This window comes from Pongo pygmaeus, chromosome 6 (assembly GCF_028885625.2).
Source record: "Pongo pygmaeus isolate AG05252 chromosome 6, NHGRI_mPonPyg2-v2.0_pri, whole genome shotgun sequence".
Lineage (NCBI taxonomy): Eukaryota > Metazoa > Chordata > Mammalia > Primates > Hominidae > Pongo > Pongo pygmaeus.
The window spans coordinates 78,896,586-79,449,470 of record NC_072379.2 but is presented as its reverse complement, the minus strand read 5'-3'; the positions used below and the strand labels follow the sequence as shown (position 1 = coordinate 79,449,470).

The 552,885-nt window shown below is 37.1% G+C and overlaps 5 protein-coding genes and 4 pseudogenes across 14 annotated transcripts; 5 read left to right on the top strand and 4 right to left on the bottom strand.

Annotated features, from left to right (window-relative positions):
* Nucleotides 1–25,084: 25,084 nt before the first annotated feature.
* MIOS (meiosis regulator for oocyte development) lies at nucleotides 25,085–65,643 on the top strand. Of its 6 annotated transcripts, none has more exons than XM_054496643.2 (12): nucleotides 25,085–25,378; nucleotides 26,360–26,457; nucleotides 30,112–31,445; nucleotides 31,772–31,870; nucleotides 40,825–41,079; nucleotides 43,359–43,528; nucleotides 46,194–46,259; nucleotides 47,104–47,262; nucleotides 52,674–52,826; nucleotides 53,944–54,148; nucleotides 64,109–64,238; nucleotides 65,158–65,643. In XM_054496643.2, the coding sequence occupies exons 3-12, from the start codon at nucleotides 30,152–30,154 to the stop codon at nucleotides 65,252–65,254; spliced, it is 2,628 nt and encodes an 875-aa protein (XP_054352618.1). In that variant the 5' UTR covers nucleotides 25,085–25,378; nucleotides 26,360–26,457; nucleotides 30,112–30,151; the 3' UTR covers nucleotides 65,255–65,643. The 6 variants fall into 6 exon arrangements, with proteins under 6 accessions (XP_054352618.1, XP_054352620.1, XP_063523600.1 ...); XM_054496645.2 differs by lacking the exon at nucleotides 65,158–65,643 and adding an exon at nucleotides 64,739–65,150 and having other exon boundaries at nucleotides 25,148–25,378; XM_054496644.2 differs by lacking the exon at nucleotides 25,085–25,378 and adding an exon at nucleotides 25,389–25,809.
* A 27,525-nt stretch (nucleotides 65,644–93,168) lies between these two features.
* RPA3 (replication protein A3) lies at nucleotides 93,169–98,257 on the bottom strand. Its single transcript, XM_054496640.2, has 4 exons — nucleotides 98,077–98,257; nucleotides 96,802–96,876; nucleotides 95,618–95,726; nucleotides 93,169–95,068 (listed from the first exon to the last, which is right to left on the bottom strand). Exons 1-4 carry the CDS (start codon nucleotides 98,173–98,175, stop codon nucleotides 94,986–94,988), a joined length of 366 nt encoding a protein of 121 aa, XP_054352615.1. The 5' UTR covers nucleotides 98,176–98,257; the 3' UTR covers nucleotides 93,169–94,985.
* Nucleotides 98,258–98,428: 171 nt separating this feature from the next.
* UMAD1 (UBAP1-MVB12-associated (UMA) domain containing 1) lies at nucleotides 98,429–398,535 on the top strand. Of its 2 annotated transcripts, XM_063667538.1 has the most exons (5): nucleotides 98,429–98,577; nucleotides 131,013–131,118; nucleotides 258,303–258,376; nucleotides 398,271–398,370; nucleotides 398,479–398,535. In XM_063667538.1, the coding sequence occupies exons 2-5, from the start codon at nucleotides 131,037–131,039 to the stop codon at nucleotides 398,526–398,528; spliced, it is 306 nt and encodes a 101-aa protein (XP_063523608.1). In that variant the 5' UTR covers nucleotides 98,429–98,577; nucleotides 131,013–131,036; the 3' UTR covers nucleotides 398,529–398,535. The 2 variants fall into 2 exon arrangements, with proteins under 2 accessions (XP_063523608.1, XP_054352614.1); XM_054496639.2 differs by lacking the exons at nucleotides 398,271–398,370; nucleotides 398,479–398,535 and adding an exon at nucleotides 333,819–335,761.
* LOC129040779 (large ribosomal subunit protein uL23-like) lies at nucleotides 198,663–199,243 on the bottom strand (annotated as a pseudogene).
* LOC129041766 (U6 spliceosomal RNA) lies at nucleotides 363,811–363,923 on the top strand (annotated as a pseudogene).
* On the bottom strand, nucleotides 366,606–367,742 carry LOC129041559 (G2/mitotic-specific cyclin-B2-like; annotated as a pseudogene).
* An 8,612-nt stretch (nucleotides 398,536–407,147) lies between the features above and the next one.
* On the bottom strand, nucleotides 407,148–426,529 carry LOC129041558 (collagen alpha-1(I) chain-like). The gene is made up of 4 exons (XM_054497066.1): nucleotides 426,480–426,529; nucleotides 425,724–426,423; nucleotides 415,685–415,783; nucleotides 407,148–407,706 (listed from the first exon to the last, which is right to left on the bottom strand). Exons 1-2 carry the CDS (start codon nucleotides 426,527–426,529, stop codon nucleotides 425,862–425,864), a joined length of 612 nt encoding a protein of 203 aa, XP_054353041.1. The 3' UTR covers nucleotides 407,148–407,706; nucleotides 415,685–415,783; nucleotides 425,724–425,861.
* On the top strand, nucleotides 426,343–546,239 carry GLCCI1 (glucocorticoid induced 1). 4 transcript variants are annotated; one of them, XM_054496635.2, is made up of 8 exons: nucleotides 426,343–426,978; nucleotides 461,020–461,171; nucleotides 479,567–479,653; nucleotides 512,516–512,629; nucleotides 517,196–517,348; nucleotides 528,051–528,261; nucleotides 542,059–542,179; nucleotides 543,362–546,239. In XM_054496635.2, exons 1-8 carry the CDS (start codon nucleotides 426,528–426,530, stop codon nucleotides 543,705–543,707), a joined length of 1,635 nt encoding a protein of 544 aa, XP_054352610.1. In that variant the 5' UTR covers nucleotides 426,343–426,527; the 3' UTR covers nucleotides 543,708–546,239. The 4 variants fall into 4 exon arrangements, with proteins under 4 accessions (XP_054352610.1, XP_054352611.1, XP_054352609.1 ...); XM_054496636.2 differs by having other exon boundaries at nucleotides 512,513–512,629; nucleotides 528,213–528,261; XM_054496634.2 differs by having other exon boundaries at nucleotides 512,513–512,629.
* LOC129041228 (peptidyl-prolyl cis-trans isomerase-like 4) lies at nucleotides 436,505–440,567 on the top strand (annotated as a pseudogene).
* Nucleotides 546,240–552,885: the final 6,646 nt, after the last annotated feature.

Sequence of the window (552,885 nt, the reverse complement as noted above, 5' to 3'; positions counted from 1 at the left end):
CTATTGGACATACACCAGACCAAATAAGAGAGCATAGATAACCACAATGACTAGAAAAAGGCAACGTGGAGCCCATGCCCTTCTGACAGTTATTTTGTAGTAAAAGTCTTTATAGAAGAAATATAGCACACTATTTTCATTGTTACTACTATAAATAGCCCAGAGTAAGCAGTCACATTTGTGAAATAAATGATTATTAGAAGTAATTTTTAGTGTTTATCAATCCCTTGAGGTCTATGATACAATAAATTGCTCTTCTCCAAAGCTCTGCTAGATGAAAATCTTTTTTCAACTTTTTCAAATTCTTTTAATATGCTACCATAGTAGCATCTGCATTTTTATTGATTCTAGCACCAAGTGCCAACATCTTAATTTCAGTGGTGATGATATTTTGGGGTCCTAGAATCATTTAAAAAGAGACAAGTCTGCTAGGACTTACATATTTCAGAGAATTTTATCTGCATGAAGTCATAGAAATACAAAAAAAAGGCTGTTAACAAATCAAAGTTATACATTTCGACCAAGATTAAGGCATAGTATGGTTTCACAAACTTCTCCCTATTTTAGCCACCTCCCACACTGCTGATCTAGAGTAGAAAAAAAAATTACCAACTAACAAGGAAGAAATTAATGACCTTTATACCTGATTTGAAGAAATTTGTTCTTGAAGATCCTTTTCTTTTTCTTTTTCTTTCTTTCTGTCTCTTTCTTTCTTTTTCTTTCTTTCTCTCTCTCTTTCTTTCTTTCTTTCTTCTTTTTGTCAGTAGAAGAGCTTGATATAATAGAATTTCTAACTCTTGACCCAAAGCTCTGAAATTTCTGGGATTCGTTATCCTTTGACCCAGAATATGACTTAGGCATTCTCTCAACTCCTTCATCAGTAATTAGAGGAATACTGTCTTAGTCCATCTTGTGTTGCTATAAAGGAATACCTAAGGCTGAGTAATCTATAAAGAAAAGGGGTTTATTTGGCTTACAATTCTGCAGTCTGTGCAAGAAGCATGACACCAGCATCTGCTTCTGGTGAGGGCCATTGACTGCTTCTACTCATGGCAAAAGGTGAAAGGGGGCCAGCGTGTGCAGATCATATGGTAGGAGAGGGAGCAAGAGAGCAGGGAGAGAGGTGTCAGACTCTTTTAAACAACCAGCTCCCCCAGGAACTAATACAGAGAGAACGCACTCATTACTGCAAGGATGGCATTAAGTCATTCATAAGGGATCCACCCACATGACCCACACGTTTCCCGTCAGGCCCCACTTCCAACAGTGGGGATGAAATTTCAACACAAGGTTTGGAGGGGGCAAATATGCAAACCACGGCAAACACCAAAACTGTATTGGTCTTATTTGTCAACAAAGGGAAAGATTAAAAGCACTCAAAGACAATAAGAAAATAAAAATTATCATTGATTATAAAATATAGGATGTGGCATTGCTTAAATCTGAAACAGCGTAACTTCAGTCCCTATTCCCTCACCAAATTCTGATTGAGTTGATCCTTCCACATTCCCTCTACTATTTTTCAATTGTTACTATTATTTAATAAACTTTATGGTTTAGAACAGTTTTGGTGTACAGCAACATGGACTCAATTATCTTTTATATTGTTTACTCCCCAAGATCTCTTGCTTCATTATTTGTCATTCAATCCCCAGCTTGAATAATTGTGTCACATCTGCAACACACAGTGTCTCATAGGCTACAGTGATGGGCTAAATTCCCATTATACCAATCTTATGACTATTAATCTCTTTCTCTAAAATGATTTTTCAATATTAATATTTCTCCTTTCCATGTTGTTTATTCCTGACTAAATGCAATTATTTTAGACCAAAAATAAATCAAGGTGCCATCTGGAAAATTTTACAATTTTTTTCTAAGAAATATCTGAAAGTAGATTGATCTGGTCCTATCATAGGTTTGAATGTTCAATATTTTTCTTTAATTATTTTCTTTGGTCAATGGACAGAGCAGTTTTAACTTTTTCATGCAGAGCCTACAAATAGAGAAAGATCAGATCTATTTATACCTTGACTAAACCCTGCTTTAAATGGAAAAATATTTCTATTTTTCACTTAGTTCATTTTACTTTCAGGTATTAGACAGTGTTGTTCTAGATCTTGGTGAATTATTTGATTACCACTGATTGGTATTTAAACTTTTCTTGTATTGGGGACAAACAATAGTGTCAAATCTCTGAACTGGAAGGAAACTTAGAAACCACTTTTATTTAATTCTGCCATTTCACAGTTGATAAAATAGAGGACAGATATTAAGACCCACCCAAAGGTCAAATCATCAATCAGTGAGGGAATAAAGTTTAGGTCTTTGTGCATCAGAGTGGCCATCTTTCATTACCTCTAAATGCCCTAGAAAATTTTTAGGCCTTTGTGCTATCCAGGCTTGTGCTTGAGCAGGAGAAAAAGGAGGCTGTATGGCTAATAATTTATATTTATAAGGATTTAACTTTAGTGGCAAATGGCTCAGAACAAATCATCATGGGCTAAGTTCCAGCACATTAAAGAGTCTCACCTCTCACTGGGTAAATCTTAATGGCTGGGCCATTAAAAGCAATGAACACCACCTCTTCGAACCCTGGGTTGAAAAACTTTCTCCTCCAGGTTTGGGCAGGTTTATCTGAGTAGCTTGGGATTGTTACAGCTACTTCAGTAACTGACAGCCCATGTTTTTGATCCCTAATCAAAATATAGCCAGTAATATAGGTAGATATCATCATTTGCATGAATATTAAGTTGCAGAAACACAATACCTATTTGGGTTTTCTGGTCAGTGTATTGAGATTTAATAAGAATATCCAAAAAAAGTTTTAAAATAACTCTCCTAAATTTCTGGAATAAAAATGTTTTAAGAGCATTAAGTAACTTATTATTCCATGTTATATTAAGCCGTTAAAATGCTGGTTTATACAACATTGTTCCCAGTTAAGGTAATAGGGTCATCTGTTTTTTTCATTGCATCTAAATTATATAGTTCCTCCTGCACAACAGTTTGTTTCTTCTTCTGCCCTTATAAATTCTGTACTAACGGTAAATTATTCATAGACAAAGTTTATAGTAAAGGGGACTTGAGGTGAATTTTTTTTTTTTCCTATTTGGGGATATGAATAACCTTTTAATAATACTAAATTCTACACAGAAATAAGGTACCTATTATCATTATTCATTGTTTATATCCAGAACTATAGATTTTGAAATCACACATATATAATTTTATTTAATGTTGAGTCACTTTTACTTAATTATATATTTTCTGTTATTCTAATTGACCAAATTCAGAAATGCCAAATACTAACACAATTTAGTCAGGACTCTGCATGGGTCTTGAAGGACTGTTGTTTGAAAAAAGATATTTGGGCACCACCTTGTGGGACTTTGTAGAAAGACATAGTGTGAGAGTTTGTCAACTATTAACAGATTAAAAATTTTAATCATCTGTGATGCTAAACGGGTGGAATATAAGTTGCTTTCTACAGCTTTTCTGGGCAGAAGAAGGTGGGATGAACCAAAGAGTGATAAAACTACTCTTATATAGGATCAAGAAGCTCTCTAAGTAACATCTGATGAAATCCAAAACTCATTCACTTAACTAACATTAACTTAGTTTCTACTATATGTGAGGCACTGGATGGAAAACAGGTAGACGCAGTCACTTCAACCCAGTGAAGAAAATAAGCAAGTAAAGAGCAATGGCAAGTTTTACCAAAAAAAAAAAATTAAGTAATCAAATATCTAACTCTAGTTGACAATACCATGATGAAGGGTTTGGGAACAAAATGTACCAGTGTCTGCAACTTACTTTTAAATGCATCATAAAGAAAGGAGATGGGGCCGGGTGTGGTGGCTCACACCTGTAATCCCAGCACTTTGGGAGGCTGAGGTGGGTGGATCACCTGAGGTCAGAAGTTCAAGACTACCCTGGCCAACATGGTGAAACCTCGTCTCTACTAAAAATACAAAAATTATCTGGGCGTGGTGGCGCATGCCTGTAATCCCAGCAACTCAGGAGGCTGAGGCAGGAGAATTGCTTGAACCAGTGAGCTGAGATGGCACCACTGCACTCCAGCCTGGCCACAGAGTGAGATTCCATCTAAAAAAAGGAAAGAAAAAGAGAAGAAAAGAGATGGATAGAAGAATGGGTAGATGGGTGGATTGTGTAATAGAGCAAATATGTTCATTGTAAATATCAATTGTGAAATCTAGGTGGCAGGTAATGGGTTTGCTGTATAATTCTGTTAACTTTTCTGTATGTTTGACAATTTTCATAACAAAATATTAGGTCAAAAAGAGCAACAGCAATATAGTGTGATAACATCTATAAAAGAGACCTACACAGAGGGCACCCAGCCCAGACTGTGATATGGAAGTTGGAAGTGCAGGAGCAGAGGATAAACAGCGGTTTCTTTTATGCCATGTTAAAGGGTTTAAACTTTATCTTGAAAGCAATGGGAGCCACTGAACAATTTTAAGCAGGGTTGTGACTGATCACACTTTCATGTTAGGAAAATCACTCTGACTGCTTTGTGAATAATGGCAGGAAAACAAGCTTGGAGGCTGAGATCTACTAGGAAACTTACTATGACACCAATGAGAGATAAGGCTCTCAAGTACCAGCAATGAGAATGCAAAGTGAAGAAGTCTAAGAAGTATGAAGAAGCAGAATCAAAGAGCTTAGTACCTAATTGGCCTAGGAAAGTGGAAGAAATGAAGGAGAAAGACGGTACCCAGCAGTCTGCTGAAAAGTATTTAATAACTGTCTCTCTGGGGAAAAAAGTGTATTGTACACATATATGTATACATAAGTTTATTAGAAATGTTATTGATATAAAGAATGTATGGTATAAAATTTTCAAATAATAACAAAATACACAATATTACCTATTATAAATTCTATATAGCAAACTGACTCATACAGATTGCTTTCATTGATTTTTGACCAAATTCTTATATCCTTAACCAATCTATGGTTGTAATTGATGAATGAGTGTAGTTCCAACAAGAATGTTGGTTGGCATTTTCCTCTTCTTTAACAAGTAAGACAAAAGTGAAACAAAGAAAAAGGTGGATATGCATTGAAACTTCATTTGTTTGTCAATGATACAAGCAACTTTGTAGCTGAATAATATAATACTTTTCAAATACTGAAATATTTTCTTAGTTTTTTTCTTATTCGACTGTTACAGATAAAATACACTTTTGAGTTTAATCTGCATTATTATTTTCTCCATCACTTTCTTTGGCCTAGACAATAAATAAGACAGTAATTTAAGGTCTAATTTGTAGCAGATTTCTACTGTGTAAAAAGTCCTACTATGTCAGATTTCAAATTACTAATGTGACATCACTGAACACAGGGTTGGAAAGAGAAACACAAATATATAGCAGCATACCACTATGCAGGACTTCCATCATATAGTTGCCATGGATGCAAACAACTTCAAGTACACACACAATAGTAAAATTTAGTAAATAATTAGGAAGTAATGAGTTTTGAGTATTTATTGCTATTGTTTTTAATGTAATTTATTTATTTGTAAGTTAAATATATAATACAACATTTAATAATATCTGTGGTTAACAACTGGCTCACAAAATTTCTGGAAATGTAGCAGTTGACCCTCACAAGGTGACATGAGCCATCTTCAGCACACCAGAGACTATACCTAACTTCCAGGCCGTGCGGTGCCCTCTTGCCTCTTAAAAGAGTACAGCACACAGGTCTGAGAATTGGTTCTGCCACTTTTTGAAACTGGACCTGTAACTTCTGAAAGCCTCAGTTTCCACATCCACAAGTGAAGACTATGAGGAGGAGCCCAATAAAAATAAGGATAGCAACAGCAGCATCTGAATCAACAACAAAAATAACACCTCTCTCACAGTGTTGTGGTGAGTATCAAAAGAGATTTGCAAACAGTAAAAATCCATAAATGTTCTGTAATTTCAAAAACAAAAGACAAACAACACTAGAACATGTTCATAATATATAGGATCAGTATCCAGAATATATAAGAAAAAGAAAAAAATAGGATATGAAATGGCAGTTTTTTAGAAGGGAAATAAGAATGGCTAACAATCATATGAAAAATATTTACTCTCATTAGTATTCATGAAAATGCAAATTAAAAGCACTGAGATATCATATGTTTCTCATTAGATTGACAAGTTTAAAGAGCGTAATAAAGGGTTAGCAAGAATGTTGGGAAATGGGACACATGGTGGGAGGGTGATTTGGTAAAATTGCATTACAGAGCAACTTGGCAATATTTGTTAAAAATAAAAATGTGTACTTTTTTCGCTTCCAGGAATATACCCTGGAGAAATTCTAGCACATTTGTTCAAAAGACATAGACAAGAATGTTTATTCTAATAAAATGTTTGAAACAACCTAAATGTTTATCAGTAGGTTGGATAAATAATTTGGGACATAACAACATTGATTTATTTATTCAACAAATATATCTTGTAAACTTTATATATCCTTAAAGTATAATTTTAAATAGAAAAGAAAGCTATGAAATGATATAAAAATATGATATATTTTCTATAACATTTTAAAACATACAAAATGTTAGCTATTTTACAGATACATCTGTAAAATAGATACATCTATATGTTGTAAATCTATAACAAACTTTGATAGGAGGAAACTCACCAGTTTTCTGATAGTGGTTGTCACTGGAGAGAGAAAGGGGAATAGGACTGGGACTGGATACAAAGGGGACTTCAATTGTATTTCTAATGATCTGAGAAGAATTTTTTAAAAACCCTGAAACATTTAAATTCTGCGTGGTTGGTATACAGATTTTTGTCGTATTACCCTTAATATACATGTTTTTAAATTTTCACAATAAAAAGTACTTTGAAAACCCTTCAACTCTTCAACCTATTAAGCAATAGTTAAAACAGAGTTGATACCATGCCAGTTACACAGATTTATCATTTTGGACTCTACTCCTTAGGCCTCCAGATCTCATTAATTCTTATTTTCAGCAATTCTCATGGAGACTTTAATTTTCCACCAGATTGCCGCTTCACTAACTAGAATCCTTAGCCCCTGCAAAATACTCACTCTCCAAATAGCCCTAGAAATCCCAAGTAGACATCTTATATGTACTCATAAACAAATCTTCAGTTACCATTTGACATCATCCATTTCTTTCTGCCCTGTACTTGAAGCTCATTCTATCTCTAGACTCATAGGAAATGGGGCAAATTTCTACTTTTTAATGCTTCTTAACTGGCATGCAGCCCACAAAGATCATTCCTTGCTCTGAATTCTTCCAGCATTATTTATGGTACCATTCATCTAACAATACTTATTGTGTTTTGTACTGAGAAGTGAATATTTTACGTTATATAATAATACTTAAATAATATATATTTCATTAAGGGCAGGAATTTTTAAAAAAATTCTACTTCTTTTATAGTACCCATAGCAATGTATGTAGTCATTCATCAGCAATGGTTGTAAAATGAACAACTATTTTAAATATTGTAGCATTGTGTGATTGTCTTCTAAATAACTTTATCTTTCCAAGATTTTGATGACTTAAACTTGCAAAATTCCTCAAAGTATGTCATGGGAACCCTATGCCTCTGCCTTCATTTCTTCATGATACTTCTGCTAGTGTGTAATTTTAGGCATCTCTATATCCTTTAATTCACTGCTACCCATAGAAGGAGGAGTTAGGTGTATCTTATACTTAGTATGTCACATGCAACATTTGGAATATACTTACACTGAAAAAAAAACTAATTGCTTATCTGAAATTTAATTTAACTTGGCAGCCTATAATTTTTGTGTATGCTCAATCTAGCAACCCTAACACTCACCCATCTCAGTGTTATGATGGGGGGAGATAGTCTAACATGCATTGATCTAACATCCATTAGTTGATTTTTCTTGAACTAGTGGAGTTAATAAGTTAAAAGTCCTATGCATTGTGACTTCCTCTTTTCCTCTTTTACTATTCAGAATCCAAGGATGGGAGGCAGTGAGTGACACCCTTTGCAACTGTAATACCCCGATGAGAAACTCCAAATCTAGACATGGGTACAGGTACTTAGATGCTTGATTTGAGTTGCAGATCCAAGGCACATTCAGTTTTATGGAAAACTATGCTGATATTTTGATCCCTATGTTTCTGACTGCTATGTATATTTCTCAATTAACTCCAAACCCAGAAGAAGAATGCTGAGAATAATTATCAGTGTTAACTCCCATCTCCCTGTGGATATATGTGGATATAGTTAAAAGTGACTACATTTTATTTCATTCTTTACATACTCTCCAATCCCTAACCTCTACCTTGTCAAATACATCCAAAGTAAAGAAAAAATTAGGTCAAAAGGAATAATTTTCAGTAACTAAGATTTTAAAGAGCTGGTAGGAACACGAACGTTAATTTCAGCCACAAGAAAACTTCATGGAGTCAGTGCTTTTATTAGAACGAATAATCTTAGCCAATTTGATTTAATCATCAGTGTAGGTCTTACTTGTATCCAATAATGTCAAGGCCACTGCTGATACATCAGCATTCTTTATAAGCTATTAAATGGGAGTCTTATTTCCTAGACATTTATATTAAACTTATAAGAAAGGAAAAGTCTTAGGCAATAAGACATGTATTTAACAAATACAATTTAGCATTTGTAGACATTAATATAAGGAATCATTTCTAAGTAAACACAGAATGCCTTAGAACTTCAATCAGACAGATCGAATTTAAATGTACTTGGAGACAAAGCGGAAATGTCAAAGTTTACTAAATTACTAATTTACTCTAAAACCCATGCACCCAAAAAACTAACTTTATTTTCTGGAACTTAGCTTGTTCCAGATAAAACAAAAACCTTAAGCTGATCACAGGAGATGATTGAGTGTCTTCCTAATTAAAATAGTCTCTTCCAGTTAAATTCAGTGTCTTGTGGCTCTTCAATATATATTCAATAGTTACACTTATTGCATACTTCCAAAGATGCAGTATAACAGACACGTATTTCCTTGGCTGATGTTAAAAAAACAAATATAGATTGAAACTCTAACTTTTAAACCATTGAATAAATAATTACCAAGATGCTGGTAATAATTAATGAAAACTAAGCTGCTTTCTGGAAAGAAGCTTATTTTTGAATCCATTGTATAAACATTCATCACATAGTAATACTGTTAATAGTCTGAGAACTTGCTTAATTGACATGCTATGTGCAAATACTTCTCATGATACATGGTATCATTCCTTTTTCTACCCCAGATTAGAAAAGTGCCTCTTCCTCAAATCTCTTGCTACCTGATAACTGTCAGAATAGGCAGGATGCAATTGACCCTCCATGGAGACATTTAATGTACAAACTGAAGAAGTATAGGCCTCAGCCCTGTGTAACATCTCACTGTTTATGCAGTTAACATATTTGTGTGGAGTTGAAAAATTATTTTTATTTTTCAGTTTGTATTATATTTATTAAAGTTTAAAATTTTAGTTTAATAAAGTGGCTTGCTCATCCTGATTACAGTTGAATGTTACCATTCTGTCCAGTAGAAGTCCATAGGATGCATCATAAAACAACTTTATTTTTCCCCCACTGCTCTTCCTATTGGGGAAGGGGGGCAGGATTTTCCTTGCAACATGGATGAAATCACAGGCAGTGGTCATGAATCTTCGGGTTGGTCTTTGATATAGAAATCACTTCTTTCAAATTTAGTTATAAAAACTCTCTCATTCCAATAATTTAAATGTTTATCCCAGGTAGTAGCCAATATTCTGAGCTTGAAGTTTCTTCTCTGGAATACTGCAGTAGGAAACGGGACATGGTCAACTTTTCCATTTCCCCACTTGGTGCCTCTCTGCCTTCCCCAAACTCATGAATTGCAGTTTCAGCCCCTTCCAGATAGAAGACAGGAAAGATCTGCTTAGCTGGTCACTGCCATGCTTTGATTTTGGAAGGTATTCAGGTGATCTCTTTCTCACTGCAGAGCTCTTATGCATTCTTTGGAGACTCTGCTTCACCAGGGATTTCTCTCCCGAAGTTCTCTTAATGCTGGCCTTAATGCAAGATCTCTTCCCCAGCAGGTGTCAAATACAATCTCTACCTCACACCATCTTGTTCCCAACAGAATACCTCCAACATCTCTCTGCTATGGTCACCTCAGTCCTGGCAGATAGTTCTACAGATTTTTTTAAGCTAACTCTCTTGCCCTTGTAGTCTACATCCCATCCGCAGGGCAAGACTCACATATCCTCTATCCTGACAAACTCTGAGAGTGAAGGTTGTTCCCCACAGGTGCACCTCTCACCTCTTGGCCATTAGAACCAGCCAGCCCCAGTACCTGAGTTTTAAGGCATGGGTCCCAAAGCAGCCCACCCTGTTCCCTACCTACCTCCCTCTTCCAAGATGCACAGATCAAGGTCTCTGTGAGGAACAGCACCTGCCCTTCACCCCCAGATATCTCGTAGGTGATTAGGAGTGAGACTCACAGAAAATGAATTTCTCCAAAGAAATCTCTTCCAGACTCTTCTGTTCTTTTATATCTCTCAGAAAGGATTGGGTCTTCCGGTTGCAAAATCTTTTCCAGCTCTGCAGAGGTAGGTAGCATCTCACTGAGGAATGGAGTATTCACCACCTATTGTTCTGTTCCAGTCTAGTAGAGCTTTAGCAAAAACTACAGGTAACAAATTCTATTTTTAACATCCTGTTACACAAACAAATATGCTGTGTATGCACACAAATAAATGTTGAAAGAGGCACAGAGAAGTGAAAATAATCGTGCATGGTAGGAATATTTCTTCAATATTGTTTTAACAGTAATATTTTTTAATTTTCAATTGGAATGAAAGCATGTATGTGTTTGAATAATTTTTCATCATGCACTCATTTTTTTGATTCCACAAATAATGAGAGAAACAGTGAGGACTGTAAAATGTATCCCACCCTCAAGGAATTCACAGTAGAATTCCTTGTAGTTACTGTAGAACTACAATAATATAATGTAATATAATAGGTAATAGTATAATAATACTCTGTGTGTGTGTGTGTGTGTGTGTGTGTGTGTGTGTGTGTTTGTGTGTGTAAAGAGATGGGGACTAAGGGAGGTACAGCAAAGTGCTAAGCAGTCCAGGTGGGGATAGATGCTACTTCTAGCTGCAGGAGACTTCAAGGAGGGGCTGGAGGAATGTATCTTGAGGGATGGATAGCATTTGATTTTTCTAAGTCTTGGAGAAGGGCATTCTGGGGACCTGGGGGGAAGGAACAAAAGCATGTTATAAGGAAAGTGCTATGGAAAAGTAATTGGGAACAATTCAGTGGGACAGCTTTAGTATGAATTAAGAAATCAAGTGGGAAAAAATATGTTGGGCCACAGTAGGTAGGGATAACCTCATGTTGATAACCCTTTAAAAAAATTCCGGATGCTTTTATCCATGTTACATGCAGAGAAATATTCACCATTATATGTAATTTACTAATCTTTAAATAATTAACATATACTCACCTCATTTATACAACTAACACATTTAACATCTATTAATTTAGTAAATGAGATTTCTCTTAAGCACCGTTGCAAACTGAATCCCTCTTCTCAAGTTTAAAGTAGGAGATTCTTTGAAATATTTTTTAAAAAGAGGACAAAATATGCCAATAGAACAATGATTATAAAACTGAATAGCATAAAATAGCATAAAACTTTGGAAGTAAATTTGTGTCCACATCATGCCTGTCCTGATTCTAATTCTGGTTCTCTTTATGTTTCTGGGTTTTTTCCCTCTTTTCATTGCTTCCTTGGGTTATGATTATACTTAGTCAAGAAAGTCAGGCTTAGCTTCTCAAATGAGCTGCTAATGTTCCAGGATTTAGAGCATGTGAGTCAAGTCTGTTATCCATCTGAAGGTTTTCCAGTTACACATTGTACCTTACATCTGAAATAGTCCAAATTACTGACTCAGGCCAATCAGATATGCTTTGATTTTTCTGTGACCTAATCTTTTTCTCAAAATGACCCTGATCCTCAATGCGTTGTCTTCATAGTCTAATAAACATCTACCTCCCAGTTCTTGTTCTGGAAATCTTTTTCTTATTTTACTACCAACAGAAAACTGTTTATATAACTGCTTTGGGTCTAATTATAAAGTTAATCTGATTCATTGAAAATACAACTTTTTTTCTCATCTCTCAACCATTATGACTTGCAACACGGACATCTTAAGTCAAGGCTGAGGAGCCTGGATGTTGGTCTATAGGGAATGTTAACCAATGAAAGGCTCTAAGTAAAGGGTCGCTTCAGGTATGCTTCAGAGTAATCAATCTGGCCTCACAGAGAAGGATTAGAGTAAATGAGTAGGAACCAGGGAGCCAGAGGCCAACTGGGGAGACTACCGTCTGGGTGAGGAGTAATTAAGACCTAAAGCAGGGCAATAGCTGTGGGAGCAGAGACATTGGCAGAATGTAGCCACATCATCTGTTTCAAAATCCCAAATGTGATTTACACAAGTCTTGTTCAATGAGGGGTAGAGATCAGGCAGTAAAATGACTGTGGTTTTACTGGGACTAACGATGCCAATTTGAGAACAATTTTGATAGCTGCTACTTTAGTGACTCAGTGCGCGTTAGAAGAAATGCGCCAAATTACTAACAAAAAAAGCAATGAGCAAGGCAGGAAATGTTTGCATTGCCCATGTTGCAGTTGTCATGCTAAAACTGCTCCAGTTAATAAGGCATCTGATATGCTGCTTGAATCTTATTTGTGCCTTAACTTTGTGGATATAGGATTATGACGTGTCTATTATGGAATTTAGTAACCTAATCCCTCCAATTATACTCTTAAAATAACATTCATTTTTTTCTCATTAAAAACATTTTTATATTGTAATGCATATAACAATTACATTCAAATTTAGAAAACACAGAAAAGTATAATGAAGAAAATAATGATCACTTTTAAACCTACCACACAGAGAAATCTGTTAAAACTTACCCTTTTAAAATAAGGCTAGGATCAGTATAATTATTTCATCCAGTAATATTGCATTCCTGTAACAGTAAACCATAGTGCTTTCTCAATCTTTAAATAATTTCCTAAAATGGGTCAACAAGCTAATCCAGCCTGCCACCTGTTTCTGTAAATAAAGTTTTGTTGGCGCAGAGCCATGGCTATTTGTTTATGTACTATCTATGGCTGCCTTTGCACTACAAGAGCAAAATTGAATAGCTGTGACAAAGGCAGCATAGCCTGAGGAGCGGGAAATATTTACTCTCCGGCTCTTTACAAACAGTTTGCTAACTCCTGCTTTAAAAGATTATTTTAATGACAGCATATAATTAGATCAAAAGGCAGTTCTCTTGGAGAGTGCACGAGCCAGTGGTTAGAAGCACAATGCTGGCGCCAGATTGTCTGGGTTTGTATCCTAGCGCAACCATTTAAGAAATGTATGAGCTTGCCTAACTTATTTCACCTCTCTGTGCCTCAGTTTTCTAATCTGCAAAATAGGAAAAATAAAAGTGTTATCCTCATAAAGTTGTGATGAAGATGTGGTGAGCCCTGTGATGTGCCTCCAGATTTTCCTTTGGTCATTAGTGACTTCTTCCTTCAGGTGTGGGGAGTGCTGCCAGCAGACAGCCCTCAGCTATCAGCTTTCTTTGGGGACTGCCTTACTCGAGGAAATTGCCTCACTCAAAATCATGCCTCCTCCAAGGTACAGTTCATATTCAATGACACATCCACATAAATGAAATAGTATAAAGGCCTGTGCCCCAGCCCCCAACTCAGGACAACTCTGAAGGACCAGTCCAATTCCAGAGTTATCCATGCGCTGGCTGAGGCCTTTTTTGGCATTGCATAGCTGCTCAATTTTCCTCTCTACCTAATCTCCCTTTTTCCTCCTCCCATCCTCAGGTGCTGATCCCAACAATACTCCCTAATGAATATGCTACATCCTAGTCTCCATCTTAGAATCTGGTTCCCAGGAAACCTAACCTGAGATAGTATGTTAAATGAGTCTATATTTAAAATCTTTGACACATAGTAGATGCTATATATTTATATAATTTTTTCTTAAATAAACAAATAAATAATCCAGTGGGAAAAAGTGAAATGGAAATACAAGTTCAAGGAGAAAAAAATAGAACAATGTAAAATTTCCTACAATTGAAGAATAACTTAATCATAAAGTTTTTGTTAAAAAAATTAATTATATAGATCAAGCAGTGGTTATTGGTTGAGACAATCCACATTGACAACTTTGAAATATTCCAATGTTAATATTTATTTATTTTTAAAACTCTTTTTAAAAAAGGTGTACTTTTCTTTTAAATAGTATGTGTATATATTTGTGGGATACATGAAATATTTTGATACAGGCATGCAATGTGAAATAATCCAATACTAATCTTTAAATACAGGGGACAAATATCAATCAAATTCTCATAACATGTTCAGGGTCTACATAAACTGAATTCTGGACCTAGTTCAATACACAAGGGAAAGAGAATGACAGTGTAATTACCAATAATTAAACCAAAGGCATAATTTTCCAAATCACTTTTAGTAAGTGAATAAATTCTGACATTTTAAAAGTCCAAAGTTACATAAAATTCAAAGCAATAAAACTATTTTTCTACCTGAAATTTTTTTTGAATTTCTGGTGGGAGGGCAAGATGGCTGACTGGACACAGCCAGGTGGAACAGCTGCCACCAAGGAACCAAGATGACTGGAGCATGTCTAACAGATCTTCAGAGGGAAGTCACCTAGAGTGGATAGAGGGAAGACACAGAACCTGGGCTGAAGGGGGAAGAAGCTGGGAACCCTGCATGAGGCTACCACACACTGGGACTCATTCCTGGCCCCACTGACCCCAGGGGAACAGGTGAATTGAACTGGCAAGGAGCAACCCATTCTCGCCATGGGCCTCTGGAAGCCCAGCAGGAGGAGACCCCCTTGACCAGCACAGACACTTCAGTTAGCAGGAAGAGTTGCTTAGAGAAGTGGTAGCAGCAGCACATCAGCTGAGGCAGAGCCTAGAGGGTTTGGTGCAGGAGCATCTGTAGTGGAGCACAGCCAGGGAAGCCCATCTCCCTAGTCTCAACTTGCTCCCATAAGAGACTTTAGCCCCAGGGAAACAGTGAGATCTGAACTCTGCAAGGTGATCTTGCCCTTCAAATGGGTCCAGTTCAACCTGAGCACCTCTTGGTCTGCTGGCCTCTCCCAGGGCCCCAGCCTCCCCACACCTGATTGCAGAGCAGCCTCAGGTGCCCTGGGGGCCCACTTCACAGCTCCTGTACTGGCAGATCATGCCTGGCTGGCAGACAGCTCCAGAGGGGTGGCCCCCATGGCCATGCACCAGCCTGCCTGCTCCCTTCCTACACTGCAGTTTCCCCCAGGCTCACAGCAAGCCCCCACATTGCTTTCCCAGAGCACATGTGCATGAGCAGGTTTTGCCTTCCTTGCCCAACAGTGCAGTGTGTACAAGCTCCCTGCCCTGCTACTGCTGCAGTGAGAATGCACTCCACCCCACCTCCCCACCACCACCACCATTGCAGTTGGAGCCTCAGCAGGCATAGAGCCAGCCAGCCAGCCCTACTCCCACCAGTGCCCTGCCCTTGTGCCAACACTGCCCTGGGAGTGAAACTAGGCAGAGAAAACAGTGGATCCTCCCCTGCCCTGAGGGACCACCCTAGCCTGCAGCACACAGAGAACACACACAGACCTGTGTCCACCAGCATTCCACCCCCATGCTAACACCACCACCAGCCTGACTGCATGCACAGTTGCCAGCAGGGACCCCCCCCCCGACCCCCACCCAGTGGTGCTGCCTCTGCCGCTGTGATGAATGCCCACATGGAGGCAGGCACCCCAGCATCTGTACCCTACTGCAGCAAACAAGCATATACCTCACTATGCTTCCACTGCCACTGCTGCTGTCATGTGTGAATGAGGATGGATCCCAGTGTTACTGCACTACAAAATGCTTTGGCTAACACCACCTATTAGAGTGTAGTGAACAGCAATCCGAACCACCTCAGCTCCCCACCCCAACCCCCCATACAGTGGATTCCTAACCTCAAGCATCCAGACAACAACATCAGGGCCCGATACAAGTCCCTCAGAGAGAGAACACACAGTCCAAGAGTTGAGAGCTTCAGCATTGCCCCGCTAAAATCTTCCAAAAACAAAGCCAGTTGACTGAATCCATCTTATACCACAACCAAACCCTCAAGGTCATCATACTAGATGAAAGAAAGAAAAAAACACCCAAAGGTCAGCAACCTCACAGATTGAAGAAACACCAACCCACAAAGATGAGAAAGAACCAACCCAAGAACTCTGACAACTCAAAAAACCAGAGTGCCTTCTTTCCTCCAAATGACCACACCACCTCTCCAGCAAGGGTTCTGAACAAGGCTGAGATGGCTGAAATGACAGAAATAGAATTCAGAATATGGATAGGAACAAATACTAGCCTTGAATGTAAATGGCCTCAGTTCCTCAATTAAAAGGCAAAGTGGCAAGCTGGATAAAGAAACAAGATCTATTGGTATGCTGTCTTCAAGAGACCCATCTCACATGCAATGATACCCATAGGCTCAAAATTAAGAAATGGAGAAAAATCTACCAAGCAAATGGAAAACAGAAAAAAATCAGGGGTTGCAATCTCAATTTCAGACAAAAAAGACTTTAAACCAACAAAGATCAAAAAAGATAAAGAAGGGGATTACATAATGGTAAAGGGTTCAATTCAACAAGAAGACCTAACTATGCTAAATATATATGCACCCAATATACGAGCACCCAGATTCATAAAGCAAGTCCATAGAGACCTTCAAAGAGATTTATACTCCCACACAATAATAATGGGAGACTTCAACATCCCACTGACTGTATTAGATAGAGCATTGAGGCGGAAAATTAACAGATATTCAGGACCTGAACTCACCAATAGATTAAATGGACCTGATGGACATCTACAGACCTCTACATCGAAAAGCAACAGAATATATATTCTTCTCATCACCACATGGCACATACTCTAAAATTGACCACATAATTGGACACAAAACTCTCCTCAGCAAATGCAAAAGAACTGAAATCATAACAACCACTCTCTTGGACCACAGTGCAATCAAATTAGAAATAAAGACTAAGATATTTGCTCAAAACCATACAGTTACATGGAAATTGAATAACCTACTCCTGAATGACTTTTGGGTAAATAATAAAATTAAGGCAGAAATCAAGAAGTTCTTTGAAACTAGCAAGAACAAAGATACAATGTACTAGAATCTCTGGGACACAGCTAAGGCAGTGTTAAGAGGAAAATTTATAGCACTAAATGCCTGCATAAAAAAGTTAGAAAGATCTCAATTTAACAGCCTAACATCTACAACTAAAAGAACTAGAGAACCAAGACCAAACTGACCCCAAAGCTAACAGAAGACAAGAAATAACCAAAATCAGAGATGAACTAAAGGAGATTGAGACACAAAAAAATTCAAAAGATCAATGAATCCAGGAGTTTGTTTTTTGAAAAAATTAACAGAATATACTACTAGCTAGACTAATAAAAAATAAAAGAGAGAAGATCCAAATAAACACAATTAGAAACAATAAAAGGGGCATTACCATTGACTCCACAGAAATACAAATAACCGTCAGAGAATATTATGAACATCTCTATGTACATAAACTAGAAAATCTAAAAGAAACAGATAAATTCCTGGACACATACAACCACCCAAGACTGAGCCAGGAAGAAATTGAATCCCTGAATAGACCAATAACAAGCTCTGAAATGGAATCAGTGGCTGACTACCAATTAAAAAAATTAAAAAATAAAAAAAATAAAAGCCCAGGACCAGACAGATTCATAGATGAATTCTACCAGAGCTGATACAATTCCTACTTGAAACTATTTTAAAAACCTGAGGCAGAGGAACTCCTCTCTAACTCTTTCCATGAGGCTAGCATCATCCTGATATCAAACCCTCGTAGAGATACAACAAAAAAAGAAAACTTCAGGTCAATATCCTTGATGAACCTTGATGCAAAAATCCTCAACAAAATACTGGCAAACCAAATCCAGAAGAACATCGAAAAGCTTATCTACCATGATCAAGTAGGTTTTATCTCTGCAATGCAAGGTTGGTTCAACATATGCAAATCAATAAATGTGATTTGTCTCATAAATGGAACTAAAGACAAAAACCACATGATTATCTCAATAGACGCAGAAAAGGCTTTCGATAAAATTCAACACTGCTTCATGTTAAAAAACTCTCAATAAACTAGGTATGGAAGGAACATACTTCAAAGTAATAAGAGCCATCTATGACAAACCCACAGCCAACATGATACCAAATGGGCAAAAGCTGGAAGTATTCCCCTCGAAAATCAGCACAAGACAAGATGCCCTCCATCACCACTCCTATTCAACATAGTATTGGAAGTCCCAGCTACAGCAATCAGGCAAGAGAAAGAAAGAGAGGGCATCCAAATAGGAAGAGAAGCCAAATTCTCCCTGTTTGCAGATGACTTGATTCTATATGTAGAAAATCCCATAGTCTTTACCCAAAAGCTCCTTCAGCTTATAAATGACTTCAGTAAAGTCTCAGGATACAGAATCAATGTACAAAAATCAATAGCATTCCTATACACCAACAACAGTCAAGCCAAGAGCCAAATCACAAACACAATCTCATTCACAATTACCAAAAAAAAAAAAAAAAAAAAAAAGAATAAAATATCTTTCCTAGGAGAACTACAAAACACTGCTCAAAGAAATCAGAGATGACACAAACAAATAAAAAAAAAGTTCCTTGCTCACGGATAGGAAGAATCAATATTGTTAAAATGACCATACTGCCCAAAGCAATTTAGAGATGCAGTGTTATTACTATCAAACTACCAATGACATTCTTCCCAGAACTAGAAAAAAACTATTTTAAAATTCATATGGAGCCAAAAAAGAGCCTGAATAGCCAAAGCACTCCTGAGCAACAAGAACAAAGCTGGAGGCATCATGCTACCTGACTTCAAACTATACTACAGGGCTACAGTAACCAAAACAGAAAGGTATGGGTACAAAAACAGACACATTGACAAATGGAACAGAATAGAGGGCCCAAAAATAAGGCTGCACACTTACAACCATCTGATCTTCAACAAAGCTGACAAAAATAAGCAATGGGGAAGGGATTCCCTATTCAATAAATGGTGCTGAGATAACTGGCTAGCTATATGCGGAAGATTGAAACTGGACCCCTTCCTTATACCATATACAAAAATTAACTCAAGGTGGATTAAAGACTTAAATGTAAAACCCAAAACCCCTGGAAGACAACCTAGACAATACTATTCTGGACATAGGAATAGACAAAGATGTCATGACAAAAAACACCAAACACAACTGCAATGAAAGCAAACATTGACAAATGGGACCTAATTCAACTAAAGAGCTTCTGTGCAGCAAAAGAAACTATCAACAGAATAAACAGACAACCTGCAGAATGGGAGAAAATTTTGCAAACTATGCAACTGACAGAAGTCTAATATCCAGCATCTATAAGGAACTTAAACAAATTGACAAGCAAAAAACAAAAACCCTATTAAAAAGTGGGCAAAGGACATGACGAGAAGACATACATGTGGCCAACAAGCATATAAAAAAAAAGCTCAACATTACTGATCATTAGAGAAATGCAAATCAAAACCACAACGAGGTACCATCTCACCCCAGTCAGAATGGCTATTATTGAAAAGTCAAAAAATAACAGATGCTGGCAAGGTTGCAGAGAAAAAGGAATGCTTATGCACTGTTAGTGAGAGTATAATTTAGTTCATCCATGGTGGAAAACAGTGTGGCGACTCCTCAAAGACCTAAAAACAGAACTATCATTTGACCCAGCAATCCCATTACTGGGTATATACCCAAAGGAATATAAATCATTCTATTATAAAGACACATGCACATGTATGTTTGTTGTGGCACTATTCACAATAACAAAGACATGGAATCAACCTAAGTAGCCATCAATGGTAGACTGGTTAAAAGAAATGTGGTAAATATACACCAGGGAATACTATGCAGCCGTAAAAAAGAATGAGATCATGTCCCTTGCAGGAACATGGATGGACCTGGAGGCCATTATCCTTAGCAAACTAATGCAGGAACAAAAAACCAAATACCGCATGTTCTCATTTATAAGCGGAAGCTAAAAGATGAGAACACATGGACACAGAGAGGGAAACAACAGACATTAGGGCCTACCAGGGGTGGAGGGTGAGACGAGGGAGAGAATCAGGGAAAATAACAGGTACTAGGCTTAATTCCTGAGTAACTAAATAATCTATATAACAAACCCCCATAACATGAGTTTACCTATATAGCAAACCTGCACATGTACCCCTGAACTTAAAATAAAAATTTAAGAAATCTTCCTTGTCCTATTTAAACATAATTCTTGGTATTGAGGTAAATCTGAATTCACACGATATGCTTTGTCAAATTTTTCCAAAAACCTTTTTTTTGGAGACAGAGTCTCACTCTGTTGCCCAGGCTGGAGTGCAGTGGCATAGTCTTGACTCACTGCAACCTCTGCCTCCTGCATTCAAGCGATTTTCCTGCCTCAGCCTCCCGAGTAGCTGGGACTACAAGTGCGCACCACCATGCCTTGCTAATTTTTGTATTTTTAATAGAGACGGGCTTTCACCATGTTGGCCAGACTAGTCCTGAACTTCTGACCTCAGGTGATCCACCTGCCTCAGCCTCTCAAAGTGCTGGGATTACAAGCATGAGCCACCACACCCAGCCCTGTTTTGCTTATAATTTAAAGATTTAAAAAATATTAGAAATCATATACTTGACAAATATGTAAATTTATTTTGACAGCGTTAGATGTAATCCCAAAATGTATGAAGAAATGCACTAATTTAAAAAATGTATTTGGGGATACACTAGAAAAGTTTTTGAAGGCCATTATTTTAAGATATCTCAGATCTTCTGATCTTCAACCTTTGTGAAAAGATTACCTAAGCCATGGCACATGTTTACAGGGCTTCATTTCAGCTTGATACCTCCTCAGCCTCCATCTAAAAGCAAAACTTGCTCTCAGGTACAGACTGATTTTGTGCATGTGGAAATAAAAAGAATTGGGATTAGCCAGTCACAGACTTCACAAAATGTTCCAGTACTGTAGTAACTGAATTGCTGCCAAGAGCAGCTGTAAATAAGAAAGAAATTTGCTGTCCTTCAACTGCAATCCTTTTTGTTTTAAAACTACAACAAAAATCCTGTCCTGGATTGCCACAACATAAATGAAGAAGCTTAAAAAGAACATCCTGGCCAAGCGCAGTGGCTCATGCCTGTAATCCCAGCACTTTGGGAGGCTGAGGCAGGCAGATCACTTGAGGTCAGGAGTTCGAGACCAGCCTGGCCAACATGGTGAAACCCCAACTCTACTGAAAATATAAAAATTAGCCAGGCGTGGTGGTGCATGCCTGTAATCCCAGCTACTCGGGAGGCTGAAGCAGGAGAATCACTTGAACCTAGGAGGCAGTGGTTGCGGTGAGTCGAGACTACACCACAGCACTCCAGCCTGGGTGACAGAACGAGGCTCCATCTCAAAAAAACAACAATAAAAAAATCCTATTAAGAATACAAAAGCTTAAATTAAAAACAAACAAAATACTGAGACTGAACTACAGCGGCCCTAGGATCTATTGTAAAACTCATGTTTAGTAAAGGGAACTAGTGTAATCTCAGACCAGTCTGTCAAGTTCTCTGCTACGGTTTACTGTTTCCAAAGATACAAAGCACTCACTCAACTCAGTAAATATTTTTTGGATACCTATGCAACAGGTGCTAAAGGAAATCCAAAGTTCTATGCTAAAAGATTGCTACCTGCAAGGATCTTGGTTTAGTAGAGAAGGGGAATCAGTTTCCAAAAAGACTGAGAAAAGTGTCACTTATTCCTGTGAGGGGCTTTAGAAGAACTAGTGGCAATATGAAAAAATATATACTTTCACAAAGCTTGAGTGGAAAAGAAAGTTGAAAAAGGGACATTAGCTGGAGGAGGATGTAGAATAAATATGTTGTTTTAGGATTTATTCAATATATTTTTATTTACCACAGTTATTAGGTACTGTTTTACATCCTGGTGATTAAGCAGAGAATAAAATAGACAGATCCCCTCTGTTTTAGTTAGGGAATTGGCTAAGCTGCTCTACCAGGTCCAAAAAAACAAGGATTTTTTAAAGAACAAAGTTTATTTTCTCTTGCATAATGGTCCAGAAGTCTGTGCTTGATCCAAGGGAGGAGGTGCCCCAGCTCCCTGAGATTAGTTTGGGACTTAGGCTAGTGAGAACAGCTTTGCCTTCCTTAATATATGGCTTCCATTTCCAGTCTGTATTTCTTCTTGCCATTTGCCAGACAGCAAGAAGAGGGAAGAGAAAGTGTACAGCAAGCAGCTTTCCTTTTAAGGGACATGATCCAGTTCTACTCACATCTTACAGGACATAACTTTTTGATATAGCCTTACCTTGCTGAAAGGGAGGCCAAGGAATGTCATGTCTAAGTAGGTCACCAAGTGCCCTGCTCAAATTTGAATGCAGAGTTATTTCCTCTTACTAAAAAGAAAAAAAATACAGAATGAAAACTGGAGATAAGGAGAAGACACAGTCTAGAAGAAGATAACTATAGGAAAGTAAAGAGATGGCGATGTATGTGAAGTTGTGGTGTCATAAAGACAAGAACAAAGGAGCTAATTTATAGCTAGTCAGTGACAAGTGAGCAGAGTCTTGAGTGAAGGGAGAGTATGAGTCATGTAGATTTCTGCATTCCAGACAGAGGGAATAGCTTGTGAAGAAGCCCTGAGGCAAGAGCATGCTTGTCATGTTTAAGGAACAGTGAAGTCACAGGGATAAAAGACAAACCAGAAGAAAGTGATGATATGGAACCAAGTGAATGAGACATGTCAAGAGAGGAAGTAGTCAAGAACAACAGAAGTTGCAAGGGTGAAGCTTTGGCCATTGAAACTGGCAGCATGGAGCTCACAGGTGACCTTGACAAGTGGCAGTTTTGTGGCATGGTGGGCATGAAGGACTGAATGGAGTGAATTCAAGGGAGAGAGGGGGAAGTGGAATTACAGAGAGCAAATACGATCCTCTCCTTTGAAGTGAAAATGGGAATGACTTGAGTATGTGTTGAAGGTAAAGAACCAGTAGAAATGGAGAGGTGAAGATACATGGAAGTGGAGTAATTGATGGTGCAAGGTCTCAGAAGAGGAGATATACATGGGGTTCCTCCTTTTACTCTTTGTCACCTAAAAGAAGATAAGAATGGTAGTGAATCAAGATGTTGGAGGAGGGAAGGAGGAAGTAGTGGGAGGCTGTGCAAATTCTAGCTAATAGTTTTAATTTTCTTTTCTGAAATAGGAGGCAGTGTCATCTCCTGAGTGCAGGCAGAAAAGTTGTCCTCAACTATGTATAGTAGGAGTGGATAAGGAAGAGATTTGTATTGATCTGAGGTTTTGTGTGGGGGTTTGAGGCCAGGGTCAAAACCACTGGGAAGATTGGCAAGATAGTGTCTGAAGTGATGAATACTGTCGTGTCTCCTCTCAGTAATACAGCACTTTCTTCAGCCTACACTCTTCTAATGGCAGGATTGGAAAGGCAATACTTTCCCCAAACTCATAATCTTATCAAAAACCTTCTGCCACGAAGATCATCAAGACTAAGCTCATTATGCTGTTTACAGCCATCACCACCACAAGCCCAAGACCACCCACTTTTAAGCATGAACAGACAAGCAAAGACTGTCAGACATCTGAAGACTGCCTCGAGGTCAGACTCGTAACACCTGAGGCAGCACCATTCACTCAGTTTTGGGAACAAAAAACTTGGAATCCCCTTTCATCATCATTCACTTGGTCAATCACCAAGCTCTGTTCATCCCACCTTCTAAATATTCCCCAGGGCACCCACTTCTCTCCATGCCTACTCTCCGTGCCACTGGTAACCTGCGTTTCTATCATCCCTCATTCTGATACTCTATCCCTCCAGCTCTCTGCACAAAAACTGATCATATTGGCCGGGCACAGTGGCTCATGCCTGTAATCCCAGCACTTTGGGAGGCCGAGGTGGGCGGATCACGAGGTCAAGAAATGAGACCACCCTGGCTAACATGGTGAAACCCCATCTCTCCTAAAAATACAAAAAAATTACCTGGGCGTGGTGGTGCTCGCCTGTAGTCCCAGCTACTCGAGGTGCTGAGACAAGAGAATCGCTTGAACCCGGGAGGTGGAGGTTGCAGTGAGCAGAGATCGCGCCACTGCACTCCAGCCTGGCGATATAGCGAGACTCCGTCTCAAAAAAACAAAACAAAACAAAAAACTGATCATACCACTTGCCTGATTAAAAACTCGATGACTCTACCATTGCCTTTAGGAAAATGCCATCCAAACTCACTAAACTGGTTTCCAACCCCTTTCTGATAGCACCTTAATCTCTCCCCACTTCCTCTGCTCATTCATCCATACCTACTGCCTCCTCACTGCTATGTCCTCTCTCCTGACCCAGCACTTGCTTTTTCTCAGTCCTAGAAGGCTCTTCTCTTCCAGTGCCCACTGCCCTTTTCCCTTTCCTGCTTAATCCCATACTCATCCTTCTTGTCTCAACCTAGTAGTCCTTAAGGAAGTTTTGCTGACCCCGGACACTGAGCAGGCGTCCCTCCTGTGTAGCACTGTGTTAGCCCTACCAAGTCAAGGGTCTCCTTGCCTGTTTCCTGCCGGAACCACGTCTTTTTACTTCACTCCTGTCTCCTCAACATTCCAGCACAGTGCCGGGTACATAACAGGTGCTCAAGACAAGTTCGTGGAATGACTAATGAGTGAATAAATCATTAACCAAATACCTTGGATCTCCTACTACAACATTTGCAAAAAAAAAAAAAGTTTAATAGAAATTAAAATGGACCCCGTGAGCTAGAGTGTGTCACCCTGCTTAAAAACGACAGAGTGGTTCTGAGAAGCAGTCCCAGCCTAGGAACCCGGGGATCCGGCCTGTGGACCCACGGGCAGGGCCTGCGGGGTGCACCGGCGCTTTCGGGCGGAAGGCGGGGCCTCCCGGCCAGTGACCCCGCCCCGAGGCGCCTCCCGGGCGGGGAAGGGCGGGGCTTGCGCTGGGAAACTCCCCTTCCAAGGCCGAGGCGCCGTTGCGCGTTCTCCGGCCGCGGTGGTGGGGTCGTGGGCCCCAGCCCAGTGGTCCAGGTCACGGACCGCACCGCCGCGGCCGCCATCTTGCCCGCGTCCGGGCTCCTGCGGCGGGAGGGGCGGTGTCCCGGCCGGAAGCGGCTGTGCGGCGGCCGCGCTGCCACCTCAGGTCAGTGAGCGCGACCCGGCCCGCGTCTCGGCTCTCGGGAGCGCCGCGGCCGCAGCGAGGGGCCCGAGATAGCCTAGTTGAAAGGCCTTGGCGTCTCGGCGGGGAGCGCGTTCCGCGCTGTAGGGTAATCGCGCCGGGCGGCCGGCCGGCTGGCCGGGCCTCAGCGGGAGCCACCGGGGACTGCGGGCGGCCGTGGGGGCTGCGGGCGGCCGTGGGACCTGCGGAGACCTCCTCGGGGCGCAGGGAACACGCTGCAGCCTTCGCCGCGGCAGGCTTGTGGGGAGCGGCGTCCCAGCCTTTCCCGGGAGGCTCAGCCAGGTGCCTGGAGCGGGAGAGTCGGACTCAGATTCCTGCTTTACCTAGAATAGCAACGTGCCCTGTTCCCGTTGTACCCTCTTAAATACTATACTTCTTAAACGGCCTATCTCCCGGTGAGCTCTGTTCTCTTCTCTTACGAGTAATGAAAATTCCTTAAGAGGATGAATGAAACCTCACACATATTGTGGACTTGGCTGAATTGGTTAGCAAATGACTGCTTTTGCAGGCCTTTTGTATATTTTAAGGGAAATTTGGATATGTGCAGTGCATCTCCTCGAAGATGCTGATGGTGGAAATTTCTTGAAACTGCTCTCGTAATTTGCCACGGTAAGAAAAGTAAAAGACAACATCAAAAAGCATGTGATTGGATACTTTGTACACTTAGTAGTATTGTAATGTGTTGGACTTCACTGTCCAGTAGCCACATGGGATTGAGATGTGCTGTAAGTGTAAAATACACATCGGATTTCTCAGAGTTGGTGCCAAAAAAATGTAAAAATCCTCAATAATTTTTGCATTGATTACATATTGAAAGGGTAATGCTGTTGATAAGTTGGCTAAATACAATGTGTTTTTAAATTTAATTCCACCTATTTTTACTTTTAAATGTGGCTACTAGAAATTTTTAAATCATATGGCTCACACTGTATTTCTTTTGGACAGTGCTGTTACAAATATTCTGGTGAATGAACACAGAATCAGCATGGCTTTCCTTTGCTGAGAAATCACTGATGGGAAGTGAGACTTGTTAAACTTGAAAGGTGAGGATATAAATACAAGCTGTAATTATTGCAAACCGCACCCCTTCTACACCTAATTTTTTAATGTCTCCAACATTTGGAAAAAGCATTAACTTTCAGGGCTGATTAAAGGAATGGTAGTAATACTAACATCTGTGTGATGTGAAGAGCTCATTTCAGTTGATTGTCACAGCTTTGTGAGATGGAAATGGGATAGATTTTATCTCGGTTTTATGGTTTTGGAGTATTACAAGATTTGTTAGGATCTGAGCTAGGGAGTGGCTGTAGGATTTCTGACTCTAGAATGTTTTCTTTACACCAGATTCTTGGTGATGTATGTTCATGAGCAAGGAACTGTTTATCCTGTATATTAGATGGTGAAAAAAATACACTTCTTAAAAGGGTGGACATAGATGCACCTCTCTATACAGGGCTAGTCTTATGATATGCAACCTGTTTAGTAGCACAGAGCCCAGCATTTAGAATGGCTAGCACTTAGTTTAATGGCCAGTCTGCTATCACTTTCTTGACATTGTAAATAATTTTTAAATAAGGGGCCCTGCATTTTTATTTTGCACCACGCCCTGCATATTGTGTAGCTGATCCTTTTCTTTGCAGTAATCTAGGATGGAAGTTGAGAGACCTTGGATAAGCACCCAAACATCTGGTCTTCACTTTACTCCTATGTGAAATTAGAAGAATTAGCTAGTCTTTTTCTCTCAAGTTTTGATTCTGTATGAATTACTGTCATCAGATTTTGTGGATGGCAATATAAGTATTTTAGGTGCATAACATTAGAAGAAATGCTGATATTCTCCGTTGAGAGTCATGTAAATCAAAGTTTTAAATTTTACGCTAAAACTCGTATTTTGTGCTTTGTAAGATGGATTTTTCTATGTGGCATCAAGATTGCTTACCATAGACCATTGGTATAAAGAGTAGGGTTGTGGAATGAAAGCCTATATAAAAAGTGTGTTTATTTAAACATTGATTTTTCAATGAGATGGGAAAATGGCCCAGATCTCATGATGTCTCCATTTAAGAGATTTCCTTTGTTTGTGGGGGTATGAGTATGAACCCTTATTTGGCAGTATCTGTTCCTCTTCTTTGCTGTCGTAGCTGCTTCCTGTTACGTGAGGTGCCCCTCTTCCTCCTCATTCTTAAATTTTTAAACTCTTTTTAAGGTTGGACTTAATTTTATCACTAGCATTTAGGGTTTTGTAGGTTATACTAAGAGCAGCTGGAGACCATTAGAGGGTTTTAAGCAAGGAAGGATAGCCTGGTCAAGGTTGTGTTGTAGACAGATTTTTACTCTGATATTCTATAAGGCAAAATTTCTGAAAGACCGGGGGAAAGATGAATAAAAGAAAAGCCTCCAGCACCACACACCAGATATGTTGTATATCTTAATTTACTGAAATCAGTTTTCAGAGGCTTGAGACTATCCTCTGTGTGGTAGCACTTGGAAGCCTGAGTGAGGAGACAAGATTATGATAAATAATTGGGTTGATCTAGGACTGGGGAAAGGCAAACCCAAAGTGGCAAGGAAATGAAGACATTGAGGGTGCTAGTAAGAATATTGAAATGATTGATCTTGGGCTTGAGAAATGCTAAAGAAGGAAATAAAACCAGTATAAGAATTCCTAAATCAGTGGTCCCCAACCTTTTTGGCACCAGGGACCGGTTTCATGGAAGACAATTTTCTCACAGACGAGGGATGGGGGTGTGGTTTCAGGATGATTCAAGCGCATTACATTTATTGTGCACTTTATTTCTATTTACATTGTACTATACAATGAAATAATTATGCAACTCACCGTAATGCAGAATCAGTGTGAGCCCTGAGCTTGTTTTCCCACGATTAGGTGGTTCCATGTGGGGGTGATAGGAGACAGTGACAGATCATCAGGCATTAGAATCTCAGAAGGAATGCACAACCTAGATCCCTCTCTTGCGCAGTTCACAATAGGTTTTGCACTCCTGTGAGAAACTAATGCTGCTATTGATCTGACAGGAGGCGGAGCTCAGGCAGCAGTGTGTGAGATGAGTGGCTGTAAATAACAGATGACGCTTAGCTCCCTTGCCTGCTGCTCACCTCCTGCTGCATGGCCTGGTTCCTAACAGGCCAGGGACCAGAACTGGTCTGTGGCCCTGGGAGTTGGGGACCCCTGGTCTAAATTATATGAGTCTATGAAGTTTTAGACTGGTAATTCCTAACTGAAACTTTTGCAAGATCAAAAAGAAAAGCGATTATGTTTGAGTTGAACTATTTAGTGTATCTTTATTAGGAGTCTATGCTAGGCTCTATATATGGCACTAAGGATAGAGAGGTAAGTGAACCATAGCTTTACCTTATGAGAACTGACAACAGAGTTGTACAGATGCCAATTGCAATGAAGATTTTAAGTATGTTCGTTCATTTTGAATCTATTACCTTTTGCCAGCTTCAGTTAGAAACAGGCATTTGAATTTTTGTAGGCAACCTTAATTATTGAAACACCATTTTTAACTATAGCTATATTTAGCTTGTGTGCTTCTACTGCTAGAATATTTATTTTTTTCAAAAATTCTACTTTAACACTTATTCAAAGTTTGTAGAAGCGAAAACTGAAAGAGCCTCTAATGATCACTTAATCCACTTTCTCAGAGTGTGGTATGTGCGTACCACTGGTCATAAACAGGATGCTTTGCAGATAAAACACAATCAAGCCTTTTTAATAGTTATATATTTCAGTGTAGGTTAAAAATATATTTAGCGTAGCATACCATGATTCATGGACCTTATGAAGAGATTAAAGTCAATTTTCAGATTTTAAAAATGAGTCAGTTTAAAGAAAAATATTAATGGCACAGGTGTTACATGACTGAAGTTTGGGAAATACTAATCTAAACCAGCTCCTGCATTGTGTAGATGAGAAAACAAAGGGGTTCCCCACACACAATGACTTTTCTGAGGTATATAACTAATATACGGCAGAGCTAGGACTAGAACTCAGGTTTGTTCAGTACATTCCAGTGTTTATTCTGCCATACAAGGCTGATGCTTATTACTAAAGTTGAAGAAACTGCTATCTTAATATGACATTGTACTTTAAATCTTCATTGTTCATTACGATGACCACATATGGTTATTTATATTAAAATTTGTTAAAATTAAGGTTTAAAATTTGAATTAGTCACATTTCTAGTGCTCAGTAGCTACATGTGACTAGTAGCTACCATATTGGACAGCATGAACGTGCAACATTTCTGTCACTGCAGAAAGTTTTATTGGGCAGTGCTGCTTTAAACTATTGCTTAGGAATATGATTCATAAGTTTTCCCCCCTTCAAAGGGATAATATTTATTAATTTGCTTACCACACTGAAGTCATTATAACTCTGAAGTTAAGCTGAAGGTACTAGTAACAGTGCAATTAAGATAATTGATCAAGGGAAATATAGCCAGGATGGGATTCTCAGATTCCTACCAGCTCATTTTATTGGAAGTGGTTGTTCTTTCTCCTTTTTTTTTCAATAAATATTTTCTTGAATTCATAGCAGAGAGAAGAAATACAAATATATTGAAAAAGAGGGTTCTTGAATAGAGAATTTTCTGACTTTCTGAATAGTTTATTCAACATAAGAACTATATTTTGTTGATATTTTAAAACTTTTTATTTTTAAACATTTTCAGTGAATGGACCTGAGTGGACCCTTTGAGCACATCAGTAAACATGAGCGGTACCAAACCTGATATTTTATGGGCACCACACCAGGTTGATAGATTTGTTGTGTGTGACTCAGAACTAAGTCTTTATCATGTGGAATCTACTGTGAATTCAGAACTCAAAGCTGGATCTTTACGTTTATCTGAAGACTCTGCAGCTACGTTACTGTCAATAAATTCAGATACACCCTATATGAAATGTGTTGCCTGGTATCTCAATTATGATCCTGAATGTCTGCTGGCAGTTGGACAAGCAAATGGTCGAGTTGTACTTACGAGCCTTGGTCAAGATCATAACTCAAAGTTCAAAGATTTGATAGGAAAAGAGTTTGTTCCAAAACATGCACGACAATGTAATACCCTTGCCTGGAATCCACTGGATAATAATTGGCTAGCTGCTGGTTTAGATAAGCACAGAGCTGACTTTTCAGTGCTAATATGGGATATCTGCAGCAAATATACTCCTGATATAGTTCCCATGGAAAAAGTGAAACTTTCAGCAGGTGAAACTGAAACAACATTATTAGTAACAAAACCACTTTATGAGTTAGGACAGAATGACGCTTGTCTTTCTCTTTGCTGGCTTCCACGAGACCAGAAACTTCTCCTTGCTGGTATGCATCGTAACCTAGCTATATTTGATCTTCGGAATACAAGCCAAAAGATGTTCGTAAATACAAAAGCTGTTCAGGGTGTGACGGTAGACCCATATTTCCACGATCGTGTTGCTTCCTTCTATGAAGGTCAGGTTGCAATATGGGATCTTAGAAAATTTGAGAAGCCAGTTTTGACATTGACTGAGCAACCAAAACCCTTAACAAAAGTAGCATGGTGTCCCACTAGGACTGGTCTACTTGCCACTTTAACAAGGGATAGTAATATTATTAGATTGTATGATATGCAGCATACACCCACTCCCATTGGGGATGAAACTGAACCCACAATAATTGAAAGAAGTGTGCAACCTTGTGACAATTACATTGCTTCCTTTGCATGGCATCCAACAAGTCAAAATCGAATGATAGTTGTAACTCCCAACCGAACAATGTCTGACTTCACTGTTTTTGAAAGGATATCTCTTGCCTGGAGCCCAATTACATCTTTAATGTGGGCTTGTGGTCGTCATTTATATGAATGTACGGAAGAAGAAAATGATAATTCTTTAGAAAAAGATATAGCAACAAAGATGCGTCTTCGAGCTTTATCGAGGTATGGACTTGATACAGAGCAGGTGTGGAGGAACCACATTTTAGCTGGAAATGAAGATCCACAGCTCAAGTCACTCTGGTATACTCTGCACTATATCCTTTCCATTGTGAATTTTGTGAGGTGAATCAGGTAGAAATGTTCTTGAAGTTTGCTGAAAGGTCAGTCTGTAAATATGCTGAATGTTCTATATACAAATACAAGTTACATAATACTAACATTATAAAGTAAAATTGTTCTAAACTTTTGAACTTGAAATACTGCTTTGTAGATTGTGTAGGAGGAAGAAAAGTGTATCTGCAATAGAGTCGAACCACCTTATTTACACTGATACTTATTATGAATTGGCTCCAAATCAAAATAAATTTAGCTTTGAAATATTTTGTTATGCATCACTAGTATTTCCTATGCATTTAAATACTTATGAAGCAATACACAGAAGATATGGATCAGAAATCTCCAGGCAACAAAGGATCGTTGGTTTATGCAGGAATTAAATCAATTGTAAAGTCATCGTTGGGTAAGAAAATTCTATTTCATTTTCTCCAATATGCTTACAACTTTTGTACTTTTATTTTGCCCCCTATCATTTGGCAGAAATTATCTGGTTATTTCAGGATCATGTACATAATTTTTTTTTGTTTTCTGATTGGATATTTCAGTGTATTGTTGAGTTAAATGCATACTTGTATTTATATCCAAAACTCTTTTTGCAGGGAGTCTTAATACTCTGAAGTGATGTTGATCTTCTTAAATCTATGCACACGTTTATTCAATGTTATTTTTTTGAAAACCCACTTTGAGAGGTTTTACACTAGACAATTTATAGGTCACTGATTGTTAGTTCAGATTTTATTGCAACATTTTGCTTCTTAAAAACTAAAAAGATCTCTAATTGAAGGAGATCCCTTTTTATTTTGCTCCCCAAATACTTTCATTGAGCCATGTAACAACAAGGAGTATGATATGAAATATGGCCTAACCTGGAGGAATTATACCCAATATAGTCCTTGGTTAATTAGTGAATGAATTAATTAATGTGAGAGTTAGTGTAGGATTGAAAATTGGTATGGTAAACTATTAAAGAATAAAAGTGACAAAAACCAAACTTTTTTTTTCTGACTGCTTTAAATAGTTGTTCCTATTCTTTTACTGGAATTGAATAATGGATTATATTAGAATTGCAGATTGAGTATACCTTATCCAAAGTGGCTTGGGACCAGAAGTGTTTCAGATATTTTCAGATTTTGAAATATTTGCGTTGTATACTTAGAGATTGACCATCCCTATTCTGAAATCCAAAATGCTCCGATGAGCATTTCCTTTGAATATCATCTCAGCACTTAGAAGGTTTCAGATTTTGAAGCCTTTTGGATTTCAGTTTTCAGATTTGGGATGCTCAACCTGTATCTCTGTGATGTAGGATTCGTTCTGTAGCTTTTGGTAAGTCAAATTTGGGCCCAAGTCAAGCTGTTAGAAAAGTAGTTAACATTATTTAGTCAAAGAGCAGTAATAGAAGTAGTAAATCCAATTTGATTTTTTACGGAGCTTGTATCAATACCATACAAACAAAATACAAAATAATAAAATATTTTAGAGTAGGTTAAGTGTTTTAATTAAACTGTTACATTATAATGTTTTTTTAAGGTCTTTCAAATTACTTAGGTTCACTTTACTGAAAGGTGCAGTAGACTACTTACTGATCAGTTTGATTTTATTGTTTTTGTATTAGCCCTCCACCCAAAAAAGTAACCTTTATTATAAATAGTAAAATGAATAAGTTTAGTTAGAAGCTGCTGTTTTTATTAACATAGGTAAAAGGGCACACATACTGTTTTACCCCCACAAATGAACCTGGTACCATGCTTCATGATTTTAGAGCCATTGCCTATTGCTACAAAGAATTAAACACCAAGTTTATAGAATTTATAGTGTTTTAGCTATATAGCAGATCAGGCCACACTGCACTCAATTATTTAGAGGTTGGTTATTGTGTTTTTTGTATTTTGATATATTTTAAGGAAAAGCCAGGCTCTGAGGAAAAGCAAAAGGGGAAAATGTAATATGTTTACATTTCTGGTGCACTAGAGACAAACTGAGTATCCCACCCCTGTGTCAAAATAGTCTCTACCCAGACTAAAGAAAGACTACTGTTGGAAAGATTTCCTCATTCATCATTCTCTCATTGCTAGGTTTTCAGCTTTTTGATTTGTTTGGTATAGATATTTTTGTTTCTACTACCCAAAGGTGAAAAGTAGAGAAATACTGTCAAATATGCCACTCTTAGATTTCAGTCTTCTGTTTTATTTGGCCATACCTTTTCCTCTAATTTTATCTCTAATAATCAACACATGGTAAGTCAACACATTGAGCCATCTTGTCTACAGTAACCTAATACACAAGTTTATTAGAGCATACAGCTAAATTTTAATTTTGGTAACAAATAGTATATATATATAAGTGCTTGCTATGAATTAGTTGCTTTTCCCATGTTACTCTAATTTTTACAACTACAATATGAAGTAAGCTCATTCATTCAGCAAGTATTTATTAGATGCATGCTATGTGCCAGGAGTTATCCTAGGAACTAGAGACATAACTCTCAAGAAGATACATAAATCTCCTCCCTCATGGAGATTGAGCAGGATCAATGTCATTCCTGCTCTTGAGGAGTTTATATTCTAGTTTAGAATATAGACAAGTAAGCTGGCAGTTATAACATAGGGAAGAACAGACAGTTAATTACAGGAAGGACTCCTAATCTGGTTGCCGGGATTAGAGGTTTCACAGAGGAGGTACAGTTAAAGACAAGGGCCAGACAGGGAGCAGCATGTGCAGTGGACCCAGAGGGTAGAGAGCATAGCACATTATTATGGCTGGAACAGAGCATGAGAGGGGAAGTGAGGAAAGAATGGAGGCTAGAAAGGTAAGCAATGGACTAACTCAAGAAAGACTTAGAAGTCATGTTAAGAATTTAGGGAGATTCATCTTGTAAGACAGGGAAACAGATGGATTTGTGACAGATTTGTGTTTTTAAAAGGATCAAGATTGATAGTAGCGATATCAGATAGAAGCCTGCTGCAAGGAGGTAAGACGCGATGCTATCCTTACCAAGGTTAGTAGCAGAGGAGCTAGAGAAATGTGGATACATTAGAGAATAGGACAAAATTTAATGATTAATTAGATAAAGGGGTGGAGAAGATGGAAAAGTCAAAGATAGCACACACATATTTAGTTTGGGAAACTAGTTAATTTTAAGTATGTTAATTAGGAATAACACAGGAAGAGTATTTGGGTTTATTTTGGAGCAAGTTGAAATCAAGATGCTTAGGTACAGATATCCATTGGGCAATAGGATATGAGTTCAAAGCCCAGGGGAGGAATATAATGTATGTTAGAAATAAATGATATTTGATAGAGTAGATGGAATTGTTTGGAGTAAGAGAGAGATGGCTTAAAGGAGACTGAGGCAGATTGTCGAGAGATGTAGGAGAAAGATCTACATGACAAAAACCGCAATCACTTTTGCACCAACCTAATATACATTCATGTGGACGAGGGAAGAGAGGTCAGTTGTCCAGTGCTCCATGCTTCAGATCCAGCCAAATAAGAACTAAAAAGGACTCACTTAATTTAGGACTAGGAGGTCTTTCACTGGTGGTATGGATAGCAAATTGCAGTTATATTAGAAATTCAGAGTGGGTTGAGGAAATGAAGTCATCAATTATAAATACTTTTTTCAAGGAATTTGACTATATAAAGGAGGACAAAAAGATACTCAGTAGGAGGAGACAAATCTGGAGCCGGGAGCTTTGTGTTGCTTTATTTTTGTTTTCAAGATGGGATTAATTTAAGCATGTTTAAATGCTAATTGGAGGAAGCCCATAGAAAGAGGTTAAAGATGCAGACAGAAGGGAATGAAGCAAAGTTCCTAGAAATGGGAGGGAATGGGATCCAGAGCACAGGTTTCTTTAGCTTTAGATACAAGGGTGCACACCTCCACATTTGCCAGAGGAAAGGGGAAAAGGATGCCGTATGCAGGATGTTTAAGTTTCAATAAACAGAGGCTGGGGGATTTCCCATTTTATGGCTCCTGTTGAGAAGGAGCAGGGAGGTTGTAGGAAGAGGATATGGAAAAGAGGAGAGAGAGCTGTCTTGAGAAACATGGGAGGATTACTGGGTAACATTATTTTGCCAGAAGGTAGAATAAAGGACAGTAGGGCAAGATAATTAAATATATTGGCAAGAGAGTGATTCACTTGACCCTTGGAATCTTATTTGGATAGAGATGAAAATGAAGACAGGATAAGACTGATAAGTAAAAATAATACTGGTGAAGACACTGCAAAGTTGTGAAAAATATAAGGAAGTGAGATTTTTGGAAGGCTACGTGGTTGTGGTTAGAAAGTAGGTCTTTTGGAGGAGGACGGTTTTGAGTGTGGCTGTGAAAGGAGTAGCTAAAGTCTTGGAGGTGTAGACCACTGGAGATAAGGAAGCAGAGGAACTGAGAGGCTAGTTTATTGAATGGGCTAAGTGTTTAAATCAGCCAGGATGAGAAGCATGCATGCTCTGAGGGAATCTCTTCTACAGACCTGGATAGCAAGTTCACAGTGTTATTAGTAGGTATAATTCCTTCCTTTTAAGATGGCAGAAAGTTGCATAAAAAATATTGGCCTGCTTTAATCCATCATGAAAAGAATATTTTTCATACTTAAAGAGTAAACTCTACAGTTCCGGCTACTCAGGAGGTTGAAGTAGGAGGATCGCTTGGGCCCAGGAGTTTGAAACCAGTCTGGGTTACATAGAGACCCTGTCTCTCTTTTTTTTTAAAACGAACAAACAAAAAGGTAAAATCTAATCTAGAGAACTGATAATTTGTCTATGCAAAATGACTTCAAGGGGCAAAATAGCTAGGATTTCTTATAAACTGGATAATTGTATTGCTTAGTTACTACATAGATATTAAAATGAAACAAATTAGTAGCTACAAAGAGCATAGTCTCTGATTGCTGATTTGAAAGAAAAGTTTAAATCCTAATTTTTTTTTTTTGGAGACAGAGTCTCTCTCTCTGTCACCCAGGCTGGAGTGCAGTGACACAATCTTGGCTCACTGCAACTTCCACCTCCTGGGTTCAGGTGATTTTCATGCCTCAGCCTCCTGAGTAGCTGGGATTACAGGCGCATGCCATTACACCTGGCTAATTTTTATATTTTTTGTAGAGACAGGGTTTTGCCACATTGGCCAGGCTGGTCTCAAACTCCTAACCTCAAGTGATCTGCCTGCCTCAGGCTCCCAAAGTGCTGGGATTACAGGCATGAGCCATCGTGCCTGGCCTAAATCCTGATTTTTAGTGTTTAAATAAACTTGTTTTCCTTGCAGCCATCAGTGAAATGTTTTCTATTATTTATATATAGGACAGTCTCAAATTTACGAGATAAAATTTTGTTACTTTAGTGTTACATAACATGCATAAATATATTTTACTTCGTTTTCAGAGATATATTAAAAATTTATATGTATGTTAAACTCATAACTATAAGTTAAAACCCATGCTGACATCATATTGCTTATTTGATAATTCAGATAATCAACTGTAGCATAGTTATCGATAAAAAGATCTCTAAGCAGAAAAAATATGTGATACAATAACCATGTTCTTAACATGCAGGACATATTAATATTTCCACCTCCTAGCAGTGACCTCTTTGAATTCATTTTCAGTCATCTACTGCATAATGACGTTTCTGTTAACAGTCGACTGCATATATAATGGTGGCCCCATAAGATTTAATACTGTATTTTAACTACCTTTTCTGTGTTTAGGTACTCAAATACTTACCATTGTGTTACAGTTGTCTGCAGTATTCAGTACAGTAACTTGCTGTAAAGCAGAGGTGTCCAATCTTGTCTTTCCTGGGCCACATTGGAAGAATTGTCTTGGGCCACACATAAAATACACTAACGATAGCTGATGAGCTAAAAAATAAAAATGTTTTTAAAAAATTCCCCCAAAATCTCATAATGTTTTAAGAAAGTTTACAAATTTGTGTTGGGCCGCATTCGGAGCTGTCCTGGGCTGTGGGTTAGACAAGCTTGCTTTATAGCCTAGGAGCAACAGGCCCATGTAGCCCAGGTGTGTAGTGGGCTATACCATCTAGGTTTGTGTAAGTACACTGTGATGTTCATACAACAACGAAATTGCCTCATGACACATTTCTCAGAAGGTATCCCTACTGTTAATCAACTTGTGACTGTATTGTTCTCTATTCTGTTCCATGACATGATTTCTGTAAAATAAAAACTCTTAAGAAATTAGAATATTATTATATTATTAAGCTGTAAGTTATCATTTGAAAAATAAATTGCTGATTTTTGCTCACCTGTTTTAAAATTGTATTATCACTGAATACCACCTTTAAATCCAAAATTTATAGGAGAGATATGAAAATACACACCTTATAATACATCTCAGCCTCTACCTGAAATTAAATGACTGCATTCTGCCCTGACAATTTAAATTTGTTATTCAGAATGAATGTTTTAATTTTTTAGTAAGTGTTTTATTAACTTTTATCATTAATCATTAAAAGTTTTCACATCATAGTCCGTAAAAATCCACTTTCATACGCTAAAAGTGATTTTGTCTTTAGGCTGACTCCCCTCATGGTTGCAAATAAAGTAGCATGCTGCTTCTTTTTAGTGGGTAGGAAGTGCTGTTAAAGTAAGAAAACTTTTTGGAAGTTTCCTCTTAACTCCTTGACCTGAATTGGCAATAGTTTCCAATAGTCAGGTTAAAAATAAGTAACTTCAAGTGGAATTATTTAACTATTTTTTGCATTTCCAAAATTTTACAAATAACACATCTTGAAACTTTTTCATAAAGCAATCGGATATAATTTAAAATATGTATTAACATGCATAATATTTTAGACTTGCCACAGCCTAAAATCAGATAATCACACAAGGTTTTTAAAAGTATGAATTAGGTATAAAAGAGAGTTTAGACCTTTGACTATGTAATATTTTACCTTTTTTTTTTTTTTTTTAAAGAGACAGAATCTCACTCTGTCACCCAGGCTGGTGCAATCTCGGCTCACTGCAACCTCCGCCTCCCAGGTTCAAGCGATTCTCCTGCCTCAGCCTCCTGAGAAGCTGGGACTACAGGTGCACACCACCACGCCCGGCTAATTTTTGTATTTTTAATAGAGACTGGGTTTCGCCATGTTGGCCAGGCTGTTCTTGAACTCCCGACCTCAGGTGATCCGCCCGCTTCGTCCTCCCAAAGTGCTGGGATTACAGGCATGAGCCACCGTGCCCGGCCTAAAATTTTTCTTAAAAATCATTTAGTGTGAATACTTGGAAAGAGTAAAAATAGGCTGGGCACGGTGGCTCATGCCTGTAATCCCAGCACTTTGGGAGGCTGAGGCAGGTGGATCACCTGAGGTCGGGACTTCGAGACCAGCCTGGCCACCATGGCGAAACCTGGTCTCTACTAAAAATACAAAAATTAGCCATGTGTGGTGGTGTGCACCTGTTGAGGCAGGAGAATCGCTTGAACCTGGGAGGTGGAGGTTGCAGTGAGCCGAGATCGTGCCATTGCACTCCAGCCTGGGTGACAGAGCAAGACTCCATCTCAAAAAAAGGAAAATTTTATGTATGTAATTTAACTTGCAAATGACAATTAAGTTTTTAATATTTTCTTATTTTTGCTTGTTTTTCTTTATGCCTTTAATTCCTTGACTAGAATGACTATAGCTAAATTAACTTTGGTAGTGTATTTTCGTTCATTTACTATCTTGTCATTTCCATGGGTCAGGAGTCTGGGCACACCTTAGCTGTGTCCTCTGTTCAGAGTCTCAGAAAGGCTAACCAGAAGGTATCAGCCAAATTGTATTTATTTCTAGAGGTCGGAGTGCTCTTCCAAGTTCATGGAGTTGTTGGCAGAATTCAGTTCCTTGCAACTGTAGGACTGAGGTAACCATTTTCTTGCTGGCTAATGGCCAGAGGCTGCTCTCAGCTCCTTAGAGGCTATTCGCAGTTCCTTGCCACGTGGCCTTCTCACAGACCCTCTCACAGCACAGCAGTTTTTACATCTTCAAGATCATCAGCAGGAGATATGTCTCCTGCTGCTTCTCGCTTACCTCTAGACTGTCTTTCAAAGCACTTACTTAATTAGGTCAGGCCCACACAGGATAATCCTCCCTTGATTCACTCAGTGAACTGAGTGAGGGCCTTAATTACATCTGCAAAATGCTTTCACCTCTGCTGTATTCTGTTATCTCGAGACAAGTTACAGATTCTACCTGTACGCAAGGGGGAGGGGTTTACACAAGAATGTGGTTACTGGGGGGGCGGGGGGGCGGGCGGGCCAGGACAGGAATGCAGCCCTTTTTAACAGTTCTGCCTACAACCAACAGGTTGAATGAGGAATTCTAGAAACTATCTGTTTGCTGTTGATCTAGTTATTTACAAATGTATAATTGCAGTATTAGATGTAAATATATAAATGTATAATTACTGTAAATTACAAATGTAAATTACTACAAAAAATAAAAAGTTGGTAATGTTGGACATTCATGTTGCCTAATTCATAATTTAGTTTATTCTGAAAATCCTTTTTGTTAAAAAACATAATATAATGACAATTTTGGTGGTAAAACTTTCTAGAACATTTAAGAATTTGTTATTATAGTTCTTAAGTGTCATCTTTATTCATTTTGACTTTATTTGGCACTAAGTATCATCCTAAGTGAAATTACCATGTCATTAGGATCAACTGCCTTGATTGCAGTGTAAATAATGCTACATGAAGGCAAGGGTTTGTTCTGAAAAAAGAATGAGAAATGAAGTTTTCTGATTTAGTAAGGGGAAAAATAGCCCTCAAGTTAGTCCCATTATATTTTAAAGTTATTACTTACCTTAAACTTTCAAAGTACTTTGAAGTCTGTAATCTTGTTTTTTAACGTACAGAGAGAGAAGGAAGAAAGCAAGAGCACTTCTACTGGATTTCAGACAGTAGCGATACCTTGTGAATAAAACAGACAAGACACCTGCCCTTTTGGAGCTTATGTGCTACTGGGAGAAGAGATAAGACTGAAAAATAAATTAATAAATGGGAGCACATGTTAAGTGCTAAACGAAATAGAGGAAACAATGGGTGGTGAGTTAGATAATAACAGGTATATCTATTTTAGATTAGGTGGCCAGGCAGCTTTCTCTGAAGCAATAACTCAGTTTAGTCCATCTGAGCATTTGCTCTTATTTCAGTAGTTCTTTGGTAACTCAAGGAGCTACTGTACTTAAAAACATGCAAAATATGTTGTATTTGTGGCATAGTTCATATTTACACTATCGTAAAATTATGGCCGAGAAGTTAAATATTCTAAATGTGTCAACATAGTTCTCTGTAAAACTGACTTATTTTCCAAATATATTTTGAAATAAAACAATATAAAAATGTTTTCTGTTTTTAGGAATGGTGGAAAGCAGCAGACATAATTGGAGTGGGTTGGATAAGCAAAGTGATATTCAAAATTTAAATGAAGAGAGAATCTTAGCTTTACAGCTTTGTGGGTGGATAAAGAAAGGAACGGATGTAGACGTGGGGCCATTTTTGAACTCCCTTGTACAAGAAGGGGAATGGGAGAGAGCTGCTGCTGTGGCATTGTTCAACTTGGATATTCGCCGAGCAATCCAAATCCTGAATGAAGGGGCATCTTCCGAAAAAGGTATTAGGTTATAAACTAAGATATTAGTTATAATGTAAGATGTTAGCAGTTCATAGAATCTTTTAAAGAAAAGAGGCTAATAATTTTCAAATATCCAATCACTTAAAATTTTCATTTAATTTTTGTTGGAGGAGAAAATTAACACAGCAGTATATCTATAACAGTGAATACTTAGCTCATCTCTTATGCCTTGGTTTAGGTCTGTAAAAACAAAGATATGTCTTAAATGTGAGTATAATATTATAAAGAGTGCTCAAGTGTGTCCATTTTCAATGTTTTCTCTTAAAGATAGTTCACATAACATTTTTAAAAATATATTTTCTTAAAGATTAGGACTACTTTAGCCTACAAGTGTTTTTATGATCCATATTTGAGTGTTTTAGTTTATACTTTCCTTGGGATGGTTATTGTTTGACCTTTAAGAAACTCTGAATGACACTTTTATTTAGGCTAATACAAATTCTTATAAAAAGCATACTTTGATCTTCAAAAATGCTTCTTGAGTCTGGTGATTAAAATACAGTTTTCATTTAGTATTTTTTAAAAAGAAAGAAATAAGATAAGGTTTTTTTTACTCTGGCATTTTGCCAGAGGATCCTCAGCAAAACAAATCCTAATACAAAACCTCAGGGTTTTTTTTTCTTATCAGGAATATTTCACTTGGAAATAACTAAAATATATATAGCTATTGGTCTTTAGTACACCTAAAAAATAATTTTCGAATATTCAGAATACTGAATCCTTACTTGCTGGTCCATTTTGAAACCACTATAGTTTAGCTGTAACATAGAGAAAAACATGAAATTCACTGTAATTTTTTTTTGTAGTCTAGAAGTTAAAAAAGTTAATGTTTTGCTCAGATTGGCATCTTTTCCTTCACCTTTGCTCTAACAAAAGTCTTCGTCATTTAAGAGTGCAATAGAAAATAGGTGATGATGGAAAAAAAGAATTGCTATTTAAAGCCATTTCTAATTATAATTTTGCTATAACTTGAAAGGGTGATACTTTCCTATCTTGTGTACCTGGGAAATTTGGTGGTCGATTTAAACACCCATACTAACAATAGGGAAAATGTATCTTTCCAGTGATTTTAAGGACTGAAGAGAAGACTTCTCTGAGTCAAACATTCTTTTCCATTTAGAAGTAAATTGTTCTATACAAAATCCAAAGATACTTCTTTGCTATTTTTATTTTTATTTTAAAAGTCCTTAAATCTAATGTATTAGGCAAAGGAAGCAAGCACAAAGTAACTTGGGAAAATGTTTATAGAAATGAGGAATGTAAAGCTGTTAAGAACATAAAGTGGGAAACACTGCTTTATTTGGAAAAGAAAGAAAAAGATTAGAATCAAGAAATAGATTAAGAAAACTTATATAATAAGTGTAGAAAATACTTAAAAGTGAAAGTTAAAGGAAAATTCAGTTTTTTCTTTTGAAGCTGAACTTAGGTTAGAAGACTAGGCAGCCATACTGCTGAAGGCAAAGTTAGCAGCTTATCAGCATGCCATCTAAACTGCTTAAGAACAAATGTTTAAAAGACTATTGGTAACAAATGCTTTGTTGCAAATGGGTCTAAATGCAGTTCTGTGGTAATTCTTATAGTTCATTTTGTCCTGGAAAAATTGTAAGTGTAATACTGTAATTAAAGTATTGAAATATTACTTTCTGCACTTTGCACTGACACTTACATACATAACTATCTGCATTATGTATTTAGGAATAAGAAAATAAAATGATTTTGAATATTGCAGTCTTGAGATGCAATATTTACTATAAGTGTTTTTGAAATACCTTTGCATTAATAAACTTGTTAAAGTTGGCAGTGATTCCGGTAGGATGACTTCACTTTTCTTCATTTCTTCCCATATAACATACATATATGGGAACATATACAGGAATAACATATATAAGACCCTGCCTGGATTGAGAACTTGAAAATTAAAAGATCTGCTTTCCTGCACAGAGTTTGCACACATGGGCATGAGTTTTATAAGGGTAGAAATGTTTTGCTTATTTTCTTTGCCAAATTTTCCAGTCTGAATCAAAACACAAACCCCCCACCCTTTTTTTTTTTTCTAGAGTAAGGTGCAAGTTTATTAAGAAAGTAAAGGAATAAAAGAATGGCTACTCCATAGGCAGAGCAGCCCAAAACCCTTATTCTCTGAGCTCATTTTTCTGAGGGTAAAAGTCACCCTCTGATTTCTATTTATGGTTTAAGAAATGTAGAAGAGATATTAAGCTTTTGATCACTTTGATTAGCTGGCTGTTTTTAATATGCAGGAGATCTGAATCTCAATGTGGTAGCAATGGCTTTATCGGGTTATACGGATGAGAAGAACTCCCTTTGGAGAGAAATGTGTAGCACACTGCGATTACAACTAAACAACCCGTATTTGTGTGTCATGTTTGCATTTCTGACAAGTGAAACAGGATCTTATGATGGAGTTTTGGTAAGCTAACTTGTTTTTTGAGATCTTCCTTTGAATTAAGATAGGAGTTTTTATCTAACTTTATTAAAATTTTCAAATGTCTGTTTCATAAAATATTATATTTTGATTCATATGTTATTTAAAGTAAGGCATCTTGGGCTTTTTTTTTGAGCAGCTCTTCTTGAGTGGGATTCCCGTCTTAGAGTTAGTTAACTGATACCGAACTGGATTTGATTTTTATGGTTTTAATATAATTTACAGATATAGAAGGAATAAAGATTTTATCCTGTAGCTTAAGAACTGAGCTGTAGAAATCTACAGCTGTGTAAACATAAAAATATATTCGCTGTTTAAATACATTGTGCACACATGCACGTGTGTGTGTTTAGTTAAATAAAACAACTCATGATTATTGATCAGTTATGGTGGAGGTGGCCATACATCTTGTCCCAGTTAGTCTTTGTGGTTCCTGTTAGGAATGATAACAGTACTTACAGTGGACTATTTCAGCTTTTTATTTGGTCTTTGTGTTATTCTTTTTCTCTTCTGTTTTAACCACCTGTGATCATAACACTATCAAATAGGTTCTTTATCACAAAATGGGGAAAGAAAGTGAAGTGAGATTTGCTTACCAGTTTTAGCTATTGGGTTTTAAGCTAAACAATAGTACTACAACTTTCTTTGCACTACTTGGCTTCTTTCTAGCAATGGGAAGAACTTTCTACACTGAAATTCATTTCTGTGTTTGCTACTATACCATTTCTTATCAATTATACATTTCTTGAATAAGTGATTTAAGTATTAGTCCCTAAGAATTTGTAAAAATATGTATTTTATTGGAGCAGCTTAATGAAATGTTTAATAAATGTGTATTTTGCACTTTATGTAGTTTATTACTTTTAGTAAATTACTATTGAACTTTTCTGACCAAATTAATATATATAATGTTAAGACTGTTTATTTTTTTAACTGTAATATTTTTTGTTAAACGGAAGACTTTAAATGTATCTTGAAGAGATAAAAATAATACTTTTAGGAAGTGTTAGAGAATGATAGAGACTAGATAAGTGGATTGTTAACTTTTGAATTGATAAAGATGTATATTGTTTAAATACTAAATTTCTGTATTTTAAGTTAAGTGACCCATACTAAGTACTTTTCTTTCCCTTTTTTTTTTGTTTTTGTTTTTGTTGTTGTTGTTGTTTTTGAGACAGCGTCTTGCTCTGTACCCATTCTGGAGTGCAGTGGCGCAATGGCAGCTCACTGCAACCTCCACCTCCTGGGTTTAAGTGATTCTTGTGCCTCAGCCTCCCAAGTAGCTGAGACTGCAGGCATGTACCACCATGCTGGCTAATTTTTGTATTTTTAGTAGAGACGGGTTTTCCTCATGTTGGCCAGAAATATCAATTCTGGTCTCGAACTCCTGATCTTGAATGATCCACCTGCCTTGGCCTCCCAAAGTGCTGGGATTACAGGTGTGAGCCACCATGCCCTGCCCCAGTATCCTTCTTTTGCTATACATAAATTTGAGTTATTAGATAACAGTCATCTTGAGTACGAAGTTCATATTTCCAAGCTGTTTCATTTATGTATTTAGTTATGCTTTATGTATAAATAATTATAATTAATGTTGCTCTATTTAAAAAATGTTAATAGTAAGAATGTGAAAAGTACTGAATTGGGAAGTCAGAAAATACAGGCCTGACTCCTTGCTCTGCCCCATTTACCGTAGCCATTCAGTTAACTTTTTTGAGTATTACTTTCCCGAGATGTAAAATGGGACAGAATAATGTTTATAACCCTTTCCAGATCAAAATTTTGCAACATATGCAACTGAATCTAAGAGTTAAATCTAGTTATATGAAATATGTTCTCTCTTTAGGGCAAAACCATATTTTATCATAGAAAAAATATGCTAAGATATAGGTATCAACTGAAGTGATCTTACGGTTTAAAAAGTAAAATTTTCGTAGGATGACTTCAATGGAAATTGGATCTTTTTTCTACCCTTAAATTATTTTTACAAATTACAAAATTAATTGTACCTTCCTACATTTGTAGTAAATATATTTCAAAAGTGTTTCATGATATTGACGAGTTTACAAAAATTTTAGTTATTATAATGCCTCTGAAATCTTTGCCACAAACCACCTATATAACAACTTTAGCCACAAGAGTGTGTCTGTTTATGTTTTAAAACTTGTCACTTTGTACTTGGAAACGTATATTGGTATTCTTCTAAATTGTGTACTGGTGTAGCCAATTCACAAATTTCTTAGACTTAATGATTAACTTAGTAGCCAAGGAAAGATTTCCTTAGTTCTCTAAAATTAATTTCTATGATGGAAAGATTATGTGGCATCTTAAATTTGATATACTGTACATCATTGCTTATGTTTTATATTGGAGTTATGTAAGACTGACCTGGATTTTTAAAAACTGAATTTGGCTAGTGTTTAAAAGGTAAATTTTTACTTTGCAAGGACAAAACCTTATTGCTGAATTTCCTGAGAGTTACATCAAGAAAGGCATCTCAGGCAATTAATGGCTCTGCAAGATAAATATAACTTATTAATAAATTTGGAAATAAACGTATTCATTTTATTTATATAAGACATTCAGTCTCTGCAAAAATTTAAAACCAGTGCACCTAGAAGTAACTCCCTGCTGTTTCTCTTCTTTCCAGTATGAAAACAAAGTTGCAGTACGTGACAGAGTGGCATTTGCTTGTAAATTCCTTAGTGATACTCAGGTGAAAACTGATTTAATTCCACATTTGAAATAATTAATATATACTGTCACAATTATGTAAGAAACTAGTCTTTGTAATTATATGTGTATGAGATTGATAAGCTAATTCTTCTAAAAAGTATGGTAAGAATTTATTAGATAAAAATATTTTGAAAATGTCTACCATAACTAAATTTATTTGTTTAGAATACTGACAATATTTTAGTATATTTCTTCTTTGGAGGGTAAGATTAGTTAGTAGGTAAAGATGTTAAACTCACCTCTTAGTGATGCTATGAAAGGGTTCCTCATTTTTAATACATTAAACAATGCTAAATGCCTATGCTGTGTATATAGTGAGGGGGAAATGCATGTAAACAACTAGTAATACTATATGCTAAGTACTATAATAATGAAAAATGCTGGGGAAATACGGAGGAATCTAGGCAAGAGTTTGGGGTGGGTTGAAGTCAGGGAAGACCTAAAGGAGGTTATTCTTGATGATCTTAAAGTTCCCTTCCAACTCCAGATTTTGTGATTCTGTTACATACTACTATGATAGACAGCAAAAACTTCGCAGAATAATGAGGACAATTCTCTTTAAAATAATAAACCATCTGTAGTTCTTTTATGGATTAATTATCAACATAGTAAATGCCTTTTTAAAATATTGTAAATGATTATGGATATTGCTTTGAAATTTGTAATAGATGCAGACTTCTTAGTTACATATTTATATTTTAGTAAAGTCTTTTGTTTTAAAATGTTTTCCATTAGGAATGAAATTGTTCAAAATGTAGTAGTTTTGAAGTACAAAATATATAGTGAAACAGATTGCTTTAGAAAAATCACTTTAAATTTTCCAGTTAAATAGATACATCGAAAAGTTGACCAATGAAATGAAAGAGGCTGGAAATTTGGAAGGAATTTTGCTTACAGGCCTTACTAAAGATGGAGTGGACTTAATGGAGAGTTATGTTGATAGAACTGGAGATGTTCAAACAGCAAGTTACTGTATGTTACAGGTCAGTGCAGTTTGACAACAGCTTTTAAAAAAGTAACAATATTCTGTATTTTCTTTCCTCAGTTGAAAGTAAATATGCACTTTTGCTTGCTTAGGATCTTTAGAAGGCATTTAGTTTTAACCTAATCAGTTGATCTACTGAAGACTTGTGCCTTATCTTACTGTCCCCTGAGCCTCTTCATTCAGTTATCCAGTTTTTCCTTTCAGTCTGAGAAGGGCCAGTCTTGACTGCATCTGAATTTATGTAAAGCTCAAATGGAATAGAGAAACTCTCTTCAGTTTCTCCAATTGTTGACATAACTGCATCTTCTACAAGAAAGATTGCCTTTTCCTGATCTCAACTATAGTCTTACTTGAAGTGCTGAAGTCTAGTTATACCACAGTTCTCAGCTTTCATTTTCTCTTTTTATTATCAACGGGGTATTTGGGGTAACCAATTTATCTGTATTTTCTCAATTTTTACTGTCCAGTGATTAAAAACAGATTCCAGGCATAGATTGCTGTCTACTTTACTTTTGCTGGAAATAATGGTAAAATTTAGAGTATTCTCCTGATATTTCCTGTAGCCCTCCAGCTGATCTTATCCTTACATGGTGTTGGTACCTTCCTCTTTCCTGCCCTCATCCTCATATCACAATATGGTAGCATCCTGTATACTGGGTAAACACAGGAAAATGCCCCCTCTCCCACTGCACCTTCTTGTGCATATATAGAGATACTAGCCCACAGACCACAAAGTAAACTTACCTAATATATCAAGCCACTGCCCATGGAAGAAAAAGTACCCTTCTATAACATTTTTTCTTGCTGAAATAAAATTATGTCTTTTAAATTAAACTGTATGTATATGGCTATAGATGGCTACAGAGTGCAAATGAGTTAGTAACTTCTTACCAAGATTTATAAAATATATTTAAAATGCAGACAATACAGATCTTGCTTGTTTAAAATCCAGTCTGATAATTGCTGCCTTTCATTGGAGTGTTTCCTACATTTACATTTATATGTCATGGTTAAGTCTACCATCTTGCTATTTGTTTTCCGTTTTGTTTGGCCTTTTTCCTTTTGTTCCTATGTTCCTTTCCTACCTTATTTTGGGTTAATATTTCCATGTTTCATTTTATTGCCTCTATTGGCTTTTTAGCTATATCTCTTTTCATTATCTTTTTTAAAAGATGTTGCTGTAGGTCTAACAATATGCATCCCTCAACTCATCAAAGTCAACATTTTACCCCCTCATACTTCACATTTCTCACCTGACACATCATGCTTTCTTTCTACTTTACTCTTTCTTATGTCACTCTGACACTTTCTGGGTTTTACTTCATGCTTTACAAATGTCACATCAGTGTGATTTCATTTACACATACATTCCTTTGTCCTATTGTCATATATTTTACTTTTACAGATATTATATACTCCAACTTACAGTGTTTTTTTTAACAGTCATTTGTCTTTTATGTAAATTATGAAAAGAAAACATGGGCTTTTATATTTATTCACTTATTTACCATTCCTGGCATTCTTTTTCCTTTCTGTAAATCCTATAGCATTCCTTGTAATATAGGTGACAGATTATCTCAAATTTTATTTGAAAATGTCTATTTCACCCTTATTTTTTCTTTCAACACTTTAAAGATGTAGTTTCACTGTCTTCTGGCCTCTGTTGTTTCTGATGAGAATCAGCTGTTCTTATGCTTGTTTCCCTGTCTGTGATGTTTCATTTTTCATTGGGTTTCTTTTTTTTTTTTGAGACAGGGTCTTGCTCTCTCACCCAGGCTGGGGTGGATCTCAGCTCATTGCAGCCTCCGGGCTCAAGCAATCCTCTCACCTCAGCCTCCCAAGGAGCTGGACCACAGGTTCACGCCACCACTCCTGGCTAATTTTTTGTATTTTTGACAGAAATGGGGTTTCACCATGTTGCCCAGGCTGGTCTCGAACTCCTGACCTCAAGCGATCTGCCCGCCCCGGACTCCAAAAGTGTTAGGATTACAGGCATGAGCCACCACGCCCAACCTAAATTCTGATTTTTAATGTTTAAGTAAATTTGTTTTCCTTGCAACCATCAATAAAATGTTTTCTATTATTTATATATAGGATAATCTTTTTAGGTTTCTTCCAAGATTTTTCCTTTACCTTTGATTTTTCAGTAGTATGACCTTAATGTGCCTGGTTGTGGTTCATTTTATCCTGTTTGTGGTTCACTGAGCTTCTTGGATCTGCAAGTCTGTTTTTCAGCAGATTTCGGAAGTACGGGGATATTATTTCTTTAAATATTTTTTTCTGCCTCAATCTTATTCTGCTTTTCTTCTAGGACTCTTATTACATATGTATTAAACCACTTCATAGTGTTGGTAGGTGCCTGAGGCTCTATTCTTTTTCCTTCCATTTTTTTTTCCCACTATTCTTCAACTTGGTTAATTAATTTTTTTTTTTAAGAGAGTCTTGCTGTGTCACGCAGGCTGGAGTGCAGTGGCACAATCTTTGCTCACTGCAACCTCCACCTCCCAGGTTCAAGCATTCGAGTGATTCTCATGCCTCAGCCTCCCGAGTAGCTGGGATTACAGGCATGTGCCACCACACCTGGCTAATTTTTTGTATTTTTAGTAGGGACATGGTTTCACTATGTTGGCCATGCTGGTCTTAAATGCCTGTCCTCAAGTGATCTGCCCGCCTCGGCCTCCCAAAGTGCTGGGATTACAGGTGCGAGCCACTGTGCCCGGCCCAGATTTGTTGATTCTGTTGACTTATTCCATCACCTCTATCTGCTGTTAAACTTCCCAGGGAATTGTTCATTTCAGTTATTGTGCTTTTCGGTTACAGAGTCTTAACTTTGTTATAGTTTACATCAGCAGTCCCCAACCTTTTTGCACCAGGGACTTTTTAGCACCAGGGGGTTGGTTTAGGGATGATTCCAGCACATTGTATTTATTGTGCACTTTATTTCTATTATTATTACACTGTAATACATAATGAAATAATTCTACAACTCACCGTAATGTAGAATCAGTGGGAGCTCTGAGGTTATTTTCCTGCAACTAGATGGTCCCATCTGGGGATGATGGGAGACACTGACAGATCATCAGGCATTAGATTCTCATAAGGAGTATGCAGCCTAGATCCCTCATATGTGCAGTTCACAGTAGGGTTCACTCTCCTATGAGAATCTAATGACCACTGATCTGACATGAGGCAGAGCTCAGGCAGTAATATGAGGGATGGGGAGCAGCCGTAAATACAGATGAAGCTTTGCTTATTGCCCTGCCACTCATCTCCTGCTGTGTGACCCAGTTTGTACCAGGCCATGGACCTGGGGGTATATTGGGGGTTGGAGCCCCCTGGTTTACATTTCTTAGTTCAGATTCCTTATCTCTTCACTAATCAAAACACTATTTTCCCAAGCCCTTCTAATTTGATCAGACACAATCTCTGAACTATTTTCATTACAGATCATGTTGTGGCTTGATTTTAGGCTTTATTGGAGAGGATCTAGAGAAGACTTACTGTATATGTATTGACCAAATTCCTACTTAGTTTATCTCCTTCCTGCCATATAAGGAGAAAGAATGAGATGTGAAAACATCTTATTTTTCTGTGAATTTTCTTTTTAAACCAGGGATTATATGCTACTTTGGTACTTAGTTCTGCCTACTTGGTCATAATTAGGGCTAGAGTAGACCTCTACTTTTTTAAGAAATGAAATTGTAAGCTATGTGTTTCACATGTTCTTTTAGCTAAATTTAACTCTGGTAATTAACACTGAATTTAATAGATGAAAGATATGTTGCTTCAGTTTTGGATTGGATGTCTAAAGATTATATTAGCTGTTACAGATTTTTGTTCTTTTTTTTTTATAAGTAAGATATATGCCAAGTTCTCTCAGAAATTTCACTTTTCTATTGGCCCTCAAGTAGGACTGAGAAAACTGACCTTCAGATTGATGCCAAAGCATCATTGGAAGTAGAGACTTTCTCTCCTTTCTCCATTATGTAAAGTTAAGGAAGGTATCCTGGACAGGGCTGAAAGTCTCTAAGAAAACCTAAAGCAGCTGGGCACAGTGGCTCACGCCTGTAATCCCAGCACTTTGGGAGGCCGAGGTGGGCAGATTACCTGAGGTCAGGAGTTCAAAACCAGCCTGGCCAACATGGTGAAACCCCATCTCTACTAAAAATACAAAAATTAGGTAGTGGCACACCCCTGTAATCCCAGCTACTCAGGAGGCTTACACAGGAGAATTGCTTGAGCCCGGGAGGCAGAGGTTGCAGTGAGCCGAGATCGTGCCACTGCACTCCAGCCTGGCCGACAGAGTGAGACTCTGTCTCCAAAAAAAAAAAAGAAAGAAAAAAAGAAAACCTAAAGCAAGCATAGATGAAATGTGGAATGTCACAGCTGCCAGGGAAAATACAACTTTAGGAAAATTATTACTGGCAAGAACTTGAAGATCTTAATGAGAAGAACTCTAGAGTAAATTTAACTAAAACAAGGTGTTGCTTTTAACTATGGCTGGGGCAAAAGAACTAAGAAGGTATTTGGTTTGGTTTTGCTTTTTCTTGTTTTATTATTATTTTTAAGGTAAGAAATGTATGTTTTAATTGAAGGCAAGAGTAAGAATAGACAGGTTTAACTTATAGATAAGTAGATATATAAAAGCAGCATCTCAGTTCATCATGCATTACTAGATAGGAAGGACCAAGCTAACTGTTAGTTCAGATGTGACTGAGCAATTTTGGTGTGCATTTGGATTTTTTTTTTTTTTTTAAGATGACATCTCATTCTGTCACCCAGACTGCAGTGCAGCGGCACAATCTCAGCTCACTGCAACCTCCGCCTCCCGGTTCAGGCGTCAACCTCCCAAGTAACTAGGATTATAGGCGCCTGCCACCACACCTGGCTAATTTTTGTATTTTTACTAGAGACAGGGTTTCACCATGTTGGCCAGGCTGGTCTCGAACTCCTGACGTCAAGTGATCCGCCTGCCTCAGCCTTCCAAAGTGCTGAGATTACAGGCATGAGCCATCACGCCCAGCCTGTATTACATTTGGATTTGATAGTAAACAGAGTTTGTGAACCCAGAGGTTTTTAATTGCTGGGACAAAGGGTATTCATATCACTGTTTACAACATTCAACCACAAAGTTCTGTTTTCTTAAACTTAACTAAAAGATAGAGAATTACACTTCCCTGGCCAGGTATGATATATAAAGTACATATTTATGTCATTAGTGGAACCCAGCTTGAGATAAATTAATGGAGCTTCCATAAATTTTCTTTATTCTCATTAGGAGCCAGCTTTTGGCAAAAAAAAAAAAAAAGCCTATTTCTTCTGTGTTACTCATACTTACATGCTACCCAGAAGTCTCTGGCCTAGCCAGGAGATTTTAAACAATTGAAATAATTCATGTTTTCATTTTAGGGTTCACCTTTAGATGTTCTTAAAGATGAAAGGGTTCAGTACTGGATTGAGAATTATAGAAATTTATTAGATGCCTGGAGGTTTTGGCATAAACGAGCTGAATTTGATATTCACAGGAGTAAGTTGGATCCCAGTTCCAAGCCTTTAGCACAAGTAAGTACATTGTTTTGGAGAAAATCAAATTGTAACATATTGATGTTCAATTTAATAAGTTACTATTAGCTCGTTATTTTGCTTATATTGAGTTCCCATTGATGTCTTTGTCTTTTCTAGACTGAACTTTGTCCTTGATCTTCCTGTCCTTTGGTTCTGCTTCTTGGTATAACAATCATCTCAGTGGCTTGAGCTTTAGTCGCAGATAGAACAAACCACAGCAGGCCTGAAGTTTTCCAGTGTATTTCCAGCCCTTTCAGATTCTAAACTATGACATTATCTTATAAATTCCACTTGTGTATTAAGTTTTTTGGCATTATTTATGTGCAGTAAGGCAGGATTTGGGTTTTTTAGACTTTAGCAGTATTACCTGTATCTGTTTAATTACACATGGAAATTTTTTTTTACCATTAGTTTAAAAAATGAGATTGTTGTCACATAAGGTATACCACATTAAATCACTGTGTCTTAGTTCAGATATTAAATATTATGTTATCCTCAATATGAGCACTGGATGGTGCTATTTTCTTATTTTAGGAACTTGAGAAAGTGCTTATATTAAAACCAGAGTGTTGATAAAATAGCATTACATGGTAGTACATGTTACTAATCTATATGATAAGTGATTAAGAGCCTAGCAGTTTACTGTAGAAACAAAATGAACAGCTTCTATTGCTATTATTCTAAAAATTTAACTATTTACCTTTATAAGTCTGTTAACTCTTTTTGTCTTAGGAACAGCGTTTTCTTTATAAGAAAATTTTGTTCAGAAGATTACATCACTGAACTGTTGTTTAGAAGTCATATTGGGATATTTTGTAATGGCCCAGTGTGAATTCTGAAGTCATTGTTATTTCTAAAATGTTGGAGTCTAAAGTTTGAGTTCTTCCACCAATTTCAGTGGTATTAGTAAGAATATAATTAAAAAGGAAGTACCCCCAAGATTTAATTGCTAGGTATAAATTTTAAATGAGAGCTAGTCAACTTTAGCAGATAAATTTTGAAATATAAAGTTTTTTAAAAGTATTTAAAAATAATTTGTTAGGCGCCCACTAAGTTATTTAGCATTCCATTATGGTTTGTATTACATTTATTTTTTCTTTCATTTGTTTTGTAGGTTTTTGTGAGTTGCAATTTCTGTGGCAAGTCAATCTCCTACAGCTGTTCAGCTGTGCCTCATCAGGGCAGAGGTTTTAGTCAGTATGGTGTCAGTGGCTCACCAACGAAATCTAAAGTCACAAGTTGTCCTGGCTGTCGAAAACCCCTTCCTCGATGTGCGCTTTGTCTCATTAATATGGGAACACCAGTTTCTAGCTGTCCTGGTATGACATAATTTTACAAATTACTTTTATGAACTGAAATGATTCTTACATAATTGAGTTAATGTTGCAAATAAAATAAAAACTAGCTAGAGTTTGTTATTATTTCTAAGAAAGGGCAGTTTACTAGCTTGAAGGCTTTTATGTTCCTATAATTTATGAACTATGTAAACTAAAAGCAAAATCTGTATCTATTGATACTTCAGGTAATTTCACAAGTTCTGACCAATTTAAAGTTTGTGAGAAAAACTTAAATATGAAATAATCTTAAAATATTACCATTTTCTTATCACTGTTTCCACTAAGAGGAGCTCATTCAAATTTGATTATTTAAAAGTCAGTATACCCGCACCTATTAACAGATACTTTGTATTTCTAAGGATCTTTTGACATCATTAAAGAAAGCACTTTGACATTTCTTCCTTCATCTTCAAAACCTACCTGTAAAATACATAAGAGAAGGGTCAGGTGCAGTGGCTCTTGTCTGTAATCCCAGCTCTTTGAGAGGCCAGGGTGGAAGGATTACTTGAGCCTGGGAGTTTGAGACCAGCCTGAGCAAAATAGTGAGAACCCATCTCTATAAAAAATGTTTCTGGCTGGACATGGTGGCTCACGCCTGTAATCCCAACACTTTGGGTGGCCGAGGCCAGCAGATCACGAGGTCTGAAAATCAAGACCATCCTGGCTAACACGGTGAAACCTCGTCTCTACTAAAAATACAAAAAACTAGCCGGGCATGGTGGCACGCACCTGTAGCCCCAGCTACTTGGGAGGCTGAGGCAGGAGAATTGCTTGAACCCAGGAGGCAGAGGTTGCAGTGAGCCAAGATCGTTGTGCCACTGCACTCCAGCCTGGGCGACAGAGCAAGACTCTGTCCCAAATTTTAAAAAAAAAAATCTTTTTTAATTAAAAAATAATAATTTATAAGAAAATACATAGAGAAAGTATTACCCTAGAAGTCAGGTCCCTTGACTTCTAGATTTTGATGCTGCTTGTGCTGTTTGTCAGTTACCTAGTAAATTTATATATATATATTTTATATATATAATATATTTTATATATAATATATAATATATAATATATATTTTATGTTATATATTTTTTATATATATTATATATATTTTTTATATATATTATATATAATATACATATTTTATATATATTTATATATAATATACATATATATTTATATATATAATATACATATTTTATATATATTTATATATATAATATACATATTTTATATATATTTATATATATAATATACATATTTTATATATATTTATATATAATATACATATTTTATATATATTTATATATACAATATACATATTTTATATATATTTTTATATATACAATATACATATTTTATATATTTTTTTATATATACAATATACATATTTTATATATTTTTTATATATACAATATACATATTTTATATATATTATATATTTTTTATATTTTTTTATTTTTTTTATATATATATTTTTATATATATATTTTATATATATAAAAAATAAATGAAGGCAATATGTAATGTTTTAAATGTACATTTTAGTTTTGATTTAAATTTTAATCAAGGATTTTTATTTTATACATTGCATACTGACTGATCACTCTTTTATGTTACTCTGGTCCTAATAAACAGAAAATAAAAATTTGGAATATATACATATACACACACACGCAGTGTTCGTTTTTTTTTTTGTTTGTTTTGTTTTTTGAGACAGGATCTCACTCTGTCACCCAGGATAGAATGCAGTGGCATGATCTCGGCTCACAGCAACCTGTGCCTACTGCCTCCTGCCTCCTGGGCTCAGATGATCCTCCCACCTCAGCCTCCCAAGTAGCTGGGACCATAGGGTTTCGCCCTGTTGCCCTGGCTAGTCTTGAACTCCTGAACTCAAGCGATCCACCTGCCTCAGCCTCCCAAAGTGCTGGGATTACAGGCATGAGCCACCATGCCCAGCCTATATTTTTTAATGGTTAGAAATATTAAGATTATTTTTTACTCTTTATAGTAAACATATGGAAAAAAATTTTGAGAATAGTAGATAATTAAATATCTTATACCTGGTGGCTGGAATTATTCCAGCTCTTTACCTAACTTGAAAATGATACTGTGGCAAAATTTTCAATTAAAATTGTTTTGGGTATTTGGCACACAGGTGTAATGAATAAAGAACTGGTTAGAGTGTCAGAATGTCTGGTTTCATTCTAGCTCTGTGACGTGCACTCTGTGACACTGAGAGTTACTTGCACCTTCCTCTGACTGGAGATCCTTTCTAGTGCAGACATTTTATAACTCTTTTCTGTATCTTGTTCATTTAAGTAGTCTGCTTTATCATTACATTAACATTTATGAAAGACTTGCTGGTATCATTGGCTTAGCGATTATTTTTCCATCTAGATGCTTTTTTTTAAAGAAATGAAGGGAATATGTAATGTTTTAAATGTACATTTTAATTTTGATTTAAATTTTAATTGAGGATTTTTATTTTATACATTACATACTGATCACTGTCTTATGTTACTCTGGTCCTAATAAACAGAAAATAACAATTTGGAATATCTACAACAATGAGAGCTCGAGGTAAAATATAGCATAAATAAGTCATATATGTGTATGAACTGAGATACATAGAAATAATTAAATGTAACACATCTTTTGGACCATAAGCCTCAGGAAGCTATAAGGATTATTTGCATTCTTAAACCTGGGCACTCTTCCTTTCTGCTGAATATCAGTTTTTCAATCTTTTCTATTTTTGAAATAGGTAAGAAGAGAAAATAATTTTCTAGAATTTGAAGAAAACTCTTAAAACATTTCAAATTCTTTGTTATGATGACTAATATAATGAATAGTCAGCACTCAGTTTGATCAAATATTAACATTTTTCCATATTTGTTATAGAATTTTTTTCCATATTTGCTACAGAAATAATTTATTTATTTATATAATACATATTTGAACACTGATTTTACTTGATACATTTATATAATGCTGATGTGCTGAGATGAATAAATGAAAGAACCTCTTGGAGCTCTTGGTGTGCAATAAGCATAGTTAATGAATATAAAATAAGTGATATTTTCTAGAAAATAAATACTGGTTTACAGTTCCTTAACTGTCATTTCAAAGTCTGTAAAAAGATCTGAAAATCCAATGCCTTTTAAAAATAAAATTACAGTAATCTCATTTGGCCACAAAACCTGTTCAGAATTGACGTGAGGCTATTAAGATATTTATTTCTCTTATTTATTAGTGAATATTCATCTTTCACTGCAGAAATACTAACGAGTTTGATTACAGGGTGCTTTAGACTTCCCTCAAGGTGTACATATTTGCTACTTTTTTCTAAAATCCCAAACATCCTGGATTCTGAAACACATCTAAACCCCCAACATGAATTAGGACTATTATATAAGGAAAGAATTAGGAATTTTGAAAGTGGGAAATATTACCTCTATCTGAAGGATATCTGGAAAGCTTCAGGAGGAAGTTACCATTTAAGCCAGTCCTTTAAAGTCTGGTAGATTTAATATATGAAGATTGCAGGGAAGCCATCCAGGTTGTAGACCAAGAGTAAAAAACATGAACTAGGGTGAAGAGATTGGTAAGTATTATGATAAGTACAGGGGGTGTTTGGGAAGAGCAAGTGTATTGTTGTGAAAGGACCTAGGAAGTGAACAGATAAGAAACAGTAGGAAAATTAGGGAGAGCCTGAATATGATCTTTAAAGGCATTGCGGAGCTAAGTTAGAGGATAATCACTATTTATAATAGCAAAGACATAAAATCAACTTCAATGCCCATCGGTGGTGGACTGGATAAAGAAATGTGGTACATATACACCATAGAATACTATGCAGCCATGTCTTTTGCAGCAGCATGGATAGAGCTGGAGGCCATTATCCTAAGCAAACTAACACAGGAACAGAAAACCAAATACCACATGTTATAAGTAGGAGCTAAACATTGAGTACATATGGTCATAAAGAAGGAATAACAGACACCAGGGCTTACTAGAGGGTGCTAGGTGGGAGGAGGATTGAAAAACTACCTGTCGAGTACTATGTTTATTACCTAGATGATGAAATAATCCATACACCAAAACCCCCATGACACGCAATTTACCTGTATAACAAACCTGCACATGTACCCCTGAAACTAAAGTAAAAGTTTAAAAAAAAGAAAAAGAAGCAAATTATTTTTTTTTTGGTATGTGAAATCAGAAAAGTCCATTTCCAAAGTAAAACAGGATCTAATAGAAATCAAGTGCTGGCTAATTGGATAAAGAGTCAGGACCCATCAGTGTGCTGTATTCAGGATACCCATCTCATGTGCAGAGACACACATAGGCTCAAAATAAAGGGATGGAGGAAGATCTACCAAGCAAATGGAAAACAAAAAAAGGCAGGGGTTGCATCCCGGTCTCAGATAAAACAGACTTTAAACCAACAAAGATCAAAAGAGACAAAGAAGGCCATTACATAATGGTAAAGGGATCAATTCAACAAGAAGAACTAACTATCCTAAATATATATGCACCCAATACAGGAGCACCCAGCTTCATAAAGCAAGTCCTTAGTGACCTACAAAGAGACTTAGACTCCCACACAATAATAATGGGAGACTTTAACACCCCACTGTCAACAATAGACAGATCAACAAGACAGAAAGTTAACAAGGATATCCAGGAATTGAACTCAGCTCTGCACCAAGCGGACCTAATAGACATCTATAGAACTCCCCACCCCAAATCAACAGAATATACATTCTTTTCAGCACCACACCACACCTATTCCAAAATTGACCACATAGTTGGAAGTAAAGCACTCCTCAGCAAATGTAAAAGAACAGAAATTATAACAAACTGTCTCTCAGACCACAGTGCAATCAAACTAGAACTCAGGATTAAGAAACTCACTCAAAACCGCTCAACTACATGGAAACTGAACAACCTGCTCCTGAATGACTACTGGGTACATAATGAAATGAAGGCAGAAATAAAGATGTTCTTTGAAACCAACGAGAACAAAGACACAACATACCACAATCTCTGGGACACATTCAAAGCAGTGTGTAGAGGGAAATTTATAGCACTAAATGCCCACAAGAGAAAGCAAGAAAGATCTAAAATTGACACCCTAACATCGCAATTAAAAGAACTAGAGAAGCAAGAGCAAACACATTCAAAAGCTAGCAGAAGGCAAGAAATAACTAAGATCAGAGCAGAACTGAAGGAAATAGAGACACAAAAAACCCTTCAAAAAATCAATGAATCCAGGAGCTGGTTTTTTTGAAAAGATCAACAAAATTGATAGACTGCTAGCAAGACTAATAAAGAAGAAAAGAGAAGAATCAAATAGACGCAATAAAAAATGACAAAGGGGATATCACCACCGATCCCACAGACATACAAACTACCATCAGAGAATACTACAAACACCTCTATGCAAATAAACTAGAAAATCTAGAAGAAATGGATAAATTCCTCGACACATACACCCTCCCAAGACTAAACCAGGAAGAAGTTGAATCTCTGAATAGACCAATAACAGGCTCTGAAATTGAGGCAATAATTAATAGCCTATGAACCAAAACAAGTCCAGGACCAGATGGATTGACAGCCGAATTCTACCAGAGGTACAAGGAGGAGCTGGTACCATTCCTTCTGAAACTATTCTAAATCAATAGAAAAAGAGGGAATCCTCCCTAACTCATTTTATGAGGCCAGCATCATCCTGATACCAAAGCCTGGAAGAGACACAACAAAAAAAGGGAATTTTAGACCAATATCCTTGATGAACATTGACGCAAAAATCCTCAATAAAATACTGGCAAACCGAATCCAGCAACACATCAAAAAGCTTATCCACCATGATCAAGTGGGCTTCATCCCTGGGATGCAAGGCTGGTTCAGCATACGAAAATCAATAAACATAATCCAGCATATAAACAGAACCAAAGACAAAAACCACATGATTATCTCAATAGATGCAGAAAAGGCCTTTGACAAAATTCAACAACCTTCATGCTAAAAACTCTCAATAAATTAGGTATTGATGGGTCATATCTCAAAATAATAAGAGCTATCTATGACAGACCCACAGCCAATATCATACTGAATGGACAAAAACTGGAAGCATTCCCTTTGAAAACTGGCACAAGACAGGGATGCCCTCTCTCACCACTCCTATTCAACATAGTGTTGGAAGTTCTGGCCAGGGCAATCAGGCAGGAGAAGGAAATAAAGGGCATTCATTTAGGAAAAGAGGAAGTCAAATTATCCCTGTTTGCAGATGACATGATTGTATATCTAGAAAACCCCATCGTCTCAGCCCAAAATCTCCTTAAGCTGATAAGCAGCTTCAGCAAAGTCTCATAATACAAAATCAATGTGCAAAGATCACAAGCATTCTTATACACCAATAACAGACAAACAGAGAGCCAAATCATGAGTGAATTCCCATTCACAATTGCTTCAAAGAGAATAAAATACCTAGGAATCCAACTTACAAGGAATGTGAAGGACCTCTTCAAGGAGAACTACAAACCACTGCTCAAGGAAATAAAAGAGGATACAAACAAATGGAAGAACATCCCATGCTCATGGGTAGGAATAATCAATATTGTGAAAATGGCCATACTGCCCAAGGTAATTTATAGATTCAATGCTGTCCCCATCAAGCTACCAATGACTTTCTTCACAGAATTGGAAAAAACTACTTTAAAGTTCATATGGAACCAAAAAAGAGGCCGCATTGCCAAGTCAATCCTAAGCCAAAAGAACAAAGCCGGAGGCATCATGCTACCTGACTTCAAACTATACTACAAGGCTACAGTAACCAAAACAGCATGGTACTGGCACCAAAACAGAGATACAGACCAATGGAACAGAACAGAGCCCTCAGAAATAATGCCGCATATCTACAACCATCTGATCTTTGACAAACCTGACAAAAACAAGAAATGGGGAAAGGATTTCTATTTAATAAATGGTGCTGGGAAAACTGGCTAGCCATATGTAGAAAGCTGAAACTGGATCCCTTCCTTACACCTTATACAAAAATTCATTGAAGATGGATTAAAGACTTACATGTTAGACCTGAAACCATAAAAACCCTAGAAGGAAACCTAGGCAGTACCATTCAGGACATAGGCATGGGCAAGGACTTCATGTCTAAAACACCAAAAGCAATGGCAAAAAAAGCCAAAATTGACAAATGGGATCTAATTAAACTAAAGAGCTTCTGCACAACAAAAGAAACTACCATCAGAGTGAACAGGCAACCTACAGAATGGGAGAAAATTTTTGCAACCTACTCATCTGACAAAGGGCTATATCCAGAAGCTACAATGAACTCAAACAAATTTACAAGAAAAAAACAACCCTATCAAAAAGTGGGCGAAGGATATGAACATACACTTCTCAAAAGAAGACATTTATGCAGCCAAAAGACACATGAAAAAATGCTCATCATCACTGGCCATCAGAGAAATGCAAATCAAAATCACAATGAGATACCATCTCACACCAGTTAGAATGGCGATCCTTAAAAAGTCAGGAAACAACAGGTGCTGGAGAGGATGTGGAGAAATGGGAACACTTTTACACTGTTGGTGGGACTGTAAACTAGTTCAACCATTGTGGAAGACAGTGTGGTGATTCCTCAGGGATCTAGAACTAGAAATACCATTTGACCCAGCCATTCCATTACTGGGTATATACCCAAAGGATTATAAATCATGCTGCTATAAAGACACATGCCCACGTATGTTTATTGTGGCACTATTCACAATAGCAAAGACTTGGAACCAACCCAAATGTCCAACAATGATAGACTGGATTAAGAAAATGTGGCACATATACACCATGGAATACTATGCAGCCATAAAAAATGATGAGTTCATGTCCTTTGTAGGGACATGGATGAAGCTGGAAACCATTATTCTCAGCAAACTATCACAAGGACAAAAAACCAAACACCACATGTTCTCACTGACAGGTGGGAATTGAACAATTTGAGAACACATGGACACAGGAAGGGGAACATCACACACCAGGGACTGTTGTGGGGTGGGGTGAGTGGGGAGGGATAGCATTAGGAGATATACCTAATGCTAAATGACGAGTTAATGGGTGCAGCACATCAACATGGCACATGTATACATATGTAACAAATCTGCACGTTGTGCACATGTACCCTAGAACTTAAAGTATAATAATAATAAAATTAAAAAAAAAATCAAGTGCTGGCTAATGGCTTGAGTATCTAAACCTCCCTGGTGCTTTGCCTGCAATCAGAGATTGCATCCATGCATCATGCTTTGTGATTCAAATAGCTGGAATTTCTATAAGCTTATTTAACTGAGACTTGATATTTTTATACTCAGTTGTGCTTTGAAGATTAGAAATCTATTGAAACAGTTCTAACATCATTATAAACATTATAAATATTATTTATTCAACAAATGTTTATTTGGTACATTGTTCCAAGTGCTAGAAATGTTACAGTAAAGAAAACAAGAATCCCTGCCCTTATAGAATTTAACTTCTGGACAATGACACATTTTTTAAAAGTTAGATTATCTACTGGTTTCCTTCATTTTCTTCTTATATTATGAGTTAATGCATAAGTAAAACTCTAGTTTCCCCTAAAGTGTTCTGTGGCACTTGTCTTCATAATTCACTATAAATCTTTTAAAATTTGAAGTCATTTGATCTTAAGCCTTTATACTTGGCAGTGAGATAGACCTTAATACTTCCAGTTTCATCAGAAAAATATAAGGATATGCTTGTTCTGATTCAGTCTGTTATCTGTTTATGTTAGAAGTTACAAAAACAAAGTGACAAGCACTAATGAGAGCTTTACACAAAGGTGTAAAGTAGTGTCCATATCAGATCTATATTTTATTTATCTCTTCCCCCTTTCCTTTTTGCCCTCTCATTATTAATTGTTGGTGACCCTTTCAGGAATAATTTTAGTGTGTTTACATCTTAAATCATTGAATTACTTACACATCCTTTCACCTGATATCATTAGCAAAAACAGATATTTTTTAAAACTATTCCCTACTGCAAGATTATCCTTTTGGTCATGAAAGTGTGACCTGCAATGGTCCAAGCAAAATTTCGAACATAGTTATCGATGCATAATGTCTTCATAGATAGCAATTAAGTAAAAATATTAAGTCTAATTAAACAATTGTTTAAGTTACACAAGTCTCATGAAGTGCATTGGGAAACTTTCTGCTGTTTCTCTTGTTTGAAAGGGCTTGTACAGATGAGAATTACCTGTCCCTTGATTGATTGTTTTTTTCTGTTTTTGAGACAAAGTCTTGCTCCATCACCCAGCCTGGAGTGCAGCGGTGAATCTCGGCTCCCTGCAGCCTCCATTCCCCAGGTTTAAGCAATTCTTCTGCTTCAGCCTCCCAAGTAGCTGGGACTACAGGCATGTGTCACCACCCCTGGCCAATTTTTGTATTTTTAACAGAGACGGAGTTTCACCATGTTGGCCAGACTGGTCGTGAACTCCTAGCCTCAAGTGGTCTGCCTGCCTCAGCCTCCCAAAGTGCTGGGATTACAGGCATGAGCCACCACACTCAGCCCTACCTGTTCCTTGAATGTTAAGTAAAATTCACTTGTAAACTGGGCCTGGTATTTTCCTTGTGGAAAGATTTTAAACTACTGATTTGGTCTCTCCAAAGTTTTAAATTTAGATTGTTTTTTAGTGGGTTCTGATTTTTTTTTTCCATTTTTATATTGGCTATTAAAAACGTAGGGGAGCTCCTGTCATTCAGTTTCACTTCATCTAAACTAGAACCTACCATCAAAATTGCTATTTCAATATGATGTGTGATTCATATTTGGGACACAGTTTTAGAAATGCTTTTTGAAAGTAACTTTAAATAAAATATTGTGATACAGTTAATGAAGATCATTTTATTCTGTCATAGGAGGAACCAAATCAGATGAAAAAGTGGACTTGAGCAAGGACAAAAAATTAGCCCAATTTAACAACTGGTTTACATGGTGTCATAACTGCAGGCATGGTGGACATGCTGGACATATGCTTAGTTGGTTCAGGTAATCAGCACATTTCTTCTTTGATGGGCTTGGAGTTATGGGGGATAACACAGATTGCTTCTAAATAGTTTGGGTTTATCTATTAGCATTTAGCCAAAGTATGAATTTTTTACTGTCACTCATGTTAACAAAGGTGTTATGAACATGTCATCATTAGATATCCTATGTAACCTTAAACTATAAAGGTAATACTTATGTAAGAACTAATTTAAATATTTTGTATGAGTTAAATGTTTGAATAACATTATTTAACTTTATTCGGGGAGAGGATATGTTTACAGTTTTTACACTGAATATGCTATAATCTACCACGCAATTGAATTACTAATGAAATGATAAAAGAGCATATCATACTGCTGCCTCAGTTCTCTTCTAAGTAAGCTTTTTATGTAGTCACACAATTGAGACTGTCAAGATATACTTGAATTTTATTTTGAATGGTGCCAGTGGCCCTGTGCTCCTGATTGATAACAGCATTTATACCCAATTTGTCTCACTAGCTGATTTAAACTCTGAGCACATCCCTGTCACCTTCACAACTATAAATGAAATATCTTGCCATATATGTAGAAAGTAAAAGGTATGTATTTCTTAACTTCTCCCTAAAGTTCAGCTTGGCAGTAGTTTATAATGTGATGCTTTTGATGCTTTTTTTCTCTGGGTTTTAGTTTCTATATTTTTCCAAATGCCATTTTGAAAAGTTGCATTATAGATAGATATAAGTAAACAGGTGGGCACAGTGGTGCACACCTATAGTCCCAGCTACTCAAGAGGCTGAGGCAGGAGGATCACTTGAGCCCAGGAGTGTGAGTACAGCCTGGGCAATATAGCGAGACCCTGTCTCTTAAAAAATAAATAAATAAATAAACGTATGTATGTCTAATTTGGATTTTTAACTGTTATTTGACCTATTTTTTAGGGACCATGCAGAGTGCCCTGTGTCTGCATGCACGTGTAAATGTATGCAGTTGGATACAACAGGGAATCTGGTACCTGCAGAGACTGTCCAGCCATAAAATGTTATCACCTTAAGAGAAACCTTCAAGTGTGGAACTTTCTAATAGGTGTCCTTCATAGCTCAGAAACATACCTCAGAACAAGTCATTCATGACTTACCTGTAATGGGAAAATAAATCATTCTATCAGATCAGCAGTTTTGATGTTTGAGTGATTTTGATGTGCTTCACAGAGACAAATGCTGCTGAAATAAACATCAAAGTATAGACATGAGTTCTGTTCAGCAGGTTGAAAAGTCTACTTTAGAAAAACTTTCTAAGTTTTGGTTGAAATTATGAACACTCTACAAGCAGAATTTCTGGAAGAGCCAAGAACAGACTTTGAGCCTATATCTTCAAAGCTGAAACTGGATCTCTTTCAATAAAATATGTGCACTTTTAAAATAAAATGACTAATTCTGTGATTCAGACAATAGTTTTAAGTTCAGCTGTGCTTAGATTTCTTTCAGATTAATTTAAAATTACAGATTTTTACTTTTGGAATTGCAGAGCCCCTATCCCACACTGGAGAATATTTTTTATTATGGTCTGTTATATATATGTGTGTATGTGTGTGTGTATATTTATGTGTGTATGTATAAATATGTGTTTTTTAAAGGAGCCTTTTCCCTCATTTACTTTGATTTTAAGATAAGCAATCTTTTGGCACAGACATTATCGTCTTCCTAGAAAAGCCAAGATGAAGAATCTATCTTACAACTTTTTCTCTTCAGAAGAGAAAAACATGTACCATTTCAGGTGAACATACAAAATTTTCACTTTCTACCTTTTGCTTTCCAATGTCCTGATTTGTCTTCAAAGGTTTTTCTCCATATTAATTTGTCATCTTATCCTCATCAGCTGAGAACATTTTACTGCATACAAAGTTTATGCAAGGTTACGTGTAACTAGCCATTTAGTATAATCTACGTCAGTGTTTCTGTGCTGTCAAATTCCGTCCTGGTTTGGAATACCATACCTTGTTCTTTCCAAGGTAGACTAGGAAGTGTTGGGGAAATAGGGTCACTTCAGAGACCACTTTATATGTAAGTTTTTAAATGTAAGTGTTAGTGGGGCTAAGTCAGGGACTTTATTTAAAAAATTTTTTTTTCTCATTTCATAGCTAGATAGTTGTAAGAGATACAAAGAATTTACAAGATGCTTCTCTGTCATCTGCCATATGCAGAGGGACTGAACTAGGAATTTTGTAGTTTGAAGCTGTGTTCATAAAGAGTAAATCTAATTTTATTTTATAGATTTTGGAGAAATAAAACTGAAGAATTTTAAGAGCTTTCATATTAGCAGTTTTGCCTTATAAAAACTAAGATTTGTCAGATTAGTTTGAGGTATAACCTAAATATTAAAAGTAGATTAAATTTATTTTTTACCTTGAGTGTCTGATACATAAAACCCTTTTCTAGGAAAACATTGGAAGTAGTACATATTTACTCTAAATGTCTCACCTACATGACAGTCTTTTCAAATGAAAGACATGGGAATTGCAAATTTTTTTTTAAAGATTGCTATTAAGGGTACTTTTTCCAGCCTTCATTTGAGTAAATCTTAATTGATTTCATTTTATTAACATATACCCTTTACCTTTAATATTTCATTTGAAGTGTTCCTTTCAAATTTACTGTCTTAAATATGAAAGTCAGCTTTAAGTAATGTCAGACTCATATACATTTTCATTCTCATTAGCTAAAGTAAAATATAAAATTATCTGAAATAGTTACAAGTTTTGGAAATACAGTATAAAACATGAATGTAAAGTCTATTATGTAATATGCTTATTTGTAATCCTAATATATGAGGGTGACACTTTTAAGATTTATGTATGTGTCAACCTCTTAAATGTTTTCTGTGAAGCCCAAACATGCAGTTTAAGTCTCTGGTGTCTGTTTTGCATTTCAGTGTGCGTGGACAATGAAGGTAGATTCAAATTATTTTCTCATTTTTATCACTAAGTCACTGGTATTTGGGTTTATAAACTCAACAAGGTACTTTACCTAAACGTGATCAATAGACGTGTTTAATAAAAGTGTTTTTATTGTTTTTAAAAGATTGAGTAAATCTGGGTTGAAGTCATTGTATCTAATCAAGAAATTATTATTCCTTTACAAATAATCCACGTGAAGTAATATTGGTGCTTATTTTGATGACACACTTCATACTTAATATTAGAAGTAACATTCCTTTTAGGCTCTGTTTTTCAATTTAACCCACTTTCCAGAATAGTTATTATCCTTTAAAATGGCATATTTTAAAAGTAGCTTCCCATTGTCAATGCTTCACATAGTAAGTATTTAAAAGAATGTAGTTGTGCATTTAATTAGATGACTCAATTTCAGTCATTCATTTGACTGCAAGTAGTTTAAGCATGGTCTTTGAAACATAAATTATAATCCTAGCCTCGGGATCTTCGGTAAGTGACTTGACCTTTTTGAGCTTCAGTTTCTTCATATGTTAAAAGAAAGATACAGAAATACCTACCTCATAGAGTGTGGGAGTATTAGGTGATGCAATAAACATGAAGTGCCATATCCCTGTCACATAGTGCTCTATAAATGGTAGTGATTAGCGGTCATTGTTACCTTCATTTTCATAGATTGCTCATGTATCAGTACTTTTTCAATGAATACAATATAATTTTAACAAAGAATCTACATTTGTCTCAAAAATGAAAATTTCCTTGGTGTGAGTTAGCTGAAATAGATTTTTTTTAAAAAGAATGAAAATTCCCAGTAATAGTTATACTCCAAATGTAGGGTAAACAAAAGTAGCTAAGTCCTGTCTCAAAAGAAAAATGCCATAATTTGGATAAATTTGGAGTATTACTGTTTTTGCTGCATGCAAAAATCCTCCAAATAACCTCCTAAGAGTTAAATGTGATATAAAAATGAACCCAGAGGAAAAAATTATGGCAAATTTAACAACTGACTATTGAAAACTTTAAGTTTTTATGTCTATTCTGAACTCTTAATTTAACTACGTTTAAATTGAACTCCCTAATCTGGATACTTGGAGAAAGTATCCAGGATTATTCTGTGTACTTTTTCTTTTTCTGCCATTCTGTTACACTTGATGTTCATTTAAATTATAATGTTGGGGTGGTAGTGATAATTTCAAAAGTATGCTGTGAGACTTGCTCTCCCGGAATAGCCATAATTAAAGCTAGTGGGCACAATTTCTGACATCTGCTCAGACAGGCATCAGAGAGGTAGGAGACACATATTTGGGTCAATATCTTGTATCAAGTCTAGTGACCCACATCACAATGACAGAAACAGGCCTTGCTAGATAGCAGTTCCCCTGTCCACTACTCACTCCTTCCATTACATCATCTGCCAGTTTTCTCTCCTACCTGAAAATGTTGTAGGTTACTTTGTTGATTATAACAAGTAGCACTTTACAAATATATTAATTTTTATAAAATATTACTTTTCCCAGAGTACAGAGACAGAAGGAAAGCTTCCCAAAGTTTCTAAAAGCTAACAACCCAGATATCAAATTAACACAAATTTAACATGATAAAGTCACAAGTAAAATTAGCATCAAATGCAGCAGTATATAAATTACTGTTAATGCCTTTTATGTGCCAGGTGCCAAGCACATTATCCTGTTTTTGCAATAAACCTATGAGGCAGTTATGCCATTATTGTCCCCGTTCTGTAAATGAGGCAACTCAGGCATTGGGACATTAGGTCACTTGTCCTAGGTTACATGAGTAGCAAATACAGCCAAGACTTAGATTCCACTAGTCTTGACCTCCTAATCTGCCCTTTTAATTTCTGTTTTCTGCTTCTGTGTACTACTTTGTAGGTTATGTATGAGAATGATTCACTACGACAAAGAAGGGTTTATTCCAAGAATTAAGTACTGGGTAATATTTTAATTATATTTAGTATTAATACACCAAAAGAGAAGAACCACATCAATAGCTTTTTGGATGTACAAAGCACTTGATAAAATTCAAAAATTGATCTCTTAATTTGTTTTTGAGGTTAGTTTTTATGCAAAGGAAATGTTTTCTCTCCATTTTCTCCCCTCCTGTTTTAGTGTCTCACACATCATGATGCCTATTAGAGAAATACTAGAATCCTTCTCACTACAGACAGGAATAAGAAGTGGATGCTGTTGTCACTGGTTCTGCACATGGCAATGAAAAAGAAGAAAGCGAAAGGCACACCTTTGCTTCTTTTCCAAGTCATCAAAATTTGATATGGCAAAAATCATAAATAGTTACAAGGCAAACAAATTGATAAACTACAACATTTATGACAAATTGCCTTAATTCAGAAAGGACATTTTCAAAGCCGAGGAAAAAACAATCAGTAGATAATATCAATCAAAGACTTGTGCAAGCAAAATAGAACGGCTGACAAATAAATGCTAAATCAGTAACGTGCTGATTAAAAAGTAGAATACTGTTCGCCTGACTGCATAGATTTAAAATAATAGGCATTTTCATGGATGTGGGAAGGAAACATTCTGAGATAACAGCTTATGAGAGTTTAAGTCTTGAGGACAGGTAAACCGTATTAATCAGAAGCCGTAAAAAGGTTCATACCCTTTGACATAGTATGCTGGGAATATTTTCTGAGGGATTGATTGCATAAGTGCACAAAGATGTATATTTTATGATATATGATACGGTTCTACACAGTATTGTTTATAATAAAAACTTGGAAACCTAAATCTCCAATAATAGAAAAGAATAAATTATTGTATATACATACAGTGGGTTACTAAGAAATGATTCAATTAGTATAGATATTTTCATTGACAAAGGTTTCTTAATATATTGGTAAGTGAAAGGAAAGGGAAGTTTTTAGGATATCATATCTAGCATATAAATATATTTGTTTGGGATATGGTTAATACAGAAACTTTAACAGTGGCCATCTTTAAAGAGTGGAATTTTGAGTAACATTTTCTTCATATCTGTATCTTTCATTTTTCCCAATAATAATGAATATATAAATAAATGTACATGCATCTCTCTCTCTCCTCTGTCTCGCTCACTCTGTCTCTCGCGCACACACACACATACACACTATATATATATATATATGTACATACATACATATACTGGCTTTTAGAAAAGTTATCCATGACCTTGTATCTTGTTACTAAACACAGTGAAACAATCATATGTTAGGATTTATTCTATGAGGTGGAAAAACAGGCTACAAGGTATTATGAAAATTTGGATTGAGATCTAATTGTTCAGAAAGCATTTTCTAGATTTCTTACTCTACAGTAGTAATATACAAGAATAACAAGATACAGTCCTCTCAATTCTTCATTACATTTGGAAGTAGTGCATTATGTTCTCCACTTAGCATATTGGGAAATGAATATGTAAAATAATTCTGATTTCCCTGAGCTTAGTGGTACATGATTAATAACTTTATTTCAATATTTTTTCTCCTATATCTTCATATAGGATACGAAGATTAATTCAATTAAAAATAATTTGAGGAAATAGAGATTTCCATAACATGTTTCAAAAATGTAATTTTCTTACTCATCTACTAATGGCACAATGTTTTAAAATGCTTTGCTAAAAAGGCAGCTTTAGGATTAAAGGATAATTTATGTAACATTAGAAACAGCAGCAATAATAATTCAGTAGAGACTTTCATCATTCAATTTATGAAAAGCATATTGCCTTAACATAATTTCTTAACTGGAAATTTAGATGCAAGAATCAAATTAGTCTCTTAAAATATAAAGTCACAAAGACAGAGAAGTCTGGAGGAGCATTTGAAGGGATTAATGTCTCACAACTTGAAACAGATACATATGTAAATTCATGCAAACTGTTTATCTTACATCTTTTTATTTAAAGAATTTTAGCTCCATTTACACATAAGAAAGCCTGGAGTTTGAAATAATAGGTGTCCAAATTCATGCTTATCCAGATTTATATCACATTGCAGCCACATATTTTGCTGATGATAGTTAAATAAGAAGTTGCTACTGTAAAATGTAAAGCTAAGTATCCTTTTTAGCACCATGTATTATTTCATAGTAAAAATTTGAATGTTACAAAGTTCCTGTGGTGTTATGTCAAAAAAATTTTCCTCATCAATTTGCAAACTTTTATTATGCATTAAGTAGGTAATACTTAATATTTGAACAACTATGGATGTGTATCTTTATGGTACATAAACGTTCCCAATATAGATGAAGATGTGTAATTTATGAAGCAAACATATTCAGCAATGTGACAAATGTGGGAGAAGTATCTCTTGATAAAGTAATACTTCTTTAAAAAGTAATATGTTTTATCATTTTAAATCTTCTGATCTTTTTCTTCCATTCTTGAAAAATGGAATGTACGGTCACTTGTCACTCTTAGTACAGATTAGCATTTTTAAACATAGACGGCTTCCTGAAATACATTAAATGCTTTTTGGAAAATTGAGTGTAACTCTTTCAATGAATGTTAAGATACTGTTGGCTTCCAAAAGAGAATACTCCAGACAGGGTACATTTTTTCTCTTTTTCTACTGGAAGAACCAGACACAATTTAGAGACAAGTAAGCTGGGGACAGATTTTCAAGGTCATCTGGGAACAACTACTCTTTTAAAAACATTTCATTGTTTTTTAATATATTTTATTGAATTTTGTTACTTCTGTCTTCAGAAAATGTTATATGAATATAGAAAATGTATGTTCCCTATGGGGACCTGGGAAATTAAAAACGTGTATCATCCTGATAAAACATATCTCATGGGAAAAATTGGCCAAAACAGTTAGTTACTCAGTATATCTCCAGGTTTGCATCTTTTACTTCTTATGTATTCATTTAGAGTCCTCTTCCAGTGTGTGGACCTCTGCAGATTCTAGATAACTTTTCAAATATGCTAGATTTTGAGCTGTATATTTTTTCTCAAGCAGAGACATCTGCGTATAGTGAAAATGAATTCTCAGAGACCAAAATTGCCAAACATATGTGACGGAACTGTAGGGAAAAAGGGCATAACTTTAATCTTCAAAGAAGCTTAAAAATAGCTCCACAGTTATTATGCATGAGGCCTGACAATTGACATTTCTCATTTCGGCAGCATTCACCTACAGCACCCTATCAGCAACTGAACACATTCATCTCTGGAATAAATGATTAATGAGCTGCCTATCATTTCCACTCCTTTTGTACCAAGTGGTGGAGGCTTCAGTTGATCATATTGCAGCCATCAACATCATTACTGAAATTGATTCTGCCACTAGAGGGTTGTACTAGGATAATCAATTAGCATTTAAATAAAAGAATTAAGTTATGGCATTAAAAATAACAAAAAATAATCCCTTCTGAGTCACTCTGTCAGACCTGGTAAGGTGATTTTGTTTTTTTGCTCATCAGACAGCATCACAAAACCTTAGACTGAGGAAGGAAGCATGGAAGGATTGTTCTTGTTTCAAGAACAACCCTCTAAGATTTCCAAACTTACTCTTTTTATTAACCACTGTCATGTTCCTTGAAATGCAAATTTATGAAATGCTACAATTTGCATTCAATGGTGACCAATGAAGTTGCCAAATTATCTCCTTCAGACAAAAAGTAAAAGGATAGAGTTAGGCATTTTTGAAAGGTTGGAATTTATCCAGAAAGCGGGAAGTTAGAGGAAGGAGATTTACAAACGATACTGAGATACAGCAAAATAAAGTTTTTCTTATATTTCAGCGGGCAGATGTGAGAATGAAGTGATAAGAACATCATCATTTAGATGTCGGGATGATGTGGGCTGCATTTCTAAAACAGATGGCAGATAATGTGGGTCTCCATAGTCCTACAAAAAAGTGACAGATTGTAGTTTTTGTAAAATGATACATCAAGGAAAATGAATGGTACTTGGAATTGGTATTTTAGCATTTCTTTCTGCTCCTGGGACCAAGTTCCTCAAGTTCTCAATATTACTGAGCTTACACTCCCTCCTCATCTATGTTCATCTTCCAGCATGGCTTTCTCCTATTTCCTCATTGTTTCCTCTCTCTTCCCCTGTTGAATTTCAAATTCAAATATAAATAGTTGGTTTTATCTGCCTCTGAATTAAGACACTGCCTTTACTACATTGTATTGGTCACCCAATTGAAGTGCATGTGCATTTTCTTCAGAGCTGAGACGCATTGATTATACAATGAAATGGAGCTATCATAGGTCCTCAATCCAGCTGCTCTGTCCTATACTTGATTAATATTCTTTCCACAATCTGTTGGTAGTGGTATTGTGACTTTTCATTTCTTTCTGTCTTTGTGAGATTTTAAGAAGAAGCTAACAAAGGCTGCTTTGAGGACTGCTAAGTAGAGGACATTTTTACCTAACATTGATTAATGTAGATAGCTGAGACTTATTTGTATTTTGAAAAATGGGAAGAAAATGGTCATGGTAAGAAGCACTGAGTGATAAGAAAAACACATAGTAACAAGATTTCTACATGTGAGCCAATAGCAAACTTCCTCTATGTGTTAAAATTCTCCAATGAGAAATACAGCAACTCGTTTCAGACACCATGAGATGGACAGGTTAGGCCAAGTTGTACTTGACCTGGTGGTGAATGACCACACGCTGCTTCTTTACCTTTGGCACAAGTGGCTCATCAATCTCCCACTTTCCCTCAGATCTTTTTTCAGCATAGTATTCTAGGCACAAACTACCAACTGGCCAGTGTTCACCTGTTGTCATTTTCAGCTTAACTACCAATTTGGACAATTGGAGAGGTATTCGAACTGGATGGTAAAGCTGAAATTAGATCTCAAGTCTGTTGACTGAAGTCTAGTACTCTTATATTTCATAGACAATGAACTGGACCAGATGAATTCTTCTGTTAGTATGATGTATATTATATGAACTTCCAATAATTTTAAGCTAACTTTTTATTATAAAAATGATACAGGCTCATGGTAAAGTCACTGTGGGAAACAGTATGGTGTTTCTTCAAAAAATTAAAAATAAAATTACCAGCCAGGTGTGGTGGCTCACACCTGTAATCCCAGCACTTGGGGAGGCCATGGTGGGAGGGTTGCTTGAGCCTAGGAGTTCAAGACCAGCTTGGGCAACACAGTGAGGTCCCAACTCTACAAAAACAAATTCCAAAAATTAGTTGGGCATGGTGGAGCATACCTGTAGTCTCGGCTGAAGCAGAAGGATCACTTGAGCCCAGGCGTTCAAGGCTTCAACAAGCCATGCTTGTGCCAATGCACTCCAGCCTGGGTGACAGAGTGAGACCCTGTCTCAAAAAAAAAAAGAAAAAAAAAGAAAGAAAAAAGAATTACCATATGATCCAGCAATTGCACTTCTGGGTATATACTTAAAATAATTGAAAGCAATCTTTTGAAATGGTCTCAAAGAGTTATTTGTGTACCAATATTTATAGCAGCATTATTAACAATGGTTAAAATGTGAAAGCAACTCAAGTGTCCTAGACAGATGAATAAGGAAAATGTGGTATACATACTCAAAGCAATATTATTCAGCCTTATAAAGAAAGGAGCTGGATATGGTGGCTCACGCCTGAAATCCCAACACTTTGGGTGGCTGAGGTAGGAGGATTGCTTGAGGCCAGGAGTTCAAGAGCCTGGGCAACATAGATCCCATGTCTACACAAAATAAAAAAAATGTGCCAGACATGGTGGCACATGCCTGTAGTCTTAGCTACTCGGGAGGCTGAGGTGGGAGGATTGCTTGAACCTGAGAGGTGAAAGCTGCAGTGAGCTATGATCACACCACTGCAATCCAGCCTGAGTGACAGATTAAGACTCTGACAAAAAAAAAAAAAAAAAGGAAATTCTGATATGCTGAAACACGAATAAATTTTGAGGATATTATGCTAAGCAAAATAATCTAACCAAAAAAGACAAATACTTTATGATTCCACCTGTATAAGGTACTTAGATTGGTCAAAATCATAGAAAGAGAAAATAGGTGGTAGCCAGAGACTAAAGGGGAGGGAATGGGGAGTTACTGTTTAATGGATACTGAGTTTCAGTTTTACACAATGAAATGAGTTTTGAAGATGGATGGTGGTGATAGTTGCACATAATTATGAATGTATTTAATATCATTGAACTGTATGCTTAAAAATGGTTAACTTGGTAAATTTTATATTATATGTATTTTGCCACAATAAAAAATTGGTAAAAAATGCAGGCTTATCACAAGAAAAAAAAATACATAAAGTATAAAGTGGAAGTAAATTTATTCTTAGCAGTTTGCCCCATTATCTTCTTGCTCTATATGTCACCTCCCTAAACTCCAACTCTCACTTTCTAGGGAAAGCTGCTTTAAAGTCTGTACACATGTAAGGAAATGTTCTACACATAAACCACATCTGGCTGTGTTTCTCTGTGTTCATCTTTGCCTCTCTCTCTTTGCCTGGATAAGATCATACTGCATAAACTCTCCTCTAATGGTTTTTTCCTATCTAAAATATGTATTTTGAAGAGTTTCCCTTATTAGCCTATATATATCTAATTTTAAAAAACTGACTGAATGGTGTGTGATTAGATGTCTGTATCTCCCATTGATAGAAATGTAGGGTATTTCCATTCGTTTTTACAAATGATACTGCAGTGAGCATCTTTGAGTATAAATCTTTGGGTACTTGTGAGTGAGTTAATTTCTCAGATAAATTAGGTGGAATTATGAGCCAAAAGTTATGTGTATTTTACATTTTGATAGATATTGACAAATAGCCCTCCAAAAGTTGAACTAATTATCTCCCTATAAACTAAACAGCATAGGAAAGTGCCTGTTTTCCCAACACCTTCAACACTTAGCATTATAAAATTTCTACTTATAGCCATGTAGTGGATGAAAATATTGAAAATATTTTAATTTACATATATTCAATTCTGAATGAGGTTAAACATAGATTTTATATGACTATTCACTGTTTGTATTTATTTACAATGCACTGCTTGCTCATTTCCATGCTCAATTTTAATGGTGTTTACTTTGAGGAAAAAAAAATGCCTATATGGAAAAGCCCTGAATTATATGTAATTCCCTCTTTCTACACCTTTTCTGCTATAATTTCAAAGTTAGCTTTGGTCAATTTTTTCACTGTCACTGTTTCTCTCCTCCCTCTCCTCCCTCTCCTCCCTTCCTTTCTTCCTTCCTTCCTTGACAGGGTCTTGCTATATTGCCCAGGCTGGAGTGCAGTGGCTGTTCACAGGTATGATCCTAGTGCACTACAGCTTTGAACTCCTGGGCTCCTGTCTCAGCCTCCTAAGCAGCTGGGAGTACAGGTGCATGCCACTGCACCCAGTGCCTTGTTTCTTTTATGATAATCATTTCTCTTTCAACGTTTAACCAGATTCTCCACACCTTGACAGCAATTAGGGTGAGGAGGACTAATAGTACTGCCAAAGGTCCCTGATGGTCGTGTTTCAGAGATCTTTGTTATAACATTGTCTAGCATATTATGCTTTATAATCTTCTTGTCAGTAACTGTGTGTCCTTGGTATTCATCTTGTTTCTCAGTCATTTCTACTATGGTAAGAATCATATTTTCAAGAATAACAAAATGTCTGATACCCTGTTTTCAGGATACCTTCATATACTAACAGACCAAAGTGACTGGACTTGGCCAATTCAGTTACAATGAATCCTATTGAGAAATGAATCTGGTTTACCTGAGGGCTAACTATTCAGGAACAACTCTTTATCATGAAGACTTTTTAGTTTAATTTTCGAATAGGAAATGTATTCACATGTGTATTAGGTTCTCCAGAGAAGCAGAACCAGTAGGATACACACACACACACACACACACACACACACAGGGATTATGGGAACCGACTTCATGACTATGGAGGCTGAGAAGTCCCAGGATGCGCCATCTGCAAGCTGAAGAACCAGGACAGCCAGTGGTGCAATTCAGTCCAATTCCAAGGTCCTGAGAACCAGGGGAGCCAATGATGTATCTCTCAGCTGAAGGCATGAGAACGTGTGTGTGTGTGTGTGTGTGTGTGTGTCTGTGTGTGTGTTGGGGGGTGAAAGTCCTGGAGTCCAAAGGCCCAAGAACCAAGAGCTTTGATGTCCAAAAACAGGAGAAGATGGATGTTCAGGCTCAAGAATAGAAAAATTCATTCTTCGTCCACCTTTCTGTTTTATCCAGGCACTCAATAGACTGGATGATGTCCACTCACATAGGTGAAGCTGGATCATCTTTACTCAGTCTACTGATTTAAATGTGAATCTCTTCTGGAAACATCCTCACAGACACACCCAGAAATAATGTCTTACCAACTATCTGGGCATCCATTAGCCCAGCCAGGTTGAAACATAAAATTAACCACCACAACACGGCTCAAAAGTCAAGAAGTATAAAGAAAACAAAGTGAAAAGTTTTTTTTTTCCATCCCCATCCATTACCTTCCAGTTTCCCCACCCTATCCTCATGGAGTTTGCAGTATATTGAACAGGTAGACCACCAAGAAATTATAATAAGGTACATTCAGTCTTCTCATTATCAGTAATTCTTTATTAGGTTTCTAGGTTCTGGGAGGAGGGTGTTACAGAATGCTGAGCTGGGAAGCTTCAATCATGAGATTTTAATATTTATCAATAAAGGGTTTAAAAAGGTAGAGAAAAACTGAGTTAAAGGAATTAACTGCCACAGACAAAAATAAAGTGGTCCCTTGGCCTACTTCTTGGAATCTCTATTGCAATAATTGCTATGTGTGTGGCAACTTCCTGGAGGTTACTTATATAAAAATGTATCCTGAAGTAATTCAAATGTGTCATGCTAATGCTCTGTCCACTTCTTACTAAAATGTATGGGTTAAAATTAATAGTAATACTTTCGTCTGGATACTGAATCTAACTAAGTAGAAATTACTGATTTCTAAGTTGTAATGTATTGTATATATAAATGTAACATTGTTATAATACAATTATATGTATACAATGTAAAAATGTAATATATTGTGTATATGTACAAATGTACATTTGTTGTGCAATATTGTGCAATATAATTGTGATATTTTCAAGCCCTATATGAATAAGGCTGTTATTTGCATGACTGTATCCTATGAATAGTTATGGAAATGAATAAATAAGCTTTTTAGAAACAGTTTACAGAGTCATAAACACTTAAATATTTGTGCCTGAAATTTCTTATCAGTTCTTTAGATGTTTTCCCCTAAACAAAAGAATCTGTCTTTATTTTTCATGAAATCATTTCTCTATTTTGGCATACATTTCTTTTTCATTTTAAAGTCTGCAATCTTTATTATATAACCTGCAGGCTATATGAGTGAGGTAATCCACTCTCCCTCTCTGTTGGAGGGGGGATGTTTTCCTGTGCCACTCTGTAATTTGTTTTGCAACAATTATTGCTATTTGTAAGCATATCTTGTAATCACAAGATACATGTGGCTGAATTTAGAATCTGTTGAGAACACGGAAGGCAGCAGCAGTGTTTCCAAATGTCACTGACTTAATGATATTAACTCATAAAATTTTTAAAGGTTGAAATGCATCAACCCAAATCATCCATTTCTGAAATGTATTTTAGATAAATCCCTTGAAGTGTTCTTTTGTTGCAAATGGGTGTCATTATGCATTAGTTTCTTTCTCCAAATCCTGCAATCCCCTAACCTAATTTCCAATAAGACAATATATCAGACAATTTATCTCTAGTTCCTGTGTTTTAAAATTGTGTTCCAGATTGTTTAGGGAGTCATACCTAGAAGCATTTTGTGCCTTATACTTCTTTCTACTCTTTTGATTAAGAAAACATAAATGTGTACATAACTGGTATATTTTCCAATTATTTTAGGTGAACTTTACAAATGTATTTTGGCCCTTTTGTGGGGGCCTATTTTTCCTTTTAAAAAGTACCAACCATTCAACTTTGAATAACAGATTATACAGTGGAGCATTATTTTTTTGAAAAATAAATTATCTTAGGTAGAATTTTAGAGTTTGTATATACTCATCATTTATTTTCCCTGTACTGCTTAAAATGTATTCTTAAATTTGTATGTTGGGCCAGGCACGGTGGCTCACACCTGTAATCCCAGCACTTTGGGAGGCCGAGGCAGGTGGATCACAAGGTCAGGAGTTCAAGACCAGCCTGGCCAATATGGTGAAACCCCGTCTCTACTAAAAATACAAAATATTAGCCAGGTGTGGTGGCACTTGCCTGTAATCTCAGCTACTTGGGAGGCTGAGGCAGGAGAATCGCTTGAACTCAGGAGGTGGAGGTTGCAGTGAATCGAGATCACACCACTGCACTCCAGCCTGGGTGACACAGTGAGACTCTGTCTCAAAAAAAAAAAAAAATTATGTTAAATAGGTTTAGGTTATGAGATAAACCTAATAAAGTAGGAAAAGCAACATAGAACATATTTTATTCCTATTGAAATGTTATTTTTATTTTCCCTAAAAAGGGATAAAGTGGGATATTAGTGCCAATTTTGGCAGATGAGTGGTCCAGTGACAAATAACACAGTAATAAATTGATTGCCCCCTTATACCTCCACTGGTAACTAAAGTTTACATTTGGTAAAGAAGATAGAAGCCTTTGCAGCTGCCCTAAATTCTGCTATGGAAACAAGTGGTGCATATATACATATATATATAATTTTTCTTTTTTGAGTCAGAGTCTCAGTCTGTCACCCAGGCTGGAGTGCAGTGGCGTGATCTCAGCTCACTACAACCTCCACCTCCTGGGCTCAAGCGATTCTCCTGCCTCAGCCTCCCGAGTAGCTGGGATTACAGGTGCATGCGTCCATGCCCAGCTAATTTTTGTATTTTTAGTAGAGACGAGGTTTCACCATGTTAGCCAGGCTGGTCTTGAACTCCTGACCTCAGGTGATCCACCCGCCGTGGCCTCCCAAAGTGCTGGGATTACAGGCGTCAGCCACTGTGTGCAGCCATAAATATATATGTCTTACCTTGAGTTGTTTTCATGACTTACTTACACTGTGGAGAGTGAAGGAAATTGCTCACTGGGTCAATTCCTTTAGGTCACTGAGTCCCAACAGAAATAATCCACAAATTCCCCTGGTTTAGAGGCAATGATTTCTAATTCCTAGCTCCCCACTTGGTCCACAGTATGTTCATCTGGAAAACATTTAGTCATTTCTGAGGAGATTCTAAAATGAGGCAACCCTTGGTCAACTGTCTGCCTTTCATAAAAGGTCAATCAAATACATGACCAACAAAGAGATACATTTCTGAGCCATATGGAAAAAATAATTGACTAAATGGGACCCTGATCACTTAAAAGAATAGATGCGTCTCTTAAAAAGAAAATGTATTCTGTCATCAGTTCCAATATTTTCATAACATTTAAAGCTCTCAAATGCTAAATAAAAATATTAAAACACTTGAGTGAAATATGGCACTGTTTCTGATTTTCTATAAGGTTGTGATAAATTTACTTGACACAATTTAACTTTAAATGATCATGTTGTGTTAAGCAGAATTAAATTAATGAAAATAAATGTTACCATCTAAATAATAAATATTTCCTAATTGAGTAGCTAAGGTAAAAATAATGCTAAATTATCTAGTTTTTAATTAGTAATTATTCAACAGAAGATTTCTCCCTGCTAATTATCTTTCACGATTCAGATGAAAAGATACTAAGATCTTTTAACAAAACCATTCATTTAAGCCCATTATTAAACAAACTATATTACCTTAACATTTTATGGTATGAGATTCTCACAGTCAAAATCATTGCTTGTTTTCCTGGGTAATATTTCAAACTCCTGTGAAAAATGAATAGTTGCTTAGAAAAGAGGGCTAATTAAGTCATAGTGTCATTTATGGCATTGCCCAAAACTGTCACTCTGCTCATATATTTTCCTTTCTTTCAACTTACAGCCCTCACTATTTTCTGATAACTGTTTGGAATTTTTCTGAATTTTGCATCTTGAATACCTCACTGTTGTTCTTTATCTGCCCACCAAAGAGACAATCATGTTGAAACTGCATTTTTTAATATGCAAAAGCCACCGTATTTGTCTAAAATTTACATTCTGTAATATGTAAGGAAACAATAGTATGCAAACTACAGTTTTATCCTTGCAATCAATATGAATGTATTACACTACAAATTGTTTATGGCCTACACTTCTGGCCTTCATTAGCCATCTCAAAACGTCATGCTGTAGGTCAAATGGGGTCATAAAGAACACAAGTGGCTTACCTCAAACCAACATCACTATTAGAAAGTAACTTAAAACACATGCTTTGTTGGTATTTTAGATTTAACATCATCTTCTTAGGAAAGATAACCTGTGTTTCCAGAATTATTAATTTTTTTAGCAACCTATCAGAATCAAATTCTATGCAAATTAAATAAGAAACCAAATTGGAGTTTCACTAAATAGAACCTGCAGAATTTGCTTGTTGTTAATGCTGGTGGATTTCTTTGCAACCTTAGACTAGTTAAATATTAAATAGCTAGTAAGAGTGGAGACATTTCTAGAGATTATACTAGACAGCTGTTGACTGAGATTTCATAGGGCAGGTTTTAGACCTTATTTCTATCTCCAGTAGTTAGCCCAGGATTTTTACTCAAAGTGCTTGCTAAATAATACAATGCATATTAAATTAACACCTTAAAAAGACAACCTCACTCTAGAAAAACAAAAGACAACCTCAAAATTCTATAAATTTAGTAATAATACCAGGTGATCATTCAGAGCACTTAACTCACCTTATGAAGAGGTGCTTTCGGAGTTGTGTTCAATTTTGGCACTTTCAGATGAAAATAAAAGTGAACACTGGAAGAACATCTGTAAAATTACAGCTAAAGACAACCATATTGTAGTTCATCATTCATTCCCTACACTAGATTGTGCTTGATATTTCTTCAAAAATTCAATGTTAGTAAAAAGTTTGATTGTCCTAGTGAATTTAATGATATTAAAACTCTATAACCTATTGTTCTTTTCCTTTCTTAGCTTCCCAGGAAGACTTTGGGCTAAATTCAATGACTAATTATATTTTCTATATTAGTTTGGATGTTTTTGTAGTTACCATTTCCTTTTTTCAATGTTTCCCTTTTTATTTTTATAGTTTAATCCTTTTTAGAAATGTGTGCTGTATATTATGAATTAATGTCAGTTTTTTATTCTTAATCCTCATTTTTCAATTGTTTTTGAGCTTTCAAAACACATTGTTCACTACTCCTTGAATCTGTTTTTTTTTTTTTTTTTTTTTTGAGACAGAGTTTTGCTCTGTTGCCCAGGCTGGTGTGCAGTGGCACAATCTCGGCTCACTGCAGCCTCCGTCTCCTGAGTTCAATCAATTCTCATGCCTCAGCCTCCCAAGTAGCTGGGATTACAGGTGTGCACCACCATGCCCAGCTAATTTTTTGCGTTTTTAGTAGAGGCAGAGTTTCTCCATGTTGCCCAGGCTAATCTCAAACTCCTGGACTCAAGTGATCCAACTGCCTCGGCCTTTCAAAGTGCTGGGATTACAGGCGTGAGCCACCACACCAGCTGAAACTCTCTCTTCCTTGCCTTTCACCATATTCCTTCAGTCAACAAATATTTATTGAATACTTAATAGTTGTCAGGCACTGTTGTGATTCCTCTCCCAACTCAATGATCCTCTTCCTCATCCCACTTACTCTCAGTTCTGCCCCATAAATGGTGCAGGTCCACCAAGGTTCTATCATTTATTTTATGATGTTCTCAATTCTGTACTCTGAGCCTTGATTTAGGAACACAGTCCCTTACTTGAAACTTTTGAAGCCACATATGCTTCAAAATTCTGAATTTTTGGATTTTAGCAAAGTCATAGGTTGTAACAACCATATATTTTGTAACACTTTACACAGAGAGGGGCAGCACTCTTTAATCAAATATATTGATATTTCTGCAATGAAATTTATGAATGTTTACACAAACCGAGATAGGGACTATGACTACCATAGTAGTATTATACAGACTATAACCCTCACTGCATTTTTTTTTTTGAGACAGGATCTCACTCTGTCACCCAGGCTGGAGTACAGTGGCACAATCTCGGCTCACTGCAATCTCCGTCTACGGGGTTCAAGCAATTCTCCTGCCTCAGCCTCCTGAGTAGCTGGGACTACAGGTGCCCACCACCACGCCTGGCTAATTTTTGTATTTTTGGTAGAGATGGGGTTTCACTATATTGGCCAGGCTGGTCTCAAACTCCTGACCTCAGGTCATCCGCCAGCCTGAGCCTCACTACAATTCTTACCAGGTGTTGCAGCTAAATGAATTTTGTCTTAGAAAATGCTTTTGCTTTTCTAAGCAAAAATTTTTGATTTTTGTATGTCTTTGTTGGTCATGTATTTGATTGACCTTTTATGAAAGGCAGACAGTTGACCAGGGGTTGTCTCATTTTAGAATGTCTTCAGAAATGACTAAATGTTTTTTGAAAAAATTTTCGATTTTGAGATTGCAGATAAGGGATGATTTACCTCTTAAACAACTACTTTAAATATATTAAGCAAATTTTGTCTCGAATCTGTCTGGTCCTACATTTCCAAATACCTTCTGGACATCTTTACTAAAGGACCTATCAAATACTTTAACTTGTACCAAAGCAAATGTATTGCCTTCTAACCCACTGATCTCTTTCTTCGTTGTCATTCTGTTTAACACTTAGCATCATCACTGAATCCTATGGAATCCATCATAATAGTTCTTGAACTCCTTGCCTCCTATCATCCACCCCAATATTCACGTAGGTTCTTTTCTATTTTCCCTAAGCTTTGGCTGGCTTGAGAAATAAAGGGACAGAGTACAAAAGAGAGAAATTTTAAAGCTGGGTGTCTGGGGGAGACATCACATGTCGGTAGGTTCTGTGATGCCCCCCAAGCTGCAAAAACCAGCAAGTTTTTATAGGGATTTTTAAAAGGGTAAGGAGTGTGTGAATAGGTGTGGGTCACAGACATCAAGTAATTTACAAGGTAATAGAATATCACAAGGCAAGTGGAGGCAGGGCGAGATCACAGGACCACAGGACTGGGGTGAAATTGAAATTGCTAATGAAGTTTCGGGCACCATTGTCATTGACAACATCTTATCAGAAGACAGGGTTTTGAGAGCAACCGGTCTGACCAAAAATTTATTAGGTGGGAATTTCCTCTTCCTAATAAGCCTGGGAGCACTATGGGAGACTGGGGTCTATTTCACCCCTACAGCCTCAACCATAAGAGACGGGCACACCTAGGGTGGCCGTTTATAGGCCTATACCCCCAGGTGCATATTCTCTTTCCCAGGGATGTTCCTTGCTGAGAAAAAGAATTCAGCGATATTTCTCCCATTTGCTTTTGAAAGAAGAGAAATATGGCTCTGTTCCGCCCGGCTCACCGGTGATCAGAGTTTAAGGTTATCTCTTTTATTCCCTGAACAATTGCTGTTATCCTGTTCTTTTTTCAAGGTGCCCAGATTTCATATTGCTCAAACACACATGCTTTACAATTTGTGCAGTTAATGCAATTATCACATGGTCTTGAGGTGACATACATCTTTCTCAGCTGACAGGATTAAGAGATTAAAGTAAAGACAGGGACAGGAAATCACAAGGGTATTGATTGGGGAAGTGATAAGTGTCCATGAAATCTTCACAATTTATGTTTAGAGATTGCAGTAAAGACATGCATAAGAAATTATAAAAGTATTAATTTGGGGAACTAATAAATGTCCATGAAATCTTCGCAATCCATGTTCTTCTGCCATGACTTCAGCTGGTCCCTCCGTTTGGGGTCCCTGACTTCCCAAAACAATTGTCACAGTTCTGACAATGGTGCAGGCCTTTATTACCTCTCCTCTCAGTTTTGTGACTTCTCAAACTAGGTTAGATAGGCTAATTTATTCATGCACTATGTTAGACATTGGCAAATACCAATAAGGCAGGCTTAACTTCAGGTTCCCCATTTATAGGGACCTCTTCTTAGTGGGGAAGGCTAATTAAAGGATTAAATAAATTAGGGAACATTTGGTACAATGGGCTATTTTGCAACCATTAAAGACAATGAGATGATTCTATATGTCAATTGCCAAGACATATTAAGAAGAAATGCGGCCAGGCATGGTGGTTCACGCCTGTAATCCCAGCACTTTGGGAGGCTGAGGCGGGTGGATCACGAGGTCAGGAGATTGAGACCATCCTGGCTAACACGGTGAAACCCCGTCTCTACTAAAAATACAAAAAAATTAGCCGGGCGTGGTGGCGGGCGCCTGTAGTCCCAGCTACTCAGGAGGCTGAGGCAGGAGAATGGCGTGAACCCGGGAGGCAGAGCTTGCAGTGAGCCAAGATCGTGCCACTGCACTCCAGCCTGGGTGACAGAGCGAGACTCTGTTTCAAAAAAAAAAAAAAAAAAAAAAAAATGCATGTTGCAGAATAGTATATTGAGGTCCTATGAACAGATAGTTTGTCTATATAGAGAAAGTCCTAGAAAGCTATATACAAAAACATGCATATTAAATTAATACCTTTAAAAGACAACTTCACTCTAGAAAAAACAAAAGACAACTTCAAACTTCTATAAATTTAGTAATAATACTAGTTGATCACTCAGAGTATTTACCTCATGAAGAGATGCTTTCAGAGTTGTGTTTAATTTTGTCACTTCTAGATGAAAATAAAAGTGACCATTTGAAGAACATCTGTAAAATTACAACTAAAGACAATCATATTGTAGTTCCCCACTGATAGCACTGTCTCTGGAAAGACAATGTGGACTTTATTTTCTGATTTTTCTTTTTTTAGTGTTGAAAGTTTTAAAAGAATATGTATTTTAATCTGAAAAGGGATTATCAAATTAAATGTGATGAGAGATATGAATAAATAAATATAATGAAGAAAGGAATATAACACGAAGTGGCTGGGCACAGTGGCTCATGCCTGTAATCCCAGCACTTTGGTAGGGCAAGGCGGGCAGATTGCTTGAGTTCAGGAGTTCAAGACCAGCCTGGGCAAAAATCACAAAACCTTGTCTCTACCAAAAATACAAAATATTAGCCGGGCATGGTGGAGCACACCTGTGGTCCCAGATACTTGGGGGGCTGAAGTGAGAGGATCGCCTGACCCCAGGAGGTCAAGGCTGCAGTGAGCTGAGATCATGCCACTGCACTACAGCCTGGGCAACAGAGTGAGGCTCTTGTCTTAAAAGAAAAAAAAAGGTGGGAATATAGCACAAAGTAACTAACTCAGGCTAAGGTATGAAAATCCTAGAATACGCTTTCCTTTGAGTGCAGCAGCAGACATTCCAATCAGAGCAAACAGCAGATTCAATGGTACCCATTTCTTAAAGGGAACAGCAGATTGGGTGCTGGAGAGTAGCTTCAAGGGGAAACCAGATTTGACACTGATGTTAGATATGGAAGATAGTGAAAACGACTGGAGATAGTCAAGTGTTTCTGGGCAACTGGGTGGCTTATGGTAGCTTTAAAAGAAACAGGGCTAATCAAAACCACAGTGAGATGCTACTTCATAGCCATTAGTGCAGTTATAATAAAAATAAGTCAGTGAAGGGTTTCAACTTTTGGTAATATGGACTTGCTCTAGTCAGTGGAGAGCCTCTGGAGTTTGTTGATTTTTAAATAAAATACTGTTTTTCTATTTTGGAGTAATTTTAGATTTGCAGAAAAGTTACAAAGATAGTACAGAGAGGTCTCATATGAGCCCTCAACCAGTTTGTCTCCCTTAATGTTATCTTACGTTATCATGGTACATTTGTCAAAACTAAGAAACCAACATTGGTAAATTATTATTACCTGAATGCCAGTCTTCATTCAGATTTCACTGGTTTTTCCATTAGTGTGCTTTTTCTTTTCCAGAAGCCAGTACAGGATCCCACATAACATTTAGTTGTCATGGGCTCTGTAGTCTCCTCACTCTGAGTTTCTCTTCTCAGTCTTTCCTTGTTTTTCATGAACTTGACAGTTTTGAGGGGTACTGATCAGAAAGTTTGTCGAATATTCCTCAATTTGGGTTTGTCTGACATTTTCTCATTATTAGACTGGAGGTAATGGTTTTAGAAAAAATATCACACAGGTATTTTTATCACATTATTTTAGAGGACACATCACTGCTGATGTTAACCTTGATCACTTCATTTAAGATGTTTGCTAGGTTTTTCCACTGTAAGTTTCCCAGAAAGCTTTTCCTTTCCATACTTCTCAGGCTTTTAAGCTTTACATTATATTACAAGCAGCGTTTAATGCGATTTTTTTGGCTGGGTGATGGGAAGAGGGTGGAAAAAAGAAGGTCAGTTACATAGCTAAGGTTGTCATAATAATTCAAGTGACAGAGGACAAGCACTTGGACTTCTAGTGGCTATAGTAGATAGTATAATGGATTGGAGATATTCAAGTGTTTCTGGGCAACTGGGTGGCTTATGGCAGCTTTAAGAGAAACAGGGTAAGTCAAAACCATAGTGAGATACCACTTTATACCCATTAGGAAAGTTATAATAAAAAGTCAGATAATAACAAGTGATGGTGAGGATGCAGAAAAATTAGAATCCATATACACTGCTGATGGGAATGCAAAATGGTGTGGCCACTTTGGAAAACAGTCAGGCAGTTACTCAAAAAATTGAACATTTTACTATTTGATGCAGCAATTCCACTTTTAGGTACACACTTGAGAAATAGAAACACAGGTACACATAAAAATGTATACACACATCTTCATAATGGCATTACTCATTATAACCAAATGGCAGAAACTACCCAAATGTCCATCAATTGATGAATGAACAAAATGTGGTATATCACATTTTTATGGTATATCATTATGGTATAAAAAGGGTGGAAACACTAACATGCTATGTTACAACACAGATGAACTTTGAAAATGCTATGCTAAGTGAAAGAAGCCAATCACAAAAGACCACATATTATGATTCCATTTGTATGACATGTCCAGAATGGAGACAAATGTAGAGACAGAAAGTAGATTAATAGTTGCTTAGCACTGGGGGAGTGGGTGGATGGTGAAGGGATTAGGCTATGATAGGGCAAATGTTATGAGGTTTCCTTTTGGGGTGATGAAAATGTTTTCAAATTGGTTACGGTGATGGTTATACAACCCTGAATACACTAAAAGCCATAGAATTGTACACTTGAATTTGGTAAATTGTATGACATGTAAATTACATCTCAATAAAATTATTACCAAAAAAATCTGTAACACATGGCAGGGGAACCATACGTGTTCAAACTACACTCATTCAAATCAAAGTGCTGGTGGGACATCCAGGTGTAAATGTTGAGCAGCTGAAAACTTAGGTTGGGGCTAGAGATATGGCACCACAAATCATTAGCATAAAGGAGTCACTCAGCAGAAAGCAAGATAATTCATTTAGTCCAATTTACTAAATACAGTAGCTGAAGGGAAGGTTCAAGCAGGGCAAATTCAACATTTCATAGCACTGAATTTTCAGGGGTTAACACAGAACTGAGGACTGACTCTGATACGGTTTGGCTCTGTCTCCCCACTCCAATCTCATCTCAAACTGTAATCTCCACGTGTTGAGGACAGAGGCGATTGAATCATGGGGGTGGTTTCCCCCATGCTGTTCTCATGCTAACAAGTGAGTTCTCAAGAGATCTGATGGTTTTATAAGGGAGTTTTCCCTGCTCTTGCTTGCTGTCTCTCTCCTGCTGCCTTGTGAAGGTGTCTGCTTCCCCTTCTGCCATGATTATAAGCTTCCTGAGACCTACCCAGCCATGTGGTACTGTAAGTCAGTTAAACCTCCCTTGTTTATAAATTACCCATTCTTGGGTAGTGTAATATCTTCATAGCAGTGTGAAAATGGACTCATACAGTTAATCGGTACCAGAAGTGGGGTATTGGTATAAAGATACAGAAAATATGGAAGTGACTTTGGAACTGGGTAATGGGCAGAGTTTGAAATAGTTTGGAGGGCTCAGAAGAAGACAGGAAGATGTGGAAATGTTTAGAACTTCCTAGAGACTTGTTGAATGGTTTTGACCAAAATGCTGACAGTGATATGGGCATTGAAGTCCAGGCGGAGGTGGTCTCAGATGGAGATGAGGAACTTATTGGGAACTGGAGCAGAGGTCAGTCTTACTATGCTTTAGCAAAGAGACTGGCAGCATTTTGCCCCTGCTTTAGAAATCTGTGGCACTTTGAACTTGAGAGAGATAATCTGAAATTGTTTCGGAACTTATGTTTAAAAGGGAAGCAGAGCATAAGGTTTGGAAAATTTGCAGTGTGACTAAGAAATGGAAAAGAAAACCCATTTTCTGGGAAGAAATTCTAGCCAGCTGCAGAAATTTGCATAAGTAATGAGGAGCCAAATGTTAATTGCCAAGACAATGTGGAAAATGTCTCTAGGGCATGTCAGAGATCTTGGTGGCAGCCCCTCCTACCACAGGCCCGGAGACCTAAGAGGAAAAAAATGGTTTCCTGTGCAGGGCCAGGTGCCCACTGCTACGTGCAGCCTCAGAACTTGGTGCCCTGCATCCCAGACTTTCCAGCTCCAGACATGGCTAAAAGGGGCCAAGGTTTAGCTTGGGCTGTTGCTTCCAAGGGTGCAAGCCCCAAGCCTTGGCAGCTTCCACGTGGTGTTGGGCCTGCAGGTGCACAGAATTCAAGGGTTGAGGTTTGGGTACTGCCACCTAGATTTCACAGGATGTATGGAAATACCTGGATGTCCATGCAGAAGTCTGCTGCAGCGGCAGAGCCCTTGTGGAGAACCTCTGCTAGGGTATTGCATTAGGGAAATGTGGGATTGGAGCCCCCACAAACAGTATCCACTGGGGCACTGCCTAATGGAGCTGTGAGATGAGGGCTACCATCCTCCAGACCCCAGAATGGTAGCTCCACTGATAGCTTGCACCTTGTGCCTGGAAAAGCTGTGAGATGAGGGCTACCATCCTCCAGACCCCAGAATGGTAGCTCCACTGATAGCTTGCACCTTGGCACTGGAAACACTCAGTGCCAGCCTGTGAAGGAGCTGCCCAAGGCCATGGGAGCCCACCCCTTGCATCAGCATGCCCATGATGTGAGACATGAAGTCAAAGGTGATTATTTTGGAGCTTTAATAGTTAACGACTGCCCTGCTGGATTTTGGACTTGCATGGGGCTACGGGGTTTTGGTCAATTTGTCCCATTTGGAATGGGAGCATTTATCTGATGCCTGTACCACCATTGTATTTAGAAAGTAACTAACTTGCTTTTGATTGTACAGGCTTATAGGTGGAAGGGACTTGAACTTGCCTTATCTCAGATAAGACTTTGGACTGTGGACTTTTGAGTTAATGCTGAAATGATTTAAGGCATGGGGGGATGTTGGGAGGGAAGGCATGATTGGTTTTGAAATGTGAAAAGACATGAAATTTGAGAGGGGCCAGGGGCAGAATGATATGGCTTGCTCTGTATCCCTAACCAAATCTCATCTTGAATTGTAATACCCGTTACCCCATTTGTCAAGGGAAAGACCAGGTGGAGGTGACTAACTGTATCATAGAGCGGTTCTCCCATGCTGTTCTCATGATAGTGAGTTCACAATGAGATCTGCTGGGTTTTTTTGTTTGTTTGTTTTGAGACAGATTCTTGCCCTGTCAGTAAGCGGGATCTCAGCTTACTGTAACCTCTGCCTTCTGAGTTCAAGCGATTTTCCTGCCTCAGCCTCCTGAGTAGCTGCACGCACCACCACGCCCCGCTTTTTGTATTTTTTTGTAGAGATGGGGTTTTGCCATTTTGGGCAGGCTGGTCTTGAACGTCTGACCACAAATGATCCACCCACCTCGGCCTCCCAAAGTGCTAGGATTATAGGAGTGAGCCACCGTGCTCAGCTGATCTGACGGTTTTATAAGGCAGTTTTCCCTGCTCTTGCTCTCTCTCTCTCTCTCCTGCTGCCTTGTGAAGGTGCCTGCTTCCCCTTCCACCATGATTGTTAAGTTTCCTGAGGCCTCCCCAGCCATGTGGAATTGTGAGTCAATTAAGCCTCCTTTGTTTATAAATTACCCATTCTCGGGGATCATCTTTATAGCAGTGTGAAAATGGACTAATGCAGACTCCTTTGGCATTCAAGACAACACTGTTATTGAGACTGACTGATGTCTCTCCTCATTTTCAGCTAGTCTCTGAATGGGAATACGTTCTGAGAAATGAACCATTAGACAAATTCATTATCATGTGAACCTCATAGAACATACTTACACAAACTTAGATGATATATCCTATTGCTCCTGGGCTACAAACCTGTACAGCATGTTGTTGTACTGAAGACTTTGTGCAGTTTTAACAGAATGGTCAGTATTTGTATATCTAAATGTAGAAAAGATACAGTAAAAATATGGTATAGCCCAGGCAAAGTGGCTCATGCCTGTAATCCTAGCATTTTGGGAGGCCAAGGTGGGCACATCACTTGAGGTCAGGGATTTGATACCAGCCTGGCCAACATGACGAAACTCCATCTCTACTAAAAATACAAAAATTAGCCTGGCTCAATGGTGGTCGACTGTAATCCCTGCTACTCAGGAGGCTGAGGCAAGAGAATCTCTTAAACCTGGGAGGCAGAGGTTGCAATGAGCCAAGATCATGCCACTGTACTCCAGTCTGGGTGACAGAGCAAGGCTCCATCTCAAAACAAAAAAAAAAATTACAGTATAGAAGATTAAAAGATGAGTTCAAGACCAGACCGGGTAACATAGTGAGACCCCATCTCTACCAAAAAATACAAAAATTCACTGGATGTAGTGGTGTGTACCTGTAGTCCTAGCTTCTCAGGAGGCTGAGGTGGGAGGCACACTCATGTCTGAGCAACAGAGCAAGATCCTGTCTTTAAAAGAAAAAAAAAAAAGATACACCTGTATAGGGCACTTACCATAACTTGTGCTTGCAGACTGAAAGTTGCTTCCAGGTGTCAGTGAGTGAGTGGTGAGTAATGTGAGGACCTAGGACATTATTGAACCCTACTGTAGACTTTACATACTTAGGCCACACTAAATTTATAAAAATATATTTTTCTTTCTTCAATAATAAATTAACCCTTGCTTATTGTAGCTTTTTAAATTTATGCACTTCTAAATTTGTTTTAACTTTTCTTTTTTGGATGGGGTCTTGCTGTGTTGCGCAGGCTGAAGTACAGCGGCATGATTGTTGCTCACTGCAGCTTCGAACTCCTGGGCTTGAGCTATCCTGCCACTTTAGCCTCCCAAGTAGCTGGGGCTATAGGCATGCACCACCACACATAGAACACAGGAAAGGTATAGTAGGCCAGGTGCGGTGGCTCACACCTATAATCCCAGCACTTTGGGAGGCCAAGGCAGGCAGATCACGAGGTCAAGAGATCGAGACCATCCTGGCCAACCAACATGGTGAAACCCTGTCTCTACTAAAAATACAAAAATTAGCTGGGCATAGTGACACACGCCTGTAGTCCCAGCTACTCGGGAGGATGAGGCAGGAGAATTGCTTGAACCCGGGAAGTAGAGGTTGCAGTTAGCTGAGATCATGCCACTGCACTCCAGCCCAGGTGACAGAGTAAGTAAGACTCCATCTCAAAAAAATAAGTAAATAAATAAAAAAGGTACAGTAAATTTTTTTAAAACATTTCACTCTTTTTGAATAACACTTAGCTTAAAACACGCTGTACAGCTGAACAAGAATATTTTTCTTTGTATTCTTATGAACTTTTTTTCTATTTTCAAAATTAAATTTTCTTTTTACATTTTAACTTTTTTGTTAAAAGCTAAAACACAAGCACACACACTAGCCTAGGCCTACACAGGATCATTAATATCACTGTCTTCTACCTCCATATCTTGTCCCAGTGGAAGTTCTTCAAGGGCCATAACATGCAGGGAACTGTCATCTCCTATAACAAGGTCTTCTTTGGGAAGACCTCCTGAAGGACTCTCCTGTGGCTGTTTACAGTTACCTTTTTTCCTGTAAGTAGGGGTACAGTTTAAAATAATGATAAATAGTAAACACATAGCCAGTAACATGGTATTTTATTATCAAGTACTATGTACCATACATAATTCTATGTGTCATACTTTTATATGCAGCCTACTGTGCTGCTTGTTTACACCATCATCACCACAAACATGTGAGTAATGCACTGTGCTAAGATGTTACGATGCCTTTGTCTTTAGACAGGAATTTTTCAGTTCCATTATGATCTTATGGGACCACCATCACATATGCAGTCTGTCATTGACCAAAGTCACTATACAGTGTATAACTGTACAATTGTCTTTATTTCATGTAACAGAATGCTTTACTGTAAATGGCTATGGCAATGTCCCTCAAGTAATGAGCAGAGTATTTCTGGATGACAGAAGTTGAAATTTAAGATTACACTAATTAAAACTAAATATTTTTGGTACAACTTACAATAATCTATATGGATTTAGAATTATTTTATTTCCTTATTCAAGGGAATGGGTCAAGCCATAAAACTTAACTGGCCACGTAGGTCATCGGTTATTCTATACTACCTTATTCCAAATCTGCCACATCTTCCCTGCTCATGCCCAACATGGTGCTAGAGAGAGATTCCATACTAAAGATTAGACAGTTGAAAACAACAAAAAAAAGTCAAATGATTCCACCAACTCTTTCAATGATCATATATTCCTTGTTTGGAATTTAGTAAGTGCTATTCTAAAACCCAGGAAGGCTGGGCATGGTTGTTACACACCTGTAATCCCAACACTTAGGGAGGCTAAGGCGGTAGGATTGCTTGAGGCTAGGTGTTTGAGTCCAGCCTGGGAAACACAGTGAGACCCCGTCTCTACACGGAAATTTAGGAAAATCTAGCTGGGCATGGTAGTGCCCACCTGTAGTCTGAGCTACTTGGGAGGCTGAGCCCGAACTTTAAGGCTGCAGTGAGCTATGATTGCATAACCGTATTCCAGCCTGGGCAACAGAGTGAGATCCTGTCTCTACAAAAACAAAACCAAACCAAGCCAGAAAAAGAGATACTTCACAGATTACAGAAGACGTAAGATTCTGTTTGCCTTTTTTTGAGACAGAGCTTCACTCTTGTTGCCTAGGCTGGAGTGCAATGGCACAATCTTGGCTCACTGTAACCTCCGCCTCCCAGGTTCAAGTGATTCTCCTGTCTCAGCCTCCCGAGTAGCTGAGATTACAGGCGCATGCCACCACGCCTGGCTAATTTTTTGTATTTTTAGTAGAGACGGGGTTTCATCATATTGGTGATGCTGGTCTCAAACTCCTGACCTTAGGTGATCCACCCACCTCGGCCTCACAAGGTGCTGGGATTACAGGAGTAAGCCAGTGTGCCCAGTCTCTGTTTGCCTTTTTAATGTCATCTACTTCATTTTGTAAGTAGAGTATCAAGGAAATAATTATCAAGGTATAGTTTGGGAAAAGGTGAGCAAATCCTTAACACAGCTGGCCCAAGGTTTTATTTGGTAGGTCTAAATCTTGACCTTACGGCTACAAAATTTCAAGTTTGTGCTTGAATATATGATTCAAAGAATGAAAATGAAATGAGCAATAGTACGTACCATTTTAGTTTTTATTAATAAAATAGAAACCTAAACTCGGACAACTGCTTTATTCTTGCATCTAATCTGACCATATATTGGAGTAGCAATTCTTTATAAAAGAACTTAGGTGAGAACTGTCAATATATCAGTTCCATCAAAAACTCTAGGTTGGAATATCTTAAAAACAGCAAATTAAATATGAGAAAGCACAGAAATCTCTCCCTCAAACAAGAGGGGCTTCCTTTAATAGACTTTAATATAGCTCATTTACGATCGTATGAAAATCCATCAAGATCAATCATGTTGCACAATCCCTAAAGGATAAAACTGAGGGAACTCATGGATAATTTTCACAGCTTCATTGTAAAGTCCAAGATCTGAAAGAAACATTTAAGCAAACATTTAATCTACAATGGAAAGTTGTAACATCAATTATTGTCTAAGATATTTTTACCTATTTCCTTTTTCTCATCCTTTTGGAAGTGAATTTCTAAAAATGGAGATATGGATTATGGATTCTTGTATTTAACTGTGGCGCCAAAAAAAAAAGACATGGGAGTACCACCCATTTTGACGTTCATTATACAGGCAGTTTCTGCCTGGTAGTGTTTTGGGTATTATGCATTATTCAGTTCCTTCAATTCATATATTACAACAAAAAAACTAATACTATTTTTGTTATATTTAAAAAAATTATCTTTCAACAAATATTAATTAATCTTTACTGAGTTTCTTACATATATAAGCACTACTTAGAAGCAGGCCAAAACAAAATGTACCCCCATTTTCCTTTAGGATCATAAAATTCTATAGAAATTGAAAATGTGGCAGTACTAAAACTCTAGACCAATAGATATCAAACTAAAAATAAAACTGTTTTCCTGTTAATTACATAAAACCAGTCAATACTAGAATGCTTTATTTACCAAAAGGATGGTTATCTTCTTTAAACTGGACATAAGATGTACACAAGATGGTGGCCTTGGCGGTTACTCTTCCAACCACTTCCACAATTCCAGAGATTTCTTCATCAAGCTAAGACACAGAACAAGACGTCAATTGGTGTTATCACATTTTCAGTTGACAATTGATTTGGAAAACTGTTATACAGGTTACTAATCTTTCACTCCAAGTAACAAAGTAATTTTAAAAATTACCAGTGTAAAAGTTAAAATGTAACTTGTTAACACGTTTGAGTACTTAACTGTCAGCATGTTAAAATTCCTGTTACCTTTAGTAGTAGCTTCAAGTCCAAAGCTACAATTCAAGTTAAAGGCAAAATCACTATTGAAAATGTCCAGCATTTCTATAAGCAGTAATTTCCTATGAGAGGAATCTTCTATAATCTGTATTTCACAATGTGTTCTGTATACATTAACCAAACAGCATATGGATTTGTCTTCACAAAATACCAAAAAAAGTTTTAAGTATGTTAAACATAAAATGCAAACATAAATAAGTAAAAACTGGAAATATATGAACAAAAATAGAAAATAAAATAAAATTGAAAATTCTTGAGGGGCTGGTCGAGGCAGGAGGATTGCTTGAGACCAAGAGTTCAAGACCAGCCTGAGGAACATAGGGAGAGGCCATCTCTACAAAAAACAAAACAAAACAAAACAAAAATTAGCCAGGCATGGTTGAACATGCCTGTAGTCCCAGCTACTGGGGAGGCTGAGATGGGAGCAACTTGACCTCGCGAGGCTAAGGCTGCAGTGCGCCACGATGGTGCCACTGCATTCCACCCGGGGCAACAGAGTGAGACCTTGTCTCAAAACAAAAAACAAAAACGAAACAAAAAACCTCTTGAGGAAGAAAAAAGCAATTTAAATTTTTCTTATGTGATTTTATGGTCTTTCATAAGGAATGAGAATTGTTATCCAACATTTATGGGATATGTTCAAAAATCATGAAGCCCAAATCATTGTTTAAAAATGTAAAAGGAAATACAACGAGAGAATAGTACAAGAATTAAATTTTAGAGCCAGGGACGTTTTACCAGCTCATCCTTTTTAAATCCATTCCAAAAATTAGAAACATCGGCAACAAACCAAATCCAGATGAAGAATTAACTATAATATATATGAGACTTATTAATACTTAAACATACGGGTTCCATCAACTCGATGGTTCCATTTTTTCCTTCTCCATCTGAAAGAATAAACATTTTTCCAGTGGGATGAATCTAAAAACGAAACATATCATTAAACTCTCACTAAAACAACAACAAAACAGTTTGACAAAAGATGAGTACATTGATCCTTAGTTGAGCACAAATCAACTGTTTTTTGAACAGTTTATTCATTCAGTTTATTCAACTTATTGGTTCAAATTATAATCTTATGTTATCGAATCTGTTCATGGAACACACAGTTAATTCTGAATTTCAGATAAACAAGGATTTTTTTTTTTGTAGTGTTAAGTAGGTTCTGTATTTGCTAAATATGGTAACCCTATTCTAATAACAAATTAAAGGAAGCCCACCCTATCTGAAAGTGAAATCTGCTGGTACTCATGATTTAGACAGTACATATCCCACGGAGGGTATGTTTTTAAAAACAGGCATGATGAAGTAAAAGGAGAACTGGTTGCTAGAATATCTGGGTCCTACTCCTGGGAAGCAGCTGTAAAGAGCGCTGTCAGATCGCACAGCTTTGCCACTTGCTGAGTTTCGGAGCATTTTAGTCAACCACCTACCACTACTACTCAGTTTCCCTACTTGGGAAGTCAGAGCAACACTCATTTAAGGAAGAGGATGCGTGGATGAAATGAGCTACTAAATAAGTCTTCATATAATAGTTTTCTTTTCCTCAGCTTTTCAGGTCACTGATTCCAAGACTTTGGGCCTGTTTCTAGCCTGTAGAATGAGGGAACTTCACTTTAATACTGGGGTTAGATAACTCGTTACTACAGGACCCAAAGCGGACAATCAAGGCATGTTTTACAGAGAAGCGATTACAGCGAGGAAACGAGGTTTGCAAAAATAAGTAATTTCAGAAGAGAAGGAAACCAGCAGATTAGTTTTGTCTGCGTCCGTCACGTCTGAGTAAACTAAGAAATCTGAAGGTAGATGTGGGAGTGGTGTTTATAATTTCCCTTACGTAAGCACGGCTAGAACGGAGGCGACGGGCACTGGAAATTAGAACTCAGCATTTGAAAACACCTTGTTTCCGTGCCATAAAAGAGCGCCAAAATGGGGCTACAACGGCTAAAGGATTTCCAAAAAGTCTCCTTGTGCAAAATAAAGGAGTCAGGAGCGCAGTGATTGGAGGCTTTCCGTCCTTTTTCATCCCCCGTTATCCACGCAGAATCCGCCACCCAGGCGGTCATGGGGTCCCTCCCTCCAGCTACAGACTTGGGAGCCCATGACTGCGAACCCGCACACCTTTTCCAGCTTCCCTACGAAGCAGACAGGCTTGTCGATGAACTGAGCTAGCATGCCGGCGTTGATGCGCGACCTGGGAAACTCCATCATGTCCACCATGATATAGTCCAAGACTGAGCCTGGCGGGAAACCCACGGACGACTGAAACTGTGCGCCCCGCGGGTGTCTATGGGGCAGATTTCTCGGCACCAATCAGCGAAGACTAGCGCTCCAGCTTCGCCAATTAAATGCGCGGAAACCTAAATCGCAATCGCGTTGTCTCTGAAAGGGGTGGAGAAGGGGCGGGATGAGTCCGGAAGTGGAGATTGGCTGCTTAGTGACGCGCGGCGTCCCGGAAGTTGCCAGATACAGGGCGAGAGGCAGTGGAGGCGGGGCTTGGATAGGGGCGGAACCTGAGACTACCCTTCTGCGATCACAGGATTCCCGGTGGTGACTTGACCCCGGAAGTGGGGTGTGGAGCTCCGGTGCCGGTGCGGCGGGGGACTGCGGCGCCAGCCTCAGGTACCTCTTCTCGCGGGAGGCGCCGCAACCTTACTGTTTCCCCATTCTTCCCGCGAACAGAGTCAAAAGAGCTAGGCGGGAGTCGGCACTGGCTGCTGCCGCGGTGCTGTGGGTGCTGCGTACCAGCTGTTACTGTTGCCCCGCCTTCCCTCTTCCCGGTTCTGCGTGGGACGCGCGGGAGTTTTGCTGAATGATACGTGGTGTGGCGTAGGGGTTGTGATACCCGCCCCCTTGGAGATGGGGAGCAGGGTCATCAGTGATCTTGATCACTTTCTTCAGGCTTTTGCCACTTGTTGGCTGAGGGTCGATTTACTTCCTTAGCTGCGTCACTCTACTTTCTCCAGTTTCTCCACCTGTAAGAAGGAGATTGATCCGATTACTTCTAAGACGTTTTTTAGCCCAACCCGACCACACTGCGGAGGCGCCGGTTTTTTCACCCCGCTAACCCCTCCGTGTTGGCAGCCAATAGAAGCACTTAAGGATGGGTAACGGGGAAGGACCACTGGCCAGTACTAGAGGAGACAAGCTTAAATCGTTGTTAGACCCCGAGCTAGGGTTCCCCGAGCTAGGGTTCTCCCTTCTGAGGCGTATTTTCCCCATCCGCAAAACGAAGGGTTAGGCGGAATGATTTGCAAGGTCCCAGTTGACTCTAACTTTTGGCCATATGTTTGACTCAACAGTTTAAACCCTCTCAGCAGTCTTTCTGTCGTTGCCCTCCACACTGCGAGACTCTGGAGGGCGATCTGGAGGTCTGGAAGATAACCGATTCCTGGGACATTTGGGGGTAGTCTCCAATCTGTCCCTGGCTCATCTTGTGACCCGAAGCCGGCGGCCTTGCCAGGAATATTCTAGAATGAGTGCACATAAAAATACCTTCAAATGGTACTGTGGAAATTGGACATAAGTTTTAATTGGGTATTATAACGTTGTGGAAACTGAGTCTGTGAATTTGCCCAAAGCTACAGAATTGTCATCGTTCTAATTCCCTTAAGCAAATAAGATCTGATTTGAGACTTTACGTGGCAATTTAAGATTGGAATCTCATGTACGATAATTAAATGATAGTCTCCTTTAGTGTTTACTTAGCACTTAATAGGTTTGTCTTAGTTTTACTCACTAACAGTAGTTTAAAGGATTTCATTAAACAGATGTAGAATGTGTGTCAGCGGTGTATAAAAAAGTTGTGGTTGTATTGGTGCAAGTCAATAAAGTCTATTTTATATTAAAGCTTTAAGTCTTTTGTACTTCAGCGTTGTTTTGCAAAGCAAGTTGATGTGCATTATGTAGGGGAGAGTACACACATCAATGTCTTTAATAGCATTTTTTTTTTTTTGAGGCAAGATCTCGCTCTGTCACCCAGACTGGAGTGCAGTGGCATGCTCATAGCTCACTGCAGCCTTTAACTCCTAGGCTTAAGCGATCCTGTCACCTCAGCCTGCCAAGTAGCTGGGACTATAAGCACATACCACTACACCCAGCTAATAAAGATTTTTTTTTTTTTTTTTTTTTTTGTACAGATGGGGCCTTGCCATGTTGACCAGGCTTATCTCAAACTCCTGGGCTCAAGCGATCCCTCCCTCCCCCGTCTCCCTCCCAAAGTCAGGTGTGAGCCTTGGTGCGTACCCTGTAATAGTGATTTTTTTTTTTAAAGAGCAGTCCTGAGAGTACCAGATGTTAATGTCGTTGTTTACTTGCAGTTAAAAAGACCACTTTTAAGTAAAGGCTTTCTTTTAAAACAGGGAGATGAGCAAGAAGATAATTTAAAACAGCCTTTTCGCGTATTTTTGAGTCACTTAAAATATTATGAAATACATGATGTACAGAGAAAAGTATAGCTAGCCGATTTGCATAGTTTTGAGAGAAATGAAATGAATCCATGGGGCCTGTCATTCAGCTGAAGAAATGGAACTTTACCAGTTACCAGTACATTTTACCGGTTTGCACTTGCCCAATGAAGCCCTCCTTGCTACAGCCGTAAGTAAACACTATCTTGAAATTTGTGTTAAGCTTCCTAAGCTTTTCTACATAGTTTTATCACACATGCAGGCGTTGCTAAATGGTATGTTGTTTAATATTGCCAATCTTTGACCTTTATATAAATAGAAACGTATATATCTTCTGACTTCTTTTGTTTTTGAGATTCATCTATGTTGACGAATGTACGCAGATCATATTTTTTTTCTGTTACAGGTAGGCATGAGCGGGGCAGTGGTGGGCTCTCCCCCAACCCACTAGAAATGTTGGGGGATGATTTGGCAATTATCGAATTTGTTTCTCCAAAAATGATAATTCTGCAGCGCCAGGGAGAGGCCATTTCCTGATGGTCCACACCTGTTATCAAAATGTTAATTGAATGTAGACCCGAGGGAGAAACAGCTTCCTGGGCATGCATATTAAGAGACAAAAATGGTAAAGTATGATCTTCCAGGTACACTCCATTGGAAAAAAGAAGCAAGCTTCAGATGGGCTGTGTGTAACTCCCTAAAAACACTTCCCAAGGCTAAGGAGGGCTCTGTGCCTGCGGGCAGCCTATCCTAAGGAAAGATTATGGGAAAGAGACAAGCTTATAGAAGTCCTAGGTTCGGAGCCGGGCGCGGTGGTTCACGCCTGTAATCCCAGCACTTTGGGAGGCCGAAGTGGGTGGATCACCTCGGATCAGAAGTTCAAGACCAGCCTGGTCAACATGGTGAAACCCTGTCTCTACTAAATATACAAAAAATTAGCCAGGCGTGATGGCGGCGCCTGTAGTCCCAGCTACTCGGGAGGCTGAGGCAGGAGAATGGCGTGAACCCGGGAGGCGGAGCTTGCAGTGAGCCGAGATCGCACCACTGCACTCCAACCTGGGCCACAGAGCAAGACTCCGTCTCAAAAAAAAAAAACAAACAAACGAAAAAAAAAAAAGGATCAACTGTTAAATCGGACACTTGACCTACTCTCTTTAACCTTCACATTCCTGCTTGGGTCTCTAACAAGCACACCTTCCTTTCTTTCCTGTTCTAAGGCCTTTTAGAGTAAACTTCCATTCCTGCTCTGGAACTTGCCTGGGTCTCTTTTTCTGCTTCATGCCCCTCAGTCAAATTTTTTCGTCTGAGGAGTCAAGGACTGAAGTTGCCACTGACGCGTAAGGATAGGCCACCGGTAACTTGGGGTAACTTGGAGTAACTTGGATCTCTGCCACTAATAAAAAAATGATTTCCCCAAATGGTGGTACCAGTTTACTCTCTTACCTGGAGTATAAGAGAGTTACACTTATTGTATATTCTTGGCAACTCTTGAAGTTTTTTCCCCCAATTTGATGGATATGAAATTTTTTTTGTCGTGACCCTAATTTGCACTCCCTGATTACTGAAAAGTTTGAACATTTTTTCAGATTTTTATTGGTTATTTATGTTTATCTTTTTTTTCCTTGATTTTTCTTTTTCTTACTGACTTTTAAGAGCTTTTTATTAGTGGGATATTGTAATGGTACAAGTGTTGTCCGTTTTTGGCCTATCTTTCCATTTCCTTCCTTCATTCCGTCCTTTTTTTTTTTTATTAGAAAGACCTCTTTTAATATAAACATTTTTCCCCTTAAGTTTAATGTAGGAGAAAAGTCCATTAAAATCTCATTTATGAATTCTTTCATACGTCATACTCTTAAAGGTATTCTATTTTTCCTAAAATGTTTAGAGTTTTGCCTTTCATATTTAATAGTCTGTCATCTAGAATTCACTCTTCATGTATGTTGTCAGATAGGTCTCCAATCTCTGTTTTGTTTTAATTTCAGTTGTCCTAATGTGATTTGACTGTATCACCTTTTTGCCACTGACCTTCACTTGTCACCTTAAGTTTACAGATATGTGTGGAGTCAATTCTATTCTATGGATCTATTTTTCTATCCCTGAACCACTACCAATTTTCTTTAATAGTGTAGCCTTATCATAACTTTTGATGTCTGGGGCTGTGTTCTCAGGAATGTCTTGGTTATTTTTGTCTCTTTGCTGTGCCATATAGAATGTAGCTTATGAGTTTCCATGAAAAACTGTGTTGGAATTTTGATCAAAATTGCATTGAATCTTTGGATGTATTTCAGGAAAAGTAACAGCTGAATGTCAGCTCTTACTATCCTTGAGCCATTTTGGTCCTCTTAAAATCTTTCCAAAAAGTCTCATACTTTTCTACATAAAAGTTTTGACTTTTAGCTTAGATTTATTCCTAGATACCTTGTTTTTGTTGCTATTATGAATGGTATCATTTTTTAAATTAAAGATTTTAACTGATTGTTTTGGTATATAGAAATGCCATTTTAAGAATTTTCTATCTTTTTTTGGAATTTTCTATTCATATTTGAATAATTATAGTTTTGTTTCTTAAGAATTCTTACATATTTTATTTATTTTTCTTACCTTTTTCCTAGGATAGAGCTTTCAGTACCATTTTGAATAGAAATAGTGTTTAAGTCAAGATGGGGTTTGGCTGCATAAACAAAAGTATCTTTAATGCACAAACGCTTATTCTCACATGTGAGAGAAGTCCACAGCTGTGCAACTTAGTACTTATGTGGTAGTGCACTAAGACTCAGGGCCCCAGATTCTTTCTGTCTTTCTGTACTTCTGCATTCAATATCTAGTTCCATATTTATGGTCACCTCATAAGCCAGGTAAGTGATGGAGCTTCAGCTATCAAGTAAATCCACATTCTATGTGGCAGAGAAGTGGACAGGCAAGAGTATACCTCCATGAGATTCAGCTTCCTTTAAGGAGTATTCCCCAAAGTCCTTCCCAACTTGAATTTCTGTTTATTAGGTTAAGGAATTTTCCTTCTATTCCTAGTTTGATAAGCATTTTAATTGGTTATGGAATTTGATCAAATGCATTTTTTGCCTTAACTGAGATAATTGAAATGAGTATCTATTTTTCAGTGTTTGAACCAAGCTCACATTCTTGGAAGCTTGGCTATGATATATTGTCTTTTATTATATATTCCTGGATTTGATTTGCTGTTGTTTTTGTTTAGGATTTTTTTTTTTTTATCCATGTTCATGAGTGAGATTGGTCTGTAATTTTCCTTTTTTGTATAGTCCTTGTCAAAATTTGGCATTACGGTTATAAGACAGGAGAATTCCCTGGACCCCTTTGTGGGACTTGCAACCAGGGTGTGGCTCGTTTGCTCGGCTGCGGTGTACTCAAACCCCTTACGGGAGGGGGAGTATGCAGGTGAGCAGGTGCAGGAGCTGGGGTGAGTGATTTTGGCCTCTAGCCCCACGGCAGTGTCTAGAGGCGTTACAATGCTCTTTTAGCCCTGCCGTCTGGGGATGGCTTAAGTGTTAAATAGCTCCGTAGAGTCAGCGTGACAGCCTTTTTGGGTTCCCACACCCAGTGCATCCTGAATTCTTATCTAGCGTCGAGGAGGAATCAGGTTACATGGACTTGAAAGATGGTGAATGTGGGCATTTTATTGAGTGATGGAGGTGGCTCTCAGTGAGATGGTGATATGGTTTGGCTGTGTCCCCACTCAAATCTCATCTTGAATTGTAGCTCCCATAATTCCCATGTGTTGTGGGAGGGACCCGATGAGAGATAACTGAATCATGGGGACAGTTTCCCCCATACTGTTCTCGTAGTAGTGAATAAGTCTCACGAGATCTGATGGTTTTATAAGGGGAAACCCCTTTCGCTTGATTTTTTTTTTTTTTATTCTCTCTTGTCTGACACCATGTAAGACGTACCTTTTGCTTTCCACCATGATTGTGAGGCCTCCCCAGCCACGTGGAACTGTGAGTCCATTAAACCCCTTTTTCTTTATAAATTACCCAGTCTCAGGTATGTCTTTATCAGCAGTGTGAAAATGAACTAATACAGATGGGGAGCTGGAGAGGGGATGGAGTGGGAAGATGATCTTCCCCTGGAATTCAGCTGTCCCATGGCCAATCTCCTCTCTGACCATCCCCAGCCAAACTCCCCTCGACACTCAGATGCTTCCTCTCTTCTGTCCTCTGCTGCACTGTTCTGCTGCTCTGCCACTCTTCTGCTGCTCTGCCACTCTTCTGCTCATGGAGCCTGGGGTTTGGGTTTTATATGGGCACAGAATAGGGGCGACATTGTGGGCCAAAAGGCAACATTTGGGTGCAAAAACAGCCTGTTCACATTTAGGGCTGTGGGTCCAGGCTTGAGGGTGGAGCCCTCGCCAGGGACCCCACCCTTCTGCCGCTTGTCCGTATCAGTTACTAGTTTTGTGAAATTAGTGTGGAGTGTTTCTTTTATTTATTTTCCAAGATTGTACATAAAACTGAAATTATCTATTGAGTGTTTGGTAGTGTTGACCTATAAAACCTTTTAGATCGTTATAGTTAACTTTGACTAGAGCTTTAGACATTTCCCGCAAGTTTTTATAAGCAGATGTACATTAAGTTCTAAGTATTTTCTAGTTTTCAGCATATTTCTTTTTTGACCCATGCATTATTTTTGTTTCAAAATGTATAGGTTTTATTAAAGTTATTTTGATAATTCCCAGTGAAATTGCATTATAATCTGAGGGTATGGTTTGTCTAATTCTTTGAAATTATATGAGACTAATTCTTTGAAATTATGTGAGGCTTGCTTTAAGGCTTATTAGGAACATGGACAATTTTTCATGTGTGCTTGGCAAAAAAATGTATTTTCCAGTTGTTGGATCCAGTGTGTAAATTGCAGTGTTCACATAATTCTGTTCTCTTTTTGTCTGCTTAATGTCTCAATTATTGATAAATATGTGACATAGCCTATAGATGGTAGCATTGTCAAATTTCTCCTTGAAGCCCTGATGACTTTTGCTATATATGTACATTTCTTTAAGAGACAGGGTCTTACTCTGTTGCTGAGGCTGGAGTGCAGTGGTATGATTGTGGTGCAATGCAGCCTTGAACTCCTGAGCTCAAGTGATCTCGCCTCAGCTTCCCGAGTAGCTGGGACTGCAGGCACGTGCCATCACACCCAGCTAATTTAAAATAAAATCTTTCTTTTGTAGAGACGGGTTCTTTCTTTGTTGCCCAGGCTGGTCCTTAACTGCTAGGCTCAAGCAAGCCTCCCTCCTTGGCCTCTCAGAGTGCTAGGATTACAGGTGTGAGTCACTGTGCCTGGCTTGGCTTTAAAGTTTTTATTGTTGTTGTTTGCTACTATTATAGACGTGCCAGCTGTCTTTTGGTTAGAATTTATTTGTTTTATCTTTTTCCATCCAGGGGAGACAAGACCCATGGGCTTGAATGCTCATTTTCTCATTTCTTTTGTAGCTTAGCTGACAGCTGGCCTGGCAGGTCTCAGCTGAAGGTAAAAACAGGCTGATACCAGGCAGTGGGCTCCAGTGGCCCCCTTCTTCTTAAATAAGTCACTTCCTTCTAAATCAGGAGATTTCCATTAGGACATAATTGCCTAGATGTATGGGGGATGGATTCCTTTCTAAGAGAGCACTAGCGTTTGACAGATCATGAGTGATTTGCTGTTTCTCTGCTTAAGTTTTCTCCAGTAAACCTTAGACTTTATACTGTGTGGCCCTTCTGTTATTTGTGTTTGTGTTGACCTGACAGCTTTAACTTTTTTTGTATTCTTATGTTTTAGGTGTGTCTGTCTTGTAAATAGTGCATATAGCTGGCGATTCATTTTTTCTCTCTTTTGTCCATTTATATTGATTGTGGCTACTGATGTATTATGATTTGTCTTAGTCTATGTAGTGTTGCTATTACAGAATACCACAGACTGGGTAATTTATAAAGAAAATAAAATTGGCAGGGGAATTGGCTCACTCCTGTAATCCCAGCACTTTGGGAGGCCGAGGCAGGTAGATCCCATGAATTCAGGAGTTCGAGACCAGCCTGGGCAACATGGTGAAACCCCATCTCTACAAAAAATACAAAAATTAGCTGGGCATGGTGGCGTGTGTGCCTGTGGTCCTAGCTACTTGGGAGGCTGAGGTGTGAGGATAGCTTGAGTTCAGGAGGTGGAGGTTGCAGTGAGCTAAGATCGTGTCACTGTGTTCCAGCCTGGGCGACAGAGTGAGACCCTGTCTCAAAAAAGAAAGAAAGAAAAAAAAGGCTGGGCACGGTCGCTCACACTTGTAATCCCAGCACTTTGGGAGGCCGAGGTGGGTGGATCACCTGAGGTCAGGAGTTGAGACCAGCCTGGCCAACATGGCAAAACCCTGTCTCTACTAAAAGTACAAAAATCAGCCAGGCGTGGTGGCGGATGCCTGTAATCCCAGCTACTCAGGAGGCTGAGGCAGGAGAATCGCTTGAACCCAGGAAGTGGAGGTTGCAGTGAGCCAAGATTGTGCCACTGCACTCCAGCCCGTGCGACAAGAGCGAGACTCCATCTCGAAAAAGAAAAAAAAGGAAAGAAAATAATGTCTTATAGTTCTGGAGGCTTAGATGTCCAAGGTCCAGGGACCCACATCTGGCAAGGGCTTGTTATGAGGAAGACAGAAAGGCAAGAGACCATGAGAGAAATGTAAGGGAAGGGGATGAAACTAATTCTTTTTTTCAGGAACCTACTCCCCCAATAACTAACCCACTCTAGCAATAATGGCATTAATCCATTTATGAGGTCAGAGCTCTCATAACCTGGTTACCTTTTATAGGTCCCAGCTCTCAACACTGTTGCACTGGCAATTAAGTTTTTAACACATGAACTTTGGGGAACATATTCAAACCATAGCAGGATTAATTTCCACGTCATTTTTTTGCTTCCTATGTGTTGTTTTGTTGTTATTTTTTCTTTTCTTGCCTCCTTTTCAATTGATTTTTTTTGTTACTTTTTTCTTCTTTAATGTTATCAGTCTGTATTAATTTGAATGTTATACATTCTGTATTCTTGGGGGGGGGGGCCCACCCTACAAATTTTAACCTGCTGCCATGGTCCGAATGTTTGTCTCTCCCCCCACCCAATTCGTATGCTGAAATCCTAACCCCTAAGGTGATGGCATGTAGTATTAGGAGGTAGGGCCTTTGAGAGGGCACATGAATTGGATTCAGGCCCTTATAAAAGAGTCAGAGAGATCCCTTGCTCCTTCAACCATACGAAATTATAGTGAAAAGATGGCTGTTTGTCAACCAGAAAGTGGGCATTCATCAGACACTGAATATACTGGAGCTTTGATCTTACCCTTTGCAGCCTCCAGGACTGTGAGAAGTAAATTTCTGTTTATAAGTTACCTAATTTATGGTATTTTGTCATAGCAGCATGGACAGATTAAGAAGCATGCATATTAATCTTAAAGTCGAAAGTTACTTTGGGTCAAGACAGAACCTGTAATTCCATTTACCTTTTCCCAATTTTTATGCTGTTGTCTAGAGATTTAGTTCTGTTTTGATTTCTTGTAATCCCACAATTTACATTCTTGTAACTCCGCCTAGACGTTATTATTGCTTTATGCAGTTAATTTTTGCTTGAAATTACCTGTATATTTATCATTTTCTTTACTTAATATTTTTACAGCTTCATCAGTTCATGTTTGTTTTTCTGAGTGTTTATTTCATTCGAGTTCTCAAAGCATAGTTTTATTATCTTTCTGTGGTATAGAATTCTAAATGGATGGTTAATTTCTCCCAAAACTACTGTAATGATAATATTTTACTCTTGTAATGTCTGCTTTGTTTTAAATTGTGATTTTGCTGTAGGCTTTCATGTCTCATTATTTGCTTGATCCTAAGTTGTAACAGGATGGTAGTGATGGCTGCACAACAATGTGAATGTACCTGATGCCACTAAACTGTACACTTAAAAATTGTTTAAATGATAAATTTTCTGTAATATGTTTATTACCACAATTAATAAGTAAAACAAAGTTTAAGCTGGTTAAAGTGGCAGTGTTACTTGTACCAAAAGCACCTTGATTTACTAATCCAGCCATTCTGCATCCTGAACCCAGAATGGTCCACCTAAAATATCAAACTGATCACTCTCCAACCAGTGATTTCCTCCAGCATCACTATTAAGTCCAAACTCCTTGGCATGGCATATAAGAAAGACATTCCAGGTTCTGGCCATGACTTACCTTTACCTTTAATGCTGTCTCTCCCCAACACTTTATTATAACCTTCACTGAGATCTTGGTTAATGTATAGTCAGATTTGTTTTACTCAGGAACTAGCAGAATCCCCACATTGGCTCTCTTAAAAGAGCATTTGTGGTACAAAAAGCCAGGTGCATGATCTTTGAGCAACCCCTCTGTAACCAAAGAGAAAGCCCAAAGCAATACCAGAGCACATTTTTCTGGTAATATAGCAAATCAGACATTCAGAGAAATCACTCCCTGTACAGTCCATCTAAAAAAGTTGGATTAAATATTTTAAAAAATATATGGCTAAATCAATAAAAGATTTAAAAAATTACATAGAAACCAGAAAGGACAAGGATCTACAAATCCACGAAAATATATGTTAGTACTAGAGCTAATGTTGGAGAGTTCCCTGAACCTCCTTGCAGGACTTGTGACAAGGGCGGGCGTGGCTTGTCTTTTGCCTGGGGTTTGGGGTTTATAAGGGTACAGGATGGAGGGTGTGGCAGGCCAAAAGGCAACATTTGGGTATGGAAACAGGAATGCCTGTTCCCATTTAGGGCTGTAGGTTTTCAGGCTTGAGGGTGGGGCCTTTGCCAGGGAACTGCCCTCTTCTGTCTAGTATTTTCCTGCCTCCTGTCCGTATTATTTTCCCTATGGCCATTGCTTTGGGTACGTATTTTCCCATCCTCATGTTGATCTCATTCTGGTGATCTCTCATTGAAGGAGAGACTGTGTCAGATTACTTTAGTCTCCCTCACTTAACTTTTTATTGCTGGCAGCTTCTTGTTTCTGAGTCTAGTCCTGAAAGTCAGATGGATGTACACATTCCCTGGTTCACTCAATTCCCAATGGCTAACAGGCGTTCATCATATGTGACTCTGCTGGGTGGAAATTGGGTCTTCCAAGACTCAGACTTTAAATGGTCTGTGAGTGAGTTGAAGAATTGGGAGCAGTTTACAGTTCTTTGAACTTGAAATTCAACCTTCTTTCTTTGCTCTGCTCAGAGTTTTTCCTGTCATGTACTCTGTTTTATAGAGTCCTCCTTGGGCAGTTACACACCATTCAAACCACTGCCCTCCTGACTCCTCCCTCTCTCCCCTTACAAGAGCTGTGATCTCTGAATGGACGTGGAAGAAGATCTTGTCAGGGACGGGTAGAAGGAGGGGAGGAAATCTAGTCCTGTAAGACTTTGGGGTCTCCATGCAGTGGGATGTCTGGCAGTCTTTTTTTCTGGTAGATATAGCTCTTGTATTTTAGAATTAAGCTCAGGCAGTGGGGATGGACAAAGCATTTTCCACATCTTCTTTGTGGTTCATGCTCCTGTTTTACATTGCTCGTTTACTCACTTAGCCATTTATTCATTCCTTTGATAGGATTTCTGAGTAAAGAAATATACTCTTGGTCGATTGTACTTCTTGGTCAATACCCATTGATCATGCAGTTCGTGGAAGTTTGACTCAGACTTTGAGATACGGTCTCTGATTTTCAGTTGATATAGTTATTGCCAATTTTTTTAGTGTGTTTCTTTACATACATTTTGTTGTAAAACAGCTGGCTATCTTGTTTACTCAGCAGTCTGAAGCAAGTCATTAGACAGCTAGCAATACTTTTTGACTAGACTAGAATGTGAGTAACATTTTGCATGGTTAATGCATGGTTGATGCTGGTTTTATACAGGACTTAGCACCTTGCTTTGTGCCCATTGACATTGTGAGAGGTGGTAGAGAAGTAGGATAAAGAGGCAGGAAGTAGATTGGTTAATTCCTTGAATTTGGAGAAAGTGCCTTGTCTAATTTTGTTTGTCTAGGGCCTACCGCAGTGCCTGGCCAATTTTGGGCCCTCAAAAGATGTTGGTTGAATGAATTAAATAGTGAACAAACAAATGACTGGGTGTTAAAAGAAGTTGTTCTTCAATGGGGGGGAAGTAATAAGCCTTATGATGATGCAGTTAGGCTATATTGAAAGTCAAATAATTTTTAGTTGGCAGTTTAGGGAGTGATTCTTTCTGGATGTTGAATGTGATGGCGCCTATTTTGTGTAAACATTAAAATGAGCGAGCAAATAGAATATTTTAAAGACCCACACTGAATAATGTTTTATTTATTTTTAAATTTACTCTTGGTCCCCAGTGCTCTAGAGAGTTGTAAAGAAGTGTAACCTCACATCCCATGACTTAATTCTCCCTTAGGACATTATTTAGATGTGTTTGTCTCACCTAAGGTATTTGTTTTATGTGGAGAGATGCTTTCTGTTAGAGTTGTCTGAATTCTTTTGCAGGGTGTTTTTTCATTTTCAAAATGCAACACCAAATGAAGTTGCTTCAGAAATTCTTCTTGTACAGTAGTGTTACTTACACTCAAATCAAAATGGTTTGTGGCAGTTATGCAGTTATATTTGTAACTTTCCTAAAACATATAAATGTATCATTGTGTCATTAATTTAGATGACTCAGGATAACACTAAAGGCTGTAAATTGCCTTTTTTGTCAGTGATTGAGATCCAAATGATAAATTCTTAGTGCAGTTTGTTTATAAGCTCTCAAAAAGGCAGTAATCTTATCTTCTAAACCTTATCTTCTAAGGATGCTAGTTAGCATCCTTCTTTAGGAAAAAAACTATGGTTTTCACATGTACAGCATTTTAAAAAAAAACTTCTTGAAATTAAGATGTTTTCTGACTGAAGTGCATCACACACTAGGTGATCATACCCATTCACAGAGGAGTTACAATACATTTTTTATTATTCACTGTCATTGTTCATACTGAAGAAAAGGGCAGTATTCTGAGAGTTCTCAGGTGAAGTCTAACACTCCCAGACCTAGGGGAATGTCTTTACCTGGAGAGTGCTGCTGAGTGGTTAATGTCGAAAAAGAAGTCCCTTTCTTGTAATGTCTTGGTTCTCAACCAGGGGCAGTTTTGTCCCCTAGGAGACATTTTGCAATGTCTGCAGGCATTTTTGGTTGTCACAGCTGGGGGATAGGAAGGCACTTAGTGGGTTAAAGCCAGGGATGGTGCTAAACATGATACAGTGCTAAGGACAGCCTCCTACAACAAAGAATTATCTGATCCCAAATGCTTAGAGTGGAGAGATTGAGAAACCTCGGTCTAATGTAATATGAGATTTTTCCCCCCTAAATTAGTAGATTGAGGGGAGACTTTATTATTCTGTTCTGTTTTTCATGTTGTGAATAAGAAGCAGTAGAGAAAAAAGCAGTCATTTCTTATCACTGCTAGGCTACCCTTCTTGATTCTGAAAACCATAGGGCATTCAATTAAAAAGAAAACAAACACAAATCCTTAAATCCATCAACTACAAAACCAAAACCTTCCCTGACTATTCTCTAGTAGATACTTTGAGGCTCAAATTTATTTACAAAGTAATGGAGGAGAGTAAAATTGTTTGACGTCTGTTTAACCCAAGTGAGGCCATCTGTATTCAGTGATGGAAATAGGATCTGACAAGAGGGGAGGTTCTGTTCTAAAATTTTCTTAGGTGAAATTGTTAGTTTTCAAGATGACTTTATCATATGGATATGGGAAGTGATTCTGTAGAGACAGTACAGTTATCCTTCGGTATCCCTAGGGGATTGGTTCCAGGACTTCCTGCTGATACCCAAATCCACAGATGCTCAAGTGCCCTTTATTAAATGGTATAGTATTTGCATATAGCCTTTGTACATCCTCCCATATACTTTATCCCTAAATTCCTTAGAATATCTAACTCTGTGTAAATAGTTATATTTTAAAATTTGGGCTGGGTGCGGTGGCTCATGCTTGTAATCCCAGCACTTTGGGAGCACAAGGTGGGTGGATCACTTGAGGCTAGGAGTTCAAGACCAGCCTGGCCAACATGGTGAAACCCCATCTCTACTAAAAAATACAAAAATTAGCCAGGTGTGGTGGCGGGTGCCTGTAATCCCAGCTACTCTGGAGGCTGAGGCAGGAGAATCGCTTGAACTTGGAGGCAGAGATTGCAGTGAGCCAAGATTGTGCCACTGTAACCCAGCCTGAGTGACAGAGTAAGACTGTCTCAAAAAAAAAAAAAAAAAAAAAAACAGAAAATTTGTAATATTTTTAATTGTTGTACTGTTTTTTATTTTTTTTTAAATATTTTTGCTTCATAGTAGGATTGCAGGACCTATGGATGTGGTTGGCTCACTCTATTCTAGAAAATTAGTAATTCTGGATTATGTAATGCTTGCTATGCTAGCAGGATTTACTATTATAGTAACAGCAATGGTTCCAGACAGTTCCTGGTAGTAGATATCTTACATGCTAATGATGAGTAGCTGGCAGTTGAGATTATCAAATGAAGCCTCTGGCCTGCTCTCCATGGCAGACAGCCAGCCATTAAAAGTCATCCAGTCGTGGGAATAAACTAGACTGCTCCTTCCCCCAGTACTCTTTCACCTAGGATTTCCTATATCGCGTTTAAGGATTTCATGTTTGAAATCCACGTGTCTCATTTGGAAAAAGCTTTTCCTGCCTTTAATTTAGTATAAAGTAAAATAAGAAAATGATTGAAATTATGAGGATCAAGAAAAAATAAAATAAATTAAATAAAAAGTTGCAGTTTGGCTCCTGTTGAACCCTATACAGTGAAGTTCTTTGGAACCCTTTGCATTCCTCCAGAGTCCTCCCTGGCTTGATACTTTATAATTGATTTGTAGCTCACCATCTTCCAACTTCCTAAGTATTTTAGATGTGCTGTTTTGGCTAAAAGTAGTAACATTTAAATTCTCAGTTGGCTGAAAGCATCTATAAGGTTATATTAGAGAAGTTTTATTAACTCATATAACTTCCCTTTTTAATGGATGGTATATATGTGTATGATGTGACACTACATTTACGGGATGAATGAAAAGATTAGGAGTGTTAAATTAGAGGACAGGCTCTTTTTTATGTATTTTAATTTTAAAAATATTTTTGTAGGTATATAGTAAGTGTATATATTTAGGACAAGCTCTCTCTCTCTCTCTATTTTTTTTTTTTTTTTTTGAGATGGAGTTTTGCTATTGTTCCCCAGGCTGGAATGCCATGGTGTGATCTTGGCTCACTGCAACCTCCACCTCCTGGGTTCCAGCGATTCTCCTGCCTCAGCCTTCCGAATAGCTGGGATTACAGGCATGCACCATCATGCCTGGCTAATTTTGTATTTTTAGTAGAGACGGGGTTTCTCCATGTTAGTCAGGCTGGTCTCAAACTCTCAACCTCAGGTGATCCGCCTGCCTCTGCCTCCCAAAGTTCTGAGATTACAGGTGTGAGCCACTGCGCCCAGCCAGGACAGGCTCTCTTAAAAGTGAGGTTGCCGCCACCGCTTTGTATTCTTCTATATACACCATTGTAAAAGCTGCATGGTTCTGAGGGTGGAAGTGGAGTGGAAATACGAGTTGAAGGAGAAAAAACAATGTAAAGTCTCTTGCTGTTAGTAAAGAACTTGTTCATGTATTTAAACAAATTATTTTTTTTTGTTTTATTATACTTTAAGTTCTGGAGTACATGTGCAGAACATGCAGGTTTGTTACATAGGTATACATGTGCCATGGTGGTTTGCTGCACCCATCAACCCGTCATCTACATTAGGTATTTCTCCTAATGCTATTCCTCCCCTAGCCTTCCACCCCCTGACAGGCCTCAGTGTGTGATGTTCCCCTCCCTGTGTCCATGTGTTCTCATTGTTCAACTCCCACTTATGAGTGAGAACATGTGGTGTTTGATTTTCTGTTCTTGTGTTTGCTTGCTGAGAATGATGGTTTCCAGCTTCATCCATGTCCCTGCAAAGGATATGAACTCATTCTTTTTTATGGCTGTATACTATTCCATGGTGTATATGTGCCATGTTTTCTTTATCCAGTCTATCATTGATGGGCATTTGGATTGGTTCCAAGTCTGCTATTGTGAACAGTGCTGCAATAAACATACGTGTGCATGTGTCTTTATGGTAGAATGATTTATAATCTTTTGAGTATATACCCAGTAATGGGATTGCTGGGTCAAATGGTTTTTCTGTTTCTAGATCCTTGAGGAATTGCCACACTGACTTCCACAATGGTTGAACTAATTTACACTTCCACCAACAGTATTAAAAGCCTTCCTATTTCTCCACATCCTCTCCAGCATCTGTTGTTTCCTGACTTTTTAATGATCACCATTCTAACTGGTGTGAGAAGGTATCTCATTGTGGTTTTGATTTGCGTTTCTCTAATGACCAGTAATGATGAGCTTTTTCTCGTATGTTTGTTGGCTGCATAAATGTCTTCTTTTGAGAAGTGTCAGCTCATATCATTTGCCCACTTTTTGATGGGGTTGTTGTTTTCTCGTAAATTTGTTTAAATTCTTTCTAGATTCTGGATATTAGCCCTTTGTCAGATGGATAGATCACAAAAATTTTCTCCCATTCTGTAGGTTGCCAGTTCACTCTGATGATAGTTTCTTTTGCAGTGCAGAAGCTCTTTAGCTTAATTAGATCCCATTTGTCAATTTTGGCTTTTGTTGCCATTGCTTTTGGTGTTATAGTCATGAAGTCTTTGTCCATGCCTATGTCCTGAATGGTATTGCCTAGGTTTTCTTCTAGGCTTTTTATGATTTTAGGTAAGAACGTTTAGGTCTTTAATCCATCTTGAGTTAATTTTTGTATAAGGTGTAAGGGAGCGGTTCAGTTTCAGTTTGCTACATATGGCTAGCCAGTTTTCCCAACAGCATTTATTAAAGAGGGAATCCTTTCCCCATTGCTTGTTTTTGTCAGGTATGTCAAAGATCAGATGGTTATAGATGTGTGGTATTATTTCTGAGGCCTCTGTTCTGTTCCACTGGTCTATATCTCTGTTTTGGTACCCGTACCATGCTGTTTTGGTTACTGTAGTCTTGTAGTGTAGTTTGAAGTCAGGTAGTGTGATGCCTCCAGCTTTGTTCTTTTTGCTTATGATTGTCTTGGCTATGCAGGCTCTTTTTTGGTTCTATGAAATTTAAAGTAGTTTTTTCTAATTCTGTGAAGAAAGCCAATGGTAGCTTGATGGGGATAGCATTGAATCTATAAATTACTTTGGGCAGTATGGCCATTTTCACGATATTGATTCTTCCTATCCATGAGCATGGAATGTTTTTCCATTTGTTTGTGTCCTCTCTTATTTCCTTGAGCAGTGGTTTGTAATTCTCCTTGAAGAAGTCCTTCATGTCCCTTGTAAGTTGGATTCCTAGGTATTTTATTCTCTTTCTAGCAATTGTGAATGGGAGCTCACTCGTGATTTGGCTGTTTGTCTATTATTGGTGTATAGGAATGCTTATGATTTTTGCACATTGATTTTGTATCCTGAGACTTTGCTGAAGTTGCTTATCAGCTTAGGGAGATTCTGGGTTGAGACGATGGGGTTTTCTAAATATACAATCATGTCATCTGTAAACAGAGGCAATTTGACATCCTCTCTTCCTATTTGAATACCCTTTATTTCTTTCTCTTGCCTGATTGCCTCTGGCCAGAACTTCCAACACTATGTTGAACAGGAGTGATGAGAGAGGGCATCCTTGTCTTGTGCTGGTTTTCAAAGGGAATGCTTCCAGTTTTTGCCCATTCAGTATGATATTGGCTGTGGGTTTGTCATAAATAGCTCTTATTATTTTGAGATACGTTCCATCAGTACCTAGTTTATTGAGAGGTTTTAGCATGAAGGGCTGTTGAATTTTATCGAAGACCTTTTCTGCATCTATTGAGATAATCATGTGGTTTTTGTTATTGACTCTGTTTATATGCTGGATTACGTTTATTGCTTTGTGTATGTTGAACCAGCTTTGCATCTCAGTGATGAAGCTGATTTGATTGTGGTGGATAAGCTTTTTGATGTGCTGTTGGATTCAGTTTGCCAGTATCTTATTGAGTATTTTTGCATCGATATTCATCAGGAATGTTGGCCTGAAATTTTCTTTTTTTGTTGTATCTCTGCCTGGTGTCAGGATGATGCTGGCCTCATAAAATGAGTTAGGGAGGAGCCCCTCTTTTTCTATTGTTTGGAATTGTTTCAGAAGGAATGGTACCAGCTCCTCTTTGTACCTCTGGTAGAATTTGGCTGTGAATCCATCTGTTCCTGGACTTTTTTTGGTTGGTAGGCTATTAATTACTGCCTCAATTTCAGAACTTGTTATTGGTCTATTCAGGGATTCTACTTCTTTCTGGTTTAGTCTTGGGAGGGTGTATGTGTCCAGGAATTTATCCATTTCTTCTAGATTTTCTAGTTTATTTGCATAGATGTGTTTATAGTATTCTCTGATGGTAGTTTGTATTGCTGTGGGATCAATGGTGATATCCCCTTTATCATTTTTTATTGCGTCTATTTGATTCTTCTCTCTTTTCTTCTCTATTAGTCTTGCTAGCAGTCTATTTATTTTGTTGATCTTTTCAAAAAGCCAGCTCCTAGGTTCATTGATTTTTCGAAGGGTTTTTCATGTCTCTGTCTCCTTCATTTCTGCTCTGATCTTAGTTATTTCTTGTCTTCTGCTAGCTTTTGAATTTGTTTGCTCTTGCTTCTCTAGTTCTTTTAATTATGATGTTAGGGTGTCGATTTTAGATCTTTCCCACTTTCTCTTGTTGGCATTTAGTGCTATAAATTTCCCTCTATATACTGTTTTAGATGTGTCCCAGGGATTCTGGTACCTTGTATTTTTGTTCTTATTTGTTTCAAAGAACTTATTTATTTCTGCCTTAATTTCGTTATTTACCCAGTAGTCATACAGGAGGAGGTTGTTCAGTTTCCATGTAGTTGTGCAGTTTTGAGTGAGTTTCTTAATCCGAGCTCTAATTTGATTGCACTGTGGTCTGGGACACTGTTAGGATTTCCGTTCTTTTGCATTTGCTGAGGAGTGTTTTACTTCCAATTATGTGGTCAGTTTTAGAATAAGTGTGATGTGGTGCTGAGAAGAATGCATATTCTGTTGATTTGGGGTGGAGTGTTCTGTAGATGTTTATTAGGTCCGCTTGGTCCAGAGCCAAGTTCAAGTCCTGAATATCCTTGTTAATTTTCTGTCTCATTGATGTATCTAATATTGACTGTGAGTTGTCAAAGTCTCCTACTATTATTGTGTGGGAGTCTAAGTCTCTTTGTAGGTCTCTAAGAACTTGCTGTATGAATCTGGGTGCTCCTGTATTGGGTGCATATATATTTAGGATAGTTAACTCTTCTTCTTGCATTGATCCCTTTACCATTATGTAATACCCTTTTTGTCTCTTTTGATCTTTGTTGGTTTAAAGTCTGTTTTATCAGAGACTACGATTGCAAACCCTGCTGTTTTTTGCTGTCCATTTGCTTGGTAAATATTCTTCCATCCCTTTATTTTGAGCCTATGTGTGTCTTTGCACATGAGATGCTTGAATACAACATACGGATGGATCTTGACTCTTTATCCAATTTGCCAGTCTGTGTCTTTTAATTGGGGGCATTTAGCTGGTTTACATTTCAGGTTAATAATGTTATGTGTGAATTTGATCCTGCCATTATTATGCTAGCTGGCGATTTTTCCAGTTAGTTGATGCAGTTTCTTCATAGTGTTGGTCTTTACAATTTGGTATGTTTTTGCAGTGGCTAGTACCTGTTGTTCCTTTCCATGTTTAGTGCTTCCTTCAGGAGTTCTTGTAAGGCAGGCCTCATGGCCTCGTGTTGACAAAATCTCTCAGCATTTGCTTGTCTGTAAAAGATTTTATTTCTCATTTGCTTATGAAGCTTGGTTTGGCTGGATATGAAATTCTGTGTTGAAACTTCTTTTCTTTAAGCATGTTGAATATTGGCCCCCACTCTCTTCTGGCCTGTAGGGTTTCTGCATAGAGATCCACTGTTAGTCTGATGGACTTCCCTTTGTGGGTAACCCAGCCTTTCTCTCTGGCTGCCCTTAACATTTTTTCCTTCATTTCAACCTTGGTGAATCTGTCAATTATGTGTCTTGAGGTTGCTCTTCTCGAGGATTATCTTTGTGGTGTTCTCTGTATTGCCTGAATTTGCCGGTCTTGCCAGGTTGGGGAAGTTCTCCTGGATAATATCCTGAAGAGTGTTTTCCAACTTGGTTCTATTCTCCCTGTCACTTTCAGATACACCAATGAAATGTAGATTTGGTCTTTTCACACAGTCTCATATTTCTTGGAGGCTTTGTTCATTCCTTTTGATTATTTTTTTTTTCTAATCTTGTCTTTATGCTTTATTTCATTAAGTTGATCTTTAATCTCTGATATCCTTTCTTCCAGTTGATTGATTTGGCTATTGATACTCGTGTATGCTTCAGGAAGTTCTTGTGCTGTGTTTTTCAGCTCCATCAGGTCATTTATGTTCTTCTCTAAACTGGTAATTCTAGTTAGCAATTCATCTAACCTTTTTTTCCAAGGTTCTTAGCTTCCTTGCATTGGGTTAGAACATGCTCCTTTAGTTCAGAGGAGTTTGTTATTACCCATCTCTGAAGCCTACTTCTTTCAATTTGTCAAACTCACCAGTTTCGTTTCCTTGCTGCTGAGAAGTTATGATCCTTTGCAGGAGAAGAGGTGTTCTGGTTTCTGGAATTTTCAGCCTTTTTGCGCTGGTTTCTTCCTATCTTTGTGGATTCATCTACCTTTGGTCTTTGATGCTGGTGACCTTTGCATAGGGTTTCTGAGTGGACGTCATTTTGTTGATGTTGGTGCTACTCCTTTCTGTTTGTTAGTTTTCCTTCTGACAGGCCCCTTTGCTACAGGTCTGCTGAAGTTTGCTGGAGGTCCAGTGGAGATCCTGTTTGCCTAGGTATCATCAGCGGAGGCTGCAGAACAGCAAAGATTGTTGCCTGTTCCTTCCTGTGGGAGCTTTGTCCCAGAGGGACACCCACCAGATGCCAGCCAGAGCTCTCCTATATGAGGTGTCTGTCAGCCCCTGCTGGGAGCTGTCTCCCAGTCAGGAGACATGGGTGTCGGACCCACTTGAGGAGGCAGTCTGACTCTTAGCAGAGTTTGAGCGCTGTGCTGGGATATGTGCTGCTTTCTTCAGAGCTGGCAGGCAGGGACGTTTAATTCTGCTGAAGCTGCGCCCACAGTTGCCCCTTCCCCCGAGGTGCTCTGTCCCTGGGAGATGGGAGTTTTATCTATAAGCCCCTGACTGGGGCTGCTGCCTTTCTTTCAGAGATGCCCTGCACAGAGAGGAGGAATCTAGAGAGGCAGTCTGGCTACAGTGGCTTTGCTGAGCTGTGGAGGGCTGTGCCCAGTTGGATCTTTCCCAGCATCTTTATTTACACTGTGAGGGGAAAACGGCCCACTCAAGCCTCAGTAATGGCAGATGCCCTTCCCCCCACCAAGCTGGAGCGTCCCAGGTCAGCTTCAGACTGCTGTGCTGGCAGTGATAATTTCAAGCCAGTGGATCTTAGCTTGCTGAGCCTCCATGGGGTTGGGATCCACTGAGCTAGACCACTTGGCTCCTGGCTTCAGCCCCCTTTCCAGGGCAGTGAATGGTTCCGTTTTGCTGGCGTTCCAGGCACCAGTTGGGTATGAAAAGAAAAAACCTGCAGCTAGCTCTGTGTCTGCCTAAATGGCCGCCCAGTTTTGTGCTTAAAACCCAGGGCCCTGGCGGCATAGGCACCAGCGGGAATCTCCTGGTCTGTGGGTTGCGAAGACTGTGGGAAAAGTGTAGCATCTGGACCGGAGTGCACTGTTCCTCACAGCACAGTCCCTCAAGGCTTCCCTTGGCTAGGGGAGGGAGTTTCCCAACCCCTTGCACCTCCTGGGTGAGGCAACACCCCACCCTGTTTCTGCTCACCCTCCGTGGGCTGCACCCACTATCTAACCAGTCGCAATGAGATGAGCCGGGTACCTCAGTTGGGAATTCAGAAATCTCCCACCTTCTGTGTTGATTTCACTGGGAGCTGCAGATGGAGCTGTTGCTATTCGGCCATCTTGCCAGCAACCCCTCTTCATGTATTTTTAAAATGGTTAATGGTGAGTGTTGAAATGTTACGGTGTTTAGATTTTGTTGAATAAAGTTAAAGATATAATGATTTTGTTTCAATATGTAAACATTCATAGTATGCTAGAAACTATGTCCTTTATAATTTTCAGTGGAAAGTTTTAGATGTGAACTTAAAAAGTGCAAGAGGGTGCACAATTTTCTCAAAAAAATTCAAAGAAGCGTGTGAGTGCTTGGAAAAAACTTTTTTTGCCTGTAGCCCAAACTAGAAAATAGATTTCTTATTATAACCCAGCACAGGCACCCAAATGCAAAAGTTTATAAAGCATTAGTTACCATGTATAATGCTCTCAATCTTTTTGTGTTCTCTCCCTCTTCGCCTACTTTTTTTTTCTTCTTATTTCATTCCATTAAAAAAAAAAAAAAGTCTGGTCTTGACCTGCTGAAGTGTCTACTTCCACTCAAGGGTTGGGACTTGCAGTTTGAAGCAAACACCTAAATCTAAGATACAGTTTTTTCTTTCTTTGTTTTTCTTTGTTTTTGTTTCATTTTTTAAAAGTCTGAGCATAAATAAGAGAGGTGGAAGTAAAATTTATGTTAATGCTTCAGTTTAATTAATTAGCTTCCAAGCTGTTCTGTGGAGCTGAAAAGTGACATCAGTTTAAATGTCTTCCCTTGCTTATCCTCTCAGGCATCTGTACCTCTTCCCCATTACACCAATATCAAAAACTACAAAATAAAAAACCTAGGTGGGATGGAAAAACGGGGAGAGTCTTTATGTAATCCTAATTAGTAGTCTAACTGATACTAAAGGATAAATTTTAAAAGAGGATTAAATCATGTCTCTACTATGAATCTAAAATCTGTTAAATACTGACCTTGTTAATTAAGGAGAGAACTAGTGAGATACTGCAACTGGTTCAAAAGAGAACTCAAAGCATCATCACACACTGATAGGCAAATAAGGAATGTTAAATTTATAAATGGATGCAAAATTGGTTAGTATCCCCGGGGCAATAACGAATGCATTTTACCAGAAGCATTTTTATGGATAGGAATTACATGCATGACTATCAGTTTTCTACAATTGATCTCCTATTCCTACAGATTTATAAAATAGCCTAGTCAAAACAAGCAAAGGTGGGAATAACCTGAATGGGTGAGCTAGCCACGAAATCTACTGAATTCTAAAGTCTTAAACAATTTTTCCTTCTACTGATTAGATTTAGGCTATTAATTCCTAACCTAGGTCTAAAACACTTTGCCACCTGAAGGCCAAGTCCAGTTTTAGAGGATTTCTACCATCTGCACAGTATTTGTAAACATCGTGAATTTCTTGCTATTATTTAAAACCTAGATTTTTACATAATAGCTGGATTTCCAGTTTGTCTTGGAAAATCAGATTGAAATGGAATTTACTATTATTTTCTTCTCTTAAGATAAAGTTCCCTACTTTCCTTTTCTTATTAATAATACCACTTTTCCATATCATTTCTGTACATCCCTTCTTTTCTCATTCAAACTTCACCCATCTTAATCCAGTCCTGTTTCACTACAACTGTCGTAACTTCTTGACTCCAGGCTCTTCTCAGTCTCTCTAGCATGCTATTTTACATTTAATCTCTCTTAAATACTTTGCTCAAGACTCCAGACTGCCCAGTAATGTCCAACAAATCCTGTTTTGCCACTCTGAATATGCTGACACTTTCCTGATGCTTCCAACTCTTCAGTAATTTATTTCTTCCCTTCTTTTGCAGTCTTGATTTCTGTTGCTTATCTACATGGTTCCTTCCTCTAGTGAGGTTAATCTCTTTGCTTTCCTCTATACCCACTATGCTTTTTGTTCATGTTGATCCTTCCTACAGGAAAGGCCTTCCTTCTCTTCTTTGTTTATACACATCAGATGAAGTTAAACTCAAGGCTACCTAGTCTGCGAAGCCTACCAGAGTTCTAATTCACATTGATCTTTCTGAAATGTTTTATGCTGTCTAGTGTTGTTTTAGGTTGTGTATTCTTATCACTCAAGATTAAAGCTACCAAAAGCATGGCCTACCTTCCTATATACTATTTTGGTATCTCCGAGGAGAAATTAGTAAACTTCTTGTCTAAATTTTTATATTTGCATAATCATGCATTTCACTGTACAAAAGGGGGAAGATTAAACATTGTTCAGGATTTTAATTTTTCAGCACTGTGAAATTTACATATTTATTGTAGTTGGAAGAAAATGTGTGTGGGTGATATATAGATATATATGTATATACACACACACACATTCATACACATGTATTTACATTATTCTGTCTATAGACAGTAGCTGCATCAATCACACAGGAATTTTAGTCTATTTGATATATTTACATTAACTAGTAGTCTGTTGAAATTCAAAGGAGATAATCAAATTGAGAAGACCATGTTGCCTAATCCTTTTGTCATGGATAATATTACTTAAAAGGGAAGCCTTGGAGTAATAGAAAAAAAGAAATATATTCTTGTGCTCTCCTACCTCTATTCAGAACAACAGGATCTGCCCTGCTAAGCAATCAGGCAGGCCCTTTTATACGCAGTCTGTGTATATCATTAAAAGTCAATACAGTATCCTTCTATTTTTTAGTTTTGTGTGATGCCTGCAGAAAAGAAACATTTTGCTTTTTATGTAAAGACTGGCCCTGTAACACAAAGTGGGTTAAGAGATTTGAGACAATTTTCCCAATAATTGTGAACTAAAACTTACATATGACATCTAATTGTGTTAATAAATTTTTAAAGAACTTTATTGAGATTTGATCAGTGACACATTGAAATTATACAATTTGATGAGTTTTGATGTGTGCTTATACCGCTGAAACAATGATTACTGTCAAGATAATGAACGTATCCATCACTTCCAAGAGTTTCCTTCTACTCCCTTGTCATCCCTCCTTCCTTTGTTCCCTCTGTGTCCCTCCGCTACCCAGGCAACCTCTGATATACTTTCTTTCACTGTACACTGGTTTGTATTTTTGAGAAGTTTATATAAATGGAATCATATAGTATGAACTTTTACATTGTCTGGCTTCTTTCCATCAGCTTTTTTTTTGAGATTGTTGCATGTTGTAGCATATATCACTATCTTGTTCCCCTTTTACTACCAAATGGGATGCGTATGGCCGTTTTTAAAAATCCATTTACCTGTTATTGGACATTTGGGTTGTTTCCATTTTTTGGATATTAAAAAAAAAGTTGTTACAACATTTGTATACAAGTGTGGACATATGTTTTCATTTCCTAAGGGCTAAGTTATATGGTGGATATATGTTTATGTTTTTAAGAAACTGCCAAACTGTTGTCCAGAGTGGTTGTACCGTATTACCCTTCTACCACCAGTGTACAAGAGTTCCAGTTGCTCCGTATCTTTGCCCTTTGCCAACACTTGGGAAAGTGTGTTTTTGTTTTGTTTTTTTTTTTTGTAGATAGGGTCTCATAGCCCTGCCACCCAGGCTGGAGTACAGTGGCATGATCTTGGCTCATTTCATCCTTGACATCCTGGTCTCAAGCAATCCTCCCATTTCAGTCTCCCGAGTAGCTGGGACCTCAGGCACACACCACCACACCTGGCTGATTTTTGTATTTTTTGTAGTAGAGATGGGGTTTCGCCATGTTGCCCAGGCTGGTCATGAGCTCCTGGCCTCAAGTGATCTGCCCACCTCAGCCTCCCAAAGTACTGGGATTACAGGTGTGAGCCCCTGTACCTGGCCAGGGCAAATCTTTTTAATTTTAAATATTTTAATAGTTATATAATGGTATCTCATTGAGATTCTAATTTACTTTTCCTTATTGACTAATGATACTGGTCATTTTCCATGTGGTGGTTTGTTGTTCAGGTATCTTGCTAGGTGAAGTGGCTGTTCATATTTTTGCCCAGTTTTTATTGAGCTGTTTTTTCATTATTGAGTTTTAAGAGTTCTTTATATATCCTTTATATACATTATTTATCAAATATGTGATTTCCAAGAATTTTCTCCCATTTTGTGGTTTGGACAGGTGAATTTATTTATTTATTTATTGTTTGAGACGAAGTTTCACTCTTGTTGCCCAGGCTGGAGTGCAATGGTGGAGTCTCAACTCACTGCAACCTCTGCCTCCCAAGTTCAAGTGATTCTCTTGCCTCTCAGCCTCCTGAGTAGCTGGGATTACAGGCATGTGCCACCACATCCAGCTATTTTTTATATTATTAGTAGAGATGGGGTTTCACCTTGTTGGCTAGGCCAGGTCTCTAACTCCTAACCTCAGGTGATCCACCCGCCTCGGCCCCACAAAGTGCTGGGATTACAGGCGTCAGCCACTGTGCCCGGCTGACAGGTGAATTCTTTATCCCCCACCTATATAGAGGTAGTTCCAGGATCCCTGTGTTTGAGTCTTAAGATGCATTATGGGTTGGGTTCTAGCTCAGTTAGGCAAGTTGCTGCTAGCTAATAATGGGTTTTTGAGAATAAAATTTGGTATGTTTCCTGTTTATAAATGTAAAATTTGCTCATTGTAGACAATTTAAAAAATACTGAAAACTACAGAGAAGGAAATGAGACTGGAGAATGCTTGGGAACTCCAGGCAGAAGTCCAGCTATCAAGGCCATGCATATTAGAAGCAAGAGTGCTTAGAGCTTACCACATACTAGGCTTGGGGCAGCAGGATTATACAGGTCCCCTCCACTTAAATTACTCTTAATTCTGCTAAGGATTGCCTCAGAAATATGATGGGCTGAGGTTGCAGGTTTTTTTCCCTAAATGTAAGTTCACTGCTACACCTGCAGTTTTGGATCATTGTCTGGCCTATGCACTTAATAAATATTTATATTATAAAAGTATGAAGTAAGTGAAGGTCCTCATAGATGTTGTACAGTTAGTAAATATCTTCACAGCATAGAGCTGAGCAAGGCTTGGGAAAGTAGGGATTGACAAAGACAGAAATGGAATTAATCAAATGTATTTGACTAACATTGAGAAATATTATATTAAAGTAAGTCCAACACAGATGTCCTAAGTGTCAAGTGTTTCTGGTCTCTGATGCTTTACTGATGAAAAGCATTCAGTTTTGGTGCCAATAGGATTTGGTTTAAGATTATGCTCTACTTTACTAGCTATGTAAACTTGGACCAATACTTAACCTAGTTTTTTACTTCAATTCTTTTTTGTTTGTTTGACACAGGATCTTGCTCTGTCACCCAGGCTGCAGTGCAGTGGCTCACTTTCACCCCCGCCTTCTGGGCTTAAGCGGTCCTCCCACCTCAGCCTCCCGATTAGCTGGGACCACAGGCACACACCACCACACCTGGCTAATTTTTTTTTTGTGTGGAGACAGGATTTCATCATGTTGCCCAGGCTGGTCTCGACTCTTGGGCTCAAGCAATTTGCCTGCCTCAGTCTCCCAAAGTGCTGGGATTACAGGTGTGGGCCACCATGCCTGGTCCTACTTTACTTCTTTTACTTACACAATGTGAATAATTGTGTATACCTGTGGGGCTATTGTAAGGATTATAGGAGACAGAGCATACAGTAGTCCCCTCTCTTATCTATGGTTTTGATTTTTACTGTTTCAGTTACTTATGGCAACTGAGTAAAAAAAATATGAGTACAGTACAATAAGATTTTAAGAGAGGGAGAGAGGGGGGCCATATTCACATAACTTTTATTACTATATATTGTTATAGTTCTATTTTATTATTAGTTATTGCTAATCTCTTACTGTGCCTAATTTATAAATTAAACTTTATTGTAGGCATGTACATACAGTAAATTCTCACTTAACATCATGGATAGGTTCTTAGAAACTGACTTTAAGTGAAACAACATATAATGAAACCAGTTTTACCATAGGCTAATTGATATAAGCAGGCGTTCGTTTCTTATGGCATATTTCTGGTCATAAAAACATCACCAACTTCTAAGTAAAGATAAAAACTTTTCTAATGTTAAACATTGAAATGAATGTTAGTGATACATACATTTAAGAAATATTAATAAAACAAGTAAGATAATTATTTACCCAATTATTCTAGTTAAGTGCTACAGTTGGCCAGAGGCTCTTCTGGCAGCTTAAGCCCTCAAGGCATCAGGAGGAACCAGCTCTGGACAGGACACCACTCTACTGCAGGGCACTCACACACCCACCCACACTCACTCAGAGAGGAACCATGTAGACATGCCAGTCCACCTAATGGACACAGCTTTGAGATGTGGGAGGAAACTGGAGTACTGGGGAGAAAACCCACACAGACATAGGGAAAATGGGCCAACTCTACACATACATAGACAGTGGCCCCAGCTGGGAATCAAGTTTTTTTTTCTAATCAATATTAAAATGAAGCGACATTACTTGGGGGACCTTTTGTATAGGAAAAAAACATACTGTATATAGGGTTTAGTACTATCATTGGTTTCAGGTGTCTACTTGGGATCTTAGAACATGTCCCCTATGGATAAGGAGGAGACTGTTGTATACAGTATTTTGATATAGGGTCTGACACATTGTAGGAACTCAGTAAATGTTAGTGGCATTTGTAGTTATTCCCCTTCGCCTTTCCAGTTACTAGTCTTATGCAGGGTAACTAAATCTTGCCATACCCCTCATAGAGGGGAGATCTAAGAATGGTATTTGCCAGTCCTTTTCTCCACTCTAGGTTAAGTTTTTATACCACTGTGTGTTTTTGAGTGATACAAAAAAAATATCATGGGATTAAGATAAGCTGATTGCAGATTTTAGTGCTTTAGCATATGTTCTTTTCATGCATGGAGGGGATTACTCAAGATACATGGTTAGACTGACCTTAGGTACCTAGTGGTATGAGTCTTTAGCATCAGCAGCAGTATTGATCATACAAGGGAATCCCAAGACTCTTATTGTAAACTAGGAAGCATGTTCCCACAGAACAACATCTTGAGGTGGACTGTAGTTGGGGAAGGAGTTAAGTTGGTGGTCAGATTGGTGGAGTGATAGACACGAGGGTGACTGATGCCTTTGTAATAATTTTGGAACTGTCTGAAATTATCCAAAGCAAATCTTTGTTGCCATTCTCAGTTCTTTTCTATAGTCTCCGCCTCCTTTGCCTTATTCCTGACCTGTTTTTTTCCATACCTACACATTTCTTGACTTCTGGAGCCTAAATTATCCTTCCTTCTGTAATATATTTGGGATATTATAATGTTCTGATGTTTGGAAGTGACAGATTATAATGTTATGCTTTGCCAGTAAGTCATGCTATGTAACAGACTGCTGCAGCCAGTGTGTTTAAATTTGATGTTTTAGGTCATTAAAAATTTTAACGTTTCACTTAATTACTTGTTATAAATTCCATACACAATACTTGGGTTAAAAACAGCTTGTTTTCTTATACTACACTTGAGTTTAGTCTGGCTTTTATAACAACTTAAACTTTTGGGGTTGGAGAATGACTTATTAAAACTACTTTTGTGATATCCATGTTTGTTCCATTTCTGACTTGTGGCCAGACATGAAAAGGCATTGGAAATTTGAGTCATTCTGTTAAAAGGCTGTTATTCATTTATTAGAAGAGGAGCCACTTTCTAAAGGGTCTCTCTATATCCACAAAAGTTCTTGTAGCACTAATGGCATGTGGCACAGTGAACAAGGTAAGTCACATGGTCACATGTAACTCCAAGGAGGGAAGAGAAAACTGTCCTATTATGTCCCCATAAAACAGAGCTGGTAAACAGCCCTAATGATTCCGTGGTTCTCATTTGTGTTCACCTATATTCAGATCTCTCTCTCTACTACTATAGGCAAAGTAACTCACCCCTCCCCAAGGCAGTCTGTCTCATTGCCCCATTCAGTTATAGTATCATGCTCAAAGTTCAGTGCCTCTGGCTGATACACAGGAGTCTGTTCATCATGTTCAGATGTGGTACTCTTGATCTGGAGACTTCATGAACTAAAAAGACAAGTAATCTGCCCCTCCTTTCCCCTTACACCCTGGTGGAACTGGTAAGCATAATTGCCAAAACCACTCCCATTTACAAAGGCGAACAAAGGGAGAGCTAGAACAGTCAAAAGTTGTAGCAATTCTGCAATTCCACAGTAGAATTTTCGGGGACCCCTATCTTAGGCCCAAGAATGTTCCTTAATTATGTCCAGATTCTGCTTCCTGGGAGAGGCTTCTCCATCCATTGTCTTCCATGCCATTGGCTTCACCCTCTTGGAATTTTTTCCTTTTCAGTAACTTCCTTGGCTACAACGGAAATGGGCACTGGGCCTCCTTGGGGGCTGAACAGTTTTCTCTGGCAGCTTCTTATCTGTAGAAAATTGGTGTCTAAGGGTTGTTTTAAGCATTCAATAATCATATTCCTCTTTGAATTGAGACCAGATTATTTTTGCAGTACAACTCTCAAAAATTTTGTTGGCTTCTTATCTACTTAACTTCAGTCAGCTTCGTGTGTCAATAGCCAGACCTAAAATTTTTGCTAGATATAATTCTTAGATTTCCTGTATTTCTTATCTTTTTCACCTCTGTGTATGCCCCCCTCTTCTCTTTATTTATTTGAGGATATCTTGGCTCCACAAGGCTTCAGTTGGAGACCTACACCCTTAGTCTCTTTTTTCTGAACCATTTTATCCCAAGAGAAAGAATTTACTGAGTGCCACATTAGTCTACACTGAGGTTTTAATATCAGCTATACCCTTTATTTGATCCTTAGCTGAGGCTGATTTTTAATTAGCTGTTGTTCCTTAAAGGCCTTCTCAGTTTTGTTTTTAACTGTTCGAGGTTGAAAAGTAGTTGCCTCTTCCGATTGTATAAGTCATTTAATTTGAACTCTATTTTCTTACATTTCTGCTTGCAAACCAATTCTTTTCTGACCTCATTTTTTCCTTGTGGGGGTTTCCCTTTATCTTATTCAGTTACTTTTTTCATTTGATTCCTTGTCTTTTCATCCTTTTCTTTTGCCTTTTCATCTAATCTTGTTTTTCACCAGTTTCATTAGAGGCCATCTCTCCTTGCTCTCTATAGAGAGTGCCAAACTATTTTCAAACTTTTCTTTTGTATCTATTACTATATCCAGTAAGCACTTTCTTTAAGGATTTCAGAAGCTGTTCTTTTCTCTTATTAGAATGTTTTCTTCTTCACATGGCTTGTATTTTTCTTCTCCATTTTGAATTCCTTTTTTAAAAGTGAAATCTGCCAGATATGTTTTCTAGCAACAAATAAATTCCTTTTACCATTCACTTATGTTGGGGTTCATATCCTTCTCTGATCTACAGCTTAGGTCAGGCCAACCAGCACAAATCCCAGTATAATTTTCAGTTGCTAGAAGGCTTTCACTCAGATTAAATCTTCACCCTCCCTTCTTGGTTTTCTGCTATGGGTGAAATATATGAAAACTAAAACTTGGAGCACTTGCTGCCACCAGGATTATTCTTTGCTTTCTCTTTTATTTTTTTGGCTTGTAAGGAACTGTCCTCAGAATCCTATGTGTCCTTGCAAGTACCCTTCAACTTTCTCCCCAGTTGTTTTCTAGAAATTGTTGGCCTACTTGAATGTATAACAATGGGAATAGTAGGAAAAGAGGGTTGTGTATGTGTGCTTGTATTTGTGCGCATGTGAGCATGTGTGTATTGGGGATGGTCACAATAATCTCACCAACACAAGGATCTGCACTGATGGGAATTTACAGTTGGCTGCAATTTTATAATGGGTACTGATATGGTTTGGTTCTTTGTCCCCACCCAAATCTCACTTTGAATTGTATTAATGCCCATGTGTCAAGGGCAGGACGAGGTGGAGATAATTGAATCATGGGAGCCATTTCATGTTGTTCTCATGGTAGTGAGTGAGTTCTCATGAGATCTGATGGTTTTATAAGGGGCTTGGCACTCATTCTCTCCCTGTCGTCCTGTGAAGAGGTGCCTTCCCCTATGCTTTTAAGTTTCCTGAGGCCTCCCCAGCCATGCGAAACTGTGAGTCAATTAAATCTCCTTTCTTTATAAATCACTCAGTCGAGGATATTTCTTCATAACAGTGTGAGAACGGACTAATACAGGTACAGTGTTTGAGTGTTTAAATTAAGTAGCCATCAGTAGGGGATGTTTGAAATGTTTTTCTTTTTTTCCGGTGGCCTTGGTTTTATGAGGCTTAAGGTAGTTACAACATGACAAGAAACCTGGACAGGTTTTTTTGTTTTTGTTTTTGTTTTTTCCTATTACCCAAACCAGTGTCTGTTTTATGGTTAGCAAGATCCTTCCAGATTCTCGTGTTATCTGTTGATTTGAGTTTTCTATGTAGGGATTTCCTGGGTTATTTTCTGAATCTTCAGAAATTGAGAGAGGTTGCATTGTGAGCTTCAAGGGATACAGGAGTTTAAATTGGAAGATCATTTTCTAGCTTTGTTGGCTGACATCTAGAGAAGGCTCATGGTTTTATGTCTGGCCATAGAATTCCTAAGAGTAACTATTGTTATATCGTTATGTTTAACTTTTTACTAAAAAGGGTAAGAGTTTTACAGTTGCATCTGAATTTGACATTGTGTAATGTTTCTATTTCAGGTAGCAGCAGCAGCAGCAGCAGCAATGTTTCACTTCTTCAGAAAGCCTCCGGAATCTAAAAAGCCCTCGGTACCAGAGACAGAAGCAGATGGATTCGTCCTTTTAGGTGAGTCTTTTTAAGAAACAAAATAATTAGATGAATTACGTTTTCTTTAAAAAATTACCTGAAAATTATATGATTGATTTTAAATTATTTCTTATAATTTCAGAATTAATTTATGTGTTTAATTTTTAAAAAGTAAAATCTGTAAAGATAAAGGTCATCAATTACTTGGAATAGTGTCATCAAGTGAGACTTTTTTTACATGTTGATTTGGCTGTGTTCTCCAAGTTAAATTTGTAAAATCACTTCTTTTTTCCCCCTTTTTTTTTAAGTGTGGAAAATCTAAAGTCTTCAAGAATCCTTGATGAATTCAAGTTCTGTCTTATAAATAGTACTAACCTTGTTTCATAAATTAGCATCTGAAATTAAATTAGGCATCCAATAAATATTTGCTGAATGAAATAGACTTTAAAATCTAAATATGTTAAATAGTGTTTCCTGTTTAAGAGTATTTTCTATTATAAAATTAATACCTGCAAATTTTAAAGATTTTAGTGTCTTTAAAAAATATTTCTTACAATCAAATACAATATTTTTCACCAGGGGGATTCTGAAAAGTAAAATTTCCTCCATGTCATGTCACATTTCTTCCCCTGAGGAAAAGTTTTGCACAACATCTTTGTATGCTCTTCCCAGAAATTCTCTTTCCAAAGTATGGCATAGGGTAGTCAAACCCAGTGATTCCTTGTGGTTCTCATCCTTTTCCATGCTGGACCTCCTCCCACCAAATTCCTGCTCCTTCTCTGAGAAGATTTGCATTAACTCATATGGTCTTCACTCCCTGGAATGTTTCTCTGGGTCTCCTTTTCCAGATACTGGTTTCCTACCTCTTACTTCCTTTATCTTGGCCCTGTCAGACTGGCATCTGCTAGCATCAGCCAATGCTCTGTAGGCTTTGAGAGATAAGGGATGTTTCCCTTAGATTTAAGGGTAATCTCTGGGAGACCAGAATAGAGTTTTTCTCGTGAATAAAGTTTACTATAGAATTTTCCATCGTTTCTACAGCCATGTTCTGGCAGGCCTGTTGTTTTTGAGAACCTGTCTTGTATGTCCAGGGACAGGGGCAGTAGCTGGGAGGTTGCTCAGAACTGTTTTCTTCAGACCAGATCCCTTGTACCTGAGGTAAAATAGTGGGGCTTAGTCTTTGACCAGGGCTGATGATTTTCTGGGTAGCCTTCTGACTGGGATAAGGTGGGGTGCAGTGGACTTAATTGCTAATCTGACCCTTCCTTCTTAGTGTGTCAGGAATTTATGCCTTGGCTTCCAAGTCAGAACTGACTCTGTTAACTCCGATTTTAGTTCCTTGAAAGCTGCCAGTGTTACTTTTTTCACACTTCTTGAATTCGCCTCGCTAACAGAAAACTTCAGGGGTACATCAGGCCTCCTGTAAAGTTTCTCTTTTTCAGGAGTTTCACAATAAATTCTTCTCTCAGAATTTTTTCCAAAAAACTCTTGTTTTCCACTCTGTTGTATATTCCTGATTTTAAAATACCTCTGAAGTCTTTACACATATACAGGGAACTCTGCTTTTTTCTGTTGTTTTTATTATATATGTATTTAAAATTTTTAAAAAAATTATTTTTAAAGAAAATAGAGAAGGGGTCTTGCCATGTTGCCTAGGTTGGTCTTGAACTCCTGGCCTCAAGCAATCTTCCTACCTCGACCTCCCAAAGTGTTGGGATTACAGGCATGAGCCACCATGTCCAGTCTCTTTTCTGTTGTCTTTATGATTAGAAATTGACATTATTCTTTTTGTTATCAAATAGCCATTTAAAGGATGTAAGTTGGGTGTACTGGCATCTTTGAAAGCACACAGAATTCCTAATGCTGGACCTTAAACTTTTTATTCATCTACTTTATCCCTACTTCTCTGCCACTTTGTAGGATTTCTGAGACAAATTTTAACCACCACTGCAGTGGCTCCTGGTGCAGCTAAGATCTCCTCCAATTTCTGGTGGCATGTAGTCCTGATGAGACATTCCATTGTGTGTCTTGTAGCTATCTCAGTAGAAGCCCGGTTTCCAGGGCCTTCTGCCTCAGAGTATTATCTACTATGGATCTCCTTTCTCTTTCCAGGAAAGACTAGTTTAAGAAGTAGTCTTTCTTTAACTGAGCCTCAGAAGGCACACAAACTTCCAAATTTCGTATTTTAAGAAGGAATTTCCGGGACCTAATTACTCTAATATGCTCTCAGTACCACCTGCTCCATCTGAAGGAGTTTTCCCAGGACCATCTTCGACTAGCATGATTGGTGTCGTACCCAGCACTATATGTCTAGCAGTTGAATAGTCATGGTGAAGAATCACTTCCGTTGTAGTTCCAGGATAGCAGTTTAATTTGCAGTGCACCTGGTGCTGTACCTCGTTCGAATGACCCAAACAAGACAGGTTCCCCAGATGTTGACTGAGGCCTCTTTGCCCTTCAGCTCCTCTGTCTGCTGACGCTTGTCTCTGTTTAGCCTCATTTCCCCCCAGGTGCAAAGCTCCACCCCTTCACCATTTTCATAAAATCCTCTGTACATAGTCTTCTGTGGGTACCATTACTCTCCTGAAGTTTTGATGGTATCAGTCAGCATCATCTCTTAGCTCTTACTTCCTCTGTCTTCTTTCTCTTTTCATCACTCATACCCTCTTCCTTCTTCCGCAGAAGCATCTCAGAGGCTCTACAGTGACATGCTGTTAAAAGTGCTGACCCTGGGTCAGACCCTTTGGGTTGGCTTTGTGGCTCCACGACTTACTCTCTACCCTTGGCAAGTTACTTACCCTTCCTAGTACCACTTAGCATATCTAGGAAATGAGCACGATATCAGTACCTACCCCATGAAGTTATTGAGGGGATTAAATGAATTAATGTGTGTAAAATGCTTAGAACAACCCTGTGAGTGAGGTAGTACTATTATATCACCATACACAGGCTAGGATTTAATGTTTCCAAGTTTCTCCAGCTAGTATGTAGCAGATCTGGAATTAGCCCAAGCAATCTGACTTCAGAGCCTGTCCTCTAAACCACTAAACTATCCATCTTTTTGTAAAAAAAGTTATATCATCAGTTTTAATTCTAAGACATTATTGACATCCTAACCTCTTTGTTTAAAAAAAAAAGTTGTATTCTCTACAATTGAAAAGAGAAAGTGCTGTTTTTTATTTTGTTTTAATAAAAGAAGGTTGGTGGTTGTATTACTGTTCATAAAGTTTGGCTTTTATTTTGGCTAACCCAAACTTTTTACTATTTAATAGTTTAAATATTTTTAAAATATTTTAAAATATTTCAGAAAACTCCTTGATGAAGTTGAAATTGGAAGTTGGTATATATGGTTTAATTAGTGAAAACATCCTTCAATGGTGAAGAACTTAACTGAATTGACAGATAAAGATCCTGACAGATTATTAGGAATATAGTTAATTGTCTTTAAAGTTATAGTTAATTATCTGGTAAACTCTTTTTTAAAAAATTGATTTGCTCCGCTAGGTTTCTCTTTTTATCATATCATTCTATACTGACATATACAATATCTACTTTAGTCTCAGAGCATACTGTATAAAATATTCTGGAAAAAGTCAAGTAGGTCAAATGGTAAATAGAAAATGCTTTTAATGATTTTATTAACATGGACACATACTTGCACACATCTATTTTGTTTTAAATTTTTTATTTTTAATCATTATGGGTACATAATAGTTGTATATATTTACAGGGTACATGTGATGTTTTGACACAGGCATATAATGTGTAGTGATCAAATCAGGGTAATTAGGATATCTATCACTTCAAGCAATTATTTCTTTGTGTTAGCAACATTCACTTTCCACTCTTTTAGTTATTTAAAAATATACAATAGATTATTGTTAACTATAGTCACCCTATTGTGCTACCAAATACTAGATCTTATTCCTTCTATCTAACTGTATTTTTGTACCCATCATCCATCCCCATTTTATTTCCCTCTTTCTGCTACCCTTCCTAGCCTTTGGTAACTATCATTCTATTTTCTATCTCCATGAGTTCAATTAGAAAAAAACTGAGCTCCCATATATGAGTGAGAACATGTGAAATTTGCCTTTTTGTGCCTGGTTTATTTCACTTTACATGATCTCCTCTAGTACCATATCTATGTTGTTGCAAAGGACAGGATTTCATTCTTTTTTTATGGCTAAATAGTATTCCATTGTGTATATGTACCACATTTTCTTTATCTATTCATCTATTGATGGAGACACTTAGGTTGATTCTATATGTTGGCTATTGTGAATAGTACTGAAATAAACATGGGAATGTGGACATCTCTTTGGTATGCTGATTTCTTCTTTTGGGTATGTACCCAGCAATAGAATTGCTGTATCATATAGTAGTTCTGTTTTTAGTTTTTTGAGGAATCTCCATACTCATCTTCATAGTGGCTGTACTAATTTACATTCCTGCCACCAGGGTATGAGGTCCCTTTTCTACACATCCTTGCCAGCATTTGTTATTGCTTATCTTTTGGATTAAAGCCATTTTAACTGGGTTGAGATGATATCTCATTGTGATTTTGATTTGCATTTCTCTGATGATCAACAATATTGAATGTTTTTTTAATATACCTATTGGTCATTTTGTATGCCTTGAGAAATATCTATTCAGATATATATAAATATATATTTATATATTATTTAATATATATTTAATTTTATGTAATAAATATATATTTATATATTTCATTTATAAATATATATTTGTATATTTAATTTTATATAATAAATATATATTTATATATTTCATTTATAAATATATATTTATATATTTAATATATAGATAAATATATATTTATATATTTCATTTATAAATATATATTTATATATTTAATATATAGATAAATATATATTTATATATTTAATATATAGATAAATATATATTTATATATTTAATATATAGATAAATATATATTTATATATTTAATATATAGATAAATATATATTTATATATTTAATATATAGATAATATATATATTTAATATATAGATAAATATATATAATATATAGATAAATATATATTTATATATTTAATATATAGATAAATATATATTTATATATTTAATATATAGATAAATATATATTTATATATTTAATATATAGATAAATATATATTTATATATTTAATATATAGATAAATATATATTTATATATTTAATATATAGATAAATATATATTTATATATTTAATTTATAGATAAATATATTTATATATTTAATTTATAAATATATTTATATATTTAATTTATAAATATATTTATATATTTAATATATAGATAAATACATATTTATATATTTAATTTATAGATAAATATATATAGATAAATATATATATATATATTTTAAGAGACAATAACTCACTATATTACTCAGGCTACTTTTGAACTCTTAGGCTCAAGCCATCTTCCTGCCTCCGCCTCCCAAAGTGCTGGGATTACAGGCGTGAGCTGCTATGCCTGTTCTGCCCATTTTAAAATTGGATTATTTTATTTTTTCCTGTTGAGTTGTTTGAGTTCCTTATATATACTGATTATTAATCCATTGTCAGATGAGTAGTTTGCAAATATTTTCTCCCATTCTGTGGATTGTCTCTTCACTGTTGATTAATCATTTCCTTTGTTGTGCAGAAGCCTTTTAACTTGATGTAATCCCATTTGTCTATTTTTGCTTTGGTTGCCTGTGCTTGTGGGGTATTACTCAAGAAATCTTTGTTCAGATTCCTGTCCTGTAGCATTTGCCCAATGCTTTCTTCTAGTAGTTTCATAGTTTCAGGTCTTAGATTTAAGTATTTTATCCATTTTGATTTGATTTTTGTATGTGGCAAGAGATAGGGGTCTAGTTTTATTCTTCTGCATATAGATATCCAGTTTTCCCAGCACCACTGATTCAAGACTTCCTTTTCCCAATGTATGTCCTTGGCACCTTTGTTGAAAATGAGTTCATTGTAAATGTGTGAATTTATTCCTGGGTTCTGTATTTGGTTCCATTCGTCCATGTGTCTGTTTTTATGCTGGTACTGTGCTATTTTAGTTACTATAGCTTTTTAGTATAATTTGAAGTCAGGTAGTGTGATTCATCTAATTTTGTTGTTTTTACTTAGAACAGTTTTGGCTTCTCTGGGTCTTTTGTGATTCTATATAAATGTTAGGATTATTTTTTCCATTTCTGTGAAGAATGTCTTTGGAATTTTGATAGTGATTGCATTGAATCTGTAGATTGTTTTGGGTAGTATGGACATTTTAACAATACTGGTTCTTCCAACCCATAAATATGGAATATCTTTCCATTTGTTTTATGTGTGTTCTCTTTGGTTTCTTTCATCAGTATTTTATAATTTTTATTTTAGAGATCTTTCACTTTGGTTATATTTATTCCTAAGTATTTTATTTTACTGGTAGCTTTATAAATGGGATTACTTTCTTGGTTTCTTTTTCAAATTGTTTGCTGTTGGCATATAAAAATGCTATTGATTTTTGTATGTTGATTTTGTATCCTGTAACCTTACTGAATTTATTTATTAGTTCTGATAGTTTTTTTAGTTGCATACACATATATTGTGGTTAGCATATATCCACATAACTTTTTTTGTGGCATTGTGTGCAATAGGTACATTACAGAAAAATAAATATATTTTGTTGGTTTGTGTGTTTGTTGATGTCTAAATGATACAACTAAGTAAAGACTTATAAACATGATTATATTTGTAGCAACAACTTTTTATCAATATGGACCCTATAGAATTTGTTAGATTATCTCCTTATGTGGCCTTTATAACCCATTTCTAGAAAGGTCAGAGTAAATTATGTTGTTTAAGCTATAGATTGTCTATTTTTTTCCACTTGAGAATACCTTTTCCCCTAGGCAAGCATTTCTGCTTAACACAAATAGGTTTTAGGTCACAATTATTAGATGGCATTGCAGAGTTGATGGAATCAACACATCATGACTTGAAATTCAGGTCTGGGCAGAGTCTAGACACTTGTTTTGGTAATAGGAATATCTGGGCTGTTCATATACAGTTAGCTCACATTTGGATGGAAAACCTTTCTCCGCATTAAGATTTCCAAAGCTTTTAGCCTTTGTAAAATGTCTAGTGTGCTGAATAAGAATAAGGGAAAAAAATTCTTGTAGAAAAACATCCTTTCCCTTGTAACCAGTTCCTATTCACGTAAGAAGGTAATAGCTATTCCTTCATTCAGTAATGAAGTTGAAGTAATCCTCCAGGGTACTCATTTTACACAAAAACAAATTGCACTTTTCATTTGCATCACTGGGTGGCGATTTTTCCTAGCCTTATACTACTATTTAAAAATCCAGCAAGCACGGCACTATTCGTAATTACCAGGGTTTTCTTCTATTATGACATGTTTAATTGTACTTTTAAGACATTATCTTTAAGTTGATTACAAATTTACTAGTGTAGTGGCAAGCTCATAGTTATTTTAAGTTAGGAAAAGGGATATTGCATAAATGTTAGGGTATAATTTCTTTCAAAACTAAGACAAAAGCATGAATTAGCTTATTATGTTATAGCAAAAAGAAGGAAAAATAACAACAAAAAATAATAGGATATAAATGAAAAGGAACAATTTAGATATTGTTGTTGGTTCACTAATATTGTTGACCAAATATTGAATATATCTTTGAAGCAGGCAGAATGAAATTGGGCAAACACTATTGTAGAGATTAAAGGAATTGGGTTACAGTACAACTGAAATGCATCATGGTTTTCAGAATATGCAGGTGCTTCTTAAAGTAGGGCATAAGAACTTCTAGTTTCCATTAAGCTAATTATTTTGTAACACTTGCTGAATGTAGAACCAGAATTTAATAATTCACAGCAGCTTGGATTTCACCTTTTAAAATACTTAAAACACATTGAAATATGTAATTTAGTCTCAGCTTCTGTTTTCCAGTCTAAATGATCAGTCAGATATTGAAAAGAAGTGAGTGATTTTTACGATTATCTCCTACTGAATTCCTCATTCTGGGAACCAAACCACATATACGTACTTCAGTTAAACTATCATATTTTTATATGGAACTTTTAAAGGTAGTCTCTTCATCTCTGTGTTGTTTCCTTTATTTAAAAGTGGAAATTTAGCTGTGTACATAAAAATTTACATTCTAAGGAATGAGGGACAGTAAGTCACTTTGATTTTGTGTAGGGTTGAAGGCTTTAATTAAAACAGTGACAAAAACTAAACAGGTTTTCAACATGTGCTTCCTATTTTTATTCCCTGTTCTTACAAAAAATGTATACCAGATCTTTAAAAAATTAGAGTGTTCATGGATTAAAAAGCAACTTACCCTGTCGCTGTCTCCTTACCCACGTATCGGGATATCTAGAAAAACTCGATTTACATTTAATTTACTTAGCAATTTTTGTGTTTTTACTTTTGACCTTTAAATTGTAAAGCAAGTATGCCAGGATTTTTCAACTAACTTCATTATGTAGATGCTTGTTTTTCTATGAAGAAATGTGGAGTTGTGTGTCTAATGGATAGAATTAACAGTATTTTCAGTCACTGTTAACCTGATTCTGGTTTACCTGTTAATCTAGCAGCGTTTCAGTTTCAGTTTTTCGGAGGTGAAAAAGTTAGGTTAGGCCGTCCCCGTGTGGGGTGCACCACCCTTCCTTAACTCCTTGAATGTACAGTGAAAGGCAATTGCATGAAGGAAGAGGAGTGCCAACTGTACTCAGAGGCAGAACTGAGCCTTCTGTTTGGCACAATTAATTGTGGGAAAGTCATTCATTTTTTTCGGGGACTTAGTGGATTTAGTTGACTCAAATGTAAATTAGGGATCTATCTCTCTAACTCTGTGATTCTAACCATTCTGTGCATTAGGGGATACTTAGAAAAAAATACTGGTGCTGGGACCCATTCCTAGATTCTGATTAAAAGGTCCTGGGATTAGGCCCAGGAATTGATTTTTTCCCCCCAGAGTTCTCCAGATGATTCTAGAGTTCATGCAAGGCTGAGAAGCACTACAGTTCACTCTCTAATAATTGTACATCATCAAATAATGTGTTGAGACACTTTGAAAAAGACTTCATAAAATATAAAGTTACAGTTTCTTTTTTAGTTGAGCCATAAACAAACAAAAAGCAAATAAAACCACAGAATTTCTGAGTAATTACATTTCCTTCAATATATTAAATCATTAAATAGAAAAAGAGCAGAAAGCTTCATACATAATCCTATGAAATGAAATTTGTTTTCTTTTCCTCTTTTTTTTTTTTAGACAGAGTTTTTGCTCTTGTTGCCCAGGCTGGAGTGCAATGGCGTGGTCTCTGTTCACTGCAATCTCCGCCTCCTGGGTTCAAGTGATTCTCCTGCCTCAGCCTCCCAAGTAGCTGGGATTACAGGCACGCACCACCACGCCTGCCTAATTTTTGTATTTTGAGTAGAGACAGGGTTTCACCATGTTGGCCAGGCTGGTCTCAAACTCCTGACCTCAGGTGATCCGCCTGCCTTGGCCTCCCAAACTGCTGGGATTATAGGCGTGAGCCACTGCTTCCAGCTGAAATTCATTTTCTATGAGTAATATAAAGTTTTCCCTTGGTATCTGTGGGAAATTGGTTCCAAGACCCCCGCTCCTACCAAAATCCATGGACACTCAACTCTCTGATATAAAAGAGCATAGTTTTTGCATGTGACCTACATACATCCTCCCATATACTTTAAATCATCCATAGATTACTTAAAATACCTCATGAAATGTAAATGCTATGTAAACAGTTGTTTTACTGTATTGTTTGAGGAATAATGACAAGAAAAGAAGCCTGCACATGTTTAGCACAGATGCAATTTTTTTTTTTTTGAGACAGTGTCTCACTCCATCACCCAGGCTGGTGGCAGTGGCATGATCTTGGCTCACTCCAACCTCTGCCTCCCACGTTCAAGCAATTCACATGCCTCAGAGTCCCAAATAGTTGGGATTACAGGCGTGTGCCACCATTCCTGGCTAATTTTTTTTTTTTTTTTTTTTGTATTTTTAGTAGAAATGGGGTTTCACCATGTTGGCCAGGCTGGTCTTGAACTCCTGGCCTCGAGTGATCTACCCCCCTCGGCCTCCCAAAGTGTTGGGATTACTGGCCTGAGCCACCACGCTTGGCAACCACAAGTATTTTTTTTTTCTGAATATTTTTGATCCACTGTTGGTTGAATCCACCCATGAGGAACTCATGGATACGGAGGGCTGACAGTTTTTGAAACCTTAGATGTTTTTTGAAAAATCAGTGGAACAACTGGGAAGCATTTTATTAAATTAATTATACAATGTGAATTCCAACTGATCTGTGACTCTTTCTGGCTTTAGCCATAGTACAGCTATGAATTTATGTGAAATTATTTGACAGATTAACACCAGTAAACTTTTCAAACCAACATCTGAGGTACTTTTTAAATATCAGACTAATGCATTCAAGCAGCCATGTTTTAATACAGCTATTTGGGGGTAGTTGACTGTTGTACTGTGGTGCTATTTCCTTGAAGGGTGCTTATTCCATACAATATCTGTAGGGAAAACATTTTAAGTATGCACACCATGTTATGTAAATGGAATTTCTCCTACTGTTTCCTTACAGGCTTTACTAATGCTGTAACTTCACATTTTGTCAGATTTAACTCAAAAATTATGATGAGTGGCTTTCATATTTATTTGAACTTTATTGTTTCATTATATTAAAGATATAGATAATGAGGATGAGACTCTAAGTAAAATGTACCGTATGAATATTCTACCTTGTATGAGTAATTCATATAGGGTTGGAAGACCTGAATGTCTTTCTGGTAATCTTAGTACTACAATATTCTTTTATACTTAAGTAATTATCATATTGAACATCTGTTTTTTTTTTATTCATTGCATGCAACCAATGCATATTATGAAGGGAAGAATTATTATTGGGCTTACACATTGATCTTTTTTTTTTTTTTTTTTTGAGACGGAGTCTTGCTCTATCTCCAGGCTGGAGTACAGTGGTGCCATCTCAGCTCACTGCAATCTCTGCCTCATGGGTTCAAGCGATTCTCCTGCCTCAGCCTTCCAAGTAGCTGGGACTACAGGTGTGCGCCACCACGCCAGCCAAGTTTTGTATTTTTAGTAGAGAAGGGGTTTCACCATGTTGGCCAGGATGGCCTCCATATCCTGACCTCATGATCCGCCTGCCCCTGTAATCCCAAAGTGCTGGGATTACAGGCGTGAGCCACCGTGCTCGGCCACATTAATCTTTATAAATGTGAAGTTCTAAAAAATTTAAGTGTTGGCCCACTTGGTTTCTCAAGTTGCCTGCCTGACCCTCTTCCAAGTTGTACTTTTCTTCTTTTCTTTCCTTTCCGTACTGTTCTAAAGCTTTTTAATAAACTTTCACTCCTGATCTGAAAAAAAAAAATTAAGTGTTTTCTTCCTTCATTATATCATGATAGAATTATGGTCTTACCTTGGAAGAATAGTATCTCATAAAATAAGTAAGAAGAATGTGGTAAATTAGTGTGGTATCTTTTTTTTGATTGTAGTAATCGATAAGTGAACATTCTTGAGCACTTTCTCTATCCCAGGTGCTCTGCTGCTTCTTAGGGATGCTCCAGATTCCTGGGCCTTGCCCACACTTAGTGAAACAGAATTTTGGGAGCTATAGCCAGAGAATCAGCATTTTAAGCAAGCAATGCATTTAGTATAGCTACTTGGGAAGAGATGACTGTTTACAGTATTTTTATGCATACTGATGTCTGAGAATTGCTGGAATAATTATTTTTATAAGGTATGGTAGAGGAGCAAAACCATTCCAGGTGGTGGGGCAGATTGTGTAAAGTTATATAGCTTCAGAAGAATCTGATACATAGGCAGGGCCAGTATTCTTGGCCGAATAGAGAGGGTGTATTAGGGCCACTATTGGGAAGTGTGTCCAGAAACATGGTTTGTGGGCCTTGTGTGGCCTTCTCAAATGTTAGAATGTTATCCCATTGGCAGTAAGGAACTATCAGACCATTTTAAAGCAGTAAAGTTATGGGTTTTGTTTTTTTGTATTTTTTATCAGAAATTTATTGACAATTTTTTAAAAATGTAGATAATTTTTATAGTTTCACCAAGATTGAGAATTATCTTTTAATGAAAAAACTAATTGCAGCATCATGTCCTGAATGCATCACTGAGAAAGCATGCGCGTATACTCATACCAGGTTGACAGAGTAAGTCAGAGAAACAACAACAACAAATTAATAAACTTTCCAGAACCATCATGCTGCAGGTTATTTTTCGGAACACCTGATAATTTAACCTTTTAAATCTTCTTTAGCTTCATTGTGATATGGAGCAGACACTACTAGTCCCTCAATATCTGTTTCCCCCTTTATCTTGCCATGTGGCCATTTTCCAGTTAGGTGTGAAGATTATGATGAAGCTTCTGGCCAATGGGATATAAGAAGAAATGTTGTGTTGCAGATTCTAGGAAATCTTTTAAAAACACACTGCTGTGTACCTTCCTTACTCCTCTCCCCTGCCCCCACTTCCCTTATCCTGGAATGTGGATATGATGATTATGTAGAATTCTAGCCACCATCTAAGACCATGAGAACTAGGGTACGTTGTGAGGATAGCTGAAGAGTGAAGTCAAAGAGTTGTGAAGTTGCCATACCAGTCCTTTGAGCTTTCCTTTGAACTTCCTTTATGTGAGACACAAAGTTCTGTTCTGTTTGAGCAACTATTTTATTGTGTCATTTGCGGATGAACCAAGCCCTAAGTAATACAGGTACTGAACTGGAAATAATAGTATTTGGATTCTATTTAAGTTCTGTCATTTATTTGCTGTGTGATTTTGAGCAGGCTACTTACCATTTCAGCCTCATTTTCCTTTTGTGTGAAATGTTAATGATATCGTGGTGTCTTCATTACATTTTTGGAGGAGATAAAGCAAAAGGAAACTGTACACAGATCTGCACTGACAAAAGGGAGTACAAAGAAATTGTAATTCTTTTGCTGAGCCTGGGCAGTTCAGTGAAATGCTTGGGAGAATGATTCTGAGGTAGCACTTAGTTTAGCTGGAAAGAATTTGGGGATCACTAATGATGTATGTTGTAGGCAAAGGAATGATGTGCACCCTGCCAGGGCCACATATAGGCCTTCCCTTATCTCAGACTGGAAGGCCGATCTATGCTTATATGATCAGTCCACCAGAAAGTCTATTCACATCCGCTAAAAGCTGAAGTGTTTAAAGTGTGCATTAACTAGCAGAACATTATTAAAGAGAATTGCTGCCAAACTCTGGTTATCAGTTAAATTTGAAAAGGATTCACTTCCTACAACTGGTATTTCCATCAAAAATGATATGTACTTTTATGACTATATATACACACACATATTTTTAGTGATAAGTATTAAATACATGGTATTCAAGGTTTACACTATAGTGTTACTGACTTAAAGGAGTAATTGCTCTGAAAATTTTAAGTATTCTAAGTCAAATAACTAAGCTGTAAACTTATGGAATGACTTAGTTTTATTTCTGGCATCCATCATTTCCTGATGCACCAGCTGAAAATATGCTTGGCAGCACCAAAGGAAAACTGTAACTCCTGAAATAGCTTGTTGATGGATGGCTTGAAGAAGTTGATAACTGAGATAAGCAGCCATTGTCCCTGTTGCTGTTGCTATGTTAAGGGTTCTTAACCCATGTTGAGTTTGGAGGGCTGCATGCAGTGGTCTGGAAACTTCTGACACTACATGTAAAATTTTAGGTTTGTATTTTCGGGGGGAGAACATTCCCTGCATTACATCAGATTCTCAAAGATCTGTAACCCCCAAAATATTAAGAATTGCTTTTTTAGATGTTACATTGGTTTACTAGCTACTTGGGCTGTGATTTCTTAGGACATTTTTATCTTAATGGTAAAGGTGGGGAGAGTTGTTTTCAGGTGGGGCATACATATCTCATTGGGTTTACTAGTTTGGCTTCAGAAAGTAGAATGTGAGAACCTTTTTACTTGTTATCTTAAAAAGGAAAACTTACTTATAATTAGTAGTGATTATTTGCTCATGGTTTGCCTTTTCACTGATTATTCTAATCCAAGGTGTTTTTCTGCTCCCTTGCCCTCAACCCAGTGTTTCCTCATGCAGAGTGCCCAGCTTGTTTCATTTTGTCTGTGTCCCGTTCAGTGTAAAGATCTCAGATGAAATCTGTCTTGAGGCTTCCTCAGTTTCTAGATAGCTCTCCTTTTGATCTCATGTTGTGAATCTTCTATCATTTATTTGCTTCTTAATCACATGGTATTTTGTAGCAGCTCCTATATTATTGTTTTGTAATGTTATTTACACCTTTATTTTTGTATGTCTTGCCAATTATGTTGTAATCTCCTAAAGGACATCTAACCCGCTGCATATTTTACAAAATTGTAAGCACATGACTATCAAAAAGCTGATCCTCAGTCTGTATATTGTTAATAGGTTTTGTAATGACTTGTAAATCGTTTAATATTTGGTTAGAAAACTTGGTAATATCTTCTATTAAAGTATCTTCTCCAATGAAAATAAGTCTTTGTTTAACTTATCTATTACTTGGATTTAAATTATACTTATTTTATTTAGTTATATAAATGCAAATTAGTAAGCATTCAGAGTAAGCCTGCCTTACTCTGGGGAGGAGGGGCTTCCTTTACTTCCCTACCTCTGCTTGACCATGCATTTTAGGAGAGCCAACCTTATTCCCAGCCCCAGAAAGTCAGTGCTCATTTGCCTGAGCCAGTCATGGTAGTCTAATTCACCTTGCCAGTGATTGGCTTAGGAATAGGCACCCATCACATTTCTGACTGGACATGAAGGAAGATCAACTGAGAGACTCATGGGCAGATACAGACAGAAGAGACAGCCACCTCTTCCTGTGGCAGTTATTTGATCTGGGTGAAATGGCTGTTGATATTTTATCTATCATTGCCAACTTTGCTTAGGAGAGCTAGCTTGAGACAGAGGTAACATGTCGAAGATGGCAGAGTAAAAGGAGGAAGCAACCATGATGACATTGTTGAACTGACGTATTCACTAACTTGGGAGCTGTTTACCTCTGGACTTTTTAGGTGAGATAATAAATTCCCCCATTAAAGTTTAAGCCACTTTTAGCTAGATTTATGTTACTTGCAGCTGAAAATGTCTGCACTGATGTTTGACAGATGTGCTTATAATGCTATCTCCCTGGATAATCTTTTCTTGGTAGAGCCCCTGTTTTTCATGCCCAAACTTCATGGAAAGGTATTTATATGTATATCTCAGTAAAGCTCTGCAGTCTGTGTCTATATAGAAAACGTTTATATTTATGTCTTTCTAAACTCAAAACAATTGGAAATAGTCTGGAGTTCAATTTTAAATGAAATTAATAGATTGTCAGAGTCATAAGTAAACATTTTGAATGGTATACCCACTGCCATAAAAAATGTTGTGCATTTTGGGTATTGCTGATACCAAGGGAGACCATATTACTGCTACAAAGCAGCTAGTGATTAACAACCATACTAATTGGTGATCAGGAAAGAGGTTTAACATGCTCACATCATAGTTTGCTACTTATATATAGGTGTTTTTACTGTGTTTTAGTTATGTTTTAAGAAATTGGTTGAGGGTTTTAGATGATGTATTCCACATTGTAATTTTTCCCATCTAAAGTGATGGGAAATAGGCTTGCCATTATATTTTCCCACCCATTTGATTTTCAGGAACGTATTACTGATATTAGGCAGGGATTCCTTTACTAATCTGGACCAGCTATGTTAAGTCAGCAATTCTGCTAATGATAATGTAGTCTTTAACTAGCAACTCACCTGTATCCCTCACATATTTTAAATGTTACATATTTGGAAATGTATTTCCAAAATGCTGAAGGCAATAAATGAAACCATAATTTTTTTTTTAAGCATGGAAGTTCAGGAGAAAAATTGAAGTGTATATGTTTCCTTTTACCATCCCAAATTTCTAGTTACAAAATCACTTTATAAAGTTTAAAACCAAGTATATATTATGTTTTTACTGGAGTTGAACATTAATCATGCCCAGTATGTCAGATGTTAAAGAAGAGTTTTAAAGGTAATGAAAAATATTATATTAATCTTATTTTTAAATGTTTACTTTTTTATTATAAATTGAGCTGCAGTTTTTTAATATTTTGCAATTATAAGGTGGGGGTGATGCAGCACATAAGTTTTAGAGCTAAAAGGACATCTTAGGGATAATTCTAAATAGCCACATATGTAAATATTTCTGTTTGATAGTTATATATTGAGAATACTTTAATATATGTAAACTCTTTTGTTTTTGCTAAGGAGAGAAAGGAAGGTAAATATAGTATTGAGCTACCTTATATGAAATGCCAAATTATGGTATGAACCAATTATAATGAAAGCATTCCCTTCACATATAAATGCTTTTCTATCCTGCAGGCATCTTTTTATTGCTAAAGTTGGGTTAAATTTTCACCACAGAAATTCAATTATGATTTATACCTGTTATGAAAATATGTAAATACATCAAATATATTTTAATGTTTTAGGTCCAGATATATTTAAATGTTTTTTATCCCCTAAAGGAGTGCAATTTCTTTCTGCTCCTTCTAGGTCTCCAAGGTTACAGGACCTTGAAGCATGTAGAACTCAGCATGGTACAAACCTGTATTTCTCAATTTGTGCTCCATGTGACCCTTCCTGGAACTGGTCAGAGGTGTTATGCTGCCAACATTGAATAATGGTGGTCTTTTCACAGTTTGTAGGGGAAAAAAACTGATGGAATTTCAGGTTTCTCATTCCAAAATTTTCCTTAAATTCTAGAAAGAGCCACCATTAATTTTCAAGCAAGTATTAGGCAGATACAATGCATGAATAAGGAAAAAATGGTTATTCAAGGAAAAAAACTTGTAAACAACTATCTACTTTTATAACTGTTCTTTAGATGTTTGTAGTCATAATCATGATTTTATATTCAATTAAAATAAACCAAACATTAATAGCAATTTAAACTTAGAATTACTAAATACATAATTTCATCTAAAATGATAGTTTGTATGATAGAATTTAAAATATCAATATTTAATATTGTCCTGCAAAGAGCATTTTGACTTCAAGCCCTGCATGACATTCACTATATGAAGAGATTACATTTCGAAGGAGAAGATGGGAACTCTGCTGCTTATTTTCTTTCTCATCTTATGCATTTCAGATCATTTTGCTGGGAAATAGATTCTCTATCCAGTGACTGAGGAAGTAAATTGGATTTTTATCTCTAAAGTTTTCTTAGAAAGAGCTTTACATTTTAGTGACACTTTTTTGTTCTATGTATTTGAAGAGACTGACAAATCCCTAATTTATTCTAATCTTTATTGAATTAAAATTTGATGGTATTGAAGTGTTTTCTGATACACTGAGTTCTTTCTCAGGAGGGTAAAAGGTGGTTCACCACCTGCCAAACAAAAGTCATGAAGATTTTTTAGTTAAAATTTTATCTGGCTAGTAGCTCAGTTTAGCCCTGACTAATCTTGTATTGAAATACTCATGCAAATATGGAAGGAAAAATTTTATAACTGTTCCAAAACTTAGAGTGACAGTTTAATGCTAGAAACTGGGGTGAAGTTAGATTGGGAAAAAACTAAGCTTCTACACATAGTACAGTATGTTGATAACTGTGGTTATTAACAGTTATTCCTCTTTACCCCTGGGGTTCTATTCTGTAAATGAAACAGAGTACTTCGCCCCCTTTTTCTGCACTCTCGCACACGTATCACCATCTTCCCTTACTCTGGAAAGCAGCCAGTCAGCAAGTAGAGAAGGGACTGGTGGTGGTGGATGGTGATGGGGAGGTATAGTCTAGTCCTCACCAGGAAAATAATTTGGGCAGGAATAGAGACAAAAATTGGTGCTGCTAGTAGTCATGAGGAGAATTATAACTTTTTTCTTGTACTCCTGCAGACCATGTGGTAGAAATAAGAGGAAAAAGACATTCCAAGAGAGAAGAATGACACTGAATGAAAGCCCAGAGAAAATAGGCAAATGGATTGAATGCTGTGTGCACCCACCTGCCTCTAAGCTGGTGGAAATTTATATTCATACAGTCTTTCTGGAAGACAAATCGTCGATATGTATCGGGAGCTTTAACAAGGTAGATTGATGCCCTTTGCCTTAGAAATTCCACTTTTAGTAATTTATCATCAAAACACAAGCAAATGCATTTTTTTGTTTGTTTGTTTGAGATGGAGTCTTGCTGTGTCGCCAGGCTGGAGTGCAGTGGCGTGATCTTGGCTCACTGCAACCTCCATCTCCTGGGTTCAAGTGATTCTCCTGCCTCAGCCTCCTGAGTAGCTGGGACTACAGGCCTGCACCACCACGCCCAGCTAATTTTTGTATTTTTAGTAGAGACAGGGTTCACCATGTTGGTCAGGATGGTCTTGATCTCTTGACCTCGTGATCTGCCTGCCTTGGCTTCCCACAGTGCTGGGATTACAGGCGTGAGCCACCGTGCCTGGCCAAAATGTATTTTTTAAAATGGTATATTTCATGTGAACCTTTTTGTTATGTATATTTTATGTGTCTAAAATAGCTGTAGGAGGAAAAACATTTACCTAAGGACCATATGATTACAGGTAATTTAATCTTTTTTCTTCCTGTTGATTACTTATATCTACTTCATTATTCTGTAATGAACAAGTATTACTTGTATAACTCCAAAGTCAAAAGGAACCCCAAAGGTATATGTCCCTGAATTCTTGAATCTCTCAGGGAGCTGTAGTTCTTCTAAAAGCAGAAGTACATTTTACTATTACTACTGAAATTGCACTGTGCTTCTTATTTCCAATATACAATTCACCAAACATTTACTAAGTAAATATGAATAGTTACTCTTAAAATATCTATATCTGTCTGTCTATCTATCTATCTATCTATCTATCTATCTATCTATCTATCTTACATTATTTCTGTAGACTTAAGGCCAGTGTATAATATAGGAAAATCTCATCTTAAACTTTTCATTCATTCTGCGATAGCTTAGTAATGTATAGACTTTCCAAGGGGAAAAGATGTTTTGGGGGAAGAAGTTAACCAACTTTTTATTTGGGTTTCTCTCTCATGTTTTCCTGGATGTTGACAGTTCTTTTATTCCCAAAAGAGCTTCATGAAACTAGAACTTCCGGTGTATCAGGAGACATCCTTTAAACATTAAGGTCTATTTTAAGGTGAAATTCTACTATATTTTAAAAATTGTTTGTTTAAATTCTATAACTTTTAGTGGATTGCACAAATTTATGCCTTGTTTATTTTGTAATGACTTTATTACAATTTTAATAATTTAGCAATATTATATGAACGTGGTTTTATATCCTTCTTTAAATATTTTGTAAGATGTTTATGTGATATTTTAAGTTTAAACTTATAAACTCTAATCATATTAGCACTAGTTACCATGAGTGTATGTAATAATTTTTCCTCTATGGTGGGTTTTTGTATTGATAATAAAGTTAATGTTTCATATTATCTTAAAATGGCAATTATTAAAAAGAAGAGCTTTCCCTCTGAGGACTGAGATCTCTCTTTTTGTTGCCATTATTGACAGTTGTTCTGGAATACTAATGCTTTGTTGATAGAAGGCAACTGAGTTTTTTTCAACTGAGTCATTAGACACTTGAACAAGAGCAAAACTTTAGATTTTTCTCCATACCTATAGAGGGGCACTATGAAGTAGTTGGAAATTTGTCTGTGTGAGTCATATTTGAGAATTCCAAAGAAGGAATGAAGCATGTTTTCTTTTTCTCCTCATGACTAGTGATAATTGAGTATCTTTTCTTGTCCTTATTGGTAATTTTTTATTTTTAATTTTTATGAGTATATAGTAGGTATATATATTTATGGGTTATATGAGATTTTGATACAGGCATACACATTTAATAATCACATCAGGGTAAATGGGATATCCATCACCTCAAGCATTTATCATTTTTTTGTGATACAACATTCCAGTTGTACTCCCTCAGTTATTCTAAAATGTTTAACAAATTATTGCAGACTGTAGTCACCCTGTTGTGCTATCAAATACCAGATCTTACTTATTGTATGGAACTATATATTTTTGTACCCATTAACCATCCCCATTCCCCACCCCACCCCACCACTGTCCTTCCCAGACTCTGGTAACCATCATTCTACTCTCTATCTCTGTGAGTTCAATTATTTTAATTTTTAGTTCCCACAAATGAGTGAGAACATGTGAAGTTTGTCTCTCTCTGCCTGGCTTATTTCACTTAACATAATATCTTTTTTCCACTTATGTTGTTGTAAATGACAGGATCTCATTCTTCTTTATGGCTGAATAGTACTCCATTGTGCATATGTACCACGTTTTCTTCATCCATTCATCTTTTGATAGATACTTAGGTTGATTCCAAATCTTAGCTATTGTGAATAGTGCTGCAATAAACATGTGAGTACAGCTATATCTTTGTTATCCTGATTTCCTTCCTTTTGGGGATACACCTTGCAGTGGGATTGTTGGATCATATGGTAGTTCTATTTTTAGTTTTTTGAGAAACCTCCCTACTGTTCTCCATAGTGGTTGTACTAATTTACATTCCCACCAACAGTGTTTGAGAGTTCCCCTTTTGGCATATCTTTGCCAGTGTTTGTCATTACCTTTCTTTTGGATAAAAGCCATTTTAACTGGGGTGAGATGATATCTTGTTGTAATTATGATTTGCTTTCTCTGATGATCAGTAATGTTGAGCACCTTTTCATATACCTGTTTGCCATTTGTACGTCTTCTTTTGAGAAGCTTGTTGTTTCCAAATAGAGAAAATCACTGTTACTGCCAACCAGGTAGCCGTGCAATAATTTGTTTACTTGCTGTCAACATTTTCCCCACCACAGTTTATCTCATAGAGAATTCTCAAGCCCAGCCAACTTTAAGATTTCATTTGTAACACAGAATGATTATGTTCTATTAGATAATAAAGGCCGTAGAGAGAGAAAAATCTCCTAACCTTGTCTTTCTGTCTTTTCTCGACATAATACATTGATTTTTTTTACTCTGATTCTGTCCATTTAATTTTTATTACATGTTTCTCAACCATGGTCTTTACTTGTTACTTTCAGGCATAGAACTTCCTAAATGTTTAGTCTCAGGGCAAGAACACTCAAGCTTTTCATGTTCTTTGGCACTAGCAGCTGTAACACATTGAATTTCTGGCAGTGGAATTTCTACTCACAGGATCTGACCCCTCACACCATGGCCCTGAATAAAAAAAAAACATTGCTTCTGAGCATATGCAACTCAGCAAGGATCCTCAACAACTTGTGTTCTATGTAGACCTAGCATCTTTAATATCTATGTATGTTGGGAATTATCTGTCAATGTGTCACCTTTAGGTTCTTTATTTTTCTACATCTGTCTTCTATGGTCATAAATGCTGATTATAAGTTAAGCAGTAGTATGCACACTACATCTTATGCACTCATGGTTGGATTTAGTATCCAACCATGGCAGAGGTGTGAAACAGTGAGATGAATCATTGACCTTTGTCTATAGGAGGCTCTTTTAAACCCTACTGTGTATATCTCCGTTTTTTTTTTTTCTGATAAACTGTTACCTGTATAATTTTTTTTTGAGACGGAGTCTCTGTTGCCCAGGCTGGATTACAGTGGCGTGATCACAGCTCACTGCAGCCTCTACCTACTGAGTTCAAGCGATCCTCCCATTGCAGCCTCCTGAGTAGCTGGGACTACAGGCATGCACCACCATGCCCAGCTAATTTTGTATTTTTTGTAGAGATGGGGTTTTTGCCATGTTGCCCAGGCTACCAGTGTAATTTGTTTTCTCCTAAAACTCATACAAGACTCACTCTTTTAGCCAAAGTTGATAAGAATTATTAGGTAGATTAAAAAAAAAACACCCCAAAACAAATGTGGTCTGTTGGTGAAGTATCACGATAAAGACAATTTGTAAAAACTGTGAAATCATTTTAGATCTCAGTATAAAATTCTAATTTTCTATTAAAAAAAATACTTCTTAGAAGTGCTGAGCTTAGCCTCTGGAACTGGCCACAAGACCTGATTTGAGAAGAGGTAAACTGTTATATGAATTTAGTTAGTAAAATTGTGGAAATTCAGATGTCATTTGATCCCAGGGAAGTGTATTTCTCCCCAGCTATTAACCAGTGTTAACTGTCTGAAATTTATTGATCTGAAGGCTCTTCCTCATTTGTTGCCAGTAGCTCTCCCTCATACAGAACAAATGACTCACATGCTCAAGCTAAATAAAGCACTCCGTAAAGATTTTCTGCCTCTAGAACTGCTCAAAGTCACCTCTCAATAGTGGGCACTGATTCTTGCCAACTGGTTTACCCTTATTAACTCTATAGGTAGGGCCCTGTGAAACCACACTAAGATGTAGATGTTCTCTCTTTTTCTTTCTTCTTCTTCTACTTCTTCTTTTTTTTTTTTTAAAGGCTGCCCTTTTCAGACATTCCATCTGAAATCTGTTAAGAATAACATAAGACTAGTCACAGATTTATTGATTTTTCCTGGGCATTTGACTATGTGAAGTGGAACCAGCTATGACCTAAGCTTAGCGAGCTCAGTAAACACCCTCTCTTTGCTCCAAGGTCTATATAACTTCTGTCTTAGTACACGTTCCAAGCCGTCAGTAGGAATGGTCTTGTGATAGATCAGATGATTTTCAGTCAGGATAAGTCAGATTGTTTTGTTTTTCTTTTTATTTAAAAAATTATTTTTTCACCCTTTAAAATCTTGACGATCATATTCCACTTCTTGATGGAATGTGTACCTGACCCTTTGATACACTTTGCAATAGTGCTGATTGTTTGGCTTTCTGAACATATTCCTTATTATCTAGGAATAATATCTTCTGCTATCTAATTATTTTCCCAAAGAACTGCTTAGTGTTTATTGCTTTAATATCAGAATCCTCTATTCTGCCAGACAAGTTGCAGCATTTAATTTGTTTTTTTTCTAAAACACCTATGAAACAGATAAATTATCCATTTTATTTCATTTCCTGTAAGTTATTTTCTTAAAACAGGTATCTTATGGGTACCTACTGGAAACTAAAAAATGGCTAATGTAAAATTCATTTTGAAGTATTATTGTGGCCTCCTTTTGTGGCAATCCTGCTCAAAATTTTCCAAGTATCTCAGGAAGGAAGAAGCATGAATATGTACCTGCTAAAGCCCTTGGGGTGGGCACCTAACTTTAAAGACATTTTTAATTTTTTAAGCTGGTATTATCAAATTCATGTGACATTAGCACCCAGTGTATAATAAAGCTGTGGTTATTTTAACATAAAATGCTTTAAATTATGTAGCTTCAAGTAGTAAACTAGAGGATAGGAGATTTACTGTATTTTTTCTTTGTCATTATGCCTCTTTTCACATGGTGCATGTACTCTTGGGTATCCATCTTCCAATTTGAGAAGCATAAATCAGAGTTTTTCAGTTGCTTAAATGACTCTCTGTTTGAGACCAGAAGTGTTTTCAGAGGAAAATTTTGATATTCCCTCAGCTAACCTTCATGAGGGCTGTGAAATAAAAACTTTGGGGAGTTGCCTGGATTGGATTCCTTAGCAAGCTGACCCCACTACTCATTTGATTGTTAGAATGTGCATTTCTTTTAATTAGAAATAGAGAATTTCTGCACTTCAGGTTCTGGCTAGACAATATGTTATCTGAATCAAATACTTACTAAATGCCCATGAGTTAGACACTGAGCTGACAGGCACTAAGAATAAACAGGTAGTTCTGTATCTGATGTGATATTATTTATTTTGAATTGCTATATGCTTCATTAGTGTTTTTGGGTGAAATTTAGTAAGATATAGATAGGCCAGATTTATTTCTGTGAGAAGATTGCAAAATATAACAGTTCCCATTCTTGAAGTAACTAGAGAAAATTTTTTTAGTGCTTTTTAAAATAAGGTTTATATAATGGTGCCTTTCCTGCTGCATTTCTGCCATCAATTTCAACCAAACTGGTAGAAGTTTTGATTGAGAAGTAGCTGTAAGTTGACTTTCAGTGTTTTTACAGCTTAGCCTTTTCCTTAGAAGTCACTTCTAGAACCAGATCCACCTGATTTAACAAAATGTGTTTGAGGTTGAATCATTGCAGGCTTTATTCTGTCTAAACGTTTTTTTTCTTTTTTCTTTTTTTGTAGTATTTCATATAACTGGAGATCCTGTTTAGGCAGTTGATTCCACAGTTTTGACTATCAAGTAGCCCAGTTGTAATGTGGGTGCTACAGCCTCAGCTTCTTAAATTTGGTTTGGAGCATCCTTTCAACCTTCTTTCTCCAGCTCTTTATAATTACCTGCTGCACTTCTTTAATGACTATTTAGTGGTAAGGTAAATAGGAATCTTGTCTTTAGATGAATTCATCTCAAAGTGATTTGGAGCCAAAAACCAGACCCTGACATTTCTGGCTGTGGATTTCGTTTTCGTTTCCACCAACTCACTCCCTTGTCTCTCTTTTTTTTTGGAGACAGTCTCACCCTGTTGCCCAGGTCTGATAACAGCTCACTGAAGTCTCGACTTCCCTGGGCTCAGTGATTCTCCCACTTCAGCTCCTCAAGTATCTGGGACTACAGGGGTGCACCATCATGCCCAGTTAATTTTTATATAGTTTTTGTGTGTGTGGGGGGGGGGAGGTAGATACCAGGTTTGCCACGTTGCCCAGGCTGATCTTTGCCTGCCTCGGCTTTCCAAAATGCTGGGGTTATAGGTGTGAGCCACCGTGCCTGGCTGGGTTCCCCCAACTCTCAAGAGATGCTGAGTTCACTGATTATGGGAATGCCAGAATAGAATTCTGAGAATGCATTTGTGTTTTTCCTTCTTATCAGACTCATTTTAATAACATAACAGATTTAGTTTTTAGTATTCATTGATTCTTTATCCAACTGGTTTAAAACTTAAATATATTTATGCTTTAATCACTCATAAACTTGGACCTCAAGTTAAAAATTTAATATCCTTAGTTCCTTAGAATTTTATAAGAATTTTTGAATTAGAAGTACAGTTTTGTTTAGTTTTTACTTACACTAAAATAGGAAAATCATTAAGCTGTTTAAAAATAGTGGCACCAGACTGAACTAAACACGAGCAGTGGAAAGTTTCACTTTAGAAACTGCTAGAGAACTGAATCCCTAGGGTGGTCCCTGGATGTGATGGTCCAATCTGTAAGGTCATCTTGGAAATAGATTTAGTTCTAAGCTTAGGACCAGAAAAGACTACTTCCTTCCTCCAGGCTTTTCACATTTATCCCTAAAGCTATATTGAGTGAGGGCAGATACATTTTTCAATTCCACAACTGCTGGCGCACCACAACTTATAAGGTTCTGTAATCTTAGTGTTCATATAATGCCTTACAAATATTAAGTTTTCAGTAAATATTTGTTGAGGGAGAATGAGTAGATGAATTTGCATGGTAAGAACTCTAAACTGAGCTCTGGGTTATAAATAATACATTTATATAAGTGGAAATACGTTTTTTATTTATTCATAGATTATAGCCAGAAAACTACACTTAAAAATAAATTCCTGAAGTGAAGGTAAAAATTAATATTTTCTTCTCAATGAAGTAAGTGTGGTGATACTTACGAGTTATTCAAATATTTAGAGATGCTCACTCCAGTAAATAACTACTTCTGTGGAGGGTGTCTTAGTCAGTCTGGGCTCCTTTAACAAAGTATCATAGATTGGTGGCTTGTAAATGTATTTCTCAGAGTTCTGGAGGCTGGGAAGTCCAAGATCAAGGCATTGGCAAATAGGCAGTCTGGTGAGGGCCTTCTTTCTGTTCATAGATGGCGCTTTCTCCCTGCTCCCCAACGTTGGAAGGGTCAAGGTGGCTTTCTGAGGATTATTTTATTCCATTCTTGTGTACTTCACCCTCAATACCAAATTACCTCCCAAAGGTCTCCTAATACCATCACTATGAGGGGTAGGATTTCATTTCATGAATTTTGAGGGAACACAAATATTCAGTGTAGAGAAAACACCTGAAGTCCAAAAATTTATATTAAGAAAAAGTCAGGCTGGGTGCAGTGGCTCATGCCTGTAATCCCAGTTTGTGGGAGGGCAATGTGGGAAGATCGCTTGAGGCCATGAGTTCTAGACCATCCTGGGTAACATAGAGAGACCCCATCTCTACAAAAAACAAAACAAAACAAAAAACACCAAAGGGCCGGGCGTGGTGGCTCATGCCTGTAATCCTAGTACTTTGGGAGGCCTAGGCGGGCAGATCACCTGAGGTCAGGAGTTCAAGACCAGCCTGGCCAACATGGCGAAACCCTGTCTCTACTAAAATTAGCCAGGCATGGTGGTGAGTGCCTGTAATCAAAGCTACTCAGGAGGCTGAGGCAATACAATCGTTTGAGCCCAGGAAGTGGAGGTTGCAGTGAGCTGAGAATGTGCCACTGTACTCTGGCCTGGGTGACAAGAACGAGACTCCATCTTAAAAAAAAAAAAAAAAAAAAATGCCAGGCGTGGTGGTGCATACGTATAGTCCCACCTACATGGAAGACTGAGGCAAGAGAATTGCTTGAGCCTAGGAGTTTGACGCTACAGTGAGCTATGATCATGGTACTACACTCCAGCATGGGCGACAGAGGGAGACCTTGTCTCTTAAGAAAAAGAAAAAGTCATACAAGTGTAATTCACACTTGGATCTGTATGGCCATTTGGTTAATATTCCAGTTGTGTATTAGACATTTAATAAACATGTTCTGTATTCTTGTAGAGAAAAATGTGTGAGGAGGAATGGAATCTATCATACATATTTAAGGAATGAACTGTATCATTTTCTCTCTAACTGTGGGGCTTAGAGCCCTAAAACCTCATGTAAAGATAAATTTGTGGCTATGAAACTTAAAATTTTAAGGGGAAACTAGGTTAGGGGAACTTAAATTGAAGGTATGTGACAGTTTTTGCATTTGCTAAAAGAAAACAAAGCACACTACAGACAACCTATGTGACATTTTACATATCTTAAATTAGTAATACTGGAAACTGTCCTGCTCAACTTCCTTTACCATCCGTTGTTTGCTAGAGACTTTCTCAGTGCTCACTCTTACATGCTTGTAAATCTGTGCTGCTTTGTGAACATGAGAGATGTATGAAGTAGTATTTTTCTGAACCTTCCCGTCTATTTAAATGCTCTGTGTCTGTGCTTTTCTGATTCAGAGTTGACCTTATGGGTCTTGCCTATAAGGTGCTATATTTCATAGTGAAATATGATTAGGAGGCTGATTAGGATGATTAAGAGAACGACAGCGTATTTACTTATGTTTGCCTCCTATCTGTTTATCAGTTCCCCTTCACTCTATTCAGGTTTATGCAGCTGTGGGTCCTCCCATGATTATTTCATGACAAGCCCTTTACTCAACGTCTCGGATGACTGTCTGCCCTCTGAGGATGCCTGGGTGTATTTGCTTTCTTCAATCTCCATTTATCTTTCCTAATAATTCACTGCAACCATTTCTGCCATCTCTCTGCCATCAGCTATACTTCCTTTCTCTGTTTCTGACCTCTTTTCTCTTCTTATGAATTTTCCAAATAAGAGTGGCTCATGATTTGTAAAAAGTAGAACTGAAATTCATATTGAAATTCAGATAGAGAAGGTATACAGAAATATATTCACATATAGTTGAATTTAATGTAAGGGATGTCAAGGTAGGGAAGTGATTACTATGTAGATGTTTTCTATTGTATTTGTGATTGAAAGGTAGATTTTATATGATAGTCATAGCTTGTCTTTAAAAGTTTGGTATGTGATAATATCAGAGCAGTAAAAGTCTATTTCATATTTTAAAACTAAGTCTTTATTAAATAATTATTTCACAAGTTAGTAATTATTGATATTCTTCTTTAGGGACTAGAGTTCCTATGCTTCCTAAACTGACTTTTAAGGAAAGATAAGACTATATTCAGTGCAGTTTTAATATTACATATTTTATTATATCTTATTTTTCAAATTGATATTTTATGAAGGAGTCTATGGAATATAATAGGAAAATTCTAGTTTGGGAGGCAGGAAACCTGGCTTTCAAGTACACTCAAATAGCTTTTATGTAAAATTCGGTGTTCTTTTTCTGTAATACTTGAAATAGCTATTTTCATTTTCATGTCATTTTCTGTACTTTTCCTGATACTTTTAAACATTGTTTTATTTTCAGATGAACAGCCCTCAAAGATGAAAATAAAAAGCAAAAGTTTCTTAATGTCTTAAATACTTTTGTATGTATTAAGTGACTTTCTTTAAATTGAATCTTACTTTTCCACTGACATCTATTATGATTTTTGAAATGTGCTCCTGTGAGTAAAATTTCACAAGCCACCCTATCTGACTGTCAGTGGCCTGGTTTTTTGTTGTTATTGTTGTTGTTTTTGGTTTGCCTTTTGTAAAAAATGCTTAGAGACAAGTCAGCCAGTTTGTTTGTTGATGAACAGTTATTGCCTCACCCACCTGTACAACTTCATTGTCCTAGCTACAGGGGAAAATCATTTGATTTTTTACTTGTGTCATTCTCCAGTCCTGTTGTTGTGTGAACTTATAATGTGCTCCTTGAAGCCATGCGAGCAGGCACAGCAGAATTTCAGGAGAATGCCATCAGCTAGTCTTCTAGTTAGTACTACACTGAATTTACTGCCTGCTTTTTAGAACTTCCTTGCCAAACCTTCACTGAATGACTCTTCATATAATTGAATACAGCTGTAGTTTATTTTATTTGCCGAAAATAATTACTGGTGCCCACTAAAATGGTGATTAAAATCCACTTGATGTTTGTACTCTTTTTTGCTAAGATTTTAAAAATGTGCTTAAAATGAGGCTTCTACAATAAAAATAATGTAGTTTCCTGAATTATGGAATTCGTGTGTTCTCATTTAAGGTTGCAGTTTAAACTGATCTTTTATCAAAATTTAGACTAAAGAAGAGATTTTCCATCTAATTTATTTACCTATAGAATTTTTAACTTTTTAGTATGAAGTACCATTTTGTGAGTGCTCTAATTTCTTATTTATTAAATAAAAAGAAAACTAAATTTTATTCATTGTGTGGATATAGCAAGTACACATAATTTTATAAACATCTTTTTGTAACCTATATTGAATCCCAGAGGTCCTGACTCAGGTTTCAAACAAGCTCAAAATACAGGCACTTACAACACAGGTGCTAACAACAATTTGTCCTAATCAGTTCAGGGCCAAAGTTCGGTTCCTTCTTCTTTGGCCAATAGGATGTTTTAATTATGAAACGTAGACATCTCAGCACTTTGGGAGGCCGAGACTGGCAGATTGCTTGAGCCCAGGGGTTTGAGATCAGCCTGGGCAACATTGTGAAACCCCGTTTCTACAAATAATGCAAAATTAACTAGGTAATGTGGTGGCGTGCCCCTGTAGTCCCAGCTATTTGGGAGGCTGAGGTGGGAGGATTGCTTGAGCCTGGGAGGTTGAGGTTGCAGTGAGCCATGACTGTGTCACTGCAGTGAAGCCTGGGTGACAGATAACCTGTCTCTTAACAAAGGAAAGAAAGAAGGAAGGAAGGGAAGGAGGGAAGGGAAAGAAGGAAAGAAAAGAAAAGAAATAAACATAGATATACCTTAGAGCAACAGTTCTCAAGGAGATACTTTGATGGGATCCCAGCCATCTTCCTTTTCCAACTAAGTATCTGTGTGTGAGGCTGCGTTTTCTTTAATATATTTCAACTAAACAATACATCACAATAGTCTGAATGCAGAAGAGAAAGGCCAACTGTTTTCTGTTGAGCTAGAAATTAAGGATATTTGTAAAAATATAAGGCTACTCTTTTTACTATCTTTTTGTTTTGGAAAATATAGTCATTTTTCATAGAAACATTCATGTAAATATGTAAAACAGTTAATAAATATATTTAAAATTTGTTTTGAAGTTTTGATTTCTAATATGAAAAATATTAACAGATATAACTGACGTAAGAGTCCTTTGGGTCCTCAGTAATTTTTGAGAGCATAAAGAGGTCTTGGAGATCACAGAGTTTAACAACTGCTGCCATAAAGAATTGCTTCTGGGCCGGGCGCGGTGGCTCATGCCTGTAATCCCAGCACTTTGGGAGGCTGAGGTGGGTGGATCACAAAGTCAGGAGTTCAAGACTAGCCTGGCCAATATGGTGAAACCCTGTCTCTACTAAAATAAAAAAAAAAAAAAAAATAGCTGGGCATGGTGGTGCACGTCTGTAGTCCCAGCTATTCAGGAAGCTGAGGATGAGAATCACTTGAACCCAGGGGGTGGAGGTTGCAGTGAGCTGAGATCGCACCACTGTACTCCAGCCTGGGTGACAGAGCAAGACTCCATCTCAAAAAAAAAAAAAATTGCTTCTGTACTTAAATGCCAGTTTAACTTATAGATTGTCTTTAATCACAAAAGGGTCATCAATTGAAAAAAAAGATGTGTTTTATTTGGGTAAAGTAAAATAGGCCTAGAAGATGGGCAGATTCTAAACAGTATTCATCATCTGAATGAAAAGAAGATTCTGGATAAACTCAGCATGCCGTTACAGATACAGAAGAGGAAGGGCGCTGACTGTGAACCATGGTGCTTCTTGGCATCTGTAACACAGGACTACTGACATTCTTTCTGACATTGTTGTTATTCTGAATTGAAGGGAGCTCCTGTTCTCACAGGTTGTAAACCAGTCTTTGTTTTTGAACTTTTTATGCAATGATGAGAAGAGATCTCAATTTAGAAATCTTGTTGACATGCATGGAATAAGAAGTGGCATATAAACTTCCAAGATGATTGTAATGAAGTTCGTATAGTTGATGCACTGTGATTTAGTTTTGTCATTAAGATTCTGTTTTGGAAAAATATCTGACTTATAAAAAAATAGAATCTTAAAAATGTTTAATCATAATAACCACTTACATTATTAGAGTGCTTTGGAGTTTAAAAAGTAATTTTACATGTTCTAAATAATGTAAGCACAATAAAATAACTATGTAGGTTTAAGTTAGTATAATTGGTTTGGGTCACTGCTGTGTACTGCACCCAGTGTTTATATTCAGTGTGTTATTACAAAATGCTTAATACATATTGTATGTAATCGTCTGGCTCTAAGTACTATGCTTATCTAATCCATTATTTTGATAATCATATTAGTATTTCTATTATAGGGATAATGAATTAGAGTTCAAGATGAAACAGTTGAACTTATTTATAAACAGAGAACTGAATGTTTTTAGGATTTTTAGGGTAGTGAAACTACTCTTATGATAATATATTGGAGGGTATATGTCATTATAAATTTGTCCAAACTCATAGAATATAAAATAAAAAGAGTGAACCGTAATGTAAAATATGGACTTTGGTGATAGTGATGTGTCAGTGTATGTTCATCAATTGTAGTAAACATTCCTTTCTGGTGGGGAGGTTGTAAATGGGGGAGGGTGTGCATGTGTAGGGGCAGGAGTTATATGGGAATTCTCTGTACCTTCTGTTCAATTGTGCTATGAACCTAAAACTGCTCTAAAAAATAACCTCTGCTTTAAAAAGGTATGTGTACTCTATAATCTTTTATTAGAAATCTTTGTTGCTATTTTTACATGGAAAAATACAGGATGAAGTCATTATTCCCTAGAATAAATTACAGAAGTCACCATTCAAAGTTATGATGGAGTCAGGATACTACAAAGAAAGTAGATTATCTCAATAGTGTTGTGTATGTTGACTGATTTGGGGAAGACAGAGTAATTAGTGAAAATATGTGAAGTCCATGTTGAGTCAGAACAAAATGGATAATCACCTTTTGAGAAGAAAAAATCATCAAAAAGGGTCTAAAAATTATCTGTTGGTACAGATTTTGGGAAAATCTAGAAGAGGTGGAAGTAGTGAGGCTGGTCATGTTATCACCCTAGTCTGGGTTTGCTGGTTAGATCATGTATGATTGGAAGAGAGAGGGATAAGTTCAGGAAATACCAACAGAGCATGGGAACTATACTAGGTTCAGTGATTCCAAAACCAAAAATGAAAACTATATAACAATGCTAACAATATATGTAATATTTCCAGAGTTTCCAAAGCCTCATTTAAATTGTGCCTGAAAATGTTAGATATCATTTTTTAAAATTGGAAAAAATGAGGAATACAAAACTTAAGTAACCCGTCCAAAGGCACATACTAGTAGGTAATAATGAAGATAACTAATAATAACTCATTTACATAAGAACTCTAAGAACTTAGTACTATTATTTCTAACTCACAAATGGGAAAACTAAGTGTCGATGAGGTTGACTAACTTGCCTAAGAGTGCATGGTTAGTAAGTGACAGCTGGGATTTTAAACTAGATTGTCTGAGTCTGTGCTCTTAATCAGTACGTTCTACATCCTATCTGTTGTTTTTGTTATTTTTTGGATAGAGCATCTTGACTTACTTAGATTTAAAATAAAATCCATTGCAGCACAAACATTTGCAGGGGTGGCTAAGATCCTAACAGAGGCCCAGGGAGATGACAGCAAATCTTTCCTAATGCCAGGCTTATATTCTTGTCTCATTCTTATCTTTGAAGTCAAAACATTTTTAGTCAGTCCCTAGAAACAGTAACATGACTGTGTCAGTACACTAATTAATTAGCATTGAGGAGTTGTTTTCTGATTATAAATACATAACTATTGTACTACCATTCCCTGATTGGTAGGATTGCTGTTTGTGCACATTATTTGAGGAGATGGAATAAACAGGCAAAATCAGTTTTTACAACCCTGTGTGAATACTGGTCTGTACAGCAAAGGTTATATTCATTATGGTTATAAACTCCTTGTCTGCTTACAATATTAATATGCAATGAATGTTATCACCAAGTTACTGTAACTCAGAAGACTTCAGAAAATATCCTCTAGGTATCAAATTAAATTTGTAACTATGGTACTTTTTGCTTGCCTTGAATGACTTTCCTTGGAAGCCAGAAGCCTTGTGTTCAGTTTCTAGCACCATCATCAATGTTACCTTGGGTAAATCATTTAAACATGTTGAACGTATGTTCCATTTGGCAGTGGGAATGCCATATGCTCTCAAATTGCTTCAGTGTGATTTTGTAAAAGTGAAATTGATTTTAAAATATGAATATATAAAGGGATTCCACTACTTATTAAGTAGAATGCATTGTATACTTCATAAAGCTAACAAATAATAAAAGAATAAATGATATTTTGGATTTTAAAAAAGACCTCTTTAGTTTCCTGTGATCCAAAATCTGGCTTAATTTTGCCTTAAAGCTATTCTTAGTGTTAATATATAACGCTCTTTAAAAATCGGCCAAGGTACCTTTGGGCATTTATAGTCCTTCTCTGTTCAGTAATGTCATTAACTTGAAATATAAAGATGCTTTCTAAGGAAACTGGTTTGCCTAGCCAGATCTTTTAATGTAGTTATTTTGCTATGTGAGCTGTAAAACCCAAACATTGAGGCTGCTTTCCACAATGCCTTGTTGCCCAGACAGTGATGTCATGTTTTAAGCATGTTTAGTTTGCAAAGGTCCTGCTTTTGATCCTTTAGTTGTCACTTTTTTAATGCAGCTCCTCCTGAATCACAAAGGTACTGAAAGTAATTTGCTTCATTAAGGTCTGTTGCTGACACTGTTGTATTTCAGTCGTCATTCTTCTCTTAGCCTCCTTCATTAAGACCTTATTCAAATTTGGATCATGGTTCTACTGCGACATCCATGCCATTATCATCTAAATAGCAATTACATATTCAAAAACAACAGCTTCTCCTTAACTGTCTGTAACTTAACATTTTACATAGATTCAAGTGGGAATTAAGAATAAAATGAATCTCTTCTTTGTGATTTACAACCCTCCCTTTCACCCTTGGTTTACTAGTTAATGTTGAATAAGCTACTTGTAGACGAAGGAAGACAAAATTATTGATTGCTCAGCTTTAGTTTTGTAGAGAGATATATATTATAAATTGTTTCTGTATTAAACAGTTACCCAAGTGTCAGTGACCCTTATTCAATCACCCATGTATTTATTAGACAGCATTTACCATTTTGGATATAAGGGGATCAGGTTTAACACTCTATTAAGAAATTAATAGGATCTTTTACAAAAGCAGCAGTGCTTTATAACTTGAAACATTGAAAGGAAACCTTTAAAAATAAGTCAACATATTTGTACTTTGTGGGACAGACCTCAAAAATAGAAGCAAATTCCATTAAAGTAGTAATATACTTTTCCTACTACTTGGTTTTGGCCATCTTAAAATTATATTTTATAATTAGTAAATAAGCTGATTTGGCTGAAACGAGCAACTATGTTTACTGGAGACCCAGCTTTTCAACAGATAGAATGTTAGGACTTTTTTTGCCCATTAATATGTGGTTCAAAGGAAGTTATAACAAGACACCAAATACATATGTATATATACAAATATAGGCAGTTGTATGTTTTTAAGAAGTTTTTAACCAGCAAGGGGTGTGTGTTTGTGTTTGTCTGTCTGTGTGAGAGAGAGAGGGAGAGGAAGGGAGAAAGTGTGGGAGGAAAAGAGAGGAGAAGACAGAAGAGGGAAACAGAGTCCTAACTATTAAAAATACCAATTAACTACTTAATAACACATCTTTCAGTGTCTTGCATAATAATTTCTTACATATTTTGCAAAATTCGGCATGGTTAAGGGATTTTGTAATGGTTAAATAATTTTATTAGTTGTTTGAAATTAACTGTCTTTGTTTTTCTATTTGTATGCTGAGATTTATCTCAATTATATGTATGAATAATATTATGCATGGAGTTACTTTTAATATGGATTTAACTGAGATTCCAGACTATATTCTTTGTAAATATGAACATTAGAAACTTGTTCAATTGTGGGTCTTCATTAATTCAAGTCAGGAAGGCTCACCCTTTGTCCTCACACCATCTCTTAAGAAGATAAGTCCTGTGGATAAGCTGGAGAGGTCAGATGTTGGTGTTCATTTAAAGCATTGCCACCCGAGGAGGGCAGAATGCTGTAAAACAAAGCAGAAGGAACTGTGTGGAGAGAAGGTGAAAGACTGGGGGACTTGAAGTTGAAAGAAAAGTCAGGTGCTGAGCCTGCAAGGGCAAAACGAGGCTTGTGGGATAAGAATAGTTTGTCAGAAGTCATCTGTTTGCTCAGAAGTCATCTTTCCCGAACAAGGGTCTGTTTGGTATGTTCCTGTATTACAATTTATAATAACTGTTTTTTTACCTGCTGAGGGTAAGATCTTTAAAGTGACATCTTACCAGATATTATTCTTAGCTCTTGCTTATGCAAATCTCAATTTGAAAAATAACCTTTTAAAGTTTTTTTTTTTTTTAAATAATGAGAAGATATTCAGAATGTCAATGTGATGAACACCTGTGTACCCACCAATTGGTTTAAGAAATATAATTTATTAACCTTGAAGTTCTCTAGTCTCCCCCTTACTCCCACCTCAGAGGTAAATTCCACTCTTTAAATTCTCCTTTTTTGGGGTCTCTTTTTAAATAGTGTTAACATATTTTTAATATGTGTAGTTTTGTATGTTTTACAACCATATATAAATGGAGTCACTCACAATGTATGTACAATATGTTCTTCAGCAATTTGCCTCTCTCACTCAGTATCATGTATCTGGTCTCATCTGTATTGCTCCATGTATCTTTAGTTCTTTCATTTTTATTTGACATTCAATTGATGAATGTACCACAATTTATATATCTGTTCTGATGATGAACATTTGGGGTTTTGTTTTGTTTTCCTAAAAACAGTGCTGTTACTGAACATTAGTAGGCAGAAAAAAAAACCACCTTGATCTGTGTCTCACACTTTATGCAAAAATTGCCCGAAATGAAAGGACTAGTCCCTAGAATAAGTACTTGCAAAACTCAGCAGTAAAAAACAAAAAACAAAAAAACATAAAACCAGATTAGAAAATGGGCAAAAGACATGAAGAGACATTTCCCTGAAGAGGATATACATATGGCAAATAAGCACATGAATAAGTGTCATTAGCCATAATGCAAATTAAAACCATAATGATGGGTCTCTACAAACCTGTATCAGAATAGCTAAAATAAATAGTAATAACACCAAATGCTGGTAAGGATGAAGAGAATCTGGATCACTTTTGATGATAGGAATGTAAAATGGTACAATTACTCTGGAAAATAGGCAGTTTCTGAAAAGCTGAATATGCAGTTACTATACAACTCAGCAATTGCACTTTGGGCATTTATCCCAGAGAAATTGAAGATGTATATGTGCATAAAAACTGAGTATTTATAGCAGTTTTATTCATAATAGACCCAAACTGGATACACACCAAATATCCTTCAACAGGTGAATGGTTAAATCTATGGTATATCTATGTCATGGAATAATACTCAGCAAGAAGTAACAAACTATTGATATATACAACAACCTGGATGAATCTCCAGAGAATTATGCTGAGTGAAAAGAGCCAATCCCTAAAGGTAACGTACTGTATGACTTCATTTATGTAACATTTTTGAAATAACAAAACTATACACAAAAAGTAGAGAAATTAGTGGTCGCCAATGGGTAAGGATGGGGTGAAAGTTACAGGGAAGTGTGTGTGGCTATAGAAGGATAACACTGGGGATTCTGGTGGTTATGGAGATGTTCTGTATCTGGTCTGTGTTAGTGAAATATCCTGGTTGTGGTATTGAACTATAGTTTTGCAAGATGCTGCCACTGTGGTAAACTGGGTAGAAGCTACATGGGATATTTCCATATAATTTCTCCAATCTGCCTGTGAATCTAGAATTATCTGAAAAAGTTCAATTAAAAGACAAAATGATGCTGTTACAAACATCCTTGTACGTGTCTCCTGGTGCACATATGTGAGCTTTCCTCTAGATTTTATTTCCAGGAGGAATTACAGGCTATGCACATGTTAACTTTAGTAAATAATGGCAAATTTTTTTCCCAAGTGGTATATGAAAATTCTACTTATACTCTATCCTTTTTAACATGTAATACTGTGAGACTTAAATTTTTATTGGTCTGTTGGTTATAAAATGGTATCTTCTGTTTTTAATTTACATTTTCTTGTTTATAATGGAATTGGACATTTTTATTTATGTTTAATAGTCATATGTGGTTTTTTTGCTCAGTAAAATCACTATTGATCTCTTTTCCCTATTGTATTATCTGTCATTTAAAAAGTTGATTCTAAGGGGATCTAGTTACGAATTTTGTTACATTTTACAGTAATCCAGTTAATGACTTATGTTTTTCTTTTTATCTGTTAATGAAGAGACATTTTGATGTGACAGTTTTAAAATATATAAAACTTTTCCTTAACTTTCATATTTCAGTCTGATTTAAAAAGTCCCTTCGTGGAGATCAGAAAGTCATCTTCCTATAGCATCTTCTTAAAGCCCAATGGTTAACTTTGGTTATAGTGTGGTATAGTGATCCGATTTTAATTTTTTTTTGTAGGGATAACCTATTTTCTTAGGACTATTTTGGATTAATTCATCTTCTTTTCTTCACGTATCTTCCAAGCTTACTCTTACATATATAGTATCTTTGGTTCTCCTACTTTATCAGGCTATTTTTCTCTCTCTGAGCCAATGTCTTAAAGCTCATTATATTACCATCCTTTAAAACCATCTCAACCTTCCTTTGTTCTCTGCTTTTCTATATAATGAAGCATCAGTTCATCTTATGCCAAATAAATAAAAAATGAATAATAAATGGATAATCACTCAAACCCACCCACTCTTATGTGATTTTTGTTGAAATTTTATTGAACATATAGATTAATTTAGGGGAGAATGGCTATATTTACAATATTTAGTCTTCTTCAGAAATATATTTCTGTCCATTTATTTAGGTTTCCTTAATAAATTTTTGTAAAATTGCTATGCATTTTTCATAAAAATCACATTTCTCCTTTTGTCAGATTTATTCTTAGAGTGCTTTTTTGTTTTATTATTGTAGTAAATATTTTTAAAATTGTATTTTGTGTTTGTTGCCAGCATAGAAACTTGTAGCTGATATTTATAGCAACCATCTTGATAAAATATTTACTTCTCATAATTCATCTTTAGATTCTTTTGAATTTTCTAAGTAGATAATTATAACCTCTGTGAATAGTGAGTTTTGTTTCATTCAAATCCTTGTGGTTTCATTTTATCTTTTGGTCTTATTGCATGGTCTAGGACCTCTAGTATGTTGAAGAGAAGTGTCAAAGAAAACATCTTTTCCCCACTTTTGATTGTAAAAAGAATGCTTATAATGTTTGCAATTGTTAACTACTAAATACAGTACATTTTGTTTTTTGGGTTGCTCCTGGTTGTCTAAAGGCTTATTGAAAAAACATAATAGGCATAGAGTGTTACTAGAATTAGCATAAGATTTGATTTTAATAGAATTCACCTGTAAAAATTATCTGGGCCTGGTGTTTCTTTAGTGGGTAGCTTTTATGTACTGAATGAATTTGTTGATAATTGCAGACTAGCCTATTGTGTCAATTTGGTAAGATATTTTTCTAGGTGATTGCTCATTTAAAAAATATTCTAGGGCCGTGCGCGGTGGCTCACACCTATAATCCCAGCACATTGGGAGGCTGAGGCAGGCGGATCACAAGGTCAGGAGATTGAGACCAGCCTGGCCAACATGGTGAAACCCTGTTTCTACTAAAAATACAAAAAAAAAAAAAAAAAAAAAAATTAGCCGGGTGTGGTAGCATGCACCTGTAGTCGCAGCTACTCAGGAGGCTGAGGCAGGAGAATCGCTTGAACCCAGGAGGCGGAGGTTGTGGTGAGCTGAGATTGCGCCACTGCACTCCAGCCTGGGTGACAGAGTGAGACTCTGTCTCAAAACAAAACAAAACAAAAACAAAGAAACAAAAAAATCTAAATTTATAGACAGAGTTTTTTTTTTTTTTAATGATATCTTCTTACCATTTTTTAATCTCTGGGATTTTCATTATGTTCTGCTCCTCCCCCCATGGCAATTTTGTTTATTTATTGCTTTACTATTTATTTTCTTAGTGTTTTCAAAATACCAGTTTTGGGATGTATTGTTCCTCTTTTGCATTTTATTTTCTGTTTCATCATTTCTTGCCCTTACCTTAATTATTTCCTTTTTCATTTTCTTTGGAGTTTATTTTGTTAGTTTCATTTTGACTTTTTAAGTTGGTTGTTTGTCCTTGGATCATCATTTTTAAGCTTTTAACAATTCTAATATGTTCGTTAAAAATGCCCTGTATTTCCCTTTAAATGCTATTTAGCAGCTTCCAAATTTTAATTTGTATTATTTCCATTCGTTTATCATTTTACACATTTTTCTCTTTCCAAAAATTAAAAAAATTTTTTCCAGAGACAGGGTCTCACTCTGTCACCCAGGCTGGAGTGCAGTGGTGTGACCACAGACAGCTCACTGCAGCCTCGACCTCCTAGTCTCAAGTGATCTTCCTGCCTTGGCCTCCTGAGTAGCTGAGACTACAGGCATGTGCCACCACACCTGGCCCACTCGTTTTTCATTGTCAATACTTCTTTGTTGAGTTATTTTTAAATGTTTTAAGATTTCCAAAAACTGAGTTTTTTTGTGTGTTATCTTTTTGGTGAAGATTTTTAATTTCATGTGCTGTGGTCAGAGAGGGTGGTACAAATGATAGAAATTCCTGAAATGTGTTGAGACTTGATTCATGGCCTTTTCTCAAAGAAAAGCATATCAGTCTTAACTGACCTCCACTTATGTGACTTTGCATATTGACCAGCATTTCCAACTTTTCTATAAATCCTTGGATGTTGACAGCATCTAGTTTATTCTCTGACGAGCAGACTTTCTTTGGCTGCTCCAGCAGAGTGCTGTTGAAGTGTCAAGCTGTTTGCTCCTAAATGTATGTACTTGTTTATTATAATTGCATGATTTAATTAAAATATGAATTAAGAGGTAGTATTTAAACATGAATAAAGAGGGAGTACTTATATCTATGAAACTTTGTTAAATGCTTTAGAAATAATCTATATAGTTTAATTGCTAAAATAAAAAAGTTGTCAATTTAGGTGTGGGTGAGATGCCTTAGGATCTAGGAATCAGTGGTAGATTGATTTGTAAATATCTTTAAATTCTCATTTGCTTAAAAACAGTTGGAGATTGTGTACAATGTATTATATGTTGGACTTACATAAGAAAGACTTAGAACTCTATCAGGTGTCCCTAACTGCAAATAAAGACCTCAGCTTAAAGCAAGTAACAGGTTGGAAGCTGGGAGAAAGTCAGGTTTTAGGGTGTTGGGCACTTGTATAGAGTAATTTTTTATTTCCTCATGAACTGGTTGTTCAAAAATTTTACTTTTTTTTTTTTTTTTTAGTTGATAGCAACACTTGCAGACCTGTTGTACCATGTAGTTGAACTAAGCAGAACAGGGGCACTAGAATTAAACAACAACAACAAAGAAACAAAAAAAAAAAACTACAGAGGAATTACAGTTGCCATAGGCAGCAATGAAACTAGAACTAACAGACCAGTTTTTTGTTGTAGGCAAATCCACAAATCTTAGAACTTAAAAAAATACATTTTTTTTTAGTGTTTTACGAGATGAACTCTGAATTATAGACTATCTCACCATTAATATGCACCTTCAGCATAGAAACAGTTAAAGAAAATAAACTTACCTGAAACAATTGTACTCCCTGTGCATTGTCTTCACATCCTTTTTCTGAGTACCTGAGACAAAGTGAACTACAAGTAGGATAAGAACTGAAAAGTTTTCACCAGGTTTATGAATAAAATTTCATCAATGATCTTGGTGAATAGTAGTAGCAGAAGAGTTGACCTTAGACCTTATAGCTAGCTGTTAGAATAGCCGACTTAATGAATTTTTCCCCAAATCTGAAACTCAAAGCTACTGACAACCAAAGCTAGTTCCCTGATAAGTAACTTAGGGAAGTGCACTCTTATTTCAATAATTAATGCTTCCATGAAATTATATAAACATTCATGCATTCAGACAATATCTGAATATTCCTGTGTGCTAGGTGCTGTGCTGGGTGTTGGGTATGCAGTGATGAACAATACAAAGAAGAGCTCTGTTTTCATTCAAATGAGGATAAAATTTTTCAATAGCAATTATTTTTCAAAATGAAAATAAAGATCCACAAATTTCCAGAATAAAAAGACCTAAAAGTCATAGTTTTACCATTGAATGTAATATCCTTCCTGTAACCCATGAATCAGAGGATGTAAAGAGATGTAAAAGATGTAAAAAAGAGTTTTGAGTTTTAATTTGGGAAAAGAAGTATAAGACAGTAGTAGCAGTCATATAAAATAGAATAGCATCAAACATTTAAAAAAATAGTATAGTGATAGCATAGAGCAAAATTTACATTTAACCATTTACTAAACTTTGGTGAAAACTATCACTTAAAAAATCCTTGATTACAAGGAGATAGTATAAAACACAGTTTGTTGCTGTCGTATATTTGTTTTTAAGTATCTCAGACAAATTGAAGAATTTTTTAAATTAGAAACTAATATATGTCAGACATATGGTTACAGTTAAAAAATTTTTTTTTGAAAATGAAATTATGGATGCAGAAAGCAAACAAGCTGTGGCAGAAAAGGATGGATCTAAATATGAAGAGGAGGAGGAGATAAGAGCAATCCAGAGGCAAAAATTACTCATGCCATAGGTAGTTATAGATGCCCTAGAAATAGTTCTATGTTGTATTGAATAACAGCTTGAGTCAGGATTCGATATTATTACAACATGGGAAGGAACAATGCCAAGAAAAATTGTATTTATTCTTATAACTTCAAAGTGATACAGGAGCTAGAAAGAAATTTAGGCAGTTAGTGAGGCTAAGAGAGTCCTTGGCAAGGTTTCCTTTTAAATAAAAAGCAGCCCCCAAATCATTTCTTTTCTAACAAAAGAGCAGCCTGAAAGATCCCGCTGCAGACATAGATAAGCAAGCTGGAAGCTTGCACAGGTGAATGCTGGCAGCTGTGCCAATAGTAAAGGGCCACTTGGAAGCCAGGTATGTTCAACATGGAGGCTCCACCTTCCCTTTTCTTTGTCACCACGTGCGCAGTAAAGAGGCAGGCAACATGGCGCTCACCAGGTAGCAAACCCATCTGCCTAATAAAAGATTAGGGTGGAGGCCGGTGTGGTGGCTCACGCCTATAATCCCAGCACTTTGGGAGGCCGAGGCAGGCGGATCACGAGGTCAGGAGATCGAGACCATCCTGGCTAATACGGTGAAACCCCGTCTCCACTAAATGCACAAAAAAATTAGGCGGGCGTGGTGGCGGGCGCCCATAATCCCAGCTACTCGGGAGGCTGAGGCAGGACAATGGCGTGAACCTGGGAGGCGGACCATGCTATGTGAATGGCACACCTGGTCTGATCAATCTCTCGTGCCCTATGTAAATCAGACACCGCCTCCTATAAAACCAACCTCTTCTTGCCCTGAACCCGGAAACCCGTTCGGGACCCCTTCCTCTGCACGAGGGAGCGTTCCTCTTTCTTTTTCTTCTTCCTGTCTTTCTTTCTTTTTTCTTTTCTTTCTTTTCTTTTTTTTTTTTTTTTTTTTGAGACGGAGTCTTGGTCTGTTGTTGCCCAGGCTGCAGTGCAATGGCATGATCTTGGCTCACTGCAACCTCCGTCTCCTGGGTTCAAGCGATTCTCTCACCTCTGCCTCCCGCGTAGCTGGGACTACCGGCATGCGCCACCACGCCCAGCTAATTTTCGTATTTTTAGTAGAGACTGGGTTTCACCATGTTGGCCTGGCTGGTCTCAAACTCCTGACCCCAGGTGATCCGCCTGCCTCAGCATCCCAAAGTGCTGGAATTACAGGCATAAGCCACCTCGCCCAGCCTCCTGTTTCTTTCATCTATTAAAACTCAACTCTTAAACTCACTCCTTGTGTGTCCTCGTCCTTCAATTTCTTTGGCATGAGACGATAACCTCAGGTATTTACCTCAGACAACTCTGCTACTTCAGAAGTATTTACTTTATTAAATGAATATGATTTATTGATTTGAAGTAAAATGTTTAAGGTATGCATGTATTTTTTATGATTTCCCACTTTAACTGATTTTTTTATTAAATGAAGAAATGGTCTCAATCACATTGGCTAACATGGCCTCTATTTATTTAATTCATCTGTTTTTCCCACTTTGGGGCATCAATGGCATGGAGTATTTGGAAAACTACTTGTATTTGTAAAGAGTAAAATGCAGTTTAACAAAGAAGTTAGTTTGTAATTGTATAGTTCAGGAACTCTGGCCTGGATGAGAGCATGAGTTTGAAATTTTGTCCTCAAGATTTTGTTTTTATCTTACCATCACCTTTTATGCTTAAGTTTATGATTGGCCATAATTATCAAATTAACATATTATGTCATGTGAAAATCTGTTTATGAAACTTTTCTATTAATAAACTTGATGTTTAATTATAATATTAAGAGTCACAGAGTACTATAGATTCTGTTTGTCATAGTTGTGTAGCTTTTAGAGTTTAGGGAAATCTAGTTTTTAGAATTGACACAATGATTTTTAATTTTAGCAGTGTGTTGAATAATCTATGATATACCATTCACTTATTAACTTCACATTTTTGTATAATAAGTTATAAATTTTAGATCAGATAATAAAGTAAAACTGGTATTAATTTGGGAAGAAGAAATTGCAGAACTTGAGTGATTTTTCCAAATAATGTGTCAGCTATAACTTGAATGAGTTATTTTTATCCCCAAGGGTATTTTGAAATATACTTATGTGAATTTCTTATAGTTTATTTTAACCATAAAACTATTTTGACATTTTTATAATGCCATCGATGATACTGTATGCATAGTGAGGGCATGGGTTGTCTGTTCTTGCCACCATATTCCCAGCGCTAGCATGGAACAAATGAATAAGAAGGGAGTAAAAATACATAATCTAAATTTGACTATGTGTGTCTTCAAAATAATACCTTCAAGTTATTTTGAAGGAAAAAAACTGTGTATCCAACAAATTGAAACAGATACTTACAAAATTAAGACGATTGTAAACGTGTGTTGTACTCCTTCTCATTGTTTTTCACATCCAAAAATATCCTCTTGGAGCCTCTTATCTGAGTAGCTTCTGTGGATCTGATGATGCTAGGATTTTATTTTTTCTTTTATTTTAAAGTTCTGATTACATCATCTCTTTGTATAGACATCATTCTTGACAGATGGCATTTATTAAATATGGACAGTAACAGGCAGTTAAAAAGACCTGCATGAGATAGGCAGGAACCTTTCTTTTTTCTTTCGACTCTCAGAAGCAATGCCAGCATTAGCTTTATTTAACTTCTAGATTAATTTAAAAAGAAACCTCTTTAAATTATGATTCAACAGGTATAGGGTGAAGTGAGGGAAATGTATGTGTGTTTTAAAGCTTCCCAAGTGATTTTGACCATCAGTTAAGTTTAGAAATCACTGATTACTATTAATTTCCTTAGAATTTGCTCATATATTTAATTCCAAAGAGGAAGAAAATTGAAATTTTAAAAAACATATGAGTATTTTTGGAGATGACATAACTTTCCTTTTATTGTGTTAAAAAAAAGCTTTAAGAACTGTTTTCTTCCTGCATTTTTATTGATTATCAAGATTTAGTGATGGTTTAGAGAGCTAAAAACACCTTTAGGGTGAATTCAGAAGATCCAAAAGATACAATGATGAAATATGATCAGCAAGCTTTAGGAGAGGATAACAAATGTGTGATTTTGAAATCTCTTCTATTTGAAACCAATCCAGAGTCTTGAATTTGATCCAGTATATAGTATGCTACAAATGGAAAGATTAAACTGGAGCAATATAATTAGGGTAAGCCATTGCATCTGCACTTGTATCGCAGCAACTGAATTTGAAACCAGCTGCAAAATGGTGACTAATCTCTCTGGCAAGCCCACATGAGAGTGTAGTACAATAAGCCAGCTTCAGCCTCATGAGCACATGTTTCTTCAACTTGCCTCTGAGCAGGTGATGGTGATGATGCAATCTGATTATACTTTTGAATGTATTCTAACCACAGTCAACAGTAGAGTCTCACAAGGGATTTCACAAAAGTCTTCAAACCGACTATGTATTTTTCAGATAGTTGAGCTATAGACAGCCATGGAAAGTAGTAGTTTTTTTTTTCACCTTAGTGACTATTGTACTTTGCAGTACTTTATAATCTTAAGTTTAGGAGGCTTTAGTTTTCATATGTGAACTGAAGATGAGAACAATAATGTGGAAAGAAAATACTTGTACTTGGAGCTTTTATTCTGAATTGTTCACAACAACTTTCACTGATCAATTAAAATAATTAAATTGTCTAGACTATTTAATTCTGTACAAACAAGAGTTGGTAAATCAGTGTACTGTGTTTAAGTGGTACACTAACCTTTTCATATTCAGAGAAGTACCTCCCTGGCTATTACCTGCCCTGATGAGGTGATATTTAAGTGTCTTGAACATTAAAGGTGTTTAATAAATACTCAGTTTGACTTGGACTTGAGCCTTTATTTTTGAAGGGAATAATAGTTTCTTCTTCCAGTGTACCTCAGAGGCACTTGGTAAGCATGAATAAAGCCATCTGTTTGAAAATGTATGTCATCTTTGGAAAAGTGCTACAGAACCTAAAATAGTCACAAATATTATTTCAAATGTATAGTTCAGAAGTAGAATACTTAGAAATTGCTTGCTAATCTTAATTGTAAATAGCTTAAAAAATATAGCTTGCAATAAAGGACACAAGAACATTAAAATAGAAAACTCGCAAACTATACATCTCTGAGAATAAAAGGGGAAATGGGATGTAAAAACCCTAGGCTGCTGGCACTCAAAGTTGTTATACAGCAGAATGACTTTGGCTGCTTGTCAGAAGTGAATAACCCAGGGCCTCTTCCCCATCACTTCTGATTTTATAGGTTTGGAGTGTGTCCCAGGCATCTGTGCTTTTAATCATTTCCCTCCCTAACTCTCCCCATCTAAACTTGAGAAACACCTAGACTACTGTAGTATTATGGTACTACAGACTACTGAGTATTAGTATAGTAGTATAGTGCTGACTAGTAAGCTTCCTAATTGCCAAACAAAAGAAAAATTTTCACTGTCATCAAAAGAAATAAACTTTTTTCATAGTAATTATAAAAAGACTTTTTGAGAAAAAAAAGCATCTTCAATAGTGATTTTGTAGAAGCCAATTTGTTTTTTTGTATATTTTTATTTAAACTTTTTTATAAAAACAAGGGGCACTTTACTGAAGAATTAAGAGCCTTCAGTGAAGGCTAAGTGCAGGTGTGCTGCCTTCTAGTAATCCAGACTAGGTGGTTAGTATGAGTTACCGGTTGAATTCTGTCCCCCCAAAAGATATATTTAAGACTTCACCCCCAGTACCTGTGAATGTGACCTTATTTGGAAATAGAGTCTGTTTGCAGATGGAATCAAGTTAAGATGAGGTCATACTCATTGGAGTGGGCCCTCCTCCTTCAATGACTGATGTCCTTATAAGAAGAGGGAAATTTGGACAGGGAGACACAGAGGAAATGGCCATGTGAGAGAGGCAGAGATCGAAATGATGCCACCACAAGCCAAGGGACACCAAGGATTACAAGAAACCACCAGAGCTAGGAAGAGGCAAGGAAGGATTCTCCCCTAGAGACTTCAGAGAGAGCATAGCCCTACTGACACCTTGATTTCAGATTTCTAGTCTCCAGAAATGTGAGAGAATAAATTTCTGTTGCGTTAAGCCACCAAGTTTGTACCATTTTGCTATGGCAGCTTTAGGCAACTAATACAGTATGTGAATCTCTTTTTCTGTCATTTGGATTTTTGACCAAAACTAGATTAAAAAAAACATAGTAAAGTTGCTTTTCTCTCGTATTCCATATGTGTGCAGAGGTTCATGAGCTCTGGACCTGTCATTGTGGTCAAGTTTGAATTCTACTTTAAATGTTAAGGCTCCTGCATGAAAACCACACTACTGCTGCATAATTGTGAGCCATAGGGGATACTGCCATTAGGAGCCATTTTTCCTTAAAAAGAAGCTCATGCATTTGAATAAGTACTAAATGGTGATGGTAGAGTTATGTTTCATAAAATATGGAGGAGACTTTTGTCATCAGCAGGAACTGTCACTTTTATGATCTTCTACTGGAATGAAAACTCATTTCCACCCCAGGAAAGATCTCTGCAGAGGCAGTGAATCAATCTCTGTGCTGCCTCTTCCTCCTCCTTGATCTTTTTTTTTGACTGCTCATGAGGATTTTGCTACCTGCCCTCTCAGGGATTTTATTGAACTCCCCATCTGCGATGGTTAATACTGAGTATCAACTTGATTGGATTGAAGGATGCAAAGTATTGATCCTGGGTGTGTCTGTGTGGGTGTTTTCAAAGGAGATTAACATTTGAGTCAGTGGGTTGGGAAAGGCAGACCCACCCTTAATCTGGATGGGCACTATCTAATCAGCTGCCCGCTTGGCTAGGATATAAAGCAGGCAGGAAAATGTGAAAAGGCTAGACTGGCTTAACCTCCTAGCCTACATCTTTTCCCATGCTGGATGCTTCCTGTCCTTGAACATCGGACTGTAAGTTCTTCGACTTTGGTACTTGGACTGGCTTCCTTGCTCCTCAGCTTGCAGACCTATTGTGGGTCTTGTGATCATGTGAGTTTAATACTCCTTAATAAGCTCTCTCTCTCTATATATATGTATATCTATATATCTATGTAGATATATAGATATATATATATAGATATATACTATTAGTTCTGTCCCTCTAGTGAACTCTGACTAATATAGATTTTGGTACCAGGAGTGGTTCTAGAGGAACAGAATATTAAGGATGGAGTTCTTTCGTTGGTTTTGGGGATTCTGGAATTGGCTGCTTAATATGATTAGACCGAATAATGCTAAGGACTCTACTTCTAACAGTATGGAGAACACTGATAGTCCTTGGCATGAACTGTTTAGACAGTTATGCAAAATAAATGCATTTGACACTCCTGATTTACCGCTCATGTGAGGCAAGGAGTTTAGTGACTCTGTACATAATACCTTTGGCTATATGTGGAGAACTAAGGAATGTAATGAAGTTGGTTGGTTGCTCCTAAGTTCACTGGACAAAGTGATGAAAGAAAATGATGAATTCAGGGATTCTAACTCCTGGCTTCAGAAGCATATACTGAGCCTTAAATCTCCTAAGACTGCCCTCAGTGAGAGTCTTACCTCCTGTAGAGAAAGAGCTGAAATTGTGGCAAAACAGACACAAGCTCTTATCATGTGAGTGGCTGACCTGTAATGGAAGGTGCATGCACAGCCTCACCAGGTGTCTACTGTTAAAGTGAAGGCATTGATTGGAAAAGAATGGGACCCTGCAACTTGGAATGGGGACATGTGGGAGGACGCTGATGAAGCTGGGGACACTGAGCTTGTAAGCCCTGATGAATCTTTTTTGCCAGAAGAAACAGCTTCTCCATTCCCAGTATTGGCAACATTCCCTCTCCAACCCATGCTGCCATCAGCCTTTCCACCTTTGTCTGAGGAGATAAACCCTGCACTGCCTGAGGCAACAGTGATGGCCTCCCCTGAGGCAGTTGCCAGGCAAGATAATGTTGATTCTCCTCAGGAGCCACTGCCAACACCCCTGTTTGCTTCTAGACCTATAACCAGATTAAAGTCCTGGTGGGCCCCTAGAGGCAAGGTTCAGAGTGTGACCCATGAGGAGGTGTGCTACACTTGAGAAGAACTGCTTAAGTTTTCCAGTTTATATAAGCAGAAATCTGGAGAACAGGCATGGGAATTGATATTAAGGGTGTGGGATAATGGTGGAAGGAACATAGAGTTAGATCAGGCTGAATTTATTGATTTGGGCCCACTAAGTAGGGATTCTGCATTTAATGTTACAGCTCAGGGAGTTAAAAAATGTTCTAACATAGTTTATTTGCTTGATTAGCTGAAATACGGATTAAAATATGGCCCACTGTGAGTGAGCTGGAAATGCTTAATCTCCCTTGGTTTAATGTAGAGGGAGGGATCCAAAGGCTTAGGGAGATTGAGATGGTGGATTGGATTAGTCACTTTAGACCTACTCTTCCCAGCTGGGAGAGTCCAGAAGATAACTTTTGACCAGTGCTTTGCAAAATAGATTTGTGAGGGCAGCACCTGTATCTTTCAAGAGCCCAATAATTGCTCTTCTCTGTATGTCAGAACTAACAGTGGCAACCATAGTCACTCAACAACAAAATTTAAATATGATGGGAATAACTGGATCCTGAGGTGTCAGGGGCCGAGTGGTCGCACTCAACCGTCAAAGGCAAGGTAGGCATAGCTACTCTAGTGGACAGCAGAGACAAAACAACAATCAGAATAGTCTGACGCATGTAGAGCTCTGGCATTGGCTAATTAATCACGGTGTTCCTAGAAGTGAAATTGATAGGAAGCCTACTGCATTCCTACTTAATTTGTATGAGAAGAAAATTTTCAGATCGAATGGACAAAAGACTAATTTGAATTATAAAAACAGAATCATGGCCCCTCAATCAATTTCCAGAATTGAGCCAGTTTACAGACCCAGAACCCCTTGAATGAAGGGGAGGCCGGGTCCCCTTGAGGAAGGACCCCATTATACTACCGACAATTTATGCTGTTAATCTTTCTCCCATCCTCCCCCAAGGAGACCGCCAGCCTTTTGTCAGGGTAACTGATAATGTCATTTCAGATAGTCCCTGAAATGCCTCATCATTTCCCTTTCCCCAATGGACAGTTGATTTGAGGTGATGTTGATTCCAGGGGACCCAATGGGGTCCTCCAGTTAAAATAGGGCCTTATGGAGGTCAGGTAATCAATGGAGTTTTAGCCTCGGTCTGACTTGCAGTGTGTCCAGTGGGTCCCGAGACTCATCCTGTGGTCATTTCCCCAGTGCCAGAATGCATAATTGGCATAGACATACTTAGCAGCTGGCAGAACCCCCACATTGGCTCCCTGACTAGTAGGGTGAGGGCTATTATGGTGGGAAATGGAAGCTATTAGAGATGCCTCTACCTAGAAAAATAGTAAATCAAAAACAGTGTCACATCCCTGGAAGGATTGTAGGGATTAGTGCCACCATTAAAGACTTGAAAGATGCAGGGGTGGTGATTCCCACCACATCCCCGTTCAACTCTCCTGTTTGGCCTATGCAGAAGACAGATGGATCTTGGAGAATGACAGTAGATTATTGTAAGCTTAACCAAGTGATGACTCCAATTTCAGCTGCTATACCAGATGTGGTTTCATTGCTTGAGCAAATTAACACATCTCCTCGTACCTGGTATGCAGCCATTGACTTGGCAAATGCCCTTTTCTCCATTCCTGTCTATAAGGTCCACCAGAAGCAATTTGCTTTCAGCTTCCTGTCCTACCTCAGGGGTATATCAACTCTCCGGCTTTGTGTCATAATGTTATTTGGAGAGAACTTGATTGCTTTTCACTTCCACAAGATACCACACTGGTCCATGACATTGATGACATTATGCTGATTGGATCCAGTGAGCAAGAAGTAGAAAACAAACTAGACTTACTGGTGAGACATTTGCATGCCACAGAATGGAAAAAAATCAGACTAAAATTCAGGAAACTTCCACCTCAGTAAAATTTCTAGGCCTCCAGTGGTGTGGGGCCTGTTGAGATATTCCTTCTAAGGTGAAGGATAAATTGCTGCATTTGGCTCCTCCTACAACCAAGGAAGAGGTACAACACATAGTGGGCCTGTTTGGATTTTGGAGGCAGCACATTCCTCATTTGGGTGTTTTACACCAGCCCATTTATCGAGTGATCCGAAAGGCTGCCAGTGTTGAGTGGGGTCCAGAACAGGTGAAGGCTCTACAACAGGTCCAGGCTGCTGTGTAAGCTGCTCTGCCACTTGGGCCATATGAGCCAGCAGATCCAATGGTGCTTGATATATCGGTGGCAGATAGGGATGCTATTTGGAGCCTTTGGCAGGCCCCCATAAGTGAATCACAGTGGAGGCCTCTAGGATTTTGGAGCAAGGCCGTGCCATGTTTTGCAGATAACTACTCTCCTTTTGAGAGACAGCTCTTGGCCTGTGACTGGGCTTTGGTGGAAACTGAATGTTTGACTATGGGTCATCAAGTCACCATGTGACCTGAACTGCCTATCATGAACTGGGTGCTTTCTGACCCATCTAGCCATAAAGTGGGTCATGCACAGTAGCATTCCATCATCAAATGGAAGTGGTATATATGTGATCGGGCTTCAGCAGGTGAAGGCACAAGTTACCTGAGGAAGTGGCTCAAATGCCCATGGTCTCCACTCCTGCCACCCTGCCTTCTCTTCCCCAGACTGCATCAATGGCCTCATGGGGAGTTCCCTATGATCAGTTGACATAGGAAGAGAAGACTAGGGTCTGGTTCGCAGATGGTTCTGCACAATATGCAGGCACCACCTGAAAGTGGACAGCTGCAGTACTATAGCCTCTTCTTAGGACATCCCTGAAGGACAGTGGTGAAGGGAAATCTTCCCAATGGGCAGAACTTTGAGCATTGCACCTGGCTGTGCACTTTGCATGGAAGAAGAGATGGCCAGATGTATGATTATGTACTGATTCATGGGCTGTAGCCAGTGGTTTGGCTGGATGGTCAGGGACTTGGAAGAAGCATGATTGGAAAATTGGTGACAAAGAAAATTGGGGAAGAGATATGTGGATGGACCTGTCTGGTCAAAAACTGTGAAGATATTTGTATCCCATGTGAGTGCTCACTAACTGGTGACCTCAGCAATGCTTCTGCCAAGACTGTCATCCATGGACTCATGGAATACCTTATCCGCCATCATGGTATTCCACACAGCATTGCCTCTGACCAAGGCACTCACTTTACAGCTAAAGAAGTGCAGCAGTGGGCTCATGCTCATGGAATTCACTGGTCTTACCATGTTCCCCATCATCCTGAAGCAGCTGGATTGATAGAATAGTGGAATGGCCTTTTGAAGTCATAATTACAACGCCAACTAGGTGACAACACTTTACAGGGCTGATGCAAAGTTCTCCAGAAGGCTGTGTATGCTCTGAATCAGTGTCCAATGTATGGTACTGTTTCTTCCACAGCCAGGATTCACAGGTCCAGGAATCAAGGGGTGGAAGTGGAAATGGCACCATTCACCCTCACCCACTAGCAAAATTTTGCTTCCTTTTCCTGTGACATTACGTTCTGCTGGCCTAGAGGTGTCAGTTCCAGATAGAGGTGTTAGTTCCAGAGGGAGGAACGCTGCCAGGAGACACAACAACGATTCCATTAAACTGGAAGTTAAGATTGCCAGCTAAACCCTTTGGGCACCTCCCACCTTTAAGTCAACAGTCTAAGGAGGGAGATACAGTGTTGGCTGGGGTGATTGATCTGGACTATCAAGATGAAATCAGCCTACTACTTCACAACAGAGGTAAGGAAGAGTATGCATGGAATAGAGGAGATCCATTAGGGTGTCTGTTAGTATTACCATGCCCTGTGGTTCAGGTCAGTGGGAAACTACAACAGCCCACTCCAGGCAGGACTATAAATGGCCAAGACCCTTCAGGAATGAAAGTTTGGGTCACTCCATCAGGAAAAAACTCATGACCTGTTGAGGTGTGTGCTGAAGGCAAAGGGAATACAGAATGGGTAGTACAAAAAGGTAGTCATCAATACTAGCTACAACCACATGACCAGTTGGAGAAACGAGGACTGTAATTCTCAATGAGTATTTCTTCCTCTTTTTGTTAAAAACATGCTTGTTCATGTATACACTGTACTAAGAAAATGCCTTCATTTTCCTTTTTACTTTGTCATGTGACATAAGATTTATTGACTTCATATCAACATTTAAGTATTGTTAACTTTATGTAATAGCACTTGGGTTGGGGATTGGTGTGTTTTCGGTTGTACATAGCATAGTTGAATTATGTTAGGCATAATTATAACCTTATTATTGTCTTTATTTGAAAATTATATATGATCTCAGGAAATGTGTATGAGTTCAAGTGGACACGGGGTGGACTCATGATGGTTGATACTGAGTGTCAACTTGATTGGATTGAAACATGCAAAGTAATAATCCTGGGTGTGTCTGTGAGCATGTTTCCAAAGGAGAATAACATTTGAGTCAGTGGGCTGGGAAAGGCAGACCCACCCTTAATCTGGGTGAACACCCTCTAATCAACTGCTTGCTTGGCCAGGATATAAAGCAGGCAGGAAAATGTGAAAAGGCTAGACAGGCTTAGCCTCCCAGCCTACATCTTTCTCCCATGCTGGATGCTTCCTGTCCTCGAACATCAGACTTCAAGTTCTTCAGCTTTGGGACTTGAACTGGCTTCCTTCTCCTCAGTTTGTAGATGGCTTATTGTGGGACCTTTGTGTGAGTTTAATACTCCTTAATAAACTCTCTTTATATATGATTGTGTGATTTAATGCTCCTTAATAAACTTTTTTTATATACAATTGTGTGATTTAATACTCCTTAATAAACTCTTTATATATGTATCTATTCCATTAGTTTTGTCCCTCTAGAGAACCCTGACTAATACACCATCCAAACCTATTTTCTTCTATTGGCCCTGTTTTTAACTCTTGGGACCTCCATTGTGTGGTAAAATGCCCTATTCAGAGTACCAGCTTGAAGCCAAACTGGTACATGTTCAGATATGTGTGTACATGTGTGCACATCTAGAATTGTTTTTTGAGGATAAATTGGCTTTAACTGTAGGGGTCTTTATAGTCAACTTGACATAAAGATCTAGGGTACCTCTACCTGGGAAAATCCTGGTTCTCGCTGTTCACAGCTGGGGGCCAGCAGGCAAGTCATTTAATCTCTTTGAGTGTTCAGTTTTCTCATTTACAAAATTGAGATGATAAAAACCTATCTCAGGCTGGGCACAGTGGCTCACACCTGTAATCCCAGCACTTTGGGAGGCCGAGGCAGGCAGATCATGAGGTCAGGAGTTTGAGACCAGCCTGACCAACATGGTGAAACCCCGTCTCTACTAAAAATACAAAAATCAGCCAGGCGTGGTGGCGTGCACCTGTAGTCTGAGCTACTCAGGAGGCTAAGGCAGGAGAATCACTTGAACCCAGGAGGCGGAGGTTGCAGTGAGATGAGGTCACACCACTGCACTCCAGACTGGGCGACAGAGTGAGACTCCATCTCAAGAAAAAAAAAAAAAAAAGAAACCTATCTCAGAGGTTGATCCATGGATTAAATAAGTAGCCATATCTGCTACACAGGAAGCACTCAAGAAGTGGTATCTCTTGCTGCTATATAAATAGTATTAAGATTCCAGTAGTCTTTTCACTATGTTCCTTCTCATTTGTGGTGTATCCATGTTTTCATTCATTTATTCAACAGTATTTATAGTGGGCCTACCGTATGTCAGTGACTTTGCTGGGCATTAGGAATGTATGGTGAATATGATGGATACAGCCTGTGCCCTCATAGAACTGACAGTCCAGTTGTAGAGACAGACATTAGATATACGATCACCTAAATAAGTGTAAAACTACAATGTTCATAAGTGGTATGAGAGCAGCTGACCAAATGTGGTAGATTGAGTAAGGCTTCCATAAGTACATAATGTATTTGTGTTGGAAATGGAAACATGAATGAGTTAACTGGATGGAGAAGGGAGAGGTGAGTTTGAGACCAAGGGAACAGCAATGTTTAGTGGCTCTTTGGTGGGAGGGAACATAGCACATTTGGTGAGTGGGAAAAGGCCCTTCCACTGATGTGCAGAGAGCCAGGATGGAGCATGGAAGATGATGAGGCTCGGGAGTTAGGCAGACCCTGGTCATGCTAGACCTTGTAGGCACTGGCCATGTCTTCATCTTAAGAGCCATGGAAGCCAATGTTGAACATTAAGTTGAAGATGGGAATGAGCTGGACAATTATGGGTTTGAAATGATGTTCATTTTCATCCTTTGAGAGGACTTTGTTCTCTCAGACAGATGCTCTTCATTCTGTCACACACGTGGTACTTGGCTTCTGTGATTAGGGTGTCAGTCTCTTGCAGTCATTCTGCCACTTCAGGCTATTTCTTTTCTACCTCATTGATAAGGCTGCCATCTTCTGAGCTTGTATTTGCCCATTGTTATCCTCTACTCACTCTGGATTGTGCCCCAGACTTCATAGAGCCCTTTGACTTGATTTCTTTCCCTTCCTAGATCCTATAGTTAGCCTGGACAACTCTAAAATTCATGATGCCCCGGTGAACATGCTAACCTCAGTCTCCAAAGACTTTGTCAATGGAGCCAGCCATTCTCTTTTCTACCCCAGTCATTCTCTGCTGTGGTCTTGCTCCAGATTATATAATCACTCAGAGTAGTGCTACCTTGAAAAACGTAAATTTTAAACCCAGAAATCCTACCCTCTCGTGTCAGCTTGTCCCTCTTTCCTGCCACTATTCCTACTCGTTCACTGAATTCGTTGACAGCTGTTTGCTCAGTCTCTCATCACTTCCTGACTTCTCTTACCCAGTCTGGAGCCTACGGTCAATAGTTGCAGTGTTCTAAGATCAGGTCTCTATTATTTAGGACTCTGCCACTTTTCAACTCTGGATAAATTCGACTTTTCCCTTTTTCTGCCCTTGCTCCCAGGCTATTAAGCATTCCTGGAAAAAATCACAACTGTGATATGGGCACGATAATGTATCTTTGCTTTCCAGTTATGTGAGCTGTCAGCTCTCTTCTGTGGTCTTTTCTCATCACTTTTGTCTTAACTGGGTGAATTTCAACCTTGGCTGTACTTTGGAATCACCTGGGGTGCTATAAAAAATACCGACGTCTGCGATTTACTCCTAGAGATTTTGATGTAATTGGCCTGAAGAACACCTGGCAGGGACTTTTTAGACACTCCCCAGATGATTCTAACGTGCAGCTAAGATTGAGAACCACGTGCTAATGTGCCCACAGAGACTGATGGACATGTTTGCTGCTTCTTGCACTCTCTGCTAGTCCTTATTTTAAGCAATTGATCTTGTCTCATCCAGCTTCTCTTTCTTTTTCTACCTTTAAACTTACCTCTAATTGCATTCATACTTGCCTAGTTCATTCTTATTCTAGAGAAAAACAATTGCGTACATCCTCACGTATAAGCCCTTCAAAAGGTACACTGGGTGTCTGTCTCACCCTCTCTGCTCCTGATCTAAGCCAGATGATCTGAGTGGCTAGGTTTAAATAATAGGCATGTACTAATAAGCATGCATTTCTCTTAAAAACAAAACAAAACAAAAACCTGGGGGAAAAAAACCCTAAAAATCTGCCAAACCTAAAGCTAAGCAATATTAAGCAGAAAGATGACAATTTTCAAAGCAAATTATATTTGATGAAATATACTGAGATATGTGGTATTTAAAAGATGGTTGGGGCTGGATAGGGGTAGTAGTTGGAGTGGAAGCAGTGGTGGGAATGGTGGTGGGGCTTTGTATATTACAATAAAGTTGTTGAACTTTGAGTTTTAAATGTGTTGAAAGTTCCTCCTGGGGGAAAGGAGTAAAATGATCCAGTATGTTTTTTGTTTGTTTGTTTTTGTTTGTTTTTGAGATGGAGTCTTGCTCTGTCACCAGGCTGGAGTGCAGTGGCACCAGTCTCGGCTCATTGCAACCTCCACCTCCCGGGTTCAAGCAATTCTCCTGCCTCAGCCTCCCGAGTAGCTAGGACTACAAGTGCGTGCCCCCATGCCCAGCTAATTTTTGTATTTTCAGTAGCGGGGGAGGGGGTTCCACCATGTTGGCCAGGATGGTTTTGATCTCTTGACCTCGTGATCCACCTGCCTAGGCCTCCCAAAGTGCTGGGATTACAGGCGTCAGCCACTGCACCTGGCCTCAAGTATGTGTTTTAAGGATGGAACTATTGTAGTAGTGTAGGGCATGGTCTGTAAAGGAAACAGGTTAGAGGACATTTGGAAGCAATGTTCAGCGGTTTAAGCAAGAAATGATGATGTCCTGGACTAAAGTAGTAGCAGTGAGGAAGAAAAAGGAAAAGGAAAAACAAACAAACAACCCCCCCACCAAAAAACAAAAAAAAACAAAAAAACACTTCTAGAGGTATTGTTAAAACTAGAATCAATAAGATTGGCTCATTTTGCATTCTGGAGAATTATGCCAAAGACTCATAGGCATTTAAGTTAATTCGCTCATGGTAATTAACCCAAAAGACTGCTAAATTGCCTATTTGTTTATAAGCTGCCGCAATAAAAGAGAGTTTTCAGAAAATTTTTTTTGAAAGAATAGAAATCTCTTCTATGGAGTGTAACACTAGAGCAAATTTGAAATAAGCTGTTTGATCAGTGACTCAGAGTCTTTATAACGAGCCATTAAAATGTGTAAAAGAAGGCTTAAGTATAAAAATACCATAATCAGGAGAAGTGTAGTAGCTAAGGGCTTGGACTGTGGACACAGACTAGCTTTGAAGTTTATCTCCTGCCTTAACTGACCTGATGACCTTGAGCAAATTGTTTAACAGCGCTATGATTCATTTTCCTTATCCGTACAATGAAGACAGTAAGAGGGTCCACCTTAGAGGATTGTGAAAAATATCTGAGATAAATATTAATGACCATTATTTTGTTTTATATAGTCAATTTTAGATAGATATTCTTACATCTTCTGCTTGGATTACTTGCTCTAGCCATTGAGATTCACTAAATTATTCTTGTTATTTAGTAAGCAAATGCAATGAGTAATTCATGTTCCTTTTAATAAAATATTCATTGGCTGAATATTGGCCAACTGATATGTTTTTGTTAAACATAAAAAAGTAGATTCTCCCATGAAGTTCCAGTTGAGTGTTTTTTCTTGAAATTTACTAATTGTCCTTAACTTCTACAATCAATAAATTCTGTGAAGAGAAAGAAGTAGGGAGAACAGTAAGGTGAAAAGGCAAACATTTTATAATGAGTTGCTATTAGTCTTCTAACCTGGGAAAAATAATAAAGTTTCTAATAGATATATATAACATCATAGCCATTTGGGGTGTTTTAAAAATTTCCATGTTAACTTTAAACCTTAATCTTTGTTGTATTTGTGACAGAAAAAAAAATTAAAAATGACTTAAGTCAGTGTGCATAAGACTTTAACATTGCAGTTTAAATTTATAGACTTCAACATAACCACCAGTTTTTGGTGATCCAACATTCAGTCTGATTTTCCACCTCATTGAAAACATTCTACAGCTGCTGCCGAGTGATTTCATAAATTGCATTCATGATCCTGGCTGGAAGTTCTCTTAAAGAATGTGGTCTGGATGAATACACAACAGTTTTAACACAGTCCCATAAAATATAGTTCAGTGGGATAGGTCAAGTTTAAAGTTGCACAAGGATTTCATAAACACCCTGAGTAGATGGGCACTAAAACTTTGAATGTGTTATATGGAAAAACCTTATAAAGAGTGGCAGTGTTCCAAAGGTAGATTAAGTTGGTCATCTATGAAACAATTCCTACTACTGATGGTTCTTAATAGTACCACCTGCTAGTTGTTTCATATTAAATTGTGTGAAACAACACATTCTGTAAACTGATGAACTACTTATTTATTTAATAAACCCATCAATGAAAGAAACCTCTGTCATAAGTAATGGAGTTATTTATTAGGCCCAAAAAGTCTTAAGCCAGAAATGTCAGGCATTTTTCTGGACAAAGAGTGTTGTAATGTTGTATTGTTTTTTAAAACAGCAGCAAGTAGCACACGATACCCAGTTGGTATGTTTGTCCTTTATTTGGCTGGAAACTCCAGAATCTCTGGGTAGTCAGCTGAATGCCAATTTAAACCTCAGAAAGATATCAGTGGTCTTGGTGTATAGTTTCGAAGATACCACTAGGCTTTAAGTGTGTCCTGAAGCCTGACATTTTGGGTGCTTCACTGATGCATTTCCTTTGCTGATCTTATTTATTGGTTTAGTGAGAATATCTTTAATGACATGATAGTTGCTATCTTAGAAAGCAAGGCCAAACAATATAAACTTCATATTCCTAATTGAAGGAATTCCTCCTTCAATTCCTTACATTATAATTGTGGTCCCTTGTTAGAAGAGATGTTGCTCATGTTTTGAATTAATATGATGACGTGAAATGAATGATACACAGAAAACATTAGCAATATATGGTAGTTTGACTTTGCCATCTAGTATGTCACCAGACATTGTACAGAATTATCCCAGGCCAGTTTTTAATACTAGCCAGTCATGTCAATTGAAGTTAGATATTCTCCCAAAATATTATTTTCAGTTATGTCACTAAACTTTTCTTTGTTTATAATAATATACGACTTTTTATAGTTGTGCATTTTATATGTCTAAAATAGTCCATTTGTATTTGTAGCTTTGAGCTATCTTGAATCTAGATAGCATACACCAAGACAGATTTCCCACATATTTTTAAAATTGATTATAGACTTGTGTAACACATAATATGAACATCTCTCTTTAGAGAATAAAATATGAGTGTAATTTCAGATTCTTTTAGATAATCATGAGATTTTAATTTCCTTGGATTTTCAAAGGAATGTAATCTCTTTTCATTTTTTTGTTATAAATAGTTAAGAATTAACAGTGTGTGCTTTAATTACAAGGTATGTATAAGGTTATTCTCTCCCCCGCCACCACCCTTTTTTTAAACTTTTGATGTTTTTGATCAATGTCATTGTTATCAAAGTTCTTTTAGAGTTACTGCAGGGCTATAGGCTTAAGTTCCTTTTGAGATATTGTTCCCAGTTTTGTAATCATAGGAGACTTTGTTAGCTCACGACATCTCAGAGCTTTGAGCCCCCTGTGGTATGATTTTGGGTGTGCCAGGTCAAATTAAACTGTTATATTTACCCTAGTGTGGATGTGAATCTTCTCTTAGTTCCCAGAAATTCTCTGGTTCCTATGCCTTGGTGTTGTAGCTAACCTTTATTTATTATTAAGATTTTTAAATTTTAATTAAGGTCTTTAGGTTTGAAACCTTAAGAATTTCATGAATATAAGAAGCTTAATACTTTTGAAATTATCTTTTCTATTTAATTAAGCTATATCCTTTTGGTGCTTTTACTTTCAGAGCTAAACCTCTCTCCCTATTCAGTGTTCACCCAAGTAAATTTGAAAGATGTTATTCTTCATTATATTCAAAAATATATACATTTTACTGTACATTTGAAGTTTCATCATAAATACTCAAGATCACAAGGAATTTTGTTAAAATAAAGCCCTTCACCATATCATGCTGAAACTAAATGCCTAGCCTCGAAGTCTTTTTTGATCTCTCTTGTTTTCCATTCTTCCCTTAAAATAGTTACCTATCATTTCCATTAATGTGCATTAACTACCTTATGATATATCTTGTGGTCTTTAAAGGAAAATGATATGCTAGCTAACTTTATTTTTTCATACATAAAACAATGTGTTTAACCCCAAGTGTATTAACAATGCTTTGCAATTTCCTGCAATGCTTAGGAAATATCTAAGATCTAAGACTACTATACCAAAAAGCGCATTGAATTTGAATTCTATTTTTGCATAGTAAATATAAAATTATATTTTATAGTCCTAAAATTATATTTAATAAATATAGTGTGAGCAGGGTATTATTTTAGTAGTTTCTGTCATGAAATACTTATGTCTCACAAACCCAATGGTATAAAAAAATTTCAAGAACACATCAAGTAAGTTACAGTTTAATAAACAATGATTTGTCCATGACGAGTGATTATGCCTTAAATTAATATTGTTGCAAGGTCAAAGAGAAAAGTTGACATTGGTAACACACCACTCTTGAAGATACAGACATTTTGGCAAAAAATAACCCATTATGGGATCAAATTAGAAGGAAAGGTAGTAATAATTTAAAAGTAATTCTAAAGGTACAATATGTGCAGATACACACATACTCTAAAGACTTCTGCAGACTTTTAATCCAAGCTTAATTTTAATGTGTTGTAGACATTTCTTGGAAAACCACTGGGGTAAATCCACATCCTCACCTTTTTTTTCTTTTTTGAGACAGAGTTTCACTCCTGTTGCCCAGGCTGGAGTGCAATGGCGTGATCTCCGCTCACTGCAACTTCCGCCTCCCGGGTTCAAGTGATTCTCCTGCCTCAGCCTCCCGAGTAGCTGGAATTACAGGGGTGTGCCACCATACCCAGCTAATTTTTGTATTTTTAGTGGAGACGGGGTTTCGCCATGTTGGCCAGGCTGGTCTCGAACTCCTGACCTCAGGTGATCCACCCACCTCGGCCTCCCAAAGTGCTGGGATTACAGGCGTCAGCCACCGCGCCCGGCCACATTCTTATCTTAAATATGAATTTCTTCAGAGTTAATTTCTATCAAGGCAGTTTTGATTATTTTGACCCAATAGTTTTAGTTTTCCCAAAGTCTGCCTCACTGAATTTAGGAGGACTTGGAAGCACCCAGAAAGTATCTTCCACAGATTTTTTGCTATAGGAATTGTGTTTCTGAAAGTTTGTACCATCATTAGGCACATCCATAGGAATGGATCTACCATTGTTTGTCCATGATTGGAGAATTGCTTTCCCTGATGAAATATTTAGATCTCCTGGTAAAGGAGAAGCTGTGCTATTTCTTACAAAGAGCTTTACCATTTGGTGAGAAAGAGGGATGTCTTTTGAATGTTGCAGTGAAATGAATGAAATGCAGTTTTGTGTTGTCCTCCCCAATGTCCTCAACACATTCTCTTGGGACAGAGGCCTTCCTGGTTGTAGTAAGAATTTTCAGTGTTCTTAGTAGTCATTTCTCTCTTCAGTTCCCAATATAAATGTTGCATATTATGACTTGAAAAACTTAGTTTTTGAAAGTACCTGCTGGTCAGGGCTTCTTCCTGAGATGGATCCCTTTGGATTTTTGCAGCTCTATTTTGAAATTGCATGTTTCTTCCTTGTAAGTACCAGCTGTCATTCTAAAACATGGGTCTTCAGATCACAGCTCAATTTTCCACCTCCCAATTTGATGAAGGTGGGTTTAAATGACTCTTCACCTGCTGAGTTTCTACTTCTGTGCATAGGAGGAGGAATTCTGCTTATTTAGATTACATTTATTCACGCACTACTTTCAGAGATTCAGTCGTCTTTATTTATTTGATTCCAGTGTGCTCTTCAAATGATCTCCATCAATACAGGCCTCCTGATGTGCATGATAGCCCTTATTTACTGGTTTTCATTTCGCAGAACATGTTTTTCTTCATCTTATTTACTAAAAATGTTTCTTCCAAAGTCTTATTCTTTTCTTTAAGAAAGAATTCTCTCTCTGAATCCTAAAGTCCTTTCTTGATGTCTTCATATCCAGTGACTGAGAAAATAAGAAGCAACAGACTCATTGGTCCATGTTGAGATGGGAGTAACTGTATCTCTCCTCTGAGCTTTTCCACAATTCAGAAGACAGATGTCATCCTTTACCAATGCATCTCTGACAGCTGAAGCCTGGCTTCCGGTGGCCTCCTGCTGAGCTGGCCGCTTTTCATTCTCCAGTGGTGGGAAACAATCTGAAAACAACCTGGGTCGCCAGAGGTCATCAGGCCTCTGGTTTCCCCGAAGACCCCACTGCTTCTCCAGAAGCTGCCATGGCCACCTTGCTCTCAGAGGGGTTTTCATTCTTTGGCTTGGGCCATGCCTCTGTCCAATAGGTTCTCTAAAGCTACATTTTGCGAATCCTGTCGTCTTTTGGAGAGAAAGGAGTTAAGCTTACAAATTATATATAATTTCTATATATTAATTTAGGGGAAAACCCCATTGTCTACTAAGTCAGACACTTGGAGCTGAATCTCAGCTCTGCTACTTGCCAGCTGAGACTTTGGTGAATTAATTAACCTCTCTGGGCTTCGGTTTTCTCAGCTGTGAAACAAGGATGATGACATGGACTCAGTAGGGCTGTTGTGACGTTTAGATCTAATAACTTATGTAAATTAAAATACCAGCCCAGTGGGTGCTCAGTCAACAGCAGTTTGGGTGCTCAGTCAATAGAAGCTTCCCCTTCTCTCCACCCGAAACCTCAGGTTTCTACCTACCACCAGTTCTTACCTTTGGATTTTGTTTTTATCTTGTGCATTATTCAATCACAGGAACACATAACATTTAGTCATGTTGTAGGATTAAAAGCCTGGAGAAAACAAACTACTGCCACAGCATGAATGAAGAACTAAATCAGTGGGAAAAACTCAGTGTTATTTGATTCATTTCACCTATGACAGTTTATTTATTTTGGGGGACAGCAGTGGTTGTACTATTATTTTAAAGTGTACATTGAGATTTATAAAGTGTTAATTGTGCTTATATTTTCACCTATCAAAAAATGATTGTTTTTGCTTGATTTACCTAGCTAAGTTTTTGCTAAATTTGGTCTCCTTGAAGCTGGGTATATTGTCTTTTTCTGTACAGTAACTTAAGAATGTGGAATGTGGGCAGATAGCATAATTTATAGTAGTTAAACTTTTATTAGATTGTTGTGAAGATTAAATGAGATAATACATGCCAGAGGCCTAGCCCAGCACTTGCATACACTAAGTCAATAAATATTATTCATTATTCTGCAGTGGAAAATTTAGTGTCACTAAAACTTTGTCTTGCTAGTCACCTTAAAACAGACAACATAACCTAGTTCTTCATGTTATCAATTGAGAAAATGGATTCTAAAGTCAAGCTAACAGAAGAATGTCACTTTAATACATAAACGGGTATAATTTTTTTGAATTGATAAAAGGGTCTGTAGAATATTAAACAGCAGTTATTAAAATAATTAATTCCATTTCTTAAAGAAGTTTAGTGTGACCAACCACTAGTGTAGGCATTGGAAGAATTTAGTATATTTTGTAAAATTTTTTCCAGCATGGGATCTGACTCTCTGAACCTGAAAATGAAACAAACAAAACAGAGGCTTGTTCTGCCTATGCCCTTAGAGCCAAAAAATAAATCATTGCTGTATTCATCAAGTCATAAAATTTAAATCATCTCTATTTGAGTTGGATAACTTGCTGCGGTATTTGACACTAACCACTGGTTCAAGCAGGACCTGGTGATGTTTAATGGACTATTGTTCAAAGTCACTGGACTAAGTTGTTGCATTGATATAAAAGTTTTGCAAAATCACATGGTTGTGAAAGAAATCTTCCACTAAGCAATGAATATAAATGAACTTTATTTGTCCTTGTAACCAAATGCTGTTCAGGAAAATTTTTTGCTTTAGCTTTACAGCTAATTTGCCCTTTTTCTGGGATACTTTTAGGGCTGTGGCTACCGAGTGACATCATATGTAGGCATTTCTGTATATGTTTCTCCTGCTTTCCTATTTTCTGTAGGACAGAGTTGCCAGCTGTCATCCTCTCTGGGAGGGTACCGATGCTCAAAAAATGGCACTACCTTTCCTCTCAGCAGTAAAGTGCCAGTGTTTCTTTTACAGTTGCCATGTGCAGATGCCTTGTCATGGCTGCATTCGGAATTTAGATGATAGCTGCAGAAGGTGGAACCATTGGCTGTAGGGTGAATGGTCTTAAGTTTTCAGCTGAGACATAGGTAGGAAGAGGAAACTGAAAGGAGGCTCGGCACAGGGAATGAAATCCTGTTGTTTGGATTCTTGAAAGAACAGGAAAAAATTTCAGGAAAAAGGATGAGAAATTATTTTTACTTTTCAGCACCATTATTCAGGCACAAAATCTGGACAACAAATTATAAACTTAAAGCATTTCAAGTGTCACTTAATTGTTACGTAAGTATACTTTAAGTAGCTTAGATTAATGTATTTTTAATGTAGGAAATTAGCATAGTTTGTTAAAAGATTTTAATTCGACAGACCACAGATGAGTACATGTAAATACTTAGTAATGAACTGCTGCATCAGTAGGCATTTGAGGTTTAATCATGCAGTCAATATTATATCTCACTGTCATTACCTTGCCTGGTCCCTGTGAAATTTATCATATTTTTAGTAAGCTGCTGTAGCCTTAGGTGAGATTTGGTATTTTTCTTCATTACTAACACCTGCTCTTTTCATGGTACTCTTAACAAAATAAAATAGTTTTGTTTTGTTTTGGTAGCAAGCTTAACAAGTGTTTTTTTGAAGTAACTGATTATTTGCTCTTGTGCAATGTGGTTTGACCTCAGCACCTTTGCTGTCTAAAAATGGTCAGAAATATTTTCCAAACTTAAAATAGATTCTTCAAGATCTATTTTTCTCAAGGAAACTGTTTGATGTTCCTAGTGACATAACAAATCAATCAAGCAAAAACTTTAGAAAATCTGGATATTTATATTAGGGTCAAAAAGCACTTAATATTTCCTGATATGTTAAAAATGGAAACTGTAAGTTTATACTAATCGAGTTATTTTTTGCAGAGAAATTATGAGATCTTTGATTTTTCACTTTGTAATGATGACAGATTCATGAGGAGTAGAAGAAATGGCTCAGCTTGCTATTGAGTAGTTAGAGAAACTTGTGAAGACATTCAGATTCTGCTTATTTGTCTATACAAAGGAGAGCACAGGAAGATTAACCAGGCAGGCCTGAAGAGAAATCTGAGTCAGCATCCTTGCTACCTGTGTCAATGGGGAAAATAGTAAGGCAGCTTAAATAAGTCAACACTGTTAAGCATCTAATTACTATACAGTGAACCCTTTTTCCCCTTCAGATAGAAGCATGATTGTTAAAAGTTCTTGAAACCCTGGATTGCTACTACTTTCAAGGCATGAGACGGATTTGAAATTCTGGGCAGCAAGCTATCACTTTCATTTGAAAACTGGCTTTTCTTTCTTTGTTTCTTCCTTTCCCTCTTTCTCTTTTAACCAAAATCTAATTTATCAATCGCAAAGTTTAATAAGAGTAAAGAATTTCAGTATTTGGGTCCAAACCTATATAATGTTTACAAGCACCTCCAAGGATGTATTGTGAGAATTCATGTCTGTCCTTTTCGATAACCTTAAAAAAAGTTATCTGTTTTCTCTCCCCACCCAAATGGAATTGCAAGATTACTTTGTCTATAAATCCTTAAAAAACAACTAAATCCTTCTTCAAACTGTTATAATTTTAGCTTTATGCTACTTTTTATGGTAAGATTGACAAGTTTTCTATCAACTTCTTAAAACATTCTTTTATTTGCCCTAAATTATTTCAAGTATAAGTTGGTATTGCTTTTCTTCTAGAATTTTGAAATTTAGTGAACAAATTCAAGTAGAACATACCCTTCATACTGTTCATAACACTATGTACTCTTTTAATCTGCCTTTTGCATTGCCCTTTCCATATGAGAAGTCATAACCCTCCGTTGTAATTTACCTCATACAGCAATCAATGATTTTGTGATCATTTTAGTTTCTTTGGACCTTATCCAGCATCTGTTTATGTCTTGACATGTAGATACCAGAATTGAAGAAAATTTGAAAACTGGCTTTCCTTTGTTTCTTCCTTTCTCCTTTTCTCTTTTAACCCAAATCTGTTTTATCAGTTGCTAATTTTAATGAGTGAAGAATTCCAGTATTTGGGTCCAAACCTATATAATGTTTGCAATCACCTCCAAGGATGTATTGTGTGAATTCATGTCTGCCCTTTCTGGGAATAAGTTTAAAGTTTTCTTCTGTTAATGTTGAAATTAGGAATTCATTTTTTCTTTAAATTCTTGCAAAGCCTGACTTTTAGACTTTTTTTTAATTTTACATTTCATTTATTTGACAAAACCATTAACATAGCTAATAGCATGGCAGTGAGCAGTTGTGCAGTTACATAAACTTCTTCAGGTTATAAAGCTTCTATTTTGTATGATGTGGCAGTAATTCAGGGAGTAAGTCTTGATAAAGTTTCTCTAGGTGCTCAACTTACTAGGAGAACTTTGGATTCCTTTAAAGAGCAAGGAAAATATAGTCTTAAAAAAAAAAGACTGTGGCCGGGCGCGGTGGCTCACGCCTGTAATCCCAGCACTTTGGGAGGCTGAGGCGGGCGGATCACGAGGTCAGGAGATCCAGACCATCCTGGCTAACACAGTGAAACCCCATCTCTACTAAAAATACAAAAAATTAGCTGGGCGTGGTGGCGTGCGCCTGTAGTCCCAGCCACCCGGGAGGCTGAGGCAGGAGAATGGCGTGAACCCAGGAGGCGGAGTTTGCAGTGAGCCGAGATCGCGCCACTGCACTCCAGCCTGGGCTACAGAGCGAGACAACGTCTCAAAAAATAATAATAATAATAATAAAAATAATTTAAAAACACTGTAATGTAATGAATTGAAACATGATTAGAATGACAGTTGAGGTCCTCTCTGCTTATTGAACCAACAATAACTTAAACAAACTTAAACCACTGATTTGCTGAAAACAACTGTAGACTTTTCAGTTAACTACAATTAGTGTGATAAGAGCAGAAAAAAACCTGCATTTCTTCATCCTTGTAAAACTTGACTATTAAGTAAAAGGCTTTAAGTCAACTTATTAAAAATAGAACACCTTTGTAAAATGAAAAAATACAGTCATTTTTTACTACTAAATAAAAAATATTTTTATTTTTAGTGTAATAAAATCAATCGTTTTATAGTTATAGTGTTGAAAAAATATTTCTTACCAACTGCCTTTGAAAAATTTTCATAAATACTATTTTTAAATGAATACTGATGTGAGACAGTTCCATTGTACAGCACAGGGCTTGGTACATAATAGATGTTTAGTAAATGCTTGTTGATATGATGAAAGTTTGGCAACATCCAAAGCATCGTAACCAGGAGGCAGTTGAATATATGCCTTCTCTCCATCAGGCCGAATCAGGTGTTGACCTTGGCCACATCAATGTCATAGAGCTTCTTCACAGCCTGTTTGATCTGGTGCTTGTTGGCTTTAACATCCACAATGAATACAAGCGTGTTGTTGTCTTCTGTCTTTTTCATGGCCGACTCAGTGGTCAGCGGAAATTTGATAGTATAGTGATTAAGCTTGTTTCTCCTGGGGGCGCTCTTCCGAGGATATCTGGGCAGCCTCCGGAGTCGCAGTGTCTTGGGCTGCTGGAAGGTGGGTGACGGGCAGATCTTTTTTTTTTTTTTTTTTTTTTCTGTGGCTGTGGACACCTTTCAACACTGCCTTCTTGGCCTTCAAAGCCTTTGCCTTGGCTTCAGCTGTAGGAGGGGCAGGAACCTCCTTCTTCGCTTTCGGCGCCATCTTGCGAAAAGGGTCAGGACAATTTATAGAAGGATTAAAGGATTGATACTGTCTCGTAATAAGCCTAAAAGAACCATAATTTTCAAGTGATTTTTCATGATTGTCAACTAAGAATAAAATAAATATGAATAATCAAACAGTTGAAATTCTGTATTTATTTCTCTAAAATCAGCTTGATTGATGAGAAAGTTATTATTGCTTGACATTTTAATTTTTCCAGTTTCTGATATTGATGCTTTATTTTGTATAAAATGGCACTGTGATAGACTATTTACTATTCTTTCTGTCATAATAGACTTGCTTTAAACTAACCCCATCAAAGTGCTATATGTTCAAAATATAATCATGTTAAGGTAATAATTTTCAGTGTATTAGAAAAGATTTGTATAGAAATATTTATTGTAAAGCACGTGCGTTTTACACTCCCTGCACTAGGTTGTTTTTGTTTGGTCTCTATGTATATATATGTATTTACATTCCTGTTGAAATCTGAAGAAGGTGGTGTGTATTTAAATGTTACTTTTAGTTTATTCACATGAATATGAATTTCTGTGTAAGTAGGTATCTAAAATTGGTTTAGAAACAACACAATCAGTTTTGGTCTGGTGGTGCAGGATGAAATTTATATACATTTACATACTTACAAATAAGTTGCTTTAAAATTAAAGTAGGAGATTAAATGTAGTGTGAATTGCTATGCAAAATCTAAGCACAGCATAATTAGCAAAGGATAGTAGAAATGCAATTTGTTAAAACCTGAATTGTAACAGTCAATTAATTTCCTCACAACGTGAAATAGCAAAACAATTAACAAACATCATTTGTCAAAAACAGTGTTAAGGCAGGTTAAAGAACTACAGATACAAAATTTATTAATTATAACATTGAAAACAGAATGTTCAGTAGTGTTTAAAGATGTTTTGATAGTGTTTACAGATTTTTTTAACTGATTGATTTATTTCAGTAAATTTTCCAAAGTCATGTTAATACTTTCCCCTTATGTGTGTTTGGGCTCATAACACGTTTTAGATGTGAGATTTTCCTACTCTGGACAAAGTGAGTCTACTGGAGAAAGAATCTATTCATTATTAAAGCAGGGGAAAGTAAGCTAATATACATATATGTGTATATTATACATATACATATATGTGTATATTATACATATACATATATGTGTATATTATACATATACATATATGTGTATATTATACATATACATATATGTGTATATTATACATATACATATATGTGTATATTATACATATACATATATATTTTCCATTCTGCACTTTTAAAAAAATATTGTATTAAAATTATATAACAAAATTTTCCATTTTAACCATTTACAAGTGTACAATTTAGTAGTGTTAATTATATTTATGATGTTGTAAAACCATCACCACTGTCTATTTCTAAAGCTTTTCCATCACCCCAGAGAAACTACTTTTAAAATAAAATCTTTATTGAGATATAATTAATATACCATAACATTAACCTAAAGTTTACGATTCAATGGCTTTTAACATATCCACACAATTGTACAACCATTACCATAGTTAATTTTAGAACATTTTCATCACCCCAAAAGAAACCTCTATATCCATTAGCAGTTACTCACTATTTCCCCCAAATCCTCCTTCCCCTAGCCCTAGTCACCCAGGAATCTACTTTCTGTCTCTATAGATTTGTCTATTCTGGGTGTTTCATATAAATGAAATTTTAAAATAGGTAGGTTTTTGTGACTGGCTTCTTTTACATTTTCAAGACCTCTCTATGTTGAAGCAGATATCATTACTTCATTCATTTTTATTGTTGAATAATATCCCATTGTATGGCTATCCCACATTTTATCTGTTCACCGATTGATGGACATTTATGTTGTTTTTGCTTTTTGGATATAATGGATAATGCTGCTGTGCACATTTGTGTACAGGCTTTTATGTAGACATGTATTTTCATTTCATTGAGTGTATACCTAGGAGTAGAATTGCTAGGTTATATGGCAGTCCTATGTTTAACCATTCAAGGAATTGCCAGACAATTTTTCAAAGGGATTTGCTCCATTTCATAGTCCCACCAGCTGTGTACAAGGGTTCTCATTTCTCCACATCCTGGTAACACTAATTGTTACTGTTTTTTTTTTTTTTAAATTATAGTCATCCTAGTGAGTGTGATTTAGTATCTCATTGTGGTTTTGATTTACATTTACCTGATGGCTAATGATGTTTTCATGGCCATTTATATCTTCACTGGATAAATGTCTATTCAGATATTTTGTTTATTTTCATATTATTTGTCTTTTTATTATTGAATTGTAAGAGTTCTTTATATAGTCTAGATACAAGCCTTTTACCAGATATATATGATTTGCAAATATTTTTTCCCATTCTGTAGGTTGTCTTTTCATAATACAGTTGACTCTTACAACATGGGAGTTAGGGGCACTGACCCCTGTGCACAGTCGGAAATCTGTGTATAAGTTTTGACTCCCCCAAAAACTTAAACTACTAGTAGCCTACTGTTGACTGGAAGTCTTACTGATAACGTAAACAGTCTATTAACACATACTTTATATGGTATATGTTTTATATACTATATTCTTACAATAAAGCAAGCTAGAGAAAAAAGGATGTTATTAAGAAAAACATAGAGGAGAGGTACTATACTTACTATTCATTAAGTGGAAGTGGATCATCATAAAGGTCTTCATTCTTGTTGTCTTCACTGTGAGTAGGGTGAAGAGGAGGAGGAAGAGGGGAGGTTGGCCTTGCTGTCTCAGGAGTGGCAGAGGGGGAAGAAAATACATGTATAGTGTACGGCTGCAGTTCAAACCTGTGTTGTTCAAGGGTCAGCTGTACTTTCTTTTTGAGATTCTGCTGTTGCTTCTCTCTGATTTCTAATTATATCATGACTTTATTTGGGGAAACTCTGAACTCCTTATGGGATGTGCCTATCAGTGATAAGCTGAGAAAGGCCTCTGTGCTGGCCAAATCCATTTCTTACCCCTGGGCTCTGTGCTGTAGAATTCAGGAAGCATTTATTTTGGTATCTGCTGATGTACTAGACACTATGACCAACTTTTGGGAATAAATATAAGATGGAACCCATTCTCAGTAAGCTTATAATCAAGCGAACAGGTCAGAGAAAGTTGAGTTGTCAGGAAAAATCACTGTCTTTATAAACCAAGGAGAGTTAATTTTATTAGGTTTATGATATTAACTTGCAGATCATAGAAGGAGACTCGAACATCACTGAGTATATTTTACTTCGTGGTCTGTAAAAAGTAGTCTAGTACAATGACAAATGGTCTGTTTCCCCACATTTTCTTTCCATTCCCCCTCATTGGGGCTCTTTGCTCAGTCTCTCTGGGCCCTGGAAGTTTACATTGGTTCCTTATTCTTGTCTTTTCCTGGGCTGTTTCTTTTCTCTTTCCTTATCCAGGTCTGTCTGGGTCCAAGACTTACCTACTCATGGCTCACTGCACCCTCAAACTTCTGGGCTCAAGAGATCCTCCCACCTCAGCCCCCTGAGTAGCTAGGACTACAGGCATGTGGCACCACACTCAGCCAATTGGTGCCTTTCTGATGGTCTTTTTTTCCTCTCCAATTAGCATAGTGCTGTTAAACCTTGCGTCTTAATTAATATTCTCGTATTTGAATGCTTAGTTGCTCTCATAGTTTGCATGCACCATAGAGTTTGTACTGTTTACTTCTTTGGCGCACTGTGTGTGGAGCTGAGTAGAAGAAACATGGTAAAAGCACAGTGTACTGTTCTAACTTTGCAAAATCAGTTGGGAAAATGATAGAGGGACGCACTTTGGACAAATGGGCAAAATAGAGCAATGGGTTAGCAAATGCAGAAAATTATGTAGTTAATTAAACAACCTAATATGTTGAGTTGAAGGCAAAGAAAATATACAATTTTATAATTGCATTTTAGAGTATTTAAAAATGCTCCTTTCTCTTATCCCCAGCCTTTTCATTAGATAAGCAGTTTTAGTGTGCTAACTTGGAACTCATACACGTTTAAAGTCTTTCATTTCACACATGTTGCTTAAATATGTGCATGTAGTTTTTGCCTTAGCTACTGGCCTAATAAAAGCCTCTTGTGAATGCTTATCACCTTGTAAAGTAGTTACCAGAGCTACAGTAAAATTTGCCTGCCAGTGAAAAGGCTTTGACTTCCCTAGAGGAAGAATAAAAAACATATGAGACAAATAGCAGCAACTGAAATTATCTGGTGCAGAACGTGGCAGAATGCCAGCCAAATGCCCTGTCCCTCAAATGTTTCACACCTTTATCTTCATTCGCTAAAAAGGCCACCTTATTTAAAGAATTTCAAACACAACTTGAGAATGCCTTATTATTGGCTTTGGCACAGTTTACACATACAATCCTCTTTCTTATTGCTATCTTCTGGTATTAAGGCCCTATAGATTTAAGAGATTTTTTTTGAATGTTTATATTTCTTTTAAGTGGAGTGCATGTTTGTGTGTGTGTGTGTGTGTGTGTCTGTGTGTGTGTGTGTGTGTGAACTGTTATTGGAAGTTATTGCCATGTTTATTTTAGGCACTTCATACATCTAATTAGAAATGATGTTTATTGTTAAGTAGGCAAAGTTGCCTTCAAGTGCATGGTGAGAAATAGTAATGAGATACTTTAGCCATTAGGCCATGAAGACTTTTCCCTAAATAATAGGGAAGGAATAAATCCTAGTATTGTTTTGGAGTTGCTACAGGAGAACAGAAATTGTTTAAACGAGAGAGTTTCAAAAGGCCCCACTAGAGTTAAGTATATTTAATTTAATTAGGTAATCAGTATTATTCTTGCAACTATTAATGGCACCTCATTTGTTTAACACCTGCTATATCATAGAGCATTTCATACGTGCTACTTTATTTGATCCTTTCAGAAATCCCTAGAACAAGGCAGGGCAAATGTTTTCATCTTGGTTCATGGATGAGGAAAACCAAGACTCAAAGATATGCAGTGACTTGGTCGAGGTCACAGAGTAGTAGAGGGTGGCTCTCTTTCCATTACAGTGACAGTCAGAAAGCGTCAAATCTTAGGTTATCGTGACACTTAGTAATTATGAAGTATATTTTTTCCAAGAAATAATAAGCCTTTTAGGCAATTGAAACTGCCAAGAAGGCTGCCAGAGGAGTAACTCAAAACAGAACAAACATGGAGGTTTTTGGTCCTTTCATCTCTAGCACTGGGCCCACTATGTCAGGGTTTCAGGAAATGGGAAATCTTCATTGTTACTTGCTAGGTTGCCTTATTTCACCATTTAATGGAAAACTTAGTCTTCATTATTTTCAGTTTAACAAATAATTTTCCGTAGAGGAAAAGAAAGTTTTGCCTGTGTTTTGGGGAAAATGTATAGAAATTAAATCTAAATCATTGAATTATTAGATGATGTGCCATTTCTGAACCAAAAGAGTAGGAAAACAATGCATAATCATCTAATAAAGTATATGTTTTATGATTATATATTATATGTTTCTTGTTTTGGTTTTTGAGACGGAGTCTCGTTCTGTGGTCAGGCTGGTGTACAGTGGCACGATCTCAGCTCACGGCAACCTCCGCCTCCCGGGTTCAAACGATTCTCCTGCCTCAGCCTCCTGAGTAGCTGGGACTACAGGGGCTTGCCACCACACCCAGCTATTTTTTTTTTTTTTTTTTGTATTTTTAGTGGAGACAGGGTTTCACCATGTTGGCCAGGATGGTCTTGATCTCTTGACATCATGATCCGCCCACCTCGGCCTCCCAAAGTCCTGGGTTTACAGGCGTGAGCCACCATGCCCGGCCTATATGTTTTATTTTATAAAGTTACATGTTTTATTATTTACTTTTTATTATGTAATTGTTTATGTTATAAAATTATAATAATTCCTTAAACCAAATTATATTCCATAAATTATAACATATAAATTCAATATGCATTTATAAAATAAAGATTTCTAGAAATATGATAGACTAACAGTGATATTTTGAAATCTGCTTCTGCCACAGAACTAGATAACCATTTCCAGATTGGAATATAAATTAATCAATGTCTTATTGTTAGAGCTGCTGTAATTTTTTGAGGGGAGCAAGTGAGGAAGGACTTATTTTTGGCTTAGATTTACATTTACAGCAAGGTTATCAACATTTTCCTGTGGTGGCACATTAATATTAATAATATAATCATAATGCTGATTTACACATTTACCAAATTCCCATCTATTACCTTCATTCCTGTTAAAATACAATCTATCATGTTGTTCTTTGGGGGTGAGTAGTACATTTATAGACATATAAGTATATGTGTATATATATATATTTGTATATATAAAAATTTACATTTTTTATTTTTATTTTTAGGAGCAAAAATTTGGGGAAAATAATGTAATATTTATCAGAAGGATACTTTAGGATTTAGCTCTATCAGCCAGGCAGGGTCATCAGTAAATCTAAGAACTGCCAAACTTCTCACACTCCTAATTCCCTCTTTTGTTCCTCCTTTTCTGGCTGTGCTAGAGATATCCTATTACACATGATTTTCTTTTACTCTGGGCTCTTCTTTGCCCAGATCAGTGTGATTGCATTGCATTGATTTCTGTATTTGCTAAAAAAAAATTTCCCTTGATGATGTTTTTAAATTTTCTAGCATGAGCCTTTCCATACTTGGTATTGGTATTTTATAATAGATTTGAGTACAGGTTTGTGGGGGATTCCATAACAAATTCAATTTATCAGTTACTTATTTTTAATGTTAAAATAACTGCAACAATTCCACAATAAATAGAGTGAAATTTGATGTGCTAAATTAATTTAAATGGTTTTGACACGTTTTCCTTAAAGGACTCTTTTCTAGGTTTTTATAATCTCACCTCAGTGAGAGTACAGTGTGGTTTAATTACTTTCCAGCAGTGCACACTTTAATAGCCCGTATTCCACGTGAAAGCTATGTGTCTTCTGTGGGTTTGAACTGTTTCTGCCTAATCCAAGGAAAAATATTTGAGGAACATTAGTTAATGTATTTTCCAGGAATGGGAGTGGGTAAGCGTTTTTTTCATGGCTTATAGAATATTTAGCAATTTTAGCTTCCAGTACTTAATTTTATAGTGTTCTCAGTACTGGTGGCAAAGGCTTCCTTCAGAAAAGTGAGAAATTATGTGAATTCCCCTCTTGGCATGCTTAGGAGGGCAAGTCATAAATCTTTACTCTCATATTTTTCTAAAATAAAACTGGGCATTGATATTTGCTGTGATCTAATATGTAGATATGATGAAAAGATTTATAAAATAGTATATATTGAGATTTTTGTATGTTCTCATAAAAGGTGCTATAAATTGAAACATTTATTACACAGAAAACATCTAAGATAAGATTATTATTTTCCAGGATAGTTTATCTAAGTTCTGTAAAACTTTTAATAATGTAGGTAACTACTAATGAAAGGACGTTATGTGTCACATTTGCATTCATAAATATCCATGAAGGATCTCTTTCACCAGTGTTATTCAGTCCCAGTCCAAGACAAGGTCAGACATTGATTATGTTTGACATCTTAACAAAAGTGAATAGGGAAGATAAATATTCTTAATTATACTGCTAGAATGGTGAGAGGCAGTGGTCTATAATGTAAGGTATAATATATAAAGAGGAATATTAGCAAAATAGAATTATGGTCAATTGCAATTATAGTAACTTCTATTTATTAAGTATCTTCTACTACATACTAGCTCTTTATATATGTCTTATATCATGTAATTTTAACTAATATCTTAAGAAGTTTGGGTAGTATTTATACCCATTTGCCCAAATCTGGAAACAGAGTTTCCAAAAAATTAAATAACTTCCTTAAAACTGCCCAGCTAGAGTCCATTTCACATCCGTCAGGCTCTACTAAGCTGCTTGTCAGTCTTTGATTTCCTCATGATCAGAGATAGATATGGTATTGATAATGTACAAATTGTTTATTTGGCCCAGAAATATGTTTTTGCTTTTAAATTTGAACTAATTATCTTTGGCAGTTTGAAATGTACAATACTTGATGGAAAATAATAAAACTCCACTCAAATTAGAATAACTACCTGATTTCTTGATTATAGCTTCTTTAGTGACTGCCCATTTTATATTATACACAGTTACATATTTTTCTTATATTTAACAAACATGTATACAACACTACTGTGTGTAAGGCACTGTTCTAAGTAGTTACAAACATGAATTCATGTAATCCTCACCAGTATACTTATGGGGTAGGCATTATTTTATCCCCATTTTACAAATAAGATAAATGAGGCACAGAGAGGTTAAGTAACTCACTCAAAATCACACAGCTAGAACATGGCGGAGCTGAGATATAAACCCAGTCAGTTTGGCTGCAGAGTGCTCTTAACTGTATATATTTTTCAGATGTTGCAGAATTTGGTGAAAGCAATAATTGTTCTAATCCTATTGCTGGATTTAAAAGCAGGAAAGGGTAAATAGAGATAGCAAACAGTGTCAATAAGGTATTTAATAAGAAGTAATGACACCCATAATACCTTGAAATTCCCTATATTAAAAATACAAGATGAATTGTAAAGAGAAACTGAAAACCAGCTTTAACTGTGTTAAAAGCCAGTTGAGACTTCTACTTTATTTATCCATTTGATATTATGCAGGCTTCTCTTTGTGTATGTAGCTGAGCAATGTGAATATAATGCTGTCATTATTGTTTTCTGTGTTATACCACTAGTTACATTACTTCAGCTTATGAAGTACAGTACTCAGCTCTGTCGATGACTATATCTCTCCCCAATTATATGTATCATGATTTTCGCCCATATTTTATAAATGAGAGATAATTTTAATGAATGTGTGGGGCAAATAAATCTTTTAGAGTTGGTATGTTAAAATAGGGCTGAAGTTTCAAGAATTGTAGAGAGAGAGAGACTAGATGTGCCAATGGAAACAGTGGATTGGTGAAACTGAAACTGAAGAAATTTCTGATAAGTTAGAGATTTTTGGTTAACTAAGATTTCAACCTGTGTGAATCTCAATTTTGGCAAAAATGAGGAATGTAAGCAATTCTAGCTTTACAATGTGGAAAAGTCAGGGAAAGTAAATTAGACTTTGCACTAACACTTCCTATAAGCATATGTCACCCTGAAATTGAATGTTATATATGAGGGTGGAGGGACAGGTGGGGACAAACACCCAGCTCCTCCTGGGCTTGAGCCAAGGACCTTTGGCTTTAGTTGGATCTTCTAACTTCTCTGTTTACCTGTAATCAGAGGCAAATTTACCAGGAGTGAATTTACTGGGATTTAGGTTTCAGGACCTCTGACTTGCACAGACCTCCTCCAAGGCTCTGTGAGGACCTCTAGCAATGTGTTCACATGATCATATGGTTTTGCAAAATTTGAAGAATTTAAAGGTATTTAAGCATAACTAGTTAAGACTGCTATCTCTTTTCTACTCTGACCATCTTTCTATCACATTTCCTCACATGGGATTGCTTTGGAATGATCACAGGCATTTATCAGATCTGGCTAAAGGGAAATTGAGTTGAGAATATACAACTTTAAACTATAGTTTGAAAGATATTTTGAAACATTTCAATAACACAAGTAAGAAATTATAGACCCCTAATTTAGGCACATAGGGTTAATTATTTTCTCATTTTTGTACTTATTTATTAAAGAACTGAGATAAATTAGATAATGGAACATAAAACTAAAGCCACAAAGATGAATGATGAAATAAGTAGAAATTATTTGATATCAAAAAGCATGTTGTAAAAAAATAGATTATAACAAAAGCAGTAATTCATTGAAAAGAAAAGTTTCTAATAGAGATAATAAACGGGCTTGATAGACTACTTGAAAACTTAGTTAATGAAAAAGAGTGAATCATATGAATACGCTGGGGAAACACTTAAGTTTCTCTTGATTTAACCACAAAATACATATTGAGAAAGACAACATAAAATGTCATAATATGTAACTATAATGAGCTTTATAATTAATGAGTATCTTCAATTCAAAGAGTATATAGATTAGTTGCCACATACGACACTTTGAAATACCCTGAAATTTTGCAACTCATAAATGAAAAAAATTTTATGAAAGTTTTCCCAAATTTTACAATGATCCTAAAAACCCGACGTGAGTTGTGAAGTGAAAAGAAGCTTTCCTCAACACGTATTTCTAAAAATTCTTTTTATAGCATAATTAAAAGAGATACTAAATTATTTTTTAATTTTATATGTGGAACATTGTATTATAAAATTGTCATTTGTCAAAATATGCATAATCAAAATTTTAGAAAAAAGCATTATAGAGGTTTGTTGGATAAATAAAAATAGAATGGTATTTTTCTGAATTTAATGATGATTATTTTCAGCTATTTAAAATTTGTAATTTTTCTGTTCTAAATATACTTCCACTTTCTCTTCTAATTTTGTATTCATAATTTTGTATTCTTTTTCTTTAGAAGGTCTAGAAAAGTTGCGTAAGATTCAGAGACCCTAGAACCTGGATCCACCCTGGTCTGTCGTTAATGGTTTTAAACATGACAAAATATGTTTATTATGTAGCATACATATTCCAGAAGGCATGAAGTGAGAAGTAAAAGACCCCTCCTCCACCCTCATTTGTAAGCCCAAGAAGAAAATACTTAACCTTCTTTATGTATTTTTTAAAATTGTTGTAACATCATCTTTTTATTTATTTTGATTTTTGTGGTTACATAGTAGGTGTATATATTTATGGAGTACATGAGATGTTTTGATACAGGCATACATTGTGTAATAATCACATCACAGAAAATGGGATATCCATCCTCTCAAGCATTTATCCTTTGTGTTACGAACAATTCAATTCTACTCTTTAGTTACTTTAAAATTTACAATTAAATTATTCTTCACTCTAGTCACTCTGTTGTGTTGTCAAATACTTGGTCATAATGATTCTATTATTTTTGGTACCCATTAACCATCCCCATCAATTCCCCCAACTCCCCACTACTCTTCCTTGCCTCTGGTAACCATTCTTCTACTCTCTATTTCCATAAGTTCAATTGTTTTGATTTTGAGATCTCATGAATAAGTGAGAGCATGCGATGTTTGTCTTTCTATGCCTGGCTTATTTCACTTAACATAATGACTTCCAGTTCTATCCATGTTGTCACAAATAACTGGATGTCATTTTTTCTTATGGCTGAATCATATTCCATTGTGTATAAATACCACGTTTTCTCTATCCGTTCATCTGTTGATGGGTGCTTAGGTTGCTTCCACATCTTGGCTCTTGTGAACAGTGCTGTAACAAACATGGGAGTGCAGATATCTCTTCAATATACTGATTTTCTTTCCTTTGGGTATATACCCAGCAGTCAGATTGCTGGATCATATGGTAGCTCTATTTTTAGTTTTTTGAGATACCTGCAAACGGTTCTCCATAGTGGTTGTACTAATTCACATTCCCACCAACAGTGTACGGGCCCAGTGTGGTGGCTCATTCCTGTAATCCCAGCATTTTGGGAGGCCGAGACGGGTGGATTACCTGAGGTCGGGAGTTCGAGACCAGCCTGACCAACATGGTGAAACCCTGTCTCTACTAAAAATACAAAAAATTAGCTGGGCGTGGTGGCGGGCGCCTGTAATCACAGCTACTCAGGAGGCTGGGGCAGGAGAATCACTTGAACCTGGGAGGCGGAGGTTGCAGTGAGCTAAGATCGCACCATTGTACTCCAGCCTGGGTGACAAGAGCAAGACTCCGTCTCAAAAAAGAAAGAAAAAAAAACAAAGCAAAACCAAAAAAAAACAGTGTACAGGGATTCCCTTTTCTCCACATCCTCTCTAGCATTTGTAATTGCCTGTCTTGTGAATATAAGCCATTTTAACTCAGGTGAGATGATATTGTAATTTTTGTTTGCATTTCTCTGATGATCAGTGATGTTGAGCACCTTTTTATGTGCCTGCTTGCCATTTGCATGTCTTCTTTTGAGAAATGTCCAAATTGTTTGCCCATTTTTTAATCGGATTATTAGTTTTATTTCCTACAGAGTTGTTTGAACTCCTTATATATTCTGGTTATTAATCCCGCGTCAAATGGGTAGCTTTCCTTATGTATGTTTTACAGTTGTTTAGATCTGCTTTGTTCAGTAGGGTGGTGTGCACTAACCAGCCACATGTAGCTATGGAGAACTTGATGTGTAACAAATGTACTGATTTTTAAATTTTCATTTCATTAAGATTTAATTTTAATTCAGTTTACATTTAAAATGAATAATTCCATTATTGGAAAACTTCTAAGTATATTTAAAACAACTTGGGTTTGTGGATTTATTTTTTTCAGCTGTAAATTTTCTAGAATCCAAAGGACATCACTGCAGTGTGTGTACATGTGGTGTGTCTGTGTATATACATATTTTTTTCCACAAACAAGATCATACTTTGCATCTTAGCTTTTCAACTTAACCGTATGATTGCACATTTTTTCACAGCAACTTACAGATTTATTTCATTTAGTTATTAGCAGTATAATATTCTCTTCTGTTTTTGTAGCCTTTTTTCATACAGCTGCTGGGGTGTTTCTTTTTAATTTAAGTGTAAGTGAGATTATGTCACTCCTTTGTTCACAACCCTCCCGTGGCTTCAAATCTGTCTCAAAATCAAATTCCAAGTCTTCACTCCACATCGAATGGCTGCCTTGATCTGTTTTCTCACTGCTATTTTGCTCGGTTCAGGCTATGTTGGACAGCTATTAATCTGTAATATGGGGATTAGACACAAATATTTTATTCTTTAAAAAATCCATCAGAAATGTTATTTAGTAAAGCAGAGACTTTCCATGTACAAAATTTAAGGTCTTGTTTAGTGTCTCATTTATTTGGCTACCACCAGTTCCTTTTAAAGATACCCCATTTTTCCTTCCCAGTAGCACTCACTGAAGTAATATAAACCTTGTTAACTGTAGTAAAAAATGATGCAGACTTTCTCTAATCAAGAGCTCATTTACAAGAGGAAATGGTGTTATGGCAGATAGCTGAAGTATACTGTGTCTTAAGAATTTGTTGCCTCTTTCTTGCTAGATTGAATTTCAGAATTCAGAGTCCAAATTTTCTCTTTCACATCTGGTGGCACTTTTTAAAAAAATCAGTGTGCAAAAAGGAGAAAAATCTCTCTGCTTCCTCTTTATGCCACTCACTACAGTCCAGCCTATGTCAGGCTTAAAGAAAAGGCTTTTGTATTGGTAAAGACACTCCAAAATGGTTTCCAAGTGCATTAAAAGTCAAGGAGAGTTTTGCAGAAAAATTTAAGATTAAAAAAAAATCCGAGTGGTTACAAGTTAAGAAACCATTTTTAAAATTAAGCAATGACTACTAAAAACATGCTGGCTAAGTGTGTATGTAATGTTAGCATCCCAGTGCCACTAGTGCAAGGCAGACTCCCGTGAGCTATTTAAACATAAAAGTTAAGAAGGTAGAATTTTAGAAGTTTTAATGATTATTTGAAATCTCAAGGGATTATTACACAAGATATGGTGATGGTTATAAATATATGGACTGACACAAACTTATCACTAAATAAATGTTTTAGATGAACAAATGAATAAACAAATGAACCACATTGCTTGGAATAAGTAGTGTTTGTCAGAGCTTTGAGCCCTGGGAGCGGGGGACTCAAGAAATAGGGAGACTTAATCAGAAAGAAAGGACTATGAAGTGATATCAGAGTAAATGCCAAAACTAGGCATAGTGTGAAGTCAGACCCCAAAGGGTAAAAACGGTTGTTGGAAAATGAAGGTAGCCTTTTCTGTGTAAGATCAGGCAAGTAACCACCCAAGTTTGGAGTTATCATAAAATCAGACTTGAGGACATGTGGATTTACACCCGGTGAATTGACCAAAAAAGAGCTTGTTAATGTGCCCAGAGAGTTGAGAATTAAAGTGTGAGTGGGTCTGAACTGAGTATTGTTTGCAATTATTTATGAAGAAAGTGACAGAAAATCTAGCTTATCCTGGCTTAAATGAAAAAGGGCATCTGTTGACACATATAACCAAACAGTCCATGGGTTGGACTGACTTTGGGCATATCTTGATTTAAAGTTCCAAAGATGGCCCAGGATCTTATTCTTTGTGTGCAAGCCTCATCTTCGGACCAGCCGCCCCTTTCTGGTGGCAAGATGGCTACAGCAGCTCCAAGCCCCTTACTCTGTTCTTTGATGAATGTGCTGGTCACTATTGTCTCCCACATCATGGGTTGCTTTTTACTAGATGTCTCTTGTTAAAAAGTTTTTAATTTTAGTGTTAAGTTTCTCAATCTGTTTTCCTTTTGGTTAGCACTTTCTGCTGTGCAAGTAATCTTTGCCTCCCCCATGATCAAGAAAATGTTCCCTTACGTAATCTGCTAGACACTTATACTGTTTTACCAATCATATGTAGAGTTACAGTCTGCTCAGAATTCCTTAAAGTCTGGGTGATTCTACTGGGCATCCAGGGTTGAAGACCTCAGGCTTTGATGTTGCTGAGTTTTCCTGGGAGTCTTTGGCACTGCTACAGTGTGTGGTACCTGCTTGCCTGAAAGGGAAGTACCAGTTTGATAGAATAGCTACACGTTGACCTGTTTTGTGGTAAACTAATATGCTGCTTCTTTGTTTTAAATGAATGGGATTTTGCCTTTCTATGAGACATGAGTTACCACTTTTATTAACAGATGAATGATGTAAATGTGTTAGTTGTTAGTAAAAGGAGAAAAATCCAGAGTATCCATTCTTAAGCAACTATCAATTATATTATGTATTCAAGGTGTCATCTTGGGTTCTGAGATGTTGAGACTCTTCAACTTCAAGACTTCCTTTATTTTCACATTTTTTCACACTATGAGGTATCCAAGATGTGAGAAAATAAAATTATTCCAGATGGCTTTCCTTTTCTCATTTTTTAGAATGTTTCCATCTAATCCTCTCTCTCAAAAGAAACATTCCCCTTGGAATTGCTTCTGTTATTATTTGTGTTCATTTTTAAACCTTGACAACCATGTGAACGTAGTACAGGTGTTTTTTTTAAGAGAGTGATCTATAAAGTAAAGTTCTTTGTGCTGTGTTGCAGAAGGAGAAATACTTATACTACCAAAGTAAAGCTACTTTAATCTCATTAAACATGCTTTGGAGCCAGATGTAAATGAGGTAACTTTTTTGAAGAGTTAATTTACAGATAATTTGGTTATTCTCATTTTAGATAGACAGAAAACCATGTTGATTATTATCTGGATCTGGCTAGACTCCTGGTTCCACCACTTGCTAGCTGTGGGGCCTTGACAATTTCTTTAGCTTCTCTGAAATGAACATGGTAGCAATTCCCACGTTTAGGGATGTTGTGTGGATTAAGTAGAGAATGCAGAGAATGCAGAAAAAGCTCAAAGCTTTCAATGCCTGGTACATAATATGTGCCCACTAAGTCTTAGTTATGCTGTTGGTTCCACTCCCGCCACCATTCCAGAGGCTGCAGCAGGGTTCTGTGTTGTGTTGTGTTTGATCCTATCTTCTTATGGTTTGTCTAGAGTGGAAGTTTTGGGGTAGGAGTCACTCATAAAACAGAAATGCAAAAGTTGAGGGAGGAATCTGGGATGTGGTTTATTTAAGATTTTTAAAATGTGCTTGCTTGTTTGGGTTTTTAAAAATTATTTTTTAATTATTATTATTATTTTTAATTAGAGACAGGGTTCTCCCTATGTTGACCAGGCTGGTCTTGAACTCCTGGGCTCAAGCAGTCTTTCTACCTCAGCCTCCCAGTATGCTACGGGCATGAGCCACCGCGTTTGACCTTGGCTGGATTTTTGGTTTGTTTTTCGTACCTTATTTTGAGAACTAGAGTCGTCTTTGCTTTCCCTTTTTCTCACATAGCCTATCCCAGTGGTCTTGAATCATTCCCTATGTAGACTGCCTAATCTTTATTTCCCTCTGTTAATGCTGAATTTTTATAGTGAAGATCTTAAGAAAATATAAAAGCTGTTTTTACCAATCTTTTTCTCTTTAAATTTTATTATATAATAATTAAGCTTTATAAAAGTTATAAAGTATAATGCAACCAACATCCACATACCTACCATCCAGCTTTAGAAAGAAAACATAGTGGGTGGATACTGTGGAAGCTGCCTCTGTACACCTTCAGCCCCCATTGAAGAAGCCATTCATTCCCATGCCATTTTCTTATACTTTTACCATATATGGTGTGTAATTCCAACCTATTTATAGTACCGTTTTACTTATTTAAACATTTTATATAAGTCTTGTCATTTTCTTTGTATTCTGCAATTTGCCTTCTTATTCAATGTTGCATTTTTTAGATTTATACGTGTTGATATTTGTAGCTCTAGTTCATTAATTTTGACTACTGTGTAGTGTTTCTTTGTATGAAGATACCACAATTTATCCTTTCTCCAAGTAGTGGGCATTTATGGACACACTTTCTCTCCCCACCCTGTTAGAGACAATACTGCCACAAAAGTTTTTGTACATATCTTGCTTCACGGATCTTTGTAGCTTTGGTTTTGTTGTGTTTGTTTTTATACAGAAAATGAATTCTTTGGGGACTAGTCACATTCTGTGGGCCTCAGATTTTTCATCATAAGATTGAACTAGATCTTTTCTAGCTCAAAATTGCACTTCTTATATGGTTATTTAAACTGGATAGCTTGAATTACTGGCTTTTGTTGTTTGTATTACCTCACAGGCCCATTAGTATATCTCTTCAATAGATTATGCCAGATACGGATTTTACTCTGACATGGGAAAGTTCCATTCTGAACATTTTTGAGGACGAAAGTGTATGTAGTATTAGAAACTATCATTAAGCAGGACACAGGACACTAAACCTTCCTTCTCCCCAAGTTTGTTTATCTTTCCTGGAATCTATAGGAATTACAACTGCTATTAATTTAGAATAAACATATAAATAATATATGTTAAAGTAAAATATATAAATAATATATTTTAAAGTATTTTAAATACCCATGTGCTGGGTCACCTTCATCTGGCATCAGCCTGGACATAGGACTCAGGCCCTCTACTTGATTCCATAAGAGTCCGGTTACATCGAGCATCTTGTGCCCTCTTTAAACTTGACTGAGAATTTACAAGGCCACAGGCTTACAGCATTCTATTTTTCTTTTTGCCTGTCTCTCTTTTTTGCTTCGTACATAAATGAAAATCTAATGTAAAACTATAAATAGGAAAAATACTATCATGAAGAAAAAAGTACTAGGGAACCTGAAACAAGAGATTAAAACTGACTGAAAGGATCTAGAAAGGAGTCTTGGAGGAAGGGAAATTTAAGCTGGTCCTTTAGGGATGAAGACCTTAAAGGTGTATGACAATTAGACATGCTTGTAGGGAAGAAGGAGGAATGGAGATGCTTTCCAGGCAGAGGAAAGATATACGAGGGGAAAAAGTATAAGACCATGACATATTCAGGGAACAGTAAGAGAAGTGGCTTAGACTTTCTGGGAGACAGTCTGCCATATTATCCCCCTTCTTCCCTAACTTAGGCAGTGTTAAAACATGGCTGCATATTCTTTGACACTCTCCCGTTGAAAAGTTGTGTCGATGCCCCCTCCTCTTGAATCTGGACGAGCTGATGACTGCCTCAGTCAATAGAATATGGCCAAAGAGACCCTGGCTTACAAGGGTCAGTTGCAAAAGGCCATGTGACTTCTGCTTTGTTTTCTGGAACACTTGCTCTTGGAGCCTGGAGCCACCATTTAAGAAGTCCAACCAGCTTGAGGCCATCATGCTGTAGAGGCATGTGTATAGATGATCTGGGTGACATTCCCAGCTGAACCCAACTTTCTAGCCATTCTACTAAATGTGAGTGAAGTTGTCCTTTAACTGTTTTCTGACTACCAGTACCCTAGAGCAACCTCTAACATCACTACACAGAACAGAAGAAATGCTCAAGCTCTGCCCTAATTTTTGACTCACAGAGTTGTGAGATGTAATAAAAATAACTATCCTGGCTAACACGGTGAAACCCTGTCTCTACTAAAAATACAAAAAAATACAAAATAATAATAATAACAGTAATAATTGTCTTGAGTTGTAAGTAGTTTGTTATACACCAATAGATAACTGGAATACCAACCAAAGCCAAAGTGAGGGGATTTTTCTTTAGATGCTTGCTGAAGACAATATTAAGTCATCCAAAAACCTCTCCCTGGAATATACTACTGAATGTAATTTAGCACTTATGGCAGGAAGACTGAGGTTGGAGAGCATTCAAGGCAGAGGAAATGACATGAACAAAGATAGCAAGGCAGGGAAGGACAGGACATATGTAAGGTAGAGAGTAATTAGGTTCAGCTAGGAGTAGGGCACCTCTTGGGAACAGTGAAAGAATAGACTAAAAGAGAAGGTTAAGGACGTGCTATGAAGGGCCTTGAATGTGAGATTGAAAAAAAACAGTACCACTGAAGATTTTTTGAAAAGTTTTACTAGCAAAACACTACTTTTGGGAATTTTTTCAAATGCTTGTGGGATGGACTGAAGTATGGAGAAATTAGGGGATCAGTTTGGAAGCTATTGAAAGATACTATGTGAATCAGATTTGTGGTAGCTGCAGCCAGAATGAAGGCTAGAAAATAGATGGGAAATACTGTGGGCAGGGCCACCACTGACCTACTTAGTACATTTTGTGAATTAAATAAAGGTCCCCCTAGCTGGGCACGGTGGCTTACGCCTGTAATCCTAGTACTTTGGGAGGCCAAGGTGGGCAGATTGCTTGAGCCCAGGAATTCAAGTTCAGCTCAGACAACACGGTAAAACCCTGTCTCTACAAAATATACAAAAAATTAGCCAATATGGTGGTATGTGCCTGTGGTCCCAGCTACTCAGGAGGCTGATTTGGGAGACTCACCAGAGCCCAGGAGGTCAAGGATACAGTGAGCTGTGATCGTGTCACTGTACTCCATCCTGGGTGATAAAAGTGAGACCTAACTAAAAAAAAAGTACCACTTCTTTAAGACATTTTACTTCCATCTGTTAGAAAATTGTTGTAATATGTTTATTAGAATAAGACACTTGACTGCCATCTGCTGGAAAGTTATTAAAGATATGTCTTTGGTTTCAATGCTCCTCCCCTTTTCACATCCTTTTGCAGTACACAGCCTGTGTTACCATGCCTGTGACTAATTTTGTGGGTGCGAGTAATAGGACTTGGTAACGGATCACATTTGTTATTAAAAGGAGAAGGAAGAAATCTCAAGTTTGAATGGTAGGGAGGTTAGTAGTGACATTAATAGAACTAGAACTTATTATTGGGGAATAGATTTATAAGGCAGAATCATTCTTTACATGCAAAGACACTCATTTTATTATTTATTGACCCCAATTATTTGCATTTACTCAGTAAGAATTTTGATATCTTTTCTTCTAGAATCTCAGCTTTCCCCCCTTGTGACATCTGAGAATGTTGACCAGTTCCTCTTTTGTATTCCATACACCTCTCTCTTCTGTATCTTTTCCTTCTATTCTGAACGTTGCTTCTTATCCATCTCCTTTGCAGGCCCTTTTCCCTCAGGTTTCCATTCTTGTGCTTTTTTATACAGTGGACGCTCAATAAATGTTTGTTGAATTGAATTGCATTGCTTTTGAAAGATCAGTTGCAGGTTTTTCAGGAGACTGATTCATAGGCAGTTAGGGACTAAGGGTGTGCCAGAATTCAGAAAGTAGAAACCTATCCTAAATACAGTTCCTTGTTTTGGGATGTATTTTTAACACAATAGGTCACTCTTCCTTGGGGAATATCTGTACTGTTGATCCGTTCATCATTGTTCAGCAGTGGCAACACCAGGAGAACAAATTATTTACATTGGCTGTGTCATATGGGTGTGTCTAATTCGGAGAACTTTCAAACAAAATAATGAAGCTTCCCCAGCTTCTAACTTGGGAAGTATGAAAAGTTACTTAAAAAAAAACTTGACTCTTGTTTAAGTACATCAGTGACTGATTAAGTCACAACACATTTTAATATTTTCATTCGAGGTTTCTTGCTAACATTCTTACCACCACTACCACTAACCCCACCCCATGTGTGTAAGTTACTTTTCCTTTCATTTTTAATGGGTCTTGTGTGTTAAGGCAAAGTCAAGAACTTTGCTCTGATAACTTAACATTGATTGTGTGGCTGCTTTGTGCAAATTGCTATGGGATGCCTCGTGGAAATTACAAAGGTTTCGTTTGCTTCTGCCCTTCAAGAGAGACTTGCTTAGTGGGAGAAGTAGATGCATATGCAACTGCTCCAGGGCAGGCGATGACAAGGGTCATAATATAGTGCAGATGGAGACAGGATTCCCTGTCTTAGAGTGATGTAAACATCACTCGAAAACTGAGTCACATGTATAGACTTGCCATATTTCTTTCCTAAATTGCACACTTAACTCTTCATTTTCCTGGGTTGGATTAGAATTTGTTTTCATCGAAGGCTTCATGAGTTGAAAGCACATTATATATATTTAAGATTTAATGGATTTAATTTAAAATGCATTGAATAACATTAATTTTAGCAGGTTTGATTTTTTTAAATGCTTTTAAGCTGGCACTCTCAAAAGAAAATAGAGAATATCAGAGTGATATTAAATAAACAATGATATAAAACAGGAGTTTTATGTTTATGTAAACCTAGTATTTAGGAAATAAATATCCTGAAATTCTCTAGCCAAATTATATTTTTAAATGTTTTGAGCATAGGAAACAAGTTATAAACAGCCTAGTAGGGAAAAATGTATATTACTGTCATAAACATACGTAGTATTTAAAATATTAAATATGGATAATTGATATTTAATTGAAGTGCTTTTTATTTAATTAAAGCCAATGACATTTTAAAATTATTTCTTTATTAATTTTCTTCAATTAAATTTTAGCCTGTGTTTTAGATACAAGGGGTGCATGTGCAAGTTTGTTATATGGGACTATTGCATAATGCTAAGGTTTGGGGTATGGATCCCATCACCTGGGTAGTGACCATAGTACTCAATAGATGGTTCTTCAGCCCACATTCTCCTCCCTTCTCCACCCCCAGTAGACCACAGTGTCTGTCGTTCCCGTATTTATGTCCATATGTGCTCAATGTTTAGCTCTCATTTATAAATGAGAACATGCAAAGCCAATGACATTTTTACAGTCATTGGAGTAACAAAGACGTTTGAATTTTAAAAATTTAAATATATTTAAGATTGAAATTTAGGCCGGGTGTGGTGGCTTACGCCTGTAATCCCAGCACTTTGGGAGGCTGAGGCTGGCAGATCACCTGAGGTTGGGAGTTCGAGACCAGCCTGACCAACATGAAGAAACCCCATCTCTACTAAAACTGCAAAATTAGTTACAAAAGTAGTAGAGTGATTTATGTAATAAGTAAACAGTTCAGGTTTACTTGACTTAATAGCATAATGATTTACAGCTTTTACTTAAATTCATTCTAAGATGAAATAATACAGCCTCTAGGAAGATATATTATCGGGTTTTTCCTTTGCATTTTCATTAAAAATCTAAAATTGGAAATGAAGTATGTCAACTAGTTTTAGAAATGATAGTAAATTGGGAAGCATTTCAAATAGCAGTAGAAGATACCAAAAAGGTTTAGAAATAGTGAGATTCAGCCTAAGAAAATGCAAGCTAATACATATAAGAGCAAATAATCTGAAATAGATATTTAATGAGAGACAATGCTTAGTAGTAATGAAAGGGAGTCAGGTGCTATCAGACAGCAAAGCAGATATGAGGTTGCGGTGTGATATGGCAGTCACAAAGAGCCGTTGCCATCTGGGGGGTCATCTTGCAAGCTCATTACAATAAAGCAGGGAAGCAGAAATCTCTTACAAATGTCAGTATTAAGACCACATTTGTCTTATATCAACTTAAGAATGTCCAGACCCATAGCTATCAATATATTGAGTGCTGAAAGAATAGAAGCTGCAGTTCTTAGAAAAGGGGAGAATTTAATGTAATAAAAATAATTTTAAAAAATAAAATATCTTTGCTTTGGTTAAGTAGTAAAGCAATATGAAGTTATACAGTGGATATAAGCAACTTGTTGGAAGACAGATTTGTTTAGATGAAGCTGAGACTGTGGAAGGTGAGAGTAGTGTGAACTTGTTCATAGGCAGTTCTCAATACCTAGGCCGATTATGCAGATAGTGAAATAACATCTTAAGGCAATGATGGGAGCTGGATCACTTGAGGTAACTTTGGACTGTATGAGGAACTCCGTTAGGTAACAGTGCCAGAATTGATTGGAAGCAGTGTGTTTTAACAATGAGGTCATATTTTTAATGTTGTCTATACTGGTCCAATTACTCTGCCTCTTGTTTACAATATGTGATTCAGTGTATATACTCAAGAACCATTCTGATGTCTTTGCCAGGGTAACCTGCCCTTTCTCTAAGCACCCTTTTTGATCTTGGCTTCTAGAATTTCTTTGACTGCTTTACTTCTGATCTCCAAAACTGGCCTGCTGTTTCTTTTGAAAGCACTTCCTTCCCTGTATATACCTGCTGTATCTTAGCTCTGATCATGTTTGTACTTCAGCTGTCACTGCCTACTACTGGTGACACCTCTGCTCTAATTCTTAATATCATTCTTTTTTTTTTAAAGGACATAGAAAATCAGGTATTGTCTTAAGTTGTCTTTAAGTGTTCACACACTTAAATTATTGAAGTCCTGTTTTTAGTTTTCCCTTCCCAAATCTGACAAATATATAGCTTTCTACTTATACCAGTGAGGACAACATCTCACTGATCAAAAATCTCAAGTTCCTTCACTCATATCTTGCCTCTCATCAGTTTGCTCTATGTATCTGTCTCTTCTGTGTCTGTCCTTTTTCTTCCAGTAGCCAAATTTTTAACCTGGTCTTGAGATCTTTCTTTCAAAATACTCCTTTTGCTTCGAGTGCAGTACTCCAGTGCTTAAAAACAATAATATTTAATCAATCATACCATTGCTTCAGAAACTATTGATGACTTATAAAAAGTTCTAATTCTGATTAAATTTTGATTTTTGGCTACTCTCTTATTTAAAATCTTCTGAAAAGTAAATTTATCATATTAAACAAATTTAATAATTTTGGTAGCTTAATATTACAATCCTAAAATTTGCTTTTTACAATTGAAAACTGTTTAGGTCATTGACTTTGTTTACTTTTACTGACCCATTAGTCATTTCTTGAGTTTTGTCTCTGTGTCAGGGATTGAGGTAGGCCTGCCCTGAGGGTTATGAATGAGGTGTGGTCTTTGGCCTTAAGAAGCTCACATTCTTGTTATGAGCAATACTTTTGTTGACTGAGAAATCATTAATATGTTCAGTCAATATTTATTGAGCTTCAAGCTCTCTGTTAGGCACTGGGGATACAGTATGCTAAGCAAGAGGGGAAACTGGGATTCCTACAGGCTTATTTAGTAAGCATATATCTATCTGGTTTTATAAATAGAATGTTCTACTCAAAATTTTGTAAATAATTGTTTCCCTCTATTTAGTATCTGGGTTTTTTTGAATACTTATTAATTTCTTAGCCAACAAAGTAGTCCTTGTATATATAACAAATGGTAGAACAGTTCTCCTCAGTTACATATCATTGTAATAGTGGAATAAGAATTGTAATCAGAATTAGCCTTCTGGTCATTTGTTTGGGATGGGTCTTCTGTTAGAATCCAAATATGGCAGATAGAACCCAAATGTAGCAGTTTTCTTCTTTTAATGTTAACAGTGATTGTGCTAAAACATAAGATTATAACAGAGCAGCCTTGCCAATAGCAGCAAAATTTACTTGTCTGTTTTTTTCCCAGAGTACATGTGTAGTTAATCAATTTTTAAAAATATATTTTACTACAAGTTATTGCTTATTCCAGGCATGCCCAATGACATGCTATTTGTTACTTCTTTTTGCAGATCCACAGTTTATATTAGGAAATAAAACCTTTACTGTTTAACATTAAAGTTCATCTGATTAATAAACTGATATTGCCTCAGGTTTCAAACTCTGTAGTGAATAAAATAGGTCCTCGTGTAGTTTAGAAATAGTATACCAGCTGCAAGTCCAGAAAATACTTGCTGTTACTCACATAATAAAAGAACTCCCAAAGCCTTATAATTTATATATTCATAACTGCTTCTTGTTGAATTTCTTCTTCTCAATAATACAGGTGCTGCTTTGGTTTAAAACTTACAGCCCTCTTTAGGCAATCTACAGGTTCTCCTAAGTGTTTAATTTTTTTCCTTCTTATGTTGTGAGCTGGTTAATGTCGAAGATAGCACTTCATTTAAAGTTCAAACCTGTGATTGTTTTAAAAACTTACCTAGTATTCATTTTTTTCATTTAAATATATATGTAATTTCCTACAAATATGTACTTGTTTATCTAAGATTTGGACAGTTCATTTTAAACAATATTATTCATTTATTTTGAAATATTAAGATCCTGCCATGTTCCAGGCACAGATCTAGATATTGACTGCACATTGGTGAACTCAGCAAAAATCCTTGCCTTTATGGAAACTTACTGTCTAGTGGAATTTATATTTTGGTGGATTCTATAGGCATTCTTGCCTATTCTGCCTTCATAAATCCTCTAGACAGGTATAATATAAGCAACAGTTTCAAGTTCTGTCTTTTAAGGTCCTTTCACCCCCAAAAAAAGATGGCATGAGTGTATTGCTTCAGAGATGATCATTACTGTTTATTGTGAATAGTGAGCATTTCAGAATATTAAGCTCTTTTTTTTTTTTTTTTTTTTTTTGAGACAGAGTCTCGCTCTGTCACCCAGGCTGGAATGCAGTGGCACAATCTCGGCTCACTGCAAGCTCCGCCTCCCGGGTTCACGTCATTCTCCTACCTCAGCCTCCTGAGTAGGTGGGACTACAGGCACCCACCACCACACCCGGCTAATTTTTTGTATTTTTAGTAGAGACAGGGTTTCACCGTGTTAGCCAGGATGGTCTCAATCTCCTGACCTCATGATCTGCCTGCCTCAGTCTCCCAAAGTGCTGGGATTACAGGCATGAGCCACCGCACCCGGCCAGAAATTAAGCTCTTAAACAAAAGTAGGATTAAACAATCTGCGTTGCTAAGCATGTTTATTTTAGGTTTCAATTCCAGAGTAGTAGTAGCTGGAAAGCAGCATTTTTACACAATTTAATAAAAGGATAAACATTTTTTCAGGAGATCATCAGTAGTTTAATATGGATTCTATAGTAAAGTGCCAGCTCTGGATCATAATAGCAACAATAACCGCTACCACATCACAACAGTAACAGTTAGGGACTAGGTACTGGTTTGAAGAGCCTTGTTTATATTTATGAGTTTAAGCCTCAAAATAATTCTTTGAGGTAGATACCATTATTATAACTCTGTATTACATATAAAGAAGCTGAGACTAAGCAACTTGCCCGAGGTTACAAAGCTAGTGAGAGGCAAGGCTGAGATGAGATCCCAAGCAAGCTGGCTCTTCACCTCTATGTTCTACTGCCTCACATCCTTAAATACTGTATATGCTTTCTTGCTTCTTCATTCTAGGAATTAGCTATCTTTCAGATATGTACATATTAATTTGCGTAGCACATGTCATACTCTGAATGTGAACGTGAACATACTGGTTTTTCTATTATGACTTTTTTTTCTTATTCATGACTTTCCTATCTTAGAAAGGCTTCTTTTTAAAATTTCCAGCCCATAGGAACCTGGAAATTTATTTGTTTTGGTTCTTGTGTTTGCTTACTTTTTAATTAATTAATATTATGATTTGTTTTTATATGCCCAATACCCTGGCAGATTTATCAAATTTAAAATGAAAATTTAGTCAAACTCATTGCCTAAAAATTTTATTTTTCTGTACCTCTGGAAAAAAATGGAAACAGAAAAGCAGCCTTCATTTTTCCCATAAAAAGAGAACAAGCATAATTTTGCCAAATGTGTGTTTTGAGAGAGATTTCCTCATTTCTTAACTGCAGTCTAACAGAAGTTTATTTGGGCCTACTTATCCCGCTTCAGACTTCTTACTGGAGCAAGTATTTCTGCCATTCTGAACTCCACACACTGTTCTCTTACAGGTCTAGGCTCTTTGCTTCCTCGGACCATGTTCCTGGATCACTTTCCTCTTCTGCCTATGCATTTCTGCTCATCCTCCGAGATTAAACTGCTATCAGCTTCTCTGAGGAGGCCTGAAAACTCCTCCTGCTCTGGAGGAATTGCTGCCTTCAATGTCCTGCTTCATTTTATTTGCTCATTTGTTTATCAATTAAACTCCTTGAGGACAAGTGTTATTTTTTTTCCTCCTACTTCTTTCACTGCTGAATCCTCAGCACTGAAAGTAGTGCCTGGTATATATTAGATATTTCATATTTGTTGAATAAATAAATAAATGAATGCATAGTATATTATAGCACTTTACTATATTATATGTAATAATTTTGTACTTTCTTTTCTTCCCCAGACAGTAAGCTTGTTATGTTATTCATCTTTGTATGTTTTCCAGTGTCTATAACATATTAATTAAGTCAGTAGCTGTTTACTGAATTAATGAGTGAGCAACTAATTAATACCTATAGATCTCTGTGGTATTAGATGGAGATGATTAAAAGGAGGGGGCTAGAATGAGTAGTGACTAAAAGGACCAGTGCATTGTGAATTTCTGAACTCTGAATCAAGAAAGGAGGAGCAGAAACACCAAGACCAGATGTCCCTTTTCATTCATCTGTCCAGAAATTTAGCTTTTGTTTGGCTGCAATTTGCACATTTGGGCATACCAGTTGAGCTGAGCTCCAGATACTCATTTGTCTTTTAGGGTAACATGGTAAGGGAAATAGTTGTAGAGATAGGAACTCTCAGTGAAAACTTAATAAATCTGCTTCTGTCAATTAGGGAGACTAAGTAGCTTTAACTTCCATAAAAATCTCAAAAATAATTGCTCTTTAATGTTCTTTTTTTTAAGTTTTAGAGAACTTTAGAGGATTATATTTTGAATTTAGATGAGGGAAACAAGGACCTGAGGAACGATATACAAGTTTATTAAACATGATGGGGTGGAGGGGATGCTTGATGATACCCATTATCCCCTTTTCTTCATGCGCCATAGAGAGCCTCCCTCACTGACAGGATGGGTTTTTGCTACATATCATATGATTCCTTCCCCAGTGAAATGCTTGTCGAGTGCTTGCTGTGTACTCAGCTTATTGGTTTGTTGGGCTGCCCACCCAGGCCAATCAAATTTATTTTGGAATGTTTCTTTTTGGAGTGAAGGAAGACAGAGGGAAGGAGAGGGGAGTAGGGGGAAGTGCATTTATGTAGAGGAAGCAGCATGTCCTACGACAGAGTTCTGATAGTGTGGCATGTTCTGGAAATGGTACAGTATGTTCATTATGGTTGGAACACACATTCTAGGAGAGGAAGAGGGACTAAATTGCACTGGCCCTGGGGAAATTGAGCTAAATGGATAAAAGTAGGCGTTGAGAGCTGTTGGTGATTTATAGCCCATCAGCACCATAATCACACTCTTCCCCCTTCTCCTGCTCACCACCTTTGCAATCAACTTTCCTCTCACTGTGCTGATTGTCTCTGGTACAGATTTATGATTTCCAGCCTCAGCTCAGTGCTCAGGATGACTTTTCTTTCCCTTTTTTATTTTTTCAAACTTATTTCTAATCAGCTGCTTTCTTCATTATTAGTAGTGACTGTTCCAAACTGGAACCGCTTTTCTCAGGCAGTCAGCCCTACTTATCCCCTCATTTTAAAGTAATAATCAACCTCCCTTCTCATGTTTCTAAAGAAATAGATAATATCTGGCACATACTCCCTCAGCTTGCCTCCCCTCCACATTCAAACTAACCTTCATCACATTCATCCTTACAGTCTTTCTTTCTCCCCCAGAGGCAAGTGTGTCTATCAAGCCATCCCCTCCTCCAGGGCTCTGGAGCCTGCCTAGCCTGCCTAATGCTCTGGGACCTTGCTCTATTTATCACTGACTCTCATTCCTTTCTTACCACAGTCCCTTTCCTTCCATCTTATAAACATTTCCCAATCCCCCTTGGCATAAAAACACCACTCTTCTCAAGATACTGCTTGCTTCCCCTTGTTTAAGCAAGAGAGGTAGGTGGTCTGAGTATGTAGGAACATTACTCTGGCTGTGATGTTGAGGGGTGAGTCAGGGAAGGCAGAAATTAGAGAGAAAAGACCAGTTAGGAGGGTGTTGAATTAAGGTGATGGTGATGGAGAGGAGACAAGTTTGAGAGGCATCTAGGAGGTAGGATTGACTACAATTTGACATTCAGTGATTATGAGAGTTGAAGGAATGATGATTCTTGTGAATTGAGAGAGTAAGTACAGAATGAGGAGGTGCACATGTACCCTAAAACTTAAAGTATAATAATTTAAAAAAAAGAATGAGGAGCAGGTTTTATGGAGACGATCATGAGTTCACGATCGTCTGGAAGTGTTGAGGTGAACTGCTCTTGGACATCTAGTTGGAGAACTCAGGTAAGCAGTTGAAAGTATGGGGCATATGATGTATAACTTAAGAAAAATATTTGTTATTTAGAAATGGCTTTGCTAATTAAAGATGTCTTGGTGTATCTTGAGTTAGTCTTGGATAATATCCTCTAGAGATGGAGTGAGAAGAGAGCAACCCTAGAGAGTAACACAGGAGGTGGCGGAAGAGGACCCTGTAAAGGAGCCTGAGAACAAATGGCAGAAAGAAAGAAGGCAAATATGAGGTAAATTTTTGTTAGATGGAGGTTTTTGTTAGTTTTTTTTTTTCTTGGAACTCTTTGAGGACAAGGATAATTGTATTGACAGCTTCTAGTAAAACCAGCCTAAGTTGTATATACCCAATAAATATGTATTACATTGCATTATTGACGGGGCTTAATTAAAATAAAGTCTCATCACTTGTTGAGAACTTCCTTTGCCTGAAATCACATATAGCTAGGGTTTCTGGAAAGAATGAGGTTGTAAATGAGACAGTTTGGAAAGGTAAAGTATCAATATATTGGAGCTATATGGAAAAGCTGATGGGTAGAGGGTGCCATCACTGCAGCAGCCACAGGATGTTATTTTCAGTATAAACCTCTTTGCTGATTTAGGTGATTTTGATTGCTGTCAGGTGTGAGAGAATAATCATTGGCTGTTAGCAGTTTTGCCACTGAAGTTGGGGGTTCACAGATCTGAACATTTTCTTGTACTTTAAATCTCCATAATGTTTTATCACATTTGAGTTCCATTGCAACCCTCCAGTCATGAGTCAGAATTAAAAGCTGTTCTAAACTAGATTATATTCTTATGTTTCTACAAACAATCTTCTTGAGGCCAGGGATAGAAATTAGAGCAATCGAATAATTCATCCAAAGCCACTAAGGGCATGGTTTGGCCTCACATTAGCTATGGCCCACTTAGGGTCTCCATGGGTGGGGGTGAGAGTGGAGGGGCTGGTGCCTCAGGAGCTGTGCAAGATTACCCATAGGAGGTGTGCAAAATCTTAAAACTTCTATTTATAAACAATTTTATCCTGTTCTTAACAACTATTTTTGTATATGTTTAAAAGTGTGCATTAGATATTAGTATAGTGCTCCATGCTTGTAAGTATATATATCTATATGTATATGATTTATATAAATATGGCAGAAGCATGCTCTAACATTTTGAAATTGACAAGTGTGTGTTTGATTAAAAAAATACTTTGGAAACCTCAAGATTAAATTGTGATTACTGTTTGAGCATTGTAAATTAACTGGGAATATTTAGAAGTTTCTCAACAAACTTGTGTCAATCATTTTAGCTATTATTAGATTTCCAATAATAGCTAAACGTTTGTGTTTTAGTTGCAAAATGCAGATGTGTTTCTTGACCTTAATTCCTTACTATAGATTTTAATGGAAAGCCTTAAAACACAAGTTGAAAACTATTTGTTGTGCTTTTTGTGAATATGCTGAAGTTTTCTCATGAACTGCCTAATGCCTCTCCACATACGGTATGTTCTTTGCACTCATTCTTTAGTCACAGGCAGTTTAAGCTGTTAAATAGTATCTTGCTTTGAAAGGTAGGCTGATGGCATTTCTATCTTCTGGTACATCTGGTAAGTTAATATATACAGTCTCTGAGTATCCTGCAGGGACCTGTTTTTACATGCATACAGGGATGTTTATGTAGAAATCAAAGGCCATGAATCAGAAGAACACAACTCTTGTTTCCAGTATACTGGAGGCTTAAAAAAATTGGCTTTGAAAAATTGAAAGTAGTGTGGTTTGTTTTTATTGTGGAACCGATCAGGAAGAACAATTTACAGTCATTGCCATTCTTCACAGCTGAATGGAGTAGAGGTGCCTGCCTCGTGAAATGGAGCAGCTGCACCCGTTTTCTCTGGGCTCACAAAAACATTTGCTTTTTAATCGAGAACTTTAGATGGTAGGGTACAGTTTGTTTTCATGATGGAAGTGGTCAGTTGTGCCTTACCAGACAGCTGTAGTGTAATTAAGAAAAACTGTGTGAAAGTGGATTAGATATAACACAAGAAGGCTTTTTATTTTTTTTTTTTAAAGAGGGGTTTCCCCTTAAATTTATTCATTTTTTTTCTTTAATGGTTCAAAGGAGAAATATTGCTATCATTCTGGTCCACAAGATTTTTGCTACTTCACGATATCATTTAGCTCTAGGAAACATGAGATGCTCTGCTATAGAATAATTACTTGTTTTTGTAACGAGTGCAAACTAGAAACTACAGGTTTTAGAGATGATTTAGTTTGTGAGAGATCTGCCTTCAAAACAAAGCTTAAAATAAAGAATTGCACAGTTATATTTACGTTAACTTTAATGCATTTAAAAAAGTGAGCTACTTTTATAATAAAGTTGTGAGGCTGCTTTTTAGACCTGCTTTGTACACAAGTTGCAACATTAGGGGATCTTTCAAAACTGTTAGGGTATTAGTTTTTTAAGACCAGAAACCATGAGAGGAGAAAATTATACTTTTCTTGATAAATTTTAAAATGTGTTAGTCAAATAATAATGAAATAAGCTGTTGAAGTGTTGATGTAGCTAAATGTGCAACATTAGTCTGTCAATTGACTTTGAAAAGCATACACTTATTTTATGCAGCAGACTTTGAAATAAGAATAGAAATGCCTTAATTTGCATCACAGTCTACAGTAGCAAAATAACTGTTTCAAGGTCAGAGGGAGCTTAATTTCTAAAAAAAAACACAACAAAACCAAACAGGAACCTATTGTGTTCACAAATAACCAAGATTTATTTGTACTAGACACTTAACCTTTATAACTTTTTATACAGATTGCCCAACACACTAGAAACCAAAATTTTCATCCTAAGCAAAATAAAGGTGCCAGTTTCAGGTTTGCTTTAAAACATTATTATATGTTGATTTTCTGGAGGAGACTCTTAGGCTTTATTTCAATTAGGGGAATTTGGAAGGCTGGTTGAAGGGAGGAGGTGAGTGAGGAGTTACAGCCCAAATGCTCTTACCATTTCCAGCCTTGCAGCCCTGCCCTGGGAGGTATTATAAGGAGGACGAGTCTATATTAGATTGGTTGTTTTAGAGAAGAACCCTGGCTGCTGGTTCTCTCTGGCTCACTGATTTCTTTTGTCTCTCCTCACCACAGACCCTAAGAAAACACTGAGAATCAGGCCATCCATTCTAAATGGCAAACCGTGGCTGCAGCTTGATAGCTGGTGCTTTTTCTGTTTGCAAACTGAGTCCTCAGGTACACCAAACTCTTCTTCCCCTTTCTCTGAGCAGCTGCTCAGGCTTAGATGCTACTCTGACTTCTCGACAGACTTCTGCTTCTGTAGAACATGAGCAATGTTGTTTAGGAAGGAATGGAGCAGAGTGTGGGGTGGATTAGAAAGGTAGAATAACAATTAAGAAACTGAGGCAGTTTTTAAGGTCAGAACAATAATGAAGAGCATTGAAGGTAGATAGCAGCAGGATGCAGCAATAGAATTATGAGACATGCTAATTACTAGAATCAGAATCAAAAAATCTGGATTAAAGTTTCAGCTAGCCTAGCATTGTAGGAAAGCCATTATCTCACTTTCTGTTTCTTCATGTATAGAGTGGAACCTGTTCTACATACCAAACAGGTTGTAAGTCTCAAAAAAGAAAGGGAGAGAGAGAGAGCTTGAGAATGTAAAAGTGTTGTGAGGTAGTATAGTTATGGAACTGTTTGACCCATTTATGTCCTTTTTTTGGGAACTCTTGACAGCCAAGGAAAGGGAATACAAGCAAATACTAAATTTTACTAACGTAGATTCTTTGTGAGTGCTCTTAAAGCTGTTTGATAATCCCACTACTTATCTCTGTTTGATTCCCAATCCACCACTTTCTCATAGCACCAATTTCAACTCCTGTCATCCTTCTCAAGCCGCAGGCCCAGTTCCTTCTATTAATAGATAAGCTCCTCCCCAATTTTGCCAGGAAGGTTGAGCAAAGCCCTTGAGTTTCCCTGGCCACCATCTCAAAATGTATTTCTTCACCTAATTTCCATCTCACTTTCTGTCTCTTCCTCGCAAAGGTAACCTGTATCCTTATCACATTCTCATCTCATTTCTTCTCTAACCTTTCTTCATCAATTATTTCATGTCTTTCTCTTGTTCTTTTAATCTCCTCTACTGGTCCTTCCCCATAGCCAAGAAACCCTCTTTAAGTTCACTATCATATGTGTTTCTTCCATTTTCACTGCCAAAATTTTCCAAAGAGTGATTTGAGCTCATTCCTTCTTCACCATTCATGCTTTCTTTTGATCCATTTCAGTATGGCTTCTGTCTGTTCAAATAAGCGCATGAAAAGATGCTCAGCATCAGTAGTTATTAGGGAAAGGTAAATTAATACTGCAATGAGATACTACTTGATATGGTTTGGCTGTGTCTCTACCCAAATCTCACCTTGAATTGTAATCCCCATAATCACATGTGTCCTGGGAGGGACCCAGTGGGAGGTAATTGAATCATGGGGGCAGTTTCCACCATGCTGTTCTCATGATAGTGAGCGAGTTCTCATGAGATCTGATGGTTTTATAAGTGTCTGGCGTTTTCCCTGCTGTCTCTCATTCTCTTTCCTGCCACCCTTGGAAGAGGTGCCTTCCGCCATGATTGTAAGTTTCAAGCCCTCCCCAGCCATGCAGAACTGTGAGTCAATTAAACCTCTATAAATTACCCAGTCTCAGGTATTTCTTCATAGCAGCATGAGAATGGACTAATACACTACTACACCCACTAGAAAGGCTAAAATTACAAAGACTGACCATACCAAATGTTGGTGAGGATATGGAGAAATTGGAATTGCACATATTGCTGGTGGGAATATAAAATGGTACAGTCATTTTGGAAGTTTGGCTGTTTGTAAAGGAGGTAACATATACCTACTATATGACGCAGCTGTTCTACTTCTAGGTCTTTACTCAGGAGAAATGAAAAAATATACTATGTGATTCCATTTAAATACAAATCTAGAAAATGTGAACCTATAGTAATGGAAAGCAAAGTGGTTGCCTGGGAATGAGTGTATAATGTTGGAAAAATGGGTTACAAAGTAGTACAAGGAAACTTTTCAGGGGTGATGGATCATTATGTAGGTTGTGATGATGCCTTCACAAATATATATAAACTCATCAAATTTGATACTTGAAAATGTGTAATTTGTTATACACTAATTATACCGAAACAAAACTATTTTAAAAAATCATAGAACTGCACACTATGAAAAGGGTAAGTTTTATAGTATGTAAATTTCCCTCAATAAACCTGACTTAAAAAACAAAACAAAACAAGACATATGGAACCAGGCACAGTGGCATACACCTGTAGTTCCAGCTACTTGAGAGGCTAAAGCAGAATGATCAGTTGAGCCCAGGAATTCGAAAGCAGCTTGGGAAACATGACAAGACCACATCTCTAAAAAAGAAATAAAAATATGAGAATGAAATATGGGGATTGAGAGTGCAAAAAGTAATTGTTAAACGCTAATCTCAAAATATTACATACTTTATAAATCCGTTTATATAGTATTCTCAAGTGACAGGATTATACAGATAGAGAGCAGATTAGTGGTAGCCAGGGTTTAGGAATAGTAACCATGGGGAAAACCAGGTGAAGGGCACACAGGAATTTTCAGTGTTGTTTTTGCAATTATATGACTAAAGAATTTGTATCACAAAATGTTTCTTTTGAAAAGGCCTTTTAGATATTGTATTCTCTAATGTGAAACAAAGACAGCATGCCAAAAAATAATCAATCTTTATAATTAAATCTATAATAATGGTTACTCTGCAAACACTTGAAACTAAATTTCATAGAGATGATTACAGTTTAACATTGTATTGTTGTAGACAGAAGGCACAGGAAGAATCATTTTCCAATTTCTGATCACCCTATCTAAATGTTGAAAATCTTAAATTCTTTTTGACTAGATAATACATATAAATGGCTAAAAAATATACGAAAAGGAATACACTGAAAAGTCTTCCTCCAACATCTGTCTTCGATCCACACAGTTCGTCCTCCTCCAAAAGTAAACTACTACTATTAATGTCTTATGTATTCTTTCAGAGTTTATGTCTACACGAGCAAATGCAGATGTATCTTTTTACCCTCCTCCATGCTTTTATGCAAAAGGTAGCTTACTGTGCCAACTAGTTTTGCACCATACTTTTTTCACATAACAATGTATCTTAAGAAATTTTCAAGGTGGTATGCAGCTTTTTAATTTTTTCTTTGACAATTAGTATTGTATTATATGGCTGTACCATACTTTATTTACTGATCTCCTGTCTAGCCATTTAGATCATTTCCAGACTTCCACTTGTAAAAACAATACTACAGGCTGGGCGTGGTGGCTCATGCTTGTTATTCCAGCACTTTGGGTGGCTGAGGCGGGCAAATCACAAGGTCAGGAGTTCAAGACCAGCCTGGCCAACGTGGTGAAACCCTATCTCTACTAAAAATACAAAAAGTTAGCTGGGTGTGGTGGTGGGTGCCTGTAATCCCAGCTACTTGGGAGGATGAGGCAGGAGAATCACTTGAAGCTGGGAGGTGGAGGTTGCAGTGAGCTGAGATTGAACCACTGCACTCCAGCCTGGGAGACAGTGCAAGACTCTGTCTCAAAAAAAAAAAAAAAAAAAAAAAAAGAAAAAGAAAAACTACAGTTAATATTCTTATATTTATGTCATTTGATACATGAGCAAATGAGCAAATGTATATATATAAAATTGCCAGTATTTGGCTTTTTAACCTAGAGAAAAATTTATATTGTTCAGTCTAATATCTGTAGAGTAAATGTTCACATATGTAATTCTTTGAGACAAAATATGCATCCTTTTGATTTTCTGATCCACTTCCAGATACTCGTGATAATCTGGATGTTTAAAATTTGTAAAAGGGAGTGGGGAACCTTTATTTAAATGCTCCTATTCAATATAGTTAAGGGGGAAATACCCGTGTACACAGGGCTGTTTCTGGAAATCCTTTACCAGTAACTTCATTCAGTAACATATCTAACTCTAACCCTGATATAGCTGTGTTAGGCTTCCTGGCCTGCTCATGAAAGCCTTTGCTCTCTCCTTATTAAAAGACTTAAACATAAAACTCTGAGACTCTTTATCCTTCCCAAGGGGGGCATTGCAAAAAAATATCTTCTTGTTCACTATCAGTGTTACTCTCTATTGATCATCACAATTATTGCAACTTTAATATTATGACATTGTATGTCTTATGCAATATTAGGTTCTCTGAAAAAGGCTTTTTGTATATATGACAAATAGGTGGAGTATGCTCTTCTACACAGTGAGCCAACCAGCCATCATCTTGGCTTCTCCAAAACCGGTTGTGTGTGTGTGTGTGTGTGTGTGTGTGTGTGTGTGTGAGAGAGACAGAGAGAGAGAGAGCGTAAATATGGCAAAATTTAACAACTGATGAATATAGGTAAAGGTGAACAGTCTAGAGTGTTCATTGTACTGTTCTTTCAAATTTTCTGTAGATTTAAAGTTTTTCTTTTTTTTTTTCATTCTTTTCTTTTTTTTTTAAGGCAGGTCTTGTCACCCATGCTGGAGTGCAGGGATGCGATCACAGCTCAATGCAGTTTCAACCTTCTGAGTGCAAGTGATCATCTCAACTTAGCCTCCTGAGCAGCTAGGGCTACAGGCGCGTGCCACCACAACTGGCTGATTTTTTTTATTTTTGTAGAGATGAGGTCTCGCTATGTTGCCCAAAGTAGTTTCAAACTCATGGCCTCAAGTGATCCTCCTACATTGGCCTCCCAAAGTGCTGGGATTTTAGGTGTGAGCCACCACACTCAGCCTAATGTTTTTCAAAATAAAAAGTTGAGAGCATATTCTTTGTTGAGATTATTTATTGTGAATTAGGGGCTGCTGCTTCGTTACCTATTGTGTTCTTTTTTGTTTTGTTTTGGTGTTTCTAGGTTTGAAGACATCTTAGAAACTCCACTTCTAAATAAAAATAAGAATAAATGATAATAGCAATTTATACTTATTAAGGGTTTCCTCTATGCCACATGTTAGGCTAAGCATTTTATATGGATGATCTCACGTAAACCTCTTATCAATCTATTATTATCTTCATCATTTTTCAGATAGGGAAACTCAGGCACAGTGAGGTTAAATAATTTGCCTAAGGTCACACAGCTATCATATGGTAGAAATGCTACTTGCCACCATTTCTATTTCTATATTTCTATACTTCGCCTAGGCTTCATTTGCCCTGGTCATTATTTTCCTCTGAAGTATTTTGAAGTGAGAGATAGGTTATCTTCTGGCTCAAATTTTTAAAGAATTAACCTAATCCAGATAATAGGATGATGTGAAGGCCTCATGAAAATGTAAAAATTGATATAAACAGGAAGGAAAATCTTTTTTTTTTTTTTTAAAAGAGACGGTCTAGCTCTGTTACCCAGGCTAGAATGCAGTACTACAATCATAGCTGACTACAGCCTCGAACTTCTGGGCTCAAGCAATTCTCCCTTTTCAGCCTCCGCAAGTAGCTGGGACTACAGGTGTGCATCACCACATCCAGCTAATTTACAAAAAAAAGGTTTCTACAGATGGAGTCTCACTATGTTCCCCAGTCTGGTCTCAAAATCTTGACCTTAAGTGATCCTCCCACTTTGGTTTCCCAAAGTACTAAGACCATCCTCTCACTTTAAAGTACTGAAATTACAGGCATGAGCCACCATGCCCAGCCCCGTTTTTTTCCTCTTAATTTTCTTTTCCTTTATTTCCTTTATTTTACTTTATTTATTTATTCTTGAGACAGGGTCTCACTCTGCCATCTAGGCTGTAGTGCAGTGGCACAATCTCAGCTCACTGCACCCTCCACCTCCTGTGCTCAAGTGATCCTCCCACCTCAGCCTCCAGAATAGCTGGGACTACAGGTGCACACCACCACACCTGGCTAATTTTTGTATTTTTTGTAGAGACGGAATTTCACCATGTTGCCCAGGCTGGTCTCAAACTCTCGAACTCAATTGATCCGCCAGCCTCTGTCTCCCAAAGTGTCGGGATAACAGACATAAACCACTGTGCCCGGCCCAAGTTTCTTAATATATTAATTTGCCAAGCTCTACAAACAAGAACTGCTTTGTGTACATACAGTAGTCAAAACTTGCTGGCCCCTTTTCTGAGTCTGCTTATTTGTTTATACACTTACTGGCCTGCCAAGGGGCATTATTGTTCTTTTTCTGTATATTTCCTGTACATTTCCCTCTCTGTTGACTCTTTGCTTTCAGAACTTAAACAGGTTCCAGTGTTCCTGTCTTATAACCATTGCCATTTACTACACACATCCTCTAACCACTCCCATCTCTCTTCTTCAAACTAAGCTCTCCTTATAAATGATTCCTATGAGAGACCACAGGAGTATTTCCCCATTTCCTACTGGCTCCTCTATCCCTCCCAACTACCCCCACAGACTGTGCCCCCAGTGACCTCCTTTCATTCTAGCGATTTTCCTATGCTATTCTTTTATTTACAAAACTGGAACTGTATTTTATGCACAGATATTTTATAGCTTGATTTTTTTCCTACTTTAATATTAGGGACTTTCTTTTTCCAAGTCATTAATTTTTAAAAACTTTTTATTGATGAATAGCATACATGCAGAAACATGCACAAATGATAAGTTTGATAACTTTTCACAAAATGTCATTAGTGTCCAAATCAAGGAAAAGAAATTGCAGAATCCTAGAATCTCCTCCCAACCCACTCCTTTCAGTCACTTCATCCAACTTCCAAAGCAATCCTGACTTCTAACAGCACAGATTGTTTTACATATATGAAATGTATGTAAATAGAATCATATAGTGTGTACATTTTCTGTATCTCACTTCTTTCACTAAAGATTATGATGTTTGTGAGATTTATCCATATTGTTCCATGCACTTGTAGTTTTTCTCACTGTTATATGATATTCTATTGTGTGTTTATGCATTAGTATGTTTTAAAACATAATGTTAATTGCTATGTAATATTCCATTGTAGGGATATATCACAATTAACTTATTAATTACCCATCATTTTTGCCAGGTTTTCACCATTAGAAATAACCCTGTAATAAACATCTTTCTGTAAATATTTGAGGAAATTTCTGACCATTCCTTAGAATAAATCCTAGAAGTGGATTTACCAGCTAAAAGCTTATACATTCTTCAAAAGTTCTTGATACATATTGCCAAATTGCCTTCTAGAAAGCTTACACCTGTTTACTTTCCTGCTGGCACGGTACCTGATGCATAAACATTCAATAACATTTTGTTGACATGAACTGGATGAACTAAATTCTTTTATATCTTAGAATCCTAGAAGCTGAGTGTTCTGTGTCCTTGATCTGCCTTCTTTCCAGTTCATTTTTGTTTTAATGAATTTATACTAAAAACAATTTAATAGTATATAGGGCACAGCTTCCCCTCCTGACCTTATTCTTTTTAAAAAATAATCTGGTTATTCTTGCTCCTCTTTCTTTTTTTCCTAGTAGAAATTTAAAATATACTGCTGCATTCTGGAAAAATCACTGGAGTTCTTATGAAATTGCATTGCTGGCATTTTCTTTACATTAATGTGGAAAAAAATGACATAGTTATATGTTTATAACCCTATCCAGAAATTATTCTCCATTTATTTAATTATTTTTTATGAAATGCATTCAGTAAAGTTTTATAGGTTTATTCTTGCAGTAAAGTTTTATAGCTTTATTCTTAAAATTAAAAAATTTAATTTGTGAATATTTTATATTTTGTGACTACTGGGAATGAGATATTTTCTTTCCATTATAATTTCGTTATATGAAAGCTATTGTATCTTCTATATTAATTTTGTATTCATCCTTTTTACCAAGCTCTTATTAATGTTAACAGTTTTTCTCCTATAATACTTTTGGGTCTGTGAACATTTAATTCATAATTTCAGAGAGGGAGAAATTAATATATAGAATAAAGAAATAGAAAAATGGTAACCTTGAAAAATATTAAAAAATAGAAATGTAGAATTCTGATCTGTTCTTTTAATGCACTGAGGTACTCATTTTTATCAATTCTCAACTGTTTTCTCTGGCCTTGTATTTTGAATGAAGCAGCAAGTCACAAAGTTAAACATAAAACTAATGAAGTTATAGAATGTAAAAATAATCTATCATTACATTAGGAAAAGTAGTTACGAAAACCACATTATTTACCCATTATACTACTCTATACTTTTTCCATTCTTTCATTTTTAAAAACTTCTCTTTTTATTATCTGTTCTCTATTTTGCTTTTCTATTTTTTTTAAGAATACAATAGCTTGGGAATAATTTTTTTAAATACTAATGGAAAATAAACTTTAAGATAAATAAGGGAAAAAATAAAAATCTTTCAGTTTTCCTCTCGAATTTTCTTCTCACATATTCTCATATACTTTTCTGTTCTTTTGGATCACTCTAGTGATTCTCTTCCTTCTTATAGCATGTATTCATCTGAATGCCTTCATACATGTGTGCATGTGAGACACCAGTATTTGTGTCAGGGGTTGTCTTATCTCATCTTTTTCCTCAGAGATAAGAAAATGTGTCTAAGTCGTGTATCTACATGCTATTGCATAGATAATAAAATAATTTTTTCTCAGCTTACTTTCAATTTTTAAAATTTGTTTTATTTTCTTTTTTATTCATTTTAAAGTGTAGGGTTTTTTTGTTTGTTTGTTTAATCCTAAGGATAGTTTTAAATACCTATAAACTTGAACCACAAATGTAATCAGAAAATAATACTTTAATCCTAGTTAATCCACGTTATTGACCGTCTGTGCCTACAAGCCGCAACAATAGCAGAATGTCTTGTGTATAACCTCTCTCTCTCTTTTTTTTTTTTTTTTGAGGCGGAGTCTCTTTCTGTCACCCAGGTTGGAGTGCAGTGGCATGATCTTGACTCACTGCAACCTCTGAGTTCAAGCGAGTCTCCTGCCTTAGCCTCCCAAGTAGCTGGGACTACAGATGCACGCCACCACACCCAGTTAATATTTTTGTATTTTTTATAGAGACGGGGTTTTGCCATGCTGGCCAGGCTGGTCTCGAACGCCTGACCTCAGGTAATCCCCCTCCCTCAGCCTCCCAAAGCGCTGGGATTACAGGCATGAGGCACTGCGCCCAACCTAGTGTATAATCTGTTATGTGGACCCACATACTCACTGGCAAAGTCTGATCTAGAGATTAACTGTCTTCTTTTGAGATGGTGGTTTTGCTGATTTTTAGGAAGAGACTATCTAGGGTCTCATTTAATCCTTGTAAGAGACAGGCTGGTTGCACCCATCTTGTCTAAGTTTGTAAATTGAAACTAGGTCAGATCAATTACGGATAGTTGTAACTTGCTCAAAATAGTCTGTAAGCCAGGGCTGTTGTTTATTAAAATACATTTTTTCTCTTATCAAAATCAAAGGAATTAATTATTTCTCATGACTGTAGAATTGGAATATGACAACTTGAGAATCCTATCTTTTGTAGAATAGAATAGAAGTTTTTTTTTTTTTTTAAAAAAGAGAAATTCAGATGCTGCACAGTTTGTGTCTTTGGGTGTTTGTTGAGCTACGAGGCTGGGAAGTGAGAATCAGAATGGACAATCAGGACACTGTATTCAGATTTCACTTATAAAATGGGTTTGGAAACGAGGATGAAGGGCAGTAGCCAAAATAATCTCAAAGGCTGCTTCCAGGTCTTAACTACCAAGATTTGTAGCTTAAAACGAACTATTGGGAATTATAGAGGTAAACTGATGTGCTTTCATTAGAGAGGTGTAAAACTGGTTCCAAGTCCTTAAAAGAAAGTAGAAACAAAGCACCAAAGCCAGAAACAATTACACCAGCAGAATACTTAAAAACTAGCAACAAAAAACTGTTTTCATAGGCACCCTGTTACACGCGGTAATTCAGTTTGTTTTGTATAATGTTATAAAATGATCAGTATACTCTACTTCTGGTTAAGCAAAATAAGACCAAAAACTGACACGGTATGCTGTCTACTCTAATTCAATACATTCACCAAAAGGAGATGAAATTAAAGATGAAGAAGAAATTAAAGAATTAAGGAAGAAATTAAAGATGATAAATGGATCCAGTTTGCCTATGGCAAACTGATGTATGCCATTCTGAAGGTGGATATTGCTTATGAAGAAAATTTTGAGTGAATTGTTTTCTTTTATAATTGTATTAGAAGTGTGGATCTTGACTCTAGACAGACTTTAGTTTAAATATGGCTCTGCTATTTAGGAGTTTTGTGATGCTGGGAACTTTTTAAACTCTCTTTTGTTATTTTCTTCAATTATTAAATCAGCAAAATCATTCCTACTTAATAAAGTTATTGGAAAGAGCTTATTATAAGGAGTTTGTCCCCTTTCATGAAATTTTCAAGGAAATTTTGATTTCCAGGACTTAAAATTTTCTACTTAAAATCTCTCTCTTTTTTTTTTTTTTTGAGACAGAGTCTTGCTCTGTCGCCCAGGCTGGAGTGCAGTGGCGCAATCTTGGCTCACTGCAAGCTCTGCCTCCTAGGTTCACGCCATTCTGCTGCCTCAGCCTCCCAAGTAGCTGGGGCTACAGGCGCCTGCCAGCATGCCCGGCTAATTTTTTGTATTTTTTTTTTTAAGTAGAGACGGGGTTTCACTGTGTTAGCCAGGATGGTCTCGATCTCCTGACCTTGTGATTCGCCCGCCTCGGCCTCCCAAAGTGCTGGGATTACAGGCGTGAGCCACCGCGCCTGGCCTACTTAAAATCTTTTGAGGAAAAGTGCTATATCAGAAAATAAACAAGACCAACCTAGTTACATATTACCATATCATCTGAATATGTTTTACATTAGTTTCTGCCCTTCCTTTTTAGAAAGGTTCCCTAATTGTCTGAACTGTGTTGGAGATTTCGTGGCATGTGTAGTATTTGTGGAGAACTTTTCCTGTATGGTCATTTCCAAGTGTCTAAAGAATCTGATATCAGTCCTTAAGATTTTAGCAGGTTAAGAGAAAAAGACACCAATAAATCAAGTAGGCATAGAATTTTATATAAGAAGTGAATCTGGGTATGGTAAAAAGTTGTGATAGAATGAAAACTTTCTGAACAGTGGTTTGGGAGAAATGCGGTAAGACTTTTAAGAAGTCAATCATTCATTTACTCATTAAATTGAATATTTCTTCAATATTGATTGTGTGTTCAGTGGAAAGAAGTGACATGGAATGGGGAAGAATGTTCAGGACACACAGAATAGCACACCTGAAAGGAAGCAGATTTGAGGATCTGAAAGTTGTTTTATGATTGGAGTGTAGAGATGGAGCCGAAGGGATGAAAAGGGATGAGAGAGTTAGTCAGGGGACTGATCATCCTGGACTTACAAGCCATGAAAAGGGATTTGACCTTTATCCTAAGCACAATAGGGGCCGTAAAATAATTGTGGGATGGGGCAAAGGCCAGATCTGTGTTAAGAAAGAGTAGGAGAATGGATTGAAGGAAAGAGAACAAGTAGAGGAAGGGAGATTGGTTGCGTGGCCACTTGTAGAAATCACAGAAATCATGGTAGCCTAACTTGAGTAGAGTCAGTGGCTTTAGAAAGCTGAACGTGGAGGCCAGCATACAAAAGAGCCAGCTAGCTGACTGACATGATGTGGGGAGTGAGGGAGGAAGAGGGAGCAGGGCAATTGGTGATGCTTTTTCTTCCTTGACACAAAGAGTACGTAGGAGGAGAAGGTGAAAGGGGTAAAGGATTAGTTCCATTTTAGTTGGTGAGTTAAAGGAACTTGTGAGATGTATCTTTCAATATATTTATCTCCGTACCTATCTATGTATCATATTCATGTATTCTAAACATCCTAACTAATCCTCTCATTTATTTTTTATTTTGAAATAATTTCAAACTTAAAGGTCACAAAAACAGTACAAAGTGCTTTTTGTTTTTCTGAAATCTTTTGAGAGTAAATTGACAATATGGTGTCTCATTACTTCCCAATACTTGAGTGTGCATTTCCTAAAAGCAAGGGCATCTCCTACATTTATGTTTTGTCCCAGTGATGTCCTTTACAGCAAAAGGATCCAGTCTAGAATCACATGTTGCATTTACTTGTGATGTCTCTTTAATTTCCCTCCATCTTGAATGGTTCCTCAGTGTTTCCTTGACCTTCAATATCTAGACATTTTTGAAAATTACAAGCTAATTATTTTGTAAAATATCCCTCAATTTGAGTTTGTCTGACATGTTTTGCAATTAGATGCAGGTTATGATTCAGGAATTTTTGCTAGGAATATCACAATAATTATGTGTTCTTTTCATTGCAGTCTATCAGATGGTGCACAACTCCTGTTTGTTACATTACTGAAAATGTCAACCGTCATCATTTACTAATTTTGCTATGAGATAGGGAGGTAGATGTGTAGTGTACAGATCAGCTGATGCTTTACAGAAGAGTAAACATTCAGTATTCCCTCCCACCCCCCGTAAGCCTTGTTCAGAGAAATATTTTTTACATAATACCTGTAATCTTTATTGTTATTATAATTTGTATTATTGCCCACTGAATTTATTATCAGCTTAGTGGAGAAGAGAAATACTTTGCTCTTGCCTTAGATTGAAAGGCTCTCCCTGTTGCCACTGTGCTCTGGTTTCCAGATGCCTTGCTCTCACTGGGATTGATATGCTTTCTCACAGGGTGAAGAGAGAACCTGACAGCCATAGGAGGAGGAAGGTTTGCCCCATTTTAAGTCCGGATGTGGTTAAAGCATGGGAGTGGGAGAAGAGAAGGGATTTGACTGAGACAAGTTGATTTGAGTGAAGCTGCTACTCTTAGACAACTTTGCATAAAACAGCTGGTTAGTTAATATGTTTCTCTTTTTTTCCATGCTAGTCCTCCAAGCCTTAAAACAACTTATTAGAGATTAGAATTTTAAAAATCTGTTTTGCAATAAGGCACATGTCCACTTGAATTCTAATTTCACTAAACCTGCCCCCTAGAAAACTGCTGAACTTATTCGAAAACACTGAGTCATGATGATATAAATATATGATGAGGATTTAATGAAGTAAGTCTAATTTCAAGAATATCTAATTTATGAAACCAAGCAGTACTGTGGAATTTGTTGGTAATTAGAAATACAGGTTTAAAGTGTATAAACCATATATGATTTTCATAACTTTAAAGGAGTAAATATTTTTACTCTTTAACCAGTCTTGATATTAGTGATTCCTTCTTTACAAACTGAAATGACTCCAGATGTTTTTAAACAGTACTGTTATTTTTAGAGGAATTAAAAAAAATATTGCAAGTTTGTTGCCATGTGTTTCTAGTATAGTACTGCTTTGAAAAAAATAGGTGTTTTAAATTAATCAAATACATATTAGTAAACTTTAAAATACAGCATTGAATACAATATGATAAATAAAATTACTTTATCAAAATTCCTTTGGAGTCTCAGCCAACTTTTATATTTCATGTTATTTACCTCAAACTCCATTGTAACTATGCAGAACCCAGTAATATCTCTTCTCTTTCTCCTTTCTCCCATATTGTCTTGTCCACAGAATACCAGAGACCTATCAGTTTTTCTAATGCAGCTTCAAAGTCACTATTGACTCCTTGCCCTGTTTCTTCTACCCTTGCAAACTTCTGGGAAGTATTTCCAAGTATCTTATAGCTGAGCTACTCTGTCCTTACTGTAGAAATCCTGTCCAAATTTCACATTAGAGTTGTGATTGTAGATCTCTCCTTAAGCCTTTTGTTCAGCTTCTGCCTTTCACCCAGGTCAAAGTGCTATTAATAAGCTTATTTCCTGTTACCAAAGTGTATCCTCTTAAATTTCCTTCACCTAAACCATAGTTTCATCAGAAACTTAAATTTTTCTGAAACTATTGCCACTCTCTCTTGATCATACCATGTTTGCCGCAATGCACCAGTCAGGAAACAGCCATTTAGTCAGAGCCTACTTGGTGCCAGTCACTTTACCAGATGCTGAGAATACTGTGGCAAATAGACACATTATTGTCCTCGTGTAACTGATAGTCTAGTGGGAACAACAACTATTAAACAAGGGAGTGCGTGTAATTAAGTGATTGCATATGTGTGAAGTGGTTTGGAGAAGAAGGAGAACATATAACTTGTAAAGCAGACATGGGTTTTATTGGGGTAGTCTTGAGGTATTTGTGTTGAAGCTGAAGCATGAAGATTGAGTACGTATTGTTAGCTGGTTGAAATCTGGGTTGGGGAATATTTTAGGCTAAGAGTGGTCCCTTCTCTATCATCACATTTTACTCTATAATCAAGCAGGTTCTCATACTATTTATTCTCATACTATTTAGCCATGCCACTTGCTCACTGTCACCCAGTGCTTCTTCCTTCTTAATGAGTTCTTGCTTTTATACCTTTCTATATTTCTGATTTTATAGTATCATCCTATTTTGGAATTCCTGAGGTCAGGGTTTTCAAGCTGTTAGATTAGGATCTACCAGTAGCAGGCTCTCAATGTCTGATTTGTCCACTGCCTCCTACCTGGTGACTCTCCTTTTCCTTTTCTCAACTCCTCAGATTTTCTGTGATTTCTACAGGAAGCAAAGCCAGCAGTCAGGTAAAGGGGTTGGGGAGTTGGTGGGGGTGGGGACTTAGAACATTTGTTGATATCAAACCTCTCCCCACCAAACACTTGAATTTCATTTTCAGCAACCTCCTCTTCCCATTCTAGTGACATCAAGACTTAAGAAGATTGAAAAATGTCCCATCTTCAGAGGAAATCTAGGTATTTTGCTCTAGATCATTGAAGGTTATACATATTAGCCCTGAAATTCTCCATAATCAGTAATTGTGCTTCATCTGTTGCCTAATACTTTATATTTTAAATTTCTTCATCTACTTAAAAATCTCTATTTTTGTAACCAGCAGTTTACATTTTTTTAGAGTCAAGCATATTGATATGCAGTATCACTAACATTGTCAGTACTGGTGAAATACATACAAGCAAACTTGCAGATATACATCAACAAAAATAACATTACTGTACTAGTACAAAGTGGTCAAAGTGTGTTCCTCTGATACTGGTTATTATTTTTTTTGCTGCAAGGCATAGTAGCTGGGCAGGTGGTCAAACTATTTCTTGTAGCCAGGTAGTAAGGCTTTTTATTGAGCCATAAGCAATTCTACGGCAGAGAGAAAAAAAACACATTTCCCTCAGATGACTTTCCTTTTCCCTTTAAATACCTATTTATTAAAATAACAACGTGAATATGGAGTAGAGACTTATTATAACATCTGTATGAAAACAATTGTTACAACAAAACTAAAACAAATTGAAAAAGTACCAATTTATTGTTTTAAATAGAGAAAAACATCTTATTTCTTAAATTTTTTAATTACTAGTAATAAAACCAATGTAATATTTGCCATCTTAAACTATTTTTGAGTATATAGTTTATTTGTGATAAGTACATTCGCATTGTTGTACAACAGATCTCTAGAACTAAAACTGAAACTCTGTACTCATTAAACAAAACACCCCTTCTCCCCTCCCCACAGACCCTGGAAACCACCATTCTGTTTTCTGTTTCTATGAATCTGACTACTTTAGGTATCTCATATAAGTAGAATCATACAGTATTTGTCTTGTGACTGGCTTATTTTACTTAGCAATGTCTTCAAGTTTCATCCATGTTGTAGCATGTATCAATTTCCCCTTCAAGCTAAATAATATTCTATTATATGTTTATACTACATTTTTTAATTCATTCATCTGTCAATGAAGACTAGGGTTGCTTCCACCGTTGACTATTGTGCATGGTGCTACTGTGAACGTGGGTGTATGTTCAAATATTTCTTTGAGACTCTGCTTTCATTTCCTTTGGGAACATTTACTTAGTGAGCCGCAATCTTCATACGGAGTTATTTATTCTTTACATATTAGAATGTGGGCAGAATTGATGAAGGGAAGGAGGAGACAGTGACTGTAAAAAGTAGGCAGATAATAGTCTGTCCACTGTTTAAGGCTCTCTGTCTGCTTCAGTGTTTCTCAAAGTGTTGTCCATGTACCACTTGCATTAGAATATCTGGGATATTTTGATTCTTAGGCCTTTCACCAGACTCTTCAAGTCAGCCTCTCTTGTGAGACTCAGGAATTTGTACCCCAGGGAATTCTTGTGTACACCGGAATGTGAGAGGCACTGCCCTACTGGTAACTAGACATCCCAGGATTTATCTGTGTTTATGCAGATGAAAACTCTGTTCCCTGCTACTAATAGCACCTTGCTTTCGGGGGGCACATCTATCCCATGCCAGCCTATGATTTTCACTTTATTCTGTCTGCATATTGTAGCCCAACTAAAAGTCTCATAAATATAGTAAAGGAGGGCAGCCATGAGTTTATAACCCTAAACTTGGATTCAGGCCCACTCAGGCCCTTCTTCTCAGGCTCCTAATGGTGATTCACTATTGCTTTGTGTCTGCTTCTAATCAGTGGGCCAGTGAACAGGTTAGAACTTCCTCCCTCTGGCCTTGTAGTGTTTAGGCTTACCTGAATTCTTAAAGGGACCAAATCTCTTTCCTGATATGAACATTTTAAGTATGGCATAGCAAATTGTGATCCTAATTAGGGCAGTAATTTCTCACGTTCATCATGTATAGTTGAATGACGTGTGTGACATCTTTAATAAAACCAACCAGCTTCTGCATTTTGAAACTGAACTGTCTTCATCTAGTTATCACATTGTGCTATCTCTAACATGTGTTCTTTGCTTCTGATTATTACATGATCTGTGATTTGCAAGTGACATTTTTTCATTTTTTGTTTTTTTGATATAGAATCTCACTTGCTCTGCTGTCCAGGCTGGAGTGCAGTAGGGCAATCTTGGCTCACTGCAACCTCCGCCTCCCGGGCTCAAGCACTCCTCCTGTCTCAGCCCCCAAGTAGCTGGGACCAGAGGCCCACACCACCACACCTCTAATTTTTGTACTTTTAGTAGACATGGGGTTTCACCATGTTGGCCAGACTGGTCTCAAACTCCTCACCTCAGGTGATCCACCCGCCTCAGCCTCCCAAAGTGCTGGGATTACAGGTGACAGTCACTGTGCCCAGCTGGAGCATATTTTATTTTCTATTTACATATTTAGGCTTTAAGCTGTACACACCAAAAATATTTTTTTTATGGCTGTCCTGTTTGTTCTCAGCAGAGCCTGTAGAGCCTGTTGTCAGTGGAATGCTGAGAACAGCCCTTTGTAGAGCTTTCTATTGGCAGTATTTTGGGATTCAGGCTGAGGAATGGTTGACCCAACTTATGCTTCGAGCAGTATGTAAATTTACTCTGACATGGGAAAGATATTAACAGCAGCAACAACAAAAAATCTTTCAAGATGCAGATTTGTATGGCATAATACAATATTGTACAAATGTACATATACAAAATTAATTTGGCCTTTTCAGTTTCTAGTCTTCCAGCCTGGAAGTAAGAATTGTTTTAACAAAGTGTTGAACGGCTAAATTGATATTTTGGGGTTCCATCAAGATCTTCCAGAAAAATTATTACCCCATAGCTACAAAGTAACAAAACTCAGAACTAAGGACATCAGTGAAGCCCAAGACAAGTTAATTAAGAGCAGGCCAGTAGGACTGACCGGTGGATATGACCTCATTTAGATTTGTTGGTGTTCTTACTTTCCAGATTAAGCATGCTTAACTATTCAGTGTGGCCCAATGCTTTTAAAGTAGTAAGCATGTTTTTGAGCTGTATGATTTGAATAGCAATCACATTTAAAATCTAACATGGTGCCTAAAACTTGTATAGAAATATGTATGAAAATTCACACTAATGTATTTTAACGTAGACTACCTGTTCTGGTGAACCCTTAGTTTGAAACTTTCTTTATATTTTAGCAATCATTTATAATTCTTTTTATTAGCTCTTAGTGAGTGTGTATGCAGCATTTTCTTTCTTACTGTCCTTCTCCCACCTACAGTCAAATCAACAGATGTTTATTGAGCATTCACTTTGCATGTGCCAATTCTTTCCTTTGCCAATTTTGGGTGTTAATAATTTTGGTATGCTAATTTATTACATGCTCTGTGCCATTTTAATTTGCTTTTCTTTAATTCACAGTCAGCTTGTACCCTTTCCTATATTTGTTTGCTAACTGCATTCCTTCCTCTATGGCTTAGCTGTTCCCATTCTTGGCTCATTTTCCTTTGAGGTTATAACAGTTGTCAACAGAATCCTGACCAGGCTCCTGGGCAAGCCATGTCTTAACCAATTAGTACTTTTGTTTTCTCTGTATTCCTCTTTTCTTCATTATGGTGGAAAACAGACAGGGATTAAATGGACAGAATTAGAAAAAGTAGGAGGGGAAACTAAGCTGAATTGGAAGAGATTTAAATGTAATGTGTTTAAAACTGAATTGGATAACTTAACTCAAGCTTTGATAAGTAATGGGAAGCACCATGATATTATGGAATAATTTGTCATTGTCAACAGACTTGGGTTTTAGTACCAGGTCTGCCTCTGTTAAATGAATGCAATAAAGCCTACCTCACAATGCTGCCAGAGCATTTAATAAGATTACATGTATTGGCCTTCCCCTCTCATCCTCTCTGTCTTAGTTTGTTTGGGCTACTGTAATAAAATACCATAAACTGCGTGGCTTACAAACAACAGAAATTTATTTCTCGCAGTTCTGGAATTTGAGAAGTCCAAGATCAAGATGCTGGCAGGTTTGGAGTCTGATGAGGGCGCGCTTTTTGGTTCGTAGAAGGTATCTTCTTGCTTCATTTTCACATGGCAGAAGGGGACAACCCAGCTCTCTTCAGCCCCTTCTAAGGGCACTAATCACTTGTGAGGGCTCCACCCTCATGACCTCATGACCTCCCAAAAGCTCCACCTCTTACTACCAACACATTGGGGATTAGGTTTCAATATATGAATTTTACAGGGATCGGGGAGGACACACACATTCAGTCCATAGATTCTCTGATGCTAAACGAGCATATCGATAATGCTACATGCAAAGACAGAATAGCAATCGAAACCAAGACCTTACCCCGGCTTCCCATCCTTCTCTGCAGTTAGTGTCTAATATGTTTTCCTATTTAATCTTTATAACAGCCTTAGTAAGTATCATTATTCCCATTTTTCAGATGAGGAAATTGAGGCACTGAGAATTAACTTGTACAAGGTCATAGATTTGGTAAAGGATTTGGGTAGAGTTCTGTCAGATTTCAAATCCATTCTCTTTCCACAGTGCCAGGCTGCCTAGAATAACGAGTATGACGGAAGAATGAAAAGGAGTTAATGGTGTGGCCATTCCCCTGTTCTTTCCACTACTTCACTTGGTGAATGACTAATAGGCAAACACTCCCAGAGGGTATTTGCATTTTAAAAGCGAGCTCATTAACCCTAATGAATCTCTAATTGGTGGAATTTGTGGGGGAGATATTTTTAAGTACTGGGGCTTTCTCCTGTGTCTTCAAGGTGACTGGCTATCTTTTTCTTCTTTATAGATTATCAACTATTCTGGAATCAGAATCGTGTAGCAGAATGCAGTCACATACTGCTAGTCTGCCCCAAATGCATTAACAGGGAGTCATGAATTAAAAGGCAGCCATGAAAAAACATTGAAAGGAAAAAAGTGTGAGTTAGCATTGTCTAAAATGAATGTCCAAAAGCAAATAAATTTGGCCATATAGAGAGTCTTCCGTAGAGTCAGATGAAAAGAATATATTTTATAACCAAATTTAACTTTAGAAATGTTATATCAGCATTTCCCATCGTGTGTTAATGAAGCTCTGCAAGATGTTTAATAGGTGTCAGATGACTAAAATGGCTCCACAGTCAAATACACTTTGAAAAAAAATTTTTTTTAAGTTACTTCACTGCAGAATTTCTTAGATGCTAAAGTGCATTAGGAAATCAACTGGAAGAGAACTTGCATTCTGAAGGTTTATCTCATATTTTTGACCATAGAAATTCTTTTTTCCATGTGAACCCCTTGGAACCAGTGTTTCATAGATTGCATTCTCAGATACACAGTTCTAGATAAATCATCTTTAATTAAAGAAAAGAAAAAGAAAAACAGTTTTCTGTATTCACAGCCCTTTGCATGCAGACAGGCTCCAACCCAGTCCGCAACAGCCCATTTCCAGTCTTGTTGGGCTCAAGGGCATGCCAATAATAACAGCCCTCTTCCCCAGATGAGATCTGGCCAATTGAGGGGAGGAAAAAGGAACAGATGGAGACCAAACTCTCATCTTTATTGCCTATAAAACTGGTGTTGAAGAATGTGGCTTATAACAGGGAGCAAAGGGCATCCTAATCTGAATCCCAGAATTAGATTGAGTGTGTAAACCTAAAGTAAGATCCTAAACCCCCACAACAGACTGAACGGACCCCCTCTGGGCCTGAAAAACTGAATTCCCAATTATGACGGGAGATCTTGTTATACCCCCTCCCTTTTGGAGTTTAGGAGCAACTGACTAGCATTAATGTTAAAAGAGAGATTATAAGACTGACAAAACAGACTCTTTGTAGCAATAAGAGACCAAATTCCAACCTGACACTGGTATAGAACCTCATGACAGATAGCAGACCCTGAAGGAAATAAAAATATTTTACCCTAGAATATATTTCCTTGACATGTTTTGAAATGGCCCTGCAAAGCTGTCTTTTCTGGGGGAAATTGCATCTGTAGAGAATCTCCTTCCCTTTCTAGATCTTTCCCAGATCTAGGAGAGATGAAATGAAAGGCTGACACCTTTAAGGTCTGAAGAGAGACGCTTAGGATATTCTCTATAGGGCTGTTACCTGAAGGCGTCATCTACTTAACAAGAACCTTGGCTTCCACAATGCCCTTTTTCTTAACTCAAGCATTTACTTCTAGTCTTTAGACAAAGCTGAACTCCTTCAACCAACTGCCAATCAGAAAATCTTTGAATCCAACAATGACTTGTAAGAACCCCTACTTTGAGATATCCCAACTTTTTAGGCTGAACCAATATATACCTTACATGTATTGATTTATGTCTTTGCCTGTAATTTCTTTCTCTCTAAAATATGTAAAACCAAACTGTAACCTGACCACCTCAGGCACACTTTCTCAGGACTTCCTGAGACTGTTTCCTGGGTCACGGACACACACGTTGGATCCGAATAAACCTCTCCAAATATTTTACAGAGCTTGGCTTTTTTGTCAGCTAGTTCCACTCAGTTACAGAATATGCTGAGCTGGTCAGGCTTTTCCCCAAGTGGGAGGATGTTTCTGTGGAGGATCAGAGCAGACAGCAATATGCTGCCTGTGTTCCTTGATTCTTAAGAGAGAGGGAAGGAGAAGTTACTGGAAAGGAATCCTGATCTTGGGGAGGGTTCTTAGATCTCCTGCAAGAAAGAATTTGGGGTGAGTCCGCAGAGTGAAGAAAGAAACTTCATCAAGCAAGTAAAGGAGTAAAAGAATGGCTGCCCCATAGGCAGAGCAGCTGCGAGGGCTGCTGGTTGGCTATTTTTGTGGTTATTTATTGATTATATGCTAAACAAGGCTGGGTTATTCATGAGTTTTTAAGGAAAGGGGCAGGGATTTCCCAGAACTGAGGGTTTCTCTTCCTTTTAGACCTTATAGGGTAACTTCTGGATGTTGCCATGGCATTTGTAAACAGTCGTGATGTTGGTGGGAATATTGTTTAGCATGCCAATACATTATAATTAGCATATAATGAACATTGAGGATGACCAGAGGCCACTTTTATCACCATTTTGGTTTTGGCTTCCTTCTTTACTGCATCTTCATTTATCAGCAGGGTGTTTGTGATGTTTATCTTGTGACCTCATATCCCATCCTGTGACTAAGAATGTCTAACCTCCTGGGGATGTGGCCCCGCAGGTCTAAGCCTCATTTTATCCAGATCCTGTTCAAGATAGTCACTGGTTCAAAGGCCTCTGACAAGGGGACAGAACCACTTGCAGCCAAGTCCTCCCAAATGCAACAACCAGTGGACAGGAGAGTGGAGAGAGGCCTGGGGTGAATGTTAATGGAATTTCCTCCATGTTGAAGGAAGCATAAGGGAAGTGACCTCACAGGGTTAACAGGAATTCTGAACAGAAATATATAGATATAATTAAACATTCTTCCGGCTGTACTTTGACCCATTTCTTTTTTTTTTTTTTTTTTGAGATGGAGTTTCGCTCTTGTTGCCCAGGCTGGAGTGCAATGGCATGATCTCGGCTCACCACAACCTCCGCCTCCCTGGTTCAAGTGATTCTCCTGCCACAGCCTCCCGAGTAGCTGGGATTATAGGCATGCGCTACCACACCCAGCTAATTTTGCATTTTTATTAGAGACAGAGTTTCTCCATGTTGGACGGGCTGGTTTCAAACTCCCGACCTCAGGTGACCCACCTGCCTCAGCCTCCCAAAGTGTTGGGATTACAGGCGTGAGCCACCATGCCCGGCCGACCCATTTCTTTGTAACCAAAATTTATGTAACACCGGATACTGACCATTTGTATCCCCATTGTTCCTATAGATAGGATTCTGGTTTTCGTTCAAGATAGTGTCCCTGACACTAGAATCATAAGCTCTTGGTGAAGAATTACTTAAGCAGATCCTGGATTCTAGTGGAACAACTAACACCAACCAGTTTAAAGACCCCCACAGAGGAACCAAATCAGCAAGAGAATACCATTTCTTCATCTCCCTGCCCCATGACTTCACCCTGCAATTTTCAACCAATCAGTGGTCTCCACACTTTGGCCCACTCCAAAACCCTTAAAAACCCTACCCCCGAACTCCTCTGGGGGACAGATTTGAGGTTTCTTCATGTCTCCTCATTTGGTGGCCCTAAGATTAAAGTTCTTTTTCTGCTGCAGCCCAGTGTCTCAGTGTATTAGTCTGTTTATGTTGCTATAAAGGAATACCTGAGAAGGGTAATTTATAAAGAAAAGAGGTTTATTTTGCCTCAGGGTTCTGCAGGCTCTACAGGAAGCATGATGCTGGCAACTGCTTCTGGTCAGGGCCCCAGGAAGCTTACAATCATGGCAGAAGGTGAAGGGAAACCAGTATATCACATGGCAAGAGTGGAAGCAAGAGAAATGCCAGACTCTTAAACAACCACCTCTCACATGGACTAATAGAATGAGAACTCATTACCACAGGGAGGGTACTTCATGAGGGATCTGTCCCCATGACCCAAACACCTCCCAGCACGCCCACCTGCACCATTGGAGATTACATTTCAACGTGAGGTTTGGAGGGGACACACATCCAAATCATACCACTCAGTGTATTGACTTACCACATGCATGGACAATGAACCTATTATGGTTACATAAGGAGTGGGAACCAAGTGTCTGCCCCATCACCCACCTACCACCAACCCCTTCAGACAAGCCTCCTCTGGGTGACCTAAGTAGGTATTTGGTTCTTCTCCCATCACTGGAAATTTCTGTCCTGTCCAATTTCCTTTATACATAGTGCTCACTCTTCAGCATTATTTCTCCCCTCAACCATCCTCACCCAGTAGAATGGGACCATGATGATACTCTAATGACCATTCCTTTCTCCCATCCTTATATAGCTAAAACATCATCCAACATTTTTGTTTTTTTTTTTTTTTTTGAGACGAGGTCTCACTCTGTTGCCCAGGATGGAGTGCAGTTGTGTGATCTTGGCTCACTGCAACCTCTGCCTCCCAGGTTCAAGCAAATCTCCTGCCTCGGCCTCCCCAGTAGCTAGGGTTACAGGCACGCGCCACCACATCCAGCTAATTTTTGTATTTTTGTTAGAGATGGTTTCACCATGTTGGCCAGGCTGGTCTTGAATTCCAGACCTCAAGTGATCCACCTGCCTCAGCCTCCCAAAGTGCTGGGATTACAGGCGTAAGCCACCGCGCCTGGCCATCATTCAACTTTTTATCCCAGAAGTGATGGAAGACATATATTTCTCTAAAACAGAATGGAAAACTACAGGCTGCCACTTGTTTTTGTAAACAAAATTTTATTGGAACACAGCCACACTCATTAGTTTACATATTTTCTATGACTGCTTGTGACTACAATGGTAGAGTTGTGAAGTTGTGACAGAGACCTTATGACCTGCAAAGACTAAAATGTTTACTATCTGACCCTTTACAAAAAAAATTTGCTAACCCCTCATCTAAAATATAGATGACTTTCACGTCAGTCCTTTAAGTTCTGAAAGAGCTTCATTAGTATGTATACGTAGCCTTTATCATTTACTCACTCTAAATAAAAACTACATTTGAAACAAAGAAAATCGCATGGCTGTACTATAAGGACAATTTTTGCATCTTGTAAAATTGTTTCTAGCCTTAAAAACTTCTTGAAAAATATGAAGGGAACTGTGTGTTTGCTTTGAAGGAGCGGAGGGAAGAATAAAGTTTTGCACCAGTCAGAAGTATTTCATGTCACCATTGAAAAGGGAAGAAAACAGATAATCTATGGGGCCTATGGAAGCAAAAAGGAGTAATGAAAACTGTCTGCAGGACAAGAAGGCACAAGATCCTGCCTTCAGAGCTCCCTATCAGAGCCCTTGGCTCCTCTCTTCACACCCTGTTCCCTAACTCAGAGTCTAGTTTCCTCCCACCTTGCATTGGAACCGTTCACCAGACCACAGAGTCCCCAGAGATGTCAAGAGACTGGGTTCTGCTCCCATTGTGACTGCTTTCTATGTGGGAGACCTTGGGCAGGTCACTGAGTGCCTCTGCCCCTTAGGTTTCACTCTCCTGTAAATTGGGGGTGGGCTGAGTTATCTTACTGTGCTTGCCCAACAGTAATCAAATGTGATGTTTTTTAAAAGCCTATATGAAAGGTAAGGTATTATGAAATTGTCAGTGTTTTTGTTTTTGTTAAAATGTCTGAGTTGCAAATGAAATTTTTTTATCTATCCAAGATATAAATTAGAGTTAACTGATATTTGAAAACTTAAGTACCTTATTTCATATTTCTCATACCCATTTTTGCTTATTTATTTTTATAGTATTTAACTTTTATATGGATTAGAGAAAATATAGAAAATAACTGAATTTTTACCATAATAAAGTGATTCTTCAAGGGGTAGAAAAAAAACTTCAAAAATTATATTTCATTGTGACCCATTCTTTTCTGTTTGTTGTTTGTTCAGCTTTCATTTTGATGCCTTTGTTTACAGAGAAACAATCTTGCAGATGGCAATTTTCCTTGTAATCATTTATTGTCCTATCTGAGTCATCGCCAGACATGGCATTTCAGTAAATAGTGATTCTGCAATTGCTTCCAGGCAGATGTGTTGTGTGAAGTTAAGAACACTGGCTGATAACCTTTCTGGTTTTTCAAGCAGCAGGGAGAAGGTTTTGTGTAGATACACACCTCGAAATCAGAAAATGGCGAAGGAAGGACTTTGTGCTGCATGATTTTAACCAAATATAGTGTTTGTGTGACTGGATGGAATAGTAATCTTTTTAAAAGATAAATAATATTTCTTCGAGTAAAGGACCTTTTATAGTGAGTTATACGTATTTTCTTAGAAACATCATGCATGTGCATTGTTAAACACAACCTTGACCTTGTTGTACAGACATTTGTATTACCTTGTCCACTCAGGTTCCTGTGGTCTCATGCCTGTAACTAAGCAAACCAAACTCCTCATGCATTGGTTTCTCCAGTGTAAATTGGAGGTTCTCTTATCCCTCACTTTCAGACATAGGGGATTTCTTTTGCTTCACAAATACGTTTTTACAAACGTGTATGCTCAAATATAGTTTTTATTATGTATCATAAAGTCTTATCTTGTCACTGTTTATATCTGAGATGGAGTTTCGCTGTTGTTGCCCAGGCTGGAGTGCGATAGCGTGTTCTCGGCTCACTGCAACCTCCGCCTCCTGGGTTCAAGCGATTCTCCTGCCTCAGCCTCCTGAGTAGCTGGGATTGCAGGCATGTGCCACCATGTCCAGCTAATTTTGTGTTTTTAGTAGAGACGGAGTTTCACCATGTTGGTCAGGCTTGTCTCGATCTCCTGACCTCAAGTGATCCACCCACCTTGGCCTCCCAAAGTGGTGGGATTACAGGTGTGAGCCACCATGCCTGGCCTTGTCACAGTTTTACCATCAACTACAAAGAGAAGTTCACTAATTTATTCAACTAATGTTTATTGAACACCTGTTGTGTGCTGGGCCCTGCCCAACCATAATAATGTTGCACAAAACAGAGAACAAAGTAATAGGGTGGAATATGCATTGTAAACATTTTGTGGGTTAATTTATCTTAAATATATAAGCTACCAATTTAGTTCTTGTTTCATGATTTTATAATTTAACAGGCTTATAAATATTTTTTATTACTTTAATCACACTTTTTTTTTTTATTTCAATAGGTTTTGGGGGAACAGATGGTGTTTGGTACATGAATAAGTTCTTTAGTGGTGATTTCTGAGATTTTGGTGCACCCATCACCCGAGCAGTGTACACTATACCCAAAGTATAGTCTTTTATCCCTCACCCCTCCCACCCTTTCCCCTGAGTCCCCAAAGTCTAATGTATCATTCTTATCAACAGGCTTATATTTAATCCTTCACAATTTTCATGAGACTCTTCCTTGATTATAGCCATTAGTAAACTAAACTTTTGTGTTGCATATGGAGAAATTAAGCTTAGACAAGATTTTCATACTTTATCTCCAGTCAAGACTCATGACTTTTCCTTACATTAACAAATTTCTAACCATTAGTGTCAGCTAAGCCATCATCCATTTCTTTGGTACTCTTCCCTGCTGTGGACATTCCTAAGATTGCCCAATTTTATAGAAAAAGCAATTTACAAATTGCTAAATTAGCATCTGATTATGCTTCAAAGAAGTAGGCTAATAGGTAGTCTCTATCATGTGTTAATCACAAACCATTAGTGATAATTAATAAATTAAAATGGGCCAATTATGAAATTCTGCTTACACTTACCCAAGTGTGTTTGTGTCTATCCTATGTCCTTCAAGCCAGCCTACTCACCAACTTCATTTAGTAATGTAACCCAGTCAGGCACTAGCCTTAGGAATCAAAGTATTAAGTGAAGGCTAGTTTATGCATTTGTTTATCATTCTTTCCTGCTGTAAGGATTATCTGTCATCTGGTTAATTATTACATATAAACATACACATCTACTCCAAGGCAAATCCACAGACATACAAACGCTTACAAAGCGTAAGCCTTATGAAAAACTAACTTGGAGGACAGTTATCCATATCATAAAAGAGTTTTTATTTCAACATAATTTGCCTTAAGTCATAAGCTTTCCAAGTTTATTTGAAATATGACTTGATTTATAAAATATGAATTTATTTGATTTTTCCAGAGTAAATCTAGATAAAACAGGATACATTTAGGTTGTATGTGTATGTATTTATGAATGATATATGAGACCTCTTTATAATTACTGTTCTTAAAAAGTTAGCTTGTTTACTTTGAAACAAGGGAAATAGTGGTTTCTTCCTTGATGTGAAACATATAATAACAAAAGATACTTCAAACAAATAGCAAGTAGTTTGGCCTCAGTAATTGGTCAAGTTTTAAAAATAGATGTATATTTTACTTCATAGGAGATACAACAGATGAGCAAAGAATGGCAGCAAGAGGCAAAACTTCGGACATAGAAGCCAACCAACCTTTGGAGGTAAGTGAAACAGAATAAGTCCTTTTCGGTGAAACTGAACAAGTCACTATGATTACTTATGCCTCCGAGGATAAATAGTAACTTCTACTCTTGCTATGCCATAGGTGCCTGAATACAGGGAAACAAGTGGTCTGCTGAAAGTCAGTGGATAGCAGTACAGGGAGTGCCTTCCCAAGTGCTAAACTCTTTTAGTGCTAGAAATGAAAACTTTCTGTTAAAAACGAAACAAAACAGAAATCAAGTCCTTAAGTTAAAACATTTAAACTATTTTTAATTGAGTGATTATTTACTAATATATTTCAATTAATAGGCAGTACATTAACTTGTAGAGAAAGGCTTAAAAATAATCCATTCAGCCGGGCGCAGTGGCTCACGCCTGTAATCCCAGCACTTTGGGAGGCCTAGGCGGGTAGATCACGAGGTCAAGAGATCGAGACCAGCCTGGCCAACATGGTGAAACCCTGTCTCTACTAAAAATATAAAAATTAGCTGGGCATGGTGGCATGTGCCTGTCGTCCCAGCTACTTGGGAGGCTGAGGCAGGAGACTCGCTGGAACCCGGGAGGCGGAGGTTGCAGTGAGCCTAGATCGTGCCTCTGCACTCTGGCCTGGTGACAGAGCGAGACTCCATCTCAAAAAAAAAAAAAAAAAAAAAAAAAAAATCCATTCAAAACTCCATTGCCTTACTGCCTTACTAGTTCCAGCATCAAAGTACACTCCTTGAAAGTATTGTGTAGAAAAACTAGGGTATTTGTTCTTTTTCACATGAGAAAACTATTTGCTCTCTAAGGGTTTACATGAAAATGTAGTTAGGGTACTTTTGAAAACTATATAGAAATATACTAACATTATTTAATCACCAAAATAATCATCTTTAAGACTTAAGGGGAATGTTAAGTACTAGGGTGGAAGGATTATCTTGAAATTTGAAACTTTCTACATAGTGACATACCTCTACCTGTATTCTAGTTGTAGCACATGAGGGTATTGCTGCATACAACTAGAGGGAGGTGAGGGACCTGGCCAGTGTGATTCACCATGGTTCCCTAATGCCTAGCCCACAGTAGGTAGTTGAAAAGATTTGTTAAATGAATAAGTTAGTACAATCATGAGTAATAAGTAGAGAGTAATATATTTTTAAGAGATCTTTTTATTTTTTACATTTATATTTTTCACCGTGAACAAATATTTTACAATCAAGGAAAAATCATCTTATTTAAAACATCTTATTTAAAGATGTGATATAGGAAGTAAATTCATGAGGAGGAAGAAAATCATCTTTCTCATGAAACTGTGCATTCATTCTTTCACTTATGCATGCAACAAGTATTTATTACACTGACTGTACTCAAGATACTGTGCATGGAGCTGAATATATAATTGTGAAAGGATACAAGGACAAAGAAAAACGTCCATCTTATATGTTGAAGCAACTTGATCTCTTTCATTTATTCAAACATTTGGTGAGGCTGGGCATAGTGGCCCATACCTGTGGTCCCAGTGCTTTGGGAGGCCAAGGAAAGAGGATTGCTTGAGGCTAGGGATTTGAGACCAGCCTGGGCAACATTGAGAGACTCATCTCTACAAAAAATTAAAAAATTAGCTGAGTGTGGTGGCACATGCCTGTAGTCCTAGCTACTCAGAAGGCTGAGGTAGGAGAATTGCTTGAGCCCAGGAATTCAAGGCTCCTAGCCTGGGCGGCAGAAACATGTAGTGAGTGCTGGCCATAAGTAGCATCTCTGATAGGAAATAAAAGTTGATATGTTTGGGATTTGGGAAATAACCACCAGGATGGTTCAAAAATCATCCACGATTACTTGAGTTTAGTTGCTTAGTGTCTTCTTTTATATGGGCTGCTACAGCAAAATGCCATAAATTGGATACCTTATGAACAACAGAAATTTATTTCTTTAGTTCTGGCGGCTGGAAAGGCCAAGGTCAAGGTGCTGGCAGATTTGTGTCTGGTGAGGGCCCATTTTTTTTGGTTTGTACTCTGGCTGTGTCCTCACGTGATAAAGGGAGAACTCTAGTCTCTTCAGCCCCTTATAAGGGCACTAATCCCATTAATGCAGGCTCTCCCCTCCCACCCCCTAATACAGTCACCTTGGGGATTAGGTTTCAACATATGAATTTTGGAGGGACACAAAGCATTCAGACCATAGCACTTAGTTATGTGATTCATTGGAAATGTCAGCAGAACTTGACTATTTTTCAAAGTTGATTCATTGATAGAAAGAATTCCAAGACTAATTCTTAAGGAAAGATGCTTTTAAGATTACAATCCACAGAGCTTTCAAACAAGCTCATTATTGTGCTACTTTCTAGTCTCTCTATTAATATAGTCAGTTGTTAATCATTAAGGCTGGATGTACATACTCATGCAGTAACAGATGTTTCAAAAGTGCCTTCTATTCAAGTAGCAGCTCGGCAATGAGAGGACAGTGTTTGCTATCAGAGAGCTCACTGATGTAGAAAAAAAGAAAAGTGGAGTGGGAGACTATAAATGCGACCACAGAGTTAAATCTCAATGCAAGAGGAAAACAATAAAATACTTTTAGAGGCTATATATGTTTTGCCACAGAAAAGCCAAAGAGTAATTTACCTTGACAGTAAGCATCTAACATGGGATTTGTTATTCCTCCCCTTTAAAATACAAAAACGAGGCTGGGCGTGGTGGCTCACGCCTGTAATCCCAGCACTTTGGGAAGTCAAGGCGGGTGGATTGCCTGAGCTCCGGAGTTTGAGACCAGCCTGGGCAACATGATGAAACCCCATCTCTACCAAAATACAAAAAATTAGCCGGGTGTGGCGCCATGCGCCTGTAATCCCAGCTACTCAGGGGGCTGAGGCAGGAGAAGTGCTTGAACCTGGGAGGCAGAGGTTGCAGTGAGCCAAGATTGTGCTACTGCACCCTAGCCTGAGCAACAGAGCGAGACCCATCTCCAAAAATAAAATACAAAAATGAGGCCGGGTGTGGTGGCTCACACCTATAATCCCAACACTTTGGGAGGCTGAAGCAGCCGGATCATGAGGTCAGGAGATCAAGACCATTCTGGCTAACATGGTGAAACCCTGTCGTCTCTACTAAAAATACAAAAAATTAGCCAGGCATGGTGGCCTGTGCCTGTAGTCCCAGCTACTTGGGAGGCTGAGGCAGGAGAATTGCTTGAACCCGGGAGGCGGGGGTTGCAGTGAGCTGAGATTGCACCACTGCACTCCAGCGTGGGCAGCAGAGCGGGACTCTGTCTCAAGAAAACAAAACAAAACAAAACAAAACAAAACCAAAACAAAACAAAACAAAAGTGAAAACACTGCTGAACACTCTCTACCCTTCATACACTACCTAGAAGTAGTCAAAAATGAGTCTTATCCAGCCTCCTAGATTTAAATTCTGTGTAGAAGTTGATGACTCCTAAAATATGTCTCCACCTAGACCTCTCCCCTGAGTTCTAGACTCTGTACCCAACTGCCTATGTAACATTTTACTTACAAATTTCTACACAGTTCAGCCTTTCCTTAACCCATAGAAGAACTATTGATATCTGGCCCCACCACCCTGAAGCCTCTCTGTGCCCAAGTTTTAATCATCCCCGTTTAATATCACCACCCTATATCTATATAGTGATTTAGAACCAAACCACCTGAGGTACCCTTGGCTCCTGTCTTTCCCTCACACTGCACATCCAGTCTATCAGCAAGTTCTGCCATCTTGCCCTCTATATCCGCAATGTGACTGCTTCTCAACATCATCACTGTTAGAACAGTCTGAGCCACCCCTTTTACCAGGCCCCATTCTTTCTCCTCCAGCCCATTCTCCACATAGCAGACAGAAATATGTCAGATCACATCACTCCTTGGCTTAAAATCTCTGACTATCTACAGTAACTAGAATAAATGCTAAGCTCCTTGCAGTGGGCTACAAGGAACTCCATACTCTCTCTAATCTCATTTTTCTCTCCATCCCCATCCACCAGCCGCCTGCCGTTCTGTCTCTTGATGATGTTAAGCCCTTTCCTATCTCAGGCTTTGTATCTGCTAGTCATTTTTTAAACCAGAGCTTCACTTGTCTTCCTCCTTATCATTCAAGTGTCACTTTTCATGACTACCTCAGCTAATGTGTCCCTCCCCCAGTCACTGTCACATAATTCTGTCTTATTTTCTCCATCACACTTATCACTATCTCGGATTATTCATTTGCTATCTGCTTCTCCTGACTAGAATGAAAACAGACTTTGTATGTCTAGAATAGTATCTGGTACACAGAAGTTACCCAGTAAATACTTGCTAACTGATCATCTAGATTTTATTTAATATCTTTGTCCATCTGCCAGGTTAAAGGCCTAAATGTCATTTTGACTCCTTCTCACTCCCTCATTAAATCTATAACCAAGTCCTAATGTTTCTGCCTACCAAATATCTTCCAAATGTGGTTTCTCCTACATCAACTAGGTCCTCATCTGCTCACTAGACTATTATTAGATGAGCAGTTTTTTCCCCAAATCTCTTTCTAAAAAAGAACAGCAGGTTTCTTTTTTTTTTTACTTCCATGCTCCCCACTAAAATCCCTTAAAACCTGCACAATGAAGCTTAAACCTTGAACCCTGTTCTAATGTCACTTCCTTTGTGAACCCTTTTCTCTCTGCTCCCCCAGCCAGAGACAACCCCAACGTCCTCTTAATGCTTAGATTGTCTTTTATGAGTTCACTATAGTGCAGGTTCTTGAAAGGCAGGGGCTATAGCTTAATTAGCTGTATGACCTCAGCAACTATCATACTGTTAAACATATGTGATGTAACATAAATGCCCTGTCAATGATTTCTGGATAGATACATGAAAACATAAATAATCCACTTATATTTATTAAATTCCGTTTTCTACTTTACATAATAAACATGCAGTTATATCTTTTCTCACCATAAAAAAATTTTCTTGCATTTCTTTGGAGTTATCCATTAAAAAATCTGTTAATTTACATTATTTTTGGCACTCTTACTACATTAGCAGGGAAAAGTTTAATAACTTCAGTTAGTTTTAAATATATATATATACATCTGATTAAGAAATCATAACTATTGTGCTAACTGGAAAGATTCTAATTATTTTAATTTTTAATGACTAAGCAATGTTGAAATATTCTCTATAATGAGAACATAATTAGTAAATTAGCATGGGTTCCATAAAGCTTAAAAATAACATTTGTAGTTGCCAAAATATAGCTCACTTTTCTAAGAACCCTTTGGAGAAGGTGGCTTTTAGTATACCAAAGGAGGTTTCTTTTGGCAAGTTCAGATAAACATATAGATCGCCTCTTAGTTTCAAGGGATTGTGTTAGACATGGTGGTAGGGGGGATACAAAGATACGTAAGACTCAGTGACTCTGACTTATTGATGCAGGAATTCTGAATCTGTTCATGGAAAATTAACAAATCACTATACTGTAAAGTGAAATAAAATAAGTTCCTTACGCGTCATAACTACAAAGGTAGCTATGAGATTTCGATGGAAGAAGGATATTGTCCGGGGGAGTCAAAAAAAGGCATCATGCATTAGATGAGCTTTGAACTATGAATAATTTTGTCTACTTATATGATTAATTTTTTATATTAAGAAGTTCCTGGGAAATGAAATTCTTCATTAAGAACATTTTAGAAATACAGAAACAAATCCTAATGTGAAATTGCTTTACACACGTGACTCTCAATGGCTGGTAATAAGGGGTTAAAAAATGAAATGAATGTAGCCTGGCCTATGCTACACTGTAATTTTAATGACAGTTAAAATATTTGTTAAGTGTCTGTGATATTTTTCATTACACTTCATAGCCCAAGCATATTTCAAAACTGTGTTCTCTATTCAAGTACATCTCTCGACATTATGGAAATTCTAACATCTAGATGGAATAGAATTCAAAAAAGAAGATCTGGTTTGGGCATCAAATAGGTTAGTTTTTACAGAGTTAGATTATGGGATATTTTAGCGCATTTACATGAATGATTGTCTATGGAAAACAGCATATTTGTATTAAGTAATTTGAGAGACTTTGCACTTCATAAAAGTGATGATAATTTAGCATTCACTCCAGAAAAATCGTTAAGTTTTCAGTACTTCCTGAAGTAGTGTTTGTCTCTTCTTCACCTCCCTCTTTAGGTAGTTTCAGGTTTCTCTCAATAATAAATTAATTAATACTGCATCTACATCATAGTTTCCTATGTATCATCCTAAGATATTATCACCTAAAATCGGGTAACTTTAGGAGACACGTCACTGAACTATCTAATCATCAAAATGTGATTTTTACTAAGTTGTGCATTACTCTGTGTTTTAAGAGTCATTTATAACTTTTAACAAAGTTCACCATGTTTTTGGTATGGAGAGAGTGAATGTGTAGTTTGGGCTTATTAAAATTAGTGTCATTGGACTCTGATATTTGAGGGAAGAGTTATGATTCAAACTAATTATCCAATTAAAGGATTAGACACATCCTTTTCATTCTTCTTTTTTCCTTCTTGCCCTTCTGGGTAAATTTTGATAGTGAGTTGTAATGATGTTACATCTACTTTTACTGTGTTCTACTAGTCTTGGAGCCTGTAACTTCCAGCTCAGGGAGATAAACCTGTAGGGGCCTAGTTTTGAGTTTTTGCCATTATGACTCATCTCTTAAGACAATAAACATTACATGTAAGCAAGTCGTCATTCTTTTTAAATTTGTAGTCTCGGAAAGTGTTTTATATTGTGAAAACTGGAACCGTATTAGCTAATAATTTACCAGCGGACCTGTTCTTTTTGGCTTTAAGGTGTATTTTGGGAATCGAGAATGTTAGTTTTTAATATAACTATGTCTAATTTTGGTGACTGAATTTTAATCTAGTTTTAGCAGATATTTTTAGGTTGTTTATTTTAAGCGTTGGTTGAACTTAAATTTCTTGTATTTGTAACTGCAGTTTTTTAAAAATTTGAACTTATTTTTGATCTTAAAGACTGAGGAATATTTTTATTTACCTATTTTTATTTACTTAGTGGCTTAAAGATAATAAAATACAAAAACAAGCCAATAAAATGCTCCCCACAAAACCGTAATTCCATTTGTGTATTTGTCTTGAGTGATAACGAATTCACATATGCATATGGAGACACATATAAAATAATAACTAACAGATGGTAGAGCTGCAAAGTAGGATTTATAAAGATTATTATCAGCTGGTGGTATTGAGATACTCCTGTGGTTATACTTACAGAAGACACAAAAATTATTTATATTAAGAAACTGGCACTAACATCTCCCCCCAACTTCTGTTAACCAAAGTAACTTATTGCATATTTAATATAAATTTCTTAATGAAGAGGTAAAACAATCTTATGGCCAATTTGTGCTAGCAAATTTAATAGAGTTGCAGAAATAGTAATTAAGGTAGTAGCAATAACAATAAAAACTGTTTTGCTAAAATTGTTAGGGGCATGATATTTCTAGTGGGTAAAGGAAGGATTTAACGGACTTTGTTTATTCAGGTAATTTCAAACACACTTCTCAATTTAGTACACAGCGGTCACTTTGGAATATTGTACAATTGTAAACAAAAGCTTGAGTTCTTTTGAGCTAGGTATGGAAGCTGCATTGTATATGAAGCTGCATTATAGAATTCATAGTTCAGTAATTTAGGGAAAAGTTGATTCTTTTGTTCAATTCTTTTTAAAAACTTTTATTTTTAATGGACAAATAATAATTGCATATATTTATGGGGTACAGAGTGATGTTTTGACACATGCTTACAGTGTGAAATGATTAAATCAGGCTAATTAACAGATCTATCCCCTTACATGCTTATCTTTTTTTGTGGTAAAAACATTTAAAATCTCTTTTAGCAATTTTGAGTATACAGTGTATTGTTATTTATTAAAGTCACCATTCTGTGCATTAGATTACTAAAGCTTATTCTTCCTGTCTTACTGAGACTTTGTCCCTTTTGATCAGCATCTTCCCTTTCCCTACCCACTTTCCCTCAGCCTAAAATTTGATTTTCTGAAAAAGGTATGAGATGCACATTTTAATAAAACATGTTCACTTTTCTTCTGATGTGTTTTCATACATCCATTATGTCTTTCATAGAGCTATAGGAGCCTTCAGATTCTGTAGGGACCTGTTTCCTTGTTGCTTTTATTTCAGATAGTTATTGAAATGAATGAAAATATCCCTGAGATTTGTGAATCCCATGTGATACAGACTTTGGTTACTACTCCTCAAAGAATGGAATAAGATTACTGCATTAAAAGCTGGGTTTTGTGTAGAAAGGAATTGGGGACTCAAAGTATAGAAAAAGGGAGACTGGAGGGGGAGATTTTCAAGAACAATTTCAAATATAGCAACAGTTCTTCTAGTGGATGCCAGGATTTCAGTTTTAAGAATTTTTTAGTACAAAATGGTATATAATAAGTATATTAATTTAAAGCATCGGGGGGGTACAAAGATGATTATGAAACTCTTTACTCACACAAGATATTCATAGTCCAAATACAAATATAATGGATATTGCTATTGAAGGCAGTTTAAATTGGTACAACCATTCTTGGAGAGCATTTTGGCAATAGATATTAAGAGCCATAAAGATGTTAATATACTTTGACAGTAGTTCCACTTTTAGGATTCTGTTCTAAGAAGATAGTCTTTTAAATCCACAAGTTTTATGCTAAAAAAGATGGCATATTCAGTCAGTGCAATATTTTTCAGTTTTTATAAATGACACTGATGATGAGTTTTCAATAAAATATACAGATATAGTACTTAGTTGTATAATTTTAGTTAAAAATGCAATATACAAAATTGTATATACAGTATGATTGCAGCTATATAAAAACTGTGCAGAAAAAGATGATGTAATACATAAAAACATTAAGAGTAGTTGCATTTGGGATGATAGCTATATAGGTTAAATCATTCTTTCCAGTGTTCTGATCTTCCAATTTGTCTATAATGAATGTATCTTATGTTTTAAATGATAGTAATGTTGGTGATGAGGAAACAACATATTCACTCAAGGATAGTTTTTGCTTAATAGAAGAACTATTTTGTATGATAGTAAAACAGTGAAATAGTCGCTGTTGAGAATGATCATGAAGGAGATATGTTGGCACTTTGCTCTGTTGACTCATTTAGGTTTAAGGTCTCTTAATTAGTTGATCACAGAGTACCACATCTGACCACAATTTGTCAAAACATCTGTCCCCTGACACCCAGGGACCTTTCCAGCAGGGAGAAGAGTGAGGTGATTTGGGAGGTTATTCTTCCTATCTCTTTGGAAATCACATGGCCCAAACTTTTCTCATTAATCAATGTGTCAGTGTCACTGAATCACTTATAAAGGCATATTTTCCCCCACAAAAGTGTATGGGTTACTGGCTTGGACATATATTTGTCTAAACATCTCACTTCTTTCTATCTATAATGCTGAGACTCCTAATTTAAAGATATGAATTTCTAGCTTTATGATAATTAGTTGATGAGAACATAATTTTATCAAAGAATTGCCAGGATTTTTGTTCATTCTTTGTTTTTCCTAATATAAAACCCTTTCTAATTTCTGATTTCTTTGGGATGTGAAGCATAGTTAGATTATTGCACTGTGACATTTGAACAGGTAAATTTAATTCTTTGACGTGTTTATCCTCTTATGCAGCATACCTTTCGGTAAGAAATTTTGTAGAATGCATTTCTCCATCTTTATTTTCATCTGAATTGCTGGGTCATATAACAAAATAGAAAGTGCACTTTTGTTGGACTCCTTAGCTCACTAAGTATGATCTAGGATATGTTGCTAAGATTTCTTCAACTTCAATTCTTAGTCCATGAAGTCAATGAATTAGATGCAATGTTTGAGCGCCCTCCCTGCCCAGAAGTCATGGCTGTTTACCTCTTGGGAAAGTGAATTGGTGTTTTGCCACAAAATGCCAACCTTTAAAATAATGCTTTGATAGGGGAGAAAGGGAGATGGGAATCTGCTGCTTAATGAAGAGATTTTAGGCATTGATTAATCAAGCTTTATGGCCTGTTGGGTGGGGAAAGTTCAATGGTCCTTGCAGGCAAATTGTCAGACTGCAAAAATTACTTCAAAGATTCTTGCTCTTGCTAAGAGTGTTTGTCTTGGGAGATGATAAATTTGGTCACTGGTAGAGAGCAATTAAAAATATGTTGTTATTTCTTTTAGTCTATAGGTAATCTTGACTTATTTTACAGTAAGATTAGCACAGGTTGTTTACCCAAAACACTGCCAAGATAAACTTACAGCCTGCTTCTCAAAGTTTGTGAAGGTCTTTTTCGTAACTTCAAATTTGTACATTTTTGTTACCGCAACATCTCTATCCTAACTTCACTTTTGCTGGAAAAATTATAATTGAAAGGTCATAATTCTGGTGCTTTCTTCTGGCTTGCATTGGGGTTAACTAGCACACTGAAACATAATGTTCATTCACCCTAGCCAGTGAGGCCAAACCATGTGAGGTGTATGAGAGCAACCCTGTTTCCATCCAAACTGCACATATGGTGTGGGTAAGCCAGTAATGTGAGTTTTATGCAACGTTTCTGCTCATGTACACAGTCTGTTGCTCAGCACCAATTATTCCCTGCCAGAAACCCGCTAACCTGCTGCTTTTGTAGCTCTGCTGGATGAAGTTAGGTAGCTTAAAATGACCACAATGATATTTATTTAACTTTAGCAATCTTTGTTTGTTAAAGTTATGTAACTTTAAGTGCCCAACACATCTGTTGATTGATCACAATTGATTGCAATTAGAATCTAAGAACTGGAACGTTGTTACTGCAGTTCGTGGAGGTACACATGTGTTAATTATACATATTTAGAAGGAGGAATCAAAATGTGGAAATATTAGCTTTTTGTTTACCAAATCTAGTTTTCTGTCTTCAATTTAGATATTATTATTTAAAAAACGATATATAATATTCTGTTTATACTTTGGTAGTCACCTTGTTGTCATCGTTTCCAGTTTCTACTTTTATAGCTTTAAAAACCACAAAATCAGCAGGGTGAGAGGTCCATGTTGGGAGAACAACTGTTCCCTATTTCACACAGCCATCTTTTTTTTTTTTTTTTTCAAATTCTGTTTTTTAATTAGTAGCAAATGGTCCTTATTTTGTCCCCCTTTGGTTTATATTACCATTGTAACTTCTTGAGACTATATAGAGAGTTTAAGTGCAGCCATTTTTTATGATGTCTTCCCACCACTAGAGATTCCTTCTTGAAGGATAAATTTCATCTGAATCTTCAGGCAGTGGAAAAGTAACATGTAGGTATGTACCTGGTCTAACTGACATTATCTGAATATTCCACTTTGTACCTACTGAGGAGTCTTCTTATGAACATGCCTACATGAGTGCACCAGCATGAATATATAGAGAAAACATTATACTTTAGTTAAGCTTAGTAAAATTTACATAGATTTTACATTTCTCTCCAGGTGTAGCCAGCCCCATTTGTTACTATGTGCCAGGTTTCTTTATTTTTAATGAACATCTGTGTTCTTTCTACCCTATTCAAGAACTTTCTACCCTATTCAAGAACTGAGATTAATTTTCATCTGTGTAAGTGTGTGTGATAACTACTTTGGGGATGTTACACTCTTTGGAAAGTACCTTTCACATATCACCTTTTAAATTAATTAAAAACTTATATGGGTGTGAATTTATACATTTTCTCTGATACTAGTTATGTAATAGAAAGATGTATGTATTAGAACCTCCTAATATAAAAGCTAAAAGCTGTAATTGTTTTTAAAGTAATAGCAATCCACATTTTTTTTCTGCCTTTTTTTATTTTTTGAGACAGAATCTTACTCTGTCACCCAGGCTGGAGTGCAGTGGTGTGATCTTGGCTCACTGCAACCTCCACCTCCTGAGTTCAAGCAATTCTCCTGCCTCAACCTCCCAAGTAGCTGGGATTACAAGTATGAACCAACATGTCTGGCTAGTTTTTGTATTTTTTAGTAGAGACGGTTTCACCATATTGGCCAGGCTGGTCTCAAACTCCTGACCTCATGATCCCCCCGCCTCGGCCTCCCAAAGTGCTGGGATTACAGGCATGAGAGACCGCACCCAGCCCCTTTTTCTGCCTTTTTATGCCACTTGCAGAGGAAGAAAGGATTGGTGTATGCTACACATAAGAGCACAGTGATAGTGTACTGAAGTACCATTTACGTTAAGAAAAAGCATATGAAAACTTTCTCAGAACTTTTTAGCTGAAAAGCTGGTAAATGGTTGTATAACCCTACTTTTAAGATGATTTCTGTTGGAAAATAGTTTGAAGAACATGCTGTTCATTTGTTCATCAAGATATTCTGGCATTTATGACTAACTCAAACCAGCCCATCAGAGAGCTGTATATTTCTACCTCATTGCCTTAGTCCTGCACAGATTGCCTTCCTTGTACTGTTGTTCAGTTTGATTGAATAACTTGGTGAGAAACTGTTGTGTGGAATATACTGTGATATTTATTATGGAGGTGTTACTAAGGCATTGTCTACTACATTACATAGTTTCCCATGTGAAGTCCTACTTAGGTATTCTAATTTCATATTGCTTTTTTTTTTTTTTCTCCTCGCTCTGTTGCCAGGCTGGAGTGCAGTGGCATGATCTCGGCTCACTGCAACCTCCGTCTCCCAGGTTCAAGCAATTCTCCTGCTTCAGCCTCCCAAGTAGCTGGGACTACAGGCACCCAACACCACGCCCAGCTAATTTTTTTTGTATTTTTAGTAGAGATGGGGTTTCACCATGTCGGCCAGGATGGTCTCGATCTCTTGACTTTGTGATCCACCTGCCTCAGCCTCCAGAAGTGCTGGGATTACAGGCATGAGCCACCGTCATATTGCTTTTATACTAACAAAATATTTTGTTTTTCCTGAGGTGGTAATAGTCTCTTTTTCTCATGGCCATTGTAAATTTTGTGCCTTTTTTTTTTTTCCATTTTCCATTGGCTAGGGGGAAGCTCAGACCTAAATTGACAGTTCAGTTTTAGTAACTATTTAAGACCTTATGAGATATGCATCTGCATACTTTATTTTCCTCTCACCTGATGCTCCTGTTCTATATTTTTCCTGGACATAATTTTAAAATTTATTGTGAGTCTTGTTAGTTGCCTCAGATTCATTTTGTAGAGGAAAGGGTTAAAATATATTCCTATATGTAAGTATATTTACATAATTCTACTTCTACAAAATATATTTATATTTAGAGTGTGCTTTTTATTTTAATAGGTTGTAAGTGGTATACATAACCTCTAATTTTAATCATCTTTTGCTCCTCTTTTACATCTCTGATAAAATCATACATAGGGGTTTGACTGCGAGAATGTGTGTGACATTGGGTACCTTCCTTAACCTGTCTCTCCCATGCTTCAGGTGGAGTCTGGCAGTCGGCTACACACTTACCTCCAGTGCAATGTGATTTCTTCAGGGTCCTTATTGATTTGAAGATGCAGGTGAAAGGATCCTCCTTTCCAGGTCATCAACCTTGCCAAGCTGCTTTCAGGCAGGGTGTACAGCAGGCATCTGCAACTCTCACTACTTGTCACATCAGCCACTTCGTGGTCTGCCTTCTGTATACACTTTCAATCCTAGATATGCTTTTTAGATGGTTTACCAGTTGGATTTTGGATATCAGTATAGAGGATGTAGGACAAGTGCCTTTCTAACTTAGAGAGAAAGATTGTCTTGGGAGTAATGGTTCCTCATAGTAGCAAATTTTCATCACCCTTGCTGTAGTGTGGATAGCTGTAAGAATGTGAACTGTATCAGACAGACTTGTAGCTCAGATCTTGGCTTTACCACTTATTGTACGGGGTTACTATAAGAATTTGGTGAGTCAATATGTAATATGTATTTGTATGTCTGTATACACAGTATCTGATGTATACTAGATACTCAGTAAGTGTTCGTTTCTTTTTAGATTGGAAGGAAATTATGGTTAATGCCTTAAAAATCATGCCAGAGTAGAGTAGAATTGATTAAATCATTTAGGAATTATGCTCAATTGAAAGTTACAGTAAAAGGCAGTGGTTTAATTTGGGGCTTAATTTTTCTCATGTGACAAGAAGTCTCATAGAAGGTAGTTAAAGTATTGATTCAGGAGCTCAGGAATGTTAAGACCAAAGTCCTATAGTTCCTCATAGTTGCAAGTTAGCTATTGCAGCTCCAGCCATCATATCTACTTTCCAGGAAGCAGGAAGGAGGAAGACAGCAAAGGGAAAATAAAACTATCTGTGTCCAGAAACTTTTCAAAAAACCTCTAACAGAGTTTTACTGGCCATATTGTAACATATGGCCACCCCTAGTGGCACGGGAGCCTGGGAAGGAGCCTACTTTAGCTTGGTACTTTGCTACCCCCAGCAAAATCAGGATTCTATTAAAGATGAAAGGAAGGATGAATATTGGGTAGACTATAAGAGGTCTCTGACATAGGTATCAACCTATTTTGCTTTTAGAAGCTTCATTTGTCCAACAATAGATATCAGTGGGGGTGGGAGGACAAATAGAGAGAAGCATTCATTAGTGGTGACTGGATTCTATTTGGGGGCAGGAAGTCTTTGAGTATTCATAGTGGACAAGAAATAAAGAAAGACATTAATTTAAAAAAAATCTTAGATAAGCTAAGCACAATGCTGGTAGGACCTTTACATGTATTAACTCATTAATTTTTACAGATGAGGTAGGCAATATTATCTATATATCTTATAGAGGAGGAAACCAAGGCTCAACAATGCCCATTTCCCAAGGTCACAAAAAAACAGTAACATTAATGGAACCGGAATTGAGACTTGCGCCTAACTAACCACAAAACCTATGCTTTGCATCATGTTGTTTTCCTGTCTCCACTATATAAATAACGCTGCAGAAACCTGCCGTTTCACTTTGCTTCTCTTTTCCGTAGTGCCTTCTCCTGTGAGGTCCACAATAACTATATATTGACTTCAATGATTTGTGTACAGAACTAAGCTGAGTATTCTATAAAAGATTGCTGCTGTTAGTTGCTGAAGGCTATAGAGATGAGGCTGGGAGAGGAAGAAATGGTGCTTCTCTCTTATCACTGCCACTCAGAGGTGGGAATGACTGCCTTGGGATATACGCCACCAGTGTCAGTAGCATTCAAGGACATTCTTTGGGACCAGAGAGAATGTGGCAAAGCAGCAGTGACCAATCTGAGTGAGCCAAAGTCCAAAAGGAAAGCTGACAGAATGACTTGGCATGGAGGTGTATCTTCTCAAGTCAGAAGCCTGGGAATTATCCTTGACTTCTTCCTCTTTCATTCTCAGCCCAACTGATCACCAAGTCACTTTATTTCTACCTCCTCTGGCTACCTTGCTTATCTGTCCTTTCCTCTCCCTCCCCGCTGCAACTACAATGGTTCTGGCCTTATCTTTCACATGGATTATTACAAAGAAGTTTTTGTAATAGCCCTTAATGCCCAGTCCTACCTTCACTCAATCCATTCACCCACAAATCTGACCGTGTAGTTGCCTTACTTGATGGCATCAGAGGCTCTTCAGCTGCCTGTAGGATAAAATCCAGTAATTTTTGTCCTCCTTGCATATATGGTGCTTCATGATCTGGTCCTGCCCCTCAGTGAAAACATTTAGGTCTGTTCTGTGTCACCATACAGAGTTTCTTACCATATCTTGAGTATATTCCTTTCTCTTGAAGTTTGTGCAATTTCTGTCACTTCTCTGAAGAACTTTATCCCATACCTCTTGTGTTCACTGAGCAAATTCCTGTTCATCCTTCAAACCCCTGCTCAAATATCTTTCATCTTCAATGCCATTTAGTCTCCCCTCTGGTCCCTTAACACCTTGTACATGCGACCAGGAGTGCCATGAAGTGGGGATTCGGGTTGACTCGTCGTTGTTCCCTGTGCATGGCATGCATCAGCCACTCAATAAATATTTAATGTTTGATGTGTACAGGAACAGTCAGACTAGACAAAAGACAGAAGAACTTGTTATCTAAGTATTACTTTTAACCATGAAAAGCTATAACTTTGGATAACTTCCTTACCTTTCAGTGCTAGAGTAATGGGAATATATTTGAAACATTACTTCATCTCTCCGAAGTGAATTATTCTCACCAGGTTCTTAACAGTTTCTGTTAGTTTTTCAGGTTATGTTTAATAATTCCCATTATACCAGCTGAATGATTATTCTAATTCTCAAATCCTAAAGTGACTCTTGCCTCTCTTGTCCAATTTAACCTGCCACATTGATTTTTTATTTGCTATGTATTATGACTTTCCTCAAAACTTAGTTGTATTTTGGATTTTCTTTTCTGTATCTCATCTGTTTTTGTATCCATTCCTGACTAAAGCACATTTTGAATGGCACTTTTTAGATGTTTCAATATGTTCCCCCCACCCCCTTTTTTTTTGAGACAAGGTCTCACTCTGTCACCTGGGCTGGAGTGCAGTGGCATGATGTCAGCTCACTGTAACCTGCACCTTCTGGGCTCAGGTGATCTTCTCACCTCAGCCTCTCGAGTCACTGGGACTATAGGCATGTGACACCAGGCTCAGCTAATTTTTTTTTTAAACTTTCAGGTTCAGATGTACGTGCACAGGATGTGCAGGTTTGTTACGTAGGTAAACGTGTGTCATGGGGGTTTGCCGTACAGATTATTTCACCCGTGTATTAAGCCTAGTAGTACTTAGTTATTTTTTCTGCTTCTCTCCCTCCTCCCACCTTCCACCCTCTGATAAGACCCAGTTGTTGCCCTCTATGTGTCTATGTGTTCTCATCATTTTAATGCCCACTTATAAGTGAGAACATGCTGTACTTGGTTTTCTGTTCCTGCATTAGTTTGCTAAGGATAAAGGCCTCCAGCTCCATCCATGTCCCTGCAAAGGATATGGTCTTATTCTTTTTTATGGCTACATAGTATTCCATGGTTTATGTGTACCACATGAACAGACACTTTGAAAAGAAGACATACACCTGTCCAACAATCATATGAAAAAAAGCTCAACATCACTGATCATCAGTGAAATGCAAATCAAAACCACAATGAGATACCGTCTCACATCAGTCAGAATGGCTATTAATAAAAAGTCAAAAAATAACAGATGCTGGCAAGGTTGGGGAGAAAAGAGAATGCTTATATACTGCTGGTGGGAGTGTAAATTAGTTCGACCATTGTGGAAGACAGTGGTGATTCCTCAAAGACCTAAGGACAGAAATACCATTCGACCCAGCAATACCTTTACAGTATATACCCAAAGGAATATAAATCATTCTATTATAAAGACACATGCACACTTATGTTCATTGTGGCACTATTCACAATAGCAAAGACGTGGAATCAACCTCCATGCCCATCAATGAAAGGCTGAATAAAGAAAACATGCTAATTTTTGTATTTTTTGTAGAGACAGGGTTTTGCCATGTTGCCCAGGTTTTTTCCTCTTTTTTTGAGACGGAGTCTTGCTCTGTTGCCCAGACTGGAATGCTGTAGCACAGTCTCTGCTCACTGCAGCCTCCACCTCCCAGGTCCAAGCGATTCTCCTGCCTCAGCCTCCTGAGTAGCTGGGATTACAGGTGCATGCCACCACACCCAGCTAATTTTTGTATTTTTAGTAGAGCTGGGGTTTCACCATGTTGGCTAGGCTTGTCTCGAACTCCTGACCCCAGGTGATCCACCCACCTCAGCCTCCCAAAGTGCTGGGATTACAGGCATGAGCCACCATGACCGGCCCTTTCCTCTTATTTTTAAGCAGTGATTCCTAAGGGTAAATTTGTGTATGTTTTTTACCCCATAGTACAGGACCTTCTTGCACAAAAATTAGGAATTTGACAAAATAAAATAAATGACAAGCACCTGAAGATTTTCTTCAAACCATAAATATATTACTACTTCTCAAAATTTTAAGTCCCCATTTTTGATGTATCAAATAACATTCCACAGTTGTTTATATTATGCTATATCTGATAAGTTGTAGGTAATTACTGGAAGAATATAAGATTCTTGAGAGCTGCATAAGTGTGTTTTCTGCAGGGTCTCTTTAGGTATGCTATACACATGCTGGGAGCCTGCAGAAATCACACATACGCAAAAGGGCCACTGAATCAGATATGAAAGAGGAGGGCCATTTTGAGTTGGATAAAGCTACGTGTTTTTTCCATGCCTGTTGACATGGAGAACCAAAACCAGTGTTTTGTGCTTTCAACAAAAATAGTTTTAGTTTTGCTCTGAAAGAAAAATTGGTTCACATTCTGAAAAAGGTTACTTTGTTGCAAAAATATCTGATGAGTAACTTTGCATTTGCATTTCTATCATTGCCTAACTAAAACCTGTTCAGCTTGGTTAATAAATTATAAATACAGTTCTCAAACTTCTCATCCAGGTACATTGTTGAAATAGCAGACCATCCATTTATTTCACCAAATATTTCTTATACACCTATTTTGGATAAGGCTCTGTTAAACTCTGTTCTCCATGACTGAAAATGTATGGGTTATTACTCTGCCAAAGATTTGTGGTTAAAAATATTGTGTTATACTTCTAAGACTCATCATATCAAGATCAAGCAAAACAATTGACCATGACTAACTTTGGGGTTGAAGGCTATAACTATGTCTTTTAGAGGTAATTGTCACTCAGGCAAATTTTAGGGCATCACAGGGCTAAACATTAATTAACCAAATGAATCAGTTTTAACCACTGCTTTTCCTCAATTCAGTTAAGGGTTAAGGAGTTACTAATGCAGAAAGATGGTGATACAGGAGAGTATGAGATCTGAGGAAGATATATTATGAGAATTATTGATTAAATTATAGATAAATTATAGACTAAAGCTAGTAATATGAGAATGTTTCATTTTCTGACGTATTTAACTGAATTACCTAATCTCATTATAAGTGATTAAGATGAATACTCAGCTCGTATCTCAAGATCTTTTTAGGTATTGATTATAGCATCTATAATTCCACTGACTTTTTGGTTTCTACATACATTGCCTGGCAGTATCAGTCAGTTCACAATTCAAGTTGAAATTAAAATTTTCTAACAATAAATGAGAAACAGAAAACAAAGTAACATTTATTTTAAAATACTATGTCTTTTAAATTTTGAATATTCAGATTTGAGGATTGAATACTGGCACCTCTCTGTCACTTATTTTTTACCAATGATCATCTATGCTTCCACTCCTCAAAATGGCCTGTCAGGTCTCAGTTTAGCATGCAAGACTTTAAGCTATCTTTTGTAGTTTCATAAGGGCCAAAGAGCTTGCTACCCTGGAATTTAGTGTATTTTGGTACTCATTTGCTTTTAGTTATTCTTTTCTTGATTTTTTTCAAACTCTCTTCATGAGGAAAATCTACAATTCCTACCAATTAGTCATAAGCCAGTTTGGATTTAGGAATTACATAGTTTGTTACTTTGAAATATTATTTTATTCAAATATTTAGCAAATAGTAAAGATGTGAATATTTCACTGAATGTTGGGTGATTTGGCTGATAATTAGATCCTCAGAGAAAAACTGAAACTCCTGAAGTTTGTTGCAGAATCTGAAAAGTAACCAGGAAAACAGTAGTTTAATATGTTAAGTACTTGTTATTAATGAAAATTAAGCATGACTTTTTTAGGATGCAATCCCTGTTTTTAGTGGTATAGCTTTCTGGTATTTTGTAGCTTACTGTGTTCAAGAACACAAAAGAACAAGTAACCTCACTAGTGGCTTGAGATCTGACTCGCAGGAAAACATTAGGTAGTAATTAAAACAAAGCTTTTCCCCCACTGCCCAGTTTGTGAAATTTTAACCACACTGCCTAATGCAGTCACCACTTGCCACTTGTGGCTATTGAGCACTTGAAATGTGACTAGTCTGTATTCAGATGTAAAATACATGCTGGGATTCAAAGACTTGGTATGAAAAAAAGATTGTAAAATATCTGAATATTTTATATTAGTTACATGTTGCCATGATAATGTTTTTGATATATTGGATTTAAAAAAGAATATTAAAATTAATTTCACCTGTTTAACTTTCTTAATGTAGCTATCAAAAAATTTAAAATTATATGTGTTTCACCTCACTGATTTATTGGACAATGCCAGTCTAATAGATTTAAAAATTCTTAATATGTACAGTAAATATCAGATATTAAAAGCTTGTATGATTTGGTTTTTAACCTCTGAACAGTCAATTCTTTGGAAATCTGAGAAGCCCAATTATTCTTTGGTCTCTTCAAGAGCTCCAGGTTGAAGCAGCTGTTCTTTGAAATTGCCAGTCCTGTTTCAGTTGACTAATAGCAATCGATAGATATGGAAGGCTAAGTACTGCTTTGCGGTTGTGCATTCAAATGAGTGAACTGTACCTACTGTTTCTCTCCTTTCTGCCTCTTCCCCAATGGCTTTTATGTGGTTGCTGGTATTCAGTTGATGTTTATGGTAACATAAATCTAAATTGGTTTTCAGATACCCAATTCATATTTTACTATATCCCATAAATTATGTCATAAATTATCATGGTTTACCATCTTATTTACAACCCTTGAGTAACAATCTATCACTTATTATATTATTACATATTACTGTAATATTACATTATTATTACTTATTAGTAAACAAAAATGAGTTTTTGATGTGCTTTTGTATGATATCTGCCAAAGCAAAACCTACATATGGTAGGAACTGGAAAGCAAGCATTTATTAATAATCAGCCTCTCTTTTCCAGAGGGGTTTAGCTGTTTACCTGTGAAAAGCTTGTGTACTTTATTTAAAATTTTTAATGTAGGTGTTGTTTGACAAAAACTTAAAGGGTTTGGGCGCACTGAGAATAGTACAATGAAGTCACACTGTATGAAAAAGAGAGACGCAGTTGGGTAAATGCTGATAATAATGAAATCTGTAAGGTCAGTCTATGAAGATAAGTATAATATTTAAATTAGTCATCTACTTTCTCTGAAAAGGTAGTAAGTTAATCTTGTTCCAAAAAAAAACAACCCGAGCCTGGTCGTTTTCTTTTTCATGCCTTTCATCTTGGGCAATCTTTTGTATATCATGCAAAGGACCATACAATTAGCATGAAATGAGAGAGCGCTTTTTAAATTTGATGAATAAGGGCTCTTTTTCTTCAGCTGATATGCATGCAAGGTGGAGGTCTATATCCCACCAGCACACAGACCACTTGGTATCTGCCCCTGTAAGTAGCTCCCAGTTTATATCTGTGCCTTAATGAGGAAAGGGTTCTGGAAGTAATAAAAGTAAGTTTAAAGTGCATCAGAAATAGCCATAACGCTTTATTGTAAATACAGAAAAATTCCTAGATTTGAACAGTTGGGCTTTCTACCTTGCTTGGATTCCAGAGATGCCCCTGTCATTCTCTTTTTCTAGCAATCAATTGAAGACATATTAGTAAGACTTCTATGAAGATGAAAAACTTTTTTTTTGGTTGTCTTCTCTGTCATTTATAATGAAAATACGCTTTGTTAACAATAAATTTTTTTTAGGTGACATGTATTTAGAAAAATTTTCATGCCTCCATATTTTTTTTTAGTTTTTAATTTTTTTAATTTTTTTATTTTATTATTATTATACTTTAAGTTTTAGGGTACATGTTGGGCTGTTTGCTTTTCAGAATACTTGTCTGTGAGGTTATAGTGCTAATAATGTGTCAATTAACATTATTTATTCTTTCTTTAAGGTTTTAGTATTCTGTTTTATTAATTAGGAGTGCTCCTCCCTTGATGTTTTATACAGAGCACAGTATTTAAAAGATGAGATCCCAATGTTGTTGGGAAAGTTTTTATAATTTATTAGTCATTTAAGCTCACACTTTTATATTGTTATGCTTCATAATCCCCTAATATGTAGTTAATAACACTCCTTATTACATAAAGGAAGGCAAAATGTCACCCCCAAAAAGATAAATAGGTCATTAATTCAGCTAACTTTTTTCCCTTAACTATGATTGCCAGATTTAGCAAATAAAATTACTGGATGCCCAGTTAAATTTGTGTTTCAGATAAACAACAAATACTTTTTTAGTATGTTTGTCTTGTGCAATATTTGGGTTATATTTAGACCAAAAAAAGTTATCTATATTTGATCTGGCAACCCCCACCATAACTCAGCCCTCTTATTAACTCAAAGAATTCCCAAGTCTGGCAAATGTGATGCTTGGCCCTCCTGCACTCTGTTTGCCCAATTTTTTTGAAGCCCAAAGTGCCTCAGGTATGCTTTCTCATTTGTCCACATGTTTTTTGGGAGATAGGAATTGGGAATTGGGCAGACTCTATTCACATCTTGCCTACTTTTCATTTTTTAAAAAAGAGAAAATGCTTTCTTTTTTATTTTTAAAAACCTTATTTTATTAGTGTATGTATTTCTAGATAATTTTCACAATAATATGTTTAAAGATGGTAATAAGGATGATTTAAAGACAGATTTCAATATAAGAAATCTAATGCATCCCCTTTCCATTCCCTTGAGGTGAAAAATGCTTTCTTGTAAAGTGATAATATTGATTCTTAAAGCTAAGAAGACACCTACAGCAAAAAGCTTCAGCTTCTCCTTCTCACATCTTTTTATTTTTGGTTCATTTAGTATTAAATCCGTAGCAGTATAATCCGAGACAAAAAACTTTGAAAGAGTGAATTCATAGAGAACGTGCATTTCCTGGGTGCCTTATAAACAATGTTGAGGGCAAGTGGATAAAAAGTGACTGTTCCAAAAAACAAACATTACCATCAGCTGAATGATTTTTAACCTTTCTTTCCTTTCCCTCCCCCACCTCCCACCTCGCCCTCCACTCCACAGAATCAGAGAGGAACCACTTGTAACTTGCATGTCCTCATCCTTTGTCATCTGGATTATTACTAAGGCTTCCCAGGTGATATTCCTTCCTCCAGCCTCACTCCATTCCAAGTACCCCTGGCTCACCTTCAGTAACTACTTATCAGATAAAGTCCAAGTTGATTAGCATGGCATCCAGCACCCTCCCTGATCTGTGTTCTAATTAATTCCCCCTTCTTTTACTTCTTCCTCAGTGCTCAATGCTATAGCAATAACAAATATTCGTCATACATAAAACATTCATATCATCAGGTTTTGTTCATTGTTCCCTTTGACTGGAATGCATATCCTCTTTTATCTGCATAGCAAAAATCCTATCATCCTGGAAAATCCTGTTTAGGTATCATTCCCTATGTGAGGCTTTCTCTGACCACTCTTCATCATCCTTAGAATGAATTCTGCTATCCTACTTGAGCTTTTGTATACACTTGTGGTACCACATACTTCACAATGTTTTGTCATGGTTTATTTACATGACAATCACCAGTAGAAGTTTGGAAGATTTTTGAAGATAGGACACTATCATCATCATTTTGAATCTCTACTATCTAGTACTAACTCACAAATAACAAGCACTTGAGAAATGTTTGAGTGCCTGAGTGGATCAACTGTCCACTTGGTAAAACTTTAGGTAAATTTCATCCTGTTAAACTGGTCCTGTGTATTAGCTGCTCACTTACCACCATTTGTCATTTCTTTCACATCAATTGATGAATAGAAAAATGGCTCTTGATTTTTCATCAGGATAGCTACTCCACCCATGCTGTTTATTAGTTAATTGAGTTTTGTTTGTTTGTTTGTTTTTGTAGAATAAACAAAGTAGGCCTATATAGAGGGGTGGTCATGGGTAGCATTATGTAACAGAGATGTAAGTTTGCCTTTGGCACACTTTCCATTCAGGTCTGTAGCTCTCCTTTCAGTTTTTATATCCTTGACCCCTAAGGCTGCCTGTCAATATCTTAGGGATGGGAATAGAGTGGGTAGGAGGTTGGGGGGAGTGTAATCTTCCTACAGGAACACTTTTCTATTAATATCTTGTGTTCCATCCCCTCAGGGCCTACCCATCACTGAAGTTAATTAATAAGTAAATTCGCAATGAGATAGTCAATTATATTGATACGTTAAAGTGTAACTCTTCTCAGATAGTATTTATATTTTTACAGAAACTTTAAATCAATATGTATTAGTCCATTTTCATGCTGCTGATAAAGACATACCTGAGACTGGGCAATTTACAAAAGAAAGAGGTTTAAGGACTTACAGTTCTGCATGGTTGGGAAGGCCTCACAATCATGGTGGAAGGCAAGGAGGAGCAATTCACATCTTACATGGATGGCAGCAGGCAAAGAGAAGGAGCTTGTGCAGGGAAACTCCCATTTTTAAAACCATCAGATATCATAAGACTTATTCACTATGATGAGAACAGCACGGAAAAGACCTGCCTCTTCCCACAACATGTGCGAATTCAAGATGAGATTTGGGTGGGAACACAGCCAAACCATATCACCCTATTTCCAAAGAATGAATAATATTGGCATGATATATTTTATAACAAATATGCACTTTACAGTACCAAGGAAAAAGGTGTTTGTGAAAAAGTTGAGGACCTTTTAATCACCACTCAAATAGGATTCCCTAGATGGTGCGTATAACGTGTATAATTGTCCCTCAGTATATAGGGGATTGGTTCCATGACCTTTGCAGATAATAAAATCTGAGGGTGCTCAAGTCTCAGGTATAAAATGGGCACAGTATATGCATATAACTTACATACATCCTTTCCTATACTTTAAGTCATCTTTAGATTACTTGTAAAAGTTAATATAATGTAAATGCTGTATAAATAGCTGTTATGATGTAGTATTTTTAAAGTTATACTTTATTGTTGTATTGGTTTTTTTCTAATAATTTTGATCAGTAGTTGGTTGAATCCATGGATATTGAACCTAAGGATACAGAGGGCTGACTGTATGTACATGGATGAATCAGAAATTGCATTTGACTGAAAGTAATGGATATTCCTGAACTGGTGGCCTTAACAAAACAGGGGTTTGTTTTTCTTTATCTAGAAATGTCTCAGGTTAGGCAATTGAGGGCTGATAATAGTGGCTCCATGATACTATCAGTTTCCTCAACTTTTTCTCTTTCTGCATCACCACCTATAATTTTTGAAGATAGGACACAACCATCATCATTTCGATTCTCTAGTTTCTAGTACTAAGTCTCACAAATGACAAGCACTTGAGAAATGTTTGAGTGCCTGAGTGGATCAACTGTCCACTTGATAAAACTTTAGGTAAATTCCATCCTGTTAAACTGGTCCGGTGCATTAGCCGCTCACTTACCACCATTTGTTATTTCTTTCACCTCAATTGGTGAGTAGAAAAATGGTTCTTGATTTTTCACCTGGATAGCTGGTCTACCCATGCTGTTTATTAGATGTGTGATTTTTATATATCAGGTTGCCTCTAGATTACAAGATGGTCACTGCATCTTCAACCATAGCAGGAGGGGACTAGGGTAAAACCCACCCCCTTTAAGTAATTTTCTGAAAGCCCCATACAACAGTTTTCATTTACATCTCATTGACTATATCTATCAGCAAGGAAGGCTCAGAAATGTTGTCAGCTAGGCACATTGCCACCCCATCACCATACTTACCTGTAATTAAAGAAGAAGAAGAAATGTCCACCAATACACAACTACTAATCTTATAGGAATTCAAATTTTGCCTTCATGGATCATTCAATTCAAAATAATTAGAACAAAAATTTAGTTTATTTTCATTAATATTTAGAGAACATTCCTTAAGATGCAATTACTTTAATGAATTATAAGGAATTATAAGACTATTCAGAAAATATTTATAGTGTGCCCCATTTGCATGGTGCTATGCTCAGTGTCAAAGGAGATGGATTAATTCTTTTTCCCCTGAAGTGTTTTATCAGTCTCACAGTCCAGGATATGTATATATGTGTGTGTGTGTATATATATCACATGAAAATTTAAATAATGGAATATTATAGATTATGATTTTATGTTAATCATGTAGTAAAAATGAAATCACATAGTATAGACTAAATTCTATAGGAAAAATTCCAGATACAAAGAGTAATTGCGGTGGCTGCAGTGGCCAACGAAGGTCTGCAAAAGGTAGATTAATAGATTTGGCAGGCAAATGAGAATAGCAAAGGGCAGTCCCCCCGTATTCAACTTGTGCCACCTATTATTTTAGGATATTTCTCGTACTATATCTCTGATATATTTTTAAAAATATTTTAGTATTTTAAAATATTATTTATCCACAGTTTTAAAATTGACTCATGTTTTAATACATATATTTGAAGAGGAAATTTTATGCCAATATCATATACATAAAGCTGATTTTACTTACCAACTAAAGATAACTTTTGAGAAAATACAGTGATATTAAAAATTTTAAATGCATAATGAACTAGAAGTAATAGTAAGATATAACTTCTAGTTCATTACTTAATAGTAAACAAATTAAGTTCTTCAGTGGGAAAAATGGAACATTTTGTGATCAGTCAGTAGTAAAAGGATATTTGGCTCAATGACATGTGGTTTAAGACAAAGATGAAGTTCTACCTCCAATAAGACAATTCTGCCTTTTAATGAAAATTACTACCAGCAGCAAAAACTCCAATTCACATGTACATGAAGTTGGAAATATATAAATATGTTTAACCCCTCTTCTTATAGGTTGTTCATAGAATCAGTTTTTAACCAAAATGTTATAGATGACTTTTGTTTGGCAAATGATTATTCAAGAAGCCACTGTAAGACCATTTTCAAGGTCTTTTTCTTCTTTTGAATGTGTCAGGTTATTGGATAATGTTTAAAAAGTTGTGGAATGAAAGAGACTCTTTGTCATTCACCACTACCACCTTGTTTGTGAAAATACTTATGAAAACCTTTCATCAATTTCAAAATATTTTCACAGAATTTATTTGAATTTACAACCTGGCCAGTGTTTTTGGATGTTTGATAGTTGCTGGTTGGTTAAAATGGATGAATGAGATCCGGCATTCAGTAATAATAATAAAAGCTATTATTTGTTGTTCTACTGTGGTTAGAGACTGTATGGAGTACAGTGTATATCATATAGCTCTCCCTATTTGAGGAGTTGAGAAAACTGATGCTCAGAAAGGTGAAAGTTTGACTTCCTCAGGTCACATACCTAATCTGTGGCACAAACTCAAATTCTGATTTGTTGGATTCGGTCCAAACACTTAAGCCGAGTCACTGAATCAAAATTGGGGAATACAGCTCTGACTCATGCTTCTTCTCAGAGCCCCTGGTCCTGAGCTTCTTGCAGCTATATCAACCCGTAGGGACCCCATCCCTGCTGACTTCTGTGTGTACACACGCATGCTAGTTTGTGCAGGGGCTAAGGGGCTGCCTGTAAAGGCTTTGATCCAGAAAAAGAAAGGGGATAGCTCTTGACCTGTCTTGCACACAACCTTGCGTTTCATTTTTCCTTCTCCTTTTTGCCTTTGAAGCTCTCCTGAACTCCAGCTTCCCAGTGCTCCTCCTCCTCCTCAATGCTTGTACAACCAGTGGTACTCTCCCCACTACTTAGGAATTACTGAACAGATTAGAGGGAATTGCGACAAGAAAATCGATTGGCTCAGGTCATCTAGGTCTTTGAATGTCAAATTTAAAAGTTTGAACTCTATTTTGTATGTGGTTAGGAGGTCATTGACAATAATGTTATCCTTAAATTAAGGTAGATAAAAATCAGTGGTTTTCCTCAAAATGCAAAGATGGAACACTATTATAAGGGATAAAATGTCTATATAATATTGATCATATAGTCATGTCACTGTCTAAGGAAATGTAAGTGTGTTGTAATAGCTCCCAAACATTTTCTTGTCAATGTTCTTTTTCTAGCAATTCTTAGCACTGGCATTAATAAGGACTTGGCCTTGTATAGGGCATCTAGCAATTTTTCATGACAACAAATTTGGTGATAAGGATAAATTATTTAGGAAATAGATCTTTCCTGATGAACATTTTAAATTGTTACTGAATGAGCAGCAGCAATCACCTGCATACCTGCATTGAACAGATAGTCCAGTGCTAAGAGCAATAACTCTCTACAAGTTTGGGAAACAGGTGATTTCTGTTTGACTTTAATTCTTGAATTTATTCATTCAACATGTAATTTTTAAGCATCTACTTTGATCATAGTTTTGTGTTATCCCTGGCAATGTGGGAGGTAGATAATAAGACACTTAGTGCAAATCATATAAATCCCTGGATAAAAAGTTAAAGCCCATTTTCCTTTTCGTAAATATAAATGGACAAAAAAAGGAATGTGCTGAAACCTGAGCTAGAACTATAGCCACAGTGCTTTAGGTCTCATATAATGAATCTGGCTGAAATAGCACATTTTGTTTTTATTTTAAAGAAACATACGTTTCATATTCTGACATAATTTTAAATGCAATGCACGAGCATTTTACAAAACAATTTTGTATACTTTCCTTGATGGAAAATATTATGACACAAAGGTATATGTTAATTTTGTTGTCACCAAACCTAGTAAAACATTAGAAAAAGCATGTAGTATCAGCTTCTGGATCTCCTTAGTCACATAGGATTAAGAGGCAAGGCACCCTCAAGTCATGTGTGACTGACTCATCTCTTTCCTCACATTTAATTATATTCACTAGGAGCTGTCAGAGAGTCTCCTACCTGTCCTTTACCTCTCCTGTGCCAGGACCAGAGATCAGGCCCTTGTCTTCCCTCATTTGATTTACTACGGAGTCTTCTGACAAATCTTCTTCCTTCTGACTTTTGCCTTTCTGGTCTATTCTTTACACAGCGCTAGAGTTTTCTACTTTAAAAAAGAAAAGTTATATTATTTTCCCACCTTGCCCTCAAAAATATATATGTTGTTTGTTCCTTAACAGGCATTTGCCAGTGGACCTGCAGGTCTGGCCAACCCACCGCTAGGACTGTGTCTACCTTGTACGTTGTGCTGGAATCAACTTGCCATTTCCTAAACATGCGTTGTAATCACACAGCTCTCTGTCTGCTTGCTACAGATTGAGTGTGGAATACCTTTTTTGTAGCAGCTGCTCTGGAGGTTAGCCCTGCCCTTCATTTCCAGCCTAGAATGTGACTGTTTTCCCTGGAGCCTTTCCACATTCTCCCATCAGAAGTTCATTCTCTGCTTGAAGCACTTTCATACTATATTGATTTTTTACCTCTATTAGGTAAAAAATTATATGCTTTGGTTTCTCTCTTTTATATCTTTCTCTTTCTTTTCCCTTTTTCATTTCTTTTCTTTCTTTCTTTTAACATGCGTGTTTTTCTTCTTTGCTCTGGGTGCCCAAAAACTGTGAGCCAACTTCGAAGTGTGGAAACCACAGTCATACTGATTCTTACCTTCAGCATGTTTTGGTTCATTTTCCTTGTCCCAGACTTTCTATTTCAATGGTTTTCTTTATTCTAATGTCAGATATTGCCTCAGAACCTTTGTAAGAACAGATACAGTAGGGTTTTGAGTCAATATAAATAAACACATGGACTGTAAGTTCTATGAATCTTTACTTGCCCATCTTGTATCTTTCCGTACTGGATAAGTGAAGTGAATGTAAATTGAAGCCTGTTTATATCTTCCCATCTTTTTAAGTATCTCCATAGAAAAATTTGTTATTAGTTTTTATGAATAAGCAAATCACCCAAACATTTCCTCATGTGGCTACAAGAATATTTTTTAATTATAAAAAATATACCAGTCCTTAAAATGTGTATTTTATTGATAAAAATAAATGGTTGTATTTCTCTGATTCTTAAAGAAGATAATATTACAACAAATACTAATGATATACTTATGCATTTATAAGGAAAATTATTTGTATGAAGTTAGATATTCTTGGCTAGTATTAATTGGATTCTCCTGACTATTAATTTGATGTAAATCCTCAGGAGCTACAGTTAAGGTGACATTAGTTTTACTCTGTTTTAGCCTGTTACCCATATTTTTATGTTCAACACGTCCTCATCTTAAACAGTTGCTGTCGCCAGGACATTCTAAGTATCTATCTCTTACAGAAATTTATTCTTGTTTTATATTTTTGAAAGTACCATTCATTGGTGATGCATCATATTAATTCTCTGTACTCTTAAAAAAATTATCTGAAATACTTGATCATAAAATCAAACTAAGGAACAAAGAAGTTCTATTTGTTAGCTCCATTCTTGAGCCTATCTTTCTGGGTACCTTTCAATGAAAGAAGTCAAAGTGGCCTCTAAATCACAGACCACTTTTTACTCTTCTGAAATTGGATTACTTAGTTTTGTGTTGTTTCTAGGCTCTTTTTTGTTGATTATGTGAACCAAGCTCCCCATTGAACCTCCCTGGTGACTTGAGTCAGCATTGAGAGCCCGGAACTGGGAGCTCTGATTCCCTTTGTGGCTTTTTGACAATTACCTAACTTTGCTGTATTTCTTCATTGACACCGTTGGGATAATTGCCTTTCATACCTCGTGGGAGTATTGTGAGATTAATTAATGTTTATAAAGTGTTTTTAGGATCATGATGAAAGGTATTAATTTGTAAGCATGTGGTATTATTATAATTATTATTAGTTAATAGGGATGGTTGTTTAATGCAAATTTTCTTCTAAATATAGTGTCATATTTTCAAAGGACAACTTCTTTCTTTGTGGCCAGATGTGGATACAATTAACCCTTTACCCTTTATTTTGAAGATACAATTAGCCAATTGTGTGTGCAATTAGATGTGTATGCAGTTTTTGCCTGAACAACTAATTACAGCCCTGGTAAAACTTCTTTTGAAAAATGCTGGCCCTTTGAATGTGTAATAAGCAATGTGTCTATCTGTGTAATAAGCAATTTGTGCTAAGCATATTTTGGGGCCATGGAGGCTCCTGAATATTGAAGAATTGCTTTTGCAGTTACTTGAGAAAGATTTTATGTTCTTCATATCACAGCTTTGTATTTTGCCATTGAGCCTACAAGGCCTCTCACATGGTTCTAGTTTCAAAGGTTTTATTGGTTTTTCTTAATCTTGACATTCAGTGGAAAGATTTTCCACAGACTGCATTTTGTGAAACAGGTTTTTCTTTTGTAATTTTTTTTCCCTTGAAAATTCCATTCCTTTCTGTCTCCAATTCAAACATGTCATCTTATATCCTCCTTACTCACTGAAGAGGACTGATCCTCTCTTCCCAGATATGGCCTGGTGAAACCATTTTTACAGGGTGCTTTTAATCACTACAATGTAACTTCTATTTATACGGAAAAGTAGAAAGAAAAATGAGGAGACCCGGAAGATAGTGTTATAGCCATTTGTCTCCGCTAATCTCCTAAGTGAAAGGGGAACGTTTTTGGCTTTTGATGGTGAGTTTAGTAATGGCCTCTTTTAAGACAGCTGCTCTTTAACAGTCCTCTTCAGTGATGATCATTGAACTCTACTTTGCATAATGTACCATGCTACCACGAAGGGGGATTCAGAGATGGCCAAAGTACAGTTGTTACCTTCTAGGATTTGAGAACAAACTGTTGACATAAGAAAGGTGCTTCTGTCTGCAGGCTGTAGTAAGTATTCTACAGAGTGCAGATGGGATTCAGTGGAGGGTGATCACATTGATTGGAAACATCAGGAGAAGCTTCTTCGTAGTTGCATTTGAGATACGACCTAATGGGTCGGTCAGCTTTTCATAGACAAGAGGGAAAGTTGGATGGAAATGAGGGAAAGTGTTTGTCTGAGCAAAGGATTGGATCTACTAAAACACAGGTTCAGAAAAGAGTGATTTGTCTTGCTAGAGTTGTAGTTATCTTGCAAAGGAAGGGATAGGAGATGAGACTGGAAAGGCAGCTTGGGACCACAGTGTGGAGGGCCCTGAAAGTTTGGCAGGAAACTTTTTACTTAATTCAGCTGACACTGTGGAGCCACTGTGTGGTTTTGATGGAGAGTGATAGACTAGAGCTGGGCTGTGAAATCGGGCAGGCCTCACCATGCCAGATGAACTGCAGTGGAACAGACTACAGGAGAACAGATACACTCAGAAATGTTGTGGAAATTAAGACCGGAGTCATCTCTGGACTGTTGGCATTGGGAGTGAAAAAGAGAGTTACTACACACATGAGGCATACTGTGGTGTTAGTATTTCTTGATATTGGCAACTATCCTGACATGTGACCACGAAGGGGGATTCAGAGATGGGCAAAGTACAGTTGTTACCTTCTAGGAATTTAGAACAAGCTGTAGACATAAGAAAGGTGCTTCTGTCTGCAGACTGTAGTAAGTACTCTACAGAGTGCAGGTGGTCAACATGACTGGGAAGAAAGAGGTAAGTACCTTCAATTAAAATAGGGTTGTCAGGAAGAGGGCAGATTTCAGAGAATAACTCTTGGTAATTACCATACTATGGCACATTTACACAAATAGGCAAAGATGGCAGGATAGGAAATATACTTACTGGAGCCTATTAACCTTTACACTGTGAAAAACGAATTAGAAAACTACACATATATGCTAAATATACAAAAACATAGTTCTATTTATGTCTTTAATCATGGAATAGCAGCCAGAACATGGTGGTTACTTTTTCAGGTTTTATTGAAATACTTGAAATGAAGATGCCAGAGAGGAACAGTATTCTCCTATCTAATCTTACAAAAGTCTGCTTCCCATCTTATTCTGTCAAGCACTGGTTTCCGAGGAGATTCTGTGGGTAACCTATCATATCATCAGCCTCAAGAATGTGGAGATCTACCCAAGTATCCCTAACATTTCTTTCTTTTTTTTTTTTTGAGACGGAGTCTTGCTCTGTCACCCAGGCTGGAGTGCAATGGCGTGATCTCAGCTCACTGCAAACTCTGCCTCCGGGGTCAAGTGATTCTCCTGCCTCAGCTTCCTGAGTAGCTGGGATTACAGGCACCCACCACCATGCCTGGATAAATTTTGTATTTTTTAGTAGAGGCGGGGTTTCACCATGTTGGTCAGGCTGGTCTCGAACTCCTGATCTCAGGTGATCCACCCCCCTCAGCCTCCCAAAGTGCTGGGATTATAGGCATGAGCCACCATGCCTGGCCTATCCCTAACATTTCTAGATAACCTGATATGATCTGTCATCCATAAATTTCCTATCCTATTTCCCAGGCTTTTTATATTTTTAGGCTGCACTCCACCATGTCATTGGACACTGTCTTAGTCTGCTCAGGCTGCTGTAACAAAACACCATAGACTGGGTGACTTAAACAACAGACATTTATTTTTCTCATGGTTTTGGAGGCTGGTAAGTCTAAGATCAAGATTCTGGCCAATTCGGTTTCTGATGAAGAACCCCTTCATGGCTTGCAGATGGCCACCTTCTTGCTGTGTCTTCACAGGCAGAGAAAGAACACTCTCTCCCTCTTCTTCCTATAAAGCCACAAATCCCATCATGAGGGCCCTACCATTATGAATTTCTCTTACCCTAATTATCTCCCCAAACACCTGATCTTCAAATACCATCACATTGGCAGTTAGGGCTTCAACATATGAATTGAATGTATGGGTGGGCGTGTGTAGGGTAGAGGAAGAGATACACAATTAGTCCATAGCAGACGGTAAGCTTGTAATTCAGGGAGATATTACCAATTATTTTTCAGGAAACTTACAATCAGGGCAGAAGGTGAAGGGGAAGCAAGGCACGTCTTCCCACTGTGAAGCAGAAGAGAGAGAGAAAGAGCAAAGGAAGCCACACACTTTTAAAAAATCAGATCTCTTGAGAACTCACTCACTATCACAAGAACAGCATGGGGGAGACTGCCCCCATGATCTAATCACCTCTCTTAACAGGTGGGGTTTACAGTTCGAGGTGAGATTTGGGTGGAAACACAGAGCCAAACCATATCATTGATCCTATTATGTTTTATTCACTTCATCTGTCAAAGACTATTAGAAGTATATTAGTCACTCATCAGCATTGTAATTCTATCATTTTCTGTCTGTATTTCTGCTTTTTTATTGTTTTGTATGTATCTTGATCTTGTTATTTGATGCGAGATTTGTGACTTAAATTCCATTATAGATTTTATCTTTTATGAACAGCAAAAATGTCTTTATGTATTCTAAAAGCATTTTGCTGTCACTTTTATATGACATTTTCATTGTAACTTCCGCTTTTTTTTTTTTTTGCTTTTAAAAAAAATCTTGCTCTGTGATTTTCATTCATTCATTCACTCGTTGAAACAACCCTTTTTTTTTTTAAGCTCTTAGCAATATATGGAAGTGAGCAAGACAGCCATGGTCCTTTCTTGGGGAGTTTATATTCTAGTGTGGGAAATTGTACAATAAACAAATAAAATAATTCTAATAGTGGTAAGTGCTATGAAGAAAATACAATACTATGCTAACATGATAAACAGCATGATAAAAGGCCTTTAAGTAGCAGTGGAGATTATTTGTCAGTTAATAAAGGGATTTAAAACAATTACATTTACTGAAATAGCTGATATGTGTATGATCTTGCATCAGTTATCTTATTTTAGGTTTTCTGAGGTTTTGTTTCCATTTAGTTTGTAGTCCATTTAGTTTTTAGTTCCATTTAGTTATGAGTAGTATCTTGCTTTATTTGCTTGTTTTCTTCTCAACTGGTTTGGAAGATGATATTATTTTTATTTACATAAGTGGATATTTTTTACATTCACCGAAAACATTCTCTAATCTAAATTTTACCTTTATATCAAATCAAAGAATTATATCTTTTGCTTTCTTCCTATAACATGAGAAATTTAATCATCCACAGTCTTGCTATTTTATGGTCTTTATTAATATAGTCTTAAAGACTCCATTTAATTAATTGTATTAACTCTTCTTAATAGGTTTTCTTAGCCACAATAATTATACCGACTTCTATATTTAACAGCTTTTAATGCTTACTGTCAATTTGTATAAAATAATTTAACCTTTCTGAATTTCTTAATTTTAGTGGTAAACATGTTTACATATTACTTTATAAATGTCTTCAGTATATTCTTAAGCTCCTGGATATTTAAAAGTGGTTTTCTACGGTCTTTACAAAGGAACAGTAATTTTACTAGCTATAAAAGTCTTACGTTACAATCTTTGGTTTGCTCAAAATGATCACTCCATGGTTTTCTGGCCAACCTGATTTTTCTTCATTAGTAGGGAATATGTTTTATCTTTTCTGTTTCATGCTATAATTTATTTTTTATACCTTTGAAATTTAGAAATTTACTATATATCAAGATAGGTGTGTCTCAAGGCCGAGTGAGAGTTAGCAAAAACAGATTGCAGAGTCAGATCTGCAAAGGTCTCAGATATTGGTATATCTCACATAATACAAACTAAATATGTTTACTATATTTAAAGAAATAAAAGGCAAACTTAAAATATTATAATGATCATGAGACTTAAAAATTAAGTGTATTTGGGAAAAAAATAGAACATTAGAAATTAAAAACAGTTATTCAATGCATAGGTTAAAGAGTATATTAGACATAAGCAAAGAGAGATTTTATGGGCTAGAAAACAGATCTGAAGGATTACTCAGAATGTAACACAGAGAGACATAGAAATGCATAATAATAGCATGAAGGATATAATGAAGAGGTGTGTCTAACATCCATCTTAATGGAGAGATAAGGTCAGAGAATGGGGCAGGGACAATATATGAAAATTAGGAGCTAAGAACTTTCCAAAACTAGTAAAAAAAAAAAAAATCAGTCTTCAGATTTAGAAAGCCCCCCAAATACAAAGAAGAATAAATGAAAGAAATCCACATTAGACATATAATAGTGACTCAGTATAACACCAAAGACAAACAAAATGACCTTAAAAGACTGCCTTAAAGGAATTAACAGACCTAAAGCTGATTTGTCAGTAACAGCACTGGATCCAAAGGCAGTCAAATAATATCTTCAAAGTGGTGAGAAAATATAACTCAATCTAGAAGTCCATGTTCAGCAAAAATTTGAAGATTAAGGGCAAAATAATTTTTTTCAGATATATAAAACCTGAGTGAGTATGCAGCAAGAGACTCTCTCTAAAGGAAATTCTAAATGATATATGTCAGGCAGAAGGAAAATGATCCCAGATGGAAGATGTGAGCTACAAGAGGGAATGACGAACTAAGAAAGTGGTTTATATGAGAATAAATCTAAACTAAAATTGATTGGTGAAAGAATAATGTAATGACTTGTAGCCAACAACTGCGTAGAGAAGTGATTAGAGTGAAAGCATTCTAAAGTCCTTGCTTTATGTAGGAAGTTTGTTAAAACAAAAACAAAAGCCACTGACTAAGTATGCATGTTAACATTTCTAGGGTATTCACTAAAGAAAAGAAATAGTATAACTCTAAACTAGTGGAGATTTAAAAAGGAACAAAAAAAGTTAGTCAACCAAAAGAAGTTAAGAAAAGAGGAAAAAAAGAAAAGGAGACAAAGCATAACAAGATGATGGAACAAATGTGAATATATCAGTTACTATAATATATGTAAATTCAATTCTCCTGTTAAAAAGCACAGTTTATTAGATTAAATTCAAAAGATAGACTAGCTTTAAAAATCTAAATACAGTACTGTCGTTTACATGAAAACCCTACATAAGGGTACATAAAGGTTTTGAGAAATAGGGTGACATAACTACAAATATAGGTGGAATGGACTTTAAGGCAAAAGGTGTTACCAGAGATGAGGGTCACTAGATAGTGGTAAAAGATTCATTTCACCGGGAAAATATGACACTTCTAATGTTGTATGCCCCCAATAACAGACTAAAATTATATAAAGTAAAAAATGGACAGAAACACAAGGATAAAAAGAAAAAATATCATCAGAATTGGAGGTTGGAATCTACTTCTTTTAGTAATTGATTTATTGAATAGACCAGGGATCAGCAAACATTTTCCGAAAGAGAGGCCAAATAAATATTTTAGGTCTTGCAGGGTGCATATAGTCTGTTTTGTGTATTCCTCTTTGCACCGTACTTAGCTCATTGGGCCATACAACAACAGGCTAAACAGATTGAGTCCACAGGGTATAGTTTGTTGACCTCTGAAATAGAGAGTAAAAATTAGTGAGGGAATAAATGATTTGAGCAACAGAGTTAATAAGGTTGATATTGACCATACACGTATAGAAGAGACATTCTTCTCAAGGATGCATGGAAGATTTATGAAAATAAAAAGCATACAGGACCATAGAGCAAATATCAATAAACGTTAAAAGATTATTATCTTACAATCAACATTATCCAGTCAACTAATACAATTAGTAAAACCACTTTTAACAATAATTTGGCATTTCTTCATTAAATATGTGATTCTTTAATGATTCAGCAAGTTCACTCCTGGTCATATGCTCTAGATGAACTCTTGTACACTAATAGACATACAAGAATGATCACAGTGCTATTCACGGTAGTAGAAGCTAGAAACAACACAAATATCCATCGTCCACAGAATGAATAAATAAATAATGTTTATTCACAAATGAAATACTCTAAGGATATGAAAATAGATTTAAAACTGCTTCACATGGCAGTATGGATGAATCTTAACATAGTTTTAAGAGAATAAAGCAAACCACAGAAGAATAAATACAATTATGAAATTCAAAACATGCAAAGCTATCCAATATATTATTTAGAGAGAAATATATAGATATATTGATCTATATATTTGTCATGTAGCTATAAAGAAGAGCAAAGCAAGAATAAACGCAAAATTCAGACTAGCATTTACTTTCTAGTAGGGGAGGAAAAGGAATAGATCGGAGTGAGAGCAGACTCTAGAGTTCCTGGTAATGTTCTGTTCCTTAAATTGGGTGGTGAAACAGAGCTGATTGTTGTATTTTATTCTTTATGCCTTACACATATTATAGTATCTCCTCATTGTTTAATAAATGAAATAAATTACACAGTGGGGATGGAGTAAGGAAGTATGGAAACAGCAAGGGTGGGCATTTTTTTTGTTGTTTTTTGAGACTGAGTCTTGCTCTGTCATCACCCGTTCTGGAAGGCAGGGGCATAATCATGGCTCACTGCTGCTTCAATCTCCTGGGCTCTGCCAATCCTCCTGCCTCAGCTGCCCCCAAGCTGGGACCACAGACGCATGCCATCATGCCAGGCTAATTAAAAAAAAATTATTTATACAGATAGGGTCCCCCTATGTTGCCCAGACTGATCTTGAACTCCAGGGATCAAGCCGATCTCTTGCCTCAGCCACCAAACCCAGCCAGATGAACACTTTTTTTTTAGCCTTTTTATTCTTGCTGTACACGATAGCAGAGCAATAGAACAGTAGGTTGGAGGGAGACATGAGTAAAAGGGTTTCTTTGTAAATAGGACTTACAATAACATGTTCGAATGCTAATAGGAATGATCGGGGAGAGAGGGGGAAAAGTCATCATAAGGAAGAAGAGAAAGTAGTTTCAAGAACAAAGTTCTTAAGAAGCAATGCAATCTACAAATGAGTGGTTTGGCCTTAGGGTCAAGTTGACAAGCTTAATGGGGATTGGGGAAGAATATATGGTACAGTTGCATGTAGGTTGGGAGATTTGTTTGTGGGAAGACGAAGATCACATCTAGAGATTTATGACCATAAATTTAAAATGAAACTAGTCATCATGTTTCTGTGCTTTCCTCCAACTCATATCCAGCTGCTCAAGTGCCTGCAGGTTTGCAGTTGGCAGAAAATTGGGCTTAACTGAGGTTGAGGTTTTGCTAGCTGAAAACATGGCCGGAACAAACAAGCAATGGAATTGGGGTATATACAATGATGAAACAGAGAATTCAAGCTGGATAAAGAAAGGATAGACATGATGGTGACCTGGACAGTGCAAAAATGGACCCCCCATTTTGGAGGGCAGGGCAGGTCACAGAATTGGCAGAGTGTAGCTTCCAGAGTATGTGAGGTAGATTATTAGGTAAATAGAGTTCTGGGGTTAGTGTAGTTGTTAGTGTCAGGGTCTAAGATGATCATGGGAATACCCAGCTCGATTGAAAGAAAAGGATTTTGGAGGACATGGAACTGAGAGGATGAAGTGTTGAATGGGTTGTATATGCTCGTGGTCTTCAACCCCGACTGCACATCAGAATAATCTGAGGGACTTTCATAGAATATTGATGCCCCGGCCCCACCCCAGACCAATTAAATCAGGATCTCTGGGTGTGGTTTCTGGGGAATTTATATTTTTAAAGAGCTCCCTGAGTGATTATAGTGTGCATTTAGGTTCACGTAGCTACGTGAATGTTGGCATTGCCAAGCCAATTCTTCTTTTATTGCCAAGCCAATAAAAGAAGCAGTAGAGAGAACTGTTGTAGACTGGGGAACTATGGGAGGAAGGAGGATTGATTCAGAGGATCCCTGACTACTTGAACGGCACTTAGCACAATTTATTGTATATAGTGTGCACTCAATTAATGATAGCTCTTTTTATTTTTGTTATTATTGTCATCATCATTATTATTGACAGTGGCAATAGCAGCAGCATTATCCCGGAGAAAGTCTTCAGATGTTTTATCAAAGGTTCTTCACAGAAAGTTAAAAAGCACTAGTTTTAGATGATCATCAAGGAAAGTTCCTAATAAAGTTTGGGAAAAAAGCTAGAAGTTAGCAATATTCTGAATTGACCTTCCACAGTTATTGTGAAGCTTGGAGGAGTTGTACCCCATCATAGCCTGGCTTAGCAGTCTGAAGATGTCAGAAGCTAGCAGGTTAGGAGTTGGGTACCTTCTTTTCTCTTGTCAAAACCTAAAGGCTAAGACAGCTGATTGCTATTTTCCCACTAATAGGAACCTTAGAGCCTTTTAGTTGTGTTTCAGTGTACCTGTGCCAGGGTTGGGATTGGGAAGAGGAGACAGGGATTAAACATATAACATTCTAATATTTTATTTTACATTCCCAAATTACTTTGTCTGCATTTATACACTCTTACTCCCTTCTCCGCAAAAGAAGGAGTATTATTAGTCGGGTAAACAGTACTATTTAAAGCTAATGTGTACTTGTGGGTACTTTAGTGACTCCTGAAGATGTGGTTCCACTAAAGAATACAAGGAATTATAGGTACAAACTATCAATATAACAAGTGATCTTTTTTTTTTTTTTTTTTTTTTGAGGCCAGGTGTTGCTCTCTCGCCAAGGCTGGAGTGCAGTGGCACGATCATGGCTCACATTTCAGGTTCAAGCGATCCTCCCACCTCAGCCTCCCAAGTACACTGGGACCACAGGAACACACCACCACACTCGGCTAATTTTTGTATTTTTTGTAGAGTCGAGTTCTCCTTATGTTGCTCAGGCAGGTCTTCAACTCCTGGGCTCAAGTGATCCTCCCACCTTGGCCTCCCAAAGTGCTAGGATTACAGGCGTGAACCACCACACCTGGCTCACAAATGATCACATTTTTGTGCAATTGCATACAAAAATATATTTTAATATACATTCACTGGATCACTGGGAAAGCGGGCATGCAAGCAGCTTAGAAAAGACAGTATCAAAGAAAGAATTTGAAAATATTCCCATCTGGAACATTCCAGAATAGTTCTGCTCTAATTTGAAGAGTAATGAGATACATCTCTTTCTTTATATCCAACCAGATTTTAGCTTGCTATAAAGAGACATACCTCCTATATTTTGTTTCCAATTGTCTTTGCACTCCATAATAATTCATGTCAGCTTGTATTATAAATGAATAAAAGATCTAATTTAAAAACCTATCATCTGATATGGGATGCCATACACTTTTCTCCATGGCCCTGTATGAAACAAAAATAATGATGACAACATTGGACAATGACACCAGACAGTAAACAATGTAATTTCTGTACAGTGTCTCTGTTGGGTATGTTAGGTAAGCAATAACAGTAAATTAAAGTTTACGTTTTATAAACCAATCATTTTTGATACTTTCAGCAACATCTTTGTCCTCATTTCAAGCTTGAAATTCCCAACTATTCATTTTTCATTACGTGACACTGAGTGGCTTAGTTCTGTGAGCCCCAGTTCTTTCTCTGTAAAATGAGGATAACTCTGCCTTCTGCGCAGGGATGGTATTAAAAGCAGATGGTTGTGGAAATGCTTTGCAAATTAGAAATTTCTACACATAATGGTTTTTATCATTATTTTTTGTTGTTGTATTTCTAATCCCAAAAGTGGACCTTATTTTGATAAGCACAACCAAGACCTAGACAGCTTTAAAACCTGATTTGGCTTTGCCAATATGACACAAGGTCTTAAGATGTCTTATTTCCAACTTGTGATTGTGATCCGTCAAATTTTAGAATGACTTATTAAGGTCTAAAAGAGAAATAGTACTGTATTTTCTGATAACCTGTGGGCAGTTCCCTGATGGTATTGAGTAAAATGTGGCAAGGCAAATTAAGTTACCTTTTTTTAAAAAAAAACTAATATGGGTATTTCACTAAGAAAGTTTATTATCTAAAGAAAGCTATTACTAAAATAAAGAGTACATCCCTTACTCAATATGTATTCTTCAGAATCTTGGTCACTAGTGATCCATCCTTGTTTCTTTTAGCCTATCCTGAGAAAATTATTTTTCTCCCCATTCAATAAATATTTAAGCACCTGTGATATGCCAGCCATGGTACTCAGGGATGAAGACAGAATACAGTTATTGTTAAAAAGGTAGACACTGTCCATGCCCTCCCAGACCTCTCAGTCTGTAGGGGACAAAGATAGTTACAAAAACCCAGTAGGGTCTGTCCTGTGACTGTGAAGGGGGATGCTGTGGGCCAAGTGGATACTCTTGCCATTTCTTAAATAATATGATTCTTTTTGAGATGGTTCATCCAGTACTCTTAGCCCTTCAAAGAGGGATTTTTCTGGACATACAAATTTAAGAATCTAGTTAGTGAGCTGATTTTGCAGAAAATAAGTAAAGTGTCTCTTCCACTTTAAGAAAGAAAAGCAGAAGATGCCATTTTAAGTTCACTGCTATTTAAAGTTGAGCATTTGACTGCGAAGTTTATGAAAGGTCAATTGCTTTAGCATGCAGGTGTCCCTATTAGGACCCATGTTTGTCTATTCTGAGATTCACTGCGAAGTTGAACCTCTTTCTTGGCTGAATCAGTTGCTCATTGGGTGGTTCTAGAACTAAAATGATTGCTAAAGACTGGTAGATTCTCCTGTGAAGAATAGTAAACCTGTTTTAAAGTGAAAGATTGTTAGAACTTAGAGTACTGTTCTTCTGATTGCTTAGAGAGCTTTGTGTACCTCCCTGTTTATTTGAACTAGTCTCTGAGTGGATTGGCAATGAAGAATACTATTTGTATTCTAACACGCACATAATATATGAAAGGAGATGAAGTATACTACCTATAGTTGTCTTATTTATTTTACCTAACATTTTATTGTGCTGTTTATTTGGATAGAGTTCAAACTTGTTCGTGAATATGGGCCTAGTAGGCTGGAAATAAACTTAAGACCCAGTAAAAAAGAGATGTAACGAAAGAGTTGCTACGTTTTCTGCAGTGAGCATTCCTTATCACTTCGTGGTTCTTAGATAAAATCTTTTCCATCCAGGAAAAATTATACTTCCACAATTTACGAAACTGACAGAACAACTAACATGCTCCAGGCCAAGTTATGTCAGTTCTATAATCCCCTAAAGCCATTCCTTCCCATAATTGCAAAAACTAACAGGGAACGCCCACACCCTGGCCCCTGCACCCTTGCCTGCCATGCTTTATGTTTAAAATTGACATTTGCTTGCAAGAGTAAACTGAGTGAGATACTAATTCTTGGTTTATGACAAAGTGTTCCTTTCTGGCTTGCCAGTGGGAATGAAGGAATGCTTTTGCATAATGCCTGAATACTTATCCTAAATTCATAGCCACCTTCTACCTGACTAAATAAAAATGTATGCCAAAATTATTTTGAGGACCACTCTGGTCCCCTCTTCTTCTTTCTCTTACTAAGAGGCTGGCACAGCATTTCCCACATACCCTGTATGCCGTCACTTGCAGATGTGATTATTGCAGAACCTTAATCTGAATCTCAGAGTGGAAACTGGTTGACATGAGGGCACAAATTCTGACACAGTCCAGAATTTTTTTTTCTTTTTGCTTTCAACAGGCTCTTTGCTGCAGACTTACCATTTCTCCTTTCAAGGTGCAGCTACATGTTTGAATACTATCTATCACGTAGGTCCTGGTTGTTTTAAAGTGTCCTACCTAGCTATGTCTCTGCTATTAACTTTTATTTTGTATTGTTAGTATGTCCTCTTAAAGGAGCCCAGGTGCATTTTATAGCAGTGACTGGCGTTGGTAGTATCTTCCCCAACATCACTGTGTTGGAATTGGCATTCATTGATGTTAATATCAAAATGACAGCCCTTCTTTTGTATGACTTCACCTAACACATGATTATCTGGATTCTTTTTTCTTATCTTTTTCCATTTTAGTTCAAAGTTAGACTGTAAGAAATAAAGTTAGACTCTAAGAACACAAGGCTGATTCATTAAGTAAGTACATTTTTTTCTTAGGCATCTACCATCCACAGGTTTCTCATCCCTACCCTCCAGTGCCATGTAAGATGCTAGTGATCCAACTAATATGTTAAACACATTCATATAAAATATTAGGGACCCCTTAATTTGCTATTTACAGCCTTTATGCTTCTAAAAAGATTTTTAGTTTGTATTAAGAACTTATCTTTTTACAATTTATACTTTAAAACAGTAGAAAAAACGTGGATAATTTCTGTTTAGTACAAAGGAATCCCCACCCAAGGTAAATCTTTTTTACGTAAAAAAACTTACATAAATTATTACATAATAGACTTCTAGGGCTGCACTGTCCAATATGGTAGCCACAGTCACATGTGGCTATTGAACATTTGTAATGTGGGTAGTCTGAATTGAAACTTGCTGTAAGTGTAAAATATGCACTGGAGTTCGAAGTCTTAGTGTCATAAAATAAATTTAAAATTTTCATTAATAATTTTTATACCGATTTTTTTGAACTGACATTTTAGATATATTGGGTTAAATAAATATATTTATTTAAAATATAAATATTTATTATAAATATTTGTATTTTAATATATATAAAATATATATTTAAATATATAAATAAAATATATTATTAAATATATTATCATAAATAATAAAATATAATAAATATATTATTAAATATAAATAAATATATTATTAAAATATATTATTATTAAATATAATAAATATATTATTAAATATATTATTAAATAATATATATTTAAATATAAATAAAATATATTATTAAAATTAATTTTAGCTGTTTCCTTTTCCTTTTTTACTGTGGCTACTGGGAAATTTTAAATTACATATGTAGTTCTTATTAATTTCTATTTAACAGAGCTGCTCTATAGGGACAAAGATCTTCTCTTCTAACCCTGTCATTTTAGAGTTAAGGAAACCTCATAGAATTTAGAGAATTTAAGTGAGTTGCTTTAGGTCACATAGCATTTTAGTATAGTAGTAAAGCTTGAGACTAGAAATTTCTTTTAAATGTTAAGACCAGTGCCCTTCTCAGTGAAACTAGCTTTTTGTGACTCTGACACTTCTTTATAAGAGGAAATGTCTGTTCTTCAGAATTTTTCACTGAACTCTTTAAAGCAAAGAGTCTCTCTATACTGTAGGTAAATGTTCCTTTTTGTTTGTTTCATAAATTTGAAATATCAGTTATTAGCTATTCTTAAAATGGCGATGATTTTCCCTATGAAAACCTTACATACAGAACCGTTACGGCAGCAGAAATATTTTTTAAATAGATCTAGTTAATACTGTAGTAGAATTTTCCAATTTCCTTGCACACTTGTAATACAAATATGTCATAAATTACAAATTTTTATTGGGTATCTTCCAATAACAGCTATCATGTTAGCATATAACTGGGAAATGATGCCAGTAAGAATAAGGCCTCCAGGCTATGTATTTCCTTGGTAAATTGTTAATACTAAGCAACTAGTTATTTTCTTTTGCTAAGCTTTAACACTCTCTTTGCTAGTATTGTGAGAACAGTCTATATTTGAGTGAGAGATTTTCTCAGTCATAGTAAGGTAATCCAGAATTCAGTTCTTAAGAACAATGTAGAATAGTGCTGTGTGATGTATGAACTGTGACCTTGGGCCATTTATTTAATGTGTCTGTGTCTCACTTTCCTATCTGTAAATTGGGGGTAATACTATTTATCTGTAAGGTAGTTGTGCAGATTTAAATGACATGTGTAAAGAATATATAGCATGATATTCCATAATATCTCATAGTATCCATTTTATCTCAAAGAAAAGGTAAAGATCAAGTATTTATTCTTTTCTTTAAAATATCTTTAGTCTTCTCCTGTTCCCTAGAAATCCTCTACCACTGAACTAAGAGTTTTTGGTCAAATCTGGTCATAGTGACATCTTATTTTCCATAGATATGTAAAAATTTGTAATTATTACCTGCAAGAGATATTACAATTCATACAACACTAATAGCTGGAGATACTTTGATTACAAATACAATGTTCATAAAATATCACATGTATAAAATAAATGTAAACAGATGAGACTATCTTAAAAAGCTCAACTGAGTAGTAATATTTTTTAATTGGATTTTCAAAATCATGGTAAAATTTTGATATGCTTTGATGGCTATTCCAAATACTGCTATTATAACATTGAATTGGATTTTAAAACTTGATGTGTACTGAGAGTTAGATTGTTAAAACCAATACTTTTCAATAATAACTCTTCCAAAATTTCAAATATTTTAACATGGAAGTATGGAAATTGAGTCACATAAGTTTACTTAAAAGACTTTTCATTCTATTTTAAAAATATATTTGATCATAATAATTGTTTTAAAGTGGTACAGCTTAGGGTGACCAATGAGCATGATTTGCCTGGGACTGTCCAGTTTTAGCATTGAAAGTTCTGCATTCCAGGAAGCAGTTTAGTTCTGAGCAAACCAAGATGGTTTTCACTCTAGCTGATGCTTTACAGTTTACATAGCTTTATATATATATATATACTCACTGGATCTCTGTGAGATAGGAATGACAGTATTGTCATCACCATTTCATTGGAGAGGCCACATGCTCAGTTACCCTGGCTACCTGAATTAGCTTCAGGTCCCATTCTTTATGACATTGTCTCCTTTCCTCCAGATTTCAGTTGAAACCTCACCTCCCCAGTGAGCGTTTCTGTGAATGTGCAGTCAAAATTAGTTGTCTTTTTCCCTCGTCATCCCTCCTACCCATCCCATCTCACTTCATTGCATGCTACTCCCCCTATAACACTTCCCACAGTTGGTTTCATAGTGTTTTGCCCAAGTTCCTTCCGCACTGGACTGTAATTCTCACCAAGGCAGCATCATGACTCTTCCCCACTCTGTTTGGTGCCAGGCACATTATAGGGACTCAAATCTAAATGAAGCCTTGCTATGTTGCCCAGGCTGGTTTTGAACTCCTGGCTCAAAGCAATTCTTCTGCCTCAGCCTGTCAAAATGCTGGGATTACAGGCATGAGGCACCCAGGATGCACATTTTTTAACTGCAAAAACCAAAACCATTATCTATACCCATTTGGCCAAATTTCTTAAAGCCACTTGGTTTTTTCTACATGTAGCTACAAAATTCTTAAGATATTTTTAATTGGCAGTCATCTTTTGATGTATCGAACCAATATGAATTAAGCCAATGAGGAATTTTTAAACTTATTAAATAAAGAAATGAATTGTTGAAAGATACCTGTAGAAGCTCCTTTGAACTAATGATGTATTATCTGGCATAGTATTTTGAAAAATGATAATTTTTAACCATTGTTAACATTATTAATCGACTAAAGTATAGCCTGTTTCAATTTACTAGTCTCTGTTTCATTTTTCCCTCAAATAACTGATTTTAACAGACTCTGTTATACTGCTAAATATTTCAAGATATATATTATGGCCAATCTGTGTTTCAGTTTGCCATCTCAAAATAAGATGACACATGATTAATGTTTTCGGAAAGAAAACACATTTTAGCAATTTTTAATACATTGCCGTGAAATTGGTAATTGGGCTGAAGTTACACAAGTGTTGGTTGGTTTCCTGCAGGAAGTCTTCACTTTCTATATCAACAGTTGGTCTGGTGTCTAAAGTGTTCACAGTTTGGTTAAAATTATACTCAATACCAAAGATAGTACTTCCACCAAGGAGGGTAGAGTCAAATAACACTTACAGTGTTCTCAAAAATGACAATAGAGGATATGCCAAATTGAGCTTACTATTATTGAAATGTTTGCTTGAAAAAGTTATTTTTCTGAGCATTGTTAAAGGAAGGGAAAGGGAGAGATTTATGAAATCTTGCCTGGAAGGTGACACAGGGGTTTGAAAGCCAGTAAATCATTATAAAAATTGTAATTATTATTCAGTCATCAAACTTAAAGGAAAAGACAACCAGAAAGTCAAGTCTGCTTTTAGGATTATTAGGTCAATTATCAGTATTTTTGAAGGAAAGAATTTTTTAAGCTATCCATATGCTGGCAATTTTTTCATATTTTACTGCCCACTTTATTTAAATTACTTTCTCAATTTGCAAGGATAACAATACAATTTCTCTTGTTCTTTGAAAAACTCTATATGCCACATTCTTAAAGTGTTATTGTCCTACCTGTTATGTAAGTTATGATTCGATTTTATATTACGTGCACTTCTTGGAATGAAATATTTCCCTTATGTTGAAATTTGGGATAATGCTGAGTATGATGGACTTGATGGACATGTTCAAATTTCATTATAGAGAGTGAGGTAATAGTAACTAACATTTATTGATTACTTACTGCATTCCGCATTCTGTATTGAGGATCTTTGCCAACATTATCTCATTCAATCCTCACATCTTACAAATAGATTCACTTATTCCCATTTTTACTGCCCATCCCATTTCTTTTCATTGCATGCTGCTCCTCCTTATAACACTTCCCACAGTTGCTTTTCTTGTGTTTGAGAATAAAAAGTAACTGAGGTACAGAAACATAAGGTAGCTTTTCTAAGGTCACACAAATGGGGAGCTGTTAACTACTATATTTATGTTGTGTCCTGCAGTTCAACACAGTTCACTATAAAAGTAGTTGTAGGGTTATGCACATAGAAGTTTACCCAGTGTAAAGCTAAGGAGTGTGGCCAAGAGCAAGACAGGTACTGTGGTCTAGTGAATTCTGGGAGGTCTTCTGAAGGAAGGATAGAGGATGACACCACTCCATGACCCAACCCTGCGATGGTCATTCATTCAACAGTATTTATTGAGTGTCTACTGTATACCAGGTATTCTCTCATATACTGCACATACAACAGAGTGGACAGGGACCCTGCCTCATGGAGTTTACCATTTAGTGGAGATTCAGACCAAAAACTAAACTAAAATAAAAATAGGCAAACAAATAAAATTACATCAGACTGTGGTAAGTACAGCAAATGAAATAACCTATGGAGTGAAACAGAGAGCAGTGTAGAGAATGGGGGTGAATGGGGTCATATACTTTAAGATGGAGTGGACAGAGCAGACCTCTCTGAGTGGTTTTAAGCTGAGACTTTTAAGAGTTAGGAGGATATGCTCAGTGAGAAGCAAGGAGTTTTAGATAGAACTGTGGAGCAAAGGCAAATTAAAATATGATGCCTTTTCACATTCAGATTGGCAAAGATTAAAAAGTCTGAAAACACCCATTTTTGATGATGTTGTAGGGAAAAGGAGAACCTTCATGCCCAGTATAAGTCTATACAACTACTCTAGAGACCAATTTGGCAATAGCTAGTAATTGTGAAGATACAATTTTGTATATAAATCCTAGAGCAATTATTCTTAAAAGAAGTTTTAAAAACTATCTACCCCCATGACATTTTTAAGCTATCATAAAACTTTTCCTTTATAACTTTAATAGTTACAAAGATAAGAGTTTTTTACATATTACAAATATTGATATTTAAATATGAAACTCTTACATCATTCTTTCAAATATATTTAATAATATATCCAATGGAATTGAGATCCCATAGCAATTTGATACATTACATCATCCATTTAAAAAATACATGAACAAGCTAAGCTCTTTCTCAATTCAGAAATTTTACATCATTCCTTTTTCTCCTTGAACTCAAATTTCCATCTACTTCCCCCTAAAGAATTGTATCTTTTGTCTTGAATGTCTTTTATTGATCACGATATCATATTTCTTGGCAACAAAGAAAATTGATATAAGTTAATTTAAAATATATGTATATTTACCATGACCATAAGGCCAAGTGTTATAAAATTTCTTCTGACTTATTATTTTAATTATTTCTGGTATATAATCAGTAAAAACAATATAAGTAATTCCATATTTTGACAATTATTAAACATGAAGGTAATTTTTTAAGAAACATATCTTAATGTGATGGAAGAGCTTGATTTTTTTCAATTAATTCATATATCTGAGGATAATTATTACTAGAATAATGCTAACAATAAAATGAAGTGAAGGATTTGGGGGTCTTACAAAGGTGTACTAGTGATTTTTAAGCACCTTATATAGTAGAATATACATTTCTTTTAAGTTCGTCTAAATATTATAGATGGGTTACAATAAATTTTAAAATGAATGTGGATTTATGATATCCAAAAATATTTGGGGAAAAAATGAAAATACTTCTTTTATGAGTCTAATTAAGTGTTCAAAGATATATAAAACCTAACTTATGACCAGTATATGTATGTTTACTTGAACATGTAGCTTTGATATGTTGGAAGTAAAAGTGAAATTTTCACAACTAATCTATTCTGTCTCTTATAGATTTACCTATTCTGAATGGTTCATACAAATGGAATAATATAATATGTGGTCTTTTGTCACTGGCTTCTTTCACTTAGTGTAACGTTTTCAAGGGTCATCCTTGTTGAGGCAGTACTCCATTCCTTCTCATTCCTTTTATTGCTGTATAATATTCCATTGCTTGGCTATACCACATTTTGTTTATCTATTCATCAGTCTATGAATATTTGAGTTGTTTTCACCTTTTGACTATTGTAAATAATACTATTCTGAACATTTATGTACAAGTATTTGTTTGAATGCCTGTTTTCAATTTTTTTGATACATACCTAGGAGTAGAATTGCTGGGTCTTATATAACTCTGTTTAACCTTTTGAGAAGCTGCCAGAACATTTTCCAAAGTAGCCGCACCATTTGCACTCCCACCAGAAGTGTGGGAGTGTTCCAGTTTCTCCACATCCTGACCAGAAGTTGTTATTATCTGACTTCTTGATTATAACCATCCTGCTGGGTGAGAAGTGGTATTTCACTGTGGTTTTGATTTGCATTTCCTTGGTGACTAGTAATATGCTTATTGGACTTTTGTATATCTGCTTTGGAGAAATGTCTGCTCAGATCCTTCACTTATTCTTTTTAATTCATTGTCTTTTGAGTTGTTGAGGTTTTTAAAAAATATATTCTAGATGCAAGTCCTTTATCAAATATATAATTTTTAAATATTTCCTCTCATTCTGTGGGTTGCCATTTTACTTTTTGATAATGTCCTTTGAAGCGTAGAAGTTTATATTTTTGATGAGGTCTTATCTATTTTTTCTTTTGTTGCTCATGCTTGTGGTGTCATATGTATGAATCCATTTCAAAATGTGAGGCCCTGAAGATTTACCCTTATGTTTTCTTCTAAGAGTTTTATATGTTAGCTTTTATAGGCTTTCGGTCAATTTTGAGTTAATTTTTGTATATGATTTGAGATAAGGGTCCAATTTAATTATTTTGCTGTGACTATCCAGTTGTCTCAGCAATATTTGTTAAAAAGACTATTCTTTCCACATTGAATGGTCTTGGCACCCTTATCAAAAATCAGTTGACCGCAGATACGTGGCTTTATTTCTGGATGTTTGGAAAAACTCAAACTGTTTTTCCTCTACTCTCACGTCAACATAACAGCAGCCAATACAGAAGATTTCTGTGACCTCAAAATATGTGGGGATATCACTCTACCAGCAAGCAGGCAATTAGTTCTGTAGAAGACACCTGCTGGGTATCCTCCAATTCAATTTTACTTCATCTTTTTCAAGATAGTGTCAGATCCCACAGATTGTGGGCTCAATCCCCAAGATTGCCCCACACCTCAGACAACAGTCACAAGTCCAGGCCCCTGGATCTTCTGACAGACCAACTTTAAGTTGGGGTTCCTGCAACCCTGTCTTTGGGTTTGACTACTTTACTAGAGTGGCTCACAGAACTCGGGAAACATGTTTACTGATTATTACAAAGGATATTTTAAAGGATACAAATAAGCAGCCAGATGAAGAGATACATGGGGTAAGGTGTGGAAGGGTCGTGAGCACAGGAACTCTGTTCCTGTGGAGCTGGCATGTGCTAACCTTCCAACACGTAAATGAGTTCCTTCCTGTCAACCTCCACATATTCAGCTCTGTAGAAGCCCCCTGAACCCTGTCCTCCTAGGCTTTTATGCAGACATCCTTGGATAGACGACTGACAACTATGTAGAAATGTGACTGGACAGAATGGATATGATCTAATATTAATAAACTGAGTGGGGAAACCCAGCAAGACCTGTCTGTTCACATTCTTCTGGCCTCTCTGTGCAGCATTTCTTCCTCCAGGATATGAAGCAGGACCCTCTCTGGAATGAGGGTCATATAGCCCAACATTCAGAGTAGAGTCCTGCCTTGGGCCATGAAAAGAGGGCAGGAGAAGGTCAGAAAGAGAGAGTTTTTTTCTGAGGCCTAAAGCACCCCAACATTATATAACAAATGCTATGGGAGTTATGAGCCAGAAACTGTGGACGAAAACCAGTACATATGTATATCATAATATCACACAGGACATTTAATTCATTTCATTGATCTATATCTCTCTGCTTATGTCAATACCACAGTCTCATGACTACTAAAAGTTTTGAAATCAGAGAGTGAGTCCTCCAACTTTGTTCGTTTTCAAGATTGTTTTGGCAATTCTGGATTCCTGACAATTCCATATGGATTTTAGGATCCACTTTTCTACAAAGAAATCAGTTGGGATTCTGATGGGATTGCATTGATTTTGTAGCGCAATTTGAAGAGTATTGCCATCTTAACAATACTGTCTTCTGATACATGAACGTGGGATTTTTTTTCCATTTATTTAGGTCTTCTTTAATTTTTTTCTATTATCCTTTGTAGTTTTCAGAGTATGAGTTTTGTACTTCTTTCATTAAATTTATTCCTAATCATTTTATTATTTTTGATAGTATTGTAAATGAAATTATCTTAATTTCATATTTGGATTGTTCATTCCAAGTATATAGAAATACAACTGATTTTTGTATATTGATCTTGTACTCTGCAACCTGCTGAACTTATTTGCTCCAATAGTATTTTAATGAATTCCTTAGGATTTTCTACATAGAAAATCATATCATCTGTGCATAGAGATAGTTTTCCTTCTTCCTTCCTAATTTAGATAACTATTATTATTGTCATCGATATCTTGCTTAATTGCCCTGACTAGAACCTCTAGTACAATGTTGAATAGAAGTAGCAAGAATGGATACCTTGTCTTGTTCCTGGTCTTAGGGGAAAAGCATCTAGTCTTTCACCATTAATAATGTTGTTAGCTTTGGTTTTCTATAGACACACTTTATCAGGTTGCAGAAGAGCCCTTCTATTCTTTCTTTGTTGGGTATATTAGTCCGTTATCACATTGCTATAAGGAAATACCTGAGATTGGACAATTTATAAAGAAAAGAGGTTTAGCCAGGTGCCGTGGCTCACATCTGTAGTCCCAGCACTTTGGGAGGCCAAGGCAAGCAGATCCCCTGAGGTCGGAAGTTTGAGATCAGCCTGACCAACATGGAGAAACCCTGTCTGTACTAAAAATACAGAATTAGCCGGGTGTGGTGGTGCATGCCTGTAATCCCAGCTACTCAGGAGGCTGAGTCAGGAGAATTGCTTTAATCCGGGAGGCAGAGGTTGTGGTGAGCCGAGATCGCACCATTGCACTCCAGCCTGGGCAACAAGAGCAAAACTCCATCTCAAAAAAAAAAAAAAAAGATAAGAGATTTCATTGACTCACAGTTCCACATAGCTGAGGAGGCCTCAGAAAACTTACAATCATGGCAGAAGATACCTCTTTATGAGGCAGCAGGAGAGAGAATGAGTACCAGCAAGGGAAATGCCAGATGCATATAAAACCGTCAGATCTTGTGAGAACTCACTATCATGTTAACAACATGGGAGAAACCACCCTCATGTTCAATTACCTCCCACCGTGTCCTTCCCACAACACTTGGATGTTATGGGGGTTACAATTCAAGATGAGATTTGGGTGGGGACACAGAGCCAAGCCATACCATCCCACCCCTGGCCGCTCCCAGATCTCATGTCCTCACATTTCAAAACACAATCGTATCCTCCCAACAGTCCCCAAAAGTCTTAACTTATTCCAGCATTAACTCAAAAATCCAAGTCCAAAGTCTAATCTAAAGCAAGGCAAATCCCTTCTGCCTATGAGCCTGTAAAATCCAAGCAGGTTACTTACTTCCTAGATACAATGCGGGTACAGGCATTGGGTAAATATACCTTTCCCACATGGGAGAAATTGGCCAAAACAAAGGGGCTACAGGCCCCATGCAAGTTTGAAATCCAGTAAGGCAGTCATTAAACCTTAGAGTTCCAAAATATTCTCCTTTGACTCCATGTCTCATATCCATGTTATGCTGATGCAAAAGGTGGGCTCCTGAGGCCTTAGGCAGTTCTGCCTCTGTGGCTTTGCAGGGTGCAGCCCCTCCCAGCTGCTTTCAAGGCTGGCATTGAGTGTCTGCAGCTTTTCCAGGTGCATGGTGCAAGCTGTCAGTGAGTCTACCATTTTGGGGTCTGGAGGATCATGGTTCTCTTCTCACAACTCCACTAGGCAGTGCCCCAGTGTGGACTCTGCGTGAGGGCTCCAACCCCACATTTCCCTTCTGCACTGCCCTAGCAGAGGTTCTCCATGAGGGCTCCACCCCTGCAGCAAACTTCTGTCTGGACATTCAGGAGTTTCCATACATCCTTTGAAATCTAGGCAAAGGTTCCCAGACATTAATTCTTGTCTTCCGCGTGCCCCAAGACCAACACCACCTGGAAGCTGCCAAGGCTTGGGGCTTGCACCCTCTGAAGCAATGGCCTGAGCTGTACCTTGGCCCCTTTTAGCCATAGCTGGAGTGGCTAGGATACAGGGCACCAAGTCCCAAGGCTGCACACAGCAGGGGGGCCCTAGACCCAGACCAGGAAACCATCTTTTTCTCCTAGGCCTCCAGGCCTGTGGTGGGAGGAGCTGGTGCGAAGCTCTCTGACATGCCCTGAAGACATTTTCCTCATTGCTGGGTATTTGCATTTGGCTTCTCATTACTTATGCAAATTTCTGCAGAGGGTTTGAATTTTTCTCCAGAAAATGGGTTTTTCTTTTCTACTCTATCATCTGGATGCATATTTTTCAAACTTTATGCTCTGTCACCTCTTGAATGCTTTGCTGCTTAGAAATATCTTCCGCCAGATACCCTAAATCGTCTCTCAAGTTCGTCGAAGTTCCACAGATCTCTAGGGCAAGGACAAAATGCTGCCAGTCTCTTTGCTAAAGCATAGCAGGAATGACCTTTACTCCAGTTCCCATCAAGTTTCTTATCTCCACCTGAGACCACTCACCCTGGACTTCATTGTCCATATCACCATCAGCATTTTGGTCAAAGCCATTCAACAAGTCTCTAGGAAGTTCCAGACTTCTCTACATCTTCTAGTCTTCTTCTGAGTCCTCCAAACTGTTCCAACCTCTGCCCATTACCCAAGTCCACAGTTGCTTCCACATTCTCAGGTATCTTAAGCTATGCCCCACTACCTCAATACCAATTTATTGTATTATTTTGTTCTCACATTGTTATAAGGAAATACCCGAGACTGCGTAATTAATAAAGAAAAGAGGTTTAATTGACTCACAGATCTGCATGGCTGGGAGAGCCTCAGGAAACTTACAGTCATGATAGAAGGCACCTCCTCACAAGGCAGCAAGAGAGAGAATGAGTGCCAGCAAGGGAAATGCCAGATGCTTATAAAACCCTTAGATCTTGTGATAACTCACTCACTGTCACAAGAACAGCATGGGGAAAACCACCCCAATGATTCAGTTACCTCCCACCAGGTCCCTCCCGCAACATGTGGGGATTGTGGAGATTACAATTCAAGATGAGATTTTGGATGAGGACACTGCCAAACCATATCATTGGGTGTGTTTTTTTTCTTTTTATGAAAGAGTATTGGATTTTTTTCATGTGTTTTTTTCTGAGCCTATTGAGTTGACTGTATGAGACGGTCATGTGGTTTTAGTTTTTTATTCTATTGATGTGATATATTACATTAATTGAGCTTCCCTAAACTCAAGTAAACCATACTAGGGGACAATACAAAGCTCATGCTACAGAAAAGCACGTACTTTACATGTATTGACCATACAGGTCTCTTTTCAAAAACAAATTGACTTTTGGGTATAAAAAGGAAAACTGAAGGAATAGCATCAGTTGTGCACATTTTTGTGCAAGTGAGAAGAGTTTTTATGTTTCCTTCTCACTGATTGTCTACTCAGAATTTAAAAAATTTTTCAACTTGTGATTTGCTTTACTTTTTATAGTTGATGATCCTAGATATTTTCAATAATTTTTCAAGCAACCACCACAAAAATTCTATTTTGGACTATATCACATTATTCAGTTTTTGTTTAGGTTTTAGTTCAAAGCAATTAAATAAATAGGAAGTAAAATATACATATGGGTCTTTTAAAAAATCAACTGTACTCTTTGGGCATGAAAGCACCACTCTTTTTTGCACTATTTTGGGCATAAATGCTGATGATGTACTTCCCCTTTTCTTCCACATTTAAGGGTCCACCCAGGAGTTTACAACTATGTTCAGTCCCGGAAATGTTCTCATTCTCTTTTCTAGCCTCTGATATAATCTCTTAGCATAATTGGTTCAGGAATCAGGTTAAGTGGGCCCAGATCATGTGTTTCAGCCTGTTAAAGGCAAGGTATATTTTCATTTCCTGAGAACAGATTGCAGCCTAGGTCCCAACCATCTGGCACCTTCTTGCCATTGCTTGCCAAGTGCTATGGGCTAGAGAATGTGGGCAGTTGAATGCAGTCAGTCCCTGTTACTGGACAATTGACCACAGAGGACTTGTCTCAGGAAGAGTCGTCCTCATGAACAAAGGACAGTGTGTTGTGACTGTAAGTTCTTAAATTTAACTGGAATACATTTGGTTAAGGTAAACAGTTATTTTTAAAATGTATTATTCAGGGATCACAACAGTGCTTTTAGGGATTAAAATAGTCCAAACAGCCTGTAATTTCAGGATGTCTAAGATCCACATAGAATTAGCATATCGAGCTGGATATAAAAATGACACATAATACAACAGCCAATGTTTTTCCCCCTCCAAAAAAATGGTATCCTCCATATTCCATCTGCTTTGTTTGTTTGTTTTGGGAGAAAACATAAGTATGATCATTAGAAAAGAATCTATAACCCTTTCTGAAAGAGAAGATAATCTTTGGTCTGTAGAAACAATAGCTTTGCATTTTAAAAGGCATGAAGTGAAATGTCCTTATACTCTGTTGGATTTGGGAAGCAACATGAAATAGTGGTTAAGCTTATGACTCCAGAGTTAGACTGTGTAACTTCTCTGTACTTCAGTATTCCCCATCTGTTAAGTGGAGATTAAAATAGTACCTACCTGATAAAGGAAAAATTAAATTAGACTCAGGTAGAGAGCTTAAAACAGTGACTGGCAAATAAGTGCTCATTCAGCGTGAACTGATAACTGTAGTAGTAGAAATAGGCACACTATCAGAAGCTTAAGCCTGACTTGATGTAAAGTTAATGAAACTAAAATCAGTAACAGCTAATATAATTTATTTATTAGTATGTATCAGGGCTCGTATTTTAAACCACCTTATTTTTACCCTCAGGAGTGAACCATAAATTATTTAGTTTCTTCAGAGAATTCTTATTATCAACTCACCTGCAAAGAGGGCAGAAGAGGGAAAAACAGAAGCTCTGTTGGGCTGTAAGCATAGTTTCTATACACTTAAAAACACTTTGGGAAATTATAGGTGTTCACTTTTAGGTCACTTTGGCAGTTGAAACCATAGCAATGATTTCTAGAAGGCTAAAGGAAAATCTGGTACTGGGTTTTAAAAGTTGACTACCTAGAAACTTTGGTGAAATACGTAATCATCTGGGTGCTAGAGAGCTGTGTGATGTTGCTTCTTCCTCTCAGTCATTCCAGGCTTTTCTCTTCCCTAGTTCAGCCGTCAGAAAAACCAGCCTGACCCATGGAAAAGTCACATGGTGGCTGGGAAGGAAGTGTGTGAGGTTCTTCCCTATAACACCCGATTTTCCATTTCTGACAGTTAGCAGACGGATTGTGCTCACACTTTCACTTCTTGTAACCAGTCATTTCCACCTCTAGCTAATGGCTTTCTTTCATTCATGTACATCTTTCTTAATACCCTTCTCTTTCCAGATTTTGCCACTAATCTCAGGAAAATTTTACTTTATCACCTTGCTGTTTATGGGAATAAAACAAAAAATTTTAAAGAACACAACTCATGTATTTCCTAGAGATATTTCTAATGAAAATACCTCCCAGCAAACCGAGGCCAGCAATCTTGAAAGTGTTCCTAAGTTCCTTTGCCAGAGTTCAGCTCCTCCAAACTAAATTGCCTTTTCAAGCACTAGCATTCAGGATAAATTTTAATTTCATCTAATTTATTGTTTTCCTGATTTCAAGGCATATTATAATAATTTTTCTACTTCTGTGTATTATAAGCATATAGGATTTTTGTCTCTATTGTGAACTCATTAGCCTAAGAAAATACATTCTGACTTCTTAATAATTATAAAGATTATTTTTAGGCCATGCTTATGAGAAGATTGGCACTTATCTGTATTTTTCTTATTTGACTCCTAAGTGTTTATGTTTCTTACCATAATCAAGAACAGTGTGAAGTTAGGTATTCTTCCATTATATGAGTCCTTCAAATAACCTTTGGAATATCTTTCTGAATTACGAGTATCTTTTCAGTAATTACTTTCTTTCTATTGTTACCATTTATATTGATTTAAGTACTATTTCCTTAAGAATTTTTACTAGTGCAGATTTGTGGTCTAAGTCTACTTGGAAGCATGGCATTTGAGAGCTGGATCATCTGGTTCAATTATCTCATGTTTCAGAGGAGTAAATTGAAACCCAGAAAGGTTAAATGATTCGCTTAAGGTCACACAGTTTAGGTAGAGGCAGGGGTCATTGAGACTTGAGACTAGTGCTCTTTCTACTAAGTCTTGCAGATTAATTTTCAACTTGACGTACAAGTAACAGCATATATTCTGATAATTACCTTTTTCCAAAAAATGCTAGGAGTCCTGGAAAAAGATGACCTTAAGAATTGATTATACGTTAATCAACTTTTGTTGATCTGAAAGCATTTTTTCACTAGACTGTATTTTCCTTTAAGAAATTCCAGGTTGCTTATGTAAAGTTTGTTACTTTGTTGAAGCATTATAATTTTTGAAATTTATTAAGCTATGTGAACTTTAAATTTTCCTCTCATGATTTTTAGACACCATTGTGGCTTCTCATTTTTAATCACTTCTTAGTATTATTTACTGTATTTTATTGGGTAGACTTTCTCCAAAAGCGGCTAAGGACATCTTGTACCCTTATAACCACAGAAAAGTATTGTAGTGTAGAGTTCCAGTGTGTGTGAAAGGTCTTAGGGATTATGGAGCTGTTTCAAACAAGATTGAAATAGTGTCAATTATATTCAGATTTTAATTTATAAAATATTAAATTGAAAAGATTTACTTTAATTACGATTTTTAAAGACAAGCAAAGAGTGTATTATAAAAATGTACAAATTTATCTTACCCAAATAAATTTATAATTCAAAATAAGCAGGAACCATAGTTTGTGTTTCTATCACTTCGGGCCCTTGCTAATTGTCTTCCATCTACTTAAATATTCTGTATTCCTATATTCATCAAATCCTAATGAATCTGTTAGACTGGTTTTTCAACTTTTCTACCTTTTACTTAAAAATATTGCCCTGGCCGAGTGCGGTGGCTTATGCTTGTAATCCTAGCACTTTGGGAGGCCAAGGCAGGTGGATCACGGGGTCAGGAGATAGAGACCATCCTGGCTAACACTGTGAAACCCCGTCTCTACTAAAAATACAAAAAAAAAAAAAAAAATAGCAGGCGTGGTGGCGGGCACCTGTAGTCCCAGTTACTCGGGAGGCTGAGGCAGGAGAATGGCGTGAACCCAGGAAGTGGAGCTTGCAGTGAGCCAAGATCGCACCACTGCACTCCATCCTGGGCACAAAGCGAGACTCCATCTCAAAAAAAAAAAAATAATAATAATAATAATAATAATATTGTCCTACATTAGACAAAAGATGGAAACAACCAAATGTCCATTAATAGATGAATGAATAAACAAAATGTGGCATATACATACAATGAAATCTTATTCAGCCTTAAAAAGGAATGAAATTCTGATATATGCTACAACATATATGGACCTTGAAAACATTTTATTAAGTAAAATGACCAGACACAAAAGGATATACATTGTATGATTCCATTTATATAAGTTGCCTATAATAGGCAAATTGATAGAGACAAAAAGTGTTTACAGAAAGCTTACCCAGGGCTTGGGGAGAGGAGGGATGGGGAGTTGTTTAATGGGTATAGAGTTTCTGTTTAGGATTCTAGAGATGGAGAGTAGTGATGGTTGCACAACATTGTAAATTTACTTATGCCACTGAATTATACACTTAAAAATGGTTCAGATGGTAAATTTTATTTTTGTATATTTTACCACAATAACAAACTACTGTCCTGAGTTAGCCATGAAATGAAATAATAGCACACTCTTGGGCTCTGAGTGTGCACCAAGAAGGGACTCAGCCTCCTGCCATTCTGAATGGCCACTTCATCCTCATACTGGGGTGGAGAAAACACAGCTGTATTTACTTTTCCAACCCCATCTTCTATTTGGAAATATAACCTTTTGCAAGTGAGAGCCAAGGTCAAGTGACACAGCTTTCTGCTCACCTCTTCAGTTTGCCAAACATTGTTTTTCTAGTGGAGTTCTGGGTTAGGTGCAGCAAGTGTGAGTAACACCATCACTCATACGCCCAGTGGAATTTAATTAGCCTACCCTCATAATTTCTGTACTCGATTTGGTATGACACATTTCCTTACTTTCATCTGTATATGAAAACACACAGTTGTGTATTCACCAACTATAGTGTTTCCAAGTATGTGGATTACTCTATATATCAAATTCAAATTACACAGAAAATAAGGCTTTTCTTCTCCAATATTTTCCCATTTCTTGAAGAATTATTTACTTTTTGAGATTAGAGAGATGTTTATACATAGGGTGAACATGAGCAATTCTGAGTACATACTAAGTATTATATATTTATGTTTTTGTATAATAATGGTAGAAACAGTGGCAAAGCATACATTTTCAGCATATATTAAGAGCAGCAGAACAGATTAGTTTTTTGTGCTCAGACAACAGCCTTAACATGAAATAACTATATTCATTGTTGTTTGTCATAACATTTAATTATTTGTTCTTAAAAATGTATATCATACTTAGGTTATGAGAATGGCAAATGTTCATTCTATCAAAGCACACACCAAAAAACCCAACATGCAGCTGGTACTTAATATTTTTAGATTTACTTTCTTTTTGTATTTTTGACTGTATCTTATGTCATTTATTTGCATTCAGTCAATATCATATAAGTGATGTCAATTTATTTATATAAAAACAAATTAGTATAATATATTTATATTTTCTTACCAGGTTTAAAAATGGAAAGTGTTCGATTTTCTTTCTTATTGTATATGTAGATGACTGAAGTACTTTATTGTTTCACTGAAATGAGGATTATTCACTTCAGTGAAATTAATGTTCAGCATGCTGAGGAGATGGGGCAAGATTATTTCTCATTGTTTTCCTTTTAAATTATCTGGAAAAAATATGACCTTGTTGCATTACATTCTGAAGAAGTTGAATGGATACTTACAATACATAAGGCTGTATAAATGGGAAGTTAAGTATTAATAGAATCCAGTGTGACTAACAAGGGATATCAAGTTCTTCAGACCTGTGGTATACATAATAAGCTTGAAGAATTCGTGCACAAAAGCCTTAACTGTTTTGCAACCTTGGTTGTAATTAGATGCTGTAGTTTTCTAAGCTACTACATGTTGTAGCCAGCTTGGTAGATTTAACCTAGTAATAAGATGCTTAGTTTAACTGTTAGTTTAAACTCAGTTTCTATAGTGGCACAGTCTTTATTTTTGGACCTTCACTTTCCAATCCAGATGACGCTTGTGCATAAAGAAATTGCTAAACTTGAGACCTAAAAACAAAACAAAAAACAAAAAAACTCCAGACAAATAACCTTTAAAATTATTTCCCTTGATGGAAATTTACTGGAAGGCTTTAACCAATTCAGTTTGCTTAGACTCATAAAGAAAATTATGATAATGTCTAGGTAAACTTCAGTAAAACATTTTTTGTGAAATTATACTATAGTACATAAAATTGAAATATTGCTGATTCAATGTAAAAAAAAAGAAATCAGCTTGGCCAAGTTGGATTACATTGTTAGAGATTGCTTATGTAGGCTGCATTGACATTGTTACGATCTGGACACAGGGGATACATACTTGTTTTGTAGTCTATATGTGACTGTCATTGACTTGGAGTATGGGACAGGGAGCATTGGATTTTAAGTCAGAAGACCCAAAGTGTAAGTCTCTGCCAGTTAGTGGTGTTGTGATAGTCACTAACCTCTGAGCCTCAGAAGATGAGAATGAAATAATAGCTTCCCTATCAAATTTAGTGAGTTGTGAGGTTCAAATTCAATACATGTGAAACTACTTTGAAAACTGTATAAAGCACCATACAAATGTCATTTGTTATTTTTCCAAGGTTCTGATGAGAACTTTTCTGATCTCTTAGATCTAACTGAATTATCATGAAACTTTGAATAAATGGTACCAATATGTTGTTTCGTACAGTACTATAGGGCATGCAAGTTTTTTAAACCCTTAGTTTGTTATATTTTAAATTTCCAGATCATTTAACATCTGCTTTACTTCGGTTTTTGTTTTGTGTTTTGTTTTGTTTTGGTGTGGTTAATATGCCTTTTTTATGTAAATGGGCAGTAGAAGTTGGTGGGGGTCTTAAGTACTAATAAAGGGCACTCTTTTTCCTTCTTATATCGAGAGCCAATGGAGAAATAAGACCAAAGAGCCACCAAACAGAGAAACAAGATACATACAGCGGTGGGTGGATAGTGTAATAGCTAAGATGGACTTGTGCACTCCCACTGTCCCATGTCTACCTCTGTGGGGAAGTTTAAGGCACCACAAAATACTCTCCCTTTGGTCACTTTTTTCCCCCAGTCCAAGTAGAGAGATAAGGAGACAGAGACTCTCCCGGGGCCTTAGGATATTAGGGTTTAGCTTAGCCCACCTAGAAATACAGGCTTACGCCTGTCATCCACTGTGATAATAAGAAATATATATTTGGTCTTTGTCTCTGGTTCCTGACACTGAGCTTCTAGAACACTTTGAATTTCCTGAGTGATAGGGGTGAGAGGAGCATCTTTTGTTATCCATAACAAGTTCCTTTCAACCATGCCCGATTTTATGCAGTAAACCCTCCATTGACATCCTCGATAGGTTCTTGGAAGCTACAACTTTAAGCAAAACGACATATTTTTACCATAGGTTGATTGATAGAAATAAGAGTTAAGTTGCTATGGTATATTTGTGGTCACAAAAAATCACCAAACTTCTAAATAAAGACCAAAACACTTCTAATAATAAACATTGAAATAAATGTGACCTCTACATTTAGAAATATTAATAAAGACAAGTAAGAACATTACTCACCCAGTTATTTGAGTTTGGAGTTGCCGGAGCATATCCCAGCAGCTCAGGGTATGAGGGGGTATCCAGAGCTGGACAGGGCACCATCCCATCACAGGGCACACTCATACACACCCACACTCAAGCAGATGGGGACAACGCAGAAACGCCAGTTCTTCTAACATGCACAGCTTGGGGATGTGTGAGGGAACCAGAGTACCTGAAGAAAACCCACCTAGACATGAGGAGAACATGAAAACTCCACACACACACACACACACACACACACGCACGCACACACACACACACACACACAGTGGCCCCTTGAAGAATTGAGTTTTTTTTTTCATCCATGTTGTAACATTGAACAAAAACAATGTTATCTGAGGACCCACTGTACTAATGAGACGGCTCTTGGTGGTTTCTATATAGCATCAGAATGAAGGACCATTTGCCAGAGGAACCAACCATGTAATTAGAGGGTTGGAACCATCAGACGCACTCCTTAACCTCTGGGAAGGAAGAAGAGCTAGAGATTGAGTTAATCACCAGTGGCCAATGATTTTTATGCCTATGTAATAAAACCTCCATAAAAACCTCTAAATAGTGGGTTCCAAGAGTTTCTGGATTGGTGAACACATTGAGGTGCTAAAAGGGTGAGGTCCCTGGAAAGGGTGTGGGAGCCCCATACTGCTTCCCCTGATCTTGCCCTATGCATCTCTTCTGTTTGACTGTTCGTGAGGGTATCCTCTGTAATAAACCAATAATGTGAAGAAAATTGTTTTTCTGGGTTTTGTAAGGTGCTCTAGCAAATTATCAACCCGGAGGAGGGGGCTGTGGGAATCCTTGACTTTATAGCTCATCAGTCAAAGGTACTTGTGACCTGAATTTGTGATTGGCATCTGGAATGGGCACAGCCTTGTGAGACTGATCCCTGAACCTGTGGGGTTCATCCCCTTGCCTACCCTCCTCTGCAGCTCTCATCTCTGAGGCTCTCCTTCCTTTTCAGTACCTACCTAGTCCTGCCACCCTGTTGCTGTTCATGTCCACTGTCCCCAAGCATAGGCTACACTGCAGCCCCTCCAGATTATACCATGTAGCTGGAGAGAAACACTGATTCCTGGGAGAGAAGAGCTGTGTAAGGCAGGTTGGTTAAGAGGACTTTGGAGTAGATGAGGCTAGCTCAGTGAGAAGATGGGTCTGTAGGAAAAATCTTTCCCCAACAATTTCATCTACATTGTGGCAGGACCCCGTTAAACTTCCTTTAGGAGATAATTTGTAAAGCTGTTCATTTGGCAAGTCAAGGAACAACTTATCTCATGCTTAAGGAAATGGATGTAGCTGGAGTCACAAACCAGTTTATCTCTGCATTTAATACCATCCGTAGTTTATCATGTTGGTGATAACGGGCAAAATGGGTTTGGTAAAATCTTAGAAAAACAAAGAAATGCAGGAATTGAGGGCCAACATCCTAATTCCTAGCTTATTCAGAAGAAATGTGAATATAAAATTTATGAAGAAATTTAGATTATTCGGTCATTCAGTAAACATGTATTGATTATCTGTTATGAGCCCCACATTGTGCTGGCTGGGAAGGAAATGGGAATGAAAGCTGTAGTCCCTGGCTTTGAACAGCCCATACGTTTGTGGGGGTGACAGGGAATTCTAGTCGACTGTGATGTGTGCTGTGAGAGAAGTATGCACAAGCTGTTATGGGAACACAGGGATGGTTACTTGGCCCGGGTTTGGGGAGTTAGTTGGGGAAGTCTTTCTAAAAGAGGCTTGTGTGACCTGGAAGGGCAAATTGAAATAGGCAAGATGAAGGGAGTAGAAGAGAGGATGTCTTAACTTAGGTTAAAGTAATTAAATGAGCCAAGGCTCAGAACTAAAGAGAAAGTGTGTGTACACACACATGCATGAATCTACATACATATCTACTTTTGAGGGAGTGGAAAGCAGTAGGCACCATGAAAAGGTTTGGATAACAGCAGATAGCTTGGTATGGATGCAGTAAAGAGTTTAGGAATAACAGTACAAGAAAGTGGCGGGGTAAGCAAGGCCAGGTCATGCTTGTGTGTCATGATAAGGAGTTTGGTCTTTTTTCAAAGGCATTGAGGAATGTTAAGCAAGGAAGAGAATGTGTTTTATATGCTACAAGTGGTAGGGAGAGTGTAGTGTAGGGTAGTAAAGCTGTACATGGGAAACTCTTGCAGCATTCAAGGAACGGGACCTTAGTATCCTGAATGAAGAGAATGACATGAACCTGAAGAGAAATGGATGAATTAGGGGAGATATTAAAAGCAGAAAAGTCAATAGGACTCAGAAAAGTCAATAGGATTTATTGCATGGAGGAAGTGAGAGGGAGGGAAACGTCAAAGATGATACAGGTTTCTGTGTTGGGCAACTATGTAGGTTCTCTTCACTGATACAGAAAATATTGGAAGATTGGAAGAGCATTAAGTTTGAGGTAAGGTTAAGGTAAGGAAGGGACTAAGCTAAGAGCCAGGTTTAAAACATGTTGAGTGTAAGATGTCCTATGGAATATCCAAAAGGAAATGTATAATAGGAGTTGAACATATGGATCAGGAACTCTAGAGAGAAATCCGAGTTTGAGATTGGTATATGTGCATGTATCTACATACATATTACTTTTGGGGGAGTGGAAGAGTGGAGCAGTAGGCATGATCCATATCAGATAAGCTCATCCAAAGAAGTGTGTTGAGATTAGGAAGAGAGAAGGAACAGAAATGAAACCCTAAAGAACAGCATCCCTTGAGAAGCAGACAAAAAGAATAACCAGCTAGACATGTAGAAAACAAAACTAACAAGTGTACCAAAGCCAAGAAATAAAAACTCAGAGAGAGAGTCAGTAGCAGTAAGTGCTACAAAGTGGTCATTTCAGATTAGCACTTCCAAACATTTTCTGAATTTAGCAAGAGAGTGATTATTAGTAACCTTTGTGAAAGCAGACTCAGTAGAGGGGTGCAGGCAGGAGGCAGGTTGCAGTGGGTGAGGGAGGCATGGCAGACAGTGTGTGCCAACAATGGTCTCAGCCTGGCTGTGAAAAAAACATGGAAAGATATAGTATGGGAGTTAGGAAGGTGATATTCCAATAGGCAATATAGAGTTGAGTCGAATTTTAAAAAATGATTAATTGCTTCTAGGAAAGATTAGCAATTAGGAGACTCCCCCTAATTGATGTAGTCATGTCCTTGAAGAGTTTGCACTGGGTGGATCTGCAGCCCTGGAAGCTCTGGGGAAGGGGTCGGATACAAATGCAGATACATTTTTGGGGGGGTGGGGCAGATAGAGGAGATCCTCACTTGGTGGTTCCTGTTTTCTCCGTGAAATAGGAGGCTGGCCCACCTGCCAGCAGTGAGGAGGAAGGTAGTGACATAGGGCTAGAGGAGAGAAGAGAAAGGTGAAATGTGTGCTGAGAATCATGAGGGGGGAAGGCCTACTGGGAAAATATGAGCTGCCTGGACAGCTTACAGTTAGAGTTTATGACTTTCTATAAACCAACTTTAAAACAGTTTTAAAAAAATCACTGAAACAGCCTTTTGTGTTTTCAAAACCAGTATTAAATAGGATCCTGCATTTAACGCACTATTTCTTGCCTGGTTCCTTTCCTGAAATGCTTCTCTTTCCTCTTTCCACCGCGCCCCCACTCTAGTTGGCTAGTACAGAAGATTTTTCCAGCTTCAGACAAACCACTTTTCCAAGAATACATGGAACAGATTACAGAAGCAAGTAACAGCCTGCTTACTTCCCCTTCTGCACTTGTATGTACGTTCAGCTGGAGTTCTGAAAAGAGGAAGTCGGGAGAACATTTTTTTTCTTTTTAAAAGAAAGATTGGAGAACCAGGGAGCACAAGCAGGTGGAAATATTGAAGGAAAGAGAAAGAAGAGAAAATGGAAAAAGTACTGAAAAAAAAAAAAAAATCATGAGCCAGAAGGTAAACTGAAATGATGTCAGAGACTAAGAAAGGAACAGAGAAAATAATCTGTCTTCTAACCTAGCCTCTTAGTTTGCTACTGAAATATAGCATTCTTGAACTGGAGCCCTCACTTCTAGGCGAAACTAACACCCAGGCCACATGGAGATAGAAATCTTCTGTGAATTCAGCTTCTCCCACCTAATTTCTGTATCAGTGACAACATGTCCTGGGTTTTTATTTCTTTCTTTGACCTAACCCTTCAATTTTAAAATCAAGTCTGAGTGCCTAGAGTATCTGAAAAAGAGGGGACCAGATCTAGTGCCATTCAAAAGCATTTAATGAGCACTTTGTATATATAGGTGCTGTTCTGGGTACTGGGAACTTGGAGAAAAATAGGAAACGATCTTTGCCATTGCAATATGATTTCTCCCAAGTGAAAGGAGAGTATTTCTTAGGAATTACATAGGTGCAGGACACCAACTCTCAGGCATTTAATAGCTAGACAGACATTTATTAGTGACCAGCTTCTTATAAAAAATAAAAAGCTTGAGTACTGCCTTAACTGTGCCATAGCTTATATCACCTTCTCCTAACCTCTGTCCCCTGATGCTTCTAACTCAGATTTGCCCCTCCACCTCACCCCACAGTCAAGAAGCTGATGTAATGCAAGCAGATACCAGCTGAAGCCAGAATAGAATGGATAGTTATCTAGGGAGATAAAGTGACAGTGTTGCTTGTTCAGGCTGTTGTTCAAAGAAGCATGTCTTTTATTTATAGACATTAGAATTTAAAGGCATAGACAGCCAGAGCTTGATATTACCTCTTCTTTTTGTAACCTGTTTTCTAGAAATATGCTTGATACAGCTACCTTCTTTGCATGTAAATTGAATGTGTTAGAAGAGTGTTTTATACCTGGTTTCATGTTATTTTAATAGGTTCTATTGCTGTTTTAGTTAAGGCTGGTTTCTAAATTTTAATGCATCAATATTTTGCTTTTATAGCATACTATTTTATCTCTATCTGAGGCATAGGTTGCAGAAAAAAGCAGGAGGTTTTAAAAGAAGCCAAATATAGATGACTTTCATATTAATAAAATATTCATAATTTAGTTGGATATAGCTAAGTAGATGAGGTCTCCAATTGTTAGTGCGTCTGCAAAGTTGGCGCCTCCTAATAGACTTCATGGTGGTTACTGGAATTTTGTGCCAGGAAAATTGTAGTTGTCTGTTCTTAAACCTGAATTTCCTTGCTTTCAAACACCCAAGAGCGAGGTTCACAAGGATGCCACTAACCTTCTGTTGCTCCGGGGAAGTGACTTCATTTTTCCAACCCTTTGCTGAAAAGTGTTATATGCCTTGTATTCTTGGAGTGTGTTTTTTCCTAAGCTCTGAGAAGATTTTTAAGATTGAACCTCATGAATTTTTACACCCCCCTGCAAGAAAGGGAGGAAGAGTGCCTGTAAACCTCTTTGAATTACTTGAAATAAAGATAATAGAATGTAAGGAATGAAAATAAATTTGGCCAGTCAATTTTTTAACAGGTTAACTGATGAACAAGAAATAGTTTTTATACAAACATATGAAAACAGCTTATAACAGCAAACTTTATTTGTTGTAATGATATAAATAAGACTGTTAATTTTCTTTGTAAGATTAAAAAAATCTGACATGGTATGCTCATATTTAAACTAAGTAAGGGCAACCACTAATTTGAAAAAGAAGTATTAAAGCTAGGTTTATGAAGAAACTATACTCAGAAACATTATGATAGCAGCATTTCTGTGAACAGGATTCATCACAAAAATAACAAATATGCTTTATGAACTTAGTATTTGAATTAATTTTCTAAAATTTGGCTATTAACCAAAAGGTTAATTGAGTCTTTTCTTCTTGCTCTATTGTGGTTAACATACTAATTCTTCCCATTAAAGACCCATTTTATTATGCAAATGAAAAAAATCACAAGACTTTGTGTCTAAGAGAAAGCTGCTTTTTTGCAGGGGAACTCATGCACCTGTTTAAACCCCCAGCCCCCACCGCTGCTTCCATTGGCTGCCAGACTTAGTGATCAGGTTTATAGGCTGTAGGGTCCTTGAATTTTGACTCACATTTTCTTTGTGACTTACTCTTGTTTTGGCTTATATTTCTCCCCTTCCAGCTCTCAGCATGCCAACAGCAGCTGCATCATGGCACTCACCCTGCTGCCAAGAGGGCAGGCAGCCTCCTTGGAGACTGTAATGTTGCACTATAGCCAACAGTTAAGAGATAGATGCTGGAGTAATACTTACAGCACAGCTGAAATTCACATCATCCTAGGAGGCATTTGGTGGAACACTTTGCCCATTGTATTGTTAAACTAATTTTTAAAAACTTAATTATGAAAAATTTTCAAGCTTATGCAAAGGTGGAAAGAATACTATAGTGCATTCCCACTTACCTTCGTGTCTGTTTCAATAATTATCAACTCACAGACAATTTTTCACTGTCCATGGTGTTTTTCCCATGGTCTCATCCAGACTGCTGGTAGATTCGTTTCCAGGGATAAATATATCTTAAATTAGAGTTGCTTTTCCATCCTTCTTCAGCCTGTCTGTATGATCTGTCACCTTAATGATTTTCTCAGTCCTTTCTTCTTTAAGGTACAAAATATTAGCATCTTTTTTCTTCCTAAATTAAGCCAAGATATGCTACTTTAGTAACTGTTATATTTTCTAATACTGTACCCTAAAATTTTTGAAGCACTGTTCATTCAGTCAATCATTCTATCCAAAGCATGTCTGAAATGTGCAAGGTCTTGGAATATAGAGCTTTAATGGTCATTGGGTTTGATTATCAATTTCACCACTGACAAGCTGTGTAATCTGGGACAACTTCCTTAACCTGTCTGTGCCTCAGTTTCCTCTTGTCTTTAATACGGGACTAATAGGAGCACACACCCTTACAAGGCTGTTGTAAGACTTAAATGAGCAAATACATTTAAACAGCTTAGATACAGCCTGACACAAAGTGTTCCGTATATGCTAGTTGCTGTCTTGTCACCATTGTCATCCTAGTTGTCTTCATCATCATCTTTTGTCCCTCTTCACTCATTTTACGTAATAGTGGGCTGAAGCTCAAATGGGTAAAGCAACCCCCTTCAGGTCAGATGGCAGTTTTATCAGGATAACTTGAACGAGAAACCATGTCCCAATTTTTTTACTGTACTAGATATAGTTTGATACATTCTTGTCCTCAAGGAATTACTTTCTCACAAATAACAAAGAATTGTCAAAAAAAAAGAGGATTAATAAAAATATGAACAAGGGAATAAATATTGCTGCTGGAGAGTTAAGCCTTAGGAGCTGTGTGTTTCGAGAGGAAGAGCGAGACCCTCAGCTGCTGGGGAGTCCTTGCCACACTTAGTCTCCCACCACATCAAGAATCTCCCCTCCTCAGTTCCATGCAGACCTCCGAAAGAGGAGGGGGCCTTCATGTCCCATCAGTAAAGTCTGCTCTACTCAGCCATAAAAAAAAAAAGAAGTTGTGTGTTTAGAAAGCAAAATGCTACAAGTAACGTACAGGCATACCTCGAAGATAATTTGGGTTCAGTTCTACACCACTGCAATAAAGTGAAAATTGATTAAAGCGAGCCGCATAAATTTTTTTGTTTCCCACTACATATAAAAGTTATGCTTACACTATATTGTCATCTATTAAGTGTGCAATAGCAGTATGTCTAAACAAATGTACATGTCTTAATTAAAAGTATACTGAGCTGTCTCAGGGAAGTCTGAGGAGAGGCAGATAGGGGAATGGCCAACTAGTTGGTGGAACAATCAGAACACACACAACATTTATCAGTTAAATTTATCGTCTTACGTGGGCATGGTTCGTGGCACTGCAAAACAAATACAATAATAACATCAAAGATCACTGATCATGCCTCACCAAAGCAGATAGAATAATGAAAAAAATCTGAAATATTGTGGGAATTATAATAATGTGACATAGACACACAAAGTGAACACATGCTGCTGGATAAATGACTCCAGTAGACTTAACTTGATGCAGGGTTGCCACAAACCTTCAATTTGTAAAAAATGGAGTATCTATGAAGTACCATAAAGCAAAGTGCAATAAAAGAATGTATGCCTATACCTCCACTTTAGTGGAGAAGGTGGGATGTCAGGAATGCTTTTGTTTAAAAAAGGAGATGATTTCGCTAATGAAACTCTAGAACATTCTATACACAACCAAAAAAGAAAAGAAAGCTTGAGTGGGATGAGACTACCAGATCTAGGGAACATTTACCCTTGAGATTAAGAGAGAAAGCAAGAAATAAAAGGAGAGGGAAAGGTATTATTTGAACTACCGGTGAGTGTCAAAACAAAAGAGATGAATGGATTCTAAACTTCTTCTAAACCCAAATGGGATTTGGCATTTCTAAAATGTTATTTATTCACTTATTAACATGTGCCGAGCACTGTTCTGCTTACTTATAAATATAACTTTGTTTAATCCTTGCATTTAACAATCCTGTGAAATAGTTAACTGTTATCAATCTCATAATACAGCTAAGGAAACTGAGGCACGGAGAAGTTAAATAATTTGCCCAAAGCCATTTGCTTATTAATAAACAAGAGACCTGGGATTTATACCAAGCAGCATGGTTCTGGAATCTGTGCTCCTAACCACTTTGTTCTCCTGCTCACAGGTGATCAAAGCCCCGGTGCATATGGAATCTTGAGGTTTTATGGTGCACCCAAATGTTGCTTCCCTTTCAGTTTTTCTATATAAACCAGTGTATAGGGAAGCCCTTTAAAGAGAATAGAATGGTGGTGTCATTACTCATACCTGCACTCTTGGCTGACCCGAGGCTAATTAGCATTGTGAGTCCCAATTAGATTTCAGGAGACAGGATCTGCCCACTGCAGACATACATCTTTATAACAAGCTTTATCATAACAGAGTATGATTACATTTGTTAGTTGCAGTCCTAAAACAGTACTCTGGTGTTATTTTCACATGAACTTATAAGACCACTCTTATAGGCATGTGCTTTTTAACTTTACTAATTCGAGGTCATTCACTAAAAAATATTTCTTGATGGCCCCTGTTTTAGGTGTTGGAGATGCTTTGTGACGAGTTCCTTCTCTATAAATTCTCTATGGATTTTTTCCTTTCTTATGAGCTGCTTCTTATTAGCTTATAAATTGTCATTATTTCTCCCAACTTGAAAAACAAAAATCAAAAGAAACTTTTCTTGACTACCCATCCCTTTTTAACTACTGGCCCACAGATGTTTCCCCATTTACATCATAACACCTAGAAAATATTGTCTATTCTAATTTTCTCTCCACTTTCTCCACCGGATCTCGTCCAGCTCCAGATTCAAATTATATCCCCCTGCCTACTAACAGCTCCACCTGATGTCTGCTAGGCACTGAAACTTCCAAAACCGAACTCTTGATCTTCCCACCCATTCCTGCTCCCTGGTACTCTTTCGCATCCCTATAAATGGTGATTCCATATGTCTCATTGCTCAGGCCAAGAACTTTGGCTTTATCCTTAACTGTGCTTTTGTTCTCATACCCCCACCGTCCATTCCATCAGCAAATTGTGTTCGTTTTACCCTTAAAGTCTATCCAAAATCCAACCATTTTATCTTACCTTTGCTATCCCTGCTCTAATCGACTTCGTAAGTAATCTCTCATTCCCAGCCATCTTCCCACTTCTTTCCCTGGCCACCCCACCTCTACTATCTGCTGTCAACCCAGCAACCAGGGTGATTCTTTTAAAACATCAGTCAGAATATATCACCTCTCCAACAATATGTTCTTCAAGATTTTTTTCATCTAACATGAAACAATTTGGATGAATCTCATCCACATAATGTTGAGTAAAAGAAGCCAGAAGCAAGAGTTTGTACTGTATGATTGCATTCATTTAAAATACAAAACCAGGCCGGGCACAGTGGCTCACGCCTGTAATCCCAGCACTTTGGGAGGCGGAGGGTGGATCACCTGAGGTCAAGAGTTCGAGACCAGCCTGGCCAACATGGTGAAACCCTGTTTCTACTAAAAATACAAAAAGTAGCTGGATGTTCCAGCCTGGGTGACAAGAGCAAAACTCTGTCTCAAAATAATAAATAAATAAATTAATTAATTAAAATACAAAACCAGGTAAAACCAATTCTGTGTTGTTAGAAATAAGGATCGTGATTGACGGGACGGGGGTTGATTGTGACTGCAAGAGAACACCAGTAGGGCTTCTGGGGCTGGTCTTTTCTATTTCCTGATCTGGGTGCTGGTTGCTCATGTAATGTGTTCAGTTTGTAAAAATTTAGCAAGTTATACACTTATGAGGTATTTTGTATTTTTAGTAGAGACAGGGTTTCTCCATGTTGGTCAGGCTGGTCTCGAACTCCCAACCTCAGGTGATCTGCCCACCTTAACCTCCCAAAGTGCTGGGATTACAGGTGTGAGCCACTATGCCCGGCCCAGAAAATTATTCTTCTCCTTTAGACTTAGAGTCTAAGAATTTGTCAGCATTTATAACCATTAGCATTTATCACCAAAGACACAACGTACCAGAATCTCTGGGACACAGCTAAAGCAGTGTTTACAGAGACATTATAGCACTAAATGCCCACAGGACAAAGCAGGAAAGATCTAAAATCGACACTCTAACATAACAATTAAAAGAACTAGAGAAGCAAGAGCAAACAAATTCATAAGCTAGCAGAAGGCAAGCAATAACTAAGATCAGAGCAGAAGCGAAGGAGATAGAGACAGGAAAAACCCTTCAAAAAATCAATGAATCCAGGAGCTGGTTTTTTGAAAGATTAACAAAATGGATAGAACATTAGCCAGACTAGTAAAGAAGAAAAGAGAAGAATCAAATAAACACAATAAAAAATGATAAAGAGGATATCACCACTGATCCCACAGAGATACAAACTACCATCAGAGAATACTATAAACACCTCTATGCAAATAAACTAGAAAATCTAGAAGAAATGGATAAATTCCTGGACACATACACCCTCCCAAGACTAAAGCAGGAAGAAGTCGAATCTCTGAATAGAACAATAACAAGTTGTGAAATTGAGGCAGTAATTAATAGCCTACCAACCAAAAACAGCCCAATAAGTCTTTATTGAGCAGTAGCCACTGATCTAGGCATGTGAGATACAGCAGTGAACATGCGCTACAAAAGCTTCTTGGCTGGGTGCAGTGGCTCATGCCTGTAATCCCAGCATTTTGGGAGGCAGGCAGATCGCTTGAGTCCAGGAGTTCAAGACCAGCTTGGGCAACATAGTGAAATCCTGTCTGTACAAAAAAATGCAAAAATTAGCCAAGCATGGTGGCATGCTCCTATAGTCCTAGCTACTTTGGAGGCTGAGACAGGGAGGGTGCAGTGAGCCAGGATCACGCACTGCACCCCAGCCTGGGTGACAGAGCGAGACTCCGTCTCAAAAAAATAAAAAACAAACAAAAACCACATAAAAGTAAGTTTTATATAAGTGAGAAAAGGCCTCATTGAGATGGCGTCTGGGCTAGCACTTGGAAGGAGGTAAGGGAAGTAGCCCTGTGTATGTCCTGGAGAAGAGTGTCCTGGTCAGAGGGAATGGAAAGCAAAGGCCCTGAGGCAGAAGCAGGCTCGGTGTGCACGAGCAAGCACTTGCAAGGAGCACTAGCAAGGAGACAGTGGGATTGAAGAGGAATAGGCCAGGGCACACGAGCTGGAGATGAGGTCAGAAGCACACCTGGAGCCAGATTGTGAAGGAGCTAGTAGGCCTATGTAAAGACTTGAGAGTTTTATTCTGCCTGAGATTGACGGTTGAGGGGGGAGTCATTTCTTTGCCCAGGCTGGTTTGAGTTAGGTTCCAGGTGCTCGTAGTGGCAGACCATTCATCTTCATTGCTGTAAATAAATTTCAATTTATTATCCATTCTTCTATTGATTGATATTTAGGTGATTTGCAAGAGATATTAATTGTAAAGAAACTGAACAAGATATATCCTTTTTAAAAAAATTGCGTAACTTTTGTGACATAACAGGTTAGTTCCAATGACAATCAATCAATCAATACTCATAGTATACATTAGAGATAAATTATGAGTACATATATATTAGTGTCAAATAGTAAAGTGTGCAAGTCTGAAAATACGAAGATATGCCAGATAGATTGCTTGCCTTCAAGGACCCTATAGTCTAGTTGGAGATAAGATATATTTGCATATGGAACAGCAATTAGCAAGGACACATACAGGCAACACCAAATAACATCTTAGGCAATTTGCTCCATAAGCATTCTGAAATGGGCAAGATCACTTTGAACTCCAGTGATACAAGATTTTATAGGGCAGCTGAGAATTTAGCAGAGCCTGAAAACGTACATAGGATTTGGAAAAGCGGAGACAGACTTTGCAGACATTATCTGAGCAAGGGAAATAACAAGAAGGCCAGTTTGTGTTTAAGGGGTCTGTGGGTGGTCAGTCTGAGTTAAAGTTTAGGATTCATTTTAAAGCCTAATGGAGATTTGGATGACTGTAATTCTAAAGTAAAGAGCTGCATTCAAATCTGGGAATATTTATATAGTCTACATTTCTCAATCATTTTGATGTATTAATGCCACATTTACTGTTATTAAACCTCAAAGTTCACAAGGCCTAAATGTTTTAAATATATGTATTTTTAGACCAACAAAGAAAATTCATCCAGTGTGACTGTATCAGACCCTGAGATGGAAAATAAGGCAGGCCAGACTCTGGAGAACAGCTCATTAATGGCCGAGCTCCTGAGCGATGTGCCCTTCACCCTGGCCCCGCATGTGCTGGCAGTACAGGGCACCATCACTGACCTTCCCGACCACTTACTCTCCTATGATGTCAGCGAAAACTTATCACGGTTTTGGTATGATTTCACTCTTGAAAATTCAGTGCTCTGTGATTCATAATCTTTATGTCTGTTTGCATCTTAACAGCTTTAAAATATGTTCGCCTATTTTATTTAACCTGTTTGATGTTCTTTGCCATTTCACTGTTTAAGATCCTCAGCAAGGATCATAAAGCAAAGAAAATAGCATTATGTTCATTACTCTCTTTTTAAGAAAAAGGTACATTTGTATACAAATTGAACTTAAGTTCTACTTCCTTTCTCCCATATAATAAATATAAAAATTAGCCTATGAAGGTTTTATGAAGGGAGTCGATTCCTTCAGATGGTCTCTCAAAATATAACACCTCAAATTTATCTTAGAAGAACTGTGAAAAAGAATTGTGGCATTTTTCAGTTACTACAGCTCCGAAGTCTGAGCAAGAAGTGGGCGTGAAGTCTCCTCTCTGGTTTGTAGGAAGTTGAATTAGTGTTATTCCTGAATTTTTTTCTTCCACAGTGTTTATGAATGAATTCAGAAAAAAAGTTGCCAGTTAGCTTAATTTCTTCAGATGCATTGATGTGGAAATTTAAAACTTGTCCTAAACAGCAGTGCTAGTTTGCTGATACAAGAATGCTAGACCTGCTCTGCGTGTTCTTTCTGGAGTGGCCCATTTCGGTTTTCTGAAACCCATGGCAGCCCTTTCCATCGTGAATAATTTTTGTGTTCCCACCTTTGTTCTGTGGATTTTTGCTACTTCAGTGTGCTCTCTGACCATCTTTCCAAAGAACTTTCCCTGCTTCTGCGTCGGTTGCCATTTGCTCTCCTTACCACATATGTTCCCAGTTTATGAAGAGATCCACATTTCCTTTCAACCTCTCTGCCTCCTGAAGAAAAACATCTCATGATGATACATATTATTGCTGATAACACCCTTATTTAGAAATTTGTTGGCCACAATACAGATGGAAATGTTTTACTGCTGGAAAAACTAAAATCAACTCATTTCCAGTTAGAGTATAGGCAGAACACCTAGATATGACTTTTAGTTCTTGAATATCCATTATTTACTTTAATGAAAACAGAACTGCCATTGGTCAATAAACTGTAAAGGGAAGAGGTAAATTGTGATAGAGAATTTTCTATGTCATGGGAAATTGAAATCACATTTATTTTGATTACCAGTAATATGATTTATTAACTCTGTGCCAAGTTTTAAGTATATTTTTTCACAAAGATAGAGTGCCATAGTGAAACTAAACACTGTGCATAAAGGTACATGAATTATTCCAGTTTTAAAGTATTATGCATGTTTGTTTAATAAATGTGGCATGGTTTTAATACAAATGCTATGTTATTTAAAAGTTAGAGGAACATTTCTATTGACAAAAATATGCTTCATTTACATATAATGTTACTATATGATGTTAATGATTAAATTAGATCTTTACATAGTTCTTACAAAGCATCAGTCTAGGAAATATGACTTATTACTGATGCAAATGTGAACATTTCTAGTAGTTTTGTAAAAGAAGATTCTTTTCAAATATCTATGTTAATGTACCCTTAAAACTAAATGCAAGCACATAGTCAGTTTGTCTAATTTATGTGTGAAATTTTGTCGAAAATACCTAAACATTTCATCTATATTTGTGCCTACCATGTTATAAATGTTTATAAGTACCTTCATGTGTCTATAAAAAATGTTATATTTAAATAAATGTGAATTAAAATAAAATTTTTGATTATTTTCAGATCCAGAAAAATGGGTTTCTTTGCATTATTTATATCTGAATGCAAGTTGTTAATTCTTTAGGAGCCAAAAAGTTTAAGTATATAGTTTGTATAGTGCTGGGAAAAATATACAATTTCCTCTTACATGTAAGTTTTTTTTTTTTTTTTTATTATACTTTAGGTTTTAGGGTACATGTGAGCAATGTGCAGGTTAGTTACATATGTATACATATGCCATGCTGGTGCGCTGCACCCACTAACTCGTCATCTAGCATTAGGTATATCTCCCACTGCTATCCCTCCCCACTCCCCCCACCCCACAACAGTCCCCAGAGTGTGATGTTCCCCTTCCTGTGTCCATGTGTTCTCATTGTTCAGTTCCCACCTATGAGTGAGAATATGCGGTGTTTGGTTTTTTGTTCTTGCGATAGTTTACTGAGAATGATGATTTCCAGTTTCATCCATGTCCCTACAAAGGACATGAACTCATCATTTTTTATGGCTGCATAGTATTCCATGGTGTTATGTGCCACATTTTCTTAATCCAGTCTATCATTGTTGGACATTTGGGTTGGTTCCAAGTCTTTGCTATTGTGAATAATGCCACAATAAACATACGTGTGCATGTGTCTTTATAGCAGCATGATTTATAGTCCTTTGGGTATATACCCAGTAATGGGATGTCTAGATTCCTCAGGGATCTAGAACTAGAAATTCCATTTGACATGTAAGTTTTAAGGAATAACATTAAAAATGGTAAGATCACTAGTCCTGGCTTAATAGGACTGGAGGGATTTGAGAGCGATGACATGAGCATTTCTAGATTGATCCCATCATCACAACATTTAGTAAGGGCCAATGTTAATGATCTTCCTCTTTAAACAAAAATATTGTGAAAATTACCATTTAATTTTTTATTCTGTATATAAATTAATATTTCTATGAAACATTAGAAATCAGTAAGTCAACTTCATTTTACCCAAGATAAAATTGAAGCCTAGAAAGACTAAATGACTTAAATCACTTAGTGATAAATAAATGCCTGCTTTAATAGTGTTAGTAATTATAATATATGATAACAAAGCTGTGTGATATGGTGGGAAAGAGTTCAGGCAATTGAGGCAGCCAGACAGAGTTTGTAATGGCTCCCTCCCTTATAAGCTGTGGGGCTTTCAATCAGTCCCCTAACTTCTGGTGCCCTCAGTTCTCTCAGTTGTTAAACACTAATTGTTCATAACTTGCAGCGTTATGTTAAGTTATAGGTGGTGTATGTCAAATGCCTGGCAGCCTAAAGCCTAGCGCATCATCAGTATTCTGGGAAAGGGATTGTTATAATTCTCGTTATTGACCATACACACAAAATACTATAATGAAATGCAAAATATATATTAATTGAACTTCTTGAAGAGTAACCTAAAAAAAAGCTACCTACATTAACTGTAGATCCCCCTCCTTCCCAGTATTTTTTTCCATATTAAATACCTTACTATGAGAAATATTCCTAAAATATGTTAGTTGACTGTTCTGCCTTAGCTAAGAATTCCATAGTGAACATTTTTTTCTTTTTCTCATTATTATAGTCTTTTTCCTAATATATGTTATTATTGCAAAGTACTATGGATATAGAATGTGCAGGTGATTTTACTGAATCTTATTTACTTATTTATTTGTGATGGAGTTTTGCTTTTGTCACCCAGGCTGGAATGCAATGGCATGATCTCGGCTCACTGCAACCTCCTCCTCCTGGGTTCAAGCGATTCTCCTGCCTCAGCCTCCCAAGTAGCTGCGATTACAGGTGCCTGCCACCATGCCTGACTAATTTTTTTTTTTTTTTTTTTTTTTTTAGTAGATACGGGGCTTCACCATGTTGACCAGGCTGGTCTCGAACTCCTGAGATGACCCACCCGCCTAGGCCTCCCAAAGTGCTGGGATTACAGGCATGAGCCACTGTGCCCAGCCTTGAATCTTATTTTTAGCTCTAAAATACATTCAAGAACTTGCATGTATTTTTTTCCCAAGCTTTCTTTAAAGACATTTGCATTCTTTCCTAAAAACAGAATGAGAGAGGCGATTCTGACCAATTTATTATCCTGGCTAATTAAATTTTGATCAACTGAACTTTTAAAATTGTACCATTAAAATGTTAACAAAGGCACAATTTTTATTAACAATTGCAGATCAAATCCATAATAGTTTTTTAAGGTAAACATTCATTGACGTCAACACTTGTTTTTTTCTTCTCTTAAAGAAAAATGGTAAATTCAAAACAGTATGAAAAAATTCTTCTAAAATTCCCAGAGATTTCATTTCTCATAATTCTAAATGACAGGTAAGGAGAAGCAAGGAAAGAATCTCACTCATGTTCTGAAACCGTAGTACATCAGACTACCTCTGTGCCTCCCATGGTAACAATTGATCAATAAATGAACACTGCCCTCAGTAATCTAGCAAAGAATATGTTTCTTTCAGAGATTAATGCATTGTCTTATTAATTATGTCAATAACTCACACAAAATATAAGTTTATTGGAAATGCAGTTGAAGGATGTTTTGTCTTTTAAAGTTTTTGGGAAATACAGGTTTATGGACATTATCTTTTGAGCATTTGTCCCATATTACTGAGGGCATGACCTAGGTATTATTGGGAAATCTAAAACTTTCAGAATAAGTCCAATTCCATTCATACTACATTGGCTTGAAGGATTAAGTATTCTTATGTTTCAGGAAAAGGACTCTTCATGCCATATGGTTTGGCAGATAGGTGTGTGTGGGAAAGAGAGAAAGAGGTATTGATTGACGCAGGGAACTCTGTTTCAGTCGATATGACAATATGTCAGTCTTTTAAAAATTTAAATAAACTTTTTATTTTGGAATAGTTTTAGATTCACAGAAAAATTACGAAGGTACTACAGAGAGTTCCCATATACCCCTCACTTAGTTTCCCCTGTTGTTGACATCTCACATAACTACAGTACATTTGTCACAACCAAGGAATCAACACTGGTACATTGCAATTAACTACACTGCACACCCTGTTCAGATTTCATAGTTTTCCTCTAATGTCCTTTTTCTCCTCCAGCAGTCTATCTGGGATAGCACATTACATTTATTTAGTCGTCATATCTCCTTAGGCACCTCTTGGCTTCAACAGTTTCTCAGACTTTTTATTTTTGATGACCTTGACAGTTTTGAGGAATACTGGTTAAGTATTTTGTAGAATATTTCTCAAGTGGGGTTTATCTGATGTTTTCACATGGTTAGACTAGGGATATGGGTTTTTGGAGAAATATTAAAAAGGTGATACGCCCTTCAGTGAGAGTATATCATATTGAGAGTAGTATAAGCTATAAACATGACTTATTACTGATGATGCTGACTTTGAATACCTGGCTAAAGTAGTGCTTCTCAGGTTTCTCCACTGCAAAAGTTATTCCCCCCAACCTTTCTATACTCTTTGGAATTAAATCACAAAGCACGGCCCACACTCAAGGAGTGGGTAATTAAACTCCACCTCCTTGAAAGGTAACTATCACATAAATTATTTGGAATTCTTCTGCATGAGAGATTTGTCTCTTTTCCCCAATTTATTTATCAATTATTTATATTAGTATGAACTCAGGAATCTTCAGTCTTTTTCCAAGTCTTAATCAGTGCTATCCAAGAGACGTATTTACATTTTTATGAAAGTCGATAAAATTTGGAACATTTTACATGGTGCAGATGAATACCATTTTATGTTGGATACGATAGTATATTCTATGGTTTCCTCAGAATTTATCTTCCTGTTAATGTCAGGCATGTATCTCTTTAGCTTGCCACGAATAACTATATATACCACAGACCTTCCTTGTAGGGCAAACAGTGTTGCGTTGTAAGTGGAGCCCTTGTAGATACCTGGCCTTTTCCTACCTTATTCCAAAGATGGTTGCATCTTATAAATAATGTCATTCTTCAGCAAGTGGCTTGGAAATGAGATTGTAATGTCATTATTTCCTCTATAAAGAATCGGGACAACTCAGGATACAAAGAGCTCTTCTCTGTAAAAGGTGAGACTTTTTTTTAGTAATAGCAAAAATAAAATTGTACCTCCTTCATTTTCTAAAGAAAGATGGATTTCATTTTCAACATTAAGAGGTAGTTTTAAGAAGCAGTAGAAGTCAGCCTGGGCAACATGGTGAAACCCCATCTCTACAAAAATTTAGCTGGGCTTGGTAGCTGCAATCCCGGCTACTCTGGAGGCTGAGGTTGGAGATCATCTGAGCCTGGCGAGGTCGAGGCTGCAGTGATACAGTGAGGCGTGATTGTGCCACTCCAGCCTGGTCGACAGAGTGAGACCCTGCAAAAAAAAAAAAAAAAAGAGGAAGAAAGGGAGAAGGAGAAGGAAGCAATAAAAGGAAGAAGAAGAAGAAGGAGGAGGAGGTGGAGGAAGGAGGAAGAAGAAAGAAGAAGGAGAAGAAGAAGAGAAAGAAGGAAGAAGGAGAAGGAGGAGAAGGAGAGGGAGAGGAAGAGGAAGAAGAAGAAGAAGAGGAAGAAGGAAGAAGGAGGAGAAGGAGAAGAAGAGGATGAAGAAGAAGGAGAAGAAGAAGAGGAAGAAGGAGGAGGAGAGGAAGAGGAAGAAGAAGAAGAGGAAGAAGGAAGAAGGAAGAAGAAGGAGGAGAAGGAGAAGAAGAAGAGGAAGAGGAAGAAGGAGGAGGAGGAGGAGGAGGAGAAGAAGCAATAAAAGGAAACCAATCTTCTTTTGGAGGGGAAAAGTGCCGAAGAATCTCATAATTTTACTTCTCATTAGCAAAAGCTCACTGCATGCTAAAACGTAAATTGGAAGAGTGGATCTCATTCAGTTTTATTTGGGAAAGACACAATCAAAGCAAAAAACAACTTATTTAGTCTTTGCAAGAAACTTGAATATAATTCCTTGTCAAGAATTTACCCAATCCCAATTTTCACCCTTACAATAAATAAATAAATAAATAAATGTCTTACAATCAAAGGTAAAGCAAAGGATAATTGCATTCAGAACAAACCATCAGTTGCCTGACTCTGAACCAGCCCCAAAAGAGAGCTTGCAAGTCACTACCCAGGCCAGAAAGGGAGTCAGACAACAGAGCATTTCAGAGGTCAGTTAAGGAGACAGGTTCCAACTTAGGACTGCTGCCAGGGATGTACAATCCAGTGTCTGACATCTGGGTTCTGCAGCTGCCAAATCTGCCCCTTGTGTGGCCACAGGTGTTGGCTATAACTCTGAGGCACATGGGAGAAGGAACAGGGTAATGTCAATGTCATTGTGCATATGTGTGTTTATGTGTATGATTTTTCTTTTAATTTTTTCAAAAGGTACATAATTTATTTTGTTTTAAAATGAGTGTATTTCCACGTAATGGCTGGGAACTTTTGGGAGGCTAGCAAAGAAGAAGCTTTTGTTCAAGAACAAGGGCAAAACAAAGCTGAATTTTTACACCTACAGGGTACATTGTACGCTAACGTGTTCTGTGTTATATTGTTAACTTAGTCATTTGAATAGGCCTTCTCAGGACAAAAATAAATAAATAAATGGATGCCGAAATGCACACAGGCAGTTGGTATAAGATGAAACCTAAATACTCATTCTCTTCCTGTAGTCTTCTCCCCTCATCCTTCTTTTGGATCTTCAGGAGAATTTGTTTATCCACACATATTTTTGAGCCTGGAACAGACTAGACTGTATGAAGTCTTTCTTCTATCTCACACTATACCAGTTGCAGCCATCAATTAACACAGCTTAAAACAGGAACACTAAACTTTCCTCTTCTTTTTGCAGGAAACTTAGCTACTGTCTGTAAAGCAAATCTGGAAGTTTCTACCTCAAGTAGCTGTTTGAGTTTCCTAACCCTAAAGATATAGGCAACCCTAAAGATGTAGAAGAAATGAAGTTGATTTAGAGAATGGAATGATGCCGGTAAGAAACTTAAAGAACAGATGGTCAGTAGATTAGAAAAAAAATACAGGTCTGTATCTCCGCAAATTAGTTGGGTATTTCTTCCATGTTTTGCCTATTCCATATCCTGAAATTAGAAATTGAACTTCAAGGAAATGGAAGGAATCTACGTATTTTATCTTCATATTGAATCCCTTCTAAAGAGAAATGTTTCAGTCTTTGGGCCAATGTCTGTCCTGCTTTTAAAACTAATGTGACCTGCAGTGTTTTTTCACTGTATCCTCTATATATTCCACAAGACAAGAAGATTTCTGACAGGTTATACTTCGTATTTTCTATTACAAAGATCATAGGTAAATTGAATGCACTTTTTCAAAGATTAACCCCCATCCCCTATTTCACTTAAGAATGAGTGCTCTGACTGGGCTTGTGCTTAGCACATGATAAATCCTCAGTCAGGATTTGTTGAATGAGTGAACCAATGAAATAAATCATTAAGTTATTTATACATGAGATTTCCCAAAAACAAAGGAATAGAATTTAAAAACTTTTGTCATTTCTCCAGCCTTGGGAAGAACTGTGTTTATGCAGTTGAAAATAATGCTTAGCTTACCAGGCCTCTACAAATTGTGCCTTTTATCTGTTTTGGGTATTTTCCATGTTTCTCAGGTTGTGTTTTCCTCTGCCCATAATGACTACGTTTGTCTTCATGATGAGTAAGAGCTGATTCTAGACAATACGGTGTATGTTGGTCCGAGGTTTTATCTAGCTGCCAAGTTTCCCTTGTGTGTTCTTAGTTATGGTAGTGTGTATTCCTGTCCCAGAATTTATTAGTCCTATCTGACCTGTCCTTGAAAAATGTTTTCCTTTTTCATTTGCTTGCCTCCAAGCACATTTGGGTATTTTTAATGACCTTGTTTTTTTTTAAAAAAGGTTTTTCCAGGAGCAGTAGTGCACCTTTGTTTCAGTACTCTCCTACATCTCTGTCCTACATTTCCTACTCAACCAGTTCTATCCCTTCGTCATATAAACATGTTTAGCGCTTTCCTGTCCAACTCCAACTATCAACTCTTTTTTCTTTCTCTTTAGAGTCAAGCTTCTTGAGAGAGTGGTCTATATTTGTGCCTCCAGCTTCTTACTTTGTATTCATTGTCAACTTCTGCAATCTGATTTTGCGTCCCTCATTAGAACCTCCCCTGAACTGGTTTATACTCGGCCCGCCTCTAAAGCCTGCCAAATGCCTTTATCTCTTTTTTTTTTTTTTTTGAGATGAAGTTTCACTCTGTCACCCAGGCTGGAGGGCAATGACACAATCGCATGATCTCAGCTCACTGCAATCTCCACCTCCCAGGTTCAAGCGATTCTTCTGCCTCAGCCTCCCAAGTACTTAGGATTACAGGCGTGCGCCACCACGCCTGGCTATTTTTTTTTTTTTTTTTTGTATTTAGTAGAGACGGGTTTTTACCATGTTGGTCAGGCTGGTCTCGAGCTCCTGACCTCCGGTGATCCACCCGCCTTGGCCTCCCAAAGTGCTGGATTACGGGCATTAGCCACCATGCCCAGGCTATCTCTCTTTGAGGCAATTAATCACTATTGATTAATCCTACTCTCTTGAAATTGTCTTCCACCCTTGATGTCTATGACACCTTTTCTGGTTTTCCTTCCATCTCTGTAACCAGTCCATTTTAGACCTTTGGGGACCTGTTTTCACGTCTACTTGTAAAATTTTGGTGTTCTTCAGAATTCTGCCTCTGCCTCTCTTCTCTACCTTTTCTTTTCCCTACACAATCATATCCATGCCTTATCTGCATAATCAGTCTTCAGCCCAGAACTCTCTCAAGTTCCATATCCGTATACATAATTTGCTATCAAGTATCTCCCTTGACCCTTGCTCTCATCTTCTATAACAGATCACAGTAGCTGCTATTTTTATTTGCTCTACACTCTTTTTCATCTCTCTCCCCTCTGCCCACTTTCCTTTGAGGAATTCTGCACCACTTTATGTAGTCCTGTTGGGAGCTGTGATACTTATGGCCATTTCTATACCACAAGGTGATAAACACGTAACCTAGCCTAGTCCCATTATCATCCATCAACCAGTACATAGATTTTAGGAGAAAGAAGCACCTATTTTGCTGGGTTACTGCTGACAGGCATCCTTCCCTCCATGTTTCGAAGTCTTGACCATATTATTTGAGGCCCTGGATTACCCAAGCAAGAAATCTAAGAATCTATCCATTCTTCTTTCTTACCTCCATACTCAATTGATGATAAACTTTTGTTAATTATACATCTAAAATATTTGTCTATCAAATGTGTACTCCAGACCTACTACTACTCCTACTTCAGTCCCGGTCTTTATCATTTCACCCAACTGATCTCCCTACATCCAGTTAAGCCTCCCTCCCATCCATCCTCTACACTAAAGCCAGATGAAATATATTAAGAAATACAGATAAATTCCTCAGGGGCTCTGTGGTGTCTCTGGAAAACTGAGGCATTTTAAGGCAAACAAGGGCCCCCCACCTGCCTCTCCAGCCTCTGCAAATGATATTGCAACTCATATATTCTGTGTTCTTGCCCTATTGAGCAATGCCCTGCACCATTTAGCATGCCGTAATTTCTTTGATTATCCTTATATTCTATTTCCTTTCCCTAGAATGCCCTGACCTTCCCTTCTTCACCCAGCTAAATCCTATTACAAGACTTTTTTTTTGTGTATCATCTCCTCTAGGAGTCTTCCTTTATTTTTGCTGAGCTGCACTGATGTCTTTCCATGTTTTTGTGCTAACCTGTGCTCACCTCTTTCAAGGTTCTTGATCCATAGTATTGTAATTGTTTGTTCCCTGTCTGCTTCATAACTCTGAATTGATACCAACATAGACTTCTGTGCTTAACATGATGCCTGACATACAGCATGTGCTCAGTAAAATTTGTCCAGTAGGTGAATGATTGAGTCACTATTGATTCAAGGAAATATATGAGTTTATATGCCATCTATATTAGACTATTAGATGTTGCCCTTGTGTCTGTGTTGGAAGCCTTTAAGGAAACCTTTCAGATATCCATATTAGAATATGCTACATTTCCTAATGCTCCCAAACATATCTTGTATTCTAAATAAATTAGCTTTTTAAATTTCTACCCCTTTTGTTTGGTGACCTGTATCAGCATTAATACAATAAAGACATTTTATGTTTATTATAATCTTTCAGACAGTGTTAAGTCTTCAGATTAAATTTTTGGGATATAAGTTACTATGAATCTATGTATTATTATTATTATTTTAGAGACAGGGTCTTGCTCTGTTGCTCCCAGGCTGGAGTGCAGTGGTGCGATAATAGCTCACTGCAGACTCCAAATTCCTGGGCTCAAGTGATCCTCCTACCTCAGCTTCCCCAGTGGTTGAGACTATAGGCACCTGCCACCATGCCTGGCTAATATTTTAATTTTTGTAGAGATGGGATCTCACTTTATTGCCCAGGCTGGTCATGAACTCCTGGCTTTAAGCAATCCTCCTGCTTTAGCCTCCCAAAGTACTAGGATTATTGGCATTGAGCCACCATGGCTGGCTGGATCTATGTATTATAACTTCAGTTTTATTTTTTGGTTTACTTTGTTTTTTATTTTATTTTATTTTTTTGAAACGGAGTCTCACTTACTCTGTAGCCCAGGCTACAGTTCAGTGGTGCAATCTCAGCTTACTGCAACCTCTGCTTCCCAGGTTCAAGTGATTCTCCAACCTCAGCCTCCCAAAGTGCTGGGATTACAGGTGTGAGCCACCGTGCCCAGCTAATTTTTTGTGTGTGTTTTTAGGATAGATGGGCTTTCCCCCAGTTGGCCAAGGTGGTCTCAAACTCCTGACAAGTGATCCACCCACCTCGGCCTCCCAAAGTGCTGGGATTACAGGCATGAGTCACCGTGCCTGGCCTATTTTTTGGCTTATTTTAATATCTACCTGGGAAGACCTTTCTTCCTCCTTCTATTAAATTAACATTATTTAATGCCGATTAAGTTACATGGCTCTTTTCAAAGCATGGACTTGAATAGATTTAAATATATACCATAAAATGGAATACCTGATTTTTTAATGGGCTGTAGCATTTTGTTTTTATGTAATCTAACCTTACTGATGGATTTGGAAATGTTAACCCTTTTGGTGATGGCCCATATTGAAAGATAAGCTCATTCTGCTTTTGAGGAGAAATAACAATTATTTCAGGAAGGAAAACCATAATTTTGATTTTTCATGCAATCAAAACAGGTTCTAAAATATTCTTTAACTGGTCCATTTATTTGATAGCCAGTTTACTGACTGAATTTAACTTTTTAATTTCTGTAATGGATTATAATGATTTTGTGCACTATTAGTTAACTGAATTTCTAACTAGTGTGGTTACCACATTAATTATTGCAACCTCTTCATAGGTCCTCTTCTCTCCCAAGATGCAAGTGCAGGTATACAATACATCATTTTCAATAAATGGGAAATAGTAGCCAATCTCTTAAAACTTTGATTTAGCCTATAAGAAGAAGAAGAAGAAAAAAAAAACCCTGTTGTTGGTTAACAAAATTCTCATTTCTGTTACCTAAATAACAAGTTGCAAATGCTTTGTAACATCAAGAAGTCATACAATTTTTCATTAGAAAGAATTTCAGCAAAAATAGTCTCCAGAACTTAAAAGCAAATTCTTTTTTTTTTCTTGAGATGGAGTCTTGCACTGTCACCCAGGCTAGAGCGCAGTGGCCCAATCTCGGCTCACTGCAGGCTCTGCCTCCCGGGTTCACACCATTCTCCGGCCTCAGCCTCCCAAGTAGCTGGGACTACAGGCGCCCGCCACCATGGCCAGCTAATTTTTTTTGTATTTTTAATAGAGACGGGGGTTTCACCGTGTTAGCCAGGATGGTCTCCATCTCCTGACCTCATGACCCGCCCGCCTCGGCCTCCCAAAGTGCTGGGATTACAGGCGTGAGCCACCGCGCCCGGCCTTTTGATTAAAATGCTAGATTAAATTAGTGTCGGGGTCAATAGTTTCTTCTTTTCCAAATTGAAAGACTACCTGCTGAAACTCTATACCCACCTTAGGTTTCCCACCTTAGTAATTTTAAGTGACTAAGTTTCTACACTTGGCAATATTTAACTATCAGAGAGTGGTTGTAGGAATTAAACCCCCTTTAAGCAAACCAATTGTCTTCTGGGTGTAGGTTATTTCCATTCAGGCTTATTTCCATTGGAGCTTTTCTAGTATATGTAGAGATACACCTGAGGCATGATTTCTTTTTTATGTGGATTGTGATAAGGGCCTCATTTCCCAGTGAAATTTCTAACCACCCTAGGGGGCGAGACCACTGGGCTTGCTGCTTTTGTTGTGTTGAAGTACAGAAAACGTGATATCCTTCAGCCTGGGTGTGCTTTGTTATGCTTGTTAAATACAGAGTGCCAGAAAATGTACCCTAAGCATGACAAAACATAATACACAAAAGACAAGTTCTCTATCCTTAGCACTTTTCATTCTAGAGTCTAATATTACAGGTAGTAGTAACAGTATCAAGTTGACCACCAAAGACAGGTTTGATCATCATGAAATGCCAAGTAAGTGAGCCCGTTTAAATGAAAGTCAGGGAAGGAGGTGATTCAGAGGCCAAGCAGTGGTTATTCAGAGCATCCAAAGAAAATTCGTTGGGGCTAGTTTATTATTTTTTTAATTACCTTTCCTGGAGTGTGTGATTTGTAATGCAACAAGATATAGAAAGAATGGACAAATGGACAGGGGTGGTGGTGATAAAACAGAATGCAAAGCTACAGCACCTAGAAATGAAGCCATATTCTCTTGTCACTAGCCTGGAAATAATGAACTATTGAGTACATGTCTCCTTTTTGGCCCCATTCTCACTATTGAACCTTATTTCCCACAGGGCCCAGTCAAGCCAACCTCTTTTCCACCTACTCATTCCTTATCTCCTTTCTGGTGCCATGTCACTCCTCTGTTGATGGTATTGCTCCCTCTTTTGGTCTTATATCCTGCCTGCACACATACTAACGCTCACTGCAGCTCCGTTTTCAGCCCCCTCATGAATGTGTTCTCCAGGAATGGCCGGCACATGTCATCTCAGAGCCCCTCTGGCTCTGGCATTCGGATTTTCCCACTGTTTCTTCCACTTGTTTTCTCACAATATTGTGTGATGAATCTTAACTCTCTAAGTACACTGTAAGATATGTAAGGGCAACCTGATTATTATTTTATGTAATGAAACACATTGCACACAGTAGGTACTCAGTGAATACCTGACTTCCAAACATTATTGGAGTTGTTGGATCTCAAATGATTGACCGCCTACGTTAGTGTCAAAGGTCTTCAATGCCGAAGTAAGATGTGTTATCACCACTGTCACTAGAGGGGGATTACCTTCCCTCCTCCCCACCTCTGTCCCACTCCCTGTTTAAATGTGTTCTTTAGTATATGCTCCTTCCCCTAAAGCAGATCCTCTCCCAGAGATGCACCTCTTATAATCAAAGTTTTGAAGCTCATGATTGATTGTAGAACTATTTCATCATCATTAGAAATGGTTAAGTGCTGCCCCTTTTCTTCTTTGTCATTTAACAATTTAATTATGTGTCACTTCAGCTTAGGTTTGAAGCATAGTATTTTTCCCATAGGAGGTACTTAATAAAATCTGGATGGGTGGGCAGACAGATATAAGTGGGGTTGTATCCATTATACCTGCACCACAGATGGCCACAGACCTATGAACATATCATTTGCTCCAAATTGTATGGTAGGTCTTCATGACACTTTCAGTGTATCCGCATGCTACTTCATTTCCCCTTGAAACGAAAGACAGTTGACAAAGTGGATGTGGTGGGTTGGTATTTAGCAATAGTAATAATAGTTTTTTTAGCTTACATTTGCTGGGTTCTTAGGTACCAAGTACTGTTCTAAATGGTTTACATATATTACTTATCTTTTAAAACTCTTTTATTGCCAAAAGTAGAAATAACCCTTGTCCATCAGTTGATGAATGGCTAAATAAAATGTGAAATGTTTATACAATGGAATATTATTCAGCCACAAAAAAGGAATAAAGTTATAATACATGCTGCAATGTGGATGAATCTTTAAAACATTATACTAAGTGAAATAAGCCAGACATAAAAGGACAAATATTGTGTTATTCAACTTACATGAAATGTCTAGAATTTGCATCTCTATGCATACTCATAAAGATGGTAATTTGATTATAAATTACCAAGGACTTTAGTGGGAGGGATGGCAGTTATTACTTAATGGGTACAGAGTTTCCGTTTGGGGCGATGAAAAATTTTGGAAATAGTGGTAATGGTTGCACAACATTGTGAATGTAATTAATGCCACTGAACTATATACGCTTAAAAATGGTTAAAATGGCAAATTTTGTTATATATAATACCACAATAAAAAACAGTTTTGCAAAACCCTAATCCTAACCTAATTTTAATTTGACTATATCTGGAATGTTTGAACAAATAGGAGTTGTATATACTAACATAATGAGAAGTCTAGGAGGGTGCTGTGGCATTGGTTCAGGGTCATCCTCTCCTCGAATCTCTTGGCTGACCATCCACAGGCCTTTCCTGAGTGCTTATTATTTAGCAATAACCTCCTACAATTTAGAAGGAATAGAGTATATGATGGAGGAACAAGGGTCAAGTTACCGTAACCCAAGTATTCTCAATGGGAAAATTGGTTTTGGGGAGACCAAAAATATCTTAAATATTAAATGGTTTGTGGCCCTCCAAGGCTCATCCCTGCCCAACAAATCTTTTCCCTTAGTATTTAATTCTCTAATAAGAGAGTATTTAAATTAAATTCTTTTTTCTCTTTTGGAGAACAGTAATGAAAAAAAAATTGAGAAATACTTTTGTTGCCTAAGAAAGTAGGTGGAGCAAGGGATATTTTTCAGAGAAGGTGAGAAGTACTGTTTCCTAAAATGAAATGATACAGTTCTGTAGAATATGAATGGTGAGTGATTTTTTTTTTTTTTTCTGAGACAGGGTCTTGCTTTGTCACTCAGGCTGGAGTGCAGTGGCTCCATCATGTCTCACTGCAGCCTCAACCTCCTGGGCTCAAGTGATCCTCCTACCTCCTGAGTAGCTGGGATTGCAGGCGCATGACATCACACCCAGGTAGTTTCTTTTATTTTTTATAGAGACAGGGTCTGACTATGTTCCCTAGGCTGGTCTTGAACTCCTGGGCTCAAGTGATCCACCTCAACCTCCCAAAGTGCTAGGATTATAGGCATAAGCCACCATGCCTGGCAGTGAGTGAATTTTCAAAGTCCTGCTGGGTATTTTCGTTAGATGCATCCCTTTAGCTGTTGTTAAAGTCACTATTCATCATAGTTAATTCACTTTCATTCTCTCTATTCATGAATGAGATGTTCAGAGAATACTTGCTTTTTATAAAGGATGAAGTAGACATGGACACTAGATCACTTTTGAGAGTAACTGTGTCTACTTTTTAAATATTTATCTGAAAATAACTGTACTATTTAGTTAAGATTTCTTTGAGTCACTAAATCTGTAGTTGGGGGTTGGAAGAGGGGACATATAATTCTTTCTGTACCCTATCTTTTCTACACTTTTCCTAGGTTTTAAAATATATGTGAGATGCTAACATTATGGAGATACAATAATATAACTCATAGCTGCATTTTACAACTATGACTTCATCTGGCTGTGAAGCAGATGGCTCACAGAATATAGCAGCCACTCTTATATTGATAGTTGTGGTTTAAAAATCGTTGTAACAACTACTAACAACTACTGTATTTGCTAGAAAGGCACATAGTCCAGACTACATTTTGGCCTAGGGAACTGTTATTAATTCAAATATATGAAGAGTCACTGGATAATTTTAGAAAATATTCATAACTAAGCATTGGATTTTTGTCTTCTCTGACACTGTACCAAATTCCATAACAAATTCCTTCTTGCTTAGATGTGGCCTCCCCACATTTGACTTAATTGTTGCTGGTCCCAAATATTTGACTGAAAGTCTCACTACCTTTTAGCCATCCTCTCAAAAACATAATTGAATATGTATTTTCATCTCTACTGAAACATCATTTTCCTTCAAATCAACTAAATTTGCCTCCTCCCCCAATTTGTTGTAGGATTCGTTTTATCATATATCAGCTTTTTTTTTCCTCTAAACTATAGGAAGGGAATTGTCTGATGATAAAGCAGAAAGCACAAAAGTCATGAAATGCTAGGCTAAGGCTCTCCTGACCATAAGCACCCACTATGGCCCTTTCTGCAAACCTCAGTACTCAGTTAGTGCCCTAACTAGTCATCATCCCTCCTTTGTAAGGAAACATTAATTTCTGGTTCCCTGGCCTTTGCATGATAGTGTTCAAATGTTTATTTCACTTTTGGATATTTGGCTCATTTTTTCTTTCCACCTTATCCCCTTTATTCTAAGGCAGGGTGAGGTTGGAGATGATATATATTGAGGAAGAAAAATAGAAAAACATATACTCTCTGAAATTCCCTGGAATTTACGTTAGTTTCCTTTAGAACCAGTGATAAAACTCTTTGTCTAGATTTATCCATCCCTTTTCATTTCTCAAATATGGTAAGGAATTCTTACATCTCTGGTACTGGCCTTTGGTATCCAGTAAAATAAATGGAGAGATGCTCAGTAAATGTCTTTTAAGTGGGTGTACTAATAAATGTTCCTAAAGTGTTTATTTTATTTCCATGTCTTATATCATTTGACAGAACCACACAATTTGGGTTCTGTGAGGTGGATGCTAGGGTCTAGGTGAGATCATTCTGGTTAGGATTTCCTATAGACATGTATCAACAGAGCCAAAGCACAATTATTTTCTCCAATAAAATAGAACTTCATTTAAGCACATAAATACAAACATAAAGGACCATTCTGTGTAATTAAGAGACACAATATAGAGCTCAAGCTAAAGAAATTCATGTGTCTAGGTGTAGTTAAACGCCTCACTAACATTCAGCCATTCTCAGTCACTGTAATCCAAACCCAATATTTCCCTGGCCTTAAGTAGATCCTAACTTGTATATAGAACTTTCCAGGGCTTGTCCAATTGAAGCTCTGTGGGTACATTTCTAGTAAGCCTTTCATTTCTCTCTAATAACAATGATCTTTGCCTGCTGGTTTTCAATTCAAAAGGGGAAGGAAGCCTATTTGCATTCCAAGACTAAAGATATATTTGCTTTCCTAAAGTTGTTATTCTCTCATCTAACTTGAAACATACAGAAAGTCTAAAAAAGGTGATACCACTAAACCTAATCAAAGAGGAATTTCCCTGCCACTTCTAAAATCCCTACATCTTCTGTATCTGCTCTAAATTCAGTCTACCTTATAATTCAAGATTCATCTAGTTCAAAGAACTCACTCTTTCATAACATTATGTAGTATTAAAGTAGAAATATGAGATTTTTTTCATAGCGTATTGTCATGCTTATAGTACATTTTATCTACTGGAGTAATCTAATAACTTAATACTCTCTTAAACACAGCTTCTTGTAAGCATATTAAAACCTATCCTAGGAAGCCCTTCCAAGGGAAGTGACAGCAAAATTCCCCAAAATGTTGCCTGCTTGGAAAGTTACCTAAAAGTTTAGTTCTGAGGAAGTTGACATTGAGTGTTTCTTGGTTTGGACTGTGCTCCTCTCTAGAGGCAGCCCCATGTGCATAGCTGGCAGAGAGGGACATGGACAGGCATTAGAAGCAGCTCCAGCCAGTCAGAATTGGAGGTCTTGATGGGATTGGGGGTGGAGTTGGGGGGAGCGGTGAGAAAAGGAAGCAGAAACTGTGGTTGATTTCATGCTCCTCTGGCTTGCCTCTCTTACCCTAGGCACAGCCCAGAGATGCTCTGGCAGGGGTGGGAGGCAGCTGGATAGATTAAGAAAGGCCTTTTGTCCCTGCGATTCTCTAACAGACCATATTTGAGATGACAGATGCAAAATAAACAGGCATGACTTTAGACAGGTCTAGAATGGTCTTAATATCCTGAAGATTATTCTTATTCAAACTTCGTGTTTTAATTGTTTGGAATTTTTAGACAGAGTAGGTGGAATTTCATCCTTTGTATGTTTTAAGGAGAGCTTCGCTCCTCTCTTTGCCACCCACCCCCCGCCACCCAGTAAAATACTGAACTTTCATTTTAATCCATAACACTAAATGCTTTTGTGTTTTTCTTTCTTCAAAGACTGTCATTAAGAATGTCTACAAGGAAATCATGGGAAATAACAAAATCTCCCCCAGACTGATTTTTTACGTGTTGTTGGAAATAACCACATAACTAAAAAAAATAAAAATAAAAAAAATAAAAAAAATAATTCTCATTCTAGGAAAAAAAATCTGTCCAAGGATGTGGAAAACCTCAGCATTAAAAATAATATCCTAAGTAATCCAAAAGGGAAATTAACTTTCACTTTGAAGGCGTTCAGTAGCACAAACACTAAAATAATGAGTAAACTGTCTCTCCTGAGAAAATGCCAGCTGTCACCTGCTGCCTCCCATTGGGCTCCAGGTCTAATGAGCCTCGCTCCCTGCCCTAACTTGTGACTCTGTGTCAGGAGACTTTTCTGAAGGACATTTTTTCAAGCAATTAGAAACAATCTATTGTGGGCCAAGCACGGTGGCTCATGCCTATAATCCCAGCACTTTGGGAGGCCAAGGTGAGCAGATCACCTGAGGTCAGGGGTTTGAGACCAGCTTGACCAACATGGCGAAACCTCCGTCCCTTCCAAAACAAAAAACAAAACAAAAAAAACACACACACACAAATTAGCTGGGCATGGTGGTGTGCACCTGTAGTCCCAACTACTTGGGGGCTGAGGCAGGAAAATCTGTTGAACCTGGGAAGAAGAGGTTGCAGTGAGCCGAGATTGTGCCAGTGCACTCCAGCCTGGGAGACAGAATGAGACTCCATCTCAGAAAAAAAAAAAAAAAAAAAGGCCGGGCGCGGTGACTCACACCTGTAATCCTAACACTTTGCGAGGCCGAAGCGGTGGATCACCTGAGGTCAGGAGTTCGAGACCAGCCTGGCCAACATGGTGAAACCTTGTCTCTACTAACAATACAAAAAATTAGCGGGGCATGGTGCTGCGCACCTGTATTGCCAGTTACTCGAGAGGCTGAGGCAGGAGAATCACTTGAACCCGGGAGGCAGAGGTTACAGTGAGCTGAGATAGCGCCACTGCACTCCACCCTGGGCAACAGAGTGAGACCTCGTCTCAAAAAAAAAAAAAGAAACATTCTATTGTGTTATTAAACACCAACTTCTCTTATTGTCAAATCACTCAGAATTGGCCAATTTCCCTATTAAGTAAAACTGTCATTGTTATTAAAACATAATAGCAATGCAAAGCACTGTGGAGTACAGAGGGTGTTTAAGTTGATGATGCGTATTTTACGACCCTCCAGAGGGGCAAACATGTTCAAGTATCCATTCACACCCACATACAGTGAGTAGTCTCCTAGGGGGTGGGTTCGTTGAAAATTTCAGAGATCACCTAGGGTCTATGAAATATATCAAAAATTTCACTTTTAAATTGTATAGTAGATTTACAGGTATATGTAATGTAAGTAATTTAATTATTCATTGTGTATAGTGTGACACATTATCATATAAAAGCTAAAAGTTAGAAAAAACAAACGTCCTGAGCAATATCTTTAGTGTATAATCATTTATTGAAAAATTAGAAGTTGATTTGTGAATGCCATTGTACAGGCTTGGCTTGTTGAAACCACTCTCTTCCATGTTACCCTCCACCAAGATTGACATATCTTAGTGTCTTCCACACTTCACAGGATGATACAGGTCTGCCTTTCAAAGCTCACTTCTACCCTCTCCCATAAAATTCCTAAACAGCTTCATCTGTTAGTGGTTTTCAAGAGTAGTAGCATATGTAGACCATGCTGTAATAATCTCAGCAATACAGATTTGTTAAAGGTTCACAAATGCTTAAGCACAACTATATTCAAACTAATGTTACATTAGACTAAAACAATACCTGCTTTTGAGAAGTGGAGCTACATGCTGGAATTTTTTTAGGGGTAGAGGTTGGGGTGAAAGGGATGGAGAATGAAAACTGAACAGGAGAGAAAATCAAAGGAGAAAAAAAACCTCACTACATTATCTTCCCTTGCATGTTAACATGGAAATAACAAAGACATTGAAATATTCTTGGAGAATTTTCCCCTCTGGGGCGGGGAAGATATCTATGAAAACTTTTAAGAAGGGGTATATATGGCCAAGTCACCTGAAAAGAACTTTAAGAAACATCTGTCTCCACCCTCGACCCTCAAAACATCTAAAATTAATTTTAGGACATAAACCCAATTACTTTAAAAATACATTTCCTAGATTTAAGCTGTAAAGTTTAAGTGTTCTCACCACAAAAAAAAGTTAAGTATGTAAGGTAATACATATGTTAATTAGCTCCATGTAGCCAATTCACAGTATATATGTATTTCAGGACATTATATTTTACATGATAAATTTATATAATTTTTGTCTGTTAAAATAAATAACCAAAATAAAATATATCTAAGCAAAGCTAATAAAATAGAAATTACCAGATAGTATTTAAGAAAACCCAAGGTCGCTACTAGCGGCTATTTATAACTTCATGGAGTGCTGGCATATCCAACGGTGTGTTTGTAATCTTTTCCTCTCAGGTTCTCTGATAGCAAGATTCTCTAAATTGAAATGACTGCTTTACTGATTGCCTCTAGTTTTCCCCCTTGTTCTCCCTGAACTATATTAACTTTGTGCTATGTTAGTGAATGTGTATGTTGACAGATTTTCTAGAGAACTGCTGATGAATAAGGCCCACAAGAAATCTCACTTTTCCTTTTCATTGACGTATTTGTGTAATTTATAATTCTAACTCATGAGTTAATTCAATGCAGAGATTATTTAAAAGACTACTTGAGACATAGTATATAGCTAATCCAGGTCCTCATAATCTTTACCAGAAGTTATTTGCTCTTGTGCGTAATTGAAAACAAATGTTCTGTGTTGTGTACAATTATTTTGATCTTAAAGGCCATGCTTAGTAGAAAAAGAGAAGGTTAGGATTCTGTAGTTTCAGTTAGTGCTTTCAAGGTATCTTCTTTATAGTCATACTTATCTATATATTAAATTATAATAGTTTATATATAGGCTTGAGTTTATGTATGTATATGATTGTACATGGATATATGTATCTAGACTTGGGAATGCATAGACTTAAAAATAAAATTGTAGACCTTGTCATAACTTAAAGAATTACAGATGGAATTTAACATAACATGTCTTTTAAAATCAGGTCTAAAGATTATTAGAAGGATTTGTTGCGAAAACTACCAGATTGGACATAAAACATGTTTTCTAGTCTTCCTTTGTTATGAAATGAGTGAGTCATTTAGTCTATTTGGGCCCCAGTTTACTTATTTTTAAATTGAAAATACAAAAATAATTGTAGATACTTGACCCTTTAAATGATAATGTGCTGAGAAAACAGGCAGAATGGTCAGCACATTTATTTTATTTCTTGAATTTCACAGATTAAGAATAGCACTTTCACTTACAGCAGCAATGGCAGACAAGACACTCTGTACTCGAAACCAATTGTGTCTGAAATAAAACATTTTGGTTTGCTGCTGGACTTCCTGGAAGTGGGTAAAACCATCTGTAAGTCCAACCTCTCCTCCCCTCCAAAAAATAAAAAGGAACAAGTTCAGACAATGTTGGAGCTTAGAGCCATGAGCAGATAAATGTCCTGAGCAAGAAGCAAGGGAGAAAAACTGTGATTATACTGAGGGGAAATGCCAATAGAAGCACTGTAAATTGCAACCGGGATACTGAGCCTGGGGTCAACAGCAAGGAAAAGGAACTGAATCTGAGATTTTGCATTAACTCGGGTCCCTCAAAGAGTAGTAAATGGCCCCAGGTTAGTAGTCCTCCCACCTACTCACAGAAACACACCAAATCACCATAGGAAAGAATCTTAAGGATATCTCATCAGATTCCCACAATGTATAATCAGACAAGTATTAGTTCACAACCAAAGACATGAAGCGACAAGAGGAAATAAACCATCTATATTAGAACTGTTAGACATAGAAATGCTGTTTATGAAGTACTTAAAAAGTAAAATATAGGATCAAAATAGTGAGCAAGCAACAGAAAATTATCAGGAATAATCAGGCAATTCTTACAAATAACACAATGGAATGTCTACATAAAATATGTAAACATTGAAAGAAAACACAAGACATGTTAAAAAGCAGGTTAGCCACAGATGAAAGAGAATTAATGAACTTGTAGGTTGAAGTGAATAAATTAACCGGAATATAATCTTGAAAGAAAAAGGGCCAGAAGACGTTAGAATAATTTAAAATGTTGAGGATAAAATAAGAAGATCTAACGTAAGTCAAATCAGAGTCACAGAAGAAAAGAATAAGTCAACCAAGAAGTGATAATAAAATTAATCAAGGAGAAATGTTCAGAAATGCTGAAAGCTGTGAATCCCCAGTTTCATAAAGGACAGTATTCCCAAGCAAGATGAAAAAGAAAACCGGTAGCTAGCATAGTGGTGGCTCTCTAGAGAAACAAGGCAAAAATGTTTAAAAGAGCCAGAAAGTAAAGACACATCACATACCAAGAAATGATCATTTCATTGGCAGCAGAGTGCTCAACAGTGATACCAGAAAACAGAAAGCAGTGGAATAATAAAATGTTGAGAGCAAATAGCTATTATCTATCAATCATGAGAGTAAAAGGCATTTGCCGTTAAACAAAAATTGAGAATTTACCATCGGTAGACTCACACTGTATTAATAGTCTGTTCTCATGCTGCTAATAAAGACATACCTGAGACTGAGTATTCTATAAAGAAAAAGAGGTTTCATGGACTTGCAGTTCCACATGGCTGGGGAGGCCTCACAATCATGGCAGAAGGCGAAGGAGGAGTCAAGGCATGTCTCACATGGCGGCAGTCAAGAGGATGTGTGCAGGGGAACTGCCTTTATAAAACCATCAGATCTTGTGAGACTTACTCACTATCATGAGAAAAACACAGGAATGACCTGCCTCCATGATTCAATTATCTCTCACTGGGTCCCTCCCATGACATGTAGGAATTATGGGAGCTACAATTCAAGATGAGATTTGGATGGGAACACAGCCAAACTGTATTAAACACTAAAGGTTATTCCTTAGGAAGATGGTATTTTGGGGCTGGGCACAGTGGCTCACGCCTGTAATCCCAGCACTTTGGGAGGCTGAGGTGGGTGGATCACTTGAGGTCAGAAGTTCGAGACCAGTCTGGCCAATATGATGAAACCCTGTCTCTACTAAAAATACAAAATTAGCCGGGTGTGGTAGCATATGCCTGTAATCCCAGCTATTCAGGAGGCTGAGGCAGGAGAATCTTTTGAACTTGGGAGGTGGAGGTTGCAGTGAGCTGAGATAGCACCACTGCACTCCAGTCTGGGCAAAAAGAGCGAGACTCTGTCTCAGAAAAAATAAAATAAAAAGAAAGATGATATTTTTGACAAAAATTCAGTTAAGGTAAAAGTGAATAGCAAAATTATATTTTTACAGTCCTCACATCTTTGGAAATAGAATACTTAATTATTCATTGCTCAATTAAGAAATCATAATGAATTTTTAAAAATACTTAAAGCCAAATTGTAATGAAAATGTGACATGTCAAAACCAGTATTTTTGAGGGCAGTCTATCAACAATAAATACTTACATTAGAAAGAAAGAAGTCTGAAAATGAACTAAGCACCATCATAAGTATTTGGAAAAGAATAAAAGAAAATAAAAAGGAAGTAGAATCCCCTAAGTTGAAAAGAAAAAATTATGAAGATAAAAGTTAGCTTTTTGAAAAGACTCATAAAACAGTCAATCTTTTGATAAGACTGAGAAAAGAGTACACATAATGTAAGGATTAAGAGAGAATATAAATATAGCTATAGCACAGATTAAAAAGAAAATACTATGGGCAATGTTAGGCCAATAAATTGAAGGTGAAGTGAAATAATCTTTAGAAAAATAGAACTTACCAAAGCTGAATTAGGAATTAAGAAACTTTAATGATTCTGTAACTTTTTTTTTTTTTTTTTTTTTAAGACAGAGTCTCGCTCTGTCACCCAGGCAGGAGTGCAGTGGCACAATCTCAGCTCACTGCAACCTCCACCTCCTGGGTTCAAGCGATTCTCCTGCTTCAGCCTCCTGAGTAGTTGGGATTACAGATGCATGCCACCACGCCCAGCTAATTTTTTATTTTTAGTAGAGACAGGGTTTCACCACATTGGTAAGGCTGGTCTCAAACTCCTGACCTCATGATCCACCCGCCTCGGCCTCCCAAAGTGCTGGGATTACAGGCGTGAGCCACCACTCCCGGCCGATTCTATAACTAGTAAAGCAACTGAATTAGTAGTTCAAAATTTCCTACAGGAAAAAACCAAGCCATTTAATTTTATAGGTGAAATTACTAAGCATTCAAGAGTTCATTTCTGTCTTTTACAAACTTATACAGCAAAATGGAAAAGAACAAATACTCTTGAAATCATTCCATGTAACCTGGACACCAAAAATAGACAAATACAGTTTGAGAAAATAAATTATAGGCCAATCTCATTCAAGAGCCTAAATAAATTATAGGCTAATTTATTTTTTAACTCCACTGGAGTTAAAAAAAAAAAAGTATATTTATCATGACCAACTTGGCTTTATCCCAGGAATGCAAGGGTAGTTTAACATTTAGAAATCTAGAATTGTGATCTACATAATAGATTAAAAGGGAAAACCTATATATAATCTCAATAGGAACAGAAAAAACTTTGGATAAAGTTAACCACTGATTTAGTATAAAAAGTCTTAGCAAAGTATGAATAAAAGACAATTCTCTTTACATGAATGAAGTTACCAGCCAAAACCTCAGTAAACATTATCCTTGATGAAAATCTAAAAACATTCCATGTAAAATCACAAATGGGATACGTTTGCTCACTATCATGTTTTTAATCACCATTAAAACCGAAGCTTCTAGCCAGGTAATAACATGAGGAAAATAAATAAAGGCATAATGATTAGAAAGGTGCAAATATTTCTTCTATTCCAAGTTTGCTTTAAAAAAAGGAACAAACAAACCCATAAATATTTGCAGATAATATGATAATATACAAAGAAAATCACAAAGAATCTAAAAATAATGTGATACTATTTAACTTAGTAAGGTGTAAGGCCCTAAAATCCATATACAGAAATTAGTTGCCTATTTTTTGTGTTTGTTATGTTTTATTTTATATTTTATTTGCTGTTTGCTTTGGATAATAGTTTCAGAATAAGTAGGAAGCAGGAGATCAGGGAGACGTACTAAGTTTCTGAGACAACTGCAGGAACAGCACAGAGACTGGGAAACTGTTCTCCCAGTTTGCTTGGTACTGAGGGTTTCATAGGATGCAGGACTTTCAGGTTCAATACCATGACTGTCCCAGTTTGCCTGGGACTGAGGGGCTCCCAGGATGCAGGACTGTCAGTGCTAAGACCAGAAGAGTCCTGTGCAAACCAGGATGAGCTGGCTACTCTGTGGGAGAACTGTAAGTAGTCCAGTGTCATTGCAACTTAAAATGCAGGGCAGGAAGTGATGACAGACAAGATTGGGGAGAAAAGCAGGGACCAGATCACAAAGGGCCTGGTGTACCATACTAAAGGAACTTGTACCTTGTTCTCCAGGCAGCGGCAAGCTGTTGAAAGGTTTTAAGCAGGGAGGTATGTGACGGTGACAGTTTGCATTTTAGTTAGACCACTTCAGTAGTAGTCTAGAGGCTGGATTTGAAGGGGCTCAGGCTGGAGGTAGGAGGTGGTTGCTATAGTCCAAGTGAAGATGATGAAGGCCCACACTAAGGGGATGTAGGGATGGAGTGGAGGGGACAGTCCCAGGGACTACTTAAGAGGCAAAATTTGTAGAGTGACTGACTGGATGTGGGAGTGATAGACAAGAGTTGACAATGATCTCTGCCCTTCAGAAAAATGTTAGACAACATGTTGGCTAAATGAAAATACAGGCTGGGCATGGTGGCTCCTGCCTGTAATCCCAGCACTTAGGGAGGCCGAGGCGGGCAGATCATCTGAGGTCAGGAGTTCGAGATCAGCCTGGCCCACATGGTGAACTCTGTCTCTACTGAAAATACAAAAATTAGCCGGGCATGATGGCACATACCTGTAATCCCAGCCACTCGGAAAGCTGAGGCAGGAGAATCGCTTGAACCTGGGAGGCGGAGGTTGCAGTGAGCCGAGATCGTGCCACTGCACTCCAGTCTGGGTGACAGAGTGAGACTCTATCTCAAAAAAAAAAAAAGACAGAAAATATAGAAAGAGAAATATAACTAACACTCATATATGCATCATCCAGTTTAAGGAATAAAATATTAAAGATACCATTGTATCCCCCTACATATACCTGATCCCACTCCCCTGATACCACTTCCCCTTCCCTTCCCAGAAGTAACCCCTACATTACACTGATACTTCTAATTGCCATGACTTTCTATAAAATTCTGCTACAGAGATGTACATTGCTAAACAACCTATACTAATTGCAATGTTTTGCATTTTTCTAAACTTTATAGAAATTATATTATAAGTATTAGTCTGTAACATGCAGTCTTCTCTCACCATTGTATATGAGATACAGCCCCTGCACAAGAGTTCTCTGAAAAGGAATGTGGAAGAAAGAGACTATATTCCAGTGAACAGTTTGCAAACTAGGGAGATGCAACCTTCAGTGTAAAATGAAGGTGCATTCCCCAGCTGCTTTTCTAAACAGTGGTCATGGACAGTTTTAAAATGTAATATAAAAAAGGTACAGTTTATAGTTACAACAAAAATGTACACATCAATTGAGAAAAACCAATAGAAAATGATCAACACACGGTAACAGGCATATCAAAGGAGAAAAGTGGACAGTATATAAAAGGATGCTCATTCTCATCAGTAATAAAGGAAATACAAATTAAAACTGAAGTGAAACACGATTTTTATACCCAGAACTGGCAAAAATTAAGAAATCAGACAATGTCAAGTGTTGGAAAGGATGGGGGTTAACAAGATCTCTTATATACCTTTGTTGGGAAGGTAAACTTGTATAATTGCTTCAGAAAACAATTTGGCATTATCCAATAAATTTGAGAATGAATGTAACTTACTCCTAGATATATATCCTAGAGAAACTATTACCCATGGTTACCCAGGAACTTGTTCAGAGCAGCACAATTAACAAAAGAAAAAATAACTGGAAATGACTGAAATATCTATCCTTTGATAGGAGACAAAATAAATAAATTGTAGAATATTTACTTGGTGGAATATTATACAGTAGTAAAAATGAATGTTTTTGATGAATGGATAAGCAATATGTGGTGTAGCCATACAATAGAATCATATTCAGCAATAAAAACTAATGAAGTACAGTCATGTGCTACATAATGACGTTTCTGTCACAATGGACCGCATATACAACAGTGGTCCGGTAGGATTATAGTACCATACTTTTACTGTACCTTTTCTATGTTTAGATACACAAATACTTACCATTGTGTTACAGTTGCCTACAATATTCAGTACAGTAATATGCTATACAGGTTTGTAGCCTAGGAGCAAATAGGCTAAACCATATAGCCTACATGTGTAGTAGACTATACCATCTAGGTTTTTGTAAGTATACTCTATGATGTTTGCACAACAATGAAATTGCCTAACAATTTATTTCTCAAAACATATCCTTGTTCTTAAGTGATGCATGATTGTACTGATACATGCTGCAGCATGAAAGAACCTCAAAATGTTATTTTAAATGAAAGAAAATCACATATTGAATGATTCCATTTATATGAAATGCCTAAAAGAGGCAAATCAATAAAGACAGAAAGTCAGCCCAGGGGATAGGGAAGCAGAGGAGAGGGATACTGGGAATGACTGCCAATTGGCACAAGATTTCTTTTTGGGGGTGATGAAAATACTCTGAAGTTAGAAGATGATGATGGGTACACAACTCTGTAAATACACTGAAAGCCATTAAAATATATACTTGAAACAGGTGAACTTGATGATGCAAATTATGTATCAATAATGCTATTAAAAATGAGTACTCTATAGTAACACAATGCAACATGAGTCTTTAAAAATTTAAATAGTAAGTTGAATGAAAAAAGTTCCAAAAGACAATATATAGTATTATACCATTTCTGTATAACTTAAAAATAAGCAAAATGAAATAATATTATATATTTTTAGGAATACATACTTACATGACAAAACCATTATGAATATTGAAAGGAAGGATAACCATACAGGAAAGTTGCTGCTTCAGGGGGCGAAGAGGCACATGGGACAGAGGAGGAATCCATAGGTAGATGCAGTGCTATTGGGGATTCTTTTAGTTCTTCAGTTGAGTAATTATTTAAAAGCTTAGATCTTATTTTGATTATAATTTACATATTTTATATTTAATCTTGTATAGGTATCAAATATATTACTTTTGAGATAATAAAAGGAAATGCTTTAAAAATAATAGTATGGGTATACTAGCAAAAAACAAGTCACTTATGAAAGAGAAAATAAGATTGACCCCAGATGTCTCCACACCATCTTCCAAGCCAAGGACAATGCAGCAGTATCTACAACGTTATGAGGAAAACAGTGAATGACTTTAAAATTTTAAGCCCAAATTATCCTCCTAAGGATAAATGCAACAGATGGATAGCAAGCATTAAAGAATGTAAAGAAATAAGAATCCATGAGCCTTTTATAGAATAAAAATAAGTAAATGTAAAACTTTTGTATAATAAAATCTAGGCAACTAAGTAGACGAATCAAAGAGTATAAAAATGGAGAAGCCAGGCACAGAAAAGTTAGATGATGAACACCAAATTATTTAAAATAGAAATGAAGAGTAAACAGTGGTTTGAATTACAGTTTCAGAACAAGATGTAAATGTTAAAAACCCAGGGGTTATGAAGAATAATATAACCAACAAAATGCATTTGGAAGAGGGAGAGAGGAGGAAGATAGTGAAATGATGTCTCTTTTATCAAATTTCATAAGGAAGTTGTCATATATTATAAAAAATTGAAATATAATTTTTAAAATATGTTGATTGGTTTTGCAACATATGTACTAGAATTGGAATGATACAGAGAAGACTAGCATAGCTCCTGCACACACAGGGTGATACACAAATTTGTGAAATATATTTTTCATTTAAAATGAATTAATCTTTTTTCCCTCTAAAAAGTCATAGAAATAGTAAGTGCAGTAGGATATAACTATCAGTTGCCAATCCTAAATTTTCATATTCAATATCTAATAGATACATTGCAAATTTGGTAATTTAAGATTTGTTTATAAATGTGCATATATTTACAGTATGAACTTTAAAATCATTTAAAAATGAATGGTGGTAAAATCTACAAATTATGTGAAATAACTGTAATGTACATATATTTTTATTCTAATAAACTTTTGAATCCCAGATGGGATTTTATTAGAAAAAATAAAAATAAAACATACATTGACTCTTCCCCAGTGTTTGTCACTGGGGGAGCTATTGACATTTGAGTTGGGTATGTTTTGATGTCAGGTCTGTCAGGTACATAATGAGATGTTTGACATCTCTGGAGAATGCCAGGATCCTCATAATTGTGACAACCAAAAACATGTCCATGCATTTCTAGATGCACCCTAGGGAATTTGGCACTGCCATGGATTGAGAACCACTGCTCTAACTTCTTACAGGTTTTCACATCTTTCCTATTAAATTTAGAGCAATGTTAGAGAATTAAAATCTCTTAAAATCTCAAAAGGGAATCATTTACCTGAAATTCATTCAGCTTCATGTTGGTGTCTTTTTCTCCTATTAAACTAAAATAAAAAATGAACTTAATACAGAATAAGCCTGTTTATTGAATGCAACAATTTTCATTAATAAAAAAGTATTTGTTGAAACAAGGAATCTGAAAAAATCCACAGTTACTTTGCATATTTTTATTGTGATAATATATGTGTAACACACAATTTACCATTTTAACCATTTTAAAGTATACAGTTCCATGGGATTACTTACATTCACCTTGTTGTGCAATCATCACCACTTTCCATCTTCAGAACTTTTTCATCTTCCCTGATATGGTTTGGCTGTGTCCCCCACCCAAATCTCACCTTGAATTGTAATAATCCCCATGTTTCAAGGGCGGGGCCAGGTGGAGATAATTGAATCATGGGAGCTGTTCCCTCATACTGTTCTCATGGTAGTGAATAAGTCTCATGAGATCTGATGGTTTTATAAATGAGAGTTCCCCTGCACAAGCTTTCTTGCCTGCTGCCATGTAAGACATGACTTAGCTCTTCCTTTGCCTGCTGCCATGATTGTGAGGCCTCCCCAGTTATGTGGAACTGTGAGTCAATTAAACCTCTTTCCTTTGTAAATTACCCAGTCTCGGCTATGTCTTTATTAGCAGTGTGAAAACAGAGAAATACATTCCCCAATGGCATATTTAACATAAATTATATATAGTCATTTGCCATTTGCCAATCTTTTAATTTGGGGTCAAGATCTTTTCTTTGAGAGTGGTCCCCTGATTGGAATTCCCCCTCACCATCTTTTTTTGCATGAATTACCACTCTCTAAGATTATCAGTTTCAATTTTTAAAAAATGAAACAGGACACTTGGAAAGGAACTGAGTGTAGAATCCTCCTAGATTCCCCCGGCCCTCTATGTGTCATGCATCATGGTCACAGCTATTTTGAAAGCAAACTAAAAAAAAAAAAAAAAAAAAAAAAAAAAATTGAGAAGGATTCTTGTTGTGTTGCCCAGGCTGGTCTCAAACTTCTGGGCTCAAGCAATCCTCCTGCCTTGGCCTCCCAAAATGCTGGGATTATAGGCATGAGCCACTGCACCCACCCTGGAAACAAATTTTTAATCACCCTATATTTATCCAGTCTTTCTAACACACTCAATCTAGTATGTATGGAAACAAAAATTTGTTCTTTTTGCATTTATATTTTGTCAGTTTTCTTAACATTTATTTAAATTATATAATTAAAAAAAGTTTGGGTTCAAACACCCAAATTGACTCATGGAAAACTTCCAGCTGAACTGGTGGGGACAGAAGTATAGGGCATCTAAAGAGCTATCTGCTTGCACATTTAAAGTGAAGGGTGACATGGCATAATCTGGCAAGTCAGATATTATATTAACATAATAGATTGAAAATAGCATGTATACTTGGGATGGTTAATTTTATGTGTCAGTTTAGCTAGGCCATGGGGTGCCCAGATATTTGGTTAAACATTAATCTTCTGTGTCTGTGACAGTGTTTCTTGATGAGGTTAATGCTTGAGTAGGCAGACTGAGTAAAGCAAACTGCCTTCCATAATATGGGTGGGCCTCATCCTATCCTTTGAAGACAACATGAAGAAAACAAAAAGACTCCGTAAAGGGGAACTCCTCCTGCCTGACTGCTTTGAGATGGGACACCAGTTCCTTTCTGGCTTTTGGACTTGAAACTGAAACACTGGCTGTTTTTTTAGTCTCCAGGCTGCTAAATTTCAGATTGGAAATACATGTCACCTTCCCTGGGTCTCCAGCTTGCCAACTGCAGATCTTGGGATTTCTTGGCCTCCATAATTGCATGAGCCAACTCCTTATAATAAATCTCTTTTAGGATCTCTCTAGTAGGATAAATTGGTATATTTTGTTTTTGTTTTTTTTTTTTTTACCTTAAGAAAAACCACTAGCTTTATTTTTCCTCAATATACATTTATAAAATTGGTCTGAGAAGAGGTTTCATGAAACAGACCAGAGAACTATGCATAAAATTAAGAGTTCTAAACCAGTAAGAAAAAGTGCACAAATGAAGCACACATCCTCAGGGGCCATTGCAGCCTAGGACCCTCCCATCAGAGGGAAGGCAAGGTCTTTGATGGCTTTTGAGTTCAGCTGAGGGATCATGCTGATCTTCAGGAATTTGCTGCTTGCATACTTATTCTTGATGGCGATGAATTTAGTTAAGTTTTCGTTTACTTTCAGCACATTTTTGGCCACGTGCTGCATGACTTCCAATGCTTCATTCTGTGTGTATCCTGTATAACACTGCTGCTTTAAGTTCCATTTTCCTTGGCCCAGAACCTTCTGAGACAAGCAGGAAGCAGCTGTTGCTGCCTTAGAAGGATGATAATGCATCATATCGTAGTCAATGAGAGTCAGCTCCATCAAATATTTGGCTAAAGTGTGCTGTTCAGCATCAGCCTTTCCAGCTTTTGATGCTTGCCTTAAGAAGTGTAGTGGCAAGGGTCCACCCAACTCAAATTTCAGTTCTTTCAAAATTAGTTTCCATTTCTTGTATTTGGGAACTAGTATAAGCATTGTCTGTGATGTAAATAAAGCCTTCAATATTTGGAGAAAACATCTCCTCATACTTAGAAGCCAAGAGCAGAGCAGTAATCCAAACTAGTTGAAGCTTCCTCTGGGAAACTGGCTGAACCAGTAAAAATCAATCCATAATGGCAACACATACATACAGAGTCTCCTGAAGAAGCCTAAACTTGGAGTGGATTTGCACCAACCAGTCTACCAGGATGGTATGCTTATGTCCATTTATATCTCATCCATCTAAGACATGTGGGTTTATGAACTGCAAAATCTCCAGCTGCCTGAGGTACTGATAGATAACATAGTCACTGCAGAGCTGAGGGTTATTCCAATCTTTGTTATCAATATCCTCAATTTTGTAGAGCAAGGCATCAGAAAAAGCTTGGCAGATGTTCTCTTCTTTCATGGAGGCATCCTCAGGTATGGGAGAAGGACCCTTGGGAGCCAACATTTCCATCTGTACTATTTCACAGAAGCAGTAGGTTTCAGTTGTTTGTTGACATTTATTGTTTCCGTGGGTTGAACTGGTACTTTGGTGTTCTGAGCTTTCTTAGCTACTTGTGCTGCTCTGGCTGTAACTCTATTTCCAATTTATTCTAAAATGGTATGCCTAATAGTCACATGACTCTTAGGTTTAGAATTAACTCCTCTCTCTCTCTCTCTCTCTCACTCTCTGCATATACCCATTTATCCTATTGGTTCTGTCTCTTTGGAGAATCCTAATAGAATACCTGACAACTAAATGCAATGTGGATCTTGGGACAGAAAGAGGACATTAGTAGAAAAACTGGTGAAATTTAAAAAGAGCCTGGAATTTAGTTAATAGTAATGTACCAGTGTTGGTTTCTTAGTTGTAACAAATGTACCATAGTAATGTAAGATGTTAGCAGTAGAGGAAGTTGGTTGAGAGGTATAGAACGCTCTGTATTATCTTTGCAACCTTTCCATAAACCTAAAATTATTCAAAAATAAAAATTTTGTTTTAAAAAATAGCATGTACCATACGATCTCTCTCTCTTTGAAACTGTTCCTAATTGTCTAGCTTTCTATTTGTATTTATGGATTCTATTCACCAAATGTTAGTAATCTTTACTTTGGGAAGTTATTTACTTCTTTCTTTGTGCTTTTCTGTATTGTTTGAATTTAAAATATATATATATATATATATAAAACTAAAATAGTGAAGTCATTTTTTAAAACATTTGAGGCTGTTTTGAAAAGATGACTTCTAAAAATCTTCCAGCAAACACTATGATCTTTGATTTGGTGTTATTTTTTTAATAGCACAGTCTCACCTATAACGTTCTCCTTAGGAACCCAAAAATGATTTTATGATGAGGCTCCAAGATTGATACTCTGTGGCAGGACTTGAAAAATGACCAGGTTGTGTTACCATAAGAACATGTTCCTGTTTTGTTTTGTTTTCTTTTTTATTTTTCTAGTTCATTAAGGCTGCTATAACAGAATACCATAAACTGGGTGGCTTATAAACAACAGAAATTTATTTCTTGCAGTTCTGGAGGCTGGGAAGGCCAACATCAAGGCACCAGCAGATTCAGTGTCTGGCGAGGGCCTGTTCCCTGGTTTATAGATGGCTGCATTCTCACCCTTACATGGTGGAAGGGGCAAATGAATTATCTGGGGTCTCTTATTCATAAGGACACTAATCCCCTTCATGAGGCCTCTTACCTCATGGCCTAATCACCTCTCAAAGGCCATGTCTCCTGATACCATCACATTGTGGGTTAGGATTTCAACATAAGAATGGGGTTGGGTGGGGAAGCAAACATTCTTTAAATAGCACCGACCCATACATAACTTAATGGTTTATGTCAGTGTGTTACTATAGCTATTTGCTGGCGATAAGCATCGCAAGGAAATGAAAGGCTTTTGGTTGCAATTCTCCTGTGGTTCTGTCCAGTGAAGCAATAAGTCAGGGATTTTTATCTCCAAATCAAAGCAGAGCTCACCTTTTAGTAATTGGAGGAATTAAAAGAATAAATTTCCTAAATGCTGTATGTTCTAGTAGAAATAAAATTTTTTAATACTCTGTTTATCCTCATATCCTCTATTTTCTTTGTTCTCTTCATCTTGCCTCTATGTCTCCTGATGTCAAACCTCTCTCTTTTGATCCTTTTTTCTTTTGAGTCAGGGTCTCACTCTGTCGCCCAGGCTGGAGTGCAGTGGCAACATGATGGCTTACTGTGACCTCAACCTCCTGGACTCAAGCCATCCTCCCACCTCAGCCTCCCAAGCAGCTGGTACCACAGGCACACACCACTAAGCCCAGCTAATTTTTGTATTTTTTGTAGAGACATTGTTTTGCCCTGTTGCCCAGGCTGGGCCAGAACTCCTCTAGGCTCAAATGATTCTCTTGTCTTGGCCTCCCAAAGTGCTGTGGTTACAGGAATGAGACACCACGCCCAGCCTCCTTTGACTTAAAATATTAAGTCTATTGTAAATTCTCAAGGGAGCAATTTTTTTCTTTTTCCACTCTAATACTGTGAATTATTTGTGGATGGAGAGACTGTTCTCTTCATTTCTGTTTCCCTTCACCTAGCACAGTCCTCACTCATCAAATCATAGAGGATTGTAGCCATAGCTGCAAATGGAACCCTGGGGTTTTCCAGTTCCTCCTACTCATTCAAGTTCTATGTCTCCCTTCTTCCCATTGTTTTTCTTTCTCAGGTCCTTTTTCTTCTTATAATGTAGTATAGGCTTATTGCCTGTATTCTGTGCCTTCTGAATGTCCAAGCTGTAAGGTCATTCTGCTGATTATATGAGGCCAGGTCTTCCCTTTAACTTGTGCTTCTGTAAGGTAACAATCTAATCTATACCAGTGGTTCTTAAACTCTAGCAGGCATTAGAATCACCTGGAGGGCTTGCTAAAACAGACTGCTGGGCTCACTCCTAGAGTTTCTTATTTAGTAGGTCTGGGATGGCACTGGAGAATTTGCATTTTTAACAAGTTTCCAGTAGATGCCGATGCAAATACTGATGCTGCTAGTCCAGAGACTACACTTCGTACATCATGGATCTACACTCTACAGAAGCATTGGCTGGTCTAGCTCCCTTTGCAAGGAGGGAAAAAGAAATGCAGATGTTCAGTGTCTAGAACTTAGACATAAAGTAAAAATAATAGGAAGAATATACGTGTTTTATTTTAAACCCAAGATATAAAGGCGCTTTTCCCTTATAATGATTATTCTTCAAATCATTTCTATACACCATAAGTAAAGTTAAAAGTGCTAAAGGAGGAAAAACTATTGATATTTCTATCAGAACACACAAAAAGGTTAATTATGGCATGCATGTCTTAAAGATCTCCTTGCCATCTGAGCCATCTCCAGAAATACTTGCCATAGAACTGAAATAGAAATGATTATATGAGTAAATTATCACCCACACTCCTCGCATGCATCATTTCATACCACAAGCCTTTTCTCTTTTCAAGGAATAATGGTTTTACATTTTACTTTGTGATGGCACTCTAATTGCTAAATATAATAGGGGCATTATGCTACAAAGTTAAAAGACTCCAAGTGAAAAGATATGTCAAATATAGTAATTTCACACAGCCAATGATTCTTCAAAGTATGCTTCTCTTTTTTTCCAGCTGTCTCCCAATTGTGAACCCTCATAGACTCATGAAAATTGAATACTAAGGCAGGGAAAAGCTAACAGGGATCCTAGAATATTTCTAGTCCAGGAATCTGTAACTATGATCTACTGGCCAAATCTGGCCCACCACCTGTTTTCATAAATAAAATTTTATTGGAAAATAGGCATGCCCATTTTTATTGAGAAACAGCCGTACCAGTTGTTTACATATTCTGTGTGGCTGCTTTCGCACTATAATAACAGAGTTAAATAGTTGCAACACAGACCATGTGGTCCAAAGCTGAAAATATTTACTATCTTGACCTTTACCAAAAAAGTTTACTGACTCCTGCTGTAGTTCCAGCTACTGACTGGACAGATTAGAAACCTATCTAGAGGGACAGAGTTGGGGAGCGCAGGAGAGAATGGAGGGAGAGGTAGCTCAGGTTTACGCATTCAAACAGAAACAGGATTGCAGAATGTGAGGCTTCTCCCTAAGCAACTCCTGTGAGAGCTTTGGTCCACTGAAAGCCAGTCGCAGCTGCCCTTCATATGTTAGTAGAGAAGGGGACATTGGAGTAAGTTTGTATCTCATTATAATTTTCAAAGGACCTCTTCAAATGTCCACCCCAAAAAGAAGAGCAGTGAGACAGAAGTGTGCTTTGATGTTAGTCCAAAGTGTTATTTATGGCATTTATTTGCGCACGTATACAAAAACACATTAGTAGCCTAACCTTTGGGGCTCATTTCTAGTAATGAAAAAGTCCTTTTTCATTGATGAGGAAATCATTAGGATCACCTTGTCTTTCAGAAAATATACTAGCATTCTGTCATGTAGTATTCTCCATAGTGCCCAAAGCTTTCAGGAGAATATGCCTTATAGTGGGAATTCTTAATTTCTTCAAGTTATTAGTCACTAAATTGACAAAAGTATATGAGTGTGTGTGTATATGTTTACATTGCTATTTTACATAATTTATATATCCATGTCTAAAATAAAATGATATAGTGGTGCTAGGTGTTCCCTAATCTCTCTCATTTATATGTTAAAAATATATCTATTCTGTAAATGAACAGAAGCCCCAATTCCATGGTTTCAGGTAAGTGCAAAGATATGTACAATGAGTTAAAATGGAGTATTGTTACAAAAAGGACCGTTATTTTATTTGGTCATTCATCAGTTCTTTATTGGGTACCTCCTCTGTGCCAGGAATCCACCGTACTGACATGATACACACCAAGAGGCTAAGAGGATCTCATAGTCTGATGGGGTGATGGGGGAGGTCACATGCAATACAATGTCTGCAAGTTCTGCCTTGGAGAGAGCCCTGGAAGAGACATTTGAGTGAAGTCCAAAAGATGAATAAGGGCTTGCCATGCAGATATGCACATGCTAGGGAAATGAAACTCACTTTTAATGTTAATTCTCCTGGGAGATGTTCTTGACTCCTTAGTCCAAACCCCTTAAATATCCCTATTCTGTGTTCCTACAGCATCTATCTGTCATAGGACTTTTCTGTCTGCCTGGCATTCAGTAGGTGTTTAGCAAATGAATGAATAATAAGTGAGTGAATGAACACATGGAGTGAGTGAATTATGAATATACAAAAGTCAGAGGTGTGAACCACTATGGCCTATTCTTGGAACTGCATATATGGCTAGAAGATAGGGCATGGGGAAGGAGGGACAGATGTACTGGGATATGAGGCTGGAGAGGTAGGTCGGGGTAAGATTGTGGAGGACCCTATATGCCAATCTAAGAATTGAATTGTATTTATTATTTCAGCAATTTCATGTTGGCCCCCATTCTGTGCCAATCCTGTGTTAGGCTCTGGAGATACAAGATTCAGCCCCTCCCCTTGTAGACCTTACTGTTTCACTGAAGCAATATATATATATATTTTGTTTGTTTGTTTGTTTGTTTGTTTGTTTCAGAGACAGAGTTTCACTCTTGTTGCCCGGGCTGGAGTGCAATGGTGCGATCTTGGCTCACCACAACCTCTGCCTCCCGGGTTCAAGTGATTCTCTGGCCTCACCCTCCCGAGTAGCTGGGATTACAGGCATGCATCACCATGCCCGGCTAATTTTGTATTTTTAGTAGAGACGAGGTTTCTCCATGTTGGTCAGGCTGGTCTCGAACTCCCGACCTCAGGTGATCTGCCCGCCTCAGCCTCCCAAAGTGCTGGGATTACAGGCATGAGCCACGGCACCTGGCCACTGAAGCAATATTAATTGTGGATAGGATATGGGCCCTGGATGTAGACTGCCTGGGTTTTAGTTTTAATTTACTCCATACTAGCTGTGTGGCCTTCAATTTCTCAATGCTTCAGTTTCCTTATCTTTAAAATTGGAGTAATAATAAAACCTACCTCATAGTTACTGTTGTGATTAAAATGAGATAATATGTGTAAAACTTCCTGGCACATAGAAAGTACCCAACAAATATTAAGCACTCTTTTTACTGGGGAAAATGGACATTAAGCAAGTAATTAAAAGTGTGATGGGGAATTGCAGAAGATGAGGCCCATGGTGCAAAGACAATGTAATGGTGGCAGGTGGTGGTGTGCTGTGGAAATGATCTGGAGATTCAAAGAAGTACTCTCTAATGGAAGAATGGGTGGAAATGAGACTGGAGAGGAGGCAGCAGCCAGCTCATGGAGAGGGTCAGAGTCAGATTTTGGACTTCGTTCCAGGGTCATTGAGAGCCACTGAAGAGATTAAGCATGGGAATGACAAAATCAGAGTTGTGATTTTTTTTGTTTTTGAGACAAGATCTCTCTCTGCCACCCATGCTGGAGTGCGTTGGCATGATTAAAGTTCTCTGTAGCCTTGATCTCCTGGGCTCAAGCAGTCCTCCTGCATCAGCGACCTATGTAGCTGGGACTTCAGGTGCATGCCACTGCACTTGGCTAATTTTTTAATTGTTTTGGAGAGATGATATCTTGCTGTGTTGCTCAGGCTGGTCTTGAACTCCTGAGCTCAAGCAATCCTCCTGCCTTGACCTTCCACAGTGCTAGAATTACAGATGTGAGCCACCATCCTTGGCCCAGAGTTGTGCTGTTAATAGATGAAGAGAAATGGACAGATGTAAGAGATTGCAGGAATCGAATTGACAGGAATTGGTGATTGATTGGCTATAAGATAAGAGGGGAAAAAAAAGAATGAAAGATGACTCCCAGATTTCTGGATTGAGCCATTGAATTAATAGTGTGCCATTTACTCAGGATCTATGAAAGGAGGAGCAGACTTTCAGGGGCCGTTGAAGTTGAACTGCCAGTGCAGATGGTGATGGAGCTCAGAATATAAATGGGCATGGAACCTGGATGTGGATGAGATTGTCAAGGAAAACATTTAACAAGAAAAGACAACCAAGATGGAATTCTGGGTGTAGAAGAAAACCCCAGAGTAGACTGAGCAAAAGTACTCAAAGAGGTTGGTTAAAAACTAGGAGATGGTGATATGACACAAACCAAGGGAGGAGAAAGGAGGGCATGGTCAACATTATCCAGTGCTGCTTCATTTTTTAATAAGGATTAAAAATCGCCCACTGGATTTGGCAATTAGATCTCTTATCAGCGTCATTTAAAACTCTTCTAGATCCTGAACATAGTGGTTTCTGAAGATCCAACCACATATTACAGCAAACATTAAAATGCACCAAACTCCATATTAAATTTATGTCATAAAAATTTAGGAGATTAACCTTTTTCCCTTTGAAATTATTACAAATTAAAATGTTCTATTTTCTTCTGTATTTGAGTCAATTTTTAATTTTTCTAAAATGTTTTTCTAAACTTTTTTTTCAAACATTTTGTAGGTTCTTGAAAATGTAGAGGACCTAGGCTGTCATAAATAGTGACCATATTCAGGCTGGGGACAGTGGCTCATGCCTTTAATCCCAGCACTTTGGGAGGCCGAGGTGGGCAGATCGCTTGAGGTCAGGAGTTCGAGACCAGTCTGGTCAACATGGTGAAACCTTGTCTCTACTAAGAATACAAAAAATTAGCCAGGCATGGTGGGGGCTGTCTATAACTCCAGCTACTGGGGAGGCTGTCTGGAGAATCTCTTGAACCCAGGAAGAACAGCCTGCAGTGAGCCAAGATCGCACCACTGCACTACAGCCTGGGCAAGAGAGCCAGACTCTGTCTCAAAAATAAAACAAACAAAACAGATAGAACCACATTCAGAGAGGGCTACAGGGGCCATGGAGTGAATGAGTGATGGAGCCAAGACAGTAAGTATGAACTTCTCTTTCCCAGACATAGCAAGGAAAGAAAAGAAAGAGATGGAGAGAGCAAAGAAGGCCATAAAATCCAGGTAGGACATGATTTATTTAAGATTGGAGTTTTTCACATGGCTTAGAAGAAAAATGTAGCAAAAAAAATTGATGACTCAGGAGAGAGTAGTAATATTTGATCAAAATGCTGCTTAAGGAGACAAGAAGAACAGATCCAGAACATAAGTAGGATTCACCTTCTTTAATGTCCCTCTTTGTCTGAGTCCAGATGGAAGGAGGTAAGAACAGGTGGTGGATAGATGCTCACATCCTATAGCTATCATTAATAATGAAACGTTAAAATCACAACTGTATCAAGTAACTGCCACTACCATTTGGCATTGTTCTCCTACAGATCGGAGACTACAATAATGGCAGTAAAAGGTCCCAGCAGTTAACAACTCTGTTTCATAAATAATTTCAAACTACTCTGTGATGCAGAGTGCTGTGTAGATGCCTGTTGGGGTTTGGCCCCTGATTCCTTTATGAGCCAAGAAGAGTCAATGTACTCTCTCTATAATAGATGTTGGAAGTAAAATGCCCACCTGTGTCAAGCAAATTGATTTGTCAAAAGCACCATCTGATAAATTTGTTGATTTACAGAGAAGGCAGGAGCTTTATGGGAAGTGCATTAACTCTTTGGGGCCCTTGGGGCAACAGAACTAAATCATTGCTGCAGTACTAAATGGTTTCTCTAATGGCCCCGAAAGTAAATGCATCCCCCAAAATCTCAGATGTTCCCAGGTGGCCATTCACCCTCTGAGACTTAAAATGATTACAAATACTTTTCAAGAGCTATATCGGTGGCCCAGTTCTCACTTTAGAGATAGAGAAACTGAAGTTCATTCTAGGCCAGTTAATAACGGTTTAGAGTAGATACTAGCCAGCTTAAGTGGCCAGCTAATAATTAGCATTGCTGCTCTGACACCAATAGGTATTCCAGTGATCACCTCAGTAAATATTTGTCATTCGAAGTGTAACTGTTCACAGTAAAATACTCCATATTCATTCCCACGGAGTAGACAATTAGCTCCAATAAGATTGACTTATTGAATGTCCTTTTGCAAAAATTTTATTTTAGTTGTGGCTTTTTGTTGTTGTTAGATGGTTGTCAATTGTAGAAATAGAAATGAAAACTCAAGTCAATAAAGAAGATAGGAAAACTTTTTGTGATAGATGCTGGAAGAAGGTCTCAAATTTCATGAGCAAGTTTATTAAGATCATACGCTGAATACATTGGGTCATCTTTGGAGGTGTTGCTTAACAAGCCATGAGTGTTTCAGAGCTGAAGGGGGCCTTGAAAGCCTTAACTCAAGAGTGCTTATTTTACAAATGAAAAAATTGTCTCTAAAGTGGCCCAGCCAGGCCTTTTGCCTTAAGCTTGCAAAGTGAGAAAACCTGTTTACATAAAGGCATCACGGAATGGGGGTCAGGGACTCCCAAGACTTGAAGACTAGTGGCCACAGAAAGGGGGAGAAAGCATTGTACATGGTCGTTATTATTATCCAGATTTATTGTAAAAAGGCCCACCAATTCTTGGGCCTCTTCCCTCAAAAGGAAAAGACAACACATACACACACATGCACACACACACACACTCACCTACACACATAAAGAAAAATTAGTTACCAAATGATAAGCATGTAAAACTTGAGGCAAAGAAGTTCTATTCTGGGCTTATCCACCTCTAACCTCAAAGCTTACTTGCATGGCTAACAGCTTTTAGGAACTTCATGACCAGATACTCAATTGTAAATTTCTCTAGAAAGAAAAAAATAAAAGCTACAATAACAAAATGTACTCTGTAAGCACAACTGAACCTTAAATATTTTTGATGTTGCTTCCTAGTGTATTATCAATGTGTTATTATAAAGTTTACGTAGAAGAGCAATGATCTGTGTAATTTCTTGCCTAAAATGGTAGTCTTTTGGTCAGTTGACCAAGAATGAGAACAGCTTAGGGTTCTGGGATTGCATGGAATGAGACATTGGTTTTGTTTGTTTTGTTTTATCTTGTCATTGGTGATTAGATTTAGGACATAAGTGCCAAAATAGGCCATTTTAATCAACATTGGGACTTCCCTGTTAAAATCTTGGCTGAGTTCAGTGAGTTTCACAAACACATAAAAAGCAAGCTTAAATACTGGCAGAGGGTGGCCTGAAAAGGAAATTCAGCTTTCTTGCTGAATATTATTATTAATCAAAATAAATATAAGGATCAAATAATTATAATTGCATTAAACTCTTTGGGGATTTGAGACTTCTCTCATATCTATAAACTAAGAATAGCTATTATTGAATTCACTTATGAATCACAATCCTTTACACTTATTTGTCATCTTACACATCACAAAATGCTTTCACCTGTTATGATTTGGTTTGATGTTCACAGTGCAAATGTGCAGGACAGGTATTATTAGCCCCATTTAATAGATGAGTGAGTTGAACTTATGAATGGTCCGGAGCTCTTTCCATAGGCAACATTGCCTCTAAGATCCTGTTAGCTGTCCTTTTGTGATGAATAATCACTTCTTTGCTCAAGGAAGAACTAGGCCTTCAAAGGTTGCTGTCGTTTTATATAAATGTTGACTGAAGGTGTGCACAACCTGACCTGGAAATACAAGTATGTCATTGACATATCTTTACGATATTCAAGCAGGTTACCTTTTTTCTACCAATAATAATTGAAATAAATTAAAGAGAGTACAGATTAAACATATGTTTTTGGTTGATGGTGGGAATGTAAAGAGGCTCTTAATGAATTTGTTAATGGCTGTTTCCATTTTGCTCAATGCTCGGTTATCAATGCCAATGAGTTTTGGACTTTGATCATAATAACATTTATCTGTTTCTTTAAAAGCTGTTTTTTTTTTTTCATACTGAAGGTTACCCTAGTTGCATAGTGCACTTTTGCCAGCCTGATGACGCTTCTGAATGCCTCCAGACCAGTGCTCCCTAAGAATCTGTAAACTATTCTTTTCATGCCAGCTGTTGTGCTCCTTTTATTCCCCCAATTTGCATATGGTGCGTTACTGAACAAGAGAGTTTTTCTTTCGATTTCACCAATGCAGGTGTGCAGTCATTCTGTGAGAGCTTTTGTAATCGGCTATGTAAATTATCTCTCAGGTCCAAGGGCCAAAAATATGGTTTTTCATAAAGACAATAAAAAACCATAATATTTATACTTTATTTTTTTTCAGTCTTCTGAGAGAATCTTTCTGCCAGTAGCAACATCACAAATGGCATCAGTCATTGTGGGAAGAGTTGGCAATTATTTTTCTAGCTGGTGTAGGTTTGTAGAAAACAAAAATTTTCCAAAGCCATAAATACGTAATAAAATGTATTGGCTTACTTTGCTTTCTGGAAAAGCCCACCAAAATTTCTTTTTTGTATTTACTTTTAAAATCTTCCCAGATACTTAAGAATTCCTGGACTCTATATCCTCTCAGCCACTGCTTTTTATTTTCTCCTGCAGTCATTTTCTATAATATGTGCTTATCTCAGACTCAGAACACCAAACTGAAATAGGTGGAAAATTTTTCTTTTTTCCTCAGTTATATTTATGTGTACAGATGCTAATTGGGGTAAAATGAAGGTACTATGAATCTTTAGACATTATAGAAAATCTGGGCTTGTTAAAATTTAAGTGCCCTTAACCTTTATTAAGTATTGTAACCAGAAGTCCTAAAGATATATAAAAGTTCAAATATTTATCATGTGTACAAATCTGACCCCAATAATAATAGATTACTTATCCTACAGCTCTTTTAAAATGTCAAAAATCATATCACATCTCATATAAAGAAAATATGTGATTTTCATGAAAACTAATTTCATTAATTATTCAGATGTCACTAGCCACCAAATTCAAGATGATTTTGAACTTAATTCCTTCTCAATAAACATAAAATAAATTAAACTTTTATTGATATGAACTATTGCTTTACTCCAAATTTTCACAATCCTTAAATAAAAATATAAAGCAGGAACTCAGACATTTTCACCAAATGGCTCCTTTCACCCTTAAGCTTTGTTCAAAGTTTTGGCCAATTCTATGAAAGCCCAAAAAAATAAAAAATAAAAACTTTCTCTGCTCTGTCCTTAAAAACTTAGTTTCCAAGTTAAAGTTTATAATCACATTAAAGTCACTTGACTTTTAATGTTTACATTTTATAGAAAGAAAAAGGAGTATTCGAGTTGGTTTCTGGTAGGTTCCAAATAAGGCAGAGTAGAGCCTTAAATTTCTTGTAATGATCAGAAGGAAATGCATCCTTTTTATTATGTGGTAATCTGTTGGCTGAGCTCAGGTTGCCAACCTCTCTGTACCCTGCTTTGGTTGACTAGTTGGCTCATTCCTCTGGATGTTACAGCCTGTGCTGGTAGAGAAGGGGACTCAGACACCAACTTTAGGCTCAGACTGACTTGAGAGAGTAATAGTCTCAATCGGCTTTGCAGAAAAAAAGTCATGTTGTACCATAGACATGAGCAGTTTTTCTAAATTCTGTCATTTTAAATATATCTCCTGGTCACTTTTCTTAGTTCTCTATTGATCAGGCCACTGGAGAAACATAAGGATTTTTACAAAGTATTTGTCTTTCCAGGAGACCGCATTCCAGATATGAAAATATATAATCCCCATACACTTTCCTAAAGATCGTGCTAAGTCATCTTCCCTCACTCATTCTTGCTGGAGCCCACTCCCATGTTCCTTTTGTAGGTGGCATCTATTTCTTATCCACTGTAAATTGTGCCAACCTGCTTTCTTCAGCAGTTTGTTGGTGCTAAATAAATGGTGTGATTTGTAGTAATAATGGTGATGATAATGACTCTTAAAACACCTAACTAATCCCAGTGAACTCTCAGTGATGTTTAGGCTGTGGAACACATGGTTGACTAACAGTGATAATGACTGAAAACGAGGTGATAAATTACTATGCAGATTGTTGATGGCCTATAATTGCCTTAAAAAGGGGATATTTTATAACAGACTAATCCCGTTTAAATAAATGTGTGTGTAGCATTTTAGATATATAGGACTGTATCTGTATTTTTAAATAATAACCAGCTCCCTAAAATACAAGATGCAAAACAACTTAGATAAACACTCCTTAGGTCAAGGGCCATGGGAGGTAAGAATTAAGGTTGTGTTTGCTCTTTCTTGAATGTTGCATTGTTCCTGGGTCGGTAAGCATAACTTTAGAGACTCCACCAATATAAACACTAAACTACCTAGTTATGAGCCTGTGTTTACACAGTCCGGATCAAAAGCACAGACACTCAGGTTCATTTGCATTTGCTGCCAAAAATGTCCTAATTCTTCTTTTGAAAGGGAGCAATAATTCATATTTTGATGCCATTTACTCCCAAGGTTAATTTATATTTACAAATTTTATAACAGGCCTCATGTTCTTTACCATGTTGCCAGCACTTTCGTTTCTTTTGAGTTGCATTGTTCTTTTCTAAGGAACTGATTGTGTGGCAGATCGTCGGATCATTGCAGGGAGCACAGATGAAAAGCCTGTTATTCCAAAGGATTAAATTGCAATTCTTAGTGAACCATTGCCAAGCGGTTTTTTTTTTTTTACAAACCCGAGGAGGATTGGAAATAGGAAATGTTATGCCTTGAAAAGGGGTGGGAATGGTTGAATGGATGAGGAAGAACAATCATCCTAGTAAGTGTTATTAAATTCTCTTCAAGTAAAATCATGGAGCAAATAAATGATAAAATCTGTAAAATATCCAAATGGTCAGGAATAATAAGCAACTGAGTTTGTAAAGAAGTAATAACATCATGGGATAGATTTTGATTGAATCTATCCCATGATTCAGTAAAAATTTACTCATGATTTTTATTGAATGTAGCATGTAGCATTAATACACAAAAATAATTAAAATTCCAGCTTTACTTTAGCATCTTCAGGGTTCAAGGGCTATGGGGGCAGAGAACCTAAGATTTGCAAATCACTTGAATATGACCTCTTTGGGGAAGGATAAAATGTAGCAGGAAAAAAACAATGAAAGGGAATCTCTATCTTGGAGCATGATAACTGAGCACATTCCCCAAAATCTGACCTGAAATTAGGAAGAGAAATTAGTTCTGTTTGAGGTTCTAAACACCAGGAAAGTTTCATATAACCTGAGAGGGGACAGGATAAGTAAATTTTGGAAAGGAAACACCATAAAGAAGAGATGTTTCAAAATTCAATTCTGAAATATGTTAATGAACTCAGAGGAAGATAAAGGATTTAAGTGCCCAATGTAATGGAGAAATTAGAGTAAGGAGAAAAGAAACTGACAATTTACTGTGTGCTCTTTGCAACAGGGAGCCTACAGGATGCCATTGTGGTTTCTGTTTGTGTATTACTCTAAGAATCAGAACAAACTCCACATGAAATGCTGTAATAAAGAGTTGAAAAATATGCACTGAAAGTATACCATGTTTCAGGCACATATCAAGCACGATGGTACATGCTTGGGATTAAAAAGATGGATGAGATACAATACCTGTGCTCTAAAAGTTCATAGTATTTGGGAGAAAAGAGAGACATACAAGAGGATGATTGCAGTCAAAACATTGGAGCAGATGCTACAAGGATATGTAATACAAATGAAGTTCAAGAGCTGCAACTTGCTTTCCCTGGGAAAATCAAGAAATGTTTTGAAAAAGTGGTAGTGTTTGAGTTGGGTCCTGGAGGATGAGTAATTCTTCAGGCACAAAGAAGACAGATGCAAAGAATAAGGTGCATGCAGTGTGATAAGTTCAGGGTTGCCTGGGTTGAAGGAGTCAGCAGGAGAGGAGTTTGGAGGTTGGTGGGGTTAGGCTATGGAGGGCCTTTTGTAGTTGCTAAGGGGTTTAACTTTAACCAGTTAGGTGCAAGACAGTGTTACCAGCTCTAAAACAAGGGAATGATCCAATCAAACGTGTGTCTCAGGACAGAAGCTCTGGCAGGGAGGGATAGGATGAGGCTGAAGTCTGCAGGTAGCAGTTAGGAGGCAGTTGCAGCAGAGACAAAGGGGAGATGAGAGATCAGATTCCATAGATAGTTTGGAGATGGTATGAGTAGACCTTTGGGAGATATTAAATGTTAGGAGTGAGGAAAAGGAAAAGTTGAAGGGGTTTGCAGCTCCTAAGGTTGTGATACCACTAAGTGAAATAAAGAACACTGCAAAAGGAATACATCATTTATGTCTACAGCAGGGTAGTATGGGGGGTGGCATGCAGGGAAGGCTAGCAGATAGGTTGTTAAAATCCTGCCTGTGTAGTGGAGAAGACTACAGCTTGGAGAGAACCAACCAGAACAATGTTCTTACCCTGCCCCACCCTATTGTGTCCTTGAGGAGACTCATGGGTCAGAAACATTTGATTGGAATTTTGCTAATTTTTTATCTATTAAAAATGCTATTTTATTTATTTATTTATTTATTTATTTATTTATTTGTTTATTTTGAGATGGAGTTTCACTCTTGTTGCCCACCCAGGCTGGAGTACAAAGGTGTGATCTCGGCTCACTGCAACCTCAGCTCCCGAGTAGCTGGGATTACAGGCATGCACCACCATGCCTGGCTGATTTTGTATTTTTAGTAGAGATGGGGCTTCTCCATGTTGATCAGGCTGGTCTCGAACTCCCGACCTCAGGTGATCCACCCACCTCGGTCTCCCAACGTGCTGGGATTATAGGCATGGGCCACTGCACTGGGCCACAAAATGCTATTTTTAAAACAGGCACATTCAAGCCTGCCATGTACTGAATATTATTAGAATAGAGACCAACAACATGCCAACTCATCTCAGACTAACCTAGAATGTGGCTCTCAGAACAAATGAAGTTCCCTCTCATTACTTATAAATGGAATAGTGTCCTGATATTACAAGGCAACTTGTTTAAAAACTCCTATTTTTACCATTTCCAACAGCTTATTTTTGTTGTCAAGAAAATCTCAATACTATGCAACTAGTAAGAAATCACAGAAATATCAAAACAGTCTTACTTTTCCAATTCATTGATATGCATAAATACGATAAATTTAAACTCATGAAATGTTTATGAAATATTCTTATTTATTTCTCATATTCTATCTGATATATTAATAGTTTGGATATTTGTTGCTGCCCAAATCTCATGTTGAAATGTAATCCCCAATGTTGGAGGTGGGGCCTGGTGGGAGCTGTTTGGGTCATGGGGGCACATCCCTCATGGCTTGGTGCTGTCTGCATGGTAGTGAGTGTGTTCTTTCTGGGCCCATTCCCTCTCTGCTCTGCTTTCACCATGTGACATGCCTGCTCCCAATTTGCCTTCTGCTTTGAGTAAAAGCTCCCTGAGGCCCCCTCAGAAGCCAGGCAGGTGCCGTCACAATGCCTCCTGTACAGTTTGCAGAATCACGAGCTAATTACGTCTCTTTTCTTTATAAATAACCCCGCCTCTGGTATTTCTTTATTTCATCACGAGAACAGCCTTACACACCATCGTATATGGATTGTGATTATTCATAAGATTTCTTTGGGTTCTACTTCTTAAAAAGTTTTAAAAACACTGAATATAAAGTATATATTACATTTATTTCTCCTGAAATTTATTTCTCAGATTGTTAATCAGGTCTTCAATTTATTGGACTCATTTAAAATTCTAAAGTTGTTCTTTTGCTCTTTTCACACACATATCCATATTCTTCTTCTGGCTCCCCACTTCTCCCTCTGAGCTTGGGATTTATGCAAGACAATAACGGGAACAATCTGATTTGGCAGCATAATAACCAACCAAAATATGTCTTTTCTGTTTTTCATTTTGCTTGATCATGACAACATCAAAATGCAAGAATGGGTGAACTGTTTTGAAGTCTAGGTTTTGAAAACACGTTTGCTGGTGTGGATGTGTGTGCATTTTTATATTTAACATTAATAGCAGCTTTCTCTGTCATTTTTACACTTCCGTTTCAAAAACAGTGGCCTGGACAGATCCTGGCAAAATACATTAAATGGTTATAGTAGCAGCTAAAATTTTTGTGGAAGAATAAAAATGTACATTAATACAATTTACACTTATTTTATTAGTTTATGTAATCTTATATGAGCAAGGATCAACTCTTCTGTTGTATATAACTTTTTAATATGTTATTTGAACTTCACCAGCAGCTTATTGATTGGGTCTCAAGCATTAATCAGGCCCCTCACAAGTACTATGAGAGGCTTAAACATCTTGCATCCATCATAAAGAATAAGTAGGACCATAATGACTAATCACATTAGCATAATTTAAAAATGCAGAGCGTGAATAGCTTTTTTCCCCAAGATTTGTAGTAAAAACATATGCACAATAAGACTGGAACGATTCATTACACCATTGGCTTGTTTATATTATAACATATTTATGTGCCCGGCAGAATGAAACCATAAAACTGCCATTAATGAGTACAGGAAAGAGGTTCTGTTTTTAACTAAATTACATGAATTCATAATGAATACATTTTAAAAAAATTATTTTAAGGAAGGGATCTTGCTATCATGTTGTGTCCTTTTGGGACATTACAAAACCCATTCTCATCATAGATCTTTTTTGTCATCTACACTTCGCACTTTTCACTTAGGCTATAAGTAAATTTAGCAATTTATGAACAAGTTTCTGCCCTTAAAGCCAAACAATAAGTTGCAGGTGGAGTCACTTCATATTGCAGAAGCACACAGCTAAAGGAAAATGTATTCTTAGGGGAAAAAACAAAAACAAAAACACCTTTTTCTTTGTAGCCACTTACAAATAAAAAAAAAAAATCTTGCCACCCCAATGGATATGAGTTCACTCGTCCTCTCTCAGAACTTTTGGGATGTCTGCTTTAGGATTGAATTTGTCCGCTAAATATTATTTATTGAGTGCCAGGCACTGAGCAAGATGCTTCAGAGGCAACAGTGAAAAATGACAAACATAGTAGTGCCTTAATTGCCATTGCCTTACCATCTAGTAAGAAAAGCAGAAAGAGAAACCGACATTTAAATTATAGTATAAAGATTTTATCATGGAAGAACTAACAAGCAAGGCGTCCAGGTGCAAGGACAGTGTTGATACCTGGAAGGTAAGCAGGAGTTTGCCAGGTGAAAGGGCATAAGGGTTAAACAGAACTATTCCAGGCAGAGGGTAGTATTCTATGTGGAATGTTTAGGAAACCGAGAATAGTCATTATCAAACAATTGTTGAATACATGTTGACTGCATATAGCTAAACCATAAATCCCAAGAAAAAATATAGCAAGAGATGAAGCTAGACAGTATTCAGGGGTCCAGATTTATTCACTTAACCATATTCAGGAGCTAGGGAAATATCAGTGTGCAAGATAGACATGGTATTTTCTCTCAGGGAGCTTATTGTTTAGCTGGGGAAACAGATAAAAATAATCACCATAATAATGTCAAATTGTAATGAATGCAATGAAGAAAACAAACAAGTTGCTAAGAGATAATAACAAGAACTTACTTTAAATGGGATCAGGATGATGCCTCTGAGGAGGTGAGACTTGAAGAATGAGAAGGAGTCAGATCATGAAAGTCTGGGGAATCTTATTAAGGAGCTATGGCTTTATCTTGAGGTTACCCATGTTTAAAGATTTTAAGCAGGGGAGAGATGTCATCAATTTGCATTTTAGACAAATCACCCTGGCTGCTATGCAGAGTCTGGAGACGAATAAGGCAGGAGGTAGGGAAACAAGTTGGATGGTGTATTTGTCTGTTTCTTTGCTATAAACGAATGCCTGAGGCTGGGTAATTAATAAAGAAATGAGGTTTATTTGGCTCACAGTTCTGCAGGCTGTACAGGCATGGTGCCAGCATCTGTTCAGCTTCTTGTGATGCCACAGGAAGCTTACAATCATGGTGGAAGGCAAGGCGGAAGCCAGCATATCACATAGTGAGAGAGGGAGCAAGAGAGAGAAGGAGGAGGTGCTAGGCTCTTTTAAACAGCCAAATCCCGTGTGAACTCATAGAGTGAGAACTCACCTGTTAAGGTGAGGACAGCATAAAGCCATCATAAGGGATCTACTCCCATGACCCAAACACCTTTCACTACACCCACCTTCAACATTGGAGATCACATTTCAGCATGAGATTTGGAGGGGACAAACATCCAAACTATATTAGATAGCTTTTCCAGGAATCTGGGTGAAAGATAATTTCCTAGTGCTAGAATATTTTAGTCACTGTGGTATTAGGCAGGGATAATATTAAAATACTTAGCTATTTTGGCATAAACATTGATCCATCAGAATGGATGCAAGCCTTAGCACTAGAGCAGAGTCTTCAGGCATCTATCTGCTAGACCAGGCTGGATGGGGCAGGTGGACTCCAGAGGTGGAGCCAGCACAACAGGAGCTTAGGCCAGCAGTTCTTTAAAACAAATATGGAAGTATTTCAGTATTTTAGCAACAGATGCTGCTATACCAGCCTAAGAATTAGGTATAGAGAGCCAGGGAAAGATCCAGGAGATGAGTAGGAAACAGAAGGCTTACGTTTTGGTAATGTGAAAGAATGCCAAAGGGAGGCGTTAATGATTAGGCTCTGGTTTCTGCTTGGGAAACCAGGTAGAGTCATGTATGTATTTATTCAATTATATTTGCTCAGCACTTTACATTTAAGACATCTATCTGAGAGACTTGCAATATCAAGTGGGCGATCGGATGTATGAGTAAGGAACTGGGGGAATGATCTGGGCTGAAAAAGTAAATTTGGGAGTTTCCAGCATAAAGATATCATTTAAAGCTACAGAATAGATGAAGTCCCCTAGGGAGAGAAGCAATAGAACCCAGGACAGAGTCCTGAGCAACTCCATCATGTAGTTTGTGAAGAGGAGAAGGAGCCTTTGATGATTGACAAGTATTCCTGCTGAAGGAAGGAAATCAGTCTTGGAAGGTTTCAGAAGATGAGTGGAGAGTATTTCCAGAACGAGGAGGGAGTGGCTGGCTGTGTTGAAAGCTGTGTAGAGATTGAGTAAGAGAGAGAAGACTGGAGTCTCTGAGGGATTTAGCAACATGGAGATCGTCGGTGACCTTGATAAGGACAATTTTAGTAGGTGGTGAGCACAGAGGTTGGATTATCTAGAGTTGAAGGTAAATGAGCAGTGGAGAAAGAGAGATGGTGAGTACAAAACAACTTTTTGCGGTGATGTGGGCTTCTTTGATTTTTATTTAGGGGAGGGACTTGAGCAAGTTTAATTGCAAGTGGGGGAGCCATTGAGGTATTTCGATAGATTCTAGGGGTGTACAAACTAGGGCTCCTGTCTATTTTTGTAAGGAAAATTAGAAGACAGCCACTCTCATTCAATTATGTATTGTTTATGACTGCTTTTGTGCTACAAGTGCATAGTTTAATAGTTGTGATAGAGACCTATGGCCCACAAAACAAAAATGTTTACTCTCTGGCTCTTTATAAAAAAAAGTTTGCCAATCTCTGGATTAAGCTAAAATATTACATGCCCTGGCCCATTTAATTTCCCCCAGGAAACCCAAATAAGTACATATGTATATAAATGCATGCATAAGCACATAAACCAAATAAAAGAATTTGTTTCCCAAGGCAAAAGTGCGATGGAAATTCTGTCTAGTCAGTTTACCAATTTATCAACAAAAAAGAGAAAAAGACTTTGCTCTTCTGTTGATAATACACTTATAGCTGTTGTTGACAATAGAAATTAGCCCATTGTAGTCACCACTACATACCCAGTACCTGGTGCTGAGCCTGACGCATGGTAGGTGTCCAATACATATTGTTTGAATCAAGGAAGGAAAGGTACTGGGTGCTGTACTACAGGATTGCTTGGAGCAAGAAGCAGAGGATCTTTCCTAGATTTGGGTAGATAGCAGAGAATTCCCAAGGTAAATGAGCTTATCTGGAGCTATCCCAGCGAGGTTTGTGGAACCTGGAATAAATCACATTCCTTTAGAATTAATTTGAGAGGTGAAGGGGGGAATGGGTTGGGCAGATGAGGCCAAAGCTCATGTCAAGAGTAAGCTCAATATGGAAACAAAGTCACAAAGAGGCAGTGTGTAGTTTGGCTGCAGGAAAGGGCCATCCCTGCAGCTCTTTATTTGTTGTGGTGAAACAGCAAATAGAGATGAGCCAAATTTATGTATAGTCTAAGCCAACTTATCCCTCAGGAGTGGGACCAGGAGTTGGTCTGTTAAAAAGTAGGTTAAAGCAATAAGTCAAAAAATGCGATTTTCCACAAACATTTTAACTGAAAAAAAAAAAAAAAAAAAGGATATGTCATCAGTTTTCCAATCCTTTGATATGGGGGCAAGGCCTTTTCTTTTCTTTCTTTCTTTTTTTTTTTTTTTAAATTGAGACAGGGACAGGGTCTCGCTCTGTCAACCAGGATGGAGTGCAATGGTGTGATCATAGTTCTCTGCAGCCTTGACCTCCAGGACTCAAGCGACCCTCCCACTTAGCCCCCCAAGTAGCTGGGACTACAGACACATGCCACCACATCTGACTAATTTTTAAAATTTTTTGTAGAGATGAGGCTCATTATATTGCCCAGACTGGCCTCGAACTCCTGGGATTAAGTGATTCTCTTGCTTCAGCCTCGCAAAGTGCTGGAATTACGGGCCTGAGTTACCAGGCCTGGCCAGCAAGGCCTTTTCTTTGAGCACAGGACATCACAGAACATCACTCTTGAATAAAGCACAACTCCTATATATTAACTAAGATTTAAAGTATGGATTTCTTTAAAGGAGAGTGAGAGCTTATAGAGAAATGGGAAGAGATCTGAGCACAGTATCCTTCTAGATTTTTTTCCACAATCTTTTGCAGCTGTATTACTCACACTTTGTGTTGCTTTCAACTTGTTTTCATAGAAACAGCTCTTTTGCCTTCACATTTTATTGATTTATATAATATTTAAGGAAATCACATCATTATTATAATAAAATACAACTATCATGAACAGATTTAGGAAATAACAACTGCTTCTCAGGGAGCACATAATTCCTATCAGAGAGTAGCCTACTAATTTTGTTCTGTGTTGGGGAGCATTATGATACAAAGGGAATAGAGACTCACTGATTCTGGTGAGTCCAGGAAGGCGAAGCAGGTTAAGACTGTTTTCGGCAAGGGTGGTACAAGCACGTTACAGGCAACAGATGGTGCTCCTTGAGTCACTGACAAGCTGCCAGAACAGCTAGGTCCCCTGAATATTGACCTGGGGCAGCTGTACCAAGTCATCCCACTCTAAGGACCTTGAAGTATTGTGTGTTGGAAAGCACGTATTAAGCACTTGCTGTAGCTGCTTCTGGAATACAGTATGTGGAATACTAGCTGAATCCTCCTAACAATGCAACTTTGAGAGAATTACAACTGATGAGAAACCAGCCTTACTTATCCCATAGCAGATTTAGCTTTGGAAAGTATACTTAAAATTCTCCAACTGCTAGATCTAGACAGAGACAGTAAAATCTCAGTAAACATATTCTGGCAGCTTGTTACATGGTAACTAACAAAGAACACCCAAAATAGTGGGCAGAAATCACTGAACAATATAAAAATCAGAGTAGTGGTTAATGTATTACCATGAACTGAGACTGGGGAACCCTCTGTTCTCCATCAAATGCCTACCCAGCTTTCTAACTTATTTTATGCTAAATTTGGGCTGATAAAAATGATTCTATTCTCTACTACCAATATTTTGGAAAATTATTTCCAATAATATGGAAATGAGAGAAATAAGATTGCCCTGTAAAATCAACACTAGCATTGATGAAAAATAGATATTCAGTATCTTAAGAAACAGAATATTTCCAATATAAGAACATTTATAATGTTAAATATTCTATATTGAGATATTTAATGGTAGAAGTTGAAGAAGACTAAAAAGTTCAGATACCTTCTTTGACAGATGTGGATATTAAGACCCAGAAAGGTTACATGATTTAGTCAAGGATCCATAGCCAGTTATGAGCTAACCCAGTTACAACCCAAGTCTCTCAGGTCCTAGTCTAATGTTTTCTCATTATAACACCCTCCTTCTACATGAAATCTTCTGATAAGTTGGCATCCTTAGTGACCTGGCTACCGTAGCTGAGTCATAAATTACCCCATAACTCAATGATGTAACACAACCATTTAGTATGCTCACTGAGTCTGTGCATTACAGATTTCACACAGGGCACTGTAGCGCTGGCTTGGCCCTGGTCTTCGCTCCAAGGCTGAGGGCTGGGATTATTTGAAGGCTCATTCACATGTCTGCTAGTTGACCCATCTTGGAAGTCACACAGCATGACTTCCACTCTATTCCTCTTTTGTTGAGGCAATCATAAAGGTCCACCCTAGTACAAGGGGATAGATGCCACTTGTTGATGGGAAGTAGCAAGATCCTCGAAGAGCATGTGAGACCAGAAATATTGCTGAGACTACTTTTGGAAATTACAATTTGCTACAATTAGGAATTAAAGGAATTCTTTGCAAGAAGAAAACTAGAGGGAGAAAAGAGGCAGAAGAACAATAACAAATCATACCTGCAGGCTGAGTTTATCTACTCCCATTTCTCTCCCTCTGGGGAACTTTGCAATCTGTGCTTACTGCAAATTGAATAGGAATAAAGCATTTTAACTCAACATTATTGAAGCTTTTATTTCATTTAACTGTCTAGTTTGGTGTGTTGGAAAGTATGTTTATAGGATATATCCCTAGCATAAAAGCCTTCACAATGAGGAAAAAGGGAGAAATTATTTTAATTGAAGAAATTATTTCTTTAAATAGCTTATATACTAGACTATAAAGAAAACATCAATAAATCTCTTAAAACACGAAGTGCACAGACATATTCTCTGACCACAGAATAATAAAACTACAAATAAAACTACAAATCAGAACAAAACATTTCGACAAAAATTTCCCACCCACTTGAAAATAAAAAAATACACTTCTCCATATCTCTTGGGCATAAAGAGGGAAATATGATTGCAGTTACAGAATATATAGAAAATAAGAATGAAGACACTACAAAAGTCATGGGATGTGACACAAGTTAGATTTAAGTGGCATGTAAACCAGTGAGGAATGAATAAATGACAACACCAGCAGCAGCAATGGCTGACACTTCATGTGTTGGACACTTGGAGCTTTACACGTATAAATCCGGTTACTCCACACAACAACCTATAGGTAGACACTATTATGTTCATTCTCATTTTCCTCTGAGGAGGAAATTGATGTACAGAAGGAAAGAGTGATTGGAGCAACATTGTGCAACTAGCCCCTATCATGTGCCAAGCAGTGTCCAGGCACTAAGGTTGCAAAGATGACCCAGGCAGGCAAAGTCCATGCTCTTTGACAGCTCCCCATTACTGCTGGGCAGGGTGAGAATTCCGCTTCCCACTGGGCCTCCATTGTTACCTTCCTGGCAGGGAGGTGTAGAAGTGCCTCATAACTGCTCTACTTGAGGCCTCCACTGATACTGGGGTGAAGAGGGGGCCTCATTTCCACTGGGTCATGGTGAAAACCCTGAAGCTCCACCAGACCTCCTCTAATGGCACCCCAGTTGGGGGTGGGAGTGGAAGTCCAAACTCCCTATGTGGTCTCTACTGGTACTGGGGAGGAGGATGGTGGAGGAAAGTGCGTGTCATTACTGCCTGGTGCTCCCTACTCAGCATTCTTTCACAGCACCTTGGACAGCATGTTGGGAGGGCCTCAGTGTAGCCTGGCAGAGGGTTACAGTCTAGGCTTCCTAGTAGGACTTGTTTAGCATAGATGGGAATAGGGCCACAGTTTTTTTTTTTTGTTTTTTTTTTTGTCATTTTAGGAGTGGTTATTGTCTAAAAGTTTTCTGTTTTACTAGGCTGACCCTTTCCTGGTTCTTTGGCTTGACAAATCTTGCTTTTGTTGAGGCTTTTTTTTTTGGTTTGTGCCTGTTGGTGTTTGTGGTTTACCAGCTTATTCAGCTCAAAGCCTGGGATATATGAGGCAAACAAACAAAAAGCACAGAGAACTATTACTGTGTTGTTCCTCAAGTTCCAAATCCCCCATCTGGTCTGCCTTCTTCTCTCCACCTTTCAATGTTTTAATATTTCTTTTGTATGTAATGCCAAGAGGTTTTCATTTGATTTAGCTGGAGAAATAGGAGAAAGTATGTCTATTACATCTTCCCAGAAGCAGAAGTCTCCTGTTTTGTTTTAAGAAAAAAAAAATCTGAGAGCATATGCTCATTCTCAGACCAAAAAGACAAACAGAATGACAGGGAGTTATATATAATGATAGGTAGAGGGGAAAAGTGAGATCCATGCACTCAAGCGTTTTTTACTTGGGCATTTGTCACTTTTTTGACAGTTCATCAGTTACAAGAAGAAAAGCTAAGAATATACAGTACTACAGATTCAAGGAGTTTAGTGGATTTGGTGGTGGGTGAATGAGAAAGCTCTCCACTGTTGGATTCTATTGTCCCCAGTAGAATAGAAGGGAATCCTCCAATTGAGAAAGGAGTGGCTCAGGGAGGGCTAGGGATTTGCAGAGAGGAAGGTATGAATCAGTTGCTTTGAAAGGTGGTAGAATGAACTGACTAGAGAAATATAGTAGGATTGCTGAGCATACTGAAGCCACATACATTTTGAAGAAAATCAGTCAGCATAGTTGCTTGTTACCTTCCAGAACTAGGTACAGAGTAGGTGAGTAGATTTAGGTTTAATCAGTAGTTGTTGCCAGATTAAATATCTGGGGAAAGGAATAAGGACATGGAAGGTGTGTGTAAGGGAGTGATTATGATGATGGAACACAGGATCAGTACCACAGCATGGCACAATTGCAGAAGGCACATTGTATTTTGCAACACAGTTACCCTGCATAGATTCTAATCTGGATAAAAATGAATTTGAGGCTAGGCGTGGTGGCTCAGGTTTGTAATCCCAGCACTTTGGGAGGTGGGAGAATCACTTGTGCTCAGAAGTTCGAGACCAGCTTGGGAAACATAGTGAGACCTCATCTCTACAAAAAATAAAAAACTTAGCCAGGTGTGGTGGTACACATCTATAGTCTCAGCTACTCATGAGGCTACAGGCAGGAGGATCACTAGAGCCCAGGAAGTTGAGGCTGCAGTGAGCTGTAACTGTGCCACTGCACTCCAACCTGGGTGACAGAGCAAGACCCTGTCTCAAATAATAATAATAATAATAATAATAATAATAATTTTAAGATGAATTTGAGAAGGTGGACAGTGAACATGAACATATGAGGATGAATGGGTTGGCAGTCCTAATGGGGTTGAATAACTCTTAACATAGAACTCATAAATTAAAGGAACTCAAGGACAGGAGACGTTGGCCATAGGGTAGATATTTGAAATTTAGGAAGTGAAACAGATTTTAGAAATGAAAAGCTCTAGGGTATGAGAATGGGTAGCTGAAGTGGGGTGGATGGAAGACTGCTGGCAAACTAGATACACTTACCAACCCTCCTATTGAGAATAATTAAAAACAATGAATAAAATATAGAAATATGTTTTAAAATGCATCAATGAACTGGTAATAAAGTAAGGCCAAAATAATTCAAAGCAAGGCCCTAGCAAGATGACAGAGGCTCTAATGCTGGCTTCTGTACTGAGCAGTTTTGACAGATCCAGGGGATCTTGAGCTCCAGTTTTCACGGCCTTGTGAGATGTGGACAATAGGTCACAAAGCCTACGTCCAGCCCAAAGAAGGTAGTCTAAAAGACAACATCCTACATAAAGCTCAAAAGGGTATACCAGAAACAAAATTGCCCCCACAGCAGACAACAAGAAAATTTGCTTATCTTAAAACTTGGCACTGGGTAAAGGAGAAGGAAAATCTCCCCGAAAGTTTATAAGTACAAGCCAACCCTTATGTGTGAGTTTTGCTGCCTGAGTTTTACTACCTGGGTGGTCTGGAAAAACTTCAAGCTGAGAATTTAGTTTAAAGTGGCCCTCCTTCAGTAGTACCCGTGGGCATCTGGCAGAAACAAATGCAAATCCTCTTTAAATGAACTCCCTTCAATCTAGGCTTCAAAGAATTCCCATAGAAATATGAATCCACAGTCAAGAAACAAAAGCACCGTGAATGATACCCAATACAAATAATAAGCTTCTGAATATCACCCACAAAAAACTTTAGTCAGGTACTAGAAAGATGATACAAAATTTATATACAATTTGTAAGGATTAGATAGGCAGAAAAGTTACATAGTCATCATTCGCAGATGATGATTTTTTTGCATAGAAAATACAAAAGAATCTGCATACAAATTAGAATTAAGCCTTTTTAGCAAAATTGCTACTTATAAGGTTAATAATTTAAAATGAATTTCTTTATAGCCGCAAATAAAAACAGGTAACATTTACAATACTATAAACATATTAAGTACCTAGGGATAAATTTAACAAAATATATATAAGATCTGTACACAAAAAAAATCATAAAATTATTGACAGAAATTAAAGCATGTTTAAATAAGTAGAAAGAAATACTATGTTTATGGATAGGAAGATTCAATATTGTAAAGTTTTCACTTTTGTTGTAATTGGCCCATATATTTAATTCAATTACACTCAAATCCCAACAAGGTGGGGTTTTTTGTTTTGTTTTGTTTTGTTTTGTTTTTCTTTTCGAGGTTTTTTTTTGTTTGTTTTTTTTTTTTTTGAAGGGGGAAGGGTTAAAGAGTGGATAGTGGAACTTGGCAGGTTGCTTGTCAAATGTATCAGAGCTGGCTGATCAGAGCTGAAAATTAGCTGGGAAAGCATAGACTTTAAATACATGATGCTGAAACAACTGGTTATTCCTACAGGAAAACTCAATTTGAACCCCTATCTCACACCACATGCCAAAAAACCTATTCTAGATGGATTAAAGACTTAACTTTAGGTAGAGCTTTAAAACTTTTGAAGGATAATATAAGAGAATTCCCTTTTCAATTAAAGGAAGGGAAGGGTTTCTGAAGCTATATTGAAAAGCACAGATAGTAAAGGAAATTATTAAAGTCAACCACATTAAAGTTAAGAACTTCTGTACATCAAGAGATACCTGAAGAGAGAAAAAGATGAGCCACAAACTGGGAGAGGGGATTTGCTATACCTTTGTGACAAAGAATTAGCATCCAGACTACATAAAAACTGTAAGCCCGTAAAAAAAATACAGCCTAATTTATTTTAAATGGGAAAAGGATTTAAATGGGCACTTCACTGAAGAGAGAACACAAATGCTGAAAAAACATATGAAAATATGCTCAACTTCATTTGTAATCAGGGAAATGCAAATTAAAACCACAATGGCATATTATTTCAATCCCATTAGTTTGACAAAAGTTTTAAAATGTCAAATAACAAGATTGAGAAAAGATGTGGAACCACTGAGTTCTTATACACTGTTAGTGAGACTGTAAATTATTTCAACCATTTTGGAAGAAAATTTGCCATTATCTAAAAGGTTGAAAATGTGCATGCCTTTGATCCAGTAATTTCGCTTTTGATATTTGGCCAAGAGAAATTCTTATACACATGTACTGTGATACAGGTACAAGGATGTTCATAGTAGCATTACTTGTAATAGCAAAATCTATTCATTAACAGGAGAATAGATTTAAAATATGGTATATTCATATAATTGAATACTATATAACAGTAAAAATGGATACATTGTAGCTATGTGCAACAACATGGATGCATCTCAGGAATACATTGAGTGGAAAAAGCAAGTCACAGAAAGATCTATGCAGTAAAGTTTCAATTTATATAGTTCGAAACCATGCAAAATCACATATTATATATGTTCAGGCATATGTGCGTATGGAGACAAAAGTGACTCCATCTTGGATGCTAATCAACCGTGTTGACTTCTGATTAGCCCCAGTCCCATGAATGCCTCCTGATTTCTGTTTTAGTTACTGTCCTTAGTGTACAAACATGTACTCCTACTTTTAGATCAAAGCAACCTTGATGTTATCGCACAAATTATAGGCTGTGACACACATAGCATTCTCACCTGTTCTGGAGGGTTGCCTTTCATTGTCTTGCTGGAGCACGTATACCTTTTCCCTGTGGTATAAAGCCGTGGTTCTGAGGATTAACAATGCGGAGATCTGCTTGTCTTGTGGCCACCCAAGACCATGCTTCTGTTTGTAAGTTCTCTCAATAAATCAGCCAATACTGACAAGCTGGATTTATTTGCCTCCTTCTTTGGTTTCTTGGCTCCTTTGGCATTTGGGGGCCACTTGGCATATATGGCCCTTTCATGGAAAAATATGCATGTGGTAAAATACAAACAAAATAAAGGGAATGATGAGTAAAGAAGGATGAGATTGGAGAGGGACACATAGAGGATTAGATGTGGTGTTTCTTAGGATAGTGGCTACATAAGTGACCACTGTATTGTTTTTAAAAACACTTAAACATTCATTTTATAAATATTTTTGTATATATTTAATATTTAATAAAAATAAAATTCCAAAGATCTTTCGAGTTGAGTAGATAAGAGAGGTTTATCACAGCATTATTTCATGCTGGAAATTGGGAAACAGCAAAGGTCACATAAGAGACTGGTTAAATAAATTAAGGTACGTCTATACAATGTAAGAGCATGCAGCAACGACGGATGATGTGTTAGAAATGTACGTACTGATAGGAAAGATATTCCTGGTAGAGCAGGTGAAAGAATAAGGTTACAGAACAACATTGTATCTTATTTGTATAAGGAACATATAAAAATACACATAGATAAGAGTATAAAAAGTGGCGCCTATAATCCCAGCGTCGGGAGGCCAAGGTGGGAGGATTGCTTGAGGCTGGGAGGTCAAGGCTGCAGTTAACTATGATTGTGCCACTGCACTGCAGCCTGGGCAACAGACTGAGACTCTGTCTCAGGAAAAAAAAAGTGTTCAGTAGGTACAACAAAAAGTTAACAATGTTGGGATCTGGGGGTTGATATTAGGATTTATTTAATTTATTTTCTTAATTTCTCCTAGTTTTCCACCAAAGACATTATTACTGTTATATCAAAACCATGTCAGAGAAAGAATAACAAAGAATGTCTAAGAAAAATCAGACAGAAGAATGTAAATATAAAATATTTGGAAATGACCTTTACAAAATATGCTTCTTATTCTCTTCTTAGAGCTAAAAAAAGACTTGAAGATAAGTAGATGTGTGTGTGTCTGTGTGTGTGTGTGTGTGTGTGTGTGTGTGTGTGTGTGTGTGTGTGAAGTTTCTGGCTAAATATAATAAAGTTAAACTCTTCCCAATTTAATTTGTAGGATTAAAACAATCCCAAACAAAATTCCAGTGGATTTTTTTAATTGATAAAATGGCTCTAAGGTTCATCTGGAAGAATAAATGGGACTATTAATAATATAATTCTGAAAATTAAGAAATAAGAAGTTAGACTTGCTCAAAAGGATATTGAAATGTATGAAAGTGACAGCCCTTTCCACAATAATAGTTAAATAGGAAGCTCTTAAACATCGAATAGAAAGTGCTTAGGCATCTCTTTGTACTTTTAAAAACGGTATGTGATGAAGTAATTGTAACACATAAAGTGATGAATTATTTAGTAAATGATGTTGGAATAATGGCTAAAGAAGGATAAATTTTCACCTTAAACTGTATTCTGAAATAAATTCTAGATAAGTTAAAGAAATATAAAAAATTAAAAGCATTATAAACTACAAGGGAACACAGAAAATATGTAACAGATTCAGGATGTCGTTTAAGTCACTAAATCCAATGACTGTAGCACCAGTTGATAGTCTTGACTACAAACCCTTTTTTTATTCCCTTTGCTTCCTTTGGCTTTCATAACACTTCCCTAATTTTTCTCTTACCACTTTGGCCACTACTTCTCCAGTGACTGTGCAGGATTATCCTCCTCTGGAGACCATTATATGTTTGAGTTTCTCTGGGCCCATTCTTTCTCTACGCTGTCTCCCAAGGATTCTCATCATACCTATGGCTGTAGTTACCACCTCCTGTCAGGTGACTCTCAAACTCCAGCCTAACCATTTCCAGCTTTTCAGTATTAGTCAGGATCCATGCAGGAAATGTATGGCACATTCAAAATGGATAATTAAGGAGACTTTAGTTAAGAGATCATTTACAAAGGGTTTAGGGAAGGCAACAAAGGATAATGGTACAGTATCTCAGGGAATATTACTGCTTTAGGCCTAAACAAGGTAGGAGGTGGAAATGATTACTGAATGAGAGTGAGAGAGAGGAGGAGGTGGCAAAGGAGTGGTAGAAGTAGGAGAAGGTGGGGAAGAGGGGCAGGAGAAGGAAGGGGAAGAGAGAATGCAGTATGGAGATAATATGGAATAAATAATCAGCCTCCACACTCTTCCTTCAGTCTTCTGCTTCTACCTCCCATTGGCTGAACCTAACTAGAAGACAGAAAACATGGGAACCAGGTGCTGAGGATACATGGGCTGCTGATTCATTTCATACAGGTCAGTCTCTCTGGATACAGCAGAATAGAGAAGGGTGGAGGGTGGCTCTATGTGGGAAAGCAGAAGATATCCACCTAGCATTCACCTCCTACCTGGCTTCTTCTCCAGGACATCCCAAGAGCATTTCAAACTCAACGGGTCCAAAATTGAGCTCATGAACTGCCCACTGCATACCCTCTCCTCTCAAAAAATAAACTAACAAAAATCCAAACTGGTTCTTTGTCAGTGTTTTCTTTCTTTTTTGTTAACAAGTTTATTTTCTTGCATTTCTTATTTTAAAAATTTTACTGTATATATTTAAGGTATACAACATGATGTTTCGATATACATATAGAAAGTAAAAAGGTTACTATAGTCAAGCAAATTAACATCCATTATCTCACATAATTACTTGTTTTTTGTGTGTGGCACCTAAAATCTACTCTTTTACGGAAAATCTCAAGTACAGTACAATATTATTTCATGGAGCCCTCCTGTTGTACATTAGATCTTCTAATGTTATCTTATGTCATCAAATGCTATCAATGTCAGGTCTGAATTCTCATTACCATGGAATGGATTAAACTGGGGCAAGAGTAGGAGCAAACAGATCAATGAGGAGGCTGTTCCATTAGTGCAGGCAGAAATGATGATAGAATGGACTAAAGCAGTGTGGTAAATATGAAGAGAAATGGACAGATTAAAGTGGATAGATTAAAGAGATATGTAGAAAGCAAAAGTGATAGGATTTGGGGGTTTGATAGAATTGGATGTTGGGGGTAAAGGTAATATGGTTGTCAAAGATGACACCATAGATTTTAGGAAGGAGGCAGAACTCTTTAACATGGACTTATTAACCCTGCATAGTCAGCTTCTCCCAGCTCCATCCCCCAACCCCTCAACCTTTCCAGCTTCATCTTATACCAAGCCCCTCTCAGGATCTGGTGACATTTACTTTCTTTCACCCCTCATATTTCCTGTGCTTGTTTCTGGGCAGGACCTTTGCACCTGTGGTTCCCACTACCTGTAATGCCCTTACCCAGCTACCTAACTCCTTTTCATCATTCATAGTTCAATCACCATTTCCACAGGGAAGCTTCCCCTGGTTTCCTTAGTTAGGCCTAATTTTCCTATTAGAGCTCTCATATATTGTGTACCTTCTCTTTGTAGGATCTATCCACTGGCAGCTCACACTCATTTGTGTGGCTTTTCAGTTTAATGTTTGCCTTACCCTCAATCCCCCCACTAGGATATAAACTAGGATGTAAGGCAGGGACTGTATCTTTTTTGGCTCACTTGTATATTATAGCCTGGAACCCTCTGGTTGCTACACACAGACACACAGACACAGACACACACACACACACTTATTAGTGAATGAATAACAGTAAAAGCAATGGAATATATCACAAAGAAAAACGCTGGTATATTTAATTACATTAAGACTATATTCTTCTCTGCATTAAATAAGACTACATAACAAATAATGAACAAGTGATAAACTTGGAGACATAATCATAATATACAGACAAAAAAGATTACACCCTCAATAGAGTTCTTACCACATCAACAATAAAAATACTGATAATGCCTAATAGGAATTGGCAAAAACAAAATAAAAAACTCCAAAAAATCCCATAAAGAAAAAGGGTTCTGACAGCTTCTCACTGTAAAAATTGGAAGCCCAAATCAAACTAACCTAAACACTAAGGAAACAATATATTTTTGCATGTAACCAGAAAGTCAGGTTAACTTCTCTGAGGTTCACAAGATAACACCCAGCAGCACGTGGGGACAATACACTTTCCTGTTCACATTCATCAGAGAAGTGGAATCTCTCTCTCTCTCTCTCTCTTTTTTTTTCCTTGGCTCACTGCAACCTCTACCTCCTGGGTTCAAGCAATTCTCCTGCCTCAGCCTCTCGAGTAGCTGGAACTACAGGCACCTGCAACCACACTCGGCTAATTTTTGTGTTTTTGGTAGAGGCAGGCTGGTCTCAAACTCCTGACCTCAAATGATCCACCCACCTCAGCCTCCCAAAGTGCTGGGATTACAGGTGTGAGCCACCACACCAGGCCGTAGAATCTCTTTTCTAGCAACAAAATACAAGTGCTTCTTCTCAGCCTTATTGACTCAGATTAGGACCAACCTGGATTAAATCTCCTGTCACAGGAATGCTATGTTTTGATTTTGAACCTTTCACTAGCCAAAGAGATTGGATTACTATGCTTGGTTCAATAGTAATCGGGACTCATTCCCAGAGCTGGGGTCAATTCCAGAAACTACATTGTTGTTGAGGAGTGAAACACAATGTCCACTGTAATTGGCCATAACCATAGGAAAGAAATGGTCAACTTTAGGAGTGAGGGAGATAGAAGAAAATAAAGACAGCTGTGAGGCATCATTTTTCAACTCAAATTTAAAGCTGGCTTTTAAAATTACACCACTCACTGAAAGTGGATTATAAATTGATTTAACTTTTCTTGAGGGCAATTTGGCAATATATGAAGCACCTTTAAAACATTTATGACAAATTTTGGAAAGTATACATATGTGTAGAAATAAGGAAACACAAAAATGTTCATGTGGCTGCCACTAAGTGGTAAGTTTATAGATGATTTTTATTTTCCTTTTAATATTTTCCATAGTTTTTAAAAACAGGCCTAATTACATTTATTTAAACACAAAGAACGTGAAGTAACCTGTTATTTCAGAACATGGACAAATTCCAGTCAAGAATATCCTCTAGAAGCTTGAGAGGTGGGAAAAGTAGTTTGGGGGATTTATTTGCTCTCTCAAGGTGATGAAAAGAAAAATATCTGAATCAAAGAGTCTGAGTTATGGAATTCTCTGCTTCTGGGGTTCTAGTGCAGCCCCGTTGGTCTGGAATTCAGGAAAAAAGATACAAGGCATAAAATCCCACAGAAAGTTACACAGTTGCAACGGAACATTTAGCATTTATTGCTTGTTCTTCTAATTAAACCTCTAATTCAACTCACTAGGCCCTTGCCTGCTAGCTTTAGTGAGTAAAGTTGAGGCCATGTGACTGGACTTAGCTTGATTTAATGTCATGTTCATTGAGGAGAATGGTTGGACATTTTTTTAAAAAACATGAAATATCTGAAGTCACTTTTAACACTAGTCTGAACATGTAGGATAAAGGAATGTGTGTTACTGAATTGGGATTTCCAATAGATATTTAACCCAATGTGATTTGGTGATGATGTTCTTTCTTCAGATTTAATTTCATAATTTCCTCACTTATCTCAGACCACTCCCTCAGTTCGCTTTCTGCCTTAACTATCACCTCTAAGTAACATGGGATAAGTCACTTAACCTCTGCTGTATCCTTTCAAAAATAGGCCTCTGTCACGGAATTTCCTCTCTCTAAACATCTCTAAAGTTCTATTGGTGTGAAGAATTAGTAAGTCTCTTCTGGTTATATGAATTTAAGAAAGCATTTAGGTTAATGAGGGAAAATTGAATTTTAATCGTCCTCCCTTAAAAGGCTTTACAAAAGATCTTTTAGCTAGATGAGGTGGGAATATATATGCTAGCACCAGATTCCACTTATCAGTCATCCAGCAGTTACAGCAAGCCAGCAGCTCTGCCTGCGCCTGAGTTGGCCATGAATAGACAAGTGAGGACTGCAGAGGCAGGAAATATGGGGTTAGGTTGATTTCCCTCTATTAGCAGCAGCTTAAACCGGCATGCTGGGCAGCACTGTCTCCTATTGGCTACAGCTGCTGAGAGCAGCAGGATGAGGGTTGACCTATATCTGTCAGGTGTAGGTCAAACCCTGAATTTGTTTGTTGCAAACTTCAGTCTTCTAGAACGCCAAGTTTCACTTGTGCTCAACCACATACAATATTTTTATCAGGATCTGTGACATACTCCACCTGCAAAGAGCTTGCATCTGTGGGTTTCCCTCTCTGGATTCTTTTGCTTTCTTTCTTGCTGCCTCTCCCTCCTGTCACCCTCTTACCATTTTTGTCCCCTGCTTCCGTGTCATCCTCTGGCTGAGAAGGGTTGAGATGGTCACAGCTGTGCTCCTTCTAGTAATCACAGTAACACCAGCCCTTCTCTGCCTGCCCCAGTTTCCATTTGACCAAGCTGTGCCCGTTCCTTTCAGTTGCAGTTATTGCCCCAGGTTGGCACAGCCTGTGCACATATGTGCTCTTCTGGGCCACCATGGGTTTCAGAATGTGTCAGTTGCTAATTACAACTGCAGCTGTGGACAGAAATACAGCACACATTCAAAATGTGGGTCCTAAAGTTCCTACACAGTAAATGTTTCTTGATAGTTTTAAGGCCATTTTTTTTCTTATTTTTTTTTTGTAAAGATAGACTTTTAAGTATTTAGACATGTATTTTTCTAGATGAGAGAATAAACTACTTGAATTTTCATTTATTCAGCCACCATCTAACTGTGACAAAGGTCCTTTCCCTCTGCCTTTGGTCTCAGTCAATATATGTATGTTGTTTTGGGACTTAATTGGTATTGTGTTTGTATTTATTTACACTGACATCACAATGTGAAACTTATCGTAGTCAGTTCTGCCTTCATACTAAAGCATCAGTACACTGTGGGCTTCCACTTACAATGCAGAAACTGCATTCCATGACCCATTATCATTTCTTCACTGAGGCCTTGTAGTAATAGTAAAGAAGCCCAAATGCTGGAAAAATTATTCTAGCACCTCAGGTCCCCAAGCATACAAACTACATCATAGTAATTTGAGATGGAAAAGACCTATTAAGTCATCCCACTGATTCTCTGAGGACCTGCGGTGTTTTTTCCCTCTCCAACAGGCTGATCTACTTTTTAATGCCTTTTCCAATTGTAAATGGCGCAAGTGATGGGGTTTCCACCCTTCCCAAGGGATGATGCTGTACAGCCTATAATAGATCTCTCCATTAGGCATGTGACTCGTTCAGCTGCTTAAATCATCTTTGTTTTGACTTTCGTTTCCATCACTCCTCCTGCTGTCCCCTTGGACACTAAATAATTTCTCTCTGTCCCCGCTATTTATACCCTTCAAGTACTTGTTGCCCATGAGCCAGTCCCGTTAGAGCCACATGGTCATGCTGGGAGACTTGTCCCTTTCATCTTCCCTCTGAAGGCTGTCCCTTCAGACTTATAAATTATATTTGTTGCTCTTCAATGAATGCCCATCAGTTTCTTAATAATTCGCCTCATTTCTTTGTTACTGACACTGCTCAGGAAAATCTTCTTTGTCTCCGTTGCTGCAAAACAAGCAGATGATGGTAGTAGAATCTCTGCTAACAGAAAATAGAGCGGAGGTTTTCAGCTACCAGGTATCTTCCTACCCAGGACAATGGAATCATCTAATCAGCTATCTTTAACTCTCTTACTTGGGGTGCACAATTGCTATGTTAACAGGTGTTAGGTGTGCATGTGGAGACAGGGATAGTTCATCTATATTTTATCTGGCAAGCGTTTGTTGTGGTGTATTTAGTTAATGCCCATTAGCTGTTTAAGTCATATTTCCTCACCAACCTCAATTCCCAGTTGGAAAAGCTTCCTTGAACTCCCTCAAGAGAATGCTAACCTCCTCCTTTCCATTACTATGCCCATGTTTACTGATACTAAATTGTGTGACATCAGTGACATCAGCATCTTTGCCAGAGGAGGAATTCCTTTGCTATGAGAGAGGCAGAGTGTGCCCTTTACCTTGAATGAACATGAACGGTATGGCAAACCAGGAAATTCTGGCAGTGGGTTTTGTAATTCCAGGGTTAATAGTGTTCTGCCTGTCCCGTCTGTACCCCTCTCCAGAGCCTACTCCCTGGCTACTCTGTGTGCTTATACACCATCTAAAGTACTGAATTTAATAAGGTCTGGCCTACTGTGCTCATTGTTCATATTTATGCAATAATAATACCAACATAGTGCTTCACAAACTGTTTTTGTCTAACTGCATCATCCCATTTAGTAGTTAAAACCATCCCGTGAGGAAGGAATTACCATCTTTCTTTCACCAGGGAGGAAACTGAGACTTAGAGATGCTCTATTGCCTCAAATTTCACAAACATCCCATAAATTCTCCTTTGGAGTCCCTCTTGTCCTCCCTCTGAAATCACTGGAGAACATGCTTTCTGAGCAGTATGTGAAGAGGCACTAACTGCATATAAGTTCCTAAAGTCACTGAAATGCTGGGCATGGCATAATGTTTATCTGCGTTCTCCTTTTGGCAAAAATAGAGTAGCTAGACATCATCCACAGTTTTATATGAATCCTATTATCAGTAGGATAATTCAGTTGTTACTCGATGACAGAAAGAGTATATACAAATTTTAAGAAATAGCTTGCTATCTCTTCCTAAACAATAATGTAATATTATTAGGCATGAACTAAAAGTGAGCTTATCTATTCAAACACCAATTCAGACCCTAAGGGTATCTGTTTTTCCTGCAAAGTTGATGAGATTATACACCTAAGATAAAAGAAGAAAGAGCTATATTTCAATAAATGTTAATAACATGATTTGAAGAAGCAAAGAACCAAAAAATACTGACTTTTATTTATGAATGATATAAAAAGCAGAAATATAACTTTCTACCAAATACATGGTGGTAAAGGAGGCACAGCAGCCTAAAATTATGTTAATAGCTAAGCAAAAGAGGACATTTTATTTATTCTACAACTGATTTTCAAATAGGCTTACCAATATTTTAAATTTGGCATAAATGTGGTTGTGGTAGGAGAAAAGCCTGTACTAAAAGGGTTTTATCCTTTAACAAACTGAAGTGACATCAAATAAATAAAAGACTCTTCAGCTCCAGCAATCTGAAGAAAACCCAGGTCAAGAAAATTATGCATTTTGTTGTTACCCGTACCAGTAGTCCATTCCTTTTTATTGCTGAGTAGTATTTTATTATATGGATAGTACACAATTTGTTTATACATTCACATATTGATGGACATTTGGCTTCTTTCCAGTTCAGGGGTATTATAAATAAAACTGTTATGTATATTTGTATGCAAAACAAAGAAGAAAAATAAAATTATGCATTTAAGTGAATTGCCCTCTTCTGTGGCCTGGCCAGAGAAGGCAAATTGCAAGTGTATGCATATATTGTCCAACACACAGAAATGTGTAGAAGTCACCATGTCTATCAGTAGGGAGGGAAGAATTATTTCTTATACATTAGCTTGTGGGCCCCCAATGTCTCATGTACAGCTAACTCTAAATTGGGCTTTGTGGCTGGACTGGATGGTGCCTGTGACTTTGCAGGAAAAAAACTAAGCCAATTCATCTTTGAAGATACATCCTTAACTATGCCAGCTGTACCTTACAGTACCCACTGTTTAACCGTAAAAAAAAGGGGGGAGGAGGGGGAAATGCTATCATACTTACGCTTTTTAAAATTACTACAAATGCAATACATGCTTACTATGGCAAAATTTAGAAACACAGAAGAGGAAAAAACAAACTCAGATACTTTTCATTCCAAAGTAACAACTTTTGACACACCCTTCCAAGCCTTATCTACATACCTATATATGATAGGTGTGTGTATATATATTCATCTTTTTAAAACAGTAAGTTTTGGGTTTAAATCTTCCATAGTACTAACTAATTGACTACTTTGTCCTTTAACTTAAGATCTCTGAAGCCCTTATTGAAGAACTGATGCTGTTTTAGGCTGATATAAATAGGGTGACAAAAATGCTTTAGTTATGTTTTAAAAAATGCATTTACTTTAGATGAATCTTATGAGGCTATAGGTCTTTTAAAAGTACAAGACCTTTTATAGTCAAACCTTGGATAAATATAATGCCTAGAAAATGTATTATATCTGTTATTATGGACGTTATTAAGGTAAATGAATCTTTTCCAGGGGTTGCAGTGTGTCATTGAATTCTAGCACAATACAAAGGGACTGAAACTGACTAGACCCAGCTTTATGAGGTTTGAGAGTGAGGCAGGAAAGACATAGCTGAGTTAGGTGCCAGACCTAAGTCACTATGGATGTCATTAAGCTCACTGTCTTTACCCAAGAACTTCCTCCTGACAATGCTTTTCCTTTTTGCTCTCAAGACCAGACGTTCTAATGAATGTTTCTTTAGCATTTTCCAGTTTATCCTAATTCACAAATATTAAAACATCTACGATGTCCCTATTGAAGACAGTTCATCAAATACCTCATGATTTGATTAAATACTTCATCAAATCTAAGACACCATCATAAATTGTGCCATTATTTTAAGTGATGCCAAGAAAAAAGATGCTGCCAATTAAACAACAACAAGCCATTCATTTAGAATTTTATCCACATTTCAGGGCCAGGTGCAATGGCTCACACCTGTAATCCCAGCACTTTGGGAGGCTGAGGCAGGTGGATCACCTGAGGTCAAGAGTTCGAGACCAGCCTGGCTGACATGGTAAAACCCCATCTCTACTAAAAATACAAAAATTAGCCAGGCATGGTGGCAGGGGCCTGTAGTCCCAGCTACTGGAGAGGCTGAGGCAGGAGAATCACTTGAATTGGGGAGGTGGAGGTTGCAGTGAGCCGAGATCGTGCCGTTGCACTCTAGTCTGGGCAACAAGAGCGAAACTCCATCTCAAAAATAAATAAAGTAAAATAAAATAAAATTTTATCCACATTTCAGAGATGTTAAAATGTAAAAAAGTTTCTTATAATAAATAAACCATGGCATTTATTTAACACCTACACATTTCATAGACAATATTCAGTCATGTATCATGAACAGATTTTTAGCGCCCACTGCATAATAGGTTATGAACAGAGAAGTTCCAAATTAGAATGGGTATCTTTGACATTTAATTCATTTATTTATTTTTGGATTGAAATAAGAACAAAAATGTTCATATTTTAACATGTATGTTTCTATAGAGAATATTCTGTTTCCATACCTTACATTGCAGTCTCTTAGTGGGAGCAGAAGCCTTCCATGTGATCTTGAGTATCTTTATCTCCTTGTAATTTGTCTTCAGAGATAACAAAATTCTCAGTTAGACTGCCCTTTTACCCTAAGAAGCATGACTGAGTTCTTTCCTTTCATCTTCAGGCTGCCAGTTAGTGACTTAATTCAGTTTTAATAAATTCATCAGGCTTGGAAAATGCAGATTCATTCCAATTTATGTGTATTATATCTTTTGCTGGGCCAATCTAATCACCAGATTTTACAGATGAAGAATGTGAAACTCAAGTTAACTGATTCGTCCCTAATCATTCAGAAGGGCTTTTTTCCCTGTCACAGACAGTCTGTCCAACACAAAGTCCAGTTCTCTTGAAGTCTCCTTTAGTCTTAACAGATCCAAATATGTTCTTTCAGTTGCCTGAGAAATCCATTTTCTTCTAAATTTTCTGAAATAAAAATTCATCTTTTTAACATTCTGCCCCGTATTGGCAGATCCTGTCTGGTTTCCAAATTTAGAGTCATACATTTTTCCCTAGGGAAGAGAAAGAGATATCCCCTATTTATCCACAAGAGTAATCTGCTACCTGGAATATATACATAGAACCACTACTTGGTCAAATATAAATTAGCTCTAAGTGGGAGAAGGTAAGGGAACAAGAGACCTTTCATAGACTCCCATCCTTTCCCCTTTGAATTTTTACCTTGAATTATCTTGTTTTCTTGCTTTAAAATGGATTATCTGTAAAGCATGTGATAGAAACAGAAAGAAACATAAAATAAATTGTTTAAAATGTGAAATTTTGATTAAGTTAAAGAATCACACTGAGCTTATGCAAGAAAGTATGGGACCCATCATCATTGGTGGAATCAGTTTACCCAGCTATGTCCTAAATGATTATGGTTTATTGAGCCACCTCTGAGCTCCTCCCCCTCTTCCCCAGTGTCCTGCTTCCTTGGGCCAAAAATAAACCTGTTAGCTGGAAAACAAGCTAGATGAATGTATTAGTCCATTTTTGCATTGCTATAAAGAACTGAAGACTGGGTAATTTATAAAGAAAAGAGGTTTAATTGGCTCACAGTTTCACAGGCTGTACAGGAAGCATGATGCTGGCATCTGCCCAGCTTCTGGAGAGGCCTCAGGAAACTTACAATCATGGCAGAAAGCAAAGGGCAAGCAAGCACTTCACATGGCCAGAGCAGAAGGAAGAGAGAGATAGCGGGGAGGTGCCACACACTTTTTTTTGTTTGTTTTTGAGATGGAGTTTTGCTCTTGTTGCCCAGGCTGGAGTGCAATGGTACGCTCTTGGCTAACTGCAACCTCTGCCTCCCAGATTTAAGAGATTCTCCTGTCTCAGCCTTCTGAGTAGCTGGGATTACAGGCACTCGCCACTACGCCCAGCTAATTTTTGATATTTTTAGTAGAGATGGGGTTTCACCATGTTGGCCAGGCTGGTCTCGATTTCCTGACCTCAGGTGATCCGCCCACCTTGGCTTCCCAAACTCCTGGGATTACAGGCGTGAGCCACTGTGCCCAGCTGCCACACACTTCTAAACAACCAAATATTATGAGACTTCACTATCACAATGACAGCACCAAGGGGAATGGTGTTAAACCATGAGAAATTGCCCCCTTATCCAATCACCTCCCACCAGGCCTCACCTCTGACATTTACAGTTTGACATGAGATTTAGTGGGGACACAGATCCAAACCATATCAATGAGGCTGGGCAAGGCTTGACATAACCCAGAACAAACTTTTTCCTGAAAAAGCAGAAAAAGCTTGAGTAGCCTTAAAGGAGGTGGAATACAGAAGGCATTAATTAGGAATGGTCCTAGAGGGAAACATACAAGGACTTCTGAGAAGATTATCTAAGTATGAGATAGAAAGGAGCAGAGTTGATATGTGAGGTATAGTCCCTAACGGCATTTCTGAAATGACTACTTTTGGCAGAAGACACCCTTATTCTGCAATTTAGGAAAACATTTGCCATTAAGTCATCTGGGTTTTTTTGCTCCCCGCATAAAAATAGTTCTTTTCTTAGAGTGGGAGACAAACAAGTCTAAGTTTAAATGTTTAAAATCCTACTCATATTTCTGAACCACTTTCTTTTCAGTTATAATTGTAGGTCTTTCACTTACTAGGTAACTGAGGTTTGTATTTTTGATCTTGAAATGTGATGCCACACCCAAACCATATTCTTTGAAATCATCAGGTTAATGTGTCCTCAGCAAGAAATGTGACCCCCTACTAAGATGATTTCCCTTAAAAAATGTGGGACATTTAGCCATTCCAATTTCACCAAACGTAGATTTAATATGTTGAGGTCGGGTGCTGTGGCTCATGCCTGTAATCCTAACACTTTGGAAGGCCAAGGCAGACAGATCACTTGAGCTAAGGAGTTTGAGATCAGCCTGGGCAACATAGTAAAACCCCATCTCTACCAAAACTACAAAAAATTAGCCAAGTGTGGTGGTGTGCATCTGTGGTCCCAGCTACTAGGGAGGCTGAGATGGGAGGATCACCTGAGCCTGGGAGGCGGAAATGGCAATGAGCAAAGATCATGCCAACGCATTTCAGCCTAGGTGACAGAGTGAGACTCTGTCTCAAAAAAATAGAAAATAAAATATATTGAGACAAGTCTGTGGTGTGTGTGTGTGTGTGTGTGTGTGCGTGTCCAAATGGACAATGCTATTTGCAAAGAACTTAGATGTGCTTTTTCTTTGTATTATAGTAAAGGACATAGCTAAATTCAAAGCTGCTTTTAATCACAAATAAAAATAAAAAATTATCTTCAGAGAGACAAATCCAATAAATAAATAATTACATAAAAATAAAAATTCAAATAACATTGTAATTACAAAGTTCTAACATTTTATTGATATCACAAACATTTTTGGTAATATAAACATAGGAAAAATGATTTTAAAAAATTGAATTATATTATGGCTTCATTTCTTGTTTTCATTACTCATTAAAACCTTGGTAAGTATGGAGAATGAAATGAGCTATATAATTACAATGTGTCAAAGATTCCTTTAGATGCCATCTACATTAACTGCAAGACTATTTTAAAATGAAGTATATTTGCCAGGTGGCTGATAGGAAATTCTTAGATCAACAACCATTTTTTTTGCAGAATTTTTCTGTTCTTTAGCTAACAGTAAGAACATAACTACCAAGATAACATTTATTAAGTGCTTACTATGTTCCAGGCACTGAGCTAGGCCTAGCTTTAAAAGTATTATTTTACTTACATCTTAAGATGTAAGAACCCCATGAGCCAGGTATGATTATTATCTTCATTTTATACACATAGTATCATGTGCTTAGCAAAGAATTCTGATAGTTGTATATGATAGTTTAGCATAATAAGAAATTATGGCCAGATGCAGTGGCTCACACCTGTAATCCCAGCACTTTGGGAGGCTGAGGCAGGTGGATTGCTTGAGGTCAGGAGTTCAAGGCCAGCTTGGGCAACATGGCAAAATTCCATCTCTACAAAAAATACAAAAGTTAGCTAGGTGTGGTGGTGCATGCCTGTTGTCCCAGCTACTCAGGTGGCTGAGGTGGGAGGGTCACCTGAGCCTGAGAGAGAGAGGTTGAAATGAGCCATGATTGTGACACTGCACTCCAGCCTGGGCAACAGAGTGAGACCCTATCTCAAAAAAAAAGAAAGAAATTATATGAAAAGCTAATTTTATTTCCAGTGTTGGACAGAGTGACAGTTTGCTGCTAACAATGGGCTCTATGCTATTTAATAAATTTTTCCTCACCGTATACAAAATTCCATTCCTAATACAATGTTATTCTATTCTAAATTTTAAAACCTTTGCAGAAAATTATTTTACATGTGTGGTATGTGCAAAGCATTCTTTCTAGTAATATATGTAGGACATGTTCAGTTTAGAAAAATGTAAAGAAGCCCAGAGATGAAAATAAAAGTTATCCTTTATCCCAGTAACCACAGGGAACCACTATTAATGTTTTGGCATGTGTTCTCTCGGTTGTTTTTATATATGCATATGTAGATATATATTTACATTCAATTAGAAACATACTTTACAGTTGAGTTTGGTTTTTCTGGTTTTTCAAATTCACTTGATAATACATCATTGACATTTTCTTATGTCATTAAAATTTCTTCCACATAATTCTAACAATAACACAAAATTCCATTATATGGATATACTCTATTAGACTCATTTCTTAATGTTGGATATTTAAGTAGGTGGAGGAAACTTTAAATATAAATAGCTAAAGTCTTACTCATGCTATAGGCCTCAGATCTTTAATGATTAAAAAAATGTGCCCAGTAAAAGCCTTGGACTAAAGCTCTATTGATCTGAATTTTAATCTAAAATTGCAGGGCTGAAGGTGGCCTCAGAGGAATATAGTCCATTTTTCTATTTTCAGATAGGACTATATCACTATCCTAGATATATATCTCTAGAAACTATTCTTGAATTTAATGAGAGCAGATTTCATAACACTGCCCAATGTAGCATTACAGTGACTTGGTCCTGTAGCACAGACTCTGGAAGTAAACAGACCCTAAGACCAAATACCAGGTAAAGGACTTTGACCTTTGACTTTGACCTTGACTTTTCTACCTCCTCATTCTTGGTTTCTATCAGTCTTGCAGGGTATCTGTGAAGATTCCATGAGATAAAATACATAGAGTGCATAGCAGTGTGAATGCTGAACATATGCTTTTATTTACCCTGTTCCTCTTAAATCTTTAACTAATTTCCTTACATTCTTTCTATGATGAAAAATCCCCAAACACCAATATCTATGGCACTAAATATACCTGAAGGCCATGACTAACCCCTCCTTGAACTTCTTCTGCAAACTAAATAAAGCTAAATCATTTGACTTTTTCTAGCGTCTACATTCATAATTCTTTATTAAATGTAAGACCATCCTAAATTGTGGGACCCCAAATTAGGCAGGATTTATTATAATTGCCCTGGGTGGTGATAGAGATTGTGGTGTAAGGTGTAAGAGTACACCTTATTTATTGTTATGTTGATGCCACTATAGCAAGAACTTGCTGGATTCTTATTTTAATTTCTTTCTTTCTCTCTCTCTTAACTTCTCTTTTTCTTTCTTTCTTTCTTTTCTTTTCTTTTCATTTTGTTTTTTGCAGACATGGGATCTCACTCAGGCAGGAGTGCAGTGGCACTATCATAGCTCATTGCAGCCTCAAACTCCTGGACTCAAGTGATCATTCTGCCTCAGGCTCCCAAATAGCTGGGACTATAGCCATGCACCACAACACTTCGCAAATTTTTAAACTATTTTTTTTAGACACGGGATCTTAATATGTTGCCCAGGCTGGTCTCAAACGTCTTGTCTCAAGCAATCCCTCCTGCCTCAGCCTCCCAAGTTGTTGGGATTACAGGTGTGAGCCACGATGCTTGGCTTGAATTCTTAAAAAGAACGTATGATGTAAGTTCTATGATGTAAGTAAATAACTCGGGTTGTACTTGTAGGCCATCATGACAAGGATGACTGCTTTTCTGTGCTGTACTTATTTCTTGGTTCTGATTCTTTATCTTACTTAGAAGCACCTCCTTCATTGTTTCAAGTTGCTTTCATTAATTTGAGTCAGTTTTACTTCTATGGTATTATCTATACACTCTTTTTTGTCACTTGTTTTGTTAATTTTGATTACATTTAGAGGCAAATGAATTTATGTGCACTTCCTCAGATCAAGGTGAAACCATGACACATCTATGTGGTAAAGTATATCTATGACATAGAAATAAAGGGTACCTCTTTTTAAGCAGTTTTCTCTTAATATAAGTCCAATATTGCTGAAATTGTCTTCAGACCTACAAGTTTGAGTAGATTTTAGTATGTCATCTGTGTGGATTATGAATTTGTAGGCTTTGGGTCGGAAAGCTGTAATTATCAATGTTTGAAAGACATCTGTGAAGGTGAGGATACGGAGACAATTAGCCAAAAGTTGGATATATAATTACCACACCCTGCCTTCCTATCAGGAACTCTGGATATTTAAAACAAATTAGGACCTTTAGACAGGCCCTTCTCTTATCAGGGTGCATCATCGGGTTGACTTGAATGTAGGTAATCAATCTCTTAGGCAGTAAGTGTCCTCTCTTGCATATACTATTAGCTCACAGGTCTTTCAGAGACCAACGTGGAAAAGATCCATGCCTCTCAATTACATCCGTGGCTCTTTCTACAGAAGGAATTTTTATAGTGAAGAAAAAACACTGGGGAAAAAAGTCACTCAATTTTTATAGTGAAGGAATCAGAAGACCTGGCTTCTACTTCTAGTCTCTCATGTGCTATCTGTGACCCCAGCCAAGGTCGTGGGCCTCCATTTCCCCATCTGTCAAATGGAGACAGCATACATGTTCTAACATCACAGAATTGTTGTGGTGATACAAAAAAGTCATAGATCTGAAAGCACTTTTAAAAGTTCTATGAAGTTTCTATAAAACCCAGGAAATTGGGAAAAAATCATGCAGAGTCACATCATTTCCTTGGAATTTTGAACATTTGTTTCTCTTCCCATCTATGGCTAAGTACTACACATATATGTTTTGATATTTATGAAACCACTGAGTACATAGTTAAACTATGAATAGTTATGACTGGAAAGTATTGAGAAAAATGACAAAATTCCTTGTTATTGATAAGTAACAAAGGAACTAATCCTTTCAAGGGTAAAGCTACTTAGACCTGGCTCACAGCACTTATGCTCTAACTGATTTTCTTTAAAGAAAACTCCTGAAGAGTTTTCTAAGGACAAGTGAAGCAAGATTTGACCCTGAGTACAGAAAGTGGGCAGCTAAAGCTTCTTTCCTCAATAACAAGTTTAAGTGCCTTATTTATTTTTGTATTATTAAGTGACACTTGTAAAAATACTTTGTTGAGTAATGATGCTGTGGCAAAACCAAAGTTTATTTAGGACACTGCTCCGCCCAAGGTGAGCAATTAAAGCACATATGTAAACCTACTCCCCTGGGCTCCTCCTCTCAACCACTTAAGTAAGTAGTGCTAGAAATGAAAAAGGGTGTGGGGCAAGACACATGGCATGGCTGGGGGTGAGAAGAAGTTGGAAGGGGAAGAGGAGGCCCTATGAAAGAATGAAAAAAAGTGTGAAGGTTGATAGGGAATCTATAACTAAAAATGGATTCTAACTGATGACTGATATCACTATATCAAGTTAATACAAATTGAGATGGCATAAGATTGTTTAAAAAACAAACAACAAAAAAATTCTTTTTCCCACATGGTATAATAATAACCACCTTATTTTAAATGTAGCCAGGAAGGGTTGTGTTTGCTCATGTGATCAGGTTTCCTCACTTCCCACACCTGGGGAAGTATCGGCTAATATTGATTCAGCACTAATTTATACCTGATGGTCAGGACCAACTAGAATGGAGAAAAACTGGTACAAATTAGAGGGGATTTGTGGTCCCAGAAAGCAGTTTGGGCTGCGACTATTGTGTATCAATACAAATCACTTTTTCTAGGAGGAAATGGAAATAAATTTTTCAAGGACCCATATCTATTCTCAGCTGCTGTACTGCCAGTGTGCTCAAGATTTTGTTTAAAAATGTTAGGAATGGATAAGATAAAGTTGCAGTCTTAGATTTTACTATGTTTAGTTTATTAATCTGGGAGCTAAGCAAACTAGAAGCAGAAATATCTGACTCATTATTATATTATAAATAATAACTGTTAGCTAGTCAGGTCCATTTCCCTTTTCCTCAGTGAAATTTGCTATAATAAAAAAAATCTATAACCTAGTCTTATATTTTTAAACACCACTGTAGATTATTTGGAACCATAGAATTAGATACCAATCATGTAAAATGAATAGACCTCTTAGATTTTTTTAAAAAAATTCTACAGGTAGAATTTTAAAAGCTGTTTTCTTTTGGTAATTTCCATGAATTGATGTCAAGCATCAATGTTTCTATGTATTTGGCTGAAAATGGAGATAATATTTTGGGCCTCCAATTATACTTGGTAAACTTTCATTTATTTCAAATCTGTTTCGCAAATTTGCCTGATCATAAAGATCACCTGAGGAACTTGTTAAAAATTATACAATCCTAACCCTCCCACCAGCAGGCCAGCTGAATTAGACTCTCCAGGAAAGGGGACAGAAATCTGTGTTTTTAGCAAGGGACCCAGATATGCCTGATGATCTGACACGTTTGGAAAATACAGTTTTATTTCCTTGTCATATTCCTCATGATGCCAGAGCTCTTCAACCCTGTATTCACTTCTGACTATCTTACTCTCCACTGATTGCACTGTTTTCTATTCCACCCTACCTGTATTAATTTGTTTTGTGCTGCTGTAACAGAATACCATGGGCTGGGTAATTTATAATGATACCACAGACTGGCATTTATAATGAACAGAAACTTACTGGCTCACAATTCTGGAAGCTGTGAAGTCCAGTATCAAGGTGCCGGCAGTTGGTGAGGTTCTTCTTGTGGCATCATCTCATGGCAGAAGGTGTCACATGCTGGAAGAGCAAAAAGAAAGAGAGAGAGAGAGAATGAATAAGGGGGGTGAACCCCCTCCTTCAATAGTGAACCCACTCCCATGATAATAGCAGTAATCCATTCATAAAGGCAGAATCCTCATTACCTAATCACCACTTAAAGGTGCCACCTCTTAATACTATTACAATGACAATGAAATTTCAACATGAGGGGGTTGGGGGCAGAAAGAAAGAAAAAAAAGTTCAACGTGAGTTTTGGAAAGGACAAACATTCAAACCATAGCACCATCTAAGAAGTAAGGCACACTTAATCAGCCACTATGGCCTTTTGTAGCAGTGAGTGTCTGCTATGGTGGTAGTGGAAAGCAAGTCTTGGGCAGGGAGGTAAGGGATGGAATGAAGGGTTGGAAGTATGGTTCAGAAAAGTCTTTCAAGAGATTCTGATCTTCTCCTTGACAATTGGTTTGTAGATGACTTTGCTACCTTCTGAAGTGGCCACACTCAACCTCCCTTTGCTCTATCCAAAACTTTGTCTTACTTTTGACCTGTTATCCTCCTTCCTTCCTGTAGTAGAAGGGGAAACATTGTGCCTTTTTGTCAATGTTGTGCTCCTGATCAAATCCTTTAATGCTAATGGAAACTAAATCTATTAATCTTCCTCCTCATTCAAACACTTCTTGATTTTTTTCTCCTTTGGCTTCTTTGGCTTATGGGTATATCAATAGGAACATTTTCTCTTTTCTTTTTTCTTTTTTTTTTTTGAGACAGAGTGCAATGGCGTGATCTCGGCTAACCACAATCTCCACCTCCCGGGTTCAAGCGATTCTCCTGACTCAGCCTCCCAAGTAGCTGGGATTACAGCATGGGCCACCACGCCTGGCTAATTTTGTATTTTTAGTAGAGATTGGGTTTCTTCATGTTGGTCAGGCTGGTCTCAAACTCCCGACCTCAGATGATCTGCCCGCCTTGCCCTCCCAAAGTGTTGGGATTACAGGCGTGAGCCACTGCACCTGGCCTCTCTTTTCTTTTAAACTAAACTAACATGTACTTTCTTTGGCTCTGCTCAACCCCAAGATCCCATTTTATATCATGCCTTATTTTAACTGTTAAACTCTTAAAAGGAATATTCTACATTGATGCACCTACCTTCGTACCCATCTTGTTAACTTAGTTGTAATCCGGCTTTGATTGGGCCATATTTTATGGACACTATTGGCTTGAAGATGATCAGTGATGAGATCCAGTGCTTTTTGCTTAGCTCTTAACCTGCTTTCCCATTCAGCAGCATGTGACATTGCTGATCACCTTATCCTTTTAAAAGCTGCATCAATTAGTGGTCATTTAATATAACAGCAGAAACCTACTCAAATTATTGACATGACAAAAGAGATCTGAGTATAAGACTATAGGAAACTCTCCCACAGAAAGTATAGTAGGACTGTACAAGGACTGGAAAAATGAACGATGAAGCCATCAGCAACAAGTAAAGTTATAACAAGTAATTATTGAACACGTGGTATATCCTAGGAACTACATAGGTGTTAAGTGATCAAGTAGTGAACAGAAGAGACAAACAAGGTCGCTGCCTCTAGAGACTTTAAAATCTAGTAGGAAAGACTTGCCACTAGGAGGTAAACAAATGTGTATTGACAACTTTTAATGAGCAAAATAGATGGAAAAAACTGACTTAATGATAGATTATTATAGGTTATTAGTGATGGGTGAGGACTCAGGAAGGACATTCTAAGACATGGCATTTCAAGGGAATTGAGGAGAAGGGAGGTAGAAGTGATTTAGGCTGAGGATACACCTGTATGCAAGCCATGCAGGAGTGTTTCGGGGGAAGTGAAAGGAGGCATTGTGGCTGGAACTGAAAAGGGGAGAAGAGTAGAGCAAAAGTAGTCAGGCCGGGTCAGGCCTTTTAAGCTATTTTAAGGAATTTGGATTTCATTGCAAAGTTATTGGAAGACACCAAACCATTTTTTTTTTTTTTTTTTTTTTTGAGACAGAGTCTCACTCTGTTGCCAGGCTGGAGGGCAGTGGCACGATCTCGGCTCACTGCAACCTCCACCTCCCTGGTTCAAGCGATTCTCCTGCCTCAGCCTCCCGAGTAGCTGGACTATAGGCACGTGCCACCATGCCCAGCTAATTTTTGTATTTTTAGTAGAGACGGGGTTTCACCATGTTGGCCAGGATGGTCTCGATCTCTTGACCTTGTGATCCACCTGCCTTGGCCTCCCAAAGTGCTGGGATTACAGGCGTGAGCCACTGCGCCCGCCTGACATTGAACATTTTTAAGCAGGAAATGTGGCTCAACATATTTCCAAGTTTACCCTGACTAATAAGTAGAAACTAAATTAAAGAAGGCAAGAGTAGAAGCTGGGAGACAAGTTGAGTAGCTGCAGCAATAGATTAGGTAAGAGATGACAGTAGTTTGACTTAATGTAATAGCAGAAGAGATAGAGAGAAGTGGATGGATTAGACATCCATTTATTAACAACAAATGAGAGGACTAGCTGATGGGTTGGAGGGGGCGATGGTGGGGAGAAAAATGAGAAATCAAAAATATTGTCTAGGTTTATTGTTTGGAATAATTGGATAGATGGTGAAACCATTTACTGAAATGGGGAAAAAATGGGGACAATTTTCTCAGAGGTTAAGAGAAAGCAGGAATATGGAAATTAAGATTTTAGGCCCATTTTAGACACATTCACTTCAAGTATTCATGGGGACTTGACATATCAAGCAGGCAAGTGGATATACAAATATGAATTTTGGAGGAAATGTCTGGGCTGGAGAGTTTCATTTAGGAGTTGCCAGCATTTCATTGTATTTAAAGCCATGGGAATGTCTAAGATTACCAAGAAGGTGAGTTTATAGAGAAGCAAGCAGAGAATAGAGCCCAATTTTTAGAGGGAACTAGAGGAGGAAGAACCTGAAGAGCACTGAGCAGTAGTGGTTAGAGAAGTAGGAAACAGAACAGGTGAGTATAGTGTCCCAGACTCCTGTAGAAGAGATTTTTTTAAAGAACTGAGCCTGACCAGCAATGTGGAAAACTGCTAAAAGCTGGAATAGGAAGAGGTCCCAGAAATATCCACTGGGTCGGGCAATATGGAGGCAGTTGATATTGATTAGCAGTTTTCAGTGGCATGAAGCCAGATTGGAATAGACTAAATAGGAAAATAGTAGATTAATAGGATTAAATAGGATATCAGAAGTAACATGTAGACATCTCTGTCAAGAACTGTTGCTGTGACAAGATCAAAGAATTTGGACCATAGATGGAAAGGGATGGCAGAAGAATCTTTGTTTTGCCTTTTAAAATAAATGTTGGCATAACAGCATGTTCAAACATTACCGGGAAAAATCAATAATTTGATGATGAAGAAGATGGAGATAATAACTGCAGAAATGAAGTCCCTGAGAGACAAGAGGGACGGAATTTAAATCAGAAGTGGAGAAGATGGCTTTCGATAGGAAAGGAGAACATGTATTACCTGTACAGAAAGGAAAAAGAAATTGATCCAAATGTTGAAAAAATCATAGATTTGATGGTGGGACTATAGTGGAGATGTATCAGCAGGAATGGGTCTGGAGTTGGGGTGGTTTTGGAGGATTGAATAAAATGCATAAGAAACAAAATAATCATCATGGGAAAGTGAACTTCCTCTCAGGCTCTCTCCCTCTTTCTGGTCACTTGGTGTGAGTTCTCCTTCTTTCTGAAGTCACTTCATTCTTTTCTCTCAGAAGGCAGGTTTCCTCTGCTTCTCTGTGCCCATGACAGAAAATGGCCACTCTATGCACAACTCTTTATAGAAAAATATTTTATTTCTTAATTTCAGATTCCCAAGGGAGAAAATTTAATTGGCCCAGCTTTAGTCAGTTGTTGAACTCAGGTGAAATCAACCATGGCCAGAGGGGCAAGGTTATTTGGTACATACATAGCTGTCGGGCCCAAACCCTCTATGTGTTGGGGGAGGATTGGTTCTCAGAGAAGAGGGATATTAGTTTGTCAGATGACCCACGAAGCAGCTACCAAACTTATTTTCTGAGACCCTGAACTCTATTTTAAGGAGTACTTCTGCCCTGCCTTCTTTTCTAGTATTGTTTTCTTTCTTTTTTTTGTTGTTGTTGTTGTTTTGTTTTGTTTTCTATTTTTCCCTCCATGACTCATGTATAAATTTTCACAATTTTGTTTTCCACCTTCTTTTCATTTCTATGCTTTTCTCCTTTGCCAAGTTCATTTGTGACCATGGCTTCAACTATCATATGGACATGGATAGCCCCCAAATCTATATCTCTTGTCTTCTCAACTTCACTGTCATTTAAAAGCTGTCTCCATTTGAATATTCTCTGGTTATTTTATTTATAGCTGAACTCATTACTTTTCACCAAACCTCCTCCTTCCCTTAGCTGCCTTGTTTGTGTTAAAGCCATGACTATCTTCTCAGGCATCCAAGCTTGAATCTTCAGAACTATCTGGCGTTCTCCTTTCAAAGTCCACATGATCATCAGCTGAGAAGGAGCATGACTTTCACCTTATTTCACTCTCCACGTCCTTTGTCATTCCCCTAACTCATGCCACCTAAACTAATGTGGAGTATTCTCTAAACCTTCTACGTCATCTTCCAACCATCAATCTCTAATTCATGTTTTAAGCTATTCTTGCATTAATCTTCATAAAGCACAAGTCTATTCATGTTCTCTCCACCCATTCAAGAATCTTCAACAGCTCCTCACTGCATATCCAATAAAGTGCAAACCTTACCTGGCAACCAAGGGCCTTCATGACCTGTCATCAACAGGATAAGATTTATCTTCCATTAACCATCAGCCAAAGGCAAACTGTTCAGTCATCTTCTGCCTGGTTTTGTGCATTCCTACCTACATGACTTCTTCATACTCTTCTTCCTGAAGCCTTTTCTCAAGTGAGCGTTCCTTTCCCTCACTTCCATAATACTCTATTTACATCTTTTTTATGTAAGGCAAGTCTGTAGATATGGCTTTAGCTTTGTCAGCATATCTTTTTACTCCTATTTACCAAAGTGTGAGAACAGGTAAACCCTACTGAGTGTAAAACAGTGTCTGACACTTCAAAAACATTCAATAAGTAACCTGATAAGGAGTTGCTATGGCTTGATGCTAGTATTGTTGCTACTAAGCCCCCATTTAGCCTTATTAGGGGCATTAATATGGACCTTTTCAATAAGATGCTGAGTAGGGCACTCTGAAAATTGTGTTTCAAGAAGTTTAAAGTAATAAAAGGAAACTTCTCTAGTCCAGCACTGCTGATGAATTGACGGCACCCTAACAACAGTCCCTCAACACACTTACTCATGTGGCAAAAAATAAGATTTGGCCACATAGGAAGAAACCTATGATATACTTTAATGACTTTAAACTCTCATTAAAAAAAATAACATTATGATAATCAAACATATTCCCTTCATAGGACTACTATTGCTTTCAGGTATTATGAACTGTCTGTTTGGGACTAAAACAAATAGAATGTCACAGCATGGAAAGATAATATTTATAGTTCTTTGGCCCCCAAGTTTTACCTGTGACTGTGCTGACTTTATACAATATAGTCTTTTAGTTAAATGGTGAGAGTATTATGCATCAGCTTAGGATGCATTGGAGGTGCCACTGGCATCATAGTTGGCAATTGGAGCTGCTATGGAGATGAAAACTGAAAAACCAGTGGTTTTCATTACTGTTTTCTATTTTTGAGAAATAACTGTACACTTATTCTGGATGACCTTACCAGTTAAAAATAAAATATCTATTACTACTGCTTCTTCTGAACTTCCTTTAGAAACAAAGTTTTCATTATTTACATATAATAGTCTTGTCTACTTAATTATCATTTATTTTCAGTTCCTTTACACAGGCCTCTTGAGAATAGCTCTTCTTAATAGTGAGATAGAACTAAATACCAATCAGCAGATGTCACTCCTTAAGTGATCCTCTTCAGTTTTCTGTGTTTATTTCAGTTGTCCTTTTTTTTTTCAATGCCTTTTCTTCATTGCCAATTCTATTTTCCTTTTTTTGGAAATAGGTTCCCACTCTGTCACCCAGGCTGGAGTGCAGTGGCGCCATCATAGCTCACTGTAACCTCAAACTACTGGGCTCAAGCGGTCCTCTGCCTCAGCCTTGCCAGTAGTTGGGAATACGCCTGGCCCCCATTTTCCATTTTCAACCTCTGATGAGCCTCCAGGAGCCAGTAGGTCTAACAACCATAATACAAGGTATTCTATCTTTTTGAATGGCAGCTTCAATACAAATATCTGTGTGGTTTACAGTAGCCACATCAGATATTTTTCTACTCTGCGACTATGCTTTTGTAGCAGAGATACACCTGTTAGATTTTTTTTCCTGAGGAAAAGCACAAGTTTTAGTTCATAAGATAAACACTGGCTAAAATTTGCGACTCTTAATAACATTAAACAAATATTTATTGATCATCTACCATATACTAAGCACTGTTGTGGAGATTCAGCGGTTATAAAACTGATAAAAAGTCTTCATTTCATGGCTGTTCTATTCTAGTCAGACTAAACAAAAAATAATTATAATATATTATGGTTTGGAAGCTAATAAGTACTCTGGAAAAAAGAGTAGGATAAAGAGCAGGAAAAGCCGAGGGGTGCTTACAATTTTTAAAAAACTGTTCAGGAAGCTCTCATCATAAAGGTGGTGACATTTGAGTAAAGACCTGATGGAAATGAGTGAGCAAGCCATGTGGATATCTGGGCAAGAAACTTTCAGGCAGAGGGAACACCTAGTGCAAAGGTGCACGTAGGCTGTCACAAGCAGTAAGGAGTTTAATTTAAGCATCTGCCAGGGACAAAAATTCAGTCAAGGCTTTTTTGTTGTTGTTGCTATTAGGAATCAATCTACAAGAGAGTTTAATCAGCTTAAGATGAACATCAGTGCAGATCTGTTTAGTGTTCTCTCCCAGCCATGACCTCATTGCAAATATTGACAGCCTGGACTGCCTCTCAGATTTGGATGGGCCTTGGATGCTCAGCCAGGCAAACCCAGATGGAGCTAGAAGAGGAAGGTTTTGGTAGCTCTGTGGGCTCTGTGGCTTCTTCATCTTATGATCTCTCCACATGGGGCTGCATATAAATCGTACGTAACCAATGATTCCAAGTTTTAATTTAACCTAAAATGTAGTCTATTACCATATTTGCACTAAGAAGTAAATAGAACAGAATTCTACCTCAGATCAGCTAATGGCAGATCCTTGTCCCACAGATAGCCATGGCATAGGGCTACTGAAACAGAAGTATTTCTCATGCCACCAAATTGTGCCTTCAATTTTGTCTTCTTTACACAGGACAACATAGTAAGAGGTCATTGTCAACATGAAGTCTTATATAGGATTTTCAGAGATTGTTACACTTACATTCAACCAATATGGAAAATCGGCACTAGGCCTAACTACCCCATAGCTAGCATAGTAGCATAACAACGCTCTTCTAGCCTAGCAATCCACATCTCATTCTAGGGAGTTTCCAATTTACTAAGAACATTTTCTTAAAGCTTCTATATATCCTTGGAGCTTACTTTATCCCAATAAGAATAAAATATTATCAAGAACTCAACAAATCGACGTTTGAAAGCAGGCACTGAGTTTAATTTATTTTAGGCCACCTTTGATTTGTTTGGCCTGTATTCCTTAAATATGAAGATCAGTACTTACTTAGTGAGAATAAAGGTTTAAGAGACAACCAAGGTTTCTATAGCAAAGAGAAATGACTGAACTTCTAGATTGGTCATAATGACATACTAGTAACTGAAAATAGTATTTTAAGATCATACTAATTCTCTGTTTCTCTGTGTGGGTTATTTAGATTTGCTTTAGATGTCTAAGTCAGCTGTGGTAGATTTGAACAAACACAGAAAGTCCTTAAAATATGACTAGGTATGTTGTTTTAGATCCAAATTAGGTATTGATCATTGTGATTGTGACCTAGTATAAATTTAGAATTATTGTAACCTAATGTGTTGAGGTTGTTCCATAAATATATTTAGGAGTAGCTAGAGATGACATTTCTATAATGCAACTATGCTGTAATCAAAGCAACAACTCAGAAATTTACCAGCATGTAAAAGAACAACCTTAACTTTTTTTTCTTCCTCTTCTTTTTTTTTTTTTTTTTGAGACAGGGTGTCATTCTGTCACCCAAGCTGGAGTGCAGTGGTATGATCAAGGCTCGCTGCAGCCTTGATCTCCTGGCCTTTTGGGCTCAGGTGATCCTCCCACCTCAGCCTCCCTAACTGCGCCCGGCTAGTATTTTTATATTTTTATTAGAGATGGGGTTTTGCCATGTTGCCTAGGCTGGTTTCAAAATCCTGAGCTCAAGTGATTCGTCTGCCTTCGCCTCCCAAGGTGCTGGGATTACAGGCGTGAGCCACCGCACCTAGCCAGCTTTACATATTTTTAATCTGTCAGATTTTTTGTTCTTGCTATTCTGAAAAGTCACCGAAAATAAATCATTTATCATTCTTTTTACACACAAAATAATGCAGTTTTTAAATTAATGAGATAGGCCAATTATATAAAATTTGAAAGAGTAAAGTTTTTATTCATAATTAAAATATATGTTATTCTGGAAAACAAAAAAAAAGTAGTGGTCTGTCTTCATTTGTAACATTTCCTTTGAACTGATGGGAACTTATCTCACAGATGAGATTTGTGGGCCATTGTAAGTACTCTACAAATTATGTACCCCACAGCTTTAAGCTGCCAGGTACTACAGCAGAGGGCTTCCTCAGACTCTTGAGCCGGTCTGTCTGGGTGAAATTTTTAGCTCCCCATATACTAACTATGTGATCTCAGGCAAGACAGCTTATTTATGCCACAACTGAGACCACAGTAAGGATAATAATAGTATCTACCTTGTGGATTATATGAGGACTGAATGAATTAACACACATAATGTTCTTAGAATTGCGGTTGGCACATGGTGAATAAATGTTAGCTATTATTATAATATGTGGTAAAGTGAGGAACTATGACTACTTTTACTTGGATGAAGTACTGCATGAAATTTTTGTATTTTTATTGAGTTTCATCAATTTTTTGACTGAACCTAGTATGCTTTCTGGTCTGAACACACAAGGAAGAAAAGAAGGATGGCTCCTGTACGTGAAAGTGACCCCTGCATATAGTGCCTGAAATCAGAGGAAGCTTGTCAGTGTGGGCAGACACCACGAGCAGACCAATTTGACATTCTGCTTCTCTTTTAACCTCTTGAAAATTAATGAGTTATCCGATGAAGAGCCTTACATTAATTGCTCCTGATTAAGGTTTAAAACCTTGGTTTACTGTGGGGTAAATTTAGGTTTTTGATAGTCATCCAAAATCTTTGTACCCTTTCAGTTTCATTACAGAATAAAAAACAAATTTACCACAATGGATTATTACATTACATCTGGTATTTATTCCTCCCAAGAAGCTATCTGCTTCGGAAAAGGCAGGGGCGCCCTTCATTAATATATCTAACTGATGGTGTAATGACATAAAATTCCTTGTTGACCCCTGCTATTCAGTGTTATTGTCTTGGAACATAGAATTTGATAATCTCTTTTCACTGCATAACTACAAATGTTAGGCTGTAAAAGTATTTTACTTTGTTCAATCCAGGTTCCAGACATTTCTCCTGATCACCAGAAGTTCTTTTGATTAATAAGGCTACTGGTCACGAAAACTCAGCTTACTAAAATTAGAGGGGAAGAGGTCCAGTCTTTGGTTCTAACTAAAACATCCCACCGGATGCAGGTGTACTTGCAAATTAAAGTTTGCCTCATGTGTCCTCTGTCTCAAGTCATACAGACGGCCCAGGAGGGTGGAGCCCCTGCAACCTGCCTAGCGGGGCGTTTGCGTGTTTGGGGGTGTCGGGACACGCGCAGAACACAAACGGTCCCACTTTCCTAGTCTCGCTCTTACCTCAAGGCTGTCAACTTTTACGCTCCTCCCTGCGCGCACAGCCCCCACCTCACGCTGCCACCCCTCACTCCCCGCCTTCAAAGTAGGAGGCACCATTGTCATTGGACACTGCTTCTCTCACTCCTATTCCAGAACCAATCACTCGAGTTCTGGTGGGGAGCGCCTAAGCCAATGGAAGTGCTCGCTGCGGCAGCTGCCGGGTCCTGGGCGCTGGGAGGTGGTGCCGGGGGCGGGGTGCGGCTGGGGCGAATTAGTTGCCATTCCGAGTGAGGAGTGGGTAGAAGCGGCGGCGGCGGCGGCGTTTGCGGTGGCGCGGACTCCGAGGAGCGCCAGCACCTCGAGGCCCTTTCTCTCTACCCTGGTCCCCAGAAGCAGGGGTCCCGGCCCTCCCTGCAGCTGCCGGGTTCTCCCGTGCGTGCAGCCCCGCGAGGGCTGAGGAGAAGGCTGCGAGCGGCCCTCGGGGCTGCGTGATCCAGGCGGTTGCCCTGTCAGCGCGATGCCTGGAGCGGTGGCGGCAGCGGCTCCGGGTTCCTTGCGGCCCCGGCCGTGACCGCCACACCGAGCCCAGCCGGGCGGTTGGGGCCGTTGGACGTTTGTTTTCGCAGCCTTCCCCTCCCCCCTCGCCGAGGCGGCGGGGGTGTGCTTTGGGGAGGGGGAGCCCCGAGACTCCTCCCCCACAGCGATACCCCCGCCCCTCCCCCTTACACACTCGCACGCACTATCGCGCCGGCTCCCACACGCTCGCGCGCCTCCCGCCCCGCGCCTCCGTGTCGGCCGGCGGCGTCCAGGGCCCGCAGAGCCACCATGTCCACTGCCTCCTCCTCCTCCTCCAGTTCCTCTCAGACCCCTCATCCCCCGTCGCAGAGGATGAGGCGCAGCGCCGCGGGGTCCCCGCCCGCCGTCGCCGCCGCCGGGAGCGGGAACGGTGCGGGCGGCGGCAGCGTGGGCTGCGCCCCGGCTGCGGGAGCCGGCCGGCTGCTGCAGCCCATCCGCGCCACGGTGCCCTACCAGCTCTTGCGGGGCAGCCAGCACAGTCCCACGCGCCCGCCCGTCGCCGCTGCCGCCGCCTCGCTGGGCAGCCTCCCGGGGCCCGGCGCGGCCCGCGGCCCTAGCCCGTCCAGCCCGACGCCGCCGGCGGCTGCAGCCCCGGCCGAGCAGGCGCCGCGGGCCAAGGGCCGCCCGAGACGGTCCCCAGAGAGCCACCGGAGGAGCAGCTCACCTGAGAGACGGAGCCCCGGCTCGCCCGTGTGCAGAGGTAGCGAGCCCAACCCTCCCGTCCTCCCGGGCTGCGTCTCCCCGACGGTGCCCTCCGTGGAAACTTCAGCCTCTTCGGGCTTCTCTTTGCTAGTGCATTATCGAAGGTGTGAAAGTGGCTTTGGGAATCTCACCCCCCTGCGGTCGCTGCGGGGCTTGGAGGAGCGAACTGAAAAGCAACTTTTATTTGACCCTCATGCCGCCCCTCAGATTCTCTCTTCCATCACTCGCCTGCTTCGAGAGGTTTTTCAGTTTAAGAGCTGGCTAGCTCATTCGTGTGTTTGCTGTTTGTAGCCGGGGAAGGAGAAGCTGGGCGAAACACTTAACACGCACACAAACTCTTCAGCAGCGGATAAGGTGGTGGTTGTAATCTCTACAGTCTCTTTGTGCTTTCCTGCAAAGTTCCTAACGTGCCTGTAACTACCGGGATAATTTTTTATTTTTTAGAGGGATGGTGGCATTAGTTACGATGTAAGGATATCGGCTGGATGTAATGATATCTGCTAGAGGGGACAGTTTTGAATGTACAATTGAAGTGTATAAGGTTTTTTCCCTCTGTCCTCCCTCTCTCTCTCTCCCTCTCTCCCCCCGCCACCCCCCCCCTTTCTCCCCCTCCCGTTTATATATTCATGCATCAGAGCACTCCTGCACTGGAAACAGTTTGTGCTCTACCGGAGATTTTCACGGTAAATTTCTGAAAACTTATTTGTGGAACGTGTTCGTTTTTTTCCTTCCATTTTTAAGTACACAACAGTTCAGTTGAGCTGTTCAAGGATCTCAAGTTTCTTTTTTTGTTAGGTGTCAAAGGTAATGGTGAGCTGGTGGATGCTGTGGGTTTCCCTTAGTGTTTTCTGTTTTGCTTTGGTTTTGTTTATGTCTAGGGACACAGTGCATGATTTAGTTGAGCCCTGGGGGAGAAAAGGAAGATTAGCCAAAACAGGGACTTAAAGCTCATAAGGGAGAGTGGAATAGCTAATATTATTAGATACCAGCCTAGAGCTACAGATGCTGCTGCTGCATTGTGGAGGGAACAAATCATACTGGGTGGAAAAATCTCTGCTTGGAAGGGAAACACTGTCAAAGTCTGTACATTGTTTATGTGGTAATGTGGAATTTTTTTTTAATGGAGTTTTCTTGATGAAGGTGTTAGAGTTGGAGAAAGTGGTCGTCTGCATTATGATACATTGCAGTCTTGGTGTTTTTGTTTTATTATTTCAGACCTGTAATTAGCATGTTGCTAACGCACTTGTTTTCTGACCACTTGATGGTGAACCAGTGTAGGATGTAGTGCAGTGGGATGAGTACATGAGCACCAAGAAATACATCCTGTAATCTGTATGCACTGGGAGGAATATGCTCCTCCACTCCTCCCCCAGGTCAAGCCAGCTGCTGCAGAAACTGACATCCTCCAGCAAATCCTGAATGAATGAATGAAAACAACGTGATCGCCCTAATAATGACCACAACTGAACACACATCTTTGGCTGTATTTTATAGAAAAGGCCACCATTTTCTAACAGATTAATGCCATATGCAACTCCTTTGCACATTTTCTAGAACTGTATGAAATGAGAAGTAACAGAACGAACAGAAAACAGTTACATAAATTTTTTAGTGATTTTGCTTCAACAGTGCACAAATTCAGTTTTGGGATTTTCTTGTAGGGACTAAGAGGCATAAAATAAGCATTGCAGATTGTGTACAGAGGGTCTTGTGGGTGTGAGTAAGAGAAGTTTCGGCAATTGCTGCAACAACATAATGGCCATTTAGTACCTCCTCCCCTTTTGTATATAAACACTAACATCTTAAAACGGATAATAGTACAACTTGTTTTTCTGCATCCTTCAAAAGGCTTAATTGCTTAGGAATTACATGCTCCATCATCAAGCAGTTTTAATAAAATTTGTGATCTGGCTTAAACTATTCTCTTTGTTGTAGTATGGCACATCCGAGTTTAATGCGATTTTAATGCAATCATGATGAAAACACTTTTCTGAGTCTGGTTGTGCAGCAGACAGATTTGCAGTGTCAGAGAGCTTGTGTTGGGAATGCAAGGGCTTTCTTTGCTAAAGATGTTTTTCTGCTGTTTTAAACACCAGGTGGTTTTGTCAGTTTCTTACATTGCAGTGATTTTTGAATGCGGGCTTCTGTGCCCCCAGTTCCGTGATTATATTACTCCTATGTTACTTCTCCATGTCCCGCCTTTTACCCCCACTACCCAAATTAAAACTGTCCTACTAATCTATTCTGTTTCCTTAGCCATTTAAAATCCATGATCTGAACAGTTGATTTAATTTTTCGAATGATTATCTTCTCAGTTTCTTTTGAATGCTGTAAGGTTCTGACTTGAGTGGATTTTAGCCTCCACTGGTCAAGGCTCCTGCCGCTGCCACTGCTGCTGCAGACACTGACATCACTATACTGCATGAATGAAAAACAACAACGTGCTCCATTTCTTCCTCTGCTCTCCACCTCCTCCTTTTTCTGCACACTTCAGTGTGTATGGGTGTGTGTGTGTGTGCAAGAGGGTGTTAAAACTGCGTTTGAAACTACATTTGAAAGCATTAAGTAGTTGATGGCTCAAGGGGTAGGTATATAGTATAAAGGCATGTTGTTTATGAAAAGCTGCAAGGGCTATGGGCATTTGGACTAAAGGTGACATAACTGAGCATTCAGTATTTCATGCATTTCATCTGGAGTGATGATTATAGGAGAAAATATGGAAGCTTAAAAATTTATGATTCTTTTACCAAAAAATTATGAAACAACACAATTTCTAAATAAATTATATCATTATCTGCGTCTTAAGCATTCTCAATGTGAATATTTGTAGGGCTTAAGTCTAGAGTAATAGAGAAATGCTATTCCGATTGTTTCACAAGGCTGAGGAAAAGCTGAATTCCATAAATAGGAATAGTCAATTTTAATATTATTATAATATTAATTTGTACAACCCAGGAAAAAATGGTAATTTCCTTTATTTTTGTAGCATAGTTTTAAATAATTTAAATGGTTACCATAATAGAAATACATAAATTACCAAATACCTTGCCATATGTATAGCAGACATGGAGTTTTACAAATTGAAACTGTTTTGTTTGTGCTCATGGATCATCCTCTTTTTGCTTGTTTTTTTTCTTTTGTATTTTTAAAACTTCAAGGTTTGTTATTTACATTCATTCTTGTACTTTTGCCATTAGTAAAATGTCATCCTCCCTCTTGTTTGGTTCTGAAGGGTCTTGCAGTGGTGAATGACAGGCTGCTGAATGAATCCTCAGGCTCCCTGTGATGTGTTTGTAATAGATGTAAAATCATAAAGTATTATGCAAATAGTTATTTTTTTGTAATGGTAATACATAAAGTCTACCTTTGAGATAAATAGAGCAACTCAAATGAGAAAAAGCAGGATGTTAGTGTTAAAATTGATTATCTTTAAGCTAAAATCATTAGTTAACAACCAAAAGAAAATATAATAAAGTTGCTTCTTTTTGAAACCTCACAGAGCAGAACCCATGGATTTAAACATAGAACAAATACAGTTTTACTGTCCAAGATAGTAAGTAGGAAATGCAAATCTTTGTGTGTGTGTGTGTGTGTGTGTGTGTGTGTGTGTGTGTTTTGTAAAGATAGAGCATTAGGATTAATTATAAGTTCTAAAAGATGTAAAAACAGTCGTATTTAGAATACTCTGGATGGAGAATATAGCTTATTTTTAAGTGTACCAAATCTGATAACAAAAACATGGAAGAGCTTGTAATTTATATAGCTTCTGTTATGAAAAACAGCATATGTTAGTTCCTGATTTAACGTATCAGGTTTATTAGGCCTAATACTCTACCAGATTGCTAACTCTAGAGTGAAATTTGATTAGACTTTTTCATGAGTATCTTGAGAGCCTCATTGTTTTATACATAAAGAAGTTATGATTCTATTCTAAAAGATAATACAAATACAATGTTAACTGCATGTAATATATGTTTGCCTGTGTTAATTCATTTGCTTTCAGTTTTTCTCTTTTCTTTAAATTTATCTTTTTAAGTCATTTTTATACTGTGCTCAGTGGAATACAAAAAATTTTAATAACTTTTTCTCTTTTAAAAGAGATACTCAGATATTCTCTTTCTATAAAGTTTATTCTCAGGCTGATATTCTTGAAAATTAAAATCCTCCTTTTCCATTTTAAAATTAATCAATTTTCCTTGAGTGCTTATAGATACTTGTTTCAAAGCTTTCTTCTACATTAACATTTTAGCTTTTTCTAAAGAGACAGGTTTCACATACTGACTTTTGGGAAAGGTTTTCATTCTCAGAAAACTGCTAGAGAGCAGCAGTGTTCATTATTTACAGAACTATTTTTTTCCATCAGTTATCTCATGGTGCCTAAAATTTCTAGATCAATGAGTGAATTGCAAAATAGATAAATGAATTTATAGTTATTTAATCAAAATCTATTGTCTTATGTTCAAAGATTATGTTCCTCTCAAATAACTGTTATTGTAAGCGTATTGAATATTGAATACCTAGCATGTGTAAATCATCTTAATCAGTTTTTAACTGTATGTAAAGTTCTGTGTGTATATATTGAACTGGAAATCATTTTATTAATTACAGTACTTTTTACAGAAGGACTGCAGTGTACATTTCTGCAAGGACTTAATGCAAATTAGGATTTGTACTTTGGGGAAAAGTTGAAGGATAATGGCATCCTTGTGATTTTTATTTTACTTGTGATAAGTCAGACTACATGTGAATAAGAAAATAAGGGAGTAACTGAGCTCCACAGCAGTGAATAGAATGGAAATAAATGACAGTGTTCAACAAATGGCTAGTCGGAGAGGGTTTTCCTTAGTCTGAAATTTTAAAAAATTCTAAAAGTCTGTTTTATTAAAATATTCACAGGTAGTTAATAATCTGCCAAAGAGTATATTCTAATGACTTAGTTCTTAATTTTAGTTTGGTCTTTTCTCCAGAACTTAACGTTTCCAGACACCACTAAGATAGACTTTTTGGCAGCCCCTGTCCTAGTCTGTGTCTGGCACTGCTTTTTGTCTTCAGTATATAATTTATTCTTTTATTAAGTGTCTAAGAAGCTAAATCACTGACACTCTTTTTGTGCTACATACTGTTTAATTATTTTAACAAGAGGTTGAATTTATCTAACTTCTGGTCTCTGCCAAAAGTAAGTGGAGGAAGGAGAACACAAGTACTCATATATTGATAGAGAAAGCCTAGGGAACTGATGGAAGGCAGATACTACCTGTATTTCCCTATACTCTTCATCTGGACCCTTGAAAGTGACCATAAGTTGACTCATCATTTGGCTATTCTAGAAGAATTTTTGTGCTTATTCTGAAAAACAAATTATAATGGATTAACAGTAATTCTGAAAAATCTAAGGATTTTACTTACGAACAAACTGTGGAAAAGTATTTCATTGTAGCATGAACAAACATGGCAGATACCTTTAAGCAGTGTTGTTTATTCCAAGTGAATGTTATTAAGGCACATACCAAGAGGCAAGTTCATGAATACCCCAGTGACTTCCCCTATACTATGCTGTGTCTCTAGTTTTAGGTAGGAAGGAAGAAAACATATATTTGTGTGCTAACTATATACTAAGCAATGTATACTTTGATTCAGCAAGTATTTAGGATGTGGATCTTCTCACTCCAGATCCAGTGTTCATTCCATAAGACTATCCTGTTGCTCCTAACTCAAAAAGACTCTGATGTTGATGATCAGCTGTGATTTCTAAGCTAAAAGAATGACAAAGGAATTGGTTTTCTTTTGTTTCCATGGCACTATTATGCTGTGCTGGGATATGATCTGACATTTTCAGAATGTCTAAAAATGTGAGACCTAGTTTGTTGAATGTAACTAAAATAAAATATAGATGGATTGGCCATTTTTCTCCATTTCTTTCTTGCATATAAAGAGAAAGAGACAGAGTGTGTGTGTGAGAGAAATTCTTGTTTCTGAGATAGAGAGAGAAATTCTTCTTTCTGAAGATAGGAACATGATTGTATCTGGGCTTTCTTACGTGTGTTCAGAATCTGTACTGTCCTTGAATCACTTTATAGTGAATATAAGTGCTTTTCTCCCCTTTTCTCTCTTCATAAATGTTAAAAGTTAATTACATATGGTGCTAAACTGATGAAAGCTCCAGGAATCACTAAACAGAGACGGGTCTCATGTGATTGTCCCAGCAACTGGCACCAGGTTGATTCAGCCCTCCCAAAAGACAACAGGCTTCCAAGAGCCTGCAATTTGTGGGTTGAACAATGTACGTATATAACTTAATGAAGTCCACCATAGTATACCTTAATGATGGCTCACCAAAAAGAATGATAATTTAAAGAAGCTAGTGGCCTGGGCTCAGTGGCTCATGCCTGTAATCCCAGCACTTTGGGAGGCTGTGGGGGGCAGATCACTTGAGGTCAGGAGTTCGAGACCAGCCTGGCCAACATGGTGAAACCCTGTCTCTACTAAAAATACAGAAATTAGCCGGGCATGGTGGTGCGCCTCTATAATCCCAGCTACTCGGGAGGCTGAGACACGAAAGTTGCTTGAACCTGGGAGGTGGAGGTTGCAGTGAGCCGAGATCACGCCATTGCACTCCAGCTTGGGCAACAAGAGCGAAACTCCCTCTCAAAAAAAAAAAAAAAAAAAAAAAAGAAAGAGAAAAGGAAAGGAAATAAAAGAAAGGAAAGGAAAACTAGTAACCCATGGTTGTGTGGCAAGGTCAGTGTCCAAAATTGTCTACCAGGTTATTAGAATTGTTAAGAAATCCTGCCGGGCATGGTGGCTCACACCTGTAATCCCAGCACTTTGGGAAGCTGAGGCAGGCAGATGGCTTGAGTTCAGGATTTCAAGACCAACCTGAGCAACATAACAAGACCTTGCCTCTGCACAAAATGTAAAAATTAGCCTGGGCATGGTGGCACACTCCTGTAGTCCAGCTACTCAGGAGGCTGAGGCAGGAGGATCACTTGAACCCAGGCGGCAGAGGTTACAGTGAGCTGAAATCACCCTACTGCATTCCAGCCTGGGTGCTAGAGTGGGGTGCTATCTCAAAAAAAAAAAAAAAAAGTTAAGAAATCCACCAACCATCTAGATGGGTTTCGTAATGAAAAGGCGAAAACTGCTACAACTTCCTGTCTAGTGTTACTGAAGATCAAATACTTATTAGCTACTGACAGTAATAATTCCTTATTTATTCTGTATAGCCATAAAGAAAACTTTTGTGAATAGTCCGTATAGCTAATTTTAACTTTTACATTACTAAAAAATTAACTTGCTGATGAAACATTTTCTAACATTTTTACACAGTTGATTGTTAAGCACAGTGAACAAGACATAAACGAACTCCTTGTGGCTTGATTAGCTTTATTAATAACTATTATTGATAACATATACATAAAAATGATTACTATAGATGATATTGAGAATAAGACTGAATGAGTATTGACTGACTAGACTTGTGCTATAACTGATTCTATAAATTTGCTTTTGGGATTATTTGCTGTTTTTCTGATGAAGGTGGAGCAAAGCATGTTTGACTGAACTTGTCCTTGATAGTATAACCGGGCTGTTTTCTCTAGAACTAATTATCAAATGAAAGGCCAAAGCAATTATTTTCCAAATGGTTCCATAGACATGTCATAGAGACATAAATGTATCCTGGGAAATACTAGATTTGGAGTCAAGAAACTTGAGTTATCTTTTCAGTTTTGACATTTGACTTATGACAAGCCTCTAACTCTGCATCTTATCTTCTGTGTCTTTAAAATGAAGGGGATAGACTTTTTTAAGATTTTGGTTGGGTAGGGAAAAGATTCTGCTATTGAAAGGAAAAGAAAGTTTGTTAGACTAGATGATTCTTAAAGTTTTTATTTATTGAGCTTTTATGCCAACTAATAATCTTTGGTAGAATCCAATATAAGGTACTTTTATTAACCTCTTTTCACAGATGAGGAAATGAGGTCCTGGGAAGTTAAGTAATTTGCCCAAGGTCAGGCAGCATGCACAGGGCTCTTGTAATGCTCTAAGTCCTGACTTCAAGATAGGTGAAAGTTGTTTTTGGAACCCAGTTAGTTATGGGGCAGGAAAGTATGCACAATGTATTATCCCACTGCTTATACAGTTAAGTCATAGAAAGGCTAAATATAGCTTTGGGGCGGTGAGGGAAGAAGAGAAAGCTAAATGGAACTAGACCCTAGGGTGCATGGAACTTAAAATAGTTGTAAGTATCCCCAGTAATTATGCCATCATTGGGCCTTCCCTTTGGTCCCTAAAGGACCTATCACTTTGTTTAGACAGAATTTAGCATTTGATTTTTAAAAACTTCCTTTCACATGAAATTTCAAAATCTGGGTAGAATAAGGTCTCTTTTTTGTGTATTCATATTTGGCAATGTAAACTTTAAAAAATCTGCCCATTTATAATGTACTATAAGGCTACCTTCAGCCCCATAATTATGATTCTCTACATTTATCATCCTTTGATATTTTAGCAACATTTAACATAGTATCTTTTTATACAACACTGTCATGGCAAAGCAATGCACACTACTTTAAAAAAATTATTTATATGTACTTGGCTCTTTCACTTCTTTTAGGTTTGTTGATGTAATATAGAAAATAAATTTTAATCTCTATTTTAATAATTTCTTCCAGGGTGTTTTGGCATTTTTTCAATGTCATTTGTGCTTACTGTAAGTTCTGCATAGTAGTTAATGTGGAAATGATTTTCTTTTATAAGTAACATTAGAAATTGTGTTTGTTGTTAGGAGAGTAAAAGTATTATATAGAGTCTTTGTGATGGATAAAGTTTCTCATAACATTTCTTCTGTAATTATATTTACTTTTCTAGTTAAATATATCAGTTATGCATTGAATTAGTGAAATGTAATGCTGGTATCTTAGAAGATAATAAAAACAGTAGGACTCAGTGGCTCAGGGTTACGTCAAGTCTAGCCATATGGAAACTTTACTATTCCTCATACAAACTTGTGAAGTGATCTTTCTATGAAGGTACAAAAATATCATAGTAAAATATAGATTGGTTTATATTAGTTAATTATAAACAAAATGTATTTATAATATCTTTTGAAGTTTTGTAAGTGTCATTTTATTTCTTCTAAAGTATTCTTAGAGTTACTCTGACACGTTGCCCCTAAAAGAATCAATCAACAGTCCTCTTCCTGCTTTGTGTCAGATCATTTAAGTGTCTAGGACTTAACTAAACTGGTGTTGGCAAACATTGCTAAATGCAGTTTCATTAGTATTGCAAAAGTGAGGATTTAGACTGTGCTCAGAAATTAGATTTTTGAAAAAAGCTACAGTATTCTGCAATATTTCGATCATATAGCTTAAAAAGTGTATTTTAAAGATCTATTAATATTTTACATGCCAGAGTGACCTCTTAGTTTGTTAAAAAAAAAAAAAAAAACGCATTCAGGGAATTGCATTTACTCAGTTTTTATCTTTTTAGGTAACAAATAGTGGGTCAAATTCTTAGCAGATTTTAAATGAATTATCCTTCTTCAGAAATATGCTATTCTCACTGAGTTTTAGATTTTATATATGAATTATTTATTTCTAAGTTAGCTTGAGCTTTTTTCTGGTGTTCTGTTTTGAAGTTGCCAGTCTGTTTATGTATATTTTTCTTTCATTAGATGAAGCTTAAAATATTAATTGTTTCATCCTATGGTTTCTATAACATACTTATATCTAACGTATCTTGGTGCCTGTACCTATTATAATATTATACTATAGTTTGGCCTAGGATGATGTCACTGGCCCTTTCTTTCTCTGCATACATATACATTAGTGCAGAAGTCTGAACTGTATTGTTGGATGTGGCTTCTTGTGTAGTAATGTAGTAATATGTAGTAATAATATTGTGTAGTAATCTTGGGCAGTGATGCCTTGTGAGGCTGTTGAGATAAGGAGGACTTGGCTTTGTCTAAATATCTGCTATTGCTGAGCTACAATGGGAAGTGACAAACTTTTCATGTGTTATGTCACCATTTACCTGAAATCTTGGTGGAATGCACAGTGACCCATTTTTCTTTCTTTTCTTTTATTCTTTCTTTATCTTTCTGTCTTTCTGTCTTTCTTTCTGGCAGTGTCTCGCTGTGTCACCCAGGCTGGAGCACAGTGGCACGATGTTGGCTCACTGCAACCTCTGCCTCCTGCCTCAGCCTCCCAAATAGCTGGGACCACAGGAGTGTGCCACCACACCTGGCTAATTTTTTGTATTTTTAGTAGAGATGGGGTTTCGAACTCCTGGCCTCAAGTGATCCACCTGCCTTGGCCTCCCAAAATGCTGGGATTATAGGTGTGAGCCACTGGACCTGGCCCTATTTTTCTTTCTTATAATCAGACTTTACCTATTTTCAGTTTCTATCAACTTTTAGTTTTTGCCTTAAAGAATATTAGCGACCTCACCAGGGCTTATAGCTGAGGAGGAGTGGGTGCCATGGCGGTTCTACTGGAGACTACTTTGGGCAATGTGGTTGTCAGTTTGTACACTGAGCAGCAGCCTTGCAACTGTGAACTTTTTGAGAGCAGGTACCACGGTTTAATGGCATTTGTGATGGCAGTGCCAAGCATCTAGAAGGTACTCGCCTGCTTTAATTTCTTGAGATATTACAAAATAAAATATTACAGTTATTGCCTTATTCACAGTGTACAAAGGTATTTTATCTTACAAACTGTTGATCCTACAGGGACTGGTCATGGAGGAGAGTCTATTTTTGGCCTAGGATTGTATGGTGATCAAGCAAGCTTTTTTGAGACAGAAAACGTCCCAAGAATTAAGCACAAGAAGAAAGGCACAATGTCCATGGTGAATAATGACAGTCATCAACATGGATCTCAGTTTCTTATCACTACAGGAGAAAATCTAGATTACCTCAATGGTACCATACAGTATTTGGTGAGGTGACAGAAGACATTGACATAATTAAGAAAATTAATGAGACCTTTGTTGACAAGGACTTTGTACCATATCAGGATATCAGGATAAATTATACAGTGATTTTAGATGGTCCATTTTGATGACATTCCTGATTTATTAATCCCTGATCAATCACCAGAACCTACAAGGGAACAATTAAAGAGTGGTAGAATTGACGCAGATGAAGAAATTGATCATTTCAAACGAAGGTCAGCCGAAGAAGTAGAAGAAATAAAGGCAGAAAAAGAAGCTAAAACTCAGGCTTTACTTTTAGAGATGGTGGGAGAGCTACCTGATGCAGATATTAAACCTCCAGAAAAATCTGTGTATGCAAATTGAACCCAGTGACCACAGATGAGGATCTGGATATAATACTCTAGATTTGGGCCAGTAAGAAGTTGTGAAGTTATCTGGGACTGGAAGACAGGAGAAATCCTCTGTTATTTCTCTCTTTCTTTCTTTCTTTCTGTCTTTCTCTCTCTCTCTTTTTCTTTCTTTTTTTGTTGAGATGGAGTCTCACTCTGTTGCCTAAGCTGGAGTGCAGTGGCACGATCTCAGCTCACTGCAGCCTCTGCCTCCTGGGTTCAAGTGATTCTCCTCCCTTAGCCTCCCAAGTAGCTGGGACTACAGGCATGCACCACCACACCCGGCTAATTTTTGTATTTTTAGTAAAGACACGGTTTTGCCACATTGGCCAGTCTGGTCTCGAATTCCTGACCTCAGGTGATTCACTTGCCCTGGCCTCCCAAAGTTCTGGGATTACAGATATATGCTTTTATTGAATTTGAAAAGGAAGAAGATTATGAGAAAGCCTTCTTCAAAATGGACACTATACTTATAGATGACAGAAGAAAACATGGATTTTAGCCAGTCTGTTACAAAGGTTAAATGGAAGGAAAAAGTGGGAAATACACCAAGAGTGATTTAAAGGAGTATAAAAAGGAACAGGATAAACCATCTAATTTGGTTCTGAAAGATAAAGTAAGCCCAAACAGGAGGCAAAATATAATGTTGTACTAGATGAGCAGGCAGAAGACTCCAAGTCAAGTCACTCACACACAAGTAAAAAACACAAGAAGAAAACCCATCACTGCTCTGAAGTAAAAGAAGATGAAGACTGCATACCAATCAAAAATACTAATCCAGATAAGTATAGAGAAAGTTTGGAGTTTGGTCACTATGAAGAAGAAGAAAGCTGTTGGGAGAAACAAAAGAGTAAAAAGAGAGACCGAACTCAGAACTGAAGTCGTAGCTGATCTCGAGAGAGGAATGGCCATTATAGTAATAGTCACAAATCCGAATACCAGACATCTTTACGAAAGAGAAAGGAGTAAAAAGAGACTGAAGCAGAAGTCCAAATAAATCCAAAGATAAAGAAAAATCTAAGTACAGATGAAAGATGAAGAGGCAGAATTGAGTGGCTAACATATTCACCCTTGTCTAACTTAGAGTGCCAGGAAAGCAGATGTTCAGATTTTGTGTCAGAGCTTGTTATTTTTTTCACACTAGGATTATTGCCCTTTAGATTATTAATACTGATTATATAGGGCACTGAAAGAACTCAACATTTTCTTTGTATACTTTTTTACACTAATTTTATTGTTATACGTAAATGGTAGTCTTCATTTTTGAAGTCTTTCACATTTTTACTCTTTTTTTAAAATGAAGTATTTATACTACAAAAATACATAAACGTGTTTATAAGGCAAAGGGATAATAAATATGAATATCTGTATACTCATCAGCCAGCTTAAGATCTAGAATATTGCCTATACTTTAGAAGTCCCCTAAGAACCCTCTCCCTCTCAAGTAATTATTTGGAAATTTATGTTTGTCATTTGCTTTGTATATAGTATCTCTAAATGAAATGTTAATTTTGTATGTTTTTCAATTTTGTATAAATGGCATAATGTTTGTTTACTTTTGTGACTTTCATTTTTATTGCTGTATAGTATTATATGAATACTTATTCTTCTGTTGATGGACATTTGAGTTTTATTTATTTTTGTTTTTGCTGCTGAAACTGCTGCTGTGAACATTGTCTGTCTAGGAGTTACAGTGCTTGATCATGTGCTATGAGTATCTTCATTTGTATAAAAGAATGCCAAATTATAAAAAATATTAGAATTATAGCCTTTAATATTACTATTCAGTTATGTTAGCTAGTCTTTAGGACACTTGCCCCGTTGTACTTTGTATTAAACATGTGGTCAAAAAATAATGTCTTTATGCAGATATTCCTGTTTAATGAAGTACGTGTTGTAGTTAACTTCTCGGTAAAGCAAACAATGTTAAATGAATCATATTTTGTGGCTTTTCTTTTTTATGGGCATATGGAACACTGAAGAAAATCTTACGGCCTCTGACTATAACCATGTAAGAAACTGTATAAAATTGTATGTAGGAATTTTAGGAAATAGGGAGGCATAGGAAAAGTAATGAAATGAATTATAATTAATATTTGTTTTGTTCATTTTAAAATATTATTCTATTATTGAATTAAGTGCCTCAAAATATAAAATAAATATATAGTGCAGTAGCTGAATCTTTGATTATTTGACCCACTGTATTATTCCATAGTTAATGTAGTGATTCTAGAGGCTTTGATAGTTTAGTTATGATTTTTCATTTATCGTAATATTTTTATAACTCTGTATTCAAGGTAATTTTGGTGGATGTCTGTGCTTCACCAAATAATAGCATGTCATTTTTAGTATTCCAGCATCTACTATGGTTTCTGGTGTTTAGAAAGCCAGCCTTGCAGTAAATATTTTTTAAATCCTTACATAGGGTTTATATAGAGATTTCTGTTTAGCTGTATATGTTCAAATCCGTGATTTGAACCCAGCTACATGAACAATGATTGTTAGGGCATGCAAGTCCTGTGACTATCTGACAGAGGTTGAAATTAATAGATTATATTTGTGTTGCCCATTTTGTAAAAATGCCTAATAGTTCAGGTAACTGATGGTTTTTATCTTCATTTAAGGCCTGTTACTCAGTAGTAGTGGTGGAAAAACACTGATTTAGACTTCCACACAAAATAAAAGGAACTGGGTGCTCTCGCTGGTAGAGATAGGTGGGATAAAGATGGGTGATGTCAGCATAGTTCACATTTTAAAAGATGGAAGATAGATTTCCACAGAATGAGTTTCTAAGTTACATTTAAAGTTCTATTAAGTGAATTTTGATTTAGTGAGACTCCATGGACTCAGCTTCTGAGTTTTTGTTTGTTTTTTTGAGACAGGGTCTCACTCGGTCACCCAGGCTGATTGCAGTGGCGCAGTCACGGCTCACTGCAGCCTCAGCTTCCTGAGCTCCAGCAATCCTCCCATTTTAGCCTCCAGAGTATCCAGGACCACAGGCATGTGCCACCACACCTGGCTAATTTTTAAATTTTTATAGAGACGTGGTCTCCCTATGTTGCCCAGACTGGTCTCGAACTCCTGGGCTCAAGGAATCCTCTCACCTTGGGCTCCCAAACTGCTGGTATTACAGAGCTACCAGTGCTGACCCTGAATCTGTTATACTTAGAGAAACTAAACCATCCACGCCCAAAATTTGGTGGGCTCTTCAAATTAAAAATTCTGATGTTTTTATAGTCCCTCCTAAAGACTGTGGTAATACTGAGCTCCAAGTAAGGAGAATGTGAATTATTTATTAATTTGAACTTCATCGTAATGTAAAAACTTTAAACTGTAAAGCAGATTTTGAGGTGGTTATCTGCTCTACACAATATCTAACTTATGTGCAAGTAAAATGATCCAATTTACAAAATGTTATTTACGCAAACTTTTTAGGAAGTCAGTTACACAAGGTTGAGATTCATCTGAGGTTGTAAAAACATATTAACTGAATACTGTAATTTCTCATTGCTGAATAAAATGTTCTACTGAGATTTAGCAAAATTAATACCCTAAGAAGCTATTATAAATGAACATGAATACATCTTTTCCATTCCCTTTCTAGTATGAGTTTTACAATTCTGAGGAATGTGGTATTCAAATAACCCCTAAAAGGGAAAGAACTCGTATATACTAATGATTTTCTCACATTTCTGTGAAAAGATATGCTTATATTGGATAAATATCCCAATACTTTTTCTGGAATATTTTGTCCTTATTTTAAAAAGTATTACTTCAGTTATAATTCCCTAGGAAATTATTCCTAACCAGCTTCATATTTCTGTCCTTCTTCCAAGAAAAACTTTCACAAAACATTCTACTCTTGTCACTGTCAGGGGGACAGAGCAATAAATAAGCATAATTAGACTACAAATATGGTTAGTGCTGTAGATTATGATTTTATGTATAATTGTATATTTCTACAGGCTGATTTTAATTTATTGTTTTTGTATATACTTAAGGACCAAGGGAAATGTGTGTATATGTATGTGTATGAGAGCGGGAGGGAAGGAAGGAGGGAGAGAGGGAGAAAGAGAAAGAGAGCAATAGCATGCGCACCCTACACATTCCTTTTTCAGCAGTCACTGGATAATCCCTGGCTCCTGACATTTTCTCCATACAGAGTAGAGGTTCATGATCACTTTTTCATAATACTTTAGGTAATTTTAATATACTGAGGGATAGTGACTTAGGATTTGCTCACTTCGTATAAGATAAAACCAATGATGGGCACACATTTACCTGTGTAACAAACCTGCACGTCCTGCACATCTATCGTGGAACTTTAAGTTAAATTTAAAAAAACCAGTGAACACCCAACTAGACATATTCCTGAATGTCTTCCTTGTGATTCAGGGGAAGTTTACTATTTATAGTGTTATATTTCCTTCTCGGAAGCATTTCTTCAATGCTGAACACCTTGACTGAACTGTTTACCTCAGAGTTATTTGGTAAGGTGTGTTTGTTGTGTGTGGATTTGGAGAAAAATCAGTCAGTTTAGATATAAATCCTTTCTTCTGCATCATATAATATAGTTTTAGAATGGCAGTCCTGTTATCTGCAGTTTAATTTTCTTAAGAAATGTATCAATTTTCTCTGCTGGGTTTGGTTTTATAATTTTTGAGCGGAAGATTATGTTGGTATTTAAATTCAAACTTGAAACAAGCATTGAAAAGTGTAATTACTGCATTTCCATTGGCTGGAAATGAGTATTTTTATAGTTGGTACCTGTGTATGGCAAGTTAAAACAGACACCCTTACACATTCTACAAGTTTACAAATCTGAATTTTTTAAAGTATCATTATAACTGTCTTTGGATGTTTTGCTCATGGTTTTTATCTTCTTCTTGATCCCGTTACCGTCTGTATAAAAAGTTTTAAAGTGTATTCAATCTAGTTTTCACAAAATAGAATATATCATATGCTCTTAGTACAGGAATTCGTATTCAATTTACATGCTTTGAAAAAGTGACCTAGTGTGGCCAGGCGCAGTGGCTCCTGCCTGTAATCCCAGCACTTTGGGAGGCTGAGGCAGACGGATCACGAGGTCAGGAGATGAAGACTGTCCTGGCTAACACGGTGAAAACCTGTCTCTACTAAAAATACAAAAAATTAGCTGGGAGCGGGGGCGGGTGGCGGGCACCTGTAGTCCCAGCTACTCGGGAGGCTGAGGCAGGAGAATGCCGTGAACCTGCTAGGCGGAGCTTGCAGTGAGCCGAGATCACGCCACTGCACTCCAGCCTGGGTGACAGAGCGAGACTCTGACTCAAAAAAGAAAAAAAAGAAAAAGTGACCTAGTGTATTTTTCTGTGTTACTGAGAATAAAACTAATAAAATTCAACAAATTTTACTCTATATAATTGCAAGTTTGAGTCATGTGTTTTAAAGATTCATATGTAATAAGATATGATTAGAAGCATAGTTATCAAGATAAGAGTATTGAATGATTTAAATTTACACTCAGAGACTTGGTACAGAAATGGAGTTGGTTTCTTCATTTATTGGCATGATGGTTCCAGCCTTTATGGTTAAGAGATATTCAGACCTAGAGTGTCATTGGATTGAGTTCTTACTTCCTACTAGTATAATCTTTGACTTTTTCTCCTCACTCCTTTCTCCCATCCTTCTGGTCACTATATCTTGTCTTACCTCCTCAGAATTATCTCCTGAACATGGTGGGGTTTTTTTGCATTCTTTCCATGTCCTAATTATTACTTCTTGCTTGGACTTTTGGAATTGTCACCTCTTAAGTCTTTTCCCATGCCAATTGTCTTGCATCTTTAATGTAATCATTATACTGCTATAAGCACAGTCTTTCTTTAAAAACAAAACAAAACAAAAAAACCCCACAAAAACTGGTTTTAATGAAAGATTTCTGTTGGTTCCTTGGTGAATTAGGGGTAAAAGACTCATCTCACTATCTTCCACTGTGTACCTTGTGTTCCTGCCAAACTGAACTCACTTTCTTTGGGTATATTTTTCCTGTCAGGAATACTTGTGCCTCTAATATACATGATTTTTGCCTGAAAACCCTAACTGTTCTTTGCAAACAGCTTTCAAATATCATGCATCTCTGCAAAATATTCCTAACGTTTCCAGGTAAAGAGAAGTGTGGCTTTCTTTGAATATTCAAAGCACTCTATTTACACCTTTACATTGTACTGTCACTATTTAAGACACTTGTCATCTCATCTGAAATGTCAGTTTCTTGAGGGCAGGAATTCTGGACTGTTTAGGATCTCGTTGCCCACCAAATGTATTTCTCTACTTGAATGTTTCTATTTCACTCTAACACATTGCCTGACATTTTACTACTTAGAGATCCTTTTGAGTTGACAGTCATTTATTGATTGATTATTGGCAGAGTCTCGCTCTGTTGCCCAGACTGGAGTGTAATGGCATAATCATAGTTCACTGTAACCCCAGACTCCTGGGCTCAAGCGATCCTTCCACTTGAGCCTCCCGAGTAGCTAGGACTACAGGTGCATGCTGCCATGTCTGGCTAATTTATTTTTTATTTTTTTAGAAATGGGGTTCCACTATGTTGTTCAGGCTGTTCTTAAACTCCTGGCCTCAAGTTATCCTTCCGCCTTGGCCTTTAAAAGAGCTGGGGTTGCAGGAGTGAGCCACCATTTTATTTTTTAAAATGCATATCTCTGAAAAGATATCATTGAAACTCACTATCTTTGTATGAATTAGTTCAATTACATTATTTTCCTCATGATATTAAATTGAGAACAACAGTACCAAGATAATGGGAGTCTTCTTGGAGATGAGACGGGAGTGATGGACATAATGCTTTTTGGAGAGTAAGTAGTAGTCTTTCAGTAAGATGATGTTTGGAATATGAGAATATAGTCTTTCATCTCCATATGGCCCCAAATCCCAAAACCTAGGACTAAGGCAGCACTGGAGTCTCTGTTGATAAGAGTTTACCGTTTACAATAAGGTTTTTGTGGTTAAGTCTATGTTAAAAGGATCCAGAAAGTTCAACTAGTGTTATGTGTTTTAATGCTGATGACCAAAGAGTTGTTTTTTTTTTTTTTTTTTTTTTTTTTTTTTTTTTTTTTTTTACTATCAGGTGTATTGTTATTAGTAGATACTTAGTATCATCAGTTTGAAGTTACATACCACCTTCCTTTGACAAATCTTAAGAACTTTCGAATAAGTTATGAGAGTCCTGACCATCCTTTAAGGAAAACAGTGCACTCCTCTAAAAACCTATTCAAAGAGGTCACCTTGGGGAATTATATATGCTTTCTGGTCTTTTTGAAGTCCTTTTTTTTTTTAAATGTCTTTGGAGAATTTCGTTTAGAATACTCTTGGAGTGAATCTGTCTTTTAGGGGTAGATACGACTTTTGAAAATAACCAAATGTCATTAAGAACCTAATGTGGAGAGTAAGGTAGGTGATTAAGTTAGATTATCTTATTTATGGTGACAGATTATGATGGTTATGCAGTAAGAGTCACTTTAAAATTTGGGCAGACTGTCTCCCAGAGTAATTTAGACAAATAGAGTTATTAATAATACAAAAAGTCTTCTATAGTAGACTCCTGTATGTTCACCTAATCCTCTTTTCTCTCCCTCTTGTCTCCCTCTTTTCTCTCCCTCTACTTCTAGGCTGTAATTTCTGGCCCCCTTTGCAGTTCTGTATTTTTTTCTTTGCTGATCTCTGCTGCAGTTAGATAAGGCTAAATGATAAAGAACACTTTCATCCTTGTTCAACTTAAAAATTCTTATTTGGTCCTCCTCGTTCTTTCTTTTCCCTCATCTGCCGACTGAATGCAGAGAATCTAGTAAAGGACTCTGACCAAGGCCCTAATGAAATGGTAGAGCCATAAGATGAATGAAGTCTGAATCCCTAAATGATCAAGTGAAAAGCAATCTTGTCAGTCAGAAAATACATATTGGGCTTTTATTGTGATAAGGCACTAATTTTTTATGAAAATAAAGCTATAATTTTAAATTGTAGTGGCTAGCATTACCACCCTTACTGTACTTTAGAGTTTGAAGAAGGTAGTCCACTAGCTGATGCTATTGGAGCCACCTTGAAAATTAACCTTGAGAGTTCCTCTCTTTCCTTATCTAATCTGTCACATTGGCAAGTATGGTTAATTTGTGTTGGCAGTGCATCTGTCAATGCAAGAGACACTCCATCAACCTGTTCTATTTTTGTGTTTGTAAAATGTCAGAGCATAGAAATCATAGTCTTTTATATAAATGAGGAAAATAGAATGACAATTGGACCTGATTCAAGTTGTTTTTTTCACTGTCTTGTACTTTATTCACAGTGATTTTAGATGAGCCTCACATAAAGAATATTAACGAGAAATATGGAGCTATTCTACTTGAGGCTCTTCCCAAAAGTCTGCTTTGGTAAAGAGGTCTAGAATACATGCCAGGCGATTTTAAATTTTTGAATATTTATTTCATAGTAAAGGCTAAGGAGACCACTTGTGATAGCCACAAGTTTAACAACTGTTCTGTAAGTAGATATACTAGGTGTCAGATAAATGAAAATATGACAACATTCTTGTTTTTTAGGAACATACCTCCTGGCAGATAAGTCTTGCATTAATCATTTAAGTGCAAGGTAAACATATTTTGATTGTTAGTTTTTTTCCTCTCTTCTCTCATTCTAAAGTGAAAGTAAAATAGCTGAGATATAGGTGAAAAGAGAGACAGATGCAAGTGTGTGATGGGACATCTCCATGAGAAATAAGTGAGCTACATTATTTATAATGCTCTGAACATGCGTAGTTCAGTTCTTGTCACCTGTTAATACTAAATACATAGAAAGGATTTTAAAAATGTAATCAGAAGTGAAGGGAGAGAGAAAGGAGAGAAAAAAATCCATTGGAGCTACCTGGCTTGGTGTGGTTTTGTTTTCCTCCTACTTTGAGATGAGTCCAGTACATCTGGAGGTATTATTCAGTTTTGTATTCCAAATGCCCCAGCTATTCTAGGTATTGTTAATGATTCAGGCTGTATCTAAAACTATCATCTGAGATTAATTCACTCATTTCTTGGGCAATTAGGGTGAACAGTGCTCTTTGTTTGTTGAGGAGAAAAAATTAAATACAGTAAACACTAAAACTTTGTGACTGTAGTCTGTTTGTATCGCCTGGACCATGCCATTTTGACTAAAGCACAGTTTAATCGGTAATATCAATTGACTCTTTTTGACGAAGATAATAATGCCCAGTTTTGTGGCTATTTTAGAAAATAAAGCATAATGCTATCCTCCAATATTTTATGACACTTTGCCCTACACTTATTTATGCTGCTGGTTGTTTTATTTCTTCAGTTGCTCTCAATCCTTGGCAAAACTTCCTGGCAATCTTTTATGCACAATATTTGTAGAATTGTTGAGGTGAAAGGTGTTCTGTGTATGCAGACATAGACTAGTGTTTTACTGTGTTGTGTTTTTTTCACTCGTGGCCTCTACAAAAGTGTAATTTCTGTAAGACATTTTCCTTCAGGATATTTTCTGCAGCTTTTGGCCATTTCCGACTTTATGAAGCTCTCAATTTTGGATAAACTACTGCTTTACAGCTACATATTTGATTCTTTGGTGTCAATATATGAAAGTAAATGCTAGAATAAACATCTGTGTTTCTGTATTTCTGAAGCCTTCATTCTGTTGAGTCTATTTATTCTGGGTTTACTCTAGAAAAGTGTAGCTAGTTGTGTTTCCTAGTAAACAACATATTCACCATTGCTGGATTTGGGGACACAATGTTGGGGTGGGGAGAATACAGCTTGTAAGCTATATTTAATTTACTAGATTATTTTGCATTGAGCAAATCAGTGGTATCCAGACATATTTCAGTACAGATTTCTATTTATCATTTGCTTGGCAGCAGTAGATTAGCTTGGATGGAAATCATACCTTACTCAGGTTAAGTAGTTACTCTTTTTCCTAGGCCTTTCCCCTTAATCTCTTCTACATTTAACCATGGATTTAACTCTTCACCCTATTACTAGACAGTTACGAGCTAATTTGTAGTTATTACATGAGCAAAGTGTTTAAGTGCATGAATCTTTTGTTTATAAATTGTATGTTAAAATATATTTGGATTTGGAATTCTACTTTTCAGTTTAGATATCATGAGAAGGGCTATTCACTTGTCTAGGAGACTTGTGTTTTCTGTATTATATTTAGCTGTTCTTTATTCAAACAGGAGATAAGAATGCTGATAATTTTCCAAGGAAGAATGTTACTTTTCAGAATTAGAGGAATTATAGGCATACAGCTATCTAAATACATTATTTTACATGACATAATTTGATTGTCCTTTTGTAGAGATTCCATAATATTAATAGCCATAATCAGCTTTTTCTTGGCCTTGAAAATAATTTTAGGGATGCTTTATTCTTTATTAACGTGTCCAGTAGATGGTAAGGTGGTGTGGAAGGAACCTGGTTATTCTCTTTGTTCCGTAAGAGGCCCTTCTAGATTTACCTCATTGCAAGGAGAAGATCTTCCTCAAGGCTTCTTTCTTTTCTACGTGGCTCTTCTTCAACCCCCTCAGTCCATTATCCCATCATTTCTCATGGTAAATATCTTTCTCCGTAAAAGGAACTACTATTTCTTAATCCCTTCCTGGTTCTTGCTATAGACTTCCATAGGATGCACTTGGAACTTTGTGAGTGTCAGGCTTGGAGGGAGAGAATAGGCAAAAACCTATTGATGGTTTTAGTGTGAATCCTCCAATTTCAGTTACTTTCCCCTCTAGATTGAGCAGGAGCTGATTTCTTTACTAGGTTACTTAGGAAGAAAACTTACCTCTCTAAGGCTAGCCAATTCAACGACGTTGGAGGAATATTAGAATTTATTTTTTCTTTCTTTCTTTCTTTCTTTCTTTCTTTCTGTCTCTCTCTCTCTCTCTCTCTCTCTCATATATATCTGGCTCTAGAAGGAATTTAATAACTCACATTTAGGTATAGGACATTCTGGAAATTTATAGTCTTAAATTCAAATGTGTTGAGAGGGAAACAATATAATTTTACTATCCTTCTATGGTCACTTATTTCATTTAGTGGTGGAAGACTTGCTCATAGAGATACTGAACATACTGCTGCTCTTTTCCCCTTCAAAGGTGCTGGCTCAATGACTCACACCTTCCACCAGTTCTTATGTTAATTCCTTTCCAGGCTTTTGATTGAAGAGCATTCTGTAATAGATTTTCAGGAAAGACTCATAGGAATAATATTCCATAAGTTCTTGCTAGTTATGTAGCAAGAACTCAGATATAGTTTTTTTAATCTGTGGCCTTTATACTTGAAGGTCACTTTAGCTTTATCAAATATATTTGATATGTTGATTATTTTCCCCAGATATAAGTATGTCCTTTCAGTATGTCCTTTCAAGTTATCTTTTATTTTAGGAGAGTTTTTAAAATTATAGTTTTTAGTATTTTTTGTTTTGTTCCTTTGGTCATTTCTTGAGGGACTCCTGTTATATGCATATGTTGGACCTTCTTTGCCTATGTTACATATTACTTTCTTTTGAAATCTTGTCTCTTCATTTTTTTAATTCTGTAGTTTTTTTCTTAACCATTTCCTGTTCCTGTTAAGGCATTATCCATTGTGTTTATTCATTCTTGTGTTTCTTGTAACTTAGTCTTCATCCCTAAAATAAGTTTTGATATCTTTTCAAAGTTTTTCCTGAGTTTGATCACCTCTATTTTCATATCTTCCTTGCTGTCAAACACATCATTTCTGAGTATTTTTTAAGTAATGAGGTTTTTCATCACTGTTGTCATTTAAAAAAGGATTTTTAGCTTACTTTGAAATATTAGGTCACAGTTTTCATCTTATGTGGGCATGTCTTTCTGGCATGCTTTCATTATTCATAGGGACATCTTTTATTCTTTGTATGCTTTTATTCCCTTACAATAACTTTAGGAAGAATCTGCTATTTTCTGTTGTTCATTTTTTTTAAGTAAAATGAATTTTTTTGTACTTTTAAATAGGGTAGATAGTTCATGATACCATTTCTGTCTTCAAGGCTCTAGTGCTCCCACTCTTATTGTTTTTGTAAAATGACTTCTAAAAAAATTCTCGATTCTGCTCTCTTCCTGACTCCATTGTCCAACTTTTTCTCAACCTTCTTTTCTTTGCTTCTGTCTGCTCAATTTTGGTTAGACTCTCAGTAATTTCTCTTTACTGTTGGATTCCATGTTGGAAGTGGTTCTTTTTTGTTAGATTTGAGCATAGCCATATTGCTCTAGTATCTCAGACTTTATTGAGTTGATGTCCTCTTGCCTTCACTTGCAAATCAGATTGTGTGGAATCCCCTCTCAATTTGGCTGCTATTCTAGATTGGCCCTTTACATTTACCCATTAGTGAATTGTGTTCTCTGGACCATCAGAAGCCTGGGTACATTCCTTTGCTGTCTCTCACACAGATGCTGATACCACTATGGCCCAATACTTTTTTATGCTTTCTCCCAACTCACTTATATTTGGTGTTTTGTGGAGATATTTTGTGACTTTATTATGTTGTAGATGCCAATACTCCTTGACTTACAATGGGGTTACATCCTGAAAAAAAAAGAAAATATTTTAAGTCAAATATGCATTTAATACCCCAGTAAACCCATTGTAAAGTCAAAAAACTGTGAGTCAAACTGTAAGTCCAAATGCTTCTTGACTTAGGTATGATGGGCTTATATCCTGATAAACACATCATAAAGTCAAAATTCTAAGTTGAAATATCATAAATGTGGAACCATCTGTATTGTCCTTGAATCTTTTGTTTGGCTATTGTCTTCATCTGTTTTGTATTGCTATAGCAGAGTGTCACAGACCAGCATGGCCAACATAGTGAAACCCTGTCTCTACAGAAAATACAAAAATTACCCAGACATGTTGGTTCATGCTTGTAATCCCAGCTACTTGGGAGGCTGAGACATGAGAATCACTTGAATCTGGGAGGCAGAAGTTACAGTGAGCCGATAACACACCACTGCACTCCAGCCTGGGTGACAGAGTGAGACTCTGTCTCAAATAAATAAATAAATAAATAAAGTAGCTATAGAATATTATAGCTAGTTTATAAAATTTTCAGACTCAGGGTTAAATTATTTAATGAAATTAAACTATTAAAATCTAAATTTAACTTACATATCAGAGCAGTCTGATTTTCTTTTTTGTGAAAGTGGCAGAGTAAAATTAATTCATTTTTCACAATTCCGGAGAGTGGGAAGTACAGTATCAAGGTACTAGCATTTGGTGAGGGTCTTCATGCTATGTCATCCCATGACAGAGGTAGAAAGGCAAGAGAGCAATAGAGGGTTGACCTAGCTCTTATAACAACCTGCTCTTGTAATAACATTAATGCATTCATGAAGGCAGAGCCCTCATGGCCTAATTGCCTCTTGTTGGTCCCAACTCTTAGTACCATCAGAGTGGCAATTAAATTTCAACATGAGTTTTGGAGGGGACATTCAAGTGTAGCACTTTTCTTCATTGCTGTCTGTCTGTCGTTAAAATCTATTCTACCAGCATCTTCATATTGTTGGAATACGTTGACAAAACTTTTATATAAGGAACTGTCTTGAATATTGACTTTATTTAATGGACAGAAAATGCTACATATATTACATAGATATACATAGAGATACACACAAACACACACACACACACACACACACACACACACTCTCTCTCTCTCTCTCTCTCTTTCTCTCTCTCTCTCCATATTTGTCCAGGTAATGGTTTCACTTAATACACTAACAGTGTTTGTGTTTGCATATCAGTGTTTGAAGTGAAACTGTTATGTGGACAAATAGGGAGAGCATGTGAGTATATGTGTTTGTGTTTTGTGTATGTGTGTGTATTTCTCTATGTATGGACATCAATCCCAAGTAAAAGCAAGTGAAAAATTTTAGTAGTATCCTCTACTAGAAGAGTGAATATTTTTCTGTTACCTTTATTTCTTATTAAATAAAAAGCAAATTTTGAGGGAAAATGCTTTTTCCTATGTGTCATTATATTGAGGAAATTATTCCCTACTTTAATTATCAAGGTGTTTGACCAATAATATTAGTTAGCACTTTAGGAGGCCGAGGTAGGCAAATCATTTGAGCCCAGGAGTTCCAGACCGTCCTGGGCAATATGGCAAAACCCCATCCTCTACAAAAAATACAAAAATTAGCTGGGCGTGGTAGCATGTGCCTGTAGCCCCAAATACTCGGGAAGCTAAGGCAGGAGGATCATCTGAGCCTGGGAGATCAAGGCTGCAGTGAGCCGAGATCGTACCACTACACTCTAGTCTGGGCGACAGAGCAACCCAAATGTCCATCAGTGATAGACTGGATTAAGAAAATGTGGCACATATACACCATGGAATACTATGCAGCCATAAAAAAGGATGAGTTCATGTCCTTTGTAGGAACATGGATGAAGCTGGAAACCATCATTCTCGGCAAACTATCGCAAGGACAAAAAACCAAACACCACATGTTCTCACTCATAGGTGGGAATTGAACAATGAGAACACTTGGACACAGGAAGGGGAACATCACACACCAGGGCCTGTCGTGGGGTGGGGGGAGGGGGGAGGGATAGCGTTAGGAGATATACCTAATGTAAATGACGAGTTAATGGGTACAGCACACTAACATGGCACATGTATTCATATGTAACAAACCTGCATGTTGTGCACATGTACCCTAGAACTTAAAGTATAATAAAAAATAATAAATTTTAAGTTCAATTAAAAAAATAAAAATGAAAAAAAGGGAGCCCATTTTGTAACCTTTATTGTTGTGCTGTTGTTAAAAACAGTTTTTCTTTATAAATTGAGATGTAATAGTGACTCTGTCTCATTTGGTAAAAAATTTTCTAAGCTTTGGTGCTTTAACTGGAAGTTAAATTCACAGAATTTTGTGAAATGTTGTTTTCTGATTAGGAATATTTGTGTTCCTTTTTCTTACAAATATGACTTTCCACCTTTGGTCAGTTATTTTAGTTGTTTTTGTAGTTGCTAATATTTTGTGATTACTTCTTTAGTATATGAACTCATTAGTCATAGTGGATTTTAGATGTTTTGAATTTCATTAACAGAATTCATTTGAAATTTATAAGGCTGATAAATCTCCTTCTACTAATTGCTACTTTGCTAAAGTTCCTTAAAGGACTATCATTCTGCCACCTCCCAAAAAGATGAACTTAAAAAAATCTTTTGCCATATATATAATTAAAAAAAAAAAAGTATTCCAAATATCAGAGCTCCGTCTTCATTTGTTGTGTACCTTTTCAGTGCTTGTTACCAGGCTTCTTGTAGCCAGATTAGTGAAGTTTTCTTTTCAACCTTGATGCAAAGATACTCCCTTGAGTTTTCTTTGAAAATAGACTGAAGGCCTCCTTCTAAATGTCTTAACTTATGTGTCATTTGACATAAGTTTATTGGGTGAGCTGTAACCTAGAGAATCATGCCTAAATAGCTGCCTGACTGCATTTTTTGGTTTGTTTGTTTTTCCTGATGGACCTCAGGTTACAGAGTTTTGTCAGGCCTCATTTGGTCAGAAGCATGTTTGTTTCTCTTGTCAGCTTCTTGATTGGTTTCTTTCCAGATTCTGCAGGGCAGCCATATGGTCATTTCTGCATGTTTTCTAGATTGCTTCTGTGGCAGGGTTCCAGGTTTGGTTGATTAGTATTTCAGATTCTACCCACATCGAGAGAGCTTTTGTTTTGCTCTTTGGTTTTATTTCAGATAGCATATTCACAACTAGTATCCTTCCTGTCACTTATCTGAAGTTCATTTGAATTTGGTGATTTTATTTTATGTGGCCCATGTATTTGGCTAATGTTTCATCATTTTATATGCCAAGGAGGAAGACTATTAATGGCTGTTGAAGTGCTTAGATTATGCTACCTTAGGAAAACTAAATCTAGTAATGATTCTATTGGATATTAACTATTAATGTACATTAGATTGGGTAGAAAAACATACCAGTCACCTTTCCATATCTTGTATTCTCAGTTATTTTGTTACCTTTTTTAAAAAAAAATTTATTTTGAAAATCATTGTCTATAACTGCGAGGCAAGGAGAAAATTACTTAATGTTAGTAGTGATAATACATTAAAAACTATAGCTTTCAAGGTATTCTCATTACAGAATTAATGAAGTAAATTTCTATTAATAAAATTGAGCTTTAGCAAATTTATGCTTAGCCTTAGTGAACCAATAGCAGGAAAATTCCTCACCTGTATTTATTTATGGCTATTTTTGATCTCAGGTAGATTAAGAACTATATCATTTCCAGATATTTTGAAGTTGAAGAAAAGCAATTTAATGTCTTGTATTCAGTCTGATCTTGATGAATTTGGTATTTTGATTTCAATGAAAGTTGAATTAATATGAATAAGTGAAGTTAAATATCATGAAAAACTCACTGACTACCTGTTAAAATAAAGGTTTTATAAAGTAGCTATAGAGGCTGGGCATGGTGGCTCACACCTGCAATCCCAGCAGTTTGGGAGGCTGAGGCAGGCAGATCACTTGAGGTCAGGAATTCAAGACCAGCCTGGCCAACATAGTGAGACCCTGTCTCTATAAAAAATACAAAAATTAGCTAGACATGTTGGTTCATACTTGTAATCCAGCTACTCGGGAGCCTGAGACACGAGAATTACTTGAACCTGGGAGGCAGAGGTTACAGTGAGCCGAGATCATACCACTGTACTCCAGCCTGGGTGACAGAGTGAGACTCTGTCTCAAATAAATAAATAAATAAATAAATAAATAAAGTAGCTATAGAATATTATAGCTAGTTTATAAAATTTTCAGACTTAGGGTTAAATTGTTTAATGAAATTGAATTATTAAAATCTAAATTTAACATATATTAGAGCAGTCTGATTTAATTTTACTCTGGCACTTTCATTTTATAAGAGAACCTACTTTGTTTTTTTCAGACTTACATTTTTGAGGAGGTAGTTTTTTTGTTGTTGTTGTTGTTGTTGTTGTTGTTGAGACGGAGTCTCGCTCTTGTCACCCAGGCTGAAGTGCAGTGGCGCGATCTTGGCTCACTGCAACCTCTGCGTCTCGGGTCAAGCGATTCACCTGCCTCAGCCTCCTGACTGGCTGGGATTACAGTTGCCCTCCACCAGGCCCAGCTAATTTTTGTACTTTTAGTAGAGACAGGGTTTCACCATTTTGGCCAGGCTGGTCTCAAACTCCTGACCTCAGGTCATCCGCCCACCTCGGCCTCCCAAAGTGCTGGGATTACAGGTGTGAGCCACCGTGCAGGCTCAGGAGGTCGCTTTCATTGTAACTACTTTTAACTTTTATTTGCATGCAAAATACCTTGTTTGCGTGGTTGGGTCTTTTTCCAAAGATGCTGTAGTGTACTTTGTCTTTCTTACTTTCTAGTGTTCCTAAGCATTCTACCTTAGAGTGTTTTGTATTTAGGTTTTAAGGTTCTTATTGCCATGGCCAGAACTTAATTTATTAATAGCTACTGACCTTTTGAAGGAGCTGACTACATGTTTAAATTTATTAGATCTAAAAGTTTAGCTGCTTGTCACAGATTTCAAAGAATTGGTTGACTTTTTTGCAGCAGGATATTTTCTAGAGTGTATAGTCAAGCTTTTAATGTCTCTAAATAGGTTGTTGAATAGGTTGTTGCCCCCCGAAATTTATTTTTTGAGATACAGAAATAAAATATAATTTCTGTATTTTTATTTTTTATTTCCTACATATATATTTCTATTTTTCTGTTTTATAATATATAACATATTAGCAATATCATAGATATCCAGTTCATAAATAAGCAGCTACAGATTACTGCATGCCTATATATTTACCAATAGGGACACTTAGTAAAAATAATTTGAAGACCATAGTTCTGACAGAGTAGTTATAGAAAGTGAACACTAAGGGTAGAGCATGTGATCTTTTTAAAGAGATAGGTAAAGATTCAATGATTAAAAATATAATAAAAGAAAAATTAAGTAAATATAGAGTAAATAAGTAAAAGTATAGATTAGAATATTATTATACAGACCAAGGGACTCATTTATAGATTATTTATATATTTAACTCATTATAAAACATTAAAATGGGCTGAATATTGTGACTTATGCCTGTAATCTCAGCGCTTTGGGAGCCTAAGGGGAAAGGATTGGTTGAGGCCAGGAGTTTGAAACCATCTTCAGCAACACAGCGAGACCCCATCCCCACAAAAAATTTAAAAATTAGCCAGATGTGGTAGTGCACACCTATAGTCCTAACTACTGTAGAGCTGACGTGGGAGGATAGCTTGAGCCCAGGAGTTCCAGGCCGCAGTGAGCTATGATCATGCCGGTACACTCCAGCCTGGGCGGATGACAGAGCAATACCCTGTGTCTAAAAAGAACAAGGCTGGGAGTGGTGGCTTATACCTGTATTCCTAGTATTTTGGGAGGCCAAGGTGGGAGGATCACTTGAGCCCAGGAGTTTGAGACCAGCCTGGTCAACATAGTGAGGCCTCATCTCTATAAATTTAAACAATTAGCTGGGTGTGGTGATGCACACCTGTGGTCCCAGCTACTCAAGAGACTGAGGCAGGAGGATCACTTAAGTCTGGGAGTTTGAGGCTGCAGTGAGCTGTGATCATGCCACTGTCCTCTAGCCCTGGGTGACAGAACTAGACAGTCTGTAGAAAACACAAATAAAATAAATTTAACACCACCCTTTCAAAAAAACCATTAAAATGGTTCCTATTGTTTATTTACTAAACTAAAAGGAGTTTTAATAATTAAATGGACTACATACAACTTTTCAGATTGCTTGGAGCAATTTAAGTAGAGGCTCAAGTTATTCACTTAGAATGGCGTTTTCTTATCTGGTTATAGCTGACCTTTATATAGGCCTTTTAAATTTAGAGGTCAACTGATAAGTGTCAGCTTTGCCTCTCAACAGTTTGTTGTCTTTTGTTTCTTCATGGTGGAAGGAATTTAAAGTAAACTTTAAAATTTTAAACAAATTACTATAAATCAGATAATGGGAGATGTCAATTTTCTGTTTCCCAGTGTTGCTAAAATTAGTAGGTATTGCCTTTATAACCAGGAAAAATATTCAAAAAGTTAATATAAATAACTTCTAGTAGTATTAATAGAACTAGAAACAGTTTATGTATCTTCAAAGTTACCTGTGATGTGGGGAGGAGGTAAAGATAAAGGGAGAAGAAACAAACAATAAAACAGAAAGCAATTAGCAAGGAAACATTCCAGAATAGGAAAAAATTACATGACAAATTAAACCAAATTTGTTATAACAATAAATATAAGTGGCATAAGCTCACCTTTTACAACCAGAAGGCTTGCTACAATGTTTTTTTCAAAAAGTATAAAAACATACTTTGTTTTATGATACACATAAAAAAATCTTTTAGGATGAGCATACCATGCAAATTAACAGAAAGAAAGCAGAAGGGGGTCATAATATTCAGTATCATAAAATTTCAAAAATAATTAATGGGACAAATTATAATAGTGATGCATATAAGCTGTAATGTTGATGTCAAGAATCTATATGTACCCTTTACCATTATGTAATGGCCTTCTTTGTCTCTTTTGATCTTTGTTGGTTTAAAGTCTGTTTTATCAGAGACTAGGATTGCAACCCCTGCTTTTTTTTGCATTCCATTTGCTTGGTATATCTTCCTCCATCCCTTTATTTTGAGCCTACGTGCGTCTCTGCATGTGAGATGGGTCTCCTGAATACAGCACACTAATGGGTCTTGAATCTTAATCCAGTTTGCCAGTCTGTGTCTTTTAATTGGGGCATTTAGCCCATTTACATTTAAGGTTAATATTGTTATGTGTGAATTTGATCCTGACATTATGATGATAGCTGGTTATTTTGCCTGTTATTTGATGCAGTTTCTTCCTAGCATTGGTGGTCTTTACAATTTGGCATGTTTTTGCAGTGGCTGATACCAGTTGTTCCTTTCCATGTTTAGTGCTTCCTTCAGGAGCTCTTGTAAGGCAGGCCTGGTGGTGACAGCATCTCTCAGCATTTGCTTATCTGTAAAGGATTTTATTTCTCCTTCACTTATGAAACTTAGTTTGGCTGGATATGAAATTCTGGGTTGAAAGTGCTTTTCTTTAAGCATGTTGAATATCGGCCCCCACTCCCTTCTGGCTGCAAATCAAAACCACAATGAGATACTATCTCACACCAGTTAGAATGGCAATCATTAAAAAGTCAGGAAACAACAGATGCTGGAGAGGATGTGGAGAAACAAGAATGCTTTTACACTGTTGGTGGGAGTGTAAACTGGTTCAACTATTGTGGAAGACAGTGTGGTGATTCCTCAAGGATGTAGAACTAAAAATACCATTTGACCCAGCGATCCCATTACTGGGTGTATACCCAAAGGATTGTAAATCATGCTACTATAAAGACACATGCACATGTATGTTTATTGCAGCACTATTCACAATAGCAAAGACTTGGAACCAACCCAAATGTCCATCAGTGATAGACTGGATTAAGAAAATGTGGCACATATACACCATGGAATACTATGTAGCCATAAAAAAGGATGAGTTCATGACCTTTGCAAGGACGTGGATGAAGCTGGAAACCATCATTCTGAGCAAACTATCACAAAGACAGAAAACCAAACACTGCATGTCCTCACTCATAGGTGGTAATTGAACAATGAGAACACTTGGACACAGGAAGGGGAACATCACACACCAGGGCGTGTCATAGGGTGGGTAGCTGGGAGAGGGGGATAGCATTAGGAGAAATCCCTAATGTAAATGACGAGTTAATGGGTGCAGCAAACCAACATGGCACATGTATACCTATGTAACAAATCTGCATGTTGTGCACATGTACCCTAGAACTTAAAGTATAATTTTAAAAAAAGGAAAAAAAAAGAATCTATATGTGCTAAATAATATAGAACTAAAATATAAAGGTCAAGAATGTGCAAAAAATAAAGAGAATTTTTAGAACTCAATAGTAGTTTAAAGCTTTTAGAGTACTCTTCTAAGTCTGTAACAGATAAAACTGATAATTATTCCTATATTCTATTATTTAATTCAATTGATATACAAGACAAGGAACTATATATTCTGAAAACAAAATATCTTCTCTGTAATTCATGAAACGTTTATAAAAAATGACCATGCTTTTGGTCACAGGGAAAATTTCAGGTAATTCCAAAGAGTAGAAATGGGTTCCATTAGATTCTCTGCCTTCAGTACAATACAATTAGAGCTAAAGTAATACAGGTAAAGAGGAAATCTGGTAATTTTCAGATCTTTTCTATCAATTCTTGGGTCAAAAGAAAAAATAAAAACTGCAGTTCTAAGCTATTATCTGCATGATATGATAACATGCATTTTCTTCTGTTTTTCTGGTAAACTATGTCTTCTGATTTCAGGAAGGTAAAGGACAGCATTCAATAATAAATGTTTCTTCACCCTCTGTAAAGAGGAAGGCATTTTGTTTGATGTGAGATATGACTCTGAAAAGACTTAGCCTTGGGAACCTGTAAATCTGTTGGATTCTACCATAGAATGCACATTAGTAGTAAATTATTTAGGATGGATATATGGAGACTCCTCTATAGTTATCTGTGTAGATTTGGTGTTCAGTGTGATTAATTTTTAACAGAGATACTTGTGATACCCCTATGGGAAGGAGAAGTATCATAGTTTGTTATGGCAGATTGATTGAACTGTGTATAATGTCTATAGATTTTGGGTTATTTTTACCTCTGTCCCTTGTTTGCATCTCTTGTTCAGTATTCCTCTAGGCCTCAAATTCTTCGTCTGTGAATGAGGAAGTTGAATTAAAATATAAAGTTATTTATACATGTTATTTTTATATAGCTGTGAATAAATTCATTAAGTGAGTATTGAATGTTGTTTCCTATTTAGTCTGTAGGGTTTAAACTTATGCTCTGATGGAGGAGAGAAACAGGCTTAGGGTGCCATGAAAGCAGAGACAGGCAAGTATATCTTAGAAGGAAGGGGAGAGGAAAGGGCATTAGGGAAACTTTCGCAGAGGCAGTGTGACATCTGAACTGGTCTTGAAGATAAATGAGTTTGTCAAGTAAACAAAGAGAGTTCTAGGCTTAGGAAGTAGAATGTACAGAGGCAGAAAGAATGTATTTTACCTTTGGAAAAACACAGGCCATTCATGTGACGCTTAACATGGGATTATGGAGTAGCAAGATATGAGACATTGAGGTATATGGCACCCAAATCGTGAAAGCTTATTATGTCATACTAAATAATATGGGCTTTAAATTAAAGACAATAACTAACCATGGAAATGTTTTCTATTTGGGTATGACACTGTAAAATTTAGTTGAAATGGATACAGGGATAGCAGTTAGAAAACTGGCAGTTCAGGTGAGACATGAGTGGGAGTCTTAATTAAAATAATGGCAATGAGATGATATGCAGATTTATATAAAATGGATAGGCTTCATAGGGTCTGTGGGAGCCCTGGAAATGTATGTGAGATTTAACATGAATGTATTTTCCTTGGGACATGGTTCATACATTTCATCTGATCATACAACAGGGCTATTAGTGTAAATATATATATCATGGGGAAAACTGACAGGATGACATTCCACAAACTATGAAGTTAAATAACTTTAAATTTTATTTTATTCACTAATGACTAATCTTTTTTTTTACTTTCTATAGCGGACAGGGCAAAATCTCAGCAAGTTCGGACCTCTAGTACAATAAGGCGAACCTCCTCTTTGGATACAATAACAGGACCTTACCTCACAGGACAGTGGCCACGGGATCCTCATGTTCACTACCCTTCATGCATGAAAGACAAAGCTACTCAGGTAAAATAAGGAAATCAAAATCAGCTTATTACCCTGTACTTCTTCGGTTTTGATCACAGTAAAGAAAATGTAATATAATCAAATTTTCCCAAATTTGAAATACATCCAACCAAGGAAGAAAGGAAAAATCCATTGTTTTAAATAAACTTTGCAATAATTGTTTTTTGTCATCTGGGTTTTAGAAGTTTTGAAATTCTTTAATACTTAAATAGCACATCAGTCTATATTACATGGTTGTAGACATGTTGTAATTTTAAGAATTGCTTTCCAATAAAAATTAAAATGACTAGTAACCATTTTAGAAAATATAATTTTTTAAGAAGAGTTTGCACAGTTCTTGAAAATAATTTATAAAGTAGTAACAAATGCCTAATGAAATCTGTGTTGGAGAATTTATTTTTTTTTGGTTTGAAACCAAGACTAAAAGCCTTCAGAGGGAAATAGAAATTAACTGTCACATTTTCCCTGTTTTTGGAAGGATCTCCAAGCTTTTGATTTGAAAAGCTTTTCCTCCACATCAGAAAAAAAATCTGAAAACATCTTTATTCATGATTATCTGAGTTCTTGACCATACCTTCATAACAGTAGTCAATCAGCATTTATTGGCATAAAGAAGAATACTAAAAATATAAGAGATAGTCATTGGTTTTAAAAAACCTGCAGCACAGTTAGGTAGATAAGATACACATTTATAAAAATTGGTAAAAGAAGACAGTGTATAATTCGACGTTAGATGAATGGAGTATGTAAATGTGAGGGCATTCAAAGGAAAGAGAACATTTTGGGCTTTGTAGGTTAGGGTAATAGAATAATTAGAGTTTCATGTCTGAAGACTGAGGAAAAAGAGAGAGAGTTTTGGACATGATCTGTAAAACTCTGCTTCTCAGTTTTTGTCATTTTCTCAGGCAAGCTTGAAACTGTGAAATTGGCTTCTTCTTTATCATCTGTCTCATCAATTCTGTCCTTGTAATATTTTATGCTGCTCTACTCTTTTGATTTCCAGTCTTCATTTAGTGAGGAAGAGGATAAGTTTAATATGGCAGGCAGTGGCATTTCCAAATAGAAATAACTAGCAAAACTTAGAGGTGTGGGCCTGGACAGTTAGAGATCTGGACACAGATAATTAATTCAGAACCATCCTTCTAGGGGAGTTAGAGTCACAAATATGATAAAATGTAAGTATAGAAAATAAAATTTAAAAATAATTTAAAAAAGAAAAAAGAAAATTAAAAAAATGTAGTTATAAAGTATGAAAGAAGAAGGTCAAGTGATGGAGGACTTAGTTTTTGGAAGGGTACACACACACACACAAGAAAAAAACTAATATATTCATCTGAAAGCAGCAAGAGGAGGAGGGAGTTAATATTTATTAACTATGTACCATGTACTGTTTGTTTTATAACCTGTTTCATTTAATTCTCACAAGACCATTGCAACATTACACAGATGGAAAAGCAGTCACTCAGGGAACTTAAATGATTTATCTAGGAGCACAGAGCTAGAAAGTGTTGGAGCCAGATTTCTAACACAGGCTAATCTATTAACTAATATGAGCTCCATTTTTATTATTATTAAACTGGGATTATAGGATAATACAAACATACATATGTATGTATGTACCTAGTGCTGTGACACTGCACTAAAAAATGGTAGCTATTCTTTTTAGATTACCAAACCAACATATGAAATGAATGCTATGTGCTGACACTATCCAGAGGGAAACATTATCTTGTGTTTGTTTTTTTTTTTTTTTTTTTTTTTTGAGACAGGAGTTTCTCTCTTGTTGCCCAGGCTGGAGTGCAATGGCGCGATCTCAGCTCACTGCACCCTCCGCCTCCCAGGTTCAAGCGATTCTCCTGCCTCAGCTTCCCGAGTAGCTGGGATTATAGGTGCCTGCCACCATGCCCGGCTAAGTTTTTGTACTTAGTAGAGATGGGGTTTCACCATGTTAGTCAAGCTGGTCTGGAACTCCTGACCAAAGGTGACCCACCTGCCTTAGCCTCCCAAAGTGCTGAGATTACAGGCATGCGCCACCACGCCTGGCCCAGAAACATTATCTTATTTGCTCTTCACGAAAATTCTGAAAAAGAAGAGAAGCCAGAGGAAGAGTGAAAGGCTAGGTGAAAAACTGGAATAGTGAAGCCTTAGAAGTCAGAGGAGAAAGCTATTCTAAGAAAGGAAAAAATTGTTGACAGTATCAGATGCTGAAGAGAGGTCATGGTGATTAAGGACCAGATTTAGGGATCAGAGGCACATTGTCTTGGAGAGTGCAGTATTGGAGATAATGCTAGAGTAGGAGACCCTACTATTTGAGAGTTAAGAGAGTGATGTGGAGATAGAAGAAAAGAACGCTGGATATGTTTCTTACACATGTCTGATTTTTTATCTGTGCAGTGGGGTTAATAAAACCTAACCCATAATATTACTGTGTGATTAAGTATGATAATATTGAAGGTAAATTTGGCAAATACTATATACACATTTAAGTTATTAGTAGTATATGTAGACATGCCCACTTGTAACATTTGCAGGGTCTGCAGCAAATATAAAGGCCAATATGCTATATGTATGTAAGTTAAATGAACAAATTATTGAGTAAAATACATTTTGTCCTCCCCCCACTACCCAATGACAAATAATCTTCATATGGACCTGGAAGATGAGGTGTAAACTAAGAATTCTCAGATTCTTCAGAGTTATCTGCTGGTATATGTCCACATGGGGCAGGCCCACCAGGCCCACTAGGCCCACCTTGTCTGAGCCTAAGTTCCATTCTCTTCCTACCCTGCAATCTATTCTGTACTTTAACCTGGCTTTACACATACACTTGGACCCACCAGTCCTCACATTCAAGTGCCATCCTCAAAAAGCAAGAACCAGGGAATGGGTCTGCAGACCTTAGAAGCCAAGCCTATTGCTGTTTGTTCAGGAAATTCCCGGTTTTAGATTACCTGGAGTATATTCTACAGCCAGGCATGGGCTCATGACGTCCATGCTCTTTGCTCCCAAGGTCTCTTATCCCATGGGGACGGGCATGGCTGCTAGAAGACCAGAGGAATTTCTCCTAAATTTTGAAGTCCAGGATAAGGGCTTGTCTGGCTTGCATCTATCTGGATGTAGGTCATTTATTTGAGAAGTTTGACATTGAAAAGAAGGTAAAATATAGGGCTCATTTTACAGATGAGGAACCTGAGGCTTAGAGAAGTGAAGTAATTTGTACATCATTACATAGCTGTACATTAATATGTACTACATACATATTACATCGTTAGGTAATATGTACGTAGTACGTATTAAGCATGAGGACAGTGAACCCAGACCTGGCTGATTCTAAAGCGTTTCCTTTTTTTTCTTCAGCTGTCTATTGCCTTTTATGGCAACCACTAGCCACTAACCTGCTTCTTGCCTCACAAGCATAAGAAATGGTCTTTCCCTAACCATTTATTAGTTTAATTGAAGATACAGGAGATGAACATATGAGATACTTTTTATGGTGACATCCATTCCTCCTGGATTAACTGTTGAACTCTTAGGGTGGGAAGAAGTTGTTTCATTTATGTAGTAGAATTATGTAGTGGACATTGGTGGAAGGAAGGTGGTATACTCAGCTTGCTACAGACATTAAACACCTGGGTTGTTTGGCCTTGGTGGAGGGTGTCTTGAGGGTGTTCTTCCTTTTATATTTCTGTTTCAACTACCTTAATTATTGAGAGCTTGACATAAAAAATTTAATATTGTTTAGTATGTTTATATATTAAAAAGAAGTAGCATAGTGTTGTGAAAAGATTGTAGACTTTGGAACCAGATCACATATTCAAATCAAGGCCCACTGAGGGAACTTTCTGGGATAATGGAAATGTTAATTAAAAAATTAGTTAATTTTAATTAAGTAAAAATTATTTATATATTAATGGTGTACAGCTTGATAGACACACACACATTTGAAATGATTACATCAATCCATTTAACAGATGCATTACCTCATTTTTTTATGTGTGGTGAGAACACTGAAAATCTACTCTCTTAGCAATTTTCAAATATACCATATATTTTACTGTAGTCATTATGATGTATAGTAGATCACTTGAAGTTGTTTCTTGTAACTGAAATTTTGGGTCCTTTGACCAGCATCTCCCAAGGACTCCTAGCCTCTGATAACCACTATTCTACTCTCTATTTCTGTAAGTTAAATGTTGTATATCTTTTTTTTTTTTTTTTTTTTTTTTTTTTTTTTTTTTTTGAGATGGGGTCTTGTTCTGTTGCCCAGGCTGGAGTGCGGTGATGTGATCTCGGCTCACTTCAACCTCTGCCCCTCAGATTCAAGCAATTCTCATGCCTCAGCCTCCCAAGTAGCTGGGAATTAGCTGGGACTACAGGCCCCTGCCACCATGCCCAGCTAATGTTGTATTTTTAGTAGAGGTGGGGTTTCACCAGTAGAGGCTGTTCTTGAACTCCTGGCCTCAAGTGATCCACTAGACTTGACCTTTCAGAGTGTTGGGATTACAGGCATGAGCCACCATGCCTGGCCAGTGTTATATGTCTTAATAGTTAAGTTTGGGTTATGTTGGTGAATTCATTTATCGGAACATACCCAAGTGTAAACTTGTGCATTTTGCTATATAACTTTAACTTTAAAAATACAGAATATGAACAGAAAACAAATACTGAACTCAGATGTTTAGAGATGAAGTATACTGCTGTCTGCAACTTTGAAATGAATCAAAAATAAGATCAATTGATGGGTGGATACCTAGATAGATATCTGGTGGAGCAAATAGAGCAAAATGTTATTTAGAAAAGCTGAGTATTGGCTCTATGGGCCTTCACTGAACAGTTTTTTTTTTTAATTGTTCTGTTTGAAATTTTTATTAGCAAAATGTTAAAAAAAAATTCATGACCCACTGACTTAACTGCTTTGTGACCCAGTCTTAAGCTTTCTTTTCTGTAAATTGAAGTTACTAATACCCGATTTGCACATTCACACGTTTATCCTGAGGATTATAAGATACAGCTTTACATTTTTAAGGCCTCTGAAAAAATGGATCACTGCTGGTTATTTAGAGTCATCTGTTTAGCCTTGTAGAAAGAAAAACTAAAATCCATTTGTGAAATTTAATATTTTATTACTGTAGCCTTGCAGATACAACCTTTTTAAAACAAAAAATATATTACCAACTCTTAAAATTGAACTTGCAATTAAGGTTACTATAATAAAACAGTAATGTTTCCTCAGTCTTCACCCCATAGTCTGAGGTATAGTCTCTGGACAAATTTTAAATTCTGTGTTTGAATGTGTTTTTAAATGTGAAAGTAATATATATTCTTTGTAAAGTGGTCAAGTAATAAAAATAATATATACAGCAATAATCAGAGGTATTTCCTACAACTTCCCAGGTATAGTAATGATTAGAGCTATTCATAAATATTGGCATTCTCTCTCCTGGGCACATGATAGGATTCTGCTTCTCTGCCCACTTGAAGTTAAGTGTGGCCATGAGACTTGATTTGGGAAGACGCTTTAAAGAACTGGTGCATTCTCTCTGACAGGGAAGTAACTGTTCATTCCTACTCTGTCCATCTGGGTCACTGACAGTGACAAGCATAGCCTTCTTAATGACCCATACATGTAGTATGAGCAAGAAATTAGCTTTTGCAGTTTTAAGTCATTTGGATTTGGAGATTGTGTAGTTACTATCTTATAATCTAGTCTTTACTGACTAATATGCAAAGTATAACCCTTTTAAACAAATTTTTGTAGGCCTTTCAGAGCATAGTATATTATTTTTCTTAATTAAAAGCTTTTCAAAAGATTCAGTGTGGACATAAAATCAGTATCAAAATAGAATGAAAAAAAAAACTGAGCACTTGAAGTGGTTTTTTTTTTCTTAGAGTTTTGCCATTTGCTCAATTAACTTGTTTTCTTAATCTTTTTTAAACATTTAAAAATCGTGTCTTAATAGTTTATTTTCCTGTTATACCTTTCTTTGAGTTTTATAGGCCTTAAACTTTTTCTGATACAGTTAGATGCGATTTTCTTTGTATGAGTAGTCCATCCAAAACAGCCCCTGAAACGGGCTACCTCAGCCTCAAAATGTCACCTCTTTTGAAATGTCTATTAAACTAGAAGACATGATGGTGTTAATCTACAGAGCTAATTTTCATTAACAAGCTTTCTGCAAGTGAATGTATTCAGTCTTAACAAGAGAAACCACCACTGCCTTCTTGCTTCTTTCTTCTTTTTAAATGAGGATTTAAAATGCTTTTGATTAGATTTATATTCTAATAAAATGATGGATTTAATGCTTTTTATATATAACTTGTAAAAGAAAAAAGTCACTTGCCTAAACATAGAATTTCCACTTTAGGAATCTGCTCCCTGCCAGGGTCAGCATCCTGTCATAATATCTTATAAAATCTCTGTGCTTCTCAGTTCTTGCAGGGATGCTTAGTGATACATTTATAGACATTCTATAATTATCCTAGAATGTTTTTAATTCAGCTAAATCAACAGAAGTAAATATTTCAGGTTATGTATTTTTGGGTTTTATCTGATTTTGTTTTAAAATTAATGCTTTTTGATAGTAAAATAATCCATCATATATTTGATGGGAAAATAATCCATAATATAGAAGGACGTGAATAGTAGCCACTAACTCCCTAGACCTACTACTTAAAAAAAGTATTATTAACAGGTTTTTGGGGGATACATATTTTGAGAAATTTTCTGTACCTATAGAAATATATTGTTTAAACATATACACACAGAGATGGAATCATACTTTATATCATATTACTGACTTGCTTTTTCCATTTGATGGATCATGGGCATCTCTCCTTATAACATGTAAATCCCTACCTCATTTTTTTTTCTATTTTTTAAGTTGTGATAAAATATATATAACATGCTAGGGAGGCATAGTGGCCTGTGCTTGTAATCCCAGCTACTCAGGAGGCCGAGGCAAGAGAATCGCTTGAACCCGGGAGGTGGAGGTTGCAGTGAGCCGAGATCACGTGACTACACTCCAGCCTGGGCAACAGAGCAAGACTCTGTCTCCTCCCACAAAAAAAAAATAATGAAATTTACCATGAGTGAAAATGAATTAACCATTTTTTAAATGTACAGTTCCATAGCATTAAGTGCATTCACATTATTGTCCAACCATTACCTCCATCCATGTCTAATACTTTTTTACTTTTTCCAGCTGAAACTCTATTAAATACTAGCTCTCCATCCTCCCCACCACACCCCAGCCTCTGGTAGCCATCATTCTGCTTTCTGTCTCTGTGAATATACTCTAGGAACCTCATATAAGAAAAATCATACAGTATTTTCCTTTTTTGTCTGGTTTATTTTACTTAGTATAATGATTTCAAGATTCGACATTGTAGCCGTGTGTCAAAATTTCCTTCCTTTTTAAGGCAATATAATATTCTATTAGATATGCATACCACATTTTCTTTATCTATTCATCTATGGATGGACATTTAGGTTGTTTCTGCTTTTTGACAGTTGCGAATAATGCTGCTAGCAACATTAGTGTATGGGTATCTTTTCGAGTCTCTGCTTTCAGTTCTTTTGTATATATATCCAGAAGTAGAACTGCTAGATCATAGGGTAATTCTGTGTTTAAATTTTTGATGAACTGACAAACTGTTTTCCACTATGGCTGTACTATTTTATACTCACATCAGCAACGCACAGGGGTCCAGTTGTTTTTTTGCTGTTGTTGTTGTTTTTTTTTTTTGAGATGGAGTCTTGCTCTGTCACCCAGGCAGGAATGAAGTGGCACTATCTTGGCTCACTGCAAGCTCTGCCTCCTGGGTTCACGCCATTCTCCTGCCTCAGCCTCCCCAGCAGCTGGGACTACAGGCACACGCCGCCATGCCTGGCTAATTTTTTGTGTTTTTAGTAGAGACGGGGTTTCACTGTGTTAGCCAGGATGGTCTCGATCTCTCGACCTTGTGATCCACTCACCTCGGCCTCCCAAAGTGCTAGGATTACAGGCATGAGTCACCATGCCCGGCCAGGGGTCCAGTTTTTCTACATCTTTGCCAATATTTTCTTTTTTCCTTTTTTAAAAAATAATAGTCACCCTGGTATCTTACTGTGATTTTTGATTTGTATTTCCTAAATGATTAATGATGCTGAGCATCACTTCATCTGCTTTTTGGCCATCTGTATTTCTTTTTTGGAGAAATGTCTATTCAAGTCCTTTATCTATTTTTGAATTGGGTTTTTTGTTGTTGAGTTTTAGGAGTTCTTTATATATACTGGATATCAATCTCTTATCAGATACATGGTTTGCAAATATTTTCTCCCATTCTGTGGGTTGCCTTTTTATTCTTTTTTTTTTTTTTTTTTTTTTTTTTTGAGATGGAGTCTTGCTCTGTCACCCAGGCTGGAGTGCAGTGGTGTGATCTCAGCTCACTGCAAGCTCCACCTCCTGGGTTCATGCCATTCTCTTGCCTCAGCCTCCCGAGTAGCTGGGACTACAGGCGCCTGCCACCATGCCCGGCTAATTTTTTGTATTTTTTAGTAGAGACGGGGTTTCACTGTGTTAGCCAGGATGGTCTTGATCTCCTGACCTCGTGATCTGCCCGCCTCAGCCTCCCAAAGTGCTGGGATTACAGGCGTGAGCCACCACGCCTGGCCAGGTTGCCTTTTTATTCTTTTGATAGTGTACTAGTTTTTAATTTTGATAAAGTCCAGTTTATCTATTTTTCCATTTGTTGCCTGTACTTTTGTTGGCATATTCAAGAAATCCTTACCAAATCCAGTGTCAGGAAGCTTTCTTATTTTCTTCTAGGAATTTTAGCCTTTAAGTTTAGGTCTTTGATCCATTTGAGTCCATTTTTGTAAAAGGTAAGAGTCCAACTTCGTTCTTTTGGATGTGAATATCCAGTTCTCCCAGCACCACTTGTTGAAAAGGCTGTCCTTTTCCCATTGAATGGCCTTGACACCCTTATCAAAAATCAATTTACCATATATGCTAGGGTTTATTACTGGCTGCTGTATTTATTACAGTGGTCTGTGCCTTGTGGCTTTTTGCGTTATGCCATAATTGGGAAAGATTTTTTCCACTCCAAGTTAAAAAAATTCATTTAAACTATATTTTCTTTTAATAGTTTTATGTTTCTTTTTAAATATTTGTGTCTTTGATATTTCTGGAGTTTATTTTGATGGAAGGCATGAGGTGATATCCAGCTTTATTTATTTTTCAAAGTGACTAACAGTTGATAAAGAGTTTTATCTTTTCCCTGCTGATTTGAGATATCATTGTTATATCATAAATTTCCATTCTTATTTGGATCTCTTTCTGGCTTCTCTATGCTATACTATATACCGTTAATATCTTTTTTAATACTGAATGATTTTAATTTGTATTGCTTAGTAATTCATTTTAATAATTTGTATGGTTAGTCTTGCATATTTATTTTTCTCAGTTAATTTTATAATTTGTCCAATTCCTCAAAATGTTTTATATTACAATTAAATATGAATTCAGGGGAATTGTTACCATATTGAATTTTATCCAAGAAAGGGGTATATCTTTTTATTCATTCAAGCGTTATGTTTGCCCTTCAGAATATTTTACAACTTCTTATTGGAACAACACATTTCTTGTTAAACTTATATCTAAATATTTTGTCTTTTTTGGTTGCTGTTGTAATTAGGATATTTAATATCTAATTTATGTACAGGACATCTTCAACTTGACTTTTCTTGTTTCTAGTAATTTTTAGGTAATTTTCTTTGGTTTTTCGGCTGTACGATCATCCAAATAGTAATTCTACATCCTTTTCGTTATTTATTTCTTGGTATGCGTCCTTTTTTGGAATTGCATTTGTTGCCACTCGCAGAACCATGTAAACTAACAGTTATGGTACTGAATGCCTTGACTTCTTTTTTTTTTTTTTTGAGACGGAGTCTTGCTCTGTCGCCCAGGCTGGAGTGCAATGGCACTATCTTGGCTCACTGCAGCCTCCACTTTCTAGGTTTAAGTGATTCTCCTGCCTTAGCCTCCCGAGTAGCTGGAATTACAGGCACCCGCCACCATGCCCAGCTAATTTTTTAATTTTTTAGTAGAGACGGGGTTTCACCATGTTGGTCAGGCTGGTCTCAAATTCCTCAGGTGGACCTCAGGTGATCCACCCATCTCGGCCTCCCAAAGTGCTGAGATGACAGATGTGAGCCACCGCACCTGGCTGCCTTGGCCTCTTTCTTGACTCTAATGGTAATGTATCTAGTTTACTCACTGGACAAGGTATACTGACATTTGCTGTGAGGCATATGTGCTTGTTATACATAGAGTACACATGCTTATTTTACTAATGATTTTTCTTGTTTTAATCAGGAATAATAATTTATGTGGAAAATGCCATTTCATCAGTGAATATGTTTGTTAATTTTATATTTGTTTATTATTCAGCAATGAGTTCTTAAATTTTTTTTTTTGAGCCTTAGAGTACTTTTACACTTGCTTCATAAACAGGTTTTGCAAGATTTCCTTCCTCTGTGCTCTAGCATAACACAGTATAAATATCATCTGAATTCTCTGTCACTTGGGTCTGAAAGGATTTTACCTAAGTAACTTACTAGCCTAGTATGTTTTTGGATTGTAGCACTTTAGAAAATTTTCTTAATTTCTTCCGTGGCACTTGGTCTCTTGGTTGATACCAGGGAGAGATTTCAAAACTTGTATTCTCTGAGGGGTGAGAGATGGGATGGTTAGATCTTAAATAAAATTACATATACTGATACTTCCCTTTCTCCAGGTGATGTTATTATTATATTTGGTATTTTATTGTTTTAAATTAATTTTTAAAAGTTAAACTATGAAACATGAGACATGCCAAAAGCACATAAAGCAGTTTCTCTTAATCTCATTAGACTTCAGTGTATGGAGTTTTATGATCCTGCCTCTATGCCAGCATCTTTCCCTAGAAATCTATTTGTTTTTATTTGTTTTTAAGAAACAGATCCAGACTAAGTACTTAGCATTTGGCTTTAGGCAACATTCAATAAAGTTAACTAACTCTGAACTAAAACATATATATTCTTTTCTGTTGATGTCATATTTAAAGTACCTAGCCTTTTCCTCCATTCCTGAAAGAAGCTTGGTTGGGGAGGACTTTAGTCAAAGGAATAGATGATGCACCTCAAATACTTACTGATATAAAAAATAACTTTCAGTTTTATCACTGTGATCAGAAATTCATTTCCTGACCAAAAGTCACACTTTATACAGCTGTCTGAGTTTCCTGTGCCCTTGTCAAAGGGCTTGCTGTTGAAATATATTTAAGAAACAGCAGTTGCTGAAACATTTTAGGGGCTGGGGGACTTCTTCATGAAATGGAAGCAAGACTGAAGATTTGGCTGTTTTTGCCTCTTAGATTGCATTCTAGGGGTCTAAATTATTTTTTGTGGAGCTGGCCCCTGACTGGCTGTTGAGATCACCTTTACTTTTTCTCTCAGCCATCATCTAATTATGAGACAGAGGATTGTAGAATCCTAGAGTTGAATAGTTCACACCAAATTAGTCATGTTCCTGGTTTAGGGAGTAATTTCTTTCATTGCTAAAGGAATATACTCAGCTATATTGATGAAAGATGTTAACCCATAACTAAAATATTTAACATTTTATTCATTAGCTTCAAATACTATCTCTAAAATTACCAAAGTCAAAATTCTACTTATTAATTTTAATAGGTTATATGTTCATTTGTTTCAAAAGTAGAAAGTATACAGCGAAAGGCCTTTCCCATACCCCCGTTACCCTGATACTTAGTTTTCTTCCCTTTATGAGAAACATGTAGCTGGAAACAAAATTAACCTGTTTTTCTTCATTGCTTTCTCATGCCTTTGCCCCTAAGCACACTCTAGGTAAAATTGTGAAATAGGTTGTATTTATTTGGAATAACACTCTTACTCTGGTCCCCTGACCTGTGTTGGTTTTGTACATTGACTTATACATTGGTTCTCAACCTGTTATATCTTGTATCAATTTTCTATGAAAAATTCCTATGATAATATTAAACAGAATTTACTGAGAAAGACATTTTTACGTTAGAGACATTATGTCTTAACAATTAAGATCGGCCGGGCGCGGTGGCTTATGCCTGTAATCCCAGCACTTTGGGAGACCGAGGTGGGCAGATCACGAGGTCAGGAGATCAAGACCATCCTGGCTAACATGGTGAAACCCCATCTCTACTAAAAATACAAAAAATTAGCCGTGTGTGGTGGCGGGCACCTGTAGTCCCAACTACTCGGGAGGCTGAGGCAGGAGAATGGCGTGAACCCGGGAGGTGGAGCTTGCAGCGAGCCGAGATCGCGCCACTGCACTCCAGCCTGGGCGACAGAGTGAGACTCCATCTCAAAAACGAAAAAAAAAACAAGATCATAGAGTTATAGTTTAAAATTAGGTCATAGTTTACAGTATGGTATGAGAAAGCAGTATGCCTCTCAAGGTATACTGTTTTGTATAAATGAATGAATAAGTGAATGATTGATATGGGAGATACCATATTGTTAGGAACCACTATAAACCAAGGGAAAACTCTTCCATGCTATTGGAATTCTAACAGCTTTTGGGGGACAACTATTATTGTCAACATAGCCTATTGCAATGAGGATTATATGAAATAATCCATGTTAAGCTTCTAGCACAGTATCTATGACATAACAGACACTGATACATATTAGTTGCCTTTGATTAGAATCGATAGTATTTTACTGTTACCAGGTTTAAATAATATGGAATTAAGTGGACAGGAAAAGTCATTATTACTAGTATCAACTATTGATTATACAATTATGAACATTAGGTCTGGACTGGTAGGAAATGGCATAGAAATGATACAAATGACCCCAGAGCATGTGAGGCTCTGAAATTCAATAAACAATTTCTGGTAGGTCAGGATTCATTCAGTCAGAGGTAGTTATTGTGTGTTTACTGTCTTACAAATAAGAAATGGTACTTCAAATCTATAGGTTCAGGTGCAGGAGAGTGTATTTACATTCTTAGGAAAACTACTCCCTCCTCCATTACTTAGTTATCCTATTGGTGATGTTCATGCCATCATCTTAGCACTATTAGTTTTTATGACTTCAGTGGGTGTTTTTTAGAATGGTGTGAAAAATATTTTTGGCGGTATGTAGTAATCACCTGTGTTGCTGATTTTCTGTCAGATGTAAGAGATTTTAAAACAATAACATGTTCAAAGCTAGCAAGAAAAATGAGTGGGTATATGGTCAACATGACACCTTGAGTGCAGAATCCGTATCTTATTGATTTCAATTTTTTAGTCTAACACTGGTTTTCAAACTTTAGAATCCATCAGAATCATCTGAAAAGGTTGCTTAAAAAATAAGAAGTATATTTCTTGGCCTTATCTAAGAGTTCCAGATCTAGTAGTCTGAGGTTGAGCCTGAGAATTTGCTTTTCTAACATGTGATGGTGCTGCTGCTCATCTGGGGACTGCACTTTGAAACTGGTCTAACATAATGAGCACAAAACTTAGCATAGAGTTGGAGCTTGATAAAAAATTTGAATATATAACTGCTGCTATTACTGAATTCCTAAAGCTTAAAAAAAAAACCTTCCAACTTTACATAAAATAAAAATGCAGTCTTAACTTTCACAGTGTTTTGTTTGAGCTGAATTTTGCCTTTTTCTACACTCTTTGCTAGTCAGAGCAGCTATTTACTGTATCTGGTTACCACTCTTCCCAGAAAGGCAAAGGATAATTACACTAGAACCACAGTCTTTTGTGCTGCTTTGTAATACTTCATCAAGATAGACTTTCCAAAATAATATTTTAAAAAGTTTTAAAAGAAGTTAAAAAATTTTTTATTAGTCAAAAGAAAAACAAATTTTTGTAAACAAAAACAAATATTTGTAAGTAATGAAGGGTTTGTCATTACCTGTTCTAAACGTTTTTTATAATTTAAGATGAGTCTGTGGTCATATATAATTCTTAATTTAAGTATCATTGATTTTTCAGCTAATTACATCTCATTTCTTGCTAGGTTTATCATTGCTATAAGTACTATAAAATAATTAGCAGTCAGTACTCATATTTCTATAATCGATTTATAAACTACAATAAATTTTAAGACCAGTGATGAACCACATAAAATAGATTTTTTAATATTTAAATAAGATTAAAGAATTTTGTGATGTTTTTGTTTATGGATTTTTTTTTTAAGTGGCTTTACACTTTTGCACATTGACAAAGAATGTTTTTTGCTAGGAGTTAGTTTGAGCTGGTTTGAAGTTGATAAAATTAAAAAGCATATTGGCCCTTTCTAGTTAATGAATAAAGATATACACATAACAAAAGCACCCAGTATTTAAGCTTCCTGGTTGATCTAGCCAAAAATAATTTTTCTAATGGTATTCATTTTGAAGCCTCTTTAGTCCTGTGCAGTGGGATTGTTCTCTTTGTATTTTACTTAGAGAAAAAGTGATTCTCACACAGGTTGGAGCTGGGAGGATGGCCCTAGAGGTTGGAAAGAAATTTCATGGTCTGGACTTTGGAGACTTCCAGGGAGTGAGAATAAAAAAGGACCCCTTCTACCTATAGGTATCCTTTTTACATAGAGTATTTTTTTTCCAACTACCTTTTTTGTTAATAGTCTTACAGATAGGTTTTAGTTCTGCATTGTTCAAGTGTACAGAAGTTTCATTTCTTTTAAATGATGGTATGATATTACAATTTTTCCTAAATTTATTTGACTGTGGAACCCTTTTTGTTTACTCCTTTTAACACCAAGGGCACGGTTATATGTAGCATTATTTAAAAAATTCTAGTCTAGATTAATGGACAGAATAACAGACCAGTTGGAAGGGGCTGCTTGCTGATATGAAAGGAAATAACTTTTGCTACTTTGTGTTATTTTCCTGATTGAAATGGTAAAACATTTCTCAAATACACAGGTTTAATAAATTGAATTCAAATTAGTTCACCTTCTGTGACTTCTTAATCATCAGCTTTAAATAGATTTGATTTTGGTAGCCATCTTTTGGTTTTGTTTTGGCTAAAATAACTCATTAAAAATCAGTGATCAGTGTATAGAACACTGCCCTCCAATTGAACTTTCTTTAGTATTGGAAATGTTCCGTATTTGTGTTGTCCTATATGACAGCCAGTAGCCACATGTGGTTATTGAGCTTTTAAAATGTGCTAAGTGTGACTAAGGAACTTTAGTTTTATTAAGTCCTCATTAATTTAAATCTAAATAGGCACATGTAGCTAGTAGCTATTGTATTGGACATTTCAATCTATAGAATATATTTGTAGATGAGAATATTTTTCATACTGTTTATTTTAAATTGATGGAACTAAAACTACTCTTTCGGGGATATTTTTGGAAAGTTAATACTATGATGACCTTAAATTATATGCATTCTGTAGTCACATGATTGAGAGAACTCTTTCAGTCGTTTTTCTCTTTTAAAAACTACAGTCGTTGTCACTTGATGAGGGGGATATGTTTTGAGAAATGTATCATTAGGCATTCATCGCTGTGCGAACATCATAGGGTGTACTTACACAAACCTAGATGGTGTAGCCTACTACACACTGAGGTTATGTGGCATAGCCCATTGCTCTTAGGCTACAAAACTGTACAGCATGTTACCGTACTGCAGACTGTAGGCAATTGTAACATAGTGGTATTTGTATATCTAAACACAGAAAAGGCACAGTAAAAATATAATATATAAAGGTAGAAAATGATACACCTGTATAGGGCATGTACCATGGAATGGAGTTTGCAGGACTGGAACCTGCTGCAATTGGGTCAGTGAGTGGTGAGTGAATGTGAAGCCTTAGGGTATTACCAGAAACTACTGTAGACTTTCTAAGCACTGCACATTTAGGCTACACTAAGTTTATAACAAATATTTTTCTTTCTTCAATAATGTTAACCTTGGCTTACCATAACATTTTTACTTCATAAACTTAATTTTGTTTAGCTTTTTGATCCTTTCATAATAACACTTAGCTTAAAACACAAACATATTGTACAACCATACCAAACTATTCTTATTCTATAAGCTTTTATTTATTTATTTATTGCTTTTTAGACTTTTTTTTAAAGCTAAGACAAACATACACATTAGCCTAGGCCCACACAAGATCAGGATCATCAAGACATCACTAGGTAATAGGAATTTTTCAGCTTCATTATAATTTTATGAGACCACTGTTATTTATGCCATCCATCATTGACCAAAACATTGTTATGCAGCACATAACTATACATATACTACTAACTTGATTTCTTTTGTAGGTAATTCTTTTGTGTAAATAATACACTCTGAAATAATTGAATAGGTTTTCACATTCATTTTTAAGAAAAGGATAATAGGAAGAAAGAAGATAATCTGTGAGATAAGAGAACTCAGATTTAGTTCCGTTTGCTATTGGCATGCTTGCCAGTATTGAAGCAGTTGCAGAATTTTTGTGGCTATTAATTTATCTGTAAGTTGGAGATACAGTATATGTTAATGTCCTTTGAAAAAGGGCTGTACAAAATGAATGTAATTCATATTATAAATGTTGATTTTGAATAATTGTGGAAAATGCTAAAAATTTGACTCATTTTCTGTGAATATACTTTGAGTTATAAAGATTATGATCCTTAATATTTTCATTTTGATAAGAGTAATGCTCAGTTGGTAGACAGGTAAAACCATTAAGTTATATAAATTATCAAAATAAAAGTGACTAAACAATTGAATAATTTTGGAATAAATTCATTATTAAGGATACAATTATTCGGAGGGCTGAATTGTTTTCAGAGTAGCTCATCTTATCTAGGATGGAACATAGGAAATTCTAATAAGTAATAGTTTTTTATAAGCAACTTATTTAATATATTGATACCTCTTATCCGTGGTCTTGCTGATTGAATAAAGTATTTTACTCTGTCAATTGACTTAACAACCTCTTTTTACTAGTGAACTGCTCAAGCAGTTTATTTTTGTGTTTATTCAGCTAGCATTCAGTTGTTAGTGGTTTTTTTGAATATCGTTGCTTTTAAGACGTGGTGATTATTTTAAAAGTTTCCACAAGCATTTTGAACTGCAAAATAGAGCTGATGAATTCTTCATAAGAACTTATATGTTATGTAGTCACAAGTATGGCCTTAATATAAATGATACCTTTTTCAGCATGTAATGAAAAATAATTTTTAAAGCTGTATATAGTTACTGTGACAATCATTGCCCTCTAAGTAGTGGTTTTTACCCTTTCTGATTTACATTACGCAAGAGTCTTCTCATGTATTAAAGATGATATTTTAATATTTAATTATTATTTTTTTTTTGAGACAGAGTTTCACTCCCGTCGCCCGAGCTGGAGTGCAATGACGTGATCTTGGCTCACTGCAGCCTCTGCCTCCTGGGTTCAAGTGATTCTTCTGTCTCAGCCTCCTAAGTAGCTGAGATTACAGGCGCTCGCCACCAGGCCCAGCTAATTTTTTAGAGATGGGGTTTCACCATGTTGGTCAGGCTGGTCTCAGACTCCTGACCTCAGGTGATACACCCCTCTTGGCCTCCCAAAGTGCTGGGATTACAGGTGTGAGCCACCATGCCCAGCCTATTGTTTAATTTTTTAATACAACTATTAAATGGTCTTAGCACTGTATGGCATTATTTCGGATTTAGTGATTTGTGTTACATTTGAGGATAGTATCTATTAATGGCTAAATAACTGAAAATGATATTTTAGATAAAAATGATTCTGTTTTCTGACATACGGTTCAGGTTTTTTAGAAGATGTATTACTTTAGTTTATATTCTGTTTATTTAGCTTATATTTTACTATTTTTAATCTTTTTCACTTTTATAATAACTTTATGTGTTTTATATAAAGAGGCCTGATATTTTTCAAAAAAGATACTAATACTTACTCTTCCCCAAGCACAGAAAAAGTAGTACAGTCAGCCCTCTAGCTAAATATTTGAAATGTAGGTCATTCTTAGTACTACTGCTTTGGAGATACTTTTGTTCATTTTACCTCTATTGAATTTAGTGGAAACACCATTTCATATTTAGTTTGGCTATTCTCTTTAAAAACACCAATACACATATCTTTACTATTCCCTTTGAATTTTATAATTAAGTTATTTATGTTATTGATGTGAAGATATCAAATGTTTTAAGTAAGATGACTCAGAGACGTCTTTGAGCATATATAATTCAGAATATGGCAGAATATTTTAAACATTTCACGGGGTCACGAAACTCTTAGCGTTTAAAGGATTTTAGTATAGCTCTCTAACTGGTATGTGCTAAGAATTTGAAATATGTTTCAGTTGCTTGAGATTAGGAAGTAGAGATAAAATTTCTTATTTTATTTATATATATATATATTTTTTAAAGACACCTAGCTGTTGGGCAGAAGAGGGTGCAGAAAAGAGGTCACATCAGCGTTCTGCGTCATGGGGGAGTGCTGATCAACTAAAAGAGGTAAGTTATTTCTGTTTTCCGTCTGTAACCTTTTTTGGTCCTAGTAGATAACCTTAGTATTTCTTGAATGTAATGACACTTTTAAAATTTATCCTAACCTTACCTCTTTCAGTAAAGTTAGAACAAATTCTAGGGTAAGGTTAGAATAAATTCTAGGCAGGTTTTTGTAAGGTTAGGACAAATTCTAGTTTGGTAGGCTGCATTCTACATTTTGGTGAACAAGTCTAAATTTACCTTATTTGTGTATTTTGTGTCTTTTATAAATATTTGTTATGCACTCAGTCAGCTTTAACCTTTCCAGAGTGAAGTCTAATTTTATGTAATACTCTCTATCTTGTTCATTTTAGTTATCTTTTGTTCTCTCTTCAGCTTGCTTGTTTTTAAGTTGTAGCAACCAGAGCTATAGGTTATAGCTTTGTACAATGGTAGGATAGTGTTTTCTGTTTCTAATAGCTTTTTTATTTGAGAGGGAGTCTCGCTCTGTCGCCCAGGCTGGAATGCAGTGGCGCGATCTTGGCTCACTGCAGGCTCCACCTCCTGGGTTCACACCATTCTCCTGCCTCAGCCTCCGGAGTAACTGGGACTACAGGCACCCACCACCACGCCTGGCTAATTTTTTGTATTTTTAGTACATACACGGTTTCACTGTGTTAGCCAGGATGGTCTCAATCTCCTGATCTCATGATCCACCCGCCTCGGCCTCCCAAAGTGCTGGGATTACAGGCGTGATCTAATAGCTTTTTAATGATATCCAGCATATTGTTGCCCTTTGGAACCCAACAGTAATCCATGCTTCTTAGAAACTTAGTTTCTATGACCCATTTCTTTATTTATTATGAATAACCTGAGGTGTCATATCTTTATGTATATTTTGGATTATTTTTCCTGATACTTTTATCCATCTAAATTCTTTTCTATTTGTTTTTATAAATTACAGAAACTTTAGAATTGAAAGGTCATCCAGCCAATCTTCTAAATAAATACTCCTTAAAAAGATGGTCATCTAATCTCTGTTATTCTTTTTTTTTTTTTTTTTTTTTGAGGTGGAATCTCACTCTGTCACCCAGGCTGGAGGACAGTGGCACAGTCTTGGCTCACTGCAGCTTCCACCTCCCGGGTTGAAGCGATTCTCCTGCCTCAGCCACCCGAGTATCTGGGATTACAGATATGTGCCACGATGCCCAGCTAATTTTTGTATTTTTAGTAGAGATGGGGTTTTGCCATATTGGCCAGGCCAGTCTCGAACTCCTGACCTCAAGCGATCTGCCCACCTCGGCCTCCCAAAGTGCTGGGATTACAGGCATGAGCCACCACACCAGGCCATGATCATTCTTAGTGACGGAAACTCACTACTTTATAAAAAGAGCCAGTTTAATTGGTTTAATTGTTTCAAGTTGTTAAATATGTTCTCTTATGTATTGAACTTAGAATTAGATAACTTAGTTTTGACTTTGCCCTCTGGATCAATATTGAGTAAGTCTAAGTCTTTTAAAGGCTAGCAGTAAGTAATTTTTTTTCTCCAGAGTGAACATCTACATTTCTCTCAAAATTTTTTTCATATACCAGTTTCCAGGCCTCTTTGTATAATTTTTATGTACTATAGGTTATCAGTGTCCCTCATATACTGTGGTGTCTGGACTGCATAGATATAGTTTATTAGCATGATTTTACTTATGATTGTATTACATTTTAGCAGCTTCTTTATAGTATGGATGTAGAGACCTACTCAGCTCCTTCTGCCTACCATACATGTATGCAAAAAAATCAGTTTTCTCCAGCAGCAACAAAAAATAAATGAAGCTAAGTCTAATATCTCTAGCTTACTATAACTACATGTCTGTGTATAGCATATGAATAACAAAAAAGTGAACTTGTATTTTTATCTCAGAGTTGAATACAATCTTAGAGTTATCAACAAGATTTAGGCTGAAAGGAAGTAACACCAGATATTAATTTGAATCCATAGGAAGAATTGAAGAGTGCTGGGAATAGTAAATATGTGGATAAATATTAAAGAGTTTTTAATACTGTTTTGTTGGATTTATAATTTAACTATAACTGGATTTCAGTAATATATGACATACACTCTTAAAAAGGAATGACTGATTCAGTGAGAACATTTGATTGTTTTCCACAGAAGGCAACCATAAAGCTGGACAAAACTGTCAAAACAATTGTTTGAGTACTTTACCAAACAAACTGAGAAGCTTTATTCATGAAAACTAATGAACATAGGATAAGAATAGCACAAATTCGTGATCTGGTGCTACTCCTTTTCTCCTTTCCTTGTCCCTAGCTCTGTTGCATAGCATTTCAATCAGGATGAAAACCAGCAGCTTTGCTTCCACTTTTGCAGAGAAATCACTTGCTATGGAGCATTGTAGGTTAGAATAGGGATCTTTGTGGCAAGTAAACAGAGAGGGCCAACAACTTTATTAGTCTAAGACTGTAGTCCAATTTGGGGCCAGCAGTAGGCTCATGAACTAGTTGAGTTTAATAGAAAGTTTTGAGAGGTAAGACAATAGTGGGAGCTTGATAAATTCCCCACATATCCCAGGTTGACTGGAGGCTGTGGACATGCACCTCAGAGAACAGAGTGGGCCCAGGCCACCAATGCGTTCTTGGCTAGGAGAGCCTAGGAATAGGTGCAGAGGAAATTCAAGTGGGCTGCTGGAAATAAAACCAGGGAGGCGGAGCTTGCAGTGAGCCAAGATCGCGCCACTGCACTGCAGCCTGGGTAACAGAGCGAGACTCCATCCCCCAAAAAATAAAAAATAATAAAAGAATTTTTACAAAGAGATAGTCATTCTAAAAAAGAAGGAAACAAAATTTTAGAGTTAAAAAGGGCAATAACTAAATATAAAAATGTTAGATGGGTTTGACAACAGATTTGCGATGGCAGTAGAATCAATGAATTAGAAGATAAGTCAATAGAATTTATATACTCTGAAGAATGGAGAGGAAAAAAAGATTAAAGTTGAAAAAGCCTCATAGGAGAAAAGAGACAGAGCAGAGAAAAAGAATCAAAGAAATACTGACAGAGAACTTTGCAAATTTGATGAAAAACAATCTACAGATTCATGAAGCTTAACTAACCACAACTAGGAAAACACAAAGAGAGCCATAAAAAGAAGAAAATGGGTCATCACACGTAGGGGACCTCTAATAGCTTTAACAGCTGACTTTAAAATCAGAAGTGATGGGGACCATAAGGCCTGATGCATTCAAAGTGCTGAAAGAAAAAAAAATAAACCAAAAAAACTGTCAACCAAGTATTCTATATCCAGCAAAACTAGTCTTCCAAAGTGAAGGTGAAAAAATGGCATTCCCAGGTAAAACTTGAGAGAATTTCTCCCTTTCAGACTGTCTTATAAGAAATATTAAAGCAAATCTTCAGGCTGAAAGGAAGTAGCACTGTATATTAGTTTGTATCCATAGGAAGAATTAAAGAATGCTGGGAATAGTAAATATGTGGTAAATATGAAGGAGTTTTCAACATTGTTTTGTTGGATTTATAGCAGGTACATGAAATATATATATGATAATAGCACAAAGGAGGAGTTAGGAAAAGGACATAAATTATAGTTTCTATTTGACTGATATTAAGTATTATTGTGATATACATTGTGATAAATTAAGATACATTATAATCCCTAGAGCAGTTGCTAAGTTACTAAGAAGATAACTCCAAAAATGTAAAAAAAAAAAAAAAAAAAAAAAAAAACCAGAGGAATTAAAATGGCATACTAAAAAATATCACAAAGCAGGAAAGGAAGAATAGGTAAACAAAAAAAGTTGTGACACAAAAATAGAAGCCTGCACCATTCATCCCTCCCACCCCCCAATGGAGTACTAAATTTTAACAACTATCTGCACAGGGAAAAACACCATTCACAAGAACCCAAAATCAAGTGATCAACCACAGTACCGAGTTTTAAGTTCATAGCACCAAAAGAGGCATTGAGTAGGCCAGGAGAGAGAGTCTTGAATTGCTGATGTTACCCCTCCATTCCCTGGCAGCAATTGTGTGGAGCACAGAATCTGTGCACTTTGGGGAAGAAGAGCACAGCAACTGGGGAACTTTACACTGAACTTAGTACTGCCATATCACAGTGAAGAATAAAGCCATGCTGGCCTCAGCCAGTGCCTGTGCATGGAGGGAGCGTTTGGACCAACCTCAGCCAGAGGAGAATCGACCATTCCAGCAGTCAGAACTTTTTATTGGCAAGCTTTAAAGAGAGAGACAGATAGACAGACAGACACCCCCTGTTTGCTGAGGAGAAAGTTAAGGGAAAAGAACAACAGTCTTTGTCTGGTAATCAAGAGAATTCTCCCAGATCTTTTTCAAGACCTCCAAGGTGGTAGGTATAACTCTACAAATCTGAAAAAAACACAGTGTTATTGGGCTTGGGGCCCAAGTCTCTTTGAATACCTGGAAAGCCTTCCCAAGAAGGACAGGCACAAACAAGCCCAGACTGTGAAGACTACAATAAATACCTAACTCTTCAATGCCCAGACACTGAGGAACATCTACAGTAATTAGCACCATCCAGGAAAACATGACCTCACCAAATGAACCAGGCACCAGAGACTAATCCTAGAGAAACAGAGATATATAACCTTTCAGACAAAGAATTCAAAGTAGCGATGTTGAGGAAACTCACGCCTGTAATCCCAGCAACTTGGGAGGCCAAGGTGGGCAGATCCCTTGAGGTCAGGAGTTTGAGACCAGCCTGGCCAACATGGTGAAACTCTGTCTCTACTAAAAATACAAAAATTAGCTGGGCGTGGTGGCACACACCTGTAGTCCCAGCTACTGGGGAGGCTGAGGCACAAGAATCGCTTGAGCCTGGGAGGTGGGGGTTGCAGTGAGCCAAGATCACACCACTGTACTCCTGCCTGGGTAACAGAGTGAAACCCTATCTCAAAAATAAAAGGAAGAAAGCATACCACCAGAAAAAAATCACCAAAAGGAAGACAAGAAGGGTAGAAAGAAGGAAGGAAGAGAAAACCAGAAAACAAATAATAAAATGGCAGGAGTAAGTTCCTACTTATCCGTAATAAAATGGAATGTAAATGGACTAAACTCTCCAAACAAAAGACAACGAGTGGCTGAATGGATGAAAAAAAAAAAAAAGAGAGAGAGACCCAATGATCTATTGCCTACAAGAAACACACTTCACCTATAAAGATAAACATAGACTGAAACTAAAAGGATGGAAAGATATTCCATGCCAGTGGAAACCAAAAAAGAGCAGGAGTTGCTATGCTTATATCAGGCAAAATAGATTTGGAGACAAAACTGTAAGAAAAGACAGGGTCATTATATAATGATAAAGGGGTCAATTCAACAAGAGGATGTAATGATTGTAAGTATATATGTACCCAACACTGGAGCACCCAGGTATATAAAACAAATATTATTAGAGCTAAAGAGGAGGATAGACCCCAATACAATAATAGGTGGAGACTTCAACACCCTACTTTCAGTATTAGACAGATCTCCTAGACAGAAAATCAGCAAGGAAACATTGGGCTTAATCTGCACTGTAGAACAAATGGACCTAAGAGATATTTACAGAACATTTCATCCAACAGCCTCAGAATACAAATTTTCCTCCTCAGCACATGGATCATTCTCAAAGACAGACCACATATTAGGTCACAAAACATGTCTTAAAATATTCAGAACAATTGAAATAATATCAGGAATCCTCTCTGACCACAGTGGAATAAAACTACAAATCAATAACAAGGGGAATTTTGGAAACTATACAAGTACATGGAAATTAAACAATATGCTCCTAAATGACCAGTGAGTCAATGAAGAAATGAAGAAGGAAATTGAAAAACTTCTTGAAACAAATGATAATGGAAGCACAACATACCAAAATCTATGGGATATAGCAAAAGCAGCACTAAGAGGGAAATTTATAGCTGTAAGTGCCTACATCAAAAAAGAAGAAAAACTTCAAATAAATGACCTAACAATGCATCTTAAAAAACAGCAAAAGCAAGAGCAAACCAAACTGAAAATTAGTATTAGAAAAGAAATAATAAAGATCAGAGCTGAAATAAAATGGATTTGAAATGAAGAAAACACTACAAAAGATGACTGAAATTAAAAGTTAGTTTTTTGAAAAGATAAAATTGACAAACCTTTAGCCAAGGTAACCAAGAAAAAAAAGAATACCCAAATAAATCAGAGGTGAAAAAGAAGACTTTACAGCCAATACCACAGAAATTCAAAAGATCATTAGTGGCTACTTTGAGCAACTGTATGCCAATAAATTGGAATATCTATAAGAAATGAATAAATTCTCAGACATGTATAACCTACCAAGACAGAATCATGAAGAAATCCAAAGCCCAAATGGGCCAATAACAAGCAGAGATTGAACCCATACTAAAAAGTCTCCCAGTAAAGAAAAGCCTGGGGACCCAATGGCTTCACTGCTGAATTCTACCAAACATTTAAAGAACACCTAGTACCAATCCTACTAAAGCTTTTCCAAAAAATGGAGGGAGTTGGAATACTTTCAAACTCGTTCTACAAGACTAGTATTACCCTGATACCAAAACCAGACAAAGACACATCAGAAAAGTAAAAACAACAGGGCAGTTTATCTGATGAATATTGATGCAAAAATCCTCAACAAAATAACTAGCAAACCAAATTCAGCAATACATGAAAAAGATCATTCATCCTGTCTAAGTTGGATTTATCCCAGGGATGCAAACATGGTTCAGCAAACTCAAATCAATGTGATACATCATATCAACAAAATGAACAAAAGCCATATGATCATTTCAATTGATGCTGAAAAAACATTTGATAAAGTTCAGCATCTCTTCATGTTAAAAACCCTCAAAAAAACTGGCTGTAGAAGGAACATACCTCAACATAATAAAAGCTATATATCCCACAGCTATTATTGTGCTGAATAGGGAAAAAAAAAAAAGGATGTTCACTTTCACCAGTGTTATTCAACATAGTACTGGAAGTCTTAGCTAGAGTAATCATAAAAGAGAGAGAAATAAAGGGTATTTGAATTGGAAAGGAAGAAGTCAAATTATCCTTGTTTGTAGATGATATAATCTTATATCTGGAAAAACCCAGACTCCATCAAAAAGCTATTGAAACTGATAAACAAATTCAGTTAAGTTGCAGAATACAAAATCAACATACAAAAATCAGCAGTGTTCCTATATTCTTAAAGTGAACAATATAAAAAGAAATAAAAAGTAATCCCATTTACAATAGACACAAATAAAATTAAATGCCTTGGAATTATTCAAAGAACTGAAAGATCTCTACAATGAAAAGTATGAGACACTGATGAAAGAAATTGAAGAGGACACCAAAAAATGGAAGGATACTTCATGTTCATTAATTTGAAGAATCAATATTGTTAAAATGTCTGTTCTACCCAAAGCAATCTTAGATTCAATGCAATTCCTATCAAAATACCAATGAAATTCTTCACAGAAATGAAAAAACTAAATTTGTATGGAACGACAAAAGACCCAGGATAGCCAAAGCTGTCCTAAGCGAAAAGAACAAAACCGGAGGAATGACATGACCTGACTTTAAATTCTACTGAAGAGCTATAGTAACCAAAACAGCATGGCACTGGCATAAAAACAGACCCATAGACCAATGGAACAGAACAGAGAATCCAGAAACACATTCACACACCTAAAATGAGCTCATTTTTGACAAAGGTGCCAAGAACACACATTGGGAAAAAGACTTCAATCCATGGTGCTGGGAAAACTGGATATGCCTATGCAGAGAAAGAAACCTGACTCCTTTTTCTCACCTTATACAAAAATAAAATCAAGATGGATTAAAGACTTAAATCTGAGACCTCAAACTGTGAAACTACTACAAGAAAACATTGGGGAAATTCTCCAGGACATTGGTCAGGGCAAACATTTCTTGACTAATACCACACAAGCACAGGCCACCAAAGCAAAAATGGAAAAATGAGATGACATCAAGTTAGAAAGCTTCTGCACAGCAATCAACAATGTGAAGAGACATCCCACAGAATGGGAGAAAATATTTGCAAACTACCCACCTAACAAGGGATTAATAAACAGAACATATAAGGAGCTCAAAGAACTCTATATTAATAAACCTAATAGTATGATTTTTAAAATGGGCAAAATATTTGATTAGACATTTCTCAAAAGAAGACATAGACATGGCAAACAGGCATATGAAAAAGTGCTCAGCATCATTGGTTATTAGAGAAATGCAGATCAAAACTGCAATGAGATATCATCTCACCCCAGTTAAGATGACTTTTATCCAAAAGTCAGGCAATAACAGATGCTGTTGAGAATGTGGAGAAATGGGAACCCTCTGTACACTGTTGATGGGGATGTAAATTAGTACAACCATTATGGAGAACAGTTTGGAGGTTTCTTTAAAAAACTTAAAAATAGAGCTACAATATGATCCAGCAATCCTACTGCTGGGTATATACCCAAAGGAAACAAAATCAGTATATTAAAGAGACATCTGCACTCCTATGTTTGTTGTAGCAGTGTTCACGATAGCCAAGATTTGGAAGCAGCCTAAGTGTCCATCAACAGATGAATGGATAAAGAAAATGTGGTACTTATAGACAAAGCAGTACTATTCAGCCACGAAAAGAATGAGATCCTATCATAATGACATCCAGTTCCATCCAACAACATGGATGTCATTATGTTAAGTGAAATAAGCCAGGCACAGAAAGACAAACATTGCATGTTCCCAGTCATTTGTGGAATATAAAAATCAAAACAATAGAACTCATGGAACTAGAGGATAGAAGGATGGTTACTTACAGGCTGGAAAGTGTTGGATGGGGAGCCATGGGGAGGTGGGAATGGTTAATGGGGAAAATTTGGAAAGAATGAGTAAGACCTAGTATTTGATAGTACAACAGTGGGACTATAGTCAGTAATAATTCATTATTCATTTAAAAGTACCTAAAAGAGTATAATTGGGTTGTTAGTAACATAAAGAATAAATGCTCGAGGGGATAGATACCCACTTTACTCTCATGTGATTGTTATGCATTGCATGCCTGTGCCAAAATATCTCATGTGTCCCGTAAATACGTATACCTACTATGTACCCACAATAATTAAAAATAAATATTTTTTAAAAAACCAAACAGACTGAAAGCAAAAAGATGGAAAAAGATAAAACAGTAACAATAAGAGAGCTGGAATAGATATGTTAATATCAGGCAATGTAGACTTGAATACAATAAAGATAACTGAAGACAAATAGGAACGTTTCATAATAATAAAAAGGTTAGTACAAAAGGAACTTACAACAATCATAAGGATATATGCATCTAACATCTGCATTTCAAAAATACATTAAGCAAAAAATGTAAAATGGGAAATTATAATTATATGACAGTAATTAGAGATTTCAGCATCCCATTATTGAGAAACCAATTAGAGAATCAGCAAGGTGATAGAAGACTTTAACAATATTATCAATCAACTTGACCTAACTGACATGCATAGATGGAAAACACCCAGTCACTGCAGAATAACAGAAAGAAATCTTAGAAAACCCCAAATATTTGACAATTAAGGAACACTTTTCTAATAACCCAAGGATTTTTAAAATATTTTCAATTGAGTGAAAATGAAAACACAACTTAGAATTTATGTATGCAGCTAAAGCAGTGCTTCAAGGAAAATTTATACTTTTAAATCCACATATCAGAAAAAGAGAAAAACTTCTCATTAATTACGTAAGTTTCCATCTTAAGAAACTGGAAAAAGAAAAGCAAATCAGAGCAAAAACAAGCAAAGGAATGAGAAAATAAAGAATATGCAAAACCAATGAAACAGAAAGGTATTAGAGAAAAATCAGTGTAACTAAAAGTTTGCAAAGATCACTAAAGTTGACAAACATTTAGCTACACTGACTAGAAAAAAAGCAGACCCAAATTACCAACTTCAGAAGTGAAAGAGGTGACATTACTACCAACTGTACAAACTTAAAATTATTATGAAATAATATTATGAACAACTTTTTGCCATCAACTTAGAAAACTGAGATGAAATGGACAAATTCCTAAAAGACACAAATTAGTAGAAAGGTATAAAGTGCCAAAGCTGACTTAGGAACAAACAGAAAATGTGAAGAAACTTATAAAAAGTAAAGAAGCTGAATAAATAATTTAAATTCTTCCCACAGAGACTATCCCAGGGTCATATTTGATGAATTCGATCAAATATTTAAGGAAAAAGTAATGTTAATTATTTACAAACTCTTTTTCTAAAAAATAGAAAAGGAGGGAACACTCTCCAATTTATTTTTTCAGGTCGTAAGTACTCTCCTTTCGAAGTCAGGCAAAGACATCTCAAGAAAATAAAACAAGATGAATATCCATCTTGAATATAAATATAAAATTATTAATAAAATATGAGCAAACCAAATCCAGCAATAAATAAGAGGGATTATATACCCTGAGTAAGTGGGATTTGTCCAAGGAATGCAATGATGGTTTAACATCAGAAAATCAGTTAATGGCATGAATTATATTAATAGAATAAAGGACATAAATTACATAATCACCTAAGTAGAGTCAGATGAAACATTTGACAATATTCAACAGTCATTCATGATTAAAAAAAAAATCTCTCAACAAACTGGGAACAGAAGAAAACTTTCTTCATCTGATGAAATGCATTTATGAAAAACCTACAGATTACTCATATTAAATGATAAAACAGAACGCTTTTCTCCTAAGGAACAAGGCAAGGATGTCCACTGTCATCTTGTCACCACTTTTATTCATTACTGTACAGGAGATTCTAGCCAGTGCAGCCAGGCAAGAAAACAAAAAGACATTCGGATTGTAAAGGAAGCAGTGCAACTTCCTTTATTCACAGAAGACATAATCCTATATGTAAAAACTCCTATGGAATGTACAAATATATTAGTATAATAAGTTTACCAAGGTTACATGATATGAGATCAACATACAGAGATCAATTATATTTCTGGGTAGTAGCTACGAATAATTAAAAAATAAGAAAACAGTTTATTCACAGTTGCATCAAAAAAGATTAAAGTGTTTAGAAATAATTTAACAGAGCACTCCAGAATTTATACACTGAAAACATTACTGGATGAAATTAATAAGGATTTAAATAATGGAAATTAAATAAATGGAAAGATTTAACTTGTTCATGGATTGGAAGAACCAATATTAAGATGGTAATTCTCAAATTGATATATAGGTTCAATGCAATTTCTATGAAAATACCAGGGCTTTTGTTTTTTGGTTTGGTTTTTACTAGGAATTGACAAGCTAATCCTAAAGTATGTATGGAAATACAAAGGATTTAGACAAGTCTGAATAATCTTGAAAACAAAAAATTTGGTAGAATTATATTACACTATTTCAATGTTTCCTGTGAACCTACATTAATATACTTAGTATAGTATTGGCACACATAAAGATTTATAGGTAAATGAAACAAAATTTGTGAATCTAGAAATAAACCCTTATATTTGTGGTCAGTTTATTTTAGCCAAAGAAGCCAACACAATTTAATTGAAAAAGACAGTCTTTTCAACAATTGGTGCTATAATAATTGAATATTTGTATGTACAAAATACCCTTAAGTCCTAGCTCTCACCATAGAGAAAAATCAGCTTTCAGTGAATCATAATCCTAAATGTAACCTCTAAACTTCTAAAACTTCTAGAATATCTTAATTAGACATTCTTAGATACAATCTCAAGAGTAAAAGCCCTAAAAGAAAAAAAGATAATTGGATCTTCAATAAAATTAACACTTATACTTCAAAATACACCACTAAGAGAATAAAAAGACAAGCCACAGACTGGAAGAAATATTAGCAAATCATGTATTTGATAAAGGGCTTCTATGTAGAATATATAAAGAATTCTTACAAATCAATAAGAAGATAAATAATCTACTTTAAAAATGGGTAAGACACTTGAATAGAAGTATTTCATCAGAGAAGAGGATGGCTGACAAGAGACATCAGACACCACTTCTCAGAAAGAAGAACCATAGTTACAGGTGAATAATCATAACTTGAATAGAATATCAAGGGGAGAGTGCTGGAGTCCAGTGGAGAACTCACAGGAAGAAGCTAGGACACAGAAAAAGAAGGAAAAAGAGGCTGGCAGAGATTAGCTAGGAAGCCCAAGGGACTTGCTATTTTGTTGAAAGGATAGGTGGAAGTGTTTTGGGCTCCCCTTCCCCTCGCAGCAAACTGCTGGTATTCGAGAGTTCCTCTGCCCTTATGAACCCAAACAATGGTGTGGGTGGTGATTTGGGGACTTACTGAGGGCATTACACCAGACTACCAGCTCGTGCTGGGTTGTTTACCCTCCCCGCGGACCCAAGCTGTGATGGCAGGCCCAATATATTTGGGACATGCCTGTTGAGGGACTGAGTCCTGCCCAATGAACCTCAGCCCTTGTGTCTCCACATCACTGGATCCCATACAGACATTCCCTGGCACTCACTCAGATTGTAGCAGCCACATAGTGCTGGCTGGACCCAGGGGAGCTGCAGGATTCTCAGTGGTCTATCCCTCAGGGAGTGCTGCTCCTAAGGGAAGGGAAAGTGCAGTGCACAAAAGTGTGTGCTGTCCTTTGCCCGAGAACTCCCCACTTGGCTGAGAGTGACTGCTACTTCCAGTGCAGATGTGGGCACTGTGCTTGGCTCTTCAAGGGAGGAACAGGGTTCCATCCCAGCAGCCAGGTAGCCTCAGTGCTCAAGCACAGATGTGGAGAAGGGATATCTCTCCTGCAGCTTGTCCACTGCTGCGGACATAGCCATGGCTGCTCCTATGGGAGGTTGGTACAGGCGTATCAGAAGACAGCCATTCTAGGGCAATTAGGTATGGCTGTGTCCACACTGATAATCTAAAAAATAAGAATTTATTCAAGCCGGGCCCAGGCTTGTGTGAAAGGTGGGGCACCTCCCCCTTATATGTGGAGTTGTTATGTTCCTGCAGCAGAAATCAGGAGAGCCACAAAGATGTATGTTTTAGGCTGAAGACAAGTTCTACACCAAAGACATTTTGGCAGCAAGCTGTGGGACAGGCAGATTTCACAGCTCTTGGCTACATGGCAGTGTGGATATAGACAGTGTTGTCTGTCCCGTCAGAGTGTCCCAAGTGCCTAACAGGGGTGTGACAGGGAAGCAAATCATGTTCCTGCCTGCCTAGGTATGGAGCTGGGGCAGTTCCCTCCCCCACATAGAGAGCCTGTCACATTCTACCAGGAGCTCCTCTCACCACCCGCTTCAGGGCTAGTGCTTGTGTCCACCATTGGAGTATTGAAGAGCAGGCTTGGTGGTTTAGCTCTACCCAGCTTTGTCCCCATCAGGGGCTGAGCACAGATCTCAGGCTACTGTGCATTACACAGTCTGGCCAATTTGAGGCAACAGAGAGATCCTTACAGTAAACAAAGATCAAACATACACCCGTCTGCTTCTGCTGCAGCTGGCCTTTACACATAAGCACCACCTATTGGTCTGTAGGTTAAATTGCACAACCCAATACAAAATCTGCTAACACAAGTGCACAGTTCTGGGGAATGAGATAAACTTCCTGAGACCTCCACCATCCTGGCCCAAGAGGCAGTGAGTTTGTTCACATGCCCAGTACATCACTTCTACAACTAGTATTTGAGAAGCCATCACACAAAGCATGTCTGTAACCAAGTAACTCATAGAAACTTTGCTTTCAGTGGAAAGCACCCAGAATAAAAGCCAAAAGGCCATACACAACATATATTATAGTCTCACCCTTAAGATGGAAAAAAAAATCATGTCCAAACAAAAGTAAATTCAAAAATAAGAAGAGATAGTTTATCCAGATGAGAAGGAACTAGAGAAACAATTCTGGAAGTATGAAAAAACAGAGTATTACAACACCTCCAAAGGATCATACTAACTCTCCAGCAATAGATCCTAATGAAAATGAAATCTTTTAAATACCAGATAAAGAATTCAGAATATTGATACTAAAGTTCAATGATACCCAAGAGAAAGTTGAAAAACAATACAAAGAAATCAGAAAAACAATTTAAGATATAAATGAAAAGTTTATTAGGAGATACTTTTTTAAATCCACCAGAACTTTTAGAAATGAAAAATTCATTGAATGAATTACAAAATAGAGTTGAACGTTTTAACAAGTAGACTAGACCAATGAGAAGAAAGACTGTCAGAGCATGAAGACAGGTCCTGCAAGTTAATCCAGCTAGAAAAAACAGAATTTTGAAAAATAAACAAAGCCTTTGAGAAGTATGAGATTATGTAAAACCTCCAAACCTAGTCATAGGGAGAAGGTTTCTTCCTGAGGGAGAAGAAAAAGAAAAAGGTTTGGAAAACCTATGTGAGGAGATAATTGAGGAATAATTCTCTCATCTCACTAGAGATTTAGATGTTGAAATAGAAGAGGCTCAAGGAAATCCAAAAGATATATTGCAAGATGGCTTGACCAAGATAGATAGTCTTCAGACTGTCTAAAGTCAATGTGAAGGAAAGAAATCCTAAAATCAACAAGAGAAAAGCATCTAATCTTCTGTAAAGGAAACCCCAACAGACTTACAGCAGAATGCTCAGCAGAAACTCTATAAGCCAGAAGAGGTTGGGTGCCTAATTTCAGACTTCTTAAAAGAAAAAGAAAACTGTCAGCCACGAATTTTGTATACTGGTAAACTAAGCTTGGTAAGTGAAGGGGAAATAGTATTTCCCAGACACGTGAATGCTAAAGGAATTCATCACCACTAGACCGGTCCTACAAGAAATGCTCAAGGGATTTCTAAACATGGAAATGAAACGTTGGCACTCACCATCATAAAAACACATGAAAGGATGAAACTCACAGGTCTTATAAAACAGTTCCACAACTGAGACTGCAAAGCAACTAGGTAAGTTAACATTATGATAGGAACAAAACCTCACATACCAATATTAATTTTGAACATAAATGGGTTAAATGCTCCACTTAAAAGATACAGCTTGGCAGAATTGATTAAAAAGCAGGATCTAACCATATCCTGCTTACAAGAAATCCACCTAACTGCTAAAGACATGTAAAGACTCAAGGTAAAGGGGTGGAAAAAGACATTCCATGCAAATGGAAAGAAAACTTGAGCAGGAGTAGTCATACTTATATCAGATAAAACAGATTTTAAATCAACAGGAAAAAAAATGATAAGGTCATTATATAATGATAAAGGGATCAATTCAACAAGAAGATATAGCAATTCTAAATATATATGCACCCAATACTAGGCCACCCAGATTCATAAAACAGATACTGCTATGCTTAAGAAAACAGATAGTAATACAATAATAGTGGGTAGGGGACTTCAGCCCCCCACTGACAGCACTAAATGGGTCATCAAGACAGAAAATCAACAAAGAAACACCGGACTTAAATTGGACTCTAGATCAAATGGACCTGGCAGAAATTTACAGAACATTCACAGCAGCCATAGAATATACATTCTTCTCATTAGTGCATGAAACAGAACACCAATGAAGTCACTGATGACAAATGGAAAAACATTCTAAGCTCTTGGATTGTAAGAGCTTAAATTAATATGGTTAAAATTGCCACCTACATATTCAGTATAATTCCTATCAAAATACCAAGGTCATTTTTCATGGAATTAGAAAAAATAATCTGAAAATTCATATTGAAAAAAGCCCAAATGGTGAAAGCAGTCTTAAGCAAAAAAAGAAGAAAAGTTTATTGCATCACATTACCTGCCTTCAAATTATACTACAAGGCTATTGTACCCAAAGCAGAATGCTACTGGTAGGATAGCAAAAACATAAATCAATGGAACAAAATAGAGAACCCAGAAATAAAGCCAACTGATTTTTGACAAAGTTGACAAAACATATGCTGGGGAAAGTATACTCTTTTGAATAAATGGTCCTGGGAAAATTGTGTAGCCATATGTAGAAGAATGAAACTGAACCTATATCTCTTATCATATACAAAAATTAACTCAAGATGGATTAGAGACTTAAATGTAAGACCTGAACCTATAAGCATTTTGGAGGAAACCTAGGACAAACCTAGAAAACCTAGGACAAACTTGAACATTGGCCTAAGCAAAAAATTTGTGAGTAAGATCTCAAAAGCAAATGCAACAAAAATAGGCACATGGGAGTTAATTAAACTAAAAAGCCTCTATGTAGCAAAATAAATAACAGAGAAAATAGACTACCTACAGAATGCAAGAAAATATTTGCAAACTATGTATCTGACAAAGGACTAGTGCACAGAATCTACAAGGAAGTCAAACAATGCAACAAGAAAAAAATACATACCCTGTTAAAAAGTGGACAAAGGACCTGAACAGACATTTTTCAAAAGAAAACATGCATATAGCCAACAAGGAGATGAAAAATGCTCAGTATCACTAATTATCAGAGAAATGCAAAATAAAATCAAAATGAGATAGCACCTTATACCAGTCAGAATGACTATTAAAAAGTAAAAAAAAATAATAGTTGTTGGTGAGGAAAAGGGAATGCTTATACACCATTAGTGAGAATGTAAATTACTACAACCTCTATTCAAAAATATGAAGATTTCTCACAGAACTAAAAATAGAACTGCCATTTGATCCAGTAGTCCCACTACTGGGTATCTACCCAAAAGAAAGGAAATTATATCAGAGACACCTCCACTCACGTGTTTATTACAACACTATTCACGGTAGCAAAGATAAGGAATTAAGTGTCAATGGCTGATGAGATAAAGAAAATGTGGTGTGTCTGTGTGTGTGTATATGTATATATATACAAACCATGGAATACTATTAATTCATAAAGAAGAATGAAATCATGTCTTTTGTAGCAACATGGATGGAACTGGAGGGCATTATCTTAAATGAAATAACTCAAAAGCAGTCAAATATTACATGTTCTTACTCATAAGTGGGAGCTTAAAAATATGTATACATGGACATAGAGAGTAGAATAATAGACATTGGAGACTTGGAAGGGTTGGAGTGGGGTGAGGGATGAAAAATTACCTAATGGTTACAATATTTAGGTGATGGTTCCACTAAAAGCCCAGACTTCAGCCGGGCGCAGTGGCCCACGCCTGTAATTCCAGCACTTTGGGAGGCCACGCGAAGTGGATCACTTGAGGTCAGAAGTTTGAGACCAGCCTGGCCAACATGGTGAAACCCCGTCTCTACTAAAAATACAAAAATTAGCTGGGCATGGTAGCGGGCTCCTGTAATCCCAGTTACTTGGGCAGTTGAGGCAGGAGAACCACTTGCACCCAGGAGGCGCAGGTTGCAATGAGCCGAGATCGTGCCACTGCACTCCAGCCCGGGTGACAGAGCAAGACTCTGTCCCCCCCCAAAAAAAAAAAAAAAAGCCCAGGCTTCCCTACACAATATATCCATGTAACAAAACTGCACTTTACCCCCTAAATCTATATAAAAATAAATAATAAAAAAGTATTTCATCAAAGAGAATGTATGAATGGCAGATGACCACATGAAAAGGTGTTCAACATCATTCATTAGTCATTAGGAAAATGAAAATTAAAACCACAATGAGGGAGGTGTGATGGCCCACACCTATAACCCCAGCACTTAGGGAGGCTGAGATGGAAGGATCTCTGGAGCTCATGAGTTCAAGACCAGCCTGAGCAACATAGTAAGACTTCATCTCTACAAAAAATACAGAAGTTAGCTGGGCATGACGGTGTGTGCCTGTGGTCCCAGTTACTCAGGATGTTGAGACAGGTGGATTGCTTGAGTCCAGGAGTTTGAGACTGCAGTGGACTATCTATGATCATGCCACTGCACTCCAGCCTGGGTGGCAGAGCAAGACCCTGACTCAAAAAAAAAAAAAAAACATAGTGAGATATAATTAACACACACACACACACACACACCAATGACTATTATTTAAAAGACGGATTAATTCCAAGCATTGGTTAGGATTTGGAGGACCCGGAACTCTCAGACATTGTTAGGAATATAAAGTGGTACAACCACTTTGGAAAACACTTTGCTAGTTTCTCAAAAAGGTAAACAGAAATTTAGCATACAACCCAACAATTTCATTCTTAAAAGTCCATACAAGAAAAATGAAAACACATGTCTACATTGAGACTTACACACAAATGTTTATCGCAGCATCATTCAAACTTAATCCATAAATGTATGCATGTGCTTTGCTTCATCGACTATCATTCTCCTCTCCTTGGGCTTCCTTATTTCCTGAGACACAATAATAGTGAAATAGGCCAACTAATACTCCTACAGTGACCTCTTAAGTGTTCAAATGAATGGGAGAGTCATACCTCTCTCACATTCAGTCAAAAGCTAGGAATGATTAAGCTTAGTGAGGAAGGCAGGTAAAAAGCCAATACAGACCAAAAACTAGGTCTCTTGCCCCCAAATAACGAAGCTGTGGATGTAAAGGGAAAGGTCTTGAAGGAAATAAAAATTCTGCTCAAACAAACACAAGAATGATAACAAAGCAAAACAGCATTATTGCTGATATGGAGAAAATTTGAGTGGACTAGATAAAAGATCAAACTAGCCACAACATTCCCTTAAGCCAAAGCTTAATCAGAGAAAGGCCCTAATTTCTCTTCAATTCTGTGACAGCTGAGAGAGAAGAGGAAGCTGCAGAAGTAAAGTTTGAAGCCAGCAGACATTGGTTCTGAGGTTTAAGGAAAGAAGCCACATCTATAAAGTGCAAGGTGAATTAGTACTAAGTGGTGATGTAGAAACTGCAGCAAGTGAACTAGAATACCTAGCTGAGATCATTGATGAAAGTGGCTACACTAACAGGTTTTCATTATAGACAGAACAGCTGTATTGTGGAATAAGATGTTGTCTAGGACTTTCATAGCTAGAGAGAGGTTGATGATACCTGGCTTCAAAGCTTTAAAGGACAGGCTGACTCTTGTTAGGAGCTTGCTTTTTTTTTTTTTTTTTTTTTTTTCAGACAAGGTCTTGCTCTGTCACCCAGGCTGGAGTACAGTGGCATGATCATAGCTCATTGCAGCTGCAGCTGGGCTCAAGCAGTCTTCCTACCTGAGTATCCCAAGTAGCTGGTACTACAGGCATACACTACCACACCCAGCTAATTGTTTTTTATTTTTATAGAGACAAGGTCTCATTATATTGCCCAGACTGGTCTCGAACTCCCGGGCTCAAGCAGTCCTCCCGCCTCAGCCTCCCAAAGTGCTGGGATCACAAGTATGAGCCACCACACCCAGCTGCAGCTGATGATTTAAGCCATTGCTCATTTACCATTCTGAAAATCCTGGGGACCTTAAAAATTATGCTATATCTATTGTGCTTGTACTTTATAAAGTGGAACAACAAAGCCTGGATGATAGCACATCTATTTACAACATGGTTTACTGAATATTTTAAGCCCACTATGGAGACATACTGCTCAAAAAAAGGAAGAGATTATTTTCAAAATATTACTGCTTATTGACAATTTGCCTGGTCACCCAAAAGCTCCGATGGGGATATAAAAAAAATTAGCGTTTTCATGCCTGCTAACACAACATCCATTCTGCACTCCGTGAATCAAGGAGTAATTTCAATCTTCAATTCTTATTATTTAAGAAGTACATTTTGTAAGGCTTACAGGTACCATAGATAATGATTCCTCTGGTGAATCTGGGCAGAGTAAATTGAAAACCTTCTGGAAAGGATTCACCATTCTAGATGCCATTAAGAACATTTGTGATTCATTGGAGGATTTCAAAATATCATTAACAGGAGCTTGGAAGAACTTGATTCCAACCTTAATGGATGACTTTGAGGGGTTCAAGACTAGAGTGGAGGAAGTCACTGCAGATGTGGTGGAAATAGCAAGAGAACTAGAATTACAAGGGGAACATGGGCTGGGTGCAGTGGCTCATGCCTATAATCCCAACACTTTGAGGCTGAGATCACTTAAGCCCAGGAGTTTGAGACCAGGGCAACATAGCAAGACCCTGTCTCTTTGAAAAATAGAAGTGGAACCTGAAGATGTGACTGATTTGCTGCAATCTCGTGATCAAATTTGCATGAATGAGGAATTGCTTCTTATGGATGAGCAAAGTAAGTGGTTTCTTAAGATGGAATGTACTCCTGATGAAGAGGCTGTGAACATTGTTGAAATGATAACAAAAGATTTAGAATATTACATAAACCTAGTTGATAAAGAGTGGCAGGGTTTGAGAGGATTGACTCCAGTTTTGAAAGAAGTCCTGTGAGTAAAATGCTATCAAACAGCATCACATGCTACAAAGAAATCTGGTATGAAAGGAAAAGTCAGTCAATTTGGCAAACTTCACTGTTATTTTAAGAAATTACCACAACTGCCTCTGCCTTCAGCAACCGCCATCCTGATCAGTCAGCTAACATCTACGAGACAAGAGCTTCGCCATAAAAAAGATTGTAACTTGCTGAAGACTCAGATGATCGTTAGCATTTTTTAGCAATAAAGTATTTTAAAATTAAGGTATGTATATTGTTTTTAGACACTACTATTGCACACTTAATAGACTACAGTATAATGTAAACATAACTTTTATTTGCACTGGGAAACCAAAAAGTTCGTGTGACTCACTTCGTTGCTGTATTTTTTATTTCTTGTGGTGGTCTGGAATCAAACCTGCAATATCTCAAAAGTATGCCTTCATTCAACAATGCTGTGGTAGTGTGAAAGCAGCCATAGGCAGTATAGAGTAGGTTTGACTATGTTCCAGTAAAACTTTATTTGCAAAAACATATGACAGGCTAGATATGGCCAGCAGAACATAGCTTGGCAATCCTTGCTAAGTGAAGTCAGATGAGTAAGACTACATGTTATATGATTCTAGTTTTATCAAAATTCCAGAAAAGGCAAATCTATAGAAAGCAAAAAATGTCTATTATGGTTGCCTGTGACCAGAAAACTGGTGATTGGCAATAAATAGAATGAAGGGAAATTTGGGGGGTGATGAAAAATTCCTAAAATTTGATTATGATTCTTGTTGTATAACTCTGTAAATTGATTAAAACCTTATGAATTTTACTATTAGAATGGATGAAGTTAATTGAATGTAAATTCTACTTCAATAAAACTGAAAAAAGGGAATAGATATAAAAGACTAATGCGATTTTCATGATATTTCATGAAGATACTAAATTCTGTATAACAGGCTTTAAAAATGATGAGAGTACATGGGTGAAGACTGAACATGAAAATAGGAAGAATAGTTGTAATAGATGGCAAGAATTATAATTTGAGAAAATAATGAAAAATCAAAACTATTGTTGAAGCACTAAATTTTTTTTTTTTTTTTTTTTTTTTTTTTTTTTTTGAGATGGAGTCGCGCTCTGTCACCCAGGCTGGAGTGCAGTGGCGCGATCTTGGCTCACTGCAAGCTCCGCCTCCCGGGTTCACACCATTCTCCTGCCTCAGCCTCCCAAGTAGCTGGGACTACAGGCGCCTGCCACCACGCCTGGCTAATTTTTTTATATTTTTAGTAGAGACAGGGTTTCACCGTGTTAGCCAGGATGGTCTTGATCTCCTGACCTCGCGATCCACCCACCTCGGCCTCCCAAAGTGCTGGGATTACAGGCGTGAGCCACCGTGCCTGGCCAAAGCACTAAATATTTTTAAAAGCTACACACCACTAAAGTTCAGTGCTTTTTGAAATAATGTATCATCATCTTCCTTGACATAGGATCAAATTAAACAGTATTACATCCATTCCTTTTTGTACTTTTTTTTTTGAGACAGGGTCTTGCCCTGTCACCAGGCTGGAGTGAAGTGGTGTGATGTCGGCTCACTGCGGCCTCGACCTCCTGGGTTCAAGTGATCCTTTTACTTCTCAGTCTGCTGAGTATCTGGGACTATAGGCATATGCCACCACACCTGGCTAATTTTTGTATTTTTTGTAGAGACAATTTTTCGGCATGTTGCCCAGGCTGGTCTCAATCTCCTGGGCTCAAGCAATCGTCCAGCCTCTGCCTCCCAAAGTGCTAAAATTACAGGTGTCGGCCACTGTGCCCGGCACATCTGTTCTTCATAATTCACATGTATACTCTCCCTATCAGATAGTTTGCTTCAGGATTTCTGATTAAAATGTCAGTGAAAGCACTTGTATATAATATGCCTCTACTTTGCTCTAAGCCTGTAAGAATGCAATGTGAAAAAATTTAATCATAAGAATAAGTAAATACATTTTATCTACATTTAAGACAAGAAAAATCTCAACAGACCATAGAAATAGAAAAAAAAAAGTCTTGGTGATGAGTGGATGTTGATGCTTACAGTAAGTCCTCACTTAATGTTGTCAGTAGATTCTTGGAAACTGTGACTTTAAAGGAAATGATGTATAATGAAACCACTTTTACCGTAGGCTAATGGACAGAAACAAGAATTAAGTCCTCATGGCATATTTCTGGTTATAAAAACATCACTAGACTTCTAGATGAAGACCAAAAAATTTGTAATATTAAACACTGAAATAACTGTGAGCTGGACATAAATTTAAGAAAGAGTAATAAAAATAAGATATTATTTACCCAACTGTTCCAGTGTAGGGTCATGAGTGGCTGCAGTGTATCCTGGAAGGTTAGTGCACAGGATGAGAACCAACCCTGGACAGGATGCCATTCCATCACAAGGCACACTTACAGATGCACCCACACTCACTCAGACTGGGACCATTTAGACACAGCAACATATTTGGGATGTGGGAGGAAACCAGAATACCCAGAAAAAAGCCATGCAGACATGGGGAGAGATTGCAAACTCCATACAGTGGCCCCAGCTGGAATTGGTTGTTTTCAATCAACAATATAATGAAAGGACCTATTGTACAGAAACCTAGGTATTCTTCATGGGAAAAAGAACCAAAAGTATTCTGCAAATGGCAGGAGATTGGAACTGGGCTCTCTGTATAAAAGTAGGGAACTGGGACCGTGTTTTAGGCAGTGCAACTATACCTGAAATACTATACCTGAAATAATTCCACCTGACACTGTTGGTATTTTCCTGTGACCCAATGAGGCACTTATGCAAAAATAGGAATGTAACCCTATAATATATGTAGATGTGGCACCTGAATTAGAGCTGTACTTATGAGGGACCAAAGTTCCAGCCTTAATGTTAGACCTGCTCTGGAGCTGTGTGTCTCCAGAGGTGTGAGTAACCATGCAGCCACACAGCAGGCAGGAGTTCACAGAGGATAAAACTTCCACATAAGATGAACTTGCAAACAAATATCTTAGGAAACATATTGCCATAAGAGATACCAGACATATTAAGTAGGCTCATTTACATCTGAGGAAATGAGAGTAAGAACCACAATTCCAAAAAAAAACCTTATAAATGTTTAAGATGTTCAAATGAAGTCATAATTCACTATGAGAATAGAAGTAAATAAGAACAGGTGGAATGAAAAGGGGCCACTTGGAAATCTTGTAACAAAATTTGATAAAAATAAACTGTTGGATGGATTAAAGTCAAGTTGGCATAACAGAAGAGAGAATTCATGAATCAGAACTATCAACTGGGAATTGAAATTGAAAGTGAGGATGAATCGAGTCACCTAGAACATAGAACAAAGAGGTAAAGAGGTTTAAAACATGAAAGAGAAGAGACATGGAAGATATAAACCAAAAATAAAATTCAGAGCCCTCCCTCAACCATCTGAGTGGACTCCCTCCTCTCGGCCAGGAACTGAAAGTTAACCTGAAAGACTGGTTCAGGCCATTATGGGAAGCAGGGGTGGACATGCCTCTTTATGCCCTCCTCCCTTTTGGAATTTGGGAAAAGCTGACCAGCATTTAACATCAACACAGACCTTAAGTTTGATAAGAAACATTTACAGTCTCTTCTCTCTGAAGCCTGCTATCTGGAGGCTTCTTCTGCGTGATAAAAGTTTGGTTTCCATAACTTCTTATCGGAATCCAGACATTCCTTTCTATTGATAATAACTCAGCCATTTGCCAATTGGAAAATTTTTAAATCTACCTATAACCCAGAAGCCCCTGCCTCGAGTTGTCCTGCCTTTCTGGACTGAACCAATGTATATCTTAAATGTATTTCAGTGATGCCTCATGTCTCCATAAAATGTATAAAACCAAGCTGTGCCCCAACCACCTTGGCCACATGTTCTCCTCAGGGCTGTGACATGTGCCATGGTCACTCATATTTGGCTCAGAATAAATACCTTCAAATACAGAGTTTGACTTCTTTTGTTGACAGAGATAACTGAGTTAGGAATTCCAGAATGTAAGAATAGTGCCAGGGAAGAGAAATTTTCCAAGGTTAAAAATTTGTTAGATTTGGAGAAGGATGTGTGTCTTCAGATTGAAAAAGTTACCAGTTTCAATGAGGAGAAACAGGGAGGAGAAAAAAAAAAACACCTGTAAGTATAGCATAAAGGAACTGTAGATCAATAATACACACGTACACACACATTCTAGCAATTAGGGAAAAGCATATTACTTACAAAGAAATGACAACCAGGTTATCAACACATTTATTAGAAATCACAGTTAATGCTCGTATACAATGAAGTTGTGACCATGTTAAGGAAATGAATCCAAGTGAAACATCATTTCCCTTTATGAAAAGATTGATTTTCCTCCAGTGCATTGTATTTACTAGAGATTTGCTAACCCAGCCTTTATTTAGATTACACTTGTTTAATTTCTAAACAATTGTACGCATGTACTTTTCCATTGGTTGGATTTGTGTTTCCCTGCTGAAATAACACAATAATTTTAAATTAATGTATAAAGCATAAGTAGGGTTTAAGATGTCTGCTAAGGAAATAAGGATTTAATGAATACTTACCACTTTTTACGGCAGTTAATTTGCACACATTTAGTTGAGGTAAAAACGAAGACAAGTAGATGCTTAAGATAACTTTTTAGCATTATCAGCCTTTGGTGACACTGCATTAGTTTATATAGTGTCAACATCTGCATTAACATGAAATGAGTAAGATTGTATGCTCGGTATTGTGTAAAGCATCTACAATTTCAAAAGAAACTTTAGATACAGTCTACTTCTTAAAGAGCTTAAGAGCTTAATTACATACTAGACAACACAACTAAGACTTTTAAGTGATAATCACAAAAGGACTTTATTATTAGCTCCCACTATCCTTATTCAGTGACAGAAGTTCTTCTGCCCATGATAGAAAATTAGAATCTGATCACTCCTAAACTCCTGTGTTCCCTTTAAGTGAGTAAATGCTTTCTTATCTCTTATGATAATCAAAGCTTACATCTCTTTTTATGTTTACAGCTACTTCCCTTCTGCCAGAGTGTACTGCTGCTGGGTGACTTATCATGGGTGAAGGGATCCCAGGGGCTTCTTTTCTCTTTCTTGCTCATTTTCTCCCTAACTCAACAGTCTCTATTTCTGACCTCTGTGGAGTTGGAGCTTGGAAAAATGGGGGAAAAGGAAATGGAATAGAAATGTTCCTACTTGACTGCTACTGTCATAAGAGGCTTTTACTTTTTCTGGGCTTAACAGATTTTTAAAGTTGACTTTCTCTTACATTTTCATGGGTCTTTGGAGATCCCCTGTTCTGCACATCTCTTACCTACAGTTCTTTCTGGGTTAGTGTATCTCTTACTCTCTCTTAGCCTCTAGAATTCTAGAAATAACCTTCAGCTTCTCAGCTGCTGAGCTCTATTTCCTCTTCTTGGTGGCCGTCTTAAGAAGGACCTAAAACAACACTTCATGATGGTTCACACACTCAGATTTCCCAAATGGCTCCTGAGAAACTCTCACCAATTTTTTTGGGGAGGTGGGGGGTCTGTTTAATACAGGGAGTTTAGATTTATTCTAATGCAGCAGTAAATCTATATCATCCTACCTCACTCTTTTCAGAGTGTGGAGTGTGAGTCAAATACCAGTCCCCTTAATTATGGGGAACATACATGAGTCTTTCCAAGTTGTTCCATTAAAACTCCTCTCTTTTCATTTGAGGTAAAGGAGGAAGTATACTGTCTTAGGTATTAGATTTGATTTTATCCTACTTGGAACCTAATAAGGTAACCTGTTACTCTTTCATAGATGCTAGCAGAAGGTATAAGACTCCTGATTTAGAGACAGGTGACTTTATTATTCACAGCACAGCAAGTATCAAGAAGGTCAAATTTATGTCAATTCTCCTGGACCCCAAGTCCCATGGGGAAATGAGGAAGACTTAGATGGATCCTGTACATACAGTAGATGATATTATAGAAGAGGAACACTGAGCTTGGGGAATCCACTGCTTTTACAATAAGCAGTAAGCACATTTACCCTTTGTCCCAGAGGGAACATAAGTAAAACTGTTATATTGTTGTTTTTTTTGTTTTTGTTTTTGTTTTTACTATTCTGATTTTTATAAACAAAAATTGAAAAAGATTTACTATTCTTTAAGGCACTCAGTGGAAAGAAGAATAAAATCACATATTGCTTTATTATTTCACCAGCAAGCCCTCTCATTAATAGGTTATATTTTTTTTAGATGGAACCATCTGAAGGAGTAAAATAAATGATTAGGGATGTTTCTTGCTTCCAGTCAAAAGTGATTAATGAGTATTATTGATAGGGTCTCCTTTTTAAAGTAAGACTTCCCTTATACTTTAATAAAACTATAGTTTTACTGAGAGGGTACAGTCTGCCCTAACATTCTGTTTATTCTTGATATTTTTAGTACATATTTATAATGATATTAGGGAAGAACAATTGCAGTAATGGTTTCTCTGGACCTATAAGATAATAGTCTGAATATTTTATATTATCTCTTTGAAATCAAAGGAATTATGTTATAAACCTTTTAAAAATACATATATTATTTATCCAGTAAAGTCTCTTTCTAAATTAAATTAAATCGTAAATATGTTTTATAATCCTTTCATTATTTTTTAAAAACCAGACCCAATAGGAACAGTTTTGAAGGTCACACAAATTGTTTATCAAAAAATATAGAAACTTAACCAGTAAGTTAATATACAGTCATTTAATCGCTTCATTAAATTTTTGTTCATTATTATTTCAGTTTCATGGCTTGTAATATCTCCAGCATTAAGAAAGGAAGTTATGCAGTGGTTGAAATTATGAGCCAATAGTTATTTATTGGTAGTTATTTACAGTTGAACATTCACACAGTATTCAGTAGCATCACTAGGTAATAGAGGTTACAAATGAAAATTTATAGAACTGGATTTGCCATTTATTAGCTGTTTCACATTGGGAAGGTACTTTGTTTTTGAGTTTTTCTCATCTGCAATATAAATTTGAGGCATCAGATGGGTTTGTGAACAGTATTTTTAAATTTTAGTCTGGTATTAAAATGTCTCTGTTGACAAATATGGTTTATTAGTAGTTGTAAATACATTTCTGTATTAAAACTTATATGTATAAAAATTCTCCCAAAGCTAGCTGTATCTGTAGAGGTGAATCTGGGGGTTCGGGGGTGCGTGGTGTGTGGAATCTCTGTCTGTTCCTGGATCAGTGGGTTTATGTGAAGTCTGCATGTAGGCAAGCATGTCTGTTTGTGGATGGATGTATGGGGTAGATGTGCTTACAGATGACCCTCCCTGTGTATACGTATTGTGCTTGTACGTATGTGTTTTCTTTGTGCATGTTTGTGTGCATATGTTGAATGAAGAGCAGTTTGTTCATCAGGGTTTGCTTACTGACACTTTAAAGAAAAACAGGAAGACAACAGTGATTATTCATATTTATAGGAAGGCAGAAGTTTAAAATTTTTATTTTTAGAAGTTTGAGATTTTTGTTGAGGGATATAATATATAAAATTTACATGTAGAGGGATATAATATATAAAATTTGCTTTTAACTAGACTATAGACCTTTCTTTTGGGACATGTGATCTTTATAAACATTAAAGTTTGTGATATATTTCCCATTTTATAAAGAAGAGAATAACAGCTTGAGAGTCATGATTTTTCAAACTATATTTTCAGAAAAATTACTTGAGTTAATATCTTCAGTGATTGTTTTGGGGAAGGAGTTATCTCAGTTCAGCCTTGGTCACCCTTTGCATTCCCATTTGTCTGTAATTTTTTTAAGATTTATCTCCTTGTGAGTTGTTAACTTCATTCTTCAGTCAGTATAGAATGGTGATGAAGAGAGCAGAATGTGGAATTCCACTTACTGAGTCCAAACACTTGTTTACCACTTAACAATGTGACTTTTAGCAATATATTTTTTTAACCTTTCTACCTGTATTTCTTCACCTTTAAAATAATAATAATAATAGTACCTATCTCATGTGCTTTTGTTGAAAAATAAATGAGATAATTCATATAAAAGCAAGTAGCAGAGTGCCTTCTGCAATGCTAGTACTCAGTAAATAGTTAGGCAAATTTTAATGATGCTTTTTTATTGTTAATTGACACAGTCATCAAACTGGCCTATAATTACTCTTAATAATTGCTAGAAAGAATATGTTATTAGGCAGAATGTGCATCATCAGAGCATTTTCAGCATGTTGAATTACAATTTGTTTAAAATTATATTACTGGCATTTGGCAAAGGATAAATTTCTATTATAGGAATATCCCTTTACATAAAGAGGGTGTGTTCTAATGTCCGTTATTAGAAATGTCATTAACAGAAATAGACATCATAGTTGTATATTTGCAGAGGTCTTCTATTTTCCGGTAGCTCATTCCTCTTTGCCATGCAAGGCAGGAAGCAGAGCTCCCCAGCCCTCTTGAATAATCAGCATGATTTCCTCTTCTGTTAGTACTATTTCCTACTAAGAACCTTAGAACCTAATTACAGCCTTGGGCATGTCATTCATTTCTCCATCCAGGTAACTGAATTAAGAATTTTTGCCTCATTTGAGTCAGGTTACTGCTTTCTGCTCTTCACCTGTTACCTTGAGTCACTTAGTATTGAGGATATAAGCACTTCCCCCAGAAAATCTTCTGTGGTCAAGGGCTACTATGTTAAAATAAAAGAACACCCTTCACCCCCAGCAATGGAAGGAGAGTTCCAGTTGTTTCATGTCTTAGTCATCATTTGGTTTTGTCATCTTTTAACTTTAGACCTTATGACGAGTGTTAATTTATGTTTCCCTCATTAGAATGATGTTGAGCACCTTTTTTATGCATATTGACCATTTGGATATTCTCTTTGGCTAAGTACCTGTTCAAGTCTTTTGCCTACTCTTAAGACTTTTTCTTATTGCTTTGTAGGTGTTCTTTACATATTGTTGTTATGTATTCTTTGTTGGATATATGTGTTGTAAACATATTTTCCCAGTGTATGATCTGCCTTTTTATTCTAATGGTATCTCTGCCTTCTTTTTCAAAGATGAAAAGAATTATAGCTATTACTTTTGGTTCCTGTTAAATAGGATTTTAGCTTTAGTCACCTTGTCCTGGATAGGTACTACCCTATAGGTCACCTTTGTGTGAATTAGATAAAAGCACCCCCTCTAAGTAGATGTAGCCCCATTAGCGTAAGATTTTTTTTTTTAAAGGGCAGTGTCCTTTTAGTGAAGGAAAAAGCTTCTTTCAGGTAGCCTGAGTATTCTGCTAAGGCTACAGCTTGCTGAGTAGAGCTTGGTCTAGCCTAGATTTACCCCTCAGTCTGGTGCCCTAATGCTTGCTCAGCACTCAAACCGCAAACCAAAGATGGCACCCTAGGGCAGGTTATCTTTAAATATTCAGAGTTTCTAACTATTGAATACAAATTATTACAGTTTATGCATTGAATTTTCTCTTTTCAAAAGGTTGTTCTTAAGTTGTGGGGAGCTAACTTCCAAAATTTTTTTCCTAGTTTTGAGTTGGTTATGACTTAAAAGTTTAGTTATCAGTTAGATGTCTCATACCCAGGATATATTTTTCCCACTGAAACACTGTTCTGTGGAATCTTGGTTATAAACCAACCTATAGCAGTGGGATAGAGAGACCTTAACCATTGTGTGTAAATGAGTGGTCTTTCTGTAGCAAATATTGTTTAGCAGTCTGCCTTAGGGTAGGAGTGGCATACTTCCCACATTGTCCTAACATTAGAAATAAGAATTACTTCACTTTCCAGCTACCTCTGATGGTTGTGCTTGTATCGTAGTGCAGTGGTACCTGTGGATAAGAAGGATGAACTGAGGACACCAGGTCTCTTGCTAGTGATAACCTATAACATTTTTCCTGGTTTTAGGCTTGCTCCCTTCTCTTTTTTTCTTCTCTTCCCAAAGCCCCCAAATCCTGCTTCCTTTCTCACTGCCCTCCCTTAGTCCTTTTAAGTTAAGATTTCCCATTTCCCTGCTCTATGGTGGAATATAATTCATTCTGAGAAAGATTTCCGTCTTCTTCAGTCCTTGAGGCAAAAGTGCTCAACCAGTCTTTTGAGGATAAGGGTTTTGGTTTTGTATTATTTATTTATTTATTTATTTATTAATTAAAATGTTAACAGTAGTGGGGGAAATAAACAGGACAAAAATAGCAAGTAAACAGAGATGATGTTACTAAGTTTTCAAAAAATGTGTTTCTGGTTCTCAGATGTTAAGTAAGGCCAGTTTCTGTTTTTTCGTCATTTAATTTCATAAATGCTTTAATCTTCTCTTCGTGACTATGCTAATTACTCTCTCTGTAGTTATTATTTATTCCTTGTGGCCCGGGATTACTTATTTATTTCTTACCTTTTCATGGTTTTGGGTTTTGTTTTTGTTTTTGTTTTTGTTTTTGAGACAGAGTCTCACACTGTCGCCTAGGTTGGAGTGCAGTGGTGGGATCTTGGCTCACTGCAACCTCCCCCTCCCAGGTTCAAGCAATTCTTTTGCCTCAGCCTCCCAGGTAGCTGGGATTACAGGCCTGCACCACCACATCTGGCTAATTTTTGTATTTTTTTTTTTAGCAGAGATGGGGTTTCGCCATGTTGGCCAGGCTGGTCTTGAACTCCTGATCCGCCCGCCTCAGCCTCCCAGAGTGCTGGGATTACAGGTGTGAGCCACAGTACTCAGCTGACTTATTCCCTAACTAACTTTTTAAAACCTTGGAGCTAGTGTAGTTGGGACCCGTTTCAAGTTAAAAGAAGGCGTCTCACATACTTCTTGACTAGAATTTGAAATATGCCAAGTATATAATATATATTTATGAAAATGGACTTTTACCCTAATTCCCACAGAATTGTAAACAAGAGCATAACTATGTTGTATTCCAAAGAAGGTCTGTCTTTGGAATTCATAGTACATGTGAAAAGCTATAGGATTATATTATTTAGGTTGGTAATCTAAGTGAAGTAAGGTTTGTAGCATGATGTAGGCTTTTTGTCTTCAGGGGTTTGTTAAATCGGCTTAGAACAAAACTTTTCTGCCTTATTTTGACGTCTCAGAGGCCTTGAAAAAATAGATTGACTAATATTTATCAATTTTAAGATTTTATGTTTAAATATTTTTTTAAATAAGTACAGATTATATTATTAATATCTAGGCATTCTGAGCTCTTTCATATAAGCTCTTTCCGGTTTTGGTTTTATACCTCTGTCCTGATTAAATGAATTGTACAATTTGAAATCCTATTTCTTTTTTATCATAGAGAATTATCTGTCTTGATTTATATTGATTACCTACAAATTTTGATTCATTTTCTTGTAAAAATTAATGTTCTCTGCAAGAAAATTATGTCAGTTCAACAGAGAGGAAGGCACACAAATATTAACATAATCTTATTTGTGCATCTTTTGCAAGCACATTTTATGAGAGATCCATAAGCTACATAGAGCTTTAAAAAACTTAAAAGGATCTAAAGATCTCAGCATAAAAGAAAGGATATAAATTCTTCCTTGTTTGGGTGCTTTATTTTCTTCTGTATTGTTTTCTCTTCTATTAACCACAGGTAAACATTAGTTTTCTCAGCGACCTATATACTTTTACCCTTGAGCATTTATAGGCTTTAACACTAATTTTCTATTGTGCTTTATATTGCCATGGTTATTCAAGGTAAATATTTAGATAATTTTGTAATACATTATATCTTTGTTGTATCTCTCTAGGCTCATTGTAGATGTTCAGGGAATAATTATTAATTGATTAACATCATCTTTTCTACAAGGAAAATAATACCAATATTAAATGACTTCCCCCAATTTGTTAATGGTTTCCTTTAAAATACACAGGAATTTTTTTACATCACCTAAAATATGTAAGTAGTTTAATGAATTCCAGGTCATCTTATAGGAATGACTTTTCTGTGAAACCAGGGAAGTGTGACCCTTCCTTTTAGGAGAATATACCCTAAATTATATTTGTTTTTAAAGGTTTTATGATTACAGAGTAATATATATAGTAATATATTAAATATTAATAAGTTACTAATACTAAATAGCTTTGATTCTCCACAACACCATGGGATTTACAATTTTAAAGTGTTTAGTAATTGGTAAACCAGATCCATTTTGTTTATGTAAGACAGGAACTTAGAACCTAATGTGGTGCATATGTTTAGAGATCAGGTTTAACTTTAATCAGTAGGCATTTGAAATATTATTTTTCATCTTATAAAAGGTTTTCAAAAAGGATATTTCTGGTGTTACAAAGGTAAAATCTGAAATAATCTGGGGAAATGTAGTTGGCATATTTACCAATAACACTATTCAAATTTGTAAAAGTGAAGCATTTGTAGCATATATTTACTTCTCATTTTTAATAATCTTAATCCTAAAAACTTGCAAGAGTAAATCATTGTGGTGAAATATTGTCTCTTAGAAACTTGAAAATGTTTTAGTCAGTACCCCAAAACTGAAGAAATAAATATAAAAATTTGGTATTCACTTTTATTCTCTTCTTGCTTCTCTTTCCCTGTCCCCAAAGCAGATCGCCAAACTAAGGCAGCAACTACAACGCAGTAAACAGAGTAGTCGTCACAGTAAGGAGAAAGATCGCCAGTCACCTCTTCATGGCAACCATATAACAATCAGTCACACTCAGGTAGGCTAACTTCTTGTCCAGATTTGAATAATTACTTTTAGTTCATTAAGGAAGGGAATTCATCATTTCAGCATTAAAAAAAAACCCATAAATCTTTAGCTCTACTAAATTACTAGTTTGTTAAATTGTTATAAAAAGATTGTTAGAAAGCAGCCGGGCGGCCGGCCTTGGTGGCTCACGCCTGTAATCCCAGCATTTTGGGAGGCCGAGGCAGGCAGATCACGAGGTCAGGAGATCCAGACCATCCTGGCTAACACGGTGAAACCCTGTCTCTACTAAAAAAATACAAAAAAAAATTAGCCGGGCATGGTGGCGGGCGCCTGTAGTCCCAGCTACTCAGGAGGCTGAGGCAGGAGAATGGCGTGAACCTGGGAGGCGGAGCTTGCAGTGAGCCAAGATCGCTCCACTGCACTTCAGCCTGGGCGACAGAGCAAGACTCTGTCTCAGAAAAAAATAAAATAAAAAAAAAACAGCCAGGGGCAGTGGCTCACTCCTGTAATCCTAGCACTTTGGGAGGCCAAGGCAGGTGGATCACTTGAGGTCAGGAGTTCGAAACCAGCCTGGCCAACATAGTGAAACCCCATCTCTACTAAAAATACAAAAAAATTAGCCAGACTGGTGGTGGGTACCTGTAATCCCAACTACTTGGAGGCTGAGGCAGGAGACTCACTTGAACCCGGGAGGCAGAGGTTGCAGTGAGCCGAGATCATGCCACTGCACTCCAGCCTGGGTGACAGAGTGAGAATCCATCTCAATGTTTAGCCTTCTCTTAATAACAGATAAAACAGAGGATGGTGGTGTCAAGGATGATACTGACCTGGATTGAAATCTTTACTTCCTTCACTTATTGAGCAACTATGCGCATTATCTCATTTAATCTTCCTAACAGTTCCTTTACCCATCTTTCTCTTTATCTCTATGTATCTTATCCCTATTTTACATATGAAGAAATTGAGGATTAACATTTTTATTTTCCCCTAGAAGTAAATACTAACATATCCCATGGAACAAAATAGTAGTGTAACAGAAGAAACCCAAGCAGTATATCAAAACAAACCCCAGTTAGGGTTTGTTTCACAAAGATAAGGATGATTCAACATTGGGAAATGTTAATTTAGTTCATTGCATCAGAAAACCAAAGTAGAAAAAAGTTGATTTTTTAGATGCTGAATTACACTTGATAAAAACTCAGTATCTTGTGATTAAAAGAATAAATAACCTCTTACTAAACTAAAAATAGGATATTTCATAATGTGACTAACTGCAAATTACAGTAAGATCCTAACAATAAAATATTAGTAGCATAATTGTTAAAAAAATCAAGTCAAGGATGTCTATAATTATTGATATTATTTGCTAGTGATTTAGAGGTTCTAGAACAGGGCAGTAAGAAAAAGAATTATCACTACTTACATATGATATTATATATTTAGAAAATCAAAGTGAATTAGCTAGACTATTAAAACTAATAATAGGATAGCTAAAATGAAAAATACTGACAATACCAAGTGTTGATGAGGATGTGGAACAACCAGAACAGCCACACATTGCTGGTGGGAACACAAAAAGATACAACTACTTTGGCAAACATTTTGTCATTTTCTTAAGAAGTTAAACATATGCTGACCGTTCAACCTAGAATTTTCACCCTTTGGTATCAATCCATGAGAAATAAAAGCATATGTCCACACAAACACTTGTACATGAATCTTCTCAGAGGCGTTATTCATAATACTAAAAAAAAAATGGAAATAGACAAACATCCATCAAGTTGTGAGTGGGTAAACACTTCATATATCCATGCATCCATGCAATACTGTTAGGCAGTAAAATGGAAGGAACTACTGATACATGGAATAACATGGTTGGATCTCAAAAACATCATGCTAAGTGAAAGAAATCAGGAGCAAAAGGCTACATAATGTATGATTTGTTGTATTAAATTCTCAAAAAGACAACATTATTGAAACAAAGTTTTAGGGATGCGGATTGACCACAGAGAGGCCCTAGGGAAATTTTTTGGATGATAGAGGGTTCTAAATGTGACTATACTAACAAAGCTCAACAAACTATATACTTAAAATGGGAGAATTGTATTGTATGCCGATTATACCTCATTAAAGCTGTAAAACAAACTAGCAAGTCTGAGACATTTGAAGTGAAAATTCTTATATGCCTTCCTTTTTCTTCTTAATCTGATACAATTAACATATTGTTTGTTTCAAGCAGTTTTTCTCTAGGAGTCCAGTGCGCTTACACTAGATCACTTGACTCATTGACTCAACAAAGAATGCTTACACAATTGTTCAAATTTACATTGAATTTTTACCATGTGGTTATTCTTAAAAATTATTATCCTTTGCTATACATACTGGAATATTTGTAGGTGGAATATGAAGTCTAGAATGTACTTTAAAATATTCCAAAAACCAAAAAAGAGTGTTCACATGAAACAAGTTGGTAAATGTTGATAATTTTTTAAGCTGGATTATGTGTACCTGAGGGTTTATTGTGTTACTCTGTTGAATTATGTTTGTGATTGGAATTTTCCATAATGAAAAGGGGAAGACTGAAACTAGATGACTAGATAAGGTATAAACATACCCAAATTCAGTTTCCTCTTATACTAGTAATAACATGTTTCAAAATATGATGAAAAATATAAAATGCCTGGAATCAAACTTAAAAGAAATATGTAAACTGTACATCTTTGAGAACATGAAATATAAGACACATAAATGGGAAGTCTTAACACATTAATAGATGGGAAGATTCAGTATTTTTCAAATAGCAATTTACCTGAAATTAATATACAAATTGTTTTGCATTCCAGTGCAAATTTAAAAGGAATTGTTTTTATTACTTGAAAAATTGTCTTCAAAGGTCAATGAAAAAGTAGTACCCATTAATAGAAAAGAAAATTTGAAAAGACTTTTCCTACAAGATATGAAAATGTAATATAAAATTATAGCAATTAAGTGGCACTCTGCCTAGGGATTATCAGATAGTAGCTCCAGGAAATCAAATACAGAATCCATAAAGAAATGGTGGGGCAATTGGATTACTGTGTGGGGGAAATAATACTAAGACTTTACACCATACACAAAAATAAATCATGATAGGTGAAGTATTTAAATATGAAAAACTGTAAAAATCCAGAAAGAAAAATATTTGATAAAAGTTTATTACCTATTTGATAAAATACAGTTAATTCTTCAACAACAATGGTGGTTGGAGCATTGACCCTCATGCAGTTGAAAATTTGTTTATAACTTTTGGATTCCGAAAAACTTAACCTACTAACAGTGTACTGTTGCACAGAAGCCTTGCCGATAACATAAAATAGTCGCTTAACATATTTTGTATGTTTCATGTATTATATACTATATTCTTTAATAAAGTAAGCTAGAGAAAAGAAATGGTCATTAGTAAAAGCATAAGGAAGAAAAAATATGTTGTGTTCATTAAGTGGAAGTGAATCATCATAAAGGTCTTCCTCCCCATTGTCTTCACTTTGAGTAGGCTGAGGAGGAGAAAAAAGAGGAGAGGTTGGTTTTGCTGTCTCAGGGTGGCAGAGGTGGAAGAAAATCTGTATGTAAGTCGACCCACACAGGTCAAACCCATGTTGTTCAAGGGTCAATAGTATTTGAAAAAATACTGATAGTAATATGTGAAAAAGAGTTAAAACCTCAATATGATAAAAGCTCATGCATCAATAAGAGACAAAAGACACTGATGAGCAGCAACTCACAGTTGGCAAGAATACACCATTGTATAAGAAATATTATTAGTGTGCTAACCAATGATTAGCAGTCTACCTTATCACAGATCATGTATGTCAACTGGATTCAGTGTAAGATAGAGGTCATTTGTTTTAATTTTTACCTTATTAATCTTTATTTTTCTTATTTCTTTCTTGTTGTGTAAATCCATAAGCATCAAAAGGCTTGTCTTACACTTTTTACTTAACAACTATTAGCGGTAGTTAATTTTTGAGAACTCCTGCCAAGGACTTTTGAAAACAAGCTTTAAATTGTTAAGTGAGTTGTTGAACTTAGCATAATACTGTTGCCACATTAGTTAATAATCCAACAGATTTTCTTAAATAGTTGACAAGATGGAAATGCCAAATACTAGAAGGTAATTGTCACTATACAGAAAACAAACATCTTGTAAACATACTCATACAGAGCTATATAGTGGACTTACATGATATATTTAAGTTACATGACTTCAAATATGCTGTTCCCGTGAAATAGAAAAAGGAAAACAATGTAAATAATGCAGAAGATTCTGCCATTCTACTGAACAAGTATATACATTATACAGGTATACCTTTATACTTACATAAAGGGATTTGAAAGGATTATTTTGACTATGTAATTTTCATTTTACTTTCTTACTTCAGAACCTAAATTTCTGTATGTGCACCTGAATTTTTATTGTATTTGAAAGGTCAGAAATAACTCCGTTCATTGAGTTTCAATTTTAATATTTACCATACTCTTTAGTTCTTGACTGCTTTGACCACAAATAATTTGATACCACCTTTATCTTATCTCATAGGCTACTGGATCAAGGTCAGTTCCTATGCCACTGTCAAATATATCAGTGCCAAAATCATCTGTTTCACGTGTGCCCTGCAATGTAGAAGGAATAAGTCCTGAATTAGAAAAGGTATTCATTAAAGAAAATAATGGGAAGGAAGAAGTATCCAAGGTAAGGTTACATGGGATATTTGAATCCCTTTTTTCTCTGATATAACGAACTGTCTGAAAAGTACTTTCTTGGTAACAGCTTTGTTAAGATATAATTCACATACCATCCAGTTTACTCATTTAGTGTACAATTCAGTGGTTTTTAACAGATTCAGAGTTATACAACCGTCACCACAATCAATTTTACAGCATTTTCATCACCCCAAAAAGAAACATTTTATCCTTTCACAGTGGTCTCTCATTTCCCTATAATACTCTTGGCCCTAGGCAGCCACTAATCTGTTTATGGATTTTTTGGTGGTTGTTCTAGATGTTTCATATCAATGGAATCATACAACGTGGCCTTCTTAACTGGATTTTTTTTAACTTAGCATAGTGTTTTTAAGGTTCACCCACGTTTAGCCTGTTATCAGTGACTTCCTTTTTATGGCCAAATATTAATCAGTTATATGGATTTTATTTATTTGGTCATCAATTAATGGAAATTTGGATTGTTTTGCTTTTTGGCTATTGTGAATAATGCGTCTATAAACATTTGTATACAAGGTTTTGTGTGAACATACTGTTTGCAGTTCTCTTGAGTATATACCTAGGGTTGGAATTGCTAATATGGTAACTCTATGTTTAACTTTTTGAGGAACTGCCAGACTCTTTTCCAAAGTGTCTACATTATTGTATATTCCTACCAATGTGTAAGAATTCCAATTTCTCTGCATCCTCACCAACACTTGTAATTATCTGTCCTTTTTTAATTATAGCAATCTTAGTGGATGTGAAGTGATAAATCATTGTGGTGTTAATTTGCATTTCCTAATGGCTGAAGATGTTAAGCATCTTTTTATGTGCTAGTGGTCTGTTTGTTTGTTTTTTTTTTTTTTTTTTTTGGAGATGGAGTCTCGCTCTTTCACCCAGGGTGGAGTACAGTGGCGCGATCTCCGCTCACTGCAAGCTCCGCCTTCCGGGTTCACGCCATTCTCCTGCCTCAGCCTCCCGAGTAGCTGGGACTACAGGTGCTCGCCACCACGCCTGGCTAATTTTTTTGTATTTTTAGTAGAGACAGGGTTTCACCGTGTTAGCCAGGATGGTCTGGATCTCCTGACCTCGTGATCCACCCACCTCGGCCTCCCAAAGTGCTGGGATTACAGGCGTGAGCCACTGCACCCAGCCTTTAGTGGTCATTTGTAGTTATCCTCATTGGAGAAATGTTTATTTAGATCTTTTCCCCCCATTTTAAAATTGGCGGTGAAATTGCTAGGTCATAGCATTTGTACATTTAAAAGTCTTGATGAATATTGCCAGAATTACCCTCCCAAAAGGTGCTATTTTACTCTCCTTCAACATTTCATGTTAAGTTTATAATTTTGTATATATTACACCATCAAGGAACTCTTTGGACATCATGGCATCTCTGTTTACCATTGAACTCTTTTTTTTTTTTTTTGAGACAGGGTCTCGTTCTGTTGCCTAGGCTGGAGTGCAGTGGCACCATTTCGGCTCACTGTAACCTCCTCCTCCCAGGTTCAAGTGATTCTCCCGCCTCAGCCTCCTGAGTAGCTGGGATTACAGGCACACACCACCATGCCCAGCTAATTTTTGTATTTTTAGTGGAGACAGGGTTTTACCATGTTGACCAGGCTGGTCTCGAACTCCTCACCTCAAGTGATCCGCCCACCTCGGCCTCCCAACATGCTTGGATTACAGGCATGAGCCACTGTGTCCAGCCCATTAAACTGTTTTCTTTATACATTAAGTAAAGTTTAAGAACAGTCATGTAAAGATGTAAACTTTTGGTCTAATTTTTAGAGAATGAGATAATTCGCATATTTGCTGATTCCTTAAAAACATCCTTAAAAAGCAAAACTATACTAAAATAAAAAACTTGGTAAAGTACTTCTGCTTTTAATAAGCAATACTTCAATTGTAGCCATATCAGAATTATTCTGAGATAACCTACAAACATAATTTTTAGAAGTTTTAGATTTATGATTAAGTGTACCTCAAAGTTTTAATTAAAATATCACCATGAACTGGCCAGTAGCCAAAAAAAGAAAATTGTCTGGTTAACTCTGTCAATATTCCAACATAGTTAACCAGACAACTTGTTCACTTTTTTTGTTTATAAAACAAACTGATAGATAATTAAAAATTATCTTTAGAGTAGAATAGTTATTGTTGTGAAGTTGGTATAGTTTTTGTTTAGCAGCATACTGTAGACAAATGAAGTTTTTAACTTTTAGGTTCAAGGGTACGTGTGCAGGTTTCTTACATAGGTAAATTGTATGTCACTGGAATTTGGTGTACAGATTATTTCACCACCCAGGTAATAAGCATACTACCTGATAAGGTAGTTTTTCAATACTCACCCTACTCCCATCTTCTGCCCTCAAGTAGGCCCTGATATCTGTTGTTCCCTTCTTTGTATCTATATGTACTCAATGTTTAGTTCCCATTTGTAAGTGAGAATATGTATAGTATTTGGTTTTCTGTTCCTGTGTTAGTTTACTTAGGATAATGGCCTTTAGCACCATCCATGTTGCTGCAAAGGACATGGTCTTACTCTTTTTATGGCTGCATAGTATTGCATGGTATATATGTACCACATTTTCTTTATCCAGTCTACCACTGATGGGCATTTAGGTTGATTCTGTATGTTTGTTATTGTAAACAGTGCTGTCATGAACATATGCATGCATGTGTCTTTATGGTAGAGCAATTTATATTTCTTTGGGTATATACTCAATAATGGGATTGCTGAGTTGAATGGTAATTCTGCTTTGAGTTCTTTGAGACATCACCACAGTGCTTTCCACAGTGGCTAAACTTACATTCCCACCAGCAGTGTATAAGCATTCCCTTTTCTCCACAAACTTGCCAACATCTGTTTTTTTGACTTTTTTGTTTTGTTTTTTTGTTAACGGAGTCTCGCTCTTTTGCCCAGGTTGGAGTGCAATGGCGCGATCTTGGCTTAGCCTCCCGGGTCCAAGCGATTCTCCTGCCTCAGCCTCCCGAATGGCTGGGACTGCAGGTGCACGCTGCCATGCCCGACTAATTTTTTGTATTTTTTTTTCTAGTAGAGACAGGGTTTCATCGTGTTGCCCAGACTGGTCTCGAACTCCTAAGCTCAGGCAACCCACCCGCCTCAGCCTCCCAGAGTGCTAGGATTACAGGTGTGAGCCACTGCACCCAGCCTGTTTTTTGACTTTTTAATAGCCATTCTAACTGATGTGAGATGGTATCTCATTGTGGCTTTGACTTGCATGTTTGTAATGTGGAGCATTTTTTCATATGCTTGTTGGCCATGTGTATATCTTTCTTTTGAAAAGTGTCTGTGCGTGTGATTTGCCTACCATTTTTCTTTTTTTTTTTTTTTTTTGAGACAGGGTCTTGCTCCATTGCCCAGGCTGGAGTATAGTGGCACAGTCATGGGTTACTGTGGCCTCAATCCCTCAGGCCCAAATGATCCTTCCACCTCAGCCTCCTGAGTAGCTGGATTACAGGCATGTCCCAGTACAGCCAGCTGATTTTTTAATTTTAGTACAGGCAAGGTCTTGCTAATTTGCCCAGGCTTGCCTCAAACTCCAGAGCTCAAGAATCCTCTTGCCTTGGCCTCCCAAAGTGCTGGGATTATAATTATAGGCATGAGCCATCATACCTGGCCATTTGCCCACTTTTTAAGGGGATTCTTTGGTTTTTGCTTGTTCATTTGTTTTCATTTCTTAGATTCTGGATATTAGACCTTTGTCAGATGCATAGTTTGCAAACATTTTCTCTCATCATGTAGGTTGTCTGTGTACTCTGTTGTTGAAACCTATTGTTGTGCAGAAGCTGTTTAGTTTAATTAGGTCCCATTTGTCAATTTTTGTTTTTGTTGAAGTTGCTTTTGGCATCTTTATTATGAAATCTTTGCCAGGTCCTGTGTCCAGAATGGTAATTCCTGGGTTATATTCTGGTGTTTTTATAGTTTCAGGTTTTATATTTAAGTCTTTGATCCATCTTGAATTGATTTTTGTATATGGTGTGAGGAAGGTATCCAGTTTCAGTCTTCTGCATATGGCTAGCCAATTATCCCAGCGCCATTTATTGAATAGGGAGTCCTTTCCCCATTGCTTATTTTTCTCGACTTTGTCAAAGAACAGATGGTTATAGGTGTCCAGTATTATTTCTGGGCTCTCTCTTCTGTTCCACTATTGGTCTGTATGTCTGCTTTTGTACCAGTACCATGTTTCGGTTAATGTGTCCTTTATAGTATAGTATCAAGTCAGGTCATGTGATGCCTCTAGCTGTGTTCCTCTTGCCTAGGACTACCTTGGCTATTCAAGCTCCTTTTTGGTTCTATATGAATTTTAAAATAGATTTTTCTGATTCTGTGAGGAACATCATTGGAAGTTTGATGGGAATAGCATTGAATCTGGAAATTGCTTTGGACAGTATAGCTTTTTATTTTTATTTGTTTGGAGACAGAGTCTTGCTGCTCTGTCGCCAGGCTGAAGTGCAGTGGCATGATCTCGGCTCACTGCAACCTCCACCTCCCAGGTTCCAATGATTCCCCTGCCACAGCCTCCCGAGCAGCTGACACTACAAGCGTGTGCCACCATGCCCAGCTAATTTTTTGTTTTTTGGTTTTTTTGCATTTTAGTAGAGACAGGGTTTCACCGTGTTGGCCAGGATGGTCTCGATCTCCTGACTGTGTGATCTGCCCACCTCGGCCCCCCCAAAGTGCTGGGATTATGAGCGTGAGCCACCGCGCCTAGCCAGTATGGCCATTTTAACAATATTTATACTTCCTATTCATGAGCATGGAATGTTTTTCTATCTGATACTGTCATTTCTAATTTCATTGAGCAGTGGTTTGTAATTCTCATTCTAGAGATCTTTCCCTTCCCTGGATAGCTGTATTCCTAGGTATTTTATTCTTTTTATGGCTATCGTGAATGAGATTGTGTTCTTTATTTGGCTCTCAGCTTCGATATTGTTAGTATATAGAAATACTACTGATTTTTGTACGTTTTGTTTCTTAAAACTTTGCTGAAGTTGTTTATCAGATCAAGGAGCTTTTGGGCAGAGACTATGGGATTTTCTAGGTATAGAATCATATTGTCTAAAACCAGAGATCGTGTGCCTTTACTCTTCCTATTTGTGGCTGTCTTTTCTTTCTTTCTTTTGCCTCATTGCTTCAGCCAGGACTTCCAGTACTATGTTGAACAGGAGTGGTGAGAGAGGGCATTCTTGTTTCATTACAGTTTTCAAGGGAATGCTTCCAGCTTTTGCCCATTCAGTATGACGTTGGCTGTGGGTTTTTCTTGGATGGCTCTTATTATCTTGAAGTATGTTCCTTCCATGCCTAGTTTGTTGGAGGTTTTTAACATGAAGGGATGTTGGATTTTATTGAAAGCCATTTCTGCATCTATTAAGATAATTATGTGGTTTCCGTTTTTAGTTCTATTTGATGAATCACATTTATTGATACGCATATGTTGAATCAACATTGCATCCCAGCGATAAAGTCTGCTTAGTCGTGGTGGATTCACTTTTTGATCTGCTGCTGGATTTGGTTTGCTAGTATTTTGTTGAGGATTTTTGCATCTATTTTTATCAAGGATATTCACCTGAAGTTTTTGTCGTCATTATCATGTCTCTGCCAAGTTTTAGTATCAGGATGATGTTGTCCTTATAGAATTAGTTAAGGAGAAGTCCCTCCCCCTCAATTTTTTTGAATAGTTTCAGTAGGAATGGTACTAGCTCTTCTTTATACATCTGGTAGAATTTGACTGTGGATCCATGTGGTTCAGGGCTCTTTCTGGTTGGTAGGCTTTTTATTACTGACTCAATTTCAGAACCATTATTGTTCTGTTCAGGGATTCCCTCTTCCTGGTTCAATCTTGGGAGTTTGTATGTTTCCAGGAATTTACCTGTTTTTTTCTATATTTTCTAGCTTGTATGCATAGAGGTGTTCATAGTAGTCTTTGAGGGTTTTTTAAATATTTCTGTGGAGTCAATGGTACTGTCCCCTTTGTCATTTATGATTTTATTTGGATCTTTTTTTCTTTATTAGTCTAGCTAGCAGTCTCTCTCACTTATTCTTTCAAAGAATTAACGCAGGGATTCGTTAATCTTTTTTATGGTTTTTTGCATCTCAGTTTCTTTCAGGTCAGCTCTGATTTTATTTTTGTTATTTCTTGTCTTCTGCTAGCTTTGGAGTTAGTTTGCTCGTTTCTCTAGTTCCTCTAGATGTGATGTTAGTTTGTTATCTGAGATCTGATTTTTATGTGGACCTTTAGAGCTTGTAAATTTCCCTCTTAACACTGCTTTAGCTGTGTCCCATAGAATCTAGTATGTTGCATCTTTGTTCCCATAGTTTCAAAGAATTTCTTGATTTCTGCCTTAATTTCATAGTTTACCCAAATGCCATTCAGGAGCAGGTTGTTTAATTTCCATGTAATTGTATGGTTTTCAGCAATGTTCTTAGTATTGATTTAGATTTTTATTGTACTGTGGTCCAAGAGTGTGGTTGGCATGATTTCAGTTTTTTTGAATTTGTAGAGGATTGTTTTATGTCCATTCGTGTGGTTGTTTTTATAGTATGTGCCATGTGGTAATGAGAAGAATGTATATTGTTTTGGGTTGAAGAGTTCTGTAGATGTCTATTCAGTTCATTTGGTCAAGTGTTGAGTTCAGGTCCTGAACATCTCCGTTAATTTTCTACCTCAGTGATCTGGCTAATACTGGCAGTGGGGTGTTGAAGTCTCCCGCTATTATTTTATGGACATCGAAGTCTCTTTGTAGGTCTCTAAGAACTTGCTTTATGAATCTGGGGGCTCCTGTGTTGGGTGCATATATATTTAGGATAGTTAGGTCTTCCTGTTGAATTGAATCCTTTACCATTATATACTGCCCTTCTTTGTCTTTTTTGATATTTGTTGGTATAAAGTCTGTTTTGTCTGAAATTAGAATAGCAATCTTGCTTTTTTTCAGTTTTCCATTTGGTTGGTAGATTTTTCTCCATCCCTTTATTTTGACCGCATGGGTGTCTTTGCATGTGAGCCTGGTCTCTTAAAGACGCCTACTGTTTAGTCTTGCTTCTTTATGCAGCTTGCCAGTTTGCGCCTTTTAATTAGGACATTCAATCCATTTACATTCAAGGTTAATATTGGTATGTACATGATCCTTCATTGTGTTGTTAGCTGGTTACTATGCAGACTTAATTGTGTAGTTGCTTTATAGTGTCACTGTTCTGTGTACTTAATTATGTTTTTGTAGTGGCTGATAATGTTCTTTCCTTTCCAGATTTAGCACTCCTTTCAGGACCTCTTGTAAGGCAGGTCTGGTAGTAATGAATTCTCTTACCATTTGCTTGTCTGAAAAGGATCTTATTTGTCCTGTGCTTATGTAGCTTAGTTTGACTAGATAGGCACTTCTCGCTTGGAATAGGCTCCCAATCTCTTTTGGCTTGCCAGATTTCTGCTGAAAGGTCTGCTGTTGGCCTCGTGGGGTTCCCTTTGTAGGTGACCTGCCTATTCTCTCCAGCTGCCTTTAACATTTTTTCTTTCATTCCAACCTTGGAGGATCTGATGATTATGTATCTTGGGAATGGTCCTCTTGTGTAGTATTTTGCAGGAGTTCTCTGCATTTCCTGAATTTGAATGTTGGCCTCTTTAGTGAGGGTGGGGAAGTTTTCATGCACGGTATCCTGAAATATGGTTTCTAAGTTGCTTGCTTTCTCCTCATCATTTTTAGGGATGCCAGTGCATCGTGGATTTAGTCTCTTTACATAGTATAATATTTCTCAGAGGCTTTGTTCATTCTTTTTTATTCTTTTTTAAAAAAATTTTGGCTAGGCACGGTGGCTCATGCCTATAATCCTAGCACTTTGGGAGGCCAAGGCAGGTGGATCACCTGAGGTCGGAAGTTCAAGACCAACCTGGCCAACGTGGTGAAACCCCATCTCTACTAAAAATACAAAACATTAGCCAGGCATGGTGGTGGGCACCTGTAATCCCAGCTACTCAGGAGGCTGAGGCAGGAGAATCTCTTGAACCCAGGAGGCGGAGGTTGCAGTGAGCTGAGATTGTGCCATTGTACTCCAGCCTGGCAGCAAGAGCAAAACTCCATCTCAAAAATAAAAAAGAAAAAAAAAATTTCGCCTTAGTTTGGAGAACCAGTCTTCAAGCTCTGAGATTCTTTCCTCAGCTTGGTCTATTCTGCTATTATTATTTGGGATTGCATTATGAAAGTCTCGTAGTGTGTTTTTCAACTCTCTGATCAGTTTGGTTCCTTCTTACAATGGCCATTTCATCAATCAGCTCCTGTATTATTTTATGGTAATCATTAGATTCCTTGGATTGGGTTTTTGCTTTCTTCTGAATCTTGATGACCTTCATTTCTATATTCTGAATTCTGTCTTTCTGTCATTTCACCCATTCCAACCTGTTTAAGAACCTTTGTTGGGTAACTAATGTGGTCAGTGGGAGGAAAGAAGACACTGTGACTTTCTGAGTTGCCAGAGTTCTTGCACTGGTTCTTTCTCACCTATGTGGGCTGATGTTCCTTCAACCATGGTATAATTTGTACAGTCGGTTGACTTTTCTGGATGTTTTTAGAGTCTGAGGCATTGTACAGGTTTTTATTTGTAGCTGAGTTATTGTCCTTAGTTTCACAGGAGGGTTTATTAACTAAGTATTTTCAGTATTGAAGTTTGCACTCTGATTGAAGTTTGATGGCTCTTAAGCGTAACGGCCAGTAGGTAAGCTCTTGCTCAGCCACGTGGCTCTTCTGTATTTCCTCACTATTGCAGCTGTGCTCCCTCTCAGTGCTCTGAAAGTGTGGGCTCCTCTCCTACTCAAGTGCTGGCTACAGATCTCGGCTTGGCACTCCCAGGCTGCAGCCCTGGGGTGAGCTAAGGCTTTATGTTCTCTCCCAGCTTGGAGGCAGCAGGGGAAGGGACCTTGGCAGTGGCTATGGCAGAGGGCCTTTCCCTTGTCTCTGGGGTCCACCCCAGAGAAATAGCAGAACTGCTGCCAGTCGGTGTGATTGGCTTTGAGTAGGACAGCTGTGTTGTGGGCTCAAGCTGGGGGGATCCTGGGGGAGAGAGACTGACCTCTTCTTAGGGCAGTGGCAGCTTGCTGGAGGTGTGGTTAAAGCACTCAGGGTCTTTACTCCTTTCCTAGTATAAGGGTAGCAAGGGCAGTACCACTGCAGTGGCAGTGGCAGTGGCAGTGGCAGAGGGGCTTTCGGTTGCCTCTGGGAGCTCCACTTCAGAAACACAGATCCGCTGCTACTGGGATGTTCAGCCAGGGGGTGGGGCAGCTGTGCTGCTGGCCTGAGCCGGGAGCCCCATCGGGTGAAAGGTGGGGTGCCGAGGTCTCACAGGGAGGACATGGGCTCCTCTCTGTATGGTGAGTATGTCGTGCTAGCAGTGCAAATAAAGCCCTCAGCCTCTCTGTTTCTTCTCCACTCCAAGGGCAGCAGGGGCAGAACTCTAAATGAAGTTTTCATTTGCATAGTTTCAGATTTCAGCCTTCACTTGTTTGGTATAGAAAATATTGATAGATTTTGAATCTCACCTGATTTTACCTTCCTTCATTTCCCCTCTTGACAGTGTTTCTAAAATCTCTGAAATGACAATGATCAGAGTAAGAGCAGTAGACACAATAAATAGTGAAAATAAATTATAAATTTATTATAAATTTATATTGGTTCTTTTCCCTAGCATTGCAGTCCTGTGTGTTTAATAACAACAAATATTTTCAATTATATAACTTAATATAGAGAATTTTACTTGTTAACCTCACTTTGTTAGCACACAAATGAAGAATATGGAGTAAGATCTATTTTTACAGAAGCAGAGTAGTAAAGTAGAAAGAGTCCACTGCAGCAGAATCTGATGCCACTTAATTAGCTGTGTCACTGAACTATAGGTTCCTCATTTGTGAAAACAAAACAATGGATCAGTGAGCTCTGAGGTACCCTCAAGATCAAAATATGTGGCTCTATGATGATGGTTTCCTTTTTTTCTTTCTTTTTGCTGCTGAGAACAAAGTATTCAAACTAAGGAAGATTATGAGTAGTCCTACTTAGTTGGATACCAAGTTAGTAGAATTTGATATCCAAATTCTTCTAATATTAGAATTCTTCTGAGTTACATTAATAAACTCTATTGAGTACTAATAGAATAAACCTCTTTATTAGAAATTTTGGGTAATTTGCAAAGGAAATATAAACTATGGTTCTGTTCATAGCCTCTAAAAATTAAAATAGGAAGGAATGAACAAACAGAAAAATCTGTACCTGTGAATATGAGGAATATGAGATTTCACTTTTTCTTACAAGCAAGTCAAAGTGATTTTTTTTTTTAGCTTTGTTAATTTGTTCACCAAATGTTTACTGAATATCTGCCATGTGCCAGGAATAGTGCCAGGCACAGGACTCCTGCTGTCCTTGAAGAGTTTTGTGGGATGTGCTGACCTACAGGTACATACAGTGAGCTATGGAATTTTTAAGGCAAACAATTTGATTTAAAAGAAATGTTTAGTTCAATAAAGGTAACATATGCAGAAATTAGCTTAAGACACAAGCGGTCTTTAGCCTTTGAAGAATAAATTAGGTCAGTAGTGGTGGAATGTGAAATCAAAGGAAATACTAAGTGCTTTCTATGTAGATGAATATATGCACCAGCATTTGGATGTTTAATGGTATTCCTCTTACAGCCGTTGGACATACCAGATGGTCGAAGAGCTCCACTCCCTGCTCATTACCGGAGCAGTAGTACTCGCAGCATTGACACTCAGACTCCTTCTGTCCAGGAGCGCAGCAGTAGCTGCAGCAGTCATTCACCCTGTGTCTCCCCTTTTTGTCCCCCGGAATCCCAGGATGGTAGCCCTTGCTCAACAGAAGACTTGCTCTATGATCGTGATAAAGGTAAGAATGGAATTGTCCACTTAGAGGGTTTGTTATGGGGCCTTGCTCATTATACCTTGTCTTAGACCATTACATCTTTTTGTTTCTTTTGTTGAATGGTGACATTGTCAAAGATTGGTTAATCTAGGTTTCTTTGTTCATTGGTTTCACATACCCCCTTTTTTGTGACTCTAACAAACATCTTCCATAAATGTGTCAGAGAAGCACAGCGCATGGTTCTAACAGCTAATAAAAGCCATAAAATGGAGTGTGTACAACTTCATATAATGCATAGGTCTTTTCCTTGGTATTGTCCAGAGCGGATGATGGTTATGGTAAAGTTAGCTTTACCATGGTAAAATCAAGCGTAAAGTTAGATTTTATAATCAGATTGATTTGCGAGGAAATAATTTCTAAAAATTCTGTTGGAAAAAGTGAGTGTATTTTTAACCAAGTTTATAAAGCTCAGTGAGTACTTACAGGACATCAGGGATTATATTATAGTATGTAGATAAATTATTAACTGTTGAGAACATCTGGGATTCTTATTTCCTATCAAGCCCAACTATCTCTCCATGTTCTTCTATCCTTGTGTCTACCACCGCTTGTCTACCAACACTCCCTGGGTTCTTTCTGTTTCTAGCCCCCTAAGACCTAGCTACAAGAAGGCCATGTAGACTGCCCAGCTTCTTCCCTCCTAGCTCCTTACAAAGAAACACTGAACTTATGTTTATAACAAATTTACTGCTTGTCACCATAGAGAAATAGGTCAATGGCAACAAAATTGTAAAACTATACAAAGTTAGACGGTTTATGAAATCTTGCAGGAGTTTTATGGTCCTTGCTCTGAACTGACCCCATCCCCTATGATTGATGTATTGTTGTATGTAAAATGCCCAGATCATAAGTGCTCAGCCAGATGAATTTTTACATATGTGTGTGCTCCTGAAACCACTACCTAGATCAAGTATAGATATAGAAGATTTTTATTATCCCACAAGGCTCCCTTGCGCCTCTTCCCAAATAGTATCCTTCCTCTCTCCACTTGAAAGTAACCACTTTGCTGACTTCCATCACTATAATTTAGTTTCCCATGTTACTAGACTTCATAGAAATTGAATAATGTGATGTATATTCTTTGTGTCTGACTTCTTTTACTTATCATTATACCTAACTCTTCTAAGATGTTAAGTGGAAGCTACTTTGGACTTTGTCCTCTGCTTTTATATGTGGGTAGATCTTAACAGTTCTCCCCTCCCTTTCTTGTTGACTCTTTCGTTATCAAAGGCCTTGTGGACCCCTTTCCTTCATTAAGGATATATTGAATATAGTACCAGGTGTCTCTTGGCTTCATGTGGGAAGTCTCCATTTCTTAAGATGTCAGACTAGGAAATTTTCATTTCACTGAAGCATCCTGTGAGAATAAACACCTTTAATCACTTCTTCATAACCTTTTAATGTGGATGTTTCACAATAAAACATCTTGCTTCCAGTAGGAGTGTTTGTTTTGAAGGTAAATGGAAATGATAAATAATAGTAACTTGTTTCAGGTTGTGTAGGTGGCAAATGGAGAAACCAGTCTGTCTTGATTCCAAACTCATATTCTTTGTTATTAAGTACAGTTCAGGTTGGCCACTTTTGCTACTTAACACTTGTAACTGGGGTAAAAATGAAAAGTAGAAATAATGGTGGCAGTACAGCTAGACAATTAATTCTGGAGTTCTGTTTTCTTTAATACTGTGGATAATTGAGAGATGCTGAACCAAAAAGAAAATGTATTGAGAAGATGGTAGATGAGTTCCATTTTGGTTAACTGGTTGTGAGATTGCCTTCAGGGCCTCCCAGTGAATAGGGGTTTCTGTAGTTCACAGGTCTTCACTTACATCATAAGTTTCAAACAGTGCATGTTCTTTAATATATAATAGCTCTTTTTCCTAAAGATGTATAATCAATTTTATTATGAGACGGTATAATCATGTCACTCTCCTGCCAGGGTCTTTTGTGGGAGACATTATAACATAGAAGTTAAGAGTAGCACTGGCTTTGGGACCATAGGAATGCATTTGAATCCTGTGAAGTTTCGGACATAAAACCTGCATTAATTCTCAAGGATTTAATGAACGGTAGCTGCTGCTATAAAAATAGTCACCTTTATTATCACCTGTTTCCCTAATCCTTTCAGGAAAAAAATATAAATTATTTAATACACAGCTTAGTCAAAACCTCCTTCCCTAGCCTAGTTTGTGTCAATTATCTAATAAGATGAATTCTGACCATTTCTTAGACAGATTAGACCTTTTCCTAAGTTTGCCTTTGTTGGTATATTTTCCTCTGTTCTCTTTTGTTCTTACATACCAGATACCTGCCTGCAAAACACTAATTTCTTTATACTCATCCTCTTGTTTTAATATGTAAAATGAGAACATTGGTTCAGATCATCTCTAAAGCTAGGGTTTTTTTCCTAATAGTTAAAAAATATTTCTTAGTAAAATAGGGTAATAATACCTTCCTCATATCATTGGGGTTACATGAGATACAGCAAAATGCTTAGCACAACTTATTGGCACATGGCAAACAATTAGTGGTGATGAATGTTGCTTAATAGTGATTTTTTAAAAATCTCTTTAGAACTTATATAGAATGGGTTTCAGAATTATTTAAGACATTTCTGTTTTCTACAAGATCACCTCAGTTTGAGAATTAAAGCCTCATGACATCAGTTTCATAATATCTACCATATTTAGCTGAGAGGCATTACTTTGTGATTAAGATCAAGTTGATGTTACTACTCCCTGGAAAACTGTGTAGCTCTCTGTTATGCAATACAAGGTTTCTAGTTCTCAAACAAATCAAATACCATCTTTATAAAGAGAAAATTAAAATAGCACCTATCCCTTTTATATATGTAACTATGCACACATAGGTATGTTAGAATTGGGAGTTGAGGTTTATGTATTTCAACCGAGGTTATACTTCTAGTTTATTTAAGGAACACTTATTGAGCATTTGTTGTATGTCAGGTATTGTACTAGAGAGTGGAGAAATAGAGATGAATAAGATGTGATATCTGTCTTTAAGGAATTTATAGTGTAGTAGGGAGTAATTAGGAATGTAAACAAATAATACACTATTATACATGATGTTTAGAATACTAAAAGTATAAAGGAGGGAGTTGTCCAGAAATTTTACAATTTCTGGAACTAATATATGTTATGTCATTCAAACTGTAGGCTAGTTTCTGACTCATTTCTTCTTTATGTAAAGCCCAAACTCTGGGTTTTACTATTTTTAAATATACTAATTATTTCTGTGATCCCAGCATTTTGGGAGGTCAAGGCAGGCAGCTCACTTGAGGTCAGGAGTTAAAGACTAGCCTGGCCAACATAGTGAAACCCCATCTCTGCTAAAAATACAAAAAGTTAGCCAGGTGTTGTGGCATGTAGCTGCAGTCTCAGCTAATTAGGAGGCTGAGACAAGAGGATCACTTGAACTTGGGAGGTGGAGGTTGCAGCAAGCCGAGATCACGTCACTGCATTCCAGCCTGGGCAACAGAGCAAGACTCCATCTCAAAAAAAGATACTAATTCTTTCCTATAATGTATGTTTTCTACAATAAATCATAAATTGGTGTTTTGTTTATTAAAGACATAAAAGGAAGCTATATAGCTTTCCTAGAGCTTTTCATCATTATGAAAACAGAATGAATTCTATAATTTTGAAGTCAACTAGGATTGATTTGATTTAGAGTGCCTACATATTCTGCAGTTGCTGTAGAGAGATTTGTTCTGTGGTAGAGTAACTAGTTCAGACATCTGTAGGAGCCTGGATAGACATGGAGGGGAGAGGGATAGCTGCAGTGAATAGCTGCCCTAATGAGGGATGTGCTGGTGAGCTGATTATTTTTCTAGTATTCATTTTATATACATATTCTTTTTCTGACTTTGCTAACATTATTTTTGTGTGTTCCTAACACCTATTCACTATGAATTATGTATAATTTGAGACCTATAAAATAATTTTGTATTATCAATGTGTATCGCACATTGGTTTTCTTCTTTGCCTGTATGGATTGTAATGCCAGGACAAAAACACTCTGTCAAGAAAGTTTCAACTATTGAGAGACTTGTTTCAAGTGAATGGGTTTTTGGTGTTTTGTTTTGATTTTTTACTAGATTTTTCCAGTGACCTAAAGACTGAAGGCAACTTGGTCACACTGGTCACATGGGTAAAGTTTCCAGGCTATTAGCCATAGGAACTACTACTGCTCTTCTCTGTGTGGAGAATTCAGAGATCCAGAATAAGAGCACTCTATCTTGACATCATCAGAATGTACCCTAAGAGGTAGCTTACATTCTTCCACATTATCATACCCAAAATAAAATGCAAGGAACAGAAATAGCCATTTATATAATACAGATAGCAGTGTCAGAATATTAGTTTCTTAAGCAGCTCTGCCAGCATTGCTTGATGGTAGCCAAACTGGTGCTGGGTAAGCCACAAAATGTAGACTTCAGTCAGCTACTTATCATTGATCTTTGGCACAGTTCACTTATGCAGTTGTTATAAAATTCTGCAATTTTGCAGGATATTGTGGAAACATTGATTTTGTAATCATGAAATAAATGGAATCGTTTTATTCAGGCCAACTACTGAGTAGAGTTGTATTCCAAGAGTCCCTAAATTGATTACTTGTAATTTAAGCTATATTTTCCTGAAGGAACAGTGTACACTATGTGGATAGAGTTTCCCAAGCCAATGCATATAAGCCTATTTAACTCATTCTGTGATTTAACTCATAAATATTCATATTGCTAAACTTTTAGTGTTAGGACTCAGCCTCCCTTGGTCTTAGGAGAAAAAAAATCAAAAGTATTAATTTTGTCTTTTCAGGGTCTAGGGTTGACCCTAGGCAGACTTTTGAAACAGACTGCTTTTGGCATCTTCCTGTTCCTTTATACATATATTTTAACATACTTGTATTTATCTTGGGCTCTATTTCTTGACCTTTTTTTGACCTGTGCCCTTACTATGCTTTAACCCTCTATTTTTTAGATAATCAGCCAAGATTTTATGGCACTTTTCTTTTGGGGGTTTATATTGTAAAAGCAGACATGATGGGTATACTACTTAGAGCTACCACACCTTGAAAAATCACTGCTTTTGAACCTGGATGCATTTATCAAAATATTCTCTTTATATGGTTCTAGGACGCTTATTATCCTAGAAGAACCTTTTGGTGGTAAAATTACAGTATATAAAGATATTATTCCAACAAAGGAGTTAGTCTATAGGTTAAAATTGATCTGTTCTAGAATTATGTCCCTAAGGTCATTTTACCTGTCTTTCAAGAAAGCATCTTAAGATACATACATTCCAGTGTCTAACAGCACAAAATAAGTATCCAGTAAATGCTCTTGTCCCTTCTTTCTGAAAATGTTAACAGTTGTACCAATGGCAGATACTGTGATAGCTGTCTATGAGTTATTATTCATAATTCAAAACTACTTAAGTATACAACTCAGTTTTAGCCATTATTGCTCAGTTTAGAATATAAGCAAATCAAAAATTTTTAACATACCTGCATATATATTTCACTTAATTGTTTGTCTGTTTACCATGATGTTAGCTCCGACAAGAGTAAATGACCATATTTTGGTCAGTGCTTTACTCTCAGGAAATAAACTAGTGCCTAGCATGGTGTAGTGCTTAATGGAGATTTTTTTGAGTATTAAGACCTTTGTTCATGATATGTCCATTTTTTAATGGATATATTTTTATAGCTATGTTGAAAACGTGTTTTCTTTGAATTGTTAAATTTTATGTTAGGCTTTTAAACTTCATGAAGAGTGTGTGATACTCTTCATAAAAATAAAAACCAAGAATAATTAAACTAAGATTATGCTAAATTTAGTGATAGGCTTTTGGTGGAAAGAGGCCATGAAGTTCAAATTTGCTGTTGAAATAAGGGGAAAGGAAGTAACTGCCAAAACTGTTTCATCTTCCCCTTCTTGCTGTTGGTCATGCTGGTAACCAGTAAACTCTGATAGTAACTGGGTGGAAAATAATAGGGTGTCAACTAGGTTCAAGGATAAGGGAATCTGTTGGAGTTTTCCTCCCCTATTATCTTTTGTCTTTCTCTGAGAAGAAATATCAACTCATAGGGACCACTCCTTACACTATCTCCTTGTGACACTGACAGAAGGCAGACCCAATGAAGCTCTTGCCTGAGCCATAAGCCTTTAATTAGAAACAGAATGTTAGATTGGAAGGAACTTGATCATCTAGTCAGCTCCTCACATCTCTAATAAAGACACTGGAGTTGAGATAGATCCAAACTTAGTGAAACAGATAACATAACAATAATGAACATTGACTCTGGGGCAGCCAGGTTGAAGCCCTGCTCTGCCACTTAATTATGTGCCCTTGGACAAGCTACTCAATCTATCTGTATCTCCTCAGCTATAAATTGGGGATAGCTGCCTCATAGAATTGCTATGATGATTAAATGTGTTTAGGTGATTTTATTTTTATTATTTCCAATATTACCACAGTCCTATAGGTAGGTGACATTGTCATTATTTAAAGGTCCCAGAATCTGAGGCTTAGAGAAATTAAGTAACCTAGCTAACTTCCATGGCGTCTACATGCCAACAAAGATATTTTGTGGGAACCTGATCACATCTTGCTGCCTTTGCAGAAGGAATAGTCTTTATATGGGCATTCAGCTGTGAAAGGGCCCGGTGTGTAGAGAACAGTAAGAAATTGTGAACGGTTGGGGTATAGGGGTGAATGGTGGAGAGTAGAAAACAGTGAGACTGGAGAGTTAGAAAGTCCACTATTTAGGCTGGGTGCGGTGGCTCACGCCTGTAATTCCAGCACTTTGGGAGGCCAAGGCGGGCGGATCACGAGGTCAGGAAATCAAGACCATCCTGGCTAACATGGTGAAACCCCGTCTCTACTAAAAATGCAAAAAATGAGCGGGGCATGGTGGCGGGCGCCTGTAGTCCTAGCTACTCGGGAGGCTGAGGCAGGAGAATGGCATGAACCGAGATCGCACCACTGCACTCCAGCCTGGGCGACAGTGCGAGACTCTGTCTTTAAAAAAAAAAAAAAAAAAAAAAAAAAAAAAAAAAAAGGCCACTATTTCATAAGGGTCCTTGTAAGCTTTGCTAAGAGAAAGAAAAGCCAAGGGAAGATCTTTTGTCAGCTAAAGGATAGGACCAGCTTCACATTTAAGAACTATAACTCACGTTGACACAGAAGTACAGGCAGTAGGAGGACAAGATAAGTAGCCATGTTAATAGTCTAGTCTTGTGATTTTCAAACTTTATTCCACACCCTTGTCAACAATTTTGAATCTGTACCCCTAATAAAAGTTTATATATTTCTAGGTGATATATGTATATAATTCATTCTACAAACTGTTAAAGTTTACTTGTTTTAAAAGACTAAAAGTGTGTATAAATGTAGAAATAAATATATTTAATTGCTCTTATATTTTTTCCTACATGTCAGCAGATTGTTTCATGCCTCTTAATTGGGAGACCACAAGTATAGGGCAAAGATGAGGAGACATAGCAAGGTCAGAGGAACTGGAGGAAAGGGGCTGAAGAAGAGTCAACAGCATTTAGTGGCCAATTAGATGTATGAGGTGAGGGAGGAGGAGGAGATCAGGATAACAGCAAAGTTCTTATGAAGTTCCAGCATGGGAGATGTGGAAGTGATTACCATCATTAATAAGGTAGTAAATATTGGAGATGGAATAGACTTTAAGGTGACTATAATGATGTTTAAGATTCCATGTTGGTTTCTGCCTAAAGACATTATAATACCATTTCCCTTTAGCAAGAATTTTTTTAAAAAGAGGAAATGCTAAATTTTATCTAATGTTGTGGTGACAACATTGATAGCATTTTGCTTTGCCTTCTCTTTTGAACATAGTAAATGCTTAGTAAATATTTAAATGAATATTTAAAATTGTAGTGAAATTTTTATTAGAAGTTCCAATGTTCTTTTTTCTCTAAATGTTAAGTAAAGTTTACTTGTTTTTAAAGATAAAAGGTAAATATGTATAATGCACTGATTTTTTTTCCCCACACGTCAGCAGATTGTTTCATGCGTCTCTTATTGGGAGACCACAGTTGTAGGATACCTTAGGAGCTTTTTAACATGAACAATGTGTTTCAGTTTTTTGTTTTTTTTTTTTAAAAACTGATGTTCCTGGAAATTTTGCCATTTAATAAACTTGACAATATAAAAATTAAGAATCACTATTATAGTGATTTTCTTGAGATACCTACTTTTGCGTAAGATACAAAATATTTTGTGTAATCCAATTTGTCTTGTTTAGTTTTACCATTAAGATTTATAATCATTATTTTAGTCTATAAATTGGTTTGAGGGCCATTTTCAGTTTTAACTGTCATATCAGATTAAAAGTGACTTGTTTTCATTTTTAATTGTCATATCAGATTGAGTGAGTAGTTAGCATATCAACAATAATGATTAGCCCTGTTCTGCATATCAAGATTATGTTGTGGAAGAAGCGCTGTACTTATTTTGAGTACACAAAAACAAGAGAGTAACTTTTTGGCTTAATTTTTAAGTTGGCATCAATTTAATTCATACTTATGGAATGAGAAGTGATTACAAAATATAAAATACCTCCTACATATAATAAATATTTAATTAATGGGCCTTGGAATGTAAGTTGAGTCCTGGTTATTAAAAAATCGATCTGATTTGAAACAAAGTTTATAAATGTAAGTAATAATAGGTTCTGATGTCATTTTTCCCCTGTACTCTTTGCTGAATGCTGATCTAAAGGAGATCTTACATACAGCTGATGTCTTGGTTCATTACAATTCTTTAGTATTCTCACAAGGTGTTAACTTTGAATTTTAGAAAAACCTTAGAGGCTCTTTGTAAAAGCCAAATGTTCTCCTTACTTGTAAGTTTCCAAGTTGGTCTTGGAGTTAACTGAAAATACAGGCTTTTTAATACAATTGGTAATACAACCTGATTCTTAAAGTTTATTGCCAAGAAATTATACACAATTGTGTGTTTCTCCTGATTTCATTAGGCCTTCAAACCCCATTATAGTTGATAATTTCATTTCCTGAAGCAAAATAAGTATATTTTAACACTAGAGTAGTAATTTTGTTTAAGTACTGTTTAGTCAATCATATTTCTAATTTAATTCTCTTGGCCAATTTTATGCTTTAGTATGTCATTGAGTAAAGTGTTGGTTGAACAGTGTACTCACTTTCCTAGTCAGTTAACTACCTGGGAAAGATAGAATAAGAATTACGTTCTACTGGTTATTGCTGCATATACTATGAAAGTATTTTCTTTGCATAGTAGTCTATAGAATCTGCATGCTTTAAGCATTGATTTTAATTTCAGGATGATATATCTCTTTACACTAAAGGATGCCACCATGAACTGGCAGAGTTCATGTCAGGCAGTTATAAACCTGGACAACCTGGTACTCCAGATATTATTCTGCTTCTCTCTCAGAAATAAAATTGTACCTGTATGTACCTGAGTAGAGTACACAAATCTATTAAAAACATTTCCTTTACTCTCTTCTGTCAAGAGGGAGCAGAATAGGCACTTAATTTTTGAATGGTTCATCATTTTTAATTTTCAAATTAGAAATGATGTGTTACTTTTTACTATAATAATAATATTCAGAGCTTACTGTGTTTCAGGCACCATCCTAATCCTTTTTTTGTTTGTTTTTTGGTTTTGGGTTTTTTTTGTTTTGTTTTTTTTTTATAGAGAGGGTTTCACCATGTTGGCCAGGTGGTCTCGAACTCCTGGCCTCAAGTGATCCTCCCGCCTCAGCCTCCCTAAAATGTTGCGATTACAGGTGTGAGCCACCTCGCCCAGCGCTTATCCTAATCCTTTTACATACATTTTTCACAGCTATCACGTCAGTGGTATTTTCTATTTTATAGATCAAAAAACAGAGGGATCAGACTTACCCTATGCCATGCACCTAGGCCTAGGAAGAAGTCACGTGACCTCACTCCAAACCAATGTTCTTAACCATTTCATGATTGGTTCTCAGATATGGCTGTGCTTCAGGTGCACTTGGGAGCTTTACCCCCCACCTCCCCACCCCAAGGCAATGCTTGGCTCCTCCCCAGACTAATTAAATCAGAATCTTTCAGGAATGAGGTCTAGACATTGATCTTTTTAAAACATCTGATAAGTCTAATGTGAAAGAAAACTCTGGTTAAGAACCACTATTCTATTATTGCTTGTTTTAGAATCAATTTTACTTAATTTAATGAAGTAATGTGATAGAGATAAAACAGATCTGTAGACTTAGGGCTAGAATAGAACCATGGCAGAGATTTTAGATACTACCTGCATAAATGAATCAACCTTTATATATGTGATATATATATTTTTGAGACAGGGTCTCACTGTCACCCAGGCTGAAGTGCAATGGCATGATCAAATGTATAATTTTTTAAACAAGAATTGTGGGCCCCACAATATACCAGATATAATAAAAATCAGAAGAATTTCAGAATACTGAAGCTATACAAGTACATGTAGTTTAATGAATACTGTTTCTATATGAAATTCCAAACTTGAATAACTTCTCTAATTTTTCTGAGCTCTAATTTATTATCATATGTTTAAAAGTATTTGATAAGCTACTCATATTCTAATGGTAAATATGGTACAAATGCATATGTATGATCTGTTATAAAAACAGCAATCACATTTTTCCATATTCTTGATTTTCAGAGTGATTGTTATAAATATATAAAAATGAGACTTGTGAATACAGAAAGATGTAAATAATTATATTCACTGCATTTAATTTTATTGACATTAGCTATGATGTTAAAAGTCATAAAGTAACATTTAACCTAATCTCAACTGTATTTCTAGTTATGATCCTATATTATTCTCCGGGATACCAGAATGAGAAAACTTACCATTACTGGTAAACAAGAGAGACTGAATTAAGATTACCATGAGACTTCTCATCTTGAATCTCTTGAGCAGGCATATTTATATTTATAATGTTCTGTTATTGAAATGTGGCTATTAAATTCAACACAGAGTTTTAAATGAATAGTAATAGTTTGTACATTCAAGTCTGGAATGAGTAGCATAGGTTGGTCATATGGGTTGTTTTTAAAGCATGCCACTTTGTAAGGCAAGAAAAAATATATATGTAAAATATGTCTTCTTTGTATGTTAGAACTATTAAAGAAAAATCACAGAATTTTAGAGTTCATGAATGGCAATTCCTTTAATTATATAGAAATCCAGAGAGATGATTGTATTCCAGGTAACATAGAACTATACAAGAGCTAAAGCCACAGACTAGATGTCTCCATTCCCTGACCCCTATTTACAGTCTCTCCGATTGCATACTTAACCTGAAGAAAAAACTCCAGATTTAGCAAATATTTGTTTATAGTCTCAAAATTTTTTTCTTTCAAGCTTTGCCTTTCCAGACCACCTACCATTAATACATATTCAATTTAAAAAATTTTTATTGAAAAGACAGATATAACAACACTAAATACTGTCTGTCTAGGATAGCAGTATATTTGTTTACTTAACATTAATACCCCCAAAAAAAGCAGAATAATGTTTAAGAGGGTAAAACTCTGTTAAAAAATGCACTTACAGCCTTTGAAATTAGAAATATTTTAAGAAGAAAAATTACTTCATTCTAGATTGTTAACAGGAAGATAATCAGTTTTGCAGACAGATTAGCCAACTCACATCTAGCCTTCAGTTATGAGAAAGTCCTTTGAAACCATCGGTAAAATAGTGAGAGAAAGAATGTGATAGGCCTGATGATGTAGTAAGAAAAAGAACACAGAAGACTAACTGTGGCCAAGATGACTTTTCTTACGTGATAATAGGGTGGATCCTTAACTACTGACATGACTGCTAATGGCATCAAGCCCATGGTTTGAGGCTGATGCTGCTTGTGCCGTGTAGGCTAAGTTATGTCCAGCAGTAATCTCCATGGAGGCATCTCATGCCATCTCTACTTGTATTTTTTTATTTTTATTTTAAAAATTTCTGTGGATACATAGGTGTATATATTTATAGGGTACATGAGATGTTTTGATACACGTATGTATTGTGAAATATGCGCATCATGAAGAATGGGATGTCCGTCCTCTCTACTTACTTGTATTTTTGATCTCATATATTTCCTTTGCCTGGTTTGTTGCTGTTTGCATAGTAAGGTAAGGTCAAGCCATATTTTTTATATTACACCAAATTTGAGGCCTTATTCTCATCAGATGTTTGGTTTTTTTTGTTTGTTTGTTTTGTTTTTATCATGGACCAGTCTTGTCTAGCCTAACTTAAATAGGGCAGCAAATTCAGACCTCCAATCAGGCTAATTATGCTTTGTATCAACCTGAGACAATCCTGTTCGTCCTCCTTCCTCCCATTTGTTCATGCAAGATATAGGATAAATATTAAACTTAAGAAAATTCTCAAATCTGAATGGTATATGAAGAACCAAATTTCATTCTAAGACTTAATTTTTTCCAAGAGGCTCTTTGGTGCCTACTCTGTAGGATCATACATAATAATGATAGAGAAACTGTGGTTTTCTAGCTTTCCCAATAGTGTAACCTTATTATTTTGCAGACAGTGGTTTCCCAGCCAGAGTTATAGCCATGTTCAAATATAAGCATAAATCTGCATTCACAAGACTAACAAGTATTGGTGTGCATCAAGGGTCTTCTTCCTAAGCATGTATTATAACTTCATTAATGATGATAAAACATTCTTATTACTCAGATTTTAAATATTGGACTGTGTTCTATATTCTAAACTAAAGCAACTTATCAAAATTGTGATGAACACAATTATGATACTGTTGCTATCTTTCAAATAGATGAAAATAATACATTTCAGTAGATCATGTGCTTAGTATTTTAGCAGTGGGGATAGGTTTGCATTAAGTCAGAATTTGTTTAAATAGGACTATTGTATACAAACATGTTATTGACTTTACAACTTGGCATCTTACAAAAATGACGACACATTTTAGTGGATTTGAATTTCCAAAATCTCTTGCCAGGTAGGAAAGGGAGAAATTGCATATGGGTTTTATGGCTTTTCATGAATAGACCATTTTCTTTTTGGCCAAAAATATGAGGAAAACGTGTTAGGTAGAGATGTTTGGAGATTTTGCATGTCTTCTAGTAGCAAAAATACAAATTCTGCTGAAAAAGCCCTTTTATTGTAAACATTTTAAAGGTAAAATTCTGAGCAAATTGTTTTTTATGTTGGGTAGGTAGAAAGAGACATTTTATAAACTTGTTTTTTCCCCTGTGTACGTGTTATTCATGATATTTAGGAAAAATAACATTTCTGCTAAGAACTTTTGTAATGAATATTATTCATTTTCATTAAATTGGTTGGGCAGTGAGAAGGCATGTAGAGCACCCTGTATCATTATAATCTGTTTTATTCTTCTGTATGACTTAAGCACATTGCCCCATCATTTGCATTCTTGAAATACATAATAAATAACATATTTGTTTTCAGGATTACTGCTCTGTTGTATTCAAAATGCAGTTTTCTGGACCAAAATGTCCTTTCTATGTTCTATGGTATGGCAGATTACTGTTGCATTGAAGTTTTTATTTAGAAGAAGTATACTACACAGGGTATAAGAAATAACTTTGCAATAAAGGAGACCGGTCAAAGCATAGGGGCAGTAGTGGACAAAGTGTGCAAAAGGCTGTTTGGAAATCAAATTTAAAAGAGCTTTCAATCACTAGTTAATATAACTGCTTTAAATTTACAGACAGTGGGAGTAGCTCACCGTTACCCAAGTATGCTTCATCTCCCAAACCAAACAACAGCTACATGTTCAAACGGGAGCCCCCAGAGGGATGTGAGCGAGTGAAGGTCTTTGAGGAAATGGCGTAAGTAATGTCTTTTCTGTCAGCTGGGATCTGCAAAGCTGTAAAGCTTTTTACTGAGACCAGTTGATTACATATGAATCAACTACTCTATCCAGCTGATAATGTGTTTCAAGAGCAAATTTTGTAAAGAGAATTGAATAGGCAAGAGAGATCTTATTGAAGGAGAATTGGAGTCTGTATGTTGGAAATGTATAAGCCAATACAAAGAAACTTGGAAACTTATTCTTACTACCTGAAAAATCTATTTTTAATCATTAAGAATTGTCATTTCAAGAACTCTTAGTTTAGATGGCAACAAAGAGACTTTAGGAGCAAAGTTAATATCCATGTGTGACTAGCTTAAAGACAGTGTACTCCACAAGCCAGAAGATTAGTCTCCTTCCCTGTAGCCTCATCTAGCTTGCTTATTCAGACTTTCTGTTCACAAGGGGTTTTCTTAATGAAATTTTAATATGTGTAAGTTAGAAATGAAATTAGAAAAAGAGGTTCATGCTGTAAACACTGGGCAGAGTAGCTCAGAAGAAGACTGTGTGGTTCTTGGATGCCCTCATGCCTTTGTTCCAGTGCAGGTGCCTAGTGGAGGGTGCAGTGCTCTTGCAACCTAGAAGGACCCATCTTGCAGGAGCTGATGGCTTAGCTCCTGGGAACGGGAGGAGAGGAAGGGCTTGTGGACCCAACCTCTGTTGAATTGACTGGCTTTTTGAGAGACCACTGAAACTCTCCCCTCCCCATTCCACCCCCCATCTGTGCTAGTGGAAGTCTATCTAGAAAGAAAAAAGGAGAAAGTGTTTAAAACTAAATACATGATGGACGAATGCCCCCTGCCTCTGGTATACTTTTTCTTAACAGAAAAGGTCATTCTAATTTTGCATAATCTTCAATTATAATGTAGAAGACTTTTCCACCTTCCTAAATGATTAAAAGCAAACTAATGATCTCTAAATATTTGTCTTCCTGGTTCTTTTGAAAATCCTTTTGTCTCAAATACCACTTCAGTGCTGTGTGCATGAATAGTCTGCCAGCTGACTTGTGCTATGGAAGATGTTTACCCCTCTGTATACACTTAACCCATCTCCTCCCATTTACATTTTAGCTGTTTTAGAGAACTCCAGTTAATTCAGAAAATGCTTAACTTTTTCTGTGTTCATAATTATAAATCTAATTTTGTTTTATGGTTTTTAGGTCTCGTCAGCCTATCTCGGCCCCTCTCTTTTCATGTCCTGACAAAAACAAGGTTAATTTCATCCCAACCGGATCAGCTTTCTGTCCTGTAAAACTTCTAGGCCCCCTCTTACCTGCTTCCGACCTTATGCTCAAGAACTCTCCTAACTCTAGCCAGAGCTCAGCTTTGGCAACTCTGACCGTTGAGCAGCTCTCATCCCGGGTTTCCTTTACGTCTCTTTCTGATGACACCAGCACAGTGGGCTCCATGGAGGCCTCTGTCCAGCAGCCATCCCAGCAGCAGCAGCTCCTGCAGGAACTGCAGGGTGAGGACCACATCTCTGCTCAGAACTATGTGATCATCTGAAAAAGGGGGAGCTGGCCTCCACCCTATGTTCCATGGATTAGGAACAAGATTTCAGACGTCTATCTGCATGAGTGACAAACTTTCTGAACACCACCACCACCAATAATACTTATCAGCATCATAAAGTATCTCTTAAACACTGATCTTGGCAGGGACGGAACTCCTATTCAGCAGTTTTTGTGGAAAGCAGTAATGCTTGCAAAACGTGTGTGTCCTTCAGCATTTTAAGTGGAGACTATGCATTTCATAGTATGTTTGACAGATTAGTACTGTGTCCTGTGTTTTGTTCCAGATTCTTCAGTATAAATAAGCTCTATATCAAAAAGTTGCCTGTCTAAATAGAAAATGTCTTGCTGTGTTTTGTCCTATGGAAAATACTGTAATTCAGGATTATGTTTACAATTGATCCAGGTGTTTGTTTCTAACTTCTGTAATACATACAATGCAAAAAAAAAAAAAAAATGGCCACAACAGTTGCACAGTGCCCACCCTATGGCCTAGCTTCAGGTACTTCAGTTGAAGTCTAAACTCAGGTAACTTGGAATGTATATCATATTGGGATATTAAATATTTCACAGCTAAAAAGCTAAAGAGGGAACATCACTCTTTTGCCTTTCCTTATTTTATGCATTTCCCTTTCCTCTTTACATTCCACATTCTTAGAATAAGAAGTGCATTCAATCCTAGGAGAATGATAATCCTGGACATGGGTGAACATGAGGAGAACCAGCAAAATCTGTGGTGTTTGACATCACTTTGTCATGTGGTTACAATAAAACAACTGTTGCATTCACTGTTTCAACATGTGTACATGTGGCTTTTTTAAAAGTTCAGGTGTTGCTCAGTAAAGGACTGTTACAATGTTGCAAATAAAGTGTTCAGTACTGGACTGTACATAAACATTCCACATCGTGTGTGATGAAATTTAAAGACAAGAATGTCTAGAGTTAATTTCAAAATAAGTGAAGTGTTTGACGGAATGGTTGAGATTTTTTTGTTTATGTTAGCCATCAGGGTCATAACTGTTACCATTTTATCTAAAGACATATTTATGTTTAGTTTCTCCCTTGGAAATTATTTTGCAGGTGAAAAAGTGACAAACTTTTGGTTATTGTTTTCCTCAAGCAGTTTAGGTCCATGATCTTCATTTACATAGAATACTTGGGTCTCAGAATTGATGCAACATAAGCAGGTTTTTTGGTGACTTACAAGAGCAATAGTTTGAAGCTATCTCATTTAAGCCTCTCATAATACATAATCATGAGTAGTTTTGAAATTTGCGATGTGTGAAGTAGAGCATAAACTCGAGAAAATAGCCTTGAACTTGCAGACTTTTGACACAAGTTCTCCACAAAGTGTGAAGAGAGCCTTAGGCATTCCTGATTGGTCAATGGGAGAGCCTAACTTTCATTGTTTTCTTCAGTACAAAGAGTATCCAAAAGACAAATTTTTGTATTTGTATTCCACTGCTTTCAGTTCAATAAAATCTAGAGTTGTTTCATCTGCGCCTAAAGTGTATGGCACAATTTTCTTAAGAATTAGGGGAACCAGGTGCCTACAGTTAAAGGAATGTTTCAGTTCCTTTCATTCATTCCTGGGTTTTTCTTTTATTTTCTAAGAAGGTTGAAGAAGGATGAGTGATAGAGAAGAAAGCAACACCATTGATTTTTTTTTTTTAAGAAACGATATATATATGTTTGTGTGTGTGTGTGTGTATGTGTGTATTCTGTGCATTATTTTGTCATGATCTCAATTCTCTTCTTTCCACCAAAGTTTGCCGTAATATTTTCTCCTGAAGGTGCATTCTGGCTCCTTTAAATTAGTCAGTGTTATATTGTAGGAGACTGTCATGGAAAAAAGGACTCAGTTTACTTTTGTCATTTTCACAGGGGAACCTTTTAAAACAATCTTTTCAGCAGCAGATACCTTTAACCCTAATAATCTCAGGCCTTGATGAAAATACTATATTTTGTAGATTATGGTTAAAGGGAGAAAATTACTAGTTCCGTAAGATAAATATGAGCTCCATTTGACTTCTGATATCTGGTTTAGCATTACATAATATGTTGATCTTACACTCTGCTTTTGTCCAAATAAAATGCAATAGTATCAATATCAATTTCAGAAAAATGGACTGAATATGTTTTTTTGGTGATTAAATCTGATGTACAATATTTATAGTGACGTGCTTTTATTTTCTCATGAGATACTAAATATTAATTGTGTTGTACATTTGTTCTTAGCATATATTAAAGTTTTGAACCAAATGTGTTAAAGCTTATGCTTTGCCATGTAAATTTCCCAGAAGTTGTTGAGCTCAAATGTATCCTACATCCAGCTGTAGAAATTTGTCAGAAATTGTTTAAATTTTGTATATAATTGTACTGTTTAATTCTAGCCATTGCGCTGAACAGTATTTGAGTTACCATATAATATGGCTTTACACAAGGAAATGTGTGGCTTTTGTTTTGTATTTTTTCAGTATAGAAGTTCCTGTGTCTTATTTAAATAAAGTTATTAGTAAAACTGGAATAGTTCACACATGTTTTTGGAAAGACTGGGGTTGTTGGCTCGTTACCGGAAGAGATAAATTCAGCTCAGGGTAATGGTTGTTTTCTGTACTCATTGAGTTCCTGACCTGCATCTCTGGAGGTGTGGGGTGTCTAACTGGATCAGATTTCTACAACCTGGCTTCCTCTTGGCATTTAACTTACACACTCTCCATCACAAGGTGAGAAGCTAGAGGTCTTAAGTTCCAAGTCTTTGTACTGTTCCCAGGTATGATCACATTAAATAGAGAAAACATTGTTCTTACATCACTTTATACCTCAGAATTTATAGAAATGAGTTTAAATTCAATGAAATCATTTCAAAGGAAGTTGCATAATTCTTGCAAGCAAAGCTGCAGCAATAAAATTTAATTTTTTACTTTATTTGTTTAGATTCAGAATAAGATGGAGAAAAGCTTTACAAAACAAAGGAGGGTTGACATTATGCCCAGTTATCCAGACATGGATATGGTCTGGTAGGCCATATGGTAGCGTGAAAGCAAGAACAAACCACTCTGAGAAATAATTTGTCAGCAGACTGTTGTTCGCTTCCAAAGCGCATCTCAAAGTGATAAGATTTGATCTTTAAATTGAACTTAGAAGTGACCAGTAGCTGTGGTTTTGGCTGAGAAAAATAAAACATAGCTTTTTAAATGGTGGGATGTATCAGCTATGTATATGTTATTTAGGCAGGAAATTATCTACCTTATACAACTTTAAATTTCCATTGCAAGTGAATTCATGTGAAGGAAAGCGGAATTCCTAGCCCCATCTCTTCTTAACTCGATCTTATAATAAGTAATATAAACAGCCCTGAGAACTTAACACAGTATTTGCAAAATCAGACCTCAGGAACAAGGAGGGGAATATTAGGCCTAAGAACTTGCATGTTGTAACCCTATGCTAACCAAAAATAATCACTTGAAGTTTATTTATGAATATTGCAAACTGAGGGGTTACCCCCATCCCTCATCCTCCATCCCACAGTGTAAGGTCACATCTAGCTCTGAAGTTTCATTGTGCCCTATATATTCCCTACCTCTCTCTGGGAAGCTTCTAACATCTACCCTGCTCTCTGATATGCACAAGTCTCGATTTCCCCCATACACTCACTCTTTTGGTGAACTCATGGTTCTTTGGAGCTGTAGGAGCCTTATGAAGATGGATCCCCTAATTCACATGTTGATTCAAAATCCCTGTAGTCTGGACCAACAGTTCCAATTGTTTAGAGAACATCTCCTCTCAGACATCTTGCCTTATCTCAACCTTAGTGATTCAGTGGAATAAAGACACTGTCTTACCCCCTATTGGACCAAGCCAGCTCTCCTTTACATTCTTAGTTCCAAAGATAAGGACTGTCTGTTTCCTAAATCTCTCAGATTTGCTCTTCTGTCTTCCTATTATCTCACCACTAAATTTTGAGGTGCAGCGACATATGATGGTGGCAGATCAGAGAGCCATGACATCTTAGATGAATTTCTGTGAAGATTGTAATAGCAAGGAACCAAAGTCACTGCGTATGTTAGACTTCCACTAACCTCTGTAGCTATAAGACCAGGGCCAAACTATTCCTGGGCCAAATCCAGCCTGCTGACTGCTTGTGTAAATAAAGTGTTCCTGAACAAAGCCACACTCATTTATTTATGGATTGCCTATAGCTATTTTGCAGCACAATGGCACTGTTAAATAGTTGCAACAGAGAGTCTGGCCCACAATGCCTAAAATATTTACTCTCTGGTTCTTTGCTGACCTCTGCTGTACACCAAAGAGCAGACTGGAGACGAGGTGTAGGTAACTTGTATCATATATGTAGTTGGGTTTTGTTTTGTTTTGTTTTAGTCAGTCTCACTCTGTTGCCCAGGCTGGAGTGCAGTGGCGCAGTCTTGGCTCACTGCAACTTCCGCCTCCCGGGTTCAAACGATTCTCCTGCCTCAGCCTCCCGAGTAGCTGGGATTACAGGCACCTGCCACCATGCCGGGCTAATTTTTTGTATTTTTAGTAGAGACAAGGTTTCACCATGTTGGCCAAGCTGGTCTTGAACTCCTACCTCATGATCTGCCCGCCTCAGCCTCCCAAAGTGCTGGAATTACAGGCATAAGCCACCGCACCTGGCCTATGTAGATGTTTTAAAAATTAGTCCGTAAATTATTTTATACTCCTCCCTTCAAAAGGTAGAGCTTAATTTTCCTCTCAAGTGTGGGTTGATTTGCTTCTTATCAACAGAATATGGCAGAAGTAATGGGAAGTCACTTCTAAGAACAGGTTATAAAAAGACTAGCTTTGTCTTGGTATTTGTTCTGTTGGATCACTTACTTTGGGAGAAGCTATATTGGGAGGATACTGAGAAAGTTTATGGCGGGACCCTATGGTGAGATTATGGAGGCCCCTGACCTCCTGCCAAAAACCACAAGGAAGCAGATCCTTCAGCTCCAGCCAAGCCATGAGACACCTTGAGCCAGAAACCACCCAGATCAACTGGATACCTGATCCAACGCCCCTGGATACCTGACCCTCAGAAACTGTGTCAAATAATAAATTTTTGTTATTTTAAGGTGACAAGTTTTGGGGTAATTTGTTACATAAGGTTAGAGAACGAATACAACAACCCTCTCTTTCCCCCATACATATCCCATTATTTCCACTATCACCTAGAGCCTTGCCATATAAGTCTGTCCTCTGGGTCCAGAAAACGAAGCTTGCTCTTTTGGAATGCACACTGCTTGGCGAAGCCCTTTTGGACTATGTCTACGACAAAGCTTTTTCAACATAAAATTTTGTTTTTTGAACAGTTTGCATGTTAGAAAAGGATTTCCTATGGAAAATGATGCAAGAAGGAGCAGGATAGGTGATCAGTTTTTAGAGCTGAAAAGAATAAAAGGCAGAATTTCTCTAGAAAAGGAGGAATATCTCCACCTCATATGTCTTTTAGTTAATAGGAGGCTGGTAACCCACTGGTTCTAAAATGACCTATCTCATTCCATATGCATCTCTCAAAGAGGAGAGTAAAAATAATTTTTTTCCCAAAGGCTTTATATCAGTTTGGTGATGGGCTCTCTCCTTCATAACAGCCATTTTCTTAACACTAAGAATTTGAACAATTAGATCATTTTTCCTCCAAAAGATTTCCTGATAACAAGGAGTAGATCCCCTTTCACACACCACAAATTCTACTCAAGTCTTGGCATCTGCTTTAAGCATGACATTGATGACATTCTTTTAGTCAGAATTGGGCATGACTCTGCAGGCAATGGATGTTATTTCAAACCACTGTCTGGAAGCAAGATGGATAAAGGTGGGTATAGGGCTCCACAAGGACCTGCCAAGTGAGGAGAAGGGTTCATGCTGGAAAAGCAAACCTTTTCTTAGGTTTTCTTTTCCACTTTGTAAACGAAACAGGTTACACTCAAGGGACAGGACTTAACAAAGGACACTGCTCATGTGCTGCAATAAACAGCCTGCCATTTTTCATATAACTTGAATTGAGACAGACAGGGTAATCTTAGCTGACTCTGTTCACCTGCCCATTTGATTCCAGACAAACACCTGGTGTGGTTTCTCTCTCCTGCTTCCCTTCCCCAATGACCACTCTGCAGCAAGCCCTGGGAGCTTTGTATGAAGAAGCTATTCCTTTTCAAATCCTTAACCCTTTCTCCTGATTGCTCCTCCAAATCTGTGGCCAGTGCAGCAAGTCCTGTGAAGACAATAAGGAGGTAGCAGGAGGAGGCTAAAAATGGTGACATCAAGGAACAGAAACTGGTGAGTGAGGGAAGGAGAGTGTTGAGGTGAGCTTTCATAATATTCATACACCTTTTGAAATATTTGATTTTTTTTTTCTTAAAATGAGCATGTATTCTTTTTGTAATGTTTGGTAACATTACAATGTAAAAGACAAGGAAACAACATGACCATTCTGCAGAACTGTGAACGGCCCTGTTCCCTCTGCTGGTTCCAACTTCTACCCATCAATTTATCATCCAATTTGCAGCAGAAAGTGGATATAACTTAGCTGACTGCTTTACATATGACTAATATAAAAGAAAGGTGAAATTCAAAGGAAGTGATTAACATGAAAATAAATGTTTAACCTCACTAGTAATCAAAGCAATGCAAATTAAAACAATTTGGCAGGGCGCGGTGGCTCATGCCTGTAATCCCAACACTTTGGGAGGCCAAGGTGGGCAAATCACTTGAGGTCAGGAGTTCGAGATCGGTCTGGCCAACATGGTGAAACCCCGTCTCTACTAAAAATACAAAAATTAGCTGGGTGTGCTGGCTCACGCCTGTAGTCCCAGCTACTCGGGAGGCTGAGGCAGAAGAACTGCTTGAACCCGGGAGGTGGAGGTTGCAGTGAGCCGAGATTATGCCATTGTACTCCAGCCTGAGCAACAGAGTGAGACTCCATCTCAAAAAAACAAAAACCAACAATTTATTGCTTTTAAATTGGCAACGAACAAAAAAGGAAGGATAATAGTGCTAAAGGAGGCTGGAGATATACTCTTACATCTGCTATTAGAAGGATACGCTGGCACATGCTTTCCGAACAAGTGGGGCAGCATTTATGCCAAGTGGCAAAACAACAGGTCACAAACCAGTGTGATCCATTTGTTTTATAAAAATACATATATGTGTAGGGGGAAAAAAAAAGGATGAATGTAAACAAAAATTGTAGTGTTAGTAGTGGTTATGGGCCAGGTGCAGTAGCTCACTCCAGGAGTTCTAGCTACTTGGGAGGCTGAGGCAGGAGGACCGCCTGAGCTGAGTTTAAGGCTACACTCCAGCTTGGGTAACAGAGTGAGACCATGTCTCAAAAAAAAAAAAGTGCTTATCCGGGGTAGATAATTTTTTAACATTTGCTTTTCTGGTTTTCTAAGTATTCTCTAGCAGTACCTGTTAACCTTGTAATTTGAGAGAAAATGCATGTTAATCTCTAAATATCAAACGACAGAAAAAGTAGGGAGGGAAAAAAAGGAAATGGCAGCAAAACAATTTTGTTTTAATGAAAATGAGCGACATGTCTTAAAATCAAGGTGGCTTAAGAGAAGGCTTGGTAGAGTGAACTTTGGCTCGGTGGGAGAATCCTAACATGGCATAGTTTCAAGCTTTATCTCCCTTCCCAGAAAAAAAAAATGGTCCCAACATCCTCATACTGTAAGGTAAGCAGGATTAAATTATGTAAGCCTGGAATGGGGTTGAAAGTGTCTTTGGGAAAGGCTGCAGTTTTAGTTCAAAAGACAGAGCATTTTCTGGAGTGTGGCCCATACTGACAGCCTTCCACTCAGTTGAGATGGATTTGTGAAGTGGGCACCAGGGAGTCCAGAAATCTGTCCTCTCATTTATGCTTCTTGAATTGCCTCATCTAGAAAATTAAAAGCTACTCCTTGCCCCAAGCAAACTGTAGAAGCCTGAAAATGGCCAAGAGATCGTTCTTGACTGTGATTCATATTTCTAAGTACACTTTTTATTGCAGGTTGTTTGGTCTGATTTTACAGAGATTGCTTAATGTAGGTACATGTGAGATGGACATTGATCCTTTGGTCATAGAGGTTGTTACCTTAGAATTTGTATCAGGAAGATTGGGAATACCAGCATTGAATAGGCTGCACCGGATACTTTGGTTGAGAATTACCAGTGTACAAGACCTTGGGCCCCTTTTATTAATCTTTGCATCTGCAGCTGGCATAAGCCAGGGGCACAGAAAGCAACTTGGGGATTCAGACATTTGCTTATTTCTCCTTCTTGGCAAGTTTCTGCCCCTTATTCACTGAACTAGGTCTCAGCACAGTGCCATCTGTGATTTTGGTCAGCTGGCAGGCCACACATATGTCCCTCCCACATTCTGGAACCCAGAGGCAGTGTGGCATAAGAAGTAATGGTCCAGACATTGGCATCAGACAAGGGTGAGGGATGGCTCTGTGAGCGTGGGAGTCTTTATTTATAAAATGGAGATAATTATTCCATTCCTTAATTAGAATAATAAAGTGGAAAGAGTCGGCAAGCTCTCTGGTGTCTCCCACACAGACACTAATTCTTTTGTATCAGGACTCCATCTTTATGACTTCCTTGTACCTTAATTACCTCCCAAAGGCCCTATTTGCAAATACAATCACATGGCAGTGGGGGGTGGGGGGGTGGGGGGGTTGGGTTATGGCTTCAACATATGAATTTGGTGGTGGAGGGGGTGGGGTAAATAATTTAGTCCATAGCAAATAGGTACTTCCATTAGGTAGATGCAAATTAAAACCACAATGAGATATCACTTCACACCCACTAGAAAGGCCATAATCAAAAAGACAGATAATTACAAGTGTTGGTGAGGATGTGGAGAAATTGGAGCCCTAGTGCATTTCTGGTGGAAGTGTAAAATGGTGTACTTGCTTTGGAAAACTGTCTGGCAATTCCGCAAAAGGTTAAATATAGAGTAACCGTATGACCCAGCAATTCAATTCCTAGGTGTATACTCAAGAAAGTAAAAAGACTTAAAGATGGTTGAGGGCAGATTCAAGATGGCCGAATAGGAACAGCTCCAGTCTGCAGCTCCCAGCCAGATCGACGCACAAGGCAGGTGATTTTTGCATTTCCAACTGAGGTACCCAGCCCATCTCATTGGGACTGGTTGGACAGTGGGTGCA

Excerpts from the sequence above, each read along its gene's own strand:
- MIOS (XM_054496643.2), top strand. The coding sequence starts at position 30,152 with ATGAGCGGTACCAAACCTGATATTTTATGGGCACCACACCAGGTTGAT. Across the intron at positions 41,080-43,358 it reads AGGGGCATCTTCCGAAAAAG|GAGATCTGAATCTCAATGTG; the intron begins GTATTAGGTTAT and ends TTTAATATGCAG. Across the intron at positions 47,263-52,673 it reads CAAGTTACTGTATGTTACAG|GGTTCACCTTTAGATGTTCT; the intron begins GTCAGTGCAGTT and ends TTTTCATTTTAG.
- RPA3 (XM_054496640.2), bottom strand. The coding sequence starts at position 98,175 with ATGGTGGACATGATGGAGTTTCCCAGGTCGCGCATCAACGCCGGCATG. Across the intron at positions 96,877-98,076 it reads TCGTAGGGAAGCTGGAAAAG|ATTCATCCCACTGGAAAAAT; the intron begins GTGTGCGGGTTC and ends TTTCGTTTTTAG. Across the intron at positions 95,727-96,801 it reads CCATCGAGTTGATGGAACCC|CTTGATGAAGAAATCTCTGG; the intron begins GTATGTTTAAGT and ends TCTGTGTCTTAG.
- UMAD1 (XM_054496639.2), top strand. The coding sequence starts at position 131,037 with ATGTTTCACTTCTTCAGAAAGCCTCCGGAATCTAAAAAGCCCTCGGTA. Across the intron at positions 131,119-258,302 it reads AGATGGATTCGTCCTTTTAG|GAGATACAACAGATGAGCAA; the intron begins GTGAGTCTTTTT and ends TTTACTTCATAG. Across the intron at positions 258,377-333,818 it reads AAGCCAACCAACCTTTGGAG|ACCAACAAAGAAAATTCATC; the intron begins GTAAGTGAAACA and ends ATGTATTTTTAG.
- GLCCI1 (XM_054496634.2), top strand. The coding sequence starts at position 426,528 with ATGTCCACTGCCTCCTCCTCCTCCTCCAGTTCCTCTCAGACCCCTCAT. Across the intron at positions 479,654-512,512 it reads GTGCTGATCAACTAAAAGAG|CAGATCGCCAAACTAAGGCA; the intron begins GTAAGTTATTTC and ends CTGTCCCCAAAG. Across the intron at positions 517,349-528,050 it reads GGAAGGAAGAAGTATCCAAG|CCGTTGGACATACCAGATGG; the intron begins GTAAGGTTACAT and ends TTCCTCTTACAG.
- LOC129041558 (XM_054497066.1), bottom strand. The coding sequence starts at position 426,529 with ATGGTGGCTCTGCGGGCCCTGGACGCCGCCGGCCGACACGGAGGCGCG. Across the intron at positions 426,424-426,479 it reads GGCCGACACGGAGGCGCGGG|GGGGAGGGGCGGGGGTATCG; the intron begins GCGGGAGGCGCG and ends CGAGTGTGTAAG.